General features: G+C 38.6%; 1 protein-coding gene and 2 pseudogenes across 3 annotated transcripts; 2 read left to right on the top strand and 1 right to left on the bottom strand.

Annotated features, from left to right (window-relative positions):
* Positions 1 to 10,049: 10,049 nt before the first annotated feature.
* Positions 10,050 to 10,464, bottom strand: LOC307191780 (protein FAM136A-like; annotated as a pseudogene). The gene has a single exon. The product of its transcript is annotated as a protein FAM136A-like (transcript).
* A 337,409-nt stretch (positions 10,465 to 347,873) lies between these two features.
* LOC307191498 (nuclear transcription factor Y subunit alpha-like) lies at positions 347,874 to 348,933 on the top strand (annotated as a pseudogene). The gene has a single exon. The product of its transcript is annotated as a nuclear transcription factor Y subunit alpha-like (transcript).
* A 175,527-nt stretch (positions 348,934 to 524,460) lies between these two features.
* On the top strand, positions 524,461 to 525,378 carry LOC307191825 (non-selective voltage-gated ion channel VDAC1-like; the record flags this gene model as incomplete). The annotated part of the gene is given in 2 exon segments (XM_079932045.1): positions 524,461 to 525,065; positions 525,068 to 525,378. Coding segments are annotated over 2 exon segments (849 nt in total). The 5' UTR covers positions 524,461 to 524,527.
* Between the last annotated feature and the right edge of the window lie 51,338 nt (positions 525,379 to 576,716).

The raw sequence follows: 576,716 nt of genomic DNA, 5'->3' as shown, positions 1-576,716 counted from the left end.
ACATCTCAAATAAACAATCAAACATTACACCTAAAGGAACTAGAGAAAGAAGAACAAAGAAAACCCAAAGTTAGCAGAAGGAAAGAAATCATAAAGATCAGAGCAGAAATAAATGAAATAGAAACAAAGAAAACAATAGCAGAGATCAATAAAACTAAAAGCTGGTTCTTTAGGAAGATAAACAAAATTGATAAACAGCCAGACTCATCAAGAAAAAGAAGGAGTAGACTCAAATCAATAAAATTAGAGAAGTTACAACAGACACTGCAGAAATGCAAAGCATCCTAAGAGACTACTAAAAGCAAGTCTATGACAATAAAATGGACAACCTGGAAGAAATGGACAAATACTTAGAAAGGTATAAACTTCCAAGACTGAACCAGGAAGAAATAGAAAATATGAACAGACCAATCACAAGTAATGAAATTGAAACTGTCATTAAAATTTTTCCAACAACAAAAGTCCAGGACCAGATTGCTTCACAGGTGAATTCTATCAAACATCTAGAGAACAGTTAACACCCATCCTTCTCAAACTCTTCCAAAAATTGCAGAGGAAGGAACACTCCCAAACTCATTCTATGAGGCCACAATCACCCTGATAACAAAAACAGAAAAAAATATTACAAAGAAAGAAAATTACAGACCAATATCACTGATGAATATAGATGCAAATGTCCTCAACAAGATACTAGGACACAGAATCCAACAACACATTAAAAGGATCATACACCATAATCAAGTGGGATTTATCCCAGGGATGCAAGGATTCTTCAATATACGCAAATCAATCAATGTGGTACACCCTATTAACAAATTGAAGAATAAAAACCATATTATCATCTCAATAGATGCAGAGCAAGCTTTTGACAAAATTCAACACTGATTTATGATTAAAAAAACCCCAGAAAGTGGGCACAGAGGGAACCTACCTCAACAAAATAAAGGCCATATATGACAAACCCACAGCAAGCATCATTCTCAATGGTGAAAAACTGAAAGCACCTAATCTAAGATCAGGAACAAGACAAGGATGTCCACTATTATTCAACGTAGTTTTGGAAGTCTTAGCCATGGCAATCAGAGAAGAAAAAGAAATAAAAGGAATAAAAATTGGAGAAAAAGAAGTAAAACTGTCACTGTTTGCAGATAATATGGTACAGCACATAGAGAATCCTAAAGATGCCACCAGAAAACTACTAGAGCTAATCAATGAATCTGGTAAATTTGCAGGATACAAAATTAGTGCACAGATATCTCTTGCATTACTATACACTAATGATGAAAAATCTGAAAGAGAAATTAAGGAAACACTCCCGTTTACCATTGCAACAATAAGAATAGAATACCTAGGAATAAACCTACCTAGGGAGACAAAAGACCTGTTTGCAGAAAACTAGAAGACACTGATGAAAGAAATTAAAGACAATACAAACAGATGGAGAGATATACCATGTTCTTGGATTGGAAGAATAAATATTGTGAAAATGACTATACTATCCAAAACAATCTACAGATTCAATGGAATCTCTATCAAATTACCGATGGCATTTTTTACAGAACTAGAATGAAAAATCTTAAAATCTGTATGGAGACACAAAAGCCTGAATAGCCAAAGTGGTCTTGAGAGAAAAAAATAGAGCTGGAGGAATCAGACTCCCTGACCTCAGACTACACTACAAAGCTACAGTAATCAAGACAATATGTACTGACACAAAACCAGAAATATAGATCAATGGAACAGGATAGAAAGTCCAGAGATAAACCCACACACCTATGGTCAATTAATCTATGACAAAGGAGGCAAGGATATACAATGGAGGAAAGTCAGTCTCTTTACCGTCAGGTAGATAGCTAGTGGGAAGCAGCCGCATAGCACAGGGAGATCAGCTCGGTGCTTTGTGACCACCTGGAGGGGTGGGATAGGGAGGGTGGGAAGGAGGGAGACACAAGAGGGAAGAGATATGGGAGCATATGTGTATGTATAACTGATTCACTTTGTTATAAAGCAGAAATTAACACACCATTGTAAAGCAATTATACTCCAATAAATATGTAAAAAAAAAATAAGTGGTTCTGGGAAAACTGGACAGCTACATGTAAAAGAATGAAATTAGAACACTCCCTAACTCCATACACAAAAATAAACTCAAATGGATTAGAGACCTAACTGTAAGACTGGACACTATTAAACTCTTAGAGGAAATCATAGGAAGAACACTCTTTGACATAAATCACAGCAAGATCTTTTTTGATCCACCTCCTAAAGGAAATAAAAACAAAAATAAACAAATGGGACCTAATGAAACTTAAAAGTTTTTGTAAATAAAGGTAACTACAAACAAGATGAAAAGACAGCCCTAAGAATGGGAAAAAATATTTGCAAATTAATCAACAGACAAAGGATTAATTTCCAAAGTATTATATGCAGCTCAATATTAAAAAAAACAAACAACTCAATAAAAAAAAATAAGCAGAAGACCTAAATAGACATTTCTCCAAAAAGGACATACAGATGGCAAAGAAGCAAATGAAAAGCTCCTCAACATCACTAATTATTAGAGAAATGCAAATCAAAACTACAATGAGGTATCATCTCACACCAGTTAGAATGAGCATCATCAGAAAATCTACAAACAATAAATGCTGGAGAGGGTGTGGAGAAAAGGGAACCCTCTTGCACTGTTGGTGGGAATGTAAATTGATACAGCCACTATCAAGAACAGTATGACGATTCCTTAAAAAACTAAAAATAGAATTACCATATGACCCAACAATCCCACTACTGACCATATACCTAGAGAAAACTGTAATTCAAGATGACACATGCACCCCAATATTCATTGCAGCACTATTTACAATAGCCAGGTCATGGAAGCAACCTAAATGCCCATTGACAGACAAATGGATAAAGAAGATGTGGTACATTTATACAACGGAATATTATTCAACCATAAAAAGGAACTAAATTGAGTCGTTTGTAGAGACGTGGATGCATCTAGAGACTGTCATACTGAGTGAAGTAAGTCAGAAAGAGAAAAACAAATATGGCATATTAATGCATATATGTGGAACCTAGAAAAATGGTACAGATGAACCAGTTTGCAGGGCAGAAATTGAGACATTGATGTAGAGAACAAACGTATGGACACCAAAGGAGGAAAGCAGTGGCTGGTGGGGGTGGTGGTGTGATGAATTGGGAGATTGGGGTTGGCATGTGTACAGTGATGTGTATAAAATGGATGACATAAGAACCTGCTGTATAAAAAAATAAATAAAATTAAATTTAAAAAAAAAGAAATAGCCTATGCAAGAGGGACACTTTGACCCTCCTTTCTATCTCCCCAAAAAAACTCCAAAAACAAACAAACACAAAAATCTAGTCATTGGTTAATGTTGTTTTTGCCACTAATCAAGGGCTCTTTTATTCATTCATAGGTGTTTACTGAGGGACTGAGGGTCCCCTCTGTGCCAGGACACACCAGTGACCAGAACTGAATTTACCCCCAAACAAGAAACCTTACGAGGTGGAACATAGAAAGGAAAAGCAGACCTAGTATAAAAGTTCACCAAACTGAGCAGGCCTCAAAGAAAGCAGTTTCTTTTCACAACCTCAGTCTCATGACTAAACACCACTCACAGCATGAATAATAAGAGATTGCAGAAGGAACAGACACAATGTTGCAACAAGGCAGCATTTCAAATATTCATATTTTTGAATGAAACAGTATAATTTATTTGTGTTTAACTTCATTTATATAGAAAATATATTTATTATATTTTGTATGTTATATATATGCATATATGATTCTCAGGCCAATTTTGGTTTAAGCCAAAATTCCCCCTCTAAAAACCTTTGCTAATGACATACTCTCCCTACAAAAGAGTGGATCATACTGAAGGACTTTCCACTGATATGAAAATAGGGCTCTCAGATTACATCCTAAGAAAGAAGACTCACTAGATTTCAAAAGTTATTCACACCTTTGTGTAAATTCAGTTGTATAAAGAGGGTACATTGCAGACTGTTTTTTAAAACACTTTATTGAGCTAGGCTGTACTTATCTAATGTACACAGCTTAATGAGTTTTGAGATAAGTATTCACATGTAGAAATATCACCACATTCTATGTCATAAACATACCTAACACCTCCAAAAATTTCCTCCTTCCTTCCTTATATATTATTATTTTTTATAATAAGAATATTTAACATAAAATCTACCCTTTCAGGGAAATTTTAAGTAAACAATACGATATTGTTAACTACACTCTCCATGCTGCACAGTAGATCTCTAGGATTTATTAATCTTATATAATTGAAATTTTGCAAGATTTGGCTAATTAATCCCCATTCTCCCCTCCCAGCCCCCAGAAACCACCATTCTACTCTCTGCCTTTTTAGAGTTTAACTATTTTAGACTCCTCATGTAAGTGGAATCATGTCCTTCTGTGTGGGACGTATTTCATTCAGCACACTGTCCTCCAAGTTTGTCCATGTTTCCACAAATGGAAGAATTTCCTTCTTTTTTAAGGTTGTATAATATTCTGCTGTACATATATTCTACATTTACTTTGTCCATTCATCCATAGGTGGACACTTAGATTGTTTCCATATATTGGTTATTATGAATAATGCTGCAATGAACCTGATCTGCCTTCAAGCTCCTGATTTCAATTTCTTTGACTATATACCCAGAAGCAGAATGGCTGGATTATATGGTACATCTATTTTTAATATTTTTAGTAACCTGCATACTATTTACCGTAGTAGATGTACCAGTTTACATTCCCAACTTTGCAGAGTTTTTCTGTAAAAGAGATTCCATGAGCTTGTCAGCAGGTACTATATGTTGGGCAGGAAATGTGGCCGTTTTTAGCAGTGTTGTTAAGCCACAGGGGCCAACAGATAAAACATGATTCCATTTTTATATGTTTTAAGTAAAGCTTTATTTAAAATTCTAGTAAAAATGATGTCCAAAAGGAATATCTGCTTATTAACCAGTGTGTATGTGGGACAATTTGCAGAAACAGTTTTAAATTCAAGTGCCATAGATAAAGAGAAAGCTAAAGTATGAATATTCTCATCCTCCTGATATGACTTTTTTATATCATGAAAATAAAGTTCTTATCTTTAGCAACAATTGAAAAGTAGGAAGTGATCCAGTGGTGACTAATGATAATATCTTTATTTTTTAAAGAGTAGAGTAAAATGTGGATAGAAAACATAGGAAAAATAAACAAAGGTTGTCATGCATTGAATTTCTTTCAAATATTCATTTCATGACAATCCACTGATACAGTCATAATATTTGAATATTTCCTATTTTAATTTTATGAGCATTTAATGTTCAACTAATTAATGCTTTTGTTTATTTAAAGAAATGGAACCATGTTTTATATGCAGTTGATTTATTATACAGAAATAAAAGTTTTTTACTAGCTATCTTTAAAAAGAAGTTACAGCTACCATTTTGGGTTCTCTCAATTAGATTACATCTCTTTCTTTTTGTTGGTTTTGAAAGATTATTTTTATTTAAAGTATAAAGATTTGATAAATCTTGCTTCTCTAATGAAATATTTAATGCAGGTATGTTACTAATAGCTATTTAATTAACTGTACATGAGTCCTGAAATGATACATGCTGCAAAATTTGTAGAATCCAGGAAAAACTCAGACTATATTCAGTATTTGAAAACATCAAAAATTCAGGACATCAGTAAAAGTGTTTACTTTATCATGACAAATAGGTATGTCACATCATATCATAACCTTAGAGGGTTGATGGCTACAAAGAAATATATCATTTATATCCCCATTCTATTAGACTTGACATTTGGGAAGTGACAAATATATCTTTCATGTGAAAACTATGATGGCAAAGATTTTCCATCATAAAACAAGTGTGAAGTTGACATTGTTATTTCTTTTGAAAGGACCAAAATCATCTATTCACCTGGATCCAGCAAATGTTAAGATACAAACACAAAAGGCACAAAAGCCACTGACAAATTGTTGGGCTGTGATTTCCCACTTGATTACACAGAATGAAGTGGGGATGGGTGCCATTGTAGCTTAGGAAGCATAACTATAAGAGGAGTGCCAACTAACACACAGGCAAAACACTCACTTCTCAGGAATAACCTAGGAGAAAACCAAACAAACTTTGGGCCAGCTTTTAAGTGTCCACCAGAGCATCCAGGAGGCACATTCAGTCTGGACCTCGGCCACACCCTGGCTCTCTTCCCTTGCCTGATGTTGATTCCAGCTCATCTTTATATATTTGGTTGCTGACTCTGTCATCTGCTATCCAAGTCCTGTATGTTACTGAGACTTTCAATCAGACCTTTTCTAAAGGACTTTCAATCAAATAGGTCACCAAGCAGAAACAACAAACAAAACGTACAGAAGCTAGGACACAGGAGGCAGAGACAGAAAGAGTCACCCAGATGGATCAAATCATGACTTGGTGATTTTGACTCAGGAAATCTCTCAAGTTCCTGTAAAAAGGACCATGTATGCTATTTCCAATGGGCTTGATATACCACAGTGGATCAAGGTTTTTAGTGAACTTTTATTTTTAAGAGTAGCATTTACTTTGTTTGATAACTCCAAATTTCATAAATGTACATTGTAGATAAATTGTATACAGTAAATGTATCAAATACTAAATAAAAGTTAACCAAAATCCTGCCACCATGAAAATGTCTTAATAATTTTGATCTATTTACATGCATGCAGAATAAGGTTTGAATTCACTCTCAGAACATCAATGTGCAGAAATATAGAATATGATTTTGCAACTAAGTTCAACTGTAAGAGGGAAGAACAAATCTGATTCCATATTGGTTCTGTTTCTTTTACCTTAACGTTTGTATTCTATTGCTTTTGCTTCCAGTTAAGAATGTTGCCTATAGCCTGAAATACACAGGATAGCCCATTCTCAAGGCTCTGACTTTTAAGGGACAACACGTTTCCATTCACATAGAGCCAAAAAAGTTGTGGAACAGAGAATAAAGTTTACAGAAACATGGTGTCCTGACCTACCTAGACAGCTGCAAGAACAAAGGATTCCAACACCAAGAACTTTGTAATGATCAACCACACCCCTCCCTTACCTGGACTTTAAAAATGTTTTGCTGAAACCCTTTAGAGAGTTTGGGGTTTTGGCGGGGTATGAGCCACCCATTCTCCTTGCATGACCCTGCAATAAATTCTCTGCTCCAAACTCCAACGTTTCAGTAGTGTTTGGCCTCACTGTGTGTCGGGCACATGAACTTATATTCAGTAGCACAGCTTTCTCATGAGCTCCTATACCTTCTCGATAGAGTAAATTACTAATTTTCTTGAAGTTACCTTCGTCATTTCCAAATTACATCTTAGTCTTGTCCTGGTAAAATTGGCCTCTTTCGAAGAATCAGTCAGTTTTTCAGGGTTCCTTTTCCTTCTTTCTTCTTTCCCTTGCCCCTGAGTCCTGGTATATCCCAGGGAGGCTCACATGAGATCTTGTCCTGAGAGAAGCAACAGGGTGGAAGGCTCACACTCCTGAATGCTGGAGCACAGGTGTGTTGTCTCACACGTTGTCACTCTTGCAGACAATGGTAGGAGCTACAAAAATCAGAATTGGGGATGAGAAACAGCTCGGCAGACAGAAGGAAAAGAAGGGAGGATGAGTTAAGCCTGGCCACGTGTGACTCTGCTTCACTTGAGGAGCAGGTATGGATTTTGTCTCTGTTTCTTGGATAGAAAACACTGGCCCAGAGAGGTGTCACCAATAAGTGAACTACTTAAGCTCTCGAGGACACCAAAGGCCTCATAAACATCCAGTGTCCCATGGACATGGCTCCTCTTGGTTTTACTGCCATTCCCCTGCTCCACACTCTTATCTAAACCTGTCGGCGTGTCTCATGGATTGATGCTTACTGAGTATCTACATTTACTATCAAACGTATACACTTAACACGTTTTATACTTTTCACCTACACCATTATTTGACTTGTCTTTGGTGGCACAGTTGAACTTTCACAACTTGTTCAGTGAACACACCTGATGTTTGGCTCCTTAGCTAAATGTGTCTCTAACACTAGCTCATAGATATTTTCCTGACACTTGTAATGTTTAAAATATGTTCCAATATTTTTAACCTGTTTTCAGAAAAGTACCAGCAGTCCTCTTCAGAGTTACAATTTATGGTAAATAAATCTGAAGATTTTGACAGTTTCATTGACTCTTCTCCATAGAGCACAGGAGAAAACAGTGCTCTTTCTACAGATGCTGAGACAACTGGTGAGCTCAGGGAAAAAAATCTGCCAAACAGAAGATTTGCAATTCAACTGCTTTTCTTATCGAAATGTGTAAATATTTCAGCCCAAATGCTTTTAGGATGTTTTCAATTTGTCTTTTTCAGAGACTCTATCTTCATAAACTTTATTACACAACAAAATTCATCAAATACCTTATCAATTTGTCTTGCTTTTGAAGGTTTCCTCAACTTTTGCAAAATCATAGATCCTTTTAACTTCATTCTAATTGGCTATAGAATGCAATTTGTTGAATTAAAGATTGACATTTCTTCAGAAGATTCTTCCTTATGGTTGAGTCATTCCAAAGTAATTCTTGTATATCACCTGCTTTATTGTTACTTTGTTTAGCTCCTCCCTGCATTTTTTTTGAAGCTAATTGTTGTCTTTCTCTTTGCAGAATTTGTTTCCAATGTTCCCTTTTTTCTTTTTTTTTTTAAATTAAGTCATGTATTTTTAAAACCAACCCACTAGGAAAATATATCACAGTCTTGAAACAGCAAGCAGACAGGCTATATTATCATTTCAAGTAATAAGTTGGTAAAAACACAAGGTCCTTAATAAAACGATAAGGTGCCAGAACTGGGGCAAGAACAACGCATGTCCCAAAAGTAGTATTTGGTAACGGAGGGCTGTCCCGTGTTTTGCTCTAAAGGAGTCACAGCTTGCCCCTGAGTTGCTTACTTTTTCTCCTTTGACCTTCGTGTTGCCAAGGGATTGTTTTAACAGAGCTCTGTTATCACAGGGGGCAAAGTAAGCAATACTGGGTTTAGGCTTTCACTCTATTTTGTTTTATGAAAACCAGATTTTTCCAAAGCCAGTACTTCATAACTCTCTTAATTAAGCATCTAACAATTCCTCTTTCACTGTTCATTCTTGAATACTAGCATATAGCACAATCAAAATCCCCTTTCCCTTCAAGGGTGAGTGTCACTGCAAGATTGTCTTGTCACTCGCTGACTGTGCTGCCAACAGCCTCAGGGCTCATCATGGCTGCCAGTCAGAGGGGAGGTTTGCTTCCCCTACCAGTGTGATAGCGCTTCTTATATTTTTGCAGGGTGTCTAGGCTGAAGGATATCATGTGTGAGAATTTTAAGAAATGCACATCCACGTCCTGACGGCCAGAAATGAACATCCGCAAGGACCCTTTCAGAGTTTTTATCCAAACTACCTCCCCCAACTCTACATCTTAAAGTAGCTTCATGCCCTTGTATATAAAACAAAACCACGCAAAACAAAGCCCCAGAGGCCCCCTTTCGCCTTCTAAATTAGTGACCTCATGGATTTTGTTTTATTTCCACTTCGTGGGAAACGTTGTAGTGATCCTTCTGGTAAACAGGAGGTTGGCAACAAACAGAACCACCTCTCCTCACACTTCACCAGTTCATAAGCAGGTCAGATGAACCTGCCAGCCTGTTGGTATCTGTGTACTAAGAGAATCTGGTACCTTGGAGGGCTCTGGTTTGGTACAAGGGAGACACCCTGTTGCCAGGATAAGCACTTGCCACGTGAAATTCAGGATCACAAAAACTCTCCTGTGCTATCTCTGACCCCAATTTTAGCACCAGTTTTTTTCACTTTCTAGGTTTCAAACACAAAGGAACCAGTGTCCAGAGGCAAGTGATATAGGCCTTAAACTTTCTGCTGTCCTTAATTTCCTCATTCACAAACTTTCCTTAGAAAACCCAAATCCCCATTTCTCTTTTTAAATAGACTCCTGCCTTCAGCCCCGATGGCCAATAGCAGACATCTATTTCCCAATGGATGAGAGAGACTCCTTCATCTTCTTGGTCATGGTTGGGATGAGGTTCATGAGGTCATCCACACACGTGGTCACACAACTCTCCAGCTGCCGCTTCACCTGAAGCTCTTTACTCCCCACATCAATTGAATCTTTGGCTTTGTCATTGCAGTGCATAGTGCACCGGGCCAGGCGGTCCTGGAACCTCTCCAACTCGCTGGTCACCAGGGCCTGGGCTTGAGCCAGAGGTGCATGGCAGCGCTCAATGCACTGGTGCACTTGGTGCATGGACGCCTGGCTGTCCTCACAACAGCCGGCGCTGCACTGGAACATGAGGCCTTGCATCTTCCGGATGTTCTCTCTCCAGACTCTTCACCATAGAGTCCACCGCCGCTTGCACCCGGAGCTGCTGCAGCTCCACCATGGCGACACGGCGCTGCTCCGTGCCGCACCGGCACCCACATGGACTCCCGGGCACGAGCCCCCCCGCCCTTTTTTCTAAAGCTGAAAATATATGGGGCTTCTGTCACCACATAGTTTATCTTTTTCCAACAGAAAATGGTAATATGTAACAAATATAATACGGTATGTAACCAAACTTTCGAAGGCTCTTTTATTCAATTTACAATTGTATCACTTAATACAATTGTAGACACTTAGGTTGACTTTAAAAAGAATTCTTCAAAAGTCACATCTTTCTGAGTGATTTGTTGATAGGCAGCAAAGAAAGTGTATTCTGCCATGCTGACATACACACATACATTTATAGAAATAGATATTATACTATCTATCTATTTATCTAAGATCTTTGTTATATTTATTTGGTAGTTGGGTATTTAAGTTACAATAAACGTGTGTATACATGTGTATGAGTATGTATATAATATTTATAATAACCACATAAAATCTACAGTTTTATCTTTTATCAGTAGAATAGTGTAGCTGGTTTGAACATCATATGAATTGTATTTTTATAACAACCAGTTCAAGTGCATTTCTGCTCCAGAGGTTTCTTAATATAATAAGAACACTGTTTTTTTTTCATGATGCTGTGAATCACCAAAACCTGTATTTGGATTTGTTTGCCACAGAAAAAAAATTTTTTTTTTTTTAATATTGAACTTTTCATCTGATTTGACAATACCATTTGTGATACTATTTCACTTTTAAGAAAATAAACATCCGAAAGCTTTCTTTTGATTCCATAAATTGCCTGGAAAAAATCAAAAATGTAGTAGAATTTATTGATTCTTTATTTGAAACAACTGATAACACTGATATAAAAGCTATCATTTAAGTCTTTGCAATGTTTTTCTAATAACGGGAGCTACATGGTAACAGACTTTTTTTTCTTCTTCTTACATACACAAGAAAACTTAAAATGAAAATCAGCAAAATTAATCTGGAAGAAGATTGCACAAGTTAGGTCACAACTGGCCATTTACTATGGGGCTGGTGCGGGTAGCTGTGCCAAGTTAGGTGTCAGGTCTCCCCTCTGCTGGAGCCTGAGCTCAGTTTGCTTTACCAGAAAGTCCCCTGCGTGCTCTTCTTAAGAGAGAAATGTTAGCTCCACTGGGTCCGGAAAGGGCCGGAGAAGGAAGAAGGGTCACCACCGCTCACTTTTTGGATTTCACATAGTGTCAAAAAGACCACTCTGCTGGTCACAGTGTTATCTCACACACCATCAACCAGACGGTAATATGATGAAATATGGAACAACAAGAGTAAACCATGATTTATGGTCACTCTAGTATTAATGGACATGAGTGGACCTTGTATCTGGGATCCCACATGAAGCTGCCATCTTGGAGTGAGCCATGCCCTCGGTGAGCGTTGAACTGTAAATACAAATAATAATAGTAATAGTAATCCCACAAAGAGAGGCATGAGGGGAACGTGTCCATCTTGGAGTGTGTGTATGTGTGTGTGTGTGTGTGTGTGTGTGTGTGTGCACACACAATCCATTCAAAGCCATACTGCAAGTCATCTCTCATGTGAGTTTGGAGCCTGAATCATGATTCTTGCATGGTCTTATACAAGCAAACAGACAACCCCCAAAACAAACAAAATAAGTCATTTAATGTACAATAGTTCCAATGTGACTGACAGAAGAAATTCCTCAAACGTAAAAAGGATCCAGAATATGAATTCACATTTCAAATCAAAGAATTACAAAGAAGGTAGTAAAAGTCAGCAAAATCAGGCTTTTTTAATGACCACAGATTCTGGAATTATGAGGTACAGAATAGAAAATAGATACTTAATATGTTTCTAGAAATAAAAGAGGAAATGAAAACCATTAGTAATAAGAGATGATAAAAATGTCTGGAAGAATTGAAAATCACCAGACAAAATGCATAGAAATGGAAAATGTGAAAATCAATAAGATATTCTAAATGAACTTGTTTAACAGCAGAATATGTACATTTAAAGAGAAAATCAATGGACCAGGAGGTAGATTTACCAAGATAAAGTATGCAGAGCATAGCACAGAGAGACAAGGAGATGAATCAAAGAAGGTAGAATACAAAAAATTTAATATCTCACTTAGGAGAGTTCCTGCAGAGGAGATTATAGGGGTTGAAGGGAATGGCAAAGAAATAATGACTGACATTTTTCTAGAAGTAAATATGGAGAAATTCACTTTTCATGATACTGAACATACTATAAATTGTATTTTTAAAACTTGGTATAGTTGCAGGGGTATACAAATAGACCATGAAACAAAATACAAAACTCTGAAATAGATTCATGCTTGCTTGTATGAAAACTTGACATATGATTGAGGGCGTTTTTCAGATCTGTGGGGAATGGATAGACCACACTAGAATGATGTGACAATTATTATCCATACAATTATGGAGAAATCACCCAGATCATGTGATAACAATTACTTAACTGTCTTGAAAAAAGAAGAATCTGGATCCATGGCTAACAAAATGCCTAAAAATATATTCTAATGAATAAAAGCAACAAAGATAATCATACTTATTATGAATTTAACTACTATTATGAGAAGACAGGGAAACATATAAAGCATCATATAAAATATACCAAGGGAGCTCACCTGAGGCGGGTGAGGTGCAAATGTCACCTAAAGTAAGATTGCAAGGTTGATAGACTTTAAGGGATCATGGAAGGTGCAGTGGTAGTGTTTCAGGAAGAAGAACCAGGAAGTGCAGAGCTCTAAGTGGGAAAAGCACAATATACACGGATCATAACAGAGTTCCCCAATGGTTAACTTGCATTTCTTTGATTTCTAATACTTTTCATATGCTTATGAGTCATTTATATTTCTTTTCTGATACTAATATATGTCCTTGTAATCCTGCTCATTTTCTTATACTTAAAACATAAGACAAACATTTAATATAACTGTCAAATTTTAGAAAAAATGGGTTTTCTTGAGAGTTCAGGGTTCACCTCTAGAGATATCAGGACACTGGTGGCGTCACTCATATCTCCAAAAGGGGAGGATCTGTAAGAGAAGATGGGTTCCCGAAACTCAAACAGGTCACCTGGAGGGGATGGTCACCAAATTAATAAAACAAGTCAGCTTGAAATGCCAGGTATATATGTGAGGGTCAGAATGTTGTTCAGAGGTAGAACAAGGTAAAACATGGTGAATTTGTTCAAATGTTAGTTTTACCAATGTGTTAGCTATTATTGTCTCCCTATTATTCTGAAGTGCTTGTTTTGGTGACATAAGTGCATTATGTAAAAGAAGATTTGGTGTTGTATGATCAGAGTTGAATTTCACTATTAACTCTGCCCTTGTGTCCTCTGCAATCTCAGTGGCACACCTGTTCAGGGCATGACGTTCAGATGTCCTGTGTGTGCTCCAGGACAGACCCCATGGTAAGTAGTCGGAAAGCAATGCTTGTACAGTCCTCAGCTGGAGTTTGACCTCTCCTGGTAAAGAGAAGATTCTCAATATATTTATGGTAAATGAATTAGTATTAGATGGATTTAAATCATAATACCAATAGATCATACATTTCTTAGGAAAGACTAAGTTGAGTAAGAGATTATGTATGTTCATAAAATGATGTATGTGTGTGTGTGTGTGTGTGTGTGTGTGTGTAGAGAGAGAGAAACAGAGAGACAGTCATATTTAAAATAAATACATAAAACTCACATATAATCTTCCAGCCAACAAGAGCATGTAGAACAGAAAGGAGAGCTTTACTCCCAGATCTGATGTGGCATAAGTAAACCCAGGTATGCCAATATTTATGCACTAGCTCATTTATTTGTTAGATGTTGATGTAAGATTGTGAGGAATACACCTGGAATAGTTTTGAGTTTTTATTTATATTGACATGACACTAACATGGTGACTTATTCACAAGGTTATTATGGAAATTTAAAATGACAAATGCTCTGGCCTTTAATAATCTCTTAATATATAGTAGCTGTGATGATCTCTTATTCCTTACTACATGCCACAAATATCTCTCAAATTTCCCCAGCCTCTGAGAAAATGTACCATTCCACATAGGCTTGGGGGGATGATCCCAAACCTCACTTCCTGGCCATGTCCTCTGCCCAAGAATCTCCTTTAAAAAACTATAGACCCAATATTTGTTTCATCTTTAAGTTAATATGTTGAATCCTAATGCTCGATGTGATGATATTTGGAGGTGGACAATTGGGGTGATTAGGTCATAAGAGTGAAGCCCCCAAGAATGGGATCAGTGCCCTTATAAGACACCCCAGAGAGTTCCCTCACCCGTTCTGCCATGTGAGGACACAGTGAACCAGTAAGTAGGTCCACCAAACCTCGTGCCTTGATCTTGGACATCTCAGCATCCAGAACTGTAAGAAATAAAATTCTGTGGTTTATAAACCACCCAGTGCGTGGTATTTTGTTATAGCAGCCTGAAAGGACCAAGACCCCATTCAAAATGTACAGAACGAATGATAAAAGTAGAATTTTACCATATTTTTCAAAATTTCTAATCTGTACTACTGCACACAAATATAAAAACAGTCCATGAAAACAACTAATAAATATCAATCTAAGAAAGAAACAGAAAAATTTATCTGAGCCAACCTGAGGATTCTATCCCAGGAGACAATCCTTCAGAAAGCTCTGAGGACTGTTCCACTCATTAGAGGTCAAAGCACAGTTATATACATTTTGGACAAAGGGTTATACATCAAATGATGTAATGACAGTTTATATAATCCAGATCTGCATGTGGAAAGTGCATCCTGGGTCATCATGACCCCTGACAGGATTAAGGAGGAAGGCTATCTCCTAAGGGGTTGTGACCCTTGATGAGACTAAGAAAGAAGGTTATCTCCCAAGGAGGTCTGGTTAATGCGATGCACAACCCACATTAAAGGGGAGAGAGGAAGTCCAATCAGGCAGAGAAAACTTTTATGTTTAAATTTTTCATGTTTTTCCATAAAATATGAATATTATTTCATCAAAACTAGTATGTTTATACTTTCTTAGATTTATAGCTTTATAGACTGATCTGAATCCTTGTTTGGTAGTCTATGTTGTCATCAGTAGGTACATTTTTGACTAATCTAATACTAAAGTTCTCTCAGTTCCAAAAAAACCCTCAACCACAGCATTAAAGGAAATACAAGTATCTATCATGTGCTTTTCAAAAAAATCTTTTTGTAACATGAAGTAGATTGGGGTAGTTGTTGTTATCATATACGCAGAACGACTGAAAAATCAGAGGCTCTAAAGAAAGAAATCCATGCCTTCCATGAGATCACTCAACTAATATATTTTGTGCTCCTACATCCCGTGCTAAATTTGCTTGTAAATAATTCAGACGTTTAAAGAATGTTTGTACAAATGTAAAGTTGCAGAACCAAGCCTTAATCATGCATTCACGCTATCTGCCCTTGATTGGTGGGGTAAAAAGCGGGGAGAGAACACAAACATTTCAGAAATGGAACTTAGAGAATTAGTTTAGTACCATTATTTGAATAATTAGATACCCTGCCAGCACTGTGTTGATCGATGAGCAAATGTGGCCTAGACAGCTCCTGGGTGAATCAATAAAAACTCTTTTTTTTAAGGAAGCAATACAAAGTCACTGCAGTCGGGCCAAGCAGAGGAATCAGTAGCATCATTCCAGAAGGTTAGAGCTGCCGGCTCAGAACCCTTCACCAGCAGGAGCACCAAGGAGAACAAGGCTGCCCCTTCAGGCAGCATGACTCTCCCCGTTCAGGCCCAGCCCTTTCTGCACACAGCTGGAGTTGACCATGATGGTGCATTTTCCAGACATGTGCTGGAGGCCACCTCATCAACCCAGGAGGGCCTCATCCGTGGTGGGCGTAGCCAGGGCACAACCTCAACGTTGGAGTAGGGAGCACAGAACAGCCAAGTCTGCACCACCTGCTCCAAAGCACTGCTGAACTCAGGTGAGAAGCAGAACAATGGCTAGAGGTTCAGACATCATGGACCCTTGGACCAGCTGTGGTTTCTTTGTTTTTGCTTCTCAGTGCAATTCTCTTCAAGGGAATGATACATTCTAATGTGCTCATTTTAAAAATTCCCTTTACTTGGTATTTATAGCTTCTAATACACTGCCTCTGTAAGTGGCGACACACCAACAAATTTTACCTCATTTGCCTGTTAATTGACTAGAAGGGTCATCAGTTAAGACATAAGCCATTTCTTGTTCATAACTCCACATTGTACCTGGAAGCACTTGGAAATACCGAGGTCTGCCAGTCAAAACATTTTCAAATGGAAACTCATAAATCATGTATCTTGTCACATTCTGAAGACCTTATTTGCAGAATCAGCAGTGCTTCCTGAAAAAGTATTACAAAGCCACAGTTTGCCACATTCATCCAAGTTAGTTTATCGAGTCTGTTATTGGCAGTAATGTGTTACTGATTACTAGCTACAGCAATCCTGATACCAACCCCAAACTTACTTTCCCTCCTGTCTTCCCTTTGTCTATATAAGTACCTCAACATCATAGAATTATGCTATTCTTTTAAAATATTTAATACCGTACCCAATATTTACCATATAAAAGCACTTATTTTTGTAAAACAAGTGTTCTGAGACTAAGAACTCCTGACACACAAAATTCATAACTTTGAGTCTTAAGAAAAATGTAGGTGACCTAGTTGCTTATTGAACATATTATCTCACAAAATATTTCAAGATGCCTGTATGAATTATTTCAAACAACTCAATACATTTTCAAGGTAGCCAGAATCGACTGTCAATCTTTGATTTTATATTAAATGTAGAAAGCCCGAATAATGATTGTTTGTTTTAATATATTGTTCAAATGATTAAAAAATTGGGAATAATGAGCCTCTTGTACAATCATGCCTTTTTCTAAATTGTAGGAGAACATTTTCCTTTCATGCCCAATGCAAATTTATTGACATTTGTAAATAAGAAATGAATTATTTAAATTATTTAAAAATTATAAGAATTTCAGAGATCTCTTCTTAGTAGCATGCAAAATAGTCCTTGTTGTATTTAGGTGTAAGTGCAGTTATTTTCCCCATTAGCAGATCAGAAAGCAATCCATACCTCAGTGGGATAAACACACACCATGAGTTAGCAGACTGTGGTTTATAGCAGTGATCAGTAGGACAGCAGGGCATTTAATACAATGCCTCAGAGCATCAGCCACAAAGCAGTTAGCAATGTCGCAGCTTGCACAGGGAGGAGATCTACTCAGGTAGCTGATGAAATACACCTGGCCCAGAAAAATAACAAAAGAGTAACAAGCACATAAGTCAAGGGACTGCTTCTGGCAACTATCCAAGGTCACTAGGTGAGCACTATCAGTAGTGTTGACACGTGGCCCCCATCCTTATCCCCAAGTACCAGAGAGTATTGTGGCAGGAATACAATCCTGACCCCTTTACGAACACCTAGCAAAGAATAGTTCTTTAAGTTTAATAGAAAGCATATAGTCATTAGGTGCCATGCGTTCAAAGTTAAGATTGTATAAGTCTTAGGAAAAACCTGGCTATTTGGGGGAGCATTTATTCTTTGCCTTAATTCACCAGGCCATGAAGATTAGAAATGGGGTGTCCCTGCTATCTTAGATTCCAGAGTTTCTGTAGCATCTACTGCCTGATGTTTGTGGCTGCATTGAAATCAAAGTGAGTGCCTTAATGACCACACCACTAAAACTCTGGGGTTGTTCAGATTATGATACGTCATCTAAAGGGGAGAACACTGCCCCTCCCATCCCTGGGGACAGCTATATATCTCTTTCTTTGACATAATTTCTTGATCATTTTCTGTTTGTAAGATTCTGGTAGGCTGTTGGCAGTCTTATTTACTTTTTTTCCCCAGCAAACAAACTTCTCATGTGGAAGAACCCAATTCCTCCTAGCAGCTTTATTTTCTAACTTTTCTATAAAAATGTAGAGAATTCTCCGAATTTTCAAGGAAAATATTAATGGGGTAAATGTATTGCTTCATGTGAATTTGAATAATGTGTTATTCACTTTAAAATGTTACTATATCAAACTTTTACTGAATTCTTCTTTTATTCATACTTGGAAAATAACATAAAGGCAGACTTAATGAGTGTGGGGTTCTGAAAAGAGGATTCTATTGATAATGACGTTCAACTTCTTAAATTTGTGTAGGCAGAGTTCATGAACACTGCATATTCAAACACCAAAATTGTTTAGAATAAAGTTTTGCACATGTGAAAATGTCAGCCTCTGTCAGCAATAAAACTAAGGAAGTGTTCTTTTCATTCATTCATTCAGTGCTTACTGAACATCAAATATAAGACAGGTACTCTGATCTGGTGAAAAGCAGTGGATAGAATATGATAATTCCTTGCTTTCAGGGACTTCACAGTCACATGGGAAATAGGTTCTACAGTAGTTAATAGTTATTGTGTGCATGCTTTGTGCCAAGTACAGTTTTTAACATTGTATAAGTTACTAACTCACTTAATTCTCACAGCAGCAATATGAGATGAGGACCATTTTATCACTGATTCTCAGTGAAGAAAAACAAATATACAGAGCAGATATGTAACCTTCCAAACTAATGAGTGATGGAGCACAGCTTTCCATCCAGGCAGCCTGACTTCTGAGCCTGACTGCCAACCCACTGCTCTCTAGTGCCTGTTCTTTAAAAAAAAAAACTGCTCACCTACCTGTAGGGCTCCCCTGGTGTTTGGTAATGGGAGCTTTATCTGCTGAAGTGTGTGAATGGTGTTACATTCTGTCTGTTGCAGGTTTTAATGGCACGTAAGTGGTTACAGATATGAACAGAGGGAAGTATTGGAAACTATTTATTTTATTTTTTTTTTAGCCAACAGGGTATGTGTGTTTGATGTGTTGATTGCAATGCTAGGGCAAACTTCATGGTAGGAAGTTAGCAAGATCTATGATGCTGCTCATAAGAGTTGCAACCTGGTGAGTGCCAATCAAGCTTTGTGCTCAGAATGGCTGGAAGATATTGGCTAAAGAATACGGTCTTGACCTCTACCATCAAAGAGCAGCTGATCTGAAAGACAGCAGAATATGAACATTTTCTTTGGATAAAGCATCACCTTCAGCCAAGTGAGGGTCTCTGAGCAGAGATATGGACAAACATTCTTTTTTCCTAACTACCTTTTGATGGGAATGAATTGCTACTGAATTATAACATTTTTAAAGCCTTATTCTTAACTCAATTTTCTTTTATGCAGTGCAGTGCATTTTCATAATTCAGGGAGGCATCTTGAGGATTGAAGAAACATAAGTTTCCCTTTCCCATCTTTATGCCCTGGAGAGATATATCTGCCTTCAGATTCCAGAGTAAATATCAGTCATCTGAAACCTTTTTGGGGACCACAAAGCTACTATTGCATCAATATACTCTTTTATGATACTTTAGGAACTACTGTAAGGCAAGGGTAATAAAAACTCCAGCAAGAAATTAGCATTGTGTAGGCATGTCTTTTAAAGCATAGTCTCTCACAATGAGGATGCAGTCCCTGGTGGGTGACAAGGAGATCCCAGGGGGCTTGTGGCGCAGTGAGCGAAGTGCTCAGAATGTCAGTCTGGAACTTAATCCTCCGTGGACTCAACGTCCCGCCTCCAAAGTCCTTGGCAAATATAACTCCCAGACTAATTGTCAATGACGACTTTCCTCCATAAAATATACGTATCATTATCTGACTCCTGCATGCCTTCATGACTTATTGTCTCTGACATCCACTTAGCTGGACCACAAGCTCTGTGAGGGTATGGGTTTCATAAACATTTATTTTTTTTTTAAAGGGGGAGGTTTAATAATTTTTCTGTGCTCGTTTTTACCTGGGGTGTTTTGCCCAAGAAATCACAGATGCTTTCTGCTAGGTGGTGGCTAGATCTGCTTGGATGTTGGTCCCAGAGGCACCCCATCCATATTATCAGGATGCAGCCAAAGCAGTTATTTCACCCCTGACGACTTACAGCTGACAAGGGAACTAGGCAGTGAGAGCATCGTTTCTAAACAATTTTACCTCGGTGAACTCTTGTCCCTAAAGAGATGATCATGGTCTGAAACTTCTAACTTAGCAACAGAATTGATGTGCACCAAATTATAATCTTTTTTTTTATTGTATGATTCCATTTTTTAAAAAAAAATTTTTGAATTTTAGAATTTTATTTTTTTATATACAGAAGGTTCTTTATTAGTTATCCATTTTATACATATTAGTATATACATGTCAATCCCAATCTCCCAATTCATCCTACCACCCCCCCTCCCCCATCACTTTCCCCCCTTAGTGTCCATACATTTTTTCTCTACATCTGTGTCTCTATTTCGATGGATCTAGAGACTGTCATACAGAGTGAAGTAAGTCAGAAAGAGAAAAACAAATACTGTATGCTAACACATATATGTGGAACCTAGAAAAATAGTACAGATGAACTGGTTTGCAGGGAAGGAATAGAGACACCAAATTATAATCTTTACCGCAGGCTTCATCAGCATCTGACTTGCTGTTAGCCGGACTGTCATGGGACTTCCAAATTTCAGAGACTGATTGCACAGGAACAGAAACAGAAACATAATTCTCAAACTTTGAAAATGTGAAAGTCCTCAGATGTTTACAAGTGAGAAAATAGGGGGCTTTGTATTCAAAATGGAAAGCTCTAATTTATGTTTAAAACAGCATCTGAGGGAGGGTGGGAGGGAGACGCAAGAAGGAGGGGACATGTGGATGTATGTATAGCTGATTCACTTTGTTATACAGCAGAAACTAACACACCACTGTAAAGCAATTATACTCCAATAAAAATGTTAAAAAAATAAAAATAAAATAAATGGCATCTGTTAAGTGTGCTGATAAAATAACTATCAAAACAGCAAAGGGAAAAAAGTTTGAAGTTATAATATCATGGGAAAGTAGCATTAACTGTTGAGGGGGTGATGCAAAGATTTTTCTGTGGGTGATCAGCATTTTCCATATTTGCACCCATCCAACAGAAATAGACCGCCTCTCTCATTGACCAAAGCCTAACATTTAAAAAAAAATTAGTAGTCATTAGCATGTTATTTTAATGAAATCTGTGCAGAAAAGAGTTAACATAACAGGCTTGAGACTACTACCCTTATACTACTGTATATAAAATAGATAACTAACAAGAACTTACTGTATAACAGGGAAGTCTACTTAATACTCTAATGGTCTATATGGGAAAAGAATCTAAAACAGAGTGGATACATGTATATGTATAACTGATTCACTTTGCTGTACACCTGAAACTAACACAACATTGTAAATCAACTATACCCCAATAAATTTTTTTTAAAAAAAGTCTTAATTGCCAGTAGGGTCCTGGGTTAAAATCCATGAATTTGAGTGGTTTGCATTTTCCTACACTGATGTAAAACTTTCCCTAAATGATAAGACAGCTCACTCTGCATACATTGTGTACACAACTCAGTTTATAGTGAAAACTGCCTTTCTTCTTCCGGAGTCTGGAAGTACGCTACATGGTAGGCAGAGGGAGATTACATAAGCAGTCCCCAGGAAAAGTCTTGGGCACTGAGCCTCTAATGGACTTCCCTGGTAGATGGCACTTCATACACATTGTCTGTTTCTGGAGGAGTTGCATGCATTCTGTGTGACTCCCTGGGAGAGGACTCTTGGAAACTGGCTCTTGGTTTCCTCTGGACTTTTACCCCATGAACCATTTCCCTTTGCTTATTTTCCCTTTTTCTGGAATAAACCTGAGTTGTAAATACAATTGAAAATAAAAGGCGTAGAAAACATCTTTTGAAAATTGCTTTTGATGCCACTGCTTTTTATGGTCTTCAATGTTTTATATGAAGAGTCGTACACATTTTCTTTGAATTTCATGTAGGAAAAAATGTTTCTTTCTCCAATGTGTTAACATGTTTTTTCTTTATTGGACAATGACACCTATTTACCCATTTGTGTTTCTCACTTGCCTTTTTTTTTTTCTAATCAAGATACAGTGGTATGAAATATGTTCAAGGTGTACAACAGAATGATTTGATATATTTATATGTTGTAAAATGATTAACAAAATAAGTTTAGTTAACATGTATCACCACACACAGTTACATTTTTTTTCTTGTGATGAGAACTTTTAAGATCTACTTTCTTAGCCACTTAAATAGACAATATGGTATTGTTAGCTATAGTCACCAAGGTGTACATTACTACCCATCACTTTTTATCTCATAACTGGAAGTTTGTACCTTCAGACCACTTTCACTCATTTTGCCCAATCCCCAATCCCTGCCTCTGGCAGCCAAGAATCTGTTGTCTGTATCAACAAGCTCAAGCTCCTGGGGTTTTGTTTTGTGTTTTAGATTCCACATGCAAGTGAGATCATACAGTACTTGTTTTTCTCTGTCTGACTTATTTTACTTAGCATAATGCCCTCAAGGTCCATTCTTGCTATCTGTAAATGGCAGGATCTTCTTCTATGTCTGCATAGTATTCCATTATTCCATGGAGATAAAAAAATCTAGACCAAATTAGCTCTTGAATTCATTTAGTCAGATATATATTAGATAGATGGATAAATAGATAGATAGATAGATAGATAGATAGATGCTAGATAGGTAGATAGATATCACATTTTATTTATCATTTTATCCATTGATGAATACTTAGGTACTTAGGTTGTTTCCACATCTTGGCTACTGTAGGTAATGCTGCAATGAGCATGGGGGTGCAGATATCTTTCTGAGACAGTGAGTTAATTTCCTTTGGTTAAATACCCAGTAGTGGAATTGCTCAATCATATGGTAGTTCTATTTTTAATTTTTTGAGGAATGTCCATACTGTTTTTCACAGTGGGTGCACCAGTTTTACATTCCCACCAATGGTGCACAAGGGTTCACTTTTCATCAAGTCCTCACCAGTACTTCTTATTTCTTGTCTTTTCTACAATAGCATTTTAACAGATGTGAGGTGATATCTCATTGTGGCTTTGATTTGAATTTCCCTGATGATTAGTGATGCCTGGCACCTTCCCATGTACCTGTTGGCCATCCATATGTCTTCTTCAGAAAAATTTCTGTTCAATTCCTCTGCCTATTTTTAAAATCAGATTGTCATTGCCATTGTTTTTTTTTCTATTAAGTTGTATGAGTATTTATACATTTTGCATATTAGCCCCTTATCTGATATAAAATTTCCAAGTATTTTCTTCCATTCCATATATTGCTTTTTCATTCTGTTCATGATTTGATGATTTCCTTTACTGTAAAGAAGGTTTTTTGTTTGTTCATTTGTTTTAGATCAATGTAATTCCACTCATTTGTAGCTTTTTCTTATGTTGCCAGATCTAAAAATTCATCACTAAGATCCATGTGAAGGTTCTAACCATCTATGTTTTCTTTTATGAAATGAGAATGTTTGGGATAGCCTATTTTCAACAATGAACAAGACACATAATCAAATGGAACATGGCTACCTGCCATACAGACCATAACAGCTTGAGCAAACGAGCTCTTGAATTCATCTAGTTAGTTGGCATTGGTCTAGACATGCCTAGAAATCAAAACCCAACACTTGGCTGTTAGAAACCCAGAGAACCTGTGACCATGTCTGGCTTCTCACCAGGGTCTTATCTAAAACAGTCCAAGGAAAGCCAAAACAACCACTTAAGATGCATATATAACAGTGATGACAAATGTTTTTAAGTATTTACTCTGTGCCAGGGTTTATTTTAAGTACTTTGTTGCTCTTCTGTTTCCATGCCAATGATAAGACATTTATTTCTTAGGCTACCTTCTTAGCATCTTGGTATAGGTGGACGTTCTCAAGATGGATTTCAACTTCTTTAGTAATAACTAGTACTATTCTGTTCATAGCACTTGCTAAACACCATATGTATGTTTGAATAGTATGCCAGAAAAATTGGTAAACAAATAGAGACTTTTTTTTCATGAAAGTGAACTCCATAAAGCAACATAATGACCTTTTTTTTTTCCTTACCCAGAATCTTATGTTTTACTTTTTCACATTTCCAGAATCCTTGAGTAATGAGTTACAGAAAATTTCTTTTTTTAATTAGAAGCATCATAAGCCATCCTGTGATAAGCATTATCACATACCATTAAACTCATTTCTAGAGCATCTTCCTGGGTAAAGCAGACTTTACAAATTGGAATATACTCTATGGCTTCACTGATAAAAAATTTGTTCAAAGAAATGAAAATGTTAAGAAATATACCTAAATATATAAAACATATCTCTGTCAATAAAAGAAAGCAATTTATATAAAATTTCCCATTATTTGAGGCAGTTTCTAAAATAGGTTCAAGAAAGCATAAGCATCCATCTTGCAAAGGTCCAATGTCTTTGAGTCACTTCTGATGGAAGCGTCACCAACTTGAAATGTTTTAGATAAAGACTGTTGCTCCCTGGTGGAATTCTAGTCACCAAATCAGGATGAGGTGTCTTTAGGAGAGATGCCTTACCCTCTAATATGCTCCATGTTACCCTACACTTTAACTGGTGTGCTTTGCTTCAGTTTGGTGCCAAGCCTCCATATTCCCTCAACGACCTTTGCCTACAGGGATCGTAAAGCCCTCACTACTTATTAATTCCAATTGCTGTAGTTCAACTCATATACTAGAGGCTACTTCATTTAAAAGACTTGAGCTTATTAATTGTGGAATGTAGGTACTCAGTATTATGTCAAGTTTTTCTTGATTCTTGAACTTTGGACATTCAAGAATGGCAATTTAAAAATCAATATGGGTTTAGGGATATTAACCAAATTAACGCACTCCTGTTCACACCCTGCCTTTAATGAGTCTTTCTTTATTTTCAACAAGACTGAGCATTATAATGATTTATGCCTCAATTAGTCAGATAAAGCCAATTGCTTTTGTTCTATTAGACTGTGTGTTCGATTCAAATTGCATGTCTAATATATCATGCACCTGGAGTTGAGTTACAGAATAAAAGGCAGCCACATTTCCTATTCTACAGTTTCCTGAAATCCTATTTACTTTTAAACTTTACTGGTTTTCTCAAGATGTACTCCCAACATCAATATTCTGTGGAAAGCCACAGATTTTGTTTTATTTCAGAGTCTTTTGCTACTTCCTGAAGTGATTATGATAAGCAGTAAAGCATGTGAAATGTCTGCTAAGTGGTTAGTATAAGCACACAACTGCTACCTCTCCACTGCAGTGGGACAACGGAAGGTTCAAGGAGATTTTGCCCCTGACTTTCAAATGTCTATAATATTTAAAGACCCTATTTTTTCAATATAGGGTTAAAGGTGTAACTATTTAATTTCATCCAGAATTTATAAAGAGCCAAGGATTTAATCAATTGAGATTGATTTGATCTCCAACACCATGCAGTAATAACTTCTATGAAATGTTAATTAAAAATAAGAAAATGTAACATTTATTATTTACAGTTCAAATATTCTTTAGACAGCTGATTGGGAAAAAGTCCTTATTTCTATATTTTTCATCTTGAAGTAAAACAAATGCAAAATTTTCAAGACATTGTCTTAATGTGTCGGTCATGTTACAGTTCTGACAAAGACACAAGACAGACAACTTAGGGGAAATTGGACCCTACTTGATTGATTTAAGTCATCACTTTACTAATTGAGTCAAGGGTCTAATATACAGGACAATACTGTACAGTTAATCTTCCCTCTTTACTCAATTATTAATCAGAAATAGATTTCCCTTTCCTGATATTAAACCTCTAAGAGCAAAAGTGTTGTTACTGGATAAAATTGAAACACTATTTTGACACATTTTAAATGTGGTAAATCTCACATCATGATGTCTAGTCTTTTTTTTTTTTTTTTTTGTGGTACGCAGGCCTCTCACTATTGTGGCCTTTCCCGTTGTGGAGCACAGGCTCCGGGTGCACAGGCTTAGTGGCCATGGCTCACGGGCCCAGCTGCTCCGCGGCATGTGGGATCTTCTCGGACCGGGGCACGAACCCGTGTCCCCTGCATCGGCAGGCGGACTCTCAACCACTGTGCCACCAGGGAAGCCCCTAGTCTTATTCTTAGCTAATTTTTAAGTGGCTTTTATCATAATCATATGAACACATGCAAGCATACACACATGCATACATATGTGCTCTTACACACACAGACACACACATAAAATGTCTGCAACCATAGATTTCAGCCCTTGCTGTTTCTGGATGCAGTATTCCCTTTTGCAGGAACCTTCTTTATTTTTATTTAACCCATCTGGTTTTTTTCTGTTATTATCACTAGAGGAGTTTGACAACAGAGTTAAGCACCTGAGAACTTTTTTCTCTTCTTTTGGTTTGAATAGGTATTATCCTCTGAAGTTGTAACAAAATTGAATGAGAGGGCTAAAATTCAGTTTTACAACTCATCCACATATTAGAATCATGCAGGGGAGCTTTTAAACCATCCTAATTGGGAGGTACTTTGAGAGATGTTGATTGCATAGGTGTGGGGTGGTGTGTTGTCTGATATTTCCAGAGAAACACATAGAGAAAGAGACTTATTCTAAGAAAGTGGACTGCACAATAATGAAGGCTGGCAAGTTCAAAACCAGTGGTGTGGGCGGCAGGCTGGGGATCCAGGAAAGACGAGATGTGGCTGAAGTCTGAAGGCTGTCTTCTTCAGAATTCCTTCTTGCTTTGGTAGGCTGTTTTTTATTCTACTCAGACCTTCAGCTGATTGTATGAGGCACACACACATTACGGAATCTGTTTATTCAAAATTCACCAATTTAAATGTCAATCTCCTCCAAAAACACTCTCCAAACTGACACATAAAATGAACAATCACAAGTCCACCCCTTTTCAACTTGTCATCTCTATGAATCTCCTTAAACAATACTTAATTTCCAAATGGAGATGATAAAAAGATCATGACACAACTATTCAGCATATAAGCAAAAATACAATAACCTTTACCCCAGGAAAGGATTCATTTAGTCTTCTTGACCTTCATAACCTAAATACTAAGATGTAAGTTAATAATACTTAAATACTATGACATTATGATACAGAGTCAATATGTCTTATGTTACAAAGAAGATAAGGGGGGAAGGAAACAAAGACTATAAATATGTGTGTGTATATGTATATATAAAGGAGTGAATACTTATGACAATTATAGTCCTTGTCTTTATAACTGGTCTTATGATTGTAGCTAGTATTCATAACTACCTTCTCAAATACCCCTTCTGAATTTCCTTTGCCTTTACCTCAGCAAGCACCTCAGCCAGTTGTGTTTTTTTTGCCTGGTGAGTTACCCTAACTTAATTCCTGTAGAGTCTGGGCCATTAGTAGTCCTGCTTGGCTTGGTTTGTTATAGATTTCCATTGACTTTAATCACAGGGCATGGTGATACAGAGATACTCTTAAGAAATCTTCTGTATTCCAGACATACTGTTCTTGACCTCCACTGGGCTGGAGTAGCAGCCCAGTTTCCCCTTGGGAGTCAGGATCAGCCATTCCTGCCAGCACAGTAATTCCTCCTTTGCCTGTTGATGTAGAGACATGAGACGTTCAAAATGACCAGATGGCCGTCTTAACTTTCAGCTCAATAGACTCATTGTGTCTCTTGGTGGAAACATGCCTCCCTTTGGAATTAAATCTAGGCCATCAGAGTGTAATATGACAGGTATCGAAAACAAAAATGTTGCTAGTAAGTCATTAGAGGTAATAATGAATGGTACCACTCCCTCTTACACCCCTTGATCTTGGACCAGTGAATTCTGGCTATGGAAGAAACAGCACCATACATATTGGACAATGGTTCAGAACATGCACAATCTCCTGGAGAACCTGCCTTAGCCCTGCAAGTTATTGTCATCTAGATAGCACTGTAACTGAGTCTCCAAGAACTTATTCCACTATTCTATCAAGCCAGCTGCTTCAGGATGGCAGGGAATATGGTAAGACCAGTGAATTCCATGAGAATGAGTCCCTTGTTATGTCATGAGCTCCTTAATCAGAACAAATGCTGTATGGAATGTCATGATGGTGAATAAGGCATTCTGTGAGTGTCTGGATGTACTGCTTGGAGGGTAGTCTTGGAAGAAGCATTTTGTGCAGAAAAGGCAAATTTGTATCCAGAGTAAGTGTCTATTTGAGTAAAAACAAAATGTTGCTGTTCCATGGTGGGAGTAGTCCAGTGTAATCAATCTGCCACCAAGTGGCTGGTGGATCACCTTGAGGAATGGTGTCTGTGTTAGGGGGAAAAAAAAAAACTAATGTGTCCCTACTGTGTTTCTCTTTATTCTCTCACTATACCACACTCACAATTCTGAGACTTCTTGTCACCAAATGAGTGGGATTCTTTTCCCCCACACCAAGCCATTCTCTCTATGACACCATCTGGGTGTCTCAGAATTGGACTCAGTTCTGATACTATGTACCTGGAGAAAGCATCAGACCCCACAGTTTAAGGGCTCAAGTCCCACAAGCCCAACTTCACATGCCAGTCACAAGTAGTAGGTCTCCAGGATCTACAACTCTGTCCGACTTGGCTACAAACTGGAGGTTCCCATGACCTCCTTCTCCATGGATTCAATTATTTGCTAGAGTGGCTCACAGAACTCTGGTAAATACTTGCATTTACTAGTTTATGAAAGGCTATGATAAAGGATACAGATGAACAGCCAGATGAAGAGATACATAGGGTGAGATCTGAGAGGGTCTTCGATCACCGGGAGCTTCTGTCCCTGTGGAGCTGGCTTCTATCACCCTTCTGGAGTGAACATGGAAGGTCTCTGAACTCCACACTATCAGGGTTTTGATGGAGGCTCCCTCACGTGGGCATGATCAACTGTTAACTCCCTTTCCAGCCTCTCTCCCCTCTCTAGAGAAGTGTGTATGTGGTGCTTCTAATTATGGCTTCTAATTATGGCTTAATCTTTCTGGTGACCAGCCCCCATCCAGAAGCCATCCAGGAACACACCCAGAGTCACCTCATTAGAGCACAAGATTCTCCCAGTACTCTTATCACTTAGGAATTTAAAAGGGGTTTAGGAGTTCTGTGCCAGGAACCAGGGGTAGAGACTAACATATTATCTATTATCTCATGGTGCTGTATAGGAGACTCAGTCTTGGTCTCGGCTGCCGGCTGATTGGCTGTTCACCAGTGGCCATAATAAGATCAGCCTGGGTGAGTAGAAGTCCATGTGGCTGAGCCCATCTAACTTCCATCCTTGCCACCATGGCCACTTGGTTCATGTCCTTGGGTAATGACAGGGGTGACCAGGGAAAGAGGCTTACTGGTAATAGGTTATCCTAACCACTCATGCTCCACTCATTACTAAAATCCTCCTTTGCTGAGGCCACCCTTTGGTGAGCAACAACATTGGACACAAATGTCTTCACATTTTCCCCATTCAGAGAGGTCTGTCCATATACCTCTTTCCCAAATTTTCATGTCACCAATCTTCCAATCACATTCCTTCTACATTTCTGACTCTTCAGCCAAAGCATTGCCCACCACCTTTGAAACAGTATATAATCACAAATCTGGTAATTTGTCCTTCCAAGCAAAATAAATAGCCAGGTGCAGTCCTTGATGTTCTGCCCACTGAGAGGAATTCCACTCACCACTGTCCTTCAGGGATGTCCCAGAGAGGGGCTGAGTGCTGCAGTTGTCCATCTGTGAACTAAGTCCCAGTCTTCTGTTCCTCTGCCAGCCCATCATAAGGAACTCCCCATGGGGCCAGAGATGCAGAATGGGAGAGAAGGCAGTGTAGCAGGGGGTGGTGACCATGTGCATTTGGGCCACTTCCGCATGTGCCTTACCTGTGCTTTCAGAGTCTGCTCGTGTCTGATCTCATTTATATACCACTTCCATTTGGTGATGGATGGCTGCTGTGAGCACCCAATATTATGGCTTGGTGGGTCAGATAACAACCCAGTTTATGATCGGTAGCTCAGGTCACATGGTAATGTAGTGGCCCATGAGTGAGCATCAGTCTTTACTAAGGCCCAGTAGTAGGTCCAGATCTGTGTCTCAAAAGGTCATTTATCTCCAGAGGATGCAACACTTTGCTTCAAAATTCTAAGGGCCTTCACTGTGATTTACCTGTACTGTAAGTCCCCTACATACAAACCCTCAAGTTGGGAACTTCCAAAGGTGTGAACGTGTTTACATGTCCAGTTACCTACGTTAGTTCAAGTGTCTGGTGTACATTGTCACGTGTGTGCATCCTCTACAAGTGGTTGTGCTTTTGTGCACTTTACTGTACAGTACTGTATAGAGTATAGTAGTACAGTATCTTTATTCCAAGCCCAGGACCTCTGGAAGCAAGTGTAAAAGCAGCAGTGGTAGCTGGTACTACTGTACTTTACAAGGTACTGTACTATAAGATTAAAAATATTTTCTTATTTTTTGTGTTTGCTGTTTTAATGTATTATTTGTGTGAAAAGTATTATAAACCTATAAAATAATAGTACTATATAGCCAATTGTGTTAGTTGGGTACCTAGGCTAACTTTGTTGAACTTACGACCAAATTGGACTTATGAACATGCTCTTGGAATGGAAATTGTTCATATGTAGAGGATTTTCTGTAGGGGCTGCCAAAGGATTCAAGCATGTCCCCCTCTCTAGGTGACACTTCAAGCACCATTGGATCTGCTGGATCACATGGCACAAGTAGCAGAGCAACTTGCACAGTGATCAGGACCTGTTGCAGAGCCTGATGTTCTGTTGCTCTGAGCCCCACTCAGCTAGCAGCTTTCCAGGTCACTCAGTAAATGGAGTAACACACAAAAATGAGGAATCTGTTGCCTCCAAAATCCAAACTAGCATGCTATATTGATATCCTCACATCACTGGACCCCTAGAAATTTTACTGAGGTAAAAGCACCCTGAATTTTATTCAGACTTACTTTACATCCTCTGACATGCAAATATCTTTCCAGGAAGTCTGGAATAGTTGCTACTCCTTGCTCCCCACATTCAATCTGCATAATGACATCAGTGTAATGCACCAGTGTGATGTCTCATAAAAGGGAAATGTGATCAAGATCCCTGTGAACTGAATTATAACATAGGGCTAGAGCATTAATGTACCTCTGAGGTAGAACAGTGAGGATGTGTTGCTGGCCTTGCCACTGAAGGCAAATGGCTTCTGGTGGTCTTCATTAGCAGGGATGGAGAAAAAAAACATTTCCCAGATCAATAGCTGAGATCCAGTTACCAGAGGATGTGTTAATTGCTCAAGCAAAAGAACCATACCTGGTATCAAGGATGCAATTGTAGTTACCACTCAAGTAAGCTTATGATAATCGATTGTCATTCTCCAAGATTGACTTGTCCTCTGCATAAACCAAAAAGAGTTGAATGCAGGTGTGGTAGAAATCACCACCCATGCATTTTTCCATTCCTTGAGGGTGGAACTAACCTCTGCAATCCCTCAAGTAATGCAGTATTGCTTTTCGTTTACCATTTTCCTAGGTAGAAACAGTCCTAGTAGTTTCAACTGGACCTTTCCCACAGAAACAACCCTTGCTGTACATGTCAGGGAAACAATGTGAGATTTCTGCCAGCTGCTATTCCAATTATTCATCTGTAACTAGAGAAATATCCACAGAATGAGTATGGGGAGCCAGCGGGCCCACTGTAAGATAGCCCTACACCAAAACTACATTGATTACCTGACACCCATAAGTCCCACAGTGACATCTTGGGTTTTCTGAAATTAATGTCAGTTCAAAGCTGGTGTCCAGTAGTTCTCCAAAGTTCTGATTACTTCCTTTTTCTCAATTCACAGTTACCCTGGTAAAAGGCCATAGGTCCCTTTGCGGAAGGCTGGGAGAATGACCAACAGTATAAACTTTTGGAAGCATATGAGGGTTCTTCCTTGAGGAGACCCATTCTCTCATTATTAAAAGGTTCTGGGTCTGTAAACTGGTTCAAGTTTGGGAAATGATTGAGGGACTGTAACTCTTTGGCAGGTTAGGCTTTTGCTCACTTGACCTAGAACTTTTCTGCTTACCCCAATGAAGTAAGAATTTAGTAGGCTTCCCTTATATTTCACTTCTAGGAACACTATGCTCAATTAGCCAACTCCCTAGGTCTGTGGGAGTCAAACTATCCTGATTGCTGCTTGACTCCACTGTCCGTGGCAGTGACCATGTCCACCTTGTCTTTGGTGGTCAAGGACGACCACCACCACTTGGACCCTGGGATCCAATCACTCCCACTGCATTTAGGGTTCCCAATTCAGTGTCCAAAGTTCCCACTGTGAGATCTGGACCACAGAGAACAGCAATCACAGAGTAGTAAATTAAGTCACTCCTCCTCATGGATCGTATTTTGTACCTCACTTTTAGAGTCCTGCTGAAAATTTAGTGGAAATATAAGTCTAGAAGCAAAGACAAGTGGTGGACATGGATTCTGAGAAGAAGCAACATTACCTTGCAAGGCAATTGCTACACTGTAGCTTCCATTATAGTTGCCTCTAGCAGTGGAGGGTGAATTTCCTTAGACAAGCGTGGAGACTCTGCTTCTATTGGCAAAGGAGACCCATCAGGCCCTAGCGCCCACTTCCTCAGGGTCTCCCCTGGCGCCCCCGTTCCAACTTCAGGATCACATTACTTCACAGTCAATGCTGTAACTTTAACCGTAGACACTCTGACATGGTAGGAATTCAATATGCCTTGTAAGTCCTCCACTCAGGATGAGATGCTGGATTTTGTTGTCAACAGTCTCAGCTCTAAGGCTACAGAAGACAAAGGTCTCTTTCAGGGCAGACATGGACAATTTTGGATCATCTGTGCAGTGCTTGAGATGGGAATTTGAACCACTGAGATCATCTTTTTCTTTCCCTCCTTTCTCCAGTATCACGAGGTACAACCAGCCAATCTTTCTTTCTTTTTTTTTTAGGATGTAGAGCAAATTAACTCACATTTAATGCTAGAGTAAATTGAATGTAAATTGGAACAAACTTTTTTTTTAACATCTTTATTGGAGTATAATTGCTTTACAGTTGTGTGTCAGTTTCTGATTTATAACAAAGTGAATCAGCTATAGGTACACATATATCCCCATATCTCCTCTCTCTTTCATCTCCCTCCCACACTCCGTATCCCACCCATCTAAATGGTCACAAACACCAAACTGATCTCCCTGTGTTATGCGGCTGCTTCCCACTAGCTAGCTATTCTACATTTGGTAGTGATATATATGTCAATGTCACTCTCTCACTTCATCCCAGCTTCCCCTTCCCCTTCCCCTTCCCCATGTCCTCAAGTCCATTCTCTATAACTGTGTCTTTATTCCGGTCCTGCCCCTAGGTTCTTCAGAACCTTTGTTTTTTTTTAGATTCCATATATATGTATTAGCATATGGTATATGTTTTTTCTCTTTCTGACTTACTTCACTCTGTATGACAGACTCTAGGTCCATCCACCTCACTACAAATAACTCAATTTCATTACTTTTTACAGCTGAGTAATATTCCATTTTATATATGTGCCACATCATCTTTATCCATTCATCTGTCGATGGACACAGGTTGCTTCCATGTCCTAGCTATTGCTGCAATGAACATTGTGGTACATAACTACTTTTGAATTATGGTTTTCTTAGGGTATATGTGCATTACTGGGATTGCTGGGTCATATGGAAATTCTATTTTCAGTTTCTTAAGGAAACTCCATACTGTTCTCCAAAGTGGCTGTATCAATTTACATTCCCACCAACAGTGTAAGAGTGTTCCCTTTTCTCCACACTTGCTCCAGCATTTATTGTTTGTAGATTTTTTGATGATGGTCATTCTGAATGGTTTGAGGTGATACCTCATTGTAGTTTTGATTTGGATTTCTCTAATGATTAGTGATGTTGAGCAGCTTTTCATGTGTTTGTTGGCAATCTGTACCTCTTCTTTGGAAAGATGTCTTTTTAGAACTTCTGCGCATTTTTGGATTGGGTTGTTTTACTTTTTTATACTGAGCTGCATGTAAATTTTGGAGATTAATCCTTTGTCAGTTGCTTCCTTTGCAAATATTTCTCCCATTCTGAGTGTTGTCTTTTCATCTTTTTATGGTTTCCTTTGCTCTGCAAAAGCTTTGAAGTTTCATTAAGTTCTATTTTTTTTTATTTTTGTTTTTATTTCCACTTCCCAGGTAGTGGATCAAAAAGGATCTTGCTGTAGTTTATGTCATGGAGTGTACGCCCTATGTTTTCTTTGAAGAGTTTTCTAGTATCTGGCCTTACATTTAGATCTTTAATCATTTTGAGTTTATTTTTGTGTATTGTGTTAAACAGTGTTCTAATTTCATTGTTTTATATGTAGCTGTCCAGCTTTCCCAGCACCACTTATTGAAGAGGCTGTCTTTTCTCCATTGTATATTCTTGCCTCCTTTATCAAAGATGAGGTGACCATATGTCCGTGGGTTTATCTCTGGGATTTCTATCCTGTTCCATTGATCTATCTTTCTGTTTTTGTGCCAGTACCATACTGTTTTGATTACTGTAGCTTTGTAGTATAGTCTGAGGTCAAGGAGCCTGATTCTTCCAGCTCCATTTTTCTTTCTCAAGATTGCTTTAGTTATTCAGGGTCTTTTGTGTTTCCATACAAATTGTGAAATTTTTTGTTCTAGTTCTGTGAAAAATGCCATTGGTAGTTTGGTAGGGATTGAATTGAATCTGTAGTTTGCTTTAGGCAGTATAGTCATTTTGACATGTTGATTCTTCCAGTCCAAGAACATGGTATATCTCTCCATCTTTTTGTATCATCTTTAATTTCTTTCATCAGTGTCTTATAATTTTCTGCATATGGGTCTTTTGTCTCCTTATGTAGGTTTATTCCTAGATATTTTATTCTTTTTCTTGCAATGGTAAATGGGAGTGTTTTCTTAATTTCAGTTTCAGATTTTTCATCATTAGTGTATTGGAATGCAAGAGATTTCTGTGCATTAATTTTGTATCCTACTACTTTACCCAATTCATTGATTAGCTCTGGTAGTTTTCTGGTAGCATCTTTAGGATTCTCTACGTATAGTGTCATGTCATCTGCAAACAGTGCCTAGAGAAGTTCCTTTAGCATTTGTTGTAAAGCTGGTTTGGTAGTGCTTAATTCTCTTAACTTTTGGTTGTCTGTAAAAGTTTTAATTTCTCCATCAAATCTGAATGAGATCCTTGCTGGATAGAGTAATCTTGGTTGTAGGTTTTTCCCTTTCATCACTTTAAACGTGTCCTGCCACTCCCTTCTGGCTTTCAGAGTTTCTGATGAAAGATCAGCTGTTAACCTTATGGGGATTCCCTTGTGTGTTGTTTTTCCCTTGCTGCTTTTCATATTTTCTCATTGTATTTAATTTTTGATAGTTTGATTAATATGTGTCTTGACATGTTTCTCCTTGGATTTATCCTGTACGGGACTCTCTGTGCTTCTGGGACTTGGTAGACTGTATTCTTTCCCATATTAGGGAAGTTTTCAACTATAATCTCTTCAAACATTTTTCTCAGTCCCTTTCTTTTTCTCTTCTTCTTCTGGGACCCCTATAATTCGAATGTTCATGTGTTTAATGTTGTCCCAGAGGTCTCTCAGACTGTTCTCAATTCTTTTCATTCTTTTTCCTTTATTCTGCTCTGCAGTAATTATTTACACTGTTTTATCTTCGAGGTCACTTATCCATTCTTCTGCTTCAGTTTTTCTGCTATTGATTCCTTCTAGATAATTTTTAATTTCATTTATTGTTGTTCATCATTGTTTGTTTGCTCTTTAGTTCTTCTAGGTCCTTGGTAAATGTTTCTTATATTTTCTCCATTCTATTTCCAAGATTTTGGATCATCTTTACTATCATTACTCTGAATTCTTTTTCAGGTAGACTGCCTATTTCTCCTTCATTTGTTTGGTTTGGTTGGTTTTTACCTTTGTTCTTCATCTGCTGTGTGTTTCTCTGTCTTATTTTGCTTAACTTACTGTGTTTAGGGTCTCCTTCTTTCAGCCTGCAGGTTCGTAGTTCCCGTTGTTTTTGGTGTCTGCCCCCAATGGCTAAGGTTGGTTCAGTGAGTTGTATAGGATTCCTGGTGGAGAGGACTGGTGCCTGTGTTCTAGTGGATGAGGCTGGATCTTGTCTTTCTGTTGGGCAGGACCACGTCCGGTGGCGTGTTTTCTGTTGACTGGACCTTATTATGATTTTAACCGGTCTCTCTGCTAATGGGTGGGGTTTTGTTCCTGTCTTGCTAGTTATTTGACATAACGTGTCCAGCACTGCAGCTTGCTGGTTGTCGAGTGGAGCTGGGTCTTAACATTGAGATGGAGATCTCTGGGAGAGCTTTTGCCATTTGATATTACATGGACCTGGGAAGTCTCTGGTGGACCAACATCCTGAACTCGGCTCTCCCACCTCAGATGCACAGACCTGACACCCAGCCAGAACACCTAGACCCTGTCAGCCACATGGTTCAGAAGAAAAGGGAGAAAAAAAGAAATAAAGGAAGAAAGAAAGAAAAAATAAAAGGAAATTATTATAACAAAAATTACAAATATTATTAAAATTAAAAAATTAAAATGTTTGTAAAAATAAATAAAGAAATAAGAGATCAACCAAACAAATCCACCAATGATAACAAGCACTAAAAACTATACTAAAAAATAAATAAATAATTAAAAACGGAAAGGCAGAACCCTGGGACAAATGGTAAAAGCAAAGCTATACACACAAAATCACACAAAGTCCACCGCCTCAATTTTTGGATGATTTGTTGTCTGTTCAGGTATTCCAGAGATGCAGGGTACGTCAAGTTGATTGTGGAGATTTAATCCGCTACTCCTGAGGCTGCAGGGAGAGATTTCCCTTTCTCTTCTTTGTTCGCACAGCTCCCGGGGCTCAGCTTTGGATTTGGCCCCGCCTCTGCGTGTATGTCGCCGGAGGGCATCTGTTCTTCGCTCAGACAGAACGGGGTTAAAGCAGCAGCTGATTCAAGGGCTCTGGCTCACTCAGGCTGGGGTGAGGGAGGGGTAAGGATGTGGGGCAAGCCTGCGGTGGCTGTGGCCAGCACAGGTGTTGCACCAGCCTGAGGTGTGCCAGGCATTCTCCCAGGGAATTTGTCCCTGGATTACAGGACCCTGGCAGTGGCGGGCCACACAGGCTCCTGGGAGGGGAGGTGTGGATAGTGACCTGTGCTCACACACAGGTTTCTTGGTGGCTGTAGAAGCAGCCTTAGCGTCTCATGCCAGTCTCTGGTGTCTGTGCTGATAGCTGTGGCTTGCGCCCATCTCTGTAGCCCTTTTAGGCAGTGCTCTGAATCCCCTCTCCTTGCGCACCCCAGAATAATGGTCTCTTGACTCTTAGGCAGGTCTAGAATTTTTCCTGGACTCCCTCCCAGCTAGCTGTGGTGCACTAGCCCCCTTCAGGCTGTGTTCACGCAGCCAACCTCAGTCCTCTCCCTGGGATTTGAACTCTGAAGCCAGAGCCTCAGCTTCCCGCCCCCACCTGTCCCACTGGGTAAGCAGAGAATCCTCTCGGGCTGGTGAGTGCTGGTCAGCACCCATCTTCTGTGTGGGAATCTCTCCGCTTTGTCCTCTGCACTTCTGTTGCTGCACTCTCCTCCATGGCTCCAATGCTTCCCCCACCCACCAGCTGCCCTCTCCCCAGCCAATCTTATTGTACTCATTAATTTGACAAAATTGTTTGAAAACATCATATACATCATCACACAGATCCTTCCCTCCTATTAGTGTTTGATCAGGAGTATCCATTGGTGATAATTTGTGTATCTCTATTTTCAGATGATATCACGGACTATCAGCCTTCTCTTTACTCTTGCAAATAGAGTCATTAAGGTCTTTAAATCTAATCAATTTTTTAAAATCTAATCAATTTTGAGAGCTAATTGCTGGAACTTCTAAACCAATTCAGAAAATTCACCCTTATGAATCTTTTGCTCCAGAACTACTCTTGGTACCAAAATCTGTATCACTCAGGGTTCTCCAGAGAGGCAAAGCAGTAGGATGTATATACACATATAGACAGAGTTTTATTATAAGGAATTTTCTTACATGGTTATGGAAGATAGCAAGTCCATATCTGTAGTGTGGGCCCTGGCAGCTTGCAGAGCAAAGCAGAGCCAGGGGTGCAGCTGGAATCCCAGGAGAGCTTATCTTGTGGAACTGAAGTCTAAAGGCATTTGGGTGACTTATAAACAGTATAAATTTATTTCTAACTGTTTTGGAGGCTGGAGGTTCAAGATCAGGTTTTCAGCATGATTGGGTGAAGGTCCTATTTCAAGTCACAGACTGCCTACATCTCACTGTCCTCAAATACAGAAGGGGCCAGCTCTCAGGGTTTCTTTTATAAGGGCACTAATCCCATTCATGAAAGCTCTTCCCTCAACACCTAATCACTTGCAGAGCCACCACCTCCCAATAATATCACCTGGGGGGTTACGATTTCAACATATGAATTTGGGAGGGACACAAATATTCAGACCATAGCATTTTGTTATGATAACTAGAACAAAGCTAAACTTTAAAAAACCTCTATATTAATATTTAGAGAAAAAAAAAGAACCCTCCCAAAATAATTAAATTCTGACAGATAAATGAATGCATATTTGAAAAGATTGAAAGGGAAGAGGACACAATCAACACAACCAAAGCAACCAAACCACACTTGCTTGTTTTCGTTTAAAAGGATGCTGGATGTGCATAGAAAGTATTGGATATAAGTAGAAACCTCATCACTGTACCGTTACCTAAATATGAACTTGTTTTCCTCTCTGTGTAGCTCACGACCAGGAGGGAGGCGCTAGGATCTGCATTCCTATTACTACTACCCTATTTGAGCTCCATTCAGAGCTCCCTGAATCATAGCAGCATTTCCTCCTCCTGGACTTCCCTCCTTATCCTTGTTCATGAAGACTGGGGTCAGTGACTTCCTCTCCAGCACCCATTCTAAGCCTCCTCTGTCTTTATGGAAACATGAGTTTGGAAGGCAGAGGGAAGCATGAGAGGTGGAAAGGTACTGATTCCAAGAGGAGACAAATTCCTCAACCAAGAATCTCCTGAGGAATGCAGGTGTGCATATGAATGAAGATATGTATAGGAGCCTGGCAGGGTGTGGGGGTAGGAGGCATGAGTCCTTGGCTGCAATTCCTTCCAGAAATGCATCAGCAGTGACCAAGTCTGGTGTGGGGTAGGCAGCTTCCCTAAGAGGTCTGCTGGGCAAGCCTTGTAAATTGCTGGTGGTCAGACCTGGAAGATCACAGGTAGCCTTTGCCTGAAGCCAACTCCGCAGTCACCAAGGTGCTGTCCAAGCACCCTGGGCCTCATCCTTCTCTCCCTTTCTTCCCCCTTCATCCTCTCCCCCTAACTGACCATTACAAGTGATCAGTGTTTACCTCCTAAATATGTCCTGACTCCGCCTGGGTCTAGGCTGCTATCACTCACCTGGATTCCTGTGGGAGCCATCAGTGGCTCTGGCTGTGAGGCTCCCTGAGGTCTGTCCTTCATTTCCAGGCAGCGGTGCCTCCTGCTGGGACTGGCCCTGAGCTCTCACTCCCCTCAGGATCAAGTCAAAAACTCTCCTCCTGGTTTTAAGGAACTCCTTCTGTACCTCCCCTTTCTCTAACTTACTTTCCAAGCAGCCCTGAACATCCCTCACCTGCATGGTAGCCACGCATCTTGAAAGAAACACATTTACTCTCATTTCTCGGACTTCAGAACACAGCTCTCTCTGCCTGGAAACACCCATCTCTCCTTCTTCAGCCAGCCCACCCTCCAAGGTTCACACCCACTCTGTCCCACTCACTCACTACCATCCACTTCAAATGTCATTCTAGATGTATTTCTTTCGAAGTTTTAGAACAGTGCTACCTAACCATGCCAGGGTTTGATGTTCTTTAAGGAGTGTGTTGCCATCTCTTAATTGTCTATTCATTTGTCTATAGTTCTCACTGTCATGATGCTCTGGGGGTGTGTGTTGTGTGTGTGCTGTCTCGCTGTGTCACCCCCAGCACAGTGTCTGGATGTGGTTGTGTTTAAAAAATAGTTATTGAATGGATGAAATTAACAATTGCTAATTGAGCTTTAGCTTTCAAAAATTCATGTAAGTATGAACTGGAAAGGAAATGTAGTTAATAAAATAAAAATACAATGTATAGCATGTCAAGGTATAGTGCTTATGAAAAAGAAAGTTTGTGAATTGTAGTTCTCATGTAATTCAAAGTGTTTACCAAGAGTGTAGATGAATGCTTGAATTCCTTAGATAAAAATGCAAGTCGTTGTGTTGAAGTTTGAAGAATTTTAGAAAGTAACTCAAGTAAAAAATAGAGTTTATTATTTTTCTTCCCCCACTCTCTTGAACAGAATTGAAAATTGATGTGTCCCTCAGAGATAAAAAGAAAGGTTGCTATCAGGCTCAATGCCTCCCAGGGAACAGAGACACCTTTATTTCAGAAAAAGAAAATCTTAAAACTTGCCTTTTCTAGTCACTAGGCAGTGCACTAAAAATGTTTAGTTATCAGAATGTGAGAAAGCAGAATATATGTATATAGATTGGAACTTTCAAGTGACAGGAGAGCAGAGAGACATGCCACCGAGAAGGATCTATAGGTTTCCAAGGCACAGTCAGTGAAAATAAATGGAAAACAGACCCAGCAGCCACAGTCCAAATCAAGCAGCAAACATACATTTTACCTGCAGGGAAACTCTGGAGGGCAGGGTTAAGCTCAGGAAAGAGTGATGTGATACTTTTCCAGCAACAAATCTCACAGATAGCTCTATGATTTTCCTAATCCCAAATAACATAAACTTTCTACCAATAGTAAGTTAAAATATTTTACAATTTAGTGCATTAACCAGATTCATAGTTTCCTTTCACAGGGCTGCTTCACAAGCTGGTAAATAAATATACTGTTTCCAGATCCAGGAATCTGTCATAGACTTGGGAAATTATTAGTGAGAAGAAGTTGAAGAAATGCTGTAGCAGGGTGGCTTAATGGCTGTGGAGCCTTAGGTACGCGAAGTGTTCAAATCTTCCGGACCCCTCATTCCTCACAATTGAAATTTTGGTTTTTGGGAAAGAAAAGACTTCTAAAGTGGCTTCTGGGATTCTTAATGCCTAACGGCACTACCATTGAAATTATATTTAAAGGGGTTTGGAAATCACACTTTTCGAGACTTTTGTTTATATTTTCACAAGACCTCAGAGTTGGAAGTGTCAGTGAAGGTCATCTGGTCCAAACGCCCACCCTACGTTTGAATTCAACCAACATCATCTCTGACAATGGCCGGCGGGGCAGAAAATTTGTGCTTACCGTCACCCCCCTTGCAAAGAAGCTATGATTTCTCAGGGAGGCGGTTCTCAACCTCTTGTACCCATCAAAGTATTTGTGCAGCATAGTCAACGTACAGAGACCCTGATTCCACCCCAAACCTGATGAATACCCAGAGCATACCTGAGAGAGCAGCCCAGTCTATTTCTTCAGATTGCACATCAAAGGTTGTGAACCACTGTGCATCATAACAGGAATATTCCAGTAAACTAGCCAGTACACAAGTGTGGTTGTACTTTTGTCTGTTTTAAGGAGGCTAAAGCTACTTCCACAACATAAGGTCTTAGACACTTAGCTATCACTAATGGTCCTAGAAGGACCCAGATCTGCACTTCTGACACTTCTGGTCTTTCCAGTCCTGTTCTCACCCACAGGCAGGAATTAAAAGGGTTTCATTCACTATGAAAATTTGAAATGTTGAATTATTTTTCAGTAAAGACTTCAGGAATAAGGCAGGTTTTGGACTTGAAATAAGCTTATCGGTTCACAGTCAATTCTTTTCTTTTCTTTTTTTTTAAAGAAAAAAAATTGTTTTACTTAAATTTCAGGATGCACTGACATTAACCAATCAGATTACGATGAGTTGATTGTTTTCTCCGATGACCACAGGGAACCATACTGGCACTTCTTGGCTATAATCGAGAAGTCACCTTTACTCTCAGCTCTTTCAAATCTTTCAAAAGGTAAGAGCGTGATTCTTACCTGTTTTCCAGGACAACCAGTATATTCCACAATGTTTCCAGACAAGTGATCAGCTAAAGAGCAGAGTCAATTCTTAATGAGGGTAAAGAATGTGTCCAGCAATGTGTAAGTTACTGTGGACACAGAAGGAACAAGAATGGGAGCCTCCCTGCTTCCATGGGGGCTACATCCTGGTGAGGACAGGCAGCCAATGTGCAGCTAAACACATAAACAAGTACAGTACGTTTAGTAGTGACAACCGCTATAAGGAGATGAACTGGTGTGATGTGTTAGAGAGTAAAAAGAGTAAGGTCATGGGACTTTATTAGCTGGAGTGCTCAGGAAGGTCTCTGAGTCATAGATAATACGAAGGACTCAATGTTTTGTGGGAAGACTGTACAGAAGGAGCAGGAAACAGAAAGAACGGAGTAGTTGAGAAGAGCATGAAAGAGGGAGAGTGCAGGGGATGAGGTCAGGGTGGGGCACAGCCCAGGTCCAGTGCCTATAGGCCATTCTAAGGGCAAAGGGGATTCCCTGACAGCTCAGTGTATATAACTCAGTTCCTGGGTGGGGAGGGAATTGCAGTAGGGGAAAGAGTAGAAGTAGAAAAACCACTTAAGTGGCTGTTCAGTAGTTCACATGGGAAGTAAAGATGGTTTAGGTCGGTCTCTGTGGAAGTAGAAACAGAAATAACCACAGGTCTTATTGATGAAGAAAGTGAAGCAGAAGTTGTTACACAAACTTCAAAGCTCAGTTACCTTGAGGTCACTAGTATTTGGTGCGTTTCCTGTACTTACCCATTTGTCATTTCACTGCCCCATGTGTTTATAAACTATTAAAATTAAATTTCTGACATGTATGCTTTATCACATGTTTGTTATACCCTATTCTTATTTACCTAACTCAACATGTATATTGAGCACTATTAGATTTAATAAATTATAATTCTATAAATAATAACTAAATGTAATTAAATTTATGAAATTTACACAATCTTAAGAAAATTCCCTCATTTATGTCATTATTGAGTAAATGGAGTAATTTATTAAGATCGTTTAGAGCTTAGGAATAGAAAACACTTACGTGTGCATCAAAGTGGTAACAGTAAACTGTTATTTAACATAAATTTGCTTTGAAATCCAAATTAGCTACTCAACTGAATTATAAATGTAAAATTAATTAGAGAAGTTTCAAAGTTGGACCAGGTGGTTCTAATGGGGCACTTCAATCATCCAGACTTAGATTATCAAAACACTTCACTGTGACATGAAGTGGAGACAACCTTTTTTGCCCTGTGCAAATAACTGTGTCTACGAAAATGAAATTTTGATCACTACGGGATAAGCAAGGGGAGCGATTAGGAGATGCAAGTGTGTGGTCATCTACATGTAACAGTGATCTTACCAGAGTGCCAATATTATGCTTACCTCATTATGCTTTTCACTACACACTTAATTAAATCTTAATATAAAACATGTAAAAGCTCTAAAAATGAAAGAAAAATATATTATCCATATTCTTACCACTAAAAGAAAATATCTTTAAATATTTTGACATATTGCCTTCCAAAATTTTATTTTGCCTGGATTATTTTTCTTTCTTCTTTTTCTTAGTAATGGTGGGGGGAGGTTACACCATTTTATCATATTATGTATGAAGTTATATCTGGTTTGTTTTTACTGTCCTTTGTTTTGCTTAGCTATGATAATATAAGAATTTTCATGGTATTAAATTTCTTTGAAAGTTTTATTTGTATATATTCTGAAATATTCCAGCTTACGTAAGTATAATAAGTTACTTAACAAGAGTATTTCTAATGTTGGAAGTCTGTGCTGTTTATACAAACACACACACACATACAGACACACACATACACATACATATTCATGCACTTATAAATACATATGTATATGTGAGTATTTTTTTTGTTTTGGATTATTTATTTAATTCATTAAAAAGAAGAATAAACATTCATTCAATGTCATAAATAATTCTGATGACAATTTTTATATGGCATTCCAAAAGTAAGTTCAACACTAGAGAAAGTGAAAAACATTCAGGTAATTCTCACTTCTCAGAATGTAATATGACATAGATAAAATTTGATGTAATAAAGTCAATGGCCTTCAGGAGTCCTGTAGATCTTTTACAGTTCACACATATACTTCTCAGAAAATATAATGTGATGGTAGGAGAAATACCTAAGTTATGTTTTTCAAAAAAGAAAATCATAAATATACATCTCCTCTCCCCATCAAATGGAACTATTATCCAATCAAGGAAAATATGTGAGCATACAAAAAATGAAAGATCATATGTGAATTACATTTATCATTTGAGTCAAAAAAATTAGTTGAGAAAATCCTTGTGAATTGTCAGGGCCCTCTCTGCACATGACTTACCACTGTATAACTAAGTCGCTTTTTCCTAATGTTCAATGTCACCTCAGGGCATCTTTCCAGGATCAGCCTTCTAAAGTTCTTGGATTATTTAGTTCCCTGTATTAGGTCCTTTCCTTCTGGATTCTCCATGGTGTGTGTTCTATCTTGCTTCAGTCTCACTCTCACTTGTTTGAAACTTTCCTCTATCCTGTAGCTCTCCTTTTGGGTGAGGTCTCCACACTCTTACCCCAACCCAGATCAACATCTTATGCCTCACTAATCTTGAAGGGGAGTTTTGGGGAGGAGGACAGATATAATGTACTCATTAAATATAAAAATTTCTAAAGAGTTTCACTTCTGGCATGGCAACATGAGGAGTTTCAAAGACCTGGTCCCCAGAGAAACTGCTGAAAATTATAGGAAAAACATCTCTGGAAATGATTCTAATGGTATATAGCAAAAGAAGAAAAAAAATTTTTCAAGAAAATATACTAGAAATCAGTAAAAGCACTCTGTGGTATTTGTTCTCTCTCTCCTCCCAGCTCAGTGTGATAAAACTCCACTCTGGATGGATACAACACAAAACAAGCCATGTTGGAAAGTTACAGTATCTTCCCAGCAGGGACAGCATGTCAGAATCTTCTTACGGCTCCCAGGTACCTGTTGCAGCATTTAAGTTCTGGGTGAGAAGCTGGGGCTGAGTGAGATGAAGCATCCTTCTTCTCCATAGCCCTGACTCATATGATGGGGATACTATTAGAGTGCTATGCCCTGAGGGTACTGGGGACATGATATTCATATCCCAGCTCATAAAGTAGGGGTTGCATGTTGGGAGGCAAGCCAGAAAGACCTGAGGCTACTGCCCTGCCTGCTCCTCTAATCACAGAGATTCCCAAGCAGGGGTGTCACATAGAAACATCCACTGTCCCCACCCCCAGCCTCAGCTGGGCTTATATTTTGTACAGGGGGAGAAACAAGCTAAAAAGTAGAAAGATCCAAAGTTCTTGCCAAAGGAATTAACCTCATCTGCAGCAAAATGTGAGGAAATCTAAGCTTAAGGACACACTCATGATCAATGGAGGCTAAGATGAGGAGAAATTAAGAGGAGACTGGTAGATTTGTTAGAGAGGTAAACTAAACCATAGGCCACAAGTTTACCAGAAAAGACCTCGGAAACAGACAACTAATAACCTTCTGGGATCTTAACAAATCTCAAACACTGATGGAAAAATTCATCCCTGTAAGGAAATCTATTTTAATAGGATCAGTCTGAGGAACAATTTATGCCACAAGACATTGTTAAGAACAATAAAGCAATCAAACATTAATTAATGAAGAGTGTTCAGGGAAAAAGACAGTTAGTGAGGGGCTGCCCAAACTGCATCCCAGGTTGACTGTGCCCATGGCCGAAGCTGTACCCATGAGTAAAAGCATCAGAAGATTCACACAGTGGGGGCAGGGGGGAAGAACAGACATCAACAAAATAATTCAGCTACTTGCTAAACAAATAAACAAAAAATAATAATAACAAGCCCTGAAGGGGGATAGTATCCAGAGTTGCTGTAATGTATTACCTAAAATGTCCAGTTTCCAACAAAACCTTATGGGACATGCAAAGAAATAGAAAAGCCTGACTTATCCACAGATGAAAAAGCAGGCAACAGAAACTGCCTGTGAGAGCAACCAGATGGCATGTTTAACAGAAAAATACTTCAAAATAACCATTAAAGATATGTTGTCCAACCCAAGTTCATGTGCCCAATGCACAGTGAGGCCAAATAAACTGAATTATTGGAGTTTGGAGCAGAGGAAGGTTTATCGCAAAGCCAAGCAAGAAGAATGGGAAGTTTATGCTCAAAAGACCCAAACTCCCCAGTGGTTTTCAGGGAAGAATTTTCAAAGGCAAAATTTGGTGTGAGGCCTGCAAGGTGTGTGACTTTCTTCTGATTGGAAGGTGGTGAGGTAACAGGGAGGAGCTTCAGGAATCTTGTGCTCAGCCTGAAGTTACCATCCTCCTCCTGGGTGAAGACTGTAGTTCTTATAAAAGAACTCAAAGATATTGTTATGTATATCCCTTGAGGGGGAACTTGGACTCTGATTTATTGTTGCACTATTGTTTCTTGACTATTTTTCTTTTGTTTCTGCATTCCCTCACTTCCCTGATTAGTAACTGCTTGAGTCTACCCTTTGGAACTCAGGGAAGGTCTAGGAGGCTGAAACCTTTTCTCTACAAACAACAAATGGGGGACATGAAAATGTTTTTGTACCCAAGAGTTCTCCACAAGGTTCTGCTCAGTTTCAAAGAACTAAAGAAAACCATGCTTAAGAAAGTGAATAAAGTTATGATGAGGACTGTGTTTCATAAAGTATGAGTATCAGTAAAGAGATAAAAAGTATAAACAAGAAACAAATAGAAATTATGGATTGAAAATTATAATTATTAAATGAAAAATTCACTAGAGAGGTTCAGTAGCATATTTGAATTGGCAGAAGAAAGAATTAGTGAACTTAGAGGTTATGCAATCTAAAGAATGAAGAAAAAATATTAATGAACAGAACCTCAAAGAAAATAAGATGCTTTGAGTGCACCACCGTATGCATAATGTGCCTGTCAGAAGAGAGGAGAGAGAGAAAGTAGCAGAAAAATATTAGAACATATAAGAGCTTAAAAACTTTCCAAATTTGGTGAAAAACATGAAACTACATATGCCAGTTCAATAGACTCTAATTGAGATAAATTCAAAGAGATGCACTTACAGACACATCATATATAAATGCTAAAAGCAAATAACAAAGAGAAAATCTTGAAAGACATAAAAGAAAAATAACTCATCACTTACAAAGGATCCCCAGTAAGATTAACAACCATACTCATCATCAGAAACAACAAAGATCAAAAGGCAGTGGGGTAATATATTCAAATTTTTAAAGAACAAAAAAATGCCAACTCAGAATCCCAGAGCCATCAGAGCTATCTTTTAAATATAAAATCAAAGTAAGCCTGCTCCCAGATAAGAAAAGTTGAGACACTTCTAGTGAGCAACACACCTTACAAGATGTACTAAGTGGAGTTCTTCAGGATCAAAGTAAAAGACTCTTGACAGCAATATGAATCCACATAAAAAACAAAGAAGAGCAGTAAAGTTAATTATGGAATTATACAAAACAGCAGAAATACATATTTCTTCTCTGTTCTTCCCTTATGTGATTTTAGAAGCAATTATATAAAACAACATGAATATAATTTTATTTTTCAGCCTATAATATTTAAAACATAACATATTTGCCAATAACAGCATAAAGGAGTCGGGTGGGAGCAAATCTGTTTGGGCAATGTACTCCAGATGGTAACTGGAATCCACAGAAACAAGTGAGGAGAACCAGAAAGGTTAAATGAGAATAATATTCCAAAACTATAAATGCATAAGTGTTCTCTCTTCTTTTCTCAGCTTCTTTAAAAGACATATAATTATATAAAGTAATAATTATAACAGGTATGTTTGGGTTAGTAACATATATGATAGTGACAAAAAGGAGAAAAGGTGAGTAGAGTTATATAAGAATAATGTCTACATTTCACTGGAAATAAGACAGTATAAATTTGAAGAAGATTTGGATATATTAAGTTGTATGTGGTAAATCCTAAAGGAACTACTAAGGAAATAACTGAAAAATCTGTATATAGTAGGAAATATCATTAAATAAATTCAAATGTTACACTAGAAAATATTCACTTAATGCAAAATCATGCAGTAAATAAAGAATAGAGAAACAAAAAAGGCATGAGACATATAGAAAACAAAAAGTAAAATGGTAGATATATGTCCAATTACCAATTATATCAATACAAAAATTAAATGTGAATGAATTAACCCAAATAAAAGGCAGAGTCTGTCAGATGTGATACAAAAACTAACAAACAAATGATCCAAATATATGTTCTTTACAGAGATTCCTTCTTGTTCCAAAGATGTAAAGAGATTGAAAGTAAAAGGATGGAAAAAATATATTATGCAAACAGCAGCCATAAGAAAGTTGGAGTATCTTAAAATATCAGGACATGATAGACAATAAAACAAAAATGAAAGAGAAATTGACAAGTCAACAATAACAGTTGGAGATTTTGATACCTCACTTTCATTCCCAATAGTGGATCTACAGCTGAAAAGAACTTCAACAGGGTTACACTATAAACCAAGAAGACTTGACCTCTCTACTGAACACTCTACCCAACAACTGCAGAATATATTGTCTCATCAAATGTTCATGATATTTTTTTTTCTCTTTCTGAATTACTTATGTATGGAATCTAATAAATAAATAAATAATGGTTCTGAAGAACCTAGGGGCAGGACAGGAATAAAGACACAGACATAGAGAATGGACTTTAGGACAGCGGGAGGGGGAAGGATAAGCTGGGACAAAGAGAGAGTGTGGCATGGACATATATACACTACCAAATGTAAAATGGATAGCTAGTAGGAAGCAGCCACATAACACAGGGAGATCAGCTTGGTGCTTTGTGACCACCTAGAGGTGTGATATAGGGAGGGTGGGAGGGAGACGTAAAAGGGAGGAGATATGGGGATATATGTATATGTATAGCTGATTCACTTTGTTATAAAGCAGAAACTAACACACCATTGTAAAGCAATTATACTCCTATAAAGATGTTAAAAAAATGTTCATGACAGACTATTTCTAGGGCATGAAACAAGCAAATAAATAAATGTAAAAGAATTGTAATAATACAAATATGTTCTCTGACCACAAATAAAATTAACAATCATTAATAGAAAGAAATTTGGGAAACTCACAAAAAAATGGAAGATAAAGAGCACAGTTCTAAATAACCAATGGACTAAAGAAGAAATCACAGGGAAATTAGAAACATTAAAATGTGTGAAAATGAAGATACAATGCACCAGAACCTCTGGAATGGAAGTAGCTAAAGCAGTACTTAGAGGGATATGTATAGCTGCAAAAATCCTACAGTGAAAAAGAAGCAAGATTTTAAGCAGTAACCTAACCTTGTACCTTAAGACTCTGGAGAAAGACAAGCAAACTAAACATATAGCAAGCTGAAGGAGAAAATAGCAAAGATTAGAGTGGGAAGTAATAAAATAGAAAACAGAAAAATATTAGAGAAATTCAACAAAACAAAAAACTGGTTCTTTGAAAAGATCAATTAACTGACAACTCTTTAGTCTGATTAAAGATTTAAATTGCCAGAGAAAGAGAGAGAAAGAAAAGGGAGACAAGGAGAAGACAACATACTAGCAGTGGAAATGGAAGTGAGAACATAACTGCTGACCTTACAGAAATAAAAATGATTACAAAGGAGTACTATGAATAATTGCTAATCTGTTATATGACTTAGATGAAATGAGAAAATTCCTAGAAAGGTACAAATTACAAAACTAACTCAATAATAAATAGAAAATGTGAACTAGAACAAAAAATGTAGTTAGATTAGGAACCAAAAAACTATAAAGAAAAGTGTTTCTACAGTTATCATATGTTACCATTGTAATTGTAAAAGTAGAATACTTATATTTCCTGATGATTTATATATTTTATGTTATCAGAACAGTTTATAAACCATAGCAAATGTGGATATCTAATGTATAAACTAAAAAAATTACTACATTTAATGTCAAAAAATAAAGAAAAGAAAATAATAGAAAAGTCCAGGTTTAAATGGCTTCACTAGTAAATCCTACCCCACATTTTAAGAGGGATAAATACCAATTCTTCACAAACACTTCCAATAAATGGAAGAAAAGGGAACTCCCAATTCATTCTATGAAATCAATATTACCCTGATACTAAAATCAAACAAAGATATTGCAAGAAAATAACCCTACCTACCGATATCTCTTATGAATACAGATACAAAAACCCTTGACAAATTTTAACAAAAAGCTCTATAATATATTAAAAGGATTGTAGACCATGGTCATGTGAGACTTATCCCACAAATGCAAGTTTGTTTTAAAATCCAAAATCAATTAATTTAATATCCCATATCAACAGAATAAAAACCCAAAACCACATGATCTGAAACTCTCTATTTTTAATGTGGTTGGTTTTAAAATGTAGAGTGGGCCCATCCCTTTGAGATGAATAATCAAATGTTAAGAGGTTAGTAGGAGCACAATATCTGGGCTTGAATACTAATGCTAGTATATGCAGCTGTGGACCTACCAATCTCCCTCCAAATGAGAGGCAAAGTGGCCTGGTAGTTTTCTGGAAAACAGTGCATCTCTATTATTTGAGTGCCTTCTCTTTATTTTGTATTACCTTCATATTTTAAAATTTATTTTTTCTCTTAAAATATGAAAGCTGCCCCCCTCACCTAATAAATCACGAGTATCACCTTTGTTAAATGTTGACATGTTTTGGGCTAATTAATGTTCCTTGTATTTATCAATTTCCAGACAACCTTCCAAAGCTCATGACATAAGTTCACAATTTATATTGCAGATTTCATCCAATGAGTATATTGCTCATTTATAAAATACAGATTTTACTTTTTGCAAAATCATTTGCCATGATGCCTTTTTCTCTGAACAAGGCTTTAGCATGTCTTATATGCAATATGTACAAGCAAATGTTTTCACACCAACTACTAGTTAAATATATATATATATATATATATATATTTTTGAGGTATATGTTCTTTCTCTTTCTTATTTTCTGAACTAGAGCTTCAAGAAATATGACATAAGTAGTTGGGGGTTTTTACACGTGGGTTAGAAGCAGGTTATGGGTCATTACAGGTGGATGCCATTGTCATGTCCATGTTTCCTGGATGGTTTTAGACTTGCAGAATTATCCACTTAAATTGTGTTAAATGAGCTGTAGTGTCATGCTCAGGTATAGAACCTTATGGGACTTTCTGGGACTTTTTCTGAAACATTTGGGGGATGAGGTGAAGGTCATGTGGGCAATAGTAATAGAGAAATTGACTTGACTGTAACCCTGATTTTATAGGGATAGAGAGCATATCAATAACCAGTGACCAGTGGGCCTTAAATAGAGTTAGAATCCGGAGTGGATTATTATAGAAAGGGGTTTAAACAGGAAAGAACAAGTAGGAGACCAGAACACAGGGCTACATTTGAAGTTTAGATAGCAAAAATTTATGAAGCTTATACACCAAAAATGGAAGAATCAGCCTGTCAGAGTTTTTGTTGCCTGGACTTTAGAGCCACACTTCCTGGGCTGGTATCTTCCTGCCACCTGCAACAACATGCTTTGAATGAGTTGTCTGACCTTTCCCTGACTTAGTCTTCTCATACCTTAAATCTGAGTAATGACTGTATGTAATTTAAAGGGCCATTACAAGTGAATTCATATAAAGCTCTTTAGAGGAAGTCTGAAAAATGGCGAGGGCTCAATTAAATGTACTCATTTTTATTTTTATAGTTTTTAATGTTGACCATTGCACACTAAAAAAGGAGAAAAAGCTTCAGAAACTGTTACAGACTTTCAGGTTAACGGTCAGATACGCACAAATATTGGGTTGGCCAAAAAGTTGGTTTGGTGTTTTCCGTAAGATGGACCTAGTAGCCCTTAATTGTCTTTAACTTCATTTGAAACAATTTTGTTAGATTACATTATGACAGCTGTCATATCATCATGCACTTAAAAAAAAACTTATCAAAATTGGTGAATTTTTGTGTAGCCATTTAAATATTGAAGATGGAAGAAAAAAACAACATTTTTGGCATATTATGCTTTATTATTTCAAGAAAGGTAAAAGCACAACTGAAATGCAAAAAAGATTTGTGCAGTGTATGGAGAAGGTGCTGTGACTGATCAAACATGACAAAAGTGGTTTGCAAAGTTTTGTGCTGGAGATTTCTTGCTGGACAATGCTCCACAGTGGCGTAGACTAGTTGAAGTTGATAGCGATCAAATTGAGATATTACTTGAGAACAATCAATGTTATACCACACAGGAGATAGCCGACATACTCAAAATATCCAAATCAAGCACTGAAAATCATTTTCACCAGCTTGGTTATGTGAATCACTTTGATGTTTGAGCTCCACATAAGTTAAGCGAAAAAAATATTCTTGACCATATTTCCACGTGCGATTCTCTACTTAAACGTAATGAAAATGTTCAATTTTTAAAACAAATTGTGATGGGCTATGAAAAATGGATGCTGTACAATAATATGGAATGGAAGTTTGTAGGGCACGCAAAATGAACCACCACCAACCACATCAAAGGCTGGTCATCATACAAAGAAGGTGATACTGTGTAGATGGTGGGATTGGAAGGGAGTCCTCTATTATGAGCTACTTCTGGAAAACCAAACAATTAATTCCAACAAGTACTGCTCCCAATTAGACCAACGGAAAGCAGCACTTGAAGAAAAGCATCCGGAATTAATCAACAGAAAACGCATAATCTCCCAACAGGATAACACAAGACCTCATGTTTCTTTGATGACCAGGCAAAATTGTTACAGTTTGGCTGGGAAGTTCTGATTCATCCACTGTAATTCACCAGACATTGCACCTTTGGATTTGCATTTACTGTGGTCTTTACAAAATTCTCTTAATGGAAAAAAATTCAATTCCCTAGAAGACTGTAAAAGGCGCCTGGAACATTTCTTTGCTCAAAATGATAAAAAGTTTTGGGAAGATGGAATTATGAAGTTGCCTGAAAAATGGCAGAAGGTAGTGGAACAAAATGGTGAATACATTGTTCAATAAAGTTATTGGTCAAAATGAAATATGTGTCTTTTATTTTTACTTAAAAGCCAAAGTCACTTTTTGGCCAACACAATAAAAAACCTCCCAATACTCATTAAAAGATAAAAATTGGTAGTAGTGCTGGATATAAAAGGAGGAGGACAACAGGGCACATCAGAGTTTAGAGAGAGATTTTCAAATAAGCATCCATATCAGTAAGGGGGGTGGGGTTCAGAACAGCCTGTCAGGACTGCAAGCCGCTGGCTGTAAAATCTCAATACTCAGGGTATATGAAGCCTTCATGTAGATGAAAACAGATGCTGACACCCATTTGCTTCCCACAACAGGACAGAAGGGATACAGTCACCAGAAATACTCCAAGTCTGTATAAAGGAGGACCAGGGAACACAAGCAGAGTTGAGAGAGTGCAATAAAAATGAAAGCATGGATGGAATGCAAGGTTGAAGGAATGAAAGGAAGTTAAAAATCAATAATGGGCATAAAATAAAAGTAAACTCAGCACTTCTGAAATTTGGAAGACAAACTAAAGACACCTTCCAAAGATGAAGAAAGAAGGAGCAAAGCTGTTACGACAATAAAATAGAAGATGGAATTCTGAAAAAGAGAATTACAGACAACAGTGAGACAACTAATAATGGATAAAAACAACACCCAAAGGGATGCTAGAAGAATAGAACTCAGAGGAGGTACTTATTCCTGGAGATTACAAATAAATGCTCTTGCCTAAAATTCCGAAGGCTAATTAAGCTAGCTTATTGGAAATAATATAAATATTAATATGGTAATTTAGTATGGGTGTGAAAGTAAAACAGATAAACAGAAATAAATCAATAACTAATCTTCGAGGGAAGACATATGGGAACATATGTTTATGTATGACTGATTCACTTTGTTATAAAGCAGAAACTAACACACCATTGCAAAGTAATTATACCCCAATAAAGATGTTAAAATAATAATAATAACAATTAATCTTCCTCCCGAGGTTGAAACACTTCTGTTACCATGAAAGGAAATTCTTACCAGCAAGACACAAATAAGATTCTTTCATTTTTTTCACAGGTCACCACATCTGTCTCACTCTGTCTCGGTTCAAATTGTTTTCTGTGGTGCTCTGTTTGTTGATTTGCTTTTGGCATTCTATCATACTATTGACACATATGGAATATGCATGCACATGAAGCCTTTTCTTTCTAATTTGTCTGCCTCATTTTTTATAACTGATTATTCAACCCAAATGCAATATTCTTTGCCATCAATATTATTTACCTTGATACATTTTTGTAGACTGCCTTAGTCAACTTCTCTGATCCATCTAGATGTCACAGAGCTCAATAAAATTTAGCCAAACTACAGAAATACAAAAAGGACACCTGAAATAGCTATGGTGACTTTATACATGGCTAAAGAGAATTGCGTGGAACTGTGTATTAAATGTTTCACAGTTGTTTATTTATATATGTAAAAGATTAAGGCAAAGATGTTGTACAAAACACACAAAACAGTGGTCCAGAAATCCACGAGGAGCCTGTGATTTTATTCTTTAGAATGTAGTTAACACTGAAACCAAAGCATTAATATGTAATTGCTAAAGACAAATGTATTTAACACACACACACACATGCAAACACACTAATATCACACAAAGTAATATAAAAATTAAAATAATTGAGCTGTGTTTACTGTGCTTATCATCATTGAAATGGTATAGTATAATAGAGGGCTTTTCCCCTAATTTCCTTTAGCACAGGGCTGTCATGTCCCATGGGTGCTGAAACCCATACAAGTCCATCTTCTTTAATAGAGAGAATAGTCCTAGATTCCCCTTCTATTAAAGTAATACATTTATTTCCAAGGTTATTAACCAGAATTGTACCTCATAGACAAAAGCTGTTCTATTTCTCTTTCAGAGGGGTACTTAGTAGGGCTCTCTGAAAAGGAACCAGACTCATCATCTGGTTTGAAATTGCTTAGGGTTAAAGAAAGCTATCTTTGATCACTTTAATCACATAATTTATGCTTAACATTTTAGTAGTTGCTATGGAGACTTCAGAATTCGTTTCATATGTTAAATATAGTGTTCTTTTACTTGTATCTCATTTTTATCTTAAAGACCTACCATCTATCACTTCCGCACAAGTACCTTGAGTGATGGTAGCTTTCAGGTGATTTACCTGACATCTTTTAACTACAGTCCACAGTTTGGGCCTACCAAAACTGATTTCACATAAAATATGTTTTCTAAATTACTATTGTAAGAGTTTATATTTTTATTTCATTGTTAAATTAGTAGGTTATTTACAACATTCTCCAAAGTGAAGCGTTATTATTGATCACATATCCAATGATTTACTATGCAAATTGATAAAGGAGAAAGATCACCACGCTTAGAGAAAGATGACTTATCTTGTGACTTCTTTCCACTGATTACAAGTAGATGTGCTTTTTGCTATCTCTGAACAACATATTATTACTGATAACATCAGAGTAACACTCATTGCTTCAAACTCACAAGCATTCTGAGCATCACAAACTCAGTTCAGGAAAGCACTTGCTTAAACGGAAATAAATGTGTAAATGTTTCTATTACATGCTTTCCCTAGATGGAGTTAAACAGAAGATTGTGTGAATATTTATTTAAAAAGAAAAAAAAAACCCACAAGCTCAATGAGAACACTCTGGGACTCCTGCACTGTGAGCTCTCTGCAGCCTGGTTCACACTGACCTGTGATGTCAACTCACAGGATCAGAACTTCTTCTTCTGCATAAGATGATTTTATTTTATCCCAGCATGCTTTTAACTTTAAGCACTAACACAAGGATATCTCTTGCTGAGTTTTAAAATGCTTTATATTTATACTGAACAAAAATGCACAGTAAGAGATTTTCATGTGGAGCATATACCCTCTAAATTAAAAAAAAAAAAAAGTAAAAAAAAAAGGTGGCACAGACATTTGAAAACCAAAAAGATTTGACATTAATGCTTAAGAAAAGTAGTAGCATACTTCACAAACTAATTTTAATTATGATTTTACTTTCTTCTTAGAATTAAACTGGTCATCTTATTTGGAATTTAAAAGACGTGAGTTATGTCTTTTTTGAGTAAGATTTTTCTGAAGAAATGATTATTTGTCTTGATTATACTTCCTGTTCTTTCCAGATACATTGTTCCCAATTTTAAAAAGTGGAAATTTGTCTTAAATAACTCAAACATTGTAAGCCTTGCTTGATAAGTCATAGACATGCATTGTATCGCATAGAGTTTGTAGTTAACAATACGGTATTGTATACTTTAATTTTTTTCTAAGAGTATAGGTCTTATGTTAAATGTTCTTATCACAAAAAATTAATAATAACAAAGAGGTCATGAGAAGACATTTGGAGGTGATGAATATGTTTATGGCATAGATTGTGGTGATGGTTTCCCCAATGTATAATTATCTCCAAACTCATCACATTGTATATATTAAATATGTACAAATATGTTTATGTCAATTATACATCAAAAACATGTTTTGTTTTGTTTTTTTACATCTATGTTGGAGTATAATTGCTTTACAATGATGTGTTAGTTTCTGCTTTATAACAAAGTGAATCAGCTATACATTATATATGTTCCCATATCTCCTTCCTCTTGCATCTCCCTCCTTCCCACCCATCCAGGTGGTCACAAAGCACCGAGCTGATCTCCGTGGGCTATGCGGCTGCTTCCCACTAGCTATCTATGTTACATATGGTAGAGTATATATGTCCATGCCACTCTCTCACTTTGTCACATCTTACCCTTCCCCCTCCCATATCCTCAAGTCCCTTCTCTAGTAGGTCTGTGTCTTTATTCCCATCTTACCCCTAGGTTCTTCATGACATTTTTTTTTTCTTAGATTCCATATATATGTGTTAGCATACGGTATTTGTCTTTCTCTTTCTGACTTACTTCACTCTGTATGACAGACTCTAGGTCCATCCACCTCACTACAAATATCTCAATTTCATTTCTTTTTATGGATGAGTAATATTGTATTGTATATATGTGCCACAACTTCTTTATCCATTCATCCGATGATGGACACTTAGGTTATTTCCATCTCCTGGCTATTGTAAATAGAGCTGTAATGAATATTTTGGGAAATGACTCTTTTTGAATTATGGTTTTCTCAGGGTATATGCACAGTAGTGGGATTGCTGAGTCATATGGTACTTCTAGGTAGTTTTTTAAGGAACCGCCATAATGTTCTCCATAGTGGCTGTACCAATTCACATTCCCACCAGCAGTGCAAGAGTGTTCCCTTTTCTCCACACCCTCTCCAGCATTTATTGTTTCTAGATTCTTTGATGATGGCCATTCTGACCAGTGTGAGATGATATCTCATTGTAGTTTTGATTTGCATTTCTCTAATCATTAAAGATGTTGAGCATTCTTTCATGTGTTTGTTGGCAATCTGTATATCATCTTTGGAGAAATGTCTATGTAGGTCTTCTGAACATGTTTGGATTCGGTTGTTTGTTTTTTTGATATTGAGCTGCATGAGCTGCTTGTAAATTTTGGAGATTAATCCTTTGTCAGTTACTTCATTAGCAAATATTTTCTCCCATTCTGAGGGTTGTCTTTTGGTCGTGTTTATGGTTTCTTTTGCTGTGCAAAAGCTTTTAAGTTTCATTACGTCCCATTTGTCTATTTTTGTTTTTCTTTCCATTTCTCTAGGAAATGGGTCAAAAAGGATCTTGCTGTGATTTATGTCATAGAGTGTTCTGTCTATGTTTTCCTCTAAGAGTTTGATAGTTTCTGGCCTTACATTTAGGTCTTTAATCCATTTTGAGTCTATTTTTGTGTATGGTGTTAGGGAGTGTTCTAATTTCCTACTTTTACATGTACCTGTCCAATTTTCCCAGCAACACTTATTGACGAGGCTATCTTTTCTCCACTGTATGTTCTTGCCTCCTTTATCAAAGATAAGGTGACCATATGTGCATGGGTTTATCTCTGGGCTTTCTATCCTGTTCCATTGATCTAGATTGCTGTTTTTGTGCCAGTACCATACTGTCTTGATTACTGTAGCTTTGTAGTATTGTCTAAAGTCAGGGAGCCTTATTCCTCCAGCTCCATATTTCGTTCTCAAGATTGCTTTGGGTATTTAGCATCTTTCGTGTTTCCATACCAATTGTGAAATGTTTTGTCCTAGTTCTATGAAAAATGCCACTGGTAGTTTGATAGGGATTGCATTGAATCTGTAGATTGCTTTGGGTAGTAGAGTCACTTTCACAATGTTGATGTCTCCAATCCGAGAACATGGTATATCTCTCCATCTATTTGTATCATCTTTAATTTCTTTCATCAGTGTCTTATAATTTTCTGCATAAAGGTCTTTTGTCTCCTTAGGTAGGTTTATTCCTAGATATTTTATTCTTTTTGTTGCAATGGTAAATGGGAGTGTTTTCTTAATTTTACTTTCAGATTTTTATCATTACTGTATAGCAATGCCAGAGATTTCTGTGCATTAATTTTGTATCCTGCTACTTTACCAAATTCATTGATTAGCTCTAGTAGTTTTCTGGTAGCATCCTTAGGATTCTGTATGTATAGTTACATGTCATCTGTAAACAGTGACAGCTTTACTTCTTCTTTTCCAATTTGGATTTCTTTCATTTTTTTTTCTTCTCTGATTGTTCTGGCTAAAACTTCCAAAACTATGTTGAATAATAGTTGTGAGAGTGGGCAACCTTGTCTTGTTTCTCATCTTAGTGGAAATAGTTTCAGTTTTTCACCATTGAGGATGATGTTGGCTGTGGGTTTGTCATATATGGCCTTTATTATTTTGAAGAAATTTCCCTCTATGCCTACTTTCTGCAGGCTTTTTATCCTAAATGGGTGTTGAATTTTGTCGAAAGCTTTATCTGCATCGTTTGAGACGATCATATGATTTTTCTCCTTCAATTGGCTAATATGGTGTATCACATTGTTTGATTTGCGTATATTGAAGTATCCTTGCATTCCTGGAATAAACCTCCCTTGATCATGGTGTATGATCCTTCTGGTGTGCTGTTGGATTCTGCTTGCTAGTATTTTGTTGAGGATTTTTGCATCTATGTTCATCAGTGATATTGGCCTAGTTTTCTTTCTTTGTGACATCTTTGTCTGGTTTTGTTATCAGGGTGATGGTGGCCTCATAGAATGAGTTTGGGAGTGTTCCTCCCTCTGCTATATTTTGGAAAAGTATGAGAAGGATAGGTGTTAGTTCTTCTCTAAATGTTTGATAGAATTCGCCTGTGAAGCCATCTGGTCCTGGGCTTTTGTTTGCTGGAAGATTTTTAATCACAGTTTCAATTTCAGTGCTTGTGATTGCTCTGTTCATACTTTCTATTTCTTCCTGATTCAGTCTCGGCAGATTGTGCATTTCTAAGAGTTTGTCCATTTTCTCCAGGTTGTCCATTTTATTGGCATAGAGTTGCTTGTAGTAATCTCACATGATCCTTTGTATTTCTGTAGTGTCAATTGTTACTTCTCCTTTTTCATTTCTAATTCTATTGAGTTGAGTTCTCTCCCTTTTTTCCTTGATGAATCTGGCTAATGGTTTATCAATTTTGTTTACCTTCTCAAAGAACCATCTTTTAGTTTTATTGATATTTGCTATCATTTCCTTCATTTTTTCCCATATTTTTCTCATCCGATCTTTATGATTTCTTTCCTTCTGCTAAATTTGGGGGTTTTTTTTTTTGTCTTCTTCTTTCTCTAATTGCTTTAGGTGCAACATTAGGTTGTTTATTTGAGATGTTTTCTGTTTCTTAAGGTAGGATTGCATTGCTATATACTTCCCTCTTAGAGCTGCTTTTGCTGCATCCCGTAAGTTTTGGGTCATCGTGTTTTCATTGTCATTTGTTTCTATGTGTTTTTGATTTCCTGTTTCATTTCTTCAGTGATCACTTGGGTATTAAGTAATGTATTGTTTAGCCTCCATATGTTTGTATTTTTTACTGATATTTTCCTGTAATTGATATCTAGTCTCATAGCATTGTGGTCAGAAAGATACTTGATATGATTTTAATTTTCTTAAATTTACCAAGGCTTGATTTGTGACCCTAGATATGATCTATCCTTGAGGATGTTCCATCAGCACCTGAGAAGAATATGTATTCTGTTGTTTTTGGATGGAATGTCCTATAAATATCAGATAAGTCCATCCTGTTTAATGTATCATTTAAAGCTTGTGTTTCCTTACTTGTTTTCATTTTGGATGATCTGTCCATTGGAGAAAGTGGGGTGTTCAAGCCCGCTACTATCATTGTGTTACTGTCAATTTCCCCTTTAATGGCTGTTACTATTTGCCTTATGTATTGAGGTGCTCCTATGTTGGGTCCATAAATATTTACAATTATCATATCTTCTTCTTGGATCAATCCCTTGATCTTTATGTAGTGTCCTTGTTTGTCTCTTGTAATAGTCTTTATTTTAAAGTCTATTTTCTCTGATATGAGAATTGCTACTCCAGCTTTCTTTTGATTTCCATTTGCATGGGATATCTTTTTCCATTCCCTCACTTTCAGTCTGTATGTGTCCCTAGGTTGAAGTGGGTCTCTTGTAGACAGCATATATACGGGTCTTGTTTTTTTTTTTTTTTTTTTTTTGCGGTACACGGGCCTCTCACTGTTGTGGCCTCTCCCATTGCAGAGCACAGGCTCCGGATGTGCAGGCTCAGCGGCCATGGCTCATGGGCCCAGCTGCTCCGCGGCATGTGGGATCTTCCCGGACTGGGACACGAACCCGTATCCCCTGAATCAGCAAATGGACTCTCAACCACTGTGCCACCAGGGAAGCCCCAGATCTTGTTTTTGTATCCATTCAGCAAGTTTGTGTCTTTTGGTGGGAACATTTAATCCATTTACATTTAAGGTAATTATCGATATGTATGTTCCTATTCCCATTTTCTTAATTGTTTTGGGTTTGTTATTTTAGGTCTTTTCTTTATCTTGTGTTTCCTGCCTAGAGAAGTTCCTTTAGCATTTGTTGTAAAGCTGGTTTGGTGGTGCTGAACTCTCTTAGCTTTTGTTTGTCTGTATGTTTTTTAATTTCTTTATCAAATCAGAATGAGATCCTTGCTGGGTAGAGTAATCTTGGTTGTAGATTTTTCTCCTTCATCATTCTAATTATGTCCTGCCAGTCCCTTTTGGCTTGAAGAGTTTCTGCTGAAAGATCAGCTGTTAACCTTATGGGGATTCCCTTGTGTGTTATTTGTTGCTTTTCCCTTGCTGCTTTTAATATGTTTTCTTTGTATTTAATTTTTGATAGTTTGATTAATATGTCTCTTGTCATGTTTCTCCTTGGATTTATACTGTATGGTACTCTCTGTGCTTCCTGAACTTGATTAACTATTTATTTTCCCATATTAGGGAATTTTATAACTTTTATCACTTCAAATATTTTCTCAGTCCCTTTCTTTTTCTCTTCTTTTTCTGGGAACTCTATAATTCGAATGTTGGTATGTTTAATGTTGTCCCAGAAGTCTCTGAGACTGTCCTCAGTTCTTTTCATTCTTTTTTCTTTACGCCGCTCTCCAGTAGTTATTTCCACTATTTTAACTTCCTGGTCAATTATCCATTCTTCTGCCTCAGTTATTCTGCTATTGATCGCTTCTAGAGAATTTTTAATTTCATTTATTATGTTTTTCATCATTTTTTGTTTGCTCTTTAGTTCTTCTCAGTCCTTGTTAAACGTTTCTTGTATTTTCTCTATTCTATTTCCAAGATTTTGGATCATCTTTACTGTCGTTATTCTGAATTCTTTTTCAGGTAGCCTGCCTATTTCCTCTCCATTTATTAGGTCTGGTGGGATTTTACCTTGCTGCTTCATCTCCTGTGTGTTTTTCTGTCTTCTCATTTTGCTTATCTTACTGTGTTTGGGGTCTCCTATTTGCAGGCTGCTGTTTCATAGTTCCCATTGTTTTTGGTGTCTGTCCCCAGTGGCTAAGTTTGGTACAGTGGGTTGTGTAGGCTTCTTGGTGGAGGGGACTAGTGCCTGTGTTCTTGTAGATGAGGCTGGATCTTGTTTTTCTGGTGGGCAGGTCAACGTCTGGTGGTGTGTTTTGGTGTGTCTGTGACCTTATTATGATTTTAGGCAGCCTCTCTGCTAATGGGTGGGGTTTTGTTCCTATCTTGCTCATTGTTTGACATAGGGTGTCCAGCACTGTAGCTTGCTGGTCCTTGAGTGAAGCTGGGTCTTGGCATTGAGATGGAGATCTCTGGGAGATTTTCGCTGTTTGATATTACATGGAGTTGGGAGGTCTCTTGTGGACCAGTGTCCTGAAGTTGGCTGTCCGACCTCAGAGGCACAGCACTGACTCCTTTCTGGATCACCAGGAACCCTTCATCCACACAGCTCAGAATAAAAGGGAGAAAAAATAAAAAAAAAAGAAAGAAAGTAAGAAAGAGGATAAAATAAAATAATTAAAATGAAAAATAAATAATAATTATTATGAAAAAAGTTTTGAAACGTGAAAAAAAAAAGGATGGACAGAACACTAGGGCAAATGGTGAAAGCAAAGCTATACAGACAAAGTCAGACACAGAAGGATACACATACACACTCACAAAAAGAGAAAAAGGGGAAAAAACAAATCTTTCTCTCAAAGTCCACCTCCTCAATTTGGGATGATTCATTGTCTATTCACGTATTCCGCAGATGCAGGTACATCAAGTTGATTGTGGAGCTTTAATCCGCTGCTTCTGAGGCTGCTGGGAGAGATTTCCCTTTCTCTTCTTTGTTCGCACAGCTCCCAGGGCTCAGCTTTGGATTTGGCCCCGCCTCTGCATGTAGGTCGCAGGAGGGTGTCTCTTCTTTGCTCAGACAGGATGGGGTTAAAGGAGCCGCTGATTCAGTGGCTCTGGCTCACTCAGACCAGGGGGAGGGAGGGATGCAGATGTGGGGCGAGCCTGCGGGGCAAAAGCCGGCGTGATTTTGCACCAGCCTGAGGCGCACTGTGTGTTCTCCCGGGGAAGTTGTCCCTGAATCACAGGACCCTGGCAGTGGCACACTGCACAGGCTCCTGGGAGGGGAGGCGTGGATAGTGACCTGTGCTCGCACACAGGCATCCTGGTAGCTGCAGCAGCAGCCTTAGCGTCCCATGCCCCTCTCTGTGGTCCACGCTGATAGCCACAGCTCACGCCCGTCTCTGGAGCTCCTTTAAGTAGTGCTCTGAATACCCTCTCCTCGCCCACCCTGAAATCAAGAGGGAAGAAAAAGTCTCTTGCCTCTTCGGCAGGTCCTGGACTCCCTCCCGGATAGCCGTGGTGCACTCACCCCTTCAGGTTGTGTTCATGCAGCCAACCTTAGTCCTCTCCCTGTGCTCCAAATGAAGCCTGAGCCTCAGCTCCCAGCCCTGCCTGCCCCGGTGGGTGAGCAGACAAGCCTCTCGGGCTGGTGAGTGCTGGTCGGCCCCGATCCTCTGTGCGGGGATCTCTCCCCTTTGTCCTCTTTATCCCTATGGCTGTGCTCTCCTCCGCGGCTCTGAAGCTTCCTCCCTCCACCACCCGCAGTCTCCGCCCATGAAGGGGCTTCCTAGTGTGTGGAAACGTTTCCTCCTTCACAACTCCCTCCCGCTGGTGCAGGTCCCATCCCTATTCTTTTGTCTCTGTTTTTTCTTTTTTATTTTGTCCTCCCCAGGTACGTGGGGAGTTTCTTGTCTTTGGGGAGGTCTGAGTTCTTCTTCCAGTGTTCAGTAGGTGCTCTGTAGGAGCTGTTCCACGTGTAGATGTATTTCTGATGTATTTGTGAGGAGGAAGGTGATCTCTGCGTCTTACTCTTCTGCCATCTTGAAGCTCCTGTCCCGTTTCTTTTTGAAGCATGTTTATTTGAAGGGAAATTTAGGATAAGTAGGAATGTTTGTCCAGAGGAAATAATCTGGATTACTGAGGAAAATTAGGGCTAGAATAATATATTTAAGAGACTCAGTATGTAGGCAATAGCTAAAGCCCTAGATTATTAACTGCCTAGAAATGGTGCTTATGTTAAAATGTAAGATATCCAAGGAAGACACTTGGTAAAATACCAACATTCATGAAAGAGAGAACAGGAGACTCATGGCTGTGCAACTTTGCTAAGAGTTAGAGTTGGGAGTACTAGGTGGATGAGATAGTTGTTGAAATCTAACTCAAGCTTCATTTTTACTGAATGAGGCCATCAACAAAAAAATACAAAAGGAAAAATTTTGAAGGAGAATAAATAAATATGATATAACTAATAATACGATGGTGAAGATTTTTTTATCTGAGAGAATATCATTTTCTCTTCTGACAGAAAAGTTACTCTCATGGGTGTTTTCTCTGATGCTCAGGACAACAGTAGCAGGTCTCCCTCAGGCCAGTGTTGCCATGAAGTTTTGAACAGTCTCCAAGGAGACTCGGCTTTGAACAAACATCATATAGCTCTTCGTTAAAACATCAAGAAGCATGAGGTAACATAATCAAATTTCAAACAATGGCAATAACACCATAACCGTTCTGTATTATTTGTTAATATATTAGCATAGGGACTTCCCTCGTGATCCAGTGGTTAAGACTTTGCCTTCCAATGCAGGGGATGGGGGTTTAATCCCTGGTCAGGGAGCTGAGATCCCACATGACTCAAAGCCAAAAAACCAAAACATAAAACAGAAGCAATATTGTAGCAAGTTCAATACAGACTTAAAATATGGTGCACATCAAAAAAAAACTTAAAAATATATATATTAGCATAAAACGTTGGAGGTTCAGTTCAATGTCTCTCAAAGAATGCAGCTATAAAGCCTAAACAGAATGCAAGGGCCTGATATTGTTGGATTCAAAAGTAAATAGCAAGTTGATTAAGGAAAAAGACCAGAATTTGAACTACCACCTAAATGACTACCAGTTTGCCAATTTTTTTCTTTTCTGGCAGCCCCAGAACTAATCTCAAATAGCTAAACATTAGAAGTTGAGCTTCCAAAGAAGCCTGTAGTTTTGTCTCAGAGAAAAAAAATGGGATGTTCTAGTGTGCAGAGATAGAGGGAAAATACCCTGTTGTGTTTGTCTTTTACTCTTCTCTTTCAGACTCTGTCCCTGAACATTTCTATGGCAGCAGCAGCAGTGTAAACACACAGACCTCAAAATTCTCATGGAGCTGAACTTTCCTCTCAAATCAGAAAAGCTATGGTCCCAAAATGATGGGAAAACCCCATTGCTACTTTTTCTCTCTCTGTGTCCTTTATCCACTTGTTTCTAGTTGCAGAAACAGTAACAACAATACTCATCAGACAGTAATTAAAGCACCAGCTTTCTGGACAGAGACTCGAAAAGCGGAAGCATATGGAACTATAAAGCACTGAGGAGGTGACCCAGGAGGAGCTCAGGAAAACAACCACATAAAGTCACCTGTGAGCTCCTGGGCTGACCCACAAGCTACTCATGTGTATATATGATCCTATTCAGAAGAATTTGAGATCCAAAATAAAAGACAGCACCCAAGGTGCAGACTGGACATAGAATGGCAAGACAGATCAAAATAACACAAAGAGTTTGAAAACTGAAATGACATTGGGACAGCAGATCACAGAATGCAGTTTGGAACTTGCAACCTGAACCTAGATAAGTTGACAACCTACTGAAAACAAAAACAAAAACAATATTCTCCATAGGACTTAAGCTATATATATAATATAGTATTGAAAGATCCAAGATGCAATCCAAAATTATTCCATATATGAAGAAAAAGGATTATCTCTACTTACAGAGGAAAATGCATTCAAGATATGTCAATGATAAGATGACAGATATGAGAATTGCCTGACAAAGCAGCTCTTGTAGAAATGTTCAAACAAGTAATTGCAAATCATTCTGAAACAAATGGAAAAAAAGGATGGTTTCAGCAAAACAAATAAAATATAGAGAGATGAACCAAATAGAAAATTTAGAACTGAAAACATAATAATGAAGAAGGAGAAGGAAGAGGAGAAGAAGGAGGAGTAAAAAGAAGAAACAGGTGAATTACTGACTGAATGGGCTTGGCTGCAGAATAGAGATGAGAAGAAAAAGTCAGTGAAACTGAAGATAGATAAATAGAAATGATACAATATGAAAAACACAGAGAAAGAAACTTTAAAAGATGAAAGACTTTCAAAGACTTGTGGGTCAATAACAAAATTTCTAACTTACATCTCAGGAGTGGTGGGTCTAAAGCTGTGACTAGCACATTCTTCTCATGCTGAGCTGCTGCACTTGTCTATTTACCATGAAAGCTAGGCAAAACAGAACAAAGAAACACCAAGTGGGTGCTAGATATATCCTCCACTACCCCCAGTGTCTAGCAAAGTCAGAAAAAATTTAATTCACAAAGAATAGGTTTAGTTTGCAGGCTTACTTTTCAAATATGTCAGCTTGGCAATGCAATAGTTAGGAGATTATTTTAGAGCAGGTCTCATTATGTAAAATTTTCCCTGAATAGAGTAAGGCTATAAAATGTTTTATTGCTTGCAATGAATCCGTCAAATGACTATTGTCTTTTCATAATGGCCATCTTTTCCTTTCCCTAAAACTGCATGGGTAAATACACAAGAGAACTAAACTGTGCTGCAAAATTAAGAGTGAAAATGAAAAAGAATAAAGCTTGAAGGCAGAAAACAATTAGAGGCGGAGTGAGGATGGGGTGGTGAGAGAGAAGACCTTCATGAACATTACAAGGCAGCAGTGCGAACATGGTGAGTGTCCAATGGGGATTTTTTTCCTCTTTGTTCTTTCCTGTTTTAAAAAATTCTATACAATGTCCCACACACATAAAACCTCATCTCAGACTTCCATGAAATTTCCTATGGGTAGATTTATTCAGATAGTGTTATAGAGACTTTGTCCTACTTGATATAACACAGAGTGAAGACAGAAGCTGCTCTATAGCTGAGAAAGACACCTGTGAGTCCTGTATTATTTGTTAATATATTAGCATAGGGACCCTTTCATTCCATTCTCAAAGTCAAAGATATTTCCATAATAATAATAAGATGCCATTTGCTTTTTCACACCCATTCTTTCATGAGAATATAGTAGAGATTTCCAGAGGCTCTATGACATGCTATATCACAGCTGATTCAATTCATAAGCAGATATCAGACTTCAGCTAATTGAATATAAGCTGGACACTAAAGAGATTCACAAAACTGTTAAGCAACACCACTCTTTTCACTAATTTCTCTGTTTTGGAAACTATAGTAATGTTTTCACAAAAATGTTATTCTTGTTAACGTGAAATGGATTACTAATGTTATTTATACAGAAATTGTTAAGTAAGACATTATAAAATATCTCAGTACTGATTTCTAATTTACCATTTGAAATTTCAGATATACTATTTGAAATGATACAACTCACGTCAACACACTTTGGGGTCCACAATAATTTTAAGACTGTAAAAACATCCTGAGACAGAGAAATTTGAGAATCACTGAAATTGAGGAAGAAACCTCATTGCCAGCTTTGCAGTGGAGACAGATATGTGGATTGACACCATCTTAACTAAAGCCAGTAACCACTGAGGAAGAGCAGATTTGAGAGAAGGGGAAGGGTTTTGTGGTACTTGTTTTTTCATGAGCCTGAGTTCAGGAAACCACCTGAGCTGGTGAAATGGGTTTGGGGCACATCAACAAAGAGCAGACAATTAAAGCTAAGGTGACCCATACACAGGGTGAAGGGCAGACACCATAGGATACCAAGAACTAAACTTCCCCAACATCATCATGTCTTAGAGGTGAGAGGAGAGAGCAATTTGTGAAGATGTGGCCAGAAATTCCATAATAATGCATTTATTTATTAATAATCATCTTACATTATTCAGTTCTACTTCACTTCATACCAAATAATATTCAGTCACTAATATTACCTATAGATGTTTCTTTACATTGATACAGCAACAATTTCTCACCACGATACATTAAACATTGTGTCTGTGTGTGTACAACTTAAATTTGGCAAATGTTTTCTACATTTTTATGCATTGTTTCTCTTCACTTTTCTTTCACAAGTTTCAGAACCACACAACTTCAAGGTTGGCATATTAAATGGATCAACATTTCAATTTTTTAATATTTATTTTTATTTATTTGTTTATGTGGTTGTGCTGGGTCTTTGTTGCAGCCAGTGGATTCCTTAGTTGCAGCTCATGGTCTCCTTAGTTGTGGCATGCGAACTCCTATTTGCAGCATGGATGTGGGATCTAGTTCCCTGACCATGGATTGAACCTGGGCCCCCTGATTTAGGAGCACAGAGTCTTAACCACTGTGCAACCAGGGAAGTCCCAACATTTCTATTTTGAATGAAATGATTCCCTGTATTATTGATTTCAGAATTTATGAAAATAGAGTGTCAGCAGGCAGCTCTCAAAATTGCATCAGTTAAATTGCAATTGTGTGTCCCTAAACAACTAACACAGGAACCTTAACCTCCACCAATAGAACAGAAACAACAGAGATATTCGGGGAAAAGAAAAAAAATGAAGTTTTTTTTAAGAACACTTGCACTGAATTCTCAAGGGTCGCTTGCCTCATGTGCCCTCCTGTACAATATCTAGGTGTTTATTTGCATTCCTCCTTGATTCCTCCTCTGTATACTGCCTGATATGTTAAGTTAATTAAGTGAAAATTATTGATCAGTACTTACAGTCTGTATATAAGAATGGAGGAACAGAAATGTGTTAATGTAAAGCGTTTGTGTTTGTTTTGCTTCTATTAAATAGAAAGTTGAAAAATTGCATATGGAAACAACCTGACAAAAACAGGAGAACTTCCAGTTTAAAGAACCTTTTGTTCATTAGTTTCCCTTCATGCTTTGTGTTCATCACTCAAGATGCTTTCCTCTGGGTGTGTTTACGAAGTGGCAAGGTTACTCTTCTTTATGTGCTTGAGAGGAGATTTCTTATATCATGACATGTAACTTTTTCCCTGTAGATGGATTATAAAAAGCTACTAAATAGTGTTTCATGATGATAAATCTCCTCAGTTGGAGGAAGTCTTCATCACAAAAGGAATATCCAAGAAATGTGATGCCCTCTAGTACTTTACAAGGCAAAGTGCATGACAGGTAATGCCTCAGTGGAGGGTTATTCTAGACTTTGGAGTAATGGTGTGGTTTCCTTTCTGAGTTAATACGTGACCTAGGGCAAAATAAGGACATAAAAGGAAATAGTGGATAGAAGAATTCAGTGACTTGATCTGCTCCCAGAAATACTGACAAACGCATCACACACATTTTATTTTTTAGTTGAATGAATCAACAGATGGCTAGAGTGCCAAAAATACAAGATATTCATAATGAATTATTTCCATGTATGCACTTCTAAGCTAGTGTATGACAAATTCAGCTACTCAATAATAGCCTTGACATTTGTGTACACATTAAAGTATGGATTATAATACTTTTGTCTTTTTTAAAGACAGAATAAAGTAAATAAATAGTGTTCTCACATCTAGAGTGTAAAGAGACATAGTAGTATTTGTGGGACCTACATGATAATCTAGTTTAAATTTGGTACTGGGCTTTCTGATTCATTAATATTGAGGAACACATCTTCACAAATGACTAATTTGAGAGAGAGAATAGAAAAGGACAATGCTCTGTAGAACTTTACAGAGAACAACTACTCTTTTCTGGGAATGCCTTCACAGTACTGAATAACTAGTATATGAGAGTCACTAGGTAGAAGCTGTGCAATAGCATTTTAATTACTTTACATATTTGTGATTTTTATATTCTGTTTTATTTAAGACTTGGTTCTGAACATACTCTGAGAGCCTTACATTTATTTTTAAATATTACTTTAATGACTGTAGAATATCAATTATATAGATATATCTAAATGTGGTTTCCCACCCATTTGGAACATTTAACCTAATAAAAATGAAACAAGTCATGTTCTAAAAGAATCATTTCTTTATCAATATTTGTCTTCATCTCTTATTATGTTCTTAGCAAAAAGAACTAAGTAAAAGGATAAAAATATATTAAAGATCTCAAAATATTTGTTCAGGTTGCTTTCCAGAAGGTTTGTACCAGATTAACCCTTTTACCTGATTTAAGGCACAGCATGTGGTCAATTTCAGTACCATTACAAGCGCATTTGAAACAATATTCTGAAGTTTTGGAAGTTCTAGCTAAGATCAGTTAGGTCAATTATTTATCTTGCTCAAATTTTCTATATTAGTATTGATTGTATTTTAGGTCATTCTATCAGTTATTGATAAAGGTATTAAAATATCCCACAATAATTGTGAATATGTATTTTCCCTATTTATTCTGTTAATTTTTGCTTCATTTAAGGCTGTTTTATTATACACCTAAAGATTTATAATTGTAACCAATTTCTGGTTATATTGACCATGTAATCATTTTGAAAATTCCTGTTTAAAGCTAGAAATGCCCTTTGCTTTAAGGTTGCCTGGGGTATGGCTCTACAAGTCTGTTCTGTTTAGTGTTTGCATGTTTTCCTTTTTCAACTTTTAAATTCCAACCTTTCTGTTTTCTTGTATTTAAGGTGTTCCTCCTATTAGAAGTATATATTTTTATTTGATCCAGTGAAACAACCTGTCTTTTAATTAGAATGTTTAAGCCATTAATATTTAATGCAATTACTGATGAACATAAATCTATGATATTATTTTTAAATATTTTTAAACTTTTTCTATTTTTTATACTCTTTTAATTTTTTTTTTTTTTTTTTTTTGTAGGTGGGGGACGTTTGAATAGGCTACATTAGCTACACTAATAAGCACAATCACCTTAATTCAACTATAGGTGGAGAAGACTTGAAGCTGGCATTCAGTCCCCATAAAGGTCAATCTACTTTCCATTCACCTTTCTACTTAGAATATAAGCCTGGATATTTACTGAGGTTCTGTTCCTTGATAGGATCTGAACCTCAGTTTTTGTGCTCCCTGTTAACTGAATCTTATAAAACTCTACTAAGTTTCTGAGCTTCAGACAATATCTTCAGTGTAGGCAGTTGCTTCAAAGAGAAAAAGAGACTCCAAATGTTGGTTTCAACTATGTCTCCTAATCTTTCCCAGATTTGAGCCTTTAATTCTTCACTTGTCTTAGAAACTCCAAACAAATGTTTTCTTGGAAATAAGTTTATCCAACTTTGCTAGTTGTTTTCAGGAGGAGGGCCTGTACAAAACAATCCATTCTGCTATTGCCAAAAGCAGAGCTCTGATTTGAAACAACTTTCAACTTATAGATATGTGTTGAGCAATGGTGTTCATTCAATGTCTAGTTTATTATTGGGCTGAGTTCCAAACTTTCACTTTTCACAATTAGTTTGTTTTTCTCTAATAAATAAAGTAATAAATATTGATTAGTTACAGGCCAAGGCATAAAGTACTTTTAATTTATAGCATTCTTAAGCCACAGTATCAGTAATGTTCTCATTAATCATTTAAATCCACCTCTTTTTCTTACGTGGAATTACAGCATACTTTTTTGTGATAATGAAAGCTTTTAGTCACTTTGGAAATGTTTGTAGATTCTGATTTCCTTTCTCTTACCTAGCTTCTCCTCAGGATGGTGTGTTGGTTGTTCAACATTGCTTCCATTACCTTGTGTCAGCTGGAAGGAAGGAGACCTCGGGTCTATACTACCCAGTGTTCCACAGTGTTCTTGTGTCCTTCTTGGTATTGGCTGCAGCATCAATATCATCCCTACTGGGTGATCACTGAGATGTCAGTTTGTGACTCCACTCAAGGGAATGTGTTGTCACCCATCATGGGATCTGAGATTTCTGTCATCTGTCCTAGTTCCAAAGCTTCTGTTTCCTGGTTCCAGATTTCACTCAGTCCATCTGTGCTTGCAATACCACTGTGGCATTTCAGACAGGTTCTCAAAGGAGAACCAAAGACTCTGGATTTCTTGAAGAGAAATACAAAGACTTTTAATCCACCATCCCACTATCTAGATCAACTATGAACCTCTTCTCTTTTCCAGTGCTACTCTTCCTTACCTCTGAGACAGTAGCACCCTACCAATGCCTATCTCTTCCAGGGGTTCAGATTGGGAGCTGGGCAAATCCTCTCTTTGGTCTTCCCCTTCAGCCTAATTAACACATTGCCCCATTATAAGACTTGGATCCAAAGAAGGGAGTTCAGGACATTTTACTTGACCACATGATTCCCTTGAGTTCTTGCTACTCCAAGTGTGTTCCATGGACTAGAGCCCCTGCAGCATAGGTATATTAGTGAGAAATGCAGAATCTAGAATCTCAATTCAGAGCTACTGAATCAGAAACTGAATTTTAAAAAGATTCTAGGTGAACCTACATATCTGAAAATTGAGAAGGACTGTGTCAGTTATATCCTAAAAACTCTCCAAACTTGGATATTGTAACTATAGTGGCCAATGTGTCAGGTCTGTTTTTATATCTTAAAATAAGCTTTCTGAGTTTATTCTTTTGTCACAGATTTAACAATCCTATTCATGTATCAGAACCTAAGGAGTAACGCCCCTCTCTTCATTTGCTGTGAGATTTGTATCAGGCAGAATCCAATCAGAGAAACAGAAGCAGGAGGAAATATTCACTAAGAGATTTATCACAAAGAACTGGCTAGGCAAATGTAAAATCTGTAAGACAGGTTGTCAGGAAGAAGAGGCTGGAACACACAGGCCAACAATGCTGTCCCAAGGCAGAATTTCTTCTCTCAGAGAAGCATCAGCCCTGCTTTTAAGGCCTTTCAACAGGTTAAATCAGGCTCATCCAGATTATCTAAGGTAATCTCCCTTACTTAATGTCAACTGATTATGGACTATAATATTCAATCACATCTACAAAATACTTCACAGCAAATTCTGGATTAGCGATTGGTTGAATTATTCGTAACTATAGCCTATTCACATTCACGTGTCAAAAGACCATCAGAGGATGTTATGTCTCTGAGGCAAATGGATGCCTCTGGAAGAATGTGAGTGGGGACAGAGGCCGGCAATAGTAAATATAAAGATGATAATACCTTAGCACTGAAATCAATGCATTGCCCTTGAGAAAAGTATCAAGATAGAAAAAAAGAATTCCATGTAAGAGGGTAGACAGAAAGGTTAACAAAGATCAAAGACAGGATCTATTCACTTAAATATTCAAGGTTCTCTGCTGAATAACCAAAGTTGTTAAGTTCAGACTGTGAAGGATGATGTAAATTCTCCTCTTCTGGTTCATGGAGGTTGTTTCTCTGTTGAAGATTGTCTGCTTTCTCTGAACTTCCATGTTGCCAGGAAGTGATGACTGGTGATTATGTCCGTGTGCCTCTCATCACACACCTCGTAGGTAATCTGACATCATTCCTTATATATTCAAAGAGTGGTGTGTGGTGTGTGTGTGTGTGTGTGTGTGTGTGTGTGTGTGTGTAAGACAGGGGTGGAAATAAGAGAGACTAGCTGTGTTTAAGAACTTGAAGAACTGAAGTTTGCATCCACCAGTCTTTAGGCATCAAGTACCCAGTAAATATTTGTGACGGCTTTTATTTGGGTGTTACTGATGTTTAGTTCACTGCTTTAATCAGTTTCATCCCTCTTTCATGATCAAAATTTTCTTCTGTGCACACTGACATATATCCAAGTTCATAAGCATCAATTTCCCCAGAACATTTTAATAAGTTAATATTAATATTTAATGAGACTCTTTCAATGTCTTACAATCAGTAACAAAACCTGTATAATAGAAGATAATAGTGCTAATCCCACTGAAAATAGGGGGCATATACCCATGAAAAAAGCCAAAACAACATGTATGTAAAAATATAATATGATAAAAATGTACATATACAACATACACATTTAAATACACAAATTATATGGCATATATACATAAAATTAAAGCAATATACATGTAAAAGTGTAGTATAAGAAAAAATTAAATACACAACATGGGGAACATTTCTCAGGGTTGGCAAATATTATACTCTAGGGATATTTACAGAGCTTTCTGTTATTTCTGAGGGTTGGCAAATTTTATAGGTTAGGGATATTTAGGGATGCCTACCTGAATGTATGAAAGAGTACCCACATTTATGGGGTTGCTTCCAAGTACAATATCTCATATTATGGCCTTATAGCACACTTCAATTTAATTGAATTTAGCAGGAACTAAGCTTCAGTGAGATGGAGAGATTTAACCAACCTTAAGTGAAGGAGAAGACCAGATTCCAACCCAGGTCCACGGCTGCTGGTTCTCAGAATCCTACCTATTCCCATTATCCACCATTTCTCCTTTCTCCCCAGTAGCTTTGCTGCCAGAGAGTAAATATCATGAGGATGGATCCAACCAGCTATGTAGAAATAGCAAATGACCTCTTAAACTTCTTGAACATTCTTTGAAATGCATGACTTTTTCACTGTCCTCCATTATACTTTCATGATATAATAAGATATAAGATTTTAATCAGCATCAAAAATCCATAAGACTCTTCATGACACCAGAACACCACCTCCCAGCCTGGTTACTGTACTGCAGTCTGACTTGTAGGGGCACATCCTCTATTGCTTTCCCTGGAAAGAGAGAGAAAAAGATAGTGTAGTTAAGAACAACATAACTGAAGAGCTGGACGCACAGGAGGCAGAATATCTGTTGGCCAGGATTTCAGCTTCTTCCCTCCCTCCTTTCAGGCCAGGATGAATTCAATCAGGAATCATGTAAGAATGAGTGTGAACTTAGCCCCAGATCCAAAAAGCACCTGCAGGAGGATGTAATGGAATATTAGCTATGGGCAGTGAGATTGTTTTAAGGACAGTCCATCAGGATCTGGGCTTACATATATAAAAAATTAAAATTATCCTGAATCCTTAAAATGATAAATAAAGATGTAAAATGTTAAGAACATCTTTCTGGCACTGTGTTTCAGAGTCTGAACGTTGAGAGTCTGGGCATAAGAGATCCGTGGAGAAACGTGTTGTGATATTAGGTGAGGAGGGAGGGCAGTGTGGACTCCCTAAGAGGAGATGGTTCCCTTCCGTCAGGACCCATCTCTTCTTTATCCTCACCACAGAAACACGCCAGGGCATTTCCAAGACTCTCTTGCTGGAAGCAGATGCATCTTTAGGAACAAAGATAAATCCCCCTTCCATGCCGGCACCTTCTCTTCTTTTGTTCTGTTTCCCTTTTGACCCCTCTAGGATGCATTTGTTAAACACTTTGGATGCTTTGGCTTTGAGTTCCTGAGTAGTTCCACCTGTTTGGAGAAGCACACCCACAATACCTCCTACTCCTGCCCCAACCTACTTTGATAGTTACCTGAGAGATAAATAAGCATGTATTCCGTTGGAGCCACTGTATCCTGTGGTCTGTTTTGTTTCCGCAAAGTAACCTCCCCAGGTAATACAAGGAAGAATCCTGGAGGAGAGGAAAGTTTTAAAAAGTAGAGAGAAAATAATACATAGGATTAAAAGTAGTAACACAATTGCTATTTATTGAGCACCTCATGAGACCCAGGAAAGTTTACACATACAACCCTGTATCCCCAAATCAAGAGCTGCCAGAAGTAGCTTCTATTTTGCCCATTTTATCAATAAGAACACTGAGACTGAAAATTAACTTGCTTTATGAGATAAGGAAATTTGCTTGGTGTGATTCAACTTCAAGTATGACTTCAAAAATGCATGTTTTTCCCATGTTCCATTCCCAGATCTTCCATAAATACTTGTGCAATTAGGAAGACAAAGTTTCACTCAGCTTTTTCCCCCAAAGAGAATCTACACTTTGTTTGTTCTGAAAAATAGGTCATTCAGAAAGGGAAACTTAACAGAGGTTAAAGAGGATATATCATGCTCAAGAAAGTGACTCTTATCTCTTTGATGGTTTTAATTGTTTAATAGTGTTATTTTTTCTGGTTTATATTATAGAAATACCAAAGTTTCTTTCATCTGAGAGAAAAGCACAGGTCTTATAGCAAAGCTTTAGAGGCATGTACTAGCTCACTAGGTTTTTCTTAGAGCACTTTATTTGCAAATGTAAGAGCTTTGTGCTTGCAACAGATCTTTATGGACAGTAAATAGGTTTTCTCTTGAAGATCACAGCACCATATCATTTCAGAGGTCATGTGACCCAGCCCCTCTATTTCAGATAGTGACAGAAAGACCCAGAAGGGGAAAGGAACTTACCTGATGGCTTGAGCATCCACTTTCCTCATGTTCCTTAAGAACTTCTTCCTTTGCTGCACCTGACTCTCGGATGGGCTTCCAATGTCATGGTCTTCAGAGAACAGGAGACAGGCCGAATTGAGCTTCACAGCATAAATGGCTTTTCTAATAGAAATGTATTTTCTAAGACAAGTTTTTATTTTAATTCTTTTGGTTGAAAAGCAAACAATCCTCACCTTCCTAGAAAGACTTTTTAAATTCTCCCCCTAAGTGAGGCTGTTCAAATTTATCATCACTTTTCTCAGGAAACTGGAAGGTATCTTTTGATGTCAGTGAGAGAGACAGAAAGAAACAGAGAGACAGAGAGAGAGAGACAGAAAGGCAGAGAGATAGAGAAAGATGGGTAGACAGAGAATGAATGTCCTACTCTTAAATTTACAGACCATCTTAGAGCTTAACACAGGGAGAGACATTCTGGGCTATTTGGTTACATGATTGCAAAAAGCCTCATTTATTTGTGTTGATTTAATGTCCTGCTTAAGACCTCCATGGCAAAGTTGAATAGACATGATGATATCTATAACTGTAGTTTTATTGCCTATCCCAGAGAGAAAACTTTTAATATGTCATCATTTAGTTTATGTGCACTGCCTTTTTTGGAAGATGTGTCATAGAGTTTAAGAAAATTTCTGTCTGTTTCTGTTTTATTTTAATTATAAATAAGTTTTAAATTTTATAAATTTTTTTCTACATCTATTGAGATTATCATACATTTATTTTTCTTTTTAATTCGGTTAATGTGTAAAATTAAATCAATTGTTTTTTTAAACATTTCATCGAGCTTACAATCCTGGGCAGGGAGAGAAACAAATATGGTAGTGATAAATTCTTTAATGTTCTTTATATTACTATAATAAATTTGTTCATATTTTCTGAAGGACGCAATTGCATGCAATTTTAGCTTAGCAGTTATTTCCTTTTAGTGTGTGAAGACATAATTCTTTTATCTCCTGGTTACCACAAATTCTGTTTTGAAGTCAACTTCCAATGTTATTGTTGCATCCTCTTTTTCCCTGGCAGCCATTATAATTCTACCTTTGATTTATTACTAATTCTATATTTCCTTTTCTGGACACCAGTTGTGTTCATGTTAGATCTTACTTTATTCTGCATGCATTATACACTACTTTGTGTATCTTAGTCCTATTTTTTTCTTTCTCTGTTTTAGTCTGAACACCTCCTACTAAACTATTTTTCAGGTCATAAAATCTTTTTCTTTGATGGCTTCTCTTAAACTCATCAACTGAGTTGATTATTTATTTAGTATTTGTTTTGTTTTGTTGGTTTAAAATTTCAATTTTTTTCTTTATTAATACCAATTCTCTGGTATTTTTTATTATATCACATTTTTTATCACTTTAATCATAGTTATCTTAAAGTTTCTGATGGATTCAACATTTGGATTTCTTGAGGCCTGTTCCTCTTTTTCTCTTTTTTACCTCTTGGTATGCCTCATAGGTTTTTCTTGAGTGATAGAAGCTCTGGGTGATGATTACCTTCCTCTTATAAGACTGTTTTTGCTTCTTGCAAGTAATTGCTACATAACAAGATCTCATGAATCCAGCCAGGTGACCAAATATAATGATGGACTCTTTTGTTACAAGGGTTAATCTTCATTTAGTTTTTACCTATTCCTATTGTAAGGTGCATTAGGGGTAAAAATATATAATTGGAGAATTGGTTTTTACTAGGTCTCTCTTCCCTGCTCATTCCTAGATTTCAATTTTTTATTTCCCAAGAGATGAGTGAATTCCTTCCGAGTGTCTGTCCCTCTTAGACACTGCTTTCTGACAGCCTCTCAGCCTTGTTACCTCTGTTAAACCATCTGTTGATACCTTGGGGGGGAGGTGTGTGGCTTACCCCAGTGAATGTCTTTTCTCTCCCGGTTCTTGACCTACTCAAATGCTAGTTGCATTGGTAGAACTCAAATGCCTTCAAACAGATTTCTCATGTATTTCCCCCCCATTTTTGTGATAGCTTTCAGAGGGAAATTTGGACTAACAAAAGTTATTGCTTTAGGTCTGGAAGCAGATGTCACACAAGTTTAAGTAATATCCTCATTACCAGAAGACAGTGGATGGACATGAATTGTACTATATTTTATGACTATCTATCTTGTGAGTAGTATAATTATATTGCACTGAATTTGTGAGTATGTTAAAAGACTGACATTATTTGGCTAAATGTAAACAGTGTAAATGAATGCCAAAGAACTTTCACTTCTGGAAAGTGGGAAAGTCACACAAAAGCACTACTCATTTCCACAACAATGAAAACAAGTGACATGTTCTACAAAATTATAACGTTTTGAACCTAGGAGAGAGCTGAGGTTTTAACGTTTTCAAAGAACTCAGAACCAAATTGTTCCAAGGAAAGATGGTACTCAAAATAATTGAAGCCAGCAGTAGATGTGGGCAAGAAGACTCGAGGTATACGTTTTTTTTTTTTTTTTTTTTTTTTTTTTTTTGCGGTACGCGGGCCTCTGACTGTTGCGGCCCCTCCCGTTGCGGAGCACAGGCTCCGGACGCCCAGGCTCAACGGCCATGGCTCACGGGCCCAGCCGCTCCGCGGCATGTGGAATCTTCCCAGACCGGGGCACGAACCCGCGTCCCCTGCATCGGCAGGCGGACTCTCAACCACTGCGCCACTGGGGAAGCCCTTGAGGTATACTTTTAACACATCTTTAAAGGTTGAATGTAGCTTGGCTTGGGAGTTCAAGATCCCTGGATGTCTGTTTCTTGAATCTCCATTTGATTCTTTCTTCTATTTTTCATTTTTCTGCTGAAACAACTTACTTGATCTCACATGTTGCTGACATTTTCCATAAGAGCCTTTGACATGTTAATCATAGTTATCTAAATTCTGTCTAATAGTTTCAACAACCCCCATCTCAGTCTGATCCTGATGATAATTGTGTCTCTTCAGATGATTCTATTTCTTCCCTGTTTGTGTGTTTTGTAATATTTTGTTGAAAGCCAGAAACATCATATGGTTCTCAGGTAAGTAATCATGCTTCAAGGTAAGCACACATTTCCTTCTGCTGGGGCTTTGCTGTGTGGATTTGTGTTAATCTACTTAGGAGGTGGGCTGGGGTGAAAGCCTGCTGTTGCTATGGTTACCCTCAGGGCACCAGAGGCTTCCAGTCCCTCTAGAAATGAGTCCTCATGGTCTGGGCCAACCACAGAGGGGTTCTCACAGTGTCTACTCTGGGCTTGGCCTTGGGTCTTCCCCAGAGAAAATCCATCTCTTGCTGCTCCTCTGATGTATTCCACTTAAAGCTTGTTAAGTATGGGTGTGGGGCAGGGAGGAGAACATTCTGTGATGTTCTGATGAACCCTCAGAACTAGAAAGACATTGTCAACCGGAATTTCTTCTGCTTCTTTTCTGTATTTAATGTTGGACCTAATACCTATTCCTGCCCCTAAGCTGGGGTAGAGATTTTCTTTCCCTTCCTCCCCTCTCCTAATTAAAGTGAGTTCTTGCTGTGTCCTCAGCAGTGTTCTCACTAGTTTTTATTGTCTTTCCTCCTTTAATTTAAGGCTTTGGCTCCATATGATGAAATATGGGGGATGCTTCTGGGCAGAATTGTCCCAGAGGCTGTTGTTGTGCTCTCCTAGTTCTACACGGAAAGCTTTCCCAGGATCCTCCCCAGTCTTCCCTGTGAGCACCTGGTGTGTGCAAACCCACCTTGATGAAAAGACTGCAAGAGGGTGCAAATCCCTCCACATCTGTGGAAAACAGCAGCTGCACACACAGGCTGGCCCACACTAAACCTTCAGCAGTTGTTAGAAGTGTCGGGCTGAACCTTCCCCTGGGTTGATATCGTTCTGATGATGTCTTCCCAGGTAAGTAAATGCCCAGGTCCTACTTCTCTCTCCAGACTTATCTTTCTAGATTTCAAGTGAGCTGTTTGCTCTGTGACATCAGTTTTCTGATAAGCATTTATAATTTGCTGTTTGTCCAGCCTTTTGCTTGTTGCTTGGATGAAATTGGCAAAGGCTCTCTCCTTGACCAGACTCTAGCTGGGGTCCTCTGAGCTCTCTTCTCGACTAGTCCTCCCCCCTGGCCCCTGAAGACTTGGACAGACACTAACATTGTTTCTAAAAGCTCAAAGCTGCATCTCTAGAGTGGCCCCAGCACCCCCTAAAGCACCTGCCTGAGAAAACTTAAGGCTGGCAGAGAATTTAGTGTTTGTTCCAGCCAACACCTAAGATGGGGTCTCTGTCCCCCAGCCTCTGCATGAGAGGAGGAGACTAAGGTCCAGAAGTGCCAGGTAGCAAACCCAGGTGGGTGTCACAGGTCCAAACACCCCTTCCCACTTTCTGTAACTTTCCACTTCCCTGATTCTGTTGAACCCCTGGTCACCCAATTCCCTGCTCCCTCATTCTTCTTAAAATGCCCATCACCTCTGTAGAAATTGCAGTTGAGTTCAGTTCATTGAACCTTTTCCCTATTGCAGGAGTTATTACTGTTAAGATGCGTCCTGATCACTTTACCTCACATCCGGCTTTGTTGATCTTTACAGGAGCAGCACTCTTTCCAGTTCTCTGTATCTCCAAGCTGAACCTGAAAGTCTGCATTATAACACGGGTTTATATGCACTTACATACAAATGCTTTTCTTATTTGTGAGCTCCTCCTATATTCCATACAGATGTCCTTGACTATCCACTCAACAGCCCGAGCAGAGGACTTCACTGTGTTGAATGCACTAAAGTACAGCCACGAGACATAAGAGTCTGATTTCTGAGAGGGTCTAACTGACCCACCAGATAACACATGAGTGTGAATGAGACAGAAACTTTGAATTACTCAATCTCATTCTATAGAGTCAGTCTTCCTGCTAATTCCCCATCGAGGAAGCTGGAAGTCATCCTTGCACTTATCTAATATCTTTTCATTTTCGAACTAATACAGAAAGGTGAAGTTTTATACTTCTCAAACATAAAAGAAATGACTTTTCTTTTATTCCCAAGACCTGTCAAATTCAGCTTTCCAATTAAATGCAGAAGAGTTATATCTCTCTGCATATTTACAGAGAGACTTAGACTTGTGTTTCTCACACTTGAGTGGCCCTCAAAAGCACAGTGGTTGATGAAGTAGAAGGCCACATTCAGTGACTTGCAAATCAAAATCAAAATGCTTTCTGGAAAGTCAACTGAAATGCTTTCATTACAGATGTGATCACTCTTATGTTGGAAATATAAACTTAACAAAAGCAAAGTGGAGGGTAGTCTGCCATGCCCTTTGTTTTATTTTATCCAAGGGGAGCCTAGCTTTTGCAGTTACAGTAAAGTATGGTGCTGTTTCCATTATAAATTCCAATTTACATGAGTTTATAACATAGCTCTGAGAGTTCAAGATGGACTCCAATTTCCAAAGCAATGTCAGCCCAGGAGCAAGATTTGAAATGGCTTGTCTCTGTTATAAAATTCAAAGGAAGGGAAATATGACACAGGAGATTTCTTGACTGCATGCCTTTTTTTCTGATAAAATACATACCTATAACTGAAAATATGTGCAGGCATATTGAATGCAGTATAACAAGTAATTTCTGCTTATTGTGTGCTGCAGCGTCCTTGAATATGATGTTAAAATAATAGCTTGCATAGTAATAGAACTTTGAATAGCCTGAAAAACTGTCAATACCAAAAATCTTATTTTCTTCTAAATTCAATAACATACTAGCTGAAGAAAAATTAGGATAAGGTGGCATAATTACAAACAGTGTACTGTAATTTATTAAAATCTATCTATAACTACTAAAAACAAATAATAAGGACACATTCTTAGAGTAAAATGCTAAGCCTGAATAAAGAATGTTTAATTCCAGGTACTAAAACACACCTATCTAAATGTGTGGTGCCCTCCTTAAAATTGAAATTGAACTGGTTTGAACAGGCTAAGGCAACAAAACTCTGATCCTTTAGATAATTAATCAGTATAATGCTCAAATATACAAAAATTAAAAAATACTGTCAACCAGACCTATTCCTTATGAGAAATCCAAATTATTTTAAAAGCAATGATAAAAATACTTATGGATGGGAGTGAAACTGATTAGGAATTTGAGTTAATAATTGCCCTTTCAGGGATGGATTTGGTATGTGAAATCACTTAAAATACTGTACATTTCTCTACTGTTTATTCATCTCATTTATGAGAGACCAACACTTACAGGTCTGTTTGTCAACCCCATGTCTGCCTTTCAAAAATATATGTTAAATGGGGCTTCCCTGGTGGCGCAGTGGTTGAGAGTCCGCCTGCTGATGCAGGGGACATGGGTTCATGACCTGGTCCGGGAAGATCCCACAAGCAGTGGAGCGGCTGGGTCCGTGAGCCATGGCCGCTGAGCCTGTGGAGCCTGTGCTCCACAACGGGAGAGGCCACAGCAGTGAGAGGTCCGCGTACCGCAAAAAAAAAAAAAAAAAAAAAAAAAAAAAAATATATATATATATATATATATATATATATGATAAATGGATGGCAAACCAGCATTCTTCAGTGGTTTTAGCTGTTGGATTGTTGGTATGACAAAGAATACCCTTAGTAGCTGTTATTTATTGTTATTTATCAGATACTCAGAGTACATTTTAGAAGAATCATGCTGATATTTTTAGCCCTGATTGAAAACTTTAATTTTTAATCCCAGCCAAAATCAGTTGCTTCATTTGGAAATCAGAAGCACTTACTGTACATGGATTAATTGCGTTTAACGCTAGTAGAAAAAATAGAATTCAGAAACATAGAATCCTGAATCAAGGAGGCATTTTCCTAGAAAATAAATATACATAATTCAGTTATTAGAAAAGAAAGAAAAGAAAGTAAAAATGAGTATCTTTTCAAGGACTTACAGAGCAAATTTAGCAGTCTTATACATTTATACTTGGGACCATCATTGCATATGGAAATAAATATACAAATAACCACTAATTCTGCATATGTAGGTAGCTGGATCATCATTGCTACTATGGTCAAGTAAAATTTAATTATGAATCTTATATGTTAACATAATAGCTAATTATGCCTCTGTCACATTAGGAAAAGACAATTTTACCACTTGGAATTATTTCCTATTTCTAATATATATTTTGTCTTTAGAACATCAAGTCATGATATCACTGCCAGGAGAATAGTCATCTGCAATATTTTTAAATGTTTTGTAAAATGAGAGCAAGAACATTGCTTCTTCCTACGGCAAGACATCGAAAGGCACAAAATCCTAACGGGTGTTTGTAAAGCACTCACTCTGGCTGTTGTAATGAGTGTGACAAATTGTTCTCAGCACCACAGTGTACAGGAAAGCAGGCTCCTTGAGCTGCAGCAGGGCCATCAGGAACCTCGGGCTGCTATTTCAATTCTCTGAAAAACAACATCTCTATTTCTAGAGCAGTGTTAGGGACCTCTGCTCCCTGAGGGTACTTATCCACCTTCCCTCCCTAACGGCCTGGGATATCAGGTCCCCTTCCACATGAGAAGCGTTCCTCTATTTAATTGAATACCCTCTCAGCCCTCATTATATGAGCTGGGAAGAGAAATTTGTATAGTCTTGGAGGCTCACTTTATCTCTGGTTGTGGTAGCTTAGTGAGAGCTGGCCCAGCAGATCTGAGGTAAAAGCAAAAGGCAGGCACCTCTTTCCAATGAAGTCCCTTCCAGGTCCTGGACACTTCCCTGGTTACAGAGTCACTTAGCTGTCATTGCCCCTAACCACATAATTATGGAGAGCATGCATGGGGTGGGCCCATTCAGGGGGATGCTGGCCGGGGGCGTGGGGCACACGGACCACCTACACCTGACCTAAAATGCTGGCTGTGGAGACGTCAGAGCATGGTGGACCCTGTATCACTTCTTTACCTCTTGGGTTCCTTTATTTTTATCTGAACCCCATGGTGTGTGCTCTTGTCCCATTGACATGGCACTGAACCCAGCAAATAAACCTAACTTCCATGTGTATATGTGTAAAATGTACTGAAGCTCATTTTTATCTACAAAGAATTCTTTTTTGTTATTTCGTATTATGTTCTAAAGAACAGAACCTGACTGAGGAATTCTCTTTATATACACCTAGATGCCAGGTATTTAGGTAGCTGATTCACTAAGACTGACTTTACAAATACCATGATTTTTAGTCCCTGAGACAGTGACCCACTTCTATCAAAACTCACTGCAGGGTTAGGAACAATGACTTTACCCTTTGAATCTTAGTTTCTTTATTTGAAAACGAGGTTAATGATTATTTCATGTTTTGCTTCCCTTGGGACAGCAATCAATCAATAAATTAATCAGTAGGTCCTTGTTGGTTATCTATTTTAAATATAGTAGTGTGTATGTGTTAATCCCAAACTCACAATTTATTCCTTTCCCCCACCTTTGGGAACTTTGCTCAATATTCTGTAATACTCTAAATGGGAAAAGAATTTGAAAAAGAATAGATACATGTATATGTATAACTGAATCACTTTGCTGTACACCTGAAGCTAACACAACATTGTTAATCAACTATACCCCAATATAAAATAAATATTAAAAAATAAATCAATTAATCAATAAACCTGTCTTTTAAACCAGTGGCTATGGGGCCTGGGACAGAGCAATGCCTTAACGAATATTAGTTCCATTCACCTCTTTTTTTTTGTTATTTTCTGTTATTTAGTATGTGTTAATAACTGTCAAGGGGTTTCCAGAGATTTGCACTTAAAGATGTTTTAAATGATTTCTGTCCTTAATGCAATATTACTTTTTGATATTTTTATCTACCTATAGCTAGGTGTCTCTTAACTGACATCAAAGGCACACAGTAAATCTGAGGTCTGGGAAGATTTTTCACAATTTAAATCCATTTAAAGAAAATGCTGGAGCCTCAGATGGGGTCTCGTGTCATTTTTCACTGGGACCAAACATATGCTGTTGTCGCTTCCATTAATCTTGGCAGATTTAGAAGCCCCGACCTTTGCCATGGCTTATGGTTCCATTTAGCTGGGATTACATTATATCAGTGTTTAGAGTTTTCATTTTTAATCACTCTGCCAGATGACTCAAGTGCTCTTAAGACTATATTTGCTAAATGTCAAAATGGACAGAGTCCTCAGCAGGTGTAATAATATCTACCAACTATCAAAAAGAGCACTCTCTTGCTTTGGACCCAACTTTCCAACTCATGTGACCCAACTTTCACTCTCAGAATTATACCATGGATGCTTTTGTGCATGACGGTTCTTAAACATTGATTTCTGAAGATGAACATAAAGGGAGTTATTGTTATATCTGTGTAGTAGATTTCAGTATCAGAAAACATTGGAGAATGCTAGCTGCTCTGAAAACTTCTTGGGTAACTGCAAAACAGTAATTTATAATTGTGAAGCCTCAATTTCCTGATTTATGAAAAGGGATCAACAACATCTTCTCTGAAGGATGGATGTATGACTGACATGTGATCAAGGAGATAAGGAACTTAGCATACTTCACTGGCAAGCATTCATTCTTTTTGACCCTCCTCTAGTTGCTTTACCTTTTTCCAAGAGCTTAAAGCCTGGCAGTGGGGGAGCCATACTCACTCCTGAGAAGTACTGGGCGTGATGCATGTTATGATGCCATTAGGATTCCTGTACTGAGGACTATGCTGCTTCTCCCGTTTGCTCTGGGTCCCAACATCCTGCTGCCTCTCACATTAGGTGATTATGCATTTACCTTTTCTACCTGGTCCTGTGAAGGTATGCATCTATTTTACATGTACTACCAGACAGGCTCAGTACCAGCACATGGAAACAGCTTGTTTTGTACTGGAGAAAGCTATTTTTTGTTCTTGCTTATTTCACATACTGATTCTGGTATTCAGCAGTTTCTTAGTATTTGGGAAAGGTGTTTTTATGCTGGGATTTCTGACAAAGGACTGCTCTACTCTTCTGAAAGACTTTATATTGAATTTATCTATCTATCTATCTATCTATCTATCATCTATCTATCTATTATCCATACACGTAAAGAGAAAACTAGAGTAAGAGAGAGAAAGAGGGCAAGTGTACAAAACTAAGTTTTAGGTATTTATACTATTAATAGGTTCCACATTTCCAAAGATGTAAATAACTTTATGTATTTTAGTCATAATTTTGATGATGAATTTCAAGCATGTTTTTAATTTTTTATTTTACATTTAATAATTTATTGGAAGCTAGAGCAACTCATTCTAATTGTTTTCTGCATTTACCTTGTCGAATGTTTGACATCTTTGAAAATGTACACTACTTGTATTAAAAACTACATTTCTTATCACAATATCAGTGCTTTAATTTTTCTACTTCAACATATTTATGTGAAAAAATTAAGGAAAATATGACTACATAGTTAAATACTTTCTGAAGATAAAATTGTTCTTGTAACAAGCATGTTCTGTTTACATCAGCGTATCTAAGCAGTATTCTCCCCTGTTTGTCTATCTTGTGATGCTTGAAAATTCTGGTTGGATTTGCAAAGGCAGTTTATGAGGAGGGTGAGAGTCTGTCCCAGTGTGCCCAGGACAGCCCTGCTCTGTGCCAGTTGTTCCAACATAACCATGAACCATCTTCCTTTCCTTCTTCAAAGTCTGGACAATGCCTTACACCTTTTTGTATTTTATTGGTGTTGCTGTACCATGATAATTATTGTGCATTACTAAAGTACTAAACATAAACATGTTGAAATCTAGCTAGAAAGTGACTAAATTTTATGTAGGTTTTATATATATATATATATATATATATATATATATATATATATATATACACACATACATATATATTATATAATTTAAGTGACTATTTAAAAATGCATTTCCATATTTTGGTTATCAATTTCAAATATTCTCATTTTGATCCTGCCAACTCCTTATGAACATATAAAGGGGTGATCTATGAGAGAATGTACATGTTTCCTACAAGTGGGATTATTCAAAAGTTTAGATTAATCAAGCATGCATATACTGAAACATGCTATGCAAGACCGCATGTTCAACATTATGGGGCAAAATGAATGAGATACAATCATTACGAGTTAGAAGGAATTATCATCATTTTGGAGCACAATAAGAGAATACAGACATTCATTCTTACTTCTACAAGACACTCAAGAATTTCTATGCTTTCCTATACTTTCATACTCATAGAAGAACATTTCTGCTATGGGTCAAATGTGTACCTAGTAAAATGTTGTAGGAGATGACAAATTTGATGGTGAGTAATTGTGCTTTTACTTCTTCTCTGTTATAGTACTTTTAGATCACTTCTCACCTTTCACACTGCTACAGTAATAAGAGAATGTGTCAGTTCCCTTTTGCCAACACAGTTAACCAAAGTAGCGAAGACTTAGTATTTGGCGGCCAAAGACTCTGCTCATTATTAAGTGAACCGTTATGGGAGTCATCTGTGTTACATAGAATGATATCCTGCATCACTTGGGTGAATTGAAGTTATTCCTCCAGCTGGAACATGAAGAATGTACCATGAAGGTCTAGGATTTCATGACTTATGATCTAGTTCAAATCTCTCTCTATAAGGTGGCATTTCCAGAGGGAAACAAAATTTGCAAAAAATGTGAAGTTGGGAAAAATCCAGGTGCATTTTGGTGAACTCTAAGAAATATCACCTGACAGAGGTTTAAAAAGCCTATTAGGGGACACCCCTGGTGGCGCAGGGGTTAAGAATCCGCCTGCCAATGCAGGAGACACGGTTCGAGCGCTAGTCCGGGAAGATCCCACGTGCCACGGAGCAACTAAGCCTGTGAGCCACAACTACTGAGCCTGCACTCTAGAGGCTGCGAGCCACAACTACTGAGCCTGCATGCCACAACTACTGAAACCCACGTGCCTAGAGCCCATGCTGTGCAACAAGTGAAGCCACCACAATGAGAAGCCCACACACTGCAACCAAGAGTAGCCCCCGCTCGCCTCAACTAGAGAAAGCCTGCACACAGCCAGAAAGACACAATGCAGCCGAAAATAAATAAATAAATTTATTTTAAAAAAAGATCCTACTGGGAGGAGTAGAATACGAACATGAAAAGATAATTTGAGGATACATTTAGAAATCTTAAATTCCAGGTTATGGTGGATATAACTTATTTTTGAGCAGTAGAGTGCTATCACCATATAATAACAGCTAAATATAATGAGCAGGACTGGAGCTGTAAATGTTTCAAATGCTTTTTTTCATTTAGTTAACAAATTAAAGTTATGTTTTTGTAGGTTGTAAAGGTAGTGAAGAATAATATACTAATAAAGAATTGCATAATTTAGACAGTGGAAAAGGAATACTTTGCTGCAAGGCTACCATATTGCAAAACTCAAAAGGATAACAATTCATGTTGTAATCTATATAGTGAAATAACTGTTTTATTGGAAGAACAAGAGATGCATCATAGACTGTGAGGTTGAACAATAAAATTGATCTAAAGCAGGGATTTGTTTGCGTCTCAGGAAGAACTAGAATCTGGACCTCTGATTCTCATTTGTGCTTTTCTTTATATGCTGGTTTTATTCTGGTTTCTTGAGGAAGAAGATTGCTTTGCCCACATAGTTCAGAACATGACAAGCAACTGTTCCTTTATTTTATCTTTGGCTTCAACCACTGGATAGAGAAAAAATTTACTTTCTTGGTTCACTTCCAACACTCTCAAAGATGGGATCACATGATACTAGCCTGACATGGATGCTCTGATAACAATATGTACATACAAAATGAGAGAGAGGAATAGTTAGTAATTTTAAGACAAGAATGTTTACTGATAAATACATAGATATCTACTATAATCATGGGTGTATGATAATGTGCACGTGGTATTTGACTAATTTAACAAATTTGTATTGGGTTTCTGTTATATGTCACACACAATGGCAGACAATGGAGTACTATGCTAGGTAAGACTGAGTTATTTCCCTCATAGAGAGCATAATATACATTGTGTTCTTAAAAACACAGTGTCGTAGGTCTATACTTAACTCCCAGGATGTGAGAAATTAGATGAGTTTACCTATGTAAGGCATTTAAAGCGCCTGGCATATAGTAAACTTTAATACCATGTGTACGTATTAATATCAAAATGATCAAACATTTAATACCATGAACCTGGAAAGATACTTACAGATCTTAAATGGCTTTGGGCACCACTACTGATGCCACCACATCTGGTCAAGATCCTTTTGCTTGCCAAGGAAGGAAATCTGATTCAAACTATTTTTGTCAAAAAGGTGAAATTATACACTCATTTAACCAGCTGTGGGGATGTCAGTTGTATTGAGAGGAATCTTTGTTTACAATGAACATAAATTAACTTTAGAAAATTTAAGCAATATAGATACTTATTGGAAAGTTAGGGGTTTCCTTATAATCAAGGGAAGGCTGAAGAGTGATGCCTCAAAAAGACAGAACCCAGAGCAGAATGAGGAATATGGGAAGCTGGAACTAAAGGTCAGAGGTCAAATCAATGGGATTTAGTCATCTGTGACCCTCTTGGTCCTAGTGTCACTCAGCCCAAGTTGCAAACCTATGAAGGAGGACTCCTGATTCACCAGTAATGAGTCAGGTCCCTCCCTGTCAGCCAGGGCCCCTAGATGGAAAATTTTACCAAGAATATGTTGAGTGGTGGGGGTAAAATTAGGAAATTTTGCACTTTCTAGATTAAGGGGAAATAATTTTGGAGCAGAAAACAAGAGATATCTAACATACTATATGAGAACTTGATGTCTGGGAATTCTGCACGTTCTGTGGTTTGAACACGAAAGAACACACTGTAAATTATTTAATATCTCTTTAAAACAAATTCTGAACAATACATTTTTTAAAATTTGTAAAACCTTATTATTGCTGGTTAAATTTTTACTTTTCATTTTTAAGGGCTATCCTTTTAGGAAAGCAATAACAAAAAAAATCACTAAATTATAACCCAAATGTCCTCTTTCTGCTATCCAAGTCTCTAAGCACTCTACCTGAATGGCTCTCTGACAGAGTAAAGATCTGAATTAATAATTTATATGTAGAATTAAAAGGAAAAACATTTTTCTCTCTGCAGTTTATCCTAAATTTGTATCATTATTGATAAGACATAGCAATTGTCACAACTCTGTATGTAAACAGGTTTTGGATTCCTTTTTATTATTTCTGTTAGCACCAGGATGCCATTTGCCAAACAAAAGCAAAAAAATGAAAATAGTGAAAAAAAAAAAAAAGTTTATGCTCACTTGAAAATCTCAAATGTAGACCAGGTCCAAAGGTTGGTTAAGTATGTTTTTCCTTTCTTTCACCTAGAATACAATCCCTCTTAATAACTAGCAACAGATGTTACTTATTATTCATAGTTATCAGTTCTTCTGAAAAAAAGGTGTTTTTCAGTGTTTTTGGTTTCACTAGAATTCCCATTTCATATTTGCAATATAATGTGTCCAGGTAGATGAGCCAATCAAGCAGCATTAAGCATCTATGCATTCAGGTAAGAAACTGAGTTTGCCTTTGGGTAGAGACGTAATGGACTCCCCAGCCTAGTGAGTGATGATCAAATCTCTATGAATCTCTCTAACACTAGGAATTTGGAAAGGAGATATTGACCCATAACTATTCCTACTCAAGTCACAAAAAAGGGTGGTCCCAAGATGTTATCTATATATCCAAGTTCTGATTTTCTTTCTTGTATATTCAGTTGAATAACCCACACTCTGTGTCTCATCACAAAAGCAAAACAATATCCAAAAAGGTACAGATTTCCTGGGCATGAGTTGAATTAGTCTGTAAGATTCAATAAAATAAATATTGATCCAGGCATTTAAAGCAACCCTGGGGCAAAAAGACTCAGAATAGGATTAAATGCAATGACCTGAATCCTGACCGTTTCTCACTTGTCTGCCCACCTGTGCTCCATCAGAGTTTCATACCCCCTATTTCTCCCCCAGTTTTTGGATCTAGAGGTCAAGTAAGAGAGGTCAGAACCACAAAGTGTATTTCAGGTGCTGTACAACAAACACAATAATTAATCTGTAAAACTTATTAAGAATCTACTCTGTCAGTCTGTGATAAAAAAAGAAGAAGGAGCTTTGACCTTCTTAGAGTTAATTGGCTGATCAGAAAGACAAGCCAAAAATTGTGTAATGCAATAATAAACACTATAGACTGGTGTTTACACCACTTACCTCTAGGATATGTGCAAGGACTACTCTGGTGCAACAGTGTTACCCCTTAACTCAGTTGGAGGTGATGAGGGATTACATCACAGAGGAGCTGAGTCATAATGATGGCCAGGAATTAACTAGATAAAATGGCTCAGCATAAGGGCTCTGGACAATGGGAAGAGCAAGCATGAATTTACAAAGACAGAAAAAAAAAAAAAAACACATGAACCCTCAGAAGAAGAAAGAAAAAGAAAAGTTGGCCTAAATTGAATCTGTAGCAGAAGTCAAAGAAGCACATAAGCAAAGAACACTGATGGAATCAGTGTGACCAGAAATTTAGGAAGACAGAAAAAGAGGCCAGACTCAGTACAAGCAGAGACAAGGTAAGACCCGGGTACCGTAAGTACCAGTGCGGGAAGATAGGTTTGACGTCCTGAATTTTAGCAACAGTGTTTTTCACATGGGGTATTCCCATCAGGCAGAGGCATGGCTAAAAAGACACACCCTGACCTTTTTATGTCTTTCACTAGCTGCCTTATCTTTCTCCTTCCCTCTATATCCAAGCTCCTCAGAAAGAAAATCTTTAGTAACTGCATCAACGCTATCAGCCCCACGTATTCTTCATTTTATTTTGATCAGGTAAAAATACGCAAAGTGCAAACACATTGGAAAGAAAATGCAGGAGGTCGCTGGCCTCGTAGTTACTAAGTGGCTGGCTCCTCCCTGGTTTCTCTTCAGACCCACTCTCCTTTATCCGCTCAGCTCTGTAGCTTGAGCTGGACCCTATGAACAGTGCCAACACAGTCCTTCATCCTGACTTCTGGTTGGGTTCAGCCAAAGGGGGCCACAAGCTTAAAGAAGGGAAAGAGTGAGGTTCTGGTTTCTATACTTTTATCTACATCCATTTTGGGGAACTTGGGTTGGGTTCTTTGACCAAAAGTCCAAATTTCTGTCAAAAGTTCTTTTAAACACCTTCCTCTCCTTCTCCCCCAACCCATCATTTCTCTCTCCTGGTAACCACCCCCTTTCTTATCCTTCTAGGCTTGTGGTGGTGAGGTTGCCCCCACTCTTATTAGTCCTGGGTATTGCAATCTTTTTTGGTTTCCCCACACCCTGATTACCACTTTATAAATACTTTCTGTATCTTCCTCCAAATCATCCAAATTGAGCATGCCATCTGTTATCCTGTCAGGACCCTGACTGATGTGGCAATCAGCCTCAGGAGTGGTCTGAGGACATAGACCCTTACAACACTCTGTGATTGGGCTGCTCCCATTGTGAGAAGTGCAGAGTGACTGCCTGGTGGGTGGGGACAAAACACAGATGATCATGACTGCAGTAGAATCATGCCTGCAGGTGTAGCACGAGGCTTTGGGTGATCACATGGCTGGGGCAATTAGTCACTCTGGGATCCAGGGTGGTTTTAAAGATGAAGCCTTGGCTGACTTCCTGAAAGTTCTAATACCCAAGGAACAAAATGTTTTCATTGTTGGGCATCCAGTTGATAATAACACGCAGGAAACATCAGAAACATTCCATAACAGGTCTGAGGAGGGCACTATCCCTTGCAATCCCAGGGCAAGTACTGCTGAGCTCAAAGCCTTGGGGGAAGGGTGTTTACACTAGGAAAATGGGCACTGAATAAACCCTGAGATCAGGGATGGGAACATTTAAATAGACAAAGAAAAGTCAGAGATTCCTAAACCCCAGTCTCTGTGAGGGAGACATCACTCTGCATAAATGATTTCCAATTATATTTCCTGGAGCACTTGCTTACAGGAAGCTCCTAAAGACACAGAACAACCATCCTCCATTGCCTTGAGGCCACAGTGAGATTTAGGTCTCAGGATAACACAGAGAGAGACATGTACAAGAGCTTCTACAGGAAGGACTCACCCACACACTGAAAAATGCACTTTCACGATTCTGTGTAGATAGCAGTCTGTAAGGTACGTGTGACAGTGCATGGTTAACATAAGGCCAGATAGGGGCTGGGTTAATTAAAATGAGCCTAGGATTTAATGGGTTGACTCATGAGCCCTGTAGTGGCACTTATCTTCTGCTGTTTCTGTAGTTGGGACCGCAATGCAATGCTTTCATAAGCTAAGTAAGGTTGAGAAGTTGGTACATCTCCATTACACTGTTGAGGGAGACGAAGTTTCAGGGGGTGGCACTGTTTGAAGGGACTGTGCAAACAAGACCCTCAGCCTCCGGGAGAGCCCCAAGGACACTTTCCTCACTGATGCAAAATAATTTGATGAGGAGTGCCCAGTGTCCATCCTTGACGTTTTCCTGTCCTCTGTGGCTCTGAGAGGGGAACCAGTGGTGAGAAGGCTGCAGCAGAACAAGGTTCTCCAATCTCTGAGGAAGTAACCAGATCTGGCAATAAGGGTGATTGACCCGCAGGGATCTGTGGGGATTTCAGTTCCCAAAAAAGAAACAAATAGACAACATACTAATGTGGTGTTATAATGTTCCTAGGAATGATGGACATAAACGTAATTGCAGATACCACAGCGAAATGGCACAGTCTCTTCCTGGTTTCCAGACACAGCCAGCTCACAGATCCAGAGTAGCTCAGCTGAGGGGGAGACAACATCCATTTTGAAAATGACCGTAAAACAGGTCAAAGGTGTTTTCCCTGAGTCTTCCCTCAAGCTTTGTTTTAAGGGGCCTCTAACTATGTACCAATATGGCTATTATTAACTCCTTAAGTCCAAAGATGGTTAGGAACACCTGCAGTTAAAGTTCGGTTTACTATTTGCTGAAACAGGTGAGATCACCCATGATGAAGAGCCATGGGGTGTGTTAGGAAGAGGGTGTCAGGGGAAGACTGATGAATTAGTTGGAGTTCTTCAGAGAAACAGAACAAACAGGTTGTGTATGTGTGTACATTACATACGTCGATATGTAGATAGGGAGAGAGAATTTTAAGGAGCTGGCTCACACACTTGTGGAGGTACAAGTCTAAAATCTGCAGAGTAGACCAAAATCTGCAGAGTAGCCGCTGTCCAAGTCCAAAGGCAGTCAGTCTACTGGAAGAGTTCATTTTTCCTCTGGTGGGGGTCAGGCTGCAGGGGGAGTAAGTCTTTGCTTTATTCAGACCTTCTATTGATTGGATGAGGCTCACCCACATTATGGAGGGAATTTAAGTGTTAATCTCATCTAACAAACACTTTCACAGAAACATCCAGAATTGACCAAGTATCAGAGCACCAGTGCCCTGCCAAATTGACACATAAAATTAACCATCCAAACTGCTTTAAGATTTGTAATTGTGATGAGTGATTTGGGGATAGGTCAAGAAAACAGGGCTTGGGGCTCCCCTGGTGGCGCAGTGATTGAGAGTCCGCCTGCCGATACAGGGGACGAAGGTTCGTGTCCCGGTCCGGGAAGATTCCACATGCCACGGAGCGGCTGGGCCCGTGAGCCATGGCCACTGAGCCTGCGCGTCCGGAGCCTGTGCTCTGCAACGGGAGAGGCCACAACAGTGAGAGGCCTGCGTACCGGAAAAAAAACAAAGAAAACAGGGCTTTGTCCCAGAATGGGGGCAGTCACACAGAACCCAGCACAAATTCTATGATTGGCATCTGGATACCTTTTATCTGGGAGTATGGAGCAATGCTAAACCTCTCACTGAATCTTGCAATCTTGTCGTCATTCTTGTTAGGCAGACAGAAGAGTTTGGTAAATTTTGCAGCTTCACAGGTATTTGTGCCTGTGTCTGTCTGTTAGCCTGTGCTTAGACATAATTAAACAATGACCCTTTTTGGTCTCTTTCCATTATAACAACCTCATCTAATATGCACATTCTATGAACTTTTGGATGTTAAGTAAGAAATAAAAGGACCTGACCCATTCCCAGAGAATAGCTGTTAGTACCTCTGTTTTTCTTTCTCACTATGCACCAAAAATGGAAAACACCAAGACATTTGGAGGGATAGTAGATGCTGTCTTTGAAATGACATGTTAATCCCTGAGACTATGGTGCAGAGTAGGAGCTGTAGAGGTCTAGATATAAGTGGAGTCTCCACCCATGTCTTCTCACAGTGATCCAGTGAGTCATTTCCTGAGTTTCAGGATATAGAGTGGGAAGAAATTTATTTGGTGCTATGGTACCCAGTGACATTCCCTTAAATAGCTTTGTATTGCCTGTCAGATTGCAAACCAAAAACAAGACTGCATTCCTAGGATCACAGGGATTACTGACACCATCAAATTCCAATCAAAAGGTGCGAGGGAGATGAACACCACCAATTAACTTGCTTCTTTGTCCATTGCAAAAGCCACATGTGGTAAAGCATGATACATTCATGCCAGAGATAAACCTGCTCAAGTTCAGCTCAGCCATGTTGGTGCAATTCCTGGAGAACTAGTGGCTGGAGCATCAGGATATCCCTTCTACAGTGGGAAACATGGTTCAGCTCTTTGCACTTTCCTCCATATAAAAAGAGGGAGGAGTAAATGGAAAATCAGTGACAATGTGCGTGAACCTCTGATGCTATCAGTCTCTTTCCCCAGCCATCTCTGGATGACAATGCACCCTGGTTTGCCTAGACAGTCCCAAATCATGCCTGTTGTCTGACCAAATTGTTACTACCTTTCACTCTCAGAAGTGTCCCTGTTTGGATAGCAAAATATATATTTTGATGAATCATGTAAAAACACACTTAAAGATATATGTTGACTCTGTCCCTGTAACCTTGTGAGTACAGATTTACTGATGCCCAAATGAGAGATGTTTCTAAATGGGAATGAAGTCACAATTTTGGTGAAATGGACTTTAGGTCTGTGCCCTGGCCGTCGGGTTCCTCGAACCAGAAATGCAACCAGCAGAGGAGAGACTCATACTGTCAGGGTGGCTGACCTAGATTGCAGGGTTGGAAACTGGGTTGTTGCCAAACAATGTAGGGGAGGTAGAATGATCACTGGAGCCCAAGAGGTTCCCTGAGGCCTCTTAGCACTCTCTCCATTAGCCCCAACCAAGAGGAAATTGTGGCAGCCAGACGCCCTCTGGAGAAAGTATAGAAAGACAAAGAACTCCATCTAGCCAGGAGCTGGTGGAGGCGGCAGGACATGGAATGTGTGATTAAATAACTGGCCAGTGGCAAATATATTTTATAAAAACGTATCCTCCGATAACGTATATGAAATACACAGATGGTGTATAAGAATCTAAATTTTCATGGGAGGGCATGGCTGAATTGACATCACACCCCAAGATGATTCAGTTGCAGAAGGGATTTCACCTGGATGCTGGGAGCAAAATGGGTGGTCCCTGCTGGAGAGCTTCAATGTGCCCGTACACATGCATACTTCACCTTTCTCACTCTGCTCGTCGCTCCAGAAAGCTGATGTATATGGATGAAGTCACCGGGGCTCCCTTCTGTTCTGCTTTCTTACTAGGTTTAGCTAAAGGAAGCCCAGCAGAAGACTGGAAGGAGGAGAGAGAGGCTGAGTTACTGAGTCTCCTGGTTTTCTCCCCTCAGGGTCACTCTGTGCTGGCCGCACACCTCTGCCAAGGGTCACAGCTCTATCAGGCAGCCCTCTGCATATACTTCTGTCATTACATGGTGTGCCCCTTCTTATCAACCCTGGCGTACTGCATTATTTCTCTGGTTTCTCTATTTTTTGCAAAACTCTTTAGCTCCTTGATTAAACTCTCCTGAAATTTATCAGTTTGAATGTGATGTCTGGTTTTATTATGTGCTGTTTTTCAGAATGTCTGACTTGCTACATAGACCCCAGCAAGCTGTTTTCCAACATTCCAACAGGGACATCTGCTAAGCATAGATTTACAGTGTAGCATCCTCAAAAACTCAGGAATTAGCAGTACGCTTGCTGATGTGATTGGTGTTGATGAGGTGGAAATGCGAAAGAAAATTATAGCAGTTAAAAGGTGGCTTGAAAAGGTTTTACATGCCAATATCCTCCTCCAAGTCCTCATAGCTAAGTAACTAAAGCCCCTTGCTAATTCTGACCTTTTTATTCCTCAAGAGAACACAAGGTCTCTGTGCTGTAGAAAAATGGGCACAGTTGAGAATGTTGGTACCATGACAAAAAGAGAGGAATCATGGGCATTTTCTAGAATGAATCTTTAATAAAGAGATCCTCCAGACCTCCTCCTCCACTCTACCTGGTAGTCAGTGCTTTATCTGTTAGTCAGTGTTGTAAACTCATTTTTCTTTGAGTATTGTAATCAATCCAAGGGAAAAGATAAAACCATAGAAATGAGAGTTCCCCAACAAATAGCCCATCCTTACCATTTTACAGTGAAGCTCAAATACAATAAGCCCCACATACACGACATGAGTTGACAATATTTTTTTTTATTCTCCAAGTTAAATTATGAGCAGTCTGCCAAAGATTTCCGAATATTGGAGAAAAATGTCTAATGTGGAGGAAACAGACAAAGAAATGCTAAATTGGAGCATTCTTGGCAGGGAGAAACACACCTAAACTCTATCATTAACATTTTCATAAATATAAAAGATATTGAATCCACAAAACAGAAAGAAGAACCTTCAGAGAACATAAAAGAGCCCTTAGAAATTAAAAATACAAGAGCAGAAGTAAAAACTTCAATAAAGAAGTTGAAATATAAAGTTGAAGGTATCTCCAAGGAAGTAGAGAGGAAAAAAAAGATAGAAAGTATAATAAAATAATTTCTCAGGAGGTCCAACCTCTGAATAGTAGGAAATCTGGAACAAGGGCGAAAAACTGAAATAGCTGGGATAGCTTTAGATAAATAATTCAATAAAATTTCTGTTAACAATTAAGAGATCCCTAGGTATTTGTACATTGAAAGAAATAGAACGATAGCGAAGTACATTATTAGGAAATTCCAGAGCAATTATAACCAAGAGAAGATTCTACAAGCTTCCAGAGAAACAGAGAGAGAGGGCAAGAAAGAGAATGTAAAGTGGAACTCTGGAGGCAAGAAGATGATAGAAGTACTACTTTAACATTCTGAAGAAATGATATTCAACCTAGAATGATGTCCCTAGCCAAATTATTAAAGTGTGTGATGGTAAAATAAAAATATTTTTAGATATTTAAAGTCTCAGTGTATTAATAACCCTTACATCATTCCTGAAGAAGCTACAGAGTTATGTGCCAACAAAATGAGAGAGTAAATCAAGGAAAGGAACACATGGGATCAGGAAGGGGTACTTGGACACAGAGGAGACAAAGGGATTTCTACCAGGATGCACCTGTAGGTGGCAGATGGCAGCTGGATGCCCAGCACAGTGAGGTGCAAGAGAGGGAAGATTGAGGAAAGACATCAAGATGCCATTGTACTATCTTCCCTTCACTTCACATTTGTATTGAAGCACAGTATCACGAGTTGCAATCATACAAAGAAAATGAGTATCGCTAGCATCCAGAAGTCTCTTCATGTCCCTTCACAGTCACTGCTGCTTCTCTTTGAATGTAGCTCACATCCTACCTTTAACTCCTTGACTTAGTTTTGCCTCCATTTAATAATTATTTACATAGAATTATAAAGTTTATATTCCTTGTTTGACTTCTCTTGCTGAACATTAAGTTGCATGTGGGTTTTGTGTATTCATGTCCTTTATTTTCTTCCTTCCAGTTTTTTTTTTCTTTTTTTTTTTTTTTTTTTTTTTTTTTTTGCGGTACGAGGGCCTCTCACTGTTGTGGCCTCTCCCGTTGCAGAGCACAGGCTCCGGACGCACAGGCCCAGCAGCCATGGCTCACAGGCCCAGCTGCTCCGTGGCATGTGGGATCTTCCCGGACCGAGGCACGAACCCGTGTCCCCTGCATCGGCAGGCGGACTCTCAACCACTGCGCCACCAGGGAAGCCTTTCCTTCCAGTTTTATTGAGATAAAATTGACATTCAGCACTGTGTAGGTTTAAGGTGTGCAGTATGATGATTTGACTTATGTACATCATGAAGTAATCACAATAGGTTTAGTGAACATCTATCATCTCATATAGACACAAAATTAAAGAAATAGAAACAAATTTCTTGTGATGAGAACTCTTAGGATTTATTACCTTAATAATTTCATAAATAACATAGAGCAGTGTCAATTACATTAATAATGGAGCACATTACATCCTTAGTACTTATTTATAACTAGAAGTTTGTACTTTTTGACCACCTTCATCCAGTTCCCCCTCCCCCCACCCTTCACATCTGGTAATCAAAATCTGATTTTTTTCTATGAGTTTGTTTGTTGAATTATAATCGACATACAACACTATGTAAGTTCTTGATACACAACATAGTGGTTCGTTATTTGTATACATTACAAAATGATCATCAGGATGTCTAGTTACCATCTGTCACCGTTACAAAGATATTTTGACTATATTCCCCACACTGTACATTTCAACCCTGTGACCCATTTATTTTGTAACTGGAAGTTTGTACCTCTTAATCTCCCTCACCTATTTCTTTCCTCACCTACTCAACTCCCCTCTGGCAACCATCTGTTTGTTCTTTACATCTATGACTGTTTCTGTTTTGTTATGCATGTTCATTTGTTTTATTTTTTAGATTCCATACCTAAGTGAAATCATACTGTATTTGTCTTTCTCTGTATGACTTATTTTACTTAGCATAATACCCTCTAGGTCCACCGATGTTTTTGCAAATGGCAAGATTTCATGCTTATTATGGCTAAGTAATATACCTTTTTATAGATCTAACTCTAGATATAGGTATAGGTAAATAGATATATCACATTTTCTTTAACCATGCACTTATTCATGGACACTTAGGTTGCTTCCATATCTTGGCTATAGTAAATAACATTGCAATGAACATAGGAGTGTGTATATCTTTTCAAATTAGTGTTTTTGTTTTCTTTGGAAAAATACCCCAAAGTGGAATTGCCAGGTAATATGGTAGTTTTATTTTTAATGTTTTGAAGAACCTCCCTACCACTTTCCACAGTGGCTGCACCAGTTTATAACTCCCCCAACAGTGTATTAGTGTTTCCTTTTCTCCACATCCTGGCTAACACTTGTTATTTGTTGTCTTTGTGATAACAGCCATTCTGACAGGTGTGAAGTGGTATCTCATGATTTTGATTTGCATTTCCCTGATGATTAGTGGTGTTGAGCATCTTTTCATGTGTCTGTTGGGCATCTATATATCTTTTTTGCAAAAAATGTCTATTCTGGTTTTTTAATCAGGTTTTTTTTTAATGTTGAGTTGTATGAGTTCTCTATTTTGGATATTAACCCCTTATCAGATATATCCTTTGCAAATATCTTCTCACATTTAATGGGCAGCCTTTTCATTTTGTTGATAGCTTCCTTTGTTGTGCAAAAGCTTTTTAGTTTTATATAGTCTCATTTCCATTGCTTTATAGGGCCTTGATTGCATGAAGGTTTACTAATTTGTTTACCCATTCTACTGCTGGTGACTATTTAAGTTGTTTCTCGCTTTGCATTATTACAAGTAATGCTGTTATGAATTATTTTCCACATATCTTAGTAGATGTGTGCATGGATTTATTTTGCATATATATCTAAGCTGTAGGGTATACATATGTTTAATTTTCACAGGTACTGATAGATTATTTCCCCAAATGCCTATATCAATTTGTCATCCCACAATGTGTATAGGAATTCCCATTGTTACATATCTTCACTAACATGAGTATCTGTAGTCCTTTAATTTTAGCTATTCTGGGGTGTTTGTAGTGGTATATCATTATGGTTTCACTCAGCTGTGAAATGATGTAACCAGTAGTCAAAGACAAATCTTTGGATTCCAAAGTGTACCCTCTAATCTAAAGCTAGATGGCCTAACTACACTAATCCAGTAAAATTGGCTATTAGAAATTTCTAAATTTTAAAACATTATGTTTCCTCTGAAACAGCCAGAAATAAACAGCAAATGTGCCAATAAGTCGTCATTTTTTTTCCTTTAAATTTCTGATACATAGGCATAGTTTATGGAAATACTCAATGAGCTATCTGTAAGAAAAACTGTGTTTTCAGGAAAGAGATAATTCAATGAAGGAAGGAAGGGAGGGAGGGAGGAAGATTCTTCATTTTTACTGTTGACATCACCTCCCAGCCTTTTATTTGTAACAACAAAATTTTCCCGAGAGGAATAACAATCTCATGTAAGAAAGTTATTTAAATTGTGTCTGCTAATATAATTAAGCTTTAAGTAGATGAGGTCTAGAGGAAATGAAGTGTACCTGTGTATATTGTTTTTGAACATAATGTGTATCTAAATGTGAATATGGATCCCAAGTGTGCCTTTTACATGGGCATCTTCCTGCTGTTATCAAGTCATAATCCCATAGTTTTCCAGCGGTTGGCATGTCATGGATCTGCTTCCAAGTGTTGTATGGAGGTCTGAATGTCTGTTTTTTCCAGTATTAAGATATAGTGAAATTGCCAAAAAATCTTGACAAATAATGTTTAAATATACTTTTAAAGATATGTTGTTCTCATATCAAGACAAGCAAAACTATAGAAGTCAAACAAAATATGAACTAAACAGCAAATAATCTTAGAAAATGTTCATTTAATCATTAACTAGCACACAGTATAGTAATAAAATAATTAGGTTTGATAAGCTCATCATCCCTCTAGGAAAAGTATACTTTATATTTATATATTTGATGTGAAGGATATTATAATGGAAAAGTATTTTAAATTAATTATTTATGAAGTAAATTACTGATAAAGTGTGAAGAAGTAAACCCAGTAAGAACATACATTTTTAATAATCAAAATTATGTTAATATTTTCATGTAAATATTGGGATATTTAGAAGCATTTAATCAGAATAGGTTACAGTGTTGCTCTAAGTGCTGGCAGTCAAATGTGGTCATAATCTTATTTAACACTGCACTGACAAAGAGACAGTTGGTTATGCTCTCTTCTTTAATTGCCCTTGAGTCAACCTGAAATCTATGCTCCAGTAAAAACACACGAGAATCAATTACATTTGATCTATTTATGCATACAACCATCACCTTGGTTTATGAGGAGAGAAAGAAGAAAAAGAGGAAAATACTTGCTAAATTGTTCTTAAACTTCTAAAATCTCTACAGTAGAAATTGTTCAGTTATGCGTCCATGAGATAAAATATCTTTCAAAAACCGCTAAAAATAAATTGATATATTTAGTAAATAACTGAAAAATACAAATAACCACATTGGAGTAAGACCATTCCCAAAGTGAAATAAAAATTAACATAATTTTCTCAAATTATCAAAACCAATCAATGCCCAAAGCATAGAATAGCTACAAAACTTAAAGTAAATAAATTATTCCTTATATTAACCTTTATCTAAATTGAAAATATTTTTGTTTACAATTTTTAAATGGTGAGCAAAAAACGTCATATGCATGTTGTACATCTTGAATCCTTTGACAATGCATGGGCTGGCCTGCCTGGGTGGGTGCACAGACACACACACACACACACACACACACACACACACACACACAATGATTTGGTTCTGTGGCTGAGCCTGGTGGAGCTCAGTGAATGGACTAAGCTTTCCAGCCCCCTGGTTCAACAGAGCAGGACCTCTGCTTCATGTGCTACGTTTACTGAGCTTCTGCATAATATACGATTGGGAGAAAACAAAATTGCCAATGTTATCCTCTTCCTCATTGGGCAGATATGAAGTAGTAGGCCCATGACGAGGGTTTTGACACGGGTAGGTCAAGAGGTAAGTCATAAGATTTCAGTAAATGCCAGACCTCATCATCATTATCATTATATTGTTGTGTGGTTATTATAGCCATTATAATTAATAAGAACATATACTTTCTTCCAAGGTAGTCTGAAAAATACCTTCTATTACACATCACTCCAGGAATGGCCCCCATAGGACAGAGATGGACAGTTTTCTCCCCTCTCTCCTTCCCATTTCCACTGTCATAGCAGAAAACACATTTATGGCCCTTAGATTCTGGTGGGAAGACCATAGTTTGAGAAGAAATGTAAACTGTGAAAAATTTATTTTTGCAATATTTCTTCAACTAAACATCATATGATATTTTTAGGCTTAATTCAGTTTACCCTACCTGAAGGACTCCTGTGCAGGTGAGGGAGAACGGTCTGGTTTTAGTGCTAAAGTAATTGGGCTTTCCTGGGTCTATGACCAGAGTCGGAGGTTTGTATTTGAGCTGCGTCACGATGACATGGAGGTGATGGTCCTGTGCAGAGTGGAAGGCAGGTGACTAAAGGTCACCACTATGTCATCTGATGTGCTCTAGTGTAACACACGATGCACAGACAGAAAAGTGAATAAAACATAGTTATACTGAATTAGGAGAAAATGAGTACCTATCACCACCCCAACACCCTAGAAACCGTGTGTCACTTTCCAATCACAGCCTCCATCCCCGCACAGGTAACTGCTGTCCTCAACTTTCTGGTACTCCCTAACTTGCTTTTTTTGAACTATGTGTGCATTTTTCTGTTCTTGCCTCCTACAGTAAATTGAATTACATTCCTTGGTTTTTTTAAGGAAAATTATGACTGCAAGGGTCATCCATATTTGTGTATATAGTTGTAGTCTCTTCGTGGTCATTTCCACACAGTACTCTATTTTATGAATACACCATTGTGTATTTATCAATTCTGCTTTTCAGGGACATTTGTTTTCATTTGTTTTCTTCTCTTTGGCTATCATGACATTCTGTATACAAATCTGAAGCACACATGAATGGATTCTCTTAAGACATCTATCCAAGAGTGAAATTTCTGTGTCGTAAAGCGTTTGTATTCAACTTTCATATAAGTTGCCCAACTATATTCCAAGTGACAAGTGACAATTAACATTTTCTTTTTCAGCATATGGAAGTTTCTATTGCTCCAATCTGATTATTTGGTGTATCCGGACTTTTAAAGATTGGGCTATCAGATTATTTCTAATTATATCTCATTGTGGTTTTAAATGGTAATTTTCTTGATTCTAAAATGTTTCTTATTAAGGAAACTTTACATACTCTGAAGTTTTAATGACCTTAGAATATATTATCTTCTACAATAATTATAATTTTGACCTAAATAGTTAAGTCTACAATCTACCTGAAGCTGAAGTAGTAAAATGTCTTTTTTTTTAACACCCGGGAAGCTAACTGCCCAACCAACACATACCGAACCAACCATTCTTCACCTACTGCCCTGTAGAGGCACCTCTGTCATACACCAAGTCAGGGTAGGGGGCTGATTCTGGAATTTGTGTTGTCTCATTAGTCTATCTCTCTGCATTTAAGTAATTCTGTGCTATTTATATTAGCTCTATGTTTAGTTGTAATAGCTAGTTGAGCAAGACTTTAGCCTTATTCTTTTTCAAGTGTGTCTAAGCTCCTCTTTATTTCCTCATTTCCATATAAATTTTAGAATGAGCTTGTCAATTCCAATGAAATACTCTATTGAGGATTTTGACTGTAATTGGGTTAAATCTATAATTCAGTTTTTTCAGATAATTCATGTCTTTAATACACTTAACGTTATAATCTGTGGAACCTATCATATCTCTCATTATATACAGGTCTTTAATTTTTCCCAGTATAATTTTCCTACAAAAGTCTTACACACATTTTATAACATGCATTCCTAGGTGTGTGGTGTGTGGTGTGACAACACAGTCAGATTCATTTTTTCCCTGTATATTTCTCCAATGTAACCACTGTTTATTAAAATTTTCATTTAACTTAGTTCTGGCTTTTTAACTACAACCTTATATATATTACTTTGCAGTGGTCACTTCAGGGAATAGAGTATACATTATTAACTTTTTAGTTTAGTTAGATTTAATGTTGTACCACTTCCTATAAAATGTAAAAACCTTGTAGTTGTATAGGTCCATTTATCATGACCCCCTTTATTTATGCAATGGTCACTATATATATATATGTAAAGTTATATATATTTTGAAGAATTTAAGAGGGAAAGCCTTTTACACTTTCCCACATATTTACCATTTCTGACGTTCTCCCTTCCTTTCCAATGATATGAGTAATTATTGATATCATTTCACGTCAGCCTAATAACCTTCCTCAGAATCTCTTGTGGTTCATGTCGATTGGTAGAAATGCAGTTATATGTCTATTCAACCTTCATTGTTAAAAGATATTTTCACTGGCTATAGAGTTCTGGGTTGGCAATTCTTTTTGTCTTTCAGCATTTTAAAATGTTGCTTTCCTGTCGTCTGGTCTCCATTATATCTGAGGAGAAGTCACTGGTCATTTGTATTGTTTCCCCTCCATATGTTTGTATTATTTTTCCTCTGGATGATGTGAAGACTTTCTATTTATCTTTGATTTTCAGTAGTTTTATTATGAAATGCCTAGATGTGTCTTCCTTTGACTTAGTTCTGTTAGTATTCTCGAGCTTCTGACAATGATGGCATTTAAAGGGCAGTGGTAAAAAATGATATTTTTAATAAACAGTGGTTACATTAGAGAAATATACAGGGAAAAAAGTGAATCTGACTGTGTTGTCACACCACACACAAATTCCTAGTAGATTCTGGATCTAGAATGGTAAAACTGAGGCTTTTAGAAAAAACAGAGGACACCTTCATGACCTTGAGTTGAGCAAAAATTTTCTTAAACAAGACACAACAAGCGCTAGTCACCATAAAGAAAAGATAAGCTAGATTTTAATAAAGTTGGGAACATTTCCTATGAAAAGGAAAGCCATAGAGTAAGAAAAGACGGCTGCAACATATGTATCTCAGAAAGGGCTCATAACTTAAATTGATTAAAGACTAACAAAACTCAATAACAGAAAGACAAGCCATAAAAAAATGGGCAAAACTCTTGAATAAGCTCTTCATAATGAGCTTTTTCAAATGACTAACAACTATATTAAAACTATATGACAAGGAGTTCAGCATCATTAGTTATCCTGGAAATGCAAATAAAAACTACAATTAGCTACCATAATAGGACTACAAGATGGCTAAAATCAAAAAGGCTGACAATAATAAGAATTGTCAGGCATGTGGAGTACCCAGTACTCAACTATACTACTATGGAAGTGAAAATGATCCAACCACATAGAAAATTACTTGGCAGAATCTTGCAAATTTGAAAATACACTGTCTTAGCTTAGGTCTTATAGTTGCAGAATCTTTGGTAAGGATTAAGATGCCAACACTTTATAAGAAAGATGAAAGTCCATGGCACAAAGGAAGCAAGGAAAGAAAAGAGACACAACAATGTTAGGTGGTATATTATTTCACTGGCTACTGCTTCATAATTAGTGCAGATTGCAATGGAAATGTTGCAAGGAAGAATAAGCTTCAAAATATTCAGTGGCATATAAAAAATAAGAATAAAATTACCTACCCTGTATTCTATTGGTCTTGGTTCACCTAAAGGGGAGATAATTATTCTATTTCTTATTCGGTTCTTTTAAATTTTAGCTCAGTAATGATTTCTGCATTTGAATAGTAATGGAACTTAGGACCGTCTCAAATTTGGAGCTGGTAGATATAAGCCTGCTTCAATCGTTGCTGAACATATACATTTTGTGCATACAGGCTTGCATTTCTATCAGTTTTATACATGGAGTAACTTTCTGGGCTGTACAGTGTGAATGATTAGATGCACATTTTTTTTTTTTTTTTCGGTACACGGGCCTCTCACTGCTGTGGCCGCTCCCGTTGCGGAGCACAGGCTCCGGACGCACAGGCTCAGCGGCCATGGCTCACGGGCCCAGCCACTCCGCGGCATGTGGGATCCTCCCGGACCGGGGCACGAACCTACATCCCCCGCATCGGCAGGCGGACTCTCAACCACCGCGCCAGCAGGGAAGCCCTAGATGCACATTTTAAGATTCCCAGAAATGCCTCTATATTTTTTTATCCTGTAAAGTATCTCACTAGTGCTATGTTGGAGTTTTGGTCTGAAGGTAAAATTACTTTAATTAAGGATTATTTCCATAGCCACTGAAATATTTTTTAACATTGTATTCTTATTGTAACATGTTAAACTATATTAATAAAATGAACAAATGTAAAACTGAACTTTTTTCCCCTTAATAAAATGAATTTGCCGCTAATATGTCATTCTTTTCATATATTACCAGACTTATTTTGTTAATTTTGAAAGATTTTTGCATCTATATTTATAAATGAGATCAGTCTCTAATACATGTTTCTTATAATGTCTTTGTCAAGTTTGTGTATCACAGGCGGTCATGCTGGACTATATAGACTCTTTATATTTATTAGAAGTACTTCCATTTTTTCTATTCTCTGGAAGAATTGGTAAAATATTACTGCTATTCTTCCTTAAATAGTTAGTAGACTTGATTTATCACTGAAGTAATGTAGGCTTGGAATTTAATTTGGGAAAGATTTTTTAATTAAGATTCAATATATTTAATAAATATGAGCTATTCAGTTTTTCTCTTTCTTTTGTTTCAGTAATTTCTTTTTAAAAAATGTATTTTATCTAAATTTTATTTGCATAAATATAGTAAGGACTGAGGATCAACTGCTTAAATAAACCAATAAGAGATTAAAAATAAAATAATTGTAAAAGTAACTACAATAAATAGATAAGGGATAAGTATGAAGATGTGAAATATGACTTCAAAAACACAAAATGTGGGGAAGGGGAGAAAAATATGTAGATCTTTTAGAATGTGTTTGAACTTAAATGACTCCAGTTTAAAACACATAGAAATAGTTAGACATCAACATATATGAACCCCATGGTAACCACGAAACCAAAATCTGCAATAGATAGAAAGAGCACAAGCATAGTACTAAAGAAAATCATCAAAGCATGAGGAAAGAAACAAAAATAAGAAGAAAGGAACAGAGAAAAACTTCATAAACAACTGGAAAACAAGTAATAAAATGGTAATAAGTACATACCTATCAATAATTACTTTAGGGCTTCCCTGGTGGCACAGTGGTTGAGAGTCGGCCTGCCGATGCGGGGGACACCGGTTCGTGCCCCAGTCCAGGAAGATCCCACATGCCGCAGAGTGGCTGGGCCTGTGAACCATGGCCGCTAAGCCTGCATGTCCGGAGCCTGTGCTCCACAACGGGAGAGGCCACAACAGTGGGAGGCCTGGTACCGCAAAAAAAAAAAAATTACTTTATATGTGAATGGACTAAATAGTCAAAAGACATATGGTGGCCAATTGGATAAAAAAAAAAAGACCCTTCAATATTCTGTCTACCAGAGATTCATTTCAGGGCTAAAGATACACACAGATTGAAAGTGAGGGGATGAAAAAGGATATTTTATGAAAATGGAAATGACAAGAAAGCAGAGACAGTGATACTCATATCAAACAAAATAGACTTTAAAACAAAGGCTATAACAAAAGACTCAGAAAATATTATACAATGATAAAGGGATCAATACAAGGAGAGATTATTGTACTCATTAATATATATACACTCACTACAGGAGCACCTAACAATATGAAGCAAATACAAATGGACATAAAAGAAGAAATTGATAATAACACACTAATAGTAGGGGACTTTAACACACCACTTACATCAATAGACAGATCATCCAGACAGAAAATTAATAAGGCAACAGAAGTCTTAAATGATACAATAGACCAGTTGGACTTAACAGATATCTACAGGACATTACATCCAAAAACAGCAGAATACACATTCTTTTCAAGTGCATATGGAATATTTTCCAGTATAGATCACATGCTAGGTCACACAAGTCTCAACAAATTTAAGAGGATAGAAATTATATCAAGCATTTTTTCTGACCACAACAGCATGAAACTAGAAATCAATTACAAGGGGTTCCTTGGTGGCACAGTGGTTAAGAATCCACCTGTCAATGCACGGGACATGGCTTCAAGCCCTGGTCTGAGAAGATCCCACATGCTGTGGAGCAACTAAGCCCATGCGCCAAAACTACTGAGCCTGCACTCTAGAGCCCATGAGCCACAACTACTGAAACTCATGTGCCACAACTACTGAAGCCTGTGCGTTTAGAGTCTGTGCTCTGCAACAAGAGAAGCCACCACAATGAGAAGCCCTCAGCAATTAGAGAAAGGCCACACACAGCAATTGAAGACCCAATGCAGCCAATAAATAAATAAATAAATACACAACTAACTAAATAAATAAAATCTATATTTTTTAAAAAGAAATCAATTACAAAAAGAAAAATGTGAAAAGAACAAATACATGGAGACTAAACAACATGCTACTAAAAAGCCAATGGGTCAATGAAGAAATCAAAGAGGAAATCAGAAAATACCTTGAGACAAATGAAAATGGAAACACAACACTCCAAACCTATGAGATGCAGCAAAAGCTGTTCTAAGAGGGAAGTTTATACTGATACAGTCCTTCAAGATACCAAAAAAATCTCAAATAAACAATCTAACCTACCATCTAAAAGAATTATGTAAAGAAGAACAAACAAAGCCCCAAAGTCAGAGGAAGAAAGGTAATAATAAAATCAAAGTAAATAACGTAGACACAAAAAAATAGAAAAGATTGGGCTTCCCTGGTGGTGCAGTGGTTGTGAGTCCACCTGTTGATTCAGGGGACAAGAGTTCATTGCCAGTCCGGGAAGATCCCACATGCTGTGAAGCAGCTAGGCCCATGAGCCATGGCCTCTGAGCCTGTGTGTCCAGAGCCTGTGCTCTGCAACAGGAGAGGCCACAACAGTGAGAGGCCCACGTACCGCAAAAAAAAGAAAAGATCAATGAAACTAAGAGTTTTTTAAAAGCTAAAAAAATGGAAAAACTTTTAGCCAGTCTTACTAAAGAAAAGAGAGAGAACACAAATAAAATAAGAAATGAAGGAGAAGAAATAACAACCAATACCACAGAGATACATAAAGTCATAAGAGAACACTATCAACAGTTATACGCTAACAAATTGTCATCCTAGAAAAAATGGACAAATTTTTAGAAACAGACAAGACTGAATCAAGAAAAAAACAATTTGAACAGACTAATCATTAATAAGAAAATTCAAAAAAAGAAAGAAAATTCAGTTCATAATAATAATAAAAAAAGAACTCCCAGCAAAGAAAAGTCTAGGACCAGACAATTCCCACTCACGGGAATTCTGCCAAACAAACAAAGAAGAACTAATACCTATCCTTCTTGATTGAAGAGGACAAAACGTTCCCAAATTTATTCTATAAGTCCGTCATTACACTGATCACAAAAACACCAAAAGACATTATAAAAAAAGAAAATTACAGTCCAATAACTTTGATGAATATATGCAAATATTCTCAACAAAAGATTAGCAAACAAAATCCAGCAATATATGAAAAGGATCACACACTATACTTAAATTGGATTTATTCCAGGCATGCAATTTAGTTCAACATTCTCAAATTGATCACTGTGATACACCACACTAAACAAAAAGAAGGGTAAAAATTGCAAGATTATCTCAATAGTTGCAGAAAACACATTTGACAAAATTCAACATACATTTATAATAAAAACTCTTATCAAAGTGGATATAGAGGGAACATATCTCAAAGTTACAAAGGCAATTTATGAAAAATCCACAGCAAACACCATATGCAATGGTGAAAAGCTGAAAACTTTTCCTCTAAAATCAGGAATAAAATATGGATGCCCACTCTCACTGCTTCTATTCAACAAAGTATTGGAAGTCCTAGCCACAGAAATCAGACAAGAAAAATAAATAAAAGGCATCCAAATTGAAAAGGTAGAGGTAAAACTGTCAATATTTGCAGATCACATAATACTTTATAGATAAAATACATTTAAATCTCCACCCAAAACCAATTAGAACTAACAAATGAATTCAGCAAGTTGCTATATACAAAATTAATATACAGAAATCTGTTGCTTTTCTAGAAACTAATAATGAACTATCAGAAAGACACAGTTAAAAAAATAATCTATTTAAAATCTCATCAAAATGTTGGGAAAAACCTCTGTAGGAATAAATTTAACCAATGTGGTGAAAGACCTATACTTTGAAAACTATAAAAGAATTATAAAGGGTATTGAAGATCATACAAATAAATGGAAAGATATCTCATGCTCTTGGATTGGAAGAATTATTATTGTTAAATTGGCTATACTACACAAAGCAATCTATAGATTTAATGCACTACTTATCAAAATGTTCATGATCTTTTTCATAGAACTATAACAAATAAACCTAAAGTCACATGGAACCACATGGGATCATAAGACCCCAAATTGCCAAAGCAATCTTGAGAAAAAACAATAAAGCTAGAGTTATTATCCCAGATGTAAAACTATAGTAAAAACTGCAGGAATCAAAACAGCATGGTACTGGCACAAAAACAGACACAAAGATCAAAGTAACAGAATAGAGAGCCCAGAAATAAACCTATGCACCCATGGTCAATTAATTTATGACAAAGGAGGCAAGAATATATTGATGCAATGGAGAAAAGACAGTCTCTTCAACGAGTGGTGCTGGGAAAACTGGACAGCTCCATGTAAGAATAAGATTAGAACATTTCCTCACACCATACAGAAAAATAAGCTCAAAGCAGATTAAGGAACTAAATCTAAGACCGTAAATCATAAAATTACTAGAAAATAATATACACAGAATACTCTTTGACATAAACCAGATCAATTCATTTTTGCATCTGTCTCATAAGGCAAAATAAATAAAAGCAAAAATAATGAACAGAACTTAAATAAGCTTAACAGTTTTTGCACAGAAATGGAAATCATCCACAAAACAAAAAGACAACCTACTGAATGGGAGAAAATATATGCAAATGATATGACTGACAAGGTGTTAGTATCCAAAATGTATAAACAGCTCATACAACTCAATATCAAACAACAACAACAACAACAACAACAGCCCAGTCAAAAAATGAGAAGACCTAAATATACATTTTGCTAAAGAAGACATACAGATGGCTAACAGACACATGAAAGGATGTGCCACATCACTAACCATTAGAGAAATGCAAATCAAAACAATAATGAGAAATCACCTCATACCTGATGGAATAACAATCATCAGAGTCTACAAATTACAAATGTTGGTGAGGATGTGGAGAAAAGGAAACACTTTGTAAACTCTTGGTGAGAATGTAAATTGGTGCAACAACTATGGAATATTGTATGGAGATTCCTCAAAAAACTAAAAATAGAACTACCATATGATCCAGCAATTTCACTCCTGAGTATTTAATCAGAAAAAATAAACACTCCAATTTGAAAAGATACACACACACCAATGTTCATAGCAGCATAATTTATAATAGCAAAGCTATGGAAGCAAACCAAGTGTCCAACAACAGACAAATGGATAAAGATGTAGTAGATATATATAATGAAATATTATGCAGCCATAAACAAGAATAAAATCCTGGCATTTGCAGCAAGGTGGATGGACCTAGAGAATATTAAGCTTTGTAAAATAAGTCAGACAGTGTAAGACAAATGCTGTATGATATAACTTATATGTGGAATCCAAAAAAATAATATAAACAAATGAATATAGCAAAACAGAAACAGAATCATAGATACAGAAAACAAACTAGTGGTTACCACAGGGGAGAAGAAAGGGGGGAGGGTCAAGTTAGGGGTATGGGATTCAGAGACACAAACTACTATGATAAAATAGATAAGCAACAAGGATATATTGTATAGCACAGGGATTTATAACCATTATCTTATTAAATTTTTTAATGGAGTATAATCTGTAAAAATACTGAATCACTATGCTGTACAGCTGAAACTACTGATAATATATTATTGTAAGTCAACCATACTTCAAAATGAAATAAAAAATAAATTTTATTTGCATAAATTTGTTGATAATATTCTTTTATTTCCTTTTAAATCTCTGAATTAAATTTTGATATTCTTTTTTTATTACTGGTATTGGTCATATTTGACTTCATAAATTCTCTTCATTTTTTCCAGAGGTTTATTCAATAATCACAATTGCCTGAATCAATTATTAAATAACATGTGTAAAAGTCATTGTTTTTCTGATTCATTAAATTATTCCACATTTATTGGCTTGCATTATTCTGTGAAGAAAAAAATTTTTTATTCTTGCTTTCTGAAACAACAAAATGTCCTGCACTCACACTGTTATATTTCTACCTGGAACCTGTAGTTAGACATTTCTCCATGGAGTCTCAGTTCCTTTTAAATAGAAAGAGAATTACAATCTAATCTCTAGTTGTTCTCATCACTAATTGGCTATCATTGCTTTTGAGCACTTTTAGTAGACAACGTTAAGAGATATATTTAAAAGCCATGCATTCATTCTAACACCTTGAATTCAAATCTAACACAATTGGATTTGTCCTCAGATTTCCCCACTTTATATTTGTTTTTCCCTTCTCTCATAATTGGTTACAAAAACTAGCAATAATTTTACTCCTTTGCTGTATCCTACAATACATGCAAAAATAGTTTCAGAATTATGATATTTATAAAATTTAAGGCAAACTTACTATGTAAACTTCAAAATTTTTCTACAGATTTGTTTTGTTTTCTTTTCCTTTTCTGAATTACCCTGCATACTTTTGTGGGTTTGCTTAGCCATATCATCTCTAAAATAAATTTATCTAGCTCTAGAAAAGAAGTTTTATAGTTTTTTAATATAATTATCAATATATAAAATATATAGTTTCACAAAAAGAGAACAGACATCTTTATAAAGTTGAATCATCCTATTGTATCAAAGAATGAGATGTTTTTTCATTTGGCTCTAATCTACTTTTGTGTCTCTCAGGGATATTTAAAAATGTTCCTTATAGATATTTTTCACATTTCTTATTATGCTGCTTTCCTAGGTATTTTTAATTTTTGTTACCACAATGAAACAGTATTTTCTCTCCCTTTATATAATCAATTTATTGTTTGCATATATAAATGCTACTGATTTTTACTTATGACTTTATTTTTTAAAATAATTAATTAATTAGTTTTTGGCTGCATTGGGTCTTTGTTGCTGGGTGCAGGCTTTCTCTAGTTGCAGTGAGCAGGGGCTACTCTTTGTTGTGGTGAACAAGCTTCTCACTGTCGTGGCCTCTCTTGTTACAGAGCACAGGCTCTAGGTGTGCAGGCTTCAGCAGTTGTGGCTCGTGGGCTCTAGAGCACAGGCTCAGTAGTTGTTGAGCACAGGCTTAGTTGTTCCGTGGCATGTGGAACCTTCCTGGACCAGGGCTCAAACCTGTGTCCCCTGCATTGGCAGGTAGATTCTTAACCACTGTGCCACAAGGGAAGCCCTTATGACTTTATCTTAAATCAAACTTATTGAGCTATCATTGTGAAAAATTTAAGTGCACAGTCCATTTTGATCTGCTTTGACAAATATGATCACCTGGCAATGATCATCAAAACCAGATGTAGAACATTTCCTTCACACCAGAAAACTGCCTTATGCCTCTATGTGGTTAATCTCCCCACTCCCAGCAGCAGACACAACCATAGGCTGTCACTGCAGGTTAGGTTTTGCTTGTTCTTGAATTTTGTACAAATACAATCAAACAAATGGTGTCACAGAGATGCAAACACCCTAATCCTCAATAACTGTGAATGCTGCCTTACGTTGCAAAAAGGAATTTGTCAGTGACAAGAAACACAGTCTGGAGAGGCACCATACACGTTGTGATGAGCTATAACACAGGGATGGAGTAGAGAGGAGACACAGCCATACACAACATGATTTTGAGTGAGTTCCAGCTGTACATTCTAACACTTGAACAAGGAGAAACAGTCATCGTTTCGTGTCTGGTTCCTTTTTGTCACTGTAATGTCATTGAAATTCATCCATGCTGTTACCTGTTTTAATGCTGAGGAGTATTCCACCGTGTGGTTATAACACAGCATATTTATCCATTCTTCTATTGATGGATACTCATTTGTTCTAAGCATATGACTACTATCAATAAAGCTGCATTTTGGAATCATGTGCTTTCATTTATCTGTGATAAGTGACAAGTAGAATAGCTGGGTCGTTAGGTAACTTTATGTTTAATTGTATAAACCATGGCCAAGTTGCTTTTTAAAGTAGTTGTGTAATTTTATACTATCATCAGCAATGTAGGGGAGTTCCAGTTACTCCATCATTTCTGGCCATGGACTCCAGTCTTTATTTTAGCCGACCTGTGATGGTGTCTCATTCTCCTTTTAATTTACAATTCCCATTTTTATATTTTATTTGAATTTATATATCTCATTTTATGTAGTATTTGTTCATTAAAAATGTGAATCCCAAATACAACAATTAAATAAATAATTAAAACACATTGGGGTTCTTTTTCTTTTTACTAAATTGTAACAGGTCTTTATATATTTTGAATAGAAGTCCTTTAACATGTGTATATACTGTCAATATGAGCCAGTATCTTGCCCTGTCATTTTCTAAATGATATTCTTTCAAATTTTATTTTTCCAACAATTGGAAACTTGTATTAGAAATACAGTTGCTGTTTTCCATCTTTTTTTCTCTCTGAATGAAGACAGTTTTATATTTTTTTCTTTTATTTTCCTTTTCTAATTGCATTTTGTCATCATTTCATAAAATATTTAATAAAATGATGAGAGTAGACATCCTTACATTGTCCCTAATCTTAGTGATATGTGTTCAACATGTAACATTCAAGTATGATATACAATAAGTAGATGTCATAGATGTTTGTATCAGTTTTCAATTGATACATAACAAATTGCCATTTAGCAGCTTTGAAACTTATCCTAAAATTACATAGGCCAGAAATTCAAAACAGGTCTCACTGGGTTAAAATCAAGGTGTTGGTATGGCTCCTTTCTGGAGTTTCTACGAAAGGATCTTCTGGTTTAATTTCAACTTCTTTTTCTAGCTCCTTAAGGTGGAAATTTAGATCACTGAAATTAACATTTTTCTTTTCTTTCAAAATGTCATGTCCTTATGAGACTGACTCATCTAATCCATGAAGTATGTGCTATCATTCAAGTTTTTTTTTTTTTCTTTTGGGAATGTTTGCACATATCTTGTCATGTTTCACGCCTCCTGTTATTTTACTTTTTTCGTTTCCATAATAAAACTTATTTCCAGGGCTTCCCTGGTGGCGCAGTGGTTGAAAGTCCACCTGCCGATGCAGGAGACGTGGGTTCGTGCCCTGCTCCGGGAGGACCCCACATACCGTGGCTGGGCCTGTGAGCCATGGCTGCTGGGCCTGTGCCTCCGGAGCCTGTGCTCCGCAACGGGAGAGGCCGCAACAGTGAGAGGCCCGCGTACCCCCCCAAAAAAGAAAAAAGTTATTTCCTCTTGCTTTATGTCAATGAATTAAGATTTTATTTTGAACATATGAAGCCTATTGCTTTTTTTGCTGATTTTTTAAAAATTTGTGTTTTTTTCATTATTGTAGAAAGTTTATTCAATTATTTTTGAAAACGCCAATTATTTAAATAGTTTAATTTTAAAGATTCTATGGAAAATGTGGCTCTCTGCATTTCTGTGTGCTTACATGTCTGCATTTAATATGAAGTTTTTATTCTTGATATTCTAGATATTGTGGATTGTCTTTCTCAATTTCCATTTCTCCCTTCCTTCTCAGAGAAGTTGGAAAGCTACAACTTTATTTCTCATATTTGCTTGCAGCTTTGGGTCTAGAAGTAAGAAAAATCCACAAATTAGTAACTTGTGAGTAGTTTTAATATTGGTTTTCTAGGTCTTTTTCCAGTCGTATTATTGTATAATTACTCAATAGAATATTTTAAACATTTGATTCTAATTTTTATAACTCTAATTGTTTTTCTCATATTTGAATATAGTAGCTACATTTTCCAAAATGTTAAATCATACTCGACATAGTTGCTTTTCTTTTCTTCATATCTAAGTGAAAAAGTCTCTAGCATTTTCACATTAAATAAATTGCTGGCTTTTGAGCTGGGTATATATATGTATTTTATATGTTAAAGGTATATCAATCAATTTTATTGAGTATTTTGAATATGAATGAATGTTTAAAGTTTTGACAGCGTTTTTAACAACTATGGGGAAAACCCTACCATTTTTTTCTAAGATGAATTAATATGTTGAATCATAACAATATTGTCCTAACAGTGAGCCAATTTTACATTTCTGAAATAAATCCTTCTTCATATTGGTGTATTATCTGTTTACCATGCAGTTGAATTCTGTTTGCAAATATTTTACTTAGGGATTTTACATTTTTATACCGATATGAAACCTTTATTTTTGCTATGGTTATCAGGTTGGCATGTCAATGGTATCCTCGCTTCATGGCAAGAAATTGAATTTTTCTTCTTCTTCTCTGGAACAATTTGTGAATTATTAGAAACTGCCTTAGAAGGATTTATAGAACACTTGTGTAAAAACCCTGTGCTTGCTGATTGTTTGTGGAGGCTCTTGGATAAGTTTGGATGAGTTTTTCTTTTTTTTTTTTTCAGTTGTAACATAGTATAATTTCCTCAGAAATTATCCATATCACCTGGGTTTCCAAATTGATTTCCAAAGAGTTACTCAAATTAATCTCATATTTAAATATTTTTCTGTTTAAATCATTATTCCCACATATGCTAGCTTTACATATTTATGTTTTCTCATTTTTTCTTTATTATATATGTAATAGTTTATCCACATTGTTTAAAGTTAAAGGATCAGCATTATGATTTATTTTGCAGTTCTCTGGTTTTCCTCTTTTCTGCATTAGTTACAGATGTTGCCTTTATAATGTCTTTCCTTCTTTAATTTACTTTTTTCTTTTGGTTCCCATGCTTTTTGAATTGGGCATTTATTTTTTTTTTTTCATTATTTCATTTGTTTTCTTATAAGTATCTAAGGCTATGATTTCTTCTGGAGCTGCTTCATTTTAATGCATAAATTTTGATTTGTAAGTGCATTATTATTGCTGTTTTAAGAAAATATGAAGATGTGAACTTTTATATATTTAGAATCAAACATTGATTAATAGAGTTATAAAATTTTCAAATATATGTGACATTTTTGGTGATTTTTGTTATTACTCCATGGTTGTATTGCATAGGATATTCATATTTTCTATCCCATAGAATTTAATGAGGTTTCTGCATGAAAATTAACTACCAAAAATTCTTGTGTTCTATGGAAATGTTGAAAAGTTTTCTTTAAAAAAAAAGGTGCATTCACTATTATTAAGATATGAAAATCATATATACATACATATACATATATATGTATTCATAAGATCTATCTTACAGATTTTTATTGTTTATGTCTTCTATATTTTAGTTAGGTGTTTCTGCTTTATGAAATTGATACTGTGTTTATCCAAAGTATACTGTATATTTTATAATATTTATTGTACTTTTTCTTTATGTGATTTGCTTTTCTTAAATTTTATTCATTATTCCTTTTGGTGCATATGAAGCTTCACATTTTTGTGCAAATGGAAGCCTTTACTACTTTTGATAATGTACTGAACTCTATTTTTGCTTATTTTAGTTTCTACTATTTGTTTAATTACTTTAATAATATTACTTGAAGCTTACAATATAACAAATAATATTATTTAGAGGCTCTACCATAAATTAATACAACATTTATCTTTCTATCACTTTTTTCTTCCAAGTTTAACTTTTTTTGTTTCATTAAACCATAAAATATTTAAATACTATTCTTACATTCCAAATCTACTTCTTTTTAAATCTGACATTTACAATTAAATTCAGGTGATGGTTACTACCAGGCATCTTCCCTCAGTCATTTCTTAGTGCATTAAGCAAGTTTATGTCAGATTCAATTTTCTATGAAGTGCTTTTGCAAGTACTTTCCTGGCATTAGAGAAATGCATATTAAAACCACAGTGGGATACCACTACTCGTATATTAGAATGGATTAAAAAAAAAACACTGAAAATATTGAGCTTTGGCATAGAGGTGGAGTAATTTTTAGACACTGCAAATGAGATTGCAAAATGGTGCAGCTGCTTTGAAACAAAGTTAGGCCATTTCTTAGAAAATGAAACACACTTATTATATAACCTAACAATCACACTTCCAGCTATTTACACAAGAGAAATGAAAACCAGTATTCAAAGATGATAGAATGTCTTGGCTACCCTTTGACATTTTATTTCCCTATAAAGTTAGAATTTCTTTGTCAATTTTAATCAATTTAAATCAGTCTGGGGAGAATTGACTTCTTTATAATTTTGAGTCTTCATATTAAAAGTTATTTTTAAAATATTATACTGCTTTTACTAGTATACTACTACTTCTGTATTTTTACAATACAGAATTAGCTCATGTATTTTGACCTTTTATTCAATAACCTTGACAACTAGTGATATCTTCTAATAATTTATATAGAAATTGTTTTTCAGGTTTTTACATACATAGGCATGTCTTCTATAAAACAAGATTAATCAAATCAGGGATTGATTTGCCTAGAAGCTGCCTTGTTGATGCAATTCAGTGTTGGATTAGGATGCCAGGGCACCTCTCCTTCTTTGTAGAGATCACTTTTTGCCACATTAGCCCCAAGACCGGGTTCACGTTTATGCTCAGCTTTGCAGCTTTTTAGCACCTCTACTGGAAGAAGAAGCCAACAGGCAATACTAGAATTGTCAGAAACTTCTAGAGGAAATATGGCCCCAAATACTGCCTACATCTTTCTCTTAATTTCTTTAGTATTTCAAGCATAATTTTCAGCCTTCAAATAACTTAATATTACAAATTATGAGACAAATCAAATTTATGTGTTACCAGATAGAACACATGAAAAGATCATAGTGTCCTATATGTGATATTCTTGCCCAATTCCAATGGTGAGTCAAATCATGAGAAAACACTTGAAATGAAAAACATGAGACATTTTGCACAATGACTAGCTTGTAATCTTCAATACTGTCATGATGAGGTAATCATTTCTATACATTCTAGGTGATCAGTGGTATCCTTTTTCTAGAATGGCTAGGTGTAAAAGGTGAGGTCAAGTTTACAGCTTCTAAAATCACACAATCCTCCATATCTTGCAGAAATCCTTTAAATTCATAGGCAATGAGCTCTCTGGAAATATATGTGTCACAAAGGAAAATTCTTTCATTAAAAATAATTTGCTGAATGACTTTTTATATAAATTCACAAGGCAGAAAAAGAAAAATAAAATACGGCAATGTTTTGTTCTTTTTGTTGCTGTTTGTTTGTTTATTTTCCAAGATATTTAGTCAGTAATTTCTTAGAAAGGTCTCCATGAGAATTTTCAACTTTTTCACAAGTTTCCTAGCTTGGGATGAATTAGAGACTGCAGGTCTGACTGCTTTTCAATAATAGTTATCCCATGCTCTGGTAGCCTCTGGCACACTGTGTCTGACTCCTTACTATGTGACAAAGAGGGATCCAACCTCTAGATGCTTCTCCAAACATGAAAAATCCTGGAATCCATGGAAGGAAATCAGCTAGGGTTAACTAAGTCAAAACAGCAACCACTGAAGATGACATTCATTTTCACACACAAAAAAATGAATCAACACAGAAATACTTTTATCTAGGCATAGAAAGTGTTGGAATGTATACAAAATCAACAGCAAAGAAAGTAACTTGTTTACTAAGAAAATCAAGGAGATTTTCTTCTATGGAACATTTACATGAACTCAAAGTTCCCAAAATTACATAAGAAATGATCAGATTCAATCTTCTGGGAGCAAAGATAAACAAATAAACAAAGTGCAGTGCAATTGACAATGATGATGCTGGAGTGTGCAACAAAAATTATTAAGTCATAAGACAAATGAATCTTGACCCCTAAGATTCTGAAAACATTTGATCTCATCAATTCTTTATTGACAGAGTTTCTTAAATGCTAATGGTTATTTAGGTCAATATTGAGTTAATCATGATAGGTGATCAATCAATTAATAGCAGTAGCAGATGTGAATATCTTGTAAGTATTATGGCATTAGTAATATAAAGCTTTTGATCTTTAAAGTGAAGGACTAGCAGGCCAAATAGTTATGAAATATGTTTAACAGTTCAGTGTTAGAAACAATGTTTAACCAGAGGGACAGTCCATTTGAAAGTGTTTCCTGAAAAAACCTTATTTCAAATGAAAAAGTATATTACATACCTTTAATTAATATTTCTCTTATATTAAAATTAGAAAGGCCTAAGAAATTTACAAGCAGAGTAATTTCAAATTACATATTAAAGAAAGGAAAACATTTTATCGTTGCTCTTTTCTGACAAGAAATATTTTTAAATCATAAGATAATTTATAAAAAATCAATTTTTATTATAAAATAAAATGAGTGCTATGTAGAAAATTCAGAGCGTAAAGAAGCTAAATTATAATGATTTTACCATCTAGAGATAATTAATGAAAGCATTGTATTTTGTTAGGGAAAATGAACCTATTGATATCTTGCAATATTATTTTGTGAGGGAGACTCTTTAAATTTATTGCCTTTTCACGTTCATGGCTTCTTTCCCTTGTGACTCATTATTACCTATTTCTTAGAAATGTGACTCTTTGGGTTTCCCTGGTGGCGCAGTGGTTGAGAGTCTGTCTGCCGATGCAGGGAACACGGGTTTGTGCCCCGGTCCGGGAAGAAACCACATGCCATGGAGCAGCTAAGCCCGTGAGCCATGACTGCTGAGCCTGCACGTCCAGAGCCTGTGCTCCCCAACGGGAAAGGCCACAATAGTGAGAGGCCCGCGTATTGCAAAAAAAAAGAAAGAAATGTTAGTCTTTGTGAAATAAGCTATTGTCTGAGATATTTGATATCCACCAACCCACTCCCTGCCCATGCCTTAGTAGAGAACAATGCTTTGGGAGAGGAGAGTGATAAAAGCTGAGACTCAGAGAAGATTGAAATTGATATTCTATGTTTCTTTGGGAATCTCATGTTTGCCTATATGATCCAGACTAAAAAGAAAACATGACTTCCATGTGTATTATCCCTTTGCTTTTATTATTAAAGATGAATGGCATATTCAAAATTCAAAGTGACATATTCAAAAAGTAATTAGGGGCACAATTGGAGATATTTGCCTTGTTGATAACAGCAGACTAGAGAAACCATAGCAAATCCTCTGCTGAGGAAATTGATCAAAATATTTAAAGAGTAAAAATATGCATGGATAAATAATGAATTATTATAGAGATCATTATCTGGATGGGGAAGAGTTACTGAGTGAAGAGGAGTGGCTAAAGCAGGTCAGTCAGTTTCCTAACTAGAGCACTTTTACACTTGGCTTGTCATCTGAGAATATAGGGGAGAGCTGGAAACCTCTGGGGAATATATTGTCAAAGGGACTATAACTCAATTCTGAATTATTTTGATCCCCCAAATAAAATTAATTGAGTTGGCCTAAGATTGCTAGTAACAAGGTACCAGGAATACACAATACTCTCTCTTTAAGAAAATAATACCCTAGGCCTCATAATTTCTATAAATAATTTTGAAAAGACAACGCCTATACAGTCTACAAAGACTGTAAGAAAAGAAAAAGAAGGACATTGTATAATGATCAAAGAATCAATCCAAAAAGAAGATATAAAAGTCATAAATATATATGTACCTAACATAAGAGCACCTAAATACATAAAGCAAATATTAACAGAGATAAAAGGGGATATTGACAGTAACATGATAATAGTATGGGACTTTAACATCCCACTTTCTTCTAGGTTGTCCAACATATTGGAAAATTTTCTAGAAACATACAGCCTACCAAAATTGAGTCAAGAAGAAACAAATAATTTTAATGGACCAATCGCTCAAAATAAAATAGAATCTGTAATAAAAAAAAAAATAAGTCCCTGCAAACAAAAGTTCAGGACTGGAGGACTTTACTGGGGAATTATTCCAAACATTAGAGAATAAGTAATACCTATCCTTCTGAAACTATTCCAAATATTTGCAGAGAAAGGAAGGCTTCCAAACTCATCCTCTAAGGGCAGCATCACCCTGACACAAAAACCAGAAAAAGATATCACAAAAAAAGAAAATTATAGGCTAGTATCACTGATGAACATAGATGTAAAAATCTTCAAAAAATGATAGTAAACCAAACTCAACAATACAGTAATAGGACCATACACCTATGACCAAATGAGGTTTATCCCAGGGATGTAAGGATGGTTCAATATCCGCAAATCAATCAATGTGATAACATTAACAAAGTGAAAAACAAAAATCATATGTTCATCTCATTAGATGTGGAAAAAGCCTTTGACAAAATTCAACAATAATTTATGATAAAAACTCTCAACAAGATGGGTATAGAGGAACATTTCTCAACATACTAAAGGTCATATATGATAACCCCACAGCTAACTTTATACTCAATGGTGAAAAGCTGAAAGCATTTCCTCTAAGATCAGAAGCAAGACAAGGATGTCCATCTCAACACTTTTACTCAACTTAATATTGAAAGTATAAGCTACACTAATCAAATAAGAAAAATAAATAAAAGAATACAAGTTGGAATGAAGAAGTAAAACTGTCACTGTTAGCAGATGACATGATACATACATAGAAAATATTAAAGAAACTACAAAAAACTATTAGAGCTCATCAATGGATTTGGTAAATGTGCAGGATACCAATCTAATAAACAGAAATCTGTTGCATCTCTATATACTAACAACAAATTAACAGAAAGAGAAATTAAGAAGACAATCCCATTTACAAGAATAGAATGCTTAGGAATAAGTCTAACCAAGGAGGTACAAGACCTGTACTCAAAAAGCTATAAGATGCTGTTGAAAAAAATTGAAGAAAGCATAAACAAATGGAAAGACACAGTGTGTACTTGGATTAAAAGAATTAATATTGTTAAAATGACTATACTATCCAAGGCAATCTACAAATTCAAAGAAATCCCTGTCAAAATGCCAATGGTATTTTTCACAGAACTAGAATATACAATTCTAAAATTTGTATGGAAACACAAAAGTTCCTAAATACTCAAATCAATTATGAGAAAGAAAAACAAAGCTGGAGGTATCATACTCCCTGATTTCAAACTATACCACAAAGCTACAAAACAATCAAAACAGTATGGCACTGGCAAAAAAACAGGCACATAGACTAATGAAACAGAATACAGAGCCCAGAAATGAACCCCCATTTAATGGGCAATCAATTTAGGACAAAGGAGACAAGAATACACAATAGGGAAAAGACAATCTCTTCAATAAGTGGTGTTGAGAAAACTAGACAGCTACATGCAAAAGAATCAAACTGGACTACTCACTCACACCATGCACAAAAATAAATTCAAAATAGATTAAAGACTCAAAGTAAGACCTTAAGCCACACAGTCCCTATAAGAAAACACAGTCAATACACTCTTTGACACTGGTCTTAGTAATATTTTATTGGCTATGTCTCCTCAGGTAAGAGAGACAAAAGCAAAAATAAACAAAAGGGACTAGATTGGGCTTCCAGGGTGCTGCAGTGGTTGAGAGTCCGTCTGCCGATGCAGGGGACATGGGTTCGTGCCCAGGTCCGGGAAGATCCCACATGCCGCGGAGCAGCTGGGCCCATGAGCCATGGCCACTGAGCCTGCACGTCCGGAGCCTGTGCTCCACAATGGGAGAGGCCACAACAGTGAGAGGCCCGTGTACCACAAAAAACAAAAACAAAAACAAACAAACAAAAAAAGGGACTAAATTAAACTAAAATGATGGAAACTATCAGCAAAACAAAAGACCAGCTACTTTGAGAGAAGATATTTGCAAACAGTATATCTGATAAGGGGTTAATATACAAAAATATAGAAATATCTCATATAATGCCAAAAATCAAATAACCTAATTAAAGAATGGGCAGAGGATCTGAATAGACATTTTTATAAGGAAGACATACAGATGGCTAACTGACACATGAAAAATGCTCAACATCACTAATCATCAGGGAAATGCAAATCAAAACCACAATGAGATACTACCTCACATATGGTACAATAGCCGCTATAAAGAGGACAACAAATGACAAGTGTCAGCCGGGATGTGGAAAAAAGGGAACACTTGTGTACTTTTAGTGGGAATGCAAATTGGTGCAGCCATTATGGAAAACACTATGGAGAATATCAAAAAGTTAAAAATAAAACTACCATATAATCCAGGAATTCCACCCCTTGGGATTTTCCCAAAGAAAAGAAAAGCTCAAATTAGTAATGATATATACACCTCTATGTTCATTGCAACATGATTTACAGTAGCCAAAATATGGGAGCAACCTGAGTGCCCACTGATAGAAGAATAGATAAAGAAGATCTGGTGTATATATATAAATATATGGTATACATATATAATGGAATATTACTCACCCATTAAAAAATTGAAATCTTGCCATTTGTGACAACATGGATAAACCTAGAAGATATTATGCTAAATCAAATAGGTCATACAGAGAAAGACAAATGCTGTATGATTTCACTTTATATGTGGAATCTAAAAAACAAATCTAAAACAAAAACAAATCTAAAAAAAACAAATCTAAAAAACAAAACAAACACAACAAAATACATAGATACAGAGGAGAAACAGGTGGTTGCCAGAGGCATGGGGAGTGAGGAGAGGAGAGAAATAGGTGAGGGAGATAAAGAGGTACAAGCTTGCAATTGCAAAATAAATGGACCATGGAAATGAAATATACAGTGTGGGAAATATATGGTAATCAATCATGACTGAGTTGCTGTGGTGATCAGTTTGAAATGTATAGGACTATAAAATCACTGTGTTGTGCAACAGGAACTAAAAAAATAAAAAAATCCTAGCCCTCATACTATTTCTGTAAACAGTTTTGTAAAGACAATGCGCAGTATACAACCAAAAATAACCAAACACATCTGGAGACAAGATAGCATTAATAATATAACCAATATAAGCAATAGAAAATATAAACAGACCAATAGAACTACTTAGTATTGACATTGTCATGCACAGGTACTAATCATGGTGCTCAATTTTAGAGGGAATATGATGATGTTGAAACAAGACTTGATCTATCCAATCCTTCCCCCTAAACTGATAAATGAAGTAGGATAGCAAAAAGGAAAAAAACTCCAGATAATATCTTCAATGAAACTAAGTGATAATATTATTATAAAGATATCAGATTAATAGATGAAGAGGCCAATCCATCAAGAGTAACTACAAAGTTCTCTTTACCTTCAAAAACAGGTCCCACACTTTAATTGAGTACTCAGTTGATAGATCTGTGATAACAGTTGAAACTGAGTTAAACCTTGAAGTTTTCTTTATTACTATGTCTAGCAGGGGATGGAAGCAAAGAATGAGTATGATAAGGCAAACTGGGCCTTCAGAATCTCAGAAATTATTCAGAGACATGTAAAGTTTTACACTGAGAAGAAATTGTTCACCAGAAAATAGAAACTCTTCAGACCAACAACTCTGGGATTGAAGGAGAGAGATTTGGTTATTGGTGGTGGGGAATACGAAGAGACATATCTCTGAAAGTATTGAAGACATGTTCTTACTGAGAGATCATTTTCTTGAATATTTTAAGATCATGAAAGAAATCTCACTCCTGTGTATATATCCAAAAGAAATGAAATCAATTTTCTTGAAGAGATATCTGCACTCCCATGTTCATTGCAGCCACGGTATGGAAACAACCTAAATGTCTTTAATGGATGAATAAATAAAGAAAGTATGGTAAACATATAAAATGGAATAGTATACAGCCATTCAAAATAAGGAAATCCTGCCATATGCAACAACATGGATAGACCTTGAGGGCACTATGCAAAATGAGATAAGTCAGAGAGAGAAACACAAACACAAATATCATATATCATTTATACGTGAAATCTAAAAAAAAACAAACAAACAAAAAGCTAATTTTGGGGACTTCCCTGGCAGTCCAGTGGTTAAGACTCTGCACTTCCACTGCCTGCAGCATGGGTTTGATCCTGGTTGGGGAACTAAGATCCCACATGCCATGCAGCATGGACAAAAAATTAAAAAAATAAAAATTAAAAATAATTTTAAAATGCTAATTTCATGGAAACAGAATAGAATGGTGTTTGTCAGGGACTGGGGATAAAGAAATGAGATGAGGTAGGTCAAAGGGTAAAAACCTTTAGTTATGAGTAATAATGCCTCAGGATCTAATGTACAGCACAGTGATTACAGTAAATAATACGGTATTGTATACCTGAAAGTTGTTGAGAGTAGATGCTAAGCATTCTCACCACCCCCCCATACACAAAGCTAACTATGTGAAGTGATGGATACATTAATTAACTTGTTCTTGGTAATCATTCTATAATGTATATGGATACCAAATCATCAAGTTGTACACTTTAAATATACACAAGTATATTTGTCAATTATTCCTCAATAAAGTTGGAAAAAATTAAAAATGAGCCCTCCAGCAGTGAGGCTGGTAAAGTTAGCCAGGCTTATCTCATTCCCTATAAAGGAATTTCAGTCTAATCATAGATAAAAATCCAAAATCAAGCTGCATAGAACACTACAAAAATAAAAGTATATATTCTGTATTGGTAAAATCAATCCAAAGCAGATAAAATCAAGACATGTCTAATAAAACTACTGAAACTTACATTTTAAAAATCACCTTTGCATATGGGCAAAAAGATAAAATTTCTTATAACTGAAAGCAATCCATATCCATCGGACTTTTTGTAATAGTACTTTATTATCTGGAGGCAATAGATTTCCATGTTTAAGATATTCAAAGAAAGAATGATGTAAAAGAATTTAATATCCAACGAAAGAATATCCAATGAAAGATATTCAATGAAAGAATTTAATATCCAATGAAATTGACTTTCAAGAATTTAATATCCAATGAAAGAATTTAATATCCAATGAAATTGACTTTCAAGTATAAAGAAAACAGAGTTATGAATATATGAGAACTCAGGGAATATTTATTTTATGTGTCCTTAATGAATCAATTAGAGAATGGTGTTCAGAAAACCAACAGACAAGAGAATTTTCCATGTACATTCTTTTGTGAATATTGTATGTAATTAAACATAGAACTTATATGAAAACATGAAGTTAATAGTGACAAAACAGTTTTGTCACTGTTGAATGACATAACATTATAAAATAATACAGTAAATAAAAGTAGAGGCAGACACATGGAAAGCAGTAAAATCCTTGTTGATAATTCAAAAAGAGTCATGTACCAAAATGTTCATTGCAGCTCTATTTACTATAGCCAGGACATGGAAGCAACCTAAGTGTCCATCATTCAATGAATGGATAAAGAAGATGTGGCACATATATACAATGGAATATTACTCAGCCATAAAAAGAAATGAAATTGAGCTATTTGTAGTGAGATGGATGGACCTAGAGTCTGTCATACAGAGTGAAGTAAGTCAGAAAGAGAAAAACAAATACCGTATGCTAACACATATATATGGAATCTAAGAAAAAAACAATGTCATGAACCTAGGGGTAAGACGGGAATAAAGACACAGACCTACTGGAGAATGGACTTGAGGATATGGGGAGGGGGAAGGGTAAGCTGTGACAAAGTGAGAGAGTGGCATGGACATATATACACTACCAAACGTAAAATAGATAGTTAGTGGGAAGCAGCCGCATAGCACAGGGAGATCAGCTCGGTGCTATATGACCACTTAGAGCGGTGGGATAGGGATGGTGGCAGGGAGGGAGACACAAGAGGGAAGAGATATGGGAACATATGTATATGTATAACTGATTCAGTTTTTTATAAAGCAGAAACTAACACACCATTGTAAAGCAATAATACTCCAATAAAGATGTAAAAAAAAAAAAAAGACTACTTGTTCAAACATATCCTGGGAGAAAGGAAGGCAGGAAAATGACACCAGACAGCAACAGGCAGTACCCACAAAAGAAGTAATAGGAGAAGATAAACTGTGCTTGCCACAATAAGAAAATTTAAAACAATATTGAGAAATTCGGAAGAAAATTCTCCAAACAATGACTTAAAATGAAAATATAGAAATAAAATCTTAAGTAACTATATTAAAAACATTGTGGGTGGTAAGAAATATAGAAGCTTTAGGCAGAAGGAACAAAACATATGGGCTTACAATCCCAAAAGAAGAGAGCTGTAAAATTAGGTCAGTTGCAGTATTTGAAAAATCAATGGCTGAGAACTTGCTGAATCTAACAGAAAGTATTGAATTAAAGTTTCTAGAAGGCCAGCCCAGCAGCCCCAAGCACAACTGGTGGAACATACAGATGAGAGAGAGAGAGAGAACACAAACTAATGACCTCCAAGGGGATAGAAAGAAAATTGACATCCCCATTAAAAAAATAAATAAATAAGATAATGGTGGTAGAAAAAAAAATAAAAACATGCCAATCTGGAATTCAAACTTATCTCAAATATATTTCCCTAATGAGGATGGAAGAAGAAAATTTCAGATAACAAAATGGGAGGCAATCTGTGACCCACAGAACTGTCCTAAAGGAAACACTGAAGGGTGTTTCTGTCATGGAAGAAAGATAAAATGAGAGGGAAAGTTCACAAGATGGAAACGAGCAGAAAGCAATGAAAAACATAATTGTATGTGGACATATTGTCCTCAAATGTGGGTCCCTAACCTCACGTCACAGTGTTCATACCAGGGTTCTCCTTGGCAGCCTGTTCCCAAACCCTCAAAACCACCATAGCATACCTTTCTGTTTCCTCCTGGTGAGAAAATGCTTTTCTTTTTTTTTATTTTTGATCTGAGTCATGAGAATTGTTACAACCCACATTTTGTAAAAATGTGGTGATATTCTATTAATATTATCAGCACAGTCAATAATAGGGATTTCTTCTGCACTTCAGTTATTACTCTCCACAACTGCTACAGTGAGATCAACTATGATTGATTTTCCTATTTTACAGGGATTGCATTAATGTGCCAAATGGTGGGAGAATTTTCCAAGCCTATCTGTAGTCTTTGATGCACAGTTAGTATAGGAAAATATAGGAACTGAATTTCTAGACTGCCGTCAGCTGGATGAAGTCTTTTGTCAGAGCACTGCCTGATAGAAATGGATATCTCTTACACTTATATACCAACACAATTTCATGTCAGATACTGATTTGTTGCCATTGGATGTTCACCTTTTCTGAAATTATAGAGAGCTTCCATTTCAAATTGTACACGATATCAGAAATACAAAAATTTCTCCTTCTTTCTTCCAGATGAACTTTTTCTTCATCAAATACATGACTGAATGGTATCAAGAAACAGTTTTCCTCTAAGCAAAAGTAGAATAGATTGTAATATGTGAAGTGAGCTTTGCTGCTTTAAAGAATAATGCTTTTGTTATTAGGTCCATGCTAGGAGCTTAATTATCTAACAATTCACTCAGAGAAGAGGAATAATAAGATAAAGGAAATGTTCCTTATTGAACATGATTTTAATTTCATTCCTCTATGGTGCTTTTCCCTTCCAACAGAAAGACATTAGATCAGTCACTGAGGTGATTACCATCTATGCCTTAAGCACAAAGACATTATATCTTACCAAACATCACCCAAGATAACATATGAGGTTGTAATTTTTCATCAACAATAAAGATTTCAAAACAAAAATTATCAACTAGTATGAATTGATAATTTAATTATTTTACCTTTGCTAATCATATCTTAATTTAGCATCAGAAAAAATACAATATTTCAGGTATATTAGATTTCCCGGCCACTTTATTTCCACTGAAGGGTTCATTCCAGTCTTTGTACAGCAGGTAAAGCTCTGTTTTCCTCCCTTATATAGGGAAGTAGGTTCTGTCAGGCATGTATTTGGTTCCTTTGTCCTGTCATAGAAGCTTCCAGTTCCTTTACAGTGACAGAGAAGGGAAATAAAGAGTTAGATTATTGAACCTATAAAGACCAGTCTAATACATAATGTCTATCATATTGGAAGATCATTTAAAATATATAAATTTGAAGAGTTAATAAGAATCTCTAAATACACTATGGTCTGTGGTTTTCACAACACCCTTGTGCAGTTTACACTATTATTCCTTCATGCCTTCAGTCCTCATCCTCCTCAGTCGTAGGAGAGACATGACTGTTCATATATGTTTCATCACCATTCTCTAATAATGCAAAATTAAGATGATTGCATATTCAGGCTTCAGAACACTTTAGAATGTTTTATTTCACAAAAGCATATGAAAACGTATAGCGTTTTTGATTTCCATGCTAGAACACTCTGCATGATGATCTTGCTTCTTGATATATATGATATATCTGTATATGGAATATATGCTCCTTCTTGAAAGTAACTACTGTCTCAGTTTGAAACTTGTATCCACAGAGAATTGCTCGAGCAAACATAGAGTCCTCTCTACCTTAATTCCTGTCTATATTCTTTATCTTATTAAAAAATCAAAGCAGAGAATTAACTACATGATATTTTTTTTGGAGAGGTTGTTTGTTTTTGTGAGAGTTTTTGGTTCCTTGAGGTGCTACTTTTACTGATTTGGGGTTTGGCATTTTGCCCTCAACTTCCACAGAGGCACACACAAGAATCATGCATCCACATATAATGTGTATTTATGCTGGGGATGCTGTTTTGGTTGTTGTCTACAACATCACAGTTTGTCTCTTTTAGGAGGACTCAAGGGAGTAACTTCCCTTCAAATCTCTGTGTTCCTTTCCTCAAAAAATGGTTTGTTCTTGTGAGGACGTATTTTATTTGCTCTTCTGTCTAGAACAGTTATTTAAGACCTTATGATAGTTCCCATCTTATTAACCTTTACCATGTGTTTCTCTCATTTTTTTAGCCTCGTAACATACTTTAGACATTTCTATAAGTATTCAAAAATCTGACATGCAGATGAAAATATATAACACACCATCACCTTCATTACACTGTTGGAATAAGTAAGTCTCAGAGAAATTATTGAACGCATTTTTTTTAATCATGGTGGAGCTACCATGATTAACTCAACCTAGATTCTAAAATTTAGCATCTTATTCTTCTGCCTAGGGAGCTGGAAAAGAGTCACCACAAAACTAGCAAAAAAAGAAGGCTGGATAACCTACAAAACTGTAACATACTCTGAAGCTACCTGAGAGCTGAGGTTACAGGAGACCTTAGCCAAAGCACAGAAGTAAGGAGTGGCTGATATACATATGGGTGAAAAGAAATCAGCTAAAATTTCAATGACTGTTTGCTAGCAAGGCAGAAAAGAGACGCTGGAAGCTGAGACACAGGGAAGTTAATACTCACTTGTAGTCTCTTTTCCATGGACCTCCACTGGATGCTCCCAAGAGAGATAAGGGACAGAGCTGAGAACCAGACAGTGTCTCCGTGTGTGGGGCAGATGTGCAAGGAGCAGCTACTCTTGCAAGAAAGGAAGAAGGCTACACCACTCCCTCCTGCTCCCTTCTTTCACATAAAGCAATCAAATTCAGCCTCTAGAGGAGAAGTAGGCAACTTTGTCATACCTAAGACCCAGGTAAAGGCCCACTGTTGATGTGGATGGCAGAGAAAAATCACTTTAGACCTAAGGAAAAAAACAGGAAATACTCTGTGACCCAGCACCTAAGTCAACACCATCCAAAGTCTCTTGCCAGGAAGGGAGAAGTAGGAAAATCTCCCACCAAAAATACTAGGGACTAGGCAGAGGGGAAGTAATGATGAATCTCACCCTCAAGGAGCAGGAACATAAGGACCAACAAACACTGTGGATGGTCCAGGACAACCTACCATGTCCCTGCCTTCCACTGTCAAGCAATGATCAAAAAGCAGCAAGAGATTATGCCTTCCAGTTTGGCATGCAGAGTTTGAAGGTCATTATTCCTCACAGCAAGAAAAAAATCTCAACAACCTCTTTAGATCCATCAGAGAATTGAAGTTATAGGGCTGCCCTGAGTGTTGGAAAGACAGGTGAATAGAGAACCACAGATTATCAGGAACACAAGCTCATGATCAGAAGTCAGCTGTTAGTACCTGTAGGAACACCTCAACTGTGATCCATGAATTGCTGGACGCTCTGTGTGGAAGAGACTGAGAGTTAAAAAACAAAGTTTATGTGAACAATCAATATGTCTCTCAACAGGCAAATGAATGAAAACCAGTGGTATAGCCATATAAGGGAATATTATCGGTAATAAAACGAAATGAGCTACCAATTCATGAAGAAATGGATGAAACTTAAAAACATGTTGCTAAGAAAAAGAAGTCAATATGAGAAACTAAGTACTGTATGATTCCAAGTATATGACATTCTAGAAGAAGCAAAAACTAAGGAGACAGTAAAAGTATCAGTGGTTTCCCAGGATATGGGGAAAAGGAGAAAGAGATGAATAAGTGGAAGGTCAGGAGGTTGTAGATCAGGACAACTGTTCTGATACCGTGATAACAGATACAGGTTGTTATACATTTTATCAAAACTCACAGAAAATGCAACACAAAGATTGAACCCTAACGTAAACTAAGAACATTAGTTAATAATATGTACCTGTCAATTTTAATAAATGTAACAGAAAAATGCAAGATGTAAAAAATGAGAAAACTGTGTGGGGGTGAGTGGGATTGGAGGTATATGGAAACTGTGCTTTCTGCTCAATTTTTCTGTAAATCTAAAGCCACCCTGAAAAACAAAGCCTATTAATTAAAAATAAAGTAAAAAGCAGCATCAGTCTACTGCTGGGAGCAATAGAGTAGAGATAGACTCATTCTTGGGTACAGATGTACTGAAGGGAAATATAAAAGCTGAGGCTAGAGCACAGACACGAAAAATCCTATGGACTCTCACCTCACCCTAGGCACAAGGTATTGTTTTTTTAAAAAAAATGAAGCCTACAGTGCTTCATGGTTAATTAATGGTCAACTAATCTATGACAAATTAGTCAAGAATATAGAGTGGGGAAAAGACAGACTCTTCAATGAATGGTGTGGGGAACACTGAACAGCTACATGCATAAGAATCAAATTGGACCACTTTCTCACTCCACATACAAAATAAGCTCAAATGAATTAAAGACTTAAATGTAAGACCTGAAAACATAAAACTCCTAGAAGAAACTGGAGGCAGTATTCTATTTAACATCAGTCTTAGCAGTGTTGTTTTTTTTTTTTTTTTTTGGAATTGACCATATAAGCTTGGGTTTACTTCTAGGTTCTCTATCCTGTTCCATTGATCTATGTGTCTGTTTTTGTACCAGTGCCATACTGTTTTGATTACAGTAGCTTTGTAGTATAGTCTACAATCAGGACCTGTGATACCTCCAAGTTTGTTCTTCTTTCTTGAGATTGCTTTGCTATTTGGGCCTTTTGTGTTTCTGCACAATTTTTTTCGGGATATCTGCCTCCTCAAGCAAGGGAAACAAAATTAAAAATAAACAAAAGGGACAACCTAAAAGAACTTTGCACAGTGAAGGAAACTATCAACAAAATGAAAGGCTGCCTACAGAATGGGAGAAGTTATTTGCAAATGATATATTTAATAAAGGATAATAACCAAAGCAAATAAAGAACTCATACAACTCAGCATCAAAAAGCAAACAACCTGATTAAAACACAGGCAGAAGGGCATTTTTTTTAAAAAGAAGAAATATAGATGGCCAACAGGCAGATGAAAAGATCCTTGACATCACTAATCATCAGGGAAATACAAATCAAAACCACCAGGAGATACCACCTCACACCTGTCAGAATGGCTATCATCAAAAAGACAACAAATAGTAAGCATTAGTGAGAATGTTGTGAAAAGGGAACCCTCATGAACTGTTCGTGAGAATGTATATTGTGCAACCACTATGGAAAACAGTGTGGAGGTTTCTCAAAACATTAAAAATAGAACTGCCATATGTTCTAGCAATTTCGCTTCTGGGTATTTACCTAAAGAAAACAAAAATACTAATTCAAAAAAGTATATGCACACCAGTGTTCATTGCAGTCTTTTTTTACAATAGCCAAGATATGAAAGGAACCTAAGTGTCCATCAATAAATAGAAGGATAAAAAAGATACAGTGTACACACACACACACACACACACACACACACACACACACAATGTAATATTACTCAGCCACAGAAAATTAAATCTTGTCATTTGTGACAACATGGATGGATATCAAGGGTATTATGCTAAGTAAGATAAGCCAGACAGAAAAAGAAAAAAACTGTATGATTTCACTTGTGGAATCTAAAAAAAAAACAAAGAGCAAAAGAAATAGAAATAGAAACAGATTCATAGATAGGTAGAACAAACAAACTGGTGGTTGTCAGAGGGGAGTGGGTGGGTATTTGGATGAAGAGGTTGAAAGGTACAAACTTCCAGAGAGAAAATAAGCCATGGGGATGTAATATACACTGTAAGGTATATGGTCAATGATATTGTAATAACTGTGTATAAGGACAGATGGTTACTAGACTTGTCATGGTGATCATTTCCTAATGTATGCAAATATTAAATCACTATTTTGTTTACCTGAAACAATTTTAAAAATTAAGAAAAGTAAATTGACAGATTCTCATAAAAACTATATAAAAGGAAACAAGAAAATAAGATGTATGACAATGCCAGTACAGTTTGGGAGGGAGCAATTAGAAGTACACTATTATAAAGTTCTTACATTATACATGAAGCAGTATAATAACTTGAATGTGGTTGGTTATACATTAAAATTTTATGTTGTAAACTGTATGACTACACCAAAAATATTAGAAAAAATGGTGTAGCTAATTAGCCATCAAGGGGAAAAATGGATCACAAAATCAAATATTCAATTAATCTAAAAGCAAACAGAAAATGAAAAAAGAAACAAAATAGATAAAAACAAAACAAAATGAAAAATTAGCAAAACAGTAGACTTAAATTCAACAGTATCAATAAATAACTTAAATGTAAATGTATAAACACATCAGTTAAATGACAGAATTTTTTATATTGAGTTATAAAGCAAGACCAAACTATATATAGTTACAATACATTTTCTTTAAATTTATAGCTATAATGTTACAAATTTTAAAAGATATACCAAAATAAATATACCTTATTTTAACACTAACCAAGGAAAGCTGGAGTAGCTGGACTTCATAACAAAGAAAGTGCCAGGGGTAATACAACCAAGAGAAGGGGGCTCACTCTAGGAAGCTAATCGTCCTGTGTATCACATAATAGCAGAGCTTCAAACACACGAAGCAAAACTACAGAACTGAAGAGATCACAGGCGTGTCCACAATTCAGGTTGGAGCTGTCAACACTCTCCTCAGTCATCAGCAGAGAACTTTGATAGAGTTACTAAGAATAAAGGAAACACTAACCCTGTACCCCCATACTCCACTCAACAACAGCAGACTCACACGCATTCGTTCAGCGGAACGTTCCCAATACAGACCACAGCTTAAAATTGAAAACTTTAAAAACCGTGAATCTTTGTGTCCATATCTAGCATATATTTGACCACAATAAAATTGAACTTGAAATCAGTAACAGAAAAGGTATCTGGAAAATAGGCAAATATTTGGAAATTGTTTAAACAATGCACCCCTAAGTAACCCTCATGTCTACACAAAACCCAGTACACAGACATGTATGGTACATTTCCTCATAATTTTCACACATTGAGAGAAATGCACAACAGACTATTAGATAAACTTACAGATAGTACAATAATACTATTTAGCAGTAAAAATAACCAACTACTGAAATATGCAGCGATAAGTATAGGTCTTAACGTATTCTGGTAAAGGAAAAGAAGCTAGACTTTAAAAAGTGCATAGTTAATAGCTCCATTTATATTTTAGTTTGGAAAAATATACAATAGGGTCAGAAAACAGGTAAGTAGCCACCAGTGACGGGGTCGGGGGGAGGGGGCTGGGGAGAGGGACTGTATGCAAAGGAAAGAAAGGGAAAATTTTAGGGTAAAGATTTGAAATGCGTACCTTGATTGCCGTGGTACTTATATCACTATATGCATTTGCCAACATTCATAGCACAGTGCATTAAAAATGTGGAAGTCATATGAAGCAGGAAACTGTGCAAAGGTTAATGTATGCAAACTGTATCTTAAGAAATCTAACTTAAAAACAATGAAGTCTCTTTCAGTCTGCCCTACCATGGAATAAGCTAGACCTTTGTACCTGGGGAACAAAACAGAACTTCTGTGGGGGATGGCATGGGACATCTTTAACGTTTTTCTTTTTTTTTTTTTTAATTTTCCCATAGATACAATGGTAAAACTAAACTTATGGATAAAGCTTATGAATAAAAGCAATTTTATTCTAAGGCAACACGAGTGTTTCTTTGCAATGAATACAGTTAGCAAAGCAAAATAACTAAACTTGATTTTTTTGTTGCTTTTGGAAGAGTTAAATATTTATGCAGCAAAAAATATTTCCAAACCTTGAGAAGTAGATGTTAAATTTCAAAAGCACTCAAGATTTTCAATTTTAAGAGTACGTCAGCAATGCATCTCAGTTGCTTTTCCAGAAGCTGCAGTCTTTCTTTGATGACTCTGGCACTTCATATGGCTAAATATCTTAAATTATATTATTATAGTGTGTATTTCCTAAGAACATGCATTGAAATCTGTTAAAATTAAAAGGATCTCCTAAGACATAGTTAGTTTTGTTTGGTATCTTGCATCGAACTAAGTCTAATGAGGGCAAAATTATATATGAACTTCATGAGTCAGTGACCAAAACAGCAATATAAAATACTTAATTTTCAAATATGAATTATTTGAAGATGTCAATATTCTAAATTTAATGTGATTTTAAGTTCATTGGTGGGTCATTTTGCCAGTTAATTGTTTCATGAAAAAAATATAGCTACAAATTTCATCTCCCTTCTAGTAACACCATTGCAAATGCATCCAGATTCAAGCAAAAGGGGATCCTCCCTGTACAAATAAATGTCCTTAATGTTCATCACATAGGCTCAGCAGCAGAAAGGTCAGAGGTCCTAGGAAATGGTGTTTAGTCAACTTATTTCTGGTCTTATAAACCTCAGGACATTGTTATATAAATGTATAGCTCCTCCATATAGCTTTTTTAAACCACTTTTTAAAAATTGAAGTATAGTTAATTTACAATGTCATATTAGTTTCAGGTGTACAGCAAAGTAATTCAGTTATACATATATATATATATTCTTTTTCAAATTATTTTTCATTACAGGTTATTACTAGATATTGAATATAGTTCCCTGTGCTATACAGTAGGTCCTTGTTGTTTATTTTAGATACAGCAGTGTGTATGTGTTAATCCCAAACTCCTAATTTACCTCCTCATCCACCCCCGCTATCCCCTTTGGTAACCATAAATTTGTTTCCTATGTCTGTGTGTCTATGATAATCTCTAGGTCCATCCATGTTGCTGCAAGTGGCATTATTTCATTATTTTTTAAGGCTGAGAAGTATTCCATTGTATATATGTACCACATGTTCTTTATCCATTCCTTATCCATGTTCGATGGACATTTAGGTTGCTTCCATGTCTAGGCTATTGTAAATAGTGCTGCTATGAACATTGGGGTGAACGTATCTTTTTGAATTAGAGTATTCTCCAGATATTTGCACAGGAGTGGGATTGCAGGATTATACAGTAACTCTATTTTTAGTTTTTTAAGAAACCTTCATACTCTTCTCCATAGTGCCTGCACCAATTTACACTCTCACCAACAGTGCAGGAGGGTTCCCTTTTCTCCACATCTTCTCCAGCATTTATTATTTGTAGACATTTTAATGATGCCATTCTGACTGGTGTGAAGTGATAACTTATTGTAGTTTTGACTTGCATTTCTCTAATAATTAATGATGATGAGCATTTTTTCACGTGCTGTTCGGCCATCTGTACCTCTTCTTTGGAGAAACATCTACTTAGTTCTTCTGCCCATTTTTTGATAAAGGACTTGTCTACTAAGGCACAGTTATGCCTAATAAGGTTAGTGTCTACTTGCAATTATTGCATCCAAATTAAATATTGAGAAAACAAGCCAAAGGTTTTCTGTTTCTAATTAGGTAGGCTACCCCTTAGTACTCATGCAAAATGACTAAATATTATGCATTTTAAAGAGAAATCTTTGCAGGACATCTGTCATATTTTTAAATATTAAATTGTATCTGTGTATCAAAGTATTTTATTTCAGTTTAATGGAAATTCTTAATAGGACGATTGAGAACACCATAGGAAGAATATATTTATTTGTATCCCAGATCAGAAATAACAAAATTTTTATTTTTTTTCCTGTGTGTGTGGTGTTACATGTTTGGGAGTTTTTAAAATCTTCACTTGTCTAAAGTAACATTTTTTATATTATTACATGAAGAAGACTCATTAAAATGCATTTTCTGGTAATTTTGGAGGGTATATTTAAGCAAAAGTAACATACTCGGTGGATTTAAGCACAAATTAGTTTTGCTGTTAAAAGTATTATGGCAAAATATGTCTGCATATAAATTCTATTAGCATTTTGAATTATTAGGATAAATCCCTGAAAGTGGGATTTTCAGGTCAATATGAAAATATGTATTTAGGGTCTTGATATATATTGTCAATTTTTTAAAAAGTAATGTATATTTAAGGTTTCACCACCAATATACGAATGCTTGTGTCTTTCTACCTGTTATAATTTACTATTTTTAATTAAAATTCAAATTGACAATTCAAAGATTTTACTGATTATTTTTTGAATGTACATTTTATTATACATTGAAATGTTTTTCTATTTCTCACACATAGATTGTTGATTCTTATCCATTACTAAATTTCAAACTATATTCTTTATATGTTTCTTGCCAAATTAAGAATTTCACATATTAGGGATACTAACACATAGTCATATTAGCACATTAGTACATTATTTATGACAAATATAGTGTTAGGTACTATATTTATTACTTTTCTGACTACATAATAAGCTATATTTATTGCAAAAAATACATATAAAAGCCCAAAATCCTACAACACAAAAATAAAGATTAATAATATTTCATATACATTCATAAGTATGATATACATACATGAACCTATTAGTATATATTCAATATAGGAAATATAATTGTAAATAATCCTTCTCTTTAAAGACATTTTTACTATTTTTCATAGAATTATTTTAATAGCTGTCAAATATTCCAAAATGTGGAAATACTTCATTATTTTTATCATTTTCTTTGCTAGTTCCATGTAGGTATTATTTAGATAAATAGTACAGCCTTTTTTTCAAACTTAAGAAAAACGTAACATTAAAATGTTGAATTATATTTTATAAAATTAAAACTATTCTGTAGTAAATTGGCATTTTTACTATCTTGAAAACTCTTATTAACCATACGTACTTCTCTATTCAAACCTTTGGGATTTTCCTAATGTAGTTTCTATGTATTTCTCCGTGTTTTCATGAACTAGTATACTATTATTTATACTGTGGGTGAGATAATTCCTTAAAAATAATTTGCAATAAATTATATCTGAAGTAGCTGGATATTTTTTTCTGTCACAGGACGTTTATTAAGCTCTCTCCTTCAATCTAACACATTTTTCCTTTTAAGTGTAAAAACCATCCTGTGTAACTCAGTGATTTATCAAAATGTGAATACTGCCCAGATAAAGAAATAGAACATTTCCAGAACCCCTAAGAAATAACCCTCATGATTTCTCTCAAACACTGTCTTTTCACTGACCTGAAGTGTATCATCATTCTAATATTCATAGTAAATACACTTTTGCATTTTTAATCATATTACCATGCAAACATACACATATAAATTATTCCTTTTAAAATTTTTTTTGTGGGCTTCCCTGGTGGCGCAGTGGTTGAGAGTCTGCCTGCTGATGCAGGGGACACGGGTTCGTGCCCCGCTCCGGGAAGATCCCACATGCCGCGGAGCGGCTGGGCCCGCGAGCCATGGCCGCTGAGCCTGTGCGTCCAGAGCCTGTGCTCCGCAACGGGAGAGGCCACAACAGTGAGAGGCCCGCGTACCGCAAAAAAAAAAAAAAAAAATTTTTTTGTGTAAATGGACTCAGAGTTAATGTTATTTTTGCCTCTTTTTTTTTTTGGTCAAAATTTCATTTGAAAGCCATTGATACTGTTCTCTGCAGCTGTAGTCTATGAATATTTACTATTCTCTAGTGTTTCATTGTATTTATAGTTTATTTTTTCATGCTCTTGTTGATGTATATTTTTATTATTTCCATTTTGGGTAATAATGTATATATAATTACACTGCTGTGAATATTCCTGTGAACAGGAGTGTGCCTTGTTCTTAAGTAAAAACCTAGGAGGAGAAATTCAGGGTCACCATTTTCATATTTAATGGATGATACTTAACATTTTTAAGGTGATATTACAAATATTACTAATTCATACAGTTTTCACACCAGCAGTTTATGAGAGTTCCTGTTGATCCACATTTTGACAAATATTTTAAAAATTATCATCATATAGGTGACTGTGCTGAGATACCACATTGATAATTTTGTTGGCCTTTTCCTCATGAGAAATGTGATTAAATATATTTTTTTACTGTTGTTTGTTATTACCATTTGTATGTCCCAATTTGGGAACTTTTGGTTCAGCAGTGTGTGTGTGTGTGTGTGTGTGTGTGTGTGTGTGTGTGTGTGATATAGATAGACAGAGAGAGACAGAGACAGAAACAGACAGAGGGAGAGAGAGGGAGAGGGAGCAAGAGATTGCTCTATGATTTACAACATGCATCTTTAACTTATAATACTCAAATATGAATTGAGGGCTTCCCTGGTGGTGCAGTGGTTGAGAGTCTGCCTGCCGATGCAGGGGACACGGGTTCGTGCCCCGATCTGGGAAGATCCTACATGCCACGGAGCGTCTAGGCCCGTGAGCCATGGCCGCTGAGCCTACGCGTCCAGAGCCTGTGTTCCACAACAGGAGAGGCCACAACAGTGAGAGGCCTGCATACCACAAAATATATATATATATATATATATATATATATATGTATATATATATATATATATATATATATATATGAATTGATATTATACCACTTCAGCAGAATGTGAGAATTACACCAGAGCGTACTTTCATCTCTCTTCCCCTGATATCCTTTAGGCTATTGCTATCATACAAATATATCTACACATATCTATATGTGTTTATCATATGTTTATGTATGTAAGAAACAAGTCCAAACACTGTTCATTAATTTGGAAAACCATAGCCCTCATTTAATCAAATAATTTTTGCATAGGCCCTTTGTCTTCTTGGATTGCATCTTCCCAAATTTTGGATTGCTTATTATTTTTCCACAGGCAAATGATACTCTGGTCATTTTTTTCCAATTATATTTCTTGCTGTGCTTTATTTTGCTATAGTATCTTTGTAATTTTCACACCTTTTTTTATCTGCAATGTCTAAACTGTTAATATTACACAGTATATGTATATATATATATATATATAAACATCTTTATTGGAGTATAATTGCTTTACAATGGTGCACTAGTTTCTGCTTTACAACAAAGTGAATCAGTTATAAATATACACATGTTCCCATATCTCCTCCCTCTTGAGTCTCCATCCCTCCCACCTTCCCTATCCCACCCCTCCATGTGGTTACAAACCACCGATCTCCCTGTACTATGTGGCTGCCTCCCACTAGCTATCCACTTTACATTTGGTAGTGTATATATGTCCATGCCACTCTCTCACTTTGTCACAGCTTACCCTTCCCCCTCCCCATATCCTCAAGTCCATTCTCTAGTAGGTCTGTGCTGGAGAGGGTGTGGAGAAAAGGGAATGCTCTTGCACTGTTGGTGGGAATGTAAATTGATACAGCCACTATGGAGAACAGTATGGAGGTTCCTTAAAAAACTAAAAATAGAACTACCATATGACGCAGCAATCCCACTACTGGGCATATACCCTGAGAAAACTATAATTCAAAAAGAGTCATGTACCAAAATGTTAATTTCAGCTCTATTTACAATAGCCAGGACATGGAAGCAACCTAAGTGTCCATCAACAGATGAATGGATAAAGAAGATGTGGCACATATATACAATGGAATATTACTCAGCCATAAAAAGAAACGAAATTGTGTTATTTGTAGTGAGGTGGATGGACCTAGAGTCTGTCATACAGAGTGAAGTAAGTCAGAAAGAGAAAAACAAATACTGTATGCTAACACATATATATGGAATCTAAGAAAAAAAAAAAGATCATGAAGAACCTAGGGGTAAGACGGGAATAAAGACCCAGTTTATATTTTATTTCAGATTATTTATTTTCCATCACTAGAAGTTATTTTGAAGTTATTACAAGTTCTGGATTCCAAACAAAAATTAACAGGCATGCAAAGAATGAGAGTGATATGATTCAATCAATAGATTCTGAAACTACAGATATAATGACACTAACAAACAAGGACATAAATCAAGTTATAAATATGTTCTATGTGTTAAAGAAGGATGAAAACCATAACCATGGTAAGACTCCTTGTCTCAAAATCTACTGATAGTAGCATAGTCACTACAGCTTTCTTAGGATTAGTGTGGCTTATCTTTTTTTCCATCTTTAAATATTAAACCATCTTTGTCTTTAAAATAAAAGTATGTCTTCTTGTTGTTTTTATCCAGTCTGACATTATCTCCAATTTATTTTGAGTTGTTCTTTACATATAATGTAATCATATATGTTTCTATGGGTTTAAATGTACCATCTTTCTTGTTTTCAATTTGTCTAATATATATATATTTTTTATTATTTCCTGGTTTCTTTGAATGAGTTGTTATTTATAGTATTCTATTTTAAAAGCTAATGGACTTTAGCTATACCTCTTCCTTTTTAATGTATTTGCATATGTATTAATTGTTCTAAATCTATGACAGTTTTTCATGAATTAGTATTATAACACTTCACATATAATGTAAAAACCACCCCCACTAGGCTTTTGTGTCATTGTCATTACACGTATTATATCTACATGTATTATAAACTCTGTAATATATGGTTATTAATTTGCCTTTAAACAATTTATTTTCCTGTAGAGAATGTAAGATATATGAACATTAGACTGTTCTGTATCAATATGTGTACATATTCAGTGCTCTTCATTCCTTTATTTAGATCCAAATTTTCATCTTTTATCATTTTCCTTCAACCTAAAAAGCTCCCTTTAAAATTTTCTATGCTGAACATCTATCTGCATGGTAAATATCTTTTCCAATCTTGTATATCAAAAAATCGTTTTACTTAATTTTCATTTTTTAAAATATATTCTCTCTATACAGAAAAATCCTAGTTGAATAGATTTTTTTCCCTTACTTCACTCCCTTACTTCATTTTTTTTTGACCTGCATTCTTTTCAATGAGAATCAGTGGATTTTAAATTACTATTCCCTCTGTGTTATTGTCTTCTTTTACTCTAGTGAGCCCTGGTCTGGTTTCTGGAGACCTTTCCTAGATTGGGATTTATTGAGCCTCTTGTATGTATGTGTGTGTGTGTGTGTGTGTGTGTGTGTGTGTGTGTGTGTGTGTGTGTCTTTTTTTTCCTCTAATTTGGAATAAATATCACCTATTACATATTCAGGTTTTTTTCTACCCCGGTTTCTCTTTTTCCTCTTCTTCTGAATCTCAAATTGCACGTATGTTTGATAATGGTATTGCCCTCAGGTGGTCCAGTTTTTGTTCATTTTCTTCACTATTTTTTACCTATGTTCATCCCGTTAAACCTTTTTATCTGCAGTTTCCAATATGCTGTTAAGCTCACTGAATGATTTTTTTCCACATATTCTACTTTCCAGTTCAAGGATTTCAATTTTGTTCTAATATTTTCCTACTGATATTATACTCTCTTCACTAATTATATTTGTCATTTTCTTTACTTCCGTAAGTAGGAATATAATACATGTTTTAAAATAGAGAACAAATGTATGGACACCAAGGTCGGAAAGCGGGAGTGGGTGGTGGTGTGATGAACTGGGAGATTGGGATTGACATATATACACTAATATGTATAAAATGGATAACTAATAAGAACCTGCTGTATAAATAAATAAAATAAAATAAAATAATTGCCTATTTCAATATTGCTATCATTTCTGGGTCTGTTTATATGCTCTTTTCCTGGTATGTAATATATTAGCCCCAACTTTGGGTACAGTGTTTTAAAGAACGGAGATTTATTTGTGTTTTATGCCTTTAAAAGATGTTGATTTTTTTTTTCTTTCTTGGAAGGCAGTTAATCTCCACTGACCATTTTGATGCTTGTTTTTAGGCCTTGGCAGGAAAAGCACATGAGTTTGACTTGGTATTACTCTGATACAAGGCGTTCTGAGGGTCCAAGCCCCACACCTCTGTTTCTCTGCAGTTTCCACCTTTGGAATTTCTGTTCACCTTACAGTTACCTAGTGACTGTTCTCTTCCAGGTCACAAAACATCCCTTTTCATGGACAACTAAGCATGCAGTCACTGACTTCGCGACACCTCTGTGAATTCTGTGTAGCCCTGTCTCCGTGAAGGCGGCACAGAAGCCGGTGGCTCAGCCTCGCAGAGGTCTCTTCTCTACCCCTCAGCTCTGCAGGATTGTTTTACTCCTTCCTTCCTGGGCTTCAGTTTGGAGTGTACTTCTAGCCAGAATGCCACTTTGACATCTTGCCTGTTTCCCATTTCTCAGAGGTCACATTATCTAATCTCTGAAAAGACTGCTTTCATATTCTCTCCAGGTGCATAGTTTTCAAAGGCAGAATGGCTTGTCTGGTGATAGATACTTTATTATGGCCAGAATCAGATACGGTACTTGTCAGTTTTTTTTTTTAATATCAATGTTATTTATGACTCTAAAAGAAAAGTATGAAGGTATGATTCCTTATCTTATATTCTGTGGAAAAGCTAATGCAGTATTACTATTATTTCTATTTAAAGACAATAGAATTCACTATTGAAGTCAGATAAGTTTGGAAATTTCCTTTAAGGTAATTCTTTATTACAAATTAAATTCCATTAATAGATGTAGAACTATTAAGTAATTAAGAAATAATTACAAGAGCCCTAAAAAAATAGGTTTTTACAAAAGAAAAATGTTTGCCTTCAGGCTTCCAAGAATCCTAATATCCACAGCTTCAAAGGCTTTTATATTGTGAAGCAAATATTCTATCCTCAGACAGAGTATCATTTATGTGTGGGAACAAAGGAATTTAGACAAGCAAGGACTAAGAAAGTGTAACACCTATGTGTCCTTTCTAAAAAAAAAATTACTTGAAATATTTCAGCAGCTTGAGAGATGAATGAACCTTTCAAATCAGTGTTTTTATAAAAAGAAGATAAAAAATGAACACCAGAGAAACTTTAGCAAAATTGGACATGAGGGAGTAAACTACATATAAGCTAGCTTAAAGAACAAAATATAAAATAATGAAATAGAATTAAGAGCATACTTATCTTCATTTATTATTATACAGTGATGGCATATGGATCAAAGATTTAATCTCCAATGGATCTAAAACAATGTAATACTGAAATACTTAAATACAAGAGATGGGCAATGACTTTCAGTTGCAAATGATGCAAATTCAACTCAGGTCAACTTAAGTGAAAGGCCCCAAGTTGACTTACCTTACTGGGATGTGGACTGGTTTTAGGCACAGCTAATACAATAGCTCAAAATGTTGCTTGGGACACGTCTTTCCCTTTCTTCATTTTGGGGCTCTGAATATTTCTAATTGACCTAATTCTATAAGAAAGCTTATTTCCTCATGGCAAGAGTGAGGGCTGCTGGAATCCCAGACTTACAGCAACCCGTGGAGCCAGAATTGTTTAGGCTTGATTCATGATCCCACCTTGATGCCTGGAGATGGAAAGCTTGAATCAGATAGGGTGTGTTCCTCGTGAGAAAAGTATATCCAGAAGAATGGGGGAAAGAGTTCTGGACCAATAAAATAACAAAACTCGAAAAAAGACAAGGGAAATTAACAAACTCTTGACCATAATTATTTTTATATTTAATTCATTTCTATGTATGTATATTCTATGTTGTAAACAATATAAAGCATCACATACTTTAATATTAATTATGAATTATAGCTTTATTATTACAATATAGAAAAGAAGGGAGGATACTTGATCTCTCTAAAATAAAGTGCCTTAAAAACTGTAACCAGAGAGAAACTTTTATTATTTAAGTGAACTTATTCCAGAAAAAAAAAATTAAAATGTTACTGCACTTCATCTTTAATGACTGTCTAGTATTTTATTTTACATATGGAATTTAAAGGGCTAACTGTCTAATAATGAATATTTAGATAATTCCGTTTAAGTGTGTGTGGGTGGGTATGTAGGGAGGGAGAGAGAGAGAAAATTCCTTACATGTTTAAATTTAGGTCTAAAACTATGCCAAGCACAGGGCATATCAAAGCTTATCCTAAATCTTCTGAAATGTTTGACGTTTGATTTGTTCAGTCCAAATAACTTTAGTAATAATAACAAAAACATTGTGAAACATGGAGATTTTCCATCTCACGTTGGGTGTCACGGTTTTCCGGGTTTTACCCAACTGCGGTCCGTCCAGGAGGAATGACGAGCTGGGTGTTGAGTGGTTAAGTTGGGCTGTACTCTCAACTTGTTGGAGGCGAATAGCGGGCAAAGGGCTGGAATGATGGCTTGAAAGTTTGTCAGCATCCATTCATGATGGACCAGGAAAGCTGGGTTGAAGGAATTGAGTTTCTATTTCACTCAGTGAAGAAAAAAGAGAATAATACTCCCAAATCTCCTCTTCAGACAGTGAATTGATTGGAACAGGTGAAGTTTACTTTAAAATATTATATGGAGACAAAGAGTAGACACTTTTACTATCTGGGTTTAATGTCACTGATCTCCAGTTTTTCTCTGCAGGGAATACTTCAATGCCCTGTTTCCTTCAGCTCTGTACAATTAATTCTGGTATGTTCAGCCCAATTCGAAAGGTAAAAATGTTCATAAACACAGCCTGTGCTCTAAATCTCAACTTCAGGTACAAATAGCTTACTTTTATGGCTCTCCAGATGTGTATCTCTTAGTGCTATATATCCTCTTGATCTTGCAAATACACTGGAGTCTTTATCTTTCTTGAAAGTAAATTATAACTAAATAGTATAGACTAACACTATACCTTGAGGCTGTAACTCTTTGTTAAATGCCCCTGTATAACGACATTAACTTAAATGTAATGTAAATTTAAACTGTTTCTTTTTTGTTGGGTTTGTAGCAGGATTACTGTAAACAATTTCTACATGGACCTTGAGTTTACACTATGTATTGTTTATGCGTTGTGCCTCCTCTGTATGTTACCTTCTCACTATTTCCTAGGCTTGGTTCATTATTGCAAGCATATAAAATATAAGAAATCTCTTTCAGATATTAGCCAATAAAAAGTATTTTTCCTTTGCCTCTCAAGACATCAGCTCATTTTATGATTCAGTTAATATAAAAATATACATCTGAGAATTAAAGAAATAACTGCAGGCACTAAGCCTGCCTAGAGCTATCATTCCTACTCCTTTTTGTTTGTTCCTAAACTTTATTAGAAACATCACTTTTTCCTCTGTTTGTGTGAAAATTATTTTTTAAAATTTAGCTTGAGAATTTTGTATCGAGGAAGAATATAATAAACATTAAAGAAGCTGACTGGGAAAGATGAGAAACAATGATAAATATGTTTAGATACTTATCACAATAAACTCTATACTCAAATTTTTTTCGAAGGAGGAAGAGCCACAAGCAGAGCCCACTGTTCCTTCAAGGACAAGTGAAGGTCCTATAATACTGCTGACTCTGCCATCCCAGAGGTGGGATGGGGTCACAAGTAAACAGGATCTGCTTATCAGAAGAGGCTGATATAAAAGTAATCAAGAAATAATGAGAATGTCCAAGGGAGCAGATCTAGAAGCAACAGATAAAAATTTACAAAATGAATAGTTTCATAGATAAGTCATTTGTGCCATATTTTAGATTCCACATATAAGTGATATCATACAGTATCTATGAAACAAAAAGAGACTCACAGACGTAGAGAACAGGCTTGTGGTTTCCAAGGGGGAGGGAGGTTGGGGAGGGATGGATGGGGAGTTTGGGGTAAGCAGATGCAAACTATATATATATATATATATATATATATATATATATATATATATATATATGATGGATAAAAAACAAGGTCCTACTGTATAGCACAGGGAACTATATTCAATATCCTGTAATAAACCATAATGGAAAAGAATATGAAAAAGAATGTATATATATATGTATATATATCTGAATCACTTTGCTGTACACCAGAAACTAACACAACATTGTAAGTCAACTATACTTCAATAAAATAAATTTTTAAACTCCAATAAAGACGTTAAAAAAAAGAATAGTTTGCCTCAATATATGAGATTCTAAAATAAGAACAATTTAACCATGAAATCGTTTTTGTAACAATGAAGTTAATTCCTTTCCATTTTGAAGTATTCAAGGATATAGTCACATATTGTCAAAAGGATTTCTGATATGGAAGGAAACAAAAGTCTGCCTTTTATGTGACTAAACCAGGGCTGAAGGGTACTGAAGCAACTTTACCTTAAAGATATGGTTTGTGTCATTATGTGTTCTTAATTGAATGTCAGCTGTGTTCTTAATTGAATATTGCAAACTTTATATTATTCTGCAGTTCATTTATCCACTCATTTTGTCTTTTTACAGCCTTTACAAAACTCTGTTACTCTCCCCATACCCAACACATGCCTTTGTTTCCTCAGCAGAAGACCGTGTCCCCTAACTCATTAAGAACATTGAAACTGGTATGTGAGCTACATGAATCTATCTCATATGAGAGGTTGTGATGATGACTCAGTCTTTATTATTAGCATATTTCATGTTGTTGTCATTTTCTATTGCTGTTATTAATGACAGTTTTATTTCTTAATATTTTATATAGGTGTAGAAACCCATGAGTGAGGAATACTGCTTCAAAAACAAGGAACTTCTCTGCAGACAAAGTCGCATCCTCAGAAATTAACTGGTCCCTTCCCTCTTTGGCTTACTATAATGATGAGGCAGAGCTGCAATACTAATACACCAGATTTCTCTTATTGGCTCAATAGTTTAGAAGAGTCGTGCCTCTTCTTCAGGAAATTGCTTGAAAGTATGGATAATGGAAGTAGTAAAAGAAGAATTTTCCAGAGGGGCTCAGTATTCCATCCAATGGCACTAGCTTAGTAGTTGGGTGGAAAGTTGATCAGAATCAAGTCTGTCTCTAATCATTCTAACAAATTCTGAGGAAGAATGTGGCACCACATTAGGACTGTAACAGCAAGCGAGACTTGTCCTGGGCTTCCTAGAGAGATGGGTATACAATAATCAGAATTCCACATCAAATATTCATTGTGGGGCTTCCCTGGTGGCGCAGTGGTTGAGAGTCCGCCTGCCAATGCAGGGGACACGGGTTTGTGCCCCGGTCTGGGAAGATCCCACATGCCGCAGAGCGGCTGGGCCCGTGAGCCATGGCCACTGAGCCTGCATGTCCGGAGCCTGTGTTCCTCAATAGGAGAGGCCACAACAGTGAGAGGTCTGCGTACCGCCAAAAAAAAAAAAAAAATAGATCATTATACAAATTGGCAAAAGTAAGATTAATATTTGAGACTTAATAACAAGATTAATAGTTTACATTTCTCTATGAAAAGGCAAAGGCAGATTCAGTAAGTGGAAAAGCAGTAGAAGATATTAGAAAAATATATAATTGGATGATAAAGGAGCCTCAGATTAATCTGTAATAACAAATGCCAAAATACATTTTAGATGAATTTCAGAGTTGAATGTTTCCAAAATAATTAAGGAAATGCTGTATTTTGTTGGTTCTAACATCTGTGTATTTCAACATTTTAATATCATTAAAATAATGATACACATTACAATGAATGGCATGTCATAGTTTTATTTCTTAGTGGTACACAAAATAATTGTGAATCTTACAATTAAGATGTCTTGACTTTAATAAGAATGATATATATAAAAGTAGGTAATTACTTATCTGACCTTAGGTGGAAGAAGAATTTCTAAGCAATCTGGAAATTACTCGAAAAGCATAATAGCCAAGCCAAATGTATAGAGAAAACCTCCATAGATAAACAATAATCATAACAATGTTAAAAGCCAAATAAACTGGAAAATTTGGGGAAATAAATGATGTATAATAGGTTATGCAACTTTTTTCATTTTACATAATTTCATACATAGAAATTAGAAGACTAGTATAAAGAATTCCAGTATACTCTTCACACAGATTCTTCAAATGTTAACATTTTCCTACATTTGCCTTAGACTTGTCTCTTCCCGTGGGAAGGTAGATATACCTATTATGCATCTGCATATCCTTTCAAAATAAGTTGCAGAGATAGTGTTCCTCAATTAACAAGGATATTCCCTCACATAATCACAATGCAGTTATAAAAATAAGAAAACTAACACTGATACAACACTATTAGTTAATTTATAAACATTATTGACATTTTAATGACTATTTCAATAATTTTCTTTATAGAAACACAGATTGTGAGTTGCATTCAGTTATTATGTTCCTCTCATATTATGCAGAACTCATTTAATTTGAACTTTTGTTAAATTTCACTTTACCTTTAATGACTGAGTTTTGATAAGTACAGGAAATTTATTTTTCTAAAATGCCCATCAATTTGAATTTGTCTTATGTTTCCTCATCATTGAATAGATTTTATTCACTTTTGTCAGAAATATCCCAGAAGTGTTATGGTGATCTTCTCATTGTCTCATAGCAGAAGTCACAAAATACCAATTTGTCTCAATACATATTATGTCAACTACTTGATTAAATTCATGTCTGCCATACCACTCCACTGTAAAATTCTATTTTTCCTTTTATAATAAAGTAGCTGTTTATAGATACTTTGATAACATGTAAATATCCTGTTACTCTTCAAACTTTCTCCCACTAGTTTTAGCATCTACTGATGTGCCTTACCTAAAACAATTATTACTGTGATGGTTACCACATTGTAGTTTCCTAATTCTATCATTCTTTCTGTAAATATTAGTTGACATTCCAATGTAAGAAAAAGTTCCCCACCATTTTCTTGTATAAGTATAAACTCATGGATTCTTATTTTATTTCATAGGTAATAATCAATTAATACTTATTTTGGCATGAAAATTGTCTCAGGATTATCTGATAGGAGTCCCTAAATTCAGCTCTGGCATGTGTGCGTGCATGTGTGTGTGTGTGTGTGTGTGTGTGTGTGTGTGTGTTGTCCCTAAGCATCTCCCTTACTTTCTGACATAGAGATGTTGCAGGTTCATCTTGTCCTTTCTCTGCCCCAGCCGTAGCATTAACCCTTCCTCCAAGGAACTTTGGTTCCTTTTAGTGAATATTGGCACTAGGTTTCCTACTTACTACTATGGTATAATTCTCCTAGCCCTTCTGAGAGAACAGAGCTAATAGATGATACATAGAAAGATACATAGATACATAGATACATATTATAGATAGCATATTTTGATAGAGATATAGATAATATATTTAGATACATAGTTTATGTAGCCATAGTTATACCCAATATATATTCATCTCTATATCTATAGTGAAACTGAGATGTAGTTATATTCATATACAACAATTGATCTATGTAACTATATCTATATATAATTATATCTGTATATATATATTTCAACATATAAATATATCTTATCTATTTATCCATCTATATAAAACTATGATTTTATATTGGTGCCTTTGATTTCAATGCAGTACCACAGAATTCATTTCATATTTATAATTTATATCTGACAGTGAGAAACCTAGTTCCCATTATCCACAATGGGATATTATTAGCTCAGTCCTAGAATGTACAAAAGGTCACTTCAGAATAGCTAACTTATATATCTGCAAGAAAAAAAAGAAGAAAATAGCCAATAGTTATTGTCATTTTTCTGTTTGTTTGTTTTGTTTTAGCTTGAGCATATAGAGTCAAAGTACAGTGTGCAAATATTACTTGAGTTAGCTTTTGTTTCTCCAACCAGTGTGGCAATTTTATTCATTTTAAAAGCAGTAAGTACATTTGTTTCTCTTTCAGGTTGGAGTTTTATCCCCATCCTTGTTGAGTATGGTGTGTGGTGGAGGGGAGGTAAAATATGAAACATTAATGGAGCTCCAAATGTCAACAGTCTAAGAAGCTATAGTCAGAGAATTGACCATCTCTCCATCCTTTTTATACCCTTCCCAGTACATCACTTTCCTCCCAATTCCTACCAATAATTGTAAGTATTTCCAATTATTAAAAGTGAGCTTTAAAAGTTATATTTGACATAAAGACTATATATATTATATATATATATATATATAAAATTCATATGTGATATTGTAAACAATGCCTTCATTTAGGGTCTCCAGAGGCACAGCGTGAGTTAAGGGCATGCATGCATGCTAGTTATTAAGAATGTATCCCCAGAAGGCATTGAAGAAACAAGGGGAGAAGAGGAAGAAATCCAGAAGGTTTCCCGCAGGTGCAGGATTTCAGGTGGACTGACATCCTGACTGTTTGGGAATCAATAGCTCCAGTTGACAAAGAGTGGTTATCTGAAGGTGGTGGACTCTATCCATTAGGAGTTAAGAATGCAGAAGGTAGAGGAGCAGGAGTCCCAGACCAGAAAGAACTGGAAGGAGTGTCAAAATCTCTACTCCAACATGGATAATAAAATACAGTCACTCAGCTTTATTGAAGCGTTAATCAAATGAAAATAGTAAAACAAGAATGCGGATATTAAATAGAGCCATGAATAAAAACTAAGCACACTTGTTTGTCATCTTCACTTACACATTTGATGTGTCTGAACATCAGGTTTGCCTGTAGTCTTTCTAACAATAAATATGGAAAAAATAAATTTAGTGTCTTAATTCACAGTGATCAGAAGTTAAAATATAGGCAGATATATAGATGGATAGATAAATAGATAGATATAATTATGTATAGGTAAGTGTATATAAACAGATATAGAAGTAGTAAGCTACAACTTCTCTTAGTACGAAGATTGAAAAGAAATTTTCATCTGATTGAGTACATAAAGATTACTGTGTAATACTATGAACAATTTATTCACAATATTTACACTATAAATCCAGCTGTTTTTTTTACTGTGACCTTTAGTTTGGGTTGTTCTTTTATGCTAAAGCAGAATTCAGTACAAAAAAAAGTTGTATAACACCAACATTTCATGAAGACATTTTGCTTTTATAATTCTGATTGATTTTATAATTCTTGAATTATTTTCTTAATTTGTAGGTAGAAGTTCTATTGAACTACTACTATTCCACATTTTATGACAGAAAGTAAAGCATAGCATCACTCTCTCCTAGAAGGTTTATCTTTCATAGATATAGGACTGAAGGAAAAGTCAAGATGGCAAATGGGTGTGAAATAATGTCCCAGCTTGGCTCAAAGGTATCTAGCCATCTATCTAACATGTCTCTATCTATATCTATCCATCACTACATCTATATCTCTTTATATATATGTGCCTATACATATATATATATATATATATATATATATATACCTATGTATCAATCTATATAAAACTATGAACTGATATTCGTGCCTCCTCAACCAACATCACAGGATTGCAAAGATCAGGTACTTGAGAGACTCCAGTTTAAATGCATTCCCAAATTGCAGAAAAAGAAGGTTCAGATAGCAGAATGATACCCCAGAGCATGTCAAGAATACTGTACACAGGGGTGTGTGACACATGGCAAGAGGGACATTGACACACTGGACTGGATCCAGAGGAGAGCTTTTTGAAATGGGAAATAGTATTGAAACTGGGTCGTATATGGCACAGTCAAAGGAACTTGAATATATAGCTTATAGAAGAGAAGACTTGAAGGAACATGGGAGACTGTTTTTCAAGTTTTGAAAATTATCCTATGTATTAGTATTTAGAATTGATATATGGGGAATTTGTCAAGCAGACATTAAATCAATTTACGGGTTAAAGGGAGACAATTGAAGAGGATGAGTTTTGAACAAGTAAAGCCCCACTGCCCAGTGAAGAGAAATGTCATGAGAGAAAACTGCTTCCTAAAATGTTTCCAACTAGATGCTGAATATAGTTGGATTTTTAATCAGTCAGTTGTCAAAGTCCTATCAAACTGCACAATGTCACAGTTTTGGAAAACTACAAAGAATATGTATTTGGGAACAAAATAAGTGGCTTTACCAGCTGTGGGAGCTCAAAAACGTTACTATCTCCTCTAACCCCAGCAAATGTGTCAATAAGATTTGGGTGATATTTCCATCTTCATATCAAATTTCTGACATTGAAGTAAGATGTTCTGCACAATTTACAAAAAAAAAAAAATAGACCTGACACATAGTGGGAGAGCTAAGAATATTAATTTACTTCCTTCCCTTTCTCTCAGCCCAAGATACAGAATTTGTATCAAGATCCATTTAGATAAGGACTTGAAAGCACATAGTGATATATATGACAATAACACCAAACCATACTCTTACGCATAAGGCTCAGTAGATTTATGAGAAGACCACCAAACAAACTGAATCTTGGATTCTATTCCAATAATCCATTTCTTCATTGCAAAATGGAGATAACTCCCCCATTTACCTCATAGGGTTGTTGTAAAATAAAATGATTAAAATGCATGAAAAATTTTTATGAAGCAATACAAAAACACTACATGATGGTAAAACCGATATCCTATTATTACAGTCATAAGACTATAAATGTACAGCTGAAAAGTTAGGCCTAGGGTAAAAATATGACTCTTCTTTGAAAAAAGATGAATAATCTTTCTTAATAGCCTTCCCAGGGACATGTGAAAAAAGTTCTAAAAACAAAATTCTTACTTACTGCCTACCAGTCAGAGCATTTGTTTTTAAAAACTTCTAATGCTTCATTTGTTTCATAGAATAGGATCACTGAAAGGGCTCACAAGTCTTCATAGGGTGAATTCATGTAAAGCTGAAGTAAAGATAAAGAACACAGAGAAAAATCAGGCAGGCATCGTGTACCTAAGAGTATTACAAGCATCCTGCTCACTCCCCAGGGTCCTTCCTCAGATGTACAGGATGTAACTTGGAGTAACCAACTCATATACTATTCCTGGGACTTCCCTTGTATTAGCACCTAAAGTTCCACATTCTAGGAAATTCTTGAGTCCAGATATCTGGAGTGGTTGGTCACCAAAAAGAAGCTTCACCTTCAGAATATTAATCAAAATATCCATAAGGAAATGTGCCTTCAGGAAACCCCAGGCAAAAGTTTCCAGTGAGGTCTATATATCCCACTGGTCTTATAGCAAAGTCAGACTGAATAACCTGGTGTACACAGGTATAAACCCCCAATCAACACATTTCTGAAAAATGTAGTGACATTAACCTTGAGCTCCTCCAGGGAAGTTTCAAATTCTATGCAGCACATTATAATTCACCAGCTAGCACATCTCATTCTTATCTTGGACAAAGGTCAGTACCAGACTTCCAGGCATACCAGAAAAAAACACAGAGTTGTCTCAGTTCAGCTTAAGATTATCCACTCTTTTACACTGTTAAAATCTACTCAGAATTTAAGGCCTTTTGAATAATCAGCGTATGGAAAGTGGGAAGATCCTGAGCTCACCCCCTCCCAGGGACACACCAAAACTACAACTAAATATAGAACAACTATCTCTGAGAATGACCTGAAGACCAACAGAACAGGTTTTCTACAACTAAGGATATAAAGAAAAGGCCACATGGGGATGGAGAAGAGGAGAAGAGATACAGTCCAGTCAGAATCCACACACCCAGTGCAGTGACTCACAAGTAGGGGGGATATTACCATTATGGAGCCTCCCTCAAAGAAACAAGGAGTCCAAGCCCCACGTCAGGCTCCCCAGTTGGGGAGACAAGCCCCCATGACTTCTGGCTTTGAAAACCATCAGAATTTACATCTGTGAAAACTAGAGGGCTATGGGAAACTGAGGCTCCTCTGTTGAAGGGTTCACAAACAAATTTACTTGCACCAAATACCAGAACAGAGACAGCAGCTTGAAAAGCAGCTGGGTCATAGGAGAAGGAGATTCATTGACTAATTTTAGGGTGGTGACATAGGGGCAGGAATCTGGTGGAAATTTCTCCAGGGACAGAAGTGCTAGCAGGTGCATTTTTTATAAATTTATTTATTTATTTATTTTTGGCTGCATTGGGTCTTTGTTGCTGTGTGCCGGCTTTCTCTAGTTGTGGCGGGTGGGGGCTACTCTTTGTTGTGGTGCATGGGCTTCTCATTGCAGTGGCTTCCTTTGTTGTGGAGCATGGGCTCTAGGTGCATGAGCTTCAGTAGTTGCAGCACACAGGCTCAGTAGTTGCAGCACACAGGCTCTAGAGTGCAGGATCAGTAGTTTTTGTGCATGGACTTAGTCACTGTGCAGCATGTGGGATCTTCCCGAACCAGAGATCGAACTCGTGTCCCTGGCCTTGGCAGGTGGATTCTTAACCACTGCACCAGCAGGGATGTCCCCAGGTGCATTTTTTAAAACTCTCCTTTCATGTAGCTAGCTCAATCTAGTGGGCAACATTTCTGTCACTCTCCTTCAGCCTAAAACTGTGCACACCACTCTGTCAATCCCTTGAGGACCAGCCCCACACAATCTGCCCACCCAAAGGCTGGTCTCTTTAAAGCAACTCTCATCCTGCACCAGCCAGGGTGGGGTTGTGCCGGCTAACACCACCACCACCCTCCCTAAGCAGTTCACCTTCTGTGAGGCCAGCCCCACACAACAGCAAACCCACAAAAGTTATGGTTGAGCCTCACAGCCAGTTGTGCTGGAGCCAGCATTGCCCTCCAGCGTACCCACAGCAGTCACAACCAAGTCTCATGGATATTCACACCAGGGACCAGACCTCCTACCATGGAGTCTACAGCAGTTGCAGCTGAGCCATGCAGCTAGCCAGGCTGGGGATCACATGCACCAGATGCTGCCTAATCACAATAGGAGGGCACATGCAGCCCAAACAGGGGATACTTCTAAAGTTTTGGTAAACAAGAACGATTGCACCACTGGGCCCCAAAGGACATCTTCTACATAAGGCCACTCTTTTAAGACTGGAAGATCTAACTGATATACCTAATACATAGAAACAAACACAGAGAGTCAGGCAAAATTAAGAGACAAGTATCTTCCAAACAAGACAGAACAAGACAAAAACTCAAACTAAATGAAATGGAGAGAATCAATTTAACAGATAAAAATTTCAAAGTAATAGTTATAAAGCTCTCACTGAACTTAGTTAAGGAATACACAAAATTAAAAGATGTAAAATATGATGTCAAAAACATAAAACAGGGCTTCCCTGGTGGTGCAGTGGTTGAGAGGCCACCTGCCGATGTGTGGGACATGGGTTCGTGCCCCAGTCTGGGAAGATCCCACATGCCGTGGAGCAGCTGGGCCCGTGAGCCATGACAGCTGAGCCTGTACGTCCGGAGCTTGTGCTCCACAACAGTGAAAGGCCCGCGTACTGCAAAAAAAAAAAAAAAAAAAAAACATTAAAACAGGGAAGTGGGCATAAAAATGTAGAAATTTTAGAATGCACTCCAACTTTATCAATCATAAAGTTAAAATAACACTAAAGTCATCATATTACAAGGGAAGAGAAAAATAGAAGGACAGAGAAGAATTACAAAAACAGACAGAAAACAATTAACAAAATGGACATAAAAGGCTTCCCTGGTAACATAGTGACTAAGAATACACCTATCAATGCAGGGGACATGGGTTCGAGCCCTGGTCTGGGAAGATCCTACATGTCACAGAGTAACTAAGCCCATGTGCCACAACTACTGAGCCCGCACTCTAGAGCCTGCAAACCATAACTACTGAAGTCTACCCACCTAGAGCACGTGCTCCACAACAAGAGAAGCCACCACAATGAGAAGTCCATGCACCACAACAAAGGCCACAACTGAGGAAGCTGGCATGCAGCAATAAAGACCCAAGTCAGCCAAAGATAGATAGATAGATAGATAGATAGATAGATAGATAGATAGATAGATAAATTAATAAATTTATTTTAAAATATAGAAATAAGTACATACCTAACAATAATAACTTTAAATGTAAATGAATTAAGTGCTTCAATCAAAAGACATAAAGTGGGTGAACGGATTAAAAAAAGACCTAAATATGCTTCTTACAAGAGTCTCTTCTGACATAAAGACACACATAGACTGAAAGTGAAAAGATGGAAAAACGTTATTCCATGCAAATGGAAACAAAAAGAAAGCTGGGATAGCAATACTTAATTCCAACAAAACAGACTTTACAACAGTGACTGTAACAAGAGACAAAAAGGATATTACATACTGATAAAAGTAACAATCCAACAAGAGGTTATCATATTGTAAATATCTATGCACCCAACATAGGAGCTTCTAATACATAGATCAAATATTAACAGACATAAAGGAAGAAATTGAGAGTAATACAATAATAGTAGGGGAATTTAACATCCCACTTACATCAATGTATAGATCATCCACAAACAAAATCAACAAGGAACATTGGCCTTAAATGACACATAAGAACAGGTTGACTTAATTGATATATACAGAACATTCCACCTAAAAGCAGCAGAATACACATTCAAGTGCACATGGAACATTCTCCAGGATGGATCACATGCTAGGCCACAAAGCAAGTCTCAATAAATTTAAGAAGATTGAAATAATATTGAACATCTTTTCTGAGCATGATTATATGAAACTGGAAATCAATTACAAAAAGCAAACTGGAACAACATGATACTAAGCAACCAATGAGTCACCGAAGAAATCAAAGAGGAAATCAAAAAATAACTGGAGACAAATGAAAATGGAAATACAACATTCCAAAATCTATTTGAAGCAGCAAAGCCAGTTCTAAGAAGGAAGTGTATAGCAATACAAACCTACCTCAGGAAACAAGCAAACAAAATTTTCAAATAAACAATCTAACCTTACACCTAAAGGAATTAAAAAAAGAACAAACAAAGCCCAATGTCAGTAGAAGGAAAGAAATAATAAAGATAAGATGGAAATAAATAAAATAAAAACTAAAATAGCAATAGAAAAAATCAATGAAACTAACAGCTGCTTGCTTGAAAAGATAAACAAAATTGATATAGCTTTAGCCATACTCTTCAAGAAAAAAAAAAAAAAAGGCCTCAAATAAATGAAATCAGAAATGAAAGAGAAGTTGCAACTGAGATGACAGAAACACAAAGGATCATAAGAGACAGCTATGAATAATTATATGGCAATGAATTGAACACTCAAAAAAAAAAGGATATATTCCTAGAATGTACAATCTTCCAAGATTGAATCAGGAAGAAATAGATAATCTGAACAGAATAAACATTAGTAATGAAATTGAATCAGTAATCAAAAACCTCCTGACAAACAGAAGTACAGAACCAGACAGCTTCACAGGTGAATTCTAATAAACATTTTAAAAAGAGTTAATACCTATCCTGAAACTATTTCAAAAAATTGAAGAGGAAAGAAGGCCTCAAAACTCTTTCTACTATGCTAGTATTGCCCTTATTACAAAATCGTAGAAAGATGCTGAAAATAAAAATTACAGTCTAATATCCCTCATGAATGTAGATGCAAAAATCCTCAACAAAATATTAGCAAACTAAATTCAACAATACACTAAAGAGATTATATACCAATGATCAAATGGGATTTTTTCCAGGAATGCATGGATTGTTCAATATTTGCAAATAAATCAATGTGATATACCACATTAACAAAATGAAGAATAAAATCATATGTTTATCTCAATAGATGCAGAAAAAGCATTTAACAAAATGCAACCTCCATTTATGATAAAAACTCTCAACAAAGGGGGTACAGAGGAAACAAAATAAACATAATAAAGCCTCAACATAACAAAGACCAAATACGTCAAATCCTCAGCTAACAACATACTCAATGGTATAAAGTTGAAAGCTTTTTCTCTAAGATCAAGAACAAGATGAGGATGCATATTTTTGCCACTTTTATTCAAAATTGTATTGAAAGTTCTATCTGACAAGAAATCAGACAAGAAAAAGAGATAAAAGGCATTCAAATTGGTAAAGAGGAAGTAAAACTGCCACAAAGTGCAGATGACATGAAACTATGTATAGAAAACCCTAATGACTCCACCAAACAGCTATTATAACTAATAAATGAATTCAGTAAATTACAGAATACAAATTTATTATAATATACAGAAATCTGTTGCATATCTATATGTTAATAACAAACTCCCAGAAAGATAATTTAAGAAAAACAATTCAATTTACAATTGCCTTAAAAGGGTTAATTTAACAAATAATACATTTAATCAAGAAAGTAAAAGACCTGCACTCTGAAAACTCTAAGACATTGATGAAAGAAATTTAAGACAACATGAACAAATAGTAAGTTATATCATGCTCATGGATTGAAAGAATAAATATTGTTAAAATGTCCATATACTCAAAGCAATCTACAGACTCAATGCAATCCCTTTCAAAAAACTGATGGCATTTTTCACAAAATTTGAACAAACAATTCTAAAATTTGTATAGAACCACAGAAACTCTGAGTAGCCAAAGCAACCTTAAGAAAGAGGAGGAATGTTGGTGGTATCATGTTCTCTGATTTCAAACTATACTACAAAACTATAGTAATCAAAACGGTATGATCCTGGTTCAGAAACAGACACACAGATCAATGGAACAGAATAGAGACCCCAGAAATAAACCCATGCTTATATGGTCAATTAATCTAACACAAAGGAGCCAGAATATAAAGTGGGGAAAAGACAGTCTCTTCAATAAATACTGTTGAGGAAACTGAATAGCTATGTGCAAAAGAATGAAAGCATACCATACCCAAAAATAAACTCAAAATGGATTAAAGACTTAAATGTAAGAAAATGAAGCCATAAAATTCTCAGGAGAAAACATAGTGTGCTCTTTGACATTGGTCTTAGCAATATGTTTTTGGATCTGTCTCCTCAGGCAAGGGAAACAAAAGCAAAAATAAACAGGACTACAACAAACTAAAAATCTTTTATACAGCAAAGGAAACCATTACCAAAATGGAAAGGCAACCTACTGAATGGGAGAAGATATTTACAAATGATATATCTGATAAGAGGTTAATTCTAAAATACATAAAGAACTCACACAACTCAACAAGAAAAAAAATAAACAACCTGAGTTTAAAGATAGTCAAAGGACTTAGATGTTTTTCCAAAGAAGATACACAGATGGCCAACAGACACATGGAAAGATGCTCAATATCACTAACCATCAGGGAAACGCAAACCAAAACTACCTCACACCTGTCAGAATGGCTATTATCAGAAAGTCAAGGAATAACAAGTGTCAGTGAGGATGTGGAGAAAAGGGCACCTTTGTGTACTGTTGGTGGAATTATAAATTGGTGCAGCCACTTGGAAAACAGTATGGAGGTTCCTCAAAAACTTAAAGATAGGACTTCCCTGATGGTCCAGTAGCTAAGATTTCATGCTCCCAATGCAGGGGGCCCGGGTTCAACCCCTGGTCAGGGAACTAGATCCCATATGCTGCAACTAAGAGTTATCATGTTGCAACTAAAATATCCTGCATGTCACAACTAAAGATCCTGTGTGCTGCAACTAAGACCTGGCATAGCCAAATTAATTAATTAATTATTTTTAAAAAATTTAAGGTAGTTCTACCATATGATCTAACAATTCTACTTCTGGGTATTTGCTATATTTAAAATGGTAACCAGCAAGGACCTACCATATAGCACAAGGGAACTCTGCTCAACATTCTGTAACAAGCTTATTGGGAAAAGAATTTGAAAAAGAATAGATAAATGTATACGTATAACTGAATAACTTTGTTGTACACCTGAAACTAACACAACATTGTTAATCAACTATATGCAAATATATAATAAAAGTTAAAAAAAAAAGAAAACAGAAACACTAATTTGAAAAACATATGTGCAGCTCTGTGTGTATTGTACCATTATTAATTATAGTCAAGATATGGAAGCAACCTAAGTGATCATAGATAGATGAACAGATAAAGAAAATTATATTACATATATATATATAAAATCTCATATACATACATATATATACACACACACAATTAAATATTACTCAGCCATAAAAATATTGAAATCTTACTAGTGAGACAACATGAATGGGCCTCAAGGGTATTATGCTAAGTGAAATAAGCCAGATGGAGAGAGACAAATGCCATATGATTTCACTTATATGTGGAATCTGAAAAAAAACAAAACAAATGAACAAAGAGAATAAAACAGAAGTAGAATCATAAATACATAGAAAAAACTGGTGCTTGCCAGAGGGGATGGGGGTGGTGGTTGGGTGAATTAGGTGAAGGGAATTAAGAAGTACAAACTTCCAGTTATAAAATAAATTAGTCATGGGGATATAATATACTGCGTAGTTAATATTGTCAATAATATTGCAATAACTTAGTACAGTGAGAGATGGCTACTAGACTTATACAGTGATCAGCTCTTAAGGTATATAGATGTCAAATCATGATGTAGTACACCTAAAATAATATTATATGTTAACTGTACTTCAATATAAAAATAAAAAGGAGAAAAACAAGACTAATCAACCTGTGTGGGCAGAATTCTAAGCTGACTCCATAATTCCTACACCCTGGTCTACATACCATATATAATCACATCCCCTTATGGGCAGAGCAAGTGAATATGATACGCTATCATTCCCATGGCTGGGATTCTAATCAGTTGGCTCTGAGTTAATGAAAAGGAGATTATTCTGTTTGGGCTGCACCCAATCAGGTGAGCCTTTTAAAAGAATGTCCCCTCCTGTCCTTTGAAGGAAGCTAACAGGTGTATAGTACGAGCAGGGAGCCAGGTGCAGGTACTTGCCTGTAGCCTCAGGAAGTGGAGAGAAGTCCCTGGTTGACAACCAGCAAGAAAACCGGACCTCAGTCTTGTGCTGCAAGGGAATGATTCTGCCAAACACCAGTGATCCTGGAAGCTAAGAGCACAAGGATTTTGTTACTACACTTTGGCATCTCAAAGATGGCATCAACTAGCTGGGCTAAACACCTGGTCTGTCTTTTTTGTTCTATTTATTTGTTTAGGTAACATTCATTTATAACATTAACTTAAATGTGTACATTTTATTTTAACTTCTGTATTCACTACAGCATGCTCACCACCAAATATTTGGTTTCTATCCATCACCAGACAGTTGACCCCCTTTTATCATTTTGCCCTCCCCTCTGGAAACCACTACTCTGTTCTCTATATATATTTGTTTTTGTTTGGTTTGGTTTGTGCATTCATTTATTTATTTTTTTATATTCCACATATAAATGAAATCATATTTCTTAGCCCGTTAAAATTCAGATAGTAAGTGCTGGTGTTCAAAAGTCAATTTATTCATGAGTAAGATGACTGGTCAAAGGGCTGAAAATTAATTTCAATAGATCACTCTGAGTGGACTATTGAATATACTGCGGGTATATACTGCGGGTTAAGCAACAGCCCGAAAATGTGATCTTTAGGCCTCATCTGAAGTCATCACTAGCACATGAAGAGGATTAAAATTATATTGAAAACATTGGTAACCAGTCACTAATGACCAAGTGGAATGTCACTTCCTTTGTTCTTATAGGTATTGTCCAAGTGAAAGGATGTGCATTTGGTAAATGTGTTTAACCTTTCACAGATAGAGAAATAAGAAGATTTCCATTTAATCTCTCTTCTGAAAAGCTAATGTTAAAATGGAATGTCTTGAGCCATTGGAAATTTATGTACAATGCATTGTATAACTTTTCAACACTTACCCTTCTAATCCTATATTTATGAAGGAGACTCTTACCTTACCAAAAGTTCCTAAATTGATAGAGATCAAAACCATTATTGCATACATGGCAATGACATGAATTTCCCTTACAAATATTCATTAGTACTTAAGCTGTTAATGTGGAAATTGTCGACTGTTTAATCTTCCACACTAAATCTGATTGTATCAAGGAAATAATCATTATAAACATATATATTTAACACCAGTATCCAAAATGCCATATAATATAATGTTGGTTAACATTTATGAAAAATATAAATATCTAATACTACGTGACACCTTAGTTCAAAGAATCATGGAATAGGAGGAAGCCAAGAAGATTCAAACATATTCAGCCTCCTGAGTCACCGTGAAATTCCTTCCTTTCCCATTATTTTTTCTCTTTTTAATTACTTTTTGTTGGAGTAGAGTTGACTTACAATGTTGTGTTAGTTTCTGCTGCATGGCAAAGTAAATCAGTTATACATATGCATATATCCACTCTTTTTTAGATTCTTTCCCATATAGCTTATTACAGAGTGTTGAGTAGAGTTCCCTGTGCTATACAGTAGATTTTTATTAGTTATTTATTTTATACATAGTAATGTGTATCTGTCAATCCCAATCTCCCAATTCATACTCCCCTTTCCCCTTAGAGATTGCCATACTGAGTGAAGTAAGTCAGACAGAGAAAGACAAATATCATATGATATAGCCTATATGTGGAATCTGAAAAACTGGTACAAATGAACTATTTACAAAACAGAGATGAGTCACAGTGGTAGAAAACAAGTTTATGGTTTGTTTCCCCATTATTAAAATGATTATCCTGCAATGAGGGTAACCTCATTCTTATTCTTTACTGAGAAATCTCAGTTCCTTTCCTCTTTCTAAGCCAGGTCAACCCCTGACTCTCTCATTGTAAATCATCTCCCTTCTCTAAAAAAGTCTAATTCTTATCCTTCTTGTAGGGTAGCATAGTCAATCACACCACATTTATTCACACATGTCTCTTGTTTAGTCTGTGTTCCCTCCTCAGTGGTTGACCTTTTGAGATTAGAGACCTTGTTTCCATTATTTTATATATCTTCCATTATGACATTCAGGTTGAACGCTTAGAGTTCAAGTTTGTCTTGGAAAATAGCTTGACTCTCAGATTCTCCTCAGATGTGTTCACCTCAGGCTTCTCATGTTCCCATATTTTCCTTGCTTGAATGACCTCTATCATTGGTAACTGTAATCTTCTTCTCTGTGTTCCTGTGTTTATCTATATTGGACATTCTGTTGGAGGTGAGACATCAGTATTGAAGGTTACTTAGCTCTGAGTGCATCAGGCATGTTTATGGGCTGAAACCTGTCAATCATTTTGGCCCTGGCTGACCTATCTTTACGAAGCTGAATGAGCTCACCAGACTGATGGCCAGGTAGGTCGGGAGGGTCTGCCTAAGCTTGGGAGGAAGAGAGCCATTACTGTTAGTCAGAGCAGACATGATGCCATAGGAGATTGTAAGGGAAAGACGAGTGTCATCCAAAAACAACCAGACCTAAATATTTTCAGATTTCTTGTTGCATAAGATAATGACAGCTAAGGCCAGTGATAGACAATGTTGTTTAGCAATCTCTTGTCATCAGAACCTTGTAGGTATCCCTAACTGATTCTTGACCATGTGGGTAACTTCACCAATGTCATGCATCTGTGACTTGTCTAGCTTAGCCTACAGAGTCCAGGCCCCATCGACCAGACCAGTATTCTGATTTACAAACAAGACATATGTATTAAGATATAGAATTTAATCCCTTCTTAGGAGGAATCAACTTCAGTCCAAGACTGGGTGCTGGAAAGGAGAGGGTGTGGCTAGCTACCATGGTCATATTACTACAGAGGTGAATGTTCTCACTGAGCTACGTTATGTGCTTGCTCTGAATTCAACACTAAATGGCTGCCCACTCAGTAGTCAGATTCTCTACCCATATGAGAGTCCAAGGCAGTAAGTATGACATTATACTTTTGGTTAATGAGGGCAGTCTTGTTAAAATGCTGACTCTCAGGTCAAATAGCAACACATTTTGGGAGGCATCTTCTTGAACAAACCATGAGCAGTCACAGCGGCAGCTGGCTCACTGACAGTTTTAAGAATATAACACCATCCATGGTTTCATCATGTTTGAAGATCCCACCACAGGAGTAGTTAAGCTACTGCCATTGTTGCCATTGGTAACAGTCATCTTGGTCAGAACTATGGGAAAAAATAATAATAAAAAAGAAACTGTCCTATCAAAACTAGTCCATGAAGACTGTCAGCCTTTCTGCATCTTTCACCACAAGGAAAGGTCAATGCTTCGTGTTTAATGGGAAAACAGCACAATTATATCTGAGTAAAATCAGACTTTCCACAATAACAATGAAAATCACTTGCTTGGGTCTATCACACCTTAATTCTTTGCACCTTGCCAATCGATCTCTCAATGCCAGTGAAACCACAGAGCTCAAATAGTCCTGTATCCATGATCTCAGCCCTGAACAGGCTCCACTCACCCATGTAGAGAGCTATTGGCACAGAAATAAAGAATGCCAAGGTCAGTTGGACTTACAGGGCCCTTCAGCAGGTCTCTGGTCCATCGGAGAAAGATGTGGACACCAGAACTGAAGAAATGGGGCTGCATTCAATGAGATGAGGCTATTTTGAAAAAGTTATCCACATAATATATCTCTATCATCATAAACTCAACGTCTGTCTTTCCATTTAAATCATGTTTTAATGCTTTTTTATTGAATCTTGTCTATTTTGCTTTGGTTGCAAGGCTTATATTCTGTATAATTTTTTTTAAGTACAGGGAACTGCAAAGTAAAGAAACATTACAATTTATCCAGTTATTCACTTAACTTTTGATAAGTATCCAAAATATTGTATAATAATTTTTGTATAATTATTTAAACATAGAATCTTTTAACATCCTAATTTCTAAATACAGATATTTTATGTTTTTCACTTCTTCTCTTTTTGTCTTCTGTCATCTTTGTCAGTTGCCACTGCAAACTGTGATTCTGAGCATTTTCATCTCACCACTTTATCTTTTTTGGTAGCTCTTCCAAGCTACCCCATGTTCTGGAACATCAGATCTAAAGTATAGACTTTTCATCCAAGCTCCTTCTTCCTTGATTTGCTTTACTGAACTTTCTGATCTGTACTTAATTACCTTTAGATGTTGATTTTATTTTATCTGGTGTAATTTTACTTGGGATGCTAAATCTGTCTTCCACAGTTTTTTCCTTGGTTAAATATATGTTAAACCCTATTTAATCTTATTAATAAGAATGCCATTATAGTCCATCAACAGATGAATGGATAAAGAAGATAATCAAGGAAATATTACTCAGTCATAAAAAGTATAAAAATTTGCCATTTGCAACAACATGGATAGAACTTGAGGGTATTAACGCTTAGTGAAATAACTCAGAAAAAGACAAATACTGTATGATATCAGTTATATGTGAAGTCTAAAAAGTAAAACAAACAAACAAATATAACAAAATAGAAACAGACTCACAGATACAGAGAACAAATTAGTGGTTACCAGTGGGGAGAGGGATGGGTGGGAGGAGAAAGATAAGTGAAGGGGATTAAGAGATACAAACTACTATGTTTAAAATAAATAAGTTACAAGGATGTAATGTACCACACAGGGAATACAGCCAATATTTTATAATAACTTTATATGGAATATAAGCTATAAAAATATTGAATCACTATCTTGCATACCTGAAACTAATATAATATTGTAAGTCAACTACACTTCAATAATAATAAAAAAGAATAACATTGAAATATTTTTATGTAAATAAACTAAAGGGAAAAATATACTTAACTTTAAGTGTTCAAAGATAAATCCCACATTATTCTCTGCAATTAATATAAAGATAGCATTGTAAATTAATCTCCTTCACATCTTAAGTAAGAATGAATTTAGTTGGAGAATATCATTATACTGAGGATGGAAATTTTGATAACTGGTGTTGAAGTGCTGAGTTCAAAAGCCTGGAGTGCTGTGGACAGCAAGGCAATAGCGTGAAGGACTCTTTATGAGTGTAGAGATCTTAACTAATGAGGAACTCAGTGAAACTCAGCTTTTTAAACCAAAATGCTCTCCTTAGTGTTTGTCCAGATGTCACCAAAGGTTATCTGATCCAATCCTGGCATGTCCCTTGAGCCACAGTGCCAGCAACATAGTAGGTGATTTTACAACATGTCTGCCAGAAAAATAAGTACATGAATTAATATATTAAAAGGAAGATTAAAAGAAAAAGGGAAAACAGTGAGTAAGAGAGAATAAAATCACACGGGCTCAGCATGTTCTCCCTCTGTTCATGTCTAAACCCCACAGGATTTCCCAACTCACAGAACAGTCAGAACAAAGTCCTTTCACAATACCTAGGTTTGCTAGAGCTGTGGGAAAACTTAGGGCTTAGAGGCTCACTTTTTAACCCTAGCACTTTATGGAACATTTTAAAGTTTATGTAGAGCTTTAAAAAATGCATTTTCTCATTTAAATTCATTTTCTGCCAGTGGCTTCCATATTGCCCAGATGAGAGTAAATACATCTTCACAAAATTTTAAAATGAAAGTGATCATGTCGTGTGGTGAATACAACTCTGCTCATAGACGCTTTTTCTTTTTTTAATGGTTAGAAGAACACATTGTTTTTGTGTTTAAACTTATAAGCAGGAAGAGAGAAAATTCATTTACCAGATAAATGAGATACTGCTCTGTTAAATCTATCATCGGTTGTCTCAAATTTAAGACAGGTTTCTTCCCTGTCCAGGAATCAGAAAAGCTGGTTGAGGCTGAAAAATCAGATTTTTTTGTTTGTTTGTTTGTTTGTTTATTTTTGGCCTTGCTGCACAGCTTGTAGGATCTCAGTTCCCCCACCAGGGATTGGACCTGGGCCACAGCAGTGAAAGCCTGGAATCCTAACCACTAGGCTACCAGGGAACTCCCAGATTACGGTTTTAAATAAAGGAGAAAGTGTTTTGATCATTACCCTTTTCCCAAACCCTGGAGTCACTTTGGAGTTTGGGATTTGAGCACAGTGGTGGCATCCTCAGCGGGGTGGTGGTGATGTTGGTGGGAACGGGCCATCCTGATTCAGGCTATAAGCAGTGCCTTGACTGTGGGAATCCAGCAACAGTAATAAAACCAACCAAAATTTAATCTGTTTTGATGGTCACCGTGCACCTGTCGTTATACATATTGTCAGTAGTAAAATACTCCTCCACACTGGGGCAGAGCACAGCCCGCATCCCCTACTCTACCTCACAGCAGACTTGGAGTTCAGACAGGGAGTGTTCAACTTTTAAAATGTGAGGGTTAAAAATTCTAAAATAGGAAAGAGCTATCCTGGAAAGCCCTTGCACGATTCAGTTCACTCCCAGGTCCCTTCAGCTTTAAGCTTCTTAGATGTATCAATGCTGATTAGCAATACATATCACAATACATAGCATTTATCGGAGAATTAATGAGGCAAGAAGCTCACTTAGATAATTCACTTATTATTCTAATAATAAACATATTAAGTCATGGCAGCTACTTTTTCCCAAAGGTTAAAATGATGGTATTTCAAATGTCATGTTTTGGATATCTGAGTTTCAGTCCCTTTATTAATCACCTACAGTAAACTGATTCATTACAGGTATTAATTTGATCCCCTCTTTTGCTGTCACATTATTAATACCACAAGCAAAAGTGTGTCATTGTAGAACTTATTGTTAGAATAAAATTTCTGCAGAGGTTATGGAGATCTGGTTTGATAAGAAGAAAATATGTGAAGAGTGATGGGGAATACTTATCTAAAGTTATTAAAATAGATAAACAATCTTTTTATCTGGAAACAAACCACATTATCAGCCCCAGACTAAATTTTGGAGAAGATGGATTCACTTGGGAATGCTTCCTTAGCCAGGAGGAAATATTCCTTCTGGAAAAGGAATATGGGAAACCTTCAGGTTTGCAGAATCTGAGGCTAGGACCTGTCTTTTCATCAACATCACACTGCTAGCAGCTTTTGTCACTTGCTGGCTTAAACAAAGCAGCACACTCAGAGCCATCCAGATGTCTTTGAAATCAAGGGTAATGTTCTCTGATTTATTTTCCTCTTTTCCTCTTAAATAGCATTCAAGTGCTGCAGGAATTAAGTAGTGCATGATTTCTCTGGGTGAATTTAAGAATATGAGGAATCAGTCTTCTTATAAAGCATGGTTTCAGTGTGTGTAACTATTCTATTTTAGCTCAAACTTTAAATACCCAGGAATGAAAATGAATTACTGATGACAAAGCAAATATTCCAACTCTTGTAATTCATGGTTCAGCTGAAATAAAGGTAATTATATTGCAATGAAATAAATAAATCAGTCCATAATAGGCATAGAGAAGATCTGGGAAGATATTTATCTTGTATTTTTGCATGCATGAACTCAGCTTCCTTTTCGTCATTCAAAGAAGATAAGAATTACAGGAAAAGGAAACAAGTGTTTACTGAATTCCACTAGGTTGCAGGCTTGTTTGTCAAGGGGAAACCTTGAACAGAGATACAGGTCCTCTGTAAGGAGCACATGAATCTTCCTGTGTCCTTGAGCCCATACGACCATATGCTCCTTGATTGTGTATGCTAATGCTGGTATTCTAATATTGTAGGTGGAGGTAGGGATGTTTTAGGTATCCTGCAAACCAATCCAAATATAACCCTTCATTAAGATAAGGTTGGAGGGGTCTGACCACCCTGCATCCCCTGAAGAAGAATTTTCATGCTGTTTCTTCCTTGCAGATCAGACTGAGTGACAATGTAAGTGCCAGCAAAGCCTGCACTAAGTGAAACTCTACCCACTTTTCACACCGTTGTTTCATTTTGATGTTCAATTGTATCCTTCCATCTAATCCTCTGGAGGAGAAGTTAGAGCTGCAGAGTTCATTTTCTGAAATATTTGGATGACAAGGCTGGCTTGTTGATATTGGAAGGAGGGGCAAAGCGGCTCAGACAACGGAGCTGGAGTGTGCACGCTCTAGCAGTCATGAGTTTGAGATAGCAATAAATTTGAGGTCTGTGTGCATAAGACATACAAAGACCTAATCTCCTATGTCAGTAGCCCTAGTAACCACATATATGGATGGCCTACTGGTCCCTTGAGGACTTTTGGTCCATAAGCTGGCCATGCTCTTTCTAGGACTTGGCTAAGCCTCTCCTTATGACCCCTGGAGAACTCAGAATTATGTCCAGCTTTTGGGGAACTCCTCAGTGTCTGAACAGACTTTGAGACATTTCTAATATAGTATAGAAATGAAGCATTCAGTATTTATTAAGGATGCTTGGTCTTCCCTCCATGCAATAGGAGTAATGTGGGAGCTGGACTAAGTCCATTTATTGTAAGTAGCCACTGGTGAGTCTCATCCCAAGCAGACCATGTTTTAAACAAACACAAATATTGACAGAAGTGGTCAGTATATCCCAGGATTCATTTGCATAGGATTGTAAATGTGAACAATTTATATTAATATTCCAAATATCACGCTTCACCTCTGACTACCATTACATGCAAATTTCCCCCTGAATCTCACTTCCAAATATTGCTAAAAATTTCCAGGACTATTTAAATGGGCTATGGGAATATAATTTAGGGCCTAAATTTTACTTGTACGTGCTTTCAGGGGCAACAGGGACAGTCCAGTATTTTTTCTTTTGTATATCAATCATACCTCAATAAAGTAGTTTAAAACATAATAAAGGTAAAGAATATAAAAATTGTTAAATGAAAAATCTCCATCCTAGTTCAGCTCCTTATGGATTACCATACTGTAAAGAACTGGATGTGAACATTTACAGAAATCTATTGCAATACGCATGGACAATTTTAGATATATTTTTAAATAAATACTCTTTTAAGTTAAAAAAAGAAACCCAGAAAAGTCAACATAATATTGAAGAAGAACAAAGTTGGAGGTCTGACACTATCTGACCTCAGGACTTAGTGTAAAGTTACACTAATCAGAACAGCATGACATTGGTGAAAGAATAGACAAATAGATCAATGAAAAGGAAGAGAGCCCAGAAATAGATCCACATAAATATGGTCAACTGATCTTTGTCAAGGAGCAAAGGCAACAAAATGGAGCAAAAATCATCTCTTCAGCAAATGGTGCTGGAACAACTGAATAAGTACAGGGAAATAAATAAAAATTAACTCAAAATGGATCATAGACCTAAATTTTAAGTGAAAGGCTATAAAACTCTTAGAAGATAACACAGGAGAACATTTAGACAACATTGGTTATGGTGATGCCTTTTTAGATACAATGCCAAAGATATGAGCCATGAAATAAATAGTTAATAAGCTGGACTTTATTAAAACTCAAACCTTCTACTCTGTGAAAGACAGTATCAAGAGAATTAGAAGACAAGCACAGACTGGGAGAAAATGTTGACAAAACAAATAAAGGACCATTATCAAAAATACATAAAGAACTCTTAAAATGCAACAATAAGAAAACAAAAAAAAACAGATTCAAAGAGGACTGAAGACCTTAACAGACACCTCACCAAAGAAAATATACAGATGGCAAATAAGCCTATGAAAAGATGTTCCACATGATATGTCATCAGGGAAAGGCAGATTAAAACCACAGTGAGATACAATTATACACCTACTGGAGTGGCGAAAATCTGGAATGCTGACAATACCAAGTGCCAGTGAGGATGTGGAAGCAGCAGGAACTCTCCTTCATTGCTGGGTTGTAATGCAAACCAGTGGGAGTGTAAAATGATAGAACCACTTTGGAGGGTAGTTTCCTACAAAACTTGACATGCTCTTACCATATGATCTAACAATCAAGTTCTTTGGTATTTACCCAAAGGAGCTGAAAAATTATGTCCACACAAAACCCTGCACATGGATGTTTATAGCAGCTTTATTCTTTTTTTATAATGTACATTTTTTTCTTTTTTTAAATTGAGATATAGTTGACATACCGTAATATTATATGTTACAGGTGTTCAACATAGAGATTCACAATTTTTAAAGGGTATACTCCATAAATAGTTATTATAAAGTATTGGCTATATTCCCCATGTTGTACAATATATCCTATAGCTTATTTTATACACAATAATTTGTACTTCTTAATAGGAATTTTATTCTTAATTGTCAAAATGTGGAAGCATCCAAGATGGCCTTCAACTGGTAAATGGATGAATAAACTGTGGTACATCCAGACAACAGAATATTATTCAGCACTAAAAAGGAAGGAGCTATCAAGCCATGAAAAAACATAGAGGAACCTTAAGTGCATATTATCGTACTAAGTGAAAGAAGCCAATCTGAAAAGGCTATACAGTTTATAATTCCAACTATATGACATGCCAGAAAAGGCAAAACTACGAAGACTGTAAAAGGATCAGTGGTTGCTGGGAGTGGGATGAAGTGGGGTGGGGTGAGGACATGAATAGAAATAGCACAAAGGACTTTTAGGACAGTGAAAATATTCTGTATGACGTTATAACGATGGATATGTCATTATACGTTCGTCCACATCTGTAGAATATATACCACCAAGGGCCACTGTGATGTGTCAATGGAGGTTCATCCTTGGTAAAAGCTGCACTATTATGGTAAATAATGTTAATAATGGGGAAACTCTACATGGGTAGGGGCAAGGGGTATATGGGAAATATCTACTCCTTTCTCTGAATTTTGTTGTGAACCTAAAACTGCTCTAAAATAAAGTCTTAAACAAACAAACAAACAAAAACTGGAAAAAGATTTGCACCACATAAAATGGTGCAAGGCCCACATTGCTCTGATCCTTAGGCCTGACTTGTCTTCACAGCTCACCCATCTCTGCCCGTCCCAGGGTCAGCTTCCCCAGGGAGGCACCACAGGCTGCCTGTGGGTTCTTTCCTGCAGTTTTCTTCTGCGGGGCTCCTGCTCTCCCTCCTGACCTGCTCTTCCAGAATGGGCCCCACTGTCGTGCTTCTGAGTTGCTAGGGTGTCTCTGTTCACAGGGTGGTCAGGCTGTGCCTCAGGGAAGAATCCAACATGACTGCAGCTAAGGTTAAAAGACAGATAGGTTCCTCCCTGGGAAGACACCAGTGCAGGTTTGGAGGTCACCAAGACTAGACAACACACACCCCAGCCTCAAGCGGTGTATCTTTATAACGAGAGGAGAGAGAGTGCAGGAGATTCAGACCCTGCAGTCCACTGGGTCTCCAGGGGCAGATCCCCACTGGGTCTGCACTCTGCACAACCCGAGCAGTGTGAGTGCACACACCCCCTTTGTGCTGCCCTCCCTGGGGGACTGGACCTAGCAGCAGGGTTGGCCTGGGCCACTGATGCACGTGCTCAAGCAGAACAAAGCAAAGCTCATACATCAAGCCAGACCAGGAAACCATGTTCCCAAACACAGCAGCATCCCCAGCTCAGGATGTGTGGCTCCTTTACCTCTTTACAAGGAAACATCCCTGGCCCAAGGCCACTCTTATGGAACCACGCAAGGGGTGACAAGCTGGGCATGACTGCCTTTCCCAACACCTGCTGATATGGCTTTTGTCTTTATACCACAGCCTGCTGCTCCTCCCCAGATTTCACTGAAATGCTCTGGGAGTGGATGCACATTGGTAGAGGGGCAAGAACAGCCTCAAGAGAAGAGCAGAACTATCGCTCCATGCCCTCTGACATCCGAGCTGCACCTGAGCTCTGCCCTGAAGCCCTCATTTCTTCTTTTGCATGTCTGGTGTCCATGAGATCCTCAAGCCAGTGATTCAAGTGACACCCACTATCAGCTGGACACAGTTGGAGAAGATGTGGGCAAGACGGCTCACAAGGCACTCAGAGCGCCGCTCAGCTGTGATACAGGCAACAGAGATAAACATGCAAACACAGACATAGATGATACAATGTTTTAAAAGTTTTCCAATACATGAATACTGGTAAGAAAAGGGACTGGTGAAGGCTTGGGAGGAGAACGGAAGATTTATCTGAGAAGATGACCTGAGGAATTGGAGTCAGAAACCCCATAACGTATGTAAGGAGATGCGGCAAAAGCAGAGGGGCTAGGGGTGAAGCAGGGAGTCAGGGAAGGTGGGAGGGAAGGCACAGGAGGTGAGGCAGGTGGGAAGGTGTGGTCATGGGCCCTGCACACTGGTGAGGAGTGGGGCTTGCCATCTCACTACAGAGGAATCATTGAGGATTCTAAGGCAACATTGAATTGATTTGATTTTCCTTTTAAGAGATCATTCTGGTTTCTATAAAGAGAATGGACTGACAGGAAAAAAGGAAAATTGGTTTTAGTTAGGAACATGGTGTATCTGGGGATCACAGTGGCCTGGATCATGAACCCCATCCCCAACATCATCTATGAGTTTTTAAATAATATCAAGTGGAGGTACCCAGCCCATGCCCTTCTTTCTCACCTTAGCTCTTTGCTGTTCCATGTAGGGGCTTGCATTCATGTGTTTAAACACACTAGCCTTTGTGCCCAAGCTCCAAATACACCCCACACCTTCTAGGATCTAACCATGGTTAGAAAGGGTACAGGCACCACAGTGTTCATTGCAAAGCTGTTTACAATAGCCAAGACATGGAAGCAACCTAAATGTCTATCGAGGAATGGATAAAGAAGATGTGGTACATACATACAATGGAATATTACTCAGCCATATAAAAGAATGAAATAATGCCATTTGAAACAACATGGATGGACCTGGAGATTATTATACTAAGTGAAGAAAATCAGACAGTGAAAGACAAATATCATATAATATCACTTATATGCAGAATCTAAAAAAAATGATACAAAGGAACTTAGTTACAAAACACAAACAGACTCACAAACTTAGAAAAAAAAATTATGGTCACTAAAGGAGAAAGGGGAGAGGGATAAATTGGGAATTTGGGATTGACATATACATACTGGTATATTTAAAGTCGATAACCTACAAGTACCTACTGTGTAGCACAGGAAACTATGCTCAGTATTCTGTAATAACCTAAGTGGAAAAAGAATCTGAAAAAGAATAAATATATGTATATGTATAATTGAATCACTTTGTTGTACACCTGAAACTAACACAACATTGTTAGTCAACTATACTCCAATATAAAATATTTTTTTAAAAAAAAGAGCACTCACACCATCACATTTGCCCACTGCAGGAACCCTGAAAGAGAGTGAGGGCCTATTATTGCAGGAAAGGCCAGGGTCTCAGGTCCCCAGAGGGTGATCTATGGAGTTTCCAGCTAGAGGCAGGCAGAGCTGGGCCTTCCAGAGCACAGGGCCCAGAATAAGAATGTTGGTTGTCCCGAGTCCAAACTAGAATAGTAGCAACGAAGGTGAAGATTTGCTGCCGTCTCCAGGTTTCAGTTTGCAGTAGAACCACTCATCTGAGCTGAAGGCCTGAAGGTTCAGCCCATTAGACAGGTATGTCTCTGAATGTCTGTGATTCCCAAAGAGATCCTGCATTCCAGGAAAACTGAGGGTAGGCCCTGGAGAGCTGGGTTAAGTACACTTGAATGTTTCATAACCTTAAAAATCTTCTCTGAACCTTCTTTCTGATTTGAGAAATTGGCCTTTCTGGAGCCCATGGACTTAACAGAGTCTCATATCATCAGCCAAGTATTACATAAGTATTTTCTCCCTGAATTCACATATCAAGTTTGACATGAACATTGTTGTCTCTCTTTTGTAGGTGAAAAAAATGATAATAAGAAAGATCAAGTCAGAAACTATATTTAATGTCTTATAATAAACTATAATGGAAAAGAATTGGAAAATAAAACCAATACAATTATATACATATTTATATGTGTGTGTATGTGTGTGTAACTGAATCACTTTGCTGTACACCTGAAACCAGCACAATATTGTAAATCAACTATACTTCAATTTAAAAAAAAATCAATCAATAAAACCAAATTTGATCCATTAAAAAAAAAGAGAGGGCTTCCCTGGTGGTGCAGTGGTTGGGAGTCTGCCTGCCGATGCGGGGGATGCAGGTTCGTGCCCCAGTCCGGGAGGATCCCACGTGCCGCGGAGCGGCTGGGCTCAAGAGCCGTGGCCACTGAACCTGTGCGTCCGGAGCCTGTGCTCCACAACGGGAGAGGCCACAATAGTGAGAGGCCCACATATCGCAAAAAAAAAAAAAAGAGAGAGAGAGAGAGAGAGAAAGATCAAGTCACAGAAAAATTTAAGTCTAGGCCTTCAAGATGCATGGACTTTCCTTTATAGCTATCTGAGTCCTGAAAGGACTTTAGAAATCTTCTCCTCTAATCCTTCCCCACACCCCAAATCAGAACCCCAGAGACAGGGAATTAATACCAGTTCTGGGAGTTGCTAGGCAAATTTTTCACTCCCAGTACTTTCCATGTACCTAGTAATTGTTCAGTTCTTTCCTGCTTCCCCTATCTTTGTTATACAGTGTTGCTTCTTTGTAATTTTTTTTTCTCACGTGGGAACCACCTGCTATTATGTGTTGCCATTTTGCAGAGGCTACATAGAGACACACTGTGCATCCCATAGTGACCGGTTTTGAGAGCAAGGTTAGAAAGAGAGGTCAGAGCGTGTGTGTTGCTGCAGGAAAAGCATGTTTCTATGTTCCCTTTTTCAACTTGGCGAGCAGATGGCTGGAGGCTTAGATGAGTGCCAGGAAGAAACAGCTGGCAAATCAAAACATACTGAAAGTGGTTAGAAGTGCTCATGAGCATTTGGAAGAAACAACATTTTTGAAAAAAGGGGAAAAGTTCAAGCCATACTTAACATGCAGAGCTGAGCTTGAAGCAGGAAACTGAATACTAAAGATGCATGCCAGGAGGCAGGGTCTGGTGCTGGATCCAGCTTTCTTAAAGGCGCCTGCTGGGGTGGGGTGCGGTGGCTACAGGGAACATAAAAGACAGGTAATTCAGAGCTGGTGAAAATGGGGATGGGACAGGCAGAGAGATGAAAAGGAGAGGCAGGGGTGTTGCTTCGCAATCTCCTTGGGAGCTCACCTGGTGAGATCTGAAAATTGTCCCCATACTCAGGGGACAGGGAGGGACCAAAGAAAGAGGCAGACTCTCCTGATGGGCAGGAGGCAGGTTCAATAAGCAGGGAACTTACTTAATGAGGCTTGTCTTGGGCACCTCAAGATGAGTAGATCTCGGCACCTGCCCACCAGAATATTAAAGGTTTATACGGAGGCCTTACCTGGGTTCAGTCACACATACCATCCAAGCTGTCTCAACACTTTACTATTTCAAGGCTGTGTCCTCGGGAGTCTTCTACCCTAGGAAAGGCAAGCATGTCGCACCTTCCAAGGACAGGGGAGGGGTGAGGAGCATCCAATTGCTCTGGTCTAGCTGGAGGGTCAACTGGCCATCACATCTTTTTGATGCCCTTCTCCAAGAAGGGACCTAGAGTAGAAGATCCGTAAGAAAAGGGAAGTGCCAGAGAAGGGAGAGTGAAGGGAAGAGTAGGGAGGGTGAGAGAGGACAAAGGAGAGGGAATTTAGGGGAGTGTCCCAGTTTCTGACACAAGAGACTCCAAATCCTTGGAATCTCCTGAGTGTTTCCTTTGTATGTTACAAGATGGCTGGTGGATGGGGTCCCTACATAGTGTCAGGATGGGGGTTTTCAGAAAGACCACGGCATGGCTAGAGGTTGGGACTTTCAACTTGCAAACTCTGGGGAGAATCTCTGGAGACTGAGTCCAGACCTTCATCATTGTCTCAGATCATTGACCATTGAATCACCAATGATCAATGATTTAATCAATCATGCCTACATAATGGAACCTCTATAAAAACCCTGAAGGATGGGTTCAGAGAGCTTCTGTTTTGGTGACCACATGTAGATACTGGGAACGTGGTGAACCTGGGAGGGCATGAGAGCTCCATACAGCTTTGTGTCCTTTATGATAAGCCAGGAATAATTAGAACAAAAAAAGAAAAGAAAAAGAAGAAGAAAAAGAAGGAAAGATGAGTGATAACTTACCCCCAACCACAGGCATCATTTCTTCTCAGAATTCCAGAATTCTCACTCCTTTCATTTTCTTTTTCGTGACTCTCCCTTTGAACATTTAAAGTAAAAATGCTTGGTCCACAGCACCTCTCTGCTTTCTGCACAGGAAGAGAACTGAGTGACTGTAAGCAAGGCAGGATGTAAAGATCCCCAAAGACTTTTCTGAACATGTCTGGTCTTTGCTGGTCTACAATTAGGAGCAAACAAGTGGAAAACTTCTGAGGCTGCACCACTCAGACTCAGGGGAGGACCGGGGCAGGCACACAGGGATGGGGGATCATCTCACGACTCACCCATGAAGAGTACAAATTACCACCGAAATGTCACAGTAGAGAGCAGTGGGTAACGCCAGATACACCTATCTGTAGGTGACTCTGTTCTTTCTGAGCATTGGGCACCTCATTCAGAATATAAGGGTAACAATTACCTTATAGGCTTGACATGAGAATCAAGGGATAAAACACTCAAATCATCAAGCAAAATGTTCTGCACACTTGGAGATGTTCAATCAATGCCAAGGAAAGGGCCCTCAGAAATTAGTCATGAGCCATGACAATTATACATTTATGACAGATTTCATTTGGTCCACGTTACTCCAGGGGTAAGGGCAGCCATGTACGGTCATTAATATTTAAAATTTTCCTACCTTTACATGAAGTGTTTCTTTTTCTTCAATATATTCAAGATCTATGAGTTATGAGAATAACTGGGAAGAGATATGGGGATATATGTATATGTATAGCTGATTCACTTTGTTATAAAGCAGAAATTAACACACCACTGTAAAGCACTTATACTCCAATAAAGATGTTAAAGAAAAAAGGATAGATTGGGCATCCAAAATATTTATGTCTGAAACTCTAATAAGATCACTACTTTACCTGTTGGAATGGCTATCATGAAAAAGACAAGAGCTAACAAATGTTGATGAGGATGTGGAGAAAAGGGAATGTTTGTGAACTGCTGGTGAGAGTGTAAATTGGTGCAGCCACTGTGGAAAATAGTGTAGAAGTAATCCTACTTCTGAGCATATATACAAAGGAAACAAAATCGCTCTTTTGAAAGATATTTGCACCCCCATGTTCGCCAAGACATGGAAAAACGTAAGTGGTCATCGATGGAAGAATAGATAAAGTAAATGTGGTATATATACACAATGGAACATTATTCAGCCATAAAGAGAAGGAAATCCTGACATTTGGAACAACATGAATGGACTTTGTGAGCATTAGGCTAAGTGAAATAAGTCAGACAGAGAAAGATAAATACTGTATGCTCTCACTTATATATGAAATTTAAAGATACCAAATTCATAGACACAGAAAACAGATTGGTGGTTGCCAGAAGCAGGGAGTGGGGGGTGGGCAAAATAGGTGGAAGTGGTCAAAAGTACAAACTTCCAGTGATGTGATAAATAAGTTCTGGGAATGTAATGTACAGCATGGTGACTATAATTAACAGTCCTCTATTGTATATTTGAAACTTGCTAAGAGAGTAAATCTTAAAAGTTCTCATTGCAAGGAAAAAACTATATGAGGTGACGGATGTTAACTAAACTTGTGGTAATCATTTTGTAATATATGCATATATCAAATTATTATGTTGTACACCTAAAATTAATATGATGTATATCAATTATATCTCAATGAGACTGGAAAAAATCATGTTGCTACTTTGAATATTTTGATGAAATTTATCCAATGCAGACTAATTAACTCAAATATCTAGAATATAACTGGAAACTGAGTCAATAGCTTTATATACAAAACCAGTGTGCAATAATTGAGCAAATATATCAGGTGACTTGGGATTCACATAACTGTTAGGTAAATTTAAGGTATGTATTTAAGCCTTTGATGGCTGAATATGCTCATTTATAAAATACAGAGTATAGTTTAGATGAACTGAAGATCTCTTCCAACTTATGACATGTCTTGATGTGCGTGGCCCCAGCACTCTTTTGCTGAGTAGGACCCAGGAAAATTCATAAAGGAGAAATTACTCTCTTCTCCATCTTTAATAGATTTCTTCCTTAACCACTTTCAGCTTCCAAATTCTCTCAAAACTGCCTTCTGAAAACCTAAGCTTCCCCACTGTGTCTCCGCCCAGAGCTCATTCTAGTCATTTTAGGAGTTCTTAACTCTTCACAAAACCTTCCTCAGACCTCATAAACGTTATTTGAACTTAGCCTTTTCTTAAAAAAAAAGTTTTTAATCAAGTAAGTCCTATTAAGGTTAGAGATAGGACAGGATGTGATTCAAAGTGGGAGTGTTGGAGGGAGGAATATCTTGAAGGCAGATCTGAAATAGCCTGACATCTGCTCTATAGAGTGTGGACCTGGCCTGGTGTGTTTGCAAATCATTAGCCAGCTCCACTCCTCACAGTTTTTAAGGCCTCTGCAGCTTGAGGGACAATTTCCTGGAAGTAAAAATGTTGGGAGAAAAGTCTCTGCATACTGAAGACCTGGTTTCAAATTATTATGAAATTTAATATATTTGATTCTCAGCCCAAGTCATTTCTCTCTATATACCAAGTCATTTATCTCTATATCAGCCCAAATCATTTCTCTCTATATCTCTATGTTCATTGTTAGAATGCTCTTCCTTATGTCAAATTGCAAATTGTCTCCCTACATTTTCCATCTCTTGTTCCTAATTCTGTTCACTGGAACAGCTCTTCTAATTTATTTTCTGCATTAACATGAATCAGCACACTCCCATGAGAGTAGAATTGCCATGATCCTTGACATATCAGAAAGAGTTGTTCCCTTGAGCTGTTCTTTTAAAATGATTATCTGTTGTGTATGCACAAGTCCTGACACAATATCTTGTTTTACCCTTTAAGAAAACATACTCATTGATTTATTTGCCCATCCATTTACTAACAAGTATTTTTACGCTGCCTCCCATGGGCCAGGTACTATTCTAGGCAATAAGGATGCATCAGTGATCAAAATAAATGATCTGGGTATACACATGAAGTCAACTGTGGAGAGTTGGAAGATTTAGTGATGGGTATCAACCATTTATCTACCCTGAGGACAGTCACAGGATCAACAGAGCGGGCAGTGTCAAGGTTGGGTGTGCAGGAAGTGTGGGAGGATGGGGGAGACACCACGTGGGGTGGGTTCGGAGCACATATGATTGTAACTCTAACCCCTCGTCCTTCCCCAAGCTGAATGGCTCCCTGGGAGGGTTGCCATGAAGAATTAGTCATATAGAACAATGTGTTTTCTGTAACATAGGAGTTCCAGATGGCACAACACAAAGGGGTGGGAAGGATTTGGGACATGGAAGACAGTGTGAGCAGAGAAAGTGTAGGGACCAAGATCAACTCAGTGGGTCCAAGATCAATTTCTGTAGCAATTCCAAACCAAATCCCAGTAGACTCAGCATCACAGGTTGGTCTCCCTTTGATGCCTAAACAAAAAGGTTGCACTGAAAATATTTATGTGAAGAGTTAGAAATTTATAGAGCATAAGCAACATTATTTAAATTTCAAGTTTTAAAACCTCAGATAATCAAATAGAATTTGTTTCCCCTCATTCAGTTATCCTCCTGCTCTCACCCCAAGAACCATGAGCTGAATGTGGAGATTTTTTGTTATTGTTTCCTAAAAGCGAAATCGAAGTATCAGAGCTCAAGTAGAAACAGGCAGTTTACTCTTGCTATAGGGACCAGTAATCTGGAAACCTGAAGTGATCCTCTGAAATCATTAAAGATTTTGTTCTGGGTTGTTCATTTCCTGTTACTTGTTTGGACTGGATTCTATTAGCTGCCCTGAACAGTAGTAGACTAGTGATAATTTGCTGGTAATTCCATGTTGCCAGTTGCTAATAGATTGTGCCTAGCTGCTGTATAAAATATTTAACTAAAAGAACCATCAGGGATGCAATGGAAAAGTATTCCACATTGAAATGTTTCCACCCATACCTGTAAAACTAGCAATTTTTCTGGTTCCAACAGTCACCCTGTTCACTCATTTTTATTTTTCTATACCCTGATTAGCTCCAAAGACAGAATAATCTCAGCACCTAGATAATCTCTGTTTAAACTTCTCATGTGCTATGGAATTAAGACTATAACCCTGCTCAACCCACATCTGATGTATCAGGAAGGTATAGACTACTGCCATGCTCTCAGCCCTCTCTCCTCTATCCCAGTGGATTTCTCGCCTAAAGATAAAGGCAGGTGACTCCCAAGATTGCATTTTAAGGTCTCTTTTTTTCATGCATGTCTCCCCACTATATCTTATTTCTCTCACCATAATTCCAGTTTCTTAATTCTTTTTTTCCTGAAATATTCCAAATTCAGTGGACATGACTGATTATGTAAATAATCATGAAGATATGATTCTTGCAAACAAATGCTTATATTAAAATGTGGTCTTGTGTTATGATGGCCTAACTCCTTCCTGGGCAGGTATGTGAGACAATACACTTAAATCATCCAAAATGATCCAAATGTATGCTCATTCGTAACTATGTCATCTTAATAATTCTTTCAGTGAGGGGCACACTTTCCATTGCTAATTTTCTCAACTTTGTTCCATGAGATTACACATTATAAATCTCTACACTTTATTTTCTTCTCATTCCGGTTGGCCTTTCTTTGTTCTCCATGGTGAAATGTCATCTGCTTTTACCTCACTACCTAAATCTGAATCATCAGTCAAGTTCACCTGTGAGCTTCATGTTGCAAAACAAAATGAAGATATCTTAGTCCTCATCTCATCTGACCAGCCAGCAGCATTTGACACAGTTGGTCAATTTTTCCTACTGAAATATTTTCTTCAATTGACAACTGGGATACCACTGTTTTAATTTTCATATTTTACTAGACATTTCTTCTCAATTTCCTTGCTGACTGACTTCATCAATGGATGCCCAAGAATTTGTATTTTGCAGGATTGAGTCCTCCTCCACCCTGCTCTTCTCAGTTGTAGCCAGTGCCTTGTTACCTCTTCAGTCTGTGCCCTCAACTCTCCCACAGGTCCTCAGCTGTCACAAAGGCTTTCCCCAACTTAAAATTCATATTTCTAAATCTATCTATAACATTTCCATTTGTAGGTTTAAGAGACATCTCAAAACCAACTTATCCAAAACAAGATTCATGATTTTTTTTTTCCTATGACCTACTCTTTGGAAGACCATACGATCCATTTCTGTAAAAGGCAATGCCATCCTATCAGTCTGAAATAACTCAGACTTCCTGACTTATTTTTATATGCCACATGCAAATAATCAGAATATCCTGTTGAGTTTTATTGCATTATTCACAATAGCCAAGATATGGGCACAGCCTGTGTGTCCATTGACAGATGAATGGGATAAGGTTAATGGAATATAATCTGCAATAACAGAGTCAGTAGCATATTGTTTAGTCTCCATGTGTTCGTGTTTTTTACACTTTTTATTAATTTCTAATTAATTAATTAGAAGTTAATTGTAATTAATTTCTAATCTCATAACGCTGTGGTTGGAAAAGATACTTCATATGATTTCAATTTTCTTAAATTTACCGAGGCTTGATTTGTGACCCAAAATGTGATGTATCCTGGAGAATGTTCCATGTGCACTTGAGAAGAAAGTATTCTGCTGCTTTCGGATGGAATGTCCCATAAATATCAATTAAGTCTATCTGGTCTAATGTGTCATTTAAAGCTTGTGTTTTCTTATTAATTTTCTGTCTGAATGATCCGTCCATTGCTGTAAGTGAGGTGTTAAAGTCCTCCACTATTATTGTGTTACTGTCGATTTCCCCTTTTATGGCTGTTAGCATTTGCCTTATGTATTGAGGTGCTCCTACTTTGGGTGCATAGGTATTTATATTTGTTATATCTTCTTCTTGGATTGATCCCTTGACCATATGTAGAGTCCTTCCTTGTCTCTTGTAATAGTCTTTATTTTAAAGTCTATTTTGTCTGATATGTATTGCTACTCCAGCTTTCTTTTGATTTCCATTTGCATGGAATATATTTTTCCATTCCCTCACTTTCAGGCTGTATGTGTCCCTAGGTCTGAAGTGGGTCTCTTGTAGATAGCATATATATGGGTCTTGTTTTGTATCCATTCAACCAGTCTGCGTCATTTGGTTGGAGCATTTAATCCATTTACATTTAAGGTAATTATCGATATGTATGTTCCTGTTACCATTTTCTTAATAATTTTGGGTTTGTTTTTGTAGGTCTTTTTTTCTCTTGTGTTTCCCACCTAGAGAAGTTCCTTTAACATTTGTTGTAAAGCTGTTTTGGTGGTGCTGAATTATCTTAGCTTTTGCTTGTCTGTAAAGCTTTTGATTTCTCCATCGAATCTGAATAAGATCCTTGCTGGGTAGAGTAATTTTGATTGACGGTTTTTCCCTTTCATCACTTCAAATATGTTCTGCCACTCCCTCTGGTCTGCAGAGCTTCTGCTTAAAAATCAGCTGATAACTATATGGGGAGTCCCTTGTATGTTTTTTGTTGCTTTTCCCTTGCTGCTTTTAATACTTTTTCTTTGAATTTAATTTTGGTTAGTTTGATTAATATGTATCTCGGCATGTTTCTCCTTGGTTTTATCCTGTATGGGACTTTCAGTGCTTCCTGGACTTGGGTGGCTATTTCTTTTCCCATGTTAGGGAAATTTTTTACTATATTCTCTTCAAATATTTTCTCAGACACTTTCTCCTTCTCTTCTTCTTCTGGGATGCCTATAATTTGAATGTTGGTGCATTTGATGTTGTCCCAGAAGTCTTTGAGACTGTCCTCATTACTTTTCATCCTTTTTTTCTTTATTCTGCTCCTCAACAGTTATTTCCACCATTCTATCTTCCAGCTTACCTATTCGTTATTCTGCCTCAATTATTCTGTTATTGTTTCCTTCTAGTGTATGTTTCATTTCAGTTATTGTGTTGTTCATCACTGTTTGTTTTTCTTTAGTTCTTCTAGGTCTTTGCTAAACATTTCTTTTATTTTCTTGATCCGTGCCTCCATTCTATTTCCAAGATTTTGGACCATCGTTACTAACATTACTCTGAATTCTTTTTCAGGAGGATTGCCTATTTCCTCTTCATTTATTTGGTCTTATAGGTTTTTACCTTGCTCCTTCATCTGTAACATATTTCTCTGTCATCTCATTTTTGTGGATGGGTGGGGCTGTATTCCTGTCTCGCTGGTTGTTTGACCTGAGGCGTCCAGCACTAGAGTTTGCAGGCAGTCGGGTGAAGCTGGGTCTTGGTGCCAAGATGAGGACCTCCAGGAAAGCTCACACTGATTAATATTTCCTGGGACCTGAAGTTCTCTGTTCGTCTATCGGCTTGGGCTCGGCACTACTATCACTGGGGCTCAGGCCCGACCACCAGCCTGGGAACTAAGACCCCACAAGCTGTGTGGCATGGCAAAACAAAACAAAGAAACCAAAACTAAAACCAAAACAACAAAACAAAACAAACGGACAACAAACAAAAAAGAGCAGAACAATAACAAAGGATAAAAAATAAAATAAAATTAGGAAAATAAAAAATATATTAGAAAAAAATAAAATGAAACAACAGCCACAAAACAAAACACAACAGAAAAATAAATAAATAGATTGAAATTAAATAATTTAATTAATTAAAACATAAAAATTACCCTGTGCCTCTGCTATCAGTGTGCCTGCCCCCACAGTGAGCCACATCCAACCCCCACCACCCACAGGAAGGCCTCCAAGAGTTCTAGGTAGGTTTCAGCCCCACCTCTGCATGTGTTCCTCTCACCAGCATCTGCTTCTGAAGCTGGCCCAGATCACAGGTGCCCGTGCAGGCTGGCTGGGGCACAGGCTTCCATGGGTGTGTCTGCAGGAGCCAGCGCAGCCAGAGGAGGTTTTGGAGGGGGCAGCGCTCAGCCCGCCTGGGCCCACGCAGCCAGGGGAGAGTGGGATGGATTGGGAGATTGGGACTGACATATATACACTACTATGTATGAAGTGGATGGCTGGGGAGGGCCTGCTATATAGCACAGGGGGAAAAAAAAGAAGGTACAATCTGTTTGCAGGACATATATTAAGTTAACCTTAAAAATGCATTCCAATATACATTAGGTGCAGAAAAATACTGATTGATTCCACTTACACAAGCTACGTAGAATAGTCAAATTCATAGTCAGAAAGTACATTGGTAGATGCCAGGGGGCCAGGGTGTGGGGAGATGGTGAGGGGGAATAGAGAGCTAGTGTTTAAAGAAATAGGGTTCCAGTTTAGGAAGGTGTAAACTTCAGGAGAGGGATGATAGTGAGAGTCACACAACAACATGAATGTACTTAGTGCCACTGAACTGTACAGTTAAATATGGTTAAAATGGTATGTTTTATATTCTGTGACTTACTTACCACAATAAAAAACAAATTTTAAAAACTGTTGTATACCTGAAACTAACAGAATACTGTAAATCAAGTGTACTCCAATAAAAAAGAGAAAGATATAAAAAGAAAATTATATATATGATAGTATTTTATCCTGTATGTTACATTTATTGTAAATCAACTATACTCCAATAAAAAAAGAAACATAAAAAAGAGAATTATGTATATGATAGTATTTTATCAGCCTTAGTGAAAAGGAGATCCTGATATTTGCAACACATGGATGAACCTGTTGGAAATTATGCTCAGTGAAATAGAAAGAAAGAAAAACACTATATGGTCTCATTTATTTATGGAAGGTCAGGTCAAATTCATAGCTAGAATGTTAGTTACCAGGGACTGGTTTGGGAAGGCAGCAGAATGGGGAGATGTTTGTCAAAGGTACAAAGTTGCAGTTATGTAGTATGTATATCTTCCAGAAATCTAACGTACAGCATGGTGACTATGGATAATAGTATTGTGTTTTATGCTAGAAATTTGCTAAGGGTATAGATCTCAGGTGCTCTCTCTACAAAAAAGAAAGGGTAAATATGTGAGGAAATGGATATGTTAATTAGCTTGACTGTAGTAATTATTTCACTTTGTATATGTATATCAAGACATCATGATGTAAAGTCTATATATATATATATATATATATATATATATATATATATATATATATATATACAATTTTCATTTAAAAGAAAAAAAAATTTTTAAATTAAAATCCAAACACTATATGGCCTCTAAGACCCACCACTCTGCTATTACTCCTTTGCTCTCACCCACTGCTGTTTTCTCAGTTGGTCACATGACTCCTTGCCATTGTTGAGACATCTGAAAAAGGACACAGCCCAGAAATGCTGAACCCGCTTTTCCCTCTACCAGGACTCCTCTTCCTACAGACAGACATCTGGCTTGACCCTTCCTTTCATTTATGTCTCTACCAGATCTAAGTATCAGAGAGAACTTTCTTGAATACAGTTTCCAAAATAAATACAGTTTCCTGACATATTTGTTTTATCTGATTTTATACACAATGTAAGTTCCACAAGAGCAGAACCTTAGCCATTTACTTCACTCATATACTAGCTTTAGATGAATAAGTGAATAGGTGAATGATCAAATAAAAAGATAGCTTAAAACATGACTGTTCCCTAGGATATAACCTGTTGGCTTCATTGGCATGGCTCTCTGCAATCATGCAGGACTCTGGCCTCAGAAATGCTTACCTTTGGTTGAATACTCTGTTGTTACCATCTTAAAATTCCTTAAACAACAAGGTCCTACTGTATAGCACAGGAAACTATGTTCAATATTCTGGGATAAACCATAATGGAAAAGAATACGAAAAAGAATATGTATAATTTTGTCACTTTGCTGTACAGCAGAAATTAAACACAACACTGTAAATAAATTATACTCCAATAAAATTTTTTAAATCCTAATTATTTTTGCATGAGGGTCCCACAGTTTTATTTTTAAAATTATATAGCTGGTCTTGCCTCCTGGACTGCCATGATCAGTACGCTTGATGCTATCTCATTACATTCATTAGGGAGATTTGACCAGCTATTTCATGCTTCCTTTGCATTCTTAGCCAGTGTGTATTTAATTGTTTTGAATTCACTCTCTTCACCTTAATACAGAAGATCTGTGTTGTAAGGATGGGCAGTGCCAGCTCTATCAGTGACTGAATCCCCAGTCCCAGGGAACATTGGGCCCCGAGGTAGAATGAACAGAGCTGGTTTGCTTTATAAAACCTTAAGAAAGTGTTCTGATATCATGATACTATTTCCTCCAAATTGTTCATTGTAAACTTTTTGAAACTTCCATCATATTTCATCCTCTTCCCATCAACATAAAGTCAACAACTCAGAATGATTTAAATTGGCTGCCCCATAAAAGGATGTTTGCACTTAAGTATGGTAGCCATGATCCTATGGACCCTGAATATATCAGTGTAATTTTTAACAACTACATTGATTGAATTGAAGTGCATTTTAGTTTTTTTATTCTAGATCTGTTGCAACCATGGGAAAACCCAAAAACATAAATGCCAAGAAGTCTGCCTCTGACAAACAAGCTTTATTACAGATACAAATGGCCCCTATTATAAGAATAAATTAAGATTTCAATGAAATAATTTTACATGAAAATAAAAGGAAGGAGAATAGAAGACAAGGCGGCAGAAGCAGATTCTGCAATTTAAGACTTTTCCCTGGTGACTTCTTGCATTTCTTTTTCCATAACTAACTTAATATTTTTACTCATGTTTATCTCTTTTTTAAAAAAAATATTTATTGGCTGCATCTGGTCTTAGTTGCAGCACACAGGATCTTTCATTGTGGTGCATGGGCTCTTTGTTGCGGTGCACAGGTTTCTCTCTAGTTGTGGCGTGCAGGCTCCAGAGTGTGTGGGCTCTGTAGTTGTGGCACGCAGGCTCAGTAGTTGCAGTCCACAGGCTTAGCTGCCCCATGGCATATAAGATCTTAGTTCTCTGACCAGGGATCGAACTGGCATTCCCTGCATTGCAAGACAGATTCTTAACCATTGGACCACCAGAGAAGTCCCTCATGTTTATCTCTCAACTTTTGGGTTTATTCTTCTCTGATATTTAAGTTTTCTATCTCTACTGGGTTCCGATTAGACAAATCATATTTTGTTAGCTGTGATAACATCTGTGTTTTCACATTTTCCTACATGCCATTTAGGAAAATCTGGTATGTAATTTATGTCTTCTAACTTCTTTGCATAAATTTTTTCAGTGTCTTTGTTTTGAAATTTATTTCTCATTTATTTCTTATTTTTGCATTTATTTGGTTAATAACCACTTTCACTTATTAAAATTATTTTAGCTACTGCTTTGATTATTTTGTTTATTTTTCCCAAGAACCAGATATATTTTATACTTAAAAATATATATAACATACACACTAGCACATATATATCATATATATACAACTTTATTTTAATGAGGTGAATTCACATATTCATATATGAGTGGCACTAAATACTTTCACAATGCTGTGCAACCACCAGCCTTATCTTATTCCAAACCATTTTTATCACCACAGAATAAAATCCTGTATCCACTACTCCCCATTCCTTCCTCTCTGAAATACCTGTAAATCATCAATCTACTTTCTGTTTCAGCAAATTTATCTATTCTATATATTTCATATAAATGAAGTCATACAACATGTGACCTTTTGTGTTGGCCTTTTTTACTCAGCAGTGTTTTCAAGGTTCATTTATGCTGTGTCAGTACCTTTTATGGCTGAATAATATTCCATGTAATGGACACACAACAATTTGTATATCCATTAATCCCTCGATGGATATCTGAGTTGTTTCTACATTTTGGCTATTGTAAATAGTGCTGCTGTAAATATTCATGAACAAGTATTTGTTTTAACACCTCTTTTCAATTCTTTTGGTTATATATGTAAGTGCAGAATTCCTGGGTCACATGGTTATTCCATGTTTAATTTTTGAGGGAGGGCCAAACTGTTTTCCACGGTGGCTGAACTATTTTACATTCCCACTAGCAATATACATGGGTTTCAATTTCTCCATATTCTCACCAACACATGTTGTTTTCTAGGTTTTTCATTTGTTCGTTTGTTTTTAGTATGGACAACTTAGTAGCTGCGATGTGGTATCTCACTGCGGTTTGGTTAGCATTTCCCTGATACTAATGGTGTTGAGCATCTTTTCATGTGCTTGTTGACCATTTGTATATCTTCTTTGGAGGAAAGTCTATTCAAATCCTTTTTCTGTTTTTAAATAGGGGGTTTTATCTTTCTGTTGTTGAATTACAATTTGAGATCTAGACTTCCTCTTCTCCTTTGTCTTCCCATCCCTTCTCACAGGGTGAACACATATTCCTGAGGTCTTGTCTCAGGCTCTCTCTCTCTCTCTCTCTCCATCTCTCTCCCAGCTTACTGACATCTACATCAAGGCCATGTAAAATAGACCTGAAGGAATAGCATACCCCTACTTCTGTGCTTGCCACCAGTTTGAGTTCAGGTTTTTCAACCAACTTTTTCTTCTGTCATTAACACCCTTCTTGGATGACACCTTACCACTTAGGCTTCCAGAAGGAGTCAGGCTTTCCAACCTATAGCTTCTTAATCTCTGAACTTTCTATCTCCTTCCATCTTGACTTGGGAAGCCATCCATTTTAGTCTAAGCATTTTTTTCTTATATTCCCTACTGAAGGAACCCAATAATAGTCAAAACACACTAACCATCTGGATCTTTCCAACCGCTTCACTGAAAGCCATAAGACTATCAGGTGTATGGTTAACCTGTCATGTTATTTTAGGCAACATTGAACCAAATATGGCTTCACTTCACACCATGAGTCTTGGGGTTCCAAATTAGGATAACAGTTAACCTCAATGGCCAGTGCCCGTTTGCTAAGACAATGTTTCAAACACACCACAAAGTATTATTTTGTAATTTAGCTATGGTATCAAATGAACCCCCAGATCCAATGGTGCACAAAGGAGGTGAAGGTAGGTGCAATGTGAGTGGTTATATTAGATTCCTATTGCTGTCCTAACAAATTATCACAGACTTGGCCATTTAAAACAGGACAAACTTTTTAGTTTACTGTTCTAGAGATCAGAAGAACAAAATGTGTCTCAGTGAGCTAAAATCAACGTTTCAGCAGGGTTGTGTTCCTTCTCAAGGCTCCATGGGAAAGTCGGTTTTCTTGTTTTTTCTGGCTTTGAGAGGCTGCCAACATTTTTTGGCTTGTGGCCTCTTTCCCTCTTCAAAGTCCACAATGGCTAATTGGATAATCTTACAATGAATCACTCTGACATACTCTACTCTTTCACTGTAAAACTCTTGTGATTACACTGGGCCCAGTTAGATAATTCAGGATAATCTCTTTATCTCAAGGTCACCTAAACCTTTATTCTCCATTGTCATATAACCTAACATATTCACAGGTTTCGAGGGTTGGAATGTGGACATCATTTGAAAGGGTTCTAACACAAATGGTAAAACACAAAATAAGTCTCTAACTCACTTAACTGCCAAGGAAGATATTCCTGGTCAGTGGTTGTTCTTCCACTTGGGGATTCAGGGTACCAGGAGTCCATCATTTTTTGGCACCCCTATTATCAGTGTGCAGTTTCCAATTTTCCTGTGCATGGCACAGAAGTAAGAAGAGTACTGAGACTAAGAGGTTACTGGAAGTAAATCGGGCTGTTTCTGGGCAGATTCATTGATTAGAACTCAGTCACATAAATGCAATTAACAAACTCCTATAGAGGCTTGGATATTAATCTCAATCTTTACCCTAAGAGAACAGCACAAATTTAAGTGAGCAACAGGTTAGACTGTGTCACACCAGGGACAGTATTTATGTGGGCAGCTAGAAGCCACCAGGAGAGCACAACATAATGCAAAATATTACTTTAATAAAATCAATGCTTCTTAAGATATCGCCATTTTAATTTTACATTGCAATGCAATGGGAGAAGGTCATGCAGATATTTTATTTTAACCCTACAAAGGCTCAAAGCTTTCTTCATGACAAAGTCCTTGGGAGAATTTTTGGATATAAAGATGAGTTAATTTCCCTTTCATTGAACCCTGTTTTTTTTCCTGAGTAAGCTCACTATTTCAGCTTTGATATGAAGCCAATCAGTCACATGATATCTAGTGGCTATTTTTAAATTAAAAAAATCATTTTAATATCTATCTTCAAGTTATGAAAAATGTGAGAAACAAACTGCATTTTGAAAATAGTCATTTGGAAATGTTTTCATTGTATGTGATTTTGTTGCCAAAAATGACATGTGAAACCACAAAATTTCTGATATTTTCACACTAAGTAAATTGGAAACATAATTTTCTAACTTGTTGAAAATGCTCCTAATTAAAAATATAATAAAATAATTTTATTAACATTTTTTAAACATTTTTTTAAAATAAACCATTTTGATTAGTTTGCAATGAAGTAACATCAACATCATAATAATGCACTACTAAATTTTATTAAAAGTTTGCATAGTTGATGAATGAGATTTAAAATGTCTTTGGAAGTACCAGATTTTCTTTCTGGAGTTAGGAACCAGTAAAGAGAAAGATATGCAACAGTTTGCCAAAACAAATATAATGTGCACCTTAAAATTTAAATTTGGTAGCAATTCCATCATGCATGCCTTTCATTTATAGCTGCATAACTTAGTGAAGTTTCTTCTTCTGATGACAGCCACTAATTTTAATCAGTGGAAAAAAGAAAACTTAGAACCAAACCTTTAATTTGCTGCCTCACAGAGTGTTAAAGAAAGATATTAAAATATAATGAGGTATGTTCAATCATGCTGTGTTAGGATGTAATAATAATAATGATAATAAGAGAAATAAAGGATCATGTACAATTAGTAAGTATAATAGATTTAAAAGCATATTGAATATTGTTCATTTCACTATTTTTTGAAAATGTTTTTTTGTTTTATTTCTACAAATCACATAATAAATTACCATTTTGTGCATGAATAATTTTAAATTAATTACTAAACAAGCTATATAAATTTTAAGTTGTATAAATAAATAAACAAGATTTTTATCGAAACAGATTCTCCAATAAAATGTCCTGAGTTCGTGGGTCCACTCTCCTCCATGAGTTACCTGCACCTGTCTCTCCCTCCCCATGTATCTTTCGTTTCAGGATTCTCTCATTCTGAAAGCTTATAGTCTTCAAGCACACTATGACTGAGATCTTATTTCAACCCATTCTTCTGTCATGGCAACCTTCCTTTCTTCTCTAAAGATTAAATACTTCTTACTTTTAAAAGAAAGTCACAGCTTAACCTCCCCCCTCCCCATATCCTCAAGTCCATGCTCTAGTAAGTCTGTGTCTTTATTCCCGTCCTACCCTTAGGCTCTTCATGACATTTTTTTATTTTCTTAGATTCCATATATATGTGACAAAGTGAGAGAGTGGCATGGACATATATGCACTACCAAACATAGGGTGGATATCTAGTGGGAAGCAGCCACATGGCACAGGGAGATCAGCTTGGTGCTTTGTGATCACCTAAAGGGGTGGGATAGTGAGGGTGGGAGGGAGGGAGACACAAGAGGAAAGAGATATGGGAACATATGTATATGTATAACTGAGTCACTTTGTTATAAAGCAGAAAATAACACACCATTGTAAAGCAATTATACGCCAATGAAGATGTTAAAAAAAAAAAAACGGTCAGTGTGGGTGACCTTGCACACCCCCATATACCTTAATTCTATCCTGGAGAGTTTTCATCTCCACAACCATTCCATTCATACCTCAGGCTGTGAGTCCTTGCATGACAGTGAGCAGCTGAGTTGTCTTTAAACACCTTAACCTATCCCAGCCTGTGACTCTTAGAAAGTCACTCAGAATGTATTTAAATGAATGGGGGAAAATAAAAATAACAAAAGCAAGAAATCCCACTTATTGACTTCCTGCTGTAATCCAGGAACTGGATTATATGATTTACATATCCACTCATCAGTTTAATCCTCAATCTATCCTGATGAGGAAAGAGCTGAGAAGTTAAATAACTGTCCTATGATTAAAGGGTTAGTTAGTAAGAGTCAGAGAGAGCAAACAAAGCCATGTCAAGTTTCCTTCTTGTGTTTTATGACACTCTACCAGTGCTTCATTCTAATGTTTGGTGATGTCATATTTAATTGAAAACTGAGATAAAGCATCTAGTTTCTGCACTTTTACAAATACCTTGGTCTATTGTAAAAATATAGAAGGCATGTGAGATCTCAGTTCCCCAACCAGGCATGGAACCCACGCTCCCTGCATTGGAAGCACAGAATCTTAACCACTGGACCACCGGGGAAGTCCCTAGAAGGCATTTATGCTTAAAAAATAGATTATAGTTTTATCATCCAGTTTCAAACACATAAAAGATATGTTTTTAAAAATATATATTCAGTATTTTTGAGTTGTTTCTTTTTGGTAGACTTATCTTAACTAATAAGCAACTCTAGCAGGGGACCACTTCCAATCCAAACTGTAGTGGGATCATCTCTTTCCTTCTTCTGGAAGTGTTCTGACAATATCATCTCCTCATCTGAGAGTCTCCTTCTCATAGGCTGAAAGTTTCCCCTGTCCTGGTCTTCTGATTGTAGGTAGCCTAAGAAATGGCATCTATTTTCCAAATGATAATCCTTCAGGGAATATTTCTAAAAGCAACATGCCCACCATTCTATGGAGTAAGACATGTTGGGCATCTTGCCATTAATCAGTTAATTAGAACTAGCAACACCGTTTCTCCTCCCCATCTCTCCTGAGGTGCAAAAGCAAAGCTGCACAGTCTTTCTGTTCCCAGGGGTCCTTGTTGAGTTTGTACCAGCCAAGGAGGCAAGCCACAGCATCCTGTGCTTTCATACTCTTCTCTCCCACCTAGAAAGCATGTAAGGGAGGTGACTCTCAGTGTGGTTACAGATTCTATCCTACACTCAAAAACTAAGCCAACAACATATAACCTTTACCACTTAAATAATAATAACTGATTCATCAACTTAATTGCCTAGCTATTTATTGAAGTTTTATTACATATTAAGTTCTATGCCAGGAACTAGGAATTAACAGATGAATAAGACATAGTCCCTCCTTTCAAAAGTGTACAGAAGAGGGCTTCCTTGGTGGCGCAGTGGTTGGGAGTCCGCCTGCTGATGCAGGGGACATGGGTTCGTGCCCTGGTCCGGGAAGATCCTACATGCCACGGAACAGCTGGACCCGTGAGCCACGGCCACTGAGCCTGTGCGTCCGGAGCCTGTGCTCCGCAAAGGGAGAGGCCACAACAGTGAGAGGCCCGCGTACTGCAAAAAAAAAAAAAAAAAGTGTACAGACGAATAGAAAACTAGACAAGTAGGCAATGCCTTATTAAAATCTGGTTGCAGGGTTTCCCTGGTAGCACAGTGGTTAGGAATCCGCCTGCCAATTCAGGGGACATGGGTTCGAGCCCTGGTCCAGGAAGATCCCACATGCCACAGAGCAACTAAGCCCGTGTGCCACAGCTACTGACCCTGCGTGCTGCAACTACTGAAGCCCATGTGCCTAGAGTCCGTGCTTTGCAACAAGAGAAGCCACCACAGTGAGAAGCCCATGCACCATAACAAAGAGTAGCCCACGCTCACCACAACTAGAGAAAGGCGGTGCAACAGCAAAGACCCAACACAGCCAAAAATAAAATCAATCAATCAATAAATTTATGTTTTAAAAAAAGTGTGGTTACAATCACAGAAGTGCTGGGAGGTTGTGAAGAGGGAGATCGCTACAAACTGCAAAATTAGGGAAGAGTTTACAGACACTGAAGATGAGAAGTTCACAGTAAAGGTGAAGGAAAGGAAATCCCATCAAACTTCAGAGGCTGAAAGAACATGGCATGTTTAGAAACACCTTATTTGCTCCCATACAGAAGCTGCAGAAAATGCATGATAGGTGTCTAGCAGGAGGTAAGGTCGGAGAAATAGGGAGAGGTATAATCAGAAAGAGAATGGATGTTATTCTTTAAAATGTTGACTGCTTCCCTCTGAGCAAGCAGCATCACTGTAGAATGCAAAGAATTGGGATCATGCAATTACCTTCACATTTAGAAGGATATCTTTTGAGAGTGGAGGTGGAGGTGAATTGCCACAGTCCAGCTGGACAATTTTTCAGACCTGAATCAACAAAGCAGAAGTGAGGATAGAGAGGAAGGAGGCAGACAGGAAGAACCTTGAGAGGACCTAATAGTTTCTTGGTTATGTTATTGAACCTGGACTCGGGTCTGCTCTCCTAATGTGCGGTAAAGCCAATCTACTGCCACTGGATTTTGAAGGAAAGTATAGCATGCATTGCAGGTGCCAAGCAGGGAGAATGGGCAGCTCATGCTCAAAGACACAAACTCCCCAATGGCTTTCAGGGAAGGTATTTTAAAAGCAATGTGAGGGAGAGGGCTTCAGGGTGTGTGATCAGCTCATGTTCATTTCTTGGATTGACTGGCATCAAGGTGAAGTTTCGAGCATCATCAGCCTCCTGGCTCCAACTGGTCTGTGGTCTACATGCTTGGACTCAGCAGTTTTCATCTGATGGGAGTCTGGTTTCTGTAAAAACAACTTAAGACTGTGTATCAGACACTGTTATCTATGTCCTTCAGGGAGGAACTAAAGTTCTATGACTCAGCTATATGGCTCATCTATTGTTTACGTTGTTACCACTTCCATTGGCCCAACTGCTATTCTTTGTTTCTACATGTTGACATTCTTTTAATCATTGACCCTTGAGCCAGCCTTTCTGAGACTCAGGGGAGGCATAAGGGACTAAAGCAAAGTCTTTTACTTCAAGAGTGGTTAAGAATCTGCCTGCCAATGCAGGGGACACAAATTCCATACCTGGTCTGGGAAGATCCCACAGGATAGAGGGGCTCATATACTCAAGAGAGTTCCCCAAGTGTCCTGCTGGGTTTCAATCCCCCGTTTTCTTGGTTACTCCTTAGTCCTGAGGGGAACAGGGCAGGACAAGAAAGGGGGAAATTGTTTTAGATAGAGAGGTTAATCATAAACTCAGTAGGGAAACTTGGTTTCAGTTATAGAAAAGAAAATTTTATATAATAAAAAAGGTCTAAAAAATAATGCATAGGATTCCTGCTTGATTGAAGGGGTTGGATTGATTCACCAATGATGAAAAAGGATGAAAATTTTGGGATGGAGTGGACATGCTGGGGAAAATGATGTTGAGTACAGATTTGGCCATGGGAAATTTGAGGTGCTCATGGAGCCTCCAGGTAGAGATTTGTAATTGAAGTTTGCTATATGGGACTGAGCCTCAGAAAAGAGATCTGAACTAGACATACATGGGTTACTAACTGGTGGTTGTAATTGCTAAACTGTCTTCAAGAATGGTGACTTGTTATACTTAGGTTTTCATGTCACTTTAACACAACTGACTATGCATGTTTTGGAGGGTCCTTCAGTGCTCTTCCATCCCATCAATCACTTGTGGCAGTCAGGTGGCTCAACCCAAGGCTACTGCTCTCTCTTCCCCAAAGTCCCTTCTCTCACATGGATCAGTCTGGTAAACACATCTGCCTGATTCTTTCAATTATCTCTTTTCTCCTGCTTTCCTGGCTCAATGAGACAGCCCCCAGCTGTCAGGAAAAAATCCATAGCCTATCTTATTTCCTTGTCTTTTTAGAAAAGTCTCCTGGCACCTCTCAGAAATTGTGACTAGTGAAGTAAAGGAAGAGGTTTCTTTTAAGACTCTGCCTTTTGAGTTTATCATTTTTGATTGTATTTTCCACTGCTTACAAGGCGTGGATCATGCAGAGGGTGGAAGAGTCAAGGAGGTACACATCAGTCTTGACAATGCCTGCAACAACGGTGGTCTATTTCCACAGAGAGCCAGACTTTAATTTCACTTAACTTGGGCCCAATTAGCCCTACAGAAGAGAGTAGCCAACTTGAAAAGTTATCCCAGGAGCAGACAGGCTTCATTCAGACTGTCGTGGTGGAGCTTCCTACACAGAGGCAAGCAGCCCTCATCACTAACGTCTTTCAGACAAGCAGGTTACCCCATGTGACTCATGAACGGATGAGGATTAATCACCTCTGCCTTACACTTGGTCTTTGGACCACTCCAACACAAAATAACCACTTAGTCTGCTCTTTAGCTCATCAATAATTAACATTCCTTTCAAGTTATGTATATAGAAAAAACAATGATTGCATACAAATCAAAGCAGAACTGTGCCCTTCAGTGTGATTCTGATTACAGATTCCTCCTTGGGAGAACAAGGCAGAAGGACAGGACATGAGTTGACTGTTAATATTAAAAGTAACATACGTACAATTCAAACTTCAGTCTAAGGAACCTGAAAACCAAAAGCCAAATTTTAAAAATTAATTTGAAACATACATAAGTGTTTCAGTTGAAATTATGTTTTTCACTCTGCAAAATGCTTAGCCACAAATTCCTTAATAAGTAAATATTCCAAAAATGCATTTATGGGACTTCCCTGGTGGCTCAGTGGTTAAGAATCTGACTGCCAATGCAGGGAACACGGGTTCCATACCTGGTCTGGGAAGATCCCACATGCCATGGAGCAACTAAGCCTGTGTTCCACAACTACTGAGCCTACACTCTAGAGCCCGTGAGCCACAACTACTGAAGGCTGAGCACCACAATGAAGACCCAACACATCCAAAAATAAATAAATAAATAAATTAATTAATTAATTAAAAATACATTTATTTGTATTAGAAATTTGAAAATCTCACAGAAAGAGGGACAAAGATTTTTGATTGACCCAACCACCCATCCAATCCATTCTTCCTCTCCACACACAGGCCCAAAGATTACCCTTGATCATTATATATTTGAATATATTTCATGCTGGGAAATTTGTTACTGATAAGATCAGTACACCTTTGATGCTTTCGGCTATTAGAGATAACTTCTTTCTATGTAGTTTCAATCTGTACATGTACACTCCATATACTAGTCATTTCTGTTACTTCATAAACACAGAATATTTTTTTGAAATTCAAATATGGTATTATACACATTAAACTTTTTAATAAACTTAGGAATATGGAGGTGTTTCTTTTCCATGAATTCTATCATATTTTGTCATGTTCTTTTAAGACGCACAGGATTTTTACCTGTAAGAGTAACATCCAGAAGATATTCAATTATTATTGGAAAGTCTAGAAAAACATAGAAGTATATTAGATATAAATAATAATGCATAGAAAAGTAAACAAACAAAAAAAATTTGACTCTGAGTTAGAGAAAGTAAAGTGTTACATATATGAGAGAGGAAAACCTCTCTCATTTATGTAGCAAGTAAGTTAGTAATTACTTCTTCATGATGATGTGAAGAAAAAGGAAAGACTCTGAAAGTTTGTTTCCACAAGATGAAGCTAGGTAAGAGGATTTCACTTAAGGTAATACCATTTAATATTCTGCTTAATATGCACCCATTATTTTAAAGTGATTTGCATACATTAACTCATTTAATCTTCAGAGTGAGCCCATAAGGCAGGTACTGTTATTACACCCTTTTACAGATAAGGAAAATGAGATACATGGATGTTAATAATTTGTCCAAGGTTATACAGCAGATGAATGACAAAGTAGGTCTTCAGCCTTGACATTTCCCCTTAAAAGTCCATGCTCTTAATTACTACGAGTCAATGAGACTGACTCACTGAGTCAGGAGCAGTTGCCGTCTCCTGATCATTAGGAAAGATGCTATCAAAGAAGTGGGATGGATTGTGCTCTTGAAGTCTAAACACAGCAGTGTTAAAGTATCCTGGACAAAAATTCCTGCAAGATTAGAACAGGAGGAGTTCATAATTCAGGTAAAGGCATCATTTACTGTCCAAAACAGGGAATTTTTGAGAGTGAATAGGGCAAACTGAAAATTAATTTAGAAAAAAAGAACAAAGAACTTTTCACAGCAAATCAGGATAAATGAATATAAAACATTTTCCTATAATTCATATACTATGGAGCAAGACACTATCAAATAAATTAAAATTTTAGATGTCAAGAATAATTAGGATTAGGGAGTAGATGTCTTTCTCTTGGATGTGTTTCTTTTTTTCCTCAGTCATTTATCTTCTGTAAAACAGTAACATTTACCTTATATCAGCTCATGCATTAGAAAAAGAAAATATCAACATTGAAATAGAGTAGGCTGGCATAAACCCAGAACTGTTCTTGCCATCACAAAGACAGCTGATTTTTCTATAAAGCAGATTTTTAGATGATTTTAAACACTACCATGGTTGTATCCTTGAGTCATTTATCCTCTCACAATTTACCCTGTTGTTTTGAACATCCATCTATCTATTCATTCACAACCAATTTAAGATTTTTCTCCCACTGGAGTCCCAGGAATTCTGCTTTGCCAAGCACAGTTTTCACCATTATAAGGGAAGATTTCCTACACATTTCCCCAGCAATAATCATTAAATAATAGGAATAGGAATATTGTTAGTCATCTGGTCGTCCCTTTTAAGTCATTCATTATATTTAACACAATAAAAAACAACTTCAAGACAAGTTTCTGTGGATTTGAGGATGATTCATAAAAATGAACAATTAAGAGAATTTTAGAATGATTAGGGTACATGTCAAATGTTAAGAAGAAAATACATTGTTCTCTCATATTTTCCTTTCCAAGTCTCTCAAATTGATTCTGGATTGATCATTAGGTGTTTCTTTTGGTTTTGGGTCCTCACTAGTTTTGGTTCATTTTATTCAAGATAATACATTTTACAGTCCCAACAGGGACACTGCATGCTTTTGAAGGAGAAGGATGAAGTCCACGTGACCTGGAATCCAAAGGAAGAAAAGGTAAATGGGGGAGTCCCACAACTAGACAGCAATGCTGCCTTTTTCTGCTTAGCATATGCAGAGGGTATATATATATATATATATATATATATATATATATATATATATATTGCATTTGTATCTCCTTTATTCTAAATCAAGAATCCTGGTTCTTAAAAACACAGAATTAGAATAAGAACATCTCATAATTATTACAAAAGTCTCAGAATAACAACAATACCATCATCAATTAAGATTACTGAAAACAGGTAAATTTTTAAACCTCTATATTCTTTTCCCTCCCCCCAATTTTTCTTGCTGTATTTGTGTATCAGATCATACAACAATATATAACGGGGAGCTTCAAGATGGCAGAAGAGTAAGACGTGAAGATCACCTTCCTCCCCACAGATACATCAGAAATACATCTACATGTGGAACAACTCCTACAGAACACCTACTGAATGATGACAGAAGACCTCAGACCTCCCAAAAGGCAAGAAACTCCCCACGTGCCTGGGTAGGGCAAAAGAAAAAACAGAAACAAAGAATAGGGACGGGACCTGCAACAGTGGGAGGGAGCCGTGAAGGAGGAAAGGTTTCCACACACTAGAAGCCCCTTTGCGGGCAGAGACTGCGGGTGGTGGAGGGGGGGAAGCTTCGGAGCCAGGGAGGAGAGCGCAACAACATGGGTACGGAGGGCAAAGCGGAGAGATACCCGCACAGAGGTTCGGTGCCAACTAACACTCACCAGCCCGAGAGGCTTGTCTGCTGACCCACAGGGGCAGGCGGGGCTGGGAGCTGAGGCTTGGGCTTCGGTCGGAGCGTAGGGAGAGGACTGGGGTTGGCTTGAACACAACCTGCAGGGAGTTAGTGCACCACGGCTAGCCGGGAGGGAGTCCGGGGAAAAGTCTGGACCTACCGAAGAGGCAAGAGACTTTTTCTTCCCTCCTTGTTTCCTGGTGTGCCAGGAGAGGGGATTAAGAGTGCTGCTTAAAGGAGCTCCAGAGACGGGCGCGAGCCACAGCTAACAGCGCAGACCACAGACACCGGCATGAGATGATAAGGCCACTGCTGCCGCCAACAAGAAGCCTGAGTGCGAGCACAGGTCACTATCCACACCTCCCTTCCAGGGATCCTGTTCAGCCCGCCACTGCCAGGGGCCCGGGATCCAGGGTAAACTTCCCCGGGAGAACACACAGTGTGTCTCAGGCTGGTGCTACGTCCCGCCGGCCTCTGCCACCCCAGGCTCGCCCCGTAACCCTCCCTCCCCCCAGACTGAGCCAGAGCCCCCGAATCAGCTGCTTCTTTAACCCCGTCCTGTCTGAGCAAAGAATAGATGCCATCTGGCAACCTACACGCAGAGGCAGGTCCAAATCCAAAGCTGAACCCAGGGAGCTGTGTGAACAAAGAAGAGAAAGGGATATTTCTCCCAGCAGCCTCAGGAGCAGTGGATTAAATCTCCACAATCAATTTGATGTACGCTGCATCTGTGGAATACATGAATAGACAACAAACCATCCCAAATTGAGGAGGTGGACTTTGGGAGCAAGTATGTATATATATATACTTTTTTCGGACGCGCTTTCCCCTTTTTCTCTTTTTGTGAGTGTGTATGTTTCTGTGTGTGACTTTGTCTGTTTAGCTTTGCTTTTACCATTTGTCTTAGGGTTCTGTCTGTCTGTTTTTATTGTTTCTTTGTTTTTTTTTTTACTTAAAAAACCTTTTTTCTTAATAATCATTTTTTATTTTAATAATTTTATTTTACTTAATTTAATTTAATTTTATCTTCTTCTTTCTTTCTTTTTTCTCCCTTTTATTCAGAGCCAAGTGGAGGACAGGCTCTTGGTGCTCCATCCAGGTGTAAGGGCTGTGCTGCTGAAGTGGGAGAGCCAAGTTCAGGAAACTAGTCCACAAGAGACGTCTGAGTTCCACATAATATCAAATGGCAAAAATCTCCCAGAGATATCCACCTCAATGCCAAGACCCAACTCCATTTAATGACCAGCAAACTACAGTGCTGGACACCCTATGCCAAACAACTAGCAAGACAGGGACACAAACCCATTCATAGCACAGAGGCTGCCTAAAATCATAATAAGGCAAAAGACACCCAAAAACACACCATCAGACGTGGACCTGCCCAACAGAAAGATAAGATCCAGCCTCATCCACCAGAACACAGGTACTAGTCCCCTCCACCAGGAATCCTACACAACCCACTGAACCAACCTTAGCCAGTGGGGACAGACACCAAAAACAATGGGAACTAAGAACCTGCAGCATGCAAAAAGGAGACTACAAACACAGTAAGTTAAGCAAAATGAGAAGACAGAGAAACACCCAGCAGATGAAAGAGCAAGGCAAAAAACCACCAGACCTAGAAAATGAAGAGGAAATAGACATCTACCTGAGAAAGAGTTCAGAATAATGATAGGAAAGATGATCCAAAATGTTGGAAATAGAATGGAGGAAATACAAGAAACATTTAACAAAGACCTAGAAGAACTAAAGAGCAAACAAACAGAGATGAACAACACAATAAATGAAATTTAAAATTCTCTAGAAGTTATCAATAGCAGAAAAAGTGAGGCAGAAGAATGGATAAGTGACCTGTAAGATAAAATAGTGGAAATAATTACTGCAGAGCAGAATACAGAAGAAAGAATGGAAAGAATTAAGGACAGTCCCAGAGATCTCCGGGACAGCATTAAATGAACCAACATTCAAATTATAGGGGTCCCAGAGGAAGAAGAGAAAAAGAAAAGGACTGAAAAAATATTTGAAGACATTACACTTGAAAACTTCCCTAATATGGGAAAGGAAATAGTTAATCAAGTCCAGGAAGTACAGAGAGTCCCATACAGGAAAAATCCAAGTAGAAACACACCAAGACACATATTAGTCAAACTATCAAAAATTAAATACAAAGAACAAATATTAAAAGCAGCAAGGGAAAAACAACGAGTAACACATAAGGGAATCCTCATACGGTTAACAGTTTAACTTTCAGCAGAAACACTGCAAGCCAGAAGGAAGAGGATGGGCATGTTGAAAGTGATGAAAGAGAAAAATCTACAACAAAGATTACTCTACCCAGCAAGGATCTCATTCAGATTTTACAGAGAATTGAAAAGTTTTACAGACAAGCAAAAGCTAAGAGAACTAAATACTCCAACTAAAAGACATAGACTGGCTGAATGTATACAAAAACAAGACCCATATATATGCTGTCTACAAGAGACCCACTTCAGACCTATAGACACATACAGACTGAAAGTGAGGGGATGCAAAAAGATATTCCATGCAAATGGAAATCAAAAGAAAGCTGGAGTAGCAATTCTCATATCAGAAAAAATAGATTTTAAAACAAAGACTATTACAAGAACAAAGAAGGACACTACATAATGACCAAGGGATCGATCCAAGAAGATATAACAATTGTAAATATTTATGAACCCAACATAGGAGCACCTCAATACATAAGGAAATTACCAAAGGCCATAAAAGGGGAAATTGACACTAACACAATCATAGTAGGGGACTTTAACACCCCACTTTCAGCAATGGACAGATCATCCAAAATTACAATAAATAAGGAAACACAACAGCTTTAAATGATATATTAAACAAGATGGACTTAATTGATATTTATAGCACATTCCCTCCAAAAACAACAGCATACACATTCTTCTCAAGTGCTCATGGAACATTCTCCAGAATAGATCATATCTTGGGTCACAAATCAAGCCTTGGTAAATTTAAGAAAATTGAAATCATATCAAGTGTCTTTTCCAACAACAATGCTATGAGACTAGATATCAATTTCAGGGGAAAATCTGTAAAAAATACAAACACATGGAGGCTAAACAAGACACTACTTAATATCCAGGAGATCACAGAAGAAATCAAAGAGGAAGTCAAAAAGTACCAAGAAACAAATGATAATGAAAACACAACGACCCTAAACCTATGGGAGGCAGCAAAAGCAGGTCTAAGAGAGAACTTTATAGTTATACAAGCCTACCTTAAGAAACAAAAACATCTCAAATAAACAACCTAAAGTTACACCTAAAGCACTTAGAGAAAGAAGAACAAAAAAGCCCCAAAGTTAGCAGAAGGAAAGAAATCATAAAGATCAGATCAGAAATAAATGAAAAAGAAATGAAGGAAATGATAGCAAAGATCGATAAATAAAGGCTGGTTCTTTGAGAAGATAAACAAAATTGATAAACTATTAGCCAGACTTACCAAGGAAAAAAAGAGAGAAGACTCAAATCAATGGAATTAGAAATGAAAAAGGAGAAGTAAAAACTGACAATGCAGAAATACAAAAGATCATGAGAGATTACTACAAGCAACTATATGCCAATAAAATGGACAACCTGGAAAGAACGAACAAATACTTAGAAATGCACAACCTTCCAGGTCTGAATCAGGAAGAAATAGAAAATATGAAGTGACCAATCACAAGCACTGAAATTGAAACTGTGATTAAAAATCTTCCAACAAACAAAAGCACAGGACCAGATGGCTTCACAGGCAAATTCTATCAAACATTTAGAGAAGAGCTAACACTTATCCTTCTCAAACTCTCCCAAAATATAGCAGAGGGAGGAACACTCCCAAACTCATTCTACGTGGCCACCATCACTCTGATACCAAAAACAGAAAATGATGTCACAAAGAAAGAAATCTACAGGCCAATATCACTGATGAACATAGATGCAAACATCCTCAACCAAATACTAGCAAACAGAATCCAAAAGCACATTAAAAGAATCATACATTTTGATCAAGTGAGGTTTATCCCAGGAAGGCAAGAATTCTTCAATATACGCAAATCAATCACTGTGATACACCATATTAACAAATTGAAGGAGAAAAACCATATGATCATCTCAATAGATGCAGAGAAAGCTTCTGACAAAATTCAACACCCATTTATGATAAAAACCCTCCAGAAAGTAGGCATAGAGGGAACTTTCCTCAACATAATAAAGGCCATATATGACAAACCCACAGCCAACATCGTCCTTAAGGGTGAAAAACTGAAACCATTTCCACTAAGGTCAGGAACAAGACAAGGTTGCCCACTCTCACCAATATTATTCAATATAGTTTTGGAAGTGTTAGCCACAGCAATCAGATGAGAAAAAGAACTAAAAGGAATCCAAATCTGAAAAGAAGAAGTAAAACTGTCACTATTTGCAGATAACATGATACTAAACATAGAGAATCCTAAAGATGCTACCAGAAAACTACTAGAGCTAATCAATTGCACTTGGTAAAGTAGCAAGATACAAAATTAATGCATAGAACTCTCTTGCATTCCTCTACACTAATGATGAAAAATCTGAAAGTGAAATTAAGAAAACACTCCCATTTACTATTGCAGCAAAAAGAATAAAATATCTAGGAATAAACTTACCTAAGGAGACAAAAGACCTTTATGCAGAAAATTATAAGACACTGATGAAAGAAACTGAAGATGATACAAATAGATGGAGAAATATACCATGTTCTTGTATTGGAAGAATCAACATTGTGAAAATGTTGATTTTCACAAAACGATATACAGATTCAATGCAATCCCTGTCAAACTACAATGGCATTTTTCACAGAACTAGAACAAAAATTTTCACAATTTGTATGGGACCACAAAAGATCCCGAATCAGGCTCCCTGACTTCAGACTATACTACAAAGCTACAGTAATCAAGACAGTATGGTACTGGCACAAAAACAGAAATATAGATCAATGGAACAGGATAGAAAGCCCAGAGATAAACCCACGCACATATGGTCACCTTATCTTTGATAAAGGAGGAAAGAATATACGGTGGAAAAAAATAGTCTCCAATAAGTGGTGCTTGGAAAACTGGACAGGTACATGTAAAAGAATGAAATTAGAACACTCCCTAACACCATCCACAAAAATAAACTCAAAATGGATTAAAGACCTAAATGTAAGGCCAGACACCATCAAACTCTTAGAGGAAATCATAGGCAGAACACGCTATGACATAAATCAGTGGAAGATCCTTTTGACCCACCTCCTAGAGAAATGGAAATAAAAAGAAAAGTAAACAAATGGGACCTAATGAAACTTAAAAGCTTTTTCACAGCAAAGGAAACCATAAATATGATGAAAAGACAACCCTCAGAATGGGAGAAAATATTTTCAAATGAAGCAACTGACAAAGGATTAATCTCCAAATCATACAAGCAACACGTGCAGCTTCATAGCAAAAAAACAAACAGCCCAATCCAAAAATGGACCAAAGACCTAAATAGACATTTCTCCAAAGAAGATATACAGATTGCCAACAAACACATGAAAAATGCTCAACATCATTAATCATTAGAGCAATGCAAATCAAAACTACAATGAGATATCTTCTCACACTGGTCAGAATGGCCATCATCAAAAAAATCTACAAATAATAAATGCTTGAGAGGGTGTGGAGAAAAAGGAACCCTCTTGCCCTTGTTGGTGGGAATATAACTTGATACAGCCTCTATGGAGAACAGTATGGAGGTTCCTTAAAAAATGAAAAATAGAACTACCATATGACCCAGCAATCCCACTACTGGGAATATACCCATAGAAAACCATAATTCAAAAAGAGCCATGTACCATAATGTTCATTGCAGCTCTATTTACAATAGCCAGGACATGGAAAAAACCTAAGTCTCCATCAACAGATGAATGGATTAAGAAGATGTGGCATATATATACCGTGGAATATTACTCAGCCATAAAAAGGAAGAAAACTGAGTTATTTGTAGTGAGGTGGATGGATGTAGAGACTGTTGTACAGAGTGAAGTAAGTCAGAAAGAGAAAAACAAATACTGTATGCTAAAACATATATATGGATCAAAAAAAAAGAAAGAAAGAACATGGTCAGAAGAACCTAGGGGCAAGATGGGAATAAAGATGCAGACCTACTATAAAATGGACTTGAGGATATGGGGAGGGGAAGGGTAAACTGGGACAAAGTGAGAGAGTGGCATGGACATATGTACACTACCAAATGTAAAATAGCTAGCTAGTGGGAAGCAGCCATGTAGCACAGGGAGATCAGCTCAGTGCTTTGTGACCACCTAGAGGGGTGGAATTGGGAGGGTGGGAGGGAGGGAGATGCAAGAGGGAAGAAATATGGGGACATATGTATATGCATAACTGATTCACTTTGTTATAAAGCAGAAACTGACACACCATTGCAAAGCAATTATACTCTAATAAAGATGTTGAAAAAAATTTTTTAAAAAAACAATATAGGGGTTCCCTGGTGGCACAGGGGTTGAGCGTCTGCCTGCCGATGCAGGGGACACGGGTTTGTGCCCCGGTCAGGGAAGATCCCACATGCTATGGAGTGGCTGGGACTGTGAGCCATGGCTGCTGAGCTCTGCGCGTCCGGCCTGTGCTCTGCAACGGGAGAGGCCACAACAGTGAGAGGCCCGAGTACCGCAAAAAACAAAACAAAACAAACAAAAAAAACAATATATACTGTAATCTGTCCTTTTTTGTTTTTTTGTTTTTTTGTTTTTTGTTTTTTGTTTTTTTGCGGTACGCAGGCCTCTCACTACTGTGGCCTCTCCCGTTGCGGAGCACAGGCTCTGGACGCTCAGGCTCAGCGACCATGGCTCACGGGCCCAGCCGCACCGCGGCATGTGGGATCCTCCCGGACTGGGGCACAAACCCGTGTCCCTTGCATTGGCATGCGGACTCTCAATCACTGTGCCACCAGGGAAGCCCTCTGCCCTTTTTAACCCTCATTTAGTTTTAGTTTGTAGAGGGTAACTATTAAGAAGAGAATCATTATAAGGACAACAGTGGATTCCAGATATGAATTCTGGATACAAGTCCTTCACCACATATGTCATTTGCAAGTATTTTCTCCCAATCTGTAGCTTGTCTTTTCATTCTCTTAACAATACCTTTCAGAGAAAACATTTCTAATTTTGATGGAGTCCAACTGATCAATGTGTTCTTTTATAGACCAGGCTTTTCCTGCAGTGCTTAAGAACTCATACCCTTCATTTTATTCAAGAACTTTATAGTTTTAAACATGGATATTTCAAAACCATGTGTTGAAAAGACTACCCTTTATCCACTGAATTGCCTTTAAAACTTTATTAAATACCAACTGGCCATACTTGTGGTCAGACTCTATTCTTTTTCACTAGCCCACGTGAGTATAACTTTGTTAATATCACATTAATGTGAACATTCTGGTTTTACAAAAAGCTTAAAACCAAGTAGTTTGTGGCTGCTTCAAATTTATGATTCTTTTTCAAAAATATTTTAGCCATTTGTTTCCTTATCTTTTATATAAATTTTAGAATCAGCTTGTATATATCAAAAAAGGTATCCTGCTGGGATTTTTAATTGGTATTGCATTAAATCTATAGTTCAATTTGGAAAGAATTAACATCTGAAATTATATTGAGTGTTCAATCCAAATTCATGGTGAGTCTCTCCATTTATTTAGTTTTTCTTTGATTCCCTCCATTAATGTTTTAGAGATTTATCATATAAATCTTGTAACCTTATTTTTATTTTTTTATATTACATATTCATTTATTAAATAAAAATAGGTTATCATAGAGCAATATATATTGTGATCCTAAACAATAAAAGGAAGAAATCTTTAAAGTAGGTAATTGATTGAGATGTAACAATATTTTTTATTGAACTTTTGAAATTTATTTTATTTCTTTTACAGCAGGTTCTTAATAGTTATCCATTTTATACATATTAGTATATATATGTCAATCCCAATCTCCCAATTCATCACACAACTAAACCCCCTGCCACTTTCCCACTTGGTGTCCATACGTTTGTCCTCTACATCTCTGTCTCTTATTTCGGCCCTGCAAACAGGTTCAAATGTACCATTTTTCTAGGTTCCACATATATGCGTTAATATACGATATTTGTTTTTCTCTTTCTGACTTACTTCACTCAGTATGACAGACTCTACATCCATCCACATCTCCACAAATGACCCAGTTTAATTCTTTTTAATGCCTGAGTAATATTCCATTGTATATATGTACCACATCTTCTTTATCCATTCGTCTTTTGATGAGCATTTAGGTTGCTTCCATGACCTGGCTATTGTAAATAATGTTGCAATGAACATTGGAGTGCATATATCTTTTTGAATTATGGTTATCTCTGGGTAGATGCCCAGTAGTGGGATTGCTGGGTCATATGGTAGTTCTATTTTTAGTTTTTTAAGGAACCTCCATACTGTTCTCCTTAGTGGCTATATCAATTACATTGCCACAAACAGTGCAGGAGGGTTCCCTTTTCATCACACCCTCTCCAGCATTTGTTGTTTGTAGATTTTCTGATGATGTCCATTCTAACCGGTGTGAGATGTTACCTCATTGTAGTTTTGATTTTCACTTATCTAATAATTAGCTCAATAAATACCTCTTGAATGAAAAAATACAGGAACTTCTTATGATGTCATGATATTCTCTGAAATGTCTGCACCGTAATTCATCCACCAACTCCACTCTGCCCAGCTTGTTTACCCTATTGTGGGAAGAGCCTTGCATGTATGCTCATTGTAGGATGTGCTTTTTCCTTCATCTTTTATGGGGAGCTTCCTTCTCTGCTTGGACAAATCACACCTGGTGTCATCACTCCCCACCTGCCCTCCTGGGTTCAGGTTCAACCTTGAACCTGGTGGCGGGGGGAGAGGGGACACGATTGGCTTTTTCTCTCTCCCCCCACCTTTTGCTCTAACTTTCCTTCCCCCCCAAGCCAGAATGTTCCGAACCCTCCATGGCAGAGTCAGGGAGGGAGGAGAAGGGCCAGCACAGGCCTGACTTTGCAGGAGAAGCTGGCCTTTGCCCTGGGCATCCTCTTGAGGTCCTTTAGTCCTTTAGTACACAGACCCTAGCCAGCATCCCTGAGATTCCCTACTTCATCTTTTCAGCTGCAGTTTTATACTCTGGATGTGCCTGTCCTTCAGTGAATGGTCCACTGCCCCAACCTTAGAGCTTGAGCTGCTCTTTGGCCCCCAGCCTCTGGGCTACTGACATATCCTTGACCCTTGCAGGAAGCCCTCTTGAACTGACCACAGCAAAAATTCTCTATCACTAAAATAGAAGACACCCAATTAAATATGGATTTCAGATAAACAGATCATTTTTAGCCTAAATATGTCCCAAATATTGGGTGGGAAATTCAGACCTACGTGGATGAGCTATATTTTGTCTGACAACCCTAGTCCCCTATGGGCCTGAAAACACTGCTGGTAGGAGGACAGCTACCTCTCATATTCAGCCCATGTCAGCCGCCATGGGCTGCTTCTATTTCTCTCTTTCTTTTCTTCTGTCTCTGGAGACTTTTCTTTCCAGATACCTGTAGGTGTTTGCCAAGCCACACCTCCCTTTCCTCACCTGGGAGGCTGGAACCCACAGCCCTTCTCCTGATAAATCCTCTGTTAAATCCCAACAGTCCTCCAGGCAGGTTTTGAGCTGAGGGTCAACTTCGTCCATGCCTTTTCCAGTCCTGCCTAAGGAGGCCTGGGACCTCACTTTGAGAAAGGGGAGTACTTATCAGCTAGTCCCAGTTCTCAGCTCTCCTGGCTTCAGTCACAGCTAAGAGACAAATTCCTAGTGTGAGCGTCTTCTTTCACACTCTATTCTTTTCCTTCCTTTATACCGTTTCTTTGGGAAAGAATATCAGCAGAATGATGGTGCAAAGATGTGTGAGCATCAACGTGACTTGTAAAACTCCATTGAGTCTCATTTTACTCTGTCTCTTTTCCCCAACTCCTCAGAGCAGGCCTCCAGCCACCTCCCACCAGCAAACCAAAGCCATCTGCAGCACTCAGACCTGAGAGCATCACAGGTTCAGAAGCTCAAAAGGGCTCACCGGCCTCCTTACAGCATCATCACGATAGCCTTGATGTCAAGGCAGAGAGAATGAAAGCAGGCTTCCATGTTGCAACAGACACCCCAGGGCCCTTACACGGGCGCACTGGCTCTGTCTGGATGGAGTCACCAAGATCGGGGTCAGGAATTGTGGCTTCTGTGGAGCTCAGGGCAGAATGCTCAGTGGGGTTTTGTGCATCTCTGTTCAAGCAGTCAAGCTAGGCGGGCTTGTAGAGTATGCAGGGGGAAATCATCAAAAACCAACTGGCTGCTGGGAATGCCAGGGCAGGGCTGGGCTTTAAATAGCACGTTATGAATCCCACAGCTCTTATCACGGCCCAGCGTGAGCACAAGACCCCCACGTGTCTACAGGAAAGAGTTTTCCCGGTCAAGCTGTCAATCTATTTTGTATGACACAGCATTTCTTAAGATTCACTTTGTATAAACTAGTGGGAAAAGCAAGGTAAACTTTGGTGCCACACTTTGGCTTCCCTCAGACCACGAGACTCCAGGAAAAATCATTGAGATGTCAGGTCTCTGTGTTTGTGTGAGATTAATATCTGGCTCTCTTAGGAAATGAGTCTTAGCAGGCCATCTACCATATTATTTATTTTTATAACCTCTCCCCTCTCTGAATTGAGCATCATTAATGTCCTTTGAGATCAGTAAGATAATCTAGGTCCCTTTCCATTATTAATCCACAGAACAAATAGCTATAGAGTGATTATTTCATGTCAGACTCTTTCCTTGCCTCTGAGCAGACAATAGCAAAAAATAAAGTCCTCACCCTTTCATTCTAGGAAGCAGACAGTAAGTAGAATATAATATAGCATATTATGCAACACCATGCAAAGTAGGATTGTAAGGTAGAATCAGGGCACAGAGAGTGAAGATGCTGCTTTAAATAAGGTGGTGGGGCAGGCATGTTTGGGCAAGGTTACATATAAAAAGAGATCGAAAGGAAATGAAAGACTGTCTAGCATGTTCATGATGATCTTGAACTTCTCAGCCTCCAGAACTATGAGAAATAAATGTTTGTCATTGAAACCAAAAAAAAAAAAAAACAAAAATGTTACTTAGTAGTGAGTTTCCATCTTCAGGCCTGGATTAGGCATCTGTTTAAAATAAAGTGAACTTGATGGAAGCAACCTAAATGTCCATCAGCAGAGGAGTAGATAAAGAAGATGTGGTACATATATACAATGGAATATTATGCAGCCATAAAAAGGAATGAAATTGGATCATTTGTAGAGATGTGTATGGACCCAGAGTCTGTCATACAGAGTGAAGTTAAGTCAGAAAGAGAAAAACAAATATCATATATTAACACATATATGTGGAATCTAGAAAAATAGTATAGATGATCCTATTTGCAAAGCAGAAATAGAGACACAGACATAGAGAACAAACATATGGACACCAAGGGGGAAAGGGTGGTGGTGGGATGAATTGGGAGATTGGGATTCACATACATACACTACTGTGTATAGAATAGATAACTAATGAGAACCTACTGTATAGCACAGGGAACTCTGCTCTGTAGTGACTTAAATGAGAAAGAAATCCAAAAAGGGGGGAATATATGTGTACACATAGCTGATTCATTTTGCTGTACAGCAGAAACTAACACAACATTGTAAGGCAACTATACTCCAATAAAAATTAATTTAAAATAAAATAAATAAAAAGTAAAATAAAGAAAATAAAATAAATGTGCACTTGGCTGAGTGCACTCTGGGCTGGCTCTGCATTTCCAGGGAGTTCTGTAAGCCCAGCCTCCCCTCCTCACCTTCTCCCTCCTCTGCCTTCCCTCCAGGCTGTGTTATAAAGCCTGTGCCCGATGAACCACTTTGCCCACTACATTGTTCTTCCTCATCCTCAGTTCCTGGACTGGAGTCAGTTCCCAAGGCTGAGACATCTCTGCTTCCTTCTGGATTTCTCTGTGTCTGCTTCCAGGCTCCCAAGACAGCCATTTTTCACCAGGCTACATTTCTGGCTGAAATACCTTACATGTACTAATACCCTTATAATTTAAAGTGGTTAAGGAAGTTGAATAAAATATCTCTGATGGAGAATTCATATCACTAAAGTATAACAGTTTCAGAAGTAAGACATCTGACTTTTCCATGAAAATCATTATAAATACATATTTTTAAAATTATTTTGAAACGTTACACAGCAGGTCTTAAATATCAGATACATGCAGGTTCATGACAGAGGGGAAAAAAAGAAGAAAATACTGTATTTCTAAGAGTTCATAGAATTTACTATAAATTCACTTTCATTTTTCTTTCAACCAAAGGAAAAAGGAAAATCTGACAATTGGCATAGTTTTCATTTCAGCAAAAAGGTCACACGTTAGTTCATCGGAAGCAAAAAATTTTCTGCCACTAAAGGCTGGAATGTCTCACATTGGAATTCACATGAAACATACTAAGATAATGTCATTAATGATATTTTTTTTAGAAACCACACCAAAGATAATTTTGCTGGACTGCTTTTTGAGCAATTCAAGATGAAACCTAAAGGCATTTCATTCAAGTATAGCTCAGAAAGGCTCTTCCATGGGAGGCTAAGCTTACGTGGTCCATAATTATGGCTTTCCTATTTCCAATTCAATCAAAAGATAAAATTTAGAATATAGAGTAGAAGATAGATTAGAAATTTATTAGACTATGTTTCTTAAATAGCACTGATGTTCCTTGTGTTCCTAAGTACATGAATACTTTATGTATATTTTTAACAGAGTAAACAGAACACAACACAGATTGGTCTCTTCTGTACCATCCATGACAACATTCAAGAAATTTTTATTTACAAATTTGTGTATGCATGCATACACACAGACATATATAAATGCATACTTGTGTACATAACAACCTTTAAGTTATGTATCTCTTTCTGTTTTTCAAAATGTAATAACTCAAAATCTGATAAAACAGTGCAAGAGATATCATAGGCAGTTATCATGGTCTAGTACACAAATGCTTATGGCATGATACATGCTCAAAAAAACGGAATGTAAAAATGTACACTGGGAACACAGAGGAAGAAGCAAGAAAATAAACTGGGATAGACATTAAACATTTCATGGGAGAAGCAGTATTTGAATGAGGCCTTGAAGAATAAGTAAATGTTGATTAATATGGAAAAGGAACACCAGTATTCTCATCAGAAAGAACAGCCTGTGAGGTATAGCAGGGAGACAATGATGGGCTAGCAGCTTCCATCATGGTAGCTGGAGAGTATATGGCAGAGCACAGAGCAGGGTAGAGTGGACAGAGGTGCAGAGTGGGCTACAGAGGTAATAATGTATCCACTGGACTAACGGGAATCAGTCAAAGATCTACATTATTGAAGAGGAAGACTAGGAAAGTCATGATTCATCACGTGACTGTGGGTTTCAGAAAAATAAATGGCAGCAGTGTAGAGCTGTGCTAAAGTTGACTGACCATGGAAGAAGACCACTTAGGAATTCACACTGCAATCCAGAAAGTGGTTATACATACCATTCCTGTGACTGTGCCACCACACTTGCTGGTTTACTGCTTCTTTTTCATCACTTTTGCAATCAGCTCTACTACGTTTCCAATCTCTGCCAACATTTGAGTGATCTACTACTTCTGGGACATCTTGTCCTTTTCCCATTGTGTATTTCTTTGCCCTTGACCCATCTTTATTCCTCACTCTCTTTTTCAGAGCTTCTGAAGGATGAGCCCAGCAGGACTTGAACTTAATGACATTCTACAACCAATAGTAGGATTTCATTAAACTTGTAAACCAAAGTAGCCTTACCACATTCATATCTCAGTTTTTCCTCATCTCTAGTGAAAATCAAAGTCATGTTTACTTACATTTTGATTTAATTCCATTTGGAACCACAAAATTTAAATACTGAACAGCAACTTAGAATTATGTGTGTCAAATAGCCTCATTTTACAAATTTAGAAAATGAGTTTCACAAAGGTTAAGGTTATTCCTCAAAACAATAGGACTACTGCTGGAAGCCAACTGAAACTGAAGCTTTCAACTCTTCTCACAAAGCCCATTTCTATGACGATCAAGATTTTTGGGTTTTCCAGAGTGTTAAAGAGTTGAGGTGTCTGACTATGTCCATAGAATCTGGCTATCCAGATAGAGAAATCTCCTCTTACTTTGGGAAACAACAGTTGGTGAGTCTTCATGTAAATGTCATCAAAAAGCCTCAAGTGCAAATTATTCTCTTCTTAATAGAATATGGCGCTATCTCTAAAAATGCTGAAATTAATGGTCTCCATGTTCTCAGCCTGATTCATTAATTTGTTAACCTTTATTTAGCAAATGGTAGATGGAAGGCTGCCAAAATAATAAACAGTCAACTTTCTTTGTATGTTCCAACATTCATAGCATTTGGTGGTAGAGATAACTGGAGCAGAGTTCTTCATTTTATGCATTTTTTGGGGGGAGTGGAAACAATAAAAGGCCACTGAATGGTTTTACAAAAAGGATCTCTGACGGCTGTAGATCATGTTGTGAAAGTGATATTTACCCGGTGCTGCAGATGGCTTGAAATGATAGGCTTTTAGTTTACCACTTGGGATCACGATGATGAGCAGACTACTAAAGTTATTTTTGTATTAAAACACTTGTGCGCATCAGTAAGTGAAGAATTTGAACTTTAGAACATATTGATCTTAAAATGCACAATGATCCATATGTCAATGACTTAGACAATGAGACCAATCTGTGTTCATAACAATCATATTCACTTGAAAGAAAATTATGCAAAGAGAGGGTGAGAATCACTTTAAAGTTAAATGGAAATAAAAGTTGCATCTTCATAAATTTGGGTTCAAAGAGTCTCTGACTTGAAAGACGCTTTCAAAGTTATTCGAGCTTTCTGTTAAAGCTGGATTCACCTTGTCACACTGTTCACTAAAACATGCCTATCTTTCCCATTCTGTCATTTGTTGCATCTGTACCTTCACTCTACTGGTTTCAACTGTGCCAGTGATAAAATCTTTCTGAAGACAGAGCCCTGCAGAACAGGACCACAGACCTCCCTCACATCTGACATCGATTTGCTTTTGTGTTTATTTGACAATTATCAGATCTACTGTCTTAGCTAACTAAGAGTGAGAATCCTTGAAGCAATCATTTAACCTTACCCTGGGCTTTAAAACCAGAATAACCTGTATTAGGACACCAGAAATGATCTTAACTCCAAAAAAAAAAAAAGAAGAAATAAACAGACACACACAACACACGCACACATATTCATGGCAATACATCTGTATCTTCTAGTATGGATTCAATATTCTCACCGCTTTGACTGAAATTCTTAGAATCAAATTGTTGAAAGAAGCAGGAATTTTCCCATGTAACAATGTGGTTTTATTCAAGAATGTATTCTGACTGGTTGACTATTTTCACTTCAAACTATTAGAGTGGACTTTCAACTCTTTTCTCAAAGAACAATAAAAAAATAAATAAAAATGCAACTAGATATTTAAAGCAATATATGACAATGAGAATAAAGTTATAGATAGAAATATGGAAGAAATAAGTTATCCCTTTCTATTGGTTTTAATTATTTATATGAGCTTAAAGAACTAAATTAAAACAGGCAATTCTACAGAAAGCAGTAGCTTTGAGGTGATCTGTATTATTGGTGGTGATTTTTTTTTTCAAGCAACAATTCTCAGAGCTGAATCTAGGTATATATGCTCAGCACCAGAAGGCCTATTCCTTATTCCAGGTAAAAGCCAATATAAACTCCCTTAAGCAGAAGATCCATGAAGAGTCGCTGAAGGGAAAAAAGAGAGAGGGAGCTTCCAGCATATTCGGAAGGGAGGCCTAGTGAGCTCACCCTGATATTCATGGGACAGGCTGAATGCCTGTGGCAGGCTACCCAATGCTGGAGAAATGTTTTTTCAGATTTATTCAAGTAGCTACATCAGGGCCCAGATCAGAGTCAGATCTTGTACCGAGGGTCACCTGTGATCCTTAGGACCTAGCAAAGGGCTTTCTTTCAACAAGACAGATTTCTCATGTCTTAAAAGGAAAATCTCTCAGGCTGCCACATCACCAGTGGGAAGGTGAAGAATTCCAACAATTTCCGTAAATGGGTTAAAGGATATATATTGGAGTTGATGTCCTCTTTCTGGAAGGATTTGAAAGCCTAGTCTCTGCAGAAGCGTAAGGAAGCCTTGCTGCCTTTTGACTAACATGATGCCTAGCCTGTGCTAACAGATTGCATCTCCCTTCAGCGAGAGTTATTTCCACATCATGAGAATGAAAGAGTGATCATAACAGGAAGCCAGTGTACCCAACTCCACTCCCACCACAACTGATGCCATGAGAAACGTCTCCCCATGGCAGTCACTAACAGCATAGTAAGTGCCAGGTCTGTATGGGCTGTAAAGCACCCATATCCCCGTTTATGTCTGAGATTCTTCATTGCAAGTATGCTGCTGGAGACATGGTCCCTTCTCAACACAGAACTGCCCTGCCTGGGTCTGCCCACTGCTTGGGATACTGGAATTGGAGGAGGCCAGCGAGACAGCCCGTTAGATAAAAGACAGTCATTCACTGACTCCAGGGCTTGAAATGGCTACCATGGATTCCAAACAGAAGGTCAGCAATTCAATACCAAAGTATTGACTCCGTTTAATCACAGGTAAATTTTGGATCTAAGTTCCTTGCAGAGACTGGCTAGATTGGAGGCAAAATTTCTCTGAAGAATGTCCACGCTGGACCTTTACACTTCATGCACCTCTCTGTCCGGATCATTGGCTTGGCTCCCAGGCAAGCAAGACCCCGTGTCTCACAATAAGGAGTGCTGAGCAGGGCTGGAAACCACTGCAAGCAGAAGTCAGCAGACCCAGAGTTAGAGAGAACCCCTTCCTCACTCTCACTTCTTTCTCATTTCTTCCTGTAAGAGAGGAGTCCAGCTTAAAGACGCAGAAGCTGATGGGGAACTCCACTTTCAGGATGTAGTCCTGCCTCGGCTGATAGGGGCAATGAACTCACACTTTCAGTGATCCACCCACCGGTCCTCCAGTTCTCCATAGAGAAGTTATTGACCTGAAATCTATAGCCAACATCATACTTGGGTTGAAACTCCAAATCCATTCCCACCAAAGTCAGAAAAAGACAGATTTCCACTATGGCACTAACTGATTTTGATCTAAAAGTTATAAACAATGGACCAGTACAAATAATCTATATTTTAGCAATGAAGATACAATGTTATTTCATCTGATTATTATGATGGCAACCTAGAAATCATTAACAATTAACTGAAATTATTAAAACAAGAATCTAGAGGAAATAAGAGTTGAGAGTAATGGTTAATGTTGAATGGCATACTAAATAATCAAATTACTTAATTTTATGTATATCAGCAATAACCATTTAAAAGTATTGAAGTGGGAGAAATCACATAACACTAGCAACAAAAAATAATATGTAAGTATTTAACAAGAACTCTGTAACGGTTTGGTTAGGAAAGTTACAAACTTTTCCTTAGAGGCAGAGTGGTAAACTTGAATGAATAGGAACAGAGCTCAGTATTATACAGATGACAGTGATGGGTAAAATAATTTTAATTTGTTGGAATTTTATATGAATTTAAAATAGAATTTGGAGTAAGAGGTCACTAAATGGTTCTGCAGGAAGACAATTCTCTGTGGGCCTCTCAGTTTCTGTACATCTCTGGAGCAGAAACATTTTTACAGGTTGTGTTCTGGATTACCTGTTCAGGTATGTTCACAGAGTAAAGACTCTTAGAAGACAGAGAGTAACTTTCTATGGAAGGTAGGTTGGTGTGTCCAGTATAACAAACGTGATATCTTCCTTCATGGCATATGTAAAATGGGTTTACCAGGAGCCCATCACAAAATATTTGGTCCATGGAACATTCACCACAATGTTTTGGTGAAATTTTTTTTAATTTAAAATGTTTAAATAATTTAAATCATATAGAGGATGTTCCCTGACCATACTGAAATCACACTGGAAATCAATAACAGAAATGTAACAGGAAAAGTCTCCAAACAATTGGACATTAAGCAAGACCCTTCTTCATAATCCATAAATCAAAGAGGAAGTTTCTCAAAAAAATTATATAGGTGGAATGAAAATAAAACTTATGAAAGTATGCAAAATGTGGCTAAAGTAGTGCAGAGAAGGAAATGCAGACCAAAGAATGTTTACAAATCAATAATCTAAGTTCTTACCACAAGAAATTAGAAAAACAAAATAAATACAAAGCAAACACAGGAGGAAAATTATAAAGATAAAAACAGAAACAAATGGAATTTAAAAGAATAAACTCAATGAAACGAAAAGTCCTTTCTTCAAAACATCAGTAAAATAGATTAAAAAGATCAATAAAGATGAATTGAGAGAAGACACAAAGCAGAAATTTCAGGAATGAGACAGGATATCACTGCAAATGTTGCAACCATTAAAAGGATGATAAGGGAACATTGTAAACTCCTACATGGTCATAAAGTTGACAACTTAAGAAATGGACTTATTTCTCAAAAAACAGAAACTATCAAAATTCAACCAAGATGAAACAATTTGAATAATTCTATAACCACTGAGTTATTTGAATTTATAACTTAAAAACACTCAAAAGAGATTTCTACAGACCCACAGGGTTTCACTGGAGAGTTCTACCAAACCTGTGAAGAAGAATTCGTATCAATATTACACAATCTCTTTCAGAAAACAGAGGAAGAGGAAATACTTTCTTAGTGCATTTCACAAAGTTAATATTACTCTGATACTAAAACAAGACAAAGACAGGAGAGAGAGAGGGGGCATGAGAAATAGAGAGAAGGATGAGAAGAAAACTACAAACCAGTATCTTTCATGAATTTAGGCGTAAAAGTCCACAACAAAATATATCCATGTTGAATCCAGCAATGCATAAAATAATTTGACACCAAGTGATGTCTATCATCTATCCCAGGAATGCAAGGCTAGTTTACCTTTTGAAAACGAATCATGGCAATCCAAAAAAAATTGATATCTATATCCCTATCTATATCCATATATATATACACATAATCATATCAATTGATGCAGAAGAAGAATTTGGCAAAATCCAATACACACAAGAACTTCAGCAAACTCAGAATAGAGGAGATCTTCCTCTGTTCAATAAACAGCATCCACAAAACTTACAGCTAACATCATACATAATAATTACTTTATACAATTAAAATCAATTAAATTAATTGTCCTCAAATATGAGGGAATTAATAGAAAGAACATAATTGAATGTATTAACAACTAGGAAAGATGTTTCCTGAGACAGATAAAAACTCACCTTCAATAATGTAATGGTTTGAAATCTACTTTATTTTGACTTAGAAATAGCCAGTCTTAAAATGTAAATATGCAGAATATTAAGTAAAACATGCATCAGCCAAGATTAGTCATTAGCCAACTTGCCCATTTAGAGAATACCAGGTGAAATTATTGTCTTAAGCTATAAACATCTAGTGAGGTTAAACTTAGTTATGGAACATAATATCACGGCCATAAAATGTACCTTGTTGTTTAACATCTGTGGAAAGGAAAATAGGAAGTAAATAAAAAGAAAATTTAATGGTTAGATTCTAACACATAAGAAGTACAGAAACAGGTAGATAACTTGCTTTCCAATATAGAGAAATATACAGCAATCTGATGTGACATTCCAGTTCAGTAAAAATGAGCACAAAACATGGAGAATACTGCTATTGACACAATGAACATAGGAAATTTGAAGAGGACACAGTCTCTGTTCCCAGGGAACTTTCCAAGTGGGAACCTGCTATTCAGAGCCCCTCTATTTCTCTTTAGAATTGAGTAGGTGGTTTTACATACTAAGGACTCTAGGAGAAGAAGGGCTGAAAGTTGGGGTGGGAGGGGACGTGCAGGGAGAGTTGTCCTGAAAGTGAACGTGGTCTTTAAGGATGAAAGTTCCCACATCTCATCAGCTGTGTAGGCACTGGAACCTGAGGAAAACATGTTAGCAAAGACTTGGAGACCCAGAAGCAACAGTACAATAGCACAGGAAAATTCCCAAAGATGCAAGATTTTAAGTAAATATGACAAGACAATCAATGTAACTATTTCTGTAACTGTATCCACAGAAGAGCAATTTCTACATTGACACTCATGTAGGACAAAAAAGTATAAGGAGAAGGGTTTTGTTTGCTTTTGTTTCCTTTATAAGTTATCTTAAAATATTCAAGATTGATTTTGCAAGCAGAGAAAAAGGTCCACACAGTGCCAAAGCAATTTTATCAGAGAATATCTTTCTTTTTGGGCTACAAAATCTTTGTTACCAAGAAGTACAGCATTTCAGGTATGTATTAGAAGAAAAAGGAAAAGTAAGTTACATTGATGAGTCATCAAAATCTACCTATGTTAATTTTTTTCCTGAAAAATGAATCTGTTTCTGAAAGCAAAGGATATTTGAAGGCAGGGCTAGTAGAAACCAGCTGAGTCTATAGCACCTGCACAGATATCGCTAAGGTCACCAATATGGGCTCTTCTCTCCTTCTGGGCATATGGAAACCTACTTTTCCTACCTGCCTGTGGATAGGTGAGTAGAAATGATTTATGTCACTTCTAGACTGAGGCACTAATTGCTGTAAGACCCTGCTGTTCTGGCTGTTTCCCTGCTTCCATATCCTGAGTGACTGTGTGTGATAAAGACTCACTCCCCCAGATCTGGCCAACCCCCCATGACTATCTTTCAAGAAAGAAAAAAATATCAAGAATTTGTGCTTGCCACTAAAGCAAAGCAAAAGCTATCTTGACTAATAAAACAAACTGATTAATTAACATGCAATTTTTCAAAACTTATTAAATTATACCTTCCTAATAAAATTATTTTTTCCTAAAAAATGGAAAAATCTTTTGTACAGATAAGACTTTCTAATGCTGAGAGGTAATTGTGAGAGAAAACTAAGACACATAATCGTAATTAATTCCCACTACTATAGCCTATGAAGTAGACTTTATTTTGTAGTAATTTTCCCCTTATTTTACAGATAAGGAAACTGAGTACAGCAAAGTTAGCATAGATTTGCCAAAGTTCACATGGTTAATGAAGGATGAATTCATGATTCAAACCCATATACTCCATTTATTTTTTCTTACTATACATATTGCATCATAGGTTGTGGTTTTATAAAAGACACTCTCTAAGTGGACTTATTTTATCTTTAAACATAGAAGTGTATCTTCCTGAATTTTTAAATCTTTAAATAGCTTATAGTTTAAAATATTTAAGTAGCTTTAGTAATTACTAAGTATATGTAAATGTAGATAAATAAATACACACATATGTACACTGAACTTTAAAAGATTAAAATATGATATAATGTTTTCCATTTGTTTACCATTTTTAATCTTTAAAAATGCCAGTATTAAAAACACTCAATGACCCACATGTCAGGTTGGACCATATGAAACTGCTGACATTTGACTCATTTGAATGACTCATCTGTTAACTTAATAGAAAAAGCATGATTTCTGGATTGAAATAACCCTGAATTTGAATTTTAGCTCCATCATGTCTATTCAAGTGATATGGGGCAAATGTCTTGGAATCTGTAAATCTCAGTTTCCTCATCTGTATAACAGGATGATAATACTTATTTGAAAAGATTGTTGTTAGAACTAAAAATCACATTTGTTTTTTCTTTTCCATAAAATAATTTACACTGTGCCTGCCTCACAGCAAAGTAAAAACTGAATTAGGCTGTTTCAAATGTCATTAACAGAAGAGTCAGTGTTTTAAAGCCCATTATTTGGGAACACTCTGGGAATGTTAATATCATGACTCATCACCTCAACTGTATCAGGGTAAAGTGAATAAAAAGTATCATCTGGGGCTACCCTGGTGGTGCAGTGGTTGAGAATCCACCTGCCGATTCAGGGGACACGGGTTCGTGCCCTGGTCCAGGAAGATCCCACATACTGTGGAGCGGCTGGGCCCGTGAGCCATGGCTGCTGAGCCTGCATGTCTGGAGCCTGTGCTCCACAACAGGAGAGGCCACAACAGTGAGAGGCCCATGTACTGCAAAAACAAATAAACAACAAAAAAAACCTGCAAAATAAATCAAACAAACAAACAAAATAGTATCATCTGTAATCTGTAATTGGCACTCCATTCTTTTTACATATTTATTGTTTCTATGTATTAATGATTTTTCAATAGACAATGACTATACATAATCATACTTGTGGTGATGTATTTCTTCCTGCTCAAGGGAATATTTTCAACTAATTGCTTTTAATTGAACTTTAGTAACTCTGTGGCTGTAGAGATGGATAAGATAATATGAGATTGTGAGAATTCATTTTCCATTTAAATTAATATAACTGAAACATTTTTATCCTTCACCAGAACCCATGGACATTTAAAAAATATTGTATGCTGAGATTTTAAATTAATATTCAAATGGAAGAGTTAACATTTAAAAAAAAAACAAGCAAAGCATTTTTGTGGTGTGGAGACATGAGATAATCTCAAGCTGGTCACTATGAGACTTCGGGTAAGTCATTTGGTTTTTCTGAGTCTCAGGAACCCAAAAAGGAAAACAAGGAAATGCTATTTCTATTGCTGCTCTTACAGGGATATGCATAATGCTTATCTAGGTTCTTTGTCAATTACAAATTATTATACCAATCTGTATGTTTTTAATCTGTCTACACTGAGAAATTTTATCATATTTTCCAGTACCACAAAAATGTCATTAAAAAACACATCTGTAGGGAGTGTTATAAACAGATTCTTCTTATTCTCATTTGATATCTAATTTGAAACTGCCAGTATTATTTTCAGAGAACACTGTTTTGTCCAGTTTAGTTTGATAATTTAACTTGACGTTAAGTATAAAAAACTTTAATGGATGTGTTCATATTTCAAGAACAAATATGTTCTTGTCTCTAAATTTTGTTAGTACTTGTAGTTTGGAAATTCCTCCTTCATCTATTTACAAGTAATTGACCAAAAAATATCTCAACTATTCTATACTATTTATTTTTTAAGTAAGAAGAAATGATGATGATTTTCATTATCTGAATTTTAGGGGGTGATTATGACAAGAAAGTGTTTCTGAAAAAATAAGAATAAAAGGATTGAGCAAAAGAAAGTGCTCATTTATTTTAAGGCTGATGGAAGAATTACCTTTCTGTCAAGTACTTGTTCATAACTCTTATTATTGTTCACGAATTGAACTTATATTTCTAGGATAAAATTTAATGGAAGTTGCTTTAAAAAATAATTTCCAGATCCTGAGTTGAGTGTCCTGTGAAGAAATTCAGTGCATGTTCTGAGCTGAGGTATAGGCTGAGCCATTTCATGAGGAACTCTGGTCTGAAGTGTTGGGGACAAGACCTCTGCATGGTGCCTGCTATTAGCAAGTGAAATGTGCAAGTGCTATAAGCAGACTAAGCACAAAGGGCAAAATGGTGGATGGGTTAGACCTGAAGTGAGACTGCCAGATTTATGCCTTTTCCAGATGGAATGAGGATCATCTAACAACAGGAGCCATGTGGCTGACAGGGTCTTGGTGCTTCAGCCACGTGTCAGGCCTGAGCCTCTGTGGTGGGAGATCTGAGTTCAGGAAAACAGACCACAAGAGACCACCTGGTCCTATGTAATATCAATTATCAAGGGCTCTCCCAGAGATCTCTGTCTCAAAGCTAAGACCCAGCTCCACTCAATGACCAACAAGTTCCAGTGCTGGACACCACCTGCCAAACAACTAGCAAGACAGGAACACAACCACACCCATTAACAGAGAGGCTGCCTAAAATCATAATAAGTTCACAGACACCCCAAAACACATCACTGGACGTGTTCCTGCCCAAAATAAAGAAAAGATCCAGCCATATCCACCAAACACATGCACCAGTCCCCTCCACCAGGAAGCCTATACAACCCACTGAACAAACCTTACCCACTGGGGCAAACACCAAAAACAATGGGAACTACAAACCTGCAGCCTACGAAAAGGAGACCCCAAACATAGTAAGTTAAGCAAAATGAGAAGACAGAGAAATACACAGCACATGAAGGAGCAACGTAAAAACCCACCAGATCAAACAAATGAAGAGGAAATAGGCAGCCTACCTAAAAAAGAAGTCAGAGTAATGATAGTAAAGATGATCCAAAAGCTTGGAAATAGAATGGAGAAAATACAAGAAATGTTTAACAAGGACCTAGAAGATCTAAAGAGCAAGCAAACAATGATAAAGAACACAATAAATTAAATAAAAAATTCTCTAGAAGGAATCAACAGCAGAATAACTGAGGCAGACGAACAGAAAAGTGAACTGGAAGATAAAATAGTGGAAATATAGCAATATAAAGAAAAAAAAATGAAAAGAATTGAGGACAGTCTCAGAGACTTCTGGGAACATATTAAATGCTCCAACATTCGAATTATAGGGGTCCCAAAAGAAGAAGAGAAAAAGAAAAGGACTGAGAAAATATTTGAAGAGATTATACTTGAAAACTTCCATAATATGGGAAAGGAAACAGCCAATAAATCCAGAAAGAACAGAGGGTCCCATACAGGATAAATCCAAAGAGAAACACGCCAAGACACATATTAATCAAACTATCAAAAATTAAATACAAAGAAAAAATAATGAAAGCAGCAAGGGAAAAGCAACAAATAACATACAAGGGAGTCCCCATAAGGTTAACAGTTGACCTTTCAGCAGAAACTCTACAAACCAGAAGGGAGTGGCGTGACATATTTAAACTGATGAAAGGGAAAAACCTACAACCAAGATTATTCCAACCAGCAAGGATCTCATTCAGATTCAACAGAGAAATTAAAAGCTTTACAGACAAGCAAAAGCTGAGAGAATTCAACACCACCAAACCAGCTTTACAACAAATGTTAAATGAAGTTCTTTAGGCAGGAAACACAAGACAAGGAAAAGACTTACAAAAACAAACCCAAAACAATTAAGAAATTGGTAATAGGAAAATACATATCGATAATTACCGTGCTCTGTAAAAGTAAATGGATTGAATGCTCCAACCAAAAGGCACAGACTGGCTGAATGGATATAAAAACAAGAACTGTACATATGCTGTTTACAAGAGACCCATTTCAGACCTAGGGGCACAAACAGATTGAAAGTGAGAGCATAGAAAATTATATTCCATGCATGGAAATCAAAAGAAAGCTGGAGTAGCAATTCTCATATCAGAAAAAATAGACTTTAAAATAAAAACTATTACAAGAGAAAAAGAAGGACACTACATAATGATCAAGGTATCAATCCAAGAAAAAGATATAACAGTTGTAAATATTTATGCATCCAACATAGGAACACTTCAATATAAGGCAAATGCTAACAGCCATAATAGGGGAAATTGCCAGTAACACAATAATAGTAGGGGACTTTAACACACCACTTTCACCATTGGACAGAACATTCAAAATGCAAATAAATAAGGAAACACAAGCTTTAAATGACACATTAAACAAGATGGACTTAATTAATATTTATAGGACATTCCATCCAAGAACAACACAATACACTTTCTTCTCAAATGCTCATGGAACATTCTCCAGGATAGACCATATCTTGAGTCACAAATCAAACCTTGATAAATTTAAGAAAATTGAAATCATATCAAGTATCTTTTCCAACCACAACACTATGAGACTACATATCAATTACAGGAAAAAATCTGTAAAAAATACAAACACATGGAGGCTAAACAATACACTACTAAATAGCCAAGAGATCACTGAAGAAATCAAAGAGGAGATCAAAAATTACCTATAACAAAAGACAATGAAAATACGACAACCCAAAACCTATGGGAGGCAGCAAAAGCAGCTCGAGGATGGAAATTTTTAGGAACACAATCTTACCTCAAGAAACAAGAAAAATGTCAAATAAACAACATAACCTTACACCTAAAGCAAATAGAGAAAGAACAACAACAACAACCAAAAAAACAACTAAAGTCAGCAGAAGGAAGGACATCATAAAGATCAGATCAGAAATAAATGAAAAAGAAATGAAGGAAACAATAGCAAAGCTCAATAAAATTAAAGGCTGGTTCTTTGAGAAGATAAATAACACTAATAAACTGTTGACCAGACTTATCAAGAAAAAAAGGGAGAAGATTCAAAACAACAGAATTAGAAATGAAAAAAGAGAAGTAACAACTGACACTGCAGAAATACAAAGGATCATGAGAGATTACTACAAGCAACGGTATGCCAGTAAAATGGACAACCTGGAAGAAATGGACAAATTCTTAGAAAAGCACAACGTTCTGAGACTGAACCAGGAAGAAATAGAAAATATAAACAGACCAATCACAAGCACTGACATTGAAACTTTGATTTAAAAATCTTCCAACTAACGAAAGTCCAGGACCAGATGGCTTCAGAGGTGAATTCCATCAAACCTTTAGAGAAGAACTAACACCTATCCTTCTCAAACTCTTCCAAAATATATACAGAGAGGAGCACTCCCAAACTCCTTCTACAAGGCCACCATCAGTCTAATACCAAAACCAGACAAAGATGTCCCAAAAAGAAAACTCCAGGCCAATAACTCTGATGAACATAGATGCAACAATCCTCAACAAAATAGTAGCAAATAGAATCCCACAGCACATTAAAAGGATCATACACCATGACCAAGTTGGTTTTATCCCAGGAATGCAAGCATTCTTCAATATACATAAATCATTCAACGTGATACACCATATTAACAAACAAAGGATAAAAAGCATATGATAATCTCAATAGAGGGAGAAAAAGCTTTTAACAAAATTCAACACCCATTTATGATAAAAACTCTCCAGAAAGTAGTCATAGAGGGAAGCTACCTCAACATAATAAAGTCCATGTATGGCAAACTCACAGCCAACATCATTCTCAATGGTGAAAAACTGAAACCATTTCCTCTAAGATCAGGAACAATATAAGGTTGCCCACTCTTACCCCTATTATTCAACACAGTTTTTAAAGTTTTAATCACAGCAATAAGAGAAGAAAAAGAAAAAAAAAAAAGGAATCCAAATTGGAAAATAAGAAATAATACTGTCCCTGTTTGCAAGTGACATGATACTATACATAGAGAACCCTAAAGGTGCTACCAGAAAACTACTAGAGTTAAACAATGAATTGGGTAGAGTAGCAGGATACAGAATAAATGCACAGAAATCTATTGTGTCACTATACACTAATGATGAAAAGTCTGAAAGAGAAATTAAGGAAACACTCCCATTTACCACTGTGAGAAAAAGAATAAAACACCTATGAATAAACCTACCTAAGAATACAAAAGATCTGTATGCAGAAAACTATAAGACACTGATGAAAGAAATTAAAGATGATACAAACAGTTGGAGGTGTATGCCATGTTCTTAAGTTGGAAGAATCAATATGGTGAAAATGACTGTACTACCCAAAGCAATCTATAGATTCAATGCAATCCCTATCAAACTACCAACGACATTTTTCACAGAACTTGAACAAAATGTTCCACCATTTGTATGGAAATACAAAAGACCCTGAATAGCCAAAACAAACTTGAAAAAGAAAAATGGAGCTGGAGGAATCAGGCTCCCTGACTTCAGACTACACCACAAAGCTACAGTAATCAAGACAGTATGGTGTTTGCACAAAAAGAGAAACATAGATCAATGGAACAGCATAGAAAGCCCAGAGATAAACCCATGCATATGGAGAAAAGACAGCCTCTTCAATAAATGGTGCTAGGAAAACTGGACAGCTACATATATAAGAATGAAATTAGAACACTCCTAACACCATACACAAAAATAGACTCAAAATGGATTAAGGACCTAAATGTAAGGCCAGACACTAGAAAACGCTTAGAGGAAAACAGAGGCAGAACACTCTATGACATAAATCACAGCAAGATCCTTTTAGACCCGTCTCCTAGAGAAATGGAAATAAAAACAAAAATATACAAATGGAACCTAATGAAACTTAAAAGCTTTTGCACAGCAAAGGAAACCATAAACAAGACAAAAAGGCAATGCTCAGAATGAGAGAAAATATTTGTAAATGAAACAACTGACAAAAGATTAATCTCCAAAATACACAAGCAGCTCATGCAGCTCAATTTCAGAAAAACAAACAACCCAATCTAAAAATGGCCAGAAAACTAAATAGACATTTTTCCAAAGAAGATATAGAGATTGCCAACAAACACATGAAAGAATGTTCAACATCACTAATGATTAGAGAAAAGAAAATCTAAATTACAATGAGGTATCACCTCACACAGGTCAGAATGACCATCATCAAAAAGTCTACAAACAATAAATGCTGGAGAGGGTGTGGAGGAAAGAGAACCCTCTTTGCACTGTTAGTGGGAATGTAAATTGATATAGCCACTATAGAGAACAGTATGGAGGTTCATTAAAAACTAAAAATAGAACTACCTTATGACCCAGCAATCCCACTACTTGGCATATACACTGAGAAAACCATAATTGAAAAAGAGTCATGTACCTCAATGTTCATTGCAACACTATTTACAATAGCCAGGACATGGAAGCAACCTAAGTGCCCACCGACAGATGAATGGATAAAGAAGATGTGGCATATATATACAATGGAATATTACTCAGTCATAGAAAAAATGAAATTGAGTTATTTGTAGTGAGGTTGTTGGATCTAGGGTCTGTCATACAGAGTGAAATAAGTCAGAAAAAGAAAAACAAATACCGTATGCTAACACATATATATGGAATCTAAAAAAAAATGGTCATGAAGCACCTAGGGGAAGGACAGGAATAAAGATGCAGATCTAGAGAATGGACTTGAGGACATAGGGAAGTGGAAGCATAAGCTGGGATGAAGTGAGAGAGTGACATTGACATATATACACTACCAAATGTGAAATAGATAGCTAGTGGGAAACAGCCACATAGCACAGGGAGATTAGCTCGGTTCTTTGTGACCATCTAGAGCTGTGGGATAGGAAGTGTGGGAGAGAGATGCAAGAGGGAGGGAATATGGGGATATATGTATACGTATAGCTGATTCACCTTGTTATACAGCAGAAACTAACACAAAATTGTACAGCAATTATACTCCAATAAATATGATAAAAAATAAATAAAAATTAAAAAAAGAATTTCTGCTCTCCACCTTTTTCTATTATTCTAATCCAAATCATTTTTGCCAGCCTTAGATATGCAATTATCTCATTCAGATGGCTGCTTTTTGTGTTGAGAGGATTATATTTGAATACTAAATTTTATCTGAGCTCTGATCTAACAATACATATAAAAATAGCCCATTGGACTAGTTCTGAATGTAGAAAAACATGTAATTTTGCTTCCATTTTCTTCTGGTATTATTCAAATTGCCATATTAAATAGACAAAGCAGTAAAATTTTAGCTGAGCTTTTACATTTCGGCATAGCTAAGAAGTAAATTTAGAGACTGATGATGACACACTGAACACCAGACTTGAAATTCCATTCATTCCTCCAAACATTCTTCAGAAAATGTCCTTGGCAAGCAGTAGCATGGCTTTTTAACACTTCAGAACATAGGTTTACATGTCTTTGACCAAACCAGGTCCAAGGTCTCCATTGCAAAAAGAATGAATGCATGAATAAGCAGGAATCTAGTCTTCTAGCATTTTCTGCCATCAGGGATCATTCTGGGGTGTGATGTGGCCAAAGTACATTTTGGTATAAATGAGGAATAATAAACTCTATTTTCCATTAAATTTCCTTTTTGCGAAAAAAGAAAAAAGAAAAATTTTATTGCTACTGCTGTCAAAATCACTCTCTTTACATCTTTTATGATGTAAAAATTTGCAATTATACTGTAGACTTTATGAGACAGCAAAATAAACAAGCAAACCAAAAAAAGGAGAGCTTATCAGTAATCTGTCCTACTGGTGTAAACAAGAAACTCTGAAATGCAGATAGAGAATTCTAAATAACCTGTAAAGAAGGTTTGCTGAAGGCCATTAATACATGACAGCAACTTTATTTGCTAATTCTGATAGTGAAAGCTTCCACACTTTCTATAAATATGTAATTGTCTTAATATTCCAAATGTTAATACTTTGCTTTAAAAACAAATGTCCTACACACAGCAGGCACTCTGAAAATGCTCATTGATTGTTGGTTAGATTTGATTTAGGGGAGGTCATCTAAAGGGGAATAGATTTCCAATTAAACAATAATTGCTTGGCAGGAAAGAGATGAATGAAAGAAGAGATGCATGGGTCCCCTGGAACCACATTTTCTTCTCCTTTTGGAGCATTGTGGCATCTAATTCTAATGACCACAAAATTACATTTTTATCTGGGCATGTCTTTTGTTCTCCAACTACTAGTGTCGCACGATTTACTCTATTGCCTACACACAAAAAATATGTAAGAATCATTATTGGCAACTTTCTCCCCCTTACTTCTTTATAAATCCATTTTCAATTTGACTGATATCTTTGAGATATATCTTTGTTTTATATTTTATTTTATTGAAGTATAATTGATTTAAAATGTTGTGTTAGTTTCTGGTGTACAGCAAAGTGATTCAGTTATACATATATATATAATATACTAGTTTGCATCTGCTAGTCCCATACTCCCAGTCCATCCCTCCCCATCCACTCCTCCCCCTTATCAACCACAAGTCTGTTCTCTAAGTCTGCGAGTCTGTTTCTGTTTTATAGGTAAGTCCATTTGTGTCATTTTTCTTTTAGATTCCACATATAAGTGATATCACATGGTATTTGTCCTTCTCTGTCTGACTTACTTCACTTAGTATGATCATCTTTAGGTCAAATACATCTTAGTCTCTTTCTCATGTTTCTGTCCCCCCATCACTTTGTGCTTAGCTATGTCCACCATCCTTCAGCTCTCAGATTAAATGTCAGGTGCTCTTCTTGACTACTCCAAATCTTATTCCTATCATAGCATCCCATTTGGTTAATTTCTTGTGCTTATCACAATCTATAGTCCTTTTCTTACATTTTCATATATGTCATTCCTACTTTGTAAGTTCCATAAAGGCAAAGACCTTGTCCATCTTTTCATGTATCTAACCCAAAGCCTGATGCACAGTTTGTACACAATTGTGTTTTTTTTTTTAAAAATAAAAATATTGTCTCCCTCCATCCATATTTTACTCCCCAAATCTCCCTAACGCATTATAGGTGGAGTAATTATTTAAAGAACAAATTGGATCATGTTGTCCTGCTTACTGCTTTTGATACTATATGTTGGGTTTTCCATTTCTTGAAAACATTGGAACTAATAGTAAATGGAACTTCACCAAAGACATTTTCCTGCCATACCCCACCCCATTAGCTGGATTAGGACCTTCCTCCTCTCTTCAGCCCACTGCGTGGCACTTTGAATTTACTCTTCAAAGCAATGATCTGAGATGTAAGTCTGCAATGCCTTTGCTCTTTGCACTTTGTCCTTCTCATTCACTGGGGGAAGGGACCACATTAGGCTTGGCCATCACCACTCCCATTACAGCAGGCTCCATGCCAGGCATGTCGGTCGGTACCAAAGAACGATGGTCAAAAATGAATTCATGATATTTTAATAGAATATCAGATACTTTTTCCTTCTGAAGGTAAATTTTCATTTTTTTAAATTTGACTATGTGGAAACCAAATATTTGCTGCATTCTGGAACAATTTCCACCTGCTACTATCAATTACTTTTTCAGATCAAATCATTTATTTTTTCTTTTTGATTATTTTTCTCAACTATGCTATTGATTTTTAATTGCATTTTTATTGAAGTATAGTTAAGTTACAATGTTGTGTTAGTTTTAAGTGTACAGCAGAGTGATTCAGATTCTTTTCTGTTTTAGATTATTGCAAGATATTGAGTATAGTTCCCTGTGCTATACAGTAGGTCTTTGTTGTTTACATATTTTACATACAGTAGTGTGTATATGTTAATCTCAAACTCCTAATTTATCTCTGCCCCCCCGACCTGCCCTGCTGTCCCCTTTGGTAACCATAAGTTTGTTTTCTGTGTCTTCAAATCTTTTACTTTTGATGTTTCTTTTGAGCCATATCTGTGGGTCTCCTCCTGAGGAATTTCTATATTTTTCATAGTGAGAAATACTACTAAGAATCACTTATATTTTTATCACTTATAAATGCTTCCCAAATGCTGTGCTTTGTAAATGCATTTTCTCTTTCACATCTCACATTAACACTCTTGGGTAGTTATTAACCTCCATTTTAGACACAAGGAATTTGATTCTTAAGATGCAGCAAATTGGGATTTGGAACCATGTAAATTTAACTTGACTCCTACATGCTGTTCTATCTCCTTATCAATTTCTGGGGTTAGACTAGGAAGTTGGAAAAAATAAGGTCTTTGGAAGGCTGAGTTATAAACCACCACACAGATTGAATGGAAGTCTGTTATAGTGAACCATATTTTTCCTGTTTGCTCACATCCTTAGTATTTTAGACAGGTGCTCAGACTTTTATATCCTCTGCAGGTGAATTTAAAAGAGGGTCTTTGGACCTGAAGGTGGTACCTTTACTATGGAAATGTGGTTCCCAACGAGGAGCTCTACACTAAGACTGCATGTGGGCAAGTGACTGGTCAGGAAACACCCTCCCTTTCCTCAAGCCTCACAAACCCCCTTGTACTGGAGATAAAATTTAAAAATCTAAGAGACCACAACAGATTAACCCCAAATTTATCAAGTTGTTATGTTGAAAGTCTGTGTCTATGGAAGAGCAGGATTAAAAGCCAGGTAGCAACTGTCTACTCACCATTGTAAAATTGGGGTCCCATCTGTGGGGCAAATAAAGAGGATCTCTTTTAAGTGTTGGCAATGGTCAGTGGACTGCAGCTGCATGAAATTAGTTTAATTCCTGTGATGGTTAATCTTTGGTGTCAACTTGACTGGGCCACAGGCTTCCCAGATTAAACACTATTTCTGGGTGTGTCTGTGAGGGTGTTTCTTTATGAAATTAGCATTTCAATCTGTGGTCTTGGTAAAGTAAATCGCCCTCCCCAATGTGGGTAGGTATTACCCAATCTGTTAAGGGTCTAAATAGAACAAGAGGTGGAGAAAGGAAAGATTCGTCCCCTTCCTGCCTTTCTGCTGAGCTGGGCCATCTCATCTTTTCCTGCTCTTGCACTGGGACTTAACACCACTGGCTCCCCTGGTTCCCAGGCCTTCAGATTCAGATTGGAATTACACCACCGGCTTTCCTGGGTCTCCAGTTTGCAGACAGCAGATCCTGGGATTTCTCAGACTCCTTAATAGTATGAGCCAATTCCTCATAGTCAAACAATCTCTCTGTCACTATATATATATATCTACATACATGCACACACACACATTATATACATTTCTCTTTCCAAGGGATGTGAATAATTGACTATCAAACATTTGAAATATCTATGCACATGAAATATAGAGGTACTTCATTCACCCATTTTGTCCTATGCTCTGTGCTGGTATCTGGAATGCACTCGTGAATTCAATACAGACTGAGCCCGCCAGGAACTCATAGTCCCAGGAGGAGAGAGATGGGGGCAATCTCAGGGCCAAAACAAAGTAAGCAATAGCAGGAAGGGTAACATAGGGTGTTAAAAAAGTAAGGAGATAGAACCCCTGGTACCTCACAGAAGATTTTTGGAGGAGGGGGTCAGTGAAATGAAATCTTGAAGAAGGAAGAACATTTAACCATATTGAGGAAGAGGAGAGCTCTTCTAGGTTGAGAGATTCACATCTGAAAGCCTACTTGCATATAAGCATGGCTCATTCAGGGAACTTCAAATAGTTCAAATAGATGGTAGAGCAGTGTGAGTGACCAGAGGAGAGGTAAAGAAGGCTCATGATATGAAGACCTTGTATTCATTTGTGTAGAATTCACCTACAAGTCAAAGGCAAGAACTGAAAAGATCAGAACCAGTGAGCATCACAGTTAGCTCCAGATTTCCAGTATGTGGTCAGGGTGGCTGCTGGGAAGATCTTCCTTGGGAGGGCTCAGCGGTTCTGTGTCCTGTGAAACAGAAAGCTGTGCTGGTTCAGGCTCAGTCTATGGAGACTGGGAAGCAAAGACAAGGAGCCAGGCGAGTTCTGGGGGGAAGATTGAAAGGATGGCTCATTGCAAGTTGTCAGGAAAGGAAAGAACTGCAAAGAGAAATAAATTAATGAATAAAAAAATGGTGATGGGAACCAGGAACTTGTCTTACAATGGAAGAAGCATTGCGGTGGGAACAAATGAATGAGTGTCAAGGCTGGGAAATTAAGTTCTATAACTTTCTTAAAGCTGAATTTCAGTTACATATGTAATTGAAATCAATCTTTTCTCATGTTAAGATTCCATAATATCATTGTATTTAATTGCATACAATTTGTGTACCATAAAACAATAAGAAATGTGTTATGCTCCTGGAATGTACCACTTCCATTGTTCTGACTGGAGTTTGATTCACCTTCAAATTCTGAAAGGTTATCCTGCAACCTAAAAGCTGTTTGATAAACAACTAGCATTTGAGGATGAATATTAAACTAATGTCCTGTGCATTGTTCATATTCTTGTTCATATTCTTTCACAGCTTGCACAAATTTCAATTTTTGTAATGTAATTTAACATCTATGGGCAGTGAATTATTTGTAGATATTAATCACACAAGATTATTTCCCTTTTAAGGATTTCCTTAAAAAATCCGTGGGTATTCCAAATCAATACCCACCAGCCAAAATAGAAAATGAATATCTGATTAATATCTGTTGCTTAATTAACATTGTTCTCATTTATTGTGAGTCTTTTTCACCAATTGATCTAACAGTGAGGCATTGTTTCATAACTTTCTTTTATCTGATTCCTTTAACTTTGCCATTCAACTTCAAGTTCTATTTAATGCTCTTTGGCAGTATTGCAATAACTCTCTTCTTTTGTGTAGAAAAAAGTTCCCCACCAATAGAAGGTGGTGGATGTTCTATGCTAAAATAGCACTGGAAAGCTCTGGGTTAAACTCTGTTAACTGAATAACTTTTTAAAGTTCATTTTGAACTCCCAGGGTCATTCAAAACTATGCTTCCCAAACTTATTTTCTTGAGTTCCTTTTTCAATTAGTTTTAGTGCGGCTAGAATTACCTCAGGATATCTCCTTGAAAAGCCCTGTTCTAAGTGTTACATCTGCATTGACCTTTTCCTCACAACTGTTGACCAGTTACCTTACTTTCAAAAAACATATAGAGTTTCTCAATAACTATAGAAAAATGTTGATATTATTGAGTAGAAATCCACAATTTGACACAAACTCACTCCTGTTCTACTACATCCCACTACACACCTGTTGTGTGGACATGATAGTCAGTGCTCAAATACTCCATCCATGTTTACATAATACTATATTCCAGTTTTTTGGCAGGAATATCTTTCCCACCTACCCATACTCTGCCTTCCATTCATGGCACAAGTAATATTTTTCTTTAAGAACCCAATTTTTTACCGCCTTATAAATGGAGTCTAAAATTTTTACTATAGGGCTTCCCTGGTGGCACAGCATTTGGGAGTCCGCCTGCCGATGCAGGGAGCATGGGTTCGTGCCCCGGTCCAGGAAGATCCCACATGCCACGGAGCGGCTGGGCCCATGAGCCATAGCTGCTGAGCTTGCACGTCCGGAGCCTGTGCTCCGCAACGGGAGAGGCCACAACAGTGAGAGGCCTGCGTACCGAAAAAATAAAATAAAATTTAAAAAATAAATAAAATTTTTACTATAGACTACACAGCCTTTAAATGTCCCTCCTGCATCTCCAACATTTTCTAGAAATTAACTTTCATTGTCACAAAGCCCTTCTCATTTCAGAGACTGTCATGCTTATTCCCTTTGCCTAAACTGTTTTTCCCCCTTTGCTTCCATCATACAATCCTTCACTGCATTCAGTCTCACCTGAAATACCTCCTCTTCTAAGAGGTCCTCCTTAACAACTCTATTAGTATAGCATCTTCTTTGTAGCCTCCACTCTTAAATGTTTCCTTCACCCTTATTATTTATTAACATGACATTTTATTTATTGGTGTATTGTCCCTCCTACAAGAATGTGAGCTCTATCACAGAAAAGACTTGGATTCTTCTGTTCAATGTGTTTTTCTATTATCTCTCCACCATGGAAGAGTTTTTGACTCAATAAATATATATATATTTTTTTCTGACATATATAAAGTATTGAATTTTTTTTATTTTTTAACATCTTTATTGGGGTATAATTGTTTTACAATGGTGTGTTAACTTCTACTTTATAACAAAGTGAATCAGTTATACAGATACATATTTCCTCATATCTTTTCCCTCTTGCATCTCCCTCCCTCACACCCTCCCTATCCAACCCCTCTAGGTGGTCACAAAGCACAGAGCTGATCTCCCTGTGCTATGCAGTTGCTTCCCTCTAGTTACCTATTTTATGTTTGGTAGTGTATATATGTCCATGCCACTCTCTCACTTTGTCTCAGTTTACCCTTCCCCTTCCCCGTATCCTCAAGTCCATTATCTAGTAGGTCTGTGTCTATTCCTGTCTTGCCCCTAGGTTCTTCATGACCTTTTTTTTTTTTTTTTAGATTCCATATATATGTGTTAGCATATGGTATTTGATTTTCTCTTTCTGACTTACTTCACTCTGTAGGACAGACTCTAGGCCCATCCACCTCACTACTAATAACTCAATTTTGTTTCATTTTATGGCTGAGTAATATTCCATTGTATATATGTGCCACATCTACTTTATCCATTCATCTGTTGATGGACACTTAGGTTGCTTCCATATGCTGGCTATTGTAAATAGAGGTGCAATGAACATTTTGGTACATGACTCTCTTTGAATTATGGTTTTCTCAGGGTATATGCCCAGTTGTGGGATGGCTGGGTCATATGGTAGCTCTACTTTTAGTATTTTAAGGAACATCCATACTGTTCTTCATAGCGACTGTATCAATTTACATTCCAATCAACAGTGCTAGGGGGTTCCCTTTGCTCCACACCCTCTCCAGCATTTATTGTTTCTAGATTTTTGATGATGGCCATTCTAACCAGTGTGAGATGATATCTCATTGTAGTTTTGATTTGCAATTCTCTAATGATTAATGATGTTGAGCATTCTTTCATGTGTTTGTTGGCAATCAGTATATCTTCTATAGAGAAATGTCTATTTAGGTCTTCTCCCCATTTTTAGATTGGGTTGTTTGTTTTTTGATATTGAGTTTCTTGAGCTGCTTGTAAATTTTAGAGATTAATCCTTTGTTAGTTGCTTCATTTGCAAATATTTTCTCCCATTCTGAGCATTGTCTTTTTATGGTTTCCTTTGCTGTGCAAAAGCTTTTAAGTTTCATTAGGTCCCATTTGTTTATTTTTGTTTTTATTTCCGTTTCTTTAGGAGGTGGGTTAAAAAGGATCTTGCTGTGATTTATGTCATAAAGTGTTCTGCCTATGTTTTCCTCTAAGAGTTTAATAGTGTCTGCCCTTACATTTAAGTCTTTATTCTATTTTGAGTTTATTTTTATGTATGGTGTTAGGGAGTGTTCTAATTTCATACTTTTATATGTACATGTCCAGTTTTCCCAGCACCACTTATTGAAGAGGTTGTCTTTTCTCCTCTGTATAGTCTTGCCTCCTTTATCAAAGATAAGTTAACCATATGTGCGTGGGTTTATCTCTGGGCTTTCTATCTTGTTGCATTGATCTATATTTCTGTTTTTGTGCTCATACCATACTGTCTTGATTACAGTAGATTTGTAGTATAGTCAGAAGTCAGGGAGCCTGATTCTTCCAACTCCATTTTTCTCTCTCAAGATTGCCTTGGCTATTCGGAGTCTTTTGTGTTTCCATACAAATTGTAAAATATTTTGTTCTAGTTTTGGGAAAAATGCCAGTGATAGTTTGATAGAGATTGCATTGTATCTGTAGATTGTTTTGGGTAGTATAGATATTTGCTCAATGTTGATTCTTCCAATACAAGAACATGGTATATCTCTCCATCTGTATGTATTGTCTTTAATTTATTTCATCAGTGTCTTCTGGTTTTCTGCATAAAGATCTTTTGTCTCCTTAGGTAAATTGATTCCTAGGTATTTTATTCTATTTTTTGCAATGGTAAATGGGAGTGTTTCCTTAATTTCACTTTCAGATATTTCATCATTGGTGTATAGGAATGCCAGAGATTTCTGTGCATTAATTTTGTATCCTGCTACTTTATCAAATTTATTGATTAGCTCAAGTACTTTTCTGGTAGCATCTTTAAGATTCTCTATGTATAGTATCATGTCATCTGCAAATAATGACAGCTGTAATTCTTCTTTTCTGATTTGGATTCCTTTTATTCTTTTTTCTTTTCTGATTGCTGTGGCTAAAACTTCCAAAACTATGTTGAATAATAGTGGTGAGAGAGGGCAACCTTGTCTTGTTCCTGATCTTAGAGGAAATGATTTCAATTTTTCACCATTGAGGACGATGTTGGCTGTGAGACTGTCATATAAGGTTTTTATTATTTTGATGAAGGTTCCCTCTATGCCTACTTTCTGCAGGGATTTTATCATAAATGGGTGTTGAGTTTTGTTGAAAGTTTTCTCTGCATCTGTTGAGACCATCATATGGTTATTCTATTTCAATTTGTTAATATGGTGTATCACATTGATTGATTTAGGTATATTGAAGAATCCTTGCCTTCCTGGGATAAACCCCACTTGATCATGGTGTATGATCCTTTTAATGTTCTGTTGGATTCTGTAGCTTTCTTTCTTTGTGACATCTTTATTTGGTTTTTGTATCAGGGTGATGGTGGCCTCGTAGAATGAGTTTGGGGGTGTTCCTCCCTCAGTTATATTTTGGAAGAGTTTGAGAAGAAAAGGTGTTAGCTCTTCTCTGAATGTATGATAGAATTAACCTGTGAAGACATCTGGTCCTGGGCTTTTGTTTGTTGGAAGATTTTTAATCGCAGTTTCAATTTCAGTACTTGTGATTTGTCTCTTCCTATTTCTATTTCTTCCTGGTTCAGTCTCAGGAGGTTGTGCATTTCTAAGAATGTCTGCATTTCTTCCAGTCTGTCCATTTTATTGGCTAATAGTTTCTGGTAGTCATCTCTCATGATCTTTTGTATTTCTGCAGTGTCAGTTGTTAATTCTCCTTTTTCAATTCTATTTCTAATGATTTGAATCTTCTCCCTTTTTTTCTTGATGAGAGTGGCTAAGGGTTTATCAATTTTCTTTACCTTCTCAAAGAACCAACTTTTAATTTTATTTATCTTTGCTATTCTTTCCTTCATTTTTTTTCATTTATTTCTGATCTAATCTTTATGATTTCTTTCCTCATGCTAACTTTGGGATTTGTTGTTCTTCTTTCTCTAATTGTTTTAGGTGTAACTTTAGGTTGTTTATTTGAGGTGTTTCTTGTTTTTTTTTTTAACATCTTTATTAGAGTATAATTGCTTTACAATTGTGTGTTAGTTTCTGCTTTATAACAAAGTGAATCAGTTATACCTATACATATGTTCCCATATCACTTCCCTCTTGCATCTCCCTCCCCTCCACCCTCCTTATCCCACCCCTCCAGGTGGTCACAAAGCACAGAGTAGATCTCCCTGTGCTAGGTGGCTGCTTCCCACTAGCTATCTATTTTATATTTGGTAGTGTATATATGTGATGCCATGCTCTAACTGTCACAGATTACCATGCCACCTCTCCATATCCTCAAGTCCATGCTCTAGTAGGTTTGTGTCTTTATTCCTGTCTTACCCCTAGGTTCTTCATGACCTTTTTTTTTTTTCTTAGATTGCATATATATGTGTTAGCATATGGTATTTGTTTTTCTCTTTCTGACTTACTTCACTCTGTAGGACAGACTCTAGGCCCATCCACCTCACTACAAATAACTCAATTTCATTTCTTTTTATGGCTGAGTAGTATTCCATTGTATATATGTGCCAAATCTTCCTTATCCATTCATCTGTTGATGGGCATTTAGGTTGATTCCATGTCCTGGCTATTGTAAATAGAGCTGCAATGAACATTTTGGTACATGACTCTTTTTGAATTACGATTTTCTCAGGGTATATGCCCAGTAGTGGTATGGCTGGGTCATATGGTAGTTCTATTTGTAGTTTTCTAAGGAACCTCCATACTATTCTCCATAGCGGCTGTATCAATTTACATTCCCACAAACAGCGCAAGAGTGTTTCCTTTACTCCACACCCTCTCCAACATTTACTGTTTCTAGATTTTTTGATGATGGCCATTCTGACCAGTGTGAGATGATATCTCACTGTAGTTTTAATTTGCAATTCTCTAATGATTAATGATGTTGAGCATTCTTTCATGTGTGTGTTGGCAATCTGTATATCTTCTTTGGAGAAATGTCTATTATGTTTTCTGCACATTTTTGGATTAGGTTGTTTGTTTTTTTGTTATTCAGCTGCATGAGCTGCTTGTAAATTTTGGAGATTAATTCTTTGTAAGTTGCTTCATTTGCAAATATTTTCTCCCATTCTGAGGGCTGTCTTTTGGTCTTGTTTATGGTTTCCTTTGCTGTGCAAAAGCTTTTAAGTTTCATTAGGTCCCATTTGTTTATTTTTGTTTTTATTTCCATTTCTCTAGTAAGTGGGTCAAAACGGATCTTGCTGGGCTTCCCTTGTGGTGCAGTGGTTGAGAGTCCACCTGCCAATGCACAGGACACGGGTTCGTGCCCTGGTCCTGTAAGATCTCACATGCTGCAGAGTGGCTAGGCCCATGAGCCATGGCCACTGAGCCTGCACGTCCGGAGCTTGTCCTCCACAACGGGAGAGGCCAAAACAGTGAGAGGCTGACATACTGCAATAAATAAATAAATAAAGATCTTGCTGTGATTTATGTCATTTAGTGTTCTGCCTATGTTTTCCTCTAAGAGTTTGATAGTGTCTGGCCTTACGTTTAGTTCTTTAATCCATTTTGAGTTTTGTTTATTTTTTTTTTCTGTATGGTGTTAGGGAGTTTTCTAATTTCATACATTTCCATGTACCTGTCCAGTTTTCCAAGCACCACTTATTGAAGACGCTGTCTTTTCACCGCTGTATATTCTTGCCTCCATTATCAAAGACCAGGTAACCATATGTGGTAGATTTATCTTTGGGCTTTCTATCCTGTTCCATTGATCTATATGTCTGTTTTTGTGCCAGTACCATACTGTCTAGATTACTGTAGCTTTGTAGTATAGTCTGGAGTCTGAGAGCCTGATTCCTCCAGCTCCATTTTTGTTCTCAAGATTCCTTTTGCTATTGGGGGTCTTTTGTGTTTCCATACAAATTGTGAAATTTTTTGTTCTAGTTCTGTGAAAAATGCCAGTTGTAGTCTGATAGGGATTGCATTGAATCTTTAGATTGCTTTGGGTAGTAAAGTCATTTTCACAATGTTGATTCTTCCAATCCAAGAACATGGTATATCTCTCCATTAATTTGTATCATCTTTAATTTCTTTCATCAGTGTCCTATAATTTTCTGAATGTAGGTCTTTTGTCTCCTTAGGTAGGTTTATTCCTAGATATTTTATTCCTTTTGTTGCAGTTGTAAATGGGAGTGTTTTCTTAATTTCACTTTCAGATTTTTCATCATTAGTGTATAAGAATGCCAGAGATTTCCATGCATTAATTTTGTATCCTGCTACTTTACCAAATTCATTGATTAGCTCTAGTAGTTTTCTGGTAGCATCTTTAGGATTCTCTATGCATAGTATCTTGTCATCTGCAAACAGTGACAGCTTTACTTCTTCTTTTCCAATTTTGATTCCTTTTATTTCTTTTTCTTGTCTGATTCCTGCTAGAACTTCCAAAACTATGTTGTATAAGAGTGGTTAGTGTGGGCCACCTCGTGTTTTTCCTGATCTTAGAGGAAATGGTTTCAGTTTTTCACAATTGAGGATGATGTTGGTTGTGGGGTTGTCATATATGGCCTTTATTATGTTGAGGATATTTCCATCTATGCCTCCTTTCACGAGGGTTTTTATCATAAATTGGGGTTGAAATTTAATATGAATTATCATAAATTGGGGTCAAAAGCGTTCTCTGCATCTATTGAGATGATCATATGGTTTTTCTCCTTCTATTTGTTAATATGGTGTATCACGTTGATTGATTTGCATATATTGCAGAATCCTTGCATTCCTGGAATGAACCCTACTTGATCATAGTGTATGATCCTTTTAATGTGCTGTTGGATTCTGTTTGCTAGTATTTTGTTGAATGTTTGTATCTATGTTCATCAGTGATATTAGCCTGTAGTTTTCTGTCTTTGTGACATCTTTTTCTGGTTTTGGTATCAGGGTGATTGTGGCCTTGTAGAATGAGTTTGGGAGGTTCCACCCTCTGCTGTATTTTGGAAGAGTTTGACAAAGATAGGTGTTAGCTCTTCTCTAAATATTTGATAGAATTCGCCTGTGAAGCCATCTGGTCCTGGGCTTTTGTTTGCTGGAAGATTTTTAATCACAGTTTCAATTTCATTGCTTGTAATTGGTCTCTTTATATTTTCTATTTCTTTCTGGTTCAGTCTCAGAACGTTGTGCATTTCTAAGAATTTGTCCATTTCGTCCAGGTTGTCCATTTTATTGTCATAGAGTTGCTTGTAGTAATCTCCCATGATCTTTTGTATTTCTGCAGTGTCAGTTGTTACTTCTCCTTTTTCATTTCTAATTCTATGATTTGAGTCTTCTCCCTTTTTTTCTTGATGAGTCTGGTTAATGGTTTACCAATTTTGTTTATCTTCTCAAAGAACCAGCTTTTAGTTTTATTGCTCTTTGTTATTATTTCCTTCATTTCTTTTTCATTTATTTCTGATCTGATCTTTATGATTTCTTTCCTGCTTCTAACTTTGGTTTTTTTTTTTTGTTGTTGTTGTTCCTCTTTCTCTAATTGCCTTAAGTGCAAGGTTAGGTTGTTTATTTGAGATGTTTCCAGTTTCTTAATGTAGGATTGTATTGCTCTAAACTTCCCTCTTAGAACTGCTTTAGTTGCATCCCATAGGTTTTGGGTCATCATTTCTCCACTGATATTTGTTTCTAGGTATTTTTTGATTTCCTCTTTGAATTTTTCAGTGATCATTTTGTTATTAAATAGTGTATTGTTTAGCCTCTGTGTGTTTGTATTTTTTACAGAACTTTTCCTGTAATTGATATCTAGTCTCATATTATTGTGGTCAGAAAAGACACTTGAAATGATTTCAATTTTCTTAAATTTATCAAGTCTAGAGTTGTGACCCAAGATATGATCTATCCTGGAGAATGTTCCATGAGCACTTGAGAAAAATGTGTATTCTTTTGTTTTTGGATGGAATGTCCTATAAATATCAAATAAGTCCATCTTGTTTAATGTATCATTTAAAGCTGTGTTTCCTTATTTATTGTAATTTTGGATAATCTGTCCATTGCTGAAAGTGGGGTGTTAAAATCCCCTACTATGATTGTGTTACTGTCAATTTCCCCTTTTATGGCTTTAGGTATTTGCCTTATGTATAGAGATGCTCCTATGTTGGGTGTATAAGTATTTATAATTGTTATATCTTCTTCTTGGATTGATCCCTTGATCATTATGTAGGGTCCTTCTGGTCTCTTGTAATAGTCTTTATTTTAAAGTCTATTTTGTCTGATATGAGAGTTACTACTCCAGCTTTCTTTTGATTTCCATTTGCATGGAATATCTTTTTCCGTCCCCTCACTTTCAGTCTGTATGTGTCCCTAGGTCTGAAGTGGGTCTCTTGTAGACAGCATATATACGGGTCTTTTTTATCCATTCAGCCAGTCTGTGTCTTTTGGTGGGAGCACTTAATCCATTTACATATAAGATAAATATCAATATGTATGTACCTATTCCCATTTTCTTAAATGTTCTGGGTTTATTATTGTTGTTCTTTTCCTTCTTTTGCGTTTCTTGCCTAGAGAATTTCCTTTAGCATTTGTTGTAAAACTCGTTTGCTGATGCTGAACTCTCTCAGCTTTTGCTTTTCTGTAAAGGTTTTAATTCCTCCATCAAATCTGAATGAGATCCTTGCTGGGTAGAGTAAATTTGGTTATAGTTTTTTCTCCTTCATCACTTTAAATATGACCTGCCACTCTCTTCTGGCTTGCAGAGTTTCTGCTTAAAGATCAGCTGTTAACCTTATAGGGATTCCCTTGTGTGTTATTTGTTGTTTTTCCCTTGCTGCTTTTAATATGTTTTCTTTGTATTTAATTTTTGATAGTTTAATTCATATGTGTCTTGCGTGTTTCTCCTTGGATTTATCCTGTATAGGACTCTCTGTCCGTCATGGACTTGATTAACTGTTTCCTTTCCCATATTACGGAACTTTTCAACTATAATCTCTTCAAATATTTTCTTGTCCCTTTCTTTTTCTCTTCTTCTTCTGGGACCCCTATAATTTGAATGTTGATGTGTTTAATGTTGCCCTAGAGGTCTCTGAGAGTGTCCTCAGTTCTTTTCATTCTTTTTTCTTTATTCTGCTCTGCAGTAGTTATTTCCACTATTTTATCTTCCAGGTCACTTTTCCATTCTCCTGCCTCAGTTATTCTGCTATTGATCCCTTCTAGAGTATTTTTAATTTCATTTATTGTGTTGTTCATCATTGTTTGTTTCCTCTTTCGTTCTTCTAGGTCCTTGTTAAATGTTTCTTGCATTTTCTCTATTCTATTTCCACGATTTTGGATCATCTTTACTATCATTATTCTGAATTCTTTTTCAGGTAGACTGCCTATTTCCTCTTCATTTGTTAGGTCTGGTGGGTTTTAACCTTGCACCTTCATCTGCTGTTTGTTTTTCTGTCTTCTCATTTTGCTTATCTTACTGTGTTTGAGGTCTCCTTTTTGCAGGCTGGAGGTTCTTAGTTCCCACTGTTTTTTGTGTCTGTGCCTCGTGGCTAAGGTTGGTTCAGTGGGTTGTGTAGCTTTCCTAGTGCAGGGTACTAATGCCTGTGTCCTGGTGCATGAGGCTTGATCTTGTCTTTCTGGTGGGCAGGTCCATGTCTGGTGGCGGGTTTGGAGGTGTCTGTAGCCTTATTATGATTTTAGGCAGCCTCTATGCTAATGGATGGGCTGTGTTCCTGTCTTGCTAGTTGTTTGGCATAGGGTGTCCAGCACTGTAGCTTGATGGTCGTTAAGTGAAGGTGGGTCTTGGTGTTAAGAGGGAGATCACTGGGAGATTTTCACCATTGGATATTAAGTGGAGCTGGGAGGTCTGTTGTGGACAAGTTTCTTGAAGTTGGCTCTCCCACCTCAGTGGCACAGCCCTGAAACCTGGCTGGAGAATTGAGAGCCTGTCCTATACATGGCTCAGAATAAAAGGGGGAAAAAAGTGGAAAGAAAGAAAGAAAGAAAGAGGATAAAATAAAATAAATTAAGATAAAATAAAATAAAGTTATTAAAATAAAAGATAATTATTAAGAAAAAAATTTTTAAGTAAAAAGAAAAACAACTGACAGTCAGAACCCTAGGACAAATGGTGAAAGCAAAGCTATACAGATAAAATCTCACACAGAAGCATACACATACACACTCACAAAAAGAGGAAAAGGGGTAAAAATAATATATCTTTGCTCTCAAAGTCCACCTCCTCAATTTGGTATGATTCATTTTCTATTCAGGTATTCCACAGATGCAGTGTACATCAAGTTGATTGTGGACCTTTAATCCACTTCTCTGAGGCTCCTGGGAGGGTTTCCCTTTCTCTTCTTTGTTCGCACAGCTCCCTGGGTTCAGCTTTGGATTTGCCCCGCCCCCCCACCGTGTGTCAGTCACTGGAGGGCGTCTGTTGTTCGCTCAGACAGGACAGGGTTGAAGGAGCTGCTGATTCGGGAGCTCTGGCTCACTCAGGACAGGGGGAGGAAGGGGCATGTATGTGGGGCGAGCCTGTGGCAGCAGAGGCCGGCGTGACGTTGCACCAGCCTGAGGCACACCTTGTCTTCTCCCGGGGAAGATGTCCCTGGATCACGGCACCTTGGCAGTGGTGGGCCGCACAGTCTCCCAGGAGGGGAGGTGTGGATAGTGACCTGTGCTCACACACAGGCTTCTTGGTGGTGGCAGCAGCGGCCATAGCGTCTCATGCCCGTCTCTGATGTCCGTGCTGATAGCTGTGGCTCCTGCCCATCTCTGGAGCTCCTTTAAGTGGCATTTTTAATCACCTCTCCTTACGCACCAGGAAAAAAAGAGGGAAGAGAAAGTCTCTTGCCTCTTCGTCAGCTCCAGGCTTTTTCCTAGACTCCCTCCCAGCTAACTGTTGCGCACTTACCCCTTCAGGCTGTGTTCATACGGCCAACCCCAGTCCTCTCCCTGGAATCTGACCTACGAAGCCTGAGCCTCAGCTCCCAGCCCCCTGCCTGCCCCGGCGGGTGAGCAGACAAGCATCTCGGGCTGGTGAGTGCTAGCTGGCACCAATCCTCTGTACAGGTATCTCTCCGCTTTGCCCTCTGCACCCCTGTTGCTATTTTCTCCTCCGTGGCTCTGAAGCTACCCCCTCTCCCACCCACAGTCTCTGCCTGTGAAGGGGCTTCTAGTGAGTGGAAACCTTTCCTCCTTCACAGCTCCCTCCCACTGGTGCAGGTCCCATCTCTATTCTTTTGTCTCTGTTTTTTCTTTTTCTTTTGCCCTACCTAGGTAAGTGTGGAGTTTCTTGCCTTTTGGGAGGTCTGAGGTCTTCTGCCAGCATTCAGTAGGGGCTCTTTAGGAGTTGTTCCATGTGTAGATGTATTTCTGATGTATCTGTGGAGAGGAAGGTGATCTCTGTGTCTTGTTCTTCCATCATCTTCTCCAGAATCTCCTTGTTTCTTGAGGTAGGATTTTATTGCTATAAACTTCCCTCTTAGAACTGTTTTTGCTGCAACCCATAGGTTTTGGGTTGTCATGTTTTCATTGTCATTTGTTTCTAAGTATTTTTTTATTTCCTCTTTGATTTCTTCAGTGTTCTCTTGGTTATTAAGTAGTATATTATATAGCCTCCATTTGTATTTTTTACAGATTTTTTTCCTGTAATTGATATCTAGTCTCATGGTGCTGTGGTCAAAAAAGATACTTGATACAATTTCAATTTTCTTAGCTTTACCAATGCTTGATTTATGACCCAAGATATGATCTATCCTGGAGAATGTTCCATGAACACTTGAGAAGAATGTGTATTCTGTTGTTTTTGGATGGAATATCCTATAAATATCAAATAAGTCCATCTTTTTTAATGTATCATTTAAAGTTTGTGTTTCCTTATTTATTTTCATTTTGGATCATCTGTCCATTTGTGAAAGTGAGGTTTTAAAGTCCCCTACTATGATTGTGTTACTGTCTATTTCACCTTTTATGGCTGTTAGTATTTGCCTTATGTATAGAGGTGCTCCTATGTTGGGTGCATAAATATTTACAATTGTTTTATCTTCCTCTTGGATTGATCCTTTGATCATTATGTGGTGTCCTTCTTTGTCTCTTATAATAGTCCTTATTTTAAAGTCTATTTTGTTTGATATGAGAATTACTACTCCAGCTTTCTTTTGATTTCCATTGGCATAGAATATCCTTTTCCATCCCCTCACTTTCAGTATGTATGTTTCCTTACATCTGAAATGGGTCTATTGTAGAGAGCATATATAGTGGTCTTGTTTTTGTATCCATTCAGCCAGTCTATGTCTTTTGTTTGGAGCATTTAATCCATTTACATTTAAGGTAATTATCGATATGTTTGTCCTATTACCATTTTCTTAATTGTTTTGGGTTTGTTTTGTAGGTCTTTTCTTCTCTTGTGTTTCCTGCCTAGACAAGTTCCTTTAGCATTCCTTGTAAAGCTGGTTTGGTGGTGCTGAATTCTCTTAGCTTTTGCTTGTCTGGAAAGCTTTTAATTTCTCCGTCAAATCTTAATGAGATACTAACTGTGTAGAGTAATCTTGGTTATAGGTTTGTATTCTTCATCACTTTAATTATGTCCTGCCACTCCCTTCTGGCTTGCAGAGTTTCTGCTGAAAGGTCAGCTGTTAACCTATGGGTATTCCCTTTTGTATTATTTGTTGGTTTCCCCTTGATGCTTTTAATATTTTTTCTTTGTATTTAACTTTTTATAGTTTGATTAATATGTGTATTTTTGCATTTCTCCTTGGATTTATCCTGTATGGGACTCTCTGCACTTCCTAAACTTGATTAACTATTTGCTTTCCCATATTAGGGAAGTTTTCAACCTTAATCTCTTCAAATATTCTCTCGGTCCCTTTCTTTTTCTCTTCTTTTTTTGGGACCTGTATAATTTGAATGTTGGTGTGTTTAATGCTGTCCCAGATGTCTCTGTGACTGTCTTCAATTCTTTTCATTCTTTTTTTTCCATATTTTTCTCTGCAGTAGTTATTTCCACTATTTTAGCTTCTAGGTCACTTATCCGTTCTTCTGCCTCAGTTATTCTGCTATTGGTCCCTTGTAGAGAACTTTTAATTTCATTTATTTTGTTGTTCATCACTGTTTCTTTGTTCTTTACTTCTTTGCTGTCCTTAAACGTTTCTTATATTTTCTCCATTTTATTTCCAAGATTTTGGATCATCTTTACTATCATTATTCTGAATTCTTTTTCAAGTAGACTGCCTATTTCCTCTTCATTTGTTAGTTCTGGTGGGTTTTTGCCTTGCTTCTTCATCTGCTGTGTGTTGTTTCTCTGTCTTCTCATTTTGCTTAACCTAGTATGTTTGTGGTCTCCTTTTTGCAGGCTGCAGGTCTGTAGTTCCCGTTGTTTTTGGTGTCTGTCCTCAGTGGCTCAGCTTGGTTCTGTGGCTTGTGTAGGCTTCCTGGTGCAAGGGACTAGTGTCTGTGTTCTCATGGATGAGGCTGCATTTTGTCTTTCTGGTGGGCAGGTCCACGTCTGGTGGTATATTTGGGGGTTTCTTTGGCCTTATTATGATTTTAGGCAGCCTCTCTGCTAATGGATAAGGCTGTGTTCCTGTTGTTTGGCATAGGGTGTCCAGCACTGTAGCTTGCTGGTCATGAGTGGAGCTGGTTGTTAGCATTGACATGGAGATCTCTGAGAAAACTTTCATTGTTTGATACTACATGGGGCTGGGAGGTGTCTGGTTGAGCAATGTACTGAACTTGGCTCTCCCACCTCAGAGCCTCAGGCTTGAGAAACGACCAGAGCACCAAGACCCTGTCTGGCACTCAGCTCAAAAGGAAAGGGAGGAAAAAAATGAAGAATGAAAGAAAAATAATAATAAAAAAATACAATTATTAAAATAAAAAGATAAATATTTTTAAAATTAAATAATAAAGAGTAATTAAAAAAAGAAAGAAAGAAGAGAACAACTGAACCAAAAAACATATATACCAGTGATAACAATCGCCATGAAATATACTAAAAAAAAGCAAAAACAAAGAGAGTAACCAAATCAATAAACAAATCTACCAATGATAATAAGCTCTAAATACTAAACTAAGATAAACATAAAACCAGAAACAAATTAGATGCAGAATGCAAACCTCAAGTCTACATTTTGCTCTACATTTGCTCCCAAAGTCAATCACCTCAATTTTGGGATGGATCATTGTCTATTCATGTATTCCACAGATGCAGGTACATCAGCTTGATTGTGAAGATTTAATCCACTGCTCCTGAGACTGCTAGGAGAGATTCCCCTTTCTCTTCTTTTTTCACACAGCTCCTGGGGTTCAGCTTTGGATATGGGCCCTCCTCTGTGTTTATGTCACCTTAGAGCATCTGTTCTTCACTCGGACAGGATAGGCTTAAAGTAGCAGCTGATTAGGGGGCTTTGGCTCATTCAGGCTGGGAGGCGGAGTGGTATTGAATGGGGGCAAACCTGTGGTGGCAGAGGCCAGCATGACATTGCAACAGCCTGAGGCATGCTGTGTGTTCTCCCTGAGAAGTTGTCCCTGGATCACGGGACCCTGGCAGTGGCGGGCTGCACAGGCTCCTGGGAGGGGAGGTGTGGAGAGTGACCTGTGCTCGCACACAGGATTCTTGGTGGCAGCAGCATCAGAGTTATCCTTTCATGCTAGTCTCTGGTGTCTGGGCTGATAGCAGCAGCTCACACCCTTCTCTGGAGCTCATTTAGGCAGTGCTCTGAATCCCCTCTCCTCGCACACCCCAAAACAATGGTCTCTTGTCTCTTAGGCAGGTCCAGAGTTTTCCCCGGACAACCTCCCAGCTAGCTGTGGTCCACTAGCCCCCTTCAGGCTCTGTTCATGCAGCCAACCCCAGTCCTCTCCCTGGGATCTGACCTCCGAAGCTGGAGCCTCAGCTCCCAGCCCTCACCTTCCCTGGTGGGTGAGTAGACAAGCTTCTCATGCTGGTGAATGCTGGTCAGCACCTATCTTCTCTGTGAGAGTCTCTCCACTTTGCCCTCTGCACCCCTGTTGCTGTGCTCTCCTCTGTGGCTCCGAAGCTGCTCCCCTCCGCCACCCACAGTCTCTGCCCACAAAGGGGCTTCTAGTGTGTGGAAACCTTTCTTCCTTCACAGCTCCCTCCCACTGGTGCGGGTCCTGTCCCTATCCTTTTGTCTCTGTTTTTTTCTTTTTTCTTTTGCCCTACCCTGGTACATGGGGAGTTTCTGGCCTTTTGGGAAGTCTGAGGTCTTCTGCCAGTGTTCAGTAGGGGTTCTGTAGAAGTTGTTCCATATGTAGATGTATTTTTGATGTATTTGTGGGCAGGAAGGTGATCTCCACATCTTACTCCATCTTGAAGGTCCCTCCCAAAGATTATATTTTAAGCACAATTCTTGCACATAGAAACTGCATAACTTGAGCAAAGTAGGTAAATCGTAAATGATATTGTGAATTGAATAATATATAATGCAAGTAAAGCACTGATCAGAGATCTTGACACATAATAAGGAAAGTTTTATTAATAGTGAAGTTTTGCATACAAGGTATATGATAGAGCAGAAATACTCCACTCAATTCTGACACTTTTACAGATTAACACTTTTTTGATGAATGTGTAAAATCAGTTTTTAAAACATCAATTGTTTAGATGTCATGTATGCAGAAAGCTTTTAGCATTCTTCAGAACATTAAAAAAAATATCTCAATTCCACATGGCATTAACTTTGCTCTCACTTTGTTGGTTCCAGCTCCATGAATTTATGATGGAATTAATATTGCTCTTGGCTTGTATTTTATTTGTTATGTGGTTCAAGAAGTTATGGGGCATCAAAAGTACACAAAATAGGACATAGGGTTGTTTAAAATACCATGCAATTCAGATAAAAGTATGTTCTGTTATTCTGTAACCTTAAAATATAATCATCCTTTCACATAAATCCTGTCAGCTCAGAATGTTCCAGGTTACTGTCCTACAAGTGAACATGACATAAGAAAAGTGCTCATAGACTCCTGGAGGTTTGACAGTCAGTAGCCATTTTTTATGTAATTTTGCCTTCAAATGTATTCTCAAAATTCTTCAAATGTTTTCGATAATTCCAATTTGCATTTCTTAAAAAATATAAATAGATCATAAAAAAAGTGATACCTCAAAATTCTTATTTACCTGAACACTTTATTTTGTTACCAAGGTTGTAGCCAGAGAATCATACCCCCACCTCTCCCTGGAATAGAAACCAATTACTCTTACCTAAGTTTCAGGAGGAAGCTGCAACAGAAGAACAGGTTAAACCAGCTATACCCAATATGGGGGATGATTTGACTTAAGCCTCATTATACACTCATTGTAATGCATTAGCTAAATGACACACCCACCAGCATCATGACAGTTGACAGTTGCCATGACAACAACCAGAAGAGACCAAACAAGGACTGAAAAGGAGTGTTCCAGGTGGAAACCACACCTCTGTTCTTGAATAACTCATGAATATTCCTCCCATTCTTTTCAAATCTCTCCCTTTTACCTGGACCCTCCTATTACAGTATTTGGTGTCTCCACCCAAATCAGGTTAAGAAGTTGATTTGTGAACTAGGTTCCTGCTTTTCCATTCTTTGGCCATTGAGTAAAGCTTGTGCTGTTCCAGTCTCAGCATCGGTTTTTCTTCTCAAATCTGATGGGAAAAAGAACCTCTCTGGTCAAGACAAGGGGTCTCAGACAAGGCTAGGACGCTGGTGTGGGTCAGGTCAACCAGTTCGGTAACAAATAGATTTATTACACTGGTTTGACTCTATGTTTCCTGTAGCACATTTAATCACATATGATTAACAATTGTGAAAATATGATAATAGAGTTGTCTTTGGGGATAAGTATCAGGTTCATGTCACTAATAAACAGAGGCACGTTTCCTTTGGAAAATCCTTCCATCAGTTCACACTCACTTTTTTTTTTCACACTCACATTTAACACTTGTCAATTTCATCACCTTGCCTTTCATCTGAGACCAACATTCCTTCTGTGGTCAATGAGATCTGCTCCAACTTGAAGTCTGGCATCCATATGTGTATCATACCATTAATTCCCAAATCATCTACCTTCAGTAAATCTTTTAATTCATTAATTGTTGCCTCAAACTCTCTCTCATGAGGTCTATTTATTTTCATTCCAGAAGCCTGGTAATAGACCTTTAGCTGTTCTCCCAGATCACAGTCTTTTTTACTCCTGATACTATTCATTTATCACAACCAGACTATTGCCAGACATTTTCCATCACCTTGCGTTCTGCTTAAAATGGAACAACCCAGAGCCATCCCACCCAGTTCCATCCCCTCCCAGATCATAGAGATCTAGATTCTAAATGCCCTGATTCCAGGTTTCCAACCTCCTCCCTCCCCTCCACAGAGCTTGACCTCAGGAAAACAGTACTGAGAAGAGTCCTGGCAGCATCTGAGCCATCAGGCCCGTCCTCTGAATTCTGTCCTTTCTGGTCTTTCACGTGTCCATTTACACCTTTTCTCCCTCCCAGACCAGCCCAAACCCATCCAGATCATATTATCCTACTGCTTAACAGAACTCTGCAATTATTTAATTGAATCATGGAAAAACATTTTTTTTTTATACAACCGTAAAATTCTTAGGATGGTTTGAATGTCTACATGACACCAAACAATTGTATTAATAACTCCCTGGTTTATATGTGAACTTTTAGCACATGTTTGCATCTGTTTGTTTTTAATAAAAATGTTATGATTGAATAGACATTTGTGTACTGATTTGTTCTTTTTTTTAATCATACATTTACAGTTTCCCAATAGTCTTAGGAACAGGTGGGGGATTATTGTTTGTTTAATGACAATTATGTGACAAAAAGTATACTATCTTCTTTGCAAAGCAAGAAATTTCATTTTTCCCAATGCACAGTAGATATCAGTAAGAATGACTACTGGAGATTGTGGTGTGATTAATCTTTTCAGGCAAAAGAAGAAAGGAAAAGCAGGCATTTCTTTTTTTAACTTCCAAATCAAAAACTTTTATTCTTGTTTAAAGACTGCATGATTTGAAATTTGAAACTTTCACAAATATTTTACACAACTGTTGATAATTAACCCAACCAATACATGACAACAAATTGGTCTGAAATCATATCATTCACAGGCTTCTAGTTTTAGATCAAAATTGTTTACATAATAAACCAAACATAAGGAAAAATTGAGAAAAATTGAGAAACTTTACATTTTGATTATTTCTTATGTTTTCTACTTTTAAATATATGTCTCTATTTCTATCTCTTTTCCTTGGATTGCAAACTAGACTGTGTATTATTTTTATGAATAAATTAGTACTTAACTTATGTAGTTTTGACCCCTCCCCTCAAAAAGACATAATTAGATTTTCATCAATTACAGCCTTGCGTATGAGATTTTATGGGGTTATAGTTGTCTCCATTCATTTGCTTACACAACACAGAGGGGGCTTTGTATGCCTTGTGGCTCTACCCCATACAATTTTAAATGATAGTCTTCATCCATCATATTAATAGTCCAATTAAGAGTGCACAGCCTGCTGTGGTTCTACCTGATTTACCTCTCCTGATAAACAAAGAGATAATATTTCTAGTTAGATTCACAGTATTGAGATTACTGGGGAAACTAGATTTAAACTTGTAGGTTCACTGTTAGTAAGGCCAAATATAGAGTTTGCAGGCAGCAAGATATGCATATTGTATGTCTTATCAGGGCTGCATCTCATGCAGGAAGAAACCTGTGACAAGGTCTTCTCAGCAGATGTGAAACGAATTCATCGCCCAGTGATAATCATAAACTGTTAAAGATGTGGCATTTTCCAATGTGCCTAGACCTCTCGTGAGGGTTCTGAAAGCACCACTAGTCAATTGGCTAAAATACTATCATTTGTCTACATGACTCAATTTCAATGTAAGTTGTTTCTCATTATAAGGCAATGGAGTAGTCTTCACAAAGCTGAAGCTCAATCTAAGTAATGAGCAACATTAATCAAAGTCCAACAGGACTAATCAGGCTTCAGACAATGCAACCATTTAAAAAGTTTGCTAATGAGTGTTTCAAGTGGAAGTGAGTGATTTTATTCTTAGGTAAAATATCACTATTCATGACCATCCACTGGAAACATTAAACCCTAGTAGGAAAGCCACTGCGGTAGCCTTCTGCAATTACCTATAAAAACTTCTTCAACAATGGTCAGGAATTGAATATATTTGCATAATATGCAATTTCAGTGCCCAGTGGTTTTCTGAGTGATGCATCACTTGTCAAGTTTCATCTCAGGTTAGCATAATGTTTTTTCTTCAGCCACTGAAGGGGTCTGGGTCTGCTTTGCATTACTTTTCTGTGTTTAGCACGGAACAAACAGAAAGAAATGACAAAGGTCCAAATAAACTAAGGAAGCTTTGACTAAAATGGCAGGAAAACAAGGTGAAATGAGAGATGAGGAGTAATTTTGTCCATACCTTTGCCTGACTATTATTTACTTACTCTTTTTCTCATCACTGTAGTAGGTAGAAAAATGCCCACCCACCCCCCACCTCCCCACCCACCAACTGGAAAGGTGTCCCTGGACATGTGTGAATAGTCCTGGATCCTGGGAATATACTACCTTTCATGGTCAAAGGGACTTTGCAGGTGTGATTAAATTAAGGTTCTCAAGATGGGGAAATTACCCTGGATTATCCAGGTGAGACAAATGTAATCAATAAGGTGCTTATTAGAGGGACAGAGGAAGGTCGCAGTGAAAAAGAGATTTGAAGGTACTATACTTCTGGCTGAATGTGGAGGGTGCTGTCACCAGCCAAAGAATGCGGAAATCTCTAGAAACTGGAAAAAGGAAGAAATCACATTCTCCCCTGGAGACTTCAGAGGAATGCAGCTCTGCAGACACCTTGATTTTAGCCCAGTCAGAACCATTTTAGTGTGACGTCTGGAGTTGTAAGATAATAAATTGATGTTGCTTTAAGCCACAAAGTATACAGCAATTTGTTACAGCAGCCATAGAAAACTAATAGTACCAAAAAGCGAGAGGATAAATGTGTATGTATGGCTGATTCATTTTGCTGTACAGTAGAAACTAACACAACATTGTAAAGCAACTATACTCCAATAAAAATTAGTTTAAAAAAAGATAATTAATAATACCAGTAATACCACCTACATGGCATCTACCTTCTATTCCTGGATATTATCCATCTGAATGTCTCCCATTTGCATCTCAAAATCCCCTTTTTATTAGACCATCACCATGATCTTCCTCAATTATCTTCCTTAAACAAATATTTGGTGGGCACCTTAAGGTACTTAGCATTTGAGGAGGCTCGGTGGGGGGTGCTTCAAGGGTTCAGGTCTTAGGAGAAAGGAGAGATCCCTTCTTGCTGGGGAAGTCGTCAATATCTTTGTTTACAGGGATTATTGCAGTAATTTTTACTGTTCTCCTCTTCTTTAAATTTTATCACAGACATTGCAAAAAATATTTTCTTAAAAAATGAGAAATAAATGCCTCAATTTGGTGTTCATGACACCCCACATTCTGCTGTCAGCTGCACTGTTCACTGCATATTATAAACAAAGACAAAATGTTTCCAAAACTAGAAAATCACATGGTCTGATAAAAGAGTTTAAGTCCATCTTTTTCTGTGAAATCAAGTCTATGTTGACATACAGTGAATTCAGTTTGGGAAATGTTCTGATTATTTTTTTTATAGTTTACTTGAAAAAGGAAAAACTGAGAATTTGGGAACCTTGATTTTATAACAAATCATTGGCCACACTGTGCACATTTCTCCTATCAAAGGTGGATATGAATTTAGGAACTGATGACTTTTTCTCTTAAAATCAGTGGCTGCTCTTCCACATCCTGGAGAAGTTGACTAGATATCACTGATGTCCCTGATCAAGCTCTGATTAGAACAGTATATTAACTAATAAAAGGATCTGCTTACCAAGGCTACTAGAGCACCTGATCTGGGCCATCTGGCTGTTTGTCGTGATCTCACTCACACTCCACTGATGTGGTTCCTTGTCCTAACAGCAAGGACCACTTTGGTCTAATGCTCTCCAGTGTACATTTTTTTCCCCCTAAGAGCATATTTGGATGAAAGCAATGATTCAGAATGCTGTATTAGTCATTAATGCAGGAGGCCACCAAGAGTTCCTGGCTCTCTACCTTCTGATCCTCTAGTAGAATTTCACTTCAGAAACTCCTGGAGGTCCTACAGGTTCATGCCACAAGTTCTAGCTAATAAGTCTGAGCACATTTCTGGCTTGAGGGCTCTTTCCCTCAAATGTGTTGACGGACCATGTCCAAGAAGGTGCCTGATCCATAAGCCAGAGCATCTGAGAGACCAAATGAGCAGAATACCTTTGGCTGACAAGACAAGGACAAGAAGTATGAAGAATAAATAAATGCTTGTTGTTTTGAACCACTGATATTTTGAGGTTGTTTGTTATCACAGCATAACCTAGCTTGTCCTGACTGATACATATACCTGCATAATGATGTACACACAAAAATGAGAAAGTGAGGGTGAGAACAAGAATAAAAATAGTATATCTAGTGAGAGTTAAAGAAATGGGAAACTAGCAAATATTCAAGAAAGAGCAGAGGTATAAAGTCCTGTTCATCTCTCCTTGAACACTCCAGAAATATAGTCCCCAATCTCTTTATGTATAATGACCCATTTCAACCACAAAATATACTAAAGATGCCTAAGTGATAGTAGATGTGCTTTTCATTCATTTATTGAGAAAATAAGTGATAACAAAATGTCTGTTATAAATTTAGAAGTGCATCACGCATTTTTAAATTTCTAGATAACCATTTTATGCATTGTAAGTACATTTCTGGATATTAGAAAAATGTAAATACATATGTATGAAAGACACTATGCAGTCTTGTGGAGGATGCTTGTTATGTTTATGGTTTAACAGTCACTGGTATCATCTTGTTTTTCTGTGCACAGAGAATATTCAGCTTTCATTGCTTCAATTAAAGGATCACACAATTTAGTTATTAGTGGTCCAGGAGCACTGTCCCAAGGAGCATGATGTAACTCTCTTCCCAATATTTGGTTCTAAATATGCTCCCACCCCCGGGGCCTAATCAATATTAAATGTCTAACTGGTTCCCTGAATCTTTAGCATTTTGGCTATTCCTTAACTACTTCTGAAAGGGCATGTTCTTGTCAAAAATCTTCTAAACAAACCTGCTGTTATCTTTATATCCAACACCAAGAGCAGAAACTCATAATCTGTTCTGAGATCCTTCATCAGTTTGCTTGTCCTGCATTTAGCATGATAAAATAAAGATGCCACTTAGGGATGTTAACTAGTGACTGAAGCCAATTCCCCAACTATGACATTATTTCAGTGTATTCACTTAACATACATTCATGGACCCCCTATGATGCCAGGATCAGAGAGCATCAGAGCGGAGCTTCAACTTCCACTGACCAAGGACCTCAGGTTACCAAAACAAGGCAGACTAATAGTAACCAAACTCATAAGACACAGATTGCAAAAATGAGGATGGTGTTTATTGATTTACTATGAGAAATGAGGCTACCAGGGGCCCTGGGATGCTCAGATCTATTATTCAACATGAACTTCCCCTACTTGGGAGACAACTTGTAATCAGGGGGGTGGTTTGGGAGCCAGCTGTAAAAGGATAAGGTATAAGTTGTACAATAATAAAGGCTCATATTATCAAGTGCAATATATGCATCTGCTTAAAAGTGATAAACATGCTGTGCTGAATTGGCAAACATAGATGAATACGGTCCCCACATCTCCGAATTTCTAAGGAAGACTGCCCAAGGCTATCTCCTTGACACCCTTTCTTTCCAGGCTCTATACAGCTCTCTCCTTTCTTGTGAGCACAGTTATTCTTCAAATGTAGTTGCAATATAGATTAATCTACATATCAGTCTTTACTTGATCTTGAATTTACTTGTTCTGCATTTAACATAGACGATGTCTGCTTTTGCATTAATAATATCACCATCATCACCATAAATAAATGTGGAAAGTGTTAATGACATTTGTTTAAGCCTCAGATATCTTAGATAACTTGCTCTATTTATATATTTTTCAGGACACATTTTGCCAACCCTTTGCTCTCTGTGGAATGCAAATGTCCTTCTAAGAGAGCACTCCTTTGCTCAGCTTTGAATTAGAGTTCAAATTTTACAAACTAAAAAGTGTATATTTTGCACACTGCAAGTGCTAAATAAAGGTTTGTTATTTTAACTTAAATTGAACTGGGAGAATGACGTCTTCAAAACAGTCAAAGAATTTCCTACTGTCTTCCAAAAAGCAACACTTTTAACAATCACTCACAGAAAATAGTGCCTTTATGAAAATCCGGGAATCCAGTGGAGAAATTCCAACACACTACTGGAGAAAAAACAATCAAGATAGACTGCATTAGACACAGTACAGGAACAGTTTCAATGCTCCCACGTGGCCCCTCCCCTAAGGTGCCATGGTTTGGTAACAGGAGACTGCTTAGACTGGAATTTCTCTCCTGGGGACAGTGAGAGCATGGAGTGAGAACCCAGCTTTTCCAGGTGTATGGATGCTGCCAAAGAGACCCACATCTTTCTTGTCCCATCCAGAAGGCCAAAGTGAACTGCATGGCTGGGAAGTGGGGAGCAGCTGAAAGAACAGCATTCAGGGCTCTCTAATGCAGATCTTAACTGTGCTGTGAAATTCATCAGGATGCCTGCGCATGAGCCAATGGGGTTCCCCAATGTTAGCCCACAGGTGCCTCCAATATTCCACATACCTCACTGACACACACATCTCACTGTGTCTGTCCTCAAAGGCAATGAAAGTGAGGCTTTGCAGACAGGTAGTGAGCACATGCAGAAACCAGCTTGACACTGCAGGATTGAGAGAAACGACACAAACTTGAGCATTTGGCACTGCCCTAGAGAAAACAAAGAAGGCCGTCGGCACCTGGTGTGGCTTGGCAGGATGGGGAAAAGACATACAATCTTATGAAATGCCTTTCCAAGAGATAACAAGAGGTGTGGAAGAGTGTATGCATAGAAAAATCTGAGAAAACCTCAGAATCCCTAGCAGGGCTGATGAAAGATATTTTGTTCTTGAAGCCAATCAAAAAGACCGGAAGGGGTGATTCCTTCCTCAAATGTGAAAATAGCAACCTAAGTCTTCCAGGTGCATCAAGAATCAAGAAAACATGAAACTGCCAAAGGATGACAATAATTTTTCAAAAACTAACCCCAAAGAGATGTGCCCAATAAAGAATTCAAAATAGCTGTTTTAAGGAAGCTGTAAGAAAATTTAGAAGGATAATTCACTGAAATCAGGAAGATAATGGATGGACAAAATTAAGTTAAACAGAGATACAGAAATCTTAAAAAGGAACCTAAAATAGAATTACCACACGACCCAGCAATCCCACTGCTGGGCATATACCCTGAGAAAACCATAATTCAAAAAAAGTCATGTACCAAAATGTTCATTGCAGCTCTATTTACAATAGCCAGGACATGGAAGCAACCTAAGTGTCCATCAACAGATGAATGGATAAAGAAGTTGTGGCACATATATACAGTGGAATATTACTCAGCCATAAAAAGAAACGAAATTGAGTTATTTGTAGTGAGGTGGATGGACCTAGAGCCTGTCATACAGAGTGAAGTAAGTCAGAAAGAGAAAATCAAATACTGTATGCTAACACATATATATGGAATCTAAGAAAAAAAAAAGGTCATGAAGAACCTAGGGGTAAGACGGGAATAAAGAGACAGACCTACTAGAGAATGGACTTGAGAATATGGGGAGGGAGAAGGGTAAGGTGTGACAAAGTGAGAGAGTGGTATGGACATATATACACTACCAAACGTAAAATAGAAAGCTAGTGGGAAGCAGCTGCATAGCACAGGGAGATCCAGCTCGGTGGTTAGTGACCACCTAGAGGGGTGGGATAGGGAGGGTGGGAGGGAGGGAGACGTAAGAGGGAAGAGATATGGGAACATATGTATATGTATAACTGATTCACTTTGTTATAAAGCAGAAACTAACACACCATTGTAAAGCAATTATACTCCAGTTAAAAAAAAAACTGTTTGAAATCAAAGACAAAGAGAGAACTTCAAAAATAAGAAGAGGAAAAAACCGAAAAATTCTTACATGCAAGGGAACCCTCATATGGCTATCAGCAAATTTCTCAGCAGAAACTTTCCAGAGAAAATGAAATGATTTATTTAAAGTGCTGAAAGAAAAAACCAAGAATACTTTATTTGGCAAAGTTGTCCATCAGAAATAGAAGGAAAGTTAGATTTTCTCCAGAAAACAAAAGAGGAGGTAGTTCATCAACACTAGGCCTGCGTTGCAAGAAATACTGAAAGTCCTTCAGGCTAAAATAAAAGTACACTAAAGAGTAACATGACAACAGATGAAAACATACAATACATTGGTAAAAGTAGGTACATAGTCAAATTCAGAATACTCTAATACTGTAATATGGTGGTATATTAATCTCTTAACTCTAGAATAATGGATAAAGAACAAAGGATTAAAATAAGTATCGCTACAATAATTGGTTAATGGATACACAATATAAAAATAGGTAAACTGTAAACAACCCAAGTGCCCATCAACAGACAATTGTGGTATAGCATGCAATGAGACATTTGTCATAAAAAAATAATGAAACATTGCCATTTGAAGCAACATGGATGGACCTAGAGAATATTATACTTCGTGAATTAAGTCAGACAAAGAAAAGCAAATACTATATGATATCACTTATATGTGGAATCTAAAAATAATACAAATGAAACTATATACAAAGCAGAAGTAGATTCACTGACATAAAAACAAACTTATGGTTACCAAAGGGGAGAAGGATGGAGGGAGGGACAAATTAGGAGTTTGGGATTGACAGATAGAGACTACTATACATAAAGTAGATAAGCAATAAGGATTTACTCTATAGCACAGGGAATTATAGTCTATATCTTGTAATAACCTAAAATGGGATATAATCTGAAAAAAATAACTGTATCACTTTGCTGTACACTTGAAACTAACACAGTATTGTAAATCAACTACACTTCAACAAAAAAAGAAATACAACTTTTTAAAAAGATATAAATTGTGGCATCAAAAACACAAAATGGGAGGAAGAGTAAAAGGGTAAAATTTTTGTATGTGATTGAAGTTGTCATTATCTTAAAATAGACAGTTATATCTATAAGATGTTTTACATAAGCTTCATGGTAACCACAAAGCAAAACCCTACAGTAGATCACAAAAGATAAAGATAAAGGAATCAAAGCATACAAGCCGGGAATACTCAATAGGAAAAGAATAGCCACTTCAATAGTCATGGGAAAAAATGATCATTCTCATGGGAAAGAATGAAAATGGACCTGTATCTCGTAACACTCACAAACCTTAACTCAAAATGGATTAAAGACTTAAATGTAAGACCTAAAACTTAAACATTTTTAGAAGAAAACACAGGGGAAAAGCTCCTTGACATTGGTCTTGGAAATAGTTTTTTGGGGGATACAACACACAGACAACAAATACAAAAATCAACCAGTGGGACAACCCTAAACTAAAGAGCTTCTTCACAGCAAAAGAAACAGTCAACAAGAATAAAAGGCAACCTATGGAATGGGGGAAAGTATTTGCAAGCCACACATGCAGAAGGGGTTAATATCCAGAATATATGGGTTGGGCAAAACGTTCGTTCGGGTTTTTCCATAACATCAAACAGAAAAAGCCGAACAAACTTTATTGGCCAACCCAATACAAGAAACTCATACAACTCAATAGCAAATATATATATATATATAATTAAAAAGTGGGCAGAGGATCTGGAATGACACTTTCCCAAAGAAGAGATACAAATGACCAACAGGTACATGAAAAGATGCCCAACATCCCTAATCATCAGGGAAATGCAAATCTAAGTCACAGTAAGATGTCACCTCATACTTATTTAAATGGCTGTTACCAAAAAGACAAAAGATAACAAGTGTTGACGAGGAAGTGGAGAAAAGGGAACTATGCATTATATACTGTTGGTGGGAATGTAATTTGGTAAAGCCATTACGGAAAACAGTACAGAGGTTCCTCACAAAAAGTAAAAGTAGAATTACCGTACGATTCAGCAATCCTGCTTCTGGGTACATATTCAAAGGAAATGAAATCATTAACTCAAAGAGATATCTGTACCCCCATGTTTATGGCAGCACTATTCACAATAATCAAGACATGGAACCACTTAAATGCACATTGATGAATGAATAGATAAAGAAAATGTGACATAAATAAAGTAGAATATTACTCAGCCATAAAAAAGAAGGAAATCCCGCCATTTTCAACGACCTAGATGGACTTTGAGGACATTATGCTAAGTAAAATAAGTCAGACAAAGACAAACACTGTATGAAATTCCACATATGTGAAACCTAAAAAAGTCAAATTCATAAAACCACAGAGTAGAACGGTCATTATCAGAGGCTGGTGGGGGTGTGGGAGTAGAATATGGGGAGATGTGGTTCAAAAGGTGCAAATTTCCATTATAAGATGAACAAGTTCTGGGAATCTGATGTATAGCATGGTGGCTGTAGTTTACAGTGTTATATTACATACATGATGTTTGCTAAGGGAGTAGATCTCAAAAATTCTCACTACAAAAAAAAAGTGAGGTAATGAATGTGTTCACTAACCTTACTGTAGTATCATTTCACGATATATATGGGTATCAAGTCAAATTATCATGTTATACACCTTCAAATTACATCATGTTATATGTCAAATATATCTCAATATGGTTGGAGAAAGTTTTAAAAATATAAGATAAATTGAATTGGCCTAAAACCACTTAAAATTTTTAAATTGCACCCATTTGCTTAGTTTTAAGTGGAATAGTCATTTAAAAGAAATATAATTGGGAAAACCAAATCAAGAATATGAGTACGGGGCTTCCCTGGTGGCGCAGTGGTTGCGAGTCTGCCTGCCGATGCAGGGGGCATGGGTTCATGCCCCGGTCCAGGAGGATCCCACATGCCGCGGAGCAGCTGGGCCCGTGAGCCATGGCCACTGAGGCTGCGCATCCAGAGGCTGTGCTCCGTAACTCAAGAGACCACAGCAGGGAGAGGCCCGCGTACAGCAAAAAAAAAAAAAAAAAAAGAATATGAGTACAAATGGCACCCTATGTTTGTGGACTTCAGTAATAAAATGAATATTCCTTTGAAAGATTTTCTAGGGAAGTAAAATAAATTAAATGTCATCTGGGTTTTTCCATATTTTTGTTTTGATAATTGATTTTATTAATGATATTCTCCTGTACTTTCTAAGTTTGTATATATTAAGAAAGCAAACATTCCACTATTCTTAACCAAAAAGTATTTTCTGACTTTTATTAGTTGTATGAATAATATTTTAACAATAATAAAGGAAATAATGTGAAAGAACTATAGCCACCAAATATATCAGCTGTTGCTTTTTTCCAAAGGTACGTGCACTTGAACATAATAAAAGTTATGACATAACTTTTTCATTTGATATTATATCAGAAACATCTTCATATTTATGTATGGTCATTATAGTGCCTACAGTTTCACAATACTTTAAGCATTCCATAACATTTTATCATAGTTATCTACCACAATTCATTCACCTAATCCCTTATCTTTCTGCATATATTTTATGCCTTTATTTCCATTTCAGAAGCAATGTTGTAAAATATATGTGTGTGCTCTATATTTTCCAATTTTGAATGATAGCCTTTGGATAAATTCTCCAAGGAAAACAATTTCAGGGTATAAGTTGATATAGTTCTTGTTAGGTTTTACATTATAAATTTACACCTTCTCCCACAGCTTATCCTGACTATATATATATAATTTTTTACTGCAGAGTTGTGACACTGGTAAATGTGGACACATATTTCATTCATGCATGCTTCCCACCTTCACCCTTCTGGCCCTTGGGTTCCTTAGCCGCTTCATAGGGAGGAGGTGATGATCCTAAAAACAAGGTGGAAGGAGATGGGGTTACCTTCAGATCTTGGCTCCCACTCCTAGGGAGTGTGTTTTAAAACTTTCTTCATGGAAGGACTGTTCTAAGAAGAAGAAACATGTGACCTTGAGTCTGTGTGTCCAGAAGGGGAAGGTTCATCTGAAAATACAGGCATTCACTCTACCAGCCTTTCTGGGAAGACTCAGATCTTGTGAAAGGAAGCTAAGAATGGGAAGACAGGCCTTAGCCTGGAGATGAGAAGGGGGCTCCCTAGCCCCTCTCAGTAACACTCCTGAGCTCCGGATGTTGAGATTTATTTTAAATGTTTTAGTTGCTTTCACTAAAAGCAACTAAGAGGGAGAGGGAATTGATTTACATGATGAGAGGTGCAAAGTTCTGCTCCAAGTCAAAGATGCATCCTTTGAGGACCCCATGGAGGTTTACCTGGGTATGGCCTTAAACAGCAGACTCAGAAGAGTGGGTGCAGGCAGTGGTACCTCCTCACCTGCAGGTAGGACAGACAAGGTCCAAGAGAGCAGGAGTCTGGAGGAAACTCTGATTTGAGGACCAAGGCACTGCTATAAATCAGCAGGTGTTAATAAGCTAGGAGACTTGGGGATTAAAACCTCCTTCATACCCCACACTGACAAGGCCTGGGAGCATTCTAGTTGGTTGGAGACCAAGAAAGAGATGCAGTAATAAAAAAGATTGACTATTACTTAAATGTTAATGACTTAATTATTAGAGAGTTTGAGACAAGTTTATTTCATGAAAAAGAGCTTGGGTTTAGAGTCTTTTGTTTTCATAATTTTATTTATTTATTTATTTATTTTTGACTGCGTTAGGTCTTCGTTGCTGTGCACTGGCTTTCTCTAGTTGCGGCGAGTGAGGGCGACTCTTCGTTGCGGTGTGCGGGCTTCTCACGGCGGTGGCTTCGTGGAGCACGGGCTCTAGGTGCGCAGGCTTCCGTAGTTGTGATGCAGGGGCTTAGTTGCTCCGCAGCATGTGGGATCTTCCCGGACCAAGGCTCAAAGCCACGTCCCCTGCGTTGGCAGGAGGATTCTTAACCACTGCGCCACCAGGGAAGTCCCGGATTTAGAGTTTTAACTCTTGATATTTTCTCGATGTGTGATCTTGCATTCTCCAGAATAGGGAGAATAATGCATTTCTCATTGAAACATTGTGAGGAATAAAAGCTGGGATAATGATGATGGTAATAATGTTGGCATTTATTATGCACCAGACAATGCCCCCCGATCTTTCCATACTTTTGCCTTTAACCATACAATGTTATAACATATACTATTATGATCTCTTCTCTGCAGAGGTAAAAAATGAGAGTCAGATAAGTGAAGGCTGGCATTGCATCATAGGAATATTCTCGGGTGCAGGTAGCTGAGGAGAGCCGTTGAAAACTGAGCTGCTCCCCTTTCATCCAGGCTATGAATCGTTTATATTGTGTTCCTTGATTTTGTATTTTGTACAATACATCTTAAATTGTACAATTCTGTGTGTTTGTGTGTTAAGAACATGTAACATGAGATCTACCCTTTAAAAGAGTTTTAAGGGTACCATGCCTATAGTTATTGTTAACTATAGAGGCACAGTAGATGTCTACAACTTAAGTATCTTGCAGGACTGAAACTTTGTAACCATGGAGTAGCAACTGCCCACTTCGTCCTCCCCCAGACCCTGGCAACCACCACTCTACTCTCTGCCTCCATGTGCTTGACAATTTTAGATCCCTCATGTTAAGTGGAGCCATGTGGTCTTCCTTCTTCTGTGACTGGCTCATTGTACTTGGCATACTATCTTCAAAGTTCATCCAGGTTATTGAATGTGGCGGTGTTTTCTTGTTTTTATTTAGGTTGTTTCCATGTCTTGGCTATTGTGAACAACATTGCAAAGAACAGAGTGCAAATATCTCTTGTAAACAGTGATTTCATTTCTTTCAGATAAATACCCAGAAATGGGATTGTTGGATCGTATATAGTAGATCTTTTAATTTTTGAGGAACTCCTAACTATTTTCCATAGCAGCTGCACCATCTTAAATTTCTACCCACAGTGCACCAGGGTTCCAATTTCTGTACATATGGGCCAATGCTTATTATCTTTATTTTTTATTTTTTTGATAATGACCATCATAAAATGTGTGAACTCATATATTGTTTTTTGTTTTTGCCTTTCCCTGATTGTGAGTGATGTTGGTTTTGTGAACGATTTCTCATCCTACGCCTATAATAGGGAGCTGATCATCACTAAGCCAGGTTACCACTGCGAGGAGGACGAAGAATTCATTCGGGATTGCAAGGGAAATAGATATTTCCAGAGATTTTACTCAGGTACTTAAGAGATGATCCCTTGGTTTGTTTTTTCTCTCTACTTTTCTTTCCCCCAGGTGAATAGATAACTGGTGTGTGATTGGCGGGTGGGAGGATGACGGAAGAGGACCCTGAAAGAGTGCGGGGAGGGTACTCCTCCTTCTATGGACTCATTTATCCCTGTGTCTTCAGCCCCACATCTAAGTCCTGTGCATAAACAACCTGCTGCCTCTACTTCCTATGTTCCAGAAATGTGTTAAAAATCTCTCACCAAACCATGGTCTTTTTCTTTGCAATATGTGCTTGCCCTTTTTATTCCCTTCCCCTGATTTTGCAGAGTTTCAGGAAGAAATCAGAAGGAAACAGGCAAATACATTTTGTCACATGAAACTATTAGCTTGTCACCTTCACATCATTCTTTCCTGGATTCTCCACCTTCTTTCTCTCATTGGCTTTTCAGTCTCCCTTTCTGCCTTTATTTTTCTCTCTTAATTTGCAACTTCCCTACTCACAGTGCACGAGGGTTCTGATTTCTGTACATATGGGCCAACATGTATTATCTTTTGTTTTTTGATAATGGCTATCCTAGAAAGTGAACATTTTCTTAAAATCATATGCCATGGTATCATAGAAGCAACATCTTCTTTCCACTTTTGAGGAGGAAAATATGTGGTATGAAAAGTAATTAATTTGGTTTTTCATAACACAATTTAACAAACTTTATGTTCCAGTTTTTAAAACATCCAGTGCCCTATGGAAATATAGTCAGATTGTCATGAAAAACGATGAAGAGAGACAACACTCAGAGTTGGGTTTAAATCTGCCAAGTATGTCAAGGTTCCTCAGCTCAAGACCAAAAGGAACAACCCTCCGTTGAACGATCTGGAGGTGTTACTCTTTGCAGGGAGAAGCAGCACACACCTCAGGAGCAGTAAGAGAGTCAGAAAACCGTTAATACAGTTATTATAGGTTTGGTCACTTGGGTGATTTTGCTCCGGATTGGGTGCTGGCCAGAAGCCGGATTTGTTCTATGAGTGGATATCTTAATGAATCTGATCTATGAGGAAGGGCAATCAGACTAAAGCTAAAGTCCTGATTTGTAGAGAAGCAACCTTCACCCCCAGTAGCCAGGATAAGGGTGTATAGTCATTTTTTCTTTGGCTTAGACAATGTTTATGTTTTATCTATGTTTAACACAATTACACTGTCTCCTTTTTGTCCTGATGAATAATGATCATGGAATGGCCTCGTTTGATGCTGATGTTCTGTGAAATGTTTATATTGAATAGGAAAACATGAGGACCCGGCTTTGAGTGCAGGGCAGGTCAGCTCATAGCACCCTGAGCCCGAGCTAATGGGGCCAGGGTAGCTCCTGGAGACCAGGGGCTGCTATGCTCTCTTTCAACAATTCCAAAAATGTAAACCAAACAAAACAACCATTTTAACATCATGCAATCTATTCCTGTGTCTTCATTTTCAAGGACCTTCATTAAAATGATTGAATATGATTATATTAGTCTGCTAAGGCTGCTGTAATAAAACACCAGACTGGGGGCTCAAACAACTGAAATATATTCTATCCCAGTTCTGGAGGCTGGAAATACAAGATCAAGGTGCCAGCAGGATTGATTTCTGGCGAGGTGTTTCTCCTTGGCTTGCAGACGTCCACCTTCTGCTGTGTCCTCACACTTTTCTCTATATATGTTCTTCCTCTTCTTATAAGAGCACCTGTCCTATTGGATCAGGGCCCAACCCTCATGTTCTCATTTAACTTAAATTACCTCCTTAATGGTCCTATCGCCAAACACTGACACACAGGTGTTAAAACTTTAACATGTGAATGTTAAGGAAACACAGTTCATCCTGTAACAATGATACTGCATGATTTTCATTTTTGTCAAATTTTAATTTCTAAAACAAGAATGTTTTACTAATAATCAAAAAGCAAGAAAAGGCAATGGAAAATTATAGTCCAGTAAAAATGAGCATAAAATCTAAAAAGAGAAATATTCATGTACTAAGTAATTAGCATGAAAGTCCAATGAAATCAAAACTCTAAACATAGAATACATGCATGCAATTATTTGCTTTGTAAATTGACTCAGGAGTTTCTTTTTAAACATAGGCCCTGGGTTTCCCTGGTGGCGCAGTGGTGTAGAGTCCGCCTGCCGATGAAGGGGACATGGGTTCGTGCCCCAGTCCGGGAAGATCCCACGTGCTGCGGAGCGGCTGGGCCCGTGAGCCATGGCCGCTGAGCCTGCGCGTCCGGAGCCTGTGCTCCGCAACGGGAGAGGCCAAAACAGTGAGAGGCTCGTGTACCGCAAAAAAAAAATTAGGCCCCAACATCTCAGTCTGCTTCTATTTCTAACTGTGGCAGGTTTCCTACATGGCAGGCACTTGCAGGTGCATTGGGTCTGTTACCTAACGCTTTCGCAACGATCCTCCTATTTTACAGCGCTGACAGCTGCTGGATCATGTTCAGGTAGTACACGGCAGAGCCAAAATTCAAACTCAGTATTTCTGGCTGCAAAATCACATTCTGCTCATTGCATACATAGCTGTGCAGAGAAAGATGCAGACAATAAATTAATGTCATAAACAATCTTTGGAAAATAAAATTTAATCCCATAGGAAATGGATTTATCATTTTACTACCATCATCAGACATTACTATCACCTATAACGTTTTATTGCCTTCCTAATTATTAATACACTTGAAACAATGTTATAGATGTATTAATAATTTCATACCCCCAAATAATGTCAACTCCTCTAGTATTTGTTACCAATGATACCATGACATTTGAATTTTAAAATCAATATTTTGAAGAGTCTAAGTTGATGTCAGAAAAATTAGCAAAGAAATACAGTTATAGCTCTTTTCCCTCAAGCTACTTTTGTTCTCATTAGAGGAAAAATATTTTTCAGATGGAAGTCACTCCAGAAAAAAATTCTGCCAGCCTAATGCTGCATCATTTGCAATTATTAAGTAAGATATAGGTCCTAAATTAGGCAAAAGTTAATATGACTCAAATTTTCTGGGACCCTTAGAGACAGCCTTCTATATTACTTTGAGCAATATCCACATAAAATACAGCCATTTTTCTGCAATTACCTTAAACCACAATACTATAGTTCCTTATTTAATATGAGATTACAGATGTGGTAGAGAGCATGATCCTCGGATCAGAAAGACCTTGATTTGATTCTACAAGGGGTTTTGTTTTTGTTTTTATTTTCCATAGATGGGTAAGTTTTGGAGCAAAAGAGTTACTTTTATGAACACTTTCTGCATTTGTAGTTTAATGATGGCATCTTATAAGGGTACGGTGAAGTTTAGATGCCGTTGAGTCCTAAAAGCACCTGGCACACCTCTCTGTGGTGCGTTCACCTCCTTTCCATGACGTGGCTAATGCAGGGCGGCTGGGTCCCAGTGCTGGAACCCCCTGGGCTGTGGGAATACCCCATCCCTCCCCACATCATGCATTCCTAGAACCTTCCAGGCATCCTGGAACACCTCATTGTGAGCCATTTGGATCCTCCACTCCTTTCCCTGCTCTACAGACAATTACGTGAATTAAGTTTCCTGTTTTCATCAGTTCTAGGGTGTCTTGTGACTCTGAATAATACTGCATGTTATGAACAAAAAGGATGCCAATGTCCTCTTTTAGGTATTCTGTGTTGGAAATACTAGCAGTACGTTCAGGCGAGGACATGTACATTATTAAGGGCTCTGCACGTCGTATGTATAAGTGTCTGACGTCAGTACAGCTGTCAATCAACAACAAATAATGACTTCATCCCTAAGTTACTTGTGTTTTATACTTATTATGTTTGACTAGAGAGAAGCCAATGCATTGTTTAAGAGATGATCTTTTTCTGTGTACAGATTCATTAAAATTACATCCCTTGAGTTCCCATACAATGGATTTTGGAATCTGAAGGCGATTTTGTCAACTACTACATGTTTTCAATCCATCAAACAGATGTTTCTTACAGAGGCATTCAATAAAAGCTGAAGAACAAAAAGCACACAATTTACCAGGGAAAGTGCTTTCTGTACAGGTGTAAATTAATTGAGTCTAGGAATGTTGGTTTCTGACATTGAAACTGAGTACAAAAGGATCTTCAAACAACAGAAGAGACATTTCAAAAACTCTTGATGTTGTGCTTAAGAATATTTTCTGGGGACATGAAAAACAATGAAGCTATTTTCTCAATTTAAGAACCATATATACTCTGGCAGACAATTTATTTTCCAAAGCCATTCATCTCATTTGGTCTAATTCTTTTATTTCAGGATTCTTAAAATAAAAACAGCCACAGTGAACCCTTTGAGAACCATGACTTAATTCTTATGTGAAAGTTGGAATATGAGTGAAGAGGTTTCTGAGTCGGGTGGCAGACTTCTCCCCAGATCCTGGTTTTCTCCAGTCCGTAGCTCATGGTGTGCCCATGGTCTTTAAATTAGATGGACCCACCCAATGCAGAGAGAGAGCTCTCACCAGCCACCTCACAATGTGCACCTGCCCAAGCCTTCCTAGATTCCTGAAACTTACCAAAACCCCAGGGGTGGGGAGGGCAGAGGGGTAAAGTCAGAGGTTCTCAATGAAGATGAAAGTGAAGGAATAGTCACCTTTTTTTTTTCTTTTTATTTTATCTTGGAGTAGAGTTGATTAACAATGTTGTGTTAGTTTCAGGTGTACAGCAAAGTGATTCAGTTATACATATACATGCATCTATTCTTTTTCATATTCTTTTCCCATTAGGTTATTACAGAGTATTGAGCAGAGTTTCCTGTGCTATACAGTAGCTCCTCGTTGGTTATCGATTTTAAATATAGCAGCGTGTACATGTCAATCCCGAACTCCCAATCTATCCCTCCTCCCCAACCCTTCCCCCCGGTAACCATAAATTCCTTTTCTAGGTCTGTGAGTCTGTTTCTGTTTTGTAAATAAGTTCATTTGTATCTTTTTTTTTTTTCGCATATAAGGGATATCATATGATATTTCTTTTTCTCTGACTTACTTCAAGAGTCAAGAAATATTCTTTTCCTTTTCCTTTTGATTCTCCAGTTTGGTGGGAAAGCATACAGATAAAAGTCTGACACCTTAGGTATCATTCCAATCCCAGCATCCACCTCAAACAGGCAGACATTTAATCTCCCTGAAACTCTTTTTCATCTAGAAAATAACAATGATAGTAGGTTCATAACCACCTCATCCCTTGCCATGAAATTCAAATAACATGTAAAATATATTTGTTCACATATACAAGTTTTCAAAGCCACAAACAATCAATAAAGCTTTAGGATATCAAAAGGAGTTGCATTTTTGAGGCATAAGATTTTACAAGAAGCATCTATCTGTGAGATTCTACTTATTTGCTGGCCCCTCAAACCCACATTCAGGTAGCCTAGATATCCTGTAATTTTGTGCTTTCCCTACACCAGTTACAGTTATGATTATGCAGGGTGGGTGATTACCCGGTTCTGGTTCACGGGTCTTGAAAAACAGATTTAAAGATCACGGAACAGCTTTGTTCGCTCCCTATCACCAAGGAGATGATGCTGAAGTATTCAGCAGTACAATTAAGAGTATGCTTGAAGAGACGGAATAAAAGCTTTTTCACTCTGCCCTGGCCAACACTTGATTTTAGCATCTGTGATTTTCTATTATTGTTTATGACATGAAAAAAGAGAAAAGAAAGAAAGAAAACTCTGATGAGGTTATGGCAGCTATTTGCGATTGTAGGTATTAGTGACTGTACCATTAATTGGGAAGAGAAAAAACCCTGAAACCACAGCTGGGAGAGGGGAGGGGGTGACTTTAAGTTGCTTTTGGGTGGGACCTGGTGGGAGTGGAAAGATTTCTGCCACCACATCCTGACACTGTGCTCCTGAAGGAGAAGATGCAGACATGGCAGGAATAATGGTGATGGTGTGTCGAGCCACCTGCAGGAGTGGGTTATGTTCAAGACAGAACATTCCACGCAAGAGAAGGCCTTGGCACTGGATGGGCTTGACTTCACTTTTCTTGAGGTGTTTGTATGGTGAGTGCAGGCTGATCAGATTGGCCTGGAGCAATTACAGATTCCTTCCCTTAGGCTCAAGTCCATCACCTCTGACTCCAGTCCTGGGTCTTGGAGACATATCAGGTGCCCTCTTTAGCTCTTTGCTACCTGATCCTCCCTCCTCCCCACCATGACTTGGAGCCATTGCAGCTCTAAGAGGTAGTTCCTCTCCTCCAGTGAATCACTGCATTCCAACTCTTGATCCCTTCAAGCCAGAACCGTTCCTGCGACAGGACCATATGTGACAAATACAGATTGTAAAGTCTCCACAACTGCCCATGGATGCAGGACAGGGCTCTACTCAAGCCTAGCATGTGTGTATTTCAATCCCAGATGAATCTGTCTTACTTAGTTACGCCTCTAGCTATCCTGGCTCTTCTCCACTTCTTCTTCACCTGGCCTGTCTTGTTTTTCATAGCACAGATCCTCCCAGTACGACCCTCCTGCCCTCCCCCCCACCACCCACGCCCTATCCTGGTCCCTGTCTTTCCAGGGACCCTGGATATGGACCAAGTGGGGTTCTTTAGACACACACAGCTGGATGTGAGGATGAGGTTGGTGAAGTGACAAAAGTCCCAGCCCAGGAGCTGAAGACGTCTGAATTCTGGCTGAAGCTCTGCTATGGATCACCTGTGCACCATGGGCAGGACACACAATCTCTCCAGAGAAAGCATTTCCCTTAACTACAGATAATGAATCCCTAATGCTTCTTTCAGTGATAGCAATGTTAAATTCTATGTAGTCAGGCCTGGGGCTGAGAGCAGGCACATGCCTCGGGGGCCACCATCTGTGGAAGAAGAAAGAGACATTCAGGGCACACTTGTGAAGACACTTTATATTATAGCAGCTCCCTTCTCTGTCACCAAGAGGGAGAGACCCAGACACTCAGTCCTGTGGGAAGATGGGTAGCTCAGCAATCATGGAAGAAGCTTGTAACTCCAGCTTGCTGAGCTGATCCATGAGAATGGAAGGTAATTGTTCATTGCAAAGAGAAGGGAAATGCTGTGTCACAGCGGGGCCCTGGGAGAAGCCCAAGGTGAGAAGGGATTTGAAAGGAGAAGAAAACCAGGGAGACAGGAGAGGGAGGGGTTGGGAGGCAGAGAGGCAGGTTGCATGGGGACCCTTCAAAATGACAAATCATGTTTGACAGGAGGATCGAATGGCAGTCCCAGTGTCAGCAGAGTGAGGATCCCACAAAACTAGAATCTCGGTGAGGAGGAAGGCTGGAGATAGCAAGTGGGGATGTGAATCTAGCCCAGTGCCTGTGAGGAGGGTGGAGTTTCACAGCCCAGCTCTCCTGTCAAGGAGCTTTTTCCCTGTGATTTCTTCTAGAAATTTTATGGTTTAGGTCTTACATTTAAGTCCTTAATCCATTTTGAGTTAAGTTTTGTGAATGTTATAAGATACAGCCCCTATTTCATTCATGTTCATGTGAATATCCATTTTTTCCAAGACTATTGAAGTGACTATTCTCCTGAGGTGACCTGTCTCTGCATCAGCCTCCCGTCTCTAAGGAAACCCAAGTCAGAGGGGCATCTGTGGGTGAAATGAATCAGTGGATGGAAAGCCTTTAGAATCACAGTTGGCACACAGTCAGTCCTCAGTTACACTTGGTTTCCATAATCCCTGAGGACCTGGCCTGAGTCTGAAGGCCACCAGCCACCAGTCTCCTCATCAGTGTCCAGGTCCTCGGGAGCCTGTCTGACGCCCCTCCTCTATAAGGCCCTCTGCTGGCCCTTGCTCTTGGCTCTCACAGTCTCTAACTAATTCTCTTCTCTACCCAATGCAGTGGCTAATTTTTCTTTTATTCCTTCTTTTATCCTTTTTAGTATTTTGGAGAACTTTGAGGTTCCACCTAAAGCTCTGACCAACCATGAGAAGGTTCTCGTATGCAAACTGCTACAAAATTGATATACGCTAAAGTTTACAGGCTTTCCCACTGACCTATTTCCTATAATGCTGGGTGGGTTTTCACCTTACTATTTGCCTTTCAACTTCCTCACCAACTTGACTCTGATTTTGGCACCATGACCTCCCAGGCAGGTAGGGGAATTCTGTGGCCTGCTTGCTGTGACATGCCACCATGCCATGCTGTAGGCATTTGACTTATTGAGGAAATGTGCCATGTTCGTACACATACTTGCTGACGAGCATGAAGAGGTGATCCCTCCCTGTCTTCCCTCCCCCTGCCCTTCTCCTCTTTCTGGCTTGAGATGGGCTGTGTGGCCCTGCCCTTAAAATCTGCCAGAGGAGCTGACTCTCTTCATGGGCAAATTGTTTGATTAAGCGTTATACGGATTGGGGACTCCCTCTTGTGAGAGCACTGGAATCACAACTAACTGCTGAACAATCATCAACAGGAAGACACTGGAACTCATCAAAAAAATACCCCACATCCAAAGACAAAGGAGAAGCCACAATGAGATGGTAGGAGGGGAGCAATCACAGTAAAATCAAATCCCATAACTGCTGGGTGGTTGACTCACAAACCAGAGAACACTTACACCACAAAAGTCCACACACTGGAGTGAAGGTTCTGAGCCCCATGTCAGGCTTCACAACCTGGGGCTCTGGTAACAGGAGGAGGAATTCCTAGAGAACCAGACTTTGAGGGCTAGTGAGATTTGATTGCAGGACTTTGACAGGACTGGGGGAAACAGAGACTCCACTCTTGGAGGGCACACACCAAGTAGTGTGTGCATTGGGACCCAGGGGAAAGATCAGTGACCCCGTAGGAGACTGAACCAGACCTACCTGATAGTGTTGGAGGACCCCCTGCAGAGACAGGGGAAAGCTGTGTTTCATCGTGATGACAAGGACACTGGCAGCAGAAATTCTTGGAAGTACTCCTTGGCGTGAGCCTTCCCAAAGTCTGCCATTAGCCCCACCAAAGAGCCAGGTAGACTCCAGTGTTGGGTTGCTTCAGGCCAAACAACCAACAGGGAGGAACTCCAGAGCCACCCATCAGAAGACAAGCAGATTAAAGTTTTACTGAGCTCTGACCACCATAACAACACCCAGCTCTACCCACCACCAGTCCCTCCCATAAGGAAACTTGCACAAGCCTCTTAGATAGCCTCATCCACCAGAGGGCAGACAGCAGAAACAAAAAGAACTACAATCTTGCAGCCTGTGGAGCTAAAACCACATTCACAGAAAGATAGACAAGATGAAAAGGCACAGGGCTATGTACCAGATGAAGGAACAAGATAAAACCCCAGAAAAACAACTAAATGAAGTGGATATAGGAAACCTTCTAGAAAAAGAATTCAGAATAATGATAATGAAGGTGATCCAGGATCTTGGAAAAAGAATGGAGGCAAAGATTGAGAAGATGCAAGAAATATTTAACAAAGACCTAGAGGAATTAAAGAAAAAACACCTAGAAGAATTAAAGAGCAAACACACAGAGATGAACAATACAATAAATGAAACGTAAAATAAAATAGGAGAAATCAATAGCAGAATAACTGAGGCAGAAGAACAGATAAGTGACTTGACAAACAGAATGGTGGAATTCACTGCTGTGGAACAGAATAAAGAAAAAAGAATGAAAAGAAATGAAGACAGCCTAAAAGACCTCTGGGACAACATTAAATGGAACAACATTCGCATTATAGGGGTCCCAGAGGAGAAGAGAGAGAGAGAAAGGACCCAAGAAAATATTTGAAGAGATTATAGTCAAAAACTTCCATAACATGGGAAAGAAATAGCCACCAAAGTCCAGAAAGCGCAGAGAGTCCCAGGCAGGATAAACCCATGGAGGCACATAGTATATGCCAAGGCACATAGTAATCAAATTGACAAAAATTAAAGACAAAGAAAAATTATTGAAAGCAAAAAAAGGAAAAATGACAACATACAAGGGAACTGCTATAAGGTTAACAGCTGATTTCTCGGCAGAAACTATATAAGCCAGAAGGGAGTGGCATGATATATTTAAAGTGATGAAAGGAAAGAACCTACACCAAGATTACTCTACCTGGCAAGGATCTCATTCAGATTGTACAGAGAAATCAAAAGCTATACAGACAAGCAAAAGCTAAGAGAATTCAGCACCACCAAACCATCTCTACAACAAAAGTGAAAGGAATGTATCTAGGCAGGAAACACAAGAGAAGAAAAGGACATACAGAAACAAACACAGAAGAATTAAGAAAATGGTAATAGGAACATACATATCGATAATTACCTTAAGCGTGAACAGATTAAATGCTCCAGCCAAAAGGCACAGACACACTGAATGGATACAAAAACAAGACCCTTACATATGCTGTCTACAAGAAACCCACTTCAGACCTAGGGACACATACAGACTGAAAGTGAGGGGATGAAAAAAATATTTCATGCAAAAGGAAATCAAAAGAAGGCTGGAGTAGTAATTCTCATATCAGACAAAATAGACTTTAAAATAAAAACTATTACAAGAGACAAGCAAGGGCACTACATAATGATCAAGGGATCAATTCAAGAAGACATAACAATTATAAATATATATGCAACCAACATAGGAGCACCTCAATACATAAGACAACTGCTAACAGCTATAAAAGAAGAAATTGACAGTAATATAATAATAGTGGGGGGCTTTAACACCTCAATTACACCAATAGACACATCATCCAAACTGAAAACTGATAAGGAAACAAAAGTTTTAAATGACACAATTGACCAGATAGATTTAATTGATAAATATAGGGTATTCCATCCAAAAACAGCAGCTTACACTTTCTTCTCAAGTGCAGATGGAACATTCTACAGGACAGATCATATCTTGGGTCACAAATCAAGCCTCAGTAAATTTAAGAAAATTGAAATCATACCAAGCATCTTTTCTGACCACGTTATGAGATTAGAAATCAATTACAGGGGGAAAAAAACATAAAAAACACAGGCACAGGGGACTAAACAATATGCTACTAAATAACCAAGAGATCACTGAAGAAATCAAAGAGGAAATCAAAAAATACCGAGAGACAAATTACAACAAAAACACGATGATCCAAAACCTATGGGATGCAGCAAAAGCAGTTTTAAGAGGGAAGTTTATAACAATACAAGCCTACCTCAAGAAACAAGAAAAATCTCAAATAAACAATCTAACCTTGCAACCTAAAGGAACTAGAGAAAGAAGAACAAACAAAACCCAAACTTAGTAGAAGGAAAGAAATCATAAAGATCAGAGAAGAAATAAATGAAATAGAAACAAAGAAAACAATAACAAAGACCAATAAAACTAAAAGTTCATTCTTTGAGAAGATAAACAGAATTGATAATCCATTAGCCAGTCTCATCAAGAAAAAGAGGGGGAGGACTCAAATCAATAAAATTAGAAATGAAAAAGGAGAAGTTGCAACAGACACCACAGAAATACAAAGCATCCTAAGAGACTCCTAAAAGCAACTCTATGCCAATAAATTGGACAACCTGGAAGAAACTCACAATTTCTTAGAAAGGTATAACCTTCCAAGCCTGAACCAGGAAGAAATAGAAAATATGTAGAGACCAATCACAAGTAATGAAATTGAAACTGTGATTAAAAATCTTCCAACAAACAGAAGTCCAGGATCAGATGGCTTCATAGGTGAATTCTATCAAACATTTAGAAAACAGCTAACACCCATTCTTCTCAAACTCTTCCAAAAAATTGCAGAGGAAGGAACACTCCCAAACTCATTCTATGAGGCCACCATCACCCTGATACCAAAACCAGACAAAGATACTACAAAAAAAGAAAATTACAGACCAATATCACTGATGAATATAGATGCAAAAATCCTCAACAAAATGCTAGCAAACAGAATCCAACAACATATTAAAAGGATCATACACCATGATCAAGTGGGATTTATCCCAGGGATGCAAGGATTCTTCAATATATGCAAATCAATCAATGTGATACACCATATTAAGAAATCAAAGAACAAAAATCATATAATCATCTCAATAGAGGCAGAAAAAGCTTTTGATAAAATTCAACACCCATTTAGGATAAAAATTCCCCGGAAAGTGGGCATAGAGGGAATCTACCTCAACATAGTAAAGGCCATATATGACAAACCCACAGGAAACATCATTCTCAATGGTGAAAAACTGAAAGCATTTACTCTAAGATCAGGAACAAAACAGGTGGCCAATCTCACCATGATTATTCAGCATAGTTTTGGAAGTCCTAGCCATGGCTATCAGAGAAGAAAAAGAAATAAAAGGAGAACAAATTGGAAAAACAGAAGTAAAACTGTGACTGTTTGCAGATGACATGATACTATACATAGAGAATCCTAAAGATACCACCAGAAAACTTCTAGAGCTAATCAATGAATTTGGTAAAGTTGCAGGATAGAAAATTAATGCACAGAAATCTCTTGCATTCCTATACACTAATGATGAAAAATCTGAAAGAGAATTTAAGGAAACACTCCCATTTACCATTGCAACAAAAAGAATAAAATACCTAGGAATAAACCTGCTGAGGGAGACAAAAGACCTGTCTGCAGAAAACTATAAGACACTGATGAAATAAATTAAAGAAGAGACAAACAGATAGAGAGATATACCATGTTCTTGGATCAGAAGAATAAATATTGTGAAAATGACTCTATTTCCCAAAGCAATCTACAGCTTCAATGCAATCCCTATCAATTACCAATGGCATTTTTTATAGAACTACAACAAAAAATCCTAAAATTTTTATGGAGACAGAAAAGACGCTGAATAGCAAAAGCAGTCTTGAGGGAAAAAAACGGAGCTGGAGGAATCAGACTCCCTGACTTCAGACTATACTACAAAGCTACAGTAATCAAGACAATATGGTACTGGCACAAAAACAGAAATATAGATTGGTGGAACAGGATAGACAACCCAGAGATAAACCTACACACCTATGGTCAACTGATCTATGACAAAGGAGACAAGTATATACAATGGAGAAAAGACAGTGTCTTCAAAAAGTAGTGCTGGGAAAACTGGACAGCTACATGTAAAAGAATGAAATTAGAACACTCCCTAACACCATACACAAAAATAAAGTCAAAATGGATTAGAGACCTAAATGTAAGACTGGACACTCTAAATGTCTTAAAGGAAAACATAGGAAGAACACTCTTTGACATTAATCACAGCAAGATCTTTTTTGATCTACATCCTAGAGTAATGGAAATAAAGAGAAAAATATACAAATGGGACCTAATAAAACTTAAAAGCTTTTGCAAAGCAAAGGAAACTACAAACAAGATGAAAAGACAACCCTGAGAATGGGAGAAAATATTTGCAAATGAATCAACGGACAAAGGATTAATTTCCAAAATATATAAGCAGCTCATGCAGCTCAATATTAAAAAAAACAAACAACCCAATCAAAGAATGGGCAGAAGACCTAAATAGACATTTTGCCAAAGAAGACATACAGATGGCCAAGAATCACATGAAAAGCTGCTCAACATCACTAATTATCAGAGAAAGGCAAATCAAAACTACAATGAGGTATCACCTCACACCAGTTAGAATGGGCATCATCAGAAAATCTACAAACAACACATGCTGGAGAGGGTGTGGAGAAAAGGGAACCCTCTTGCACTGTTGGTGGGAATGTAAATTGATACAGCCACTATGGAGAACAGTATGGAGGTCCCTTCAAAATTAAAAATAGAATTACTATATGACCCAGCAATCCCACTACTGGCATATACCCAGAGAAAACCATAATTCACAAAGACACATGCACCCCAATGTTCATTGAAGCACTATTTACAATAGCCAGGTCATGGAAGCAACCCAAATGCCCATTGACAGATGAATGGATAAAGAAGATGTGGTACATATATACAATGGAATATTACTCAGGCATAAAAAGAAATGAAACTGGGTCATTTGTGGAGACGTGGATGGATCTAGAGACTGTCATACAGAGTGAAGTATGTCAGAAATAGAAAAACAAATATCATATATTAACGCATATATGTGGAACCTAGAAAAATGGTACAGATGAACCAGTTTACAGGGCAGAAATAGAGACAGAGATGTAGAGAACGAACGTATAGACACCAAGGGAGGAAAGTGGTGGTGGGGGTGGTGGTGGGATGAATTGGGAGATTGCGATTGACATGTATACACTAATATGTATAAAATGCATATCTAGTAAGAACCTGCTGTATACAAAAATAAATATAATTCCAAAATTTAAAAAAAAAACATTATACGAAGAGGTGGTGTTACAATGCTCATTACTGGATACAATTAAAACCCATTTAAAGAGAACAGTGTTTTGCAAGACAGGATTACAAAACCTTGTGATAGTAGAGCAAAGATAAACAGTAACATCTGCTCTCAGAATAACAGCCACACTCATAAACCAAACATTTTCTATTGTAAAAAAAAATCATTATCTGGAAAGGCGCTCCTGATACTCCTTGTTTGTGTGAAATCCCTGAGGCACGTTTAGGGTTCTCCAATTTTACTCTCTCGTTCTCACTCAATCTTTCTTTTCTCAATATCTTTTGTAGTTGTTAATAACAGGGTATAACTTTTAAGGCCATAAAGGGACAATTCTTGCATTCATATCATTGCTTATGCCAACAGAGTGCTCAGTTTGGTAAATAAACATATGCCTTAGAATTCTACCTCTAGATTTCAGCTTACATTTGACGTCATCCATTTGACATCCTCCATCCTAATCACGCAGAATGTCAATGGTCTAAAGATCTTGTCTTCCTTGTGTGATTTTGCTTATTTTAAAAGAGGGTGCTCATTTTTAGCATTCCCAAGACAGCTGGATTTATTGCTATTTTGACAAACAACTGTACTCAATATCATATCATTCAGAAAGACAGATTGCCCCAGTTTTGGAGTATCACTTACACAATGGTCCATATGGTAAAATAGATCCATTTGAAGAATAGCACAATAGTTTGTGGACAGCCAGATGCATTGGGTCAGTTCAGACCAATTAACACCAACTGAAGTGCCAAAGTCTTTTGGATTGTTAGAAAAGCAAGTTTCTAGTGGCATTTGATAAGCTGAATTAATATAGCAATTATTGCTAGGCTCTTGGGCTTTTCTGTATTGCCTTTGAAACAGACAAATAACAGAATCTCCCACTCAGACATGCATTTTAATACCTACTCTTTGACATTAGACCTAATTAATAATCCTAATTAAAAGCTGCAATGACCAGCCCATAGCCAGATCATAACTGATAGGTCAATTTCATTTTTCTTTTGTTTCGAATTTGAATTTTTAAAAGATTTTTATCTGCCCACATTCACTGGTTAAAGATCAGCTATAGTATCTCTCATTCCTGTTGGATTTTACTCCAGTAGTAACTTACAGGGAGACACGAACTCAGGGAAGGCAGTCGTAACGGTGAAGCATCAGTTTCCCGAGCCAATATCAGCATCGACTGTATATTTTTTTCTGGAGAGAATGGAGTCCAGGGGTGTCCCCTTGGTGCAAGTTTCTGTTTCCTTAAGACGGTGATTCTGCTACTTTTGTGACTTTGGTGCTGCTTTCGCATTTCCCTTGGATTTTCTTTCTCTCTCCAGCATTAGTAAGTAAAAATTAGGGGAAAATACAAGAATTGGGTTTCTCTTCTTTTGTTGTTGTTTCCCTCATCATAACTACCTGCTTCTTCTAGTCCTCCCTGGAGGTTATGATCAATTTCTTCCTTAAGCCTGGGGATCATTTGTCCACAGTCCTCCTCCAGTCCCAGATAAGGACTGGGTGACTTCAACTCATGGGCAACTTCTGCCCCTCTTTGTCCTGGTCTGTCAACCTCCCTGTTGCTTTTAAAATCTCAATAAGAGTTGGGGGAAATTAAAAGAATAGTTTGATAAAATATTTTTTAAAAATTTCAAAAAGGTGAACAACCATAATGGTAACACATTGTTTCCATGTTTGCTAAGGATGGTTATAGAAACATGTATCGAAGGGCTTCATTTTTTCTCTGGTTTTCAACTGGTTTTTCACCTGCCAGAGAACTTGGCTAGGTAACAGGAAGATATACACCTTATATTCTTATTTTTAAGGAGACTCTGAAAATAATTGTAAAGTATTATGCTCATTTCATAGTTGCATTAATGTTTGGCAGGTAACAGGAAGATATACACCTTATATTCTTATTTTTAAGGAGACTCTGAAAATAATTGTAAAGTATTATGCTCATTTCATAGTTGCATTAATGTTTAGTTTAACCTTTGAGTGACCTGATTTTGTTCTCCAAGTGGTGCTGTGATTATCAGGCTCATGGTCATACTGATAAAGTACGCAAGGCATAGAGGCAGCTAAAGGAATCCAATTATAGATAAGAGTTTTTCCTGCAACAACTCAGATACATAGTACAGGTTAGAGAACATTTCCAACTGGGCATCTGTCCTGGACCCAGCTACACTTTTTACTTGCTCTTGGCAATTTGACCTTCTACAATGTCGAAAACCTTCATTATCTACAAGATAAAGGCAAGTAAGATCATCAGCTAATGACCAATTACCCATTTCAAACAATGGTGTCTGTCTCATTTCTGAACATCTCTTAAGAGGTACAAATCCCCTTTTGAGAAATTGGTCTCAAATGTGAGGACTATCAATGCAGGCTTTTTTCCTGCCAGGCGTATTCATTAGAGCTAATAAGGTCTGAAGCATCAAGTGATTTCTTTTGTCAAATGCACTGCACTGATAGACTTTTCCATGAATTGATTGTAATCACCTTTATGTTGAACTTCAAGTATCTAATTTGGACATAAGTGTTTTCATCTAACATCTTGCATTTTTAGGTTGTGCAAATCCACATACCTCTGAGTCCCCAAGTACAGAGGTGCCTATGTTCCAGGCTCTGAGAACCTAAAATAAGTCCATCCATGGATGAGACGAAACAAAATATGTAAACTACACCATTTCCAGATCTCTTCTTAGGGTGTGGGAGGAAGGGGAGCCAGAAAGAAATATAAAAAAATATATGAATTATCAGATAAATAAAAAGACTCTTAGATTCATGTAATTTTAGAATTGTGAGAAGTCATACAGACATTCAAGTTACTGGTTCTCAGACTCACTGTGGTGAGGGACCTGTGTTTCTTTCTATTTTATTTACTTGTTTATGTTTCCTTTCCAGCCTCAGTCTTCCAATTGCAAGGAACCAAATTCTGTTCACAGCCTGCATGAACTTGGAAGAGGTCCTGGAGCTGCAGGTGAGAACCCAGCTTGGCTGATACCTTGGCTAAGGCCATGTGAGACCCTGAACTGAGAATACAGCTAACACTTGCCTAGACTCCTAAAAATTGTGGTAATAAATTGTGAGCTGATCCCTTCATAAATAGAATATCCATGCACTTGGATGGAGGATACTGAAAAGTCATTACATTTCTAAAGACACTTGTCAACAAAAATAATCAATATAACACAGAGAAATCAGCTCCGTGCTTTGTGACCACTTAGAGGGGTGGGATAGGGAAGGTGGGAGGGAGACATAAGAGGGAGAGCATATGGGAATATAAGTATGCATAGAACTGATTCACTTTGTTATACAACAGAAACTAACAACATTGTAAAGCAATTATACTCCAATAAAGATGTTAGAAAAAGGAATGTAAAAGATCTCAATAATCTTTACGTTGACCATAAGTTGAAATACAGTAATTAGATATATAGATTTAAATAAAATAATATTAAAATTAGCTCCAAAAATAATCAATAAACAGTTTAAAATAAGAAAATAATTTTATCTGAGCCAAACTAAGGACTAGCACAGAAGCCTGGATTACTTCTCAGATTACTCTGAGAAGGTGCTCTGGAGAGGCATGGTTTTCAGCACAGTTTTATATCTTGTTAGAACAAAGAACATTAAACATGTGAGGGATACATTTCTCCAAGGTTTAAAAAAAAAACTCACATAGATCAGCACATACAGAGCGAGTCAGCATGGCCTTGACACCTGGGAATGGAGTCTTATCATTGAAGGAGGACAAGCATTGATGTTCCAGGAAGAAGCATTTGATCTTCATTTTTAACATGGACATTCTTTACTTCTGGTCAGTGTGCCCTTTTCTTTAATAATTAAAACAAATTCACAATGTATGTTTGATAAGCCACAAACAGGCTATTGTAGTTGCATAAAATTCAAGTTAACTCATGCATAGGCCCTAATGACTTCCTTGTATCTCAATATGTAAAAATTTCTTTTTTCACACTCAATACATATATTTAAAAAGTTAGGTAACAAGTCTTTTGAGCATGAGTGTTTTCTGTAGACCACACTGTGAGTAGTGGTTTAAACATACCCTTTTAGAAAACTGAGTCATGGAGAGATGAACCAAACCAAACTAACAACAGCCTGCTCTTGACCGTCTTATGTACCTGCATGCGTGATCTCATTTAATCTTTAAAAGGATCCTATGAGGAGACTATATGGAAGTGAGAATTTTATTCTGCAATTATAGAACTCAGAAAAGGTTAATTAATCTGCTTAAGCCTCGCTGTGGAAAGTGGGAGGCAAAGCAGGTCTTAGGACCCAAACACTATAAAAAATTAGGAAGGAGAAGATGTTCTTGGATTTGTTCTTATGAGATTATTTGTGATCTCACCCGACTCCTATTCATGTAGGTAGACATATTCATTTTCCTTTGATGAGTAAAAACTGACCACAAACATAGCAGTTGGAAACTGCACACAGTTATGGTCTCCCTGTCTCCGTGGGTAAGGAATCCAGGCTTGACTTATCAGGGTCCTCTGCTCAGAGCTGAAATCAAGAGGTCGACCAGGCCTGGGTTCAGAGCCCTCTTCCAAGTTCATTCTGGTGTTGGCCCACTTCAGACCCCTGTTTTCTTGCTGGCTGATGCCCAGCTCCTAGAGACTCACACCTCTCAATACCCGCAAAGCTCAGTTGCATGGCTCTTCTATAGATCCTCACACTTCCAGTCTGTCCTTCGAAGAACTCGCTGATTATGTCAGACTCACCCACATATTAACTCAAAGTCCCCAGGAGTGACATTTCATGCTATTCCCAGGTTTGTTTGCCCTCAGGGGAGGGTGTTTTATGAGGTGGAGTCACCAGGGGTGGGAATCCTGGGGCCATCTTGGAATCTGCCCGCCACAGGTAGAAACCAGAGCACATGTCACTCAAATCTTCCCCCTTGCAAAGGGCACTAAAGTAGAAAACATGGAGCATCTACTTCTGTCTTGTTAGTATTTCTATGACCATAGGTCATGTGGGGCTAGGGAAAGTGAATGTTGGGTAAAAGTAATTCAATACATGGAGCTACTATAGATGCTCCTAATAGATGCCAGTCAGTCCCTATAAGGAAAAATGCACATTGTCCCAAAGTAAATGCACATATCATGGAAATGGCATGTTGTCCAACTTGCTTAAGAATGAACAAAATATGAATCTGGACAAAAATGAACACGATTTGTATAAATCAAATACTAATTGTTATCAAATAACTGAAAGAAGTGAACAAATTCTAGAACATGCATTATAATATCTAGTATATAAGTTTAGTGGGTGTACTTCATGAATAAAAAGTCATAAAAATGCCCCCATAGTTCATCCTTTAACCAGGTTGCGTCATTTTGATCTAGAGAGATATTATGTGGAAATAAAATAAACCTAGACATTAAGGCTTATCTTTGATGTGCCAGACTCTGGGCTAGACAAGAAGGAATTTTAACATCACCTCACCTAACAGCCCTCCTGGATCCACATAGCCGGCGAGGAGTATGAAGTCTAAGGATCTCGACCAAGGAAGTGATCAGGTGTGCATTTAAATCCAAGCCTCTCTGGCCTTAAAGCCCAGGCTCCCCACATGTACACACCACACAACCCCTACAGAAAGGATGGCTTTAAGCTCTGCAGCTCCAACTAGCTCACTGTCCACATAACCCATGGATTCTTAGTACATTGGTAAATGGGAAGCAAATGATTGTTACATTCTCCAGAAGTCCTGTAGTTAATAAATAGCTTGTTTTTTGTAATTAAAACACGTGCTACACATACACACACAGAGCCTTCTCTTTTCTACCCGCTACTATATCAGAAAGCTATCATTTATTTATAATCTTTAAATTACACAACTCTCTTTTTTTCCTGTGATGAAAAAAAAAATCCATGTTCTCCACATTTATGAGCTATGTCCCTTCTCCAAAAGATATATGTGTCCATAAATAATAAACAGCACCAGACTTTAAAGAAGGAGAGAGAGTGAGACCTTAATTTTTCTCTTATAAAAAAAGTAATGGGCTACAGTTCCTGATAAAATACATTTCACAGAAATGGTTTGTAGAAAGGAGTGTGGCAGGGAAAATAAATGTGGGGTCTGGGAGCCAAAGAAAACAAAAATAAAGTACAGAGCAGTAAGAGAAAATGCATGCAGATCAAACCCTGAAAAAGACCAACTAGAGATGAGGCCCAGGGCCCCAGGGGGAGGCACCACCGTGGCGGTGATTCCAGAAACACACATCTAGCCTGCACTGGTGATCATCAGGGGATGTGGCCTTATTTGGAAGGAGGGTCATTGTCATCTAATCAGTTAGGATGAAGTCATACTGGAATCAGTTGGTTAAGGTGGACTTCTAACCCAATATGACTAGAGTCCCTATGCAAAGATGGCCATGTGAAGACACTGAGATACAGGAGGAGAGAACACCATGTGACAATGACAAGGAGGCAGGGATAGAAGTGTTGCAGCTGCAAACATAGGCGCGCCAAGGATTGCCAGTGACCACAAGTGGAAGACGAGAGGAAAGAGTCTTCCCTACACATCTGAGGGCACACAGCCCCACTGACATTTTGACCTTGCTCTTCCCTCCCCCAGAGCTGTGAGACAAGAAAACACTGCTCTAACTTTGTTACAGCAGCCTGGGGAATGGATACATACAACCCAGTGTAGGCCTTTCATCCACACCCCTAACCCCACTCACTCAAGCTTTATGTGCTCGTAGCCAAGGCCATAGAGGATGATGATCTCACAAGGAGAAAAAAATGAGTCTCCCTGACAATATTTCCTACAAGATTTCAAGACCAAAAGAGGACTCTGGATGCAGACAAATGAGAGGAGGAGTTAGGCTTCTCAATGCCATGCCCAGAATGAAGATCTCCTGGGCTCCTTGTGGGAGGACAGGTGGAGAACATTGATGAGAACAAAGAGGACAGTGAACTCAGGAGAGAGGCCTGAACCCTTCATGCAGGAGGGACATGTCCACAAAGGGCACTGAGAAAAGAAAGGACTGGGATTGGGGTCCACTTAGACCACATGGTTGGCTGCAGCCTGGCTGCATGAGCTGCCCTTCCCACCAGGGTCTGGGAAGTTCATGTCTTCCACTGTTGCCAGTGTTTCTTCTGGTGATCATATGGTAGGCCTGAAGCCTGGTTGTGCTCTGAAATTGTATGAGGTTCCTTCCTGACTCCAGGCAGACGGTCCTCCCCACTCCCTGTGAGAATCCAAAGACACCTGTAAATCCACAAGAAATAAGGTAGGACCCAGAGACCAACGGGTGGTGGTCGTAGGAAAGGAAAAGTCCCCAGGAGACTGAGTGAGAGCAGATGCCTTTGGGGTCCCAGCACAGCCTGGACCCGTGAGCTCCTATTTGCACAAAGTTCAATGACTCACAAAGGACTCATCTGGAAACCCAGGGGCCATCCAGAAAAACAGGCAGGGGAAAAACAACAGCTTGATGGATTGTTTAGATTCAGGAATTTTGTGTTTTCCCACTGATGCATATGACTACTTCTGCATAGTAATTAGCAAGAAAATCCTGCAAATGAAGTGTTCTTTCTTTTGAGACAGCAGGTTATGGCTTCACCCTGTTAGTTGCCTACCCTGCAGACAGCACAGCATCCCTGTCTTCCTTTATTCTGTCCAAGTAACCAGGTACCCTCCACAGCTACCAAGTCTGCTGGGTGGCTTCTAGAAGAGCTACCTCCATTTTCCAGAGATTTGTAGGGAGAATTTTCTGTTGTTTTCTTTTCTTTTCTTTTTTGAGTCTGTGGGAAATTTTATTTTGATTTTCCATTATAGATTTTGGGTTTATAGAAAAGTTACACAGTTAGTACAGAGTTACCTGCCACCCAGTTTGTACCCCCTAATATTTGTATCTCACACTCCAAGACCTACTTGTTAAGACTTAAAAAACTAACATTATGCATTACTATTAACTAAACTACAGACTTTATTTAGAGGTCACCAGTGTTTCCACTAACATCCTTTTTCTGTTCCAGGATGCAACCCAGGGTACCACATTACATTTAGTTGTCATGTCTCCTCTGGTCTCCTTTGGTTTTTAACAGTTGCATCGTCTTTATTTCATGACCATGACAGTTTTGAGGAGTATTGATTGGGTATTGTATAGATTGTCCCTCAAATTGGGTTTGTCTTATGTTTTCCTCATGAAAGACTGGGATCACAGGTTTTTGAAAAGAAAACCACAAGTGAAGTGCCCTTGTCATCACATTCCATCAGGAGGTAGGCAATGGACCCATGATATCCCAAGTGATGTTAATGGTTATTTGGTTAAGGCAGCATTTGCCAGGTTTCTCCTCTGTGAAGTTAGTAGATATTTTTCCTTTCCATTCTCTATTCTTGGAAAGTGAGCCTAAGACCAGCCTAGAAGGGGAGAAAGGTTTATTTTCCCATATCATTTGGAATTCTTTTGTAAGGAGAATTTTCTGATGTTGTTGTGAGATAAGGTGATGCCCAGAGCTGCCTCTGCCATGTTGCTGTCACAAGGGGATAAATATGAAAACAAAGAAAGAAAGACAAAACAGACAGACACATGGGAAAGGTCTTAGTTCTTCACGATGTCATCTAGCCACTGCTTTCATCAACCTACCTTTTGTTAGGTATGAGCTGTCAATGTCTTTAAGTCTTAAGCCATTGAATTGACTGACTATGTAGCTGAAAATAAACTCACACCAAAGACTATGGGCATTTGTGTGACCCTCCCGTGCCTGTCCTGGGGGGGAGCCCCAGGGAGTGAAGGGCATAAGACCTGTTTAAAGAGAAGGAACCCCAGGAAGGAGGAACCAAGAGGAGGAAGAGGACTCTGGGAGCTTAAAAGTGTCATGTCTGGAGCATTCTGTACTCTTGTATTCCAGGGCCAGCTGAGTCCTCAAAGCAGAGCATGAGGGGACTGGGTACTGGAGAGTCTGGGTCACCTGTGAGGGGTCCCTTCTCCACAAGGAGGCACTGTGGGGGTGGGTGCAGAGGAAGAGGGGATACAGGGTGCTGGGAAGGCATGGAGGAAAGAGTAATTCCAGCAGAGCCCATCAGGGCAGACTGAGCATGAGATATACCCAGGTGTTCTCCTGTAAAGCCCAAGAACCCTCTGTCGCTGACCGACTGGACTGCTTCCAGCATCATAATACGGCACCTCACAAGTGAGCGGGTCAGAGGATGTTCTCTGCGTCCCAACAGCCTCAGGTCCCACAACAGAAGATCCAAAGTAGACTCATCCATGACAATCCTACTGGGGAGACTGGAACTTCTTCTAAAGTTTTGGGTTTTTTTAGTCTTATTTTCATTGTTTCTTTTTTAATCAGAAGCAACTATTCTGTATCTTAAGAGAAACTGTCCTTGGAGAAAAGGGAATCCTCCTATACTGTTGGTGGTAATGTAAACTGGTGCAGCCACTATGGAAAACAGTATGGAGCTTCCTTAAAAAACTAACAGTAGAGCTACCATATGACCCTGCAATCCCATTCTTGGGCATATATCTGGAGAAAACCATAATTCGAACAGATGCATGCACCCTAGTGTTCATTGCAGCACTATTTACAATAGCTAAGATGTGGAAGCAATCACTAAATGTCCATCGACAGATGAATGGATAAAGAAGATGTGGTACATATGTACAATGGAATATTACTCAGCCATAAAAACGAATGAATGAAATAATCCCTTTTGCAGCAACACAGATGGACCTAGAGATTATCTTACTAAGTGAAGTAAGTCAGACAGAGAAAGATAAATATCATATTATATCACTTATATGTGGAATCTAAAAAACATGATACAAATGAATTTATTTATAAAACAGAAATAGACTCACAGATGTAGAAACAGAAATAGACTCACAGACATAGAAAACAAACATATGGTTACCAAAGGGGAAAGGGGGGAGATAAATTAGGAGTTTGGGATTAACATATACATACCACTATATATAAAATAGACAAACAACAAGGACTGTATAGCACAGGGAACTATACTCAATATCTCGTAATAACCTATAATGGAAGAGTCTGAAAAACTATACATATATATATATATATATATATATATATATATATATATATATATATGTAACTGAATCAATTTACTGTACACTAGAAACTAATGCAACACTGTAAATCAACTATACTGCAATTTAAATAGAGAGAGAGAGAGAGAGGGAAACCCTTGACATTGCAAGTTCTTTTAATTCTTCAGTATCTTAACTTTTCCAAGACTCCACAGAACTGAAAGGGGATGAGAAAGATAAAGGATATCTCAGTATAGAAACACCTAAGAAACAAATGGAAAAACATCTCCATAAGTCAAGACTTCATTTCAGGAAAAAGAAAAAAAAGGAGAACTCAGAATACCAAGGGAGGCAACAAGGTAATTATTGGTGATGAGAAAATGCCAAATAAAAAAGAAAAGCATGGAAGTCATGTGTGGAGAGTACAGATTTCTCTGAGATGAAAGGCATTTCTCTTTTGCTTTATCCTTTTACAACTCCTTAAAATAAGAACAAAAACATGAAGTGAAAAGCTGATAGAAATTTTTGTTATTTAATTACAAATGTTTAGATACTTTAATTTTCAATTTTCCCAAATGGCATTTCTTGGCAAAATACAAAAAATATATATTATGTAAAAATTATGGCCTTTCTTAAAAATCCTTTGTTCTCCCCTGACACTCTATTAATAATTTTTGAGAGTGAACCATTTTGTGCTTTAGAAATATCATCCTACAGGTTGGAAATCATTTGTCATTCTTTGGACTTTAAAATGCTTTTTCTTATAAAACCCTTTTTTTTCCTTTTACACCAGACACTCTAAGCTGAATTCTAAAGAATAGAAGCTTAATTTAATTATGTTCATTGAATTCCAGTAAGTAGATTTTCACTGATTTTTACTCCAATTTTTCAAAGGTTAGCTATACAAGATAGAGGGAGCCCCTTGAGACTGGCTAGCCAAATTTAATTAGGACCGTCTTATGAATCTCCACTTTGAGTCTGCAATATAGATTTGAATTTTCCCATTAAAGCTTTGCTAATCTTTCTCTTGCTCAGAACTGTAATAAACACCTGGAGATACCCACCGCCCTTCTGCTTGGAAATTCTAACAAAGATTTCAGCTCAGGTCATATGACACAGTGAGGCCATGTTAGGGACCCCGTCATAGCATCCTGACTCACAAATTCTTTTCCATCCTAAGTCTCAAAGCCTCAGGTCTCTGAAATGCCCCCAGTGCTTTCTTTTAAAGCAAGAACTGAGACAAAACAATGGATATGGATTAATTCTGGAGTTTCCAGACTATGAAAAGAGGTTTCCAGGACCTCCCCAGAAAGATCTAGGGAGGAGAGTCTGAAGGCCAGTGGAGTAACCATGCTTTGCCCCTACATGCATGCAGCTTGTCACACATTTCTCATTTAATGAGCACTTTTGAGTTCCTTCCATATGCACACACTGTGACTACAGAAAAAATCCCAAGACCCTACTAAACCCATCCAGCTCCCAAGCCTCATCTAATATTGCCTTCCGTCCTCCTTCCCTTACAGCTTATGTTCCAGGACCATCAGAACACTGAGAGCCTTTGAGCATCTCTCCCCCATGTCTGTGTTGGCAGCTGGATTCACTGCTGGCATTCCTTTTTTACACCTTCCCCTTTATCACCCATCAATATTGATTCTTCCACCAACCCAGTGCTCTGATATCTTTCTCCAATTGTATTCTGCCACCAGAGAGTAAATCACTCACTCTGTCTTGGTTGTAATGCCTGGTGCTTCCCCTGATAAACAATGACAATTTATTTGTGACTCTGATTGCTCTTTCTTTTGGAAAGGGTTGGATGTTTTGTCTCTTTGTGTCTCTTGAACTTCAACCAGGAAATGGTGCAGAGAAGTTATATGATGATTGGTCAGTGAATTGGATCAAACTTTGAAATACATGGAATTTATTCCTCTAAGTGTACATTCATGCTGGCCACCCCTTTCCCTCCTACAGGATAAATGGTCTTGCCTTTAATAACCTGTCCTGGCCACACACTGGAATTCTCTGAATCCTCAATCCATTAATCCCATTTCCCCTCCACACCAATAGACACAGACATTGTTCCAAGTTGAGTTACTTAGATTCCTTGTGCTTCTAGCTTCTCACCAATAAAATGGGAATAAAATATAAGTATCTGCCCCATAGAGCTGATGTGAAGCTTAAAGGAGATAATATATCTAAGGAACGTAGGTGTTGACTCGGGGTAAATCTCATGTCTCAATAAAAGCTGGCTCATATGTAGATTAATCATTACTCTTATTAGAGATTAGAATGAATAAACCCAGCTTCTTATGCAGTTCCATGAATGCTGATAATTCCAGAAGGGCAACTCTGTTAAGCGCAGGTTATGTTATTTTGACAGCTCACAGCTGCACAATTTGGCCTGCTGCTGGAGGGTGGCTTAAACATGTGGATTAGATATGTTCTGAAATAAGCATCTAAATGTAAACTTCCCCAAGACCTACAAGGAGCCTGTAGCCTCTCCTGTCTCTGAGACTAGATGTGACAAATGTTTCATCTACAGACACAGGGAAAAGAAAAGTTTCTTTCTCCAAACTTCCAGAACAAGCAAATCTTGGAGACGAAAAAACTAAATAAACTGCCTTGTTTGATATTACTTTGACCTTCCAAAAAAGTTAAGAGTAAATGCTTTTATCCAGGCACAATAATGTTGCAAGGTGCATCTTTTTTTTTAATTCAAGTAGAGTTGATTTACAATGCTGTGCCGATCTCTGCTGTACAGCAAAGTGACTCAGTTTTACACATAGAGACATTCTTTTTAAAATATTCTTTTTCATTATGGCTCATCCCAGGAGATTTGTTATAGATCCCTGTGCTATAGAGTAGAACCTTGTTGTTTATCCATTCTAAATGTAATAGTCTGCATCCACCAACCCCAAACTCCCAGTCTTTCCCTCTCCCTCCCCCTCTTCCCCTTGGCAACCACAAGTCTGTTCTCTATATACATGAGTCTGTTGGTGTTTTGTAGATAGGTTCATTTGTGCCATATTGTAGATTCCACATATAAGTGATATCATATGGTATTTGTCTTTCTTCTTCTGACTTACTTCACTTAGTATGATAATCTCTAGTTGCATCCATGTTGCTGCAAATTGCATTATTTTGTTCTTTTTTATGGCTGTGTAGAATCCCATTGTATACATGTACCAGATCTTCTTTATCCATTCATCTGTTGATGGACATTTACATTATTTCCATGTTTTGGCTATTGTGAATAGTGCTGCAATGAACATTGGGGTGTGTGTATCTTTGTCTGGGTATATGCACAAGGTGCATCTTTTTAACTCTGCTTTTCAGATGAGAAAATGGCAGCTCCCAGAGGTTCTTACTTTTCAGAATTCTGCAGCTTCTACACTGAGAAAGCCAGATCACTCAGAAGCCAGGCTTCTTTCTACCCATGATGGGAACATGGACTGTGTCAGGTCCTTCTGAGGGGAGTGCAGTAACCACATGCCTGGTGAGTTCAGGTATTAATTTGCAATCTGAGGTTTGTGTGGATATGAGTTTCAGGGTCATCGGCTTCACCATGACTTTGCCTCCTTCCCTCACATCCCCACCCTCACTGTAGGTAAACTGATATCTAGATTACCATGAGACACGCAAATTTAACACACAGCAGAAATGTGAAGTTCAGGGATGTTAGTTTCAATAAACTAGTTTCAATGAGTTAGTTTCAATGAACTCAATTGAAAAACAATTGGCTGCTTTCAGAGTGGTTGCCCTCAAAGGCACTGCATAAAAAGGGACTTCATTTAGGAATCTTTGATCAGATTTCATTTTTAAACGATTTTGTCACCAAGAGACAGCATATTATCATGGGTAAGATCCATGAAATCCCTGAAATCTCTTGGGTTTTCTGGCCCCCTTCTTGAACTATTGGGCTTTTCAAAGGACAATTTTTTTTTCCCAATGTAGTATAGCCATCTGAACATGGTTTATATTAAACACATTGCATAAATGAATAGGACTTGCCAGACTTTTAAGACACCAAAATAAATTCCTAAAACAGAGTGTTGTTAGTTTTCTTCTAAAATGCCCATGATCTTCATGTGCAATGTGAGCGTTAGGCATTGGTCCCCTGGTGAAGTTGTCCTTTGTCTCCAGGGGCAGAAGTTAGCTTCATGAGCTGCAGAAAGGGCAGCACCTGTGTATAAGAATTCATCTATAGACAAGTTTCTCCTATGGAATGGGGACCATCTTTCAGGCACCTCACAACCTTGAAAATGTCATTACCTAAAAAGAAGTCAATATAATTGCCTCCATCTCAGTAACTCAGAGAAAAGGAGCTCTCTCAGTAGCTGAGAGAAGGCATCTGTGGAAACAAGATGTTAATAGAGCATCCACCCTGATAAAGAATCATCCTTCCAGCATAGCTTATGTTGCAGAGATGGATCCAACACCCAGCAAGAACAGAAGCAGCTACAAAGATTGAAATATGCTTGAGAAAGCCTAAGTTGAGCCAGGAAATGTATACATTGAAACGGCATTTCTCAAAATGTGATTGCTAGACACCCCGCTTCAGAGTGAGCTCGAGTGCTTACATTTTTAAATCCCTGGGTTCTGCTGAAGACCAGATGCATCCAAGTAACTAAGGATGGACTCAGAAAAGTGAGCAGCATCCTTAAGTACATCCCATGCTCAGTAGAGTTTGGGATCCACACCATCACATGCTCAGGAGCAGCAATTGCAGAAAGAAAAGACGCAAATATCAGGAAGAGTACAACTTAGTCCCGGGATTTCCTACTGTGATGAAAGCTGCATTGGACCAGGCACTGCCTATGTGCACTTTCCTTGTTCAGAGAGGAGCCTGCAAATGTTGACTGTTGACTGGTAGCAGTTGGAAGAGAGTGAGAGGATGAGCACACAGAAGAGAGAAGGACCAACATTTGGAATAATCCTCAGAGGGAAGAGGAGGGAAAGCAAGTGGTGCCAGGAGCCTGGAGCAGGGGCGGGCACCCCCTTCCTGAGACTGGGGAACAGCAGGAAGGAAGAGAGGGCAAGTCAGTGCAGGTCAGGTGAGCAGCAGACAGTGGGGTTATATCAGTTCTATTTTCTCTGTCAGATTGGAGACTAGACCATCTATTGACAGAGGAGAAGGTCTGAAATAGACACTTGGCAGGAAGAGAGCTGACCACGGAATAATGCCAAGACTGCTCCCTAGAAACACTGGAAACTTGCACAAATATTGAGCCCTGTGGCCCTCAAGGGAGATTTTGAGATTGAAGGAGTTGGCAATCCAGTTCTCTGTCGTGGAAACAGGAGACGAAGGAAAGAAAAATATAAAGAAAAGATTAATACCTGACAGCATATACTTGATACCAATCGAATGGAACAAGCCAATGAATACTGATGGCAAAGCAGAAGATTACTTACTAGACTTTTCTGGGTCCCCAGAGTTTCAAGGGGCCTGACTACATATATTAATTTGACTTTCAGCCAACAGATGATGTATTTGAAGGATCTTGATTGGTTAAACCCATGTTCACTGATAATTTTTCTCATTGGTGTTAAAGGAGTCTTTCTCTTGGTTAAATGAAATAAATAAAAAACAGTGCCCCAATGCTTCCAGAATACTGTAATGTTTCTTATAGTATACAATAATCATTAATCCTTTGAAGGCTTTTGCATCAAAAAGTTATGACTTAAATAACTCAGGAAGAAAATTATCTTATCTTCCTAGTGTAGCTGATAGCAACTTTCAATGAAAAAGTGAAATACAAACAAATAATAAGCCGAATGCAGTAAGCCCCAGTGGACTACTAAGGACAAAAACCAACCACACGTTTCAGTAAGTCCAGGATGAAAACTGACCCTATTACTTTTACATCCATGCTGTGCACCTGATGAACCAATTTTAATTAAAAACAGACACAGTAATATTTTCTAAAGAATGTAATGAATTCTCAGCAACGGTAAAGTTTACAAAGACTACCAAGAAGAATTTGGAAAATGGGCTACCTATTGTTGAGTCAAATCTTGCCTGTGTTCATGCTCTAGTGAGCATTCCTGAGAGAGCCAAAGGAAATGAACATTGTGAGGTTACATATGTGTATATGTGTTTGATAATTTATGTTTTTAGTACAGAATATGTCACATGATTCATTAGAAAGGAAATAGCAGCGTGTAATTTATAGGTACTTGACTGTACCCTCAATTCTACTAAAATAAACAGCAAACAGTAACATGTTCTTGCATATATGGTAAGAGTTGAAGTTTCTGATGGAATATTGTGTTTTGTGTATTTGGGTAACATTGAGAATCTGTCTTCCTGCCTCTCCTGTAAATGAAAACTCTGTCCCTTCTTTCCACTTCTGCTTCCACTCTCCATCCCATGCCCATTGTCCCTTGCATATTCCTGATGGACTTGACCTTTGGTGGTGAATTTAGTTTCTTGTGTTCTTACCTAAACTATAAACACATGTACACTGCCCTTTGCCTATATCCAAACTTTGGTGCTCCTCTACAATACTTAAATCTTTCTTTACTGTTGATGGTGGAAGGGGTGAGCTTTCCCAGTCTGGCTCCTTGCCAAAGTCCCCCTCTGGGTTTGTTTTTGCCACTGTCATCAACATCTTCCTAGTCACTGGAATGCAAAGGAAATACTTTAATCTTCACCTTGCTAGTTGGCTCTGCTCAGGTTGGCAGAATGGATAAAACACTTTCCCTTCCTGCTCCCCTGGATTTCCTAACAAGATTTTTCTGGCTTTCCTTTTGTCACTGTTCTCCTTTCAGCCTCTTTCCTTGTCACTTGATTTTCCCAATAGCTCTGACCTTAGCCACCTTCTGCATGCTGATGTCTCCTAAATCTACCCAACACAGACTGTCTCTTAAATTCCTGATCTCGGTGTCCACTGCTTGAAAGCACTTCCACTTAGACATCCTGCCATGACCTTCATCTCAGCCCATATAAAACTGACCCCACAACTTCCCCCATCCCACTCACCCTCCAGTTCTGCAACTCCTGCTCTTTCAATTATTTTGCCATCAGTGAACATGCATTGAGAGGCTGCTCTGTTCCAGATATCAGGCACTAAACTTGTAAGACCTGAGAGAAATCAGTCTCTGATCTCTTTTGGCTCTTCCTTTTTAACAAGTCTCTTCATGGCTTTAATCCCAGCTCTTATCATCTCTTATTTGGATTCAGACAATAGTTTTCTAACTTGTTTAATCACTTCTTCCAGCCACAAAGCTAAGTAAGTAAAACGCAAAACTGATCTCGTCATTTTCTTAAGTAAAACACCTCATTGTGCACTGGAGAAGCTCAGGCAGCATGTCAACTGAATACATAATGAGTGTCTCCCATGACTGCCCAACTATTTTCTAAACATATGTAGATACATTTGTGATCAGTATGTGATGTGCATTTACAGGTGATCTTAAACCTTCCTTAATTCATAGCAGTTCATTATAATTTTAATTAACATGTATGAAAAGTACAATTGCTATATATAAATCATTATTTGTTTTTAAAAGTGGATGGGAACTCTTTGAGTAATGGAAATTTCCCAGTTCTTTCTCTTTTTTAATTCTTTTTTTCTTTTTTCTTTTTATGGAAGTAGTTGATTTACAATGTTGTGGTAGTTTCTGGTGTACAGCAAAGTGATTCAGTTATGCATGCATGTGTGTGTGTGTGTGTGTGTGTGCGTGTGTATGTATATATATATATTATATATATATATATATATATATAACATATATATATTCTTTTTCATATTCTTTTCCATTTTGGCTTGTTACAGGGTATTGAATATAGTGCCCTATGCTATACAGTAGGTCCTTCTTGATTGTCTATTTTATATATAGTAGTGTGTATCTGTAAATCCCAAACTCCTAATTTATCTCCCCCCACCCCTGCACCTTTCCCCTTTGGCAACCACAAGTCTGTTCTCTATGTCTGTGAGTCTGTTTCTGTTTCATAGATAAGTTCATTTGTGTCATATTTTAGATTCCACATATAAGTGATGTGATATGGCATTTGTCTTTCTCTTTCTGACTTGCTTCACTTAGTATGATCAGCTGTAGGTCCATCAGTGTTGCTGCAAATGGCATTATCTTGTTCTTTTTTGTGGCTGAGTAGAGGGAATTTCCTAGTTCTGCAGCATGGCCTGTCTACACTCTCCCTACCTGTGCAGCCTCTTCTCTTGGTGAGTCTCTCCTCATATCCTTCTTTCCAAACATACCAAATCATTAGAACTTCCCCAATAAGCCAACTCCTTTTTGAGGTAGAGGTAAGGTTTTTTCTTTCTACCCTGGAATATCTTGCCTATTCTTTCCTTCCAGTGGAGAAAGCCTGTTTTGTTCATGCGGGGGACAGAGACGTCTCCATCCCAGGGAGGAGAAGCCCTACCCAGACAATGAGAACAGCCATGGTAAACCCACTCCCCTTAACCTGGAGGAGCCCATGGTGGGTTTGTACCCTTGTTTGTCTAACCTGAGCTCAGGGGAGTTCTTTGGTCTCCAACAGCTTTGGAAGGTTAGATGTATCTCTTCTGGAATGAAATGAAATTGCCTCACATGGAAGGATATTATGTTTGCTCCCACTTTCTGCTTCTGCGTCTGAATGTTGTTGGGATGATAACTGGATTGCAGTAGCTGAAAAGGAAAAGCCAAAAATTAAGGGCAAAAACACCAGCTCCAGTATCATGGACTTACTCACCAATGCTTAGAAACTGCCTGCTGTGAACTTAAATTATAGAAAACCACTGTGATTTAGGGTTTCCAGATAAACCCTTATTAATGCATTTCTCCTGCCTGCTCACATTTGCACATGCTAGAAGTGTTGATCCAATCCTCCCTCCCCAGCTAAACTCTCCCAGTGTTCAAGAATCCGCTGAGTCAGAACATTTTTTCCAAAGCCCGTCCTGTGCATCATAACACCCACCACAGTGTGTTGTAAGTATGTTTGCTTGTGCGTCTCCCACAGTGAGCTGTAGTGTCCAGTCATGCGGCCACTTATGCCTACTTTTCATATACTTGTCAAGTTCCTTTAAGCCAGCAACGTTAGACCCAGGTAAAAGAGCCCCCTTTCTGGACTCTTTGATTTAGAGTGCCCAGATCTGGCTCTCCCTCACATGACTCCCCACCCCACAGAAAAGAATCCTCCAGACCAAGGGCATGTGCCCACTCAGACCCCATGCTCATCTTCTAGACTACATGTGCAAACTGGCAACCTCAGGATTCCTTGCCAAGCCAGGTCTGAGCCCAGTTCCAGGGCCTTCTGAGAAGGTGGGTGTAAGCACCATTATCTGGGAGAGGGCAGGGGCAGGGGGCACTCTCCCGGTCAGGTGGGCACAAAGTCTGAACATGTAGGCCTGTCCTAGCAGACAGTTGTGAGGTGAGGCTCCTCGCAGAGAGAAACAGAGCAGCGGGGAGAAAGAGGGGGAGCACTTTACTGCATCCCTCAGTCAGACCTGACTTCAGGGTCATCGTGTACTTCTCAGTGTGGTGGGATGGACCGTATTTTATACAGCAGTCGGTACACTTAATTCATGATATAGTGTGTGGGCCTCAAGGCACACTCTCATCACTGCCCATAAAGGATACAGAGGCATCACTGAAATTGCTAACCACTTAATGTATATAATTTGATTAGTAAATAAACAAATGAATGCACAGATTTTTTTTAACATTAAACATCAAATATATATGTACTAAGGAAGCAAGCACTTTTTTATAATTTATTTTTTATTGAATGAAATATTCTTTAAATTCTAAAATGCCTCACTATTTTCAAAGCACTCATGATTTCATATAATCCCATAATAACCCTTTGTTTTTGAGTGCCTAAGTGTGTGTGTGTATGTGTGTCCCCATTTTCTGAGTGTGGAATCTCCTGAGTTTTTCCTAAAACTCCTCTATACAATCAAAGGTTGAACTCTGAGTCTAATAGTTACCTTGCTTTGTTTGCTCACACCTAACTTGGCTAAAAAAAATTGGGTGATGCAAGGGAGGTGATCATTGTTATGAAGTATTAAATAAGTTCTCAGAAACAGGAAAAGCCAACAAAGAAAAACTGTATCGGCAAAAGCTGGATCTTAAATAAAAGGGATAGTCTACATATGGAAGTTCAAAGACCCTTAAATCTTCAGATCCACACCGTCTTAATGTATATATTTAAATAAATTAACATAAACATAAGCCTAAAAAAGACTCTTCCTAACAGTATTCTTTATTTATCCTAAACTTAGCGCTGAATAAGTCTCCTTTGGGAGCCCAGGCATTGAGGGAAACGCAATACTGCTTATTCAAAAGCCGTTTGAATCACCTACTGTAAGAATGTTATTATGCAAGATATGCTGTGCCAGAAACAGTATTGCACCATGAAGGTAATCCATGAAAGTAGTTTGTGAGAAAGAAGAAAGTAATATATAGTTACTTCTAAGTGCATGTTATAGTCCTTTGAATCACCTTTCCTCCTGTATTGGAAATGCAATCTTTGGAGGACTTGTGCAGACATTGGATTCTTATTAGGGATGAAAACAACCTTTGGGTAAGCCTTATAACCCCAAGAGGTATGTAAGTGTTATTGTGTATCAGGAAGACTGGGTGTCCAGGATAAATTGACATACACTACAAAATACTGGTGTATTTGTCTTCCAAGTGAGTCATTGGAAAAGAAAATCAGAAGGCAGGACATAAAAAATAAAAAATGTCAAGGTAAAAATGGATGATTTTCATCTGTATTAGAACATGGATCTCCTCAATAATTTCAAAATGCTTTGAAGGACTCAAGGTAGAAGATCCAGTGGTTAGTTTTCTTGGGGATAAAATGATTAAATATAAATACATCCCAGAATTTCTCCCTCTCCCCTCTTAAGGCAGACTGGCCAGTCTGGCCTTTGTTCCCTGCTCCTGCTACTGGACTGATTCAAGGCAAAAGCTGATTGGTGGCAGCTGCCTGCAGACACTTTGGGCAGCCTTCCAAGCAGTGCTTTGTAGAGTTGCCCACATGCATTTACTGTCTGTAACTTACAGAGAAGTGAGGGAGGCCACATCCTGGGATCAATCATGTTGAACAATTATATCTCCAAAACTTTTCCATTCCCCCACTACCCTTTTGTTTCCCCATTGTGTATGCATGTATACCCTGTAAAGCAAAGAATATTGCCCACCATCGACAAGAACTGAGTCATCAGCCGCTGCAGTCACTGACTTACAGCACATCTTAGAATAGAATCCAAGATGTAGATCGGGAATGAGGCACTCTGTGCTCTGGGAAAACTGACAGAACAGGACCTCAGACACTTAGGGATTTTCAGGAGAAATTTTTATCACCTCAAACCCTTGCAACTTCTCATACTTAGAAAAGCGCTAAAATCATTAACTGAGATACCTGATCTTCCTGACTAGCAGTAACCTTTCACCGAGGTCTTGACTGCAGGTATACATCCTGGGTCCTCCCCCACCTCTTCACAGCAACCCCTCAGAGCTACCTGAGAGGACACTCCCAGGCTATAGTTCTCAGTAAGACCCTGAATAAACTCAACTCACAGCTCTTACATGGTAGGTTTTTCTTCCAAGTTGACGTAACCCAAATATATTTTTTTTCAAAATATGATTAATTAAATGATTAATTCATTGACCAATACATATGAGATACAGTCTAATTACATTTATGGAGAGTCCTGAAGTTTTTCAAAAGAATTTGTCATTCTCCACAATAATGAGAAAAATAAAGTCCAAAATGACAGAGTTTGGGGCAAGGATAGGCTGACTCAATGGCCTCTCCTGAAATCAGATGTGTCCTTAGGTTTCTCCATCCTAACTCATTATCTCTGAACAAAAGACCAGGCTCAAAGAGGTTACTTTTCTTAGTTTAACATTAGATCATCTACGTATCCAGAAACCAAAAATGTATCCATGTTGTGGGTGGTTTAGATTTTGCCTTCATCTGTTTGTTCTACAGTTGTAATCATTCAAGGTCAAGCCTGCTACTGCATTCCTAAACCCAACCTATAATTACTATACTGAATTGAAACATTAGTTTTTACCTACAGAAGATCAGAGGACACTGCAAGAGAAAGCCATGGTATAGCGTAGTGAAGAGGTATTGCTGGAAAAAAGTAAAACAGAAAATTATGTTAAAAATCTCCTCAAAAGCCCAACAGCCAGTTAAAGGCTCAAGTTAGGAAATCCCAGATCAGAAAATGATAGTAGTTAGAGCTATAAACTTCTCCTTCTTGACTAGTTTAAGCTCACTCTTCTAATCTAAAATCTTTACTGTCCTATTTAAATGAATCTGACATTTTAACAGAGCACTGAAGTGTTGTTAGCCAATGAAAGGAAACTGGAAGCCACAAACATATTTTGTTAGTATATATTAAATTTGCATCAGATTCATCTATCTTAAAAAAAAAATTACATACAAACACTGTCTTCTAGGATTAAAAAAAAAAACTTTCTATCCAACTGTTCCACAGCCCATGGAAACAAATGGGGGTAAATGCGCACAGTGGTGTCACATCAATACCATTTCCTTTACCTCTGAACGGGTGAAGCATGAAAGAGGAAGTGGAAAACATAGAGAAGGAAGAACAAGAAATACAATGGTGCCGAAGTTCAAAATAACAGCAATCCCCAGCATGCGCCTGTCTTGCTGGCATGCTCGGGGGGCCACAGTGCTCTAGCTATGGCAGACAATTCCCAGTTAGGGCTGCACCCCCTCACTGTTGACAATGTCCTTCATTGCCATTCCCTCTCTTCTCTGCTAAAGATACTCCTGGGCTCCACTACCTCCCAGTTCAAATTTCCTGAGGAACTGGGAATTTGACGCCACCCCAGTCCCAGCATCCTGCTGAGATTCAGGAGACTGTCTCAGGCCTGCAGGTCCATGGGCATTGGGGAACAAGAGGAAGGAGGATGAGAGAGAGCTTAGCCTTCTGGGATTCTCTCGAAGCATCAGAAGCTGATGGCCACGCAACCTAGTGGGAAATTAAAGAAAGGAGTGAGGGGGCGGGCAGACCTGGCTCACAGGGTCAAAGATTAGTGTTGAAATCCACAGGGCACCAATAATGTGCTATTTCTAGTTAATAAGGTGCCTCCACAAACCTGGGAGATGCGATGTTAGTCTTTATTGCTTTCCTAAGGTAGTATCCTGTGGGTATTTTCCATGTCATTTCTAAGTGTTTTCATTTCACAAAGAAAATGAAACAACCCTCTGACCACTGCACATTTCTGGTGTCAAAGAAGATGTATTATGATAATGAAATTCTTGTTGTTAATCTCTAGATGTAAATGTATGGATATTTGAGCCACCCTAAAGTATATTAGGAATGCAAAGGCTGAAAAGGAAATAATAGCTAGTTCTATTTCAACTTGGATACTTGTATTTTGGTTACATCATGTTAATATTATTAGTGTCAAATGTCCTTTAAAGATGATATTTTTAACCATCTTCACATCCATTTAACTATGAGAAAAGTCAGGAATTATTTGAATTACAGGCATGTGCTCCAGCCCCTTTCCATGATCATATGCACGGGTAAAAGTCCATGGTCTTCATCAGCCTTGCTTGATCTTCGCCTTTGTTCAGAGACAAGAGATCTCCATCAAGTCTCCAGTCTGCTCCTCCTTTAATTCTGTCAGAGCAGATGAATGGCACATCTTCAAAACTCAGATAAAGCCTACAACCTCATCACGTGGTCCCAAGTTACAGAAGCTTTGTGTGTGGTGTGTGTATATGTGTATGCATCTGAAAACAGCATCTCTAGCTACACAACTGCAAGGCAGTGATAGCTAAGACCAAACATGTCCAAAGAAAAAAGCAAAATAAAAGAAGCAGCTTTTCGTTATTAGAGCAAGGCTCCTGAATACTCCTGCTGGGTTTGTAAGCACAGGGAGAAGTGGTGCTGGACCCTGGGTGCCCTTTCCCTGTGCTGCCTGGAAAAGCTGAACTCAGGAACAGATGGGTGAGGTTGCGGAGGAACCAGGAGCTCCAGGGAGAAAAGGACACTTCCCTCCTCTGATAGGTTGGGCCAGACCTGCCAAGGGTCGCTGGTAGGAAACGGTTTGCCACGGAGGAAGGTAGACTGGATTCCTGACCAGGACCAACAAGAGGTCCCCCAAAGGTGACCCACAGACCTGATGCCCCATGGTTGGCTGGGTGATTCCCAGTCTGGTTGGTATTTTCACTTGAAAGAGTAAAGAATATAATATCCCCATCATACACACAAATACACACACAAACAAACACGCACACCTCATACATCAGAAAGGTAAGAGTAGTACGATTTGCAATAACAAGTCATTATATATGCATATGTTTTGGATACTAAATCTGACAGTTGATCTATCTCTGACCACAGGTACTTTAATTGCATTACATTTTAGCTAGTTTAATTTCATTTCATTTAAAATTATTTATAGTTGTCAAATTCATGTTATTGTTATTTCTATTGTGTTGTGTTAGATGTTTATCTCACAAAAAGTGATTAGTTGCAAAATGAATGATGAAAACAGTAATTAAGTTTTTACAGTTCCAAATAATTTTGTGAAAGCAAAAAATAAATAGAACTTCAATGTAAACAGAGATCATGAAGCTGTGACAAGTGAAACCTTCATTGTGAAACACACCACAAACCCAGAATTAAAAAGAATGGTGCGATGAAGAATTATAAATACAAATAAAAGAAAACTGGATTTTATAAGGGCAGCAATCTGTTTGCCTAGACTTCAGTGCATAACTTTTTAAGAAACTGCTTTGCCATTAAAAAATAATAATAAATTTTAAAAGGCTCATTCAATCATACTTTTGGTTTTGGATAAATATGAGATAGTTCTTTCCAATGTAAATTAATGAATTGTGCTATTTATGTAAGGAAGAGAAGAACAAAGCAACAGAGAAGTTGTTCAGTGTCCCGATGTGCAGAGCAAAGTTACACTATTAAGAGCGTGAACGTAAAACCTTCACAGGGTTAATAGCACAAGATCTCCTAATGAACTCTGATCTCAATGGTTCCCAGATCCTCTGTTCATTCCGCACAGGAAACACGCCGGCTGATGCCAACCTCAGGCTGATTTCTGCTGGTTCTCAGCACAGCTCGCTTTTCTGCTTTGCCTACTTGAGTTTGCTGGTACAAATAACGAGTTACTTTTCTTCCCAAATATGTTTTGGCTCATTATTGTAATTATTTAATTTCATGAAATATTATGGAAACTTACAAAACATAGATGTAAGCAAAAAGTTGTTTCAATGAAAACCAAGTTGAATGTTTTGGAAAAACTAAACAAATCAATGTTAGTTGCTAAAATATTGCTGCCAAATTGAATTTAAAAATGTGGAAGATGTAGCGGGCAGGGAGTCACACAGATTTAGAGGTCCTGTGCAGGCTGATTACCACCCAAGTATATTGAGGTCCTCAGTGCACTTAAAGAGTTCCAAACTGGAAGTTGTCAATGATGCTTCATGGGTATGGTAATAAAGCACGTGCTGAGAGCCAGAACAAATCTCATTAACAACAAGAGGTAAAAATAAATATCACTCTTGAATTTGCTATCCCCCCCAAAAAATCTTGTAATAAAAAAAAAATCACTGATCTTGTCCCTTCAGGAAATATTCACAATGAATGTCCACCCAAATTTTTAAATTAAAGTGTCTAATATAATAATAACATTTTATTCCATATTTTAATTTACTTTTTCTATTAAATGAACAGCCACTATTATATTACCAAATTGGATAAGCAGGCTTCCACTGTAATATATTCTCTAGGATTCCATACAAGTCAGGGGAAATATTATTTTAATGAATGACCGTGTTGTATATTGATTAAGTGAATTACATCCATCTGATGGAGTAATTACTGTCACATAGGCATCCAAAAAATAATGCAGTATTATAGGCAGATAAAAAAACAGATGTGCAGGGTACAAATCAGAATTCTGGCATGTGTGAGGGAGACTTGCCTGACCACTATATTATTTGTGAATTGTTGAAAACCATGGAAGAGAAAAATCCACAATTAAGGAAAAACACACCCAAGAGAAGCCAACTTGCAGGGGAACCCCTGCTGCAGGAGATGTGTTACAGGTGAACTCATGCTAGTAATGAACTCACACCAAAGATAAATGATGCTACAGGTAGAAACATGGAGGACCAGAAGCCATGCAACTGGTGAAGGTAGAAGAGGACTCTCTTTACAGGAAACTCATGCTACAGGAGAACTAAGGCCGTAAGAAAAGGATGCTGCAAGAGAAAGCAAGCTGCAGTGTGACACATCGTTAAGAAACCCTTTGGTCTTTCTCCCAAAGTTAAAAATGTGATTCATGCTCAGGAGAAGACATGTTTTTCATTAGGTTAAGATTATCTGTAAGCACAAAAATGGACTTTTCTTAGCATAGGCATGTTACAGGTCCTGACAGAAGGTCAGCTGTAATGGCATTTATCTCCATTATTGAAAACTGTAACAATAGTAATAAAAGAATGGTAACTTTCTGAGTACTAAGTGCAGCCATGCAATGTTTTGAGTACTTTACATGGAGTTACCCAGCTCATCTTCAAAATAACCTGTAAGGTAGAGACTGTCATTATCCCCATTTTATAGCTGAGGGAACTGAGCAAAGAAGGATGAAGTCATTTGCCCAAAGTAACACAGTGAATAAGAGGCAGAACCAGCACTGAAAATCGTGTGACTCCCTTAAATCTGCTTATGACCACAATGCTAGCGAGCCTCTCTCCCAGCCAGTCCTGCCCACGGACACTGCACGACCTGCTGGACAGAGCGATGGACAGCAACATGGAGGAACAGGGCTCACACAAGTCTTTGAAATAATGTCTTTGAAAACGCCAGTGAAACCTTTCCTATACTTCCAGTGACTAGTGCAAACAATATTTCTCAGCAATAAATCCACCCTTCTGGAGAGACCAAAGAACCTGTACCAAAGTATCACATTGTTTGAATGTTGAGAGGAAGATCATAGGGTTTCCTAAGAGGACTGAAGCTTGTCATCAATAGTGTTACTGCCAACCGTAACAATTTCCTAGTTCTTAATTATTTTCTTCTTTCATTAGAGCAAACGAGTCAATCACAGATTGTTAGCCCTAAAACAAAATCAAGCAAAAGACAAAGCTCCATCCAGGAGCCAGAACAGAAGAAAATAAATACTTTCCAGAGTGAAATATTTCAGAAGAGGGCGTGAGAAATCCACTAGTCACTATCCCACATTGAAAAGTTTACGTACCCCATCGTGAATCTGATGACCATCTACTCAATTTCTGACAAAGGGCTGAGGCAAATCCCACTGAGATGTAAAGTAAATATCCCATACCCTCTGACAGACCCACCAGATCCGAGCTGCATTCCTACCCACTTTTAATAGTGAATCAGGAAAATAATAATTCTATAGAAGCAAAGAAAAGAACATAAAAGCACAGGGAACAATATTCAATGTCTTGTAATAACCTATAATGGAAAAGAGCCTGAAAAAGAATATATATAAACATATATATATCTATATATATAACTGAATCACTTTGCTATACACCTGAAACTAAAATAACATTGTATGTTAATTATGCTTCAACTAAAAAAATGGTTTTAAAAAAAAAAGAATATAAAAGAACTGTGTGTGAAAGCTGATCTAGGGCTCAAAACTTCCATCCCTGAGCCAGGCATCAAAACCTTGAGGAGAGATTATAATCATTTCTCTCCCTCCACTAAATAGTGAGCCCGATCATTATATTTTTATAATATTGGGTTTTCTTTTAATTATATTAAATATTGTGATAACAGCTTCTCGTTTTTTTTCTTTCTAGATTACCCAAAATCGGTACTCTACCTGGCTGATTCTGCTTAGCATGTCTGAACCTGTAAATCCCTCCGTGTATGGCTCTTGGATGAAACATGGCCAAGCTTCAGTTTCTCTACGCAGGTACCTCCTCCTGTAAATCAGTGGAAGAGGAGGGAGTTTGGCCTCACTCCACCCATCACATGAATCCCATGAAGTGAGAACATGTTTAGGAAAAATAGCTGAGCATGTGAATATAATCAAGGATGACTCTGGGATCCCCCTCCTGTAAAGAGATACCCAGCTAGGGTTGAAGATGCACAAGCTCTCTGACCTGGAGGCTATGTGGCAGCCATGGGCACAAACGGGGCTAAAAACTGGGAACCTCTGGATCGGAATTGCTGATCCAATGTCCCAGGCCTCTCTGGCAGATGGAGTCCAGATGTGTGATTGGAACCTTTGGACCAAATAATCCTTGGGATTCTTAAAATATTCCAAGTGCCCCACGAGAGCAAAATGGATATTCCAATAAATTAAGAAAATGGAGGCTCCAGCAGCTACTTAAAATATTTTTTAAAGTGTGATCTATTTGTAAGCCAAAGCCACGTGACCTTTTCACACATAAGCTCTCGTGTGTACACAAATAGTGATGATGTGTCGGAACCTGCTTGCACCGGCTCCCACGAGTCAATTTTTCTTATTGTCTCCCAGCTCCACATTCAGTGATGTCATTTGGGTGCCTGAAATCAGCCGTGAAATCAGCAAATGCTGCAAAGAACTTTTCCCCTTGGAAAACCAGTTAAAAGTTAAACATTTTACCAGCCCACTGCCAAAATCCATCTCTCTCTTTCTTTATTGAGAACACACACACAAGCGCGCACACATACACACACACACGCACATTCTGCCCTTTCCAGTTGCAAGCATTGGCATCTGTCACTGGAACACCTGACCTATGAGATTATTGGGTCAATATTAACCAAAGATTTTAGCATCCTTCACAGATGCCACCAAGGGGAGTGTGAAATTTACCCTGCAGTATTTTTTAATTCCCACTCTATTTGCAGTTATCCCACAAATACACAAATGTCTCTCACCACACCTGTTCTGTCCAGAAGATGTTCCAACAACTCCAAAATCGGACCTCCCTTTTCTCCAGAACCTTCTTGCACTAACTCTCCATTAGCTTGGTGGGGCTCAACAATCTAACAATCTGATACTTGTGAGTAGCATTGCCGTTTTCTCCTGGTCAGCTGGGGACCAAGGAGAGCCCTCACTTTGTAGCATTTACCATTCCTGATGAGCACAGCTGCCATCCCCCATGCAGGGAACCCACTGTGGAACGCATGGCACTCAGATCCAATGCACAACTACTGTGCCACTTGGAGTTGTCTGATTTAGATTTTTCTGTCGTTACATAGAGACAAGTTCTATAGTCTAGCACGGCCCTAACTTGTCTGCCTGGGTTTCCTGTCCAGCTCTGATGTGCCTATACGATGCCTCAAAGCTGAAACCATCCAAGTTTACAAAAACAACTGTCATCTCTCAATCCCTTCACTTTGTGACTATATATAAACTATGAAACATATCAAAATCCTACTCAAAGTGTTGACGAGCAGCAGTAACAGGAGATGAGTTAAGATTTTGTGTTATTGTTGCTATTTATTATTGATCGATAGTTAGTACTCCTTGTCCATCTGGGTCGTGTTCATCACAGTGCTGGAGAGCTGGGAGAAATGCAGCAGACACATGGACTTTCTGCCCTTATAGTCTGATCCAGGGGAGAAACAGAACTTGTAAGCAGAATAACAGAGCATAATGCGTATCTTCTAGAAGGCTGGGGTTCAATGTTGGTGTTTCTATTTTGAGGGTGATGTCTTAGTGTTTTCATCACTCTGGATTCCTGTAGTTTCCTGTGGAAAGTGTTTTAGATAACAGTATTCAAGAGTAATATGACCTCTCAAAAAATTGTCTAGGAAATTCGTAATCCCTACCTCTTTACTGCTAGTAGCAAAAGACTGTGTTTTTAAATGCTGTGTTTCAGCATTGCTGGGGAGACCCACAGGAGAGAAACTCGCTGTAGTCCAGAAGTTGCTGGAACAGAGTGTCTCCGTGGACATTTGTGCTTTCCTCCCCCAGGAATCCCAGCCCCGGCTACACCCACCTCCCCCTTCCCACCCAGAGGAGCCCCCAGCACACACTGTGACCTCTGTCTCCTTCCAAGCCCTAATCACTATTTGTACCTTATTCATTGCTTCGGCCCCATATTCCATCCATATTTCTTAGACTGTAAGCTTTCTTAAGACAAGAACATAGATGCTTCTCCACCTTGTGTTCCTAGTGTGCTGTCTGGCACAGGTGTTCAATAAAGAGTAAATTGATAAATATACCAATTAAGAGTGCTTTGTACTTATTCCCACAGGCTTTTTTTAATCTGTGCTAATATTCATTATTTATATTATTTAATAGGAATTAAGAGCTGTGAGATACTTGACTGGAAATATAAAATAAACCTTATATATACTTGTGGAAACCTGAGACAGGAGACTAGTGAATCTAGCAAAAATGGTCTGTTCTGATTACCGTGAAAACCCTGAGTGGCCTTCACCAAGTCTCCTCACCTCTCTCACCTTCTGTTTTCTCTCCTATAGAATACAGATGTTGGACAATGCTTTCATAGCCCTCAGAATCTTAGTAAATGTCCATTCTTAATAATTCCTAAAAGTATTTGTTAATAGTTTGGTCAAAAAATAAAACTATTCAAATAAATAAATAAATAACCTGATAATGCAGGATATCCTCTTTTCTCACTTGTGTCTACAGAGATAAATATTGATAATAGTCAATTATATAATGCCATTATTCAAGGAGGCCATTTCAACCAAGGTACTTCTAACTTTTCTTTGCCAAAGATGTTCTTCTTTAGGTAAAGAAAAAAATTAAAAGTCTTGAAAAATAGGTTCAATGAGTAAATAGGAAGTTGATAAATAAAAATAAATAAGTGGTTATTTTACAGTCTGAAATTATCTGTTTCCTTTTTTCTATTTCAAATCATAGAAATGCAGGTATTTTCTGTTTAGCCACCCCAAGTCTCTAAAAACAAAAGAGAGTTAAAGTGTTTTTACCTTTCAACTGTAAAGTGTCCTCCAACTTTCACTAGCTTCATAATATTTTAGTATTGTTTGTTTACTTATCAAAGAAAACAGGCAACTCCCATTTCAGTGATTAAGGCCATGCATCACATACTCTCCTGTTACTACATTGAAGACCAGTGTTACAGGAGAAGAGAGCACAACTGTTTTTTGTTTTTCCTTAGATTAGAGTTAGCTTCTAGGTCATGGCTGTGTCCACATGTGGCAGTGAAGCCATAAGGAAGAAGTGAACTGTCCATTTGCAGAGACCAGCAATGACTGGTCCACACATGAACAGGCTCATTTGGAATTGGGTGAAGTTCATGACAGAACAGTTTAGGATTAGTGGACATGTCAAGGAAGGGGTCATGAAAGGAGCCATAATAAATAAGCTTTTGTTTGAAAGCGAACAGTTTGGCCAGGGGAGCGAAGTGTTGTTCTAATAGAAGTGTCATTTACTCAGAGACAAACTGTTTCTGCACATAAATTGGTTTTCAAGAATTTTCTAAAGCAAATTGTATATTTACTTATTGATTTATAGCCTGACCTTCCTGGACAATCATTTCTAAGAGTAAATATGAATGCCATGTTGACAAAGGTGACCTTGGTTCTCAGTCCTTTCAAGCAAGCTCTGTGGATGAAAAGGGTCGTAATTCTCAAAACAAGTACACTGAAATCTCTCAAGGTGAAGGAGAGTGAAGAGAGTGTGTCCTCTTCAAAATGTATGAGTTAATCTTTAAAAAAATAACACAAGAAAAGAGATGGAGGAGAGAAAGAAGAAGAGAGAGGAGACTGTGGGTGTCTAGAATTCTCCTTTTTCCCACCACATCAGCTTCACAGCCTAGGAAGGTCTGAAACCACTTAATCCTGCGAATGCCTGCAGTTCCGTCGTTCTTTCAGCTGCACCAATTTTGCCAAATAATGAAGTTCAGGAAGCTCTATCACACTAATTAGTGGTGAACTAAATAGATTGGAGTAAATATTTCAGAAGAAAAATGGATGTGAGGTTATGTGCAGCCTGGCAAACATTTAATGGAAGTATACACAATACTATTCTTAAAATGTCCCTCAAACACCATTTCTCACGAAGTTTTTATTTCCAACCCACCCAGACGTTTCCTCTTTATCTTTCTCATTTTCCACCTTTTTCCTTTTTTCATTTTTTTCCCTTATTCTTCTCACCACCTTATCAGTCATAATGATTTTCTCTCCTTTCCTCTTGCATGTCAGTTTACACCTTATCACTTTTGTCTTGGTGTGTCCGCAGGATTTCACCATCTTTTAAGTGCCTGGCCAAAATAATTTTCCTAAGTTCTCTTCCTAAAATACCTTCTTAAAAGATGCCTAATACCAACCTTAAAGATGTTAATATTTTCTCCACATTGTTACATGTATTTTACTATTTGATAAAAAACACAGAAAATTACTTAACCACTAATTTGGCCAATTAAGGCAGTTTTTCTGGAGTTATTTGGAGAGGATAATTAGACAGTTTCAGACTCTGTGCTTGAGCAGCTTTAAATGCTAATCTTTCAAAGTGAGAAACATCGGAATTGGGCAAAGTTTATGACAGAATAGTTCAGGATGGTAGACAAAACAAGGTGAGGTCTTGAACAAGGTCTTAATAAATACAGTGTTTTTGGAAAAGTGAACAGTTTGTCAGAAAACTAAAATTTGATATGATCTTGTTCTTAGATTCAGATTTTGTATCTTTGTATGCCTTCATACTATGTTAATTTGCAAGTGAAGAAACGTTAAATCAGCCCTGTAAATAGTGTTGCCACTTGAATATGGAGCCTAAAGGGTAACAATTTCTCATGAAATATCAGAGGGATGTTAAGTGATATCAAAACATAAACAAGAACAATTACTTTCCATATTATTTAATATTGTTTTGGAATTTGTAGCAAAGCCAAATATAAATGGTGATTTACTTATTAGGAAGATTATACCCCTAGACAACCCATTATTGTAAGTTTAAAATGCATTGGCTAAACTCTAAAAAGATAAATATACAAAAGTCTATAAAACTTCTTCACAGTGGTAATTACTGGCTTAATTATATTTCAAAATAGGCCCTATTTAAAATTTTAATGAAACAGTTCAAACCTGAAAATCATGAGAAATGTATGTGAACTACTGGAGGAGAACTATGAGACTTGGATAAACAAAAGGGCTGTATCTTTTAAACATCCCTCACTTCTTTACCTCCCCACTGCCATCACTTAAAATAAGCTTACGTTCTGTCTCTTTCTCTCTCTCTGTCTCTCCCTCTCTCTCTCTCTGGACTATCAGAGCTAATGCCTCCTATTTGATATCTTAGCATAATGGTTAAATAAATTTTAGTAGCATCACTTCATTTGTTTGTTAAATTGTCATAAGTGGGCTTCCCTGGTGGCGCAGTGGTTGAGAGTCCGCCTGCCAATGCAGGGGATACGGGTTCGTGCCCCAGTCCGCGAAGATCCCACATGCCGCGGAGCGGCTAGGCCCATGGGCCATGGCCGCTGAGCCTGCGTGTCCAGAGCCTGTATTCTGCAACGGGAGAGGCCACAGCAGTGAGGGGCCTGCGTACCGCAAAAACAAAAAAAATTGTCATAAGTTCACCTAAAAACAACAGCACTGAAATCTATACCTCAGTAACATGAAAGAAATATGTAAAATAATATTAGAGTGATCACCGTTGGATGGTAGAATTCTAGCATTTAAAAGTAGCTATTTATTCCTATTTATATGTTTCAAATATCCTACAATGAACAAGTATTACTTCGAAAAATAGAAAACAAAATAACATTCAAGCACATTACATTGCTTTAAAAAGGTTTTGATGCAATGAATAAACAAAATGTGGTATACACATATAATGGAATACTATGCAGCTTTAAAAAGGGAGGAAATTCTTGTCATTAACATGGATGAAACTTGAGAATATTATGAAAAAGAAAACAAGCCAATGACAAAAGGACAAATACTCCATGATTCCACTTATATGACATATTTAAAGTAGAAAAATTCATAGATATAGAAAGTAGAAAGGCAAGTACCAGGGGCAGTAGAAAGGGGTGGGTGGAATGGAGAGTTGTTGTTTAATAAATAGGAACTTTTAATTCTGTGAAATGAAAAAATTCTGGAGATCTGTTTTATAACAATGTAAATATATTGTTTAACACTACTGAACCATACACTTAAAAATGATTATGATGGTCAATTTTATGTGTGTTTTTTACAATAAGAAAAAGTTGATGTGATTTGATGTTACAAATGTTTTATCATTATGTAATTTGATAGAACCTCAAAACTTTCATATTCTATATACGTAATTGTTATGGTGGGTACACTTTTGGAATTTAAGGGATTCTTGTTCATTCCTATGACCATACTTTACTTGAGACAAATGAAGTTAACAAAGCTAATTATATATTATATCATTTATACTATTTCACATAGGTACATGGCATAAGATAGGTGTTAACTATGATGGTGGAAATATGAATTTAGTCTTCAAAATTCTATTGTAGCCTGCTCTTTTACAAGGGAATCCTTCTTTATGTTTTCTAGCAAGGCTTTATTTGGCTGAATTTTTATGTTTAACATCTGTTGTCACCTTTGTTTTCTATTTTAGTCATTACTACAATGAATATCCTAAGGATAAAAATGATCATCTTGAAGATTGCAATGAATGCACCTGTCTAGGCACCTATAATGACATGTATGGACTCAAGCAGGCTTCCTCTCCTGTCTGCTCCATCCTTGTGTCCAGGACAGCAATGTTCCTGCAGCACTGCAATTGTTCTGCTAAGCATCGCTCTTCCTTGTGGAGAGCCTGCTCTCCACCCCAAGAATGTCAGATCCTCCTAAACACCTTTAAATGTGTGTTCAGTGAACCAATTAATATAAACTATCATCACTTTAATCCCTATACTGGGAATAGGAATACTGGGTTCAATGCATCATTTTTAACAGAATTCAACCATTATCATGTGTAAGTGTTAGTTCCTGACATTAATGTTTTTCAGAATATTTCATTGAAACATACTGCTCTGAAAAATAATTGGCTTTTGACATTGCACCATTAATTACTAAAAACTAATAACCCATTCAGTGTTGGAATAAGCATCAGTGTTGTATAATGAATAATTAATAAATAGAGCAACAAGTACCTCTGTGTGTGTGTGTGTGTGTGTGTGTGTGAAGGTTGAACATTTGGGGACTTGGGGAGGTCTGGCATGGAGCCTTAATTACCCACTGGGAAGAATGCATGGATTGCATTCACTAATTAAGTGTCACAGGTCACTCTGGCTTAGCAGGAAGGATCTAAATCCTTTCTTAATCAGCACACAAATGAGGCAGACATTCCCCATCTCAATTATCAATTGTTTCCCCTCATCTTCGGGAATATATGTGTCCATGCTTCTCTGTTTTAATGGACAACATCTCATTTATCTAGACAGCACCTAGTTTTGTGACACTGTGTGCCCTGGACACTTGCTCCAAAGACCACTATCCAATTACAATACGGAGAAAGAGCCACTGAGAATTCAATAATGAGAAAACCTTTGGGCACTGAAGCTGCCGATACATCACAGGCTTTATACATGAGAGAGCAGAATAGATCTTTTAACCAACTGGGCCAATATGCACAGTGGGGAATTAGAGGAAAAGAAGCAGTGGGTTGGAGGCTGAGAGAGAAATGTTGTGATACTGGGTTTGCTCAGCAAACAGCTGCTGTTATATTTGTGCTTGAATCCTTATTCCACAACCAAATAGGAAAATTGTTTAACAATCTGCTCAGCAACCTCCCTCTAAAAAAAATTCCCTTTCCTCTGTAATCTAATATTTCCTAACCTGTGATACCCATATAATACCTGTATATGTGAATACTTCTATTTGTGCTTATATTCTAATGGTTGATAGGAAATGCTATTGGCTAAGGCCATCTTATTAAATAACAAATCCTTCTGTAGTACTTACTATATGACAAGTACTTTACAAAGAGTAACTATTCTTATCTTCAAAATAACCCTATGAGTTTGGCATAACCATAACCCCCATTCTACAGATTAAAACAAACAACCAAAAATATTATAGCCCAAGTCAGAAAGAGAAAAACAAATATTGTATATTAACACATATATGTGGAATCTAGAAAAATGGTAAAGATGATCTTATTTGCAAAGCAGAAATAGAGACACAGACGTAGAGAACAAATATATGGATACCAAGGGAGAAGTCAGGGGGAATTTGGAGATAGGGATTGACACATATACACTATTGATACTATGTGTAAAATAGACAACTAATGAGAACATACCGTATAGCACAGGAAACTCTACTTAATGCACTATGGTGACCTAAATGTGAAGGAAATCCAAAAAAGAGAGGTTATATGTATATGTATAGCTGATTCAATTTGCTGTACAGCAGAAACTAACACAACATTGTAAAGCAACTATAGTCCAATAAAAATTAATTAAAAATAAAATAAAAATTTATTATAGCACAGATGGTTGAAGGACTTGTCTAAGGTCACACATGTATAAGCAGCTGTGTTAGAATTTGTTTCTCAGAAAGCTCCCCACTAAGGCGTATACTCTTCTCCTCCAGGCTACTTCATCCAGGCATTTCTACGCTGTGCACACTGAGAGTTGGGGCTGGCTCTTTCTCTTCTTCTTTGGGATCCAGCGATTCCCTTAGTCCCCAGTGTTCCCACGTGCAGTGAGTGTGGTGGTGTGCTGCCTGCAGCCACCTGTCTCCACTGAGACACCCATTTTTCCAGTTGCTAAGAGAGTTGAAGGCTGACAGCTCTCAGTTTAGTCCCTCTCTGGAAATTGCCTTCAGCTGAAAGGACTTATTTGACAATATCACAGCCCATCCTGAGGGACATCCCAAATATGTGTCTGTCCATGTCCACCCCATGACCCATCCTCCTTGTCCAAATTGGGAGAATTCCCAGCAGTTATCCCAGCTCCAGAGTGATGGGGGGGTATCTGCTGAGGATTTCGTAGAGATTGCATCACAGTTCAGCTCTTCCTCTGAACTATCTTCAAAGATATTTGCAAGCCAACTCCAAAGTGGGTTCTTGCTGATGGATCAAGGTGGTAGTTAGACACTAGCTCTGTAAAGGCCTAACTCAAGAGTATCAGGAGAAGAATAAGTTATATTTCTCACTATCACTACAGTGACAAAATGTATATCCATTATTTTCCTCTCTTGCCACAATTTCCTCACCCTTGGCCAGCTCTTCAGCTGTTCTAGGTTGCTTGCTAGACCTACTCCATAGTTCTGAGCTCTTAATTGTCTGTTGTTGGGGTTTTTTGGAAAAATTTAAAAAAAACAGTTTCCCCAACGCCAAGGGAACCCTCAACCAATACCACACATATTCCTCTTCACCATCATTGTGTAGTACCAATCCCAAAGTCTGACGGTAAACAGCGTAATTTATACCCATTAATGTGATAACTTCTAACTTTGTCTGCTGGTCCACTGGCCTCAGGAGCTCAAACTGGCCAAGCAGTAGCATCTAATTCAGTGGAGCCGTCGCCGGATACCCTAGTGGAAGAATTTCCCCTTAGAGACTAGGACAGAGGCTAAATTGTGGGGACCAATCCTATTTCCACCCCCCATGATACTCATCATATATATCATACTCATTGAGACACAACATCATTTGCCATAGTGCCAGACAGCCACACGCCATAGTGGTCACTGGATGAACAGATATATCACAACTTAAAGGGATATACCACAACCCCTACCCACTGTAAGATTTCTACCAAGCTGGTGCCTTGATTAAGACTTTGCCAGTCTAGTCCACCATTATATTGGATCTGCAGCCTTTGAGTGATAAGGTATATTGTACAATAGCTAGATTCCATGGTTGCAATACATAGCATAGACCAAGATACTATGCCTTCAAATTTAGTATTCTGCATGGTGGTTCTGGAGAAAGTTAAGTTCTGGGCCGGGTAGAAAGACTCATATCTCCAGGTGTCAATTCTAGTTAGGAAAATCACTGGTGTCTCTACGGTGAAAGAGTGAAAAGAGCTCCAGTGCCTAGTCATCTGAAGAGATGATGCCAAATCAGAGGTACAGCTCTGGTCTTTGCTTCAGCAGGGAGTAGATCAAGCTTAATGAGAATAAGACAGAGCCTGTGATGTCAGGTCCATGCTAAGCTTCCAACGCTTCCTCTGCAGCTTCCTTGTTCATGGGCCCATAAGAGAAGTCATCCTATTTATGAAAGTGTTGAGTGTCTCATCATGGTAAATGCTCTCTGAAGGTTATTAACATGAAACACAAAGATCTGTAATTTTGTACTGACCTTCCCAGACTTTTTCACATTCTTGTTTCCTAAAATTTCTCCTTGGATATGATATTTCTTCCTATGTAAGGGAGTGAGAGTATTTCAACAGATCCTCTTTGGCCCTTCCTAGCCTAGAACTTTTACTTTGCAGGTCAAAGAACAGATGTGAGGTGTTTTGTGACCACATAGAGGGGTGGGATATGGAGAGTGGGAGGGAGACGCAAGAGGGAGTAGATATGGGGATATATGTATATGTATAGCTGATTCACTTTGTTATAAAGCAGAAACTAACACACCATTGTAAAGCAATTATACTCTAATAAAGATGTTTAAAAAAATAAAATAAAAAGTGCATGAAAAAAAAAATTAAAATAAATGATGTGAGGGTTATGTCATCTATTAAGTGTATCTACCCCCATTATACTCCAGAAGAATGTGATTATAACGAGGTCTATGGACACTTTGAGTCACTGTGACCTTGGCTTGGACCAGAAGTCAAGTTAACACTGGTGCCATTTAGATTCCATTCTAATTTAAGGACAATGCTGGCATTTGAGTATCTGGTATCAGTGTTAGTTCTCTATGTGACCTTGCTTACTTTTGCAAAGTTACATGGCCTCAAATCTTTTTGATAATTATTAGAGGATGCTTATGACTTTTGCCTGTGAAGGTGTGCAGAGTCCTTTCTCAAGGGTGTCCATCCTCCCTTTAATCAATGGGCTTTGTGTCCATTAATTGACTTCAATATGAAAATGAAGTGAGGACTACAATTTCCAATCGCCAACTCTCCCCGCCTCTCTCTGTCTCTGTCTCTGTTCAGCAGCACTCCACTTTTGTTTATAATATAAGGGAAACAACATCTTATTTGGTCCTTTCTGCTCATCGACCTATTAGCCTCCAGTACGGACCCCTTGACTGTGTTCACTGTGGTCATTATTTCCACAATGCTGATGACAGTTAAGTGCAATGATTTGGTTTCTGTCATTCCATTTTGGAACCCCCATGTAATCATATCCTACTGTCAAGCTATGCCTGAAGATGACAGTTCCCACTGAGCTTCTGGGTTCCTCCAACATAGGCATCATCCAGTAGGACATCTGGCTTCACACAATGAGCAGATGCTAACATTGCTGCCTCCATTACCCCCTGACCCCCTCCTCAATACTATGCCAATGAATCTAAGGAATCTTCCGTTCACTTACAGTAGGCTTTCTACGTTCCATTAGCTCCATGAAAGTTATTGACTCTATGGATCCATATTAGGATCAGCTCCATGGGTTCCACAGAAGACTGCGTATTTCTGAGTCATGGATGAGGGTTCCCATGTAAAGTCTCTCCTCTCTCCAGTTTTAGCATTCTATCTGCCCACCCCAATATGTTCCTCCTTACATGTTTTCACAGTTCTTGCTGACATATGTTGGATGTTTCCTGCAGTGGTTTTCATGTGTGAGCTCTTCCCTCCCAGGAATGGGATTGCATTCCCCCATTTGGGCTGAGACCTGATGTTGGTCATAGGCCTGGATGCAGTGAGGGTGGTAGGATACATCTTAAAGAGGACCAGTTTCATCTTACAGGCACATTATTCATTTGATGTCTCCAAGTAAGAGGAGGCTTCTATTCTCTGGGAAGAGAGGGGTGGCTTCTGACTCACAGAAGATTCAAGAGATCTGGCTTCAGGGTTCTCAGCCTTACTATTTACAATAGCCAAGACCTGGAAGCAACCTTAGTGTCCATCAGCAGATGAATGGATAAAGATGATGTGATATATATATATATATATATCACGTATATATGTGTATATATCACATATATATGTGAGATATATATATATACATATATACACAATGGAATACTACTCAGCCATAAAAAGGAAGGAAATACTACTCAGCCATAAAAGGAAGGAAATACTGCCATTTTCAGAAACATGGATGCAACTAGAGATTATCATACTAAGTGAAGTAAGTCAGACAGAGAAAGACAAATGTATGATATTGCTTATATGTGGAACCTAAAAAAATGATACAAATGAACTTTCTTACAAAACAGAAATAGACTCACAAACATATAAAACAAAGGGGAAAGGAGGGAGGAATAAATTAGGAGTTAGGGATTAAAATACACCTAGTATTATATGTAAAATAGATAACCAAATAAGATCTACTGTATAGCACAGAGAACTATACTCAATATCTTGTAATAACCTATAATGGAAAAGACTCTAAAAAAAGTATATATATATATATATATATATGTATACATAACTGAATATACATATATATATATATATATATATACTTTGCTGTATACCTGAAACTGACACAACATTGTAAATCAACTATATTTCAATAAAAATTTTAAAATAAATAAATAAAATAGAAACAGACTCACAGACATGGAAAACAAACGCATAGTTACCAAAGGGATAAATTGGGAGTATGGGATTAACAGATGCACACTACTGTATATACAATAGATAAGCAGCAAGAATTTACTGTATAACACATTGAACTACATTTTATACCTTATAATAAACTATAACAGAAAAGAATTAGAAAAAAGAATATATATATGTATATTTATAACCAAATCACTGCACTGTACCCCTGAAACTAACAAAATATTGTTAATCAACTATACTTCAATTAAAAAAAAAAAAGATTCTCAGCCTTGTGTTCCCAAATATCTCCTTTCCAGTTCTCATATTCCGATTTTTAACTATCAGGGCCTGATTTTGTCACAGGAGGTATGCTAAGCCTCGGAAGTCAATCTCTCTCATAGCTCTGAAATTGTTTCAGTTAAATCCTGGGCTTGGTTTTCAGCATGGTCTTCCCTGGAGGTGGAGGAGATGAAGGTCTCCTGTGAACATGGCTGTGGAGGACTTCCAGCTTTCAAAGTTCACTCAAGTTGTTAGTTGGCTGATCTGGGTCCACATATTACCTAAAACTTCCAAAGTGTTAACCAACCAATTTCAAAATCCTTAAAATTGTTATTATCCACCCCCATTCTGTACACATGCCACAACTAACATATAACCTAACTTTTCACTCGCTGCTTGAATTTTCTCCCAGCACTCATGTGAGAGGCCCAGCGATGGCAAGGCTTTTCCATGCTAGGGGTTACCGCCACCACCTTACTTTCCTCCAGGGTTGGGGACTTTTTGCCTTCTGACTAGAGAATGATCCAGCTATAAACTCCTACTTACTAGGGTTATAAAGTTCTAATTGCTAGGGCTAATTCTAGTACCAACTGTCAGCCCAGGTTCCGCCACAGAGGAGAATCAGAACCCTCAGTCCTCAGAACTTACAGAAGAGCTTTATGGGATACGCTGGAGAGCTGTGCTCCCAGGCACAGTAGGGAAAGCATTTATCCAAGATGCCATCTCCCTTTAGCCAAGCGTGCCCTGCAGGTTCTGACTCCCCTGCACCAGGGACAGCTGACACATTCCCAGGGCAGCCTATTCCGGAGTCAGAGAAGCACCCAGGCAGGAAGTAGGGGGTGTGTGGTGCAGGCCTGAGCAGAGGGGCCATTGTGTGCATTTAAGCAAAGCTAATCTAAATATGGAATCTAAAGAAAAAAAAAAGGTTCTGAAGAACCATAGGGCAGGAGAGGAATAAAGACGCAGACGTAGAGAATGCACTTGAGGACATGGGGAGGGGGAAGTGTAAGCTGGGACGAAGTAAGAGAGTGGCATGGACATATATACACCACCAAATGTAAAGTAGATAGCTAGTGGGAAGCAGCCACATAGCACAGGGAGATCAGCTCAGTGCTTTGTGTCCACCTAAAGGGGGTGGATAGAGAGGGTTGGAGAGAGACGCAAGAGGAAGGGGATATGGGGATATATGTATATGTATAGCTGATTCACTTTGTTTTAAAGAAGAAACTAACACACCATTGTAAGCAATTATACTCCAATAAAGATGTTAAAAGAAAAAATCTGCACAGAGTTGGTCATTGCAGCAGTGACCAGAGGAGAGGGAGGGTGTGAACACATATTGATACCTGGGATGCAAAGATGAATACATTGCCAGATATTGTGGGCAGAAAGATGTCTAAATCATGTCTACTCTTCTTGGGGAGCTCATATCTAAAATAAGGCAGACTATTAGATCTAAAGTCAGTGATCTGGAGAGGTGACAACTGCACTGACCCAGAGGTTCTACTGTGAGTCCAGGACATAGCGCTCATGTTAGATTTCTAGGGCTGCCACAACAAAGTACCACAAATGGGGTGGCTTAAAACAGTAGAAATTTATTCTCTCCAAATTCTGGAGTCCAGAAATCCAAAATCATGTTCCCTCCAAAGACTCTAGGGGATTATCCTTCCTCGCCTCTTTATAGCTTGTGATGGATGCTAGCCATCTCTGGTGGTCCTCTGATTGGACCTGCATCACTCCTATCTTTGCCTCCATCTGTACATGGCCACTTTTCCTCTGCGTCTGCATCTCTGTGTCTTCATGTGGCCTTATCAGGACACCAGTCACTGAAGTTAAAGCCCTCTTTACTCCAGGATGACCTCATCTTAACTAATCACATCTGCAAAGACTTTATTTTCAAATAAGGTTACATTCTGATATTCAAGAGGTCATGTGCTTGGGGGAGACACTATTCAACAACAGTGAGGGAAGAGTAGTTAATCAGTTGTAATCAGCTAGATATTCTAATATCTAATAGTTAGCATATTGGCCATGGATTCACTCAAGTTCCAGTTGGGTCTAATATGGAGCTGCAGTATTTAATAAAACAATAACTCAGTTAAGTCTCTGTCCTTGGAAAAAGAAAGAAGACAATTTTTGCAGAGCTAAGTAGACATAGATAACAATCCTCCCACCTTTCATCCAACCTAATTTCATGACCCTTTTTCACCACAGACGATATAAAAGTTATTTAAGATTCAAGTGTTTTTGGAGTGAGAGTCCAGGCCACAAGTACCTCTTTCGCTTGCTTTGATTCACATCTAATATTGTTAAAATTGCAAAAGCAGACCATCTCAGATTTTAGCCCAGGCCTCAGACTAAGTATCTGAATATCACATTTACTGAAAGAAAGTTATAAGGTAGAGCTTTGCATTGGCTCTAACTAACCTGCTTTGCTGAGCTAAATGGCTTGAGATTTAGAACAGAGCTTTGCTGCATATTCTAACGGTGAAAAATCAGGTGCAGAGCAAATGAGATTAATGTCTCCGGCAGCCCCATATCTTCCCTTTGCTGAACGCGGAGCATGCCATATTTCCTCTCTTGGTGCAACTTCAAAGAATTATCGTATTTTAGAGTGAAACTAATTGTCAGAGAGAATGGAAGTTCATTTCCACAGACGAGTTAGCTCCGTGGACCTAGGAAGAAAGTGGCTTTCATTTATCTTTATTTGCATTCTCAAGGATGACTTGAGAGACAGGCATAGAGACGGTGCACTTATGGCTGCCCAGCTGCTCAGACAAACCCTTTGTCTTCGGCTGCTGACACATTAGGATCTGCTGCTCTCCAGCTGTATTTGTATGAGAAACAAAAGAGTGTAATTCTTAAGTTGACTGATGTGACGATGATGATGAGGAGGACAGCTAATAATTAAACCAAGGTTCAAGATGTGAGGCATGTCATACCATAGCTTCACTGAGCACCCCTAACATGCCCGTGGATTCCATGTCATTAACAGTGTTTTGTACATGAGGAAATATGCTCAAAGAAGCAGATAATTACTCAGGATGTGAAATAAGAACCATTCTCTTTCCTTCAGTCTTCTTAGACTCCTAGCAGAAGGAAAATGCTGATGCTTTATGTTTGAGACCATGATTAAAGCATGAAAGATGGGCTAAAGGTCAGGCTAGGATATCAGAACTGGACTTGAGGCCTTAAAAACAATTCATTCCTAGTCCATTAATTTTTGAGATTAAGAATGTAAGGCCCAGGACGTAAAGTGACATGTTAAAATCCACACAGCCATTTAGAGGGAAAATCTTATTCCAGCTTAAACAATTTATGTATTACAGAGGACTGCCATATTGTCTGCAACAATGCCACACCTATAGAAAATTTCTTAAGCAGAGTTGGATAATGATAGAATAAATAAAAGAAAATAGGTGTAATTTTTTGGAAGATTGGGTCTTCTTCTGATGTTTTATGTCTGAAACTCCAGTCCAGAGAGCCGGTAACCATGAAGAGCTCTGGGGACAGTTGGCTGGATCCCTATGGGCTCAGAGCTCCCTTGGGCCAGGGAACCCCTATTACCACCACGAGCACCACTTCGGTGACATCCCCAGGAGATATCTTCTCTTTTCTACAGCACATTTCCAAAGTCACTGAAGTAAGGTTTTTATGTAATTGCACAATCTGCTTAACAATGATGGAGGTATCACTTACTCTAAAATGTTGGCTGACAAGGCCCACATGAGTTGAAATGACTTTTTGTGCCTAATGTACGAAAATCCACATCTGGTGACCTTAAGTCCGAATATCAGGAAATAATGTTTAAAGAATTGCAACGTATATAGGAAAGCCAGTATCTGAGATCGAACGGCACATGGTAATTTATCTGGACATATTACAGAGAGAAGACATTAGGTTTCTGTGTGATCATTATTTATTTGGGGGGCAAAGCCAGACACATTCTTCAAAATGTGTTTTTTTTTTCTTTTTTCCTCATTGTAGAAATTTGTCTGAATCAAAGAAGACTCTTTTTATTTCATTTCCCACTCTGACCACAAATTCTTTTATTTAGTGTCCAGAGGCAAAGTCACCATGAAGCAAATGAAACTAAAACTCCAGGGTGTCTCATTTCCATGGCTCCTGAGGCCCCCTTGGGGCAGATCCTAGAAACTTGTTCACTTGCCCATATGATTTCATAAAATTTGCAAAATTAAAGTAGATTAACTCTGTTACATCGAGATCCCTATCTGCTTCCACTCTGACAACACTTCCCCACACTTACGGCCACTTGTGGCACTGGAGATTGGGTGAGCATTTTTGCAATTTGGTTAGAGAAAACATGATTAGACAAAATTGCATTTGGATGAGGAGTAATAGATTTCTGTGCTTTTTCAGTGGCTTCCATGTTTAATTGAGCTATTGCCGTCAGCTTAACATAGCAAGGACTAAAGAAATACATCTCTGGCCCTCTCTCCTGACCCTGTTAGGGATGTGTCACTAAAGTGCAGGGCCAGCACTGAAATTACGTGAGTCATGGAGGAGAAAAGGAGTTTGAAATGTGTCAGAGATGTTGACACAATCCTCCATGAAGTCGTGTCTTCATCCTCTCATCTAACCTGCTGTTGGTTATTTTATAGGAAAAAAATACAGGCAACTCGTAAAATGCAATGTCACATCAAAGGCTTATCAAGAAAAACATCAACCCCTCCCTTACCCCAGACCACTTCCCAACACCAGGCACTGAGAACCACTGTTGATTTGTCTTCTTTTTGTGTTTGAACCCTCAACTTGTTTAACAATTTTATAAAACATGTATTAATTATATTATAAGTGATGAGTATTTAGCCTGCTTTCAACACTGCCCTCCCTCTCCACAATTTTCAATGACTATTATTTCACTTTTTGTGGCTCCAGATACCACATTTTTAATTCCATCAACTTGAGTCATAGTAATGCAAAACTGTGAATTGGTTTTCTATATTGGGAATCAATCTAAAGATAAAGTATGAGAGACATAACTATCACTGTAGGATAGAATGTATATAGTACCATTCTCATTAAAGTTAAAGTATATGCTTAGCTAACAGGAGATGGACTGCAAAAGACAGGAGAAAAAGAGGAAGGAACCTGGTCCTTGTGGCTAGTGCAGCATAAGGGACAAGGTTGTCTTTAAAAGGCACCAGGAAGAGGGTAGAGCATATATACTTCATATTAATGTGACTTTTGTGGCTATAATATAAATATATGTATATATGCATATACATGTGTGTGTATGTCTTACTCATATTGCTTCATCTTACCCCATCTCAAGACAAATCTACAAAATTTAGTGGTAAAGTCATTTATTTATGTTTTAATACTATTTTTTACTTAATATAATATACAGAGTGTAAAAGTTAGCATCCCCATCTTAAAAAGAAAAATGCCAGCATTACATCAAGTCTTCTACCTACTAAGTATTGCAGTGGATCCCATTTAAAGTTACCGCTCCTGTAATTCTGAATAATAAAACAAGACTGCCATTGTAAACCCTATTTTACAATGCAGGGGATAACTAGGCATTGTCCTTAAGCACTCGCTAATTCATGGATTGTGATATCCACAAGGGTATCCCAACAAGTAGGAAGAGGTTGCTGATACAGGATTGGCTGTAATTAGGGTCCTCTGAGAGTGCCAATTCCCTATGCTAATCACACACAGCTTAATAGAATCTAGATTGGGGTGGATTTGGCCTGTGCAAGTCTTCACTTCCCTTTTTCTTTCCTAATGATAACATTAATTGTAGCTATTTTAAACATTCACACTGTTAAAGAGCAGGGATGTTGTAAACTGCTGATATTTTGACTGCTTGAAAACACATGAAGTGATTTTTAAAAGAGATTTTTTATAATAGTTGCATTAAATTAAAGGGCAATAAAAAATTATGCTATGAGAAACTGATTAAATTAAATTTAGGGTATTTCTTTTTCCCTGAATGATTCATTAACTGACAAAGGTGGACTCATGCTGTTCCCTTGATCTATTATTTGCAGGATTTTTTGCGGTATGGAAAAAATGGGCAGCACCTTATTTGATTAAGTCAGAATTACAGAAAGGACCTTTATAAAGGAAGAATCGGGAAATAGGGCCTGTCATGGCAAGGCTATCTTTTCCTTGTGAACATGAAGGAAGATTCCATGAGGTCAAACAAGACTTTAAATATCTTTTTGTACTTTAGGCACCTTGAGAAACAGTGAATCTTCCCCCACATAAAAATAAGCTATTTATTGCATTTTACAATGGTATAAACGTGGATAAGGTTATTGCTGCAATAATATTATCCACGCATAATTGATGCATACTGTTTTTCACTGCACAGCACAAAATAAACTTACCAATCTTAACTCTGAACACATCCCTCTTAAAGCTCATTTTCTCCCAAAATCCCCCTCCAATGCTTCCTCATTACTAAACAATCTTAACAACTTACCCTGCATTGTCTAAGTTTTCTTTCTTGGAGAAAAAAGCAGGAGACCTTGCTGTCTCAAAAGCAAAGAAGAGTAAAACAAAATAGGCTTCATCAAATAAAATGTGTTTCTTGTGCTCAAGAAATTAAGCTCTTACTTGTTTTTTTTTTTTTTTTTTTTTAAGAAAGTTGAAAAGATCCTCCAAACAAGATCAGAGGATCTTAAATATTAAAAGTTGAAAAAGGACCTTCAAGATGGCAGAGGAGTAAGACGTGGAGATCACTTTCCTCCCCACAAATACATCAGAAATACATCTACACGTGGAACAACTCCTACAGAACACCTACTGAACGCTGGCAGAAGACCTCAGACTTCCCAAAAGGCAAGACACTCCCCACGTACCTGGGTAGGGCAAAAGAAAAAAGAATAAACAGAGACAAAAGGATAGGGACGGGACCTGCACCAGTGGGAGGGAGCTGTGAAGGAGGAAAGGTTTCCACACACTAGGAAGGCCCTTCACTGGCAGAGACGGGGGGCAGGGGAAGCCTCAGAGCCACAGAGGAAAGCACAGCAACAGGGGTGCAGAGGGGAAAGTGGAGAGATTCCCGCACAGAGGATCAGTGCCGACAAGCACTCACTAGCCTGAGAGGCTTGTCTGCTCTCCCTCCAGGGTGGGTGGGGGCTGAGAGCTGAAGCTGGGGCTTTAGAGGTCAGATCCCAGGAAGAGGACTGGGGTTGGCTGCATGAACACAGCCTGAAGGGGGCTAGTGCGTCACAGCTAGGCGGAAGGGAGTCCGGTAAAAAGTCTGGACCTGCCTAAGAGGCAAGAGACCATTGTTTCAGGGTGCTCGAGGAGAGGGGATTCAGAGCACCGCCTAAATGAGCTCCACAGACGGGCGTGAGCCGCGGCTATCAGCATGGACACCAGAGACGGGCATGAAACGCCAACGCTGCTGTTGTCGCCACCAAGAAGCCTGTGTGCAAGCATAGGTCACTCTCCGCACCTCGCCTCCCAGGAGCCTGTGCAGCCCACCACTGCCAGGGTCCTGTGATCCGGGGACAACTTCCATGGGAGAACACAAGGCATGCCTCAGGCTATTGCAACAACACACCTGTCATCTGCCGATGCAGGTTTACCCAGCATTCTATACCACTCCTTCCCCCAGGCCTGAGTGAGCCAGAGTCCACTATTAGGCCTCTCCTTTAACCCCTTCCTGTCTGGGCAAAGAACAGATGCCAGAGGGCGACCTACATGCAGAAGTGGGGCCAAATCCAAAGTTGAACCCCAGGAGCTGTGCGAACAAAGAAGAGAAAGGGAAATTTCTCTGTGCAGGCTCAGGAGAAGGGGATTAAATCTTCACATCAACCTGATGTACCCTGCATCTGTGGAATACCCGAATAGACAATGAATCATACAAAAATTGAGTCAGTGGATTCTGGGAGCAACTGTAGACCTGAGGTTTGTTGTATGCAACTGACTAGTTTCTTATTTTTATGTTTATCTTAGTATAGATTTTAAGGCTCTTTATCACTGGTGGATTTGCTTATTGGTTTGGTTGCTCTCCTCTTGTTTTTATTACTTTTTAATTTAATATTTTTTTATTTTTTATTTCAATAACTTTATTTTATTTATTTTTTCTTTCTTTTTTTGTCCCTTTTCTTCTGAGATGTGTGGCTGACAGGGTCTTGGTGCTCAAGCTGGGTATCAGGCCTGAGCCTCTGAGGTGGGAGAGCTGAGTTGAAGACATTGGACCAACAGAGACTTCCCAGCCTCACATTATATCAATTGGTGAGAGCTCTCCCAGAGATCCCCATCTCAAGGCTAAGAACCAGCTCCACTCAACAACCAGCAAGCTCCACTGCTGGACACCACATGCCAAGCAACTAGCAAGACAGATACACAACCCCAACCATTAGCAGAGAGGCTACCTTAAAAAATACTAAGTTCACAGACACACCAAATACTACTAGATGCAGTCCTGCCCACCAGAAAGAAAAGATCCAACCTCATCCACTGAAACATAGGCATCAGTCCCCTCCACCAGGAAGCCTATACAACCCACTGAAACAACCTTACCCATTAGGGGCAGACACCAAAAACAACAGGAACTATGAACCAGCAGCCTGCAAAAAGGAGACCCTAAACATAGTAAGTTAAGCAAAATGAGAAGACAGAGAACTATGCAGAAGATAAAGGAGCAAAGTAGACACCCATCAGACCAAACAAATGAAGAGGAAATAGACAGTCTACCTGAAAAAGAATTCAGAGTAATGATAGAAAAGAAGATCCAAAATCTTGGAAATAGAAAAAGTACAAGAAACGTTTAACAAGGACCTAGAACAACTAAAGAGCAAAGAAACAATGATGAACAATACCATAAATGAAATCAAAAATTCTCCAGAAGGAATCAATAGCAGAATAACAGAGCCAAAAGAAAGAATAAGTGACATGGAAGAAAAAAGAATGGAAATAACTACTGCAGAGCAGAATAAAGAAAAAAGAATGAAAAGAATTGAGGACAGTCTCAGAGACCTCTGGGAAAATACTAAATGCACCAACATTCAAATTATTGGGGTCGCAGAAGAAGAAGAGAAAAACAAAAGGACTGAGAAAATTATTTGAAGAGATTATAATTGAAAACTTCCATAATATGAGAAAGGAAATAGTCAATCAAGTCCAGGAAGTACAGAGAGTCCCATACGGGATAAATCCAAGGAGAAACACACCAAGACACATATTAATCAAACTATCAAAAATTAAATACAAAGAAAAAATATTAAAATCAGCAAGAGAAAAGCAACAAATAATATACAAGGGAATCCTCATATGGTTAACAGCTGATCTTTCAGCAGAAACTCTGCAAGCCAGACTAGAGTGGCAGGACATATTTAAAGTGATGAAAGGGAAAAACCTAAAACCAAGATTACTCTACCCAGCAAGGATCTCATTCAGATTCGATGAAGAAATTAAAACCTTTACAGACAAGCAAAAGTTAAGAGAATTCAGCACCACCATACCAATTTTAAAACAAATGTTAAAGGAACTTCTCTAGGCAGGAAACACAAGAAAAGGAAAAGACCTGAAAAACAAACCTAAAACAATTAAGAAAATGGTAATAGGAACATACATATCGATAAATTACCTTAAATGAAAATGGATTAAATGCTCCAACCAAAAGACATAGACTGGCTGAATGGATACAAAAAGAAGACCTATATATATGCTGTCTACAAGAGACCCACATCAGACCTAGAGACTCATACAGACCGAATGTGAGGGGATGGAAAAAGATATTCCATGCAAATGGATATCAAAAGTAAGCCGGAGTAGGAATTCTCATATCAGAAAAAATAGACTTTAAAATAAAGAGTATTACAAGAGACAGAGAAGGACACTACATAATGATCAAGGGATCAATCCAAGAAGAAGGTATAACAATTGTAAATATTTATGCACCCAACACAGGAGCACCTCAATACATAAGACAAATGCTAACAGCCATAAAAGAGGAATTTGACAGTAACACAATAATAGTAGGGGAGTTTAACACCCCACTTTCACCAAGAGGCAGAACATCCAAAATGAAAAGAAATAAGGAAACACAAGCTTTAAAGGACACATTAAACAAGATGGATTTAATTGATATTTATAGGACATTCCATCCCAAAACAATAGAATACACTTTTGTCTCAAGTGTTCATACAACGTTCTCCAGGACAGATTATATCTTGGGTAACAAATCAAGCCTTGGTAATTTTAAGAATATTTAATTTGTAACAAGTATCTTTTTCGACCACAATGCTCTGAGATTAGATATCAATTACAGGGAAAAAAAACTGTAAAAAATACAAACACATGGAGGCTAAACAATACACTACTAAATAACCAAGAGATCACTGAAGAAATCACAGAGGAAAACAAAAAAATACCTGGAAAAATGACAATGAAAACATGACACCCCAAAACCTATGGAATGCAGCAAAAGCAGTTCTAAGAGGGAAGTCTATAGCAATACAATCCTAGCTCAAGAAACAAGAAAACTCTCAAATCAACCACCTAAACTTATATCTAAAGCAATTAGAGAAAGAAGAACAAGAAAACCCCAAAGTTATCAGAAGAAATCATAAAGATCAGATCAGAAATAAATGAAAATGGAAGGAAACAATAGCAAAGATCAATATAACTAAAAGATGATTCTTTGAGAAGATAAACAAAATTCATAAACCATTAGCCAAACTCATCAAGAAAAAAAGGGAGAAGACTCAAATCAACAGAATTAGAAATGAGAAAGGGGAAGTCACAACTGATACTGCAGAAATACAAAGGATCATGAGAGATTACTACAAGCGACTCTATGCCAATAAATTGGACAACCTGGAAGAAAAGCACAAATGTTTAGAAAAGCACAACCGTGTGAGAATGAACCAGGAAGAAATAGAAAATATAAACAGACCAATCACAAGCACTGAAATTGAAACTGTGATTAAAAATCATCCAACAATCAAAAGCCCAGGACCAGATGGATTCACAGGCGAATTCTTTCAAACATTTAGAGAAGAGCTAACGCCTATCCTTCTCAAACTCTTGCAAAATATAGCAGAGGGAGGAACACTCCCAAATTCATTATACAAGGCCACCATCACCTTGATACCAAAACCAGACAAGTTGTTACAAAAAAGGAAAACTACAGGCCAATATCACTGATGAACATAGATACAAAAATCCTCAACAAAATACTAGCAAACAGAATCCAGCAGCACATTAAAAGGATCATACCATGATCAAGTGGAATTTATCCCAGTAAGGCAAGGATTCTGCAATATACACAAATCAATCAATGTGATACACCATATTAACAACTTGAAGGATAAAAACCATATGATAATCTCAATAGATGCAGAAAAAGCATTTGACAAAATTCAAAACCCATTTATGATAAAAACCTTCCAGAAAGTAGGCATAAAAGGAATTTACCTCAACATAATAAAGGCCATATATGACAAACCCACAGACAACATCATTCTCAATGGTGAAAAACTGAAAACATTTCCACTAAGATCAGGAACAAGATAAGGTTGCCCACTCTCACCACTATTATTCAACAGAGATTTGGAAGTGTTAGCCACAGCAATCAGAGGAGAAAAAGAAATAAAAAGAATCCAAATTGGAAAAGAAGAAGTAAAGCTGTCACTATTTGCAGATGACATGATATTATACATAGAGAATCCTAAAGATGCTACAAGAAAACTACTAGAGCTAATCAGTGAATTTGTTAAAGTAGAAGGATGCAAAATTAATGCACAGAAATCTCTTGCATTCCTATACACTAATGATGAAAAATTTTAAAGAGAAATTAAGGAAACACTCCCATTTACCATTGCAACAAAAAGAATAAAATACCTAGGAATAAACCTACCTAGGAAGACAAAAGACCTGTGTGCAGAAAACTATAAGACACTGTTGAAAGAAATTAAAAATGATACAAACAGATGGAGAGATGTTCTTGGATTGGAAGAATCAACATTGTGAAAATGACTATACTACCCAAAACAATATACAGATTCAATGCAATCCCTATCAAATTACCAAAGGCATTTTTCACAGAACTAGAAAATTTTTTTTTTACAATATGTATGGAAACATAAAAGACCCCGAATAGCCAAAGCAATCTTGAGAAAGAAAAATGGAGCTGTAGGAATCAGTCTCCCTGATTCAGACTATACTACAAAGCTACAGTAATCAAGACAGTATGGCACTGGCACAAAAACAGAAATATAGATCAATGGAACAGGATAGAAAGCCCAGAGATAAACCCATGCACATATGGTCACCTTATCTTTCATAAAGGAGACAAGAATATGCAGTGGACAAAAGACAGCCTCTTCAATAAATGGTGTTGGGAAAACTGAACAGCTACATGTAGAAGAATGAAATTAGAACACTCCTTAACACCATACAGAAAAAAAAAAAAACTCAAAATGGACTCGAGACTTAAATGTAAGGCCAGACACTAGAAATCTCTTAGAAGAAAACATAGGCAGAACACTCTATGACATAAATCACAGGAAGATTCTTTTTTCCCACCTCCTAGAGAAATAGAAATAAAAACAAAAATAAACAAATGGGACCTAATGAACCCTAAAAGCTTTTGCACAGCAAAGGAAACCATAAACAGGATGACAAGACAACCATCAGAATGGGAGAAAATATTTGCAAACAAAGAATCTGACACAGGATTTATCTCCCAAATATGCAAGCAGCTCATGCAGCTGATTATCAAAAAAATAAACCCAATCCAAAAATGGACAGAAGACCTACATAGACATTTCTCCAAAGAAGACCTACAGATTGCTAACAAACACATGAAAGGATGCTCAACAACACTAAATATTAGAGAAACGCAAATCAAAACTACAATGAGGTATCACCTCACACCAGTCAAAATGGCTATCATCAAAAAACTTACAAACAATAAATGCTGGAGAGGGTGTAGAGAAAAGGGAGCTCTCTTGCACTGTTGGTGGTAATGTAAATTGATACAGCCACTATGGAGAACAGTATGGAGTTTCCTTAAAAAACTAAAAATAGAACTACCATATGACCCAGCAATCCCTCTACTGGACATATACCCTGATATAACCATAATTCAGATAGAGTCATGTACCACAATGTTCATTGCAGCACTATTTACAATAGCCAGGACATGGAAGCAACCTAAGTGTCCATCAACAGATGAATGGATAAAGAAGATGTGACACATATATACAATGGAATATTACTCAGCCATAAAAAGAAATGAATTTGAGTTATTTGTAGTGAGGTGGATGGACCTAAGGTCTGTCATACAGAGTGAAGTAAGTCAGAAAGAGTAAAACAAATACCATATGCTAACACATATATATGGAATCTAAAAAAAAAAAAAAAATGGTTCTGACGAACCTTGGGGCAGCACAGGAAGGAAATCCAGAAGTAGAGAATGGATTGAGGACATGGGGAGAGGGAAGGGTAAGCTGGGACGAAGTGAGAGAGTGACATGGATATATATACACTACCAAATGTAAACTAGCTAGTGGGAAGAAGCTGCATAGCACAGGGAGATCAGCTCGGTGCTTTGTGACTCCCTAGAGGAGTGGGATAGGGAGGGTGGGAGGGAGACGCAAGAGAGAGGGGATATGGGGATATATTTATACCTATAGCTCATTCACCTTGTTATACAGCAGAAACTAACATAACAGTGTAAAGCAATTATACTCCAATAAAGATGTTTAAAAAAAATGTTGAAAAAGCATTTCAACAAATTAAGCTGGGATGATTCCATACTGCACAATTAAATTACTCCTGTTTCTCCATCTATACTCACCCCAACTCTCTGTCATTGTCCTAGGACACAGCAAAGAAAACTCACCTGTTCATCGGACCACATTCACTTCCTGTTGACAAAGGTGGGATTCATTAGGCACTTAATTGTATTTCTGAGACTATGGTTGTCTTTATAGGCTGTGATAAAAGGTTATGATGCTCTTACAGTGATGAAATTACAGACTTGAGATGCAGAATTCATTTACTCCTTCTTGTGCGTCTCAGTCGACAAAGATTATTTTTTTCTAGGCCAGTAACAGAACAGTAAAGAGGTCAATATTGTGATACATTCTTGAATCACATTTATTTTTACATTCAGTCACTCAGAAAACTACTGTTGACTGGCTTCTTTAAGCCAAGCATTGGGCTGGATCTGACTGAGGATGTAACGTTATGTCAGGGTACACTCAAGGGTAAATAGAACATTGATAACTGTTATAAAAACTAGAAAGTGACCAGCACTGGGTGTAGGGATTGGGAAACAGATGGCCCCTATTAAATTGTAATGGCAGTGATGGCAGGAAATGCAATGGTCCTAAATATTATTATTAGTAGTAGTAGTAATAGTATTATTAGTAGTATTTTACTAAGATCATACACATTTTAACTGGAGAAAAGAGTAAAGAAAGACCATTTCAAGCTGTGAACATCAGGGAAGAATTCAGATAAAGGGTCATGTGAACTGAACTTGGAAGATAAGATTTCTATGATAAAGGAAGGGTTGAATAGGGAGTTTTAGCAAAATGGGCAAAAATGTGTAAGTCACTGAGATGAAAAAGTGCATGTCTCATGGACCTGATACTGAATTCCTCAATGTGATGACAGTAATGGCCTTGAAGGCAGAGGCTTGAAGGAGGGAAATGGGAGGGCACTAGAAGCAGGCTGGAAGCCCACGAACTCCAGGCTGAGGAGCTTAAATTAGGTCCTGGATGTAATAGGGAGCCATTGAGGACTCTAGTAGCCTGTGTGATGAGCTGCCCAGGACCCCTTTCAGCAGGAGACTTGCCAAGGAGGGCTGTCAACAGAGATTCTCCAGCCATCAGCCCTTCCAGGGGTTGCCTCAACTGCAGGTGTTACCAAAGCAAACTTGGGTCTGCTTGCCCATGTGCAGTAAAGCCAATCTACTGACACTGGGTTGTGGTGAAGGAAAGAGCAGTGTTTACTGCAGGTGCCAAGCAAAGAGTCCAGGCAGTTAGCGCTGAAAGGACCCGAACTCCCCACTGGGTTTCAGGGAAAGGTTTTTAAAAACAATGTAAGGGAGGGGGTTGCAGTGTGTGTGATCAGCTCGTGGACATTCTTCTGATTGGTTAGTGGTGAGGTAACCAGGAGTCAACATCATCAACCTTCTGGTTCCAACCAGTCTGGGGTCTACATGCTTGTGGGCAGCATGCAGTTAACTTCTCCCAACTTGTGGGGATTTCAGTATTTGCAAAATAACTCAAAGGACATGGCTCAGAATATTATCTATAGCCTTTGAGAAGGAACTAAACTATCATTATTTTGTCTTGCTTGACTATTTTCCTTAGCTTCTGCATTTTCTCACTTCTCTGATTAAATTTACTCTTTGGAACTCAGACAATAAGGCCTCAGAGGCTAAAGTTTTTCTACAAAGAAGAGGCAGGAGGAGGACGTGGGTGAAGTGATGTCTGCCCAGGGAAGGCCCCATAGGGTCCTACTTGGTTACACAGGGAGATTCCTTGCCCGGCATTGGTGACTAACCAGGGTGGGGATTAAAATGTCTGGCCACTCAGTGCCCTGGGAGGTAACTCTCAAGGGCCATTCTAGACCCAGAGCTCCTAGGGGTCCACCAAGGCTGCATTGGACCTGCTCACATCTCAGCCTCTCCCTGCATTCTCTCCTGCTTCCCCACCTCCACAGGCACAGATCCTAAGGGCCACCCCTAATAGACATCCTGCACCCTAGACTACACCTCAGAGCTTGCTTCCTGGTGGGCCTGACCTGCTGCAAATGTTGAGAGCTGAGGTGCAACACGATTAGAAGTTTTAAAAGAAATATTACAGTGTCAATGAAAAGTGGGATTATGAGGGCTACGAGCATGAGATTTACTTCTTAAATCTGACAAGAGGTAATGAGATGCCACGTGAGGGTAATGTGCAAAAAAAGAATCAAACAGGAAGAATATCCCAAAATTGAATCCTCAGAAGGCTCTGTGACTGGTTTGGAGAAAACAGGGGAGGATCTGGAAGTGTTCAACGTGTGTGCTGGGCATGGTGTCATCAGGAGAAAATGAGAAACAGAGGAAAGGACAGAGCAGGGATGTGAGGGCATCACAGCAGTCACAGTGGCCTAGCAATGCTGGAGGCACATCCACAAGCAGGTGTCTGTTAGTCGGTGGAACAAGGAGGCTAAACTGGGAAGGAGAATAAGGCAGAGACAAAAAATAAGAGTGCCATTCTCAAAAATGATAATATTTGATTTTGCAGAAAAGGGAGCAACACGTGTGAGAGAAGACCAGCTCTTTGGGGATTTTTGTATTTAGGAAGCAAGAGGAGGAAGAGGGGCAGGAAAAGGAAAAGACTGGGAGAGCCAGTGTCCCAGAAGCCAGGAGGGCAAATGAGATCCACGGTATCTAACGAGGAGGCTGCAGGCAGATGCATCAACCAGGTGCATGACAGGCAGGACCAGGTTGGTGCCTGGAGAGGACGGTAACTGCAGAAAATGTGCAGGGACATCGGGAAGGGGTCAGGATAATGGGGGCCAGAGCTGCTGCTGACAGTGAAGAGTAAAGGTGCTTAGCAGTCAGACTTGTAGAAGGTTTGAGGGAAGATTCTCTTATAGAAGGAGGAGGAGAAATTAATTCTTCAAACCTCCATTGCACAGCAAAGCAGTAAGAAAAAGAACAAGAGCCCCTCCTTCTCACAGCCACACCCCCCCACACAAGTTAAAGGGGAGATCTCCTGTGGTGGGAGCCAAGGTAGGGTGCAGGTGCCAGGGCCTGGGGTGCCTGGTAGGTGGAGGCCATGCTGGGCCAGGAGAAGAAGAACCATTCAGGATTGGCGAGGAGAGGAAAAGAATTCAGGGAGATGTTGCAGTGGCTGTGACTTCCCTTGTAGAGATGGAATTCATAGAGAGATCTGAATAAAGTTTAGAATCACTTTAAAATTAATTCTGTCTGTTGTGACTAAGCCAAGATTAGCGCACTGGGGGACCCGGCATTTGCACTGACAGCTCAATGTCTGCTTTATTCTTAAGCAGAGGCGACAAGCCCTATGCAGGGAGAAGAGACTGATGTCCAGGAGGACATGGATGGGAAGAGACAAACACAAGTGGAGGACTGACCTTCCATAGAGAGAGAGAAAAAGGGATTTGGTGTGTACAGCGGTGGGCAAAAGAAGCCCTGTGTTTTTCTCTTTCTTTTTATGGCTGAGTAATATCCCATTATATATATGTGCCACATCTTCTTTATCCATTCATCTGTCGATGGACACTTAGGTTGCTTCCATGTCCTGGCTATTGTAGATAGAACTGCAATGATGGGAATAAAGACGCAGACCTACTCGAGAATGGACTTGGGGACACGGGGAAGGGGAAGGGGAAGCTGGGACGAAGTGAGAGAGTGGTATGGACATATATACACTACCAAACGTAAAATAGATAGCTAGTGGGAAGCAGTCGCATAGCACAGGGAGATCAGCTCGGTGCTTTGTGACCACCTAGAGGGGTAGGATAGGGAGGGTGGGAGGGAGGGAGATGCAAGAGGGAGGAGATATGAGGATATATGTATATGTATAGCTGATTCACTTTGTTATAAAGCAGAAACTAACACTCCATTGTAAAGCAATTATACTCCAATAAAGATGTTAAAAGAAAAAGAGGCCCTGTGTTTTTCTGCACATACGACATAAATGCATGATGGTCCACAGCCACACTTCACAGGGATGTAGAGACACGAAGACACCAGCTGTGTAATGATTGGAGGGGGTAAATAACCCTAACCCTAACCCTAACCCTAAGGGGAAGTACAAGTGATGGAGATTTTCGTACAGTGAAAAAGAAGTGTGTAGGACCTGAGGACAAAATACCCACCTCAGGGATTCTCTAGAGAGTAAACCTAATGAAGTGTTTGTATATCAGCTGACAACAGGGAGATGCTTAGAGTGCTCCCTTTTAGCGTATAAACTAGTGGGCCTCAGACCTGGCTGTCTGCTCCCTTCCCTGAAATTTCATCAGAAATAAATATCTAATGCTGGGTCTAAGAAACAGTATTTTTAAAAACCCTCAGGTTATTTGGCTGTGCAGCTGAAGTCGAGAACTACTGACATAAAATAGAAAGAATGGTAAGGTTTGGCAGTTAAGGTACTTTATATTAGGGTAGATATTATTATTTAGATGGAATATAATCATATGAAAAGAGAATATTCCATCCAGATAATTCCATCAAGAAACTATTTTCTGTATGAAAATATGTGAACAATAAGTATATGCAAAGTACCCTCTGAATTATTAGAATATTACAGATCTCAAATTCATTAAAAATTAAAAGGAATGGCTATAAAATGCCCTATCTTTAAGAATGTAAGTTTACTTCAATATTCCACACTTTAAATGTCCTCACAGAGAAACATACCCATTTAGTTTTTATTCCTAAGTGTTAAAAAAAAAAAAAAAAGAAAACAAAATAACCAAGAAATATATTTTGCGTTGGGAAGATGAATCAAGAACAGGATTTGACATCACAGCCAAGATCACATGCTGGTCTCACCACTCATCAGCCTCCAGGATGCTTGCCAAAATGCTTCATCTCTTTAAGCCCCATTTCCTCATCTACATAATGGACAGGGTGACATCACCTTCTGATGAGTAAACCAGGCAGCAAAGGCAGAGCAACTAGTACAGCAAAACGTCTACTTCCTCCTGCTCTTCCTCAAGGATTTACTTGCTGTGATTCTCCCCCAGGCTTGTAGAGAAATTATTTCTAGAATTGCTCATAGGTTTATACAATTTAAATGTCTTTAACATTGATCATGTAGATCAACAACATAACTATATGCAAAGATTCATGGTTAACACGTACATCTATTTGGCCACCTGTCCACAATAAATGGTTCCTGTTAGCTCCTCGGCTACTCAGCTCTCAGTCTGTACTTCTTAGGTTTCTCTTTCTCAAATAATTTGAAATCTAACGTGCACACAAGAAGAGTGTTCATTCCATTCGTGTGGAACCAGATGATATCCAGAAACTGAACATACGCTCAATGGCAAAACAGAGCAGGGCCAGCACCCCAGAAGTCCCCTCATGTCTCGTTCAGCCAGTGACCGCCATCTCCCACAAGGGTTCTAACACATATGACCTTTGTCCGATTTTATACTTCATATAATTGAAACCATACAGTATGTCATCTTTTCTCTCAGGCTCCCTTTGCTCAACAGTTTGTTTGCAAGATTCATACTTTGCAATAAATCATACTTTGGTCAGAATAGGCCTGTATTAGTGGTGAACCTTCAGTCTTTACTAAGCTCTTCTAATTTGTTAGAACCCAAACTCCAAACTCTGTCTCCCTCATGATGGGCAGCAGCTACCATATTTGCTTCAATATTTCAACCTTTCAGCTCTAGCTATGTCCTTGGAGATCCCCTCCAATGTTGGTGGTTAGCCGATGCTTTAAGAGTTTATAAGTAGATTTGTAGACACTCCTTCTCTCCTTATCTTCTTTCTGGGATACCAACCTTCAATTTTCAGCTCCTCTGATAGTCCTAATCTCCTTCCTTTTGCATTGCACGCTGTAATGACCATCACTTTCTGCTTGACCTCTAGTTTCTCAACTCTGTCCTCACTGAAAAGTCTCTTCAGGGGAACATGCCATTTCCTTCTTTCAATGGTCAAATCATCCCAGTATTCTTCTTGGTTCACTTTCAAGTACTTACAAATAGTTGGGTTTTTTATATATTTGTTCAGACTTTATTGTATTTATCTGCTGTAGGGTGTGTCTAATGCAGATCACTGCACTGTGAAATTGGAATCCTCCGGGTCATTATTTCTAACCTGCCTCTTGAACAGTTTCTTCCGGATGACTCATACTCTTCACCTCACATGTCCACGCGGCATCTTTTCTCCCCCATATGCCTTCAGTAAATATCAAAATTACACAAACCATTTATTTCCTTATTCTTTAATTTAATTAACACATACTAAGTGCCTAAATGAGTCAAAAACTGTCTGAAATTATGAAGCTGTAAAAGTGAGCGAGGGCTTCCCTGGTGGCGCAGTGGTTGGGAGTCCGCCTGCCGATGCACGGGACACGGGTTCGTGCCCCGGTCTGGGAAGATTCCACATGCCGCGGAGCGGCTGCGCCCGTGAGCCATGGCCGCTGAGCCTGCGCGTCCAGAGCCTGTGCTCCGCAACGGGAGACGCCACAGTAGTGAGAGGCCCGTGTACTGCAAAAAAAATAAAATAAAAATAAAGTGAGCGAGTCAGACACACTGTTGGAACGTGGGGCTTAATTTTCTTTGACCTCATCCCTTACTTGATCTAATCATAAAGTTTTGTTGATTCAAGTTGAAAGAACTCTGAAGTTGGTCCACGTTTTTATACTCTCATACCTGTTTAATTCTGAGCATTGGTGTATCTTGTGTAGACACTGAAAATGTCTTCTCTAAACCTCTAATCCCCTCTCCTCTTTCCCAAAGTGATCTTTCTAGAGATAAATAACACCATACTACTTCCATTTTCTAAATCATTCAATTACTCTCCATTATTGACTTAAGGATAAAATTAAATAATTAGTTGATCTATAAGAGTCTATGTGATTTAGCCCGTTCCTGCTTATCTTTCTGGCTCCATTTTCATTGTTTTTTTTTTTCTTTTATAAATTGATTTATTATATTTATTTTATTTTTGGCTGCGTTGGGTCTTCTTTGCTGCACGTGGGCTTTTCTCTAGTTGTGGCAAGCGGGGGCTACTCTTGTTTGCGGTGCACGGGCTTCTCATTGTGGTGGCTCCTCTTGTTGCAAAGCACGGGCTCTAGAATGCAGACTCCATAGTTGCGGTGCACGGGCTTAGTTGCTTCACGACGTGTGGGATCTTCCCTGACCAGGGCTCGAACCCGTGTCCCCTGCACAGGAGGATTCTTAACCATTTTGCCACCAGGGAAGTCCCTTCATTGTTTTTTTTTTTTTTACAAGCACTTAATACCAATCATATTCAGTTAAACTTTACCAAGAACAGCACACTTTCTATTATTTTTGAAACACATTTCTTATATTTGCACATTCTTTTCCCTGTTATCGGAAAACTTTTTAGCCATAACAATAGTTCAGTATGTGTTTACCTTCTAAAATTGTTTTTCAAATTTCAACTCATAGTCTTTCTTTTCTGAACAACCAACCCCTCCCCTAAGTGAAGTAATCTAGACTAAATGAGGGCTTCTGTCACACGTTATGCATTCTCCACCATAACCTGGCCCTCTTACCTAGCGTCTCCTGGTTTATCTTCCAAAACAGAAAAATATCCAGGGACTGCATCACTTTCATTTCTCTTTCTTTTGCAGATAGCACAGAGCCTGGTCCATTCCCTAATTCATTGTTAAGGAAATAGAAAATTGGTATAGAACACAGAAAGGCCCTTGACAAATGTATCAGTCTCATCCAATTACTAGTTTTGACTTATTCATAAATAAGACAGAATTAATTTCAAAATATTTACCTGCTATGTCACTTTCATTTCTCTTTATGTTGGAATTTGCTGTAAGGTAATTTTTACATTTCTTTCAAGATTATCTATCTTGGAGTTGAGCTGAGCCAGGCCGAACTGTGCAGCTGACAGCCCCGGTTGGATCCTGTGAGCACCCTGGGGCACTCCTAGCCAAGGCCTGCAGGGGGCCACCCCATGCGGGGAAGGCACCCTGGGGAGCAGGCGTCTTGGGGTCCAGACCCTCGAAGGGTGCCAGAGCCAGTTGGGAATGCGATGCGTCCCTGTTCCCCGGACCCTTAGGCACAGCTTCTCAGGCCCCAGACGGGGCGGGGGGGGGTGTTGGGTTTGCCTGACATGAAGTCCCCTGCATTCAGAATTCATGAAGCCCTGGAGAGAAGTCTGGGGAAAGATTTATCTACGTTTTGCTTATATACAGCTGTACCTCCCCCATGTTTCCAAGGAGTGCGTCTTGAAATCTTCTAGGATCTCCAGAGTGAAACTCACTGTGGTCAAGACTCTAACTTGGAGGGACCAGTATACAGCAAACAGCAACAGCTCAACAGAGCAGATCGTTGTACAGGCCGGACAGGTTCAGCAGCAGGTCCAGGGACAGCCATTAATGGTACAGGTCAGTGGAGGCCAGTTAATCACATCAACGGGCCAACCCATCATGGTCCAGGCTGTTCCTGGTGGACAAGGTCAAACCATCATGCAAGTACCTGTATCTGGGACACAGGGTTTGCAGCAGATACAGTTGGTCCCACCCGGACGGATCCAGATCCAGGGCGAGCAGTCTATGCAGGTGCAGGGCCAGCAGGGCCAGACCCAACAGATCATCATCCAGCAGCCCCAGACAGCTGTCACCGCTGGCCAGACGCAGACGCAGCAGCAGATTGCTGTCCAGGGGCAGCAAATGGCACACACTGCCAGTTAATGCACATGGCGCCATGCTCCATCAAGGCACGATCACCATCCCTGTAGCCAGTTTGGCAGGAACATAGATTGTTCAGGCCGGAGCCAATACCAACACAACCAGCGGTGGGCAAGCGACTGTCACTGTGACACTACCAGTGGCAGGCAATGTGGTCAATTCAGGAGTGATGGTCATGATGGTACCTGGTGCTGGCTCTGTGCCTGCTATCCAGAGCATCCCTCTCCCTGGGGCAGAGATGCTTGAAGAAGAGCCTCTCTATGTGAATGCCAAACAGTACCACCACATACTTAAGAGGGGGCAAGCCAGGGCTAAATTAGAGGCAGAAGGGAAAATTCCAAGGGAAAGAAGGAAATACCTGCATGAGTCTCGGCACCGTCACGCCATGGCACGGAAGCGTGGTGAAGGTGGATGATTTTTCTCTCTAAAGGAAAAAGATAGTCCCCATATTCAAGATCCAAATCAAGCAGATGAAGAGGCTATGACACAGATAATCCGAGTGTCCTAACCCCAGGCCATGTGATGGAGCTGATCAAGGTCATGTTCCTCACACTACTTCCCACGGTTCCAAGGAAACTGATCAACTCTTCCAATGGGACACTGACGAGTACATTCTGCCCTTTTCTACAGGACAGAAACCACTTAACTTTCAATAAGTAGCTCAATATTATAATTGCAAGGATGTCTGGCAAATTGAAGTTGCAAGCCTTTGTCTCACCCTTATCAGTCAGGACTTATTTCAGACTGTTGGTGACATTGACATTTCATGGATTGGGATGATGCAGGGGACCCATGCCAGCCCAGCAGCACCACACCTAGCACTTAATGTTGACTGGTGATGCCAGCCAGCCATCTCAGCAGAGGAGAACGACTTTCTCAACCTAAACTGCAGTCAGGGAAGCTGCAGCCCACTCCTTCCCATGGGTTCCAAACAGCACCCATCCCTCTGATGGGGGATCTCAGGCTGACGAATGGACACTTTGTATTCAGAGATGGTTTCTAGGCAAGGAAGCTCCATCTCATGATACGGAAACAATAAATTCTCTGAGATATATTCATCTAATCTGTGGTAATAATAAGAATCTCTTCTACCCAGATGATAGGTTGGTATTTTTGGACTCCAGCCAAGGAAAAGCTAACTCTGGGGATAGACTGATAAAGGACTCAAGCACTAAAAATATAAATTGCTGAATCTCTTAGCTTTGACAAATTGTGGTCTGCTTGTCTGTTGACAGGTCATATGGACTGTAGTTCTTGCTGTGGTTACTTTTAAGATAATTTAGAGTGTACTGGACCTTGACACTGCCTTTCTTAAGTAGAGAACAAAATTATAGAACTTCTGTGCTGAAGTGCTGGGACGTGTGTAGTTGAGATTTGGTCCTTGACAGTTTCTGGAAAGCACTGTTCAATCAAGCTATCCTGGACATATTCCATGATGCCTCCTAGAGCTTGAGGTGGATGTTGGCTTCACTCCTGTGCTTTGTGCTGGCCCTGGAGAGTGAACATTCTCATTCTTCCCAAGGCAGTTGATTCTTTGGTGTTAGTTTCCGTTTGTTTCCCCTTTTCTCCATAGACCTTGTGCGGAAAGGTTTTCACATTGCATCCATGTTCTGGGGATAAACTGCGGACTGGAAATAGAGATTCCTGCAGGGTCAGGAACAGGGCCACAACTCCCAGAGTGGGTTGTGCCTCAGTCATCTGTTTCTTTTCTAGATGTGGAACCCTGGGAGAACTAAGATGATATTTCAGAAGAGTTGCTGTTTTCTTGGAAACAAAGAAGGAAAATGTAATTCTTTTGGAGAACATTTGGGTTTGATTTAAATACCAAGAGTAGAGATTAGCTCTTTCTTTGATTTCACTCAAACCCTCTAAGAAAACATCACAAAGGGAAATCATTGTAATGGTACAAGATAGAGGTACAGAGCTATGCAAAGAAAGCAGGAAGTGAAGTATCTCCCTAGTACCTTGAATCTAGTCATCTGTCCTGGCTTGCAGATGTTAGGAGGGGTTGACCTGTAGACTCACTAGAAACTTCTGGCTCTTTATGTGAGTTTCAGGTGTTAACTTTATTCAGTAAGCCCCAAGTTCTTCAGATGATAGATTACTGAAAGCAATGAAGAGTTTCTATCTTTTGGTTTGTTTAGGAATCTTCAAGATGCAGAGTTCAGAAAGAAATTCCTCAGACCTAATTTCTAGTACTTAAGCCAACAACCGTTCTAAGATGCTATTTGTTTGTGTCTGTAAGTTTGTACATAATAATATCAACCTCATATTGTTGCGGATTTTTTTTTCACGAGTTTGAGTCTGGTTTTATTTGAAATGAAATGCTTCAGTTGTCATTTTGTCATTGCCATTTCAGGTAGCTCATGGCCCTTTTATTGTGGTCATTTTAACACATAATAACCCACAAAGTGGGGGCGAGGTTTGGATTTTTTTGTTACTAGAAGTTCTTTTATTCATTTATCCTTGTGACTGCAGTGATGGCTTCATAGATGCGAAATGGGTGAATGGATGAGTGAATAACTGTTTTAATGCATAGTTATTTCACTTCTTGAGTGTTTTTTTTTTGCAGGATAATTGTAAATGTATATATTTTAATTGCACTGGTACATTGAACATGTCAGTGTCTATACCACTGGACCAACAGCACTATTCTGGCTAATTGGTGCCTGATAATAATGTCTTAATTTTCCTTTGGGACTCAACTATACATAAGATTTTTTCCCCTCAGCTGTAGGGGGAGCACAGGTGATTGATCATTGATGTCATTTCAATTGTTATTTTTTAAAATAAATTTATAAGAAAAAGATTACCTATCTTCCTGGGGTTTATTGGCAACAAAACAAAACAAAACAAAAATGCAGTCATGTGTTACTTCATCAGGATGTATTAATTGTAATCAGACTTGCAGGAATATTCCTCAGATGGACCATAGGAAGGATGTAATCTGTTGATGTTAATTATTCCCTATCCACCTTTTTTTCCTGCTTAAGTGATCCTTTCAATTACACCTTTCCACAAATGCATTAATCTTCCAGTAGGTTTCATTTTAACGTTTTCTCCATTCATGATGTGAGCAGAATTTAGAGCTGAGAAGGAACTTAGAAATCATCTCAAATAGTGTTTCTTAAACTTAAAAATATAAACCCCATGGACACATGGTTGTGTGCCGGTGGGGCAGGAGGGCGGGGGCGTCTGAAAAGTGATAAGAAAAATCTCTGTGAAATATCAATTTTCCCCAAAGTTTGCAGGGCAGGAAGTCAAGTCATTTTGTTTGCAACTAATTTTAAAATAACTTTATATTTTAAATAATGTATATACTATGAATTAGAATGCCAAATTGACATTAGTTAATCAGAACATTTCAAAGAAGTCTGAATTTGCATTGGTTAATTTAGTAGGAGGTCTTCTGTCATCCATTCATTCCTCTATGGCTTTAGGTATTTGCATGAAAGGGTTTGAGAAACAGTAATCTCCCCGCTTTTTCAGAGATTAAAACATGCTCAAGGCAGTGTAAATTAGCGGGTGTCCTTCAGTGCTTTCACGACCTTGTCCAACCCTCTCTCCACTTCACTCTGCTCATTCTTGATTAAGCAGGCTTTCTCTAACTACTGTGGTACAGGGCAAGCTGTTCTTTCCTCTCAGGCTCTATTCCTGCACCTCATACGGCACCAGGGACCCACTCAGGGTGCTACATCCCTATTTCATACTAGAGAAAATTCTGGTTCAGAGAAATTTAAAATTGGGGGAAAGATTAAAATGTTAACGTGGAGCTAAGATCCAAACAACTCATCTAATTCCAAATCCCACATCTTTTCCAGACTGCTTCCTCATCACAGCTAAAATCCTTCTGCAGAAACAGTAACCAGCAAGCTCTCGGTTTACACCACAGCACTCGAGTATTCATCGCAAGAGGGACTACCGTGGGTTACTGATTGAGCAAAGTGCCTACGTCACCCTCCGCCCCGGCCACAACAGCTCTACTCACAGGTGACAGGTGGCACCTGGATTTGCATACTCTAGACCCACAAATGCCAGATGAATATTTCCTGTTGAAATGAAGGGCATCTGGCATTCTTTTACTTTCTTTTCTGGACCTTGGAATACTGTTCCCTGACTTTGCCTTAAAGGCTTTCTCTCTAATCCATGGGAATAGGATAAACATGAAGTCTTTGGAGAATTCTGAGTTGGAATATGTTTAAAATAATTGATTAAGGACTTCCCTGGCGGTCCAGCAGTTAAGACTCCACGCTTCCACTGCAGGGGGTGTGGGTTAGATCTCTGGTTGGGGAACTAAGATCCCACATGCCACACAGTGCAACCAAAAATAAATAAATTAATTAAAATAATAATTGATTAAACTGGCAATTAAAAATCTGTAAAATATTCTTTGTTTTACTTAATTCCTCAAAAAATCCTCATCCTTATGTAGCAATAGAGCTTTATTAAAATAACAAATTCCTTAAATAATAGTTTAATTTGCAATTATGAATTCATTTCTCTTGCTTGATATTGTAAAACATAACAATCTCTCCTAAACACATGCTAATAGTTAGCTTTAAAATTGCAAAACGATAATCTGCTTAATAAGCCCAAATGCTGGGTGAACTGACAGTTATATTCCTGAAGAGGATAAGTACAATCAGCTCTGCACAGGCAATCACACAGCTTTTAGAAGTTGTGAAAATGCTACGAATGCGAAGAGCATTTTATTTAATTTTCATGATCTAGAAAGCCCAGTCATTTGTCTGAAGCAGATGTTTTTAGGATGTGCCAAGCGTGGAGCTTCAGGGAGTTGCGCTGTTGTCAGGAGGAACTCACAGACTATTCTGTGGACAAGGGACCCTGGGGAAACCCAGGAGGACAAATATGTCATGCTCTGTTGGTATAGCTAACAGAGACAAGTATCACACACCATTTATTTCTCCAGTTAGATCTATCTAGGTCTGCCATCAAACAGGAACTTTATCTCCTGAATTATAGAGAGCGTGGCTTTATGAATCATTCACGTTACACTTCTCAGGAGGAAGCAGAGACCGTGGCTCAGGTCTTAGAAAAGTTTCCTAGGTTTTACTGATGGAATGTGGTCTTGTGTGTTTAGAATAATATAGTTCTCATCTTCATTGTTCAGTGTCACTGGATTGGATGAAATCAACTTAGAAAAGAGTGTGGATATAGCAGAGAATATGATTTTGAACTGATCCCTGGGACTCCAGGAGAAGCAACAAGAAAAGGACACCAAAAAAAGGAACATCTAATTTGGAAGGAAGAAAGCCCAAAGAGAACGTGGCATTACCCAAGCTGAAACCAGACTGCACTTCAGGATGGAAAGTGTAGGCAGTTGCTTCAAATGCTGGTAACAGATTGAATACAATTTGCAAAGAGAAGTGGTCTTTGGCTTAAGAAAGTAAAATCCACTGTGTTTTGGACAAAAATAGTTTGGGATAAATGGAAGAAATTTTAATAGGTAGAAGAAGCAATATGAATTGAGGAAGTATAGACACTCAGGTGGGAAGCTTTCCTGTGAACAGAGAGCAAAGCAATAGCAGGACCTGCAGGGACCCAGGGAGGGTCCTAACCCCTTCAATTTGATGTGCCTTCTGTCCTGCAGGTTGGAGTTCTTACGGTCTCTGACTATATCGTCCTTGACTTCACATAGCTTTCATCCTAATATGAAATATTTATTGATGTATTTGAATAAATAAAACAGAGAATGTGAAAAAATTAACTAAATGGATAACATTTCACAGACTACTTCTAAGGGGAGGTGGGGAAGGGAGTTCTGAAGAAGTTTTCTAGGGGATATAGCACTGAAGGTGGGCCCTGGGGAGCTGGTCAAGTTGTACCGCGTGGAGGGTGTGATAGGGAAGGCAGAGGGCTGGAGCAGCTACAGCACATTCGCTTGGTTTGCCTCAAGCAGGGGAGCATTTGAGGGGAAACGGAGGAAGTGGAGATGGACAAGCTCAAAAGCAGCCAGATCATGGGCAGCTTTAAATGCACACATGGGGATGCATGCTCAGGAGTACCGACAATGAAGAGTATTTCCAGCAATAAAACGATGATGATCAAAGTCCGTATTTTAGTGGCTTGAATAAGCATTAAGAACATACAAGTTTGGTGACCAGGCTGTGAATTTTGAGCTTTATGAAAATTGTCAAGAACAAGACCTTTTGATGTAGTACCTTAGGCTGGGGACTGGAATCACACTACTTGGGTTTATATTCTGTTTCCTCCTATTACTACCTATGTTGACTTACTGGGCAAATTTCCCATATCCTCAACACCTTATGCAGTAAATTATAAATACCCAAAGAGGTGTTAACTACTGTAATTACAACATCCCTCCCAAAACCTTAAAGATATCCATCCATTACCTCCAAGATGGGTCAGTGAGAGATGAGGTTCACAGAGCCTTGTTGCAGGAGAATTGGGCAAAATAATAGAGGTCAGAGTGAGGATAGTACTGCAGGTCCTAATAAGGCATTAGGGCTAAATTCTATGGGTAATCAGGAACCATTTTGATTATTTTCAGAGGGGAAGTGACACTATCAGAAGTGGTTTTTATGCAATAAACCTGTAAGCAGAGTATAGCATAGAAAGAATCTATTCACTCAGGGATACTTCCAGCAAACATACATTGTGCACTTGCTGTGGTAAGGGCTGGATTTACAGAAATAAATAAAACAGACATGATCTCTGCCTCAGGGACCTCACAGTTTATCAAGATTGAAGTAATACAGACTGGGGTTAGGGACACTAATGCATGGACTTTTGAAATAGTGAAGTTGAGAAGGGCAGTGGGTCTGAGCCATACAGTGACTTAGAATGCAAAGAAGGGATGGGAATGTATCATATAGTAAACAACTCCCGCCATAAAACAATTATAACAAACGCATATACAATAGATAGATAGATAGTGCATTTGTCTGTGTGTGTGTGTGTGTGTGTGTGTGTGTGTGTGCATGCATATATGTGTGTATACAATAGAGGTCTAACAAGGCAAAAGTGCCCGGGATCCATTGAATTCATAATATGGCTTCCATCCTCTGTGTCATTTGTTTTGTGACTTAAACAAGCAAATGCATTTAAACAGGAAACTGTCTGGGGCAAACCCAGAATATTGGACTTTGTACTAGAATACAATTAGACCCATTAAAACAGGGAAGTGAGCTAATGAACCTTGACTCTCAAAGTAATTGAGTCTCTTCTCACTGCTGACTTGTTAGAACCATGGATGCTTGAAGATTCTCATGCTCAGGATGGGATGAAAGAATCACATCTTTCTGTTGTCTCTAATCCTCACCTCCCAGTATTCTCATTCGTGTGATAACCTGTCCTTGGGTGTGTGCTGGAACCAGTGTCTAGCTTCCAAGGAAGAGAATATGGCAAAAGTGATGGATGTTCCTTGTGAGGTTGGGTCATCTTGGACTGGCCTCTCTCACTCTGAGGAAGGGCAACTGCCATGTCATGAGGTGCCCCACAGAGAAGAGCACAAGGCAAGTACCTGAGAGAGGCCACCAGCAAACATCCAGCAGGGAAATAAGACACTCTGGCCAACAACAGGGGTGAGCTGAATCCTGCTGACAAACACACAAGTGAGCTTGAAATAGGATCCTCCCCACACAAGCCCTCACAAGAGACCACAACCCTAGCCAGCACCTAAATCACATCTTTTGAGAAACTCTGAATCAGAGTCACTCACTAAGCATGACTTGATCCCTGATTCACAAAAACACTCAATAAGATAATAGGCATGTATTGCTTTAAGCCACTAAGTTTGGGAGGTCATTTGTTTTGCAATGATAGATAATTAATACATCACCCCATGTCACCCTAGGATGGAAACCACAGTCAAGTCTCAGCATAACCCACCGCTGGAGGAAGTAACTTAAATGACAAAGACATTTCACCCCTAGAGAAGCATATGTGGAAGTGAATTTTGAGGCTCATGTACTTGTGTGGAGAAATCAGAACATAAATCTGGATCAGGAGAATATAACGGCATGTGATATATCACTCAGGATGTGGAATTCAAAGTTCCAACCAAGACCCCCAGCACTGATCTTATTGTACCACTGGAATGGCTCCTTGAAACTGGGACACTATATCAACCTGTAACAAAAGAAGAGGACATTCTGGATCTGTCTTAACATGGCATTGAGTAAAGGATGAAGACAGTCCAGTGGAACCTGACCTTCCAGGGACGGTGTGATAATAGCTGCCCACCAATATCTAAGTCTCTTCAAAGACACTGAGCCATACAGGAAACTGGATGTAGCAATGCACTGTTTCATGAAAATGTTGTATTTGGAATAAGGTCCAGGCAAGTCCAGGAATAATGAGTAAATTTCATTAACAGGTAGTCCAGAGGCCCAGGGCATCGCCTTCTTTTGCACTGACACCTCTGCTTCAACAGACACTTATCTGGGGAGATTTTCAATGCCCACCTGACCTACTCACAGATGTCTTGACATAAGACGTTGGTGTCAGTGGAAGATGGACTCTGACACATTAAAACCATGCTCAGTGGTGGCCCTAAAGCTAAGGGCAATCCTCCCAGAGACAGTGTCCAGAGAGGTTCACATGAATCAGTCTAAGCTCTGTAAATGCAGAGTCGTGGGCAGCGATTAAAGTCATGGCTAGTTGGTGAGAGACAAGAAAGGAGCACAGGTCAAAGATCAATGACAGGAAGGGTTGGGGAAGTCACTGAATGGACTGAAAGGTGGGAACACCTTTCGGAGATTCCTTGCCCGGTAGTAACAGGAAATAGGTCATTGCAGGATCATTGCAGCTTCGGTGGCCAACCAAGAACAAAACAACTGATTGGCTGCCACCTCTCCTTTCAGGAAAGAAGTGAGGACTCTTTACAAAAATGGAAGCCTGAGTGGCATTACTGGCATCAGCTGTCCCGGAGGCCACCCGCAGACTGGAGAGCGGTGCGGGGTACACCCAGCCGCGCAGCACCCCCCTCGGGCCACTGCGCATGCACCAGGCAGTCCCTGGAGGATCGTGACAGCAGCTCACCCTGCTCCTGCTCAGACCGCCGGCGACCCCTGAGCGCCCAGCTCTGCAGCCCGTGTGCAAGCTCGCAAGCACATGGGGTAAAGCTCTCCTAGGGTGTAATTCATGGGAGAGGGCAGTGGTGGACAGGCTCTTCCAGCGTTCTCCCCTGGAGGGGACCTCTATGCTCTGCCGCCTCCTCCTTGCTTCACTCTCACCTCCGCGGGACTGACCTCCTTAAATAAAGGGGCAGCACCTTCTCCTTACTCTTGGCCGCCTTCTCTGGGGAACCCAGGCTGGGAAGTGCCCACCCCCTTTCCTGCCGTAAGTCACCGTCTATCACATGCCATGTGTTCCTTCCCTCCTGCTACTTGTCTACTCTGAGATTATGCGTTCATTTCCTTGGTGACGGAGACTAGTGTTCGTGGGTCGTGTGTTCTCAGTGCCCAGAACAGCCCCTGACGTATCGTTGGCGGTCAGTAACGTGTGCTGAAGGAACAGATAAGTCCTCCAACAGCCACCAGAGATTAGGGCTCCAAGGCAGCTCCAGAGTCCCATCCACTCTCTCTTTTAGGAGGCCAGGAAGGTGACATACAGGTGACACATCAGATGACCCCTGATGTTCTGCTCTGAGATCCCGCAGTTCCAATTAGCTCCAGCCACCCCCACTCCCCACTCCTGTTGACCCTGACTCTTCTTCCCCTAGAAGGAGCTGCCTGGCCCCTGTGGATACTTAATTACAAATGCCCTGCCAGAGCTCACCGTTTTGATGAGAAGCTGTTGGTCCCCAGAGGCTCATACAGACTCCAGCTTAGTGGGAAAACTTGTCATAAACTTTGGAATTGCTTCAGCACCAGCTTAACAATCAAGGGGGAAAAGACAACTATGTTTAAACATTTTCATTTAAATAATATTAAGCGATTTGCCTCTAACTGATAAATGATTAATAAATTTCCCTTTCCAGAGTGGTTTTAATAATGCAACTTGAAATCTCTACTTGCACTTTAAAATAAGTTACTTTCAAGTGGAAGATAGACAATAGTTATTTTGCAAGCACAGATGCCTCCTGACATAACCAGATGGTCAAATCTCCAAAGTCCTCCCAACTCAGGCAGAATTTCCAAAGGATTACCAGGAAAATAGAGAGTTGACCCCAAGAAAAGAACTTCAAAAGGACCTTACTGAACACCTTCCTGTTCATCCCAGCAAAGGCAGGATGAGCCCCAAATCCCAGCAGCCTTCCACTTTGGGCTCTCTCCTGGGAAGCTGCCCAAGGTTGGTCCCTGGAAATGGCCAGTTGCTGCCTGCCCTTGGTAAGGCTGCCTTTTGGCTCCCATTTGGAGACCAAACGGGGACTTATGCTACCTTAATACAAAGCTTTGTCCATTCTGGGAAGAGAATAATTCTTAATAGAGGGGTAACTGTGGGTGGCTGATCTGACCTGTAGACCTGCCTGGGGCTGGGTTCCCAACACGGTCCCCAGTTCTACCCTCTGAAGCACAGCTTCTTTGTGGAATGGACATGGGAAGAACAAAGTCACAGGATGGTAGTAAGAATTAGACATGACCCTCGTCTTCCAAAATCTTTTTTAAAATTATCATACTAAGTGAACTAAGACAGAGAAAGACAAATATCATATGATATCGCTTATATGCAGAACCAAAAAAAAAATGTTACAAAGGAACTTATTTACAAAACAGAAACAGACTCACAGACCTAGAGAATGAACTTGTGGTTACTAGGGAGGAAGGGTGGGGGTGACGGATATTTAGGGAGTTTGGGATTGACATGCACACACTGCTATATTTAAAATAAAATGCCTTTCCATGAAAAAATAAATAAATACATTTATTTTATTGAAGTATAGTTGATTTACAATGGTGTGTTAGTTTCAGGTGTACAGCAAAGTGATTCAGTTTTATATATGTGTATATATATATATTCTTTTTCAGATTCTTGCCCATTATAGGTTAATACAAGATGTTGAATATAGTTCCCTGTGCTATACAGTAGGTCCTCGTTGTTTATTTTATACACAGTAATGCGATTCTGTTAAGCCCAAACTCCTAATTTATCTCTCCTCCCACCCTCCCTTTCCGCTTCAGTAACCATAAGTTTGTTTTTTATGTCTATGAGTCTGTTTCTGTCTTGTAAATAAGTTTGTTTGTATCATTGTTTTTTAGATTCCATGTATAAGTGATATATACTTCACTTAGTATGATCGTCTCTAGGTCCATCCATGTTGCTGCAAATTCATCTTCCAAAATCTCAGGTGCTATCCACATGTAAGTCTTCTTGCTTGACTATCACCTAACTCTAAAGGGGGACAGGAATCTGTTTCAGACTCGAGTCCTAGCTCTTCCTTTTCCTTTCTGAGCTCAGTTTCCTCATCTGTGAAACGGGGTTAATAACAGCACCTAGCCTATAGCCTACAGCAGTGTTTTTAGAATGAGATTAACTACTAAGTACAAAGTACTTGTAAGTGCCTGGCACAGATAAGCACCACACAAGTGTCTGTTGTTATCATTATGGAACAATTGAAAAACTTCTCAGGGTTTTACGCAAAACAAAACAAAAACAATCCTTCAAAAGGATTGTTCCAAAGCACATTTCATTCTGTGAATCTAAATAATAGCTCTTTAAATCTCACTCTGATGCCAAATTTTCCAAGCATCTCCATGACCTTCCTGTAACTATAAGAGTTCTGGAATCAGAAGAAAAGTAACAGGACCTCGTGGGATGTATCCCTTGTATCTTCTTCTTCTCACTCCAGCCTCTTTCCCCAAACTCACAGCACAGTCCCAGCTACCCTCTACCCCAAACATAAAGCGTTTACATACCCCAGAAAATGCACTACTCTCCTGTGTCCCTCTGCCTTCATCTACGCTGCCCTCTCTGCCTGGATTATTCCTCTCCCCAACAGCAGCCTCCAAAATAGTCCTTAATTAAAATTCTGCTCAGTCATGACTCCACAATGAAAGCTTTTCTCATGTTTTCCTCTGGATTAGTGCCCGGAGTTTGTAGACACCACTATAATTTCTTCAGAGAATGTATCTCACTATTATATATTTTTAACGTTGTTATCTTTATTTATTTGTTCTATTTCTCCATGGCATATAAAGCAAGCAAAGACTGCTTTCTTTGCTATTATCTTTCCTGTGTACTGAAATCGTGATGAGGGTACGTTATAAGATTTCAGTTTATTATAATTGAATATACCATCACATCAGCGCTGGGTTCAGTTTTCTGCAACATGATACCTCAAAATAAGGTGGAAGTATGTTTCTGTATTTCACAAAACAAAGTTCAGAGATGATCTGCCCAGGGTTGTTTTGGAGGTTCCACAATAATCAGTGGCTCAGAGTCCTTCTGTCTTTCTGCTCCATCATCCCAGAACATGGCATGGGTTTCCAAGGTGACTTCATAGCCCAAGATGGCTGTGGGTGCTCAGCCATCATGACTGCATTCCTCTGAGCAGGAAGGACATCGCCCTATACCTTTATGGGAATTTCCAAGAATTCTTACACGTCTTCCCTAACTTTTATCTGGCAAAACCTTTTCTTTGGTCACACCCGCAGCAACTGAGTCTGGGAGAAGATGGGATCGATTTTGAGTAAAAGCATGGTTATCTTAACTGAAGAATGTGTAACTGATACAGGAAGCAGCTAGTAGTCAATGTCACTCGACTGACAGCACGTCACTTCTATTTGCTTACAGGAGTCTTACCTTCAAGACTGTGAGGACCTTGAGGACACTATTTTTAGTATCAGGAGAGTCTAATTCAATGCCTTGGCACCTACGAGACATTCTGTGTACTGAAGGAGTGAATAAGGATGAATAAATAATTTAATCAACAAACAGATGTTTGAAACTTAAAAACAGACACTTTGCAAGTGCCCTTCAGTATTCTCGTTCTACTTGAGCTTTTTTCAATGATCGAATCTAATATTTATTACCATGGAAAGTTTAACAAATTGCTTAACAGGAGATCTGAGACTGTTCTGACATTTTAAATGAGAGAGATTTTTTCTTTGCCAACATTACAGGGCTATAAATTTTCATTAGTTAAGTTTACCCATTCCCTAATGTGAATGTGGTGTGTTTTCCTTTTCAAAGGTTAATTGTGTTTTCAAATATCTACTTTTCTCCTAACTTGCAGAGTACAATATTTCAACTTAGTGACCTCATTCTTTTCCATATTTTACTAGCATTTATTCTAATCTTGTTACTGAGAGTTGAACATAATGTTCCCAAATCTAACTCGGCTGCTTTCAAATGATATTGACTTAAATTTATTTTGAAATTCTAAAGCTTTTGCAAGAATATGCTATTTGCTTTCGAATATAAACAGGTGCATTTTATTGAAACTCTCAGCTATAAATAAAATGGTGAAGGCAAGGCAGAGAGTCTTCTAAATCTTTAGGTTTTGAAAAACGCAAGTGTAGAGTGCTAAATTTCAAACACATTTTGGTTTGAAATTAATTACTGATTTAGATCCCAGGGCTTTTATCATCTGTGCATATTTAGCTAAAAATGCGCTTGGAAATGTGACAAATTTCATGCATCATTAGGCACTATAAATAATTAACAGTTGATTATTTTCTCTTTTAAGATGGCCTCAGTTATAATTCTGCCTCAGTGATGAGATTGGCCTTTAGGTTAAAATGAAGTTGCATTTCTATTTAGAAAATCATTCTTTACTTAGAGAGGATAATAAATGGCACTGTCAAGCTTTATGCTTTGTAAAGGGCGAAAGGCTTAGCCAATGTTATATAAACATTAAGTGAAAACATCAATAATGATTGTAATCATGCAGTGTTCAAATTGGTGTTTTTAGTGGCTGACCCCTGGGACCCTTTGCCAAGCCACTGACTGTAACTTATAAACAAGGCACACCCCATGCCCAGTACTCTCTCGCTGAGCCGGATGATAGCAGTGGCCACAATGAAACCAGGCCACAGAGAGGACCACCCTTCCACCTGCCGTCCATCCACAAGAGGCTTGATTTCCTTTCATTGCAGCTTCCTTCCTGGAGAGTCGAGCAGGATCTGGAGAACTCATAGAGCTTTTGCTGAAAGGGGTTGCGATTCTTCAGATGGTAAATGAAGTTCTCCAGTTTAATGATAAACTTTCTAAGTTGTATCCACCTTGAAAGGAGTCTTCAATAAAATACCATGTAAGCTTTTGTGACTAGTTGAGCTCATAGTTCGGAGAAAAGGACAAGAAAGTAAGTTATTCCTGGAAAGAAATCCTAATGTCACAGTGCACATGTAGCTAAATAAGATTTTAGGAAGCCCCAAACACAAGTTGACTCCTCTCCACAATTAGGCATTAAGCAAAGCTTCCATTTACGCAAGACACTAACCTCAGATGTAGGTTCCCCAAGTCCCCAAGACAAAAGGTCAAAACCCAATTCAGAACAGCCAGACCAACCTTCCACTAGTTTAACGAAAATAAAATGTTGCTCACTAGTCTGACCTCTAGTTCATTTCATAAAGAACCTATCCATCACCCATCGCCCTTTAACTGAAACTGAAAGTATGGTGTCCAACATGGGCTGCTTCAGGGAACATTGCAGGTGCTCAGCTGGACTGTGGTAACTGGGTTCCACACAGCCAGCAGAGAAACTTGGCCTGGAATTGACACCCCCCAGTGGTCAGAAAAGCTTCCCACAAGTGAAGGGAGAGAGAAACTGACTTGCAGAATTTGACAATCCTATTTCCATAAAGCTCATTCGATCCTTTTAACAGTCCAGTAAGGCAAATATGATCATTTCCAATGTCCAAATTGGGATATGGTGGCTTAAAGAGGTTTTAACTTAACGATTATAATATTTATCGAATTCAATGGCAAGGACTGCAGTTCCAAAGGATCTGGGGAAGATAGATGGAGAAGAAAGGAAAAAACGTGGCTTAAGAGTTAAATAAAACAGGGACTTCCCTGGCAGTCCAGTAGTTAAGACTCCATGGTCCCACTGCAGGTGGCAGAGTTTCAATCTCTGCTCAGGGTACTAAGATCATGCATGCCACATGGTGCGGCCAAAGAAAAGAATTAAATAAAATAATTACACAGACCACATCACTTGTAGTAAGCAGATGCTGAGATAGTGGAATAAAATAAAGACATGAAATGCAGACTTCAGCCTATTTTTCTCAGAGAAAACTTTTCAGTCCAGGAATCAGAAGTGTTCCCACCCACGTCTCAAAGAATCTGAAGGTATACTTCAACCCGCAAGTTATGAAACACCGTTCTAATAATGTAGATGTTTCACTTTATTGTATATCCATCTTGTAGAGATGGTGAGCTGAAAGGCTAATAGAAGTGAAGAGTGTGCTTGAAACCTTATTTCTCCCCTGGGCCCTTCTGGACTTACTCTGCTCTGTGGGTGGGTTGACTTTGCTCGTGTAATATGGAAAACATATAAATCCTGGAGCCATGAAAGTCTTCAGGGAGGTATTGACTTTTCATGGATGTAATTATTTTATGAATGATCACAATGTTTTAAGCCTTCGAGTGATATTTCACAGTGAGTTATGGTGTTTCACTGCATTAATATTTTCTGGATCCTTCAGTCCTCAGAAAGTTCCAGAGCAGAGAGAGCAGGCATTATAACTGCCAGACTGAGCACAGGGAAACCTGATATTAACTAAGTAGAGATGAACATATATTTGGAACGTATATTTGGACTCTTTGTTAACCCAACACAGGCCTAGAAACGCAAAATGGACGGATTTTTTATAATGTGTATCTCAGCGCACAGGCAGCTGAAAGGCCACAAAGAACCCAAACAGCTTCCTCCTTCTTACTGTTACCTCTCCTTCTCTCTGTGCATCTGATTATTCTTCTCTCCTTCTTCAGAATAGTTTTTTTTTTAAATTGAATAGATTTTGAGAGGATCGCACATCAAATGGTGGAAAATTTGATGGCTACATTTTATGTATTTTCTATGCAAACAACAAAAAATGCCAGCCCAGGCTGAGACTGCAGACTGCAGACTGCAGGTTACAGATCATGGTCCCAGGAAGGGATTCTGATGTGGTTGGCTCCAGTGCAGAGTCCAGTCTTAAGCTTACCCCTCACCATGGACTCCATGGGGCGGGGGAGACTGGCAACCTCACCCTGCGTCCATTTCTCTCCCAGAAACAGAGATTGTGACCACAAGTGATATCATTACTCAAGAAGCTCACTTACCAAACTCCAAATAGAAGTTGTTTCTGCAGAAGATGGTGACCTGGCTATGACTATACCCAATTTCCCTCTTCTCCTAACACAAAACAGTTGAAATGAAGAAAGAATATCAGAAAGAGGAAGAAGCTCGCCAAGGGCTGAAATGAGGAAAGGGAATGCTAAACATCAATATATTTCCTCCCAGGTGGCACAGATGGGACCACGGGGTTAAATTTTCCTGGTGAATTTTGAGAGGAAATCCCAGTGGAATCCCCAATGGGAAAGACCAGAGGTGGGAGCAGAAGGCAGGTTTAAAGTTATTATTTTATATGAGCCCACTTTGTTCTCCAGAGATCATCAATAGCTAGAAATGGCTATATGAAGTTGAGGTGCAGATGTACCAACAGAAAGCATGTGAGTATGGGAAATATTCTAGGATAGAATGTCTTGAGCATGGGAAGTCTTTTCTCACTGAAAAACATTGAAAGGCGTATCCTCCAGATGCCATGACAGCCCACCTGACGCCTGTGGCCAATGGCAGGAGCAGAAGAGGGCAGGTAAATAAAGACGACGTCCAAGAAGAATCCATTCTTATGACTGTGGGACCAATGGGACATGGGACATGAAGAAAGAAACATCTTTTTAAGAATTCTTACCCCAAAGTATTTCATTATGGTATCTATAAAAAGCTATGAATCAAGAAAGGGAGATAAACATATCATTATTATCAGTTAACTAACACCTCAAGGGGCAGCAAAAGGAACTATCCCAAATGTCATGGCTTAAAACAAAAGCATTTATTCAGTTCATGGGTCCTGTTGGTGAGTGAGAGAGGCTAGGCTCTGTTTCTAAGATTAGCAGGTGCATTCACACATCTAGGAGTCGGCTGGCTGTCCTTTGGGATGATGGAGGCAATTTGTCATATATGGCTAATCACTTAGCCAGCGGCAATGGGCCTTTTCCCTGGAAGAGGCAGAGCTCTGAGAGAGAAGTCCAAGGCCCCTTGAGGCATAGACTCAGGACAACACAGACCACTTTTGCTTTTACTTCTACTCACCAAAGCAAGTTACAAGCCCCATCCAGATTCAAAGGGTGGAGAGTAGATCCCACAGTTTAATGGTAGGAACTACAAGGTAACATTGCAGAGGGTGTGAACACAGGAAAAAGTGAGTTTTGCAATCAATATACCAGGACATAAATATTTTTTTTAACTTTTGAAAAGAATTATTTTAAGAATTAATTGATAGAAAGTATCTACTTGTTCTCTGAAGGAATATTAAAAAAATATGGATCCTTGAAAGTGAAAAATAGATGAATGAGATGTTAGGACAAGAGACAAGAGATTTTTAAAAAGAGGAGAGTGACTTAAGGAAAAAATAAGTAAATGTTGTCACACCATAATTTAAGATTCTTGTAAAAAGTGGTACAAATTATAATTGGTGATGCAGACAAAGTCAAGTCTGGGAGTCTCTTACTGAATAAAGACAAAAGGCGATATGTGTAATAATTAGAGGAGAAACGATGAAAAGGAGCCCTGAGGTGAGAGTTGTAATCTCCTCATTGTGCCTCTGAAAAGCGCATGACACAAATGAAGAGAAAAACTAATAAAGATTGAATAGGGCTTCCCTGGTGGCGCAGTGGTTGAGAGTCCGCCTGCCGATGCAGGGGACACGGGTTCGTGCCCTGGTCCACGAAGATCCCACATGCCGCGGAGCAGCTAGGCCCATGAGCCATGGCTGCTGAGCCTGCACGTCCAGAGCCTGTGCTCCGAGACGGGAGAGGCCACACAGTGAGAAGCCCACATACCGCAAAAAAAAAAAAAAGATTGAGTAAAGGAACATATTCTCAAGCTGAGGAAAGACCTAAACACCCTAATCCAAACAAGTCATTGAATATCAAGAAAAATATAATAAAAACAACAGAAACAAACTAATGTATAATGTTCCATTGTATGTACACACCAGTCTTTTAACCATTCATCTGCCTATGGACACTTTGATCATCTCCATGTCTTGGCTACTGTAAATAGTGCTGCAGTGGCCATGGGAGGGCAGAATTATCTTCCACATGCTGATTTCAATTCTTTGGGATATAGACAGAGTAGTGGGATTGTTGGATTACATGGTAGTTCTATTTTTAATGTTTTGAGGACTTCCCTGGTGGCTCAGTGGTTAAGAACCCGCCTGCCAGTGCAGGCAAGGGTTCGAGCTGTGGTCCGGGAAGATCCCACATACTGCGGAGAAACTAAGCCCGTGCATCACAACTACTGAGCCCACGTGCCACATCTACTGAAGCCCACGCACCTAGAACCCATGATCTGCAATAAGAGAGGCCACCACAACGAGAAGCCCATGCACCACAATGAAGAGTAGCCCTCACTCGCGGCAACTAGAGAAAGCCTGCGCACAGCAATGAAAACCCAATGCAGCCAACAACAACAACAAAAAAAATTGTGTGGTAGACAGAATAATGTTCCCCACCCCCAAAGATGTCCATGTCCTAGACCCCGAAGTCTCCATACGGTTTTCTATAGTGGCTGCACCAATTTTCATTTCTACCAATGGTGCACAGGGTTTCAATTTCTTCACATCCTCACCAACACTTATTATCTTTTTTCTTTTTTTTTTTTTTTAATAATAGCCAACCTAACAGGTGAGGTGGTATCTCAATGTTGTTTGAATTTGCATTTCTCTGATCATTAGTGATGTTGAGTGACATTTGGTATATCTGTTGGCCATTGGTATGTCTATTCAAGTCCTTTTTGCCCATTTTTAAATCAGCCTATTTTGTATTTGAGTTGAGTTGTATGCGTTCCTTATATATTTTAGAAATTAACCCCTTAGGAGACAGATGATTTGCAAATACTTTCTCCCTTTCTGTAAGCTACATTTTACTCTATTGTTCCCTTTGCTATAAAGAAATCCTACTATTTGTGGCAACGTGGATGCACCTGGAGGACATTATGCTCAGTGCAATAAGTCAGTCACAAAAGGATGAATACTGTGTAATTCCCCTTATACGAGATATCTAACATAGTCAACCTTATAGAAACAGATCCCAGAATGATGGCTGCTAGGGAAAGAGGGAGAAGTGAGAGCTGTTGCTCAGTGGGAACAGAGTTATAGTTACACTAGATAACCATAGGAATAAACCCCAGAGGTTTGCTGAACAGCATTGTGCCTGTAGTTAATGGTACAATATTGTGTACTTCAAAATGTGTTAAGAGGGTAGATGCATGTTGTGTTCTTAGCAGAAAAAAAAAAAAGCAGAGGGACACAAGGATCTTTTGGTTGTGTTGAATGTGTTTATTATGTTGATTGGGGGGACGATATCATGGGTGGATTCGTTTGTCCAGACTCATCAAATAGTATATATTAAATGTATGCAGATTACTCTATATCTCTTCTACCTCAATAAAACTATAGAAAATATTATTTCAATAAAATAGAGCAATACAGTACCATAAAAAACAAATTAGAGAAAATATGAAATTAATGACTTTTTAAATTTAGAACATTCTAGTTAACAAATAAATCAAATTTTGTTCCCTTAAATAAACACTATAATACAAAGGTCACTAACAACAACAACAAAAAAAAAATTGAATGCAAATACATGAAAAGGTAGTAAGTCTATAGTTAGGTTAAAGACAAGCCCTTTCAAGCTTACAAAGAATAGATGATTCCCACTCCAAATCATGAAAGGGAATTAAAAAATAAAAGTTGAATGTCCTCCATTCTCTTTTATAAATCCGACTGGCATCAAACCTAGTCAAAGCAGTTCAAAGAACACTGTATCTTCAAATACACATGCTGGCATCATGCCTATAATTTGAAAAAAATTATTTTAGCTTTATTTAAAAATGGAAATGTATGAAGACCATGATATAATAATTCTAGAATGTTTTAATATTAGCAGAAAACTAATATGATATGTATCATCAGACTAATAATTAAAGGGAGAAAAAAAGCATTTGGTGGCTTTAATTCTGAATGGGACCTCATAAAATTATGTCTATTACTTGCAAGTATTTACTAAATCAGTAATAAATTCATACAACCTTAACAGAATAAATACAACTCATGTAGAAAAAACAGAAATCATAATTAATAGAGGCATCATCTGCAAGTGTTAGACAGCACTAAAATTATTTCTACCACCACTGTTGGCTAATACTGTTTTGGATATCAGCTCTTTAGAAGTCAAAATATAAATAAGAGGCATAACTATTAAGAAGGGTAAACAATAACCATTACTTATAGATTTAAGCACACAAAAGAACAAACTGAGGGCTCTTAGAAATAATGAGTTCATTAATGAGGTCATATACTAAACAAATATTAAAGTAACTGTTATTCATTACAGCAAGATGCGTTTTGCAAATACAAAACGTTCTTTTCAAAATGTTTCCAAAAATTTAAAATACTTACAAATATAATTCAATAGGAAATGTGCAGAGCTTATGCAAACAAAATTATACAACATGACTGCGGGAAATAAAAGTAGATTAGATGGGTAGACATATCAGGTTCCAAAATGTGATTTTTCCAGAGTAAGGATTTAAAATGGTGCAATTTTAACAACACTTTGATAAAATCACATTAAGATTATTCTGCAACATGTCAAGGTTGTTCTAGATGTCATCTGTAAGAAAGACTGGGGAGGATGGAATGAGAGTTAGGTTTTGCTCATGTTGAATTGATCACAGGTAGGCACAGAACCCCATGATCCCATAGGAAAATTAACAACAACAACAGCAGCAAGGACAGAGGGCAAGTGATTAAAATGCCACAATCTTTTATTTAAATTGAAAAGAAGAATATCAGATTAAGCCCACCAGTATTCACACTTTGTCACTTCAATATTAAAACTTAAATAAAACATTTTTTTAAGAATACGGCACCTCATCTCAAAAAAATACCCATATCAAAAAAATCAGGGCTTCCCTGGTGGTGCAGTGGTTGAGAGTCTGCCTGCCGACGCAGGGGACACAGGTTCGTGCCCCGGTCTGGGAAAATCCCACGTGCTGCGGAGTGGCTGGGCCCGTGAGCCATGGCCGCTGAGCCTGCGCGTCCGGAGCCTGTGCTCCACAACGGGAGGGGCCACAGCAGTGAGAGGCCTGCGTACCGAAAAAAAAAAAATCAGCTTGGAGACATAGGTATAAATTTTGGAAACATTCATGATACTTTTTTTTTTAAGGTTTGAAACACAACCTTCTACATTTATTAGTTACGTGACCTTGGATGAGTTACTTTACCTCTTCAATCCTCCATTTTCTCATCTGTCAATGAGAATAATAATAATACCAACATCCTAAGGTTAGAATAGATGTTTAATGTGTCTAGAATAGATTTTTTTAATTATTGATGCTCTCATCTGAATTTGGAGGTTAAAATATCACCACTGTTTTTTTGTTTAATTTTTATTGGAGTAGAGTTGATTTACAATGTTGTGTTAGTTTCAGGTGTACAGCAAAGTGAATGAGTCATACATATACATATATCCACTTTTTTTTTTAGATTCTTTCCCCATATAAGCCATTACAGAGTATTGAGTAGAGTTCCCTGCGCTATACACCAGGTTCTTATTAGTTATCTATTTTATGTATAGTAGTGTGTATATGTCAATCCCAATCTCCCAATTTATCCCTCACTGTGCCAGAGAATGTGACTGTTTTTCCTTCAAATGTCTCTTGCATGCCTACCGTGCAGGGTGAGAAGGACTGTCCGTGTGAGTGGTAAAAGAATAAGCATCGCTTTCCTTCTCTACAATCACGTAAGAGTTATTAAAAAGAGCCCACTATGCAATTATGCCAACATAAGTAATTCGGAGGAAGTTAACAGGGTTTCTATAAGGGGAAACATGGTGCATTAATCTACCTGGAATCTATCTGAAAATGAGTAAATAAGCATGGTGACACAAGTCATTTTTTTCCTTTGGCAAAATTTCAACTGGAAAGCTATAAAATAAATTATCATTAAGGTTGGGAGCAATGTTTTATCATGGATAAGGAACTGGAAATTGAAATATGCCCCTGCCACTAGATTAATCTTCCCTTGGTATTCTATTTTATTCCTCTACTCAAAAATCAATGCAATCTCACCACCTGGCAAATACTATGTGAATTAATTAGTCAGGCATTTAATGTCCTTGATGTACTAACTCTAATTCCTCTCTCCCTAAAATCCTCTCGTGCTCTAGTCCAGCACTGCTCAATGGAAATATAAACCACACGTGTCATTTTTATATTCTAGTAGCCAAGTTAAAAAAGTAAAAAGAAACAGATGATATTAATCACTTTTATTTAACCCAGTATATCCAAAATATAATTGCTTCAACAGGTGATCAATATAAAAAAAATTAATGACATACTTTAAATGTTTATACTAAGTCTTCTATATCTGGTATGCATTTTACACTTAGAGCACATCTCAGTTCAGAACAGCCACATTTTGAGTGTTCAGTAGCACATGTGACCAGTGTCTACCACAGTGAGCAGTGAAGACCTGCTTGAACTGTTAACAAAAGTGGGGTCGGGCTGCTCACCCCTCAAAAGCCAATAAAGAGGCCAGGTTGGTGCGGCAGACTCATGTTCAAAGGCTGACTCCTCCCATCCCTGGGCAGTCAGTGGCCAAGAACTTTTACAGACAGAGGGAGGGGGCTAGGTTTGTTCCCATTTCCTGAGGCCAGTTCTCAGACTTGTGGCAGCTTATATCATGGCTACAGTCTGGTCATCATGTAGTTAACTTCTTTAACCTGCTGGGGGTTTCAGTATCTACAAGACAGCTCACAGGATGTGGCTCAGAATATTATCTATAGCCCTTGAGAAGGAACTAAAGGTTCTTGACTTTGCTTAATGACTAAACTATTATTATTTGGTCTCATTTGACTGTTTTCCTTTGTTTCTGCATTTTCTCACTTCTCTGATTAAACTTATTTTTTGGCTAAGGTTTCTCTACAGACAAAAGTCAGGCAGAGGACTCTGGTGTGCCGGGGGGACTACAGGGTCCTGCTCCATTTCAGAACCACTAATTTGATTCTTCTTCCCTTCCACATATTCGCTGATTATACATCCTGTATCTCCAAAGCATATGTTGTCTATGTAGAGCAGCAACCAACATCCTCTGAAACCTCTTGGATAGGAATTCCTTTTGCACTGATTTTCGGTGGTCCCCCAACTAAAAGTCCTGGAGACACAGCATGTCAGGTAGGGAAGGGCCCTATTGATATGGTAGCCCGTGTTGGCTCACTCACAGTCAGATGGATAATAACTGGCGTGGCTGCCTCTGTACTGAGCCACCTGCTGGTCATGTTCATAGTCCTGGTTACAGTAGACACCACAGTCAGTGTGGGTACCTTCTCTTCCAGAGGCAGGAACTATGGATCCTTCATCTTTATAACCATAGCTCCCACCATCCTCTCCTTACCACCCCCTCTTCTAGCATAGCATGCATTTTCACATTTTTAATATTTTTTTCTTGGAAGAAAATGATAAATAAAAGTGAACAGTTTGGTTTCTCCCACAGTGCTGCTAGGTCTAGCTTTCACACCTTTATAAATGGTACAAGAATGGAATATACCATGAAATGCCCTATTTTGCAGATCTCATAGGTAGTGAAATGCCAAGCGGACAAGGATAAATTGCAGGAAGGAGAAAACTCACAAAGTTCCGTGAGTGAGTGAGCAAAACCTGACAAATGATCTCCACTGGGAAGGAGGGGAAGAAAATGCATCTAAAAAGAAAATCTATGCCATTTATAAAATGACGTGCTCTGAGCTCTCATTTTCAGGGCAATAATGGATGTAGAAAGAGGCAGGCTGAATCTTAAGCACCACGGGGCCATGCATTGCTACGTTAGCTTGAAAAAGCCAGTAAAATGGACCCACATTTAGCCAAGAATTGGGAAAGTGCTATTATACTGAGTAAAGGCTCAGTTTGAACTTAAGACCAGCCAGCTGCAAAGGGGTTAATGGAAATGGTTCTCAGGAGAAGACAGTAATCAGAAACCCAGAAATGGGTGTGCCTTCTGGGACGGGGTCAGCCCTGGAGAATGGAGGAGTGAACACAGATGACAAAATGATTGCCAGTCCTGCAGGGAGGAAGCAGAAAAGTGGTCAGGAGCAGGGCTGACTTCCTGACAAGCAAGGCCATCAAGAGCCGAAGGTCCAGCCACCTCCACATGGCTGTGAGGCAGAGGTAGGTCAGCAGGTATCAGTGTTGTGGGTTTGGTGGGCTGGGAAGGCAATGCCCCATCCTCTTAGCCAGGTTATCATCCCACATGTCGTTATCAGGGAGAAAGACAAAGTCCGAGGAAACAGAAGGAGCTCCAAAGTAAATGTTCAGACACAGGAATGAGAGAGAAGCCAAATCATCAGGAAACAAGCAGAGCCAGGGAGCAGGGGTTCCAGTGCATCCATCCCAGCTGATGGCATCCACCTCAGCTGATGACATCCACGCTCACACTGCATCCATGCGGGTCTGGGGCCAGCGTGTGCCTGAAGCTGCAGCAGTGGTTGTGTGGGTTTGGTTGTGAGGATGCAGGGTTTTGGGGATACAAAGGGTCAAACAACCTGGTGGTAAACGCTGTCTGTACCTAGACTACTTCAATTCTAACCAAATGAGTAGTGTGGTGGATACACTTAGAGGAAAAGGCAAGAAGAATACCTATAAGGCATCCTCTGCAGTGAAATTGCATCTTGGCCCAGCCAATTAACTCCTGCTTGCCCAATCCTCTTGCTGGTGGCAAGATCCCACCTCTCTACCGAGTTGTGATAGCAAAATCAAGGCATAGTACATCTAAGTACAAGGTACACAGAACTCTCTAAACTGTTCAGGATCGACATCATCTGAAAGCAGTCATGCTGGGAGTCATGCCACATCCCCTTCCATAGCTGCACCAAAAGGAAGTCAGATCAAAGGACTTCTCACCATCAGGTTAGGCATCTTGTAAGAAAAACGACCTTGACTAGCCACACTGGAAGCAACACATGAAAGTCAGTCTAAATATAGAACTGGGAACAGAAATCTAGTTTCCACCATACCTATAACAAATACAAAGAATAAACTGCAGTAGTCTCTCAGTATCCCTGGGGGATTAGTTCCAGGACACCTGCAATAACAAAATCCACAGATGCTCAAGTCATTTATATAAAATGTCACAATACTTGCATATAACCAAGGCACATCCTCTGGTATACTTTAAATCATCTCTAGATTACTTATAATATCTATTACAATGTAAATGCTACGTAGATAGTGGCCAGTGAGCAGCAAATTCAAATTTTGTTTTTTGGAACTTTCTGAAGTTTATTTTTCAAATATTTTTGATCCACAATTGGTTGAATCCATGGACGCAAAACCTGCAGATACAGAGGGCTGACTCTACATAAGTTTAAGTTTCCTGCTAGGAGAACAATTGTTTCTAGCTATATCCTTAGTTCATCAAACTGGGAGAAAACTAAACAAATTACATAAATCTAACTCAATTATTATTTTAGCTACCAAAGAAGAGACCTCAAAAAGAAACAACGTTGACAACAAAGAAATCCCAAGAGAATGTGCCCTCCCTTTTCATGATCATACACAGAGTCTTTATTCAAGGATGATTAACTTTAAAAATTTAAATATAACAAATTTCCTAATACTTTTGCAACATAAAATAATGAAAAACTCTCAATATAAAGATTAAAATATGTTTTACATAGTAGCTAGTCATCCAAATGTCCAGAACACAAACCAAAATTATTTGGCATACAAAGAGTTAGGAAAATCTCAGCTCACATGGGATAGGACAACGACCCCAAGACTAAAACTAAGACACTGGAATTATCTAACAGTCAGTTGTGAAAACTGTTGAGACAAATGGAAATACAGAATGCTTCAGCAACAAAACAGAAGTTATAAAGAAGAACCAAATGAAAAGACTGGAACTGAAAAGTACAATAACCAAAATGTGTAAATTAATTAAAAATAGATAGATAAATGATAGATTTGAAAAAATCAGCATAAAGATGGGAGAATCAAACTCTCTGATTTACTGTAAAAATTTACTGTAGGGCTTCCCTGGTGGTGCAGTGGTTGAGAGTCCGCCTGCCAATGCAGGGGACACGGGTTCGTGCCCCGGTCCGGGAAGATCCCACATGCTGCGGAGTGGCTGGGCCCGTGAGCCATGGCCGCTGAGCCTGCGCGTCCAGAGCCTGTGCTCCGCAACGGGAGAGGCCACAGCAGTGAGAGGCCCGCGTACCGCAAAAAAAAAAAAGATTTACTGTAAAGCTACAATAAATGGTGGTTGTTGGAAAAGAGATTAAAAAAAATGGATCAATGGGACAGAATAGCATTCAGAAATTATGCTTACAGTAAACCCTGTACACAAATGTTTATAGTGGCTTTATTTGTAAAAGTTAAAAACTAGAAACTACTCAAATGCCTTCATTGTGTGAATAGATAGAATATCTGGGATACATCCATACAATGTAATAAAAATGAACCTACTCTTGATACACACAAAACCTTGAATGAATCCCAAAGGCATTCCGTTGCACGACAGAAGTCTTACAAGGCTATGTATTGCTTGATTCCATTTCTTGGATATTCTGAAAAAAAGCAAGACTATAGACACATAGAACAGAACAGAGGTTGCCAGCGGTTAGGAGTTGGAGGTAAATGTGACTATAAAATTCCTAAGGGAAATTTTTGGATAATGGAACTATTCTGTATTCTAATTCTGGTGTGATTCTATAAATTTATGCGTGTGTTAAAATGCATAAAGTGTACACCAAAACAAAAATGTCAATTTTGCTATAGTAAAATATATTTTTTTAAATGCCAGCTTATCACCCACCTTCTGACATCTATGTGTTTTACTTAAGGGGTATGAGGTAAGTGTTATTCTGCTTATCAGATAAAGAATAATATCCTCAGTGGAGCAGACTGATAATAACTGGTTAGGGGCTTTGCAAGTGTCTTTATCCAAAGTACAGTTTTCTCCCTGCTTCCCACTCAATGCCTTTGCTCTCCAAAAGAGAGTTAGTGGAGGTTTAGAATTCAATTCATTGTTTATGTCTTCTTTCTTTTTTTCTTAGTTAACATGGCTAGAGTTTTATCAATTTATTGATCATTTCAAAGAACCAGCTTTTGGTTTCTTTGATTTTCTCTACTGATTTCTTATTTAAGTTCAATAAGTTCTGCTCTAAATTTTATTGTTCCTTTGCTTCTTCTTACTTTGTAAATAATTTATTCTTCTTTTTCTAGTCTCATAAGTTGGAAATCTACATTTTGATTTTAAATCTTTCTTCTTTTCTATCATATGCACTGAATGCTATAAATTTCCCTCTAGGCACTATTTTTACTGCATATGATAAATGTTGATAAGTTATATTTTTATTTTTATTAATTCAAAAAGATTTTTACATTTATCTTGAGATTTTTTTTCTTTAACCCTTGTGTTATTTAGAAGTAGTGGGGGATTTTCCAGCTATCTTTCTGTTATTGATTACTAGTTTAATTCCTTTGTGGTCTGAAAGCAGACATTGAATAGTTTCTATACTTTTTAATATGTTAAAGTATGTTTTATTGCCCAGAATTTTGTCTAATTTGGTGAATGTTTCATGTGAGCTTGAGAAGAATGTATTCTGTTGTTATTGGATGAAATATTCCATAGATGTGAATTAAATCTTGTTGATTGCTGGTGTTGTTCAATTCATCTATGTCACTATTGATCTGCCCAGCAGATCTATTACTAATGCAGAGATGTTGAGTTTCCCAACTGTAATAGTAGTTAAAACTCCTTTATCATTGTGTTATGTCTCTCTATATCCCCTGATAATTTTCCTTGCTCTTAATTCTGCTTCGTCTGAAACTGATATATCTTTCACTGAGTGTTATTATGGTATATTTTTCTCCAACCCATTTCATATATCTAAGTCTTTATATTCAAGTGAGATTCTTGCAGAAAATATACAGTGGGAACTTGTTTTATAAATTTACTTTGACAGTCCTTGTCTTTTAATTGGTGTATTTAGACTACTGATATTTAACTTAATTATTTATATGGTTTGATTAATAGCTCCTGTATTTGTTACTTTTTAAAATTATTTGCCTTTGGTCTTTGTTTTGTGTGTGTGTGTGTGTGTGTGTGTGTGTGTGTGTGTGTGTGTTTCATTATTTTTCTATCTTCTCTAATTTTAATTCAAAATTTTTTCTGCTTCCACTTTTTCCTCCTATCTTAGCATACAACTACTTGTTTTTTTTAACTTTTTAGTAGTTGTTCCTGAGTTTGCTATATACATTTTTAACTAATCCAAATCGCCTTTCAAATTGCACCATCCTACTTCCTAGGCAGTTCATATACCTGATAATAATGTATTCCCAATTCCTCCCTCCTCTTTCTTTCAACATTATGGTAATTTATTTCACTTATCCATAAGCTATAATCACAGAATATATTTTTGCTATTATTATATATATTGAATATATATATTGAATATATATTGAATATATATATATTATATATATTGAATATATATTGAATATATATATATATTATATATATTGAACAGTTATCTGTTAGATGAATTAATAAGAAAAATAAAAGATTTGTTTTATTTTCATTTATTTCTTTTCTAATACTCTTCCTTTCTTTTTGTATATCTGACCTACACAGTTTTCCTTCCTTCTGAAGAATTTAGTTTAACATTTTATTCAAACCAAGTCTATTGAGGACAAATTTCCTTAACTTTTGTTCGTCTGAGAAAACCTCTATTCATCCTTCACTCTGAAGAATAATTTTGCTGGATACAGAATTCTAGTTTGGTGGTTCTTTTATTTCAACACTTTAAATATTTCACTCCACTCTCTTATTGCTTGCATAATTTCTAAAGAGAAGATTGTTATGACCCTTTGTATTTCTGTGGTGTCAGTTGTAACTTCCCCTTTTTCATTTCTAATTTTATTGATTTGAGTCCTCACCCTTTTTTTCTTCATGAGTCTGGCTGAAGTTTTATCTTTTATTTATCTTTTCAAGGAACAAGATTTAGTTTCATTGATCTTTGCTATTGTTTTCTTCATCTCTATTTTATTTATTTCTACTCTGATCTTTATGATTTCTTTTCTTCAACTCACTTTAAGTTTTGTTTGTTCTTCTTTCTCTAGTTGCTTTAGGTGTAAAGTTAGGTTGTTTATTTGAGATTTTTCTTGTTTCCTGAGGTGAGACTGTATTGCTATAAACTTCACACTTAGAATTGCTTTTGCTGCATCCCATAGGTTTTGGATCATTGTGCTTTTGTTTTCATTTTTCTCTAGGAATTTTTTATTTCCTCTTTGATTTCTTCAGTGATCCATTGGTAGTTCAGTAGCATATTGTTTAGCCTCCACGTATTTGTGTTTTTTATAGGGGTTTTTTTTGGTAGTTTATTTCTAATCTCAGAGTTGTGGTTGGAAAAGATGCTTGATATGATTTTGATTTTCTTAAATTTACTGAGGCTTGATTTGTGGCCCAAGATGTGACCTATCCTGGACAATGATCCATGTGCACTTGAGAAAAAAGTGTATTCTTCTGCTTTTGGATGGAATACTCTATAAATATGAATTAAGTGAGTCTGATCTAATGTGTCATTTAAAACCTGTGTTTCCTTATTGATGTTCTGTCTGGGTGATCTGTCCATTGATGAAAATGGGGTGTTAAAGTCCCCCATTGTTATTGTGTTAATGTCGATTCCTCCCTTTATGGCTGTTAGTATTTGCCTTATATATTGAGGGACCCCTATGTTAGGTGCATATATATTTACAAATTCTATATCTTCTTCCTGGATTGATCCCTTGATTGTTATGTACTGTCCTTTTTTGTCTCTTATCACAGGCTTTATTTTAAAGTCTATTTTGTATGATATGAGTATTGCTATCCAGCTTTCTTTTGACTTCTATTTGCATGGAACACTTTTTCCATCCTCTCACTTTCAGTTTGTATGTGTCCCTAGGTCTGAAGTTTGTCTCTTATACACAGTATATATACAGGTTTGTTTATGCATCCATTCAGCCAGTCTCTGTCTTTTGGTTGGATCATTTAATCTATTTACATTTAAGGTAATTATCCATATATATGTTCCTATTGCCATTTTCTTAATTGTTTGGGGTTTGTTTTTATAGATCTTTTTTTTTCCCTTCCTCTCCTATTCTCTTCTCTTGTGGTTTGATGACTATCTTTAGTATTGTGTTTTGGTTGCTTTTTATTTTGTGTGTGTGGATCTATTGTAGTCTGGGGCTTTGCTGTTCCCATCAGGTTTAGATGTAGCAGTGTATATATGTACAAAGATGTTTTAAGTTGCTGGTCTCTTTCTTGCTTAGAGAAATCAAAGATGACACAAACAGATAGAAAGATATACCATGTCCTTGCACTGGAAGAATCATTACTGACAAAATGACTATACTACACAAGGCAATCTACAGATTCAGTGCAATCCTTATCAAACTACCAATGGCATTTTTCACAAAATTAGAACAAAAAAAGACAAAAATTTGTATGTAAACACAAAAGACCTCCAATAGCCAAAGCAATCTTGAGAAAGAAACATGGAGCTGGAGGACTAGGGTTCACTGACTTCAGACTATACTACAAAGCTACAGTAATCAAAACAGTATGGTTCTGAAACAAAAACATAGATCAATGGAACAGGATAGAAAGCCCAGAGATAAACCTTCACACCTACAGACAATTAGTCTATGACAAGGGAGGCAAGATTATACAATGGAAGAAAGACAGTCTCTTCAATAAATGGTGCTGGGAAAACTGGACAGCTACATGTAAAAAAAAATGAAATTAGAACATTCTTTAACACCATACACAAAAATAAACTCAAAATGGATTGAAGGGGGGTGCCTTCAAGATGATGGAGGAGTAAGACGTGGAGATCACCTTCCTCCCCACAAATACATCAAGACAACATCTAAAATTGGAATAACTCCTACAGAACACCTACTGAACACTGGCAGAAGACCTCAGACTTCCTTAAATATGCCTTCAGCTGACTTACAGACAAAGGCAGGGCCAAATCCAAAGCTGAACACCAGGAGCTGTGCGAACATAGAAGAGAAATGGAAATTTTTCCCAGCAGCCTCAGGAGCAGCAGATTAAATCTCCAAAACCAACTTGATGTACCCTGCATCTGTGGAATACCTGAATAAACAATTAATCATCCCAAAATTGAGGCAGTAGATTTTGGGAACAACTGTAGACTTGGGGTTTGCTATCTGCATCTATTTACTTTCTGGTTTGATGTTTATCTTAGTTTAGTATTTAGAGCTTATTATCATTGGTAGATTTCTTTATTGATTTGGTTGCTCTCTTCCTTTTTAATTTTTTTATATATATATACATTTTTTCTCTTTTTTCCTTTTTCTCTTCTTATGAGCGTGTATGTGTACATTTCTTTGTATGGTTTTATCTATATAGCTTTGCTTTTGCAATTTGTCCTAGGGCTCTGACTGTCCATTTTTTGTTTTGTGTTTTTTGTTTTCTTTTAGTATAGTTTTTAACACTTGTTATAATTGGAGGATATGTTTTTTGATTTGGTTGCTCTCTTCTTTCTTTCTCTCTTTCTTTTTTTTTTTACTCTTATATTTTTTATTTTTAATATTTCTTTATTTTAATAACTTTATTTTATGTTATTATTCTTTCTCTCTTTCTTTTTTCCCCCCTTTTCTTCTGAGCCATGTGGCTGACAGGGTCTGGGTGCTCTGGCCGGGTGTCAGACCTGAGCCTCTGGGGTGGGAGAGCTGAGTTCAGGAAATTGGTCCACCAGACAACTCCCAGCCCCCTGTACTATCAAATGGTGAAAGCTCTCCTAGAGATGTCCATCCCAACGTTAATACTGAGCTCCATTCACTGACTGTCAAGCTACAGTGCTGGACACCCTATGCCAAACAACTAGCAAGACAGGAACACAAACCCACCCATTAGCAGAGAGGCTGCCTAAAATCATAATAAGTTCACAGACACCCCAAAACACACCACCAGAGGTGGTCCTGCCCACCAGAAAGACAAGATATAGCCTCATCCACAGAAAATAGGCACCAGTCCTCTCCACCAGGAAGCCTACACAACTCACTGAACCAACCTTACCCACTAGGAGCAGACACCAAAAACAACGGGAACTATGAACCTGCAACCTGCAAAATGGAGACCCTAAACACAGTAACTTAAGCTAAATGAGAAGACAGAGAAATACACAGCAGATGAAGGAACAAAGTAAAAACCCACCAGATGAAACATAGGAAGAGGAAATAGGCAGTCTACCTAAAAATGAATTCAGAGTAATGATAGTAAAGATGATCCAAAATCTTGGAAATAGAATGGAGAAAATCAAGAAGAGATTAACAAGGACCTAGAAAAACTAAAGAGCAAACAAATAATAATGAACAACACAATAAATGAAATTAAAAATTCTCTAGAAGGAATCAGTAGCAGAATAAGTGAGACAAAAGAACGCATAAGTGACCCGGAAGACAAAAGAGTGGAAATAGCTACCACAGAGCAGAAAAAAGAAAAAAAAGAATGAAAAGAATTGAGGACAATCTCAGAGATCTCTGGGACAACATTGAATGAAACAACATTCGAATTATAGGAGTCCCAGAAGAAGAAGAGAAAAAAAAAGGGACTGAGAAAACATTTTGAAGAGGTTATAGTTGAAAAGTTCCCTAATATGGGTAAGGAAACAGTCAGTCTAGTCCAGGAAGCACAGAGAGTCCCATACAGATTAAATCCAAGGAGAAACATGTCAAGACATATATTAATCAAACTATTAAAAATTAAGTACAAAGAAAAAATATTAAAAGCAACAACGGAAAAGCAACAATTAACATACAAGGGAATCCCCATAAAGTTAACAGCTGACCTTTCAGCAGAAACTCTGCAAGCCAGAAGGAGGTGGCAAGACATATTTAAAGTGATGAAAGGGAAAAGGCTACAACCAAGATTACTCTACACAACAAGGATCTCATTCAGATTTGATGGAGAAATTGAAATCTTTACAGATAAGCAAAAATGACAGAATTCGGCACCACAAAACCAGCTCTACAACAAATGCTAAAGGAACTTCTCTAGGCAGGAAACACAAGAGAAAGAAAAGACTTACAATAACTAACTAAAAACAATTAAGAAAATGGTAATAGGAACATACATATCGATAACTACCTTAGATGTAAATGGATTAAATGCTCCAACCAAAAGACATAGACTAGCTGAATGGATACAAAAACAAGACCCTTACATATGCTGTCCACAAGAGACCCACTTAAGACCTAGGGACACATACAGGCTGAAGTGAAGGGATGGAAAAAGATATTCCATTCAAATGGAAATCAACAGAAAGTTGGAATAGCAATTCTCATATCAGAGCAAATAGACTTTAAAATAAAGACTGTTACAAGAGACAAAGAAGGACACTACATAATGATCAAGATATCAATCCAAGAAGAAGATATAACAATGTAAATATTTATGCACCCAACATAGGAGCACATCAGTACATAAGGCAAATGCTAACAGACATAAAAGGGGAATTGATAGTAACACAATAAATGTAGGGGATGTTATCACCCCACTTTCACGAATGGAGAGATCATCCAAAATGAAAATAAATAAGGAAACACAAGCTTTAAATGATAAATTAAACAAGATGGACTTAAGTGGTATTTATAAGACATTCCATCCAAAAGCAGCAGGATACACTTTTTTCTCAAGTGCTCATGGAACATTCTCCAAGATAGATCATATCTTGTGTCACAAATCAAGCCCTGGAAAATTTAGGAAAATTGAAATCGTATCAAGTATCTTTTCCGACAACAACACTGTAAGACTAGATATCAATTACAGGAAAAAATCTGTAAAAAATACAAACATATGGAGGCTAAACAATACACTATTAACTAACCAAGAGATCACTGAAGAAATTAAAGAGGAAATAAAAAATATGTAGAAACAAATGACAATGAAATCACGACCCCAAACCTATGGGGTTCAGCAAAAGCAGTTCTAAGAGGGAATTTTATAGCAGTACAATCCTACCTCAAAAAACAAGTAATATCTCAAAAAACAACCTAACCTTACACCCAAAGGGATTAGAGAAAGAAGAAGAAAGAAGAAACCCCAAAGTTATCAGAAAGCAAGAAATCATAAAGATCAGATCAGAAATAAGTGAAAAAGAAATGAAGGAAACAATAACAAAGATCAATAAAACTAAAAGCTGGCTCTTTGAGAAGATAAACAAAATTGATAATCCATTAACAAAACTCATCCAGAAAAACAAGGAGAGAACTCAAATCAATAGAATTATAAATGAAAAAGGAGAAGTAACAACTGACACTGCAGAAATACAAAGGATCATGAGAGGTTACAACAAGCAACTATATGCCAATAAGATGGATAACCTGGAAGAAATGGACAAATTCTTAGAAAAGCACAATCTTCTGACACTGAACCAGGAACAAATAGAAAATACAAAGAGATTAATCACAAGCACTGAAATTGAAACTGTGATTAAAAATCATCCAACTTCAAAGCTTTTGCACAGCAAAGGAAACCATAAACAAGACCAAAAGACAACCCTCAGAATGGGAGAAAATATTTGCAAATGAAGCAACTGACAAAGGATTAATCTCCAAAATTTACAAGCAGCTCATATAGCTCATTATCAAGAAAACAAACAACCCAATCCAAAAATGGTCAGAAGACCTAAACAGACATTTCTCCAAAGAAGATATACAGAGTGCCAACAAACACATAAAAGGATGCTCAACATCACTAATCATTAGAGAAATGCAAATCAAACTACAATAAGGTATCACCTCACACCTGTCAGAATGACCATCATCAAAAAATCTACAGACAATAAATACCAGGGAGGGTGTGGAGAAAAGGGAACCCTCTTACACTGTTGGTGGGAATGTGAATTGGTACAGCCACTATGGAGAACAGTATGGAGGTTCTTTAAAAAACTACAAATAGAACTACCATACGACCCAGCAATCCCACTACTGGGCATATACCCTGAGAAAACCATAATTCAAAAAGAGTCATGTACCACAATTTTCATTGCAGCTCTATTTACTATAGCCAGGACATGGAAGGAACCTAAGTGTCCATCTACAGATGAATGGATAAAGAAGATGTGGCACATATATGCAATGGAATATTACTCAGCCATAAAAAGAAATGAAATTGAATTATTTGTAGCGAGGTGGATGAGCCTAGAGACTGTCATACAGAGTGAATTAAGTCAGAAAGAGAAAAACAAATAGCACATGCTAACATATATATATTGAATCTTAAAAAAAAAAAAGGGTTCTGAAGACCCTAGGGGCAGGACAGGAATAAAGATGCAGACATAGAGAATGGAGTTGAGGACATGCAGAGGGGGAATTGTAAGCTGGGATGAAGTCATCATCTTTGTGTCCACATAGAGAGGTTGGATGGGGGGGGTGGGACGGAGACACAAGAGGGAGGAGCTATGGGGTTGTATGTATATGTATAGCTGATTCACTTTGTTATACAGCAGAAATTAACACACCATTGTAAAGCAATTATACTCCAATAAAGATGTTAAAACAAAAAATGGATTGAAGACCTAAATGTGAGACCGGATACTATAAAACTCTTTGAGGAAAACACAGGCAGAACACTCTGACATAAATCACAGCAATATCTTTCCCAATCTGTCTCCCAGAGTAATGGAAATGAAAACAAAAATAAACAAATGGGGCCTAATTAAACTCAAAAGCTTTTGCATAGTGAAGGAAACCATAAACCAAATGAAAAGACAGCCCACAGAATGGGAGAAAATATTTGCAAATTATGTGACTGACAAGGGATTAGTCTCCAAAATTTAGAAACAGCTCATGTGACTTTATGTCATCAATATAAACAACTCAATCAAAAAAATGCACATTCTTCATTTCTGTGACAGTGTTTTTGATTGCTATAGGTTCCTTTTGATTATTTCTTAGAGTTTACATCACTCTGCCTACATTACCCATCTGTTCTTACATATTGCCCACTTTTTCTGTTATAGCCCTTAGCTTATAATAGTAGTTGCTTTATATTCCCAGATAATTCCAAAATTTCTGCCATATCTTAGTCTGGTTTTCTTGCTTACTCTGTCTCTTACAACTATGTTTTTTGTCTTTTAGTGTGTCTGGTAACTGCTGAAATCTGGACATGAAGTCCTGGGTAAGAGAAAATAAGTTTTAAAATCCTTTTGTGTGAGGTGTTCTTTTACATGGTGGGGATATGCAGTGTTTACTGCCTGCTCTACATGTAGGTGTCAGAGGCTAATATTTTCCCTTGTGCCCTTATTTTTGTCTCTCTGGCTGTCCTCAGGTTTCCTTTAGATATTTTTTTCTTTAACAGTGTCTGAGATGCACAGCTCTTTTCATTGTATCACATAGTATCTCTATTTATATGGTGATATGGTGGGGTTTTTTAGAAAGTATTTTTTCTATATTGTATCTTTTCTTTGCATTTATAACAAAATTCACTTCAACAATCACAGAATCCTTTTCCTCCAATGCCACAAATTATTTTTCAAATGAAAGAACTGGTACTGATGCTTTTCAAAATATAGAAGACAATTGATATTTTATATAAAACCACTTTATATGTTAACTTTTTCCCCAGAAACATTTTTTTTTTTTGGCCTGGCTAAAAAGGGCAAGCAGGGAAACTATTTATTTATATAACTGTGTATCAGTCTTTTAGTGAGCCTGTGCTTCTCAGCTCTGGGTTTTTGTTTATTCTTTCTTAGATGAGACAGGAAATCTAGAAAAGGCTGGAGTTGGATAGTTCCCTTCACTGGGCTGGTTAGGTTCTGGTAAAATAGTTTCTCTGAGGCCAGGTCTTGTTAAGAAAATCAGAATGCTCTGGGAATACTTCTAAATGGCAAATTTTCCCTCCCCTGGCCAAAAGCATAAATGGAGTTTTCTCTGCCCTTTCCTTGGAAAACCTGGTCAGGTTCCTTGGGGATAAAACTCACCAACTGTGGGGACTCCACTCACACTGGGCCTGTGGGTTTTTAGCTTTTAAACTCTTCCATATGGTGCCTCCAGAAATTTGTTAATCACAATTTACATTGTTCTCCTGGGCTTTTGTGCTGCTGAGTTATGATTCTCTGTTTCCACCTGCCCATCTCTTCAGTGTTGTAGGCAGTCATCTGCCCTGTGTCCTCAGTTCTCTAAGGATCTAAGATGAATTCTTGATGTTCAGTTTGTTCAGCTTTTTATGTTTTTATTTTATTTTATTTTATTTTATTTTATGTTATTTGTAGAACAAGAGTGTTGATCTTCAAGCTCCTTACATGTGAGACCAAAACCCAGAAATCTCCATGTACTTCTTTAAATGCAGGAAAAAAGACAAGATGCCTGATTTCACTGCTGTTATGCATGGCACTAGAAGTTCTGGATAACACTTGCAGACCAGCAAAAGAGACAGAGCATGTATGTTTTTTAAAAAAAATTAAGTAGAATGTCCATTATTTATAGATTTTTATGGGCAAGTACAGAAAACATATCGGATATACTACTAAAAGTAAAAAGACTACAACAAATTTTCTAGCACAGACTTTAAAATAATCTAGACCATTCCTTTACACTGGCAAGAGCAAAAATACATACCTAGGACCTAAGCCCACAGAGAAAGCACAACTACTCTCTGAAGAAAATTCCTAAAACGTTAGAGTACAAAGAAAGAAAAATATATTATTTAACCACAAATTCACATATAAATTTATAATTTAATGAAATCAAATTAAAAACTCAGTTGGATTTTTTTCAAGTGCTTTTTTGAAAAGAAGTTGTCTAAAACTTTATAGGAAAGAATAAAGTTCCATCAATAAATTAGTCTTGAGAAAATAAAAGAGAGAATTGTCATACAAGAATTTAAGATAGAATGTAATGTAATAATAATAATTCTAATGTTAATAATAATAAAATAACATGATATTATGATACCACTTAAAATATAGACTCACAACAGAAAAGCAAGCTCAGAAATAAATGCTCATAAAACAGATACAACTTGATATAAGAGTGGTACCAACAAATCAATAATAAAGAAAAAATATTAAATAGCTTTCTTGGGGAAGACTGTTCACCTCACATGAAATTTAAGCTGGGTCTGTATCTTTCATTAACTACAAGATGGATGCAGAATTAAGGACTTGAAAGTGAAAGATAACATAAAACTGAGAGATGAAAATATAGAAAAATATCTTTGTGATATAGAAGTAAGGAATTGCCTCTTTGGTAATATTAAACATTCACAAACCATGAAGATCAAAAACTTACTGGAACTTACTCTACCAAACTTCGAAATATCTGTTCAACAAAGAGAGACAAATAGGAGGCCACCTGACAGATGATAGACTGAGAGAAGATTAATTGAAATGTAAAAACTTGACAAGACTAATATTTAAGAATATATCAGAGTCTTAAAAACGTAAAGAAATACAGGAAAACTAATAAAAATGCAATTCATCAAAGACAGAAGATAAGTTAATAATAAAAGGGAAACCTAAAAAGCTAACAAGTTCAGAAAAAGATGGTTAAATTCATTAGTAGGTAGATATTTTCAAAGAAAAGCAACAGTAAGAATCATTCTGCCAACCACCTAGCTCATGGCTTGGTAGCGAAAACAGCAGGCTGCTTGTTTTTCTGCAGTACACAAGCTAAGGATGATTTATGTATTTAAATGGTTGGAGGAAAAGTCAAAAGAAGAATAATATTTCATAAAGTGAAAATTACTGAAATTCATATTTCAGTGTCCATATAAAGTGGTATGAATGTAAATTTTTTAAAATTATTTTTAAAAGGATATTCTACACCAATCAGTTTGATAAAAACAAGAAAGGTAATTATAAATGTGGTAGAATATATGGGGAAATAAGCATCCACATACCTTAGGTAAGAATGCAAATTTGTACATCATTTTTGGGAAGCAATATGGCAGTACTTATTATGTAGAGATAATGAAGACATATAACCTATGATTCACAAGCTCTTCTCCTGAGTATACCTCTCCCAGAGAAATTCACATGTCCACAAGGCAACATTCATGGGACTAACCTTGGCTTCAATATTTGTGGTATAACAAGTTTGGAGCAACTTAAATGTTAATTCCTAAGAAAATAGGCAAATAAAATATGATGTTTACATGAAGAGAATACCTTGAAATATTAAAACAGATATATTCTATCTACATAAGGCAACACTGGTGATCTTAAATGCTTAGGGTTATGTATTAAAAAAAAGAAAAGACAGAAGAACGTCTATAGCACAATAGCACTTATAAAATTTTAAAACGTATACATCCAAGACACTACGAGATTCATTCAACAAAGCATTGAATGACAATTATAGATCACACATTGTCCTAAGTGTTGGAGATTATCAAGGAACAAAACAGAAAAAAAAAACCCTTGTCCTATCAGAACATACACTTTAGTGGTGGAAACTGACAATAAACTAACTAAATTAGTAAATGACAGAAAGTATAAGGACTACAGGGAATAAAAGAGCAGGAAAGGGCTGAACAAGCAAAGATTAAGCAGCAGCATCCAGCGAGAAGGGAGGAAAATCAGAAGATTCTGAGGAGAGATTTTCATAAAGAAGGTGGTTAGAGATGTCAAATGCTGCTAAGTGAACAGAATGGGGACCAATGGAGTGACGTCAGCAGTGTACTATGATGTCATAGTAACCCATCAAGAGCAGATTCCCTGGGATTGCAGGAACCAGTGCCCAGAAGACTGACTGTGAAGAGATGAGGTTAAGTGGGTACAGCAAATACGTGCAACCCTTTCAAGCTGTGCTGTGCAGAGAAGCAAAGAAATGAGGCATCACCTGGTGAGGACCCACACTCAGGAGTAGGTGTGCCGTTTAGTTTCAGTGTGGAGTGTTGGCATGTCTGTGGTCTAAGGGAAGAGAGAATTCAGTAATCAAGGGGAAAAGAGATTAGTTGCAACTGCAAAATAGTCACCAACACGGGCAGGATTAGTACCCTAAGTAGTAGAGCAGCAGTAGCCTTTGGGTAGAGAAAGGGCACTTTGCCATTGTCCAGGACAGAGCATCCAGACTGTAGATGCGGATGTGTGGAATCGGAGGACTTGATGGCAGGAAAATAAGCTTCTTCCCATCATTTCTTCTCTCCATAAAGTGTGAGGCAGGACCATTAGCTGCAACATGGCACTTTTGGAGAGTCTTATGTAAGTAGATTCAACCCCTCGAGCTGTGAATCCTGGGTTCTGGGCCCAGTTGTGTTCAGATGAAGTGAAAAGTTTTCAGAGGCTCCTTTCTCCCACCCCACCCCAGAAGGTAGCCCTTCAGAGACGCAAGGGGGTTTTGTCCACACGTGGCCCATGGACCTGTCCTCACTGGTGGTCAGAGACAATAGAGTTCCAAAGATAAAGGTAGAGAAACGCTTCTGACTCATGGCAGGGGAAAAAGACCTTCAAAAAGGGGAAGGAAAATGTGGGACATGGAAAACAAAATCAGCATTAAGAACATATCATAAGCAGGTCAGTATTCCACCTACAGTGGCCGCATATTCATGGATTGTGAAATCAATGAAGTGGGGTCAAGATCATCATTTTTAAAATGAAAGAATGGAAGAGAAGAGAAAAGACTAGAAAAAAATGAAATTATGAGCATTCATCTCATGGATACACACATATGTGTGAGTACTGTGTCATGATGTAGGGTGTATTCACACTGTCAGTTGTTCTTATACTGCTGGAAAACAGACTCACAGACACAGAAAACAAACTTATTGTTACCAAAGGGGATAGCTGCGGGGGGGGCATAAATTAGGAGTTTGCTATTAATATATGCACACTACCATATATTTAACAGATAAACAACAAGGACATAGTGTATAGTACAGGGAACTATACTCAGTATCATGTAATAACCTATAATGGAAAAAAATCTGAAAATGAATATGTATATACGTATATATATAACTGAATCACTTTGCTGTACAGTTGAAACAACACTGTAAATTAACTAGACTTCAATTTAAATTTTTTAATTAAAAAAATGATAAGGGAAATGAAAGGGAAAAATATATAGATTTAGAGCAATAGTTCCTAAATTCTTAGAAAGATAATGTTCCTTGTGTGCTAGGCTGTGAATGAACTCAATGTAACATCCTCTGGAACAATCTTCTCCCCACCCCAAAAAATTTCATCCACAAGATGCAATTGTGTTTCTTGAATCTAGAGGCCTTTGTTTATTTATACTCCTCTTGTTGTAAATGATGCATTTTCAGTTTTTTAAACACCTTCTGAATTTTCTCTGGAATCTATTTTATGATTAGAAAATACTGTTAGAAATGCATTTTGTAAGGGTTTTTTTTTCCTCTTGAAGATATTAGCTAACAGAGTTGGGTTGTACAAGTTGTGATGAGTTGAAAAAGCAGCAGTGAATGGTACTCTTTTGTGCTATCTATAGAACATTGTGGGATCATTTTCTTTGTCACTCCAATACTTTGTTCTTCACTGCCCTTCAAACTGCATTGTATTATCCTTTGAGTTAGTCTGAATGGAAGTGGACATATTCAGAAGTTAGATTTAGAAAAAAATAAAACAAAATGTGCATATCTCTCAAAGACATTTTGCCATTCTAAGTATTTCATCAGAGAATTAATAGCAGTTTAACCATAATTCCTTCCCTTTCGCAGGGTGATAATATTTTCTAGAGAACTATTACCTCTCCTTACACTTATACACTCATATTTTACATATGAAGCACTACAGAATTGTATATATTATTTTCCTTAGTTATATCTGCATTTTATTTCCTCCTTTTTGAGACAGAAAATGCAGTTTCTGTGTTGCTATAACCTATTTATGCAAATTTCTATCTTGGTTACGCCATTGGAGATTTTTTAAAGGACTCTGATCACTTTTATTATGTTTTAAATTACTAAAAATATACAATGCAGATTTTATTTTTATACCACAACAGAAGCAAAGAACCCAACCATTTACCCATGCCCAATCCAGCCTGGCACTGCTCAGGAACCCACCCAGCTATTCCCAGTGTTTTTGTTCCCAATAAGACAGTCAGCTGTACAAAATTTCCAGGCTCAGGGCAGAGACATTACTTTAGCCACAGTTGTCTTTGAAACAACTTTATTGTGCTTAGAAATAGTCAGAAACCTTGAGAGCAAGAGGTTTTGCTCTGGAAATCTGGTAGAATATTCTGAGGCAAAGGAAAGGAAGCAGCAGCATTGAAAAAGAAAATGTTAGCTACACTCTTGATGCTGCTGAGAAGGCAGAGGGAGAGGGATTCCTTCAGGAATAAACCTGTCTGAGGGCTTTAGGTTCTGGGGGGCTGACACTGGAACCCCAGTCCTGTCAAATGTACACTCTCCTCCTCTTAAACCTCACTGGAAGCTGTCTTTTCCCTGAGGAAGGTTGTTGCTAAATATTTGAAGGAATCATGGTTAAGAATTTTCCAAAATTAATGACAGATATCCAACCACACATCCAGGAAGTTCAGAGCACATCAAGCAGGATAAATACTGAAAAAAATTTACACTGAGGCATATCATATTCAAACTACAGAAAACAAAAACCAAGACAAAGTCTTGAAAGAAGCCAAAAGGAAAAAAAAATCTCACTTATAGAGGATCAAGGGTAAGTATTATAGCAGACTTCTCATCAGAAATCATGCAAGCAAGAGGAGAATGGAGAGAAATATTTACTGTTGAAAGAAGAAAACCAAGGCTGGAAAATAAGATTTCAAAAGGGTTTATTAATATTATGGAGGCAGGGAGTATTATTTTTAACAACTTTTTGATGTATAATTGATTTATCATAAACTGCACATGTCTGAATTGTATAATTTAATAAGTTTTGACATATATATATGCCTGTGAAGCCATTACCACAACCAAGATAATGAATATATCCATCACCCTCCCAAAGATTTTTTGTGTAATTCCTGTAATTCCTCCCTTCTAGGCTACCTTGGCCCTCCACCCCAGCAATCTGTGATCTGCTTTCCTCTGTCACTATAGATTAGTTTGCATTTTCTGCAACTTCATGCAGTATATTCTTTTATGTCTGGCTTTTTTCACTCAGCATAATTATTTTGAGAATTATCCACATTGAAGTATATATATATCAACAGTTGATTCCTCTTTATCATGATTGTGGATTTCATTTAAGGATATTCCACAATTTGTTTACCTATTCACCTATTTATTTGGCTATTTGGGTTATTTCCAGTTTGGGGCTATTATGATTAAAGCAGCTGTGGACAGAAGAAGGAGAAGAGGAAGAAGGAGAGGAAAAGGGGGATGGGAGGGGAGAGGAGGGGGAGAAGGAGGAAGAGTTGACCTCTCCAGCTAAGCCAATAAGGCCACTGAGGAGGGGTGATTTTCCTAGTTCACTTTTCTCCTCTGTGGAGATACATGACACAAAGACACATGGATACATACTCCCTGGCCTCCCCTCTCCCCCAACAAACCCCCTTCAGCCTTCCTCTACTTCATCTCTGGAAATCATGCTGGAAGACTAGTATCTATGCAAACTAGATTGATCCAACTAATGTGATCTTGGTTCCCCAACACTCTCTGCTCCAGTGACCCTCCAACTCACAACACAGTGGTCACTCAGGGGCCCATGATTTGTCATCACCCACAAGTAACCAACACCTGGAGTCCCAAGGCCCAGTGTTGTTGTGCTCCCACCACAAACTCTGAACTTCCAGCTTGCTTGCCTCCATGTTTCCACAGTTTCTACTGTCCGGGTTCATCACAACTGCCAGCCAGTGACCCCTCTGTGTTTGCAATCTCTACAGTCCTCACTGACTTATCTTCCCCTCATAGTCCATTGCATGAACCACACTCTGGCCAACACTTAACTGTTTTCCATTTGTCCTTCCCCCACATGTCTTCACATTCATCATTTAATCATCCACTCTTTGCCCCATGGCTCAGGTGTCTAACATGGCAGAGACAGACACAAATGCTGCCACAAGAGACCCTTTTCTTCCCAACTCAAGAGTAGCCACCGTTTCATTTGCATCTCCCTAATAAGGTGCCACTCCCCTATTTGGCTCACTAGCTATATTAAATATATAAAATTTCCCTCCAACCGTCTATCAATCTCTTTATCAGAGATGTAGATCCACATTTTTAATTTTAAAAATAAAATAGAGTATCAAGGGACTCCTGCATACAGATGTGCAGTATGTGAACTGCACAAAAGCAACTGGCTGAGGGCCAGAGCAGAAACTACAATCCAGTCTGGACTGAGGCACACGGTTTCCACATTTTGGATAGTTTGTCTGATGTGAGACAGAGTTCTTTGGCAATTGGTCCACCCAGATGAGATGATTTTTTGTAATTTGTGCAATTCTGCATCTGGCATTAATTTCTTCTCACCTCCCTCCAACACACACACACCTCCCACAGACACACACACACACACACACACACACACACACACACACACACACACTTCATCATTTCCATCAACACCTTCTCTTTCATCTCATAAAGGTCAAATTTCTCCTATTGTTTAGAGTTTTCTATGTGCATGCATTCTTCGTCTCATCACCTTGACCTTCCTCTGGAATCTTCCTCCACCATTTTTTCTCTCTTACATCATCAAGCTTTCTAGCATGACTAATTTTCAAAACAATCTAAGAACCAGGAAAAGACTTGCAAAGTAATTTTTGTAACAGAATGAATCCCTGTGCCAGGGACTTTCTGGGACACCAACTAGGTTAAGGGAATTAAAAATGAGTTGAAGTAGATAAATTATTACACAGAAAAGAATTGTGAATTAACTTGCTTTAAAAATGTGTCAACATAGTGGGCATGGTATATCATTCCATATTTTTGTGTTGTGTTCAATTTCTTTCATCAATGTTTTATAGTGTTCAGAGTACAGATTGTTCACCTCCTTGGTTAAATTTATTCCTCAGTGTTTTATTTTTATGCAATAGTAAATAGGATTTTTTCTCAGTTTCTCTTTCTGATAGTCTATTGTTCATGTATAGAAAAGCAACAGATTTCTGTATATTAATGTTGTGTCCTGCAACTTTACTGAATTCACTTATTACTTCTAATAGGTTTTGGTGGCATCTTTAGGATTTTTTTTATATATAGTGTTTATCTGCAAACAGTGACAGTTTTACTTCTTCCTTTCCAATTTGAATTCCTTTTATTTATTTTTCTTGCCTGATTGCTGTGGCTAGGACTTCCAGTACTATGTTGAATAAAGTGGTGAGAGTGGCATCCTATTTTTTTTTTCAGTTATTTTATTCTTTAGCTATGTTTGGTCCTTTATGTTTTCTCTTTGGTAAACTTCTCACTGTGTTCATCCATTCTTGTTCCAAGTTCATTGAGCACCTTTATGATCATTACCCTGAATTCTTTATTTGGTAGATTGCTTGTCTCCACTTCACTTAGTTCTTCTTTTTACCTTGTTTCTTCATTTGAAACATATTCCTCTATCACCTCATTTTACCTAATTATCTGTTTTGTTTTATTTTATTTGTATTAGGTAGGGTGGTTATGTTTCTTGACTTTAGAGAAGTGGCCTTATGTAGGACATGTCCTATGTGTCCCAGCAGCACACTCCCCTCTGCTCACCAGAGCTATATGCTTTAGGGGTGCCTCTTATGTGGACTTCATGGTACCTTCTGTAGTGGCCAGGCTGACTACTATGGGCACTCTGGTAGGTGGGGCTAGTCCCTGGCCTGATTGGCTGCTAGCTTCTCCCTTGTGAAGATGCTACTGGCCCACTGGTGGGCTGGGATGCATTCTTGTATGTCTGGCTGTGCTACCTGGAGCATCCCTGCTGGTGGTTGGAACCAGCTCCCAAGGTGGTTGCTTGCAGGGCTCAGGTAGTCCAAGGGCTGGTGCCAGCACACTGTGGGTGTGACTGAGTCTCCATATGGCTGGCTACTCTGCCTGGTGTGTCCCAGGACTGGTACTAACTGGATGATTGGCAGGTAAACCCTCACCACTAATAGACCAAAGGGAGGATTCCAAAATGGTGCTTGCTGACACCAGTGTCCTTCTGGTAGAACGAGCTCCCAAATTTGGCTGCCACTAGCATTTATGTTCCTGGGCAGGGTGCAGGGGTGTCCCAGTTGCCTCCTGACTCTCCAGGAGGCTCTCCAATGTCAGCAAGTGGGTCTGACCCAATTTTCTTTCAAAGTACTGCCTCTATGCTGGGTCTTGAAGCATGTGAGCTTCTGTGTGAGCCTTTCAAGACCAAAGTCTTTGTTTCCTACAACCCCCCAGCTCTCCCATATGCAAGCCCCACTGTCCTTCAAAGCCAGATGCTCTTGGTGCAGAATCTCCAGCCTAGGAAGCCCGATGTGGGGATTAGACATTCACTCCTTTGGGAGAACCTCTGAAATTGTGATTTCCTCCTGTTTGTGGGTTACCCACCCAGGGGTATGGGTCTTTATTGCATCTCTGCCCCTCCTACTCATCTCATTGTTGTTCTTTCTTTATATCTTTAAGTGTGGAAAATCTTTTCTGCTTATCTTCAGGTCATTCTCGTAGATAGCTGCTTTGCAATTAGTTGCAATTTTGATTTGCCCATGGGAGAATGTAGGCTCAGAACCTTCACTCCATCACCTGGACCACACTCCCTCCTCCATGAATTCTGAGCAGGAAAAGAGCATGCTGTGTCAGTCACTCTATATGGCTGGATCTGTGGTATAAATGCTCAAGTAAGCTGGAAACTGACACTATGTGAGGTCATCTATTTCATGAGTGTTACTCAAAGGATATTTAAGAATAGCTTTGGTGTGATGAATTGGGAGATTGGGATTGACATATATACACTAATACGTATAAAATGGATAACTAATAAGAACCTGCTGTATAAAAAAATAAATGAAATAAAATTTCAAAAAATATCTTTGACACAGGACAGAAATAATGAACACTGTCAATTCTCACTGTGTTATAAAAAAATGGTTTAAAAATGAGACATTTCTTCTTCTTTTAATTCTCATATGATGCCACTTATTTAGTTACATCATAGATCACTTGTATCACCTCAGCATTTGTTTGGACATCAATGAGGTAGGAAACATCCATAATTCTATTCTAATTGGTAAAGACCTACAGAGTGCAAGGCACCAGGAGAACACAGAGATGCATTTGACAAGCATTTTATGCACAAGAAACTTACAGTTGTAGAACTGGAGAAATAGGACAATCATCCACATCAAATTCCCTCAATTCCCTTTAGCACCGAAGAATCAGATTTCTCTGGAGGGATCATGTCTAAAAAATGTTATGTATTGGCAATCCCTACTTACCTGTTTCCTTTGGAAAGTAAAATAAATTTTTAAAAAAATATATTTAGACAAAGATAACAGCAAGTTTGTCATAAATATTTCTGCCATTGATTGAAACTATTCAATAATTACAAACATCTGAAAGATCATATCCAACCTAAAGCTTTTAAAAATTCAAATGATTCCAGTTGCCTAGTTGTTGATTCTTCATCTGTTATATGTGTGTATCTAACTGGAAACTATTTGAGGCAGAGCACTGAAATCTTATACATTAAACTTGTACATTAATCTACCAAGAGAGTCCCAGGTCTTTTACTGTTTTGTGAATTCTGAATTTTCCCCCAGGAAAGTAGACACCAAAGCAAAAGGGAGAACTTTTGAACCAAAGCACCAACTCACATGGGAAAATGTAACTTCATAATTAAACGTTATTTTTTCTTCTTCCATTGATTCCCTTGGAGTGAACAAGAAAGGGGAGTTTTTTCCTTCTTTTGCAGTTGCCAGCCCTTCTTCCATCCTTATCATCTCTGATGACCAGCGCCAAATCATTTCACTGCCCTGGATGTAAGGAAGAAGCCCTGGCCTCCATATTTAGAGGGGAATCCATCCTGGCATTGGTTCCTGGGAATTTATCTACAAATAGTCTAGCTAGATAGGGAATTCTGCAGCAGAGAAATGAGTATAATCATGGCCTGTTAAAAATGAAAAATCAGAATATAGAAACTTACTGTGGAGGCACCACAGAGCTCCTGTAACATTCACTCCCAGAACCCTAGAGAGGTTACACACCTATTTCAGAATGCAAGAGGGAGCTGCATGAAGCATGCTACCCATATAACTCCTGTGATAGATGGTGACAGATGGAGCATATCATGATGGACACAGTTGTAGTTGGGCCAGGACAAAAGAAGAGAGAAAGCACTACATTCCAAGCAAACATTTCTAATTATCTGCTTCTTTTTAACATGGGAAATGCTATTGTATCTGTCTTCTAAATATTGAACACAAAGCATACCATATTAATTTCCATCTAGGACTTCAAGATGCTATTCATTCTATGCCAAAAGACACCCACCACCCCAATTCCTACTATATTAGAGTATTAATATAATTACAATATGCCTGGTTCTAGAAAGTATGGTCAAAACTTATTTATTGCAGTCATTTCTTCCTCCAAAGCTGTCACTCAATGGATGAAAGAGAAATAGAACTTTGATTGTAAATAAACTATACTTGAACAAAATAAATTTTAAAAATAAAAATAGAAAACAAGAAATAGAACTTTGAAAGAAGCTGTTATCTTTCCAGATAAGTTTCTTTGTTCCCTTTTGTTTCACAACGTTATTCCTATTGTAAAGTAGAATAGTGGGAAAAAATCAGAAAACAATGGATTTTAAGTGTAGCCCTCCTAAGTAACATTGAGGAAAATTTATTTAACCTTTCTGAGATGCACTTTGAAAAAAATTCAAGGAATGGCATTAGTTTTCTTATAAATTTAATTTGAGGATGAATTACAGTAATGATTAATGTTAACCTTCTAACAGTGAGATAGATAAGTATAACTTGTATAACTAAGTATTTGTCAAATGTAGGAATAGATAATCTTATCAGTATTATAACTTTTATTATCTCTATTTCTATTAAGAATATTTTAGAAAATGGATGTTGCTCTTTTTTCACTGGACTCATTTTCCCCTTTGATGACTTAAGATCGTGATACCATGAACAAGTTATGCAGCCAAGTTGGACCTCGGTTAGGACAAAATCAGGAGTCAGCCCTGCAGGAAGAGCAGGGACAAAGTCAACATTCCCTGGTATGTCAGGGTACCCGCACCAACAGAGAATGTACTTATTGACTCTGGACAAAAGCACACTTCCTGCATCATCTTGGCCTTGTAGCTCCACTGCTTTGAGTTTCTACTTCTTCAAATGCTCTTTGGGGTTAGTGAGAAATACCACTGAACTTTCTGGATGCATGATCTATATTAAAATTCCAGCATTGTGCCTGGAGTTTAAGTCCCCAATCCACGACAGTCGTTGTTATTGCTGATTATGTTCATTTCAGTTTTATTTTGACTTTAGGTCCAAAATCAGCTTCACTCTAGGTCTTCCCCTTCTGGATCTATAGATACACCCCACACATACCACATAAACACACACACTTCATTCATGACAGTTTCAGATCCAAACTCTCTGTGAGCAAACCTGGTAGGTTTGAGCCATTCCATCAGACCAGGGATTCTCTGTGCCATAGACAAGACTCAGCCCACAATGCCCCAAGAGACAAGGTCTGGGCATCCGTGTTCCCCCAAGCTGCAGACTCTCCTCAGCACCTGGGCTGAGACGATGCATCCCATAAGATTGTGCAATGTGCCAACCCTGTAGGTTTCCTGGTACTCCTGCTTCTTCCAGGCCCAGAATTTAGTGGCTAAGACAGTCTGCTGCCTTGTCAGAATTTTGCTGTTTCTCCTCTGAACTGGAGCTTCACCCCTATATCTCGATTTAGGGTTTGGAATCCTTCCCCTTGGACAAACCTCCTGGATGGAGACCTGGTTAAGTCATGAAGATCTCTCTCCCAGATTTCCCACCACTCCAACTTGACTACTGGTTGCAGGGATTTTCAATGACCCCACCACAGCCTCTGGAGGTTGCATCTCAGATTATTTTGTGGTAAATTCTGAGGGGAAAACTTTTGGAAAGTGGATGAGATTGTGATATTTATATTGATGAAACTACTCTATTTAAAATGGAGCTACTCAATTTGTCCCTAAGTTGATGATATCTATGAAAATATAAATTTTACTAAGAGAGATCTATTAATCATATTTATTCACATTTAACAAATCTACTAAATATAAATATAAATGTCCCAGTATTTACCTAAACTTTTCCATCTTCAGAAGCAAGGAATTCTTCCTGAATTATAAACTATATATGGGTATACCTTATTTTATTGTGCTTTGCTTTATTGAGTTGCACAGATATTGCATTCTTTACAAATTGAAGTTGTGACAACCCTGTGCAGAGCAAGTCTATCAGAGCCTATTTTTCCAACAGCATTTGCTCACTTCATGTCTCTGTATCATATTTTGATAATTCTTGCAATATTTCAAACTTTTCATTATTATTCTATTTTTTTGGTGATCTGTGATCAGTTGTCTTTAATGTTATTTATAATTATTTGGGGACTCCACAAACCACACCCATTTAAGACAGCATACTTAATTGGTAAGTGTTCTGACTGCTCCATCCATTGGTTGTTTTCCCATCACTCTCCCTCACCTCAGGCTTCCCTGTTCCCTGAGACACAACAAGATTTTAATTAAGCCAATTAATAACCCCACAATGGCCTCTAAGTGTTCAAGTGAAAGGAAGAGTCACACATCTCTCACTTTAGATCAAAATCTAGAAATGATTAATCTTAGTGAGGGGCGCAGGTTAAAAGCTGAGATAGGCTGAAAGGTAGGCTTATTGCACCAAAGAGTTAGCCATGCCGTGAATGCAAAGGGAAAGTTCTTGAGGGAAATTAAAAGTGTTACTGCAGTGATCACACTAATGATAAGAAAGCAAAACTGCTTTATTGCTGATATGGAGAAAGTTGTAGTGATCTGGATAGAAGATCAAATCAGCCACAACATTCTGTTAAGCCAAAGCCTAATCCAGAGCAAAGCCCTAGTGCTCTTCAATTCTATGAAAGCTGAAAGATGAAGAAGCAGCAGAAGAAAAGTTTGAAACCAGCAGAGGTTATTTTATAAAGTTTAAGGAAAAAAGCTGTCTCTGTAACATAAAAGTGCAAGCTGAAGAAGGAAGTGCTGATGTAGAAGCTGTAACAAGTTATCCAGAGGATCTTGACTAATATCATTAATGAAAGTGGCTACACTAAACAACAGATTTTCAATGTAAACAAAATAACCTTATGTTGGAAGAAGATGCCATCTAGGACTCTCATAGCTAGAGAGGAAAAGTCAATAGCTGGCTTCAAGCTTCAAGACAGCCTCTCTTGTTTGGGGCTAATGCAGCTAATGATAAGTTGAAGCCAATGCTCACTCACCATTCTGAATTATGCTCAATCTACTCTGTCTGTGCTCTATAAATGGAACAACAAAGCCTGGATGATAGCACAACTGTTTTCAACATGGTTTACTGAATATCTTAAGCTCACTCTTGAGACCTACTGCTCAGAAAAAAAGACTCCTTTCAAAGTATTACTACTCATTGACAATGCACCTGGTCACTCAAGAGCTCTGACAGAGATATACAGAGATTAATGTTATTTTCATGGTAGCTAACATAACATTCATTTTTAAGCCCATGGATCAAGGAGTAATTATGACTTTCAAGTCTTATTATTTAAGAAATGCATGTTGTAAGCCTACAGCTGCCATAGATAGTGATTCCTCTGATGGATCTTGGCAAAGTCAGTTGAAAACCTTCTGGAAAGGATTCACCATTCTAGACGCCAAGAACAACATTTATGATTCATGAAAACAGGTCAAAATACCAACAGTAACTGGGGTTTGGAAGAAGTTGATTCCAACCCTCATGGACGACTTTGAGGGATTCAAGACTTCAGTGGAGGAAGTAACTGCAGATGTGGTGGAAACAGCAAGAAACCTAGAATTAGAAGTGGAGCCTGAAGATATGACTGAATTGCTGCAATCTCAGGATAAAACTTGAACAAATGAGAAGTTGACTCTTACTGATGAGCAAAGAAAGTGGTTTCTTGAGATGGAATCTACTCTTGGTGAAGATGCTGTGAAGATTGTTAAAATGACAAAAAAAGGATTTAGAATATGACAAAAATGTAATTGATAAAGCAGCAGCAGGGTTTGAGAGGACTGATTCTAATTTTGAAAGAAGTTCTACTGTGGGTGAAAAACTATCAAAACAGCATTGCATGCTACAGAAAAATCAGTAGTGAAAACAAGAGTCAATCAATGTGGCAAACTTCATTGTTTAAGAAATGGCCACAGACACCACAACCTTCATCAAACACCACCCTGATCAGTCAGCAGGCACCAACATCAAGGCAAGACCCTCCACCAGTGAAAAGGTTATGACTCACTGAAAGCTCAGACAATGGTTAACAAGTTTTAGCAATAAAGAATTTTTTATTTAAGGTACTTACATAGTTTTTTTTTGACATAACAGCATTGCGCACTTAATAGACTACAGGATAGTGTAAACATAACTTTTATGTGCACTGGGAAATGAAAAAAATTAATTTGAAACACTTTATTGTGATATTCACTTTATTGGGATGGTCTGGACAGAACCTGCAATATCTCTAAAATATGTCTGCAATTGCTTTCTAAATGCCTCTTCACATTTTATTAAAAATAGTAACTAATATTTATGTATTTACTATGTGCCACATTCAGAACAATTCTAAGAGTCTTACATGAATTATCTCTTTTATTCTTCATGAGAAATACATGAGGGAAATACAGTATAGTCCCCACTTTACAGATGCAGAAACTTTTGTTAACCCAAAGTTCAATTATTTTTTTAATTATAAAATTCTATATATGTCAGGTATGACCTCCTCTACTTTGAGTTCAATACCTATAACAGGCATTTATTTCATTGCAGTATTTTTATTTCTTCTAAAAGTTATTCAAAGATAAACAAATAAATAAGCAAAAATGCATTCTGCTCCTGAACCCAAAATTCCCTTATTTTATACCTAAAGGAAAAACAGTTGCTACTGAGGACCCCAAATACCCATACAGGGTTAGGAAATGAGCACAGTGATCTTAGGGCTTCACAAAGAGGTAATTAGACCACATAGAAAGCACAAAGGCCTGGTGAGAAGAGGTTTATAAGTGGGAATAAATGGGGGAGGGAGAGAGATATTTTATTTAAAAGTCACAATCCTATAGAAAAAATTAAATTGGTTCCATATGCCAAGAAATACATGAACATGAAAATGCATGGCTTGGAAGCATTCTCTCTGTGTGGGAAGATGCAAGGGCAGAGGAGCATGGAATCAATGGTGTGTTCTACATACTGTCCTAAATATTGACAGGGAAGCCAAATAGAGTATCTGTGTGGACCTGAGAGATTAACATAAACCCACATCAGCAGGCTTAATACTAAAGACCTGATTTTTTTTAAAAAATCATACACTCCTAGCTTAAAATGGTATGGGGAACGCTTTGATTGCCCTTTCCCATCATGTGTGATGTCATAGAAACCCACTGTTATTTCCATCCACCTGCTCCAACCACATTATTCTCATAACATGGGATGCATCCTCCATGAATGCTTTGAGACTCTGTATATCTTCCAGGGAAGATGCAATCAAACCCAGGACACTATGGTGGAGAGCACTTCAGGGGTACATTCCTTGAGCTTGGCATCCAGATGGACTGGAATATTCACCAGAGGGGAAGCAGAACTGAGACCATTAGAAGAGAACAGATTGCTTTGTCTCAGGGGTGCCTCAAAGGAAACCAAAAGCCTAAACACATCTGAAAACAAAAGTGCAGAATAAATCAATATACGTTAACTTGTAGTTCAAGGTTATGCATTCAGTTAAGACCTCTTGAACATTTCAAGTTTCATTTCTTTAAGTTCAAAGAATTTGTGCATTTGAAATTTGAAGAAAAGATCAAACTTTACATTTTCACAGAAGGTGGCACATCTCTGGAGTAATCATTATTCGGGATTACATGTTTCGTACCATTTATTCAGAACGCTTTATTTTTATCCTACTTTGTCCCAGAATTGGTGGGAAGATTGAAATATGATCCAGAGCGCATACCTGTGATGCATGTTCATTTCTTTGGGACACTTGAATCAAGTCATTTCTGTAGTAAAGTCCAATCTGAAGTCATATCCCCTTTTGATTTATCTTGACGTGTTCTTTTACGTGAAAGGCAGCTTGAAGACAGAGACAGGATAAATGTTCCTCTTTGGATAGAGCCAAAAACTCTCCTAGTCAAAACCTCTCCCCCCACCTGCCTTTCTGATAAATGAAAAAGAACTTCCTGAGAAGATGAAAGAAGCATCTTTCATCCACTGACATCTTGCACAGGTGAGGTTATCAGAATAGCAATAGCTGAAACAAGTCTCTCCATAAAGAGCACAGGTGAGGGTTCTTTGGAAGAAAGAGAGCATCAGGGGATCTAGTGCATGTTTTTCTCACTCCTGAGAGGGCTGGCTCTGCAGGACATCACAGCATTTTTCTATTGAGAGGTGATGGCCAAGACTATGTCTTCTGGATTTGGGATGCCTCAGTTTGCTCATCTGTAAAATGATTAATATTACACCCTCTCTTTAAGGGTTGTTTTGAGGAATAGCTAAGTTGTAAAGCACCGAGAATAGTAACAGGCACATGATCAAATGTTATCTAAAGATTGCCATCGTATCACCCTCATCCTCCTCATCCTCGTTCTCATTAAAACCAGTAGGGACACTATCTATTAAGAAGATTTTTAATGTGGATATTAAAATCCAAAATGGTTAACTAATTCAGGACCTTAAAGGCAGCCAAAGAGAAAATGACAATGAACCCAGAGGGGTAAGGTGGTGTGGAAATTAACTGGAGACAAAAGTACCATTTTGAGATTTTTTTTTTTACCAGAAATACCACTAGATTGGGGTTTAGGAGACCTGGGGTGTCAGCCCTGTGCTGCCCAAGCTTAATGCATAACGGTGATCTAAGGCTCAACTTCCCATCCTCAGCTCGGTCATCTTTGAAATGCCGTTCTACCTCACAGAATTGTAACAAGGATTTATCAATATAATAAATGAAAAATACTCTGAAAATTATAAAGCACTATGGAAATAATTATAATAGCCAATATTTATTGTGAGCTTAATTTCCTAAGAGCTTGGCAATTTTCTAAACTCTTTCTCCATGTTAATTAATTTCAGGGTCACAACATCTTGATGAGACAGGACTATTATTCTCCCCATTAAACAGATGAGTCCTGGGGGCTGAATGGCACTCCCAAGGCCACATGGGTAATAAGAGTTCCACCTGGCATGTCAATCTCATCTCTCTCCAGGTCCTGGACCCCAACCACTGCACAAACTGCCTGTAAAACTGATTGGTTGATTGGTTGTCCAATTGATTAATTGATTCAACAGATGTGCATTGAACTAGCATGTGCCAGACACCATCAAAGGCCCTGGGATTCAACAGTGGCCATGAGTGACAAAGCAGTGGCCCCAGGGACGCTGCTTTGTAATGTAGGAAACTGAAAAACAAATATCTCCAATGCCAGATGGCAGAAGTGGTAAGAAGGAAAATAAAGCAAGATAAAGGGGTGAAATAGTTAAAAGGCAGAGACATGCTTGAACAGGACTTCCTAGGTAAGATGATCTGGTGGCCTGCAAAGGTTGAACTGGCCGGGGTGAGGGGGGAAGGGGAGAGGCAGGAGGGCCATGACACTGACCATGGCTAAACACCTCTTTATGTATGTGATGTCCATGGGAGGTGCTTGGAGAAAACACTTACGGAATAAGAAGGGAAAGAAGGTTCCAAGAGAGAGGAAACAGCAAGTGAAGGTGTTATGGGTCATTCTTGACCAGTGGGGCTGGAGCTTCGTGAGCGAGGGAGAGAGTGATCATCAGAGTCAGCCAGGGTCCCGATTGTGTGTGTGTGTGGAGGGGTGCACATGAAGGGAGCAGCACAATTCACAGAGGTACCCAGGGTATCAGAGATAATGGATTACAGCGTCAACATCTTAAATACAGGCTCATGAAAAAAGAGTCACTTAACTAAACCAACCCATCATGAGGGACACCAGTCAGAGAAAAGTTAAGTTTAGTAGACACACTTAGTACCAGATAATAGTCTAACGGCCACTGAATCAGCAACCAGTTTGATGGAAATCATGTTGTCCCTGGCAAACACCATTCACCTAAAAAATGATCTACAAAAGTGTGATTTCATTATCCAGACAACTCTCAAAATATATCAGTAAACAAGTATCCAAGCCTTGATATCATTTTAAACAGCTTTGTACAGAAATACTCAGAGACAGTCACAGGAATTACAGTTTGTTGGTGAATTAACAAACTTTTATCGATTTTTCTACTGTGTACAGTTAAGTGAAAATAGTGCATCATTTATTAAAGACCTGGAAAATGTTTCCAATACAATTGATTTACTTTCCCAACAAGAAAAGTCAGTGTCCTTGGATTGTAACAACATCTGAAAGTATCCATCTAAGTAGACCTTAAAAAATCCATGAGAAGAATTCATTTTACCTACCTGTCATCTGAGTTTCGACTGTTGAACTTTCTAACAAATGAAAAGCAACTGAAGAAGTTACTTGGCAAACCAGACAAACATAATGTCAAAGGCTGACTCCATCATTTGGAAACAGCAGGAAGTATGAGCCACAATTGATGCAACAAGAAAACAGAGCAGCTTTACTGGATGGGGCCCCCAGAATCTAAGCCTTCAGGGTCTGTACTGCTCTATGACTTTGACTTTAGCACTTGGACAAATGAGTTCAGCCTCACATTTTAGACCAAAGTAATAAAGAACTTTAAGGTCACACAGGCTGCCCACTTATGCCACTGATATGTTCAAACAGGACTTCCTGGGCAAGGTGGTTACCAACAGAGCATAGGTTGAACCGAGGTTAATATGGTGGGTGGTGGACAGTAATTATCATGATGCTGATAAGGGCAGAGTGCCTCTTAGTGTGGGGTGTCTATGGGAGATATTGGGTAAGACAATATCTGCAGCATAGGAGAGGGGACCTTAAGACATTGAAGGGCTTCATAGCTTCATCAGTGTCCTACAGTAATCGTGTGCTTGAACGGGGCGGAGGGGAGGAGGGGAGGGCTAAGTCTGCAGTCTATCACCCCGCTCTTCCCAGAAATCTCTCAGTATTGAGAATCCCAGTGTAGTGCTGTGCTCTAGCACAAGTGCCAGAACAGGCTTCCTGGGTTCAAGTTCCAACTCTGCCCCTTCTGAGCAGTGACTTTCGGCATGTTAGGAACCTCCCTGCACCACAGCTTCCCTAGCTACAAAGCCTTGAGTAAGAAGTATAAGAGCTTCTAGGGATTGTTGGAAGAATTATGTGAGTTAAAACATGTAAATCAATCAAATTATTCCTGGTACATAGTAAATGCTCACTAAATGTTAAACTTACGGCCATAAAAAGGAGCTAAAGTCATACTGGCTGAAATAATAGCTACAATGCAATACAATCTGCATGAATAGCATAGAAGAGATAAGTGGACATAAATAAGATCACTTTCCAGCTGAAGGCAGTAGAAATATTATTTGAACTAAGCCTTAAAGGATATGCGGAGTTAGGCCATTTTGGGTAGAAGAAAGGCTTGCAAGAGAGGGTACAGGGTACATTTTAGATCTCATCTGACTTGACTCGGTTGTGGGATTTACCATCATAGCAACAGGAACTCAAATTAAAACTGTAAGAGTAGGTGACAGGTTTTTTCTAACTGCTTTATGTACATTAATTTGCTTAATCCTCAAACTATCCTGTATATGTGTGTACTATTATTATCTCCATCTTACAGAGGAAGAACTAGAGCACAGAGAGATTTAGTAAATTGCCAAAGGTTACAGCTAACATTTGGCAGAGCTGGGATTCCAAAGAAGGGAGTCTGGACCCAGCCTCTGTGTTCTTCCCCATCACACTCAACTACCTCTGAAAAAGCAAATGACATCATTGAAATTCTTCACAATCTGCATCTTCTGATCATTTGTCTATCAAAACCATCCTCTCTGGGATAGAAAAAAAGGTACTAAAGAATCCCCTGGAAAAGTACTGGGAACCTAGTGTATGTTTTTTTAGACTCTGAAATGACGGTGTGGCTCTTTTACAAGTTTGCCTTCCTACATAGGCAAATTTATTCTGCATAAAGAGTTATAATTAGAAAATATTGAATGTCACGTGTTCTTGTACCCTAGACGATATACAGTCAAATTGAGTATTTAATAGGCACTGAAAGTCACCGAGTTATATTCAGGTTCAAATAAATAGCACTACCTTCCTCCTACCCAAATTATTTACTGGTGGGGAAGACTGCCCAGGTGTGCTACAAAATGACCCACATTCTGGAATTTTTTTAAAATTTTATGCTGATGTGCTTTAACTTGTTTTTCTGTCTTTTATACTATAGTATGTTGTTGACTGAACGTTAACTCTGAAAGCTCAGCTGGATGAGGTTATATATTTTATGAAGAGTCTTCATAGGAGGTGCTACTTACTTCATTTGTGTCACTCAGGAGACACAGATAGTGACATCAAGTCACTAAGGACTGTGGTGAGATCAAGCTCTGCGTTAAGCTGATGACAGACACACCTCTCCACTGAAGTTACACTGCAGCCCTCAGTAATGATATGTGAAGTGATAACTTGGCACAATGTGAATTTTATTTTCTGACAAACTTTCAAGTAATGATTTTATCACCCTTTGATAAGGATTATCTGAACGAATTACTCCATTAGGATTTGTAAAATGGCCATGATTAAATTCAATAATTCATTTTATATAAAGAGCTTTTGCTTGAGAAATGGACATTTTTGGTTACCTTGAAATACAGTTGTACCAGAGAGGCAGTTTAATACTTATTTCTTTCTTTTAAACTATCAATTTTCAAAGAAAGTTCTCAGTATAACTGTCACCTCCAATAATGCCAAATACATTTTGCTAATTTATTTTTGTATGTGGCTCTTTATATAGCAAATATAATTATAGACTAAAGAAACACACACATGTTTTAACTGTTTCCATCAATTACAGTCATCATTTGGGGGGAGGTGCTCTAAGTGTCCCAATTTGTCCCATTGAATCTCCTTCCCACTGATTCCCAGGTCCATTTGTCAGAACCCCATTCAGTTTTGAGAACTTCTTTGTTTTCAGTGCAGCAAGATTCTTCTCTAAATTAAAAGAGGCAGAAGAGGCTATCACTTCTGGAAAAATGGAGCAGACATAGTTACTCCTATCCCTCTACACAACTAAAGTTAGTCTCAACCTTAAATACAACTAAAACTCCTGGAATCATATGCAAAACAAACACAGGAAGACTCTAAAGGTGAAGAGAAGGCAGACTGGCCAGGGATCTCGAGACCCAAGCAGAAGCACAGTGGTGATTTCTTTGGGTTTTCTTTTTGCCTCAGATATGCCAGACTCATAGCTGGAGAAGACAGCAAACCAGAAATGTTAAGATGAACCAACTAATAAATAAAAATATGCTCCTCAATAAAAATCTGCTCTCTGTATCCAAAGGAGCAGGACAGGTTAGCAAAATAGAACACTTTTCTTTTACATAATAAACATTTTACCACAGAAACACAGAAGAAACTGTTCCCACCCCCATCCATGTCAGCAAAGGCCGAGTGGGGAACCTGGATGTCTACGTCTGTGAGGCTTCCATGAGGTACCCCAGCATCCACGTCATGGTGGAGTCAGAAAGAGACAAGTAGTCAGGTTTTTCAAATCCCCACATGCTGGCAACAAAAGCTCTTTGCTCCTCATGGTATCAGTGGAGACTCTATGGAGAGACCAGATTCTCTGACACTGGGGTAGTGTCAGAGAAGGCTAGTGAAGAGAATGAATTTTCACCATCATCCAGCAGTAGCAGTGTGAGTGGAGACCACATGGGGAGAAAGGGCTCCCACCTGGCAGGAATGAGAAGAGACCCATTGGATATCAATGGAGGTTAATTGAGGAGCCTGAACTTTACATCCACATGGCAGTAATGAGGCAGCACCCCCTAACCCACAGTGCCAAATAAAGCCGTCTAAAACAGAAGGCTTAAATAAGATTCAGCCTCTCATAACACAATATGAAAATTTCCAAGTTTCAATTAAAAAAATAACTCATAATGCAAGAAACAGAAGATCTCAAACTGAATGAAAAAAAGCAAATTAATATATGCCAACAGCAAGATGACTGAGATGGTAGAAATAGCTAACAAAGCAGCCATCAGAAATATGCTTCAAAAATTACAAGTGTGCTTAAGTAAAAAACACAAAACCTCAGCAAAGAAACAGAAACTACAAAGAAGGACCATATGGGAATTTTAGAAATGAAAAATACTAAAAAGAAAAGAAAAAGCTTGGTGGATAAACTAAACAGCAGAACGGATGGAGACAGAGAAAAAAAAATCAGTGAACTAAAAAATAGAACAAGAGAAATTATCCAGTCCAAATGACAGAGGAAAGATGTCCTATAAAAAATAATAAGAATGAGGAGAGTCTTAGGGACCTCTGTGACTATAAAAAAGATGTAACATTTGTATCATCAGAGTCCCAGGAGAAAGAGGTGAGGCTAAAAATAATACTCAAAGAAATATTGACTGAAAACTACCCAAATTTGTCGAGTCATAAAACCACAGATTCAAGAATCTATAAAAACCTCAAACAGAATAAACCCAAACAGAGCTACACCTTGACACCTCATAATTAAAATCCTGTAAACTAAGGACAACGAAAAAATTATTTAAAGTAGCAATAAAATAAATAGCACTTTCCCACAGGAAAAACAATTTAAATGACAGTGAATTTCTTATCAGAAACCATAGAGGCCAGGAAGCCACAATATTTTCAAGTGTTGAAAGAAAAGAACTCATACCTAGCAAAATATTCTTCAGGAAATCAATGCATTCTAAGCTGAAGGAAATAAGAAAGTCTGTCATCAGTAGAACTACCATAAAATAATAGCTAGATAAATTTTTCTAAACAGAATGGTAATGATGAAAGAAGGAAGCTTGAAAATCAGGAAAGAAGAGCCTGCCAAGCAAAAATATGGGTAAATAAAATAGATTTTCCTTCTTTTGAATTTTCTAAATTATGTTTGACAGTTACAACTAAAGCATAAAATGTTTATAAAGAACATATTGAAAACAATTATAAATTGAGGAGCTTAAAGAGATCTAAAGGGAGGTAAGATTTCTATAATTCACTGGTAAAATGATGATACCAGCAAATTGTGATAAAATATTAGCATATAATTTTATACCCAGTCACTAAAAATGCTATACCAAGATATACACTAAAAAAATTATAGAAAAATAAAAATGTTATTCTAAAAATGGTCAAAAAAGGAGAAGTAAAACATAAAAACAAAATATAGACAGAAAATAGACAAAATGGAAAATTTAAGCCCTAACATATCCATAATTACATTAAAGCTAAAAGGTCTAAATAAACCAATTAAAAGATACAGATTTATAGAGTGGATTACAAAACATGACCTTACTATATGCTGTCTTCAAGAAACTGACTTCAGATATAGTAGTCTAAACAGGTTGAAAGTTAAAAGATAGAAAAATATATATCACATATGCACTAATCAAGTGAAATGTCAGATAAAGTAGATTTCAAGGAAAAAAGTTACCAGAGACAATGAAGGACACACTAAAATGAAAAAAAAGTGGTGGTACATCAAGAAGTGAGGGCAATCCCAAATGTATATGCACCAAACAAAGGAGCTTCAAAATGCATGAAATAAAACTGATAGAACTTCTAGTAGAAGTAGAAAAATCCACAACTATAATTGGAAAATTTAACTCTCCTTTCTTAACAATTGATAGAATAATTAGACACAAAAGATGCATGAACACAAGAACCCCAGCAACCAACAGGACCTGAACAATTCAGCAACCAAAGAAGGATGATAAAACTGGCTTTAATATGTCAGCAGAAAACAAAATTAAACAAACCCCACACAGTATATGTGGGAAAATGCTCTCCGTTATTCAGTCTACAGATGAGTATCTTTATTATTATAGTCTCTCTATTTTCCTACATGCCAGTGCTGAATGTCATGAAGACAGTACCCTCATGAGCATATTTTCCCTGCCTTGTCTGTTTTTCACTGTTAAAAGAAGTCTGTTGGACCTCAAATGATAAGTCATGCAGTCATAAATCTGAAATGCTCTTGTCAATAAGCACAAAATACAATTCAATGATTTTATTCTGGAAGCAAAAGGAAATCATGGAAAATTATTAAAAATAATCAAAAATGAATTGTAGAAAAATCACCTTTGGCAGTGATGTAAGGAAACAGTTGGTGTAGTTGTGACTGTCATAGCTGTTTAAGTGATTAAAGAAAAGGGATTGACATGAGACAGACACAGTGTTAATATAGGAAGGGGACATGCTTCAAAGGCTCACAGAAGTTAGAAGAAATGAGGCTCCTGGTGGGATGAGAGGATGGTCAAAGCACGCACCCACGTTAGAGGCTTAGGAGACAGGGTGCTGGCATTGCTGTTATTTAGGACCAAGGGTATGGAAAGAAATAATATTGGGGAGTAAAATCAAGAAGTTTTTAAATAGGTTCATTGATGAACTTAGGAAAATTAAGGCTGAGAAATGGCACTCAAAGGGAGGTCTGGACTAAAAGTTTATTTTAGAAGTCTTGAGCATGCAGGAAATAGTGGACACCTGGTAATGACACAAGGGGAGAACTGAAGAACAGACAAATGTTATTCATAGTACAAATATTTGGTTGGAAGATTCAAAAAAATAACAAATCATAAGTACAAATCAACTTCCATTCTATCAACAATTGTCAATAATAAAATAGAATAAAACAATGTGTGTGGTTTACAGAAGTGACACAAATGCATAGTAACTAAAAAGAAATTTAACAGGAATTATGTGATGCCTTTAGAAGGAGTGTGACTTTATCAGGCAGCTCAGGCTAAGTTATATGGTGATAATAAACAACCCCTAAAATCTCACGTATTTCTCACGCATGCTACAGGTACATCACAGATCAGCTGGGACGCTATTCACTAGTGTTTATTTGAGAGTCATGCTGAAAGAGCAGACCCCGTAAAGACATTTTCAATACCATGATAGGACAAAAGAGTATACAGTAGAAACATCATCACATCTTAACCCTTCCTCTTGAATGTGGCAGTGCCACTTCTGGTCACACTTCCTTAGTCAAATGGCCAGGACTGACATCAGTGGAGAAGGATGTGTGATTATTCCACAGAATTTAAACAATTATACATTCCCACCCAAGTCACTTTTAAGTGACATTGATAAATTTTATAGCGGAAAAAGTGACTTTTGTATAGAAAAATCCAACTACACATAAACAAGGTGAAAAGAAAATGGACAATGATTTGCTAAATATATAACACAAATGGTCACCAAAGACATAATAGCAATTATCTAGAATGTAGGACTTCTCAATCATCTACCTTATTCATGTTCTTCTCCCTTAGATGAGGACTAATAGAGAGGAAGCAGACTAATCTGTGTTCTCATTCCCCTCATGGGCAGAACCAGGCCACTGTACAATGATTTCATCGCCCCTTTTCTTTATCCTTCTCTACACATATTTATTGTTTTTGCAATTAGTATGTATCCTTTTCACAAGAATTGTAATGGTTCTCAAATTGTAAGAAAATTAGCAACACTCCAATAGATAGATGGGTGATTATCATGAGTGGAACCATCAAAAATTAGGAAATAGACCCAATAAAGAAATATATGGAAAATATCCAGGAACATTTGTAATGAAAGCATCGGAATTTAAGCAACAGTGAAATTCAATTTTACACCTATTAAATTAACATAAATCTAAGTACATGTTAGACTTTAATCCAAAATGAGACATGCAGAATCACACTAATTCCTCCCTGTAACATTGCAGATTGGTACAATTTTGGAAAACATAATGGGAATACATTTCAAGAGCTAAGAGGAAATTATAATCTTTGACCCATTAATCCAACTCCTGGGTATTTATTCCTAAGAAATAATTCAATGAAAGAATTCTCCCAGGAGCTTACATTATTTTGCCAACACAGACATGAATTGAAAGCTAGCTCAGGAAAATTATTTCCCCTCAGTCTTTGCAAGTGGAGGGGCTCATCCCCACCACAGTCTAGAGATGGTGGAGGAGTCAGCATGCCTCACTCCCTAAGGCTCCTTCAACTCCCATGAACCTAGGCTTAAATGCACTTAACTGAGAGGAAGCAACTCAGAAGGTGAGCCCTCAATGACTACTTCCTGAATGATTTAATTAAAGATCTCACCATAGAGAAATTACCTTAAATATAAAACAGTGGCACATATATACAATGGAATATTACTCAGCCATAAAAAGAAACAAAATTGAGCTATTTGTAATGAGGTGGATAGACCTAGAGTCTGTCATACAGAGTGAAGTAAGTCAGAAAGAGAAAGACAAATACCATATGCTAACACATATACATGGAATTTAAGGGAAAAAAATGTCATGAAGAACCTTGGGGTAAGACAGGAATAAAGATACAGACCTACTAGAGAATGGACTTGAGGATATGGGGAGGGGGAAGGGTGAGCTGTGACAAAGCGAGAGAGAGGTATTGACATATATACACTACCAAACATAAGGTAGATAGCTAGTGGGAAGCAGCCGCATAGCACAGGGAGATCAGCTCGGTGCTTTGTGACCGCCTGGAGGGGTGGGATAGGGAGGGTGAGAGGGAGGGAGATGCAAGAGGGAAGAGATATGGGAACATATATGTATGTATAACTGATTCACTTTGTTATAAAGCAGAAACCAACACACCACTGTAAAGCAATTATACTCCAATAAAGATGTAAAAAAAAAAAAAAAGTAGCACCCAAGAATGTTATCTGTGACATAACCTGTCAAACTCCCAAGTTTGAAAAATAAAGAAAAATTAGCTGAATAAAGAGTAGTTTGAAAGGTCAGGATCATTATCTTGCAGCCATCACTAAAAATGATGCTTCAGAGCATCTTTCAAAAGATACGTCCTAAGCAGTCACTGAGAATTATTATCCCATTCATACGGAGAAACACACACACACACACACACACACACACACACACACACACACACACCCCTATTCAAAGCTCTGCAGAATATGAGGGAAACATTTTTAAACTACCATATTATTTTTTCTTTTAATGTTCTCCATAGTCATTGCCTCTGAAAACAGAAGCTGGAGTCAGATAATACCCTGGCTGGCAGATGGCGTGGGTATCATTTCTGCTCCTTACACCTGCGCCTGGCTGCACTCAGCATCCGAGTACCTCCCATCTGAGATGCATGCCCTGTTCACCACCAGCAACCTGCTGACTGGGCCCTTTGAAACATTCTATACGTGGCACTTTTAAACTTTTGGTTAATTACAGCCACACTATACCTTGTGCTCTTAATTGACTTAAATTCCAAATATCATCACCCCAAATTTTTGAAGAAGTTGCAATAGCATTCATACTATAGTTTTCATTTTCTTCATTTAATGGAACTTGGTTCCTTATCTGAAATGAGCTCTCCTCTCTGATCCTGAAGTTAATTCCTTCTTCTTAGCATCTTCATTAGCTCCTACACATGCAGCAGTGCCTGGCCCAATAAATCTCCCTGTGTAAATGGTCCCTCCCATGGGACTCCCCATCAGGCTGCCCACGCAGTGATGAATGTACAAGAAAATGCCTGAATCATTCATTCTTTCTTCCTCTGCTTTAAATTAGCATCCTGCTTCCTTTTGTTTCTCATTTTCTCAAAGGATAGTTAGAAAGCAAGAAGGATCACAGGTGCCATGTTTGGAGCACACAATACAGTTGTACTTTACAAGTCAACTGATTCTTCTCTAAGTAACTTTTTCAGGAGAGAATTGTTTGGTGAGTCACCCCATAACATGCCAAATTCAAGAGTAAACTTAAACAATTGTCAGGTATTGCTCTCAACTGATGCTGACTTTCTGAAACCTTTGAGACACTAACTGATAATTTTGAAATGCTAAATTGAAACCTAATGCATGCTATTAGAAGAACAGTTACTAAAAGGGATGATTCTTTGTTTAAAACAAGCCTTCAGTTATCGGCATTTTGATTTTTATATTTAATTCTCTAGGGGTCTCTGACTTTTGACTAGCAATTTCTGTACATCCTACATCCCATCAATTTTCTTTAAGTTTTTTTCAGCCCATTCATTTCTCCCTGCCATAGTTTTACTCTGCCATGAGCCATGATTTCATCTCGAAATGCAATCTGTTTGACCAGCTGTGGAAAATAAAATGCAGAAGTGGCCACCAATAAACTGTATTTGTCATGACAACACCCGTGAAGAGACACATGCCCTTATCTGTGAAATCATGCCAATCCTGGGGCAAAAGAAACAAGTGGATAACTGACTTCTATTTGGTGGAAAACATGGACAAGGAAGCAACAAGCCCCCATCACAAATTTCACTGGGCTGCCTGAAATGCAACCTCAGGTCTGGGTAGCTGTCAAGGCACATGAGGCAGTCACGTTCTTAGATTCTCAGCCTCACCAAGACACTTTGAGTGGCTTTCTTCTTCCAGTAGCTCTCTATCACGGTGAAATACACAAGGAATATTCAGACCATAAACGGTGCATTAGAGAAAATAAGTACTGTATTTCATGGCCTATCAGTCTGGGGAGAGTTGTTCAGAGTAAAACCTAAAAACCCCTTAATGAGAAAACAGGAACAGCATCAATCACAATAATATAAAAATTGAATTTGGAAGGGACAACGTAAATAATTCCACATGTTTATGGAACACAGCAGTTGCTTCAAAATTTATAACTATAACTAACACCTAGATTTTCCTTTGACCTTTTGATATATTTCACACAATGAACTTTATCTATGCCATAAAATGTGGTATCACCCATTCTTCTAAGATTGTATGTAGAATACAAACGTATCAATTGAATGCTAACCTGAATATTCATTTTGGGCCAGGTGCTCTGCTATGTACTTTCACAGGAAAGTTATCTAGCCTCCAAAAAATCATAAAATGTTTGAATCATACAAACTAAGTCTCGCATAGGTTAGGTACCTTCTCATGTACCGTGTGAGTGGAAGGGATATGGGAATGGAGATTTGCCCCACTCAAAAGTGTATCTTCAAAAAAAAAAAAAGTGCATCTTCTGTAATGACACAATTCTGCTTTTCATCATTTTAAGAGAAATCACCAAATACTGAAAGCATAACTTACTACAATATATGTATTTTTCAATGGTACTTAATTTACATCTAGGGAATAATTTTTCTATTGAGAAAAACATATGTATGCTGTAACTAGTGATGATTTATTTAAATGTTTTCTCTTTTTGTTCCTTCCATCTTCTTAATTTAATTTAATTTATTTTTTAGCCTAATCTTATTCTCTGTTTTCAGTTTATTTACCTACATCTAATATTCCCTTGTTCTGAGTTTGTTCTGTATCTAAATTTCTCCTTTGACTAAGATATATTTCAGTAAGCTACTTTAAATCTTTTTTTTAAAATAAGGTAGGGAGAACCTGCAAGATGGTGGAGGAGTAAGACATGGAGATCACCTTCCTCCCCACAAATATGTCAAAACCACATCTACAAGTGGAAAAACTCCTACAGAACACCTACTGAATGCTGGAAGAAGACCTCAGACTTCCCAAAAGGCAAGAAACTCCCCATGTACCTGGGTAGGACAAAAGAAAAAAGAAAAAACAGAGACAAAAGAATAAGGACAGGACCTTTACCTCTGGGAGGGAGCTGTGAAGGAGGAAAAGCTTCCACACACTAGGAAGTCCCTTCACTGGTGGAGATGGAGGGTGGGTGGCGGGGGGAAGCTTCAGAGCCACGGAGGCAAGCACAGCCACAAGGGTGCAGAGGAAAAAGCAGAGAGATTCCTGCACAAAGAATCAGTGCCGACCAGCACTCACCAGCCTGAGAGACTTGTCTGCTCACCCACCGGGGCAGGTGGGGGCTGAGAGCTGAGGCTCTGGCTTCAGACGTCAGACCCCAGCGAGAGGACTGGGGTTGGCTGTATAAACACAGCCTGAAGGGGGCCAGTGTGGCACAGCTAACTGAGAGGGAGTCTGTGGAAAATGTCTGAACCTGCCTAAGCAGAAAGAGACCATTGTTTTGGGGTGCATGAGGAGAGGGGATTCCTTCCCTGTATGCCCACAGAAGGCAGAGCACCACCTAAGGGAGCTCCAGAAATGGGCATGAGCTGCAGCTATCAGCTCAGACCCCCAAGACAGGCAAGAAATGCTAACACTGCTGCTGCAGCCACCAAGAATCCTGTGTGCAAGCACAGGTCACTATCAGCACCTCCCCAGGAGCCTGTGCAGCCTGCCACTGCCAAGGTCCCATGATCCAGGGACAAGTTTCCTGGGAGAACACAACATGCACCTCAGGCTGTTTCAATGTCACTATGGCCTCTGCCACTGCAGGAGCACCCAGAATTCCAATTATAACTACGTTACCCCTCCCTCCCCCCAACCTGAATGAGCAAGAGTCCCCTAATCAGCCACTGTTTTAATCCTGTCCTGTCTGGGTGGAACAGGTACCTGAGGTGACTTACATGCAGAGGTGGGGGCAAAATCAAGGTTGAACCCCAGGAGCTGTGCGAAAAAATAAAAGAAAGGGAAATCTTTCTGTGCAGCCTCAGGAGCAGCAGATTAAATCTCCACAATCAACTAGATGTACCCTGCATCTGTGGAATACCTGAATAGACAATGAATTATCCCAAAACTGAGGCCATGGACATTGGGAGAAACTGTAGACTTGGGGTTTGCTGTCTGTGACTGATTTGTTTCTGGTTTTTATGTTTATCTTAGATTAGTTTTTAGTGCTTGTTATGGTTGGTGGATTTATTGGTTTGGATGTTCTCTTCTTTTTTTAAATTATTATTTATTTATTTATTATTTTATTTATGTTTTTCTTTCTTGTTTTCTCCCTTTTATTCTGAGACATGTGGCTGACAGGGTCTTAGTGCTCTGGCTGGGTGTCAGGCCTGAGCCTCTGAGGTGGGAGAGCCAAGTTCAGGACATTGGCCCACCAGAGACCTCCAGGCCCCATGTAATATCAATCACAGAGGGCAATCCCAGAGATCTCCATCTCAACACTAAGACCCAGCTCAACCCAATGGCCAGCAAGTTCCAGTGCTGGACGTCCCATGTCAAACAACTAGCAAGACAGGAACACAAACCCACCCATTAGAAGAGAGGCTGCCTAAAATCATACTAAGTTCACACACACCCCAAAACACAACACCAGACGTGGCCCTGCCCACCAGAAAGACAAGATCCAGGCCCACTCACCAGAACACAGGCACCAGTCCCCTCACCAGGAGGCCTAAAAAAGCCACTGAACAAACCTCACCAACTGGAGGCAGACAACAAAAACAATGTGAACTACAAACCTGTAGCCTAGGAAAAAGAGACCCCAAACACAGAAAGTTAAACAAAATGAGAAGACACAGAAATATGCAACAGTTGAAGGATCGAGGTAAAATCCCACCAGACCAAACAAATGAAGAGGAAATAGGCAGTCTACCTGAAAAAGAATTCAGAATAATGATAATAAAGAGGATCCAAAATCTTGGAAATAGAATAGAGAAAATAAAAGAAACATTTAACAAGGACCTAAAAGAACTAAAGAGCAAACAAACAATGATGAACCTCACAGTAAATAAAATTTAAAAATCTCTAGAAGGAATCAATAGCAGAATAACTGAGGCAGAAATGGGTAAGTGACCTGGCAGATAAAATAGTAGAAATAAATACTTCAGAGCAGAATAAAGAAAAAAGAATGAAAACAATTGGGGACAATCTCAGAGACCTGTAGGACAACATTAAACACACCAATGTTCAAATTATAGGGGTCCCAGAAGAAGGAGAGAAAAAGAAAGGGTCTGGGAAAATATTTGAAGTGATTATAGTTGAAAATTTCCTTAATACAGGAAAGGCAATAGTCAATCAAGTCCAGGAAGAACAGAGAGTCCCATACAGGATAAATCCAAGGAGAAACACGCCAAGACACATACTAATCAAACTACCAAAAATTAAATACAAAGAAAAAATATTAAAAGCAGGAAGGAAAAAGCAACAAATAACATACAAGGGAATCCCCAAAAGGTTAACAGCTGAACTTTCACCAGAAATTTTGCAAGCCATAAGGGGGTGGCAGGACAAATTTAAAGTGATGAATGAGAAAAACCTACAACCAAGATTACTCTACCCAGCAAGGATATCATTCAGATTTGATGGAAAAATTTAAATCTTTACAGAAAACAAGAGCTAAGAGAATTCAGCACCACAAAACCAGCTTTACAACAAATGTTAAAGGAAATTCTCTAGGCAGGAAACACAAGACAAGGAAAAGACCTACAAAAAGAAACCCAAAACAATTAAGAAAATGGTAATAGGAACATACATATCGATAACTGCCTTAAATGTAAATGGATTAAATGTTCCAACCAAAAGATACAGACTGGTTGAATGGATACAAAAACAAGACACATAAATATATTGTCTATAAGAGACCCACTACAGACCTAGGGACACATACAAACTGATAGTGGGGGGTTGGAAAAAGATATTCTATGTAAATGAAAATCAAAAGAGAGCTGGAGTAACAATTTCATATCAGACAAAATAGACTTTAAAATAAAGACTATTACAAGAGACAAACATGGATACTACATAATGATCAACGGGTCAATCCAAGAAGAAGATATAGAAACTGTAAATATTTATGCCCCCAACATAGGAGCACCTCAGTACATAAGGCAAGTGCTAACAGCCGTGAAAGGGGAAATCAACAGTAACACAATCATAGTAGGGGACTTTAACACCCTACTTTCACCAACGGGTAGATCATACAAAATGAAAATAAATAAGGAAACACAAGCTTCAAATGATACTAAACAAGATGGACTTGATATTTATAGGACATTCCATCCAAAATCAATAGAATACACTTTCTTCTCAAGTGCTCATGGAACATTCTAAAGAATATATCATATCTTGGTTCACAAATCAAGCCTTGGTAAATTTAAGAAAATTGACATTGTATCTAGTATCTTTTCCAACCACAACTCTATGAGACTAGATATCAATTACAGGAAAAAAAACGTTAAAAATACAAACACATAGAGGCTACACAATACACTACTAAATAATCAAGAGATCAGTGAAGAATTCAAAGAGGAAATCCAAAAATACCTAGAAAAAAATGACAATGAAAATATGATGAAACAAAACCTGTGGGATGCAGCAAAGACAGTTGCAAGAGGGAAGTTTATAACAATACAATCCTACCTCAAGAAAGAAGGGCTTCCCTGGTCACGCAGTGGTTGAGAGTCCACCTGCCGATGCAGGGGACACGGGTTCGTGCCCCGGTCCAGGAAGATCCCACATGCCGCGGAGTGGCTGGGCCCATGAGCCATGGCCTCTGAGCCTGTGCGTCCAGAGCTTGTGCTCTGCAACGGGAGAGGCCACAGAAGTGAGAGACCCGCAGACCACACACAAAAAAAGAAGAAACATCTCACATAAACAATCTAAACCTAAAGCAATTAGAGAAAGAAGAACAACAAAAAAACACAAAGTTAGCAGAAGAAATCATAAAGATCAGATCAGAAATAAATGAAAAAGAAATGAATAAACAATAGCAAAGATTAATAAAACTAAAAGCTGGTTCTTTGAGAAGGTAAACAAGGTGGATAAACTATTAGCCAGACTCATCAAGAAAAAAGGGAGAAGACTCAAATCAATAGAATTAGAAATGGAAAAGGAGAAGTAACAACTGGCAGTGCAGAAATACAAAGGATCATGAGAGATTACTCTAAGCAACACTCTGCCAATAAAATGGACAATCTGGAAGAAATGGATAAGTTCTTAGAAAAGCACAACCTTCTGAGACAACAAGGAAGAAATAGAAAATATGAATAGACCAATCACAAGCACACAAATTGAAACTGTGATTAAAAATCTTCCAAAAAACAAAAGCCCAGGAACAGATGGATTCACAGATGAATTCTATCAAACATTTAGAGGAGAGCTAATACCTATTCTTCTCAAACTCTTCCAAAATATAGCAGAGGAAGGAACACTCCCAAATTCATTCTACAAGGCCACCATCACCCTGATACGAAAACCAGACAAAGATGTCACAAAAAAGGAAAATTACAGGCCAATATCATGGATGAACATAGATGCAAAAATCCTCAACAAAATACTAGCAAACTGAATCCAACAACACCTTAAAAGGATCATAAACCATGATCAAGTGGGTTTTATACCAGGAATGGAAGGATTCTTTAATATATGCAAATCAATCAATATGATACACCATGTTAACAATCTGAAGGATAAAAACCATATGATGATCTCAATAGATGCAGAAAAAATTTTTGACAAAACTGAACACCCATCTATGATAAAAACTCTCCAGAAGGTGGGCATAGAAGGAACTTATCTGAACATAATAAACGCCATAATGACAAACCCACAGCCAACATCATTCTCAATGATGAAAACTGAAACGATATCCTCTAAGATCAGGAAAAAGATATGGTTGCCCACTCTCACCATTATTATTCAACATAGTTTTAGAAGTTTTAGCCACAGCAATCAGAGAAGAAAAAGAAATAAAAGCAATCCACATTGGAAAAGAAGAAGTACAACAGTTACTGTTTGCAGGTGACATGATACTATACATAGAGGATCCTAAAGATGCTACCAGAAAACTACTAGGGCTAATCAATGAATTTGGTAAAGTAGCAGGATAAAAAATTATTGCACAGAAATCTCTTGCATTCCTATACACTAGTGGTGAAATATCTGAAAGAGAAATAAAGAAAACACTCACATTTATCACTGCAACAAAAATAATAAAATGCCTAGGAATAAACCTACCTAAGTAGACAAAAGACCTGTATGCAGAAAACTATGACACTGATGAAAGAAATTAATGATGATACAAACAGAGGGAGAGATATACCATGTTCTTGGATTGGAAGTATCAACATTGTGAAAATGCCTATACTACACAAAGCAATCTACTGATTTAATTCAATCCCTGTCAAACTACCAATGGCATTTTTCAGAGAACTAGAACAAAACATTTCACAATTTGTATGGAAACACAAAAGACCCTGAATAGACAAAGCAATCTTGAGAAAGAAAAATGGAGCTCTAGGAATCAGTCTCTCTGTCTTCAGACTATACTACAAAGCTACAGTAATCAAGACAGTATAGTATTGGCACAAAAACAGAAATATAGATCAATGGAACAGGATAGAAAGCCCAGAGATAAACTCATGCACTTATGGTCACCTTATCTTTGATAAAGGTGGCAAGAATATACAATGGTGAAAAGACAGCCTCTCCAATCAGTTGTGCGGGGAAAACTGGACAGTTACATGTAAAAGAATGAAATTAGAACACTCCCTACCACTGTATACAAAAATAAACTCAAATTGGATTAAAGACCTAAATGTAAGGCCAGACACTATAAAACTCTTACAGAAAAACATAAGCAGAACACTCTATGACATAAATCACAGCAAGATCTTTTTTGACCCACCTCCTAGAGAAAACAAAAATAAAAAAATGGGACCTAAAAAAACTTAAAAGCTTTTGCACAACAAAGGAAACCGTAAACAAGATGAAAAGACAACCTTCAGAATGGGAGAAAATATTTGCAAATGAATCAAAGGACAAAGGATTAATCTCCAAAATATACAAGTAGCTCATGCAGCTCAGTAAAAAAAAAAAACCCAATCCAACAATGGGTGGAAGACCTAAACAGACATTTTTCCAAAGAAGATATACAGATTGCCAACAAACACATGAAAGGATGCTCAACATCACTAATCATTAGAGAAATGCAAATCAAAAGTACAGTGAGGTATCACCTCACACCAGTCAGAATGGCCATCGTCAAAAAGTCTACAAACAATAAATGCTGGAGAAGGTGTGGAGAAAAGGGAACCCTCTTGCACTGTTTGTGGGAATGTAAATTGATACAGCCAGTTGGAGAACAGTATGGAGGTTCCTTAAAAAAACAAACATACAACTACCATACTGCCCAGCAATCCCATTACTGGGCATATACCCTGAGAAAACCATAATTCAAAATAATCATGTAACACAATGTTAATTGCAGCACTATTTATAATAACCAGGACATGGAAGCAATCTAAGTGTCCATCAACAGATGAATGGATAAAGAAGATGTGGCACATATATACAATGGAATATCACTCAGCCATAAAGAGAAACGAAATTGAGTTATTTGTAGTGAGGTGGATGGACCTAGAGTCTGTCATACAGAGTGAAGTAAGTCAGAAAGAGAAAAATAAATACTGTTTGCTAACACATATATATGGAATAAAGAAAAATTGTTCTGAAGGAACTAGGGGTAGGACTGGAATAAATACGCAGACATAGAGAATGGACCTGATGACACACGGCGGGGAAGGGGAAGCTGGGACAAAGTGAGAGAGTGACATGGACATATATACACTACCAAATGTAAAATAGATAGCTAGAGGGAAGCAGCTGCATAGCACAGGGAGATCAGCTTGGTGCTTTTTGACCACCTAGAGGTGTGGGATAGGGAGGGTAGGAGAGGGTGGTATATGGGGATATATGTATACCTATAGCTGATACACTTTGTGATATAGCAGCAACTAACACACCACTGTAAAGCAATTATACTCCAATAAAGATGTTTAGAAAAATGTATAAACAAAAAATGCTGGAGAGGGTGTGGAGAAAAGGAAACCCTCTGACCCTCTTGGTGGGAACGTAAATTGATACAGCCACTATGGATGACAGTATGGAGGTTCCTTAAAAAAAATAAAAATACAACTACAATATGACCCAGCAATCGCACTACTGGGCATATACCCAGAGAAAACCATAATTCCAAAAGTGTCATGTACCACAGTGTTCATTGCAACACTATTTACAATAGCCAAGCCAGGGAATCAACCTAAGTGTTCATCGACAGATGAATGGATAAAGAAGATGTGGCACATATATACAGTGGAATATTACTCAGCCATTAAAAGTAACAAAACTGAGCTATTTGTAGTGATGTGGATGGACCTAGATTCTGTCATACAGAGTGAAGTCAGAAAGAGTAAAACAATTACCACATGCTAACACATATATATGGAATCTAAAAAAAAAAAAATGGGCAGGACAGGAATAAAGATGCAGACGTAGAGAATGGACTTGAGGACATGTGGGGAGGGGGAAGGTAAGCTGGTGTGTAGTGAGAGAGTAGCATTGACATATATACACTACCAAATGTAAAATACATAGCTAGTGGGAAGCTTCTTCATAGCACAGGGAGATCAGCTCCGTGCTTTGTGACCACCTAGAGGGGTGAGATAGGGAGTGTAGGAGGGAGACACAGGGGGGGGTATATGGGGATATATGTATACGTATAGCTGATTCACTTTGTTATACATCAGAAACTAACAGAACATTGTAAAGCAATTATACTCCAGTAAAGATGTTAGAAAAATAAAATTAAATAATAAAATTAAATTAAATTAATAAAAATTTGAATTGAAAAATAAAAAAAAAATAAGGTAGAACACAAATTAAAAATGACTTCGGTATTCAGCTTCTAGCCCTTAACAGCATATTCTACCATTGATGGTAGTCTAGTTTACAGAATGGTTTTGATCGCTGTCTCTTCCCCATCCTGCTTTTTTTTTAATTACAGTTAGTTGATTTACAATATTATGTTAGTTTCAGGTGTACAGCACAGTGATTACTTAGCTGATACAGGAAATCAGGTAATGGAGGAGCAAGGTCAGTGTCGCCACAAGGCATCACTCTGAGAAGTCCAGCATGGGGGTGGTGGACACATTCAATATTCTCCACATTCAATACCTTGAAATTAAAACAATAGGGTGACTATTATAGAATAAATGAGATTCAAGAAATCTAATTGGAAATGTAATTCTTTTTTTGATTTAGAAACATTCAGCTAAGGGCAGACAGACATATAGGTAGAGGTAGGTTGATAGAAATACACATACAGAGAAATTGTTGCAAAATGTCCACAACTGTTGAAACCAGATGGGTACAGATGATCAGTTTACTCTTTTCTTCAAATCTTTATATGTCTGAAATTTTTTCAGAACTACATGTTGTTGACAAATTGTAAAACTAAAAGGTGTTAGAATTAAAAAATCCCTCCTATGTCTGTCTCACCTAGTCCTCTAGAAGTAAAGAAATCTGGATAAAGAAAAAGATACAGAGGCAAATGCACTTTGGATGAACTGCCTAACCTGTTTCTTTATCTGTTATTCTGTGGTAATTGGATCAAAGCCCCTAAAGCAGTTTCTTCAAATAGATCATGCATCCAAGGGGCCTGGAGAACAGTTTAAAACCGCAAAGATCATGGAGGCATTTTCCTCATCAGCTGCCCCATGGTCTCCTGACCCCTCTCTTCTTCTGAGCATCTGTTCTCCATGTTTTCCTTCCTAGACAATAAAATCTAACTGGAAAAGTAAGGAGAATAGAGCTAAAGGTCTGTGGAACACGGGTAATAGTAGGCATGAACATGCACAAGGAGAAAGAGCCTGGAGGAGATGGCTGTCAGCTTCTCCGAAAGTTCTGTGAAATCGCATTAAACTAATTTTAAAGTTTTGGCAATCGAAAATCTTACTTCACACTCATATAAAATGTCCTTTCCCAAGTGGGAATATTCCAAATAGTTTGAGTTTTCCTGCATAGGGCCACAATTTCTACTAAAATAAGCACCACAATGTCTCCCTAGCCTATGAGATCACCGTCTTGGAACACGTTGCTTCATTTTTGGACCCTTTAAATCAACTATGTATTAGGAAGATGGTTCGTGACATTTTGCCTATATATTCATAGTTTTAACTCTCTAAATATACTTCACTACATCACAACACACAAATTAAAAATTATATGAAGTGAAACAAATGATGTGTACAGACAGATGTGTCTGTGTATGTATGTGTGTCTATGTACAAAGACAAAATATGAGTGTGGGTATGTGTGCACACATCTATGTGTGTGTACAAAATCTTCATCTCCGCTAGCTGTCACTATTTATAAATTGAAGGTTTGAGGAAGAGAGATTTCACTTAGTGTCATAGATCTTAGATTGTAGTGTAATTTTTCTTTCTTTCTTTTTTGAAATTTTCCCCTATGCACTTATTATTTCACTGAAATGGAACAGATGAAGATGGCAGAATCTCCAGATACTCTGCTACAGCTTCATAAAATAACAGGGTACAGCTGCCTGGACTTTGTCCCTGAGAGGAGAGAAAATAACAATCTTGAGATGAAATCACAGAGCATTGTTAATCACTTTCTAATATTCATGCACAGAAATATTGATGTGCTATCTGAAACTAGACCCACAAGGCCTGAGGTTTACTTTTGCATCTTGGTGGAATTACAACAGCCATGCAAACACTCAGCCTAGGCCCAGGGCCATGGGGTGGGCGAGCCCAACTTCCCCCTTTCTTAATGCACACAAAGTCCCATTTTAATCTTGTCTTCCAGAGAATTAAGGCCCATGGACCAGCCACACCAAGTTTTGAATTTGCCTTTTGAAATGTACTCATATCTCAAGTGTTTTTCTACTGTGGCTTCTCAGAAATATTCCAAGGAGGGTTAATATAAAGAGGCATACAGATCATGATTTTAGTAACTTTGCTTTGGGGTATAACTCAAGGAATACTATAGCACATTTTCTTGTGTCTGTGTTTTTCTTTTTAATTTTTTATCTCACGTTGGGATGATACCCTTAAAGCATCCCCTAAGAGCTAAAAACCTATCATTGTTTCTCACCAGCTAAGGGGATGCTGTATATGGTTTTCTTAATGATAGAAAAAGATAGGTTAATTATTATCTCTTGCTGAGGAAAAGTTTGTTATGTAAGAAAACCCAATATATATTTGATATTATTAAACAGTCCATGTTTATTCAATTGATTTTAGAAGAGACATAATTTATGCTTTAAATTGTGGCACAATTTCTGATTCAGGGACTGAATTATTGGTTCACCCTTGACTGAACACACTGATTCTAATTTTGTTTTCTCCAATGAAATGGAAGATATTGCAAGTTGGATCGATTCTTCCCTTTTTTCTTGTCTAGGTAACCACACATTTCTGCTGGAATAGAAAAATGCTGGAGTTAATATTCCAACAATGACATCAAATCTATAGTCACCCCACTGATCAACTCCATTTCAAACATTTCTGAAAAACAAATTAACAAAATAATAAAAAAGGTGCTCAGTGTATGACAGTATCCAGATAGGAATTTAATACTCAGTTGCCTCAATGTCACCAAAATAGCAATTATGAGCATGAATAATTTTCCAATAAATCACCAGCATACATTTCAAGTATGTCGTGTATCACCTCTGATAAGTTATTTATGAACATTATTTCAATCAATTTTGAACTTTACAAGATAGTTTCTTATTTTACAGATATGAGAACCTATGCATGGAATTCTGCATACATCATGTGGCTAGAAGTTTGAAGAATTGAGATTCATACACCAATCTGTCTCATTCCAGTTATTAAAAGTTCTAAATTGGCCTAAAATGCTTCTCATAACAACCCTGAAACTATTGCTAGACTCTACCAGGAATTTCTATAAATTCCAATATATATGAAGCTGAAATGGAACTCTTTATAATTTGCAGGTTACACTGGTAAACTCTCACTTTTCTAACTGGGGAGAACAAGGGCATTGGTGGGAAGAATGATAATTTGATTCATGTCTGTATCTTCTCTCTCAAATCTCAGAAAGAGACTGCATTTCCCATTAAGTCAACCAGCCCCTGAGAGCTGCCCCTCCCCCGACCCCCCCGCTCAGGATTCGGATCTTCTTGTCAGCTTAAACCCTCATGCATGTGCATCAGCTCTACAAACTGAAATCCCAGTGCATTGAACACCTCCAGAGGTGGAAATACATATCTTGTAGAGCTTTATATTCAAGGGTTAGGAGGGAATCTATGATAAATTAGTTTACTAATAAGTTTTACAATCTAAGGACGATAGTTATGCATTCACTCTTTTCTATATGGAAAGAAAGAAGGATATTTTCCAGATTCTCAAAAAATGAATTTCTTACCTTCTTGTACAGCAGGAGAGAAGCTCTCTCCTTGGCCCAGCTTCCACATGAAGGAAATGAAAAACAGCTGGAATTTGAACAGGAGCCTCACACACCACCAGATCTAAACTCCTAATGGAAAAGGAGGGATCTGACCACCGGGAGAATAATGAGACCCCTCCCTCCCCATCTGGGCACAAGCATGGAGCTGAACAGACCACTCCTTTTTCAGCAAAGTTGGGAGGTGGTGAGAGTGGACAGAGATACCCTGGGTATGCAGGGAATAAAAGGTCATACTCGTGATAAATAAGAAGAGCATTGTTCTTGGAAGGATGACCACACACAAAACAATGTTCACTTCAGGCTTTCAAAAAATTAAGAAACTATAAATTATGAAACATGAATGTAAGGAAGAGACATTGATCAAGTTAAGTCCACTGAACCTGGGCATAGGCAGCCTCCAGCCAGATTCCAAGAGAAAGAAGGTGTGTCTGTGTCCATCACAAGGTGAGGGCTGGGAGAGGAAGAGAAAAAAGAGAATGGCCAGAGTTTTATGTGGTTTCACATTCACAGAATAACTCTAATTTATATTTCTGCTGTCATGTCCAAATGGGTTTGTATGTACATCCAGCAATGCACTGACAGCTTTGAAAGATGTTCATACAACTTTATATTTGTCACATGGCTAGACCAATTTTCCATAGTATATTGTGAGACAATATCTCTAATTTGTTTGAAAATTTTGTAAAGTGCCATATGCCAGTTATTGATCTTAGTCTCTGGCAATATAATAAGAATACAAGTGGGCTTCCTTGGTGGCGCAGTGGTTGAGAATTTCCCTGCTAATGCAGAGGACACAGGTTTGAGCCCTGGTCTGGGAGGATCCCACATGCCATGGAGCAACTAGACCCGTGAGCCACAACTACTGAGCCTGCGCGTCTGGAGCCTGTGCTCTGCAACAAGAGAGGCCGCGATAGTGAGAGGCCCGCGCACCTCGATGAAGAGTGGCCCCTGCTCGCCGCAACTAGGGAAAGCCCTCGCACAGAAATGAAGACCCAACACAGCAAAAATAAATTAATTAATTAATAAACTCCTACCCCCAACATCTTCAAAAAAAAAAAAAAAGAATACAAGAGACTAAGGTCTCCATCCTCATAGAGTTTGCATTTTGATGGGGTGGGAGGAGATAGGGGGCACAGATAATTAGCAACTTAACAAATGCTGGGGAGAAAAATAAAGCAGAGAAAAAGACTAAGAAATCTCAGGAGTAGAAGTTGCAAAATTTAAAATGGTCTTAATGAAGGCCTCCCTGGGAGGGTGAGATTGAAAAAAGAATAGAGAGGGTTTGGGGAGGAGCAAGATGTATCTGGGGGAGGCCATCCCAGGGGGAAGAGCTTTGTAATAGCAGGTATGTGTTCCAAAAACTGGCAAGAAAGCCATGTGGTTGCCGGCGGTGAGCAGGGGGATCTCAGGAGGAGACACAATGCCAGAGGTGACCAGCGGCCAGACAGTCTGGTGTCACTGAGGCCTCTGAAAAGCCTTTGTGCATTATAAGGGGTGAGGTGCAGAGACACTGGAAGTTTGAAGGAGAGTGGTGGCATTTCTTGGGCACACTAAATGGTTGCTATGCTGAGAATAGACTGGAATCGAGACAGAGAGCCAGGTCAGAAGTAGGGAGAGTTAGGAGATTACCACAAGATCTCCGTTCAGATAGTATGGTGGATTGCAACAGGATCATAGGGATGGTGGGAGAAATGGCCAAATTCTGGACACGCTTTGAAGGTAGATGATTTGCTGATGGATTCTGTATGGAGTATGAAAAAAAGAATAAAATGATTGCAAGATTTTGGACCCAATCAACAGGAAAAATGGAGTTGCTACTAACTGAGAAAAGGAAAAAAATGGGGGTGGAGGTATAGATTTGGAGGAGATAAATCAAGAAATTTCTTCCGGTACTGAGATGCCAAATTAGATATTCAAGTGGAGGTGTCAACTAAATAGTTGGATCTAAGAGTCTGGTGTGATACAGAGCGCTGGAGACTTTCTAATGTCAAGTATTTAGAGAGATGAGGCAGTATACAGACAATATATATGTATATATTGTATACAGACAATATATATGGGAAAGATGAAATGAGTGAGGGAAGGGAAAATCAGTAGTGTGGTGTCCTGAAAACCACCTGATCAAAGATTTCAAAATGGAGGAACCCCCAGCTGTATCCAATGATTATATGGGGGCAAGTGAGATGAGGATTTAGACATGACTGCTGGATGTAACAGTAAGATGGACATTGGTGGCTTTAGCAGAGGTGGTGGTGAATGCCATATTGCAAGAAGTGGAAGAGAAATGGAAGAGAGAATTCAGAGATGATGAGCACAGACAATCCTTTTGAAGAGCCAGTAGAGAAATTAGGTGGGAAGTGAAGAGTTAAAAGAAACGGTCCATTAGAGAGAGAAAATATGCTGACACCAGAAGAATAGGGCAGAATTCCTGGAGTAGTGTACTTGACTAGCTGATACAGCATGGCATTCATGAAGGTTCTGGTGAGATCACAATGAAGGCATGACTTGGAGAAGAGGATTCTCAAAAGTGAACCCTTACAATAGTGGGTGGTAGGTGTCATGAGCTAGAAAGGAGTGTGTGGGGAGAGATGGGTAATAGCTACTTCATGGATGGTTATCAGTGTTTCCTAAAATTAGCATTTTTATTACTTAAAACATGAGGCAACTGAAGGCCATGGACCAACATCTTAGAGTTTTGGGGGGACTGACAAGACCTGAATGCAGGCAACAAATTGTGCTCCCTACCAGATATCCAAAAGCCTGAGAAATAAGCTATCAATATAACTTTCATAGAGATAGACCTAAGGATATTTGAGCTTACTAATATTGGAATCAACCTTAAAAGAAACACCTCAAGAATCATAGAATTGCAATATAAAATGAGTAGCAGTGACCATTATAAGCTGAACAAATAATGACTAAATAATTGATTTGAGCATGCTTTCAAACAGAATATAAACAAAAAGTAACTCTTGAGAGAAGATACAATTTAACATTAATAAGTAATATCATCCCAGCTCATACAAACAAACATTCATGAGAGACGTAAGGAGGTAAAATATTTTACATATATTAAAATGTAAATATATTGTCTTCTATTCTGTCTTATAGCTTAATTCTAACCCTGGTAATACGAAGCTATAGGCTAAATCACGTCTCTCTGTGGATGTTAGCTTATATTAGTAAGCTGTTTTTGAAAAATGACTTTAAAGTAGCCCATAAAAGAATTTAAATGGGAGCACAAGCTTTCTAAATTTCAAGGAAAAAATAAAATAACTCAATAATTAAAGGGATACATAAACAGATAAGAAATATATAAAAAGAAATAAAAGAGACAAAATCTCCAAAAAGATGACAGAAACGTACTATATGCATTCTTTTCTCTTATAATATGATAGATGTGCTCCTTAAAAACATCCCTAAATATTAAGACTCTCCTATTAAAAATCATGTTAAAGAGAGGTATAAAGCCATGGGGAAAATCGTACTCACATTGAAGCCAATGTAGAATGTATTTCAAAACAATATGATTCTAATTTTTAAAACTGTATAACATATTTATACCACAAAATGAAAACATTAATGTTTATTTTAGTCATAGGATTTCAGGAAGGTCTTATTCTCCTTAATTTTACTTTTTAATGTGAAAGAAATTTACTTCAGTAAACTAGCAAGAGATTTTTATTCAGAAAAGAAATATAATTTTGTGAAACATTTTTCTACTGCCTACAAAGAGCAAAATTGTAATTGTTTAATAAGATAATAACTCAGAAACAACATGTTAATTTCATTGTAAAATTGAAATAGATATTTATGTCAAATGTTCCTTTGTACCATATAAGATATGTAAAGGGTGATAAAGTAATAGATATTTTGACTCAGAGGTGAGTGGACTTGTTTCTGAGTCACAGAAGAAATGTCAAAATGTGTAACGTTTTGAGTTGAACTCTGGATTGAGTTTGGGCTAATTGGTATTAGTACTCTTTCAACAGTGAACTGACAAGGTTTTGTTTTGATCCCCCTTCCGGCCCTTACATCTAATTTATAAAGAAGAAAATAACATCTGTAACAGCAAATCCTTGTTGTAGAGACCACATTCTCAAGGACAATAACAGCATCCACTCATCACAACACTTAAACCACAGTTGCCTCTCAGTGTCTGGGAGCAGGGATATGAGGAAGGGAATCCATTAGACATGCGGTCAAGTACCCAGAAATATAGGGTTAATAAGCAAATGAATAACAGCAAAGGGCACAAAATGGAAATATTAGAAAATCAAGAATGCTTCCCTTTTCTCTACAATCAATTCAATCAGATTCTTCTATAAGTGGAGAGGGTAATACTGATGCAAAGTCTTCACTGACTAGAGTTTTAAAATTTGCAGTGAGAGAATTACCATAACTTAGAGAAGACATATTCAACTAAGCCTGTCTGTTGTTCAAAATCTTCAGTCTCCTCAAACAAATTACTGAGCACTTGACAATGATGAATTAAAAGCTCTTCTCCTGTATCTACCACAACAAATGGGGACATAAAGCTAAGAATCTTAAAAACGGGAAATGATATGCTTTCACACATTCAAATGTGTGACTCTATTTTAAAATTCGGAAGAGAGACCAATTAAAAAGAAAAAGCTGATGTGCCAATGTTTATAAGGATTTTAAGAACATCCAAAACTACAGTCATTTAAGGAAATACATTTGTAATAGACTGGAACCAATCAATCACCTCTAGGCTGGCAAATGGTGGCAGTAGGTCAGTTGTATCCATCATGGACTGTACTATGCAGGTATGTATCATAAATGCCCACAGAAGAGCAGGGTACCCAGCCGGATGCACCACGCACAAACATAGAGTCCACTGTTACTTTTTACTAGAAGATCTTGCAAGGTTAGTGTTTCCTGAAATAAACACTTTGAGAAAAACAGCATGTTGGGAGATTTTTAAATAAGCAGTGGGGTAAATTAACACAATGTTGTAAATCAACTATACTTCAATTAACAAAAATGAACACAAAGGAAAATGAGACAGTAAATCAGTCAAGTATAAAAATAAATAAATAAATGAGTGATGGAAAAAGAGAAAGATGGCTAAATCATACACTGTGATTGCTATTCTCCTTTCCATTTCTTACTATCAGAAAATGCCACAGAATCCATCAAGAATTTACTCTTGGAACTGGAATAGCCTTCATTTCAAGCACTTTTCTAGACACTGGATGCATTTCATCATTCAAAGATTTCAAATTCAGTTCTCTGCTTGATAATTTCTTTGGGAAAGTAGACATAATGTCTATGATGAAAAATACCACCACTTGGGAACTATTTGACCTTTTACCTATCTCTTTTATAAAAATTGCCTTAAAATATATGCCAGGGTAAATATATTCCTAAAAACACAGCTGTTTAAACACATTTGAAATTTAATGGAGGAGACCTCCCAAACATTTATATTGCAAGGTGAAACTAACAAAAAATAGTATCAGTCTCACCAGTAGAAGTCTTACAGTTATTGAAATAGTGATAGCAATCCTGGTTCCCTTTGTCCAATTTTAATATAAAACAAAGAGGAAACCACTCCAGTAATACATTTCAGTTTCTCTAGTACTACACAACAAAGAAAAATGTTAAACTTTCATTGTTTTTCTCTGTTTTTTATATTTCATCTTTCTTTGCAATGAAGTTATTTCTTCAAATATATATTCTCAAATGACTATAATAAAGTCTAAATATAAAATGACTATAGTATAAGCTTGGTGAAGGCATGTTTCCTCTTTCTCTCTTATACCTCTCTGCATTCTCTCTCTGTCTATGGATGTGTCTATATTTCTACCATTTCAAACAGAATTTGGAGAAATTTAAGGCATGATTACAATGAAATCAAAAATCATCATCAAAGAATAGCAAATGTAGTGTAAAGGGAAAGACAAATAGAAAAAATCAAGAAACTCTGACTCAGGAGAATACAGTTGCAGACAAACGTTACTCTGAGACAAGTGGGAAAGTAAAGGTTTTTACTCAGTATCTTCATTTAATTTTTTTCCCTCTTTTCAATACCCCTGAAGTCAGGGATCAGACCTGTCTACTGTCATTCCTCCAGAAATTACTGTACAGATGTGACATCTAGGTGCTAACTCAGGGCTCAGTACCAGCGCCCACAGTCCACCTCCTTCTCACACTTAACCTAAGGTGAAGGACTCAATTCTAAATATAAAAAGGCAAATCTGGTTTGATGTAGTCCCTTTTTATTCTTGCATTTGTTGCTTCTGATTTTGGTGTCATAACCAATAATGTATTGCCAAGACTAATGTCAAGAATCTTTCTCCTATGTTTTCTTCTAGGAAATTTACCATTTCTACTCCTATGTTTAAGTCTTTAACTTATTTTGAAATTGTTTATATGTATGGAATAGGAGTCCATTGTCATTCTTTTGCATGTTAATATCAAGCTTTCCCAACTACATTTGTTGAAGAGACTATGTTTCCCCATTGTGTATTCTTGATACCCTTGTGGAAGACCAGTTGATTGTATATGTCTGGGTTTATTTATGGGTTCTCTATTCTGTTCCACCAGCCTATATATCATGGACAAGTGAGACTACATCAAACTAAAAATCTTCTGGACAGCAAAGGAAACAACCAACAGAATAAAAACACAGCCTATGGAATGGGAGAAAATATTTGCAAACCATATGTATTAGGGCTCTCCAGAGAGATTTATTATGAGATAATTGATTATGAGAGACACTATAAAGGGATTTATGATGAGGAATTGGCTCAGGTGATTATGGAGGCTGAAGTCCCACAGTCTGCTCTCTGCAAGCTGGAGACCCTGGAAAGCCAGTGGAGTATTTCCAGCCCTAGTCCAAAGGCCTGAGAACCAGGGGAGGCATTGGTGTAAATCTACATCCAGGTCCAAAGGCAGAAGAAGACCACCGTCCCAGCTCAACAGGCAGGCAGGAAACAAAAGGGGTGAATTTCTCCTTGTTCCACTTTTTCTTCTATTCAGGCCCTTGATGGATTGGAGTATGCTCACCAACATTAGGGAGAACCATCTCATTTACTGAGTTGACCAATTCAAATGCTAATCTCATCTAGAAAAATCCTCACAGACACACCCAGAAATAATATGTAATCTGGGCACCTTTGGCCCAGTCAAGGTGACAACTAAAATTAACCATCCTGCCATATATCTGATAAGGGACTAATGTCCAAAATATGTAAGTAACACCTACCACTCAAAAGCAAGAAAACAATCTGGTTTTTAAAATGGGCAAATGACTTAAATAGACATTTCTCCAAAGAAGACTTGCAAATGGCTAACAGGCACATGAAAAGGTGCTCAACATCATTAATCATGAGGGAAATGAAAAACAAAACCACAATGAGATACCACCTCATACCTGTTTGGATGGCTATTATCAGACAAATAAAAGATTGCAAGCATTGGCAAAGATGTGGAGAAATTAAAACCTTTCTACACTGTTGACGAGAATGTTTTGTAGCCACCATGCAAAACATTATGGAGGTTCCTCAAAAATTAATAGAACTGAAGGGCTAAATAGACATTTCTCCGAGAAAGATGTAAAGATGGCCAACAGGCACATGAAAAGATGCTCAACATCACTAATTATTATATTATAAAAATACAAATCAAAACCACAATGAGCTATCACCTCATACCAGTCAAAATGGTTATCATCAAAAAGTCTATAAATGCTAAATGTTGGAGAGGGTGTGAAGAAAAAGGAACCCTTCTACATTGTTGGTGGAAATGTAAATTGGTGCAGGCACTATGGAAAACGGCATGGAGGTTTCTTAAAAAACTAAAAATAGAGCTAACTTATGATCCAGCAATCCCATTCCTGGGCGTATATCTGGAGAAAATTCTAATTTGAAAAGTACATGCAATCCAATATCCACAGCAGCACTATTTACAATAGCCAAGACATGGAAGCAAATTAAAGTGCCCATAGACAGATGAATGGATAAAGATGTGGTACATATACACAATGGAATATTACTCAGTCATTAAAAAGAATGAAATAATGCCATTTGCAGCAACATGGCTGGACCTAGAGATTATCATACTAAGTGGAGTAAGTCAAAGACAAATATCACATATAATCACTTATATGTGGAATCTAAAAAATAATACAAATGAACTTAATTACCAAATGGAACAGACTCACAGATGTAGAAAACAAATTTATGGTTACAAAACAGGAAGGGGAATGAAGGGATAAATTAGGAGTATGGAATTAACAGATATGCACTACTGTATATAAAATATATAAACAACAAGGATTTACTATATAGCACACGGAACTATATTCAATATCTTGTAATATTCTATAATGGAAAAGAATTTGAAATATATATATGCATATATATATATATATATGAATTGCTTTGCTGTATACGTGAAACACAATATTTTAAATCCACTAAACTTTAATTTAAAACAAATAAAAATTAATATAACTACATGATGATCCACCAATCCCATTTCTTTGTATATAAGCAAAAGAACTGAACTTTAGTTACAGAAGGCAAGTGATGCATGATTCCACTTACATGAGATGCTCCAAATGTTCAAACTCACAGAAGCAGAGAATAGAACAGTGGTTATATGGAGTAAGGGAAAGGGGGAAATGAGAGTTTTTTCAATTGGCACAGAGTTTCAGTTATGCAAGATAATTCAGTTCTAGAGCTCTTCCATACAGCAAAGGGCCTATAGTCAACAATACTTAAAATTTTGTTACAAAGGTAGATGTCTGCCTGCATCTCTTCCATCCCATCTTGTAGACCTGAAATTGGTCAAATGGCCACACTTAGAAAAAAGGGAGACTGGGAAATGTTGCCTTTATTCTCTGCAGCCATGAGCCCAGTACAAAACTGAGAATCCTGTCATTGTGAAGAGGTGAGAATTGTAACCCTGGGAGTGAGAGCTAAGACAATCTTCATTTTCATTTGAGCAAGAAACACTCCAAAGTAAGGACTTCCAATGCCTTGCTTGTTTGTGAGGCTAGACAAATGTTTTTATGAAAAAGTGACAGTGATCCTTTTATAAGTCAGCACCTGATGCTTTTTTCTTGAGCTCTGGCATTTTGTGATTGTACACTGGGCCTACTATAAGTTATTTACTGATTTTTTATTATTTTGCTGTTATACTGGAATCATATCTGTGGGGCTTAAACCAGTAAAATCCCAACAGAATTCAGAACTCAGTGAGAAAGCAGTTAGAAATACCTACACTACAGCCAGCAGCAAGGCCATAATTCTTGCCACTGGCTTATACACTATTAATGACCCTTTCACCTGAATTTAACAGCAATTTTTTTTAACATCTTTATATGAGTAAAATTGCTTTACATTGTTGTGTTAGTTTCTGCTGTATAAAAAAGTGAATCAGCTATACCTATACTTATATCATCATGTCCCCTCCCTCTTGTGTCTCCCTCCCACCCTCCCTATCCCACCCCTCTAGGTGGTCACAAAGCACCAGGCTGATCTCTCTGTGCTATGCAGCACTTCCCACAAGCTATCTATTTTACATTTGGTAGCATATATATGTACATGCCACTCTCTCACTTCATCCCAGCTTTCCCTTCCCTCTCCCTGATTCCTTAAGTCCGTTCCCTACATCTGCGTCTTTATTCCTGTCCTGCCCCTAGGTTCTTCAGAACAATTTTTTTTAATTCTATACATATGTGTTAGCATACGGGATTTGTTTTTTGCTTTCTGACTTACTTCACTGTGTAACAGATTCTAGGTCCATCCACCTCACTACAAATAACTCAATTTCATTTCTTTTCATGGCTAATATTACATTGTATACATGTGCCACATCTTCTTTATCCATTCATCTGTCAATGGACACTTCCATGTACTGGCTACTTTAACTACTGCTGCAATGAACATTGTGGTACATGACTCTTTTTGAATTATGGTTTTCTCAGGGTATATGCCCAGTAGTGGGATTGCTGGGTCATATGGTAGTTGTATTTCTATTTTTTAAGGAACTTCCATACTATTCTCCATAGTGACTGGATCAATTTACATTCCCAGTGAAGGAGGGTATCCTTTTCTCCACACCCCCTCCAGCATTTATTGTTTGTAGATTTTTTGATGATGGCCATTCTGACTGGTGTGAGGTGATACCTCATTGTAGGTTTGATTTTCCTTTCTCTAATGATTAGTGATGTTGAGCATTGTTTCCTGTGTTTGTTGGCAATCTGTATATATTCTTTGGAGAAAAGTCTATTTAGGTCTTCTGCCCATTTTTGGATTGGGTTGTTTTTGTTTGTGTTTTTGTTTGATATTGAGTTCCATGAACAGCTTTTATATTTTGGAGGTTAATCCTTTGCCATTGCTTTGTTTGCAAATATTTTCTCCCATACTGAGCGTTGTTTTTTCATCTTGTTTATGGTTTTCTTTGTTGTGCAAAAGCTTCTAAGGTTGACTATGTCCCATTTGTTTAATTTTGTTTTTATTTCCATTTCTCTAGAAGGTGGGTCAAGAAGGATCTTCCTGTGATTGACATCATAGAGTGTTCTGCCTATGTTCTTCCTCTAAGAATTTTATTGGGTCTGGCCTTACATTTAGGTGTGTAATCCATTTTGAATTTTTTTTTTGTATACTGTGGTAGGGAGTGTTCTAATTTCATTATTTTACATGTTGCTGTCCAGTTTTCCCAGCACCACTTATTGAAGAGGCTGTCTTTTCTCCATTAAATATTCTTGCCTCCTTTATCAAAGGTAAGGTGACCATATGTGCATGAGTTTATCTCTGGGCTTTCTATCCTGTTCCATTGATCTATATTTTTGTTTTTGTGCCAGTACCATACTGTCTTGATTAGTGTAACTTTGTAGTGTAGTCTGAAGTCAGGGAGACTGATTCCTAGAGCTCCATTTTTCTTTCTCAAGATTGCTTTGTCTATTCAGGGTTTTTTGTGTTTCCATACAAATTGTGAAATGTTTTGTTCTAGTTCTGTGACAAATGCCATTGGTAGTTTGATACGGATTCCACTGATTCTGTAGATTGCTTTGGGTAATATAGACATTTTCACAATGTTGATTCTTCCAATCTAAGAATATGGTATATCTCTCCATCTGTTTGTATCATCTTTAATTTCTTTCATCAATGTCTTATAGTTTTCTCATACAGGTCTTTTGTCTCCTTAGGTAGGTTTATTCCTAAATATTTTATTCTTTTTATTGCAGTGGTAAATGGGAGTGTTTCCTTAATTTCTCTTTCAGATATTTCATCATTAGTGTATAGGAATGCAAGAGATTTCTGTGCATTAATTTTTTATCCTGCTACTTCACCAAGTTCATTGATTAGATCTGTAGTTTTCTGGTGGCATCTTTAGGATTCTCTATGCATAGTATCATATTATCTGCAAACAGTGACAGATTTACTTCTTTTCTGATTTGGATTCCATTTATTTCTTTTTCTTCTCTGATTGCTGTGGCTGAAACTTCCAAAACTATGTTGAATAATAGTGGTGAGACTTGGCAATCTTGTCTTGTTCCTCATCTTAGAGGAAATGCTTTCAGTTTTTCACCATTGAGAATGATGTTGGCTGTGGGTTTTTCATATATGGCCTATATTACGTTGAGGTAGGTTCCTTCCATGCCTACGTTCTGGACATTTTTTATCATAATTGGGTGTAGAATTTTGTCAAAAGGTTTTTCTGCATCTTTTGAGATGATCATATGTTTTTTCTCCTTCAATTTGTTAATATGGTGTATCACATTGATTGATTTGTATATAATGATGAATCCTTGCATTCCTGGGATAAACCCCACTTGATCATGGTGTATGATCCTTTTAATGTGCTGTTGGATTCTGTTTGGTATATTTTGTTGAGGATTTTTGCATCTATGTTCATCAGTGATATTGGCCTGTAGTTTTCTTTTTTTGATACATCTTTGTCTGGTTTTCGTATCAGGGTGATGATGGCCTTGTAGGATGAGTTTGGGAGTTTTCCTCTCTCTGCTATATTTAGGAAGAGTTTGAGTAAGATGGGTCTTAGTTATTCTCTAAATGTTTGATAGAATTCTCCTGTGAAGCCATCTGGTCATCAGCTTATGCTTGTTGGAATATTTTTAAACACAATTTCAATTTCAGTGCTTGTGATTGGTCTGTTTATATTTTCTATATCTTCCTGGTTCAGTCTTGGAAGGTTGTGCTTTTCTAAGAATTTGTCGATTTCTTCCAGGTTGTCCATTTTATTGGCATATAGTTGCTTGTTGTAATCACTCATGATCCTTTGTATTTCTCAGTGTCAGGTGTTACTTCTTTTTGATTTCTAATTCTATTGAATTGAGTCTTCCTTTTTCTCTTGATGAGTCTGACTAATGGTTTATCCATTTTGTTTATCTTCTCAAACAAACAGCTTTAAGTTGTATTGATCTTTGCTACTGTTTCCTTCCATTTTCGTTTATTTCTGATCTGATATTTATGATTTATTTTCTTCTAAAACTTTAGGGTTTTTTGTTCTTCTTTCTCTAATTTCTTTAGATATAAAGTTAGGTGGTTGATTTGAGAGTTTTCTTGTTTCTTGAGCTAGGATTGTATTGCTATAAACTTTCCTCTTGGAAAGTTTATAACTTTTGCTGCATTCCATAGGTTTTGAGGTATCATGTTTTTATTGTTATTTTTCCAGGTATTTTTTTATTTCTTCAGTGATCTCTTGGTTATTTAGTAGTGTATTGTTTAGCCTCCATGTGTTTGTACTTTTTACAGTTTTTGTTTCCCTGTAATTGATATCTAATCTTATAACACTGTGGTTGAAAAAGATACTTGATATGATTTCAATAATTTTAAATTTACCAAGGCTTGATCTGTAACTCAAGATATGATCTATCTTGGAGAATGTTCCATGAGCACTTGAGAAGAAAGTGTATTCTATTGTTTTTGGATGGAATGTCCTATAAATATCAATTGAGTCCATCTTGTTTAATGTAACATTTAAAGCTTGTGATTTCTTTTTTATTTTCCTTTTGGATGTTCTACCCATTGGTGAAAGTGGGGTGTTAACATCGCCTACTATGACTGTGTTACTGTTGATTTCCCCTTTTATGGCTGTTAGCATTTGCCTTATGTATTGAGGTGTTCCTATGTAGGATGCATAAGTATTTACAATTGTTACATCTTGTTCTTAGATTGATATCTTGATCATTATGTCGTGTCCTTCTTTGTCTCTTGTAATAGTCTTTATTTTAAAGTCTATTTTGTCTGATATGAGAATTGCTACCCCAGTTTTCTTTTCATTTCCATTTGCATGGAATATCTTTTTCCATCCCTTCACTTTCAGTCTGTATGTGTCTCTAGGTCTGAAGTGGGTCTCTTGTAGAGAGCAAATATATGCGTTTTGCTTTGGTATGCATTCAACCAGTCTATGTCTTTTGGTGGGAGCATTCAATCCATTTATATTTAAGGTAATTATCGATGTGTATGTTCCTATTACCATTTTCTTAATTGTTTTGGGTTTGTTATTGTAGTTCTTTCTCTTCTCTTGTTTTCCCTGCCTAGAGCAGTTCCTTTAGCATTTGTTGTAAAGCTGGTATGGTGGTTCTGAATTCTCTTAGCTTTTGCTTGTCCATAAAAGTTTTAATTTCTCCATCAAATCTGAATGAGATCCTTGCTGGGTAGACTAATCTTGGTTGCAGTTTATTTTTCTCTTTCATCACTTTAAATTTGTTCTGACACTCCTTTCTGGCTTTCAGAATTTCTGCTGAAAGGTCAGCTGTTAACCTTATGGGGATTCCCTTGTATATTATCTGTTGCTTTTCCCTTACTGCTTTCAATATTTGTAATTTGTATTTAATTTTTGATAGTTTGATTAATATGTGTCTTGGCATGTTTCTCCTTGGATTTATCTTGTATGGGACTCGGCACTTCCTGGACTTGATTGACTATTTCTTTTCCCATATTAGGGATGTTTTAAACTATACTCTCTTCAAATATTTTTATCAAATCCTTTCTTTTTCTATTCTTCTTCTGGGACCCCTATAATTTGAATGTTGGTGTGTTTAATGTTGTACCAGAAATCTCTGAGACTATCCTCAATTCTTTTCTTTTTTTTTTCTTTATTCTGCTCTGTGGTAATTATTTCCACTATTTTATTTTCCAGGTCACTTATCCATTCTTCTTTCTCAGTTATTCTGCTATGGATTCCTTCTAGAAAAATTTTAATGTCATTTCTTGTGTTGTTCATCATTGTTTTTTTGCTCTTTAGTTCTTCTAGGTCCTTGTTAAACGTTTCTTGTATTTTCTCCATTCTATTTCCAAGATTCTGGATCATCTTTACTATCTTTACTCTGAATTCTTTTTCAGGTAGACTGTCTATTTCCTCTTTGTTTGATCTGATGGGATTTTATCTTGCTCCTTCATCTGTTGAATATTTCTGTGTCTTCTCATTTTGCTTAATTTACTGTGTTTGGGGTCTCTTTTTGGCAGGCTGCAGTTTCATATTTCCCATAGTTTTTGGTGTCTGCCCCCCATGGGCAAGGTTTGTTTAGTGGGTTGTGTAGGCTTCCTGGTGGAGGGGACTGGTACCTGTGTTCTGGTGGATGAGGCATGATCTTGTCTTTCTGGTGGGCAGGACCATGTACAGTGGTGTGTTTTGTGATGTCTGTGAACTTATTATGATTTTCAGCAGCCTCTCTGCTAATGGGTGGGATTGTGTTCCTGTCTTGTAAGTTGTTTGGCATGAGGTGTCCAGTACTGGAGCTTGCTGGTTGTTGAGTGGAGCTGGGTCTTAATGTTGAGATGGAGATCTCTGGGAGAGCTCTCACAATTTGATATTATGTGAGTTCAAGAGGTCTCTCATGGTCCAATGTCCTGAACTCAGCTCTCCCTCCTTAGGGGCTCAGGCCTGACACCCGGCCAGAGCACCAAGACCCTGTCTGCCACACAGTATTGCTCTTCTCTCTTTTCTTCTCAGAATTTTCTGTCTCCTCTTCCCTGATGTTTTAGGGCTGCTAGTGTTGGAGGGTCTTCCACAGAGGTGGGTCAGCATTGGCTCACGGCAGGGACAAGGACACTGGCAGCAGAATTCTGGGAAATACTCCTTGTTGTGAGCCCTCCCATAGTCTGCCATTAGCCCCACCAAAGGCTAAAACCAATTTTCAAAAAGTATGAACCCGCTATAGCTGGAATTAAAAATAAAAATTTTGGAAAATGGATGAATAATAAGAAATCAGATTGTATTATATTAATACAAATACCCTAAGCATTTTAATGTATTTTTTCTCCCCCTCATATATCTCTCTTTTTATTTATAATTGCATTCAGAGTATTATGACATACATGAAAATTGAACACAGACATATTATAATGTTTATTTATTATGTTTACTGCTTGTAATGGTGGCCTCATTGAGTGCAGGGATACTACTGGTTGGTAGACTCTGAAGTATTTTGTATAAAAATTGTGTACTCCATGGCATAGGAATCAAGTACAGACTGACTTCATAAGAGAAATCCTTTATAATAATTCCTTCCTTTTCAATTCCATTCCCATCACAACACAACATCAGGATTTCCCACATCCATAGACTAAATACTCATTATATCCATCTACACCATCATTTAAGATAGAAGACAATTCAATGACATTTTCAGACAAATCCTGGAAGAGGTTAGTGCCTGTACAGGAAGGAAAATTTCTCCTCTACCCTCTTGGGTTTAAGTTTGGGGGTCTACAATTTAAATTGAAACCAACACCTTAACAGGGGAGAAATACAAAGTTTATTCAAATACATATGGGAATGCACAAAAGGAGTGGCTCTCTAAACAGCTAAAGATGAGTGTTTATATATCTAACTTAATGGGGCAGGGGAGAAAAAAAATGCTTATATGAGAAGAGCAAATGTGTTTCCAGGAGAACAAACAGGAAATAAGAATGTTTGTCTTAAGGTTTGTTTATGCAGATGTGAGTGGTCTTCTCTTTCATGGCCATAATGATCCTCTGGATAAGGGATTATGGCAGCCTCACTCCCAGAAATTTGTTTTTAGTGACATATGGGAAGCTCTGAGGAAGTTTCTTTTTGCATCTGTTGAATCTCAAATGTGTTTAATTTAAAATAATCTTTACACCAATTTGGGGGGTCTGAATGGATCTCACAATTACCCATCTGAAATTTCCCTAGAAGTTTCCAGAAGAACTGGGTAGATTGCTATGGAGGGAAGATTCCAGTTAGAAGTTGTGAGATAAAAGATCTGCCAGTGAATGAAGAACGTGGGTTATAAAGAGGAAACAAAAGGAAAAAAAGACTAATGGTTAAAACAGATTTCTGTATCCAGAAGGCAGCCAGATTTCTAGACGTTGGACTCAAAGCATTTTTAGTTAAGATGTTATTGCCTGTGTCACAGTCATGGTTATTTCCTGGAGCAGAGCATGAAAAGATGTTTGCAAACAATATATAGGATTCAAACCTGATAACCCACAAGTATGCACTACAGTTTTCTCTTGAAACATAAACTTTCCCATCAAAATCATCTCGTCTTTAATTTTTGTTCAGATAAGAAATGTCACTTCAGTCTTGTTTGTAAAATAAGTCTAATCTCCTTAAATTTTGCCTGCTTATTTACACAGGGTCAGAAATAATGGTAATCAATCACAGAAATGCTTTAAAGAATGTTTTGTTGGGACTTATATAAGGAATCTTAAATTGGACTTTCAAAAGTCTCTTAAGGCTATGAAGCCAAGTCAAGAATTTATCATCACCAGATTGTACCTGTAGTACTGTAACTGCAGGCAGGTAGCTAGATATGAGCAGAGAAATGGGGCCACAGGCCAGGTGGCAGGAAACCATGCATCTTGTAAACAGTGGAGGTCCATGGGCAGACAAATAAAGGCAGGAACCTCCAGACAGGAAACCACTTATTTTGGGTGATAAGTGTCCTGGAGACAAAGAAAGGAGAAGGCAGGAATCTCCAGTGTAATATGTTGCTCATTATGTTCACATTACAGTAAAATTAGCCTTGCAGATGAGAAGTTTCATCATGCACTGACACCATGACATTTCCTATAAAATCTAAATAAAGACAAAAATCCCTCCTCCCTTTGGGAAGGTGGAACTGGGTTGAAAATCAGGGAATATGACCCCCAAACCCCTCTTTTCCCAATAAATATTCCACCCCTTCATTTGTATGCCCCTCATAACAGGCTTGCTAAGAAACCCAGGGCAGCCACTCCTCACCTGTCTGCTCACTCTCCCTCTGAGAGCACATTCTTGCTTAAGTAAATCCTCACTTTTCTTTCTTGATCTCCTTGTTTCATCTCTGAATTCTTTCTGCAAGGAGATAAGAACTTTGCCTCCCCAAGAACTGTACCTATAGCTTTGTAATATTTCCTTTCTCCAGAAGGTCCCAAAATACACTAAGATTCCAAGACTTGTCAGAAAGTTACCTCCTTTACTCACCTATAAGACTGAGAACTCTGTAAGCCAGGTACTGGGACGAGTTTTTCTACAAAGGTTTTGTAAGCATTGGCTTCATAAAATCAACCAGAATTCCTTAAAACTGTCTCATCATATCTGATTTTATGCACATAATTTCAAGTGTGACACTCCAGCTGAAGCCTTGGTTATGTAACCAATGTTACCCATTACAACCTGTTACAAGGAAAACAGACTCTTTTTTCCAATTTTATTGAGATATGATTTCCGTATAGCATTGTATACGTTTAAGGTACACAACATAATATATATGTATGAATGTTGCAAAATGGTCACCGCAGTAAGTTTGGTTAATATCCATCACCTTACATAGTTACAAAAATTTTTTCTTCTTGATGAAAATATTTAAGATCTACTCTCTTAGTGAAACCGAGCAGAACCCTGTGGGGACCTCCTGGGTATGACTCCTTTCCATCCACCCCACCCCCAACCCCCCAACCCCACCCCCACCCCCACTCCCCTGTTTGTAGGAAATAAGCTTCATTCAGCCTCCTAGGCCTTCCCTGAGTTCCAAAGGACATATTCAAACAGTTGCTAATTAGGGAAGTGAGGGAATGCAGAAACAAAAGAAGAGCAGTCAAGTGAAAGCAGTGCAGCAATGGGGCAGGGTCCTGCTTCCTTCAAGGAATATACATAACAATATCTCTGAGTTCTTCCCCTGGGACTAAGGCCCCAACTCAGGTAGAGGATGGTAACTTCGGGCTGAGCACAAGATTCCTGGAGCACTGACCTGTTACCTCACCACCAACCAATCAGAAGAAAATCGCACACCTTGCAGCCCTCACTCCAAATTTTGCCTATAAAAACTCCCAGAAAACCTTCAGGGAGTTTGGGATTTTTGAGAACAAGCCACCTGTTCTCCTTCCTTGGCCCTACAATAAACCTTTCTCTGCTCCAAACTCTGGCATTTCAATTTGTTTGGCCTTGAAACTGAGCAGGACCCTGTGGGGCTTCTGGGCACTGAAGCCTTTCTATACCATGTTTCTTGTTTGTAGAGGACAGACACCAGCCTCCATAACCTTCCCTGAGTTTCAAAGGGCAGATACAAACAGTTGCTAAACAAGGGAGGAGCAGCCAAGAAACCGCCTGAGGCAAGATTAAAGGGACCATAAAGATTAGGAGACCTACAACCTGAGACCCGATTAAAGGAGTGTAGGCCCTGCACACACCCTAAGCTTGTCAGCAACTCCACCTTTGAACTATTGCTGTAAAACTCCTCACCAAATCCTCCTAGGTTGGGACACATATTTTGGAGGGGGGGCACGAGCTCACTGTGCCCCCTTTTGCCTAGCAAAGCAATATAACTATTCTTTTCTATTTCACCCAAAACTCTGTCTCTGAGATTCAGCTGGGCACTGGTGCACAGAGACCAAGCTTTCGACACCAGCCTCCCTGTGCTTTGGGCATGGGAACTTGCCTTCAGCAGCATTAGAAATTTTCAAATATACAACACAATATTGTTAACTATAGTCATTTTGTTGTATGTTCCCTGAACTTATTCACCTTATAACTGAATGTTTATACCCTTTGACCAACATCTCACCATTTCCTTCACTCTCAAGGCCCTAGTAGCCACCCATCTACTCTTTCTTCCTATGCCTTTGACTATTTTAGATGCCACATATAAATGAGTTTACATAGTATTTTTTCTTTTTCTGTCTGACTTATTTTAGTTAACATATTGCCCTTAAGGTCCAAATCCATCCATGATGCCCCAAATGGTAGGATTTCCTTCTTTTTTAAGGACAAATTTTATATATATATAATATATATATAAATTATATATATAATTTTATTTTATATATTATATATATAATAAAATCTCATTTCCTTCAAATATATATTCAGAAGTTGGATGGCTGGATCATATGGTAATCCTATTTTTAACTTTTTGAGGAACCTCCACACTGTTTTCCATATAGCTATAACAATTTACATTCCCACCAACAATACACAAGGATTCCATTTAGAAGAGCAAATTCTTATTGCACTTATGCAAATAACTATGTTGCTATGAAAATAAGAATATTCACTAAGATTTCTTGAATTCTGAAGCGATAAGTAGAGAGAAAAATAAATGCTTGATTGCTATTTATAAAAGTATAATCTACTAAATTATTGTAAGTTAGAGATAGCTTAAAAGACAAAAAGTGTGTTTCCTAAATGCATTAAATGAACATTAAAGAACCAAAAATATTCCAAGCAAAAGTCATAAAAGGAATCCTAACCATGTTTCATCAGTCTGCTCAGTCCTATGTGATTAATTTCAGTCCTTTTGCTCTTGGGTTAGGAATTTCATAAACCCATCAGTTTCAAATTGTTGTTGAACCCAAGTTTGTGTGCCTGATGCACACGGAAGCCAAATAAAATAAAATCGCAGAGTTTGGAGCAGAGAAACGTTTATTGCAGGACCGAGCAAAAAGAGCATGCAGGTCGTGCTCAAAAACCCTGAACTCCCTGGTGGTTTTCAGGGAAGAGTTTTCATAGGCTAAATTTGGGGTGAGGGCTGCAGGGTATGTTACCTTCTTCTGATTGGTTGGTGGTGAGGTAACAGGGTGGTGTTGCAGGAATCTGTGCTCAGCCTAAGGTTACCATCCTCCACCTGGAAGGGGGCCTTAGTTCCTGCAGAAGAACTCAACGATACTGTTATGTATATCCCTTGAGGAGGAATCAACACCCTGCACTATGGTTTCTTGACTGCTTCTCCTTTGTTTCTGCATCGCCTCCCTTCCCTAATTAGCAACTGTTTGAATCTGCCCTTTGAAATTCAGGGAGGGTCTAGGAGACTAAAATCTTTTTCTACAAACAAGAAACAGGGAACAGGGAAAGGCTTTTGTAGCCGGAAAAGCTCCACTGTGTCTTATTCAGTTTCAATGCCCCTTCTTTGATACTCTTCAATTGTGAGAGGAACAGGTGTTGGGCAAGAAAGGTAATAATGTTTTGGATAGAGAGGTTAGTCATAAGCTAGGCAGAGGAACTCAGTTTTAGGGGGACTCTGTTTCATTATTAGTTCTGGAAATCCTTACTTAAATCAGCGGTATGATCCCAAAGTAATTAATGCCATCAGAATCCTGAACCCCAGAGCAACTGCCACATTCCTTTCCCTGTGTCTCTGAGACAGCCCCCTTTGGTGACAGCAAGAACTTTGGCCTGTAGCTGATTGAAAAAGATTTTAGAGAAACATCAGAATAAAACAATAACTCTCTGTTAATGACAAAAGATTTTAAATGGTCATGGATCTGATGAGGGTTCATTATAATTCAAATAACAAGGAAATTTGGTTGTCTCTGGGGCATACAACATTTTAACATAATAATTGGAATTATGACTGATAACATTATGTCAGGACATATCATGGACAGTAAGGACATTGATAAAATTCTAGAAACTTTATATAATTTCTGAAATACTTTATTAATAACATATTCATAAAAACAGAACCTAGTGAAGGTTAAATATTTCCTCTTATTTGACAATTTAGCATATCAATTAAACCTAATTAGTTTTAACATCCACTTTTTGTAAGGTGAGAGAATAAATCCTTTGAGGTTTCCAGTGGCCCTCTGGGAAATTTCACTGTCACTTCAAGGTCAAGAAGGTTTCATTTACAGTTTGATTTGGAAAAGTTTTCAAAAATGTCAAAAGGTTTAAATATTCAATGAAATAAAATCACAAGCTGAAACTGAACAGGACCCTGTGGGGCTCCTGAACCTGAAAGTCTTTCTGTATTACCTGATCCTTGTTTGTAGGGAATAGGCTTCAGCCTCCATGACCTTTGCTGAGTTCCAAAGGACAGGTGTAAATAGTTGCTAATCAGGGGGGACGAGGGGAAGATGGCGGAAGATTAAGACGCGGAGATCACCTTCCTCCCCACTAATACATCAGAAATACATCTACACGTGGAACAACTCCTACAGAAGCCCTACTGAACACTAGCATAAGACCTCAGACCTCCCAAAAGTCAAGAAACTCCCCATGTACATGCGTAGGGCAAAAGAAGAAAGAATAAACAGAAACAAAATGATAGGGATGGGACCTGCACCAGTGGGAGGGAGCCGTGAAGGAGGAAAGGTTTCCACACACTAAGAAGCCCCTTCGCGGGTGGAGACTGCGGGAGGCGGAGGCGGAAAGCTTCGGAGCCATGGAGGAGAGCGCAGCCAAAGGGGTGCGGAGGGCAAAGCGGAGAGATTCCTGCACAGAGGATCGGTGCTGACTGGCACTCACCAGCCTGGGAGGCTTGTCTGCTCACCCACCAGGGTGGGCAGGGCTGGGAGCTGAGGCTTGGGCTTCGGTCGGAGCACAGGGAGAGGACTGGGGTTGGTGGCATGAACACAGCCTCCAGGGGGTTAGTGCACCACAGCTGGCCGGGAGGGAGTCCGGGGAAAAGTCTGGAGCTGCCGAAGAGGCAAGAGACTTTTTCTTCCCTCTTTGTTTCCTGGTGCGAAAGGAGAGGGGATTAAGAGCGCTGCTTAAAGGAGATCCAGAGATGGGCACGAGCCGCGGCTAAAAGCGTGGACCCCAGAGACGGGCATGAGACACTAAGGCTGCTGCTGCCGCCACCAAGAAGCCTGTGTGTGAGCACAGGTCACTCTCCACACTCCCCTTCCAGGGAGGCTGTGCAGCCCGCCGCTGCCAGCGTCCTGGGATCCAGGGACAACTTCCCTGAGAGAACGCATGGCACGCCTCAGGCTGGTGCAACGTCATGCTGGCCTCTGCCACTGCAGGCCCGCCCCGCACTCCGTACCCCTCCCTCCTCCCAGCCTGAGTGAGCCAGAGTCCCCGAATCAGCTGCTCCTTTAACCCCGTCCTGTCTGAGCGAAGAACAGACGCCCTCCAGCGACATACACGCAGAGGAGGGGCCAAATGCAAAGCTGAGCCCCAGGAGCTGTGAGAACAAAGAAGAGAAAGGGAAATTTCTCCCAGCAACCACAGAAGCAGCAGATAAAAACTCCACAGTCAACTTGATGTACCCGGCATCTGTGGAATAACTGAATAGACAACGAATCATCCCAAATTGAGGAGGTGGACTTATAGAGCAAGATTTATTATTTTTTCCCCTTTTCCACTTTTTGTGAGTGTGTATGTGTATGCTTCCATGTGAGATTTTGTCTGTATAGCTTTGCTTGCACCATTTGTCCAAGGGTTCTATCCGTCCGTTTTGTTGTTGTTTAATTTTTTTCTTAATAATTATTTTTAATTTTAATAACTTTATTTTATCTTACTTTATTTTACTTTATCTTCTTTCTTTCTTTCTTTCCTTCCTTCTCTCCTTTAGACAACGAATCATCCCAAATTGAGAAGGTGGACTTTGAGAGCAAGGTTTATTATTTTCTCCCCTTTTACACTCTTTGGGAGTGGGTATGTATATGTTTCTGTGTGAGATTTTGTCTTTATAGCTTTGCTTCCACTATTTGTCCTAGGGTTCTATCCGTCCTTTTTTTAAAAAATTTTTTTCTTAATAATTATTTTTATTTTAATAACTTTATTTTATTTTATCTTACTGTATTTTATTTTACTTTGTCTTCTTTCTTTCTTTCCGTCCTTCTCTCATTCCTTCCTTCCTTCCTCCCTTCCTACCTCCCTCCTTTCTTTCTTTCTTTCTTTCTTTCTTTCTTTCTTTCTTTCTACTTCTACTAATTCTTTCTTTCTACTTTTTCTCCCTTTTATTCTGAGCTGTGTGGATGAAAGGCTCTTGGTGCTGCAGCCAGGAGTCAAGGCTGTGCCTCTGAGGTGGGAGAGCCAACTTCAGGACACTGGTCCAGAAGAGACCTCCCAGCTCCACATAATATCAAATGGCAAAAATCTCCCAGAGATCTCCATCTCAACACCAGCACCCAGCTTCACTCAATGACAAGCAAGCTACAGTGCTGGACACCCTATGCCAAACAAATAGCAAGACAGTAACAGCCACACCCATTAGCAGAGAGGCTGCCTAAAATCATAATAAGGCCACAGACACCCCAAAACATATGACCAGACGTTTACCTGCTCACCAGAAAGACAAGATCCAGGCTCATCCACCAGAACACAGGCACTAGTACCCTCCACCAGGAAGCCTACACAACCCACTGAACCAAACTTAGCCACTGGGGACAGACACAAAAAACAATGGGAACTACAAACCTGCAGTCTGCAAAAAGGGGACCCCAAACACAGTAAGATAAGCAAAATGAGAAGACAGAAAAACACACATCAGATGAAGGAGCAATATAAAAACCCACCAGACCTAACAAATGAAGAGGAAATAGGAAGTCTACCTGAAAAAGAATTCAAAATAATGATAGTAAAGATGATCCAAAATCTTGGAAATAGAATAGACAAAATACAAGAAACATTTAACAAGGACCTAGAAGAACTAAAGATGAAACAAGCAATGATGAACAACACATTAAATGAAAGTAAAAATACTCTAGATGGGATCAATAGCAGAATAACTGAGGCAGAAGAACGGATAAGTGACCTGGAAGATAAAATAGTGGAAATAACTACTGCAGAGCAGAATAAAGAAAAAAGAATGAAAAGAACTGAGGACAGTCTCAAAGACCTCTGGGACAACATTAAATGCACCAACATTCGAATTATAGGTGTTCCAGAAGAAGAAGAGAAAAAGAAAGGGACTGAGAAAATATTTGAAGAGATTATAGTTGAAATATGGGAAATATGGGAAAGGAAATAGTTAATCAAGTCCAGGAAGCACAGAGAGTCCCATATAGGATAAATCCAAGGAGAAATACACCAAGACACGTATTAATCAAACTGTCAAAAATTAAATACAAAGAAAACATATTAAAAGCAGCAAGGGAAAAACAACAAATAACACACAAGGGAACCCCATAAGGTTAACAGCTGAAACTCTGCAAGCCAGAAGGGACTGGCAGGACATATTTAAAGGGATGAAGGAGAAGAACCTGCAACCAAGATTACTCTACCCAGCAAGGATCTCATTCAGATTTGATGGAGAAATTAAAAGCTGTAGAGACAAGAAAAAGCTGAGAGAGCTCAGCACCACCAAACCAGCTTTAAAACAAATGCTAAAGGAACTTCTCTAGGCAAGAAACACAAAAGAAGGAAAAGACTTACAATAACGAACCCAAAACAATTAAGAAAATGGGAATAGGAGCATACATATCGATAATTACCTTAAATGTAAATGGACTAAATGCTCCCACCAAAAGACACAGATTGGCTGAATGGATACAAAAACAAGATCCATATATATGCTGGCTACAAGAGACCCACTTCAGACCTAGAGACACATACAGACTGAAAGTAAGGAGATGGAGAAAGATATTCCATGCAAATGGAAACCAAAAGAAAGCTGGAGTAGCAATTCTCATATCAGACAAAATAGACTTTAAAATAAAGACTATTACAAGAGACAAAGAAGGACACTACATAATGATCAAAGGATTGATCCAAGAAAAAGATATAACAATGGTAAATATTTATGCACCCAACATAGGAGCACCTCAATATGTAAGGCAAATACTAACAGCCATAAAACAGGAAATCAACAGTAACACATTCATAGTAGGGGATTTTAACACCCCACTTTCACCAATGGACAGATCATCCAAAATGAAAATAACTAAGGAAACACAAGCTTTAAATGATACATTAAACAAGATGGACTTAATTGATATTTATAGGACATTCCATCCAAAAACAACAGAATACACATTTTTCTCAAGTGCTCATGGAACATTCTCCAGGATAGATCATATCTTGGGTCACAAATCAAGCCTTGGTAAATTTAAGAAAATTGAAATTGTTTCAAGTATCTTTTCTGACCACAACACTATGAGACTAGATATCAATTATAGGAAAACATTTGTAAATAATACAAACACATGGAGGCTAAACAGTACACTACTTAATAGCAAAGTGATCACTGAAGAAATTAAAGAGGAAATCAAAAAATACATAGAAACGAATGACAAGGGAGACACAACAACCCAAAACCTATGGGATGCAGCAAAAGCAGTTCTAAGAGGGAAGTTTATAGCAATACAATCCTACCTTAAGAACCAGGAAACATCTCGAATAAACAACCTAACCTTGCACCTAAGGCAATTAAAGAAAGTAAAACAAAAAAAAACCCAAAGTTAGCAGAAGGAAAGAAATCATAAAAATCGTATCAGAAATAAATGAAAAAGGAATGAAGGAAATGATAGCAAAGATCAATAAAACTAAAAGCTGGTTCCTTGAGAAGATAAACAAAATTGATAAACCATTAGCCAGACTCATCAAGAAAAAAAGGGAGAAGACTCAAATCAATAGAATTGGAAATGAAAAAGGAGAAGTAACAACTGACACTGCAGAAATAAAAAAGGTCATGAGAGATTACTACAAGCAACTCTATGTCAAAAAAATGGACAACCTGGAAGAAATGGACAAATCGTAGATATGCACAACCTGCCGAGACTGAACCAGGAAGAAATAGAAAATATGAACAGACCAATCACAAGCACTGAAATTGAAACTGTGATTAAAAATCTTCCAACAAACAAAAGCCCAGGATCAGATGGCTTCACAGGCGAATTATATCAAGTATTTAGAGAAGAGCTAACACCTGTCCTTCTCAAACTCTTCCAAAATATAGCAGAGGGAGAAACACTCCCAAACTCATTCTACGAGGCCACCATCACCTTGATACCAAAACCAGACAAGGATGCCACAAAGAAAGAAAACTACAGGCCAATATCACTGATGAACATAGATGCAAAAATCCTCTACAAAATACTAGCAAACAGAATCCAACAGCACATTAAAAGAATCATACATCATGATCAAGTGGGGTTTATTCCAGGAATGCAAGGATTCTTCAATATATGCAAATCAATCAACATGATACACCATATTAACAAATTGAAGGAGAATAACCATATGATCGTCTCAAACGATGCAGATAAAGCTTTCGACAAAATTCAACACCCATTTAGGTTAAAAAGCCTGCAGAAAGTAGGCATAGAGGCAACTTTCCTCAACATAATAAAGGCCATATATGACAAACCCACAGCCAACATCATCCTCAATGGTGAAAAACTGAAACCATTTCCACTATGATCAGGAACAAGACAAGGTTGCCCACTCTCACCACTCTTACTCAACATAGTTTTGGAAATTTTAGCCACAGCAATCAGAGAAGAAAAGGAAATAAAAGGAATCCAAATCAGAAAAGAAGAATTAAAGCTGTCACTGTTTGCAGATGACATGATACTGTACATAGAGAATCCTAAAGATGCTACCAGAAAACTACTACAGCTAATCAATGAATTTGGTAAAGTAGCAGGATACAAAATTAATGCACAGAAATCTCTTGCATTCCTATACACTAATGATGAAAAATCTGAAAGTGAAATCAAGAAAACACTCCCATTTACCATTGCAACAAAAAGAATAAAATACCTAGGAATAAACCTACCTAAGGAGACAAAAGACCTGTATGCAGAAAATTATAAGACACTGATGAAAGAAATTAAAGATGATACAAATAGATGGAGAAATATACCATGTTCTTGGATTGGAAGAATCAACATTGTGAAAATGACTCTAGTACCCAAAGCAATCTACAGAATCAGTGCAATCCCTATCAAACTACCAATGGCATTTTTCACAGAACTAGAACAAAATGTTTCACAATTTGCATGGAAACACAAAAGACTCCGAATAGTCAAAGCAATTCTTTGAAAGAAAAATAGAGCTGGGAGAATCAGGCTCCTGGACTTCAGACTATACTACAAAGCTACAGTAATCAAGACAGTATGGTACTGGCACGAAAACAGAAATATAGACCAATGGAACAGGTTAGAAATCCCAGAGATAAATCTATGAACATATGGTCACCTTATTTTTGATAAAGGAGGCATCAATATACAATGGAGAAAAGACAGCCTCTTCAATAAGTGGTGCTGGGAAAACTGGACAGCTACATGTAAAGGAATGAAATTAGAATACCTCCTAACACCATACACAAAAATAAACTCAGAATGGATTAAAGACCTAAATGTAAGGCCAGACACTATAAAACTCTTAGAGGAAAATATAGGCAGAACACTCTATAACATAAATCACAGCAAGATCATTTTTGACCCACCTCCTAGAGAAGTGGAAATAAAAACAAAAATCAACAAGTGGACCTAATGAAACTTCAAAGCTTTTGCACAGCAAAGGAAACCATAAAGAAGATGAAAAGACAATCCTTAGATTGGGTTAAAATATTTGCAAATGAAGCAACTGACAAAGGATTAATCTCCAAAATACATGCAGCTCAATATCAAAAAAAATGAACAACCCAATCCAAAAATGGGCAGAATACCTAAATAGACTTTTCTCCAAAGAAGATTACAGATTGCAAACAAACACATGAAAGAATTCTCAACATCACTAATCATTAGAGAAATACGAATCAAAACTACAATGAGGTATCCACTCACACCAGTCAGAATGGCCATCATCAAAAAATCTACAAACAATAAATGCTGGAGAGGGTGTGGAGAAAAGGGAACCCTCTTTCGCTGGTGGTGGGAACGTAAATTGATGCAGCCACTATGGAGAACAGTAGGGAGGTTCCTTAAAAAACTAAAAAAGAACTACCATATGACCCAGCAATCCCAGTACTGGGCATATACCCTGAAAAAACCATAATTCCAAAAGAGTCATGTACAACAATGTTCATTGCAGCACTATTTACAATAGCCAGGACATGGAAGCAACCTAAGTGTCCTTAGACAGATGAATGATAAAGAAGATGTGGCACATATATACAATGGAATACTACTCACCCATAAAAAGAAACGAAATTGAGTTATTTGTAGTGAAGGGGATGGACATAGAGTCTGTCATACAGAGTGAAGTAAGTCAGAAAGAGAAAAACAAATACTGTATGCTAACACATATATGTGGAATCTAAAGAAAGAAAACAAAAATTGTTCTGAAGAACCTAGGGGCAGGGCAGGAGTAAAGATGCAGACATAGAGAATGGACTTGAGGACATGGGGAGGGGGAAGGGAAAGCTGGGACGAAGTGAGAGAATGGCATGGACTTATATATACTAACAAGTGTAAAATAGACAGTGGGAAGCAGCCGAATAGCACAGGGAGATCAGCTTGGTGCTTTGTGACCACCTAGAGAGGTAGGATAGAGAGGGTGGTAGGGAGATGCAAGAGGGAGGAGATATGGGGATATATGTATATGTATAGCTGATTCATTTTGTTATATAGCAGAAACTAACACACCATTGTAAATCAATTATACTCCAATAAAGATGTTTAAAAAAATTAGAAAGGGTTTATGATAGTTGTGGATTTTAATTTTTGTTATAAATCTGATATGTGATCTTTAATTTTGATAAAGGAGTATTTTAGGTGTGAACCATGATACTTTTTTTTCCTTTTGCTTAATTCGATCATCCCATAGGTACTAATAGGATATTTGTCTAGTGTGGGAGCTCTCTAAAAATCCTTTTAAATATAAAATCTTTCTCAGTTCAAAGATCTGTCATGTGGTCATTGGGAATTTAGAATCAACAAAGGAATACCAGTTCCAAAATGTGACTCAAATCCAATAAGCCTTTTTGTTACTGGGCCTTTTCCAGATTCTTGGACAGTAGTACCATAGAAATGAATAACACTTCCAAAGGACCCTTAGGCATGCAAGCTTTTTATTAAAAGAGACAGCTTCTTCGAATAGGAGAAGGTGGGAAGTAAACGTATCAGCTCCCTGAGCAGAAGAGGAAAGATGCTCTTATAACAAAAGGGAGGGTTTGTCTCATGATCACTGATTATTTCCAGTAATTGTCAAACTTCTTTGATCAGCAGCAGGTGGCTCTATAGTGGTTACCAGGGATAAGGAGTTCTTCTGTGAGGGGAAAAGTGTGCTTAAGGATTTTATGCAAGAAAGCACAGGAACAGATAAGGTTATATGTACGGTTGAGCATCTTGTCTTGTGGCAACTAGGTGTACTCCTGAGTGTAACAGAGATAAAGTTAATCTTTTATTCCTGTGAGCCTGTTTTTTGGCTCTGGGACTGAGGCCCCCAGGGCCTTTGTCCTTTAGCTGCAAGGCCTGTTTTGCCCAAGGCTGTTCTCCCATCCTTTTCCAAAATAGCTGTCCTCCTGTTCTCCTGTCTCATTTTTACAGCTTAACAATAGATGGAAGAGGTGTCTCCAAAAGAGTATGAAAAAGGCACCCACCATTATCCAATATCACTCCCAAAGGTAGCTGTAAAGAAAGAAACCAAGTCACCATGCGTGGCAAATGCAACTAGAAAGGACATCACTTAGATTTCGACACTCACTTGGGAGCTGAAGACTGTCAGTAGGAAAGTGTCTCAGGCCCACAGTCTGATGGGCCACCTGCAGATGCATGTCTGACAACGTGTACACCTGGGTGGTGGAAACCAGGGAGACCATTCTCACTGCATCCAAGCCATGTTCTCAGGTGACCTCTGGGAGGGAAAGGCTCCAAAACATGGATATTCAAACCAAAAGTCACCCAAGAGTCATAATATCCAAAGAACTGGTTCCTGCCAGAAGCCACGGACTGACTGGAGAGGTCTGTTCCTTGCAGAATTATTCAGGGTCATGACACAAGTAACAGTCTGTCTTCATTTAAAATTTTGATACTTTGTCATGGAAGCCAAATCTGGCTTCTGTACCCTGACACTGAATTAAATCTTGGAGACAGAGTTTTGGGTGAAGTAGAAAAGGATAGCTTTATTGCTTTGCCAGGCACAGGGGGCCATTTGCAGGCTAATGGAGGGGCTAGGGGGGAGTTTTATAGTAATGGTTCAAAGGGGGTGTGATCAGCTCGTGGACATTCTTCTGATGGGTTGGTAGAGAGGTAAGTGGGAGTTGGCATCATCAACCTCTGATTCCACCTGGTCTGGGGTCTACATGCTTGTGGGCAGCACACAGTTAGCTTCTCCTACCTGGTGTGGGTTTCAGTCTCTGCAAAACAGCTCAGAGATATTGTTATGTGTATCCCTTGAGGGGGGACCAGGACCCTGCCCCAAGGCTGCTCTATTGTTTCTTGCCTGCTCCTCCCTTGTCTCTGCATCCCCTCCTTTCCCTGATTAGCATCTGTTTGAACTTGCCCTTTGGAACACAGGGAAGGTCCTGGAGGCTGAATGAAGCCTATTTCCTTAATCAAAGAAATGAGGGACACAAGAAGGCTTTTGTGCCTAGAAGTCCCACAGGGTTCTGCTTGGTATCATCACCATAAAGGTTTTGCATTAGTTATGATTTTCAAAATGTTGAATTAATACATTATTTATCTTGATTACTGAGTTTTTCTGTTAACTCTTTAAATTTTGTGCCCAAGCTGAGTGCTGTAGGGAAGTAAAATTTTCCCTTCTGCCTTTCTAGCTTCTGTGGCTGGTCCAAAAATTAAATTGACAGAAGAGAGATTAACAGGAGAAGGAGATAAAAAAACAATTTAAATTATGTATTTATGTACAGGAGCCCACAAAGATATAGACTCAAAAGGCCAATGACCACTGAGGCTTAAGTACCATTGAGGAAAGGGACAGGGGTCTGGGGCTTCAAAGCGGGAAGAGATTCCAGAGGAGGTGGGAAGAGAAAATGTTTGAAGAACAAAAGTAAGTCTCTGACAGCTCTGGAGATAGTTCCTCCAGGTGAGGCCCCTTTGTAATTGTAATGTAAATTTCCTTTACAAATGTAGATTTTGGGATTTCCCTGGTGGCATAATGGTCAAGAATCTGCCTGCCACTGCAGGGCACATGGGTTTGAGCCCTGGTCCAGGAAGATCTCACATGCCGTGGCGCAACAAAGCCCGTGCGCCACAACTACTGAGCCTGTGCTGTAGAGCCTATGAGCCACAACTACTGGGCCCACATGCCACAACTACCGAAGCTCGCGGGCCTAGATCCTGTGGTCCACAATAAGAGAAGCCATGGCAATGAGAAGCCCATGCACCGCAACGAAGAGGAGCCCCCTCTCTCTGCAACTAGAGAAAGCCCGCACAGAGCAACAAAGACCCAATGCAGCCAAAAATAAATAAGTTAATAAATAAATTTTTTTAATGTAGATTTCTCTTACAAAAGGGTAACTTCTACTTTCTTTTCAGATTTTCTCTAGCATCTTCCGCTGCTCAAAATAATTCTTATGCCACAGAGGCATATTTTGGGGTTGCATATTCTGCTCCGCTTCAAAGCCCCCCTTGGCTCACTCTAACCCCAGCCCCCTTACTGAAGATTACACTTCAGCAAGAAGGAACTTGTACCAAGAAGCAAGGAGGGGGGATGCAAGGAGCCATAGTGAGCAAATAAATCATTGGCAAACATGTAAATAAATCTAAAATGTGTCCATTATAAGCACTATAATAATTAGAGTTACCGCTTGGAAAGGATTAAAAACAAAGTAGTATTAAAATGCTACACAATAATGACATGAAAGATGGGAAAAGGCTGGAAATTTTAGCGATATTGCTTCACTTTAAATTGCATTTATTAAGTCAAGATTATTGAAGAGTAATCCACTATTAAGCATGAAAATTAAAAACAGTGCAGGAAAAAATGTGTAGTGGGGGTGAAGAGACAAAAATTGATTAACTTAATTAAAGAAAGTAAAGAAAAGCAAAGCAGCAAAGGAAACAGATGGAAAATAGAAAATGTAAAATAACATGATAGAAATAAATTCAAGGATGATGGACCCCTCTGTGAGGCTCTTTTGTGAGTCACAGTTGATCAAGTGCCTTTGCCAGGGATTCTTTGAGAGGTGTATTTGTATTCTATGTCTGCATCACAAGTCATCCCAAACTTAGTAAAAATTCACCTGGGTATCATCTCACTGTCTCTACAGGTGGGTCAGGAGTCTGGGCAGGGCTTACATGGGTTCTCTGGCTGAAGCGCAGGTGTCAGCAAGAGCCAGAGTCTCATCTGAGGCTCAGGGTCCTTCCAGACCACTGGTTGATGGCAGGATTCATTTCCTTGTCACTATAGAATGGAAGGCCCCCATTTCTTGCTGCTTGTGGGATGGAGCCTCTCTCAGCTCTAGGGAAGCGGGGGGGGGACGGTCCTCCCACAAGCAGTTCATGGTGCGGTTGTTTGCTTTCTTCCAGCCCTGCAGCTTCACTTTCTTTTAAAGTCTCTCTGATTAGGTCAGCCCCCGCTCCCCCCGCCCCAAGAATCATCTCTCTGTTGACTGATTTACAGTGTGTCCACAGTAATGACCTCTGGACATGGACGCAGGCTTTGCCCACACTCAGGAGCAGTGGCCACACAATGTATGTCTACCATGGATGGGAATCACGTTGGAATCCAACCTACCATTAGTGAGAGCATCAAACCCAAATCTGCCAAAAGATACACAACTGACATCTTTTGGAGATTTCTAATTTTTTCCTGTTAATGAAAAATGAGACCCTTATGCAGAGAAATGTCCCTGCCTTCCTGATTTTCCACACTGCTGTCAGAGGCAGTGATCATAAGCTTCAGCCAGCCTGCAGTCCTGGGAGATGACTGGAGACCTCGGCTAGTCTACTCACCATCCTGTGGTTGCCCCACCTCCCACTAAGTGACCCAATGCACGTGTGGGCAGGTGAAGTCTCACGCAGCTAGGTAATCTGTTACTCCAGCTACTAACACCCTGAGTGATGAGAAGCATATATGGGGTTTATCATGGAAGCAACCTAAGGGCCCAGAGACAGATGGATGGATAAAGATGTGACATAAATACACACTAGAATATTACTCAGCCATAAAAAAGAATGAAATTTGCCATTTGTGACAACATGGATGGACCTGGAAAGTATTATGCTAGTGAAATAAATCAGACAGAAAAGACAAATACCACGTTTTCACTTATATGTGGAATCTTAAAAATAAATCAAAAGAACTGGATGAACATAACAAAACAGAAACCAACTCACAGATACAGAGAACTAGTGGATACCAGAGGGGAGAAGGACAGGGAGAGGGGCAAAATAGTTGAAGAGGATTAAGAGGTAAAAACTACAACATATAAAATAAATGTTGCAATGATGTGATGTACAGCACAAGGAATATAGTGAATATTTTATAACTTTATATGGATTATAATCTATAAAAATATAAAATCACTAAGTTGTACACCTTGAACTAATATAATATTGTAAGTCAACTATACTTTAATCAAAAAAAAAAGACATACCCAGAAAAAGTGAACACCATCTTCCTGCATGTGGTTCCCTGTACAGTGGGAAGGAGGGAAAGGAATGGGGTAGGAGGGAGCCTTCCCCGAATCCCAGCTTTTTTCTTTTTAAAGAGATGACAGAAACATTGGAAACATGTTAACATTCCCTAAGTCTGAGTGCTAGGTTTTAGTAAGCCTACCATATTATACTTGGTACCTGTCTGCATTTTGGAGTGTTGCTTAACTTGAAATAGAGCAGAGGTGGTACAGCGGTGGTGGTGGTATAACAGCCCTGCTGAGAATTCCTCCAGCTCTCAGTGGCCCCAGATTCACAGAGGTGCCTGGGGGACACGGATGCAGACGAGCTGGGAGAGAGGGCAAAGGAACCTTACGTGTCACCAGGCAGCACTTACTCCAGCATATAATATTCTGAATAGAGAGTGACCAGGAACCTTGGTGCTCCATGAACAATCTCAAAAATATGTTCTATATATTTCATGCTAAATATATTTTATTTTTTAAATTTTATTTACTTTTTATTGAAGTATAGTTGATTTACAGTGATTCAGTTATAAATAAATATTTATATATGTATGCCTATTTGTTTTCAAATTCCTTTCCCTTATAGGTTATTACAAAATATTGACTACAGTTCCCTGTGCTATCCAGTAGGTCTGTTTTTTGTCTATTTTATATACAGTAGTGTGTATGTTTATTCCAAACTCCTAATTTACCCTTCCCCCTGCCTTTCCCCTTTGGTAACCATAAGTTTCTTTTCTATGTCTGTAGAAAAAAATGTATACATGTATCAGCATGTATCAGTACCTCATCCTTTTTAATTACTGGATAGTATTTAATTGAATAGACATATAGTAAGTCCTCTACGTACGAAAAATTCCTTTCTGAGAGCACGTTCATTAAGTCCAATTTGTTCGTAAGTCCAGCAAAGTTAGCCTAGGTACCCAACTAACACAATCGGCTATATAGTACTGTACTGTAATAGGTTTATAATACTTTTCACACAAATAATAGACAAAAAACAAACACAAAAAATAAAGAAAACGTCTTCAATCTTACCACACAGTACCTTGAAAAGTACAGTGGTACAGTACAACAGCTGGCATCCGGGGCTGGCATCGAGTGAACAGGCAAGAAGACTTACTGACTGGAGGAGGGACAGGAGGTGGGAGATAGCAGAGCTGAAGGATCGTCAGCAACAGGAGACGGAGGGCAAGCTGCAATGTCACTCATGCCTAATGTGGATGGCACAGGTTCTGGTTCCTTGCTGGATTCAATTCTATCTACCCTCTTGAAAGAACGATCCAGTGATGTCTGGGTAGTAGCTCTTTTTTTCTCATCATAGTTGACACAGTAGCACTGGATTGCATTCTGAACGGCTGCTGCAACCTTCGTGTACAATTCCACGTTTGGGTCCTGTGCCTCAGAAACTAACATTGCTTCCTCAAATAAAGAAAATCCCCTGCCATTTCCTGCATCATGAACCTCTTTGGTTCTTCAGTTACTTCTTATTCCTCTTGTCCCTCTTGGTCCTTTCTCTGGGCCTCCAATTCCATCAGGTCTTCATTAGTAAGCTCCTTGTGTTGCAATGGCAAGGAGTTCAATGAAGTTGTCCTCTTGCTGATCTAGCTTGAAATAAAGACACTGTACTACTGTACTCTGTTATACAGTACTGTACAGTAAAGTACACGAAAGCACAACCCCCTGTAGAGGATGCACGCATCTTTGAAAGCTTACAACCTGAAAGTTCGTATGTAGGGGACTTACTGTACTACATTTTCTTTACCCATTTACCAATTGTTGAACATTTGGATCGTTTTTACCTTTTGGCCATTATGAATAATTCTATTATGAACATTCACAGGGAAGTCTTTGTATGAATATATGTTGTGTTTCACCATTTTAGGAAGGTACTTAGGAGTGAAATTGCTGAGTCATATGGTAAATTACAAAAAAAAAATAGTATTCTTAAGCTTTCTGCATCTCTGCTTGTTTACAGAGGACCATACTCACTCAAGATTGGAGGCATATTAACTTCCCAAGTATTGTGTCTCAAGTAGTTAAAAAGAGGAATAAAAACTACTCTGCAGTTAATATGGCTTCAGAGCCACTGCTTTAAAGACATTGGGGGATTTATCATATGTGACAGATTTAAAATTTTCTATGTTAATTTATAACTCTGTTTTAGCAATAGGCATTCATTCCATTATTCTGCAGGATATAATCTACCTGTTCATTTAACATAAAATCATAAATATTTTCAAGCTTGCTATTTATTCTTTTAATTTGCTGCTTAAAGTTCCAGTGAATAAACATGATATGCATTTATGTAATCATTCTATTATAGATGAGAATTCATCTCTCTTAAAAATTAAAACAATCTTCCAATATTATCTTTGTGTAAACAGCTTTCCCATGTTTTTGGACAATTTCCTTAGGAAAGAAATATCCAAATGCAGTTCCTGAGTTAAAATAAATGTGCCTTAATGGTATTTGACCCATAAGGCCAAATTGCTTTCCAAAAGTCTGTACCAGTTTGTTTCTGCTGCCGGCGGACTGTGAATGTCAGTGTCACCACATCCTTCCAGCACAAAGTTACCTTTTCCAAACACGCCTACTTAGAGTTCTCCTTTTCCTAAATCACAAGAAATCGGGGTAGAAAAATAATCTGAGGTCTCCTGTCTCCTTTTCCTAGAATTTGTATAAAACACACAGCCACCTCTGGTCCTTAGCTCTCGAAAGGGGCACATTTTCTTAGAAAAGTTCAGATTTTTTCTCAGGTAAGTTTTTTTCTTTCCCTTTGCTCCATCCTTCTCCCCTCACCAGCTCGCATTCTAAACAGATTTCCATCTCAGATTGAAATCAACTGCTCAGCTACCATCTTATCTTCCCAACCAGATAAATCTTCCCAAAGATCTACTCGAGAAGAAAAGGATGTACTCAGGAAGAAAATAGCCCGAAGAGCAACAGTGTCCATTTCCTCTTCAGGATACTGAGCGAACAGCAGGGCTTGTTGCTTCTTCATGTTCGAGTCCCACATCAGTAATGGCTGTCCAGAAGCTATGGCAAGTGGTAGGACCCCTCAGCCTCTGATGAAGGTGCCTCATTGATGTGGCTTTCAGTGGCCCCGGATCTATGGCTAGTTTTAAAGGCCACACAGCAGTCATGGTGGACTGTCTCAGTGGCTGCTGACATAAGAGAATGTCCAGCCCAGAGCAGCCTCTGAGCCAGAGCGTCTGTACAGTTCAGTGGTGGTCCCCGACATCATCTCAAAGCCCCACTAGGTGGACCCCACCCACAAGCTCTCGGGGGACCCCTCTCTAGAATTATCAGAAGACTTAGCTGGACAGCGCTCAGTAGGTTACATTCTGCTCACTTAGCAATGCTGCTCCCACCAGTTTCCCTGCCCCCACCTGAGCACTGCTGAGGCAGGCAGGGTCCTCTAACTTTCCCTTAGATTGAGGTCAAAGTTCATTCTCAACTAGGCATCACTCCCTTCTTGTTCCACCTGAATATAGCTACCCAGGACAGTCAGAGCCTGGACACATCAATCAGCAAAAGACTACATTCAGCATCTTGGAGACTCAGGATTTCCAAGATTAAAAGAAAACTAATTGCAATAATGATCAGTACCCAACTTTTAGGTACTTACAAACACCGAGATTAGAGGACAGTTAATGACAGTGGAATCTTAGGATATACTAGAAAAAGGAAAAGAGGAATGTACATTAAGAAAATAATATATTTTGAATACCATTAAGTGATGGGCAGTGTTTATGAAACGTCTTCATAGACATTGTATCTCTTTACACCTAAGGAAGGCCCATGCCCTCACTCTGCTCAGGTCCTGTGTCACTACATGTGTGTGTGGGGGTACCTGACTCAGTTCTCACTGGTCAGTGACAAGCCTGCACGCCAAAGTGAAAAGAGTAATGGGACTTGAAGGCAAGGATCGTGGATCTCAATTAATCAGAACCAAGACCTCAGGGTCAGAGGAAGTTGGTGTGACATCAGCAAAGTCCATGGCTCTACAGCAAAAGCCAGATATCAGTCAAACAGAAAGCTTCATCTAAGGAAGCTAAAAAAGATAAAAGGTAAATGTCAAGCAACCTCTTAGCCCACTTAAATGTTCACCATGTTTGAAACAAAAAAGGCATTTCGGACATTACAGACATTCTATGCCTTCACAGCCAATTCAAGTGTTACCTATGAAATAGCTCGTGCTCTCTAGTTTCCCCAGGACCTACACATCAGGTCCCTATTAATGGCCATAAATAAGCAAGTAAATCAGAATACCTGCTCTGTTGCCTTACCAACCTGGCGTAGACCTTCCTTTCTCAATCTCAGTACCTAAAATCTATTTTGTGTGCCATGCAGAGACAATCCTGGGATCGGTAAACGTCTGTCTTCATCACCTTCTGTTTGTGAGGCCTGGAGTTGGGGCTCCTTCATCTGTGACACTGACGATCTCACAGAAATGGTGGTTTAGAAACCATGAAAGTTAAGAACCTAGAGCTTAGTGACACTGAATAAATGGGAGAGCGTGGAGCTGTGGCTTTGCCGAGTCATTCTACTCAGAGAGCTCTCATCTGAGTCCCTTCAAGTATCATAAACTCAGTTTAAAAATTAGGAAACCAAGGTGCAGAGAGGAGAAATTACAGAGCTAACTGGAGAGAACCACAATAGAACAGAATCCGAAACTCATCCTTTTATATTCTGTGATTCCCCACAGAGCAGGACGCAAATATTGGTGGTTCCTGCCCAGCAAGTAATAGACACTGTGATTTTATTTTAATTTACTGTTTTAGTCATAAGCTATAAAATTGCGAGTTAACAAAAAATAAAAATTGTATTGTATATAATTTTGAGAAAGATCCTTGTATTCAGTTTTCTCTTATGTAAAAATTAAGGTTTTGTTCAGATTTGTTTTGAGATGATGAAAATATTCTAAGATTGACACCAGTGATGGTTTCACAAAGCTGTGGATGTACTAAACATCACTACATTGTACTGTATGCGAATTACATGTATTATAGCTCAGTAAAGCTGTGAAAAATAAGTAAGGAGTTTGAGGAGATAAAACCAACACTCCTTCCAGCCAAGTGAGAAAAACAGGGGTGAAACAGATGAGAATCCTATGGTCCTCCCCACCCAACCCATGTCCTCCACCTGCCTTTTGTCTGTAGAAAAACTTTAGCCAAAGAATAATTTTAATTAGAGAAGTGAGAAAATGTAGAAGCAAAGGAAAGCAGTCAAACAGGACAAAACAATACTAGTCTAGTTATTAAGCAAAGTGAAGAACCTTTCGTTCCTCCTCAAGGGCTACAGATAATAATATGAGCCATGTCCTGTGAGCTGTCTCATAGATACTGAAACCCCCCAGAAGGTGGAAGAAGTGAACTCCATGATGACCAGGCTGTAGCCATGACATAAGCTGCCACAATTCCAAGAACTGGCCTCAAAGAAATGGGAACAATCAGACCCTGGAACTGAAGACTAACTATACTTAAAACAATCAAAATGATGCTGATCAGACAATTGATGACCAACTTCAAGATGAGTGTCAGAGCTGACTGTGCTGTTTCTGCATGTAGCCCCTCCCGCTACCTTTAAAAGCTCTTGCCCCCTGGTTATCGGGTGTGTGTGGCCTCTGGACAGGAGTCTGCCCTCTCTACACCACCCTCCACCCCCAGTTGCCAGCCTCCAAAATAAAGCAAACTTTCCTTTACATCAACCTTGCCTCTTTATTGGCTTTTGAGCTGCAAGCAGCCGGATCCCACTTTCAGTAACAGAAGCAAACTACAGCGTGAGCTGGAAATTGAGAAGACTAAATCTAGCCTCAGCTGGGCCTCCTTCTAGCTGGACAAATTACCTAACCCAGCTGGTCCTCTACATCACTTAAAATCCAATTAAAAATGGTATGAAGGTGGTAAATAAAGACATAGATTTTCTTGTGAGTATGTGTGAAAATGCCTGGCACTCAAACATTGTCAGTTTTCTTTATTGTTATTAAAATTCTAAATTATTGGGGACTTAGCTATATTGCTATTTAAACATGAAACATACTTCCTAAGAATTGGACTCTTGCTATCACTAGGGCACCAAGAAGCCAGAATGTTATACCCAGAAATGCAGGACACACGGAGGATTGTATTTACATCTACTCCATATCTACAGCCCCTGCATGGCTTTGGGCAGAAGGAGAACTTGGTCCAGATCCAGAGAGAGTTGCTTTCAAATCCACTGTTTACTTCTGTCTCTTCACTGTCAGGCAAGTAGCTTCATCACTGAGTCTCCCATGCTTGTTTGTAAAATGCTTGTAACAATACCTAACTTATGGAATGATGTGAGAAGATAAAAGAAGTATTACATAAATACTGCCTAGCACTTTACTAAATGGTCATCAATACATGCTTTCTTCCCTCTCAATAAAAATGCCAAAGTAAGTGGTCCGGTATGGGGTACAAAACACTCACAGGTCGATGTGGCAGCATACACACCAAGTTGACTAATTTTGGATTGATTTTGCTTTTCCCCCAGGTGTGTGAGGGATGACTGGAGGTTCCGGAGCTGAAATACATCACAGGGATTGGGAAGGAACTGGCTGGGATGTCCATCACCCCTACTGGGTTTTCAGTCTTGTCAAGCATCTATGTATAGAGTATGGACTAAATTCAGAAAAGAATTTCCACTGTCGTTCCAGGCATCTCTCTCCCTTTGGCTTTACTTTTCTTAAATTCTCAGGGAAAGAAAACGTAAAAACTCCCCAAACCCTCAAATCTTTATGTCTTTTACTGAGGGTGCTAAACTGTCTCTTTTCTTCTGTGTAGATATGGAAAAGATATGGTCTTGCCTCTGGTGATATTTGCTCTGTGGGAGAGAGCTGAAATAACACTCAGAACGCAAATAGACTACAAATGACCAGGGCCCTTTGAAAATTGCTCTCTCCATATTAATTCACTCCAGAAAGAGAGCCTGTTGGCCTGAGTTCAGCCAGCTCTGGACAAACCCAGCAGGGGCTGCAGTCTCCCCAACCAGAGGCAGGAACATGCAGAAATTTCAGCTGCCAGTGGCACTTAGCATCGTGCCCACCAGCCAGGCGTGCTGTAACTGTGTCCTCGCCTTTGAAAGGCTTTCTGTTCATTCCGAATATTCTCTCCCATTTTCAAGTGACAAGTTTGGAAAGAAGAATGAGATCATTATTTAATACAGAAGCTGTTATCAGCAAAGATATTAGGACACTGTCATTTGTAACTTTCAAAGCTCTTGACTAAACATTACTGTATGTTAAGCCTCTCACGACCTGTGAGTCCCTCCCCACAGAGGGGGAAACTGAGACTCTGAGACCCTCCGTGGGTTGCACAAAGCCCAGCATTGGACAGGATGGAGTCAGGATTTCACCCCCAGTCTCTGATAGCTGCTAAAGATGATCGCACCTCTCCGGCAGAACTGGAAACGCACTAACTGCCCATCGATGCAGGGTGGTGAATAAATTCTGTTAGAGGCACAGTGGAAAACTGCAGCCATTCGGAAGCATGAGCCAGAATCTGGCACTGACACAGCAATCTCTTCTGCTTGGGGAAGAAAAGCAATTGATCATATAAGAGAGGGTAGATATGACTCAATTTCAGTTTGGAAAAATATTTCTAGGTTTTGGATGGTTTTTGCAGGGAGGTATTCAAGGACGCATGCAAAACACCTAAATGAGTATGTGACTCCCTCTGGAGTGAAAGGCATGCCTGCTTTGAGGGGCTGGAGACAGAGAAATAGCAGCTTTCACTTTTTTTTCCAAGTCATAGAGTGATGATACCAAGTCTCTCACGTCCTGTGCTGCAACGTAACCAGCCAATAAGATTGGAGTTAAGATGCCCAGTAGTTCCTTCTAGTGTGTTCGTTGAGTAGTGAGGATAATTTTAAATAAATAAATCTACTATCGTTGGGCCAACAGGGTGCTGAAGGCCCTACTGCCTCCATTACTGCTGCCCTGCCTGGACGTTGCCACTGTGTGGTTGACATTAACATGAACAATAATAGCTCTTTTGTATAGATGCACAGGAGAAACACCCACACATTACAGGAGCTGACACCGACCGAGTGGGCCCGCCCTTACACCGCACTGGGGGGCTTGGGGGGCTGTCATCTCACTTCACAGTGAGGAATCGGGGGCTCAGCTGAGGAGCTTCCAGAGCCATCCAGCCACTCCACGGCAGAACCTAAACCTAGACCCAACCCTGTGGTCCACACTCGGGCACAGCCATGGAGATGAGCACACATAGGAAAGGGGGATATTTAAGGAGAGAAAGACCTCAGCCAGGGTCTCCCTTCTCAGAGCGGAACATCAGCAGGACTGGAAGCGATGGTGAGCTGCCCCAGCCTCCATCTGTTTACCCATCTGTACACTAGAGGCGCTGGTGGCCATCAGCCTGCTTTTAGGTCATCCTGCCTGGGAGCATTTTTACCGGGGAACTTCCCACTTTATGAATCTTAGAAGAAGGCAGAAACCACCTCCCACTTTGGAAGTCCACAATACCAGACAATCCCTTCTCCAAAGCAAAGACAGGTAGCCTGGCATCATCACTCCTGTCCCCACCCTGGCTGGGACTAGAAAACCAGTCATTCAAAGGCTCGGATATTGTCTGCCCTGGGGGCAAGGGGTCACAGTGGGAGTGACAGCCTCCCTTTTCCAGGGGCTGCCCTGGAGTTGGTTCTAGAAGCAGCGTCCTTTGCCCAGTACTTGGGGTGTTGGTGGGGCAAGCAGTAGGTTTGGGGCCACGCAGAGGAAAGAGTGGAATATTCGTGAAACTTGATGTGTAATGTGATTTTAGACTTTGGGTTTTGGCGTGGTCTTCAAACACGGCTCTCCTGGAAAGCCACTCGACATCTTATAATATATTACTCTTTTTCTAATCAGCAAATAATCTTGAAGCTCCTAGTAATACTGGTCACTGTTTTAAAACTCAGCCTCTTCCCAACACAAATTAAGCCCAATTCATGTATTACCATGCCAAGTACTTTTCTTCACTCCTCCACTTTTCTTTTTATGGCTCCTAATTCCACAGGGTTTTCATATATTTATCACAAGGCAGCAACTGGGAGGGAGAGGGGATTGGCTTAGCTGAATGGGCACAGTTTGGTAGAAAAAAGAAATATTCTCAGTTGTGTCTACAGCTCAGCCAGGAGCTGATGTGGAGAGATGTTGAGGTCTGAGTGGGCCCTCATTTATGATGCTGGCTCTAACATGTTCCATGTTGGGTGGTCTCAGGCACTGAGCTAGGCTCTTCTGGTGTGTGCCATTCTAAGGTTGTCTGACCAAACCCCCATCAGCATCTGCTGGGGAAGTCCTCTCACCATCCACCACACACCGCACGTGGCCCATGAGAGGATGGTTCTAATAAGAAGAGCTCCAACCTCATCACCCCAAAGAAGCTGCAGGACCTCATGCACCCAAATTATCTCCCCAGGAAACAGGTGGAAGTCGTTGGCCCCTCTCTCGGTGGTAGAATTTTACTGTCTCTCTACACTTCCATCCTCATCCCCAGGCGGTCCTAATGCTTATCAAACTCCACAGGAGACTTGGGTACCAGTCTTTTCTGCCCAGAATCAAGGCCAAAGTTCCAATGAGATGCTCTGTGTCCTCCCTGCCTCCAGCTTTGCAGGTAGAATCACCTGGGAGTGGGTAGTAGCAACATAAGTCAGTGGTCCTCAAAGTGAAGTCACCAGACCAGCAGCACTGGCGTCATGTGGACACTTAGAAACACAAAACTTGCACCCCACCCCAACCTACAAAATCAGAAACTCTGAGTGGGAGCCCAGCAGACTCTATTACCACAAGCCCTGTAGGGGATGTGACTGACGCCTGCTAAGCTTGAGAACCACAGTCACAAATCATCACTAACCTGCTTCTTCTCCAGCAGAGATGTGCCTCTGTCACGAAGCCTCTTTTCCAATTCCCACCTTGCCTGACTACAAAACAACTTCTGCCCTTTTCGTCTTGGTGATAATTAGGAGAGAATGGCTCCTGCAGTTTGGTTCCATTTGAAATTGGCTACGTGGAATATTCAGCACCCGTATGCCTGCATGTGTGTGGGTGTGTGTGCATGTGTGTGTACTTACACACCCACATACGTGTCATACAGTGCCAGAAAGGATAGGGAAGCCACACTCATCCTCTCACACTCTTGCCACAAGCTGACCTTCTCCATCTCAGCCAATTACATCTCGTTAATCACACCTAAGAAATCCTGTCTCCCAACCTGACCCAGGTCCATGACGTGTATCCTCTGACAGTACCTGGACTCTCAGGAAGCTGTCTGAGCGCCAGGAGATCCTCTGAGGAGGTTCTGGCACCTGAGCAGAGCCCCTTCCACTTTTCTCTCCAGTAGTCTTGTGGGATCTGTCCTCTCCTTCCTGTTTCAGAATCAGGGATATGAGTAGGAACAGGGGTCAAGGAGGGAAAAGGGTGACAGTGACAAAGGCTCTTCTGCATCTTTTTCAGGCAGGTCTTCTAGGAGCAACTTCCAAGCCTGGTGGGAAAGGGAGTGTTGGCCTCTGACGGACAGGTCACGGGGCACAAGGAAGTGGTTGCCTGGATGTGTCTCATGATGAGATTCAGAAGGACACTTGAAAGTGGGCAGAACTTATGTTAAATCCATTAAAGGAGGAAAACAGGACTTAGATGTGTGTAGGTGGTGTGGGAAGCAGCTGACACAAGTCACCAAAGTCCTCAAGGTTGACGTGTCATCTGATAAACACCCCTGGTCCCACCCCCAGGGTTCTGTGCGCACCCAAGATGAATTTAAATTGCAACGAGACAATATATGGAAACAGAGAAAGTTGAAATAAGCCATTTGGAACTCATAGCTGCACAAAGTCATTGTGCCTGGAAAGTACAGAGAAAAACAATTGGGATCATTTCAGGCTTTGAAAACTTATAATTACAGGTGAGTGGCTATTATGTTATCGGAGCAGCCATTATAACTGAAAGGTACAATTTGAGATAATATATGTGAGGACATTAATACACCATCAGATTTTTACAGCATGAGCATCAAATGCATCCAATTTCAAATTAGAGGTTACCTACCTGTGTTTTTTTGTTATTTTTTTCTCCATTCTTTGCCTCTATTTTTTTTTTTTCTGCGTTACGTGGGCCTCTCACTGTTGTGGCCTCTCCTGCTGCAGAGCACAGGCTCCGGACGTGCAGGCTCAGCGGCCATGGCTCACGGGCCCAGCCGCTCCGCGGCATGTGGGATCTTCCCAGACGGGGGCACGAACCCGTGTCCCCTGCATCGGCAGGCGGACTCTCAACCACTGCGCCATCAGGGAAGCCCCTTTGCCTCTATTTTTAAACAGAGCATTCATGTGAACTAATGGCATCATTTCTCTCCCCACAAAAAATCACAATAATATTTGGCTGTGCATTTTTCATTACCATTTAAAAGTCTCCGGATCTTGGGACTTCCCTGGTGGTGCAGTGGTTAAGAATCCACCTACCAGTGCAGGGGACATGGTTTCGAGTCCTGGTCCAAGAAGGTGTCACGTGCTGCAGAGCAACTAAGGTCATGCGCCACAACTACTGAGCCTGTGCTCTAGAGCCTGCAAGCCACAACTACTGAAACCCATGCGCCTAGAGCCCGTGCTCCACAACATGAGAAGCCACCGCAGTGAGAAGCCCGCGCACTGCAATGAGGAGTGGCCCCCTCTCATGCAACTATACAAAGCCTGCGTGCAGCAGTGAAGACCTAATGCAGCCATAAATAAATAAATAAATAAACATCTTGAACATTTTAGGAAAATAACAAAAATCAAAATCACCCATCAGTACATTCTCCATGTGACTATCACCTTTAAGTTACTTCTGCTAATTAAGCAGAGCTGTGGCATGGCTAATCCAGATGGAGGGCAGGATAGAAATCATCTTTATTTACACTTAGAGTTTATATTTAGATGGAAATGCATTTGGTGCTTTGGAAGCCTCTGGAGTCTGGATGAAGAGACTCAACAAGCACTACAACAGAGCGAGAAACATGAGTCAACAGAAGGACCAATGGGATTCTTCCCTGGACCCTTAAGACCTTGTTGCTAGGCAGCATCCTTGATATCCCTGAGCCTTGGTTCCCCCCTGAGTCACGTCTACAGTGTGACTGTCCTGAGGATGATAGTGGTGGACTGTCTACAGGATAGGCACACAGGTGAAGGGCCAGGAGGGACCTCTAAGACACCCGCATAAGTGGCAGGTCCTTTTGAGCACATTCTCCTTGCAAACGCTAGGCTGTGGCTGTCTCAGTGAAGATCCAGGGAAGATCCCAGCATCGGGTCCCATGAGTAAACTCCCTTTGCCATTCCTACAGGCATTTGGTGCCTTTCTGTCCAATCTCAACCACCCGAGAATCCCTGGCTACAGGGTTACCTGCCCACTCATGGGAAACACTGAAAAATTAAAACTAGGAAACCAAGTGCTTACTTTGAGGCTGAGTGAATCACACGTCCATTTGCCAGGTACCCATCCCCTTGGCAGGTGTGCATCCCAGGTCACTGTGCTAAAATCTAGCTCTTCTCAGTGCCTGGCTTGTTATAAGTTCTTGATATGTTAGCTTCACATTTCATAAGATTGCAAACGTACCCCCTCTCCAACTTGCCCTGTCAAAATCCCATTCAAAACAGCATGTGAACTTTCATGATTATGCAAACACTGGCCTGAATAAAGCGATCTTTTACTTCTGCATTTATTTTTCTTGGGTTGATTGAAGTACCAATTTGCCCTAGATTTAGATGAGAGACTATCACACATGAACTAACCAGGCTTTCTTTAGAGGCTTTCCAGAGAGACTGATTGGTGATATGTTGTTAGAAAGGGTAAAAGAGACTTGTGGTGACTACAGATTTCATCACATAAGCCACGGTGACAGGAAACTGGTCTAAACAAAAGCAGAGAGAGGTTTGAGAGTAGCACTAATTTTGGAGGATTAAGGATTAAAATGGCCTTTTGTGGGCTTCCCTGGTGGCGCAGTGGTTGAGAGTCTGCCTGCCGATGCAGGGGACACGGGTTCGTGCCCCTGTCCGGGAAGATCCCACATGCCACAGAGCCATTCGCCCGTGAGCCATGGCTGCTGAGCCTGCACGTCCGGAGCCTGTGCTCTGCAACGGGAGAGGCCACAACAGTGAGAGGCCCGTGTACCGCAAAAAAAAAAAAAAAAAAGGCTTTTTGTCAATACATTGTGTTTTCTGTATTAAATTAAATAAAAATCCCCAATTTGATTTATGATCATCTAAATTTCCTATCTGTGAAAATTGTCTCATGCCCAGATATATAACATAATTCTGAAAATAGTATTAAAATTATATTGTGCATAGTTTTCTTGAATTATATCAAATATCTACAGAGTGGAAGGCATTTTCCCATGAGAGGTGAACAACTTAAGCATATCCATAATTGAAAATCAAAGTCAGAGACAAAGAGAGCCTAAAAAGTGATGTACAAAACCCTATCAGATTTTATTTTCGATACTGGCCACAGAGAAAGAGAGACACATTGGAGACACATCAGTCAGCATGTTTGTTATTTGATGTAAGGATTTGTTTTGTGAAATATTCAATCAATCTTTATCTCAGAATAGTTGTGTGTTGTGTAGAAAGCATAGATTTCAAAACAAAAATGTTACAGCTCCCCTACAATGTGATACATCTGCTCATATTCAACATGAAGCCATAACCTGGAAGGAAATAAATGTCCTGAACTAGTTATTAACCTTCTTCTGTGTATATGGTAAGTGACACACTCAGTGAGAAATAGGATGTTTGTGCCGGTAGTGTGGGTTCTGCTATTGTGGTCAAGGTGCCCAGTTATTCATCCAAGTATCTTAAGCACCTTCTTTGTGTCGAGTACTGTGAAATAGGAACTATGATGTTCCCTATTAATTCCCTATTAATTTGAAGTTTCAACTCAACTAGCCAAATGGTGCCCAGGTTAAACATGATTTCTGGATGAGATTAGCATTTGAATTTGTGGACTCAGTAAAGTGGTTGGCCCTCCCCAGTATGGGGAAGCATCATGCAATCCACTGAGGGCCTGAATAGAACAAGAGGTGGAGGAAGGAAGAATTCACCCTTTTTCCTGCCTCACAGTTCAAGTCGGAGCATCTCAACTCATCTGGGATTTACAGCACTGGCTCCCCTGGTTCTCAGGCCTCTGGACTCAGACAACATTACACTACTGGCTTTCCTGGGTGTCCAGCTTGCCGACAGCAGATCATGTGGTTCTCAGACTCCAGAATCCTGTAAGTCAATGTATCTGTATTTATCGCTCACTCAAACTTGCTCACTCCTGGATGAAAGAATTCCTTAACTAGTGTAAATAATTAAATTAGGTTCTTCAACTAACCCTAAAAATTTAAAACGTGTTATTGGAAAATAAAGGTATAAAACAAAAACACAATCTTCTTTGCAACCAAGAAACTTATTCTTTTCCTAACATATATATTCAAGATGAGAACATTTTGCTCTCAAAGCCATTAAAAGGGAGAGTCAGTTTTCTAGTCACAGTTGTATAAAAATAGCCTATAGAAGAGGCAAAATCACTCACGAGGTCACACAGTTGCAATTCATATACTCTTCAAACGTCGACATATATTTACACGTAGGAGTCCATTTTCAGAACACATTTAATAGGCAATATGACAAAGTTACAGAAATACTTTCAAAGCATGTGCACTCATTGTGTACAAATGACTATGGTGCAAATTAGCTGAATTATTCATTGAAGTGCAGTACTAAATAACATTATCTAGACTTGAATGCCTTGCAGGTTTAGTTCATTTTTCAAAAACTGTAATTGACAGTTCCTTATGATGCCTGACTTTACACTAAATCCATGTCTATAGCATGCTAAAGCATCTGTGGGAAAAGGAAACCATTCAGCTGGTCACGCCCCATGTTTCTCTACACAAAGCCAAATGCATCTGAATGAAGACTTTGGGCAAAAGAGCCAGCTGATTGACTACAGTGTCAAAGTAAAACCTGGGAAACAAGATCCTTTTTTTAAACAATTGAAATATAGTTTATTTACAACATTGCGTTAGTTTCAGGTATACAGCACAGTGATTCAGAATATATATATATATATATATATATATATATATATATATATATATATATATATTCTTTTTCACATTCTTTCCTCTTTTAGGTTATTACAAAATATTGAGTGCAGGATCCATTCTTGACAGTTTTATAGAATATGAGTCAAATCCTTTGTTTTCATATGTGGGGAAATAAAAGAGACCAAGATGTTCAACTTACTCTGATGGCATCTCTGATGCTTGGAAAAGCCAGGTAAGCATATAACAGATACTGTGTTCTTACCTGTACACGTCACCACCCTCTGTTTGCCTCAGGGCTTCTTTGTAGAAGAAAAACCAGTGGTTTGGGACAGGAAATTTCTTCAAAGTGAAATTAGGTCCTCCTTCAAAAATATCACAGAAAGCTCTCTGCAGCTAGTGTTTTCTGTGTTTCAAGAGAAGCATTCAGCTAAAGATACATTTGATGGGGTGATACCACGATGCTGTGGGCACATTTCTCGTTCCAATCTCTTCATGTGTGAGACTTAGGTAGTGTCTTCACACACAGCCAGCCCTGACACCTTCCTCCCCATCCTCATGCTGGGATCGAGGGGCTATAGGACCCAGCAAAGGTGTTCTGGAGAAGCATCTGGATTGAACTGGAGTGAGGTATATTGTCCTTAACAACGGCCTCCAACAGCTGCTCCCTGGCCTGTGTGTGTGAGCTCCTCCCCTCCCCTTGGACCTGGTGGACTTATGACTTGACACTGTGCCAGCTTTAGGGTTAGCCCTTCATATGCCTGGTGGCTTTCACTTTTACTCTCCTGGGTTCCAGTCTCCAGACTCTAAGGAGGCAAGTAGATGCTGTTGGAGAGGCATCTTAAGCAGCACTAACTGCTGGATGTATGAGTGAGGTCTTTTGGAAAGTTCCAGACCAGCTGAGCCTCCAGCTGACTGTGAAGGCAGGAGCAACTCCCATCCCCAACACCAGGGGAACCAGAAGGACTGCTGAGCTGGGTGCAACAAACTCACAGAGTTACAAGAAAATGATAAACTGATATTGCATTGATCCACTAAATGTAACATTTATTGTGGGAGATCTTTATTTTGGGGCTGCTTATTCAGAATTGCTATGCCACATGAAAGACAGGGTTTCTCCTTACAACTAGGTCGTAAACATTCTGAGACAGAGTAAGGAAAGGTTGTTCCCTGGAAACTAGGACATCCTCCCTTGTAGACAAAGTAGGTGAAGGACACTTTAGGGGAAAATGGGGAGAACAGAAGAGAAAAGCCTCGTGAAGTATTATCAACATGACCGGCATGTCCCACAGAGCTGCAGGTCATCAAATCACAGCTCCAGATCCTCACCATCCTATACTAGGAAGTTACTAGCATGGGTGCCAAAATTTGTTGAGTGCATTTTTTGGAATTTGATTCCCCAGGGAGTATGGGAAGATTGAGAGTGTGTGTATCAATATTAACTGCATGAAGAATGCAGTCCGACATCCCTCTGTCATCTCGTTTCCCTTGACCAGTTCTAAGAGAAGGGGCTGGAGAGGGTGTAGTTCCCTTCACGCCAGGCAACAAAGCAAGACTGTCATGCACACTTATGCCAGTGCCACTTGTCTCCAGCAGATAATATATGTCATGGCTCCAATGTTTCCTTCCTCAGTGGTGTCCTTTCAGAGCTCATTGGTTATAGAGCAGGCCAAATTCTACAAAGGCTACTTATGCAAGTGTCAGAGAGCTAGAGATGGTATTGAAATGTAATCCATATCAAGCTTAACGTTCCATTTCGGAGCAATATTAAGTGGGAAAACTATATGCCCGTAGTCCCAATAATCTTGAACTCTCAACTATCCTATAATGTGACAGTCTTTTCTAATCAGTGAGCAATGAGCAGATAAACCTATAAAATAAGAACCCCAGAGACTGTCAGAATTAAACCTGGCCCCCCCATTGACACAGTGACCAAAAGAAGCACAGTGACCAAAGGAAGTCCTTCATCTTGGAAACATACACACCACCTCAAAGAAGCTTTGAGCAGAGGAGGAAATAGGACTGAGGTTCAGTCGTTGATTCTTTAAGCTTTTATTTAGTGTTTCCATTGTGCTCTGTGTGTGTGTGTTTGTGTGTGTGTGTGTAAGACTGACAATGAGAATTCTATTGAAGGAAACTGTCTTTGTCTTTGAAACGCTCACCAACTGGAATTGGGCCTGATGATTTAAGCAGCTAAAAATGAAAGACTATGTCAAATTCTATATAAATTCAGAAAACATGTTCTCCAATTATATGACCAGCTTGGTTCTAGCACTGGGAATTTAAAAATAGTCTAAAAGATCTGGACATTTTAAATGTTTACAACACAGTGTGATATATGCTTAACCCAGGCAGACACACAATGCTACCGAAGCACAGGGAGAGACGGCTGCAGAAGTTCAAAAAGTTTTCCTTGAGGGAAAAATACTTGTTCTGGGTTTTCAAAGAAGATTTGGAATTGGTGAAAAGGGAATGAAGAAAGGATATATTGTGTAGAGACAACAGTGGATGAAAGGGCATCTAGCACACAAAGATTCCTCATGGCTGTTGTATAGAATGAGCCTGGGAATAGCAGAATATGAGTCTCAGATCACAGATTGTTATGAGGTTGAATGCAAAGGACTTGAGTGTCATATTAAAGAGTTTAAAGTTTATGAAAAAAGCAATAGGGAAAATAAACCAGCTATGTCTAACACATACAGAATTCTAACCAACAACAACTGGATAAATACACTTTCTTCTCATCTGCATATGGGACACTCTCCAGGATAGACTTATATTAGGCCACAAATTACATCTCAGTATATTAAAATAGAAAGATATCATACAAAGCAACTTCTCTGACTACAATAGGAGAGCTAGAAATCAATAACACAAGGAAAACTGGAAAATTCACAAATTTGTGGAAAATGAACAAAACAACCAGTGAGTCAAAGAAGAAATCAGAAGGGAAATTAGAAAATTTCTTGAGATAATGAAGTAAAAATGAAAATGCAACATGTCATAACTTATGGAAAGCAGAAAAATCAGTGCTAAGGGGAAGATTTATAACTATAAATGCTTACATTAAAAAAGAAGAACGATCTAAAATCAATAACCTAACTTCACAACTTAATGAACTAGAAGAAGAAAACCAAACTACACCCAAAGCCATCAGAGGAAAAAATAATAAAGATTAAAACAGAGAGGTGTGGAATAGATACTAGAAACACAGTACAGGAAATCAACCAAACCAAATGTTGGTCCTTTGAAAAAAGTCAATAAAATGGACTAACTTTCAGCTTGATGGACTAAGAAAGATAGAGAAAGACTCAAATTACTAAAAATCAGAAGTGAAAGTGGGGACATTACCAATGCTACAGAAAAAAAAAAAGATTAAAGGAGAACACTATGAACAGCTGTATACCAAGAAATTGGATAACCCATATGAAATGGACAAATTCCTAGACACAAAACCTACCAAGACTGAATCATGAAAACATAGAAATCCAGAATAGAGCCATAACTAGTAAAGAGATTGATTTAGTAATCAAAAATCTCCCAATAAACAGAGTCCTGGATCTGATAGCTTCACTAGGGACTGCTACCGAATATTTTTTTAAAACACCATTTTTTTCAAACTTTTCCAAAAAATTGAGAGGAAGAAATGCTTTCTAACTCATGCTATGAGCATTGCCTTGATACAAAGCCAAACAAAAACACCACCAAAAAGGAAGACTGCAGACAAATATCCCTTATAAACATTGATGCGAAAACCCTCAATACTGGTACCCTAAATTCATCATCATATAAAAAGGATTATATACCATGATTAAGTGGCAACTATTCTTGGAATGTGAGGATGGTCTAGCATATGAAAATTGATTAATGTATTGATAATACACCACATTAACAGAATTAATGAAAAAAACTGCATGATCATCTCAATTGATGCAGAAAAAGCATTTGACAAAATTCAACACTCCTTCATGATAAAACATTCAGCAAACTAAGAATAGAAGGAAACTACCCCAGTACAACAAAACTAGATATAAAAAACTCACAGAAAACATCATACTCAAAGGTGCAATACTGAAAGCTTTTCCAATAAGTTCAAAGAAAGGCAAATATGCCACATTAACCACTTCTAGTCAAATGGTACTGGAAGTTCTAGCCACAACAATTAATTATTAAAAATAAAGAAAAGGTATCCAAATTGGAAAGGATGACATCATATTATATGTAGAAAACCCTGAATATTACACACACACATGCACACAGTATGTTAGAACTAATAAACAAATTGAACAAAATAGCAGAATACAAAATCAGCACATAAAAATCAGTTGGATTTCTATATACTAATGATAACAGTCTGAAGAAGAAATTAAGAAAACTATTCCATTTACAATAGCATCCAAAAATTTAAAACTTTGGAATTAATCAAGGAGGTAAAAACTTTTACAATGAAAACTGCAAAGAAAGATTTTGCTGAAAGAAATTGTAGAAGACATAAATGAAAAGATATCCATGTTCATGGATTAAAATACTTAATATTAATTCATCATCTTACCTAAATTGATCCACAAATTCATGCAACCTCTATCAAAATCCCAATGACATTTTTACACAATTAGAATATTCATTCTGGAATATATATGGAATATCAAGGTATCCCAAATAGCCAAAACAATCTTGAAAAAGAATAACAAAGTTGGAAGACTCACACTCCCTGGTTTCAAAACTTACTGCAAAGCTGTAGTAATGAAAACGTTATGGTGCTGGCATAAAGACAAACACATAGACCTATAATACAGAATTGAGAGCCCAGAAAGAAATCTTCAATTATATAGTCAAATTATTTTCAATAAGGATGCTAAGACCATTCAATGGAGAAAAGAGAGTCTTTACACCAACTGATGCTAGGAAAACTGGATATCCACCTGCAAAAGAATGAATTTGAATATTGTCTTAGTCTGTTAGAACTGTTATAACAAAATACCATAAACTGGTGGCTTATAAACAGGAAACATTTGTTTCTCATGGTTCTGAGGCTGGGAAATCCTAGATCAAGGTGTCTGGTGAGAGCCCATTACCTTATGACCATCTTTTCTCTGTAAACTCAGATGACAGAGAAACAAGCTAACTCTCTGGAGTCTCTTTTATAAGGGCATTAATCTCAGTCATGAGGACTCTGGCTTTATGACCTAATCACCTTCCAAAGGTCCCATGTCCTAATACAATTACTTTGGGGTTAAGATTTCAACATACAAATTTTGGGGAAACACAAACTTTCAGCGTATAGCACATCTTTACCTAACACCATACAAAAAAATTAACCAAAAATAGATCAAAGACCTAAAGGTAAGAGCTACAACAATAAAGTTGTTAGGACAATGCTTCATGACATGGAATCTGTCCATGATTTGTTGGATATTACACTAAAGGCACAAGCAATAAAAAAAAATAGACTAATTATACTTCATCAAAATTAAAAACTTCTGTGCATCCAAAGATACTGTTAATAGACTAAAAAGGCAGTCCACTAGATGGGAGGAAATATTCACAAATCATATATCTGATAAGGCATTAATATCCAGAATATATAGAGAACTCCTAAAACTCAACACCATCTGATTTAAAAATCGGCAAAGGACTTATATAGACATTTGTCCAAAGAAGATATACAAACGCCTAACAGGCATGAAAAAAGATGCTTAACGTCACTAATTGTTAGGGAAATGTAAATCAAAACCACAATGAAATAACACTTCACACCCATTATGATAGCTACTATCAAGAAAAAAAAAGAAAAGAAAATTACAGGTGTTGGCTGTTGACAATGATATAGAGAAATTGGTACCCTGTGCACTGTTGTTGTGAGTGTAAAATGGTGTAATAGCCATGGAAAACAGTGTAGAGTTTCCTAAAAAATTAACCATAGAATTACCATATGACCCAGAAATTCTGCTTCTGGGTAAATACCCAAAATAATTGAAAGCAGGGTCTCAAAAATATATTTGTACACTCATGTTCATAGTAGCATTATTCACAATAGCTGTAATGTGGAAGCAACCCAGTGCCCATTGATGGATGAATTGATAAACAAAATGTGGTATATCTGTACAATGGAATATTTTCAACCTTAAAAAACAAGTACATTCTAACATATACTACAACATGGATGAAACTTGAGGATATTATGCTAAGTGAAATAAATCAGTCAGAAAAAGACAAACACTGCGTGATACTACTTACATATAACTACTTAAAGTAGTCTTATCCATAGATACAGAAAGTAGAATGGTGGTTCCCAGGTATTGAGAGGAGAGGGGAATAAGGAGTTATTGTTTAATGAGTAGTTTTGGTTTTGAACGATGGATTCTGGAGATGGATGGTGGTTATGATTGCACAATATAAATGTACTTAATACCACTCACTGAACTGTACACCTAAAAATGGTTAAGATGGTAAATTTTATGTTAATGCATTTTATCACACTAAAAATGTGTTATTAAAGGAGAAAAAGCAATGAGGGAGAAATGGACAATATTTAAGCAAAGCATGAGATGACTTTTTTTCTGTAGTTTAGGAAGATCATTTTGTCAGCAGCATGAAAAACAGACTGAAAGAAAGTAAAACAGAAAATATTGAGAGAAGGCATAAAGACCTGAGCTAGGACCATGTTTCTTGTGAGAGTGAAGAGAGTAACACTCAAAGGACTCTTGTGGAGATAACTGGCAGGAAATGGTGAGCAATCTGAGAGATAAGATACTGGAAGAAGTAGATGGAAAGTCTTAGGATCTAGCCTGGTAACTTTTCCAAGGTGGAGAAGACAGAAAAGGGAGCCGATGAGGAAGACATAGAGTCCAGGGTTTGATGTGAGTGCGATGAGATATCACCCACATGGAGTTCTCTGGTGCAACACCAAATATGGGCATGTAAGTCTCGTGCTCAGAAATGTCTCAGCTTGAAAAGGGACCCTCCTACACTGTTGGTGGGAATGTAAATTGGTGCAGCCACTATGGAGAATAGTATAGAGGGTCCTTAAAAAAACAAAAATAGAGCTACCATATGATCCTGCAATATCACTCCTGGGCATATATCCAGACAGAACTCTAATTTAAAAAGATACATGCACCCCTATGTTCATAGCAGCAATATTCACAATAGCTAAGACATGGAAACCACCTAAATGTCCATCGACAGAGTTATGTATAGAAGATGTGAGATAGATACACACACACACACACACACACACACACACACACACACACAATGGACTACTACTCAGCCATAAAAAAGGATGAAATAATGTCATTTGCAGCAACATGGATGGACCTAGAGATTATCATGTTAAGTGAAGTAAGCCAGACAAAGAAAGACAAATATGATATAATATCATTTGTATGTGGAATATAAAAACATAATGCCAATGAACTTATTTACAAAACAGAAATAGACTCACAGACATAGAAAACAAACTTATGGTTACCCAAGGGGAAAGTCAGGGAGAGGGATACATTAGGAGTTTGGGATTAACATGTACATACTACTGTATATAAAATAGATAAACAACAAGGATTTACTGTATAGCACAGGAGACTATATTCAACATCTTGTAATAATAATGAACAAGAATATGAAAAAGAATATATATTCTTTTATATATATTTATATATTCATATATAGAGATGTGTGCATGTATGTGTGTGTATATATATATATATATATATATATATATACATAAAAAATTGAATCACTTTGGTGTACACCTGAAACTACCACAACATTGTAAATCAACTATACTTCAATTAAAAAAAAAAGAAACGTCTCAGCTTGAAATATATATTTGAGAATTCTGAATATGTAGATAGTAAAGATCTGAACGTGAGAAAAATAGCTCACAGAGGTTCAATGACTTACCCTAGATGGTCCACAGAAGCCAAAAGGACGATGTCATCTGCTGGATATACAAATCCCTAATAAAACTTTTCTTATATATTCACTTGAATTAAATCTTTGTTTTGATTTGATTAGTCATTAGACTAATCTTCTTCTAAAAATTATTTTTAGTACAACAAATCTATAAGTTACAGTAGTTTGGAATAAAAAAACAAATCTTCTGAAGGGGCAAGAGCTGTAACCTCAATTTTACAAAGAAAATATCCTATTAACCTCTGTGGATATCACATGCTTGGATAGAGCAATGATCACACTGCACATACCCTTAGGAGACATAGACCTGGGTAATTTTCCTGTGTCCAGAATTTAATAGCTATAACCTTCACTTATTGGGAACATCTAATTCTATTTAAAAAGTGAGAACTGGTAGAATCTTAGCTGTATTTATGATGAGGCATTTGGTACTGGAGGTGGAGTTATTATGGGATACATTTCCCAGCTAAACTGTTGATTCCTAGATTTCAGAGCAAGATTTGGTGTGTTTCTCTCAGCAGAACCTCATGTTGTAAGCAGAGCAAATGCTTATGAATGCTGCTAACAATGGGAAATATTTATTGTTGAACAATTTGGGAAGGTGGTGGTTTTCTTGTTTGCAAAGGAGTTAACCACTGAGTAGCTGAAAAATATTCTTGTAATCAAACCTGCAGAAGGGAAGTAAATAAGACACACGCACAGCACCATGGTAAGTTCAGGATTCCATGGTTTAGAGAGGACCATGCCAGCGGGGGAAGGAATCACCGCTGAGTCTGGGGATGCAGAAATTGGCAGGTCACATCAGCAGATACTGTAGGGGCATTCACCTCTGCCCTTAGCCAGGACTCAATCCAGGGATAAGTACTGTGTTGATGATGTATTCCCAGAGAGAAGACCAGGGTGCAGGTGTCCAGAGGAAAGGTCAGCAGAACATGGAATGGAATTGGCTCAAGGTCTTTGCATATATGTATTTAAAGAGCAGTTATATGGAAGTACAGGAAGGAACACATTTTCATTTACCCTGAGGCAGAGTTTGAAGGCCAGACATCCTGCAGGTGAAGTAATTGCCTTTTGGAGCAGTGACCACCTTTTCAAGACCACGTGAAGTCCAGCAGAGAAGCCTGTGAGCAGACAGGATCTTATTAACTGTTTGCATGACTCCCATAGGAAAGAACCCAACCGTGCATTCCACGGACATCTTTGGCAAGATTATGTCAACAAAATAATGTATCTTGTACTGAGACTTTTTAAAACTATGATTTGATTTTTAAAAAGTCAACACTTATGATGGAAGATGATTTAGTGGTTGCAATCAACAAATATTGAAAAACAAGGATTCTAATTCTTTTTTTCTGATCTCAAATTTCCTGTTTCCCTCAAGGAAATGATCACGCATAGTATTTTATGAGCAATATTTCAGTGGAATCATAGAACTACTACAATTACAGTTCTTTTATCTCTATGTGACCTGAGGTGTAGGTCTCTTAACCTCATTTGAAACTTGGGGATAATTTTCATGACTTGCCTAGTATTTTAAAAACTAAGAGCTATACAAATGAAAATTATTATTTTAAAGTGTGAAATGATAGGTGTAAAATAAATGATTTTTCCCCTTTAGTATGCATGGCATTGAAAAAAATATATTTGAGACCCTTGTATAAAAGTGCATAATTTAAGTGAATGCACATGCTGCTGACTACAGAGATTTTTACCCTCACAGATTTTGGAGCTCCAAAGGGCCAAGAAAACAATGTTTTCAAATAGTTGCACTAATTAAAATTCTTACTGGAGAATCTGAATCAGTTTGCACTTTTCTTTTTCAAAGAATGACAGATACAATATATAAAACTTCAGTGGGAAAAAAAAATTGGTCGCTTTAAGAAGAATCGGGACTTTTAAATGAATGGAACCCAGCCTGGAAATATACAGGGGTTTGATGGGAATCTGTGAGTCAATTACTCAGTGGCTGTCCAGGATTTACAAACAAGATTAAACTTGGAACTGTAAGGGGAGCAAAATTTTCCACCCCAAAATGTCTCTTTGTCATGTGGATTATTTCAAGCTGAAAACAATCAAGGTCCAAAAGATCCAGAAAGAAATGTTCACCTTCACCCCATCTGCCTAAAGAATGTAGATAGAGGACCTGGTCCAGGAAGGAGGCTGTCACCATAGATAATCATTAGTATGAACTGGGTGTGTAGACAGGGAGGAACCTGACAAGGGTCCATTTTTTAAAAATTCCTTTCTGTGTCTGATTGTCTCTGCAAGCCCAGCAGACATTTGTTTTTTCATCTCCATGTGAATTACCTTCCTTACCTTTGAAGTCCCAAACCACTACCCCTAACATCCTCCTTTGTTTTTAGCTGAAGATGATATTTGAGGTGAGGACTTCATCCATTTTGGTGAGTCACTAATTTTCCTAGCTCTCTCCCATGTATACGTGTTATTAAACTTTTGTTTGATTTTATCCTATTAATCTGTCTCATGTCAGTTTAACTCTTTGACCAGGCAGAAGAACCTAAAAGGGTAGAGGAAAATTTTTCTCCCTGGCAAAACCAAAGACAGGCAACAAAAACCAGGGCCATTACGTTTATCTTGGATGAAATTTAGCATAACGGGAAAAGATATAAACCCGAAGGCTGCTTGTGGGAAACAAAGACATGGTAGGGGAGGAGTTACAAAGGAGAACTCATTCACACTCTGATTCTAAGGAAAGAACTAAGAAAGCAACCCAAGCACAGGCAGGAAAAAGGTACTAGCTGAAGGCAGTGAGAGTATGCAGAATATTTCAGGGTAATTAAGACAGAGTCAGGGAGAAAACTGGAGGGATAGATGGGAGTCAGGTGGTGAGACTCTTCTATAATAATAATAATAATAACAGCAGTAATAATAAAGTCCAGTGTTTACATGAATAGAGCTCCAGAGATTTCAATTCCTTGGAACAAAGTACAGTAAATGTGAAATAAAAAGTTAGAATTCGGAGTTGAGGAAGATTGTGGAAAAGTAAGATGCGGAGATCACCTTCCTCCCCACAGATACACCAGAAATACATCTACACGTGGAACAACTCCTACAGAACACCTACTGAATGTTGGCAGAAGACCTCAGACCTCCCAAAAGGCAAGAAACTCCCCATGTACCTGGGTAGGGCAAAAGAATAAACAGAGACAAAAGAATAGGGACGGGCCCTGCACCAGTGGGAGGGAGCCGTGAAGGAGGAAAGGCTTCCACACACTAGGATCCCCTTCGTGCACGGAGACTGTGGGTGGCGGAGGGGGAAAGATTCAGAGCCGTGGAGGAGAGCACAGCAACAGGGGTGTGGAGGGCAAAGCGGAGAGATTCCCGCACAGAGGATCGGTGCCGACTGGCACTCACCAGCCCGAGAGCTTGTCTGCTCACCCGCTGGGGTGGGTGTGACCGGGAGCTGAGGCTCGGGCTTCGGTCGGAGCGCAGGGAGAGGACTGGCAGCATGAACACACCCTGAAGGGGCTAGTGTACCACGGCTAGCAGGGAGGGAGTCCGGGAAAAGTCAGGAGCTTCAGAAGAGACAACAGACCATTGTTTCTGGGTGAGCGAGGAGAGGGGATTCAGAGCACCACCTAAACGAGCTCCAGAGACAGGCGCGAGCCGTGGCTATCAGCGCAGAACCCAGAGACGGGCATGAGATGCTAAGGCTGCTGCTGCAGCCACCAAGAAGCCTGTGTGCGAGCACAGGTCACTATCCACACCACCCTCCCGGGAGCCTGTGCAGCCCGTCACTGCCAGGGTCCTGGGACCCAGGGACAACTTCCCGGGGAGAACGCATGGCGCACCTCAGGCTGGTGCAACGTCACGCTGGCCTCTGACCTGCAGGCTCGTTCCACATCCATGTCCCTCCCTCCCCCCGGCCTGAGTGAGCTGGAGCCCCCAAAGCAGCTGCTCCTTTAACCCCGTCCTCTCTGAGCGAAGAACAGATGCCCGCCTGCGACCTGCACGCAGAGGCGGGGCCAAATCCAAAGCTGAACCCCAAATCCAAAGCTGTGCGAACAAAGAAGAGGAAGGGAAATCTCCGCCAGCAGCCTCGGGAGAATCGGATTAAATCTCCACAATCAACTTGATGTACCCTGCATCTGTGGAACACATGAAGAGACAACGAATCATCCCAAATCGAGGAGGAGGACTTTGGGAGCAAGATATATTACTTTTCCCCTTTTCCTCTGTTTGTGTGTCTGTGTATGCTTCTGTGTGAGATTTCGTCTGTGTAGCTTTGCTTTCACCATTTGTCCTAGGGTTCTGTCCATCCGTTTTTGTTTTTTTCTTTAAAAAATTTGTTTTTTCTTAATAATTATTTTAATAACTTTATTTTATTTTATCTTACTTTATTTTATTTTATCCTCTTTCTTTCTACTTTTTCTCCCTTGTATTCTGAGCCATCTGGATGAAAGGCTCTTGGTGCTCCAGCCATCAGTGCTGTGCCTCTGAGGTGGGAGAGCCAACTTCAGGACACTGGTCCACAAAAGACCTCCCAGCTCCATGTAATATCAAATGGCAAAAATCTCCCAGAGATCTCCATTTCAATGCCAAGACCCAGCTTCACTCAACCACCAGCAAGCTACAGTGCTAGACACCCTAGGCCAAACAACTAGCAAGACAGGAACACAACCCCACCCATTAGCAGAGAGGCTGCCTAAAATCATAATAAGGCCACAGAAACACCAAAACACACCACCAGATGTGGACCTGCCCACCACAAAGACAAGATCCAGACTCATCCACCAGAATACAGGCACTAATCCCCTCCACCAGAAAACCTACACAACCCACTGAACCAACATTAGCCACTGGGGACAGACACCAAAAACAATGGGAACTATGAACCTGCAGCCTGCAAAAAGGAGATCCCAAACACAGTAAGATAAGCAAAATGAGAAGACAGAAAAACACACAGCAGGTGAAGGAGCAAGGTAAAAACCCACCAGACCTAACAAATGAAGAAGAAATAGACACTCTAATTGAAAAAGAATTCAGAATAATGATAGTAAAGATGATCCAAAATCTTGGAAATAGAATAGACAAAATGCAAGACACATTTAACAAGGACCTAGAAGAACTAAAGATGAAACAAGCAACGATGAACAACACAATAAATGAAATTAAAAATACTCTAGAAGGGATCAATAGCAGAATAACTGAGGCAGAAGAACGGATAAGTGACCTGGAAGATAAAATAGTGGAAATAACTACTGCAGAGCAGAATAAAGAAAAAAGAATGAAAAGAACTGAAGACAGTCTCAGAGGCCACTGGGACAACATTAAACACACCAACATTCGAATTATAGGGGTTCCAGAAGAAGAAAAGAGAAAGAAAGGGACTGAGAAAATATTTGAAGAGATTATAGTTGAAAATTTCCCTAAAATATGGGAAAGGAATTAGTTAATCAAGTCCAGGAAGCACAGAGAGTCCCATACAGGATAAATCCAAGGAGAAATATGCCAAGACACATATTAATCAAACTATCAGAAATCAAATACAAAGAAAACATATTAAAAGCAGCAAGGGAAAAACAACAAATAACACACAAGGGAATCCCCATAAGATTAAAGCTGATCTTTCAGCAGAAACTCTGCAAGCCAGAAGGAAATGGCAGGACATATTTAAAATGAGGTAGGAGAAAAACCTACGACCAAGATTACTCTACCCAGCAAGAATCTCATTCAGATTTGATGGAGAAATTAAAAGCTTTATGACAAGCAAAAGCCGAGAGAGTTCAGCACCACCAAACCAGCTTTAAAAAAATGCTAAAGGAACTTCTCTAGGCAAGAAACACAAGGGTAGGAAGAAACCTACAATAACAAACCCAAAACAATTAAGAAAATGGGAATAGGAACATACATACCTTAAATGTAAATGGATTAAATGCTCCCACCAAAAGACACAGAATGACTGAATGGATACTAAAACAAGACCCATATATATGCTGTCTACAAGAGACCCACTACAGACCTAGGGACACATACAGACTGTAAATGAGGGGATGGAAAATGATATTCGATGCAAAGGGAAATCAAAAGAAAGCTGGAGTAGCAATTCTCATATCAGACAAAATAGACTTTCAAATAAAGACTATTAGAAGAGACAAAGAAGGACACTACATAATGATCAAGGGATCAATCCAAGAAGAAGATATAACAATGGTAAATAATTATGCACCCAACAAAGGTGCACCTAACTACATAAGGCAAATACTAACAGCCATAAAAGGGGAAGTCGACAGTAACGCAATCATAGTGGGGACTTTTACACCCTACTTTCACCATTGAACAGATCATCCAAAATGAAAATCAATAAGGAAACACAATGGCTTTAAATGATACATTAAACAAGATGGACTTAATTGATATTTATAGGACATTCCATCCAAAAACAAAAGAATACACATTTTTCTCAAGTACTCATGGAATATTCTCCAGGATAGATCATATCATAGGTCACAAATCAAGCCTTGGTAAATATAAGAAAATTACCATCATATCAAGTATCTTTTCTGACCACAATGCTATGAGACTAGATATCAACAGGAAAAGATCTATAAAAAATACAAACACATGGAAGCTAAACAACACACTACTTAATAGCGAAGTGATTGCTGAAGAAATCAAAGAGGAAATAAAAAAATACCTAGAAACAAATGACAATAGAGCCACGACAACCCAAAATCTATGGGATTCAGCAAAAGCAATTCTAAGAGGGAAGTTTATAGCAATACAATCCTACCTTAAGAAACAGGAAACATCTCAAATCAACAATCTAAGGTTGCACCTAAAGTAACTAGAGAAAGAAGAACAAAAAAACCCCCAAAGTTAGCAGAAGGAAAGAAAGAATAAATATCAGATCAGAAATAAATGAAAAAGAAATGAAGGAAACAATAGCAAAGATCAATAAAACTAAAAGCTGGTTCTTTGAGAAGATAAACAAAATTGATAAACCATTAGCCAGACACATCAAGAAAAAAAGGGAGAAGACTCAAATCAATAGAATTATAAATGAAAAAGGAGAAGTAACAACTGGCACTGCAGAAATACAAAAGATCATGAGCGATTACTACAAGCAACTATATGCCAATAAAATGGACAACCTGGAAGAAATGGACAAATTCCTAGAAATGCACAACCTGCAGAGACTGAACCAGGAAGAAATAGAAAATATGAACAGACCAATCACAAGCATTGAAATTGAAACTGTGATTAAAAATCTTCCAACAAACAAAAGCACAGGACCAGATGGCTTCACAGGTGAATTCTATCAAACATTTAGAGAAGAGCTAACACCTATCCTTCTCAAACTCTTCCAAAATATAGCAGAGGGAGGAACACTCCCAAACTCATTCTACGAGGCCACCATCACCCTGATGCCAAAACCAGGCAAGGATATCACAAGATAGAAAACTACAGGCCAATATCACTGATGAACATAGATGCAAAAATCCTCTACAAAATACTAGCAAACAGAATCCAACAGCAAATTAAAATGATCATACACCATGATCAAGTGGGGTTTATTCCAGGAATGCAAGGATTCTTCAATATACACAAATCAAACAACGTGATACACCATATTAACAAATTGAAGGAGAAAAAACATATGATCATCTCAATAGATGCAGAGAACGCTTTTGACAAAATTCAACACCCATTTATGATAAAAAGCCTGCAGAAAGTAGGCATAGAGGGAACTTTCCTCAACATAATAAAGGCCATATATGACAAACCCACAGCCAACATCATCCTCAATGGTGAAAAACTGAAAGCATTTCCACTAAGATCAAGAACAAGACAAGGTTTCCCACTCTCACCACTATTATTAAACATAGTTTGGGAAGTTTTAGCCACAGAAATCAGAGAAGAAAAAGAAATGAAAGGAATCCAAATCAGAAAAGAAGTAAAGCTGTCACTATTTGCAGATGACATGATAATATACAGAGAGAATGCTAAAGATGCTACCAGAAAACTACTAGAGCTAATCAATGAATTTGGTAAAGTAGCAGGATACAAAATTAATGCACAGAAATCTCTTGCATTCCTATACACTAATGATGAAAAATCTGAAAGTGAAATCAAGAAAACACTCCCATTTACCATTGCAACAAAAAGAGTAAATTATCTAGGAATAAACCTACATAAGGAGACAAGAGACCTATATGCAGAAAATTATAAGACACTGATGAAAGAAATTTTAGATGATACCAATAGATGGAGAGATATACCATGTTCTTGGATTGGAAGAATCAACATTGTGAAAATGACTCTAGTACCCAAAGCAATCTACAGATTAAATGCAATCCCTATCAAACTACCCCTGGCATTTTTCACAGAACTAGAACAAAAAATTTCACAATTTGTATGGAAACACAAAGGACCCCGAATAGCCAAAGCAATCTTGAGAAGGAAAAACGGAGCTGGCAGAATCAGGCTTCCTGACTTCAGACTACACTACAAAGATTTAATAATCAAGACAGTATGGTACTGGCACAAAAACAGAAATATAGATCAATGGAACAGGATAGAAAGACCAGAGATAAATCTATGAACATATGGTCACCTTATCTTTGATAAAGGAGGCAAAAATATACAGTGGAGAAAAGACAGCCTCTTCAATAAGTGGTGCTGGGAAAACTGGACAGGTACATGTAAAAGTATGAGATTAGAACACTCCCTAACACCATACACAAAAATAAACTCAAAATGGATTAAAGACCTGAATGTAAGGCCAGACACTAGAAAACTCTTAGAGGAAAACATAGACAGAACACTCTATGACATAAATCACAGCAAGATCCGTTTTGATCCACCTCCTAGAGAAATGGAAATAAAACAAAAATAAAGAAATGGGACCTAATGAAACTTCAAAGCTATTGCACCGCAAAGGAAACCATAAACAAGACCAAAAGACAATCCTCAGAATGGGAGAAAATATTTGCAAATGAAGCAACAGACAAAGGATTAATCTCCAAGATTTACAAGTAGCTCATACAGCTCAATAACAGAAAAACAAACAGCCCAATCCAAAAATCGGCAGAAGACCTAAATACACATTTCTCCAAAGAAGATATACAGATTGCCAGCAAACATATGAAAGAATGCTCAACAATATTAATCATTAGATAAATGTAAATCAAAACTACAATGAGATATCATCTCACACTGGTCAGAATGGCCATCATCAACAAATCTACAAACAATAAATGCTGGAGAGGGTGTGGAGAAAAGGGAACCCTCTTGCACTGTTGGTGGGAATGTAAATTTATACAACCACTATGGAGAACAGTATGGAGGTTCCTTAGAAAACTACAAATAGAATTAATATACGACCCAGCAATTCCACTACTGGTCACATACCCTGAGAAAACCATAACTCAAAAAGAGTCATGTACCAAAATGTTCATTGCAGCTCTATTTACAATAGCCAGGACATGGAAGCAGCATAAGTGCCCATCATCAGATGAATGGATAAAGATGTGGCACATATATACAATGGAATATTATTCAGCCATTAAAAGAAATAAAATTGAGATATTTATAGTGAGGTGGATGGATCTAGAGTCTGTCATACAGAGTGAAGTTAGTCAGAAAGAGAAAAACAAATACCGTATGCAAACACATATATATATGGAATCTAAAGGAAAAAAAATGTTCATGAAGAACCTAGGGGTAAGATGGGAATATAGCAAAAGACACAGACTTACTAGAGAATGGAATTGAGGATATGGGGAGGGGGAAGGGTAAGTTGTGAGAAAGTGAGAGAGTGGCATGGACATATATGCACTACCAAACGTAAAATAGATAGTTAGCGGGAAGTAGCCACATAGCACAGGGAGATCAGCCTGGTGGTTTGTGACCACCTAGACGGGTGGGAAAGAGAGGGTGGGAGGGAGGGAGACACAAGAGGGAAGATATATGGAAACATATGTATATGTATAACTGATTCACTTTGTTATAAAGCAGAAACTAACACACCATTGTAAAGCAATTATACTCCAATAAAGATGTTAAAAAATTTAAAAACTAAAAGATAAATAAAATAAATGGCATTAATGATTATAAAAAAAAAATGTTAGAATTCCAGGACTTCTCTGGTGGTGCAGTGGTTAAGAATTTGCCTGCCAATGCAGGGGACATGGGATCAATTCCTGGGCCAGGAATATCCCACATGTCGCGGAGCAACTAAGCCCGTGCACCACAACTACTGAGCCTGTGCTCTAGAGCCCATGAGCTACAACTACTGAGCCTGCATGCCACAACTACTGAAGCCTGTGTGCCACAACTACTGCGCCCACACACCACAACTACCGAGGCTGTGCTCTAGGGCCTGTGTGCCACAACTACTGAGCTCACGTGCCACAACTACTGAGCCTATGCTCTAGAGCCCATGAGCCACAACTACTGATCCCTTGTACTACAGTTAAGGAAGCCCGCTCACCTAGAGCCCATGCTCCGCAACAAGATAAGCCACCCCAATAATAAGCCCACGCACCACAATTAAGAATAGCCCCTGCTCACCATAACTAGAGAAAGCCGGTGCATAGCAACAAACATACAATGCAGCCAAAACTAAATTAATTAAAATAAATAGGGCTTCCCTGGTGGTGCAGTTGAGAGTCTGCCTGCCAAAGCTGGGGACATGGCTTCATGCCCTGGTCCAGGAAGATCCCACATGTCGCAGAGCGGCTAGGCCCGTGAGCCATGGCCACTGAGCCTGTGCGTCCAGAGCCTGTGCAACAGGAGAGGCCACAGCACTGAGAGGCCCGTGTACCGCAAAAAAATAAATAAATAAAATATATTTTTTTAAATGTTAGAATTCAATACTAATTGGATAAAAGTCTTTCAAGCTTCTCATTCTTTTAAATATTACTTTTTATATCCTTCAATTTGAACAGACATTTGAATATATAAACTTATTTCATACAAAACAAATGATGTGGATCTCCTATTTCCTGTTTTAACACTATAAGGTGCATGGCTATAAATCTTCTGATATATCACCATCATTTGGTACCATACTCCCAAAGATTTCTAATTTCCAGGGGTTTCACCCGGACATTCAACTTATTTCTTGCATGATCAGAAACTCCTGTAGCTATGTCTCTTTCACGACACACAACTTTCTCCCTGGTTGTAGTCACTTAGTCAACAACCACTTTCCTCAAGGCTGGACACTGAAATTGGTGTAAAGATTCATACATACGCAACGCATTCTCTTTCCCTCCCCAACAGTTTAGTGGGGGAGGTGAATTTCTAAGCATATAATTAAAATGTTAAGGTGAGAAATACTATTATTTTTAACATTAAAAATAAGTACTATGAGAACATAGGGAGGCAAGGTCAAGCTTTCTAAAGCAAAGGGAGTAAAAATAAAATATGATGTAATAACGTTAGGCAGGATGGTGAAAATAGGTAGGATGAATCAGACGCTCAGCAGGAGAACCTGCGTATGCAAAGAGCTGACACAGTTAAAGAGCATTACCTGCGTGGTCTTGGCAAGTGACTTGAAGCTAACTGGATATTATGAAGAGCAAAATGCATAAAATGAAGTTGGAAACATAATTTCTGTACAGTGTTAAGAATATTGGAGGGGCTTCCCTGGTGGCGCAGTGGTTAAGAATCCACCTGCCAATGCAGGGGACATGGGTTCCATCCCTGGTCCGGGAAGATCCCACATTCCATGGAACAACTAAGCCTGTGCACCACAACTACTGAGCCTGTGCTCTAGAGCCCATGTGCCACAACTACTGAGCCCACGCACCACAACTACTGAAGCCTGTGTGCCTAGAGCCTGTACTCTGCAACAAGAGAAGCCACCGCAATAAGAAGCTTGCATACCTCAATGAGGAGTAACCCCTGCTTGCTGCAGCTGGAGAAAGCCCATGTGCAGCGACAAAAACCCAATGCAGCCAAAAATAAATAAATAAATTTATAAAAAAAGGAAAAGAATCTTGGAAATGGTGATCAAAGAAGCATTAAAGCAAAATATTGATGCAATCAGAATATTATTTTAGAAAGATAGATTGAAGTTTTATGTGCCTGGAAGAAAATAAACCAAAAAGGAAACTATTGCAATAATTTGGGTGAGATTTAGAAACATTGGCAATGGGGAAAGAAAGAAGAGATGGATTCTACAAGTGTGGTGTGAAGAATGTTAAAGAATTGGGTGTAGGAAGAAGGCAAGTAGAGTTTCTGAATTTCTAAAGAGGAAATATGATGAGATGGTGTACGTTCATATCTCCTGTGCAGGGCCAGGACCAGGGTGAGGTGAGTGAGGAACTCGGGTGCAAAATTTAAGAAGGTACTAAAAAACTTAGTAATCGAGATATATAATCATCTAATATTTTTAAAGATCAGTATTAGTCCAAAATTATGATGAATGTATAAGTCAGGGTTCTCCAGAGAAACAGAACCAATAAGATATACATGGAAAGAGGAAGAGATTTATTACAAGGAATTGGCTCATATAATTGCAGGGCTGACAAGTCCCAACATTTACAGGCTGAGTCAGCAAGGTAGGGATCTAGGAATGCTGATTTTATAGTTCCAATCTGAGTCCAAAGGACTGAGAACCAAGAGACCTGATGGTGCATGTAAAGTGTGAAGGCCAGCAGACGTGACAGCCAGGAAGAGTCGATGTTTCAGTTTGAGTTCAAAGGCAGAAAAAAACTGATATCTCATTTATTTTTTTGGCTGCATCATGAGGCATACAGGATCTTAGTTCCCTGACCAGAGATCAAACCTGTGTCCCCTGCAGTGGAAGCATGGAGTAGTAACTGCTGGACCATGAGGGAAGTCCCATGGTGTCCCATTTTTGAAGGTAGCTTTATTTAGTTCTATTCAGTCTATGCAGGCCTTCAACTGATTGGATGAGGCCTACCCACATTAGGGAGGACAATCTGTTTTACTCAATCTACTGATTTAAATGTTAATCTCACTAGCTATCTATTTTACACTTGGTAGTGTATATATGTCAATGCTACTCTCTCACTTAATCCCAGCTTACCCTTCCCCCTCCCCGTGTTCTCAAGTCCATTCTCTACGTCTGTGTCCCTATTCCTGTCCTGCCCCTAGGTTGATCAGAACCACCTTTTTTTCAATTCCATATATATGTGTTAGCATGCTGTATTTGTCTTTCTCTTTCTGACTTACTTCGCTCTGTATGACAGACTCTAGATCCATCCATCTCACTACAAATAACTCAATTTCGTTTCTTTTCATGGCTGAGTAATATTCCATTGTGTATATGTGCCCCGTCTTCAGCAGCATAGCACAGGGAGTTCAGCTCGGTGTTTTGTGACCACCTAGAGGGATGGGATAGGGAGGGTGGGAGGGAGGCGCAAGAGGGAGGGGATATGGGGATATATGTATACATATAGCAGATTCACTTTGTTATACAGCAGAAACTAACACACCACTGTAAAGCAATTATACTCGAATAAAGATGCTAAAGAAAAACAACAACAACAACAAAATAAATGTTAATCTCATTCAAAAATACCCTTACAGAAACATGTAGAATAATGCTTGATCACATATCCGGGTACCGTGTGGCCCAGTCAAGTTTACACATAAAGTTAACCATCATAATAAATGAAATATTAAAATTTTATATAAAGACAGGATCAGTATTATTGAGTTTTCTTTTACCTCAGGCTCCAACATGGCTTGGCATGGCACTGCTCACGTTCTCCTAATGTCCCCTACATGGCACAATATCTCTTGAAGGAAGGTATCACAGAATATCAACTCTTTATTCCCCCGGTGTCTGCAATGTGCCGTATACAAAATAAAGCTCAATGCATGTATATTTAATACATGGTGATGCCAGTTAACTTATGTGGAAAAGCAAGATTTTCCGTCATGCCATCAGCCACGTAAATTTAATAGCAAACAACCTAGAACACTCTTAAATACTCCTTTTGGATATTTCAACCAAAATGCATTTTGCATGCTGTTACTAGTTAACAATTAATACTAGGTTTGCACATGAAGGGAGCCTAGTGATTGTCTTCTATTTTCTATAGAGGTAATTTTGGTAGCTGTAACTACAGAAATGGCAGACTAGAGTAAAGGAAAGAGATTCCTAGAAGATTACTGCACATCTTATTACGTGCTATGAAGATTATTATCTGCACTATGCAAATTGGAAAACTAGGTCGCAAGGATTCTAATTAACTTGATCTTGCTTGCATGTTTCATGAACGATGGTAACACGACATAACCCTAATTCTGTCCAACTCCCAACCTTAGGCTATTTCATTACTACCTCCATGTTAATCTTCCCAAAACAGAAAGAAATTGCCCAGCATTGTTTTCTTGAAATGTAAATATACACTTACTTTTAAGAAGTCTATTAACTGTAAAAAACTAGTTTCCAATTTTGATTTGTATAGCTGCACCAAAACGCCACGAAAATAATGATTTTAAAAATACCTGGATGCAAACCAAGTGCCTTTCTCCAGTAAATTAAATGTTATCTGAAGTCAAGGTAAAATAACCAACAATTAAATAGCATTGTTCCAATCAGGAAAAATAACCATAGCAACATAATTATTAACTTACATAGTTCCTCACCCCTCCATTTTGATTCTGAAAAGCCAATTTGATTGAATTAGTTGTTTATGTATTTTTTACAATCTGGCTTTCCATTGACATTAGCTTCTTAGTCAAGTCAGGTATCTTTTCCCCCAACAAAATACAGTCTGAAGTGAAATTTTTAAAACAAATCTCTCTCCAATCTCTCCTCAAACTTCTTTCTGACTGCCTGACAGATAATTTGATAAGCTTGTCCTCTTCATGTGTAAATATGGGGACAAATTGTGTCAATACAATTCTGGAATATTAACTGGTACCTTTTTCTGCAGGATTTTTTGTTACCCTCCGACATTTTTCTGTTCAACAGCTAGACCATGAGGCATCCCTTTCTTCAAGGAAATGTTTTTCAAAATGAACAAGCCAGAAATAAAATAGACAAATGTTTGTCTTTAATTGTTTAAGTAGTAATTCAGGCATAAGACACAAAGGATAAGAAAATGGGATAAAAAGTAAGACCTCTCTCATTTTTGTTGTGAACAGAGATCTAACATTCTGGATCCCACCATATTTTGTGTTCACAGTTATAATTACCTCATTATTTTTGTTGCTTCTTCCATTCTTACAGCCCTCATGCAATGGCCAGAATGTCATTTCTAAAATGCACAAATATCATCACTCTCTTCCTTAAACTCATTCAAGATAAAGTCTAATAAGAAGACTTTTACATTCCTATCCTGCCACTTGCTCCTGAGTGGGCCATGCACTGAGGCACTGAATTTCTGGCCATTGCCCTGAGCCACAATTTCACACCTGTCTGCCTTTGCAGCTGCTCTTCTGTCTGCCAGGATTGACCCCACCACTACCACACACGAAGCCCTCATTTACCTGATGACTCTCTTCCATGCCTTAACATTTCTCTGAAATATTATCTCCCCTGAGATTCAATGAGCAAAACCCCTTCCTCCAAAGTGCACCTTAAGCAGCCTCTCTGTGCTATTGGAGGACAAATACTGCCTTCCGTTATAAGCTCTTAACACATGGTGTTGCAGGGTTTTTCTTACTTGAATCACTCCTTCCCCAGATTATAAACTTCATGAGAATAAAGAAAAAATTTAGACTTTTCTATACCTTCTGTAACTAGCGCAATGTCAAACATACAATAAGTTCTCTGAGAAATGCTTTCTTAAAAAATCAATTTCAAAAAAAAATCAGTTTCATTAAAATGTCTTGAATGAAAGAGGAAAACACAATTGTTTCTAATGCTAGGCTTTTTTAAACTCAGGGGGCTATAGGAAAAATTAGTGACTATTAAAATATATCTATTCTACCCTCAGAAAAGTTTTCACAAATTCAATTTTGTATGTGTTTGTAGCACTCACATAGTCATCCTTAGGTGACTTGACTTATTTATTTAGTGTCCAAGTTATTATACACATTAACCTGAATTCCTAACTCTATTTAAAGTGAGTTGCAATAATAAATATTTTGAAAATTTCCTGACTTTGATTCTATTAAGAGAACCCCCTGTTTGGGAAACCTTCTTCTCATCACTCCCTTACTTTCATAACCATCCTATTCTCTCTCTCTCTCTCTCACTCTCTTTTGCTCTTTTCCTCTCCCTTTCCCTCTCCCTCTCTCTCCCCATCCTGCAGGGTCTTCATTGTAACACAAAGGACATTCATAAGATAAACAAGGTTTTGGATTCACATGTGGCTTTATCACTGAAGCAGAAATAAAATGAAGCAGAGCATTTGGTGGCTGCCACTGGAAGTTTTTAATTTCTTCAAATCATTTGGAGCCCAGCATCCTTTATGATATTGTTATTTAGTTCCTGTATCTCTCATTGTCCATTTAGATTTATTTGCCTTCAGTCTAAAGAAGACCGTTTAGTTCATGTCAAATAATGACAAATTATCTTAGTTTTTGTTTCCCTAGAATTTTCTTTATCTTATCGTAATTTTGAAGGACATTGTTACTGCACTTAAATTCTGTAATGAATTTTCTTTCTACACCTGAAATGTGATTCTGTTATCTTCCGCCTTGCATAGCTTCTGTTGAGAAGTTTGCACTAAGACTCTTTTGCTCTATTGCTTTTTCTTTCTAGCTAGCTACTTAGAAGAGCTTCTCTTTTACCTTTGTTTTTAAGAGTTTTGCTATGACGAACCTCAGGTTTGGTTTAGTTTGGTTTTTAATTCATTATGAGTTCTGTAGTAATCCTTGAATCTGTGAGTTGATATATTTCTGCGGTTGGGGAAAATATTCAGCATTCATCTCTTTCGATATTGCCACTTCCATCTGAGACTACAATTACACTGCATTGGACCTCTTATATATGTTCCATTTGTTTCATATAGTCTTTTCTGTATTTCTTGTTCTTTTCCATACTTCAGTCTGGGTATTCTCTAGTAACTTATCTTTCAGTTCTGTAATTCTTTCTTTAGCTTTATCTACTATTTTATTAAAATCCTCTATTCTGTTCATAATCCTCTATCCTCTGTTCATAATTTCAGTTATTCTATGTTTAAGTTCTAGAATTCATAGTTTATATCTTTTTATAGATTTCAGATATCTAATGAGACCGCCTATCTTTTATCTGTACTATTGAACACATTAATCACAGTTATTTTAAATTCTGTGTCTCATATCATATTGGATCACCTGTGGGTTTGATTCTACTGCAAATCTTTATTCTTGTCCTGTTTCTAGACTTCTTATAAAATACTCAGACATTGTGCATTAAAATTGTTTTAGCTTTGGAAGATGCCATCTTCTCCCATCAAGCATTCTCTCTATTCCCTTGGCAGGCAGCTGGTGTCAAGGCAGATCACCTTGATCCTATCAGGGACCTTCTTGGCCTAAGATCAGTTTTCGGATTTTGAAAGTCTCATCTTACTTCTGGTTCACTCCTGCTGTGAAAGTATAGCCCTCCAGGGAATCAAAGAGATAGTTTGGGGTGTGTACCAGGGCCCCTCTTTCTTGGATAGTCCTGAAATCCAATTTTGTCTCCTCAGAACCATGAGATTTTTTAAATCTCTAATTACATTTTTTTGCAACATTCTGCTAAATTTCTTATTCCTTCACTCAGGGTAGGTAAATAATCAGAAAATCTATCAAGAGGAAACAAAGTGCAGCCACCATGAAAAACAGTATGGAGGTTTCTCACAGTACTAAAGATAGAGCTACCATTTGACCCAGCAATCCCACTCCTGGATATATATTAGAAAAAACCAAAAACACTAATTCAAAAGGATACATGTGTCTCAATGATCATAGCAGCATTAATCAAAATTGCTGAGATAGGGAAGCAACCTAAGTGTCCATCAACAGATGAATGGATAAAGAAGATGTGGTACATATATGCAATAGAATACTACTCAGCCCTAAAAAAGGATGAAATAATGCCATTTGTAGCAACATGGAAAGACTTGAAGGGCATTATGCTAAGTGAAAGAAATCAGAGAAAGACAAATACTGTATGATACCACATCTATGTGGAATCTAAAAAATACAACACACTAGTGAATATAACAAAAAAGAAGCAGACTCACAGAAAAAGAGAACAAACTAGTGGTTACCCATGGGGAGACTGAAAGGGGGAGGAAAAGATAGGGTTGTGGGCATAAGAGGTATAAACTATTAGGCAAAAACTAAGCCACAGGGATATATTGTACTGCACAGGGAATACAGCCAGTATTTTACAATAACTATAAATGGAGTGTAACCTTTAAAAATTGTGAATCACTCTATTGTACACCTGTAACTTACATGTGTTGCACATTAACTATACTTCAACAAAAAAAGAGGAAACAAATTCAAAAGATGCCATGTTTACTCATAATAAGAGAAATACAAATGCAAATGACACTTACAACCTATTAACATCTATCAGATCAGCAAAACTTCCAGAAGTTTTATAAAACATGTGGTGAGGCCGTGATAAAACAGGCAGAACCATGTATTGCAGAGTGGGATAAACCCTATAGGGGATATTTTGGCAATATCTCTGAAAATCACATACAGACACACACACGAACACATCACATACTCATAATCTCTTTGACCCAGAAATCCTCCCTCTAAGAATCGAGCCTGATGGTATATCTCATCACTATGAAGCCTTGTGTGAACATGGTTATGTTCTGTGACATGGTCTACTGAGCAGAGGTAGGAAATGCCTTTGCTAATTGGAGTATAGATTCACACAATGGTGTATTGTTCTGCCGTAAAAAAAAAAAAAAAAATTGAATCCCTATGTAGTGATATAAAGAGGGTTCCAGGATATATTTTTAAGTGAAAAAGCCAGGTGCAAAACAGTGATTATCTAATTCTTTCTGTGTTGTAATAGGAAGAAAAATACAAATATACCTATTTGTTTATTTCTGTAAAACTTAAATTCTGGATGGATAAAGATGAAAGTAATAATGGGAGTCAGAAGGTAAAGGGATGAAAAAGAGGCTTATTTGAATTTGCCATTTTTATATTTTTGAGCTTTGAATGGAGTGAATATTTTACATAATCAAAAAATAAGTAAATTAAAATCAAAAGGGATAAAAGAAAAACATAAAATTGAAAACAAACTGAAACAAATGAGTCTACATAAGTCAAATTGCTGACGTAATTACATAAGAAAGAATTATTTCAAGATAATTTGTAATACAATGTTCTGACTTTTACATTCTTACATTCTCAGTGGGATATATGCAATATACAAAGAGAATTATAAAAAAATCTAAAACCTCATTCAATCCTTTTATTGATGGCAGCAGTACTATTATATTTTTTAATATGTGTATGGTCAGGAAAAGTAAATAAATAAAAATACTAATTTGTGAAGAATCTAAATTTTTCACCACAGAAGAGAGATAAAATATAAACTCAAAGAAATTCCACAAAACTAAACTGTGTTGTTAATTTTAAATTAGGAATATGAGTATGAATACATTATTTTTATATTATATATATATATATTTCTTAACTCTAACCACAGAAAGGACCTAGAAGCAATGTCACGTCAGTACCAATGAAAGACCCAAACATGCAGATCTTGGTTTCTAAATAAAATTCCCTACTGAAAGGAGCCTGGGCAGGTCTGGGCAGGAAAAGTACAAAGTAAGCTTTGCATATTTTGTAGTAGAAATCAAGGAAATGTTAAAGACATAAATGAATATAGCCAAAGGATAGCCTATTACTACATACCATCTCATATAATACAAAATGCAGTTTATAGTATGAGGCACACAATTTCCTTGCCAAAAATGTTTAATTTGAGTGTAATACAGTCTTTAGACCTAATTCCAGTTTACAGGAGAGAGGAGTTATAAGAAAAGATAAACGACAACCCAATCAATATATACACACAATGAGAACAAAGCAAATGCAGCAAAAATATTAATAATTGTTGTATCTAAATGATTAGTAAATTGGCGTTTGTTTTATCATTCCTTTAACTTTTGGCATTTTGGGAAAGTCTCATATTTGGGACCATAAATAAATTACCCTGGAGTTATCTCCTGCTGACCTGGGCTCATGATGACACAGCCAAAGTGGCTGGCTACTGCTCTGGTGTGTCAGTGGAGACACTGTGACATCACAAGTACACCTGCTCCAGTGAGGGAGAACTGGGACCCCTGTGTACAGACTTCCATTTCCACGCTCCAGTCCCAGGTCATGTTTTCAGTAGCCACCGAGAAAGCATCCTGGAATAGATACCCACAGCGCCATGCTTCACTGTATCCCTGTCACCTGCAGGACAAGGTCCAAACTTGCAACTGAAACAGCATCCGTTCCCAGATTGCACATCTCCTCCCCTGTGGCTTCACTCTCCTCACAGTGGATGATGCTATAACCCATGACTGAGCATCTTCCTTGTCCCTAAAACACCTGGCTCCTTCACACAGCAGTGGCTCTGTTCATGCTTTCTAATCGGAAAAAAAGTCCTTTCCTATCCCCCATGGATTATCTCTCTACAGCATTTAAAATTCATCAAGGATGTCTCTGCCTCAAGTTTGTGTGCCCATTAGATAGCACGTCCATTTGCAATTAACAATAAGCCTATCTCTCTACTTCCTGAATAATAACCTCTTTGAAAGTGAGGACTTCGTATTCTTGGCATGGAGTATTAAGTATGGTACATAAATATCCGTTGCTTAGATTCTATTATAGACAAGAGATTGTTACCTAGCACGTGGCAGACAAGCACTCTGCCAGCCTTTGGTCATTGTCAACAAGAATGAATGAAAGAATGAATGAGAAGATGCCCTCAAACCTGGCTCAGAAAGTCACACTTGGAATCCTCCTAACTATAACAACACAAAAAGGAAAGCCACGTGCTGCATCATGGCATCTTGTGAGCACACAATGGCTCTGTTTTTTTAACACACTCATAGCTGTCATATCCACATTTTCTCAGCTACACGTGGGATTCACATGCAGATGACTCACGGGTGGCAGTGAAAGATAATCTGAAATGGACACGCTTGTCAAAATGGCATGCAAAGCCACTCCAGTGGAGTGTATGTTTCCCCAAAGGAAAGCCTTCCCCTGTGAAGCAATGCTGGCTGATACAGATAGGATGTTTCCTTCAAGAACACAGAAAATGAAAAATGTGCTTACTACTTAACAAACACAATTGGCTTTGAAAAGGCATAAATGTAACATTTTTTGGCCCTGCTTTTTCCTGCAATAACCCTTTTCTGCAGTGTTTTGAGCATAACTATTTTCATGATTCTTGCCAGGATATTTTAGAATCTTATTGCTACATTTCCCCTCACGCTAGCCAACTGGCATTTTCCCAAGTCATCATTTGCTACTGATTTCTTTGGATATTCCCTTTGCGTTGTAGGGCGAGAAGTCCTCTGATGCAAGAGATCAGGGTTGGAAAGGTCAGGCAGAAAACTATTCAGAAAAGTCTAAATGATAGTTTTCTATGTTTATTTCAATACAAAACAACAAAAGCATTTTACAGCCCCGCTTTTTATAAAACATGCTGCTGGTATATGTGAGACCTTAAAAAAAAGGCAAGGCATGACCCTACCCCCAACCTGAAAACAACCACAGGGTAGTTCAAAAAAAGAAGATGACGTATAGATGATAGAGAGATGATGATAGATAGATAGATATGATAGATAGAAACATGAATAGATAGATAACTGATACACAGCAGACCAAAATAAAGGATCAAATATGGGATTATAATCTATAGAAATATAGGGGAGAAAGAATTAACCTAGCAAAGAGAAATTATGGAAGGCTGGAAGGCTTTTTAAGATTCTTTTGTGCTTTCCTATATTCAATTTAATGAAACTTATGCCATGAAAATAGTATAAACAAAAAGAGGACAATTGTGATTAAGAGACTTCGCTCTGAAATGCTTAGGAGAATTGGGTATTTTAGGGCTACTCATAGGCCAAATCTCCTTCCAGGCCACGGCCCTATTCCAACTGTGGAACTGCCAAGGCATCAGGTAAAACCAGTTAACAGAGAATTAAATGCCATTCTCTAATTTAAAAATAACAAAGCAATAATCAGAATAGTGATGGAAAAAGGGGGTTTGTGTTTTGTGTGTGTGTGTGTGTGTGTGTGTGTATTGTTGGCATTGTTCTACAATGATAGTGCCACAACTTAAGACATCCAAGAGGAAAATGGGCCTAATTCCCATATTAGGGACCCAACAAACTGTGGAATCCAGTGTTGAAACTACAACTGTTACGTGCTCATGCAAAGGTTTCTTTGAGGCTTTTGGTTCTGAGGCTGGCCTAGTTCTTGTTGTATCACTCCCGACCCAGCTCTTGAACAGTCAGGCCCAGAGACAACCCAGTACATGGGAAGATTTAGGAAGATTGGTACAGCATCAGAGAACGTGGTAATGAGTTCATTTCATTGCTGGTCTCACTCTTCATAAATGAAGTTCAGGCAGGTAAGAGCAGGAAATTGAAGAGGGATTCCAAATTCTGAGATCTGAGAGACAAATGAAAATGCGTCTAGTAGAGGAAAAGGTTTAAAAAAGTAAGAAGGATAATTTGGGCAGAGAAGCTGATTGGAGGCCCTGACTCTAATAAGCCAAGCTCCCCCCCAAAATTATCATTAATAAGATACGAATAACAAAATAATAAACGTTGCCAGATCTTTTAAATGTCTTTTTCATTCCAGATACTATTCCTTAATCCTTCAATGAAAGCATTATTAAAGTCAAATTCCATATGAGAAACACTGAAGGGCAGAGTTGAAGTAATTTGCCAAAGTTCTCCTGGCTGTCAAATACGGGGCAAGGATTCAGTCTCAGATCTGACACCAAGAGGCATTCTTGCTCTTTGTATCTTATGAAATTATGTGTTAATGTGTGTATATGTACGCATGTGTATGTAGATTTATATGCATGTGTATATGTACACACGTATATGTGTTTCAGTGGGTGTGTTAATACATGAATATAAATAAGACTCCAGCTAATGGGTCTGCAGACATATTCTGATTTGCTATAGAATGATCGTTAAGCCATAAAGCCCAATCCGTTTTGCCACTTATTAATTGTCCTAGTTCAGCCAAGTCGTTTAAACTCTCTGTGACTCAGTTTTATCATCTGTAAAATGAGGATAATATTAGTACTAATCTCACAGGATTTTCTGATTAAATAAGTTTTTGTATATAAAGTGCTTACAACATTCCATGGCACATTGTAATTACTATATAATTGTTAGCTATTGTTATCATCATTGTTATTATTGATGTGTTTCTTTGAAACTGGTTTTCTTTTTCTTCTCTCCTTACTCTTTATTGTTTAGTAGTTTTATTTGGTTTCCTGTATTATTTTCCATAAGGAAACCCCAGCAGATTTTGTAAGCCAAATTTATCTGAAGCAATGATGGATTCAACCACCACCCAGAATAGAAATCTCTGTTATTTCCCAGAATAAGACTTCTTCACAATTGACTGACACCCCAATGAGGTACCACAGTTGTCAGAGTGCTATGTGCTCACGCCACCGTGGGCTTTTCTTCACTCACCAGAGAATGGGTGGTGGTCACAAGCAAGAGGAGGGTCTGTCCACACAGTGTCCACAGCGCTCATCTCAGATCCTGTGCTCAGCAGACCTTCCCAAGGCCCTGGCCAGACTCACAACTGACCCACAGCAGTCACAGGCCATTGAGCTGAGTTTGAACAATAAAAAACTCTCATATGTACGATTCCAGAGTCCAGTCTATCAACTTTTGTCTCAGCTCATAAAGCCTTGCAAAGCTATTTTCTCCTCAACTGACAATTTATGATTTTCAGTTTCCCAGTAATCCACAGCATTTCAACAGCCTCCTCTCAATGTCTTCCACACGTGCATTTGAACAGTGGGGTCCCTGTCAATCTGAGAAGGACTTGCTAGAAACTCACAATAAATTGATTGCAGCTTTACAGTATTAGAATAAGTCTCAGCGAGTAGAAAACCATATTCTAAGCAAAATTGGGTTTTGTGATTTTCAAAACAAAAATGATTTTTATATAGAAAAACCAGATCTGGGTGCTTAGAAGGGTGCTGTAAACTGCCTGAGCAGAGTACAATGCAAAAAAAGGCAATTAACTCAGATAAATTGTGCAGTTTGTCTTGAAATTCAACCATTTGTTCCCTTGTGGAAAGGCCGACTTGAAATCCTCCACAAGCAATATGGCAGCCTTGACAGGTGTGAGAAGTTCATTCCTAACTAAGCCAATACACACACACATACACACACACACACACAATGGACACACATAAAGGCATGTGCCTACACACATATATACACATGCATATGCACACATGCATGAAAGCTCACATATGCATACATATGTGAACGCACCATTAGGGAGGGGGCAGTAGAACATATATCCTTCCCTGCTTTCCCACAACGATTTCCTGGGATATGCTGCTTATACATAGTCCATTATTTTTCTAGATCACATCTTTGTCCTTCCCCCAGATCCTCTACAGTAGTTATAGTAAAGTGGAAAAGTCTCAAAGAAGATTTTCATGTCTTTTTTGGAAGCCAAAGTTATTAATAGGTTGGACTGTATAAAAATTGCTATTTTGTAGCCAAAAATGGTTTCACAAGAAATTTCACATTGTTCAACCTAACATGTTGCTGACTTTAATTAATTGAAATATAATTTACACATAATAAAATGCACAGCTCTTAAGCCTACAGTTTGATGGAGTTTAACAAATGTACAATCTGTGCAGCTAGGATACCAGTCAGTATATAAAACTATTCCGTCACCTCAAAAAAGTCCTCGTGCCTAGTTATAGTGGACCTCCTGCTCTCCACCACCACCATTATGATTTTTATGAACATAGCTTAGTTTTGCTTGTTCTAGGACTTCATATAAATGAAATAACATAGGTTCCTTAATGTCTGGTTTCTTTCATTCAGCATAATGAGATCCATCAGCATTACTGTATGTGTTAGTAACCATTCCGGTCTATTGCTGTGTTAATATTCCATGGAACGGACAAACCATAACAATGGGAACCTAGACTATTCACAGTTTAGGGTTACTATATAATAAATAAATAAATAAATAAAAGCTGCTCTGAACATTCTTGAAAACCTTTATGTAGACAGATGATATCATTTTTCATGGGCAAATACCTTGGTATGAAATTGCTGAGTTAGGTTTATAAGAAGTGTCTATCAACCAGAGCAGCACCCAGTTTTCTGATGTGTTTCTACATCCCATTAGCACTGTGTTGGAGTTGTCACTGCTGGAGGTCCACACCAACATTAATTATTGTCAGTCTTCATAACTGTACATTCTAGTGGGTGTGAAGTGGTATCTCATTGCACTTCCTTCATGCATAATGATGTTGAGCACTGTTCATGTGTATATGTGTATGTTTCTTGCAAAACTCCATTTAATTGAGATTCAAAAAATAGCTAATTGGCTTCTGCATATGACTGAAGCAATAGCATGCAAATTCAGGAGCTAAAAGTGGGAGAATCACTAGTTCCACACATGAACTGAGACTAATCAAAGGAAGGTCTGCAGAGCAAAAAGAATAAAGCAGGAATGAGTTAGGACAAGAGTACTGCAGGGATCCTGAACATTCCAATGTGTGTGCTGTTCCACTCTAAGTTCCCTGTTCTTTCTTAAACAAGTTTAATACAGTTACTGTTACATTCAATCAAAAGCAACTTGATGTCAAAATTATTTGACTATTAATTGTTTAGCCTATTATAAGTATTCATGTCTTTTAGTTTCTGCTTATTGGGAGTTTCAGAAAGGATCCTTTTCTGAATATTTTACCTATCCTAATTTAATAGCAGGCTCTCTTTACTGAAAGAAATTATGCCTATATGTATGGCTACACACACCCCTTTTTCCCTCTGTAGCATTCCAATCATTTTCAGAGAAATATTCAACAATGTCTCTTTTGCAGATTTTTAGGGAAAACAAATAGTTGGTTGAAATAGATGGAATGAAATGAATAGGTTGAAAACTAATATTTTTAGGTCCTGAATTTTTGTGTATTTTGTTAATTTTTAAGTGTAATTGGTCATTTCATTGCATAATGGGATAGTTTTGCAAGTTTTCATTTTTCTTTAGTTTTTAAAATTTTATATTTCAGTCATCTGCTAACAAAGATTGTTTTATTTCTTTCTTCCTAATCTGTACCCTTTTAATTTCTTCTTTGTGTCTCATTGCATTAGCTAAGATTTCCGGTGTGGTTGTTGAATAGGAGTGGTAAGAGGAGATATCTTTACATTGTTCCTAATCTTAGGGAGAAAGCATCAGCTTCTCACCGTAAGGTAAGATGTTAGCTGAAGGATATTTTTTGTAAATGTACTTTATCATGTTCGGGAAGTTTCCTCTATTCCTAGTTTGCTAGGAATTTTTTTCATGAATAGGTGTTAGATTTTTGTCATTTTTTCCCTGCATCTCTTAATATGATCATATGATTTTTATTAAAAACGCTCTTAGCCACAATCTTATTTTATTGTACAGGATCCCTATTGCTGTGATAGTAAGGTGTGGAGGAGGGGGAAGCACTATATGGTCCTATATTACGTCTCAGTCTTCTTAATAAGCCTGAATTCGGTATTTTCCTTCCCCCATGTTAAAGGCTAGATAAGACTGGAGTTGGGTATTTACCTTCCCCCAAGTAGACTAGGTTTGGGTAAAATCCAAGTAGGTTAGGCTCTGGTAAAATAGTTTCCCATGAGAATAGGCCTTGTTAAAAGAACAGAAAGTCTAGGTATATTTCAGAATAATTGCTTTTCCTTCCACCTGCCTGAAACTCTGATCTTCACTGTGAGAACCTGGAAGGCATTCTGGAGGTAAACTCATGAAAGTGGGGGTCCCACAAGGCTGTGCCCCTTGGAGTTTTTAACTCTTAACCACACTGATCTCCAGCAATTTGTGGATCACAGGTTAAAGTATTCTTACAGCTTCTGGCCTTAGCTTGGGGCTCTGCTCCTGCACATTTTCTAGGTTTGATTTTCTGCATCTTCCTGTCTGTCTTTCCAGTTTTCAGGGAATCAGTTTTCCCTGTGACATCAGTTCTCTGATGGATCTAAAATGAGTTGTTGATTTTCAGTTTGTTCAGCCCTTCTTTTTGTTGTGAGGTTGGGAGTGATGCCTTCCAAGCATCTTCCGTGTCAGACTGGAGCCCAGAAGTTCCCTACTTTCAATCAAATACCTAGAGCTATGCCTTTTAACACCCAGAAATATTTTAGGGAGTTAGCATCTCTGATCCTTTTCAATAAATTGACTCTGATCTGAGGGAAGATTTCTGCATTGACCTCAAAACCAGGTCTATGACTCCTCTTCACACGACAGCTCTGCTGGCAGTACAGAATTAAATTTTAGAAACTGATCATTATGCTGAGATGTACCAATGGAGTAAATGGTTAATTTCTGATCTCTCATCACATACTATCAGGGTGCCATTAGGTGCAAGGCATAGATTTGCACCTAATATAGGATCCAGTGCAATGTCTGATACAGTAAGATTAGAATGATGCCTAGAACCTATCAAGATAGTAAAGAATCCCTCCTACGGTTGGGTGGGCCATTGGTCAGTAAGCCCATAATAAAATAGTGATTTCTTGAATAAACAAATCTCAAATTAGTGGTCATTGCAGATATCAAGTTCCCTGATGGTGAGGACCATGTGTCTCATGATTGTTCCTCTATCCCCTGGACATAGTATTAGAATGGTATGGAAGAGCTGCTCAAAGCTCTTTGTAAATTAAATAAATGAAGTTATAAGTTGAGAAATTGGTGTATCCAATTGGAAGTATATGAAGATTAGCCTAGTGGCAGAGCCTTAGAATTCCGGAAATTGCAGCAGGCTGTCAGCAACTTCATTTGGAAGGGGACATTTAGGATGGGGTAAATTGACACAGTAAACCATCATTATTCAGAGTGACTGTGTATCCCAGAGCTCTATGTAGATTTTAGTAGAATAGAGAGGGTATTGTTGGCTTTATCATACTGGGAAGAAAAGAAAGCATAAAATCCATCAGTTCCAAAGCTAACATATGCCTATCAGTCAAAAGTGAGCTGAAGTGGGCAGACACTGCATCTGCTGTCCACTCTCAGAAATCTTACTCTGCAACCAGGAGTTCTATGCTGGGGTCTATGGATGAGCTTCAGGGCTTGAATCCCCAGAAATTTTGTGCAAACATTTTGCATGTACATGTATTTACAGAAGAGTCATGAATTTCATTAGCTGCTGAGATGATTATGTAATGTAGAGGAATAAAACAGTATAAGATGCAGGGAAATGCCCCCCAAGAACTTGCCCCCACCTTCAGAAGTTCCTCTTCTTCAAGTGAGTAGATATCAGCAGAAAGTGTACATTCTGAGAAAAGAGAGACATACAGACACACAGACTGACCTGCACAGATCTGATGCTGAGCACCAAGCAGCCTCACCTCTTCATCTTCCCAACCTGACTCTTGGGGAGAAGGTAGAACAGACCTGATAATTAGCAGACCAGGATTTTAAGTTTAAGTCTGTTTGAGATATATCATTAAATATTCATTTATGTATCAGATGATCAATCCTTCCATTTCTTTAATGCAAAGTATCTATTGAATGCATTAGACTACAATCAGCTAATGAGCAATCATTGTCATTAAACAGCTGCATCACAGAAATAATAGGGAGAAAAAAATTCAAGATCTATAGTATTTTCATTTTCATCATAGCTAACGCAGAGACCCTTCTGTGGATGCCAGGTCTGTGGCATTTCCAGGAACATTTCACAGAGGCTGACTCCTTCCTGCTGTCTTGCACCCCCACAATTTCTCACACTCCCTTTTCCTTCTCCTTCACCCTCTGGGGCAAAAAAGGCCAAAATCTCTTGACTCTCTTCACTTAGAAAAGGGTGAACCTGCAAAGAGAATCAGATATAACAGCTGTTCAGCACAGGACTCAAGGCACCAGGAAAGAAGGTGATTTTCCAAAGTTAGGAAGAAGTGGGAAATCATCATGCTACAAAGGTCAGAAGCATCCTTAACTATGCTCATCCACTGTTCTTAGACCTTTAAACACCTCAACTGGCAGATGGCTTAAAATGGAAAGATTCTGTTGATTAGCACTAATTGATTCCACCTAATGTCCTTTACATTTTCCCATCTACAGGATGCCCTCTGTCCTGACAGAGCTTTGCATATTTGGTTGGTAACAAGAAAGCCCTAAATTAATTATGGAGAAAAGCCCATGATTTTAGCAGGAAAAAAACAGTGTCCATGGATTTCTTGTCTGTCACTCTGACTTCTTGAATTTCACAGTCTTTTGTTGGGACAATTTTTTCACATGCCTATGAGAATTTGGAAGCCAGAGTCTGTTCCTGAAAGGAGGGGAAAACCACAGAGCTCATCAGGAGCTTCAACCACAACGGTCTTTGATTATTAGACAATGCTGTTTCTTGGGAAATCAAGATGCATATGCTATGCATATGATATTGTTATTAAGATTAAATATATTTCACCCAGAACATAATATTTTAAAATGAACAGTTTAATACATGTTATTAAACTCATGCTCATCACAATCCTGGTTTCTCCCTCATATATGATTGAAGACATAAGTACCCAATTCTATTGTCTTTGTTCTAATTCTCACATTCATTAACAACAGTTTTGCCCCTAGCAAGATATTGCACACGAGTGGTATGAATTTTGTGTATTTGACAAGTGTTTCCCTCTAGCATGACTAGACTCAAAGGGAACATCACAAGTGAATAGCACTGGAAAAGATATTCCAGAGAAAAGTAATGTAGAGACAAGTTTCCCTACCTACAACATTTAAAGAAGCTAAAAGCTCATTAGGGATCTAGCAACCTGTCCACAAAAACCATCCAGACCTAATTCCTTTCTCAGTGTACTATTATGCTGGGGATAGGGTCTCAGACATGGGAGATGGTTGATGGTTCACAGGGTTTGAAGTCTTCATCTTAGTGATTTGGGGTTGGGTTGCTGTACAGAAGCATTTTAAGGTAGCTTTGTGAGAATATATTTTTTTTGTAACAGCCAATTACATAAAAAGTTTCAGATCACACTCTCTTAAAAGTATTCAAAGAAGCATAAATAAAAGTATTCAAAGAAGCATAAATGGACATGTCTTTCTGGAATGCAATTGACAACAAATATCAAAATTCTACATATATATAGTTTATAAAATATATAATATATATTAAACACATACATGTGTGAGTGTGTGTGTGTGTGTGTGTGTGTGTGTCTCTTTTGACCTAGTGGAGCCACTTTCAGGAATTTTTCTTATAGCAGTAATTGGACAAACATGCATAGGTAGATATAGAAAAAAGGTCTACTGAGGCTATGTTATAGTTGTGAATAATAGGAGACCACTCTCCATCAATAGGAATAAATTATGGAAATAAATATATCATGGCATATCCATTCAAAAGAAAAATCTTCATCCACTAATGATGATGAGGGAGACGTATTTATCCATATGAAGAGATGGCCAGAAGATTTAGTTGAGAGGAAAAAAAGAGAGTAAAAATCATCACATATAATAATAACATAGACCAATATATGTTGAGAGAGAAAATATCAGAAAGAACTTTATTAAAATGTTTACCTCTGGCTAAGGATTGTTTTAATTTTCTTCTAATATTTAATGTTTTTGAATTTTGCTTATAAGTAAAACAATAAATCAGTTTTCATTTTAGGGAGGAAAACTTACAATATGTATACAGAGCTCACAACAGCAAAATAATGGAAAAGAACAGGTCAACAGGTGATTTGAAATGCTGCCCACATTGGACTCTGCCAGCCTAACAGCCTGCAGTGCGCAAAGGCCTTTCGGTCCTGAGCAAACAGCAGTTACCACCGTCCCTCGTTTCATATTCTGTCCTGAAAAAGTCAGCTTGTTCCCAGAGCATTTGGTTGTCAAATATTTTTTTGAGATTTGCAGCTTGGCAACCACTCCGCTCAATGATTTGTTCCTTCACATTTCTTTTTTTTTTTCTTTAATTGAAGTACAGTTGATTTACAATTTTTTTTAATTGAAGTATAGTTAGTTTCAGGTGACGGAACAGTGACTAAGTTATATATCTATTATTTTTCAGATTCTTTTCCCTTATAGTTTATTACAAAATATTGAGTATAGTTCCCTCTGCTATACAGTAGGTCCTTATTGGTTATCTATTTTATATATAGAGTACTGTGTATATGTTAATCCCGAACTCCAATTTATCCCTCTCCCCTTTCCCCTCTGGTAACCATAAGTTTGTTTTCTATGTCTGTGAGTCTCTTTCTGTTTTGTAAATAAGTTCATTTCTATCTCAGTGTTTTTGTTTTTGTTTCTGTGTTTTTAGATTCCACATGTAAGCGATATCATTTCAACTGTGTCATATGACACATTCAAACACCTGGGCAGTGCTCCACTGTTTCCATATAGAAAGTTATGCCCACTGAAAGGAATAGATGGATTATGAGAAAGTACCTTTCAGGTAAGACAGCAGAGTAGGTACAGTCTAATTCCCGCCCTTTCAGATAACCATCTGAAGTAACAGTATAAAAAAGATAGAAAATGCTCTTGGATGCTGGAAACCAGAGAGGTGTGACAGGACCCTAAGGAAATACAAGAAATTTCTGCTGTATACAGGCAGATGGGGTAGAAGCAAAGAAAGGAGAAAACAGCTCTCCAGGGATGAAACAAATAGAGGCCAGAGCTGGAAGTGAGAGTCCTGGGAGCACATCTGGACTCACAACCAGCTTCAAGAGCAGTCAGTCTGGGCTGCAGAAGAGTTGTCCACAAGTCATTCTGACAAGTGTACATGGAAATGGCTACATCACTACCTAACTTTGCAATGCCATACCAAAGCTGCAAAGGAAATGCACAGAAATGAAGATTCTGAACTGAAAATTAAATTTATGGTAAATTTAAACTTTTTCCTATCAATAAAGAATCTGGATAAAATCCATTTGAGTCCTTGTTTGAAGAGCATAGACTTTTTATTTAAAAGTATAATCTAGAATTATGCTTAAAAAAAAACAGCTATGAAATAAGGGGCAAGCTGGAGAAATTAATACAGAGATCTCTGTAGAATTTCTTTGAGGGAAACAAGAGGAAATGTGACAAACTCTGAATCCCATCTTCCACATCCTTCAGGGGCCTGTGGTGTATAGGAAACTATCAAAGACAGTCATGGAGATGAAGTAATCCCAGGTCAAGAAAGGCCAGTGGAAACAAAAAGCTACAGTTGCCGAATTTAAAAATGCAATGAGGGCAAGGAATATTCAACTGGATATTCAGAGGCTGAATTAGCAAAGTAGAACATGAGTGTAAGAAATTATCCCAAACCTTGGGATAAGGATCTAAAAATTTTAACATGTACATATATACATAAACAGGAAAAACAGAGCCAGAAAATCTATCCCCGATATAATAGCAAGCCAAGAAGTAGAGAAAAGGTAAAAAAGAAACAATAACCAAGGAAATAAGTGCCACTCTCCTGATCCAAAGCCTTTTAGGGATTTCCTTTCTTACTTAGAGAAAAATCCAGAGCCCTGGACCAGTGTACAGGCTTCCCCTGGGAGGTCCCTGGTTCCTCTGTGACACTTTCCCTCCCTTCCTCCCTTCCTCCATCACTGGCCTGGCTGTGGTTGCGCTTTCACTCCTGGAGCTCCCTGGGCCCTCTCTTCTGGGAGCTCTGCATGGTTGTGCCCTGACCGAAGACCTCACTTCCTCTCAGCTCCCTCAGACCCTCAGCCCTTGTTCCTGTACATCTCCCTGCTTCCTGGGGAACCTCCATCCCTCCTACCCAGTTCTGCATGTCCTCACAGCACTGCTCTCAGAGAACACACAATGGATTCATGTGTTTGCTTGTTCTGTGTCTCCTCTCAATCACCACACAGTCAGGTACAGTTTTGCCCCCAAAGGCACATTAGGAAATGTCTGGAAACGTTTTTGGTGGACACAACTTGGGGGGAGAGGAGGTGTTACTGGCACCTACTTGGTGGGGACCAGAAAAGCTGCCAAACAGCCTGTAATCCACAGGACAGCCCCCCGCAGAGAGCTATCCAGTCAAAAATGTTCACAGTGCTGGGGTTGAGAAGTCCTGCCCTAGGATAACTCGAGTTCTAGAAGTTAACAGGCACACAGGAAATACGGTTGAATTAATGGATGGAATGTTGCATGGATAGACAGATGGATGTGTGGAAGAATGAACTGAAGATAAATTTCCTGAGCTGAATATGGCCTATTCAGATTGAAAAAAGAGATCAAAGAAGAAATGTATTATTAATTTGAAATAATGGAGGGAAACGAATATGTATCCATAGATATCCTGGCACTATTAAATTCCAAGTTTTTAAATAATTACAGGCATTGAGGTAGGGAAAAAATTTACCAGTAGATAAACAGACAAATAAAAAAAAATTAAAATGAGTCTCAGATTCCTCCACAGCAGAGCTGCCAAAAGACAACTCATAGATGTCTACAGGTTTGCTGGGAAATGACCAGGAGAAATGCATTTTACTTCTGGTGAAGTGATGTCATGTGTGGCCATGTTGGTAGGGATAAAATGCTTTAACATTCCAAAAGAGCAACTTCTCAATGATGTGTTCTGGTTAAATGAGAAATAAGTCAAATCAAATAATTCAAGACTGGGAGGCGTTGGCCCAGAAGATTGTTCCAGAGAAATAACTGTTAAGTAGAAAGTTGTATGTCTAAGCATTGTGAACATGTAATGAAACTTAATGCAAATGTAAAAAGTAACACTTGAATGGGAAAAATAGACAAAATCTGGAAAAAAAAACCCTGTATATGAGATTATAGCAATGAAACTGGGATTGAAATAATTTAAATATAAAAAGCATTACAAAAATCAGAAGAAAATATGGTTGTCAACAGATCTCAGGTAGGAAAACAGCATTCTAAATAACAACACAAACAAAAGAAGTAAAAAGGAAAGAAATGACAAACCGGATTAAACAAAATCTTAGGACTTATGTGAAAGTATATTTTGCAAGGACAAAAGGCAAATTACAAACTAGAAAATACACTAGCAGCATATGTTTTTGTGTGTGTCTGGGAGTATATCTTAGTATCCCTAAGCATTGGAAACAAAACCTCTTAAAAATAAATAAGAAAAAATATGAGTATCTCAGAAGAAAGTTGAACAGAGGAAATAAATGCACACATAAATGCAAGTGGCCAATAAATATTCTTAAAATGTTCAACATCTACTACTAATAGTTATACTGTTCCCATAATATTTTTCCTGCGTAAGTGGAAACTTTTATAACAATTGCAATAATAATTATTCTCAGTACTGTGGAGTACAGGGCAATGGGAACTACCATACTCTTCCTATAAAAGTATAATTTAGGCAAACTGCCTGGAGGGCAATTAGGCAGCATGAGGAGAGAGCCTCAAAAAACAGCACACACTTTGATGAAGGAGTTTTATTTCAAGCAATTTGTCCTAAGGAATCAATCACAGATGTTTATTTAAAAAGATGCATGAGCAACGCTGTTCTCCTCAGCATAACTTATAATAGTGAAAAATTGGAAACAATCTAAATGGCTGTCAATAAGAAATTGGTTTTTAAAATATGGAACATATAAACTATGTTGAAATTCAAGAGAATGATCAGCAGTCATGTACAAGAATATCAGATGAAATGGGGAAATGACTGAGAGGACTAAGCTCAAAGTAATGTACAGTGTGACTGAATTTGGTTAAAATATGTGCAAATATCATAATAATTTTTATGTATAAAATATGTGCAAAGAAAAGGGCTGAAATTACATATAACATTATGTTATTAGAGATTCTCTAAGTCAACTTTGCACAAGAAAAGCAAAGTGGAGGACTTGCCCTGCCAAATGTTGATACATTTGAAGTCTTGGTAAAATAAACATATTTATTGGCACTCAAGAACAGTCTACAGGACAATGAATTGCGTGGAGATGCTAAAGATGGACTGATTTGTATACAAAAATTTAACAATTGATAAAGATGCCACTAGAATTAAACAGAAGGAATGTGGGTGGTTTAAGAAAATTGGTTCATTGAAGAAAAATAAGGATAGTTACCTACCTAAGGTCGTGTACACAAGTGGATCCTGGCTCTATTAAAGACCTCAATGTAAAACTAAATTTTCAAAGTTAATAGGAAATATTGTAGGAGAACATTTTTTCTGAATGAGAGAGGAGGAAGACTTATTGAGGAAAACTTCGAGCATATACACCATAACAAAGGACAGGGTGAATTTAACTATGAAATTTAATGAGTCCTCTTCGTTTCTAACAGCTTTATTGAGGAGTAATTGATAGCCAAAGAACTGTGCATATTTAATGTGTTCGATTCAGTGAGCTTGGACATGTGCAAATGCCCATGATACCATCACCACTATCAAGGTGATAGACACCCAACACCTCCCAGAATTCCCTGGTGTCCCTTTTTGTTTTGACATGAGATCTAGCGTCTTCACATATTTTGAAGTGCACAATACTGTACTGTTAACTACAGACACTGCAGTTAACACAGCAGTTCTCTAGAACTTACTTGTCTAGCACAATTGAAACTTCATACCGATTCAACAAATTTATGTAAAAGAGTCAAATTGGGAAGAAGATATTTGTACTGTCCAAATGAAAGGAATTAATCTCTTGAATAGGCAAGAAAATCTTCCAAATAATAAGAAAACAGTTACTCTAATTTTTATTTTTTTTATGCGGTATGCGGGCCTCTCACTGCTGTGGCCTCTCCCGTTGCAGAGCACAGGCTCCAGATGCACACAGGCTCAGCGGCCATGGCTCACGGGCCCAGCCGTTCCGCAGCATGTGAGATCTTCCCAGACCGGGGCACAAACCCGCGTCCCCTGCACTGGCAGGCGGACTCTTAACCACTGTGCCACCAGGGAAGCCCTATTACTCTAATTTTTAAAAGAATAAAGACTATGAAGATAATTACAGCTGGCTTTGTAAACTTAAAAGTCTATAAAAATGTGAAAAGATTGTTCAAAATCAAATAGTAATCAAAGAAATACAAATTACAGCAAAAAAAAAAATGACGTATCACTATACACAAAGTAGATCTGGAAAACATAGAAATCTGGAAAAGGCCAGTGTCAGCAGGAATGGAGTTAGGAGTATAGAAGCAAACCAATGTGCACTGCTGGGAGAAGGTATATTGCTGAAGACCTTCTATAAAAGAGTTTGGCAGCATTAAGTCAAGTCAAAAATACTTATAACATGATCTACAGAATGTTTTCTGCTGAGTTTAATTCCTAAATATATTCTCACACAAATGGATGAGAAAATAGGTAAGTAAAGTTGGGAGGGGCTTTACCAAGTTGCTAATTATAGTTACACAATTATACAAAATGTTGGGTGAAATTAATGGAGAAATATTCAGTTGCAATCCAAAGTACACTACTGTAGCAATATTTATAACTGACAGGAGAATTTAAGATAAAATGCATTTTGTATCAATACATAATGATAAAAGCTTAGTAGAATGGTTGGATAAACCATCGTAAACATGTGCATGTCGTATTATAGCATCAATGTATACAACAAAAGATTACAGAACTGCCAGGAGGAATTGACAAATTAACCTATCAGGAAAGATTCTAACACACCTCTTTAGTATTTTATAAACCAAGCAAAGAAGCAAACAAAAAAAGCAGGATGCCATAGAAGATTAGAACATTAAAAAGTTTGATCTAATGGATATATTTAGAACATAGCACCAAGCAGTTAAGGAATACACATTTTGAGATTGGTTCAAGATGGCAGAGTAGAGGGACATGCTCTCACTCCCTCTTTTGAGAACACTGGAATCACAACTGCTGAATAATCATCAACAGGAAGACACTGGAACTCACCAGAAAAGATACCCTACACACAAGGACAAAGGAGAAGCTGCAATGAGATGGTAGGAGGGGCGCTATCACAATAAAATCAAATCCCATGACTGCTGGGTGGGTGACTCACAAACTGCAGAACACTTATACCATAGAAGTCCACCCACTGGAGTGAAGGTTCTGAACCCCACATCAGGCTTTCCAACCTGGGAGTCTGGCAACAGGAGGAGGAAATCCTAGAGACTCAGACTTTGAAGTCTGGCAGGATTTGATTGCAGGACTTCAGCAGGACTGGGGGAAAAAGAGACTCCACTCTTGGAGGGAACACACAAAGTAGTGTGTGCAACGGGACCCAGGGGAAGGAGGAGTGACCCCATAGAAGACTGAACCAGACCTACCTGCTAGTGTTGGAGGGTCTCCTGCAGAGGCAGGGGGCAGCTGTGGCTCACCAAGGGATAAGGACACTGGCAACAGAAGTTCTGGGAAGTACTCCTTGGTGTGAGCCCTCCCAGAGTCCATCATTAGCCCCAACAAAGAGCCTGGGTAGGCTCCAGTGTTGAGTCACCTCAGGCCAAACAACCAACAGGGAGGAAACAAGCCCCACCCATCAGCAGACAAGTGGATTAAAGTTTTACTGAGCTCTGCCCACCAGAGCAACAGCCAGCTCTACCCACTACGAGTCCCTCCCATCAGGAAACTTGCACAGCCTCTTAGGTAACCTCATCCACCAGAGTGCAGACAGCAGAAACAAGAAGAACTACAAACCTGCAGCCTGTGGAACAAAAAACACATTCACAGAAAGATAGACAAGATGAAAAGGCAGAGGGCTATATACCAGATGAAGGAACAAGATAAAACCCCAGAAAACAACTAAATGAAATGGAGATAGGCAATCTTCCAGAAAAAGAATTCAGAAGAATGATAGTGAAGATGATCCAGGACCTCGGAAAAACAATGGAGGCAAAGATCAAGAAGATGCAAGAAATGTTTAACAAAGACCTAGAAGAACTAAAGAACAAACAAACACAGATGAACAATACAATAACTGAAATGAAAAATGCACTAGAAGAAATCAATAGCAGAATAACTGAGGCAGAACGGATAAGTGACCTGGAAGACAGAATGGTGGAATTCACTGCTGTGAAACAGAATAAAGAAAAGAGAATGAAAAGAAATGAAGACACCATAAGAGACCTCTGGGACAACATTAAATGCAACAACATTCACATTATAGGGGTCCCAGAAGGAGAAGAGAAAGAGAAAGGATCTGAGAAAATATTTGAAGAGATTATACTAGAAAACTTCCCTAACATGGGAAAGGAAATAGCCACCCAAGTCCAGGAAGCACGGAGAGTCCCATACAGGATAAACCCAAGGAGAAACACGCTGAGACACATAGTAATCAAATTGGCGAAAATTAAAGGCAAAGAAAAATTATTGAAAGCAACAAGGGAAAAATGACAAATAACATACAAGTGAACTCCCATAAGGTTAACAACTGATTTCTCAGCAGAAACTCTGCTGAGAAGACAGAAGCGAGTGGCATGATATACTTAAAGTGATGAAAGGGAAGAACCTACAACCAAGATTACTCTATGCAGTAAGGATCTCATTCAGATTGAATGGAGAAATCAAAAGCTTTACAGACAAGTAAAAGCTAAGAGAGTTCAGCACCACCAAACCAGCTCTACAACAACTGCTAAAGGAACTTCTCCAAGTGGGAAACACAAGAGAAGAAAAGAACCTAAAAATAAAACCCAAAACAATTAAGAGAATGGTAATACACACACACATATCTATAATTACCGTAAACGTGAATGGATTAAATGCTTCAAGCAAAAGACAAAGTCTTGCTGAATGGATACAAAAACAAGATGCATATATATGCTGTCTACAAGAGACCCACTTCAGACCTAGGGACACATACAGACTGAAAGTGAGGGGATGGAAAAGATATTACATACAAATGGAAATCAAAATAAAGCTGGAGTAGCAATACTCATATTAGATAAAATAGACCTTAAAATAAAGAATGTTACAAGAGATAAGGAAGGACAGTATGTAATGATGAAGGGATCAATCCAAGAAGAAGATATAACAATTATAACTATATATGCACCCAACATAGGAGCACCTCAATACATAAGGCAACTGCTAACAGCTCTAAAAGAGGAAATAGACAGTAACACAATAATAGTGGAGGACTTTAACACCTCACTTACACCAATGGACAGATCATCTAAACAGAAAATTAATAAGGAAACACAAGCACAAAATTACACAATAGACCAGATAGATTAAATTGATATGTATAGAACATTCCATCCAAAACAGCAGATTACACTTTCTTCTCAAGTGCACATGGAACATTCTCCAGGATAGATCACATCTTGGGTCACAAATCAAGCCTCAGTAAATTTAAGAAAATTGAAATCATATCAAGCATCTTTTCTGACCACAATGCTATGAGATTAGAAATCAATTACAGGGGAAATAAATGTAAAAAAACACAAACACATGGAGGCTAAACAATATGTTACTAAATAACCAAGAGTTCACTGAAGAAATCAAAGAGGAAATCAAAAAATACCTAGAGACAAATTACAACAAAAACACCACGATCCAAAAACCTAAGGGATGCAGCAAAAGCAGTTTTAAGAGGGAAGTTAATAGCAAAATAAGCCTACCTCAAGAAAAAAGAAAAATCTCAAACAATCTAACCTTACACCTAAAGGAACTAGAGAAAGAAGAACAAACAAAACCCAAAGTTAGCAGAAGGAAAGAAATCATAAACATCAGAGAAGGAATAAATGAAATGGAAACAAAGAAAACAATAGCAAAGATCAATAAAACTAAAAGTTGGTTCTCAAGAAGATAAACAAAATTGATAAACTGTTAGCCAGACTCATCAAGAAAAAGAGGGAGAGGACTCAAATCAATAAAATTAGAAATGAAAAAGAAGAAGTTACAACAGACACTGCAGAAATACAAAGCATCCTAAGAGACTCCTACAAGCAACTCTATGCCAATAAAATGGACAACCTGGAAGAAATGGACAAATTCTTAGAAAGGTATAACCTTCCAAGATTGAACCAGGAAGAAATAGAAAATATGAACAGACCAATCACAAGTAATGAAATTGAAACTGTGATTAAAAATTTTCCAACAGGTAGATGCCACGGAGCCCACTGCCACCACTTCTGAGCAGAAGATGGCTGTGCCTCCCACGTATGCTGATCTTGGCAAATCTGCCAGGGATGTCTTTACAAAGGGCTATGGGTTTGGCTTAATAAAACTTGATTTGAAAACAAAATCTGAGAATGGACTGGAATTTACAAGCTCAGGTTCAGCCAACACCGAAACCACCAAAGCGACGGGCAGTCTGGAAACCAAGTACAGATGGACCGAATATGGTCTGACGTTTACGGAGAAATGGAACGCTGACAACACACTAGGCACGGAGATTACTGTGGAAGATCAGCTTGCACGTGGCCTGAAGCTGACGTTCAATTCATCCTTCTCACCAAACACTGGGGAAAATAATGCTAAAATCAAGACAGGGTACAAGCGGGAACATATCAACCTGGGCTGTAACATGGATTTCAACATTGCCAGGCCTTCCATTTGGGGTGCTCTGGTGCTGGGTTATGAGGGCTGGCTGGCTGGCTACCAGATGAATTTTGAGACCACAAACTCTCGAGTGACCCAGAGCAACTTTTCAGTTGGCTACAAGACTGATGAGTTCCAGCTTACACTAATGTAAATGATGAGACAGAGTTTGGTGGCTCCATTTATCAGAAGGTGAATAAGAAGTTGGAGACTGCTGTTAATCTGGCCTGGACAGCAGGAAACAGTAACACTCACTTTGGAATAGCAGCCAAGTACCAGATCGACCCTGACGCCTGCTTCTCAGCTAAAGTGAACAACTCCAGCCTGATACGGTTAGGATATACTCAGACCCTAAAGCCAGGTATCAAACTGACACTGTCAGCTCTGCTGGATGGCAAGAATGTCAACACTGGTGGCCACAAGCTTGGTCTAGGACTGGAGTTTCAAGCATAAATGAATACTGTACAATTGTTTAATTTTAAACCATTGTGCAGCATAGCTACCTTCAGAATTTAGTGTACCTTTTAATGTTGTTTGTCTGGGATGCGAGTATCACTAAATATCATGTTAGATTTCCAGGTTAAAGATGATTCAGCTTTAGGGTGTTACTCTTTCAGTGGTACAGAAGAAACCCAATTTCAAAAAATGTCCTTTCAGCTGTAGACTTGAGGGGAGCTTGCTGGCCCCTCTAGAGATGTCAGGTTTCTTTGTTACCTAGAAATGGCTGCAAGTGGAAGTTGATAATTTGCAGGCACTTTGCAATTTGTAAATTCGTATTGAGTAAATGAATGAAATTGTGACTTCCTGAGAATTGAACCTTGGTTTCCTACCCTGATTGAGGAGAGGCTGTTTGATGGTGTATACAAACTCATCTGAAAGGGACTTTTTTAGGCAGGGACTTTTTCCACCCCAATCCATCACCTCTTTTACACCAAAAGTAGTCTGCTGGGCATGGTAGCTGTTTCTTTTGTGCCATTTTGGGGTGGAGAAGGTGGATGTGATGAAGCCAATAATTCAGGACTTAACTGTGTTTTTTCTCATGTTGTGTCTTTTTGCCCTTGCACCAGAGTATGAAATAGCTTCTAAAAGCTACAGCTACAAGCTGGGAAGAGTCTCTGTGACTGTAATCACATGGTGACAACACTCAGAATCTAAATTGAACTTCTGTTGTATTCTCGCCACTCAGTTTATTTTTTAGCAGTTTAATGGGTACATTTTAGAGTCTTCCATTTTGTGTGGAGTTAGTTCCTCCCCTTCAAATGCTGTAATTAACATCACTTAAAATAAAACTTGAATAAAATATTGAAACCTTAAAAATAAATTTCCAACAAACAAAAGTCCAGGATCAGATGTCTTCACAGGTGAATTCTATCAAACATTTAGAAAGCAGCCAACACCCATCCTTCTCAATCTCTTCCAAAAAATTTTCAGAGGAAGGAAACTCCCAAACTCATTCTATGAGGCCACCATCACCCTGATACCAAAACAGACAAAGATACTACAAAAAAAGAAAATTACAGACCAATATCACTTATGAATATAGATGCAAAAATCCTCAACAAAATACTAGCAAACAGAAGCCAACAACACATTAAAAGGATCATACACCATGATCAAGTGGGATTTATCCCAGAGATGAAAGGATTCTTCAATATATGCAAATCAATCAATGTGATACACCATATTAAAAAATTGAAGAAGAAAAACCGTATGATAATCTCAATAGATGCAGAGAAAGATTCTGACAAAATTCAACACCCATTTATGATAAAAACTCTCCAGAAAGTTGGCATAGAAGGAACCTATTTCAACATAATAAAGGCCATATATGACAAACCCACAGGAAACATCATCCTCAATGGTGAAAAACTGAAAACATTTCCTCTAATATCAGGAACAAAACAAGGATGTCCGCTCTCACCACTATTATTCAACATAGTTTTGGAAGTCCTAGCCATGGCAATCAGAGAAGAAAAAGAAATAAAAGGAATACAAATTGGAAAAGAAGAAGTAGAACTGTCACTCTTTGCAGGTGACATGATAATATACATAATAGATAATCCTAAAGATACCACCAGAAAACTACTAGAGCTAATCAATGAATTTGGTAATGTTACAGTATGCAAAATAAATGCACAGAAATCTCTTGCATTCCTATACACTAATGATGAAAAATCTGAAAGAGAAATTAAGGAAACTCTCTCATTTACCATTGCAACAAAGAGGATAAAATATCTAGGAATAAACCTACCAAAAGAAACAAAATACCTGTATGCAGAAAACTATAAGACACTGATGAAAGAAAATAAAGATGATACCAACAGATGGAGAGATATACCATATTCTTGGATTGGAAGAATCAATATTGTGAAAATGAGTATACTACCCAAAGCAATCTACAGATTCAATGCAAGCCCTACCAAATTACCAATGGCATTTTTTACAGAACTAGAACAAAGTGTCTTAAAATTTGTATGGAGACATAAAAGACCCCGAATAGCCAAAGCAGTCTTGAGGGAAAAAAATGGAGGGGGAGGAATAAGACTCCCTGACTTCAGACTATACTACAAAGCTACAGTAATCAAGACAATATGATACTGGTACAAAAACAGAAATATAGATCAATGGAACAAGATAGAAAGCTCAGAGATAAACCCACACACCTATGGTCAACTACTCTATGACAAACGAGGCAAGGATATACAATGGAGAAAAGACAGTCTCTTCAATAAGTGCTTCTGGGAAAACTGGACAGCTACATGTAAAAGAATGAAATTAGAACACTCCCTAACACCATACACAAAAATAAACTCAAAATGGCTTAGAGACCTAAATGTAAGACCGGGCACTATAAACCTCTTAGAGGAAAACATAGGAAGAACACTCTTTAACATAAAACAGCAAGATATTTTTTGGTCCACCTCCTAGAGTAATGGAAATATAAAAACAAAAATAAACAAATGGGACCTAATGAAACTTCAAAGCTTTTGCACAGCAAAGGAAACCATAAACAAGACAAAAAGACAACCCTCAGAACAGGAAAAAATATTTGCAAATGAATCATCAGAAAAAGGATTAATCTCCAAAATATATAAACAGCTCATGCAGCTCAATATTAAAAGATAGGTGGATATTAAAATCCAAAATTAAAATCCAATATTAAAATCCAAAAATGGGTGGAAGACCTAAATAGACATTTCTTCGAAGAAGACATACAGATGGCCAAGAAGCACATGAAAAACTGCTCAACATCACTAATTATTAGAGGAATGCACATCAAAACTGCAATGAGGTATTACCTCACACCAGTTAGAAAAGGCATTGTCAGAAAATCTACAAACAACAAATGCTGGAGAGGGTGTGGAGAAAAGGGAACCCTCTTGCACTGTTGGTGGGAATGTAAATTGATACAGCCACTATGAAGAACAGTATGGAGATTCCTTAAAGAACTAAAAATAGAATTATCATATGACCCAGCAATCCCACTACTGGGCATATACCCAGAGAAAACCATAATTCAAAAAGACACATGCACCCCAATGTTCATTGCAGCACTGTTTACAATAGCCAGGTCATGGAAGCAACCTAAATGCCCATCAACAGATGAATGGATAAAGATGATATGGTACATATATACAATGGAATATTACTCAGCTAAAGAAAGGAATGAAATTGAGTCATTTGTAGAGACGTGGATGCATCTAGAGACTTTCATACAGAGTGAAATAAGTCAGAAAGAGAAAAACAAATATCATATATTAACGCATATATGTGGAACCTGGAAAAATGTTACAGATGAACTGGTTTGCAGGGCAGAAATTGAGACACAGGTGTAGAGAACAAACGTATTGACACCAAGGGGGCAAGGCAGCGGCAGGTGGGGATGGTGGTGTGATGAATTGGGAGATTGGGATTGACATGTATACACTGATGTGTATAAAACAGATGACTAATAAGAAAAATAAATAAATAAACATAAAAAAATTTGTTCATACAAAATCTGCATATGGATATTTTAACATCTTTATTCAATATTGCCAAAATGTGAATGAAACCAAGGTGTCCTTCATTAGATGAATGGGAAATATACTCTAGTGTATTCTGGGAATGGGATAATATTCAGCACTAAAAAAGTAAGCTATCAAGCCATAAAAATATATGGGAAAGGGCTTCCCTGTTGGCACAGTGGTTGAGAGTCCGCCTGCCGATGCAGGGGACATGGATCCGTGCCCCGGTCTGGGAAGATCCCACATGCCGTGGAGCGGCTGGGCCCGTGAGCCATGGCCGCTGAGCCTGCGCGTCCAGAGCCTGTGCTCCGCAACGGGAGAGGCCCCAACAGTGAGCGGCCCGCGTACCGAAAAAAAAAAAAAAAAAATATATATATATATATATATATATATATATATATATATATATATATATATATATAGGAAATTCTTTTTTTTCTCTTTTCTAGTATAAATGATTTAAAATAATGTTAGTTTCTGTTGTACAGCATACTGATTTTGTTTTTGCAGATTCCATTCCATTATAGGTTATTACAAGATATTGAATAAAATTCCCTGTGCTACACAGTAAAAAGAAAAAGAAAAGAATACACATTTCTTTCAAGCACACACACACACACACACACATTTACCAAAAATACGACCAACCACAAGGACATAAATCAAATCTCAACAAGATAACTCCAAAGAAAGTAGAAGTAAAAAAAAAAGGATAAAAATGAGAGGCCAAATTAATAATATAGACTAACTAGATTAGGTATATTTTATAATATTTAATATAGTAGATGGACCTGGGACCCCTGAAACAATTATAAACAACTTTATAACAATAAATATAAAAACCTAGAAGAAATAAATTCTTAGACAATATAGCTTAGGAAAACTCACTCAAAAAATAGAAAAGCAGAACAGTTATATTAACGATCAAAAATTGGAATCTGTAAATATTCCAATAAAGAAAACACAAACCCAGATGATTTTGCAAGTGATTTTACCAAATCTGCAAGGAAAAAAGATAAATTCAGAGACTAGAGAAGGAGGAACATCCTAAATTATTTTATCTCCTAAGAAACAAAGCACTTGGATATGGTGCCAGCCAAACTTAGGTTTAATTTCCAAATCTACCAAGTGACAGGTTTGTAACTGGAGTTATTTACCTAACCTGTCATAGTTTCCTCATCACCCTTTCAGCAAATGTTTTGTGGCATCTCCTATGTTCCTGGCACATTTCTAGACAGTGGGGATACAGGAAGGAACCAAACGGACAATAGCCCTTTTATTCCGGGAGCTGGGAAAGGACATCCCAAGGATGTGTGGGGAGGTAGCATTCAGGCAGAGCCGAGGGTGTATGGGCTCTGGGCAGGAAGTAGGGCAGAAACAGACTGGCCACAGATGGGAGCAGCACAAGAGCATTAGGAGGTGAGATCAGGCAGGGCACAGGGACCAGGCTGTGACTGGACTTGGTTGGTAGGAGTGACAAAGAGAAGAAAAGAATGACTCCAAGATGCTTGACCTGAGAAAATAGAGTTGTTTCTAAATGATGGGGAGGACTGGCCAGGGGAACAGTTTAGGGAAGCTGGTCTCAAGTTCGGATGTGAACATTTTGAGCTGTGTATCCCTCATCCGAGTGGAGGTCTGAGTTGGCTGTTGGATCTAGATTCTAATATAAAATTGAAATGCCATGTGTACATAGTACTTAGAGTTGGCACCTAAAGCCATGAGGTTCTATGAGATCACTGAGAAGGTAAATAGAATTAAAAGGAGAAAGAATCCAAGCAGTGAGCCTCAGGGTACTCCAGCATTTAGAGATCAGGACACAGACAGGAGCCATCTAACTTGATCCTGTGAGAATAGACCACTAAGGTAAGAGGAAGCCAAGCGAACACAAGTGCAAAGGTAAAATGAGGATAATACATTGATAGGAATATCATCTGATTCAGTATATTGTGAATTTCATAAGACATGTAAAGTGCCTTGTGGCTTTCCCTTCCTTTCATTCACTTATATGCCCACAAAAAGACTGAGTTTGCATTCTTTCTGTATGCTTTTGTTTGTCTCTATATGACAAACCACCTGTTTTAGCAACAAGATGGAAGGTAAGTACTCTTTAAAATTGCTTTATTATTATTTATGTACTTATTTATTTATTATGATTTATTGACAATATGTGTCTAGAAAAATAAAAGTGCTCACACCTTTGAATAATTAATTCCATCTCTCAAAAATAACTCATATTAGGGAGAATAATTACATGTACAATATCCTCACTTCAGTATTATATATCATGGTGTAAAATTGGAAAGAAAACATAAATGAACAAAATCAAAGGAATGGTTAAATAAATTTTTAAAAACCACTCATCAGAAATAAAAAGAGATGATTGTAAAAACTGTACCACACAGGAAAAACCAGACTAATAGAAAATGTAAAAAACCTGAAAATACAGAAAGAATTGTCATGATGATTACCGTTACATAAAAAAATAAGAACAAGAGGTAAAGAAAGAAGTTGAATGATGTTTAGCTCATATGCTGGGAGAGTTTCTGTTACAGTAGTATAAATAGAGATGTCTGGGTTTTGTTACTCGCTCCTTTAGTAATTTATCAAATTGTATCTCTACAGCTGAGATTCAGTCACATGATTTTCAAAATCAAACTACATTATTAGTTTAAAAAATGCCATGCTTAAGATCTGTGTTCAGTGATAGTGTGGCGTAACAATTGATCCTGGGTCATACCTCGCAGGAAAGGCTGCATAATTAAGTCATTGAATACAACTTGAAAACACTTTGTTCATAAATCAGTATAAAGGTCTGGCTGTGGTGTTTCTATTCTACAGTCAGGAATACTCCCCAAAGAATATAATAGTTTGTACATGGACAACACCTCCTGAGCAGTCATGTTCAGGCATAGCAGTAAGGTACAGGAGATGTTCTGTCTCCAAGGAGACAAATTCCTCTGCTGTTGCATCCAAACCCAATGGAAAGCTTGAGCAAAACCTCTGTGGTTTATATTTCCAATAAAAATTTAAATGGGCTTAAATGCTAACATCTTTTTAGCTACATAAAATGTAGAATTCCTGATTTACTTAGATAAGTAATTTGAAATATCATAGTTCCAAGAATGAGAGAAGAGGATGAAACAGAAAAATAAAGGGAGAAAAAAGATCAGTTTCACACCTGGTGTTCTCAAAAGCCTTGACAGCCTCTAAGGTCTTAATTGACAGCACTTCTCCTCCTATAACTGAAAATGGCAATGCTAAGAAGTCCAAGTTAGTTCAAGCGAAAATGCGATAGAGTCCATGTAGAACTTAAAATCTATCTGTGAGAAGACAACTCAATAATTCTTATTAAACCCACAGCTTATTTTCAAGTAAGCTCTGGCTTAGTGGATGGAGAGTTATTTTATGAAATAGGAGTTTGAATAAGAAACAGGAAAAGCTAGATAATGGGCACATGTCCTAGAAGTGGGTTTGCCAGAATCAATTTTGCTAGATTGGAAAGTGATCCCCGCAGTGAACTCCCCTAGAATGTGTAATGACTCTGCTTTCTTTCCTTTCCATGTGAGTGTCTAGGAATTGGAGACTAAACTATTAGCAAGTGGAAAAAATCACAATCAAAGTGAATTCAAGAAGACTTACATTATATTCTTAAACTAGAGTAAACTTAGAGATTTTCCTCAAATGAGTGAAAAAGGTATTAGTCCAGTATGATGGAGAGCACTTGAGAATTAGTAGGTGAGCATTTTAATATTAGGATTTGTTTCCTTGATCAAACACCTGTATCTGGTTAGAGTAACTGGGAGAAAAATGATTCTGGGTAATGTAATTAGAAAAGGAATCTTTGGAAGGATATGAAATACACACAGAATCAAGAATAAGGATAGAAAACCAGGATCACAAAACAACAGAAATCAGGAGTCTTGGGAGCAGGGGTTTAATAATAATAATAACAGCAATAGTAACAACAGTAACAGTAGTAACAGTAGCTTGGATCTTTTGGGAGAATACTATGTAACTGGCATTACCCTAAACCATCTGCAGGAATGAAGTCACTAAATTCTCACCCTATGAGATGGTTAGTATTATCCTATTTTGAGATGACAAAACAGACATAATTAGAAGTTTCTTACCAAAAATTCAACAGCTTCTAAGTGGCAGGAAATCTCCCTCGAGCACCATTGTTGTTACCTACAGTGACTCATTCAATGGCACAAGCCAGGGGATTGGTTGGCTTCCACCATTGTTTTCCATTCCACCCCTGCATTCAAGGCCCAAAGTATCCCTGGGCCATAGAGTCTTGGAAGCAGGCATCCAAAAAGGGCATAGGAGTCAAGCCTACTTTCATGCCTACCCTATGATGTTATATCAAACCTGATAGATGCAAGCTATTTCACCCAATTAGCTCTCTTGGTTAGCAAGATGTGATATGAGTTGAAGGTAATAGAGTCAATCTTTTTTTAATTGTAGTATACTTGATTTACAATGTGTTAGTTTCAGGTGTACAGCAAAGTGATTCAGATACATATATATAATATATACTCTATACTATAATGTATAATATATACACTCTTTTTCAGATTCTTTTCCATTATAGTTTATTACAAGATATTGAATATAGCTCCCTGTGCTATACAGTAGGTCCTTGTTGTTTATCTATTTTTTTTCAATATCTAGTAGCTTGTAGCTGTTAATTCCAGTCTCCTAATTTATCCCTCCCTCAACCTTCCCCTTTGATAACCATAAGTTTGTTTTCTATGTCTGTGAGTCCCTTTCTGTTCTGTAAGTTTATTTGTAACATTTTTTTAGATTCCAAATGTAAGTGATATCATATATTTGACTTTGACTTACTTCACTCTTTTTTATGGCTGAGTAATATTCCACTGTATACATGAATCACATCTTGTTTACCCATTCATCTCCTGATGGATACTTAGGTTGCTTTCATGTCTCAGCTATTGTAAATAGTGCTGTTTTTTATACTGGTGTGCTTGTATCTTTTTTGAATTCGAGTTTTTTTCTTTTCTGGATATATGCCCAGGAGTAGAATTGCTGGATCATATAGTAACTCTATTTTTAATTTTTTAAGGAACCTCCATAGTATTCTCCATAGTGGCTGCACCACTATAGATTTATTCTTCACTGAAGAAAGTTGATTTTAGACACACACACACACACACACACACACACAGCTGATAAGCAGAGCACACCAATCTCTAACCCCATCTGGCTACATCTGAAGTGTGACCAATGACAGAAAAGCAAAGAGTTAAAAAAGAGAAACAAGGGACTTCGTCTACCAAGAACTGGTCACTGTGCTTCACAAAGCATTCTCATTCCACGCTCACAAAAATCCAGGAGTGGAGGTGTGACTAACTCCCTTTTATGGTTGAGGGCATCCTATGTAGTGAGACTAAGAAGCTGCCCAGGATGACCCAACAAGTCAGTGGACCCAGCATGATTTCCACCCGGTGTTCTCTGCTTCTAAAGCTCACACTTTTGCTGCCCAGGTAAGGCGATGTGTGCATCTGTCAGTAGTCATAGACAATTAACACACCACACTGTTGGTGGTACAGCTGCATCATCTCCTACTCAAGGGCTGAAGCTCCAATCCTAATTTACCATTTTAATTTCTTCTCCATAGAGAGAAGCCAGCAACGTCATCACTGAGTCACCTTGCTTAACCCAAATGGTCCCAAAAACAGTCTGTGCAAATGCAGTGAGCAAGCAAATTGGAGCCAACTAGTTTTAGTGGACACATACAGTTCCATTCTCCCAGAAATAACTAGTGCATCTCTACCCCCTCCTGCTTCCCTTTGTCTTGGTGCCTAACACTTTCTCTATCACTGTGCACTTTGATTACTTCTGAGACTTCTGAGCCGTATTTAAATTTATCTCTCAATTCTATTTGTGGCACTGCTTTTAGACTACAAGATGTTGACATGGACACAAAGTTGAAACCAAAACTGAAGCCAAAAAAATGCATATGTAAAGGTTTCTGCATCAAAGATCCCGCGGAGGTAAAGATAGAGATGCAATTAAGGACCTCATTCACAGGGTAAAATCCAGCTGAGAGCTGAGAAGGGAGGGCCGGTGGAGGGTTTCAGAGGAAGTATCTGGGCGGATTCCACGTGGCCAACAATGAAAGCGAAATAAGCCAAAGGCGGCCATCTGCACTCGAGAGTGATGCTGACCTCAAGCCACCAGTGGGGGAAGGAAATGGCAATAAAGTGTTGAAAACGGTTAGAAGTAAACATTCGAATGGAGCTTATAAGCCAAAATGCATTAGGTCTAAAGGGCATCTTTTTCTCTCTTCTCAATTTCACTCTCCCTCTGGCCTTCCAGTTGGGCTTTTTAAATTTAGCCGTAATTAGATCTTTTCACCACGCTTCTCTGTAATCTAATTTTTCCACTGCTCTTTAGAGCTCCTAAGAAAACGTCTCACTATGCAGTTTAAAGAGAAATTGGCATCTGACCCCTCCCACATGCTGACAGAGGCTCGAGGCAGTTGCACCAACTGGTAGGCTTAGCGCCAGGGAGAAGAGACCTTCCACCGGGAGCACGATGCTGGAATTTCAGGTGTGGAACCCCAGGGAGTATCCAGGTGAGGGATGCTGTGCCCTGTGTTGCCTCCACCCCCGTCACTTCTTCAGTAGGTCTACTACGAACCGGCCCATTTTCAAGGTAAACCAGATTCAGTCACCTCAGGATGCTCAACAAGCGCTTCTGATTCCCCAAACGTGACAGACGCGGTCGCTCACCCTGATTTAATGAGAGAGAAAACCCAGCTGCTCTCGTCTCAGCTGAAGTCAACACAATTACTTGTTAGCATTTTCCCCATCACTGCGTCAAATATCCAGCCCCTCTCCTCTTCCCAGCCTCTTCTTTCTCTGCCATCCCCTTCACGCATTTGGTTGCTACAGAACGTTCTCTCAGCCTGTTTCCTAGTTTGTTGGGAGTTATGACCACGGTTCTCATCTTCACAGGTCACCAGTCCCTTTCCAATAAGGAGAATATCTAGAACGGCTCTGTTTACTAAACATACAATGAGAGCCACACATGTAATTTTAATTTTCTATTAGCCATATTAAAGAAAAGGAAAGGGGAGAAATAGGTTTTCATCATATATTTAAAATTTAATCCAGTGTATTCACAAGACCGTCATTTCAATATATGGGAGGAGCCGCATTTCACATGCTCAGCAGCAAGGTGTGGTCAGTGGCTCCTTTGGAGGCAGGGAAGCCTAGAATGTGCTCTGCACCCCAGGTAGGAGGGACTTTGCTTACATCATGCCCTAGGTGTTTTCATCTCCACCCACCACGGGGAAGCTCAAAGCCAGGGAAGCCATGCAATCTGCCCACGTTACCCAGCTTGTAAACCACAGAGCTGGAGCTTGAACTCAGGTCTGATTCCAAAGGGCATGCTCTTTCCATTTCACCACACATCTCCCTAATTCCAGAAGAGACAGACTCACCAACCTGGTCCAGGGTCCAGTCACTTCAAAGATGCGGTGGTCCTTCAGACCTTCTCCTATCCATACACAAACTAGGCATCAATCACCCCCTCCAATCTGTCTCCTTTTTGCACACACACACACACACACACACACACACACACACACACTCAGGGAACTTAACCTCTGTAAACTTATAAGAGCCACATGCAGAGCATCTAGCTACAAGTTTGCCACTTCACTTTGATTCCCTCACTTGTCTTGCCATTTCTTAGTATCCTTAATACCTGTGTCATGTGGCTTATTTTTCTACCACTCTCCAAACATTTTGGAGGTCTCTGGTCCTCCTTTTATACCATATCAAATGTTTTTTTCTCAGTCTCCAGGACAATGCACGTTGGCATATTGAAAAAACAGGGCAGAGGATTCCAGGTCAGTATGACTCCAACCAGTAAGCTATCAGGACCAGGACATAAGGATGTTTCAGGCTCTTACACATAGTAAGGGCTGAACCCGTGTGAGTTTTGCACACTGCATTCACAGGGAGGCCACGCTGCCCTCCCTGATGTTAGAACACGGGGACAAGTCTTATCTCTTCCTTCCTCCTAAATTGTCCTTGTCTTCCCTAGAGCCTGCAGGAGAAGTTTCAAACTACCTGCAAGTTAGTTTCAAGGCCTCTGTTATCTGATCTAGCCCAGGTGGGAAGCAGGACACAGGGCAGTTCTGCTCTAAGGGAAAAATCTCCCATGTTCCAAGATCTGCCTTCAGGCTCAACAGCTAACACAGGGCCCAGAGGTCAAACCAGAGGATGGGTGTGTGCTTACTTGGAGGGTCTGAGTATGAAGGAATTAATTTGTTTCAGTCATGGAGATGAGCAGTTTACATGTGTAGTACATATAACAAATAGTACTTTATATATGTGATATATGTGCCTATGTGGAAACCTGCATGTATATGTGTATACATGTGTGTCCACATATATGGTACATATTTTTTAAAACCCTCTTACAGTTTCATAACTATTTCCATTTCCAAGATAAGCCAGTCCTTTTGACATTAGCAAGAGTTTTAATAGATGCCATTTTAAAAGAAGCTGAAAATGGGAAAATCTGATTTTACCACACTACGATTTAATTCTTTCATAGACAAAGGTTCTATTGATTTTAGTCTATGCAATGAACTAAATAATTCTAATATTCAGTTGATAGGCAAAGCAGTGAAGAAGTCTACTGCAAAAGTGCCAGAAGTTTGATTAATTTCAAACAAAAAGCAATATAAGAAAACTATAGGAAAATCAGGTGGGCTATAAATTCCTTTCTCTTTGAGAGAGAGACCAGGCAAGGGAAAGTCTTTTATTTTTGTGTGGGGGGGTTCAATTTATAAATTAAAATATAAATATTTTTACTGTTCTCTGCTATAATCTCTGATTATGACCAAAGATAGCTATAGTGCCTATATCAGGAGATAAGGAATGAGAGTTCTGGGGGAGGTAGTCTGGGAAAAAATATAGGAAAGTGCAGAAAGGTAGGAGAGGGAAGGATAGAGGGAGAGACAAGCTTCCAGTAAGAAGAGGCTGCATTTTTTTCAGTTGTAATAAAATACTAGATAATAACTCTTGGGAAATAAAGAATATGGTGATACGGTTAATAGAAAAGATTTTAAACAATGTGATACAACTTTGTAGTTGAATGCAGCCCAGTAGGATGCTAGTTTAAAAGAAAATAAGGGAGAAAGTAAATTTATTTGTACCCTTAAGATGTACTTTAATTCTTTCAGTTAATTGATTTGAATGACAGTTGTGGATAACTACTGAGCTACAGATGTCCAACTCCAAAATGCAAGAAAAACATGGCTTATCGGTTCTTTTCGAGAAAAGATAGGAGTTTACCTCCCCTTCCTTTCTCCTAAGCTCTGCTGTCTTTGTGAAATATCTCTGGCTCCATCTTCAGAGAAGCAATGTGTGCGCAGCTTTGAAAGAGAGACTGATGTTGGAAAGCTGAGACTCGTCTATCAAAGCAATTCCACACACTGGGTCCCTTTGCACTGGAGACCGAATTTCTGGACTGCCGAGACAGCAGAGACAGACTTATTGCCTAATGACGGTTTTTTATGCTGAAATTACTCTTGTAAATTGATCATCTATTTATTTCCAGGGTGAATGCCCAAGCTATTTGGAAAGGAACTCTATATCGGGGGATATTGATGGACCACGGGACTGCCTCCGGAGTTTACTTAAGTGTTTTAGGGAGAAAAAGACCAGCAAGGCAGGTATGGTGGATGGATGGTCAGTAGAAAGTACCAAAATGCCTTTGGATGGTTATTCATCAGCTTTGAAGGGCAGATGCCAAAGTCTCAGGAGCCCGCTCTGGTTTGGAATTGGGAAGCTTTCTTCTAACATTCTAAGCAAACATTTGGTACAGAGGAAGTGCTGGCAGCCAGCTGAAGGACCTGCTGGAGCCAGATTAACAAGATGAATCAGGAGTGCTGGCTGTCCGAATGTCCCTCAAAGGAGCCAATGTGGCTGACACCTACAGCCCACCGCCTTCAGCCAGCCTGCAAAATAGCCACAGGAATCCACAGGAATCAGGGATTGTGAGACGAGAGATACTGTGTTGTTCAAGGTCAAAGAATAAGAGAGAATAGAAATTCCTATTTTCTTTTCCACTTCCAAGGCTCACATCAAAACAAATTAAAACTGTTAAGCTCCCAATGATGAGGATAGCGTGTCATTGAGCAGTGCCTTGTACAACAGCCCAGGGAACTTTTATAGGATGTCTTTAAAAAGCCATCCAGCAGAGAGTCACCAGACACTCACAGATGGTCATGAAAGTGCCTGAATGCCTTACCATGTCCAATAACCGAAATTGAAATCCAAGGGAGTCAATACTTACATTACTTATGTTTTTCAATAAAAACTAATTAAAGCTACTTAAGGTTTTAGTGATGGGCCTGGGAATGTAATGGAGCAGGTTGAGATTTAGCAGGCCATTCACTGAGTTCTCGATAAGAATCCGAATGAAGAATGAATCAGTGGCTTTTGGATTCCAGCCCATTCACCCCCAGGCAGGGAGGAAGCCTCAGATTCCTTCTTTTCTCTGTGTTCTTCTCTCTCAGCCCCTGGAAGACAGAAAACAGCCTTCTTTTAAAGTTATTGTTAGGAGCTCTCAGAGTTGGTGCTTAGATTCAGCTGGTTTTCAATTTTCCAGCTGGGTTCATTATTTTTTGGAAATGTGAATGGTGGCAAATGCCAACCAAGGGACGTGAAGAGAGGGAAGAATTAGTCACATGATGTTCGGGTCACTTTAGCTCCACTTTTCGTCTCTAACACTGCCTAGAAAACACTCCAGTTCTATTTTAAAGACATCTTTGAATTCACAAAAGGCCATGGCACATGCTTGCTACTGGCTGCTGTGAAGGAAAATTCAAATTCTGGCAAATGGCTGCTTTCATCTGGTCCTTGAACAAAGACGCTCTTTTGAAATTCTGATTGCATCTTGGGGAAAATAAGACATGCTCCCAAATTTAGAAGATAAATTTAGCTTATCACCTAACCTCTGCATAGAACAGCTAGTATTCCCAGGGAACTGTAGCATCCCTGTGCCCTCACACTTCCTGGAATTAGGATGATACACAGATCAAGGACAGCATCTCTCCAGAGATGCTGTGCCCCCACTGCAGGAAAACGAGCTTGCCAGCTCTCTCCAAATGAGCACCAGCGGCACCAAGCAATTCAGTGCAACGCTGAGGGAGAGGCGGGCGTGAATCACACAGTGGCACACCCCGGCTTTGCTTACTGGATCTCCTCCCAACTAACCTAGCTTCTCCCGCAGGAAATGCACGTAGATTCAGAACAAAATGATCATTCCTCCCTATTTGCGCGTTTTTACTTCTGCTCCATCAACAAGTGCCATCGAGGACACACCTTTTCCTCGATAATGTCCTGTCACCCTTGGCCCATGAGAATCGCCTGCTGCCTCCACTCACCGGACTCCCTGTGCCTCTCGTTTGGAAGGACCAGGTGATGACTGGTGATATTGCTCACAGGGCTTACGACTGTTAGCAACGTGCAATGTGCATCCTCACCCGCACAACCAAACTGCACGTTCAACATCCATCTTCCTCACTGGATGAAATACGGAAGGAAAAGGACAGTGAACCTCTAGGTTGGTGTGTGATCCACAGAGTGAAGCACCTTGTAGGAAAGCAAAAAAAAAATGCAGGTTGAATGTATAAAGAATTGAATCATCAAGTTGGTTTTTATCCCATGATTATATTGTAATATCCTCAAGATTACAATGCAATGTCCTCGCTTATATAATTTTATTTTATTTTTCTATATCAGGAAAGTATTCTGTAAGATTGGGTGCCCAGAATTGATTTTGATTGGCTATTTAATGAAGATTATTTCTCCCGTTAGAGTCTGCATTATTTTGTCTAAAAAGGTTGTTCCAATACAGTAGTTTCTGGTGTTATAAATTCCCTCTATTTGGAGGTAAGCCCAATCACCCACAGTATTGGCAATGGGAAAATGTTGTTAAGGCACAAGTTTAATCTTGGTGTCTGAGAAACAATGATCAAACCTAGTGGATGGCCCGGCATTCCAGTCTCACTGTGGTTTTGTTTTTATCTGATATAGATTCAAACGAGGAGAATACAGACTAAGTGCCATTTGCAGGTTTGTCCTTAAAGGTCTGAAAATGTCAAGATTCTGGTTCCGTTTGCCTCAAACGTAACCAGATGCAAAAAAACCCACATCCTTCAGTGCGCGATTGTTTGCAGCTCTTTTCTACGTAAGATAGAGGCACGTTTTGCCTCTATTCTTACTTGTGAAGGGCATGAGACGTGACACACGGGCAGTGGTCGTGTCACACACAGCTCAAACGAAGAGTGGAGATTTTTACTGCTGTACACATTTAAATAGATAAGGCTCATAGGAATAAAAATCCATATGACTTATTAATGTGTACCCTACAAATCGACGGCAATTGGGATAATTCTGATGGCATCTGGCTGGTTTACTTCAATGCAGGGTTTCTCAACCACGGCACCATTCGCAGCTTGAGCCCAATAATTCTTAGTTACGGGGTCTGTCGTCTTCATTGCGGGACAGTTAGCAACCTCTGGTTCATACCCACCTGATGCCAGTAGTGTCACCCCTGACTTGCCAGCTAAAATGTCCCCACACATTACTAAGCGTCTCCTGGTGGGAGGGGGCAAAATCACCCTGCATGAGAACCACCACTTTAGTGTCATCTTGTAGGAAGAATGCTAAACCACGTCAGGGATAAAATAGGCGGAATGCTCGACTGAGCAGCTTTGGAAGTGTTGGTACCACAGATGTGCTCATGTCATCCTGTTCCAACTAGTCAATAAAGAAAGCCTCGGCGCCATCCAGGGCAGAGGTCTCCCAAAACAGCAATTGCACCTAAAAGTAGCCAGATGCCATTTTTAAGAGCCCATAATTAAGACTTCTGCTAAGTTGCCCTAGAATGTTCAATGGTCATCACACAGCCACTAAGTGTGCCACTCTCTGATGTGTGCTTAAATCATTGTCTTTCACCCTCTCACGAAGTTTTCAAAGAAAATAATGTCAGTCCTTGTTTACAAACAGGCCAAAAGCCTTGGAGAAGTTAGGAGTTTGTCCTAGGATGCACAAGGAGAGAGTGACGTAGGAGTTTAGGGTTCTGTACTGTCTGCCTTCAAATTTTGTGTTCTATCATTTTCAGCGTGTGATATCTGTTAACCTGCAGTTTGCCAAACTGGGATTAAATTCACTGACACATGTCTTGAACTTAAGTGGAGAAGAGAAGATGGTGATGGAGGCCACAGACGTGCAGGTCAGAGGCAGAGCCTCATCCTGTAAGCAGCTTCACTTACCACTCTGGGGGCCTCAAGCCCAAGGACCCACCATCCACATGGAGCTTGTGCCCTACAGCTTCCTCCATGTTTTATCTTAGGAAAAATAGCATTGGATGGTAGAAAAACACAGCCATTTAAGTCTAATCTCCAACTGTACCAAGGGGAGGCACAGAGACCCTGAGCCTTTGTTCAACCTGTTCTCCCCAGGCAAACAGGGGGACACTCTTAGCTCAGATGTGCAGCTGGGTAGTTTCCTGATGCAAGGGAGGTTTTCTCCATCCTTTGTACCCAGTAGTTAATAACTGCTGTGCCTGGTTCCCACCTTAACTTTCTGCTATTCCATGTAACATGGTGTTCCCACTTTAATGTAAGGGCATTTCCCCGGGTGACCTGCAGGTACTATCAACAGGAGAAGGTCACGGAGAAGGAGGTCAGGGCCCCCATGGACCTGTTGCCAGCATCCCAGTCACTCTGTCCCCCCAGCCCTGCTCACCACCTGGAGTTCCCCTTTATTAACCTTCAGTCTCCTTTTCCATGAGCTCAAGATCAAACCGGGAGTCGTCCTATTAGGACGGGATGAGGGTCTTGCCCCATCCACTAGGGCAGCACTTGTTACTGACATCAGAGCATCAGGCACGACCTTAGGGAAGGTTTCCTGGAACACGGTTCCCGCCTGAGAGTCAGGAGGCTGTGCTCCATCAACCCAAAGTTCTCCCAAGCTCCGAAAATTCCGTCTACAGCTCATCAGGCTGTGCTAATTAGAGGAAGCAGCCTAACGCGGTCTGTCTGACTAATGATGTTGTGTGAGATGGACAGAGAAATCAGGTCAGGAAACTGGCTTCCTAATGATCATTAGCATATGTACCTGCAGCTGTATACCTGTTTTGGCTGCACACAGACCAGCTTGTGCTGCTCTCTCATTACCTGAGTGCTGAGGGAAGCACACACATCTGCACTGGCATTTAGATTGCTGTTGTGGATTCAGTTCTATCATTGCCCTCTAATCTGAGCATCTTTTGCAAATCTTTCCCTCATCCTGTAGCTGTCCTCCAGAGACTGTAGGCCCTAGCTACCCAGAGTGGGTCCCTGGACCAGCAACATGGGCATTGCCCTAAAGCTCGTCAGAAATGCAGACTCTCAAACAAAATGAAAAGACAACCTACAGAATGGGTGAAAATATTTGCAAATCATGCGGCTGACGAGAGCTTAATTTCCAAAATATACAAATGGCTCATACAACTCAATAACAAAACACAAGCAATCCAATCAAAAAAATCGGCAGAAGACCTAAATGGACATTTCTCCAAAGGAGACACACAGATGGCCAACAGGCACATGAAAAGATGCTCGACATCACATATTATTAGAGAAATGTAAATCAAAACGACAATGAGGTATCACCTCACACCCATCAGATTGGCCATCATTAAGTCTCCAAATAACAAATGTGGAGGAAAGGGAACCCTCCTACACTGTGGGTGGGAATGTAAGTTGGTGCAGTCACTATGGAAAACAGGATGGAGGTTCCTTAAAAAACAAAAAAATATATAATTACCATATGATCCAGCAATCCCATTCCTTGGCATATATCTGGAGAAAACTACAATTCAAAAATGATGCATGCATCCCAATATTCATAGCAGCACTATTTACAAAAGCCAGGACCTGGAAGCAGCCTAAATGTCCATCGACAGAAGAATGGATAAAGAAGATGTGGTACATATATACAATGGAACATTACCTGGCCATTAAAAAGAATGAAATAATGCCATTTGTAGCAACATGGATGGACCTAGATATTATCATACTAAGTGAAGTAAGTCAGAAAGAGAAAGACAAACACCATATGATATCACTTATATGTGGAATCTAAAATATGACACAAATGAACTTATCTACAAAACAGAAACAGACTCACAGACATAGGGAACACACTTGTGGTTGCCAGAGGGGAGGGGTGGTAGGGGAAGAATGCAGTGGGAGTTTGGGGTTAGCAAATGCAAACTATTATATATAGGACGGATAAACACCAAGGTCCTACTGTATAGGGCAGGAAACTATATTCAATATCCTGTGATAAACCGTAATGGAAAAGAATATAAAAAAAGAATGTGTATATATGTATAACTGAATCACTTTGCTGTGCAGCAGAAATTAACACATTAGAAACCAACGATACTTCAATAAAATAAAATTTACGAAAAAAGAGAAATGCAGACTCTCCACCCCACCCCAGAATCATTGTGTTAGGATCTACATTTTAAGAACATCCCAGTCAATTCATGGGCACCTCAGAGTTTGGATTAGGCCAGCACATTGTGGGAGGGGGTGCTATCCCTCTGTGAGATTCTGGTGGTCTTAATACAATTGAACTCCAGTGGAAACAGTTGTTATGGGTGAATCGAGATGTAATTAGTTAAGATGAGGTCATCCTGGAGGAGGGTGGGTCCCTAAACCAATATGACGGGTGACCTTAGAAGAGGGAAAAATTGGAGACAGCCACAAACACAGGGAGATCACCATGTAAAGATGAAAGCAGAGATCAGGATGATGCTTCTACAAGCCACGGGATGCAAAGATGGCCAGCAAACCACCAGAAGCTAGGAAAGAGGCCTGGATCAGATTTTCAGAGACCTCAGAAGGAACCATCCCTGCTGACACCTTGATCTCAGATTTCCAACCTCTGGAACTGTGAGAGCATAAACTTCTGTTGGTTAAGCCACCCAGTGTGTGGTACTTTGTTTCAGCAGCCCTAGCAGACTAAGACAACAGCGCAGGTCCTTGAGTTAGAATTCTGAGCAAGACATACCTGCTCTGTGCCACGACTTCCTCTCTTAAAAATAAGGACCGTGGGTTTCTTTGTCCTGGGTCGGTGTGGGCTTGGAGAAAGTCTGTGTAAAGAGCTGGCCAGGTGAACCCTGTGCTTGGTGTCTGTAATTCCTCTGCAAACTGAACTTCTCTGGAGGCAAAATCAGAACAGACGACCATTGCTACCTAGGAAATCAGCTGTCCACCAAGATGTTTTTAGGCTAGAATCCATTAGCATGATTGTTAGCGTGTATTCACAACACAGAGAGTAAATATTAAAACACGGGAACTGTCCAGACACGGGAGAATATCTTTACACTCCCCAACCCCAGATCATCCCAGGGCCCTTAAGGACATCATCAGACAGCATTGCTTGACAGATTGTTCAAGTGCATGCAGCTTCCTCTTGCCCCTGATTCCTCCGGGAATGGTTCTGGGACACGGAGGCTCTCTCTGTCTCTGTCTTCAGCCCTCAGAACCACACAACTCTTTCTACCCCCTGAGGAGTTGCCCAGGGTGCAGGACTTCTGGTGCAAAACTCGGAGAGTCTCGGGCCAAATGGGATAAAAAAGTCAGAGTTACGGGTGAATTGTGTCCCTGCAAATTCTCATGACAAAGCCCAAACCCCCCGTCCCCAAGAATGTGAACTCACTTGAAGATGTGTTTGCTGCAGAGGTAAGTAGCTAAGAGGAGGCCATCTTGGGTCCCCAACCCAATGTGACAGCTGTCCTTATGCAAAGGGGACCTTGGGAGGCAGTCACGCACAGGGAGAACACAGGTGAGGAGAAGAGTGATGCCACGAGCCAAGGAATTACTAGAAACAAGGAGAGGGGCCTGGACCAGAGCCTCTCTCGCAGCTGCAGAAGGAACCCACCCTGACGATGGCTTGATCTCGAACTTCTGGCCTCCAGACTGTGAGACAATACATTTTTGTTGCTTAAGCCACCCACTGTGTGGTACTTTGTTACAGCAGCCCTTGCAACCCAACACGATCACCCTAATTGAGATCCACTCCGGAAGCCCGAGATAGGCAACATGGACACAGACCTCCTTACTGCTGCTGCACTCTGCAAGTATCAGAGAGAAAATAAGAGGTGGGGGGATTTAAAAAAAAAGATCAAAGTTTTCCTGGGCTGTATATTCCGAGATATCTCTTATCAGATGGCATCCTTCTGACATCCTTCTTTGCTGTTTCCTTCTCAGAGGTTGTAATGTAAGCCACACTTGTCTTTTCTACATTATCATCATGCTGATGAAATCCATTGCTACTCCAGCAGGATGCAGCCAGGGGCAGAACCATACCAGCAATGATAGTGAAGTATAACAATGTAATCCCACAGCCCAGGACAAGCTGGCAGAGCCAGACTGCATTCAAATAGCAAGCTCTGTGTAGGGAAGAAATTCCGACTTCCCTTCCCCAGCAAAGGGGCATTGCTGGTTACTCTATCACAGTGACTCCGACCCTCATTTATTATTTCTGTGGTTTGAAAGGTGCCAGCTGTTCGTCGTTTTAAAAAATTGTTACACACCAGTATCGATGAGACTTTATCTATCTACCTATCTATTATTTACTTGTTTATTGATTTTGATTGGAGAATAGCTGATTTACAATGTTCTGTTAGTTTCAGGTGTACAGCAAAGTGATTCAGATATATAGATAGATAGATATAATTTTCCAAATTCTTTTCCATTATGGGTATTTCAAGGTATTGAATATAGTTCCCTGTGCTATAGAGTAGGACACTGCTGTTTATTTTATATATGATAGTGTGTATCTGTTAACTCCAAACTCCTAATTTATCCCTTCCCCAGAGATGCTAAATACATGAAGAAACTAATCCTTAAAATAAACCTACAGATCTATTTTCATACCCATTTAAGATGTGAGGAATTGAAGATCAGTAAGATAAGTGAGGTGTCCAGAGACCCAGAGCACTTCCTTGAAGCCATTGGTTCGCTATGCTTTTTCCCTGCCCTGTAGGAGTAAAACTGTCTTGTTTACATTTGTATACTCGCTCCTAGCTCACTCTCTAATGGCAGAAGGCACCCAAGAACATATTTCAAGAGTGTGGCAATCAGTGGAGAACAGGGAAAGAACTGAGGGCTGCCTTTTCACTCCCCACGGAGTCCTGGGAAGGACAAACTCAAATGTTCCATGCAAAGCATGGAACAGATTGGGGACCCAGAGCTGCCCATGGGCCAACTGGACTGTAGGCAGATGTGACAGCTCTGGGCCACCAGCAGCAGTTACTGCCCCAAGGGCTTCAGGTGGGCAGTTTGAGCAAGTGACACTAAAAACCTGGGCAGGGGAGGGATAGGCCTGCAGGGTCGGGCAGACAGGCCCAACCTCAGGGGCCACCCTCCACCCAGGCACCTCCTCTCCCTTCCCGGGACACTGGGGACCTCCTCTCACTCTTCCGGATGCTGGGGAGTGACGGGGCGGGGGTGCAGGGATTAAGGACACAGACTCTAGCATCCAAGCCTGGCTCCATACTGGCTTTGCTGATACCTTACCTCCTCTGTGCCTCAGTTTCCTCGTGTATAAAATGGGGTCAGCCTGGTGCCCGCCTCACAGCGTCTTCTGAGGATTAAGCTGTGTGCCTTGCCTGGAGCCCGGCCCACCGGGACCACTTAGGCAGTTAGCAGCCCCACCTCTCTGGAGCCCCTGCCAGGACTGTGTCCTCCTGGGAGAGCCTTTGTGAGGGTCCTAGCCCCTGAGAAAGAGCCCTCTCCACGCTTCCCTGTGTGCCCTGAACTCAGCACACGCCCTAGAGCCTAAGGTGCCTTGGATCCCACTCAAACTATTCCCTTTGGAAAAAGAATATAAAACTTTCTTTAATTAGAAAGGCAGCCTCTGCTTCGCTCGACTGTACTGGTGATCATTTTCCCAGAGATCATGGGGACCGAGACCCTGTCAATACCTTGGCTTCTGGCCTCCACTGCCTCCCCAACCTGGCCTCCATCAGGCCTCGGGTGCCCAGATTGCACTTGGATGGCTGTGTTTTCTGCCTGCTACTTAAATGACCTTAAAATGTCATTACTGAAATATACAGAGAAGAAATGAATTATCACTATGCTTCTTTCATAAATTACCACCAGCTAGAGTTCAATTTCCTGTGAGCATTCTCTGTTGTATTTGTTTGACATTAGGAAAACCATTCCTCTTTTTCCCTAACAGTTTACAGGCAAGGGCAAGTGCCCCGGAAGGCTATGCGCGAGCCTGGTGTACAGGGTCCAGCTGTGCGATCTGACCCTGAAGTCTGATTTTCAAGGAGTAATGGACAGTCAGTTCCTGAGAAAACCAGTGTAAGCTGTGGCCTTGTTCTCGGGAACACATTTGAATCCAAACAGAATTGCAGGTGGACGTTTGAATAACTGTGAGAAGAAATGGTGTTTTGCTCTGGTTCCTAAATCTTTGGGCTTCCGAGCACCATCTCACCCTGGAAATGGATCAAGAATTGCCTTCCCACACATAACTCAACAATATTTCTTGTACATCCCTTTTTCTGAAAGAGAATTTCAGTGTCAGGGTAGGATTTTCCTACTGATACTCTGTAGTTACATTTTTTATGAAATGTGTTTCCCTCGAACAGGAACATAAACTGTGGATGCGTAAAGGCTCCTCTTAAGCGAAATGGTAAAAGAGAGCATGAATCAAAATCGCCTTGAATGCCTGTGGTCTTTCATCATGGCATGTTCAAGAAAACATTTTTATTCATAGAGTATATTCAAGCTTGTCATCAGAGGGATTCTAGTAATACCGGGTATTATTGGGTCTTCCAGGTAGACAATAACTTCAGCGTTGCCAAAATTTATAACTTTTGCTCAGCTCTATCCGACCTGCAAATGGTCCTTTTGTAAAAGAACAGTGGTCCATAAAATCAGATGTTTTTCGGGACAGATCAGTTAGAACAGGGAGCCTGTTTCCACATCTGTGAAAATCTGTTCTCTGTGCCGTATTTAAGCCTTCCTGCCCTCGTGGCAGGAGCTGTTTGTCCCCAGGTTCTGGGCCCCTCTGCCTCTGCACCATAATCTGCCTCTCTTGCTCAGAAAGTGCTCTCTGTAAGTAAATACACTGCAGCCATTTGGTCTCTTAACATAACAAAGTATGAATTCTCTCTTTCAATGCCTTTTCTAGCCTTAAGCAGGTGTAAAACCTTTCCCTTGCCCCATGAGTTGTCACAGAGCCTTTTTCTTTCTTTTTCCCCCATCTTAATCCTCACCTATCACATGTTTTCTGGTAGTTTCTTGTATTTGTTCAAAGTTTTCGACCCATTTTCATCCTAAAATTCGAGTTCTTTTAACATCAATATACAACACTAGCTAGGAGATGCATTCTCCTAGGCTGTGCTTGCCAACATTCTTTTTCAGCAAAGCATTTTTATTTTTTAAAATTAATTTTGTTAATTTCTTTTTTAATTGAAGTATAGTTGATTTACAATGTTGAGTTTCCCATATAGGTTATTACAAAATATTGAGTATAGTTCCCTGTGCTATACAGGAGGTCCGCATCGTTTATACACTTTACATATAGTGGCGTGTGTATGTTACTCCCAAATTCCTAATTTGTCCCTCCCCCTCCACCTTCTCCCTTTGTTAACAATCAGTTTGTTTTACAAGTCTGTGAGTAAGCTTGCCAATTTACAGGAGGGTAACAGTGCCTCACAATGGACCCGGGGCACGGAGACTCAGTGCTGTATAATGCAGGGGAGCGTTTACATGGGGGCCACCAGTGTGGCTGTGGAGTGAGGCCCTCACACAGGAGTTCTAGGCCCACCTCAGGCTCAACGCCTAACTTACTAGGCACCAGGTGCTTGAACAGGTATTCTCTCTAATTCTCAGTCGACTAAGCTTTGGAATCTATGAAATAATGTATGTGAAATGTGTGAAAGTACCTTTAACGAACCACACAAATGTAAAATATATTTTTATGTATCATGCAAATGGAAAGTGACATACAGTCCGCACACCCAAGGGACATTTATGTGTGTCCATCCACGTACACCAGACAAACCATTTTATATTTTGGATATTATCATTTCATGACAATGAATGGAAATCTACACAACACCTAAGAGAAGTGCTGCATTTTGTCAGGCTTCTAAATTTAACTTTTAAATAATATTGATGTGGAAGGCCCCACTACCTTTGAAACTCACTGTTTGTCACTACATAACATCTGTAAGAGGTGAGCTTAAATCTTATCATTTTATAAGTTCCAGCTTCCTGGGAGGGAAAATCCTTACAAAAACAATGTGCATTTTCTGACATAATTTCAAGCCTCATGTTATTAAGATGTGAACTTACATTTCTGTATGATAGTCTGCAAGTCTAGAGATTGATACCAATTATTAATGTTTTGAGATTAATAGCTTGGAAGACAGGAACATCTGTCAGGTTGTAACAACAGCTTTCAAAGTAAATTCTTTACTTGGAGACAATAACTAATAAATGTCTGATTACGTTTCTGTGCCTTTCTTCACCTGAATCTAGATGGCTGTCTCTGGGTATATGACATTTGAAATTCTCTCTTCATCCCCACTTAAAAAAAATCCAATGAAGGAGATACAAGTTCAATCAGAAACTTAATATTTAAAAAGTGTTTTTTATAACTTGTCTGCTTGTAAAATTTCACATGCAAAAGTCTGTGAACCTGTAAATATAGGTAAAACTTTCAACAGGATGGCATAAAACATCTGTAAATGTGACACATAAGAACTCCCAATGTCCGATCCTTAAGGGAGGGCACAGCCCGTCCTGGACAAATTCTTCCCCCACGCTGCAGGCAAATATTCACAAGTGTCTGTGGCACCATCAGGTCCATACCCTAACTGCTCTTTAGAACTGAAAACTGGCTAAAAGCAAGTCTCCCCCAGGGAGGCAGATCTAGGTTCCTAGGTTCCAATTTCTTCTCTCCTCCATGTGAATTTGGACAAGTTTCTTAATTCCTGAGTCACAGTTCCCTTATCAATAAAATGGAGTTAATATGAAGCACAAATACATGATCACCAGGTTGCTGCAAGGATAAAATAAGATATTGCATGGAAAATGCCTGAAAGTTAAAAAAAGAATCTCAATACTCAGTAGCTATGCCTAGAATCATCAGTGTGCCATGGATCCCCTGGCAATAAGACCTACCAAATCTCAGAGCTGTGGTCTATAATGACGCTGGTTTTGCTTTTCCCCACCTTCCTCCCCTTGCTCTATGGAATTTTGCACATCCACACGGACAGTAGCTACTCAGCTCCTTTCCAAAGGGCCTCTTAGCCACTGCGATCACCAGCTCTTTAAGATCTGAAACAACTTTCCCCTCTCCAGAATGTCTGCTTCCCTGAGAAGCATGGACACAAGCCCTAAGAATAAAAGCTTAATGTTTGACACATTATTTATTGCAAAACAAGAGCTTCTCCCAGGTGGCCAGTCAGAGCAAATTAGCTGCCCACCCCGAGGTTTCCATTATTGAATGAGAAAGAGAACTGTGCACGGGGCCATCGTAAGCCCCTTGGAGACATTCTGACTCTGGACACCTCACCTAACACGTAGCAAGCTCATAGGTGATACAGAGTGATAAGAGTTGAGTTCCAGTTAACAAGCTGAGCCATTGTTATATTTTATAGGCAGGTAAGCATTTGTTCATTTTGATTGTGGAATCTCTTTTCATAGTTTTGAGCCATTTTTCAGAAGTATTTACATTCGTTAAGTCTTTGAGAAGGTCATGTGTCTATTGTGGGGCCATCTGCAATGCCATAAAGAACTTGTGCATTGACCCCGATCTTAGCAACATCATTCTGGATCTGTCTCCTCAGGCAAGGGAAGCAAAAGCAAAAATATACCAATGGGACTACATCAAACTAAAAGGCTTCTGCACAGCGAAGAAAACCATCAACCAGACAGAAAGACAACCAATCGAATGGGAGAAGATATTTGCAAATCATATATCTGATAAGGGGTCAATATCCAAAATATACAGAGAACTCATACAACTCAACAACAAAAAGCAAACAACCTGATTAAAAATCTGGCAGAGGAGCTGAATAGGCATTTTCCAAAGAATACATACTGGTGGCCAACAGCAACATGAAAAAATGTTCAACATCACTAATCACCAGGGAAATGCAACTCAAAATTACAATGACTTATCACCTCACACCTTTTTAAATGGCTGTTATCGAAAAGGCAAGAAATAAATGTTGGCAAGGATGTGGAGAAAAGGGAAACCTAGTGCACTGTTGGTGGGAATGTAAATTTGGTGCAGACACCATGGAAAACGGTATGGAGGTTCCTCCAAAAAATAAAAATAGAACTATCATATGATCCAGCAATTCCACTTCAGGGTATGTGTCCAATGAAAACACTAATTCAGAAAGAAGTATGCACCCTGATGTTCGTTGCAGAATTATTTACAACAACCAAGACATGGAAACCACATAAGTGTCCATCAATTGGTGAAAGGAAAAAGATGTGGTGTATACACATACATATACATACAATGGAATACTACTCAGCTACAGAAAAGAATGAAAGCTTGCCACTTGCAATAGCATCGATGGAACTTGAGGGTATTATACTAAGTGAAATACGTCAGGTGGAGAAAAAACTACAGTATGATTTCACTCATATGGGAATAACAACCCTCAAAATAAATGAACAAACAAAACCAAACAAAAAACAAAGTGGTCAACCAAGGGAAAGAGGCAGGGGTGAGGGTGAAATGGATAAAGAGGGTCAATTGAATGGTGAGGGATGGACCCTAGATTTTGATGCTGAGGACACTGGAGTATATTCAGAAGTCAAAATATAATGTTGTACCCGTGAAATATATATAATGTTATAAACCAATGTTACCACAATTTTTAAAAAAAAGGAAAAAACAAAACAAAAACATACTGCTTCCTTCATTGACAAAGTTTTGCCGTAAGTTAAAGAAAAAGCCAGCTGTATTAAGGTGTGTTTTTAGTGAAGTAACTGATTTATATATTAGTACAAGTTCCTTTCACATTGCATACTGGTAACAAATAGATCCCTGCAGGCATCCCGTCCCCAGAACACATGCTGAGTGTCAATGCCTCAGACAAGACAGCTTTCCTCACTACATCACCTCTGAAATGCCCCTTGGTCACCCCCAAAACTGGTGCTATTACAGCCTATTTTATTCCTCACCCTGGAAATATATAAGCACATGCACACTAAAACCCCTATCAATATTTCCCAAAATTGTGTGGACCTAAGAAGTATTGGGGAGCTTTTGAACATATAGATTCCAGGGCCTTGATCCCTTTAATTCAGTAGGATTTTCCTAGGGCTTAGGTATTTGCATTTTTAACAAGTACACCAAGTAATTCTAACACTGGAGACCCATGGTGACACAGTTCTTCAGGCTGTGTTGTCAAAAGTGCCTCTCAGCAATCCTACTACTGGGCATATACCCTGAGAAAATCATAATTCAAATAGAGATGGGAATAAAGATGCAGACCTACTAGAGAATGGACTTGAGGATACGGGGAGGGGGAAGCGTAAGCTGGGACAAAGTGAGAGAGTGACATGGACATATATACACTACCAAATGTAAAATAGATAGCTAGTGGGAAGCAGCCACATAGCACAAGGAGATCAGCTCAGTGCTTTGTGACCACCTAGAGGGGTGGGATAGGGAGGGTGGGAGGGAGGGAGACACAGAGGGAAGAGCTATGAGGATATATGTATATGCATAACTGATTCACTTTGTTATGAAGCAGAAACTAACACACCATTGTAAAGCAATTATACTCCAATAAAGATGTTAAAAAAAAATAGACATGTACCCCAATGTTCATCACAGCACTACTTACAATAGCCAGGACATGGAAGCAACCTAAGTGTCCATTGACAGATGAATGGATAAAGAAGATGTAGCACATATATACAACGGGATATTACTCAGCCATGAAAAAGAAACGAAATTGAAGTATTTGTAGTGAGGTGGGTGGACCTAGAGTCTGTCATACAGAGTGAAGTCAGTCAGAAAGAGAAAAACAAATACCGTATGCTAACACATATGTATGGAATATTAAAAAAAATGGTTCTGAAGAACCTAGGGGGAGGACAGGAATAAAGACGCAGACCTACTAGAGAACGGACTTGAGAACACAGGGAAGGGGAAAGGTAATCTGGGACGAAGTGAGAGACTGGCATGGACATATATACACTACGAAATGTAAAATAGATAGCTAGTGGGAAGCAGCTGCATAGCACAGGGAGATCAGCTCGGTGCTTTGTGACCACTTAGAGGGGTGGGATAGGGAAGGTGGGAGGGAGAAATAAAAAAAGTGCCTCTGCCGAATCCTGAATGGAGCTGTCCTCCCAGCTGCATGCAAAGATCTAAGGAAATGCTGAAGAATAGCAAGGTCACAGATCACCCCCTGATGCTGTGAGAGGCTGGGCTAATATCAGCAGTAACTCCTTCCTCTCACAGAATTCTCACTCGATGGGGAAAATAATCCACATTTTGTGGTATTTTCCTGCCATTTACAGCCAAGCGTAATCCATGAAATCACCCCCCAATTATGATGAGCCACTCTGCTTTCTCTCCCTCTACATGCTGACATCTTATTAGAACTTGTTTTGTTCCTCATATACTTTTTTGTCACTTTATATCATTTTCCTTGTGCTGGTATGTTTTATGGATGTCAAGTTTGCCTTCCCAATAAGAGTTCAAATGACTTTGGAAGTGTCCACAGAGTACCAGCAAGAGACAAGTACTAACTTGTATCATAAAAGGCTGGGATGGTGATCCAATTCAACCGTCAACTTATTATGCGCCACTCTTTCTTTAGCTCTGACACTCCAGCCACACCGGAGTTTGGGATTCCTTGAGTTGCTGTTGCAGGGCTGTTTCAAAGGCAGACTCCCCGCCCCTGTCATACCCTTCCTCCCATGCTTCCCCTCCCAAATCCCCACTCATCCTTCAGACTTTAGTGTGACCGTATCCTACTCTCAGGTTAGGTACCCCTTTCTAATATTTCCAATGGACATTGAATTTCCCACTGATCCTACTTAACAAACTACTAGTTACTGGCTAATTGTCTGTTACACCCACCAGCCTACACAGCTCTGCCTAAGACCAATGTGGGAAAAAAAATTGGCTTATGTTTATCTTGTTGACTAAATTCCCAGTCCTTAGCCCAGTAGCTGACAAGTAGTCAGCAATCAATCACTGTTGAATGAAGAAGAGGATAAATGAGCAAAAGATTCACGTGTCACATCCTCTGGCTGTGACTTTGAACATGGCATGCAGTTTCCTGACATTCTCCCAAGTTCTTCACTCTTCAGAGGTGATAACCCCAATGCCCAAACAGCAGCTTAGATCAAGTGCGTCTCTCTGAAAATATTTCCTGAGCCACTTGGGACCCCCACCTGCAACAGCATCTTGGCAGGAAATCATCTTTGAGGCAACAGGACCCAAGAGGCATCAGTGGTTCTGAGCAATGTTTGGGGGCACCCAGAAAAAATCAATGAAACCTTTATTTTAATTTTCCTATCACATATAGGAAATATCGTTTTTGACAAACAGATTATTTATGAATCCTATGACCCTCACACTGATCCTTTGTTACGAAGGTCTGCAAAAAAGTATCCTCAAGTTTAAACCAAAACCCTGTGAAATAAATGGAGGAGTTGGTGGAGACCAAGTCAGGTGGAGACCTAGGGACAACACGGACCAGCAGTGATGACACACCTGGGTCAGCAGTAGGGCAGGTGGAGAGTTAGATGACTTTGGAAGGTGTCTGCATCCCTCAGGCCCCAGTGTTCTCAGGTCCCCACCTGTAAACACAGTGTGTGTGTTGACTTAAGACAGGGAGTGGGAAGATGACTCTAAAAGATGTTTAAGAGTCTTTCCTCATCTTATATTCAACAATCTGTTACTCTGTCTCTGAATGAAATCAAACTGAGTCATTTGAAACTGTCTGAATCAATACATTTCTATATTTTTTATTGAGGTAAAATTGATACATAACATTATATCAGTTTCAGATATACAGCATATAGATTCAACACTTTTATATACTACAAAGGGCTTACCACAATAAGTCAAGTTAACATCCATCACCTTACATAATAGTCAGAAAAATTTTTTTTCTGGTGATGAGGACTTTTAAGATCTATCCTGTTAGCGATTTTCAAATACACAATATGGTGTTATTAACTATAGTCACCATGCTGTGTATTATATCCCAATGATTTATTTATTTTATAATTGGAAGTTTGTACATTTTTTTCTTTTTGGAAGTTTGTACATTTTGACCCCCTTCACCCATTACTCCCACTTCATACCCCCTGCTTCTGGCAACCACCAATTTGTTCTGTCTATTTATGAATATGTTTCTGTTTTGTTTTGTCCATCTCTTTGTTTTGTTTTGCTTACATTTCACATATAAGTGAAATCATATGGTATTTGTCTTTCTCTGACATTTCACTTAGTATAATATCCTCAAAGTCCATCCGTGTTGTCACAAATGGCAAGATTTCACTTTTTTATGTCAGAGTAGTATTCCATTGTATATATATACCACTTCTTCTTTATTCATTCATCTGTTGATGGACACTTAGGTTGTTTCCATATCTTGACTGCTGTAAATAATGCTGCTATGAACAGTGAGGTGCATATATCTTATCACATTAGTGTTTTAATATCCACTTTTAAACCACTTTGGTTGAACAAACTTTAAAAATGCTTCTGCTACCAGAGAAAAGAGGTTAAAATTAAAAATAAATACTGCATACAATCCACATATCACAATTCATATTTGAAAATGAAAGTGTTTGAAGACTTTCTTAGCATGATTAAGAAGAGGCAATCAGGAAAGCACATTGTATAAAAACCAACCTCATTTCATAAAGAAGATATTTTCTCATAATGATTTTCTGACAAAAATTGGCCCAGGCCAATGCATTAAGAAATAATGATATTCTTACCATGATAACTTCTAACCAGGATATGACTTTCCATGGGGTTTTACCTAGGGAGAGATAATTCACTGGCTGGATGCTCTAGGCAGTTGTATTTTTCATTTTTAATAATTAAAATTATTTTTACCACTTCCACACACAAAGAAATCAATGGTATTTCTTCGTAAATTTAATCTTGCAAAGAAAAGAGAAAAAATGTTTATTTCTAGACCTTAGTGCATTATGCTTTGAGATTTCCTTGAGGGTTCTCAAAATCTCAGAGTCAACTTATGAGGAATAATAAATGGCTGTTTATCCATCTCCTCCCTTATAAAGGCTGCACAGGCTGAGGCAGAAGCCAGCAGACAGAATTCAAGTGAGTGTCTGCAATAACACCCCAGGCAAATCAGTATATCAAAGTTAGTCCAAGGCAGGAAAATCCAACAGTTCAGTTTCATATCAAAGTCCTTGAGGGAAGCTTGATTGAGTGACACTAAGTACCATCTGCTTTTTATTATATGTGTAAGCAATGCTCTGTACTATCTTCATAATAACCACAACATTATGTTAATATGCGGGTATTGAGGCTCTGAGTGGTTGGAACCCACTAGTTACATGATAAATGAGCCAAAGTTGGATAATCCCAGGCTCTCGGCCACTGTGGGTATCTTTCTGGTTTGCAGATGTGACTTCTCTCATCCAGAGGTGAAGAGGCCAAACACAAACTCCAAATATGAAAGGGAAGAATAGGTTTGCAAAGAGAGACCGAACCAAGCAGAGGGTACACACAGGACACGAATGCTCAGAGGAAACATCTAAGAAAGGCTCGGGCCACTTGCTGCCAAGGAGCCTGTGATGCCTGCTATAGGCCATTCTGAATCTCGGGTTTCCGGCCCAGGAATCTTTTGGCTTCACTCAGAATCCACATTGAAAGCCCAAAAATGTGGGACTTGTGCATCAGATCTTAAAGCCAGAAACTGATCAGCCCTTGCAGTCGTTTTCTCCTGAGCATGTATCCAGGGGATATAAATCCTCCTAGCAGTGGATTGAAGTAGCAGTTCTAAACACTAATCGGTAATTGAAATGGGTTCTACAATTGCAAAGCCCTTCGTTTCCTGGAGCAGGGAAGTCCTGTCTTTCCTGAAGTCTGGAGCAATTACTAGCTGAACGGGCATTATTCTGTTCTAGGAGTATGTAAGGCTTCACATAGAAAAGCCCATTTTTCAAATTCTTTTATCAGACCCCCTGCTAGATTACTCTCCTCAAGCATTAAAAGAAAGAAGATTGAAATACAAAGGCTTTGAGGTCAGAAGAGCCAGCAATGAACAGCGAGGTAAGAAAGATTATTCCTGGCTCACGTCCCCTGAAACAAGAGCTCTTTTACATGATTTCTTTTTAAACTAAAAATAATGCTTCCTTTTTCCCTTTTCCTTGTAATGAAAGCAATAAATATTCATTAGAGATGAATTATAAAGCATAGAGAAGCTAATAGAATGACGGAAATCCACATTTGTACTACTCTGATATGTAACAGATGTACTTCATTATATTTTTTTCCTTGTGGGTCTTTATTTCTGAAGTGTGTTTGTGTGTGTGTGTGTGTGTGTGTGTGTGTGTGTGTGTGTACATTCAAAAGTGACGAGAAAGAGGCTTCATCTCTGGTGATAGGGCTTGAGCAGAAATACAGCTAGGGAGAAATTCTTGGCAACAGGAATAGCTGGGCAACCTCTAGGAATGATGGTGCCAATGTTAAGTTGTGTAGTTTTGGCTTTTATGATGCAACATCCCCAAACCACGTCCATTTTCACCCTAACTTCAGCAAAATCTCTCTCTACAATACCTTCTGTTAGTGGATTTTTGGCTGGAAGTAAGTGAAAGAGGCACTGTAATCAGCTTTTTAGTTGTATTCAAGTGGAGGGAATTTCACACTCACAGAAGCAAAGTTGCAGAGTGGAGGTGGGAAATTCCGTAGAAAACTCAAAGTAACTGCGAAAACCACAGACCCTCAAAGGATCCTTAATGGTTTGGGGAAAGACCCTTGGCTCCTTACTCTAGAAGAGTAGTATCTCATTTAGATTTCCAAAAATGCTCAGGGGAAGATGGCTCCAGAAATATATAGGATTTGAAGATGCAAAGTCGCTGAGAGATCTTGTGTGGTCTCCAGCAGCCCGATGTTGAGGATGTTAAGCATTCTATAAACACAGGCCAGCGACCAAAAATAACTCAAAGAACTTTAAGTGTTCACGCAGGCTTTCAAAGAAACACCCAGCAGAGTTTGAATCTGGGCTGTGACTTTGGGACAGTCCCTATCCTCTCAGAGCTTCGTTTCCTGCTTTGTAAACTGGAGATAATAGCACACTCACACCCGCGGCTGTGGACAAACACGGACTCAGGGCATAAGGTGCCAGCCCTGCTTGCTGACTCACAAATATGGATGCCCATCCCCCTCCTTGGTGTCACCTGTGCTGGGCTCGCTGATCTCTACGTGGCTTTCAGCCATGTCCCACATTGGAGTCCCTGGCGTGAACTCCCCTAGATTTATATCTGAGCATCCTTGGCTCCAATGCTCAGTGCCTTGCGAGGTGATGATATTCTAATTTAGTATGTTTCCTGGCCATAATATGCCAGTGAAAGAAGGCTTAAGCATCATTTCCAGACTCAGCAGCCTCCACCTGGACTATCATTCTGTTCGCGTTCAATTCCACGTGTTGGAGATACCTAGACAGGCTGGGACACGTTTCGGGGAAAGAAAACAGTTGTGCTGCACGGGAAAGATTTGCAGGGATTGCGCTCAGGAGCCCAGAGGATGAGAGATTCCGGAGACTATATGATCATTGCCTTCGGGGGCCATAACCTGGGATGGAGTTTCAGGTATTCAATATCCAGTCATTTTCCATTAGGACACGGGGTCTGTGTTCTGTAAGAGTGCATTACTGAATCACACAGGGGCTTCAGAAGCTACTGGCTTAGTTTCAGGCCCAAGAGAAGTATAGCTGCTGTCTCCCTGACCCTTGAAATCTAGGGGCTCCAAGAACCAGATATGGAACTGAAGGAAGATGGCTAATCTCAGTCACACTCAGGAATCTGTGGGCTTGACATTATTTGTAACCTGTGGTTTAACGCTGCACCATTACCTGACTGTAAAGAGGAGTGATGATTTTGATCCAAATTCTATCTGAATCGTTTTTATTTGGCCTCTAAACGACTAAGAACTGAGGAGGAAAACAATCTCTTATGCAGAAAAAAGAATAATCTTAGTTTGATGTCTATTATCTCAAGGGCGAGAACTAGGACCCTTGAGTACAAGGCACAGGACAGAGTTATGCTCAGTGTAAAAACGAGACAGAGACATAGAGCAAACCATAGGCTGAGTGATCTAAGTAGGAAGTGAGGTCATCACTGGATGCCCACAAGCAGAGAGATGCATCTGTGCAGCAGGAACATGGTCCAGAGCACTCCATGGTCTCAGCTGCCCCCGCTGGGCAAACGAGGTTTCCCTAGGAGTCTGAGAAGTCACATCATTCTGAAGGAGGGACCTCAAAGGAGGAAACTTCAAACCAGGTGTCAAGGGAGGACCAGAGAATGACGTGTTGCAGAAATATTTGATTGGTCAAATCCAATGGGATCCCCTACACCACATGCCCCAGGTTACAGGAGTGTGTGGAATTTTACGTGTTGTGTGCATCCCTGCCGTCCATGGGAACCATGTAGCAGAAAGTCATTATCAGTGTGTGGCCCAGGAAAGAGACTGACCCCCCAAATTACATGGTCTAGGAACTTTGAGGCAGAAGGAGGCTGAAATGTATCTTTTCAGCCCTCCAGAACTTATGTCCCACTGAGAAAAATTCATTGCAGTTTTCAATGTTATTCTCTTATTTATCTCCAGATTACAACTCCTATAGAGTATGGGGCAACAGGGTGTCATGAGGAAAGGGTCACGGAGGCCATTGAACAGGCCAGGTTTTCAGTTGTCAATGGAAAATATGAAAGAAGGGTGATGTATCTTTCTTTAATGGAAGACCCTGCCTGTAGGGTGTATGCATTTGGATGACTCTTCAGCCTGTGTTCTCAACATTTTCTAAAATGTTCCCTAAGCTCATTCAGGGAAGGTGAGGCAAGCTTTTCCTTCTGTGCCCAACTGAAACACTGCTCTATTGTTTTAAGCATCAGTATATCAACAGATCTTAAGTTCAGCCTGTGCCTTCCACACTGTGGAGGTGGAAACAGTGCCCGTGACTGTCCTTGAGCTGGGGTGGTGCGCATCGGAATGCCACCTCCATTGGGAGAATTCAGACATTACTGACACCTGGTGCCGGCTCTAGTTTGCCCACTTCCAAATGAATTTCCTCTGCTCCCCATGATCATTTTGACAGCCTCCAAATGCCAAGAGGCAGACGTAGGTAGCTGCCAGAAGGAGGAATCCAAGACAGCTGTCCTACAACCTTGCATCTGTGGGTACCAGCTCTCAGAAGAGACAGCAGTACCACCTGAGCCCTGCCCAGCTGAAGCAGCAGACAGCTTCTAGGAAACAAAAAGCCATTTGGTACCCAGTGCCATTTCTGCAGAACTCCACTGGCTAATGAAATGTGGCACGGGTCCCACTCTTTTTCCTTGTTCTTATGCAGCACAATGAATATATCATTCCATTAGCCTGTAGCTTAGGGCTGATTTCACTATCATCACTCATTTGGGGTTAATAGTGTTTACCCAGGCTTTCACAGGGTTTCTGTGTGCGTGTGTGTGTGTGTGTGTGTGTGTGTGTGTGTGTGTGTGTGTGCGTGCGTGTGACAGGCAGTAGAAGCCAGCCTAGCAACTGTAGCTAACGGGCTCGAAGAAGAGCTGTTCTCCTGCAATCACTGCTCACAGCATCTCCAGACATTTGGCTAGTGTTCTCTGAAAAATCAAAAGGTTCTAACAAAGGAAAATAAACTGCCGGGGACCCAGGATGACAAGGAAAATAAAAGGAAACATAAAGAGAAGTACTAGGGTTCTCAGCAGTCTTGGACAAGGAGGACGGAGGGAAAAGGAGGCGATGGGCCCCTTTATCAGACCAGGGCAGTGGGAGTCGAGGTCTAGAGAGAGGCTCTGGGACTTGGGGATGCCCCACACACATATCTGCAGTGATTCAGAGATGTCGGAGCCGAGGCCGGTGGCCCCAACCTCATGCACCCCACCACGCACTCGCCACCGGGACCACCCTCTGCCAACTGTGTGCAGGGCAGCCAGCCTTCCTCTGTGGTCTGACCACCAGGCCCTTCAGCTGCCCTGCGCTGGTGAGCTAACTCCAGGTTCTCCACACCAAACCCCACTGGCAGCCGGGTTCCCAGAATGCTCACTCTTCCCTTATGTGATTTAAAGGAATAGATGCATTTTGTTTCTGTCCACATCTGTGATGGTCAAATGAAAGGATATCTTCCTGATTGATTGGTGGCAATTTCAGACACAATGGAGCCCGTGCTTTGGGACACGGCTGGGCTCTGTGTGCCAAGGTTCACAGCAGTCACCTGATGCCCTGAATCCCACGCTAACTAAACGGGAGTCTTCTAGAAAATCTTATCTTGTTAGCTTTGTACAGAGTTTCAGATATGTTAGATTTTTCTGTTATCCTTTGCCCTTGGTCCTCTCCTATCCGATCCTTGAGAGCAAGGTCAGCCTAGTTCCCTACTTCTTTTTTTTAAACATCTTTATTGGAGTATAATTGCTTTACAATGGTGTGTTAGTTTCTGATGTATAACAAAGGGAATCAGCCATATGCATACACATGTCCCCATATCTCCTCCCTCTTGGGTCTCCCTCCCTCCCACCCTCCCTATCCCACCCCTCTAGGTGGTCACATAGCACCGAGCTGATCTCCCTGTGCTATTCAACTGCTTCCCACTAGCTATCTGTTTTAGTTCCCTACTTCTGTTGTCTAATGTGACGACTGTTTGCTTTGCAAAATCCTCACGGGAAGGTCATTTCCTGATCGAAGGCAGCTGATGGGATGTTGAGAGCAAAATGCACTCACAGTAGCCTCCCCTCAAACTCCTTTGAGGTTACGTGGGGCGGCATCCAAGGGAAAAGAGAAACTCCTGTGCGCAGGGAGTACTGGGTCTCTGGAGAGGTGGTCCTCACGGGTCCAGAGCCTCTCGGGCTTCACACAAGCATGGACGTCACTGCATTGAAGAAGATGGGTTTTGTTCCCTAGTTGTACCTACGATCTCTCCACCTGTTTCCTCAGTTGAACATCTCTGGTATTCAGTGTCTTCATCCTTAGGACTGGAGTAGTGACAGACCTGCTTCCTAGAGGCGTGATGAGGACGACATGAGATAATGCATGAGCCCAGGACCCTCAGCTCTCACCTGGCAGATCCCCAGCACCCCTGCTTTGCCAGCTGGTGGTGCTGCCTCAGTTCCCTCCACTTGCCCACGAGACAGGGAGGCAGGTGCTGCAGGGCAGGGATGGGGGACGTGCAGCCCCCCACCTGGGGCTCTGGGCCCCTTTCTCCCTTCCCTCCCCATCACCTTGTCAGGGTAAGAAAGGTTCTCTCAATCCCTCTTCCCACTCAGGGTTTCAAGCTGTGCTCATCTCCCCACCTGAAGGTGAATTTCTGCCGCAGGCTGACAGGCATCCAATCCCAAGTGCTCAGAGTCGCTCCTGTCTCTGTGACGGTGGAAAAGCCCTCGAGATGTGGGGAAAGGAGATGTTCTCCGAAGTGGTCCAGGCAGGGAGGCAGGGCAGTGTGGCACCACCAGGGGTGGGTGGCTGACCCAGGAGCAGGGCCTTGCCCCATGAGCTGTGTCCTGTGTGCCCCTCCTCAGGCGCTTGGGCTAAACAGCCTACCCGAGGGGAGGTACCGTCAGTGGGTGTGAGGGGAGCAGGGCTGAAACGTCTGGAGAGTCCTATCCAGGCCTCTTTGCTGGGGCAGGACCCAGACAGATGCTCGGGCTGAGGGAAGATCAAGGTGTAGCAGAGGGAGTACTGGCCAGATACCGGCTCTGCGCTCACTTGTAGCTGAGCCCAGGCTCCACGACAACCCTCCCCATCCTGAATTCCCTCCTGGGGGATGTGGACAAGTGCGGCACCTTCCAGAGGCGTCAGTGAGTTAAGGCAGGAATGACATCCAGCCCTTGGTAAAGAGCAGCAGCTCAAACTACTGATGGCCTCAGGCTCTTCAAGTGCCTTCCCTGGCGCTTGTATCAGGACAGACGCAAAAGGTTACTGAGCGCCAGAGCCATTTAGCTTCCTTAAAGTGTGAGGCTCCAGACATCCATCATCTGGCCCGGAATCTGTCAGGGGCTTCGGCTGCCTTATTCCCAGCCTGGCAGACCGAGCTGGGCAGGATTGGCCCTGGCTTTGCCCGGCTGGGCTGGGGTCCCTGTGCAGGCAGCTGAGAGCAGCACCTGGCCTTCAGGTCTGGTCCAGAGTTAGGGAGCAGAGGGTTCAACAGTGGGTGCAACCCAGAGGGCGTGATGGTCTGAGGACCAGTCAGAGGGACAATTCCTTCCAATGTCCACAGCAGGCAGAGTTTTGGAGAGATCTTGAGCTGATTCCAGACCCAGGCAGGTACACTCAACTTGTGGGGAAACTGAAAAATGCAGCGGGAAGGGGGGTGGAGCAGAGGTGCAGGCACCAAGACCCCAGGCCAAGATGCCAGGACCAGGCACCTCAGCATTTGTGCAGGGAAGTGGATGAGGTAGAGGCCACGTCGGGGGGCTGGGTCTCCAGGGCTGCGGTGGGGACCACAGTTCCTAATAGGAAGGGGAGCACTTCTGTTATGGGCTGAACTGTATCCCCCCCGCCCAAATTCACACATCAAAGCCTTAACCCCCAGCTCCTCTGAATATAACTGTATTTGGAGAAAGGGCCACTGCAGATGTAATTAAGATGAGGCCATACTGAAGCTGGGCAGGTCCTAATCCAATAGGACAGGTGTCCTTGTACAAAAGGGGACATTTAGAGACAGACAGACACACACACACACAGGAAATTGTCACGCGAAGCCTGGAGGGATACTGTCACAAGCCAGGCACTTCTCAGAAGCTAAGAGAAAGGCCCGCCAGCAGCTGATTCTTCCCTAGGGCCTTCAGGGGGAGTGTGGCCTGCCTATGCCGCGATCTCAGACTTCTGCCTCCAGGACAGTGAGACAGTAACTGTGTGATGTGTAAGTCGCCCATCCTGTGGTTTGGTTACGGCAGCCAGAGCAGACCAATGCATTTCCAAAGACTGCTCAGTGACTGGGTCTGGATCAGGGCAGGGGCGTGTGAGGCCTGTGTGGACCCTGTGGGGGGGCACCTGGCTGTGGAACAGAGCAGCCCTCCCTGACATCCTGATGGGGAGGGGAAAGGCTCTAGAAGAGCCTGTGGAACCAGAAATATGGCCGTGGCCATTTCTGGAAAACAGCGCTGTCACAGTCTGCCCTCTGGGTTTAGCAGAGGTGTATTTTAATGTGTTAACACATTAAGAAATTTTTCAGTGATGAGTGGTTACTGGAAGTAGTCAGAGCAAAGGTTATAGAAAAAGTAGTTTGCTCTATTAACCACAGAGCAAGTAAAAAATACATATATTAACTTCATTTAGCAAGGGAAAAAGTGCCGCAGTTCCGTCTCCAGTCACTCTAAGCCTGAAGAATCAGCTCTCGCTGGTCTTAATTTATGCTGCATCTCACTTCCTCCAGAGCTAGGATTAGGGCCAGGGCCAGGGTGGGGGTCAGAGTTAGGTCTTGTCATCTAGTGACTGCACAGTAATTGTCCTCTGATACTCAAACCCTGCCCTTCCTGCTCTGAGCTGGAAAGATTTCTGGGAGAACTGAGACAGGGGAAGCAGCCTGAAATAGCCCAACGTGGCATTTTGCTGAAGCAGGCATTGCCAGAGTTATCTTAGCCTGGTCATCCTCATGGACTGTTGGCCCAGAGTCACATGAGGTATCTGGGGATTTCTGTCCTTTTCGAACTCATTTTGTAGAACAGAGCATGCTCTTAGATCCCAAGATAAATGTAAGTTTACTGCATTCTGAGCTGTTTTTATCCATCTGGGGCTCTGAGGGCCATACCGGGCCCCAGGAGTGTTGGTTTGTGGAGTTCAGGATCTAAAATACACATTTGCTCTGTGTCCTAGCCTGCCCTGTCTGGTCCACACTGGTCCCACAGCCCTGCAGCACCTGCTGTGGGTGCCTCCCGCAGGTGGGCCGTCTGCCGGACACAGGGGCTGGCATTCAGAACAGGACTCACCTTCTCCTCCCGTTTCCCAGGGCCCAGCACACATCCTGCAGTGACCTCAGCTGTGGGCTCAGCAGACTTTTGTGCCAATGTGTGGTCCTGGTGAGTCATGTAAGGATGGGAAACTGTGCTCTCCGGTTTGTAGGACAGAGATAATAGCACTTACCCTACGGGCTCTCTGAGATTCGAAACAATGATCAGAGTACGGGCCCTGTCCCAAGGCTGGCATGTGATGCGGGACAGTCTACAATCTTGGTCCCCTTCCCGCACTGGCACCCCCAAGCAACTGTCCAAATGCTTCAAACTGGACATTCTGTGTCCTAGGGTCTCTGCTCACATCCCACTAGGGCCTCCCTGCCTCCAAAGAGAACTGTTAGTCAGGCAACTTGATACAAGCCTGCACTCTTGACACGGAGAAATGGGATTGAAGTAAAGAAATATACAAAAACCAAACATCCATCCCTGAGTGGCTTCCATCTCCAGCTCTGAGGCAGAAAACCTCTGACATATTGTTCCTTAGACACTGGGAAGCAGGGCGATGACTGCTGACATGTTGAAGGGCTGGCAAACATTTTTCTAAGCTGCCTGGCCATGCAGAAACATATTTTTTTATATTTATTTGACAGAAAGCCCCAAGGTTCCTCAGGGTTTGACGAAAACTCAGAGCCATCTGTGAAGTTTCTGAAAACTCCCGCTCATAAGGGTATCAGCTAACACAAACTTTCCAGAAATACAGCTGGTTAGGGGGCAGGGGAGATTCTTATCACAGGGCCTCATAGGAGATTTGATTAAGTTGGATTCATGTGTGGTACCCAATTGCCTAACACTGCCAGGGAGCTTGCTTTCTAAATCAGGACTTCACCGCTTTCAGCAGGGTAAGCTAGAACCATCGCAATGTAGCATGGAGCCTAAGGGGCTGCACAGCCGTGAACTGGGGGAGGGAGGGTTGGAAGAGAGTCCCTGGGTGCCCGTGACCTTGCAGGAACTGGCATCCGTCCGTGTGAGAGGCAGGTGGGAAGCAGGTCTCCATCGCTCCATCCCTCCCCATCTCTCATCGCCCGGCTCCTTGTGACTCCCTGGGTCACTTAGCAAGGCAGCAGGGCCAAGTCTGAGCCACCACCTCCCCTTCCGACGACCATATCACACTCTCTCCATAACTGCCCTCCCTCCTTCTCACCTACCAATGTCTCCCTCAGCTGCACCAATGTGCAGTCTCGTGACTCGGATTCTCAAGGACTCACTCAAATGGGCTGGTATAGTCGAGTAATTCTCCAATAATCCTATTCTGAGCAGCTCCTGTCCAGAAGGGTGCCACCCAGTAGACATACAATGTGAACCACATATGTGACACTCCAGCAGCAACATCAAAAGTGTAAAAAGAGGGCTTCCCTGGTGGCGCAGTGGTTGAGAGTCCGCCTGCCGATGCAGGGGACGCGGGTTCGTGCCCCGGTCCGGGAGGATCCCACATGCCGCGGAGCGGCTGGGCCCATGAGCCATGGCCATTGAGCCTGCGCGTCCGGAGCCTGTGCTCCGCAACGGGAGAGGCCACAACAGTGAGAGGCCTGCATACCGCAAAAAAAAAAAAAAAAAATTGAAAAAAAATTGAAAAAAAAGTGTAAAAAGAAACAGATCAAGCTGATAACGTATTTTTAGCCAAACATGTCCAAAATGTTATCATTTCATATATAGGTAGACACACACACACATATAAACATACATATATATATATATATATATATATATAATATTAATGGTCTTTATTTTATACTAAGTCTAAATCCAGTGTGTATTTTATCCTTACAGCACATCTCAGTTTGGCCTGGTCACATTTCCAGTGGCTACCCTACTGGACAGGGCAGCTCTAGAAGCCAGGAAGCCAGGGCACCGGGGGCCAGGAAGGGATCACAAAGACCAGGACCCCTCTCCCAGGACTGCGCTTAGAGTGGCGGACAGAGCAAGTGCAGCAGAGGTTAAAGAGTTTAGGTAATCCCACAAGCCGGGACTTGAACCACAGCTCCAAGACCGCTCGGCTGCCTGACCTTGTACCAGGTATTTAACCCCACTAAGGCTCACATGACCCCATGTGTTGCAGGTGTGGAGCCATTGTCTCTACTGACAATTAGGATACAACAGAGAGACGCCATCTGAGGTAAACAGGGAACGTTGGTGTCAAAAGTATTATTGTTTCCACTCACAGGTTCTGTGTATTGTTCCAACATCTCCTTGGGCTTCATGATGTTCTGTTTCCGTGAGGCCTCTTATCCATCCACATCAGCATCGTGGTCCACAGCTGTGCCCATTAGAATGAACTGGGGTGTCTGAAACCACAGCGGGCTGGCCACTGCCCCCAGAGTTTCTGGTTCAGTTGTCTATGGGGAGGACCAGAATCTACATTTCTATCGACTTCTCAGGTGATGCTGACCCTGCTGGTCCTGGGACCAGGTTTCAAGAGCCAGCAATAGTTCCCCACTACACACTGGAATCCTCTATTAAGTTTTTTTTTTTAAGTGTCCATGTCCCACCCACTCAGATCAACCAAACCTAAATCCCTGGCACTGGAACACAAGGCATGGCCAGGACAAGGATGTTTAAAGCATCTTGGGATATTCTAATGTGCAACCAGTATTGAGAGCACCCCAAAACCAATCAGTAGCAAGAGACTCAGCTCCAGGGCCACAAAACTGCCCACAGAGGTTCTCCCATCTGCACAGGTCTGCAGGATTCATTGTTATTCCTGGTGAGGTAGGAAACAGCCCCTTCAGAAAGCTAAGAGCTGAGGGTGTTCAAGAAGGTTCTTTGGGTTCCAGGAGCCAGACCCCTGTGTTCATCCTGTTTCTGCTTTTGGGCAGGTGGGAGGTGGTCCCTCGTCTTCCTTCCCATGCACGTCTGCAGACAACCCTCCTCTACCTCAGACTCCTTCCCTCCACTGAGGGGTGCTGGGTCCACGGGGAAGGGAGCAGACAGCTGAAGGCCCATGAGGGGCTCTCAGACAAGATCCCAGACCTCCAACACCACAAAGGGAAGGGAAATAGTCTGGGAGGTCCCGGCAGCTGCCAGGAAGGGAGCGGGTTTAACCAATACTGTTGATTGTTTCCAAAGAGCAGGTTGAAACACCCTCCATCATTCTGCACGCTCTGCTCTGATCTGTGGTCAGAGAAGCAAAGTCACCATGTCTGCAGGGCACGTACACAAACCGGGTCGGGAAAAGTCAGGAAGACTTGAACTTTGAAAGTTTTGAACTTCTATCTTCTTGCATGTCTTCTTTTTATACCTCAAGTCCAATTACTTTTTTATTAGTTTTTCAAGCAAATTTGTATTTGTGAGTTGACACTGGTGTGTCTTTTTCTTGCATCTCTTTGAGGTCTGAAATTCAATACGTTATAGAAATAAAAATCATGATTAAAATAATAAGGTTGCCATTCATTGATGATACCCAGTACATGTTACTAACACATTTCTGAGTAAATAATCTCATGGAATATTGTCAGAATTCTTGCAGAATTTCTGGGACTATGTAAAAACAAAACAGTACTTTTACATTAGACCTATTGCAAGAATCACGATGAACATACAATGATGAAAGCGACAAAGCAGTAGGTTCTCAAGTGAGACCAGCAGCACCAACATGACCCAGAACCTGGTTAGAAACATAAATTATTGAGCCCCACCCCCAAGTCTATAAAGTCAGGTATTCTGGGGTGAGAACCACTATCAAACATTACATTTCTGAGCTACATAGGACTGAATACCGCCTCTGACACCTCTCCAGCCTTCTGTCCTTTGCTGCCCCCAACTCTCAGCATTCCCAGAAACCTCTCAACCTCCTGACCCCCATCTCCTCCAGGCCCTCCCTGGGGGCAATTTTACTGGAAAATATCGCCTCTCATCCCCACAGCTTCACATATCACATGGGAAATACCATCTGTCTATTTCCTAGTGCATCCTTCCTCTGTTCTTTACTTTCTAGAATATCCTTAGATGTGACCTCAAAGAGGACCAGTAAAAGCACCCACTTGGCTTCCCTCTCCTGAAAGATCAAATTAATTTATCTCAGTTATGCGAAGATTTTGCACAATCCTGAACTGGGTTGTAAAACCATAAAGATGGACAATTTTTATAGGCTGAGAGATTATTTTTAAATTAATAAAACGTGTAATACATGGTAGAAAAAAAAAAACCCTTGATTTTTCATCTGGGCTCTGCTCCCAACTTATCAGCCAATGTTGAGCAGACATCTCACACCTCTGGTCATCAGTTTCCTCACATCTTAGGGAAGGAGGCTGAAGCGACCCCTGACTCCAAGGTGAGTTCCTTGGAGTAATAACAGCCCTAAGGAGTCCCTTAGGCTTTTGCAAAGACATTTGGGGAAGAAAGTTGAGGAACAAAATATAATATGCAAGCCAGCAGACTCAGGATCCTTTATACCCATTCCAATATGAAATGTACCTGACTCTGTGCAGCTTCTGGGGAGGGGCCCGACAAGCTGATAACCATACACAGGGCGGGGCTGGCTTGTCTGGGCCGAAGCAGATGAACCAGCATGAGGCCAGATGAGGCTGAGTCTTGGACACTGGGCAAGAACAAAAATAAAGTCCTGGACAGAACCCTGGTTGGGTCTGTCAGAAGTTGTGGTAGGTTGGATATAACAATGCAAAGTAGGTAACAGAGATGCATGGAAACAGGTCCTGCCCTTTCAGGCCTGACAGTTCCAACAGGAGTTTTCGGTGAGGGCTGCCCTGGCCTCCCACGCCCTCCCTGGGTGGAGGTGCAGTGTGACAGTAGGATTGTGTGTGTGTGTGTGTTTGTGTGACTGCTTTGCCTTCAAGTCACCCTCTTTGTTTTGCACAGATGCTGAACTATACTGGGAGCATGGATCCATCATGAAGCTTGCTGGCCATACTTCTCACGGCAGGTATTTATTTGATGGTTGGGAAAATTAAAGTTTATTTAATAGGTACAAGCAAAGATCTGGGAAAACATATGCTATAGTAATATTCTCATGATGCTTCCATCACTTAATATTCTTTGGTTTCTAGCAACGCAAATCATCTTAGCTATTTAAGCAAAAAAGGAACTTGAAGGATACTGGATACCTGTATAGAAACAGCAGGACAGGAGACACCTGAAAGGTTGGAGCAGCGATGCTCCCAGGTCAAGGCACCTGGAAGAGGCAAGGAAGGGAGCACCCAGGGCACCGGCAACAAAGAAGTTGGCCCGTCATCCTCCACCTCTGACCAGTCCACACAACAGTCACCTTCCCAGAAGGGGGACTGGACTGGCCTTGCTTGCACACGTGTCCATCCTCTGGGGGTGCTGGTGGCCCCATGGCACAGAGGCGGGAGGCATAGCTCCTCAAAAGGAGGAAAGGAGGGGATGGAGAAATTTACTAATGCAGAAGGAAGTTTACAGGGGAGGTGCCACAGTCATGCAGGGTCTCCGTGAAAGGAAGACCTGAGTTTGCAGGGATGGATGTGGTGACCACTGGCTGAGCAAGTTGAGGCCAGAGTGACAGGACATTAGCAAGGAGACTTTGTTTTGTTGGCTTGGGTGGGTGGCAAACATTAGAGACCTGGCAGAAATAGACCCTCAAGGAAGACAAGAGAAAAGTAGAAGGGTCACTGACTGTGTCCACATGTGCTCTGTGTGACATGTTACCATGAGTCTCTCTACCTCCCAATACAATGCTGCATAAAGGGGTTATCACCAGCCTGCTTCGGGAGATGGCTGCCTCTCCAGGGCGATGCAAGCAGGGGAGGGCAGGTCCTACCCAAGTGGGCAGAAATGAGCAGACTCTGACCAAGGAGGTCCCCCAGCAACCCTTCATACATGTACTAGGTAACCAGGACAGGCCTTTATGGCAGACGTTCCTTAACGAAAGAAAACGTTCTGTCTCCAGTCTCCCTCCAAACATACGGACGTTTTTTGTTGAGAGCAGAGAAAGGTTTATTGCAGGTGGCTCGTGCTCAGAAAACCCAACCTACCCGATGGTTTTTAGCGAAGAGTTTTTAAAGGTGAAATTTGGGGTGAGGACTGCAAGGTGTGTGCTTTCTTCTGATTGGTTGGTGGTGAGATAACAGGGTGAAAAACACTCTGACTTTTAACTTTTCTGGATTTTGACCAGGGTCCTGACCTTGTAAGTGCTGAAATGTAGTTAAAGTTTAGCCCAGTATGGGTTCAACCAAATATTTTTCTCTTTTTTCTTTTAACAGGGTGGGATAAATATCCTTACTGGAAAATACCAACAAGTTCATTGTCACCATTACCTTCTCAGTATATATGCACACAGGCAGACGCACACATCTACACATGAGCCCATACATGCACACCCATATGCCCATACACTCCCCTACACACACCACGGGTGCATTGTACACACGCGTGAACACACGCACACATATGCACAAACCACCTGTACTCACAGAGACCAACACTTCTGAGTGTGTGATGCTCTTTGATCTGATTCAGTCCCCTTCTCTAGTAAACATAGATGGAAATACATGCTCATGGGGCTGTGGGGAGATTTCCATGAGAAAATGGAAGGAAACCCCTAATATAGTACCAGGTCTCTGAAGCATCAGGCACTCAGCTATATTTTTTTTCCTTTTCCTTTCTTTTTTCTTTTGTTTTTTTTTTCCTATTTATTGTTTTGATTTACACAACTTACAGAGTTCAGGGAACCATCAAAATAACTCTCAAAGTCTCCCTCGTTAAGCATCAACAGACATCTCTTTATTTCTTGTACTCATTATGCATATACTGAACTAAAAATACCATCAATCAAAGAAAACAGAAGAGGCCAGAAAGGGACATTCACTGTACATGTGTTACCACAGGCAAATTTTAATTCAAAAACAAAGGCAGATGGACAGTTTAATTGGGAAAGCTGATATCACACCTTATGTCAAGTTCACTCCATAGTGAATAACTATCTGGGTTTACACCGACTGAGATGAGGGCCCGAACTCCTTCACAAACTGCAGTGGAGCCTCCTTGCACTGTATGCCATCATCCTGAAACTCACTGCATAGATGTTGGTCAATAACTTCCTCCAAAGCAAGATGGTCACATAAGAACTAAGTAATAATATCAAGATTAACATCAGCCCCAAAAGAAGTTTCAAGAAATATACCTCTCATCCTATAGGCTAGGCTTCCAACAATTTTCAGTGGTTTAGGGCAGGTACAGAGGAGCCACTCTCCCACTCTTCCTCACCTGCTCAGGGATGCATCCAACCACTTGATCAGATCCATCCAAATCACCCCTGGCTCTGATTTGAAGTGCTTGTACTGGGTGGCTCTGTAGTGAGTTGGTTGGTGGTGGCTATGGACCGAATGTTTGTGTTCCCTCTAAATTCATATGTTGAAACTCACAACTCCAAAGTGATGGTACAAGGAGGTGGGGTCTTTGGGACATAATTAGGTCGTGATGCTGGAGCCCTCATGAAGGGGATTAGTGTCTTTATAAGAAGAGAGACAAGATAGCTTTCTCTCTCTCTCTCTCTCTCTCTCTCTCTCTCTCTCTCTCTCTCTTTCTCTCCCCACCAGGTGAGGACACAGCAGCAACAAGGCAGCTCTCTATAAGCCAGGAAGAGAGAGAGTTCTCCCAAAGAACCAAATCTGTCAGCACCTTGATCTCAGACTTCCCATTCTCCAGAACTATGAGAAATACATTTCCTTGTTTAAGTCACCCAGTATATGGTGCCTTGTTATGGCAGCCTGGACTAAGACAATGGTCCATGGGACATAGTTCTGTGCCCTCATTTTCTACATCCTCACCCTGACAGGTCAGCCTCACCTGCCCTTTCCATCCATTTCCCAAACCCACATAAGCCAATCACAACATTGCTCAGGTGGAAGTAGGCAGAAGAGCCCCATGTGTCCCACAGGTGACCCCCTACCTGGCAGCTAGGCAGGAGGATCACTCAGAAAGAGACACAAACTGGGGTGGATTTATATGACATGGCAGCAGGCCCTCGTGGACAATGGAGTGACTGGAAGCATGGAGCGGAAGAGCAGAAATGCTGTGACCTCCAGCCAGACTGGGGCAGAGTCAAAGAATAAGCCAAGTCTGAGCAGAGATCACAGCTGGAGGTTTGGGACACTGCCAAGAAGCTCAGGCATGTGAGGGAAATTAAATAGTTACTTGCCCACCTTCGGTTTTGATTTTTGTCACAAAGCTACTAAAAGTCTATGCATTTTATAACTTAAACTCACACTACAAATATGTTCAAATAAATCATCATGCAAATGCCCCAGAAGTGTCATCTGAGCAGACCCCAGCATGGTTTGGTCTCTAAACCAAGCTCCTACACAGGGCCCGGCACAGAGGAGGACCTGGATGCGCTGTGTGAGCAAATGAATAAGTCATCATGCACTTACAAAGTCAAACACCATAAATTTCCTCTATGCTTTGTGAAAATAGTACATAACACAGTAGAAAAAGGGAACTCTTAAGCCAGCCTATGGTCTGACTGGTGACTATCTCCTCGTGAGCACGTCTTCCTCTTGGGTGTGTACATTTTTCTTTTGTCGACATCCAGCTCACTGGTCTACAATCTCCCAATTCTCCCCAGTCATGAAAACCCCCGGAAAATTCATGAGAATCTTGAGTAACACCACATAACTTGGTTCCTATCCCTTTGGAAGTAGATTGAATTATACAAACTGTAACCATTTTTATTCTGTTTAAGTAAGTGACATCCAGAGCTATGAGGCCGTTTTCATAAAATAGACCTACACTAAGGAAAAAGAAGCTGTAACACAGGAGGATCTCTTGTCAAAACCCCTCTGAAGCGGTAACAGTGTGTTTGCTGTGCTTTTCTAGACTAGATGAGAAAAAGAACCTTGCCGTAAAAGAGGACAGTGAGTAGTACAAAGCATCACCCACGAGCTCCCCCAATCTGCCTGAAGGAGAAAGACACAGGGTGTCAGAGCACCTCCCCCAACCCTCTCTCACAGGGTTCTAGTTCTGCTCACAGAGCCCAAAGGGTCAGAAGACCCAACTCTTCGTGTCCAGCCCTTCAGCCAACAAACAGGACAGAGCATGGCTGTGCAAACACTTCCCATCCTAGGCACCAGGCTGGAAGGTGTCTGTGCATTACGGAAACTGTGCTTGGCATCATCTAGGGGAAGAGTGAACAGCAAGAGCTATAACTGAGCTGTCTTTTTGTTTCCAGAAACTTTGTATTTCCTTCAAAAAGTGTCCTCCCTAATCCAATCACCATCACCATCTGCATCCTCACCAATGATGATCACCATCTGCATCCCCACCACCGAAGCAGCAGCCCTCATCTCCTCTCACCCAGACTATTTAAACAGTGCCAGAAGGGTTATCCACACTGCAGGCAGGAATACCACTTAGAGATATAGCCCAGATCATGTCACTCATCTGCTCAAATCTTCCTTTGGCTTTCCATATAACTTAGAGCAAAAAAAAAGCCCCTCCCTTGCCTTTGAGGTTCTGCAGAATCTGCCTTTCCCAAGACCACACAGGGTTCTTCTGTCTCCAGTGAGCCGCTTGCTTCCTGTGTCCCAGCTGCACTGGCCTTGCAATGCTTCACGCAAACCAGCATCCACCCTGCCGGAAGGTCTGGACACGGGCCGCCTCTCCTCAGGACTCACTCACATGGCTGCTCCCTTGCTGCTTTCTGTTCAAAGCTTGTCAGAGAGCCTTTCCCTGACCCCTTCACCCAAGGGCCACCTCCCACACCCTGTAACTCTCTCCATTCCTACTGTAGTGAAGATGGTTCTCCGTCTTAGCACTTGCCACCACCTGACACATATAATCCCTGAAAGCAGGGCATTTTATTGTTCTTTGTCTGGTTCCCAGCACCAACAGCAGCACCTGGAATGATGTATGTGCTCAATAAACACCGCTAGAAGAAAGAGAAGGAGAGAGAGCTGAAGGTAGCTGGAGATAATTTGTGATTACCTGCCTAGACCGCCAAGGGTTTGTCCTTTGTGTGGCCAAGTTACCCAGCTCTTTACTCAATTTTGCGGGCTACTCAGTATCCTTCCAGTGGTTTTTTTAAAACAAAACTAGAGCCCATTTATAGGACTTGCAACCACACACCCCGGATGGACCCACAGCCCCTCTCGAAGTGAATGCCCTCTCCCTGTGTCTCCTAGCACCTGCTTTCTTGTCACCTGGACCTTGTCAGCCTCTCTCATCAGGTGATGGTCCAGACCTCTCCACCAACTGCACATTTCACCTTGGCAATCTCCCTAACACTTCTGGATCCCGACTCAATCATCAGCCCCATGGATATTCTAATAACCCCTCTCCTGATATCATTCCCTTGGAATTTATGAATATATCCAGTGAAATAAGATATAAATAGACACTTTTCATAAGGATAAAATACCATAAAGTGCAGGCATTTGTTGCCTTCATTTAAGGAAGGAGAAAAAGAAAAATACTAAGGCAATCGCAGGGGCAGTTTGAGTGGGATCAGTCAGCTGGAATTTTCCACCTTGCAGCTCTTTTATGTTAGCATGCTAAAAAACCTTCCTTTGTTCATTTTTCTAAAGTTTTGCAATTTGTAC

Source organism: Stenella coeruleoalba (genome assembly GCF_951394435.1).
Source record: "Stenella coeruleoalba genome assembly, chromosome: 9".
Classification (NCBI taxonomy): Eukaryota; Metazoa; Chordata; class Mammalia; order Artiodactyla; family Delphinidae; genus Stenella; species Stenella coeruleoalba.
Note: the sequence above shows the minus strand (reverse complement) of the source record. Positions and strands in the feature narration are given on the sequence as shown.